Raw genomic sequence first — 520,322 nt, 5'->3', positions numbered from 1 at the left:
GGCTTCTTTTAAATTAGGCGAGTAATTAAATGAAGATTTAGGAATCCCATGTTAAGCATACTTCTAAAAAAAAAAAACATTGTCCTTTCTGGCCCACTTTGGGCATGGGTGAAATGTCAGTGCACTGGCAAAATGGTTCCAGGGCGGAATGTGCCCTTTCTCTGTTTGTGCTGGAGCGTGAAACTATCTTTCTTTGCCAAGATGTCAGCATAGATGTCAGCACAGGTGACTGGGTTTATATCAAAAGTAATTTTCTAGTGCAGGAACCTGTAATACAGACAGATACACAAAATTTTTCTAAAGGTAACAGCTATTTGCATAGCAGACCTCCACAGAAATGGGTATACATGGATAAATACATACAAACATTACCAATGTACTTGCATGGGATTATTCCTACAGTTAGGCCCATTAGTTCCGACATAATCAGGAAATGAAAAACACAATCCTCATACTTTCCTAAATTGTGCTTAAAGAGACAATGTAATTATAACTTTGCTCATCCGAAGTCTCAGGACATACATACAGCACCAGGTTTCATACAGTCACTCCAGTCATGGCTTCACTGTGATGGTCAAAGAGGGAAATGAAGATTTAGCGAGACGGGGAGAGGCTGAGGAGCAGAGGAACAGCACTGCCCTCAGGAACATTGCCCAGAGCTGCGATAGCTCTGTACAGCTGCACCACTCGCACCACGACTGCACCCAGCCGTGGATAAAATAAATGTTGTGCGGTGCTTTGTCTCCAGGACAATCCAGATCTTCAACAGCTTCCACTGTTTTGCTTTACCTGGTAAAGCAGCAAAAGTCATTTAAAATAGGAAAGCACCTGCTTTCTTAGTCATGCGTACCTACACACACACACACACACACACACAGAGGCACACTTTGAGGAAGGATTTGGTAGGAGTAACTGCTGCTGAGGGAGTTCTTTATCAGCACGGAAAGCTGCCTGCTCGAGGCATCAGGGATGGGAGGAAGAGCTATTTCAAGTATAAAAATCAAGGGTTATTTCTGCCTGTACTTCTTGCCTCATCCTAAGACGATCTGCAGTTTAAAGTGTGAACTATATAGCTGCCCCAAATCTTCTGATGAAAGAATCCCAAGATAAGAATTACTGCTCTGAAATCCCGAAGGCAACTAGAAGGCTCCATTGAAGTCAGTTGGGAAAATCTGATGAACTTTCAACTTACGTATGTGGGAATAAAGTATGTATTTTTGTATTTTCCCTCTCATTTTCATAATCATTTTGCCCTATTATTCATCCGTAGGATTCAAAGGAAGATTCTTTTCCCAGTCACACTAGTAAAACCCTGTAACTAATTTAGAGCCAGAAGGACTCAGCAACTTCACTCTGAGAGCAGAATTTAGACCTGAGCATTTTCTATTAAAACCTGTTATCATGAGAAGTCTGGAAAGAATGTTTTTTTCTTGGCAAGAAAAGATTATAAGCATAAAGTTAGCTCGTATAACTCATGTTTCATTATGGAGTATCACCTCAGAAGTTGGGTTTTTTCCCTTTATTTTCAAGTCAGCAAGCAATTTTTCTCCACCATAGTTTATCATTGCAGCACGTTAAGAGAGTTTGAGGTAGTGTCCCTGAGATGAAGGAGCGAAAAAAGTCTGAAAGCTCACAGTTATTTGCTGAAACCTGAACAAGTATTTGCATTCATCGGTCAAGGAAAGAAACTGCAAAAAAACCTGCAGACCTTCAGTGAAGAAGTTTACATCATACAGAAAACATTTGTGATCTATATTGTTCATCAGCACAAAGACTCTGTATGGTCTCTGTTTAATTACATTTGACTTCAAATGTGTCAACGATCAACTTTGACCGCTAGAAAAATGAGAACGAGTCTTAAAACGCAGTAAGTGGGAGGTCTGGATGTTGGACCTGCCTCTTTCATCCACCGAATGGCCTTAAGCAAGACCTGTATCTCCTTTTCACCTTTCACTTCACTTACTGCCAATGCTACCCAGCAGAACTCACAGCACTCAGTTCAAGTCCCTATACAATGCCTGTCGCTAACAAAGCCGCCGCGGTAAGGCACCGGTCCTTAGGGCAGTCAAAAGAAAAGTCTGCACTTTCCAACACAAGAGGTGGGTAAAAACACCTCCCAGCATGTGCTGTGAAGCCTGACCTGGGAGGTGTGCGCTGGGGTCACCCCCTGAGGACTCAGCCTTGCAGAGGCAGGAGGAAAAGGAGCGGTGACATTGTGCGTCATGTAGAAGTCAAACTGTCCAGTGCTATAAAAGCCAAAATCTCCTGAGCGTGGCTGTTAAGCCTTTTGGGAACTTAACTGTTGGAAACTAAAGATGCCATCGACTTTGGACTCCTCCAGCAGCTGAACGGTTGGCTTTTCAGTAGTACATTTCTACTCAGAGTCCTGTGGTACAAAGTCTATAGGTAGATAAGAGTACTAAAAGGTGGCTTTTCCATATCTTCTTAACACAATAATTTAACAGTAAACAGTTGTGAGGGAGGAAAGTGCTGATATCCCTGTTTTACAGATGAGGAGGTAGATAACTAAAATTCTTTAAGTTCTGGGTCAAAATGGCTCACATAAACTGGAAGTGTGTGTCAAAGCAGGGAACTGGGACTGCCATCCTCTTTTCTTTTAGGAGACTGTTGACAAGGCAAGGCCTTCTCCTAAACTGGAAACCCAGGTCTGTGTGATACACCTGGCCTTCACCAAGAAGTTTCTGATGCTGCTCGTGTTGACGTTCACACCACAGCCAGAACCGTGGGTCCAGCTGCAGCCTAAGCAGAAGGCACTAGCACTGGGGAGAAACGTAAAGGAAGATGGGAGCCTTGCCTTGGGCGTTTATCTCATTTCCCTTTCCCAACCCAGCTGTTGCAACCCCTAGCTGTCCCAGTTTCTAAATTTGTCCTTGCAGAGCCAATCCACAATGCACTCACCTGCTGCAGACACCTCCTCTCAGCACAGAGCTGCTCCCTAAGGGTATGCAGATACCACAAGCTTTCTGTCTATTTTAGCATCCATTAGCTCAAGGAAAAAAAATCTAAGGGGATGATTTTTCACATTATGAAACCTCAGCAGCTGCTGTCACCGAGCAGAGCCACTCACTGTTGCCAGGCTCATATGAGATGACAGAGCCCAAACTGGTTTGGAAGGGGGTCACTTAGAGACTGGTGACAGTCCCTCCAGAGGAGGATTACGTCCTCTTGCCCTTGCAGTACTTGATCAACCAGCAAACCCATAGTGGAGTTCCTAGGGCTTCCTTTTCAGGCAGCAAGATTGCTTAAAAACCAAAGATGGAAAAACAGTCACCGTGCCCAAAATCAGGTACACCACAAACTGAGACAGAAGCAGAACCTTAGTTTCTAACCTCAGCAGATCTCAACTGAGATAGATAGCTGCTCAGATTAGTAGAAATGCTTCAGGGTATTACCACCCTTCTGTCATTTGCACATTTCTTGCCAGTGTTACATTGCACAGCATTTGGAAAACTACCTATGCATTTCGTAGTAGTAGCTTGCACATCAACTGGTAAGGGAGAGAAGTAAACCATGTTCAAAAACAGATATGAAAAGCTTAGAGTGTAATAAACTAAAAAGAAAAAAAATTCAGAGTTTTGTGGTAGGATTTGCAGAACTCTTATGTAAATCCATGAATTTAAGCCTTTGAAATTAAATTTAAATATCATTGCCACCAGAATGTGGCTGGCCTCAGTCTAAGCCAGGTGAGCAGGCTGAGAAATGTGTGCAGAGAATTCTGATTACTTTATGCATTTTAACGTGACACAGACTGGAAAAAGCTATTAGTAAGTCAAAGAAAACAAGACAAAATTGAAAGAAATCATTTAAAAATGGTAGCTAAAATATAATTACAGTCAGTGCATGGGAATATGGGAATCCATGCACTGTTTCAGTGTTGTTAGCCTCTTATCAGATGCAGTACAAAAACCCAGGTTGGAAATATGGAAGCAATAGACAGAAAAGGGTAATGAAAAATGAATATCTTGGTGTTCACATGGGCCTTGAGATGAACATAGAAGAATATGCTTCTGTTTCTTTCATGTAATGTATTTGTTCATTTCACTTACTGTAAATTATGCACTTTGGAGTGTCCTTTTCAATCGCATGCCTATTGTCTCCATGTACAAAACAGGTTAAACAAAAATGGCCAAGGAACACTTTACTCTGTCAGTATTCCTCACATATTGAAAGTTGCGATATTCACTCCAAATATTTAACTGACCCCAAGGCCAGTCCGTTTGAGACCCAGCTTACGTTAACACAAATAATGCAGTTCTAAAAAAGAAAGATTTCCTCATATAATGAAGTATTTTAGTGATCTAGCAAATATGATTCCTACATATACTTCACTTTCTGCATTAGAGACTTAAAACATTAATGTCTTGTGTTTGCATTTGACAGTAGAAATAATATGGAGTAATGATTTACAGTAGTAAATCTTTAAAAATATCAGCATAATATAGAAGCAAATATTATGAGCAGTGAGAAAGTATGCTTCTGGATTTTGTAATTATTCCAGCTCTTGATCTGTTTAGCCTTATTTTTCCTAAGCCCTATTTTCCTAAAGGTACACTTTCACAAATTACTTATTAATGAACCTGACCTAAAATACATGCAATTGCTTATTCCACAAGTGAACCTAAACCATATGAATGGCTTGTATTTTATTTTACTTATAATCAGGATTTATTTTACTTGTCCTGTGTGAAAGACCACCTTGACCTCTTATTCTGAAAACACATTTAGGACATTATTCTTTCTATCAGCATCTCTCGTTTGCCAGCCCCACTAAAAGCAGACAGCACCTGCTTCAGTTTGTGATTTTTCTCCTTATAGGTGAATGCGATTTGCTGTTATTTCACATGGGGCCTCCCTGCTTGCCCTCGGCGAGGCTGGAAACTGTGACCTCTGCTGAGAGATGGTGGCTTTTTACAGTATTTTGGGTAACACCTGTGAGAGGACAGCACAAATGAGACTGCAGGGAGCTGGGATCAGGCTCTGTGATCGATGCCTCCATGCTTTCCGTCACCCATGTCCCTCACCCATGTCCTGAGACAGGTGGAGGGCCATCCGTGGGCCTGCGACTGTGCTGCTCGGGGGCTTTCAGAGGAAAGAGAGGGGCTGCCCTTGTTAGTGAAGGGCATACCCACATTGGCTACTGGACCTTGGCAGAACTAATAAACACAGTTTTCCTGGGAGTTATGGACGGTGGCTGGGTTTTCTGTTGTCCAGTAACGGTGGGGTCCGCATTGCAGTGTCCTTCGGTGGGAAAGGGTCTCTCCTCCAGCAGTTTGCCAGGCTCTACTGAACTTTTAGGATCTTTCTGTCTCCTAAACATTTGTCAGATTTGGTTGATTGAAATGACTTCAAACAGAACTAGATGATCTTTAAGGTCCCTTCCAACTCAAAGCATTCTATGATTCTGTGAATTAAGGAGGGGACCCAAACAGGCATGCATACACACAGAGAAGGCCGATGCCATGTCTCCGTTTCTCTGGAGATCATACTAAGAAGTAGGTTTAATACAACTGAAAAAATCCATACAGGTAAAGCCACAGTAAAGATAGTGTGGGTGTTTATCTTAATACTTGAGGGAGTGCAGTTTAGCTGAACATCTCCTGGGAGAATGTTCACAAAAGTTGTTGATCTCTTCTGTTTCTAGAAATGTCAAGAGTGCTGAATTAGCAATTTTCTACTTTATGGTTTAATAGTTCTCATCCTAATGAGGCCAAAAATGGAAAAGAAAGAGAGAATTAACTTTCTGATGCTTAAAAACTTTTTTTTTTTCATATTCTGAATTTGACCAACAATTTCTATTCATCTTTTTGTGAGATACTCAGACCTAAAAGATCAGAGATGACACCATTAAAGCATATTTGGACAAGTTAAATCTACATTGTTCCTAAGCTGCCTATCATCACGGATTCATGAACATTAATTCTGGTCTACTAACGCAACTTTCTAATGACTACCTACTCCTGCACTGAGGATTGACATGTACAGCCTGATAGTCTTGTTATGGAGTGTTTTTTCAAAGTGCTAATACAGCTCCTACCTGCTGTATTACCTCATCACTATTTTTTTAACCTATACGGGTTTTCAAGAAAGAAGCCTGAGTTTTAGAAATGCTGAGCAGCCAGATGCTTCAGTGACATCACCATGAGATAAAAGTGGTCAAAATCAAGTGTGCTTTTAGAAAGGATGAATGTGCTTTTTCTTCATACCTATTCATATTGTCCTGTTTGCTGCACTCAGAGGTATTTTATGGCGTTGCCTCCCTTCACCCTCTAGCTGTATTACAGCTGCATTGGGTTCTGCTTGTATCACAGAAGATTCAGATCAATAACATATAATTTAGTATAAGAGTCTGCTATTAACTTCTAACAGGCTCCCCACCTAAGTGAGATAAGCCAGATTTGGCCCTTGCTTATGTTTTAAAATGGATCAAGGCACAGCAAAATGTTTTATATTAATTTGATATTTTGCTATCAGGGTTTTCTCTCTTACATAGAAACAGAGCATACATAAGCTGATGTTTGGGAGAATTTAGCATTTCAGCTTAAATGGGAAAATCTAGATGGCAAGTGTGTTATCTGGTCCATGCAGAGGCATGGCTTCAAATTTATTACAGCTCATTTTAAAGCCAGAAAATTTGCCAAAATTAGTAATGATTCAAACTGTAATAAAAGCTGAAGTCCCTGCTAGATCATACATATTAATACACCATCAGCATAAAATGCCAATTTAAATTCATTGATGCCAGTCTCCATCCCATGAGAATCTGAAGCAGCATTAACAGCTTCTGTCAAAGGCTCTTAAAATAAAGCAGCATGCTGGTAGGGAAGTGGAGGGACATAGAAAATGCCTTTTTCTGTAGTAATCAGACTTTAAAGTTTCCAAGTTTTCTTGATCTCTACAACATCAGAATTTATCTGGCTGTGTGTTTGAGCAAGCAGTCCTTCACTGCTGACTAGGACAAGGTCCAAAAGAGGCAATCTCCTCTGAGAAAAAAGTTAGATGAACATGGTCTTTTGGCAGCTTGCATATTAAGGGCTACCGTATTCCCAGGTTCTCCACAGACAACATGAGTGAGATTAGTAAAATGTCATTGGATCTGATTTTGTACTGTTTGGGAACTTTGAATTTCAGTACATCACTCTTCAGGCTGGTTTTGTGAACACAACATCCCGAGATTCCTTAGCAAATACTACCAACTCTCTGCAACACCCACTGCCTTCAAGCAGTGTGATTCAGACAAGTAGGAGCTTTTCTTTCCATTAGTCCCATTTTCAGCTCCATTTTAGCAATGAAATGACTCCCTCCTTCCCTTCCCACACAAATAATCCTCTCCTAAAGAAGTCCAGCTTTTAGTGATTAATAGCATTTTGCAAAGTCTGGCTAACTCTTTAGCAAGAACTGTCAGATCGTCAAGGCCAGGGAGAGCAGAGCTCAGGGCTGACTGACATTATTCCTGATTCTGCCACTGATGTGCTTTGCGATCTTTAATAAGTTAATTAACCTCTGTGACTCAGTGTAAGAACTGGTGTAACGCACATAGTAATGCTTAACATAGAGTCCCGCAGATGTAAGGCATGATAAAAGGGTAGAGGACTATTATTGTTACTAATGATCATTAGTTTGAAATCATAGTCAGGCAAAACCAAAAATAACAAGGCCATTGCAATTAGTTGAAAGGCAGGGTTGTAATATTTAATTATCATTAAAAGGGTACATGATGAAAAATACATTACGTATTTTCAATGGTACTCCTTAGAGAGGAGAAATAATTTTGTTGGATATCTGCAGTAAAGACCAGGAGTAACAGCTCTGAAAAACGAGGATCACTAAATCTTCTGATTTTTTCTCCCAGCATATAACTTATTTTTCCTACTGTGTTGGGCACTGTGGCTATTAGATTAAGTCTATTTTCATATGTGTGATAGGCTTGTGCACTGAAAGATAACAAGCCAAAAGTCTGTAAGTTTATCTCTACTTTTCTTGTTCCTGTTATTGTTCTTACCATGCTTAATGCTAATTATACGTATTATCTAGAGAACCCTAGGTGTGGTCAGAGCACTTTTGTCCTGTGTGCTGCACAGGTACATTAAAAGATATTAATGGTCTCAAAGAGATAGCAAAAATAAGCTGACATCTTTACACAGCACAATTGGTTAGAACTATCTTTCCATTTCTTTTAAACATTGCCCCTGGGATGTAATTAGATAAAGAAAAAAAAAATCTCTTCCATCAGTTAAGATATTAGTGATCAGAACTGAATATTGGCAGTCTCAAAGAAGACATTCCTTTCCAGCTATCAAGAATTTTCCTTTATTGACTTGTATCTCTCAGCCTATCAAAGACAAGTTTAATTTGTAGCTGAAATCCTGATCCTCCGATGAATCATGTTTTCTTTTGAATGCAAAGGGCGTCTGTCTGACAAAGTTGGCAGCCTGATCTCCATAAATATTGTTCTATTGATAAAAAGAGGAATTGGATATAGGGACTATCCAAAATAAATATTTTGCAGGGATCCTGAATGTCTGAATACAATAGAGCAAAGGAATGTTATCACATTTTAAATAATTCAGACATAAACTGAAGTGAGTATTAGTTTTAGTTGAAAAATTGTCAAATGCAGTTTACACCTTTCGTTTCATTTGGGAAATCAAAATGGACACCTGTTTAGGGGTTTCTCTTTTCCCTTTTATCATCTGTAGAGATTTGCCGTTGATTTTGTTGGGGGCGAGTCTGGGCTTCTTTAGTTTCTAGGAGATTTAAAACAGGATTTCAATGAGTTATTCAGAAACACCAGCCCAACGTGCTCCTGCCCTTCGGGTGGAGGTGGATGGAAAAAGAGCCCTTTGTGCCCTCCCAGAAAGAAGTTTTTGCAGGCTCGGGGAGCTTCCTCACTGTGCCCTTGGGGCAGACGTGCAAGCGGAAAATCAGCTGTGCGTTGCAGGCAGGAGGCAGGCAGGGCTGCCCCGGGATCAAGGGAAAGGGAACCTGTCTGCCCCCCTTCGCGGAACCTCTCTGCCCCCCCTTCACATCAGGGAAGCACAGAGGCCTGATTTCTCCCCAAAATGTAGCCCCTCCTGGCATGGTGCCCCTCCCCACTGCCCCCTGACAAGGCTGTGCCCCAAAAGATGGAAGACGTACTGCCGTATGCTGGCATACCTCCTCTTTCCTGCCCCTTTTGCTCCTACAAAAGCTACTTACATAAAGCAGAAAGGGTGTGCGGAAGGAGGAGGTGTACGTGGAGGATTACAGCGTGACAAGTCCTCAGAAGGGCTTACGAGAGGTGTCTCAGCACCGTCAAGTCATGGCAGAAAATGGTCTGACACAGAGGCATGAGCCAGCTTGTGCTGAAGGCAACAGGACCTTACCTCTGTATCCAGTATCATCTTCCTGCTGCTCTTTCCTAAATGGAGAAACAGAGGAATTTTTCTCATCAGGGACTTTTTCTTCTTATCAATGAGTTACACTATATTGCTGCTGCAATGTATGGTCTATGAATAACAGAGGACATATATTTTTATTGGCTCATCTATTTAAGAAAAGAGAACTCCTGTCATCAGTGCTGAATTGTATACTAAAATTTGAGGATAAGATATGACCTACTATTTCTATGTCCTGTAACTCACAGCGCTGCTGTGACTGCCACACAAGGGAATGTTTGTATTGTGGATGTGACAGATACACCGAGACTGGCTGTTAATCTGTCTCTTTCTTCCCATGAGTCATTCTCTTTCCTGCATTGTGTACCTCCTGAAAAGGGTCTCCTGTTTCTAATTTTTTAAAATGCATTTTTACAACAAAATCATCATAAAACAATATTTCTGCAATAAAAAGAATCATTATTTACTTGGAAGTAGCTTCCTCTGTACTGGAACCTCAGGCTGAACTTCTTTTTTTGCTTATATTCTAGATGACGGAGAATCTTTGTGTCTACCAACTTTCACTGCCATAGGCATGTTTCTGCATTTTCGCCCTCTTGAGATTTTAAAAAGGGTATCCTACTTTTCAAAGGGGGTTACACCAGTTATGCCTTCTCCACCATTTGTAGGAATCAATCAAAAGCGTTCTCGGAGTGAACTGAATCTTAAACACCTATATTACTTGCTAAAAAAACAAAAACAAAAACAAAAACAAAACAGTGAGAGATGGAGATTATATTCTCCCCAGTGTTGACCCAAAAGTTTTCTCTTAAAGTTAAAAGAATTTTTAACAAAACCCAGAGAATCTGTGATTCTGGGAACACCAAGGAACCAGCCATCCACAGGCAATTCCCCCATCACGCTAAAGGTGTGGGTGCTGCCATCAGAGCACACTAAAATGCCCTCTCGAAGTCGTTCCCGGCAGTGCAGGGCTCAGCGTGGGGGCTGGGGCTGGAGGAGGTCCACCCAGGAGCTCAGCCCTGGGCAGCGGTGGCCGTGCCACACGCCTTGGCAGTGCTTCGGCACAACGTGGTGCCTGTGACCCCGGCCACAGCTCGCTCCGTCTCTGCCTCGCCAGGAAAGCTCATGGTGGCTCCCCGGCCATGCTTCTCGCACAAACAAACAGTGCACTTGAGGAAGAATAAAGAACCGCTTGTAAAAGGAGTTAAGCAAAAACCCGAGACAAAGAAAACAAATAGCGGTTCATGAAAATGTCACGCGGCTAAAACCAAGAGCACAGAATTCCTCAGGCAACCTAAGAGAAATACAATTGTGTTTGTTACAGTGCCATCTGCTAGGCTGCAGGTCTAGAAATCTGTCAGAGGAAGGCTGTGTACCTAATCAAACCAGAGCTCCATCTCTTGGCTCGGTGATTTAATATTCTTGCTTTTGGGTACAAAACATTCTCCAAAGTAACTGCTGTGCTGCAAGTTTCTCGTGTCTGTCAGAAGTCCGATTTCTAAACGTAAACTGAAATTACAGGGGAATTTTGCTTAAAGTCAGACAGCGTAATATGAATCTCTGCATAACTGTTTTTGCCTGGTTCACACTCCTCTTGTTCTGCTTTTTGCACTAATTCTTACACTGGAACGGCTGAAGTTGGGATTAGGGGCAGGCTTTTGGGAAGCACTAGAAAAATGCTCATTAGCCTGGGAGAAACATTTACTTCATTTAGGTCTACAACATTAAATTTGAGATATAATAAACCATTTTCCCCTCAAACTGCAATAGTTTTCTAATGTTTTTTCACTGACAAAAGTCTTTTGTACCTGTACAAAGAGTTACACCCCAAGAAAAACTTTAAGGCTACACTTACTAATATACCACAAAGCTACAGCAGACTCTACGTTTGTGTGGCACTGTCTTCATTCCTTAAACCTGGGGAAATATGCCCATTACTTTGCAATGTTCATTTGGAGCATGGTTTAGAAGGACTAGGTATTCTTAACCCTCTTAAAATGCTCTTCGGATTGAGAATATATCCAGAAATCGAACATGTCTTTCTGCTATGAAAACTATATATAATCCTGGGACAAAATACAACACTACACTTGCAGATAGAAAGAACTGCTAAGCCATTGATGGTAATTATTGATACCTCCATTAGTGTCTACTATAATACTAAATAAGAAAGCTAATAAATGAAAATAAGTATTTAATATTTCTTTTCATTTCATGATTTCTTTTCTTACATTTCTAGATGAAATGCAATGAGAGCACTGCATTGGTAAATGTTACATAGGAAATGCACAAACCAATCCATATTAAATGCTTTTGGTTCTATCTTGGAAGCACAGGACCCAATCCAGTTGCCTGAACGTAGGCCCTTAGTGCCACCTGGACATCCTACCATGTCCACCTGGTACCTCACCTGTCTCTCATGCCGGGGCATGCAGTTTCCAAGGGTTCACAGGAAATGTCCTGGACGCGTTTTGCCTCTTGTGAGATGTAATCAATCCACTGATGACTGCATGTCTAAATTACTTCAAACCTCTTAAATACATCTCAAGATAAAAAGACCAGCTTCTTGCCTTCACCTGGTTTTTAGTCCTGAGCAGAGATGCAGTGCTTAGGGGTTTGCTCAGAAAGAAGCTTCCACAGCCATCATGAATGCCATTGTATTCACCGGAAAAGCTTTGATTAGTTTCAGTGAACTTTGAACAAAACTCAACAAGTCATTATTTCTTTTAAAATGACAACTAGAGGCCTCAGCTGAGACTGACAAATACTGAACAAGAGACAAGAACTTCCCATAAAGCTTTGAAAAAAAAGGAACCAATCAAATCGATGTGATAGACAATGGGAAAATAAATTGCATTTTTTAAAAAAATACTAATTTTATAGATTTAGTTTCTACAAAATTTATGTGGTAGAACCTAGAAAGGAACCTGCTGTCCCCAGGTCCCAGATCAGCACTTTAACTACAAAGACATTCTTCTTTACCTTTCAGTTGTTAGATAGGTAACAAAGATTACCTTAAAGACCATTATTAAGAGCTCAGGAGTTAGAAAAAGCATGACCTAATGCCCACACAACTTCTAAACAACAAGGCAGTGCATGTGCTCTAGGATGCCATCTTTCATCACATGCTCATGTCTTTTTTTCCTTCCCACAGGTCCTTTCTCAGTGCAAAAAGCTGACTATACTCAATTAATGAGTAAGAACACATGATTTTATTTTCTCTCTATTGTTCAGTGCATGGCCCAAGCTGTTTTTCTTCTCCACAGATGAAGCTGTGCTGTAAAAGTAGGATTATTCACATCCTCAAGAGCTCTTCACAATGCCTTTCACTACAGTGTGTACGTGCTTCACCGTCATTCCTGACCTAGTTTCATGAAGATCCTCTGAGACACCAACTTTATATTTTTCCCATGTTTCAGATTTGGAAATGCAGTGCAGAATGACTAATGTCAAGTCGAACAGCATACACACACTTAGGGCTGCAAGGTCTTTGGTGCTCTGGGAGCTTGGACAGGGAGAAGTCTCATCTCTGGAGGCTTTAATTGGTGAACTCCAACCAGTTTCTACTGAGAGTTTTTGAACACTGGTATTTCAAAGGGATGTCACTTGGCCAAAGGCAAATTTTCATAGTGACAGTAAAAGATAAGCTCCTGATACAAGGTTTATCCTTTTGTGAAACTTCATATCCCAGGTTCAAATGTTAGAAGACACTACAACATTTCAAATAAAAGATGCTATGCAATTTTGAGATAGGTAGAAATAAATTCTTTATCCTACACCTCATGCTCAAAACCAGCAGTACAGCTTTAGCTGAAATATTCTTTGGGGGAAAAAAAAAAAAGGAAAAAAAAAAAGAAGTTAGATGGAAAATTTCCTTCCAAACAGAGAATATTTGGAAGAGTTGTGAGAAGCTGAAAACAGGGTATTACAACAGGAAACGTGCAACCTCAGGAATATGCTACTGACCTGACTGCAGACTCAGAGAGCATCCAGGACAGAGAGGTAACATTAAAAGGAGTATATTGTGAGACTGAAAAGAAAGGAAGCCACAATAAGAACACCTAAGAAAATAATGCCTGTCAAGAAATAAAGCATGTTTTTACATATAGTAATCCTGGAGAACATTGTAGTGTGTATTTCTCTGATTATTCCTACTCCAGACTTGTGGCACCATGGAAATACCCTTTTCTTGTTTTCCACTGCCAGCTTGTACAGAAAACCAGCTTGTTGGTTATATAAAATAGAGGTTATCAGCAATATTGCTAATTAACAGTGTAGTTGCCAACTAAGAGGTTAAACTCTGACAAATATGACCTAATGTTACACAAATATGCTTCATCAATCACAGTTAAAAAAAAAATACACAACAGCCAGTATTTTCTTTGGACTAGTAATAGAACCTATTGGCAGTTAGTGTAATTAAAGGCTAGTAAGCAGATTAAAATGTTTGGGGGTTTATAGCCTTCTCGTCTACAGAGAAAGGATAAAAGTGTTTTCATAATGCCGCAGCTTTGAACTGGTAGCATTTCTGTCTGCTTAAAAGGGGAAGAGTTTAGTGGGAGCCCAAGGATCTACAGGCAATTCCAGGTTCGGCGTGGGGAGATCTCAGGTCTCTGGGCACAGCCAGGCTTTTGGGTGTCCTCTGACGGATGGACGCTTGCTATTGCCGGCACTGATCTTGCTCACAGCAGCCAGTGGTGCTGTGCTGCAGTGCTGGCATCTCCCTGGGTATCTGCCTGGTGGTGTGACATACAGAGCCATACTTTCTTTGTTCTACTGTGCCCCCTAGACTTGGAAGCTGCTGTGGGATATTGGTAACATGGAGAAGCCTGAAGGGCTGCTCGGGAGATGGGCTTGTTGGGCCTCTTCCGTTCAAACGGAGCAGAGGGAAGTACAGTTCATTTGTTTAATTTATTAAGTGTAGAATTTTTTGAATGACGGCTTGTAACAGATGGGAGCTGAAGAGTGCAAAGATGAATAGGAAGCTTGAACAGCAACCCAAAATGAGACATTCAGCAGATTATGTTATTAGGCTTAAATGCAATGAATAAAGAGGGAAAAAATTTTGCATGGGAGAAATCACTTCACTGATTTAATGAAGCTAGATCAATGTTTTTACAATTCTGCTTCAAAACAATTGAGTTTAATGGTAAGGGTGAACCAAACATGCTTAAATATTCGCTCTGAATGCCAGTTTCCCACATGCCATACAAGAAAATGGATTGACCATTTTTTAATGCTGTCAGACCAATGTTACTCATCTATTTTAGTACAGACTCAGTAAATCAAAGATACATTTCACAGTAATATTTATTTAAGCAGCAAAACATTACTCATTGACATAGAGAACTAAAGTTCCATTTATGCTCAGCAATTTATCATTAGGCTCACTGGATTCACATACCATCCTTGCAAGATAAGGAATGCTATGAAAAAAACTGTTACTTATAAAAATGAAAATCAGAATGTGAATATTAAATGTACCACACTGCACTGTGATAGAGCTTTTGTTTTAATATTGGCAAAACAGAACAGCACTATAAAAGCAGAACATGCTACATGAAAAGAACATGGCTGGAAGTAGTGGTAGTGATAATTGGTGCTGAACCTTTCATGAACCCCTTGACTTCAGTGGCCTTTGGATGAGGCCCAGAAAAAAAGCCACATTTTTATATGGCAGACAGATTTGATAAAGGCACAATCTGAATCAGAAACAAAGAAGTTGTGGGGAGCTATGTAGAGTGGACCATGAAGCAGAAATAAATAGTATTCGTACAGTCAAAGGAACAAGTATAGTAATTGCATTCACTCACGTTAAACCCAGTTGACTGATTTCCATTAAAGGAAGTTTGAGCTAGATAAAAAATAGGAATCAGAACATAAAAAAAATCTTCAGGATCCGGGTTATACATCTAAGATGAGCCCTTCATGAAATAATATATCTATTATGCTTGGCATTAGGCCCATGCTTTGTATTGCAGTTGGGTTTTGCTGATCAAAAACCCTCAAGAGTTTGTAAAACTTCTTCCTCCTTTCCTGGGATCACCTGGCCAGCTTCTAGCACAGCTAAGGCCCACAAAATGCCATGATCAAACACTTTGGCTCTTCATGTCTCCTCATGAACATGGGTAAGAGCCCCCATTTCCATCAATGTAGAACTGGTTCTCTGGTGAAAGAGGTTTCCCTTGTTCCTGCTGAAATGGTGAAAGATTCCTGCTAAGGTGGCTACACACCAGAAAGAAGCACACCAATGTGTGTGTGTTTATAAACGCAAATGCAAAGCTGCAGTGCCAAACCTCTTCATACCCCCATAGGTATTAGAGCTCTTCAGGTGCCTTGGATTTTTAGTTTTTCCCAGGATTGTTTGAATAAAATGGAATTATCCAAGTGAGTGATTTAATCAGCAGAAAACAGAGTGAATCCTCCTTTTTGTTCCAGTAAGGATATGATTTGTCTGGCCTTGTTTTCAAGTTCAGCAGAAGGAGAGAGCCTGTCCGGATCCTAGAACACCCTGCAGACGGGGAGCTAGGGCACCTTTTGGGACCTGAGCCATACAGATGCAAGTTGAGAGGAGAAATTTGAATGAGCCTCTTATTTTCTGATTACTATAGTAGTGACTAGAAAGGGAGGAAGAATAATAGTATGTGATGCCTACCTGGAAGAGGGAGTTACTGGCTGCAAATGGTTGTACTAGTTGTAGTACTAAATGTCAGATTTAAGACACATTCCAGCGCACAGCAGTTCTTATTACCTACGTGTTAGATATTTTCCTGCTGATTGATTGATTCCACAGCAGGGACAGCTTATCTTGTGCTGGCTGTAGTCTTTCCCATTCTAGATGCCTTCCCTCTTCCTTTTGTGGAGATCCTGGCTGTCCTGCAGGGACAGCAGAGACCTAGGCAGGAAGATGCGAGACCACATCTCACCTTGTGTTGTATTGGCCTGTGGAGCATTTCCTCCCTTTTCGGTCCCACTGCTGATTGCTGCATTTGCTACAGGGCATTTTCCTACATATTAGAGCAGATCCTGGCAAGAGGAGAGGAGAGGAGAGGAGAGGAGAGGAGAGGAGAGGAGAGGAGAGGAGAGGAGAGGAGAGGAGAGGAGAGGAGAGGAGAGGAGAGGAGAGGAGAGGAGAGGAGAGGAGAGGAGAGGAGAGGAGAGGAGAGGAGAGGAGAGGAGAGGAGAGGAGAGGAGAGGACAGATCCGCAAAAGGTTACTTTATACCTAAGCAGATGCCAAATCCAGTTTGTACTACAGTGTCGCAAACACCTGTGCTGTCATGGTGCTTTGGCCAGTGCACAGATTTCTTGCAACAAAGTAGTGCTCCCCAGCCTAATGCGTGTGAGGCACTTTTTCTGAAGAAGACCATGAACAGTGACTTACATGTCTTTAGAAACAAACATTAATGCTAAAAATAGAACATTATTAATATGTAAAAATTAAATTTTGTCTATAGTATTTCTTCGTCAAGTTTCTGCAATGATGACTTCTCTTACCTCCCCCTCTAAAAATAGTACATCATTCGTGATGAGCAAGCAAGCTGCTTTCACAGGCAAGAAGAGAACAGTGACTATGGGCACATAGTAAAAATTTATCAAGCCAGAATGGCCAAACTGCCATAATATCATATGTATTATACATTCACCTGCTTTAACAGAGAGGCAGAGTACATGAAGTCTAATCAAGGTTTGAATAGGCACCCAGAAATAACTGCGAACTGAAACGTGGCATGTGTGTACCAAAATTTACAGCAGTACCTATGACAAAAAATTATGCTTGCAGACATGACACATTTGCACAAACATCTAGAAACAAAATATTTGAATAATTATCAAATGTTATTCAAAGCATTGTTGATATTAAATAACTTGTAGCTGGGAAGAAAACACATGTTGGGCTTTATTCCACATCTAGTTTATTATCTCAGCCCAGAAATACCATGTTATGTTTTAGATAAACTTGCAGTCACTTTAAGGTAAACAGGTACAATAAAATCTAAATTTAATTGCCACAGAAAAAAAATCAAGTACACTGGATCAAAGGATTGCTTTGCCTAGTCAATGATATGTAGTTTCATCTTTCATATTTAAGTGTCTATGTTTTTAAGCAGTGGTCAACTCAATGCCTGTCCACAACTGGTGTTCCTATCCTTCATAATAACTGCCTCAGGAACCCTCACAACAGGCTCTGCCTTGGCAATAGGCTAAAAGAAATACTCCAGAGATCCCAGAGGAAGTGTTGCCCCTTTGTCAATTTGTTTCACATATGGAAGTACGTATGGAAGGTGGAAAAGAAAATCTTAGTGTTTCTCTCCCATTCAGTATGTCACATTTTGGGTGGGTTTAGGTGCAGACACATTACAATGTAGAGCTAGCACTACACTTGATCTTTCACTATGTTTATTAGTCCTGAATGAAATCCAGCCTGTTTTCTGTGTTGGTCAGTCATGCATCTGACTGGCCGGATGAGTCTGGGTTTCTTGAGAAGAGGGTTTGCTTTGTTTTGGAAAGAAAATTGAGGCTGTGAAAACCTTTGAGGACAAAGCTTTGCTCTGCAGATTCGAATTAATGATGGAAATATTTTTATTTGTTAGCTAAAGCTAAATTTTAAAAGTCCTGTTTTGTTATTCCAGACTCTTGCATGCACAACATTTCATTTAGTTTTTTATTGGAGACAGAAAGGACATGTTTACAGCAGCATAATTATTTAGAACAAGGGTTCAAAATTTTATAAGATCATTCCTGCTATTAAATCAGAAATCATTTGACCAGGGATATAATTTTAGAAATAGTTAAATAAATGCTGAATAAGAAATAAAATATCTTTCTATTGCATTTAGCCATCGCATGAAGACACGTCACACACTTAGATGACACCTTTTCACTCTGCTACCATGTTGTGCAATGGTTTCGACATGCAGACTGGGCACTGAGACGGGGATGACAGACTGCTTTATCTCCTTCACTTCAGGAAAACAGAAACCAGTTGACAGTGTATTCAAAGAGAGAGAGAGAGAAAGAGGGAGAGAAAGAGGGAGAGAGAGAAATTTCTTTGTAAACCACCAATGATACTGTGAAATATCGAGTTCTATTCACATGACTCACACTAACTACTCTCCCCAGGCTGGCCAAATGACAAAGCACATTATAATTATGTGGCTAAGATTGAAATGCTCTTAAAGCCTACGTAACTAGCCTAATGGACTCCACTGAAACCCACCAAGGGCACTAGACCTCACAACCAGAGACCGTAGCTAGATATTACAAATGGCAAGGCTGTAGTCCAGTGAAAACATGGTGCTACTTGCAAATTGTTTCTCCCTAAAATGATTGCTCTGCTGAATGCTCGAGGAGAGTGACATCAGTTAGTGGTCACCCATGACAATTTTATTCCTTCAGCCATTTCCTATCACTTCAACTGTAACGAAAAAGATTTTCTTTCCTTGCATAAAACTCCAATTGAAATGAATAGGCAGGGGAAAGCTTTTCTAAAACTAGAGCTCTCACTCCCTGAGTAAACAAGAAAATTCCTCAAAGGAGGTATTCATAGCAGGACTATTGTTCCCAGCATGGGTCTTTGACAGAATTATTTCCCTCTGTATATGAAATAATTTGGCCAAATGAGGACAAAAGGATAGCACAAAGTGCTGTTTTCACTGGCTGGACTAGATCAGCCTTCCTCATTAGTTTGTCTGTGCTTTTGCTCCCTATTCCATGCTAAAATGAAAATACAACTCTACAATGTGTGTGTAAACAAAAATTGATTTTGAATAGTCAGTTCTCAATGCACTGCAAGACCACCTAGAGAGTCCTCAAAAGGCAAGGTAAGAAAGGAAAAAAACCCAACAAAACAAGAGGAAATATTTTCAAGGTCCAAAAAATCGATCTACTATTTTAAACATAGAATAGAAGCACAGATACAGAAAATGATACCTACAAATTTCTGCTTTCCTTGACTCACTCAAACTCTTTCTATTCCTCTTCCATTTCTCATCCTTACTTCTTCATTTTAATGAGTTTTTTTATTTTTTCCTACAATTCTTTTGCCTTTCCCTATACCAATCCCTGACTGTTCTTGCCCAGTTCTTCCTCTTCACAGCTCTCTATCCCTCCCCTTTTTCATCTGTGGCTTCTCCATTTTATGTCGTATTTTCCATTCTTCCTTTGCTAGTGAGGAACTGTGAGCTAAGGTCTCCTCCCTGCCACAGAAGAAAGCAGGAACAGGATCACATACAAAGGCAAAGAGTCTTGTGGGAAAGAGGGGAAAGTAGGAGAAGTCCCACCCAACCATTGCCTTGTGCTGCTTCCATTCAGGAGCTCGCTGCTTAGAAATTCTTGCTTCATTTCCTCCCCTCCGACTAGTATGTGCAGAAAAGGGAGTAAGAAATCCCTCTTGGAGCTCCCAGACCACAAGGACAGCAAGAAAAAGGAAGATTCCCTCCTAGCAAAAGAACAGATGTGCATGCTTTCCCTTGAACCTTTAGAAAGATTATATCTTTACATCCATTGGAGAAAATAATTAATCAGTTTTCTGTCTATTTTCAAATCTCTCCTTTTACCCTAATTCTTCAGATTAGATCATCACCTGGCACAGGCAGCCACCAGGAACTCACCCTGCCATTGCAAGTCCCAGGTTTCCCAATGAAGCACTCAGGAAAGTTACAATATCAATCTCAATTTGTTTTCAATTTCTTTCATTTTTCCCCTTGCAATGATTTGAAGAAGAGCTCTTGGAGAGCTTAGATGTTTCTAGCAACTTAGTTAAAATGCCAGGCGTGCCACATCTATTGCTCTTCCCACTAGCCTACAGCTGTTTGGTCTAATCTGTGAGACCTAGCAGGTATCCTAATCAACCTATGGATTTATTTTTGGCAGTGGATCAGGACTGTGTATTAAACTTGTGAGATTAATAAGGAACAGTGCCAATATAAAACTGGGCTGTTCTGTTTCCCTGAAATCACTGAGAATATATTACCCAAACACAGTTTACACAGATTCATGACTATTGAGTAATTCTGGGTAATATTTTCTCCTTTGTTTTTTAATTTTGTTTGTCTTTTTGGTTCATGGTTCTTGAGTAAGGTTTCTAGGGGTTACAGTCACTGGCAATTTACCAGGATGTTGTCGGAGGCTGAAGAATAAACCTTGCCTTCAAAACAATGCATCTTCTGGCTGGATTTTTCTGTAATCAACATTGCAATGCCACTACTTGTTTTTTCTGAACTCATCAGTACAGAGCTGTTGAAAATAGCTTGATGCTTCTCCTTTGCCTCCTGACATTAATCATGGTTAATTAAGTGACAATAAAGTTTGGGTTAATGCAAACAGGCATTAATTCTTGTCATCTCCCTAGTCTCAGGAGTATTCAAGTTGGATAAGCAGAGAGAAACAACATTGAAAATATATCCTGGAAAAAAACATTCAATTAACATCAGCATTGGAGGTCTTGTCAGAGATCTATTATAATGTATGCTCCATTTTTTCCCAATAACTGCATGCAGGCAAATCCCAGTGTCTGCTCAGAGTTGGATGTAGGACTGAGGTCTACTTTTACAAGCACTAGGATAAAAGCTTCTGTATCCTTGCTGCTGAACGTATGCCAGGCAGTGTCAGGCAGCAAATGTGCCAGGTTCATTTTTCTAGAGACTCTTATCAGACACACTGAATTGTTTCCTAACACTGCTCAAATGTAGGAAACTAAATCAAATTGGGAGCTTAAGAGCAAGCAATATTTCCTGGGTGGCAAAAAAATTGATTTAGAAAGAAAGGTTTAAGTAAACAGTTACTTTTACTTTTTCTTTTTTTTTTTTTTCTTCTTTTTTGGGGGTGGGAAGAGTTGGGGAAGAATAATAATTTAAAAATCAGCTTAAAAAATCTGAATAACTATCACCAGATGAAACTACTGCTTTTCCAGGGTGTGTTGGCAGTAGTTCTGAAATGCCTCTTCCAGCTGGGTGAGGCGGTAGCTAGCTGCTACCTCCTTATACATCGCTCCCAGTTCACTGCCTAGGTTTGGAGGATTAGCAAGTAGATCTCTTTCTCAAAGGATATGAAATATATGAGGTCTGGCACCTCTTTCAGCTAAAGCGTTCACAGCTCTGTTTCTAGATGCAAGACCCACACAGTAGCTCTGTCTTTAAATATGCTCTCCATGGCTTCAGTTCAGCCCAGCCATTTGCCACCACCAAACCAATGCTCTGCTGTTGCTTCATCACCTGCTGTCCAGTTCTGCAACACTACTGCCACTGCCACCACTCCTCTGAAGCTTGCTGCTGCTACGTCCCCACCGCAGATGCCCACTGCTCCTGTGGACAGCAGCATGGCATTGTCCTCCTGCGACCCTCACAGCACCTCTGCAGCACTTCTGGCTGCTGGAGAATATTTATGGCCTGCAGGACTGTCTCCTTCCACAAGGAGAAGGCACTAAAAGTTGGCATCGGAGTTGCCTTTTTTACAGTAAAGAAGGGCAATCTCTCCATGTGGCACTTTGGAGAGATGTCTCTTGTTCACAGGTTGTCTGATATCAACCCATACATTACAGTTTTGTGAACATTAAATGAAAAGTTTATTTGTAGTAAAAAGACATACACTCAGGACTTGAACTGTCCAGTCATCTCCCCTTGCTCTCCAACAGGTCCTTTGAAAGAGTTCCTACATGTGATGCTGATCACTTCTACTGAGAAATTTCAAGTGCTTTTCAGGTTTGCTGCAGAGGCTGCAGCTATCACTAATCAACATTGCAATGCCACTACTTGCTTTTTTTCCGAAGTGCCCCTTGGCAGCACCTTCCATCCCCTCAGTCCTCAGGCGAGAGCAGGGGGCTGGTGGCATGGGTGAGGGAGCCGTGAGCACCCACCCTGGGGTGCCCTCATGGGGCTCTCTGGGGGTGTGCCAGCGCTTCCACAAAGCAACATGCATCCCCTGCACCTCAACTGCCAAATGCCCTTTCCTGGGGTCCCCACCCTGGGGGTGCATTTATTTTCTCTCTGAATGATACCAGATAACCAGAAGTAGAATGCCAGTTAGCAGCTCTTCTGCAGGCTCATGGATGACTCATACTGGGAGAGAAGTGTCTTCCAAATGAAGTCGTGGAAGGCCATTTACAACAAAGAAATGGTACCCACAGCATTTTAAGTTTCTCATAGCAATAATTTTAATAAATCTTTTAATTTGAGCACTCTTTTACATACTATGCTGTACATATAAGTGCTGGCAGGTAGAAAAGCAGGCTTGTGTTGCAGTCACAGGAAGAGAACCTGAATTATTTACTAGGGGAAAATTTCTCAGTCTGGGAATCATAGTCAAATGAGGAAAATTAAATATCTCAACTACTGCACCGTGCAAAGGCTATACACCTAAGATCTCCAATCCCAATTTTTTATGATGTGGCTAAAGGACATCTGTATTCAGCAAATCACAAAAATAATTCATATAGAAGTGGATGCAGGTGGACTTGATTTTCTCTGCTCTGACTCCTTTAGCATTAATATATGTTAAATACATGACTTGGCACAGAAACTTAATTTACTCTCTGAATTAGTTATTACTGTCTTATTTTTGGTGCATACTGGCTTTCATGTTTCTGCTGCTTCTATGCACTATTACTGCACTTTTATTATCTTTTTATTATCTTTATTTTTGAGCTTGCAGCAGTACAAACCTGCTGGGTGTAATGACTCAGCTGCTTTCCTCTTCTTATTGCTGTGTACAGCACATGTATCTAATAGCAATGATGAAGGGTAAAAGGAATGGGGAAACTAGATAAAGAGCATGCTTCTTTGTAGTTACATATATGCTACTATTGCATTATATAGATACAGGACACCTATGCTCTTCATCTATGCCCACTCAAGAAGTTTGATTTAAAGATGCAGTAGTGTATCATAAGAAACAAATAATAGTGCATTCTTGTGTTGAGATTACAGCGACATTTACAGAAAGGATAGACTTTACATTCTTTCTGTAAAACGTTTTGTCATAAGGACAATTCCCCTCTATCTCCTCAGCTTATTGGTGCTCACTGCTCCAGAAAAACAGTTTTTACTAGAAAAATAGCCTTGGCCCTCACATTCTGCTCCCAGGATGGGGGCCTGAGCTCTTCTGCACCTTGGGATATAGAAAGAGGTGTAATTGTCCCAGCTTTCAGAGCCAGATTGCACAGAGGACCTTATGTACGCACCTAGATTCATGTGCTATGGCTTTCCTTTCTCATGGTAAGCAACTAAAAGAAATGAAATTTGCTTCCTCATCTCTAATACTGTACAGCAGCTCTGCACTTACTTTTGGTATTCTTTCCTTTAGCAGATGCACTGAGTCCTTGAAGCAATCAAAAGCTGCCAAACATCAGCCTCTTCAGTGAAGTTACATGAGTGGGAACCACTTTGTGAGGAGAAAACCACTGCAGAAGGAGAAAACACAGCTCATTTTGGTTTCTTTTTTACCTTCTAGACACTAGACCTGAGGTGGAGATCACTGGCTGCACTCCTTGAAAAACTTGATTAAGAAGTGGCCAACTTATGCCAAAGAGGTCCTCCAAGAATTATTTCCATAAAGGCAACACCATCTCACCTGCTAAAAGCTATTTTTCGTCTGTTAAAAGTCAAAGGAAGAATGTAAGAAAGAATTAAAATTTGTATAATTTCCTTCCTTGTGTTCACTCATATGCACATTCAGCCAAGCTCATTAGTGCTTACAAGGTAGCTTTGCTTTAAAAATATGACCAAAAAATCAATTATGACTGCTAGCTGTTAAATAAAGAGGTCACACTTGGGAGCAATCTGGATTGCATGATAAGCTGAGTTCATTTGAACAATATGCACTTGAATACGGTTAATATAATGTCATTAACCTTGACATCAAGAATGTAGGTTACTGTTATAGAAGGGTGACTGTATTTTGGAAATCAATAACCACGTCAAGGATTTAAGGGTCATCATTACCAGGCAACTAATCATGCATTCCTAATGTGAGACTGATCCTGATTCCACCACTGCATTTGTGCAGAATGTGAAATTAACTCTTTAGGTTTCCAAGGTCTAACTGAGTAAGTAGAAACTCCAACTGGAAAGCAGGAATGGGAGAGAATCTTTAAAACTTATATATTGCTTTAAACCATCATAATTTTTATAGTCAACCGCCATTGCCTGACCTCCCGGAATCATGCAATCATGTCAGAAATGCAACTTGCATTAAAAGGGAAACAACCACCCACTGGATATTGCTGTCTAGTTCTGATTGCTACGGGAAAAAAATCTGAAAACATGAACCCTGCTTTTTTAAATGAAGTCTCCTCATGCTTAGACTTGTCAAGCTGCCTATACACCAAATAAAGACAATAGAACCATTTTCATTTTAGAAGGTATAACAAGATTGAGTGGCTAAAATTATGACACTTTCAAATATGAAGATGCACAGTTTTATCACCAAAGGTTTTTCAATCTTCAGTCTGAGCTGGATAAATGAGGACTAGTGCAGGAAAGGTACGCTGAAGTGGTTTGGCTTAAGTATGTAGATGGTCAGTAAAGTGGGATAGTCCTAATGCTAAAATCTATAGTTTTAAAGCTGTCCATGTTTAGTTTCTTGGCTCCAGCCAGTGGGATAACAAAACTTCATCATCTGTGTTAGCTGGCAATCAGTCAGTATTGGCAGTTGTCAGCTACAGCTACAGTTGTGCCTCTCTTCCAGCTCTTGTAACCTGGAAAGTCCTGCAAAGATTGTTAACACTTTTAGTCCTGGCGTGGAATGGGAATTGGTCTCTCCACAATCTACTCCTGCAATTGCTGAAAGTTGATGCAAATGCCCTTTCTCAACATAAGTGTGACAGACATTTTAACTTTGTTGATGGGAAATGTGTTCCTCCAGCAGTTTTCTTTTTTTCTAAGGAAAACTCTGTGTGACCAGAGGTGGGCTTTTCCCTACCAGCTTTCCTTCCTCTCCAGTTCATGGCCGTACGTGCTGGCTCTTCTGGGACATCACAGCTTCTCTCTGCAAAGTCTCCCGCAGGGGCACCGTGCCGCCTTTGCACCTCTCTCCTCAAGTAACAGATATGCTCTAACCCTGTGGTGCTTAAAGAGGAGTTCAGCCTAGGACGCACTATGCTTTTTTCCCCAAAAGAAAGACCCTTGCTGTACTTCCTACCTCCTTCTTGTCCTCCAGGACATCTTCCTGCCAACTGCCAGTATTCTCCAGGTGGATAACTACAGCCTACTGCTTCCTCCTGCCTCCAAAACAATTTGATGTTTTCTTTGGCTTTTTCACCAGAGAGAAGCCTTTGCAAGGCTTACAGCTTTCCTGGCATCCCTCTGTTTTGACCAAAAGGCCTTTTTTTCCCCTGGCAGTCCTTCTCAGCACTCTTCTGCCTTTAACTCTCTGCTTCTGTGCCAGGATAGCTTGCAGGAATGGGGCCTATATGAGGATATAATCACTTGGGAAAGGAATGTAATTAAAAGCAACATATAAAGAAATTAAAAAAAAAAAAACTTCTGAGGACACTCAGCTGGCACAGCGAGAATCTTGCCGAGAATGTTTAATTGTTCATGTTATTAAGTGCAGACAGGTTGGTTTTAATTCAAAACAAACATGTCAATTAAATAAAAAAAGCTCTATATCAATACAACATTATAACTACAAAGTTAAAAAAATGAAAACATGTAGGATCCTAAACATTCAGTCTTTCAAAAAATGGGACTTACCGGATTAACCAGATAATTAAAAAAAAGTTCTAAAGTTTTATATCATCAACTACAATATAAGGAACCAGATGTAACACTGATGCAGCTGCCTTGATTATTCATATTTTTTATTCCTGTTTTTCCAGTTAAATCTGCAGCAGAACATATTGCATTTGATGATATCAAGTGCGTATCATAAGAAACACTTCACAGCTGAATTTACATTTGTTACGTTTTCTTGCCTACACATCCTGTCTGCTTATCATTTCATTTTTGAAGTGTTATCACATTGACATATTAATGTAAGGTTTTAGTTTCTTTTGAGAGAGTATATGCACTTGTTTTGCTATTTGGTGGAAAGTTTGATAGAAATACTGTCAAACATTAGATAGACTTGTGTGAGGTAAGGCCCAAACTGATCGGAAAAAGTCAAAGCTATTTTTTTAATACCTAAATAAGACAAAAATCCAGACTTCTTATGAAAGACAGTACTTAGCTTTATCTAGTATGTCTTTTCTGTGGATGTTGACCAATTCACCTATTCTTATCTGAGAGAAGTAAGAAGCATTTAGCCCTGTTTGGAAAATGCAAAACTTAAGTCGAGAGATGAATTGACTACTGTAAAACCAAAGGAGGAAACTCCTTCAGAGCTGTTATAAGGTATTAGGACATCTGGATTTCTCACCACCTGCTCAAACCTATAGACAAAATGACTCCACCCACTCCAAAGAAAATACTTAATATCTCATTCTCTGCTCAGGAGTATCATTATAAGGTGTATTTTTCCCAAAGCTGACCAGTTCCTCTCTTAGTAGCTGTTCCTGAACCCCTGTATTTATTCCCTTTATACCCTTACTGCCCAAAGTGTGCATTCGGTCGCTGCCTAAGCCAACTCTCAGCACAAACCAATCTTCCTCTTGTGTCAAAACTATGTTGGGGAAGAGGGAATAGAAGGTGCTTGGATGACAGTGTTGACACTCGAGCTACTGTGGAGAATCACAAACATGATGCTATAATAAATAATCCCTGCTGACAGGTTAGAAATCAAAGCTCATTAGCACAGAGGAGGCATTTTAATGCCTCTGGATTCTATCCAGTGCAATTAACACCACATACAGCATATTGTTCACCTAAAGCCATAAATCACTGTAACAAGTGTCATATTATACACAGATCCTGAAACCACAAGAATGAAAATGAGGAATGGCTTAGAAAAAATTAGGGGATATCACATTTTTTCATATGACCAACTGGAAAGTAAACCTAGTTCTGAAAATACTTTAAAATTCTTTCAAGATATATGGTCCTCATAAAAATGTCTGAAGGAGTCCGTTTACCTGAATAAACTACATTGATGTAATGCCTGTGTGCCCAACTCTACCAGGGCAAGTAATCAAGAGTAAGACAATGGTATTGCTGAAGTGTATATAAAAACTCATGGGCATTAGTCAGTACGGAACCTGGTATAATTTTTGGTAGGACTCTTCCTGAAGTGTCTAAGCAGAAAAATAGTGACCTCCCCAAGTTCAAAAGATGTCAGAGCCAGATCTGAAGATGAACATGCCATTTAGGTACAGATTAAATAAACCAGTGATTATTTCAGAGTATTTCTATTTCTGGGTGGGTTGGACCCCAGGAGGGGGAGTTGTTAGATTGCTGCTACTGTTTAAACTCAGTATCACATCCACTATGTTTCATTTTTAATTTTAACCACTTGATGCATTGTTGGAGGACACAGACCTCTTTACAAGTCCTGTGCCTTGTCTGACATCGTTCCCTGCAGACTATCTTCTTTCACTAGTAAATAATGCAGAGCACTAAATACATTGCACCGATATATTGGATTATACCTCTTTTTTAAAGCTTTCTCTTCCTTCCCGCTTGGGGCATTAGGCATGCACACGACCCCATTGAGAGAGCCATGAATTTGAGACACAAACTCCAGATACTCAAATGCTGGACAGGGAAAACGTAGTTCTGATAAACTGTGCAGCCTAAACGCTGAACCATGTCTTTTCGGATCGCATCATCAGTGAAGCGGCGCATGGCGCAGCTGCTGCAGTGCCTGTGATAGCACCAGGGAGGCACAGGGCACCCCAAAGGCCAACTCTGTGCTCAAGCATACAAGGGACACGATTTCATCATTCACAAAGCATTGCAGACCTGCAGCCTCTGCCTGCTCAGCCGTGTTCCAAAGTCCCCATGCCAGCCCTGCATCAGGTGGTATTCTGCAGAACATTTCTGCTGCTGCCCAGACCCATTGCTCCACACCTGCCTCTCCCTCTGCCCCAACTAGGAGAAAAGCAGGATGGCAGGATGGCGTGTGGCCCCACAAATCCCACACGAGCTACGTCACTCTCCCCAAAAAGGTTTCTGATAGCCCATCTGCAAGCAGATATCAGAAACTGTTCAGAGGTCACCCCAGGACAGCACAGTTGTTCCTTAGGGACAAAAAGGACAGTACCCCTTGTCACCCCTCTCTTTGTCAGGCTCACCTCTGTCCTGGCCTGGCCTCTCTATCGGACCCAATCCAGGCGAATCCGCGTCCCAGGAGGGATCGTGCAGCTATGCAGGTGCTCTCCAGTTGCATGGAAAATTTCTCAATGATCTGGGCTTGGCTGGGTGTGGAGGAGAGCACAGGTCTCTCTTGGGGAGCTCCTTGAGGTAGTAGGAAATAGGCTTGGCACCGGCCAAGTGCGACGAGTGGCTCTTTCCACACTGTAATTACCATTTCAAGCTATGGGCCAGGAGAAGTGGGCTCTCTCTGACAGTTCCCTCATGTACAGCTCCAGCAGAAAGGAGCTACGAAACCGTATCCACTGCCAGCTGGGTGCCTGCCAGCTCCTCAGCGGTGGAAGGAGATTCCTCCAAGAGGAGTCCCACAGCCTGCCCCTCGGCTGGAGGGCAGCCAAGGGATGGCAGGCTGCCCCCTGCCAGGGTCCTAGCTATGCGGTCAGGCACCATTTTGCCTGCTCCTTTCCTGCCCTATGACTCTTGCGTTCCTGTCAGCAGGAGCTAGTGTTTGACAGGAGGATGGGGACATGTCCCTCCCCACGCGTCCTCTTGGGAATTTTTTGCTGGCTAGTGGTTAAAGACAGGAATTATAATACCTTGGGAGACTGGGATTATCTAGATGCTTCTTTTAAGGAAGGCTGCAGATCAGATACCATCTGAGGAACAAGATGGTACCACCATCATGGAGGCAGCCTCAGCACTTCTGCCCCTGTAGAAAACCATTAGCCTTGTCATGAAAGTGAAGGTTTCCATGGACAAAGGAACTGAACAGAGCCCGAAAATAGGTGTGGCAGGGCCAAAGGGTGGTGGAGATTCAGGTGTACCCCTATGCCTACCATATCCTAATGGTTTGCTCTGTCTCAGTCCCTGCTTGACACATAAAGCTTTCTGGATTGTTGTTTGAAGACAGAAATATTTCTTTGAGTAGGAAATCTAAGTGCCTTACTTAGGTGGTCTAGATTTTCCTGCCAGATATCTCTTTCTTTAGTCACTGCCTGTTTTAGCTGTCTGCTTCATGTGTTGCAATCTTTGTCTTGCCCTTAGGCACCAGCAAAAGTAAAATAATAACCAAGTTTTATGTCAACAACTGGTTGGAAACAAACACGTTCCTAACACTGCATTATTTCTTGTCAGGTGAAGAATGACCTGTAGCAGGGCAGTGACAGTGAACCTCACACATACCTCCCCTTTTTCTCATGTTCCACAGGTACACGTCCAGTTAGGAACAGAAAATGCATAGCAGAGCAAGGGGCAAAAAATTGACCTTGGTGCATGTTCTGGAGGGGTCTTGTCCCCACTTCCCTTCTATTTCAACATATTACCCAAAGCACTCAATTATACATCTAAATGTCCTCAACTTGTCAACAGAAATCTAAGAAATTGGCTCTTCTCCTAGAAGGGTATGGCTGTAGTTATAGCAGAGCAAGATTCTTACCATAGTTTTCTAATCAAGTGTTCTCTGTGGGCATATATTCCCAGTCCTACCCTAAGTGTCTCTGAGAAAAGACATACCTCCGCCCCACTCTCCATAGTCATCAATTATCCAAGCCCTACAAGCAGCATTATTAAGATAGAAGAGAGCAGTTTCCCACAGATATGCTTCTCATTTGATTCTCATGCAAAAATAGTTTCAATTAGCCAAGCAGGTATGTACCATAGGGAACACAGATTACTCTGCATAGGCGGGATGGGGGGGGTCAGCTTAGGCCTGATAGTGTGCTGTCAGTCATGGCATCAGAGTCGAAGTCCAGCCCAACCTTCACACCACTGTGATTAACGAGGCATTTTCTGAAGCCGCTGGCACACTGTGAATGACACGGCTAGCCTTCAGCCACTTCTCTGACTTGCCAACCCAGGTGACCACAACATTTACAGCTGCAGCTCCAATGATCGTATAATTGAGTGTGGACAGCCTGTGGCACAAGTCCAGGGCAAAGGATTGGTTGTGCAACCATGCCATAGTGTACAGCCCTTACTGCACCTCTTACAGCTTAAAGGTCATACAAATCATACAGAAAGAGATCATACACTTGTCTTGCTGTATTTCTGGAAGCTAAATGAACCTCCGGCAGCTGCACAAGTGACTCCTTTGGATTAAGCAGAAGGTTGTGGCCAAACTCCCCATGGTGCCCTCTGCTTCCCTCCCTTCTTTCTACTCCTCTCCTCACTGAGAACCTGCAACCAACCTTTTGCAGTAGCCACCACTGGTAGGGTTTAAGGATTTTTTTCCTTATCTGACACCCTTTGGGTAGGCAACTCATTCTCTCTGTCAGTAACACAGCCCTTGGTAGCAGATGGCCCCAATTTATAGAAATCCATGTGGAAGAAGCCACAAGATTTCTTAGCTGGTCCACATGCCTGAGTCTGCTGTGACACCTTTGCGAGCACCTATATTGAATAAAGCCAAGAGAAGAGGTCAGCCTGCCGTGACCTGTTTGCTGCCCTCAGGACTTTCTTGGGAACCCTGAAGTTTTGCCCAAAGTAACCCAAAACAGCTTCTCACATTGTCATAAACGTTCTGTGAGGCTCACAGCAGTTATTTGGCAAAAACAAACCAACCCAAGACATTTACAACAACAAATTAAATAAAATAAAACAAGTACCAACAATCAAAGCTGCATGGATTCTGTGGGCAAACCCCATAACAATTTATTGGCTGTTTACATTCCTTTAAAAAACTTACCACTTATTCTACAGATGTGTTTTGACGGCAGCATTTTGAGCAGCAGCCAAGGAAGGATAAACACAGAGAGTTGATGCTTATAGGGGAACCAGAAATGGAGAAAGGAAAGAAAAAACCCGCACACGCACGCAGAGAAAACCCAAACGACTTTACAACTAGACCAGAAAACAAGAAGGGTTCTTAAAAACAAGTGTGTAGTCACTGAGCATTTGGAATGACTTTTTCAAAGGGACCCACCACAGCACCAGAACACTAAAGACATGCCTACCCAGCAGAGCGGGCAGATGCGAGCTCTGCTGTCCACAGTGACCCAACATGAAGCCACAGACCAGTGCTGCAGGGCTGTGTTAGCACGGCAGTGTGCTCATGGTGAGAGGCAGCTGCAGGGAGAGGTCTCACCCCAAACCTGGTTTATGTCTGGCCAACCTGACGATAGCGGGAAAGACAGATTTATCAATGCTCGTGTATATAGGCCCGGCTATAATGACTTGGCTATGCTGAGCCCACGTAGCTTGAGCCATGGACTCGTCAAGGGCCATGTTGGTTGAGAATGAATTGGTTCATGAATTGGTTAAGAGATGGGGATCTCCCAGAATATCATTATTTCATTATTAGATTGAGAGAAGGTGTATGTAGACATTCAAGGTCCTGAACAATGTTAAAGTTACTCCAGGAAGGACAACTTTGCCCATGCCCCTCCCTGATGGCCATTTCCTGCTTCTCCACTACCTCAGCTTCCTCTTGTCCCATAGTGTTACTGCTAAACCCTTAAACCAGGACCACAACCTAGTCCTCCTCTACACCCTGTCTTTCATGGATCTCATTCCTAAACCTAGCCTTCCAGTTCCCTCTGACAGCTGTGCTCTTGCCTTCCAAAACAGTTCCCTAATCCAAGGCCTTTCCCTTCCCACCTTTCCAAAGAGGTCACTCAGAAACTTCTCAAGAGCGAAGGCTGTAGAGAGGCCACCTCTGTGCACAAAGTCCTGCAGATTGCACACTGCCAGTATTAGCCTATCTGGGCATACCACCCAGGTGAGGGACTTACTCTGCTTGAGAAATGGGGAAAACTTGCTGAGGAAAGAAAGGTTTTTAAAGACACTTGGCTAGCTAGCACCCAAATGTATCTGCACAGATACCCAAAATTAAGATTGGGTATCTATATGCAGATTTGCCATCTGAAAATACCCACTGGTATGACAGAACAGCTAGATGAAGATACATCTGTAAGAGAAACAAAAAGCTAGGATACAGTGTAAAGAGCCTAAATTTCAGAAGGGCCAAGCACCCAGTAAATTCCACTGAGACCAACAGGATTATTGTTTGTTTGTGACTGTATATAATCAAACTCCAATAAGAGAGACAGACACAGAAAAGGCAAGATTATACTGGCTTTTGAATGGGAAAGCTGATTAAATGCATTTTCCTCAGTTACTATTTGATATTACTTGTCACTGTGTTTATCCATTACTCAGTCCTTCAGCACATCATACTTGTGTTTGCTGTGCTAAAGCATGTTATTCAAATAATCCAAATGCTGAACCACGAACTGTTTGCATTTTGTTGGCAAGCTGCAGAAGGAAGAGATAGTGTATGCTATGTATACATAGGAGGTACTTTTTCATAGCTTAGCCTTCTGTGTAGGGGAGAACAGTAAACAATCTCTACCTTTTAGCAATAACTCACATGCTTTTATTCAGTTGCATTTAAGTCTTTCAGGCCCTTATCTGTGAGGAGTAATAATACTAATTCCTTACATTAATGAATTGTTGCAGGGAGAAATATGCTACACATGGTGAAGTGCTCCGGTAGCGCTGTAAAACGCTAACCAGAAATACCCAGATATGTAGCTGGTTACCATGTTTCATAAGTTAAAAGTCACCAACCTGGTTTACAAAACATATTTATCTGATTATTATAATCTGATGAAAATATAACCTACCTCCAAAATATTTTGCCACAGGATATTTTCAGATCAGTGACTGATGTTACCTAGAGACCACGTACAACTCCTGGTGGCTGGTGGGATGTTCTCCATGTAGTTAGGTACAGCTATGGAGCAGATGGGGTGTATGTAACGCAGTGAAATGCTGCTGACAGAGATTTACATTCCTTGTAGCCTAAGCTATAAGTTCAGCTGTGGTCCCACCACTCTGGAGTTTTCTTTCCTTAAAACTTTCTGACCCAGCAATGCCCCCACTACCAGCACCTTCCCCTGCCCAGTGTATGGCTGATATTCAGTTTGCTTGCTGGAGTTGGTGGGGAAGGCTTTGGTTAGATGCTGCAGAGGCCTTGACCATCCTACTTTTCTTGTCACCAGAACTGGAAGGTACTTGTGGTTATTCACATTAGCATCATGAGTTTAATCTTGCCGGCTTATCCTCCCTCTAGCTACATATCAGCTCAGAGTAGAACATCTAATAAAAATCCAGTATTTCCATGGTCCTCACCACTGTACCTCAAGAATAAGTAGGAGGTGTGCAGGGTGTGAGGAATGTATTCAAAGCACATACATTTGAATGCCTAAATGCCTGTGTTTGCCAGCCTTGCTTCCCTGGCCTCCCTTGATAGTCAGCGCAGACAGAGTGTCTCCCCCAGCGGGCAAGTCAGAGCGTATAACCCAGGCTCCTCTGAGTCACCCCCGGAGGAGTTACCCTCGTCCACTGACTCTGAAAGGAGGAGAGGGAGACTCATTTCCTAACATAGGCATCCCAGTTGAGTGCCTAAACCTTGGCAGTGCCACTGTCCTCCATCTTCCCTGGATATTTTCTTTTTTCATTTCTCAAGGGAATAAAGAATAATGAAAGAAAGAACCGCAGGTATTACAGGCAATTGAACTAAACCCAGACTAGCGAAAATATACTGTTGCCACGTTGGCTTAATGGAGAAACAAGCCCTGGCCAGGAATGTGTGACAACAATGTCTAAATCTGGAAGATGGACTGGGATGATACATGGTGAAACCAACCTTCCCAACTTCTAATGAATCCTACTGCGTGTATAGACCCATAAACGAATGTTCCATATATGGGAGAAAACTGGTTGTTTTCCAGCGCATCCTCAACTCTATGTAAACCAGGAGGAGAGCAACTAAAGTAAGATCCAAAATGAGATACCAGATGTTCTTTCATCCAGTTTTAAATATATGAATACATAAATCAATGTGCATGTTTATGTGTCTGGCTCCAATTAATAAGCACCCATCCTGCGCCTCAGGCTTCCTGACAAGCATCAGAATTAATAATTTAATACATGGAAGAATGATAATCTTGTGGTTAAGTCATTTGAAAGTTGGTTTCAGTTCTTGGCTCTGCCATAGATTTCCTATGTGACCGTGGGCAAGTCACTTAATCTCCCTGGCCGAGTACCTCAAAGGTATGTAGGTGCCTGATCCCACCAGTTAGGCGCCACTGATATCTTCAAAAAAACATTGCTCAGCTGTTACTTCAGTCGGTAGGTGTCTAATTTCTGTCAGTAGGTATAAACAGAGGTTGCTGACGTCACCCCACAAGCTAATGAGCTGCTTCGAAGCCTTATTCAAGTTCAAACTCCTGGGTCCCCACCATGTCACAGCTGGGAAAGCTGGCTTTCAGCTCAGGGGATCCCAAGTGGAGGTGCAGAGGATGTGCCTGTCTAGCTAGAGAGAAGCAAGCATTTTTTGGCTGGGGAAACCACTGTCTTTTCACAAGGACTTTGGCTCCTGGCAGCTCCTTTCTCAGCTGGGAAGCTTTTTTCCCATCCATCACTTGTCTGGACCACTAATTCAATCCTGCACATTCAATTAGCTAGCAGGGAATTGCAATATGGGGAAAATTAGAGAAAGGACAGAGGAAAGGGAAAGGACCACACAAGGAAGGTGACACTTTTCTTAGCCTGGGCCAGAGCAGGCTGTGGGGCCAGACTCTGTGCCCCACTGGAGTGGAGCAGCCACATCTGGACAGTACCACCCTCCCCACGGCAGCCCAGCAGTGCCCAAAGGCTGCGTCTCTTCACTCGCTGTCTCTTTTTTGCTGCGAGCACCCGTTGCCCTCCATTTCCCTTTCTCCTGGTGCTGCTGACTTCCCAAGGGAGAAAGCTGATGTTCATCACTACTGAAGTCCTCACAACAGCAGCAACGGTCCAGTCAGTGCCCTGATGAGTCCCCCAGTGGGCTAGAGCTGTGACCTGAAACTCCCCAGAGCAATTAAAGAAAAAAAAGCAAACAAAACCCCAAAATGTGCTTGCCCTTGTGACAGATTTTAGGGACATTAACCCCCTCTCCAGTTACTGCATGAGGGTGGTGCATGGGACAGCTTGGCATTCGATGGCCAGAACTGTTCAGAGCCCTCTGCCCTTCTTCCCTGGGGGACCAGAGGACCTGACCAGCACTGAATGAATCCCAACGGGCTGTGCAAAGGGAGCTACCTCCACGTTTTGCTGTTACTTTCCTGTGTTTCTCTGGAGAAAGAGCGATGTTTTTAGACTGTTGGTAGTTTTAGACTTTGAGGACTGGATTTAAACAAGTCAGTCAAGTTGTTCAGGTCTTTAGCATACGTGCTAAGCTCAGCCAGTTGTACTTCATCCAAAGAAAGAATAAGGAGAGAAATTTTACATGGCGGGATAGGAGTAAACAGAAAATACAGTGTTGAAATGAATTCAGTGGTTTAAGAAATTCTTCCAGCTAAAAACTCACTTATGCTGTTAGCTGATTTAAGACATTGCAAACCAATCAAAGTGGTATAGAAAATTAGATTTTCCATACATGCTTTAATGCTTTCCATAACAATCTGTAGCTGCTAAATCTCATGAATCATACATGAGAAAAGCGAAGGTCTCTGAACACAACTGAAAGGCAATGAGCTACCAAGATAAGGAGGTTTTGAGCTGGTGAAACTTGTTCCCTGAGGTCAGTGTCCTTGTGTATATGTGCAGAGCTGTCTCTGGTGCATGTGTTGTGGACGTAGCAGCTCCAGTGAGGAGAAAACTGTCCCTAGTGCTTATTTCTCCTCCTGCAGAAAGTGAAGAGCTCTCTTTTTGGCTCTTTTGCTGGCACAGCCCCATGGAGTGAGCCTGTTTGCTGCTGCTGCCTACAAGGAATATATACTATATCCCAGTATAGGGGATGCAGACCTTTCCCATGAAAGCTATGCCAGTCTCTGCCTGTACAAACGGGTGCCAAACCAACCCCGTTCTCTCCCAGTAGTAATAGCAACTCAATGCTTCAGCCTTGCCTTGTTCCCTGTGGTGCAGTTGTAGCCTCTCCTTTCCTACAAAACTGTAGCCAGGGAGGCACAGAAGAATTACGCAGCAAATCTCAGCTCTGCCTGGGAGGGCAAAGGCTTCCTCCAGCCCTGCAGGTCAGGCTCTGCAAGATTTTGGCTGAGATCACAACCCCCTTGGCTCTTGGCTAGATTTAATCAAGCTGGAATGAAAGCCTTCTCTGCTGAGTTCAGTGCAATGGCAAATAGACCAGGACTTGATAGATGAACTCCCCTAGCACACATGACTGGAGGGAAGTTAGTTCAGGGTATCTCCTACCCCTCTGTGTCGAGGAGTGCAGCACTGCAAAAAAGAAAATTTAGGAACTCCTTTGTGTCTTTTCAAGTTACCCAGCAAGTGCTTGGAGTGCAGAGACTGGGACATTGCTGTAACAAACAAAAGAAGGGTGGAGATACATTAAAATAGCACAACATTTAGAAAATAAATATTTAGAGAGGGAAGAAATTCTTCTATACCTCTGCTGTAGGCATCCTCCAGAAGCAATCTTCCCAGCTAGAGTCTGCAGTATTATCAGTCATTATAGTCTCCCGCCACAAATGTCCACAGGCAGGATCAGATTTTGTGTTGTCCTTCTGGGGAGGCTTTTTAATCGATAATATGATGAAAAGAATACAAAAATGTGCTGTTTAACTCTTTTCTCCTTCAGCCAAATCATTACAAAGGTTGATCTTTTTGACAGTTGATCTAGCATATGGGCATTGACTGACTGAATGGTGGATGTAGCCCTTGCCAAGAAATTAATCTACCTGTAGGTGGAACACTGACCACAAAATGTGGTGGAAAGGCTCCCATGGTAGCTCTCAGACTACTCTGGGCTGAAGTGAGGGGTTTTTTCTTCTTATTGTCTGGCAGAGAGCAACTGTTTCTTACATCATTGTTTAAAAAAAGTATATAGCCATTGCTCTCCAGGCTGTGGTTTACAGGCACATAAGCACAGAACATTTTGTGAGCTTAGTGTGAGCATTATACCTAATGATAAGCATTTAGGAATAGTTTATTAACATCTGGCAGTCATCAGCTTGTAATGAGAGGTAATTTTAATACATCCATTTTGGAAAAATAATTTTTGATGGTTAATGGACAGAAACATTAGAATCCATATTTGAAGGATTTTTTTCAAACATCTTCATTGTGCATATATTGCTTGTTTTCATATTTTTAAATGTGAATTACTATTAATTTCTTGTTGAGCACACACTTTATAAAGGAAATTAATGGAGGCTTTCTGTTATGAACCAAAGGAAGTAAAAAACCCAAACAGATGGATACTTTAATGAGTATCTTCACAAATCCACATAAAGCTTTTTCATGTGTCCTTAATCGAGTGTACATTTGCATGATCTAGATTTTGCTTGCAGTTATACCACAGAGAAGCTGGGTGATTACATATTTGATATAGCTACTCTTTAACCCCGTACACAGTTCTTTTAGCAGAGCGGACACACAACTTACAGATCCTGTTGGTATGTCTCACAGGAGATCGGGATCGGGAACTAGAGACAAGAGACTAGGTGCTGGGGGAAGAGGGTCAGAGTGCCAGCCACAGACAATCCAGTCGCCAGTCAGCAAAATATCCTGCATCGCCCCTTAATCACAATTATTGCCCCTGTAAACAAAGGCACACAGCTAACTGCACTGTTGTTTAACGCAGGCCAGCATCTTTGTGGAACAGAGCTCAGATCTAAACCTTGCAGCCTGGTTTGAGAAAGAGGTATCCTCTGACAGATGTTGGTACGAATAGTGACAGCTTTTAACCATTCACTTCTAATGCTTACAAACTGTATGCAAGATTTGTGAATGATATGGGCTTGTTCATTTCAAGTCCTCATCTCCATGACATATTCCATCCTTGCTGCTCACCAGTAAATCCACGAAGCTCAGGCATGCTCTCTCACTGCAGCCGCTTACTCTAGGATGTACTCTTACTCTGCTCTCCATTGACATTTCCATTGACATCTCCATTGCAATCTTCATATTGCTCTTTACTAGTTTTGATGCAGAAGGGAATAAAAGCTTTCAGTAGTACTCCTGATTGCTTTTTCATGCTGTTCCTAGCTTCATCGGCAGCAAACACTCAGTGGATGTTCACAAACATAATGTACTTGAGATCTTTCTTTCTTGTCTGTGATCACAAGAGCTGCTGCACATTTGTTGAGGCTTAGTACGGCAATCTTGTCTGCCTGCTCTCGCCCCAAGCCCTGGGACAGAAGTGCTGTGCTCCTCCTGGCTTGGCATGCCCAAGAGATCCCTGGATCCCTTCCCTATCAGCTATGGCCCACTGCAAAGAAAAGTCCTTTCTGGACTGGGAATGGCTCACTCTACATCTTCTCCTTTAATCCTTCCCAGCAGAGATTGGATCAAGAAAAGAGGTGAAACCTTCAAAGGAAATAGATCTAGCACATTTGCTGAACGGGTCTGTAGAATTTGCTGAGAGATGACTGTCCAGATACATCCTTTTCTTTCCCACCTGTTGTTCTTTCAAAGCCTCTCGCTCAGTTAAATTCATAAATGACCAAAAAAAAAAAAAAAAAAAAAAAGGAAAGAAAAAGAAAAAGGAAAAAAAGCCCAATTACCAATCAGTCACATAGATCTTGTTTTCATGGATCCACTCTCAATCTGCCACACTGTGTCACTGTTACATGTGAGGCACAATAACACTATTACCCAATGTACATTTTACTTGATTTCAGAACCACACAGATTTTTAAGGGTCTCTATGGCAAATCTGCCAAATTCAGCTGCTTTGCCACATTAGTTGCTTGAATACCTTGAATAGTTTCTGGTACTGATATAGGAGATATCACTGGCAATGGCAGAGCATGGCAAGGCTGGCGACCCTCGGGGCATGCAGGGAGCAGGGCAGCTGGGGGCACTGGGGGCAAGAAATTGGCAGAGAACACTAGCCCAATGAAAAATTAATAGTTATTAGACCAGGAATATGGAAATCAGAAACCACACCATCACTTTCTAGAAATAAATATGAGAAGGGAAATGCTTCAAATATTGATCATATAATTGTGATTTTAGAAAAGGATCATCTCAGCTCAAGGTTTTACATTGTAGTTTTACAAGTGTGCTTTCTTATGAGATTTTTTTGCATCCTGTGTTTACTTGCATTTTTTAAAGGTCATAAATGGAGTTGACTTCCTTTGAGTTTTGATTTCGTAAATTAATTCTCGATAGACATCACAGCTTCTGGCATAACATAAATATTATTGTAGTTTACATGCAATTATTCTCACAGTAGGTTCTAGTTCATTAATTCCTGAGAAGCTAATACTGTCAACAACACTTTGATTTTAATGATATCATTAGAAATAATCTTTTTACTTCTCTGTCTGTTATTTCTCCAGTGGCATATTTCACAGTACTAACTCTTTCAGTTCGGTTGCTCTGAGTTTCATCTGTGCTAGGGTTGTACGAATTCTTCACTGAAGAGTGCCTGGCTGACTTCCCATACATGGGGATGGTAATGGAGGTACCCGAGTTGCGGTGGAGTAAAGTAAAGCAGGCTATGGCGAGTAAATCCTTCATCAATGAAAATACCTTGTCATCTGACAGGAAGCCATATCTATGTATTCCCTCCTGCTCTGGTGCCTTTGACCCCATTGTGCGATGCTGTGTGTTGGAATAAATGCTGGCATCCCACAATCTATTAGTTACATTATGAAATTAGATGAGAAATTGTGTGTTAGTCACCAGGTAATGCACAACACATCCATTTTTGCTGAACTTTCAGACCACATGGCTTCAAATCCATTAAGACATCCATGACTCTGATGCCAAGTCTTTTGAAATCACTGGAATATATTCTTGATCCTCCAAATCTGATTCAGAGCTTTTGGAAGAAGCCTATGCAGGGCTTGACTAAAGTAAAAGTCATCCTGGTTTTACATCTTTCTTGTTTCAGAAATGTCTGGGAAATTGAGTGCTTACAAAATCTCTTGAATACATGGCTAGTCCATAAGAGACTTTGCATTGCTTCAGAGCTTGACCAGGAATGATACTCTTTGCTGATGGTGCTATATTACCAATGTTCAAGTTCTTAGGTCTGTTTTTCTTTTGAGAGAAGGAAGGGAGGAAGAGACAGAGAAGGAAGGAAGGAAGGAAGGAAGGAAGGAAGGAAGGAAGGAAGGAAGGAAGGAAGGAAGGAAGGAAGGAAGGAAGGAAGGAAGGAAGGAAGGAAGGAAGGAAGGAAGGAAGGAAGGAAGGAGAAAAGAAAAGAGAAAAAAGAAAAGAGAAAGAAAGGAAAGAAAAGAAAAGAAAAGAAAAGAAAAGAAAAGAAAAGAAAAGAAAAGAAAAGAAAAGAAAAGAAAAGAAAAGAAAAGAAAAGAAAAGAAAAGAAAAGAAAAGAAAAGAAAAGAAAAGAAAAGAAAAGAAAAGAAAAGAAAAGAAAAGAAAAGAGAAAAGAAAAATTCAGAAAAAGAAGGGAAAAGAAAAATTCAGAAAAAGAAAGAGAGGCTAAGTATTTTTGATCTTGGAAATACCTATTTTAGTCTGCATTTGCTGGAGGGCTGAGCGCAGGGAGAGCACTGGCCAGAAGCCACCAGGTTATCACATCACAGCAAGGGTATTCTGAAAGAAGTGAGGTAGGGAATTAAACTGTGTTTACTAAGTTCACATGCTCTGTGACCCCATGTTCCTGACAGAGTGAAGGCTTCTAGCTTGTTCAGCACCAATTAAAAATAGACCAAGTCAGCAATTATGCTGTTTCCATATAAAAAAATCCTGTTTTCCTACATCCTGGAATCAATAAACCCCAAAGGAGTGGGTTATTTTGCTGTATACCAACATGCAGTTACCAACAGTGAAAATTTATGCTGTTTTCTAGGTCATTTGTATTAGCATGTTTAGCTCAGTCTTGAGAGTTTGAATTATTGATTCCTCCCTTGTTTAAACAGAATTGTTTTCCCCTTTTTCCTCCTGTACTGCTGTCTAAATCCTCATATCCACAACATAACAGAAAAGTCAGTGTTGTAAGTTGATGATAGAAAACTCTGCTAAGCAGAACCCAGTGGTCATTCTGTGTGCTCTTTCTTGGCTCTGGGAGCACAAAATTTAAACTATCTATATAAAAGCTGCCATAAAACCTGCAGAGCTCATCTCATGGAGCAGATCCTCCTGGAGACTATGCTCAGGCACATGGAAAATAAGGAGGCGATTGGTGACAGCCAACACAGCTTCACTAAAGGCAAATCGTGCCTGACAAATTTGTTTGCCTTCTATAATGGGGCTACAGCGTTGGTGGATAAGGGAAGGGCAACTGACATCATCTACCTGGACTTGTGCAAGGCATTTGACACTATCCTGCATGACATCCTTGTCTCTAAATTGGACAGACATGTATTCGATGGATGGACCCCTCGGTGGATATGGAATTGGCTGGATGGTCGCACTCAAAGGTTTGTGGTCAACGGCTCAATGTCCAAGTGGAGAACGGTGATGAGTGGTGTTCCTCAGGGGTTGGTACTGGGACCGGTGGTGTTTAACAACTTTGTCGGCAACATGGACAATGGGATTGAATGCACCCTCAGCAAGTTTGCTGACGACACCAAGCTGTCTGGTGTAGTCAACATGCTGGAGGAAAGTGATGCCATCCAGAGGGACCCTGACAGGCTGGAGAGGTGGGCCTGTGCAAACCGCATGAAGTTCAACAAGGCCAAGTGCAAGGTCCTGCACATGGGTCAGCACAATCCCAAGTACAACTATAGGCTGGGTGAGGAATGGATTGAAAGCAGCCCTGAGGAGAAGGACTTGGGGGTATGGATTGATGAGAAGCTCAACATGAGCCGGCAGAGTGTGCTTGCAGCCCAGAAAGCCAACCGTGTCCTGGGCTGCATCAAAAGCGGTGTGACCAGCAGGTCGAGGGAGATGATCCTGCCCTTCTACTCCGCTCTTGTGAGACTCCACCTCGAGTACTGCATCCAGCTCTGGGGGCCCCAGTACAGGAGAGACATGGAGCTGTTGGAGCGAGTCCAGAGGAGTGCCATGAAGCTGACCAGAGGGCTGGAGCACCTCTCCTATGAGGACAGGCTGAGAGAGTTGGGGTTGTTCAGCCTGGAGAAAAGAAGGCTCCAGGGAGATCTAATTGCGGCTTACCAGTACCTGAAGGGGCCTACAGGAAAGATGGTGAGGGACTGTTTATCAGGGAGTGTCGTGACAGGACAAGGGGTAATAGGTTCAAGCTGAAGGAGGGTCGATTTAGATGAGATGTTAGAAAGAAATTCTTCACTGTGAGGGTGGTGAGGCACTGGAACAGGTTGCCCAGAGAGGTTGCGGAAGCCCCCATCCCTGGAAGTGTTCAAGGCCAGGTTGGATGAGGCTTTGGGCAACCTGGTCAAGTGGAAGGTGTCCCTGCCTCTGGCAGGAGGGTTGGAACTAGATGATCTTTGAGGTTCCTTCCAACCCAAACCATCCTATGATTCTAGGATTCTATGATCTCTGTTTCTATTTTTTTTTTTTTTTGCTTAAGGTCTTATTTTTTGTCAGATTCTGTTACAATCCCAGTGCATGCTTTAACCTACTTGTACAAGGCCCACATATATAAATACACCAACCCCCTACAGACCTTTTTGTATCGTTCCATCACCTACTTTTTACTGGAGATCAAATCAGGGACTGAAGATAGCTGAAGGGTCTTGGGATTTGATGCCAGAGGAGAGATCATCTCAGCCTTGGCATGTGTTTTGGAGGCCTGCAGTGGTACTGCAATGCTCTGACAGGGCAGGCACACAGGGGCTTCGTGGAGACCTGGCTGATTTTCAACACCTCTTTCAACAGACCAATCCACAGGAAGCCTGCTATGCATTAGAGTTAAATTAACATCAGTAATTACCCACTTCAGAGTGCTCCCATAGAGAAGCTCTGACTGATGCATGTCAGCATTTATAGCTAAAAACCTCCTGGACTTGTCAAAGTAGAAGAGAAAACAATATATGATTTCATGAATATTATTGGCTAAACGTGGACTTGCAAAATAAATGGCAGTGCTTTCATGGTGGATGAGCAAGGGCCTCGTCACACACAGCTTTGCCCTAAAGCCCTGTGCACGTCCCCATCCCACTGTGAATTGCAGATACAGGTAAGTAAGCAGTAGGAACTGAGCTTTTGCAGAACCTACAGTAATCCTGAAGATTTTGAACAGAAAACTGAAAAACCCGTGCAGCTGGTAGTGCCAGCCCCGGGACACAGACATCTCCGCTGCTGAGTGGTGCCAAGGGGCCCTGGTGTGGCTTGGGGCTGCGCCAGCCAAAACCCAGTCCTGGGAGAAGTGCCGGCCGGGGACAGTGCCTAATGGGCAGTTTGCATAAAACAGCCCTGGTGTGGATAGTAAGAGGTTTTAGCAGCGTGGAAGCACCATTTTGGCTCCAGCAACACAAATCAGCCACTGTGTCACATGAATGCTACCGTGCTGCAGGTACTGCAGAGCGGCTGCTCAGAGGGAGCTGTCTGGACAGGATAAATCCCTTGAGTCGAGCGCCTCTGGGAACTTTGCGCTTTTATACCTTTCTCCCTGTGAGAATCAGAAATGAACGTCACCGCGCAGCTAATCCGGTTACTGGCACGGGCGTCTGAGCCACCGCTGCTGTGTGCTCCCAAAGCCTGCTTGCTTTGGGCTCGCCAGCGAGGGGAGCGCTGCCTGCTCAGCTTGGCTGCCGGGCACAGAAATCCTCACCCTTCACATGACACAGTCCTTAATCTGGGAAAATATTTGCTTTTCTCCTCCCGTTGGGGTAAGAGGAGAATTCAGTGTCTTGTGCTGAATGCATCATTTCTGAGGCCAGAGCACCCTCGCCATGGCTGGTCAGAGGCTTTGTGCTCTGAGGACAACCTCCCCTCTTGCCTGTGTGCACTCCACAGCCCTGGGGCCACACCAACTGCATATTTCCTGAAGGCTTAAGCACCAGCCTGCAGCCAGGTAGTGACCCCCTGGTGCCATTCACCCTGCTGACTATGGCCCATGCTGACCCGGAGCTGTGTGCCCACTGGACCACCAGCAAGGATCTGAACTTGCCTGGAGCTGAGCAGACAGTGGAGAACAGGAGGGCTGGTGCTGGACTGTCTCGGTGCCATAGAAACACTTCACTATGCGCAGCTTTCAGCAGGCGTCAAATAACTGAAGGATGGAGGTGACGCTGTGACAGCCATCTAGAGGGGTCGATTCCAGGTCAGTATCTTTGTTTAGATGTGCCTACCAGGATCTGATCTTGTATGTTGTCATAACACAGCTGGAGTGGGACTTACCTTCTCCAGCATCAGCTAACTACCGTTTAGAGCTATACCTCCTTCATAGCCAGTGGGCAGGCGCGTTTAGGGGAGTGATTTGTCTGTCCTATGTACTCATCCAATATAGGACGAGATTAAGTCTGCTGTAAATACAGCTGTTTCTTGTGGTTGCAGACAAGAGTTCCCTCTGAAAACCATTACCAGTACTGGATGTGGAGTAGGATGGGGAAGAGGGAGAAGTCAAGTAGGTGTTTAATTTTCCCCTTTCTGCGCTCACCCATTAGTGATGTCCAGGGCAGGGTATACTCCCGGGCACAGGCATGGCTGCAGTTGGAGATGTGCGCCTGTACTGTCCCTCCCAGCACTCTTGGGCTGTACCTCCTGATGGGAACCAGCCCTCAGTGCCGTGCCTCTGCTGCCAGGCTGTCAAATGCCTCCTCCTGGTGGGTGCAGAGCCCGTGTGACAGACATTTTTTGCCAGAGTAATTATTCCACTTTCCCATGTAACACTAGCTAACCCTATGCCAGGAGAGCTGCGTTTATGCCAGATGCTTTGCTGACCCGACATTTTGGGCCGGGCAGTGTCTGATTCTTTTTTGTCTGAGATGACGTATGGCTCTGGCACAACTCCCTAGTGCTGACCAAGCCCAGTATTAAAATACAGAAGGACTGTATTGCCACACTGCGATCCACTGTGAGTATGGGGCAGCAAGTAGGTTCAAATCCTTGGAAACAGATCCCTGTAGGAATCAGAAGGGACTGTGCCTTTTCTGCTGCCTCCTTTGGGAGAGAAAGAAACAATTTCATACCTTTCTGTGAAATAGATAGTGGCTGTGACAACACGCTAAAGACTAAAGGCATCAGGTTTTAAAGGGACTCTTTAAATACAGACCAGTCAAATCCACTCAATACTCACTGGGGGCTGCCGTGGAAGTTACCTGGTAAATCATGAGTTTTCTGAGTGGGGAACTAAAATTGGCGTAGTTTCCACTGTCATCCACATTAATCAGGAGAACAGACCACAGTCAAGATCAAACCAGGTGAAGGAAACACTTTTCATGTGTCTTTTCAAGACATTCTTTAGAGCAGACTTGGTTAATTGGCATCCAGGTAGAAGAAAAACATATTAGCCTGTCAAGAAAAGACAAGACAGTGCTACTTCTGTTTGAGATGTAAACATTATTTTTTATTTCCCATGCATGTGGACTTTTGTGCTTTCTGTCCTTGTGTTTTTGGAGATAAGAAGAATGTTAAAATGACAAAGCAAAAGGAACTAGTGGTAGTAAAGTTAAAGAAAAATGGATCATCTCTGGAAGAAATGGAGAGGGGCAATCTTCCTCTGCAAGATGTCGCTGATCTGTGCAGAAGGCAGGTGGTTCCCATGTAGTGCTGATGTCCTCATACTGTGAAAAGACTCCACCAGATGACGTGTGCAAGGATGGAGCATACACAGGTGCTAGAAGCTACAGAAATTGATACTGCTGCCAAAGGAATATCCTTAGCCCATAGTGTACTGTTATAACCTGAAAGACAGACATTTCCATGATGTATCTAAATAAACAAAATCTCCAAACAATATTTTTGGAACTATTTCAAGATCTGCACTGGAATGTATTTGGATATTACCTGATGTCTGTTATTTTAATTTTAATTCCAATAGGAAGTGTAGCTTAATGCAATGCTGAGGCAGATCAAGACTGGAAGATCTGGTCTTCAGCCAGATGTCTAACATTTAAAGCCATGCTTTTTATCGTCTTCTGTAGCTAGAGGCTCTCAAGTCTGGAAACAAAGAAGTCTCAGAAACAAAACCAAGTTGCTCTTTGAAGGGTGGAAATAATGAACCTTTTCTCTCCTGGGCTTATGTTCTATGGCCCATTCTTCCCCTCCTCGCCGTGTGACTGCAACGATCTCAGCTTCCATCTCCTGCAATGACATGTGCTCAGGCCTCCCCCAGCCGATACTCATCCCATGCTGTCCAGCCCCTGGGTAGGGCAGGAGCAAGGTGAGCCCTACCTGGCTTTGAGGTGTTTGCTGGCTGGGCATCCGCCAGGCCAAAGAGAACAGGTAACACCAGGGATCACGCTGCAGCTGCCTCCGATGCAAATTCCTGATTTAAATCTCTACCTCCTACTCAGACTTATGATTTTCTTCAGCATGATAGCTGCTGAATTTGTCTGCCACCGCCCACTACGTTTGAAATCATTACCAGAGAACTGGTAGACAGAGACTCAAACCTTTATTTCTTTTAGGACCAAGATAAAAATACAAACCCTACCTAATCAACGTAGTGATAATCTCCTTCTCCCCAGGTCTGAGCCCTGCTCTGATTGACTAGACTGTCTTACAGGCGCAAGGCACGAGGAACACATTCTCTCACTGACTCCTCTCATTTGGTATCTCTGAAGATAAACGAAACCAGTTTCTGCAATATGACCCTCAGCTCCATCAACAACTTATAAGCCACATTTTGTGCGTTCTAGGGCCTGAACGCACAACGTTCTAGGGCCTGCCCTCAAAGGCAGGCAGCACCTCAGTCAGTTATACTTGATGTCACCTCTTGAAATTATTGTGATCACGCAAAGCATCAGTACAAAGTTTTGCCATTTCAGCCACCTTTCTTTGTACTATATCTACTGAAGTAGAAAACATTACCTGAAAAAATACTCTGCTTGGTTAACTCTTGCTTCCAAAAATCGCTAATGAGGTCTCAGGAGACTCTCTGTCACTGACATTAGCAAAATCTTTCTATCTATATCACCTATAATCAAAGGAAAACAGCCACCCTTATCCCACAAAAGCTCTTTAACTCCAGCAAAACTCCCAAGAAGGCAGGGCAGGGACACACAGGACCTCATTCCATCCACGCCTTTACTGTTACAGATGACCACATCACTGGTATGAAATTAGAAAGCTCCAATTCAAAAGACAGTTATTATATTTTGAGTAACATTAATACATTTATTTAATTGTAATTTACTTTTCATTCATAAAAAGGACAAAGCACGGTCCTGCTCTACTCATTTGAAAAAAAAAAAAAGATAAAAAGTAACTAAAAAAACAGTTCAATATTCATCAGTATCAAATAATAGTAATATCAAGTTTCCTGAAATATAAAGAAACAACAAATATGTCTATCTATATAAACTTTAATTAAGAACCTTGCGTTTTAAAGCAGATGATACATTAGTTAGTTTTTCTTGACAACAATTTGAAACTGAAGGTCCCAGTCAAATTTACACAATTACGTGAAACAGAAAAATCTCCAACTATCTGATCAGTATGTGAGACCTACCTCATCTGTGTTGCTGATTTAAAAAAAGAAGTGGGTTTCCTTCCCAGGTCATTTCCATGCAAAAAATCAAACAGTTTTACTTTTTACACCATGTATTAGAAAAGTAAAAGGCAATCATGCATTTGGCAAAAGATTTAGTTGTGTTGTAGATTATTATATAAAAATGAGTCATACTGCAAAAGAACCAAACCAAATGAAACACAATAAACCACAAATTTTTTTTGTACAGAAGGATTTCAGCGTATTAGTTTCTTATGTATGAAGACAGCTCTTTTCTTTTTCAAATAATTATACAATTTATGAAACTCAGTAGTGTTTGACACTTTGACATTCCTCTATAGGGAAGTTATCACTTTCACCTATTTAAAAAATTTTCATCTTGTAACAAATAGTTAAAATTAAACTAAAACAGTATTATTGATATTTATTAATGAAGACTCTACACTTTTACATGTAAATATATAGTACAAAATTATACAAATAAAAGAGGGGGTGTAAATTATTAATAGACCTATTCTTGCTTCATGTAAATATTATTATTACGGACCTCTACAGTATCAGTTCTAAAAAGATAAAATCTATTTCTAAGTAGCTAGCAAGGTTGTGCTAATAAAATATGATTCAAAGCTTATAATTCTTGAAGCATCAGACATTGCACTATTACTTGAGCCAGCTGATTCAATATCACTGTGTTTCTTCAACATTCACACTCAAACTAATTCCCAGCACACCATGGAAAATGAAAGGAATGTGCATTTCTTTAACAACTTAAAAAAAAAAAAAAACCAAACAAACCAATCGACAAAAAACCCAACACTGAAACACTCTAGACACAGTCAGAACAAAAACATTCTCTATCTCTAATAGAGTTCCCATTTTGCAAAGGCCATAGTAAACATTTAGAATCGACTAACAGTTGGGATCTGACTTTCATGTATTAGCACACAGTTGGATCATTCAGTACTCTATCAAATAGGGAGACGGTCTCAGAACTTTAAAACTCTTATTTACAACACTATGAACATTAGAATAATATCAAGTTCTTGAAAAAGCATATAATTCTCCCAAATGTACACCTTCACTACAGGAAGGTAACACCTGGCATCTGCAGCATAAAAATGTAAATATAGTAATTTTTTTACTGTGCTACTCTGTTTTTGCCATTTACTGTATATCTTTTTTTATATTTTAAATCTTTTCACTTTAAAAAATAACATACATTTCCTACCATTTCATGGTCCACTTGGCTGATCTTAACATGGACTCCATCTCCAAACTCCTAAGTGTTATATTGCTACCTTAATAATAGTAATAATAATAATAGTAATAATACTAAATAAAAACCAATACATTACGCTGCTTCCCTGAAAGCTGACATTTCACTCCTAAAATCAGCAACAACGACCATAACGGAATTTTTCAACAGAATTTTTTTAAGAAAAGAACATGGTAAGTCTCGTGTCAGTGAAGTACAGGTAAATTCCTTTAAGCTGAGCATGCTACGCATGTCTCAGGTGTTCTGAACATCTTTAAAGTAAAAAATTCCTTGCCACTGACTTTTATTTCAAGTCCTTCATGTTCTATCCAATAGCCTCGAGAAATACAGCTCTAAAAAAATGAAATGTTTTTGCTTTGACTGTCTCTCTAAAAACCAGTAATCCCAATAAATGATGATGGGGCCATTCAAAAATATGCAGTACACAAAACATATAGGATAGTACAGACAGACGTAGTACTCTTACATTTATCACATACAATCAACATTTCAATCTCTATTATATTTCACAATTTGTTATTCAAGTTAAAGCACCTACGTATGGTGATTTTACTTTCACTGTACAGCCTATGTTATTGGGTTTTAACACTGTAACTTGCCCCATTGGACCGAATCATGCAACTGTCACAGATCAGCATAAGTGTTTTATAAGGCATATTGGAACAAGTTAAAAATATTTCTTAGCCTTTCAAAAGTTGATTTACTTCATGAAGGAGTTCCTGGATGCCTCAGTCCTCTTAAAGTTCATAGGAAATCGGTAGGGTAATTTATTTTAAAGTGTAATTTATTTGGCTTAGGATGGTGCCACAGGAATCAAAAAGAGACGTGGTCCTCATCTTCAAAGGGAGTCCTTTGTGTTAGGTGGAGGACAAGGTAAATCCAGCTACATTCAGAATCCCGAGCAGGCGAGGACACCCAGCATAGGCACCACCAGGACCAGGAGCAGAGTCGGTACTCCAGCAGCGGCACCTGCGCATGGAACAGATAAGAACATGGTGTTGGTCGTACCTCAGTATTACTCATGATGGGAAGGAACAACCCTGGATGCGAGCAAGAACGCGGGGTACAAAGTCTGGAAAACCAGCTGGCGTATCTCAGCACAGCCCCTACCTGTGTGGATGATCTGAAATGGACAAAGAGATTTGCTACAGCGCAGTGGAGGACTCGCTCCTTTGTTCCGCAAGAGCTGTTTATGCAGCGTGTTTATACAAGCAGCAAGGCCACTCAGAACACATCAGTGTATTTTGATTTGGTTGGTCCAACAAGCCAGGAGGTTACACAAGGAGGTAGAAGGTCAAAATAAATATTTTAACATATGAAAACAAAATTAATGGAGCCTTTGAAAACTGACAAAACAAAGAGACACCTTTGGAAATGTTACTGTTCATATGATCAGCAATAATCTGAGAGATGTCAAAGAGCCTGGTCCGTTTGTTTACCTGCTAGATTACAAAGTCCAGATGGCTGACTTCTAGCAGTGTGGCATCTACATCTCTTAAAGTCACAAGGGTCTTTCTTAAACAAATATTTTAAGACAAAAAATACTGACAGCTTACAAACTTTACATGACTTGCTCTGGCAAACAGGCATAAGAATTGCTATTATGTTAAATGACTTGTGTAGCCATGGTCTAGCTCCCTGTTAAGAAGCATCAACATGAGAAAATGACCCAGCCAAACTGATACTGCCTGGCAGTCTGGCTGTCAGCCTTGGAGATGGGCCAAAGTCTGTTTTCTCATCGCATTGGGCTTGTCTAGGTCAGGATGGTAGCGTGTAGAAGGGACCCAGCTCGCTGCTCATCTTGCTGTTGGACACAAAGGACACAAGTGCTTGCAGCTGGCGGTGACAGTCCTGAGGAGCTGCTGGAACCAACCCACTGGAGAGCTCTCCAGCAAATGTTCTTCTGAAGGAGGGAAAACCAGACTGAAAAGGTAACATGCGAACCAAACAGCACAGATTTCAGCAGGCAGCCCCCTTTTAGTTAACAACAGGCACAGTATGACAAATTTCAACTATTCTTTCATAGAATTTAAAGTCCCAAAAGAGCATTCACATTTTCTCATCACACCTCTTGCAAGCACAAATAAATCGCGCCATCTGGTCCAGCACTATGCAGGCTCCTAGAAAGACAGATCTGTAGGTTTTACGCGTCTGGCACAGAAGTTTCTGCATCTTTCAGGATAAATAAACAAAGGATAAATAAAGAGCTTCATTCTTCATTTTGTGTCTGTCCAAACCTCCTATTAATAAGGTGCTTTATTAATTATAAGATAGCAAAACAAGATCTTGAGTGTGAAAACAATGCTGGTTTGAAGTGAGAATTTGACCAACTAAATATTTATGTTACCTTCAAGCATGTATTTCTCAGAGCATTTCCTACCCAAAATAATAAGAAGGTAAGGAAACTACATGGAAATGAAACTGACTGATAACGAAACCCATTTTTAAATAAAATTTCTGGATTAAGTCCAAATCAGAAAACTCCACAGTTCACCAGCTCATCGGGTAGCTGTGGATATATGGAAGTGGTAGTATTGAGTCATTTGCGGTTCCTACATACGTAATTGCAGGGATTTTTTCTGATGGGGCTTTCACAGTATGTCTCAATACGCTGTGGGTTTGACTGCCTTCTGATCAGCGTGGTCTCTGATGCATACATGTGCTATTTGCAATTCCAAGATGAAAGCTTTGTCCCTCAAACAAATCATGCCTAAGGATGATTCTCCTCTTTGCAGAGTCATTTAATTGAGCCTTCATCTGCAATTCCCCATGTTCATAGCACTATCTCCTCTCCTCATTTTGCTTTAAACAGCCCAACTCCAAACAATGGCAGTTTTCAGGCAGCTGTTCGGAAAGCCAGTTGGGAGGATATCTCAAACCAGAGTGCTTAGTTTTCTTTCCTCACTGGATTATTATAGTACTTCCCAACTAAATCCTGAGCATTAGTACGGTAGGAATAGTGTACGTGCATATCACTGGAGAGAGCTGGGTCTAAAAACACCTTTCATCCAAGATCTCTCTCTCTCTAGAGAAGGTGTCAGAGGAGTGTATGCCCTCCCCATCCCAGGAACAGGAGTAAGCTTATGAGGTGACCAAATAGCACATGACAGCATGTGCCTACAGCTGTTCAAATGCACTTATGTAAAAATCATTTAAGAAAAAGCTGACCATAAGCCACTAGCACACAGAAGGCCTGCCTTGTTTACCGCTGGCCTTCAGTAGTGAATTTAAGTGGTATTAGAAAGGCAGATCTGAAAGGCAGTGTCTCCTGACCCATGGATGAAGCTCTATGCAGACCCCATCAGGGATATATTCAGAAGACAGCCTCCGAGACAGAGACAACTATTTCCCCCCCTGTTTCTACCACAGAAGGTGGAAACAAGTATTTTACATGATCCTGGTTTCTCCATTGTTCCACCAGGGAGAAAGTCCACAGCATCTGCCACGAAGCCAGAATTTTAGGGCTTTCCGCTCAGAATTTATTTTCAATTTCAGCTGTATTCCTCTTACTGTCTCCCTTCTTTCTAGGTCCACCACCCTGCTCCTCCTGGCTCTGGTCCTCACTCACATCAAATCTTTCCGCTGCTCCACTCTTTTCCCTGTCCCCCACAATGAACTCCATCCTTTTTCTCTTGCTTCTGACGCCTCAAAACTCTTCTCTGTGCCCATTCCCACCCTTTCCCCTACTGCTGTCTGAAGTCAAGATTCTTTCCTAAGTCCTTTCTGATATCCAAGCACTTGGAAAAACAAGATGAGAGACCTACCAATCCTTCTTCATCAGCTCAATTCAGCTCTAAAAAGTACATTTCTACAAATAGTACACTTTTCCATAGGAAGCAGTATATGCACCTCAGTGAAAGATAAAATTAAGGAAAATATTGAAAGATTGCTTTTGTAACTATCGATAGAGGAATTTTATGCTTAAGATGAACATGAATGTATGTTCAAATATATTCTTGTACATAACAACTGCACATTTTGGCAACTGCAAAAGTACGGGAGTACATTTATCTGTACTTTTTAGTGATTTATGAGGCACATTAATCTTTTCTGTAGTCTTTATCCTTAAATATCAAAGTAGTGGTTCTTAATGAATGAATAATAGCCATAGTAAAAATAATCCAGATTTCATATTTAAGACTATCCACAGAAAATGTATTCTGCCTTTGTCAGACCAGGATAATGCTGTTGGAAAGACACAACTAAACTTACATTTTGAATGCTTCTGATGAAGGAAAACATGAAAAAAAGTTTGCCAAGGGAAGCTGAATGATGAGCAAGTATGAGGAAATTTCTATTTGCATGTAACTATTCTACAAAGAGAAAGGAATAATAAATCTTCCCCTGAGATGTGCTTGCTGGCTCCAGAATTAATAGTTAGCAATTCACCCCATTACAGCAGTTCCTCACAAGGTTTAGGCACTGTTGCAGAGGTATGTATAACAGCTCTCCACCATGAAGCAAATCCTACCCTTAGACAGCACATTAACAGAACATTAGGAGGACAAATGCACATTAAACAGATCACCTCTTTTTTCTTATTAAATTACTGCCCCATGTCAGGAACCATACTTTACTGGAAACACCATTCACCAGTACATGACAGCCAGTACACTCCTGCAGCTCATGAGTGGAAATTAGCCTAAGTCTTGCCTGAGTACAGACTACAAGATTTAATTCTGTGCAGTAATGCAATTGTGATCTGTCAGTTTTAACAATCTTTAAAAACTAAAGAAATGCCAGATAGAGACTTAATGAATGTGTACAAATAAACATGTGGATGTATATTAAAAGAGAAGGATTATTAAGCTCCTTCTGAAGTCTGGCCAGGCATAAGCTGGATATATTTAGCACCTACAGAGTCATTCTCTCCTCATTGTTATAATGTGGGATCGCTCCTCTCAACCAGCATCTTCTGTATCCAGGATGGATGCCATTGCAACCTACAGCCATCAAAGTCAAGGCCAAAACCAAATCAGTATCACATGACCTAATCACCACGTGTGGACTTCATATCAGGAGTCCTCATTTCTTTCAAATAAACAATGAAACACACACCTTAAATTTGTCTTTTTTCCAACAGCCCCAAGCAAAAGTTGTGAAATCTTGCAGTATGGAGGCCTCACTGTGTCTGCTATAGAGTTCTGTAGCTGATATTTTTAAGCCTAGGACTAAACTATCTCCAGAAACGTATACTCAGAATGTAGCTTAACATTGAATACAATTTGTATGGGATGTGTGCAGTTAACCTAACTTTTTTCCTGTCTCCTATTCTCAGCAGCCCTTCTCACAAGGGGTTGTTTATCTGAATAAACTAAGAGAACAACTGCTGGACGGGTTTTCCTTCAGCAAGACCTTTACATATCACAAGAACTCCTGGTAAAGTCCCACTAATCCACAGCTTTCTATTTGTATTTTAAATTCTGTGCTGCCTTCTCAATCACATGAAGTCTAGGATGAAATCTTTTACACTTCTGAATAGAGATCCTAGATTTTACTGACATCTTGAACAGTATGCAACAGTTTTCCAATTATACTCAAAAGAAATGAAATCAATGTAATGCCTAAATGAAACAGGCATTGAAACAATGTATTTCCCAAGCCTTTGTAAGAATTCGTTATTAAAAATATGTCATTATTTTCTTTAAATGTTACTTATATTTAAGATATGACATTTTTGGCCCTATTCCCAACATCGGTATCTTTTTATACTGAATTGTAAAAAAAAATCTAGAGACCTGTTTAGAAATCTTACTTTCATCAGATCTGTGAACCAGGAAATTAGTTACTGGTCATCTGTGAAGCTGTCATATGTGAATAACTTCTCTTTCTCAGTGGGAAAGTGTTTGCCCTGCCAACATACACAAACTACAAGCTATTCCTTGGCTAATCGTGAGCTGATTCTGTTGTGGCAAAACTCTTTCTCTGCTTTTTTTTTTTTGTCAGGAAACATTGTTCAAGAATTAATTTGTATTAAATGACATCAGTTTTCTTACTTTCCAGGTACTGAAGATCAAGGGGGATGTCTACATGACTGTTCTAGTTTGAGGAGGAGTGTGGTTTTAAAGTATCTCTCCCAGCTGTCCCCTTTATTGGGGTTTATTTCGCACTGCAGAGCTGTCTTGGACACCCTGTGCAGGACTGATTTAGTGGTAGTGCAAAGTAAAACCTGACACGAGCATACAGGGTGGAACTGGGTCCTCAATGCCGCTGTTTCGCTCTACAGATCTGCTCCTCTGGTGCTGCACAAATTGTTCAGGTAGATGCAGACTGGCTATCTGAATGATACAATCACTGCAACACATTTTTCATGACACAGGTTATACATTTAGTGAGAGTAATTTTTAGTAAGAGAAATTTTTCTTACCAGGACTCGTATTTTATATGATTCATAAAGGATTTAAGTTTGTAACGTAAATTTTGTAACTTGTTAAGAAATGAGTCTGCCTTTGTGTCTGTTTTGCAAAATAGATTTTTTTTCTGAAAGAATGGCCAAAGTCCTACCCATTTTCCTGTAAATAATATTCTCCTTTTGGTCCAGGAAACAAGGACCCATCTTCCATCAGGACTGTCTGGTTATATATCTCTCTTTACTTTAAGAAAGGTAGATGCAAAGCCTTCTCCTATTCTGTTTCTCCTTGCTTCTAACTAAGTTTGTCCACTTCTCTGGGAAAGAGTTAGGCCACCTGAAAAAAAAAAAAAAAAGGGATTCTTGCCTGCCCTGTTAGTTTCTTTAGCATCTATTAGGCTTCATTATTGTCTGTTTTCTGGGTGTTTTTGTATTTACCCAGGTAGAACAGAAAAGAAGAAAGGGAGGAAATGCAATTTCTTCAGGTTAAACTACATTGCATAAAAGAAGTGGGTGGATTTGTAGTTTTGTCAGCTGGCTTCTGAAAAGAAATTCCACTTGTCCCAGCTGGAAATACTGTCTTCATGAAAGACTACAGCAAAAGAAATGGGTAGTATCAGCTGACATGATTTAAATCCTGCTATCCCTATTCATGGTAAATGGAAAATAACTGAAGTAATTAAAATATGCTTATCTTGCATCACTGGCAGCATTGCAAAGTCATGGGTCCAACTTTCCCTTGTCTAGGAATACCTTTGTTTGGGCACGAGGAAATTTTCCTCTTGCCTGTGCCATAAACCTTTCAAGAAAGGCTCTATGGAGTAATTCACAACCCTGTGAATTACTGTTTTGACGCAGAGTAAATGTATAGGATGGCAATAATGCTGTCTGTGCATCTGCCCATGCTTTGTGCTGTGCTAAGGTTTGCTGTGCATCTGCGGAATGGCTTTAAAACTATTATAAGAAATAGAGAGAACATTAAAAACATATTTGAAGGGCTGCTGATGGTCTGGGTGGTTTGCCCACCCGACGGTGTTAGTCTGTCTGCTCCTACTTGAAAATCCATATGCCAGAGCCAAGGAAACAGTTTCTTTTGTTCTGGCAATGGCACCTGGCACGTTGGCAGTGTCGGCTGGCAGCTGTGGGGGCTGCTTTGCCACTGACTCTGGCCCTGCTACAGACCTGGGCTGCCAAAAATTAAAAGATGCCTTGGACTCTGAGGAAAACGAGATAATTTTCAGTCGCTGGGCTACTACTTAACTATCAATACATGTAAATTATTTCTTAGCTACCTCTTCCCCTTCACATATATTACCATTGATTACATATTCTTTTGCATGGAGAGTTAAGTAGAAGACCACAGGTAAGATTTTTTTAAATGTACTCTTTTAAAGCAGTATAGTCAACAGTAGTCAAATAGTAACAAGAACAATCTGTGGGGATCCTTCCGTGACCAGGCAACAGTTGTAGTTGTTGTACTTCACAGGCATTTTCTGAGTTTCAGGATCACTTACATGATCTAAAGGCTTGTCATACCTCTCAGCATCTGCCCTGTCTCTCCAGTCATGAGCGATCACTCCAAACTGGCTCCCTGGCAGCACCAGGAGTAGTGCCAGGCCAAGTAAGGCTGGATGATGTGCTCAGCCAGGATGAGGTGTTCACTGCTGGAAACAGCCTGCTGGAGCAGCCGGAGGAGCTTGGAGCGAGTTTTGGTAGCTCGCCTGCATAGAAAAGCTTGTCTGTGATTACACCCATTGTCTGGTGTGGCAACTGTGAATGTTCCCACATAAATGTATTCTGCATTGCCTCAGAAATTATGGCTGAGAGTCATTCAGAGGAATTTGAGCATTCTCTGAGATAGTCATTGACAGGTTTTTCACCAAAAGGGGATAATTTTTCAGGAAAAACAAATGGGAGGTCAGAAGAGAATGTTTCATTGTAACCCTGAAAAGAAGAGATAGGACAGATCTCTGGCCAGCAGGTATGTCTGGGGATTTCTGAGCGAGGAACCTACTGCTCCTTGTTCAAGAAAATAGGGATGTGTGAATGTTTTTTACAAATAAATTCACCCCAAGTATACACCAGATGTGTCACTCCTTTTCACTTACAAATAGTCCACGTTTTAACACCCACATGGTACAATGAGTGAACAGTAGAAACTCTTCAGATGCAAAATGGTGGTGAATTAATGGGAAAAATACTATGGTTTTGGAATTTCTGTGTTCTTGGAAACAAATGTGGCATGTATAAATACTGAGGTACATTAAAAGCCTGTCTTAAAAAATCTTTCTCTTTCAGCCTGGAAGCCTGGCTCACACATGAGAAGCTGAAGAAGGATACCCTCAGCTCCTACAAGAGTAGAAGCACCCAGTCTCAACAAGCTGGATGACAGTGCTTGCTCCATGGCAGGGAGAGGCCACCGTCCCTCCGCAGCACGCGACAAGACTTACACAGCACATATGGAACAGCCCAGGGCTCATGCTCATCAAACTGGCCGTGTGCTATACAGTCTTCATGGATAGGTAAGTCCCATCACCACGCGGTCCTTGAGAAAGAGGGAGGTAATGCGAAAGGCAGGCAGTGCTGCCAAAACACAGCCTTCCTCCCTCTGCTCCCCGAGTGCAGCAGCACAGCAAGCAAGGAACAACGGGAACAGGAATCACCCAGGGCTGGGGAGCAACATGGCAAATATTCAGCAGAATCAACTAGCGGACTGAGAAGCAGCAAAGAAAATAAGTTAGTCCAACAGGCCAGCTCAGCTTCAACTTGGCCTTGTTATTCAGCAAGGCAGAAAAAGTCTTAAATTACACATGAAAGTTACTGCAGAAAGGAAGAACGCAAACAGCTGGCCTACCACGTGTCTGCCTCGAGGAAAATAATGTCATTTTTACTGATAAGGATATACTTTGAAGAATTGGGTACTGTTAAACGAGAAAGGTCAATACAATTTTCCAAGGTAGCTGGGTAGCAGGATCTCTGGTAAAGAAGACAGATAGGAACAGGCAGGATCAAGCATCTTAGAGGGCTGCACAAGCTGCATAAACTAGAGAAAAGGCAGACTGGTTAATACAGAACCTTTACTGGGAATGCTCCGATTTCCCCAGTTCCAAACAAAGGTAAAATAAAAGGAGAAACAGATAAAGGCAGAAACTAGCAAGAACACACAAAAACTCAAGAGCAGGGGGTGAGTGTAGAAATTGTTCCTAGTTCGATACATTTGTCGGCAACTCCATCTGGCTTTCTTAACAAAGTAATCTTCGCACTGTGAGGACCTTGCAGGTAGATGCTGAAAAAGCTGTGATTACTACCACATTCCCTCCAGCTGAGCACATCATTTTACATTTTAGTGTTCTGATACTAACAGCCATTGTAACTGAGTGCAAATGCTTCCTTTAAAGCCAAGTAAAGCTTTTTACCTCCATACTGTGTAATGTCAGAAAAAGATTTGAAACAACCCATCACTGGGTTCTATTATTATAGAAAATAATAACTCAGAAATGCATGAAATAGGTCTTTCAGGGAGTGAAAGACAAAATCTTCTCACGTGGAGGTAAATGAGGGAAACATTTTTACAGATAATAACTAAATGAGCCAGCAGTGCCTAAACCCAGCTTTAAACAGCTGCTCCTCTGTTCAGATGAGTGACGCTGCCACATTAAATTCTACATTTCACTTATTTCTGCTCATCAGTATTAGAATATAATGCTGAGTTACAGAATTTAAGCACAGAGAGGATCATTATGTCTTTTAATGTATATCCTATATCATCTAAATATTGCCTCAAACAATATGGTTTAAGTAGCCTTTGCCTTAGTTTCTCCTGTACTGAGCCCAGGAAGATGCGTTTTTCTAAAAGACACCTAAAATGGCTTGTAGCCTTGATTTAAAAATTTGAGTTGAAATGCAAAAACTCCAGATAATTTTCATGGTTCTGGAGAAGAAATTTTCATATTGATCTTCCGTTAAATTTCTCTCCTGATAAAGTTCTTCAGCCACTCTATAGCTAGAGCCACAAGCACCAAATTTAATACTCTGAAACATTCACATGGACTTACATCTATCCTTGGAAGGATCCTTCTGACATTTCCTACTTTGACAGAAGTAATATTCTTCCTTCCTTCCTTTCCCATTAGCTTACTATAATTGTGCTGAACAGGCACAGAAGACAGAGCAGGTAGCACCCTTCCAATGCACTCTGTTGCCAACTCTCCATCTATTGCTTCTATGGTAAAAGTAAAATATATGGTATAATCTTTAAAGGCAAGAACATTTTGGCATCAAAGTCCTTCAAATATTCTGAAAAAGGCACGGAGAATTTCAGTATGTAATAAGACATACTATTTAATATACCTATGCAAAGAAGGCAAAAAATACACACAAGTATTTCCTATATGGTCACTGGCACTTAAAACAGACGTTTGAGTTAGCAAATACGTGATTTTATCTGCTCTTTCTATCTGTAGTTCCAAATAAATCTATTTAGACATGAATACAAACCTGCCAAATAATCACTGTTCAAACTGTGCTTCTGAAGAAACATTTATCTTTTAATGTACTGTGAGTAGATCTGAAGTTCGGAAGTCGCGCAGTTCACAGTTCACACAAAACACCTGGTTGTACCTGGTTGTACCACTGGGGATGTCTAGTCTGACCTCCCACTCATATCAGGACTGCCGCCAACACTGGATGCCGTCAGCCGCAGCTTTGCCTACCTGAGTCGCAGGAATCTCCAAAGATGAAAACTGCACAGCTTCTCTGGGTAACCTGGTCCAGTGCTACGCTACCCTCTGGGTGAAATTTTTTGTAATGCCCAGCCTGAATCTCCTGAATTGCAATTTCTGGCCACTGCCCTGTATTATATCATCTGCCATTATCAAGACTTTGGATCCATCATCTTTCTAACTGTTTTTTACACAGTTCTGTACTTCTGTTAGATCACCCCTCTCCACCATGCTAAGCCTTGGTGTCTATTAAAGGAACTAGACTCTGTGATACTTCCTTAACACTACACTAAAGAGCTGTGCACCTTCCTTACTACCAAAGAGTCTTTCTGACGTCCCTTGGACTTCGCCACTGAAGTAACTGGAAAACTATCACTATCTGCCTTTGTCAGAGAATCACTGGGTTTTGTTCTCTTAAGAGAGAGTTTCATCAAGAGGTGTGTTACAGCAAGACATCCAACCTAGGACTTCTGAATCACTCTCCTCGCTAAGAAGAAAAGGAGTCTGGCTAGGTTAGGTGCATAAAACTGAGAGGTATGAGTACGCCACCACCCCAAGGCACCCATAGAAAGTAAGATAGATTGTTAACCGCTGAACTGAAAAATACCACAAGGATTTGAATAATGCAGTTCCATGGCTTGCTACTGAAAATTAAAACATGTAAGAATTGTCATGACTAGAAAGTATTCCCTTCTTCTTTCTTTCACCCCTGTGACAATGTCTGCAATCCTGTCTAGATTATTAAGGGGAAAAAAATTAATGAGATGAGTCTTCCAAAGATTATTTTAAATCACTCTAAACACTACTTGGCTGGCTTTGATTTCTCAAAGCAATTAAAAATACTGTATAAATATAGTTCAATAGCTAAATGTCCTACCAAGAGGTGAAAGCAGAATATACATTTGTATTAAATTAAATCATTATGCATCAAAGGGATTACACTATTAAAGCAAAATACTAATCTTGGCATTCACTCTATGAGCTATGTGATTTTTGTCTGTCATATTCTTTTTTGCTATGTTGCTACATTTAAGCATAAGAGAGTTAAATAATTATCTTTTGGATTTTTTCCATGTTCTTCTAATGGTAGAGTACAATGAATATAAAATACCAAGCATTTTGTTTCATAAAAATGAAGGAGTATCACGCTCCTGTGTTGGTGCAATAAAAAACCTGAAAGTACCTGTATGATATACCTCGACAACTGGATACATTAACAGAGATTAATAGTTCAGCCAAACTGAATTTGAATGTCAGACCTTTAATTCATTGATGAATTGATGGTCCTACTGAAACAGTGACAATCAAAACCTAGCAGAATTTTTAAAAAAGGTTTTTCTAACTGCACAGTGAACCAAAATTTATTTTTCTTCTTCTCCTTAAGCATGTAAAAAGTCAGTCGTTGTTTGGTGGGCAACATCCAAACTGCTGAAAACAGTGAAGTGTTTAATGGGTTCAGAAGAAGAACTAATCCTTTTCCATCAACTAAATATTATTCAGGCATTTCATAGTACACTTTCCTGAAGCTGGGAGTGTAGGGTCAGCATTAGTGAGTCAGACCAAAGGCCTACCTAGCTCAGGACCTACTCTAACTCAGGACCCAACAGTGGTCTGTAACAGATGCAGCAGAAGGGGAAAAAAAAAGTCATGGCATGCAGAATCTGACTTTTCTCTTACATTCCTTCCCACTTGTACTGAAGCAGCTCCTGAGGTACTTCGTAGCTTCTGTTCAGTAGCTCCTGAGTCCCAGCCTGAACATGGGACAGAGTTTTAAATAAGGGCCAATAGACCAAGCCTCTAATTATAACTTTGTCCTGCACAACATCCTGTCACAGGAGGTTCCACAATTTAATTTTGTGCCGTGCAAAAGAGCATTTCTTTGATAGTTTTTGCTCTGCTGCCTGCTAATTTTACCGAGTACCTTCATTCTCATAATGTGAAGAAAAGTGAATAATCTTTTCCTACTTACCTCTTCCCATTGTTCATGACTAACTTACTAGCCATCCTTACTCTAGCTGAAGGCTCCTTGCCTCTCTCCCACACCTCACCCAGAACTCACTCCATAGCTGTGGTACCTTCACTGATTTTCTCTATATTTTTATAGTATCCTTCCTTAGTATCTTTTAGTATCTTCATAATCTTTACCTTCTGGGATCCAACAAGAATGTATGTTTTCTGTGATAGTCACACCTGCCTGTAGCATTCTTGCAAGCTTGGGGCTAGCCAGCAAAATCTCCAACATGTAACAAGTTAAAACATGTAACAAGGTATATGAAGTTGCCATAGATTTCTTTTTTGCTAAAGTTTAAAGGCACTGCAGAGTTCTCATGCCTTCATGTGACTGAGCAACTGCCCTCAGTGGGGATTTTGCAGGCAATTCCCAAGCTCACAGACAGGCATGTAGCAACTCAGACCAAAGATGAAAGCAGGAGGAAGTTACACGGTCCTTTTCAAGACAGTGACCACTTTTTATGCTTTCTGATGTGTAACAGCTATGGGTTCCTGACTCGTCAGTGTTCTCTGATAATGAGTAACCTAACCTGCTTTTGTTTTGTGTGATACTGTTCTCCTAAACCTCTGCTGTGTTCTAAATCCATGTACACACACATCCAATTTCTAGCTATAAAGCCTGTCAACCACCATTGCGCAGCTTAGTTATGAACCTTATGGCTAAAAATGAAATTTTGTTGTATTCAAACTTTGTATCCAGGCTTTCCCATATAAACATACATAAATGTCAAAATAAACAGCATTGGAATTATCATACGATAATGCAGACTAAGAAAACATTATTATGATATGAAAACATTTCTGCAGTCTGTCCTACTGTTGAGTTTGAATACAAGAAAAAATTGAAATTAAGGACGATACAGCTTTTCAAGAAAATGCTTTTTCTAGCAATGAATATGTTGTAATGCGTGGAGCTGTCAAAGTAAGGCTTGGAAGGAGGCAGTGCCAATAAATTAGAATTCTGATGAAAAGAAATGTGATGATGAAGAAAAATAAAGAGAAATACCAGACAACCAACTATGTTGTTTTAGGCAGATTTTTGTACCAGGTTAGAGGGTATTCTGAGTATTTTCTACCTAATTTTCGAGCCATGAGACAACAGCCAAATGCATTGTGAAAATTACAGTTCTTGTAGAGGACAGCTCTTTTGGAAATGTATTTTTAGTTTAGTAAAAGCTTTTTGTTACATTCTTGTCACAGATGCACAGTAAGTTCCAAGATGAGTAACAGAGGACTGTCATGCCAGTTAAAGGATTGTTTTAATCAGCATTCCTCATGATTTTTACCTCTGTTCTCCTCTTTTCTTATTACTACAACCATCTTTGCAACAGATGGACATTTTCAAATTATGATCAAAAGATTTTGATTATACCACATGAAAAGTGAATGATCACCTGATTTACTTGGTACTAATATGTGCAATAAATATTAATGTCCCCTTTAAATACTAATAAAAAAAAGAAATTAAAACATAAAATAATTAAAATGTTTGTATGAATTACTACGGGCAAGAATTTTGCATTTTCTTTTGAAAAAGCTATGCTTCAAAGTAAATACTTTTTCAGGATCCTGAAACATGCCCCTGGCAAATGGAATTCATATGTCTATATATATGTGTGCAGTGAACACAGAGAAGCTGTAATTTTGTTCTCTTGCTATAAGCATATACAATACATAAATTATTTTTTGTCCATGTCACTATGTAAACTGAGACATTAACCTGATTTCATATTTGAAAGTGAAGGAACGTGGTATCATCATTTTTTCACAGTATTTTCCCAAATCAGAAGTTAACCTCCCCTCTCCTGCACCCCAGATGAAATTTTAAAATTTGAGACCTTGTTTCTTTTTTTTTTTCTTACTCTGGCAAAAATTAATTGCTCTGAAGCCAGTACAGTTACACAAGTGAAGTGAGAAAAGAACCAAGCACCATATGGTTTTAGTTTCTATTGATTGCAAGATTGCTTTGATTACATTAATATTAGCATTGTGACAAAGCACTGTAATCCAAAAAGTGTGCAAGAGACAAAAAAAATCTCAGCCTTTAATATATTTCAAAGAAAACATATAAGTCTGTTGTTAACCACTGAAACGGAGTCTTTTGGTTAAACAAGTAGTTCCAACCTTCAACTGGCTAATATATCTCAAGAATGAATTTTAAATTGTGTAGCCCAATAATTTACTATGATGGGCTTGACAAATATCCTCAAACCTCTAAGTGTACAACAGGCACTGGACGATAAAATCCAACTGTTCATGACTGTATTTTACACTGATTATAACTGTATGCTGAAAAGCAGCTCAGCATATATACAGTCAGAGATTTTATGATAAGCACTTATATTTGAAGATGTTCACTAAAAAATAACGCATGTGAGATGGCTTTTTGGTAAACTTCCTTTCTATCATTCTCAACTAAAACACTGTACCCTGTAGGAAGCTGACTGGTTATGAGGGCAAAGTTGCTGCAGGATGTTTGCCTCCTTCAGCATGTGCCTGGGTTTTCTGTAAGAAGGAAGAGGATGAGGAAAACACAAAAGATAGTTTCTCCCTTAGACAAGGGGTTGAGCTAGAAATACCATGAATTTCTAGTTTCTTTTACATTTTACTTTCAAATGTAACTTTTGTTAGTTAAAATGTGTCGTATTTTTAATACATAAGTTAAGACCTCAGGGCCGGGTAGGGTTCCTGAACTAGATGCTCTTGTACTTAAAACTAATTCAGACCTAATTCAGCAAGTACTAAGAATTACTCAGAGTACATCTACAACAGGCTGACAACATGGTAGCCTAGCACAGCAACAGCAGCCACACAAATCAAGGAAATGGTTTTGGTTTGCAACCATATGTCTGAAATATAGGCCAAAAGATGTCTTCTGGTGTCCTGTCTGGCCTCCATTTGCTGATCCAGAAGAACTCAGGTGTCCTGTAGATCGTGTCATGCCTGCCAGCATTGTGTGGATGTCCCTGGTAATCTGCGGCACCTCAAATGCTGCAGACTTTGTTTAAGCTTCTGAATTACACCCTAGATGACAACTGATTATAATGGGAGCTTAGGCACCAAACTTAGGTGAACTATGTAGATTACTTTGTTTTTGACACCCAATGAACAACAGGAAAAACACCAATCTGGAAGACACACAGGTTTTCTAAACATTCCACTCTCTTCAGTGCAGCCTTCCAGTTTGCTTAAGATGTGGTCATTCCTGGTCAGCACCCAGGCTATTTTGAACCCCTGCCCTAGTAGCATTTGTAGAGTGCTAACTCTCCCAGAGGTGCTACGTCTGTATGGGCACCCTTGGGGCAGACCTCACTGGCAGGACCAATCAGCTTGGGCTCGACATTGTACAGACATGATGGTTCTGCTTCCAGTCTGGGAAGTAATCTATTGGCTGCTACCTAAAAGGTCTTTGCACCACGCTGGTGATAGATAATAATATATGTATGATACAAAGATGACCTAAGAGCATATGCTAAACGGATTAAGAATTCAGTCACTGGCAGATTCAAAACACAATTATTGAAGAATGGTCATTGAATTTCTAGTGTAATTCCACAGTGAACAGTAATAGACTGAATGCAATCCAATCATTTTCATCAAAACCAAAAGTAAACAGCTCAGGAACTGTCTACAGGAACCAAAATGGCAAAGTAGTAAGGAGTGATGATGACAACAAGGCATTCGTGCAGAAATTCAGATAGCATGGGAACTTAAGCCGTTCAAACCAACTGTTCTTCGTCATAGCCACATGCAAAATTATACACTAAGGAAAAAAGAGACATGCCACAGATCAGACACTGTATCCTGGAAAGCAAGGATTCCAGGAAGGATTTAGACCTGGTGCTGGAGAAACAAGATGAACACCATTTTATAGCCCAGTGCAAGAAAATAAACAGCTAATGAAAGCCTTTCACGAATACTGCTGGGAGTAGTAAGCGTATGGAGGGGAGACTGTCTCTGCAGCCAGAAGAGTTGAAACAGTGCATATATATTCCTAAAGGAATTCTCAGAAGTTAGAGAGGCGAAGAGCTGTTGAAATTATTTAAGACCTGAAGAAAATGTTATCATGGAGAAATTCAAGGTGCTCAGTCTGTTTAACATTTGATCGGTCACTTGACTGATACATATACATTTCTTAATTGGGAGAACAGATTGGGTACAAAAAGACTCTTTGATCTAGACAAAGGCTATAAAAGGAAACAATGGCCAGATCCCAAAACCAGACAAATATAGATTAAAAATTAGGCAAAAACCCCTGCAGGTGATTAATCATGAGAACAAAGTATCTGGCAGATGATGGATTCTCCCCCTCTAGATTCCATTTGATCAAGAGTGGAATAGATACTTCATACAAACAAAAATGGTGATACCCATGAGTTCACACTAGATGATATAAACTGTATATATTGAAAATCAGTAGACTGGAGTTCCACTCCTTTAGGAAAGGGCAGCTTCTCTCACAGTGCACAGATAATATAGCATAGGCATTGCTTTTTTTAAAAGACACAATAATGGTTGCACTCACTGTGTGATGAGAATACTGTTGATGCTTAATTCTCATTATTCCCCAAGTTAATTTTTTAATTAAAAAGACAAGAATACAATGTAAATGTTTAAATCATAAACTTGCAGAGACACTATCCAAGTCCCAGATGTTTATTCATTACGTTCTACTTCATAGACTGTGTGCTAAGGCACTACTTAAATTACAAAACTAACAGGAAAAAGATTTGCAGACCATGTCTGAGCTCGTAGATAGAATCAACACTGAGTAGAAGTTGAATCAGTTGGATCTGTGCAAGCTCCCTTCCCCTCTGCCAATCATCCAGACCACTCTAAAACTGAGCATGTTGCATTTCTCATTGCTTATCCATCTGTGTGTGTCAGCTTCCCTTGTCTACTGGAAAGTGGAACTCCACTAGAAATTGGTCTGTGGACCACCGTGGACCACCCACTTTTCTCAGTTACTTTCTCTCCTCTCAGTGGCAGTTGACAAAGGAATGAGATATAGAGGCAATGCAGGATTATTGCAAGTTGACGTCTTGAGCCTGAGGCCTGCACCATGCAGTTATGCTTGTAGGACACTACTAAAAGTGGTAGCCTACTGGGGGCACCAGTAGAACCAGTCTGATTCTTGGAAGATTGACAGCGCTTCCGGGATTGAGCTGGACTGCTGCTGAAGTGTCCTGCGTGCATTACAAGTCTTCAGGAAGATTTAGGATAAACCCTAATTCTCAGTGCAGTCACTGCTGAAGAGCTACCTCTCCAGGTTTGGATGGGAATGGTGTCCCAACTCTGGACAGTGTGCAAGAGGAAAATATTCAGTCCAAGATTTCCAAGGAGTGTGGGAAAGAAGAAAGGAAGTTATCTGCTCACCTGAAATTTTTATTTGAGCTACTTCTCCATCTCCTCCTTCACTGTGTGCTCGGACCTCAACAACATATTCACCATCACTGGGGACTGGGACCTCTATTGTGTGCTTTCCAGTTGAAAACAACTTGCCTTCATGTTGTCCATCTGGTCTATACAGTACCTAGAAAAGTCATGGTAAGCATAGTTATTGAAATGCTACATTTCCATGAAAGCACAGTTACATATATACAGTGTGTAAATTAATAAGTATTAGGTTTTCATTTATATATGAAGCATATATATATAAAATCTTAGTTGCAGTTACTACTTTTTCTATTTTTACATAGGGTGAATCTAGACAGGTTGTTTCCTCATTGTTTTTCTGTTATAAAATTATTCTGCCTTTTGAAAAATAATTTCAGCCCCTACATTCAAAATAAGTAATTAAATGATGGAGGATAATAATGCAGGGTGTCAAAGAGCATCAAATAAAAATCTCAGAACTCAGCTGGGTCTTCTGACATTAGATTTATTACCATTTTTATAAATGAAACAAGTATTAATTTTATTATTAACTCTGAGTGCTGTTAACCTATTGCAAATTCAATGGTATATGTCTTGTACTCTTTCTGGAATCACCTCTGTGAAACATTTTCAGCAATTCCCAGGAAGCAGTTCAGCTCCTCAAGCAAAATTTGTACATGTAGAACATGACACTAATTTTCTAACTGCCAAGCAAGCAGCAAAGTTAAACAGGAATTAATTTTTGGAAGCTTTCTATACGCCCTATAGTTAGTGTATACACTTGCTATAGTTATACAGTAATTACTTCTAACAAGGTTAAGTGTCCCTTCCCTTCCCCTACCTTCCCAGGCTTTAAATAACTTGTGTTCCTGGAACTGTAGCTCCCATGGAGATGGGAAAGAAAAGCTGGAACAATACATACCGGTATAAGGAAAAACTATTAAAGTGTACAATTTTTTAAAGCATTATTTTTAGCCAATAGACAATAAATGTAATAATCATATGGGAAATCAGGTTGCTGCAGTCACTGATCTAAAGTTTCCAATAAAATGGCTCACCACCCAATTGAATTTCAGTGCCCCAATGTTTTCTCATTGTATTGATTAAGCCCATTGGCTTTGCTCTAAGCCTACTGGATGTCTGCGATCTCTGAGCATGATACCCTCATCTTTGGCATGCAACTAAGTCTGAGTAGGTACCAAAATTCAATGCTGTCTATAAAATACACCTCATGTAGCATACACAAAGATAAAAAATATTTTCATAGATCATACTTTGTATCCTTCAACTGCAGACTCATTCGACATTGCCTTCACATGATCCCAAGTGATGATGTACCTTGAACCAGATCTTACAGAACTGATAATTCTTGGACGCTGGCTTGGAGCTGAAAAGCAAAATATGTGTAACGTGCACATAAATGAGATTTCATAAACATTCAATGTTATTTTTATTAAGACATGTAAAAATGTAAAAAGTGAAATTACGGCTGATGTTTATATGATTAAGGGATAGTCTCCTTCCTGGAATGAACTGCTACAGCTCCAGCCAGGCAATTTTGGATGGCTTGTGCAGTGGCTGCTTTGTGGGTTTGCCTTTCAGTGTTGCCAGAATGGAAGTGGCCAACATTACCCCTCACTGTTGCTGACCATGTGTGTTTGCTGGCATGCAAATATAACTGTTCTGAACTGAGGTTCAGAACCTCCCAGAAATGTGCCTTGAATCATATTTATTAATTGAGATTAAATATTTAATTAACCATTTAAAGGCATTTCTACGGCATTTAACCCAGTAGAAATCAGAGTACCCCACTGCAGAAACCATTAATTCTATTTCATACAATAAGCTTATAAAAATGGAGTCATCTTATTCAACACAAATGAACCCTGCAGGTCCAAGTTGAGCAATACACTATTTACTGACAGAAATCCTCAAATAAGTTGTACATATTTTAGCCCATATGTTTTAAATACACAAACTGTGTTTCTTAATTGAACATTTCTCAGCATATGTTAGTGCTAGGTATCATCATTAAGTCAGGAGCTATATTCAGAAACCTATTAGGGCATGCAAATTCAAGGGTGTGATTCAGATCACCCACTTTTCAAGGCTGCCTGACCTGGCTCCCTCTACTGTTAATGAAAAAGGCAATTGGTCACATTTTAATAGTCAGAATACAATCCCTCTTGCTATTGATTAAACAAAAAGCCATGGTATAGCTGCCTAAGTAATAGTTGATCTGAATTGCTCATCACTTGGAATACCATGTCCAACTCTGGGCCCTCCAGTACAAGAAAGACACTGGTAATCTGCAGTGAGTTCAGCAGAGGGCCACTGACCTGATGAGGAGCTGGAGCACTTGCCCTGTGAAGGGAGGTTTAGACAGCTGGGCTTGTTCACCCTGGAGAAGGAACTCCTTTGGAGGGGGCCTAAGAGCCCCTGTCCTTACAGGGATATTATTAAGACAGAGCCAGGCTCTTCAAAACGGTACATGGCAAGAGGATGAGTGACAAAAGGCACAAACCTGATTAAAACAGGCTCAGACTAGATGCTAGGAAAAACAGTCAGAGAGTGAAAAAGGTTTACGAGAGGGGAGGTTGTGCAGTCTCTGTCCCTGGAGGTTTTCAAGACTCGACTGGATCAAGACCCTGAGCAACCCCATCTGAGCTTGTAGCTGACACTGCTTTGAGCACAAGGTTGGACCTTCTGAGTCCCTTCCAGCCTGAATTATCCTACGAGCCTATACTCTGTGTCTCCTTACCAACTCTTGTAAGATATCCACATTGTTTATGGCAACAAAAGAGAGGAAGTAGAGCCTTCGTAGAATTTTTCAGACCAAGAACCAACACAACATAAAGGGAGAACACTGGGTATATGAATGAGAAGCAAAGTTTGAAGACATGATGGACATGATGCAACATGCAATAATGAAGTACATGACATTACACGCAACCTATTGCTCCATTTACTTACGTGCTTTCCTGGTAATAATATCGATGGTTCTGCTGGGAGGTCCATAGCCTGCACTATTGAAGGCAGAAACATCCACATGGTAGCGAGTGTTAGGCTTCAGGTTTTCCAGTTTGGTTGAATATTCTTGATTGCTCACTTGTACCCGCTGTGCAGCTGCTTCTTTATCATGAGCAGCCCAGTAACGAATCTGTAAGCAATAAACTGAATGATTAAATTTAGCATATTTAGTCAAAAAGAAAGTTTATCAAAAATTACGTACGCTCGGTATTTCTATAGTATATACTCTGGGTAATAAGTGAAGTAAAAGAAATCTAACAGCAATAGCATGGAATTCCTTCTACAGGCCGTGATTTTAACCAAGTTGCATATAGACATAAAGAAATAGAAACAAATTCAGATTTTATTATGAAACCTTTTCTCACAGTGGTTTAACTTGTTCTCAGCTAAGTCATTAGAAGCCTGGGAAATGGATACTGCTTTCAGAAAACAAGACTGTTTTCTTACTGCTGTTTCATTTGAGTATTTCACTCTGAACTTTAATATTGTTTTCCTGCACTACAGTGTAGACTAAACTCTGCTAATGTTTTCACAATATTTTGTTTAAAATGTCTTACGAATTTAGTACTTTTGTACTTCTGACAAGGGAATGAGAAGTATTTAGCCATGTTATCTGTATGTACAGGTCTAGATACATGTACCTAGCCATTTTCTAAATTTGACTAAATTCAATGAGATTTCACAGTACAATATGACATTTGTCAAAGTAGTTGAGAAAGAACTTGAAAAATCTGAAACTATGGGAAAAGCACCGATGTAAGCTTGTAACATCTTAAAATCCAAAGTCAATTAACTCTGAGAGTTTTCTTTTTCCAAGAAATTGTTCCATTCTACTGTAATTCATTACATACTACAAAGCACCAGTTTAAAAGAGAGTAATTCCCCTGGAGTGATGCCATACCATAGGGTCTGTCACATGCACAGGGTCCTACTCTTCATGGCCTTGTGAGATGCAAGTGAGAGTAAAATGCTGTCAGTATCTGGGTTTTGTCATGTTTACAACCGTTTGGGTAAGACTAAACTACTGCGCTAACTGGAAAGAGTGGAAAGCCGTGCCCATCCCATTTTGGTTTTGAGTGTTTTTACTCAGTGTTCCTGCTCAGCTTCTGCCTGCCTTCATAATGATTTTCAGGTATGCTACACGAGGACATTCTGAAATCTTTTTAGGAAGAGGTTAATGTTGGTAATTTCAGGTTCTAGGAAAAAATCATGCTTTGTAAGATTCAATTGGTGACATCGAGTATCCCGTTATTTTATCTTTAAATAGCAACTGCTTTAATCTTCTGTTCTGCTGACATTAGTTTTCCTTGGAAACTTCATTTAAGGAATAGGTTAGAAGAGCAGATAGTTGGTCAAGGTGTTAATACCACAGGTCTCCTCTTTACAAATTATGGGTATAACCCTTGTTTGGCAAGGTTTTATTTCCTCTTGTTCACATTTAAATTAAAATGTTTAATAAAAATATTTCTTTCTTTTACCTCAGAGCTCATACTGGCTGAATGAGGAGAGGTGCAGTAGAGGATTTATCTTCACCTACTTCAAAGGGTAACAGCCAGTATCACTACACTGAGGTTACTCTTGTTTAAATACTAAAGTCTCTTGTCAGTGTTTGTTACCTCAGTCTTGCCCCACCAGTGTTAGCGGCTACTCCTACTCTGATTATTATAAATGTGACAATGTCATAATGGCTTTTCTCACTCTTCCCTGGTGCAGAGAGAATCACCTTGTATCTGCAGGCTAAACTGGCTCCTATTTTTAAACACAGCATGCATACCTGCCTTTCAGCAGGGACAAACAGGTACGTTTTAGTTATATAAATGTATGCCCTACACAGTGTTTTACAAGTTTAATCCACTAGTGTCCTAAATATCAGTTTACTGTAATTTAAGCACTCACACTCATGAAATTCCTGCTTATCAAGGTGGCTGTTTTACTGAGTCAACAGCCTTTGCCCCAGAACGAGTGAGGAATGTGCACCCAATCCATCCTGCAGGCTGCTCCAGCAGGGTGGTAACCTCCACTTGATGAATGGTTTCAAACTGGCGTGGATCTGAAACCGTCACAGTCATTTCAGCTGAAGGTCTGATTGTGATCTTCAAGTCAGTTTTTGTATGAATACACTTAACAAACTGTTGTAGATAAACTGCTGTTGTTGAATGCAACCAGCTGTATACCATAAGCTGTTAACTATAAGTGGCTGACTCAAGTGTGAGAGGGCCTGCACATCAGGAACTAGAGGACATCATGTCTATCTCTGTCCCTAAGTTCAAACAAGTTTCTAGCCTGCAGCAAGGGCATGTCTGTGAAGTTCTAGGTGGGCAAAAGTTTATTAGCTACGACAGGACCAATGGTAGCTTTGGTTTTGATATTAACCGGCCATTTAGGACTAAGTAATTCATTTTTTGTATGTTCTATTATGTTAATTAAGTACCTGCTTTACTTAAAGATGGCAAAACCACTTTATGTGAAGCTTTTGTTAATCATGGAGCATATGCTGGAAGCTTTTGAATACCTCTGACTTGCAAAACTTTTTACAATCCTACTGCTCATTTGCACTACAGTGATGCTAAGGGTGTAATATAACAAGTAATATACAGCATCAAACAAGACAAGTGAGAACAATGAATGAAAATGCAAATTACTTCACTGAGAGTATATTACATTACAGGCAGAAGTAATATAATTTAAAAATTAATTTAAATTTAATACCAAATATTATTGTTCTTGGCTGCTATGTTGTGGATTTTACTCCTGCGGTGTGTGAGCTGTGTGTCACACACTCAGAATGTTCTTCTTTACCTCTTCATTTAATATACAGTCATAGATACATATGTAGATCATTGTAAAAACTCTTGGAAAAGAAAAAAATTGAAATAAGATGACTCCCTTGAGAGCTAAGAAAAATTACTATCTTCCTTACGCTATTCCTGCATTTCTCTTCTCACTATTAAATAATTTAAAAGTCTCTTGAAATAACTTGGAAATTTCTTTCACTCTCGTGCCTCTGTGGAAGTGAAATCTAGAATTAAATGCCCCATTGCTTCAAGAAGTCACATTTCCCCACTTTGTTCAGTAGGCCCTCTCTCTTTTTCTTAAAGAGCTCAGACTGGCTGTTTTTTCCTGGTGCTCTGCATTTACCTTGTTAGAGTAATCCATAGGAAATGAATCCCCAGGGGAAACAAGAGGGTATTTCACCCCAGCTCTAGAGTTTGTTGTAGGAGATAAGCCAGCAGTGATCTGTGGGAAGGAATGCCTTAGCCATCATGAATATGTACAGCCCTCTGTGCTGAAATCAGGGAAAAACACTCTTCTCTATTCAAATTTTAATATACTGAAATACATCAGAAGTTGTTTCTGTAAGTGTCATTAAACAACAGCTCTCATATTCATAGAAGTTTTACATAGGAGAGACATAAAAGAGATACTTTACTCATTTTAAGAAAGATTACTAATAGCATATTTCAGTAAACAAGGGACAATGGTGGTGAGTAGTGATAAATTTGTTTAATAAAATGAACATTTATCTATTGCATAGAAGGAGCAGGAAATATGGATAGTGTCTTTGGTGCATGCACTGAAGAGCTGTGGCTTTTAGCAGGCAATTGTAAAAACTCATAAATCTTAAATTCTCTACTTGGATGGAGATAGTTTTCATACTTTATCTCTTCTTTAAAGTGTGAGCTGAGGATACTCCTCTGTAATGGCAAAATGTATCAGCTCACACTCATCACCATGAGAGCAGTCATCCTGACAGTATGCATTAGTGTCATGAAAATCTGACTCCTCCTGGTGCGAAAAGTGCTGTGTCACAGGTGAAATACCTTCAGATACTTTGCTCAGGGTACTCCCACCTCTTAAACTCTAGCATTTAAAAGGTCAGTTATGCAATTTTCAGGTAATAATAAAGACCAAAATGAAACTGAGAAGGTGTTCTGGTGAATGAGGGACTTTGATAACCTGTGTTGCAGCTGAGCAGTAATTATAAAAAACCCCTGGAATATTTCTTGATGCCAACAGAGACAGAGCCTCATAGACATATTCACTGGAATTTTATAATGTAGTCTGAGTGCTCCTTCTCCCCCAACTTGCATTATAAATTCACAAAAGTAATCTGTGGCCTTGACCTTTCAGAGGAGTCCTCTCTATTTTTGTCCTGTCCTATGCCTTCTTCAGGACTGATGGGAGATCTGATCTTCAGGAGAACAAGACTTTCTTTTTGCCTTCAGTGTAGAAGCACAGGCTTGCCCTTTGCTGCTTTCCCCTCTACTAGAATAAGAGCTGGTGTTTGCTCTAGAGAAAAAGATCTCAGAAGTAACACCTTACTGAGCTCCATGGGGCAGTAATTCATGCCTATCGGTCTGTTTATTGCGTAGCCAAATGGGAACTTTTTTCCACATTCCTGGTAACTAGAAGGTTACTTTAGAAAAAGAGAAAAAAAAAAGAGAAGAAATTCATATTCTAATCCCCCGGTTCACTGTACATATTCAAGCCACCCAGTTCACACTGGATTCGTGGAAGTGTAGTACTTCTGTAGGAATAAGCAGACGAAGTTACACTCCAGCTATCAAAACAAGGCCACACCCTGCACATCTATATTCTGTGTAACAGAGCTCTCCACACATTCCCACCTTTCGTCAGAACAGCAGTTACTCTCTTTTCAGCCCAAACATCCTCCAAACTTCTTTCTTTTTTCCTTTTTTCTTTTGACTTTCCCGTGCAACCTGTTCTTTCCTGCTGAATCCTCTCCCCTGCCTTCTTCCCCTGATGTCCCCTGACAGCAACTCAGATGGCTTCATGTAAAATAAAGTAAAACTAAAAAAAAAAGGCGAAAAGTGACTTGCCTATGGGAATGTCCTCTGCTTGTGATTTTAAAACTTTATGTGCGTACAAGCTTTATATGGGACACTATGCTAGTTCCTATTGAGATCTTTGCTATGATCTTGTTACAGTATCCCCAAAGTATTACATAAATCTCATGGAGACAGAAACAGATATCAGGAAATAGAGAAAAATTACTGCTAATTAAAAGAACATTTATTCATAGATTTCAGTTATAAAAATACATTGTATGAAGTTATTCCACATTTGTATGTGCTCATTTTCAAACATAGAAGCTACCATCAAGTAGCCGACAACTTAAATCACAAAGCAAGTTACTAACCAAGGCCCAAATGCCTATTCTGGAGTGCAGCCAAAGTGAGCCGGCTGTACACGGCAGAGTTTGTCAGCATCCCCTGTGCGTGGATGATGTTAAGGCTTCCCTGCTGGAGTGCTACGTGGCCAATTCTGGTGGCACCCACCCTGTGGCCGTTGTCATCTTTCTAAATGGACAAGAACAATTTTTGCTGGTAGTACCACTTAGTCTTGGACCAGATGAACACACCTCAAAGCTCTTTTTCACATGGAGAATAGAAACCATAAACAAAATTTTGTTATCTTGCACAATAGCACTGTCTCTGTTATACTGGATTCTGGGCATTTGTCAAGTAGTCCCACTTACTATAGGATTTGTGGGTGAATTATATTAAAAACTGCTGAGAATTTAAATGGGCCATGAATTAGTTACAATTTCATATCCATGTTGACAATTACACCTAAAACTTGATCTTGATATCTTTTGAGAAGGCAGCGATAGGCATTCAATTACATAACATAAAGAGACAAGATTCTTTTATGAAATAATGATGCCTTTTTTCAGTTGAATAGTGAGCACATACACTTGTTAATATGTTTTAGTAATGAAGTACATAGTGCCAAAAATAATCTGTTTCTTAGGATGTGAAATCTGTACAGCAAACAACACCTAAAGAGAAGTAAACCCTAAGATAGAATGCTAAGGTAGGAATTATACTTGCATGTAACTACTGAAATTAAATGAATGAGAAGATACACAGTGTCACCTCTAAACTCACCTGATATCCTTCCACAGATTTATCAGAAACATGGTGCCAAGAAACAGACATTTCAGAAGATGACAAAACTTTTACACTCACATCTGTAGGTATTTCAGTTGGGGCTGGAAGATGAAACACATGTTAAACATCCAATCTCATCCAGTGATATTGTTATACTTGCTTGTATTTTGTGTTATTTTCTTGGTATCAGGGGCCAAGCGTGCTAGTCTTTAATCTGTTTTTGCTTGAGCAAACTTTAAATTCAGTGATGATCTGCATGGGAAATGCCTCTATAAAAACAAAGCAATGATTCTATTACTTGGTTCAGACTATGTATTTTTATACTTCAACAGATTCCATACTGAAATTTGTGTAAATCAAAAATAGGCTTTGATAAATAGAATGAAGCATCCAGTGATCTTTTCCTAAAGACTCACAGATTATGCAAATCAGATTTTTTAAGATAGGTACACACAAATATTCATGTGCATGCCACTTAGTCATGATGATACAAAGATTTTATGAGACTAGATACTAGATATAGAGCTGGCCAGTGGCACACATAAACTTGGACATAAGCGTGAAATAATCCAAGAGCATCCTTCTATTAGGCATACATCACAAAGCCAGTGCAGAATACAGACCATTATAATGTGATATGCTTTCATTCAGACTTAGAATGTTAAGTTCTAGTTTAATTATAAGAAGCTGTTGATTTCACTGTCACTTGCATTTTAAGTGAAGTAAAAAATTTAAAAAGGCATACATTTAGCAATGCCTATAAAAGATAAAAGTTTTCCAAGCTAAGAACAGTTCTCTGTCGCGAATCTTTTGAAACAAGTTGCAACAGACAGGCAAGGCAGCCTGAGCTGAGGAAAGTTTTCATACACTTAATCTTCTAACTGGGCATCCAGTCAACTATGCATCAAAACAGCCACTGTTAAGACAAAAAACAGTTACATCTCTCATGAAAAGTATCCTAGGTAACAAAATACTCTTATATGCAAAGTTACCTTTTGTAATTGTCTTTCAATGACTGTTAATAATGCAAATGTATAATTAAAAAATGATACATTATTGCAAAATTGTTTTCACAATGACAGGAATTTAGATAAGCAAGAGGCCTATGAACTCATTACTAGCAATCATTACTCACTACTAGCAATGGCAGGTATGACTAGTAGTTGTCAGATATGGAACTTGGCTTAAAACATGTGGGAACACAGAAATTCCCCAGTCACTAAAGTGAATAAAGATGCCCACAGTTACAACTAGACACACATCCATATATTACAAAATACACAACTTAGTGGAAATGCTGTCATATTTATGTATGTATATTTATACATGTCCATATGGAATATTGTATGACCATTTTGCTTTAAAATCTCACTAATACCTTTGAGAAGTTGTGCTGTCTGACAGTAGTAATATCACTTGCTGATTCAGAGGTACAGAAGCACAGGTCAGAGAGATGTGATCATCTAATCTATTCCCAAATCACTGTCAGACTCTTATCTGTTGTATCAGTTACAGAATTTGCCAAAATGTTTCACATTGAAAAGTTCCAACTGTCAGGGATTTTGCTGATACAATACTCTAAACAATATTTCATCTGCTTATGCTTGTTTATGAGCTCCAAATAATTTATATCCCTATTTGGCATTTATGTTCTATAAATATTTTGCAGTGTCTCTTGAGCCAGAAAGATGACATCAGCTGCTTTTCTCTAGACTTCTAATTCAGTAATTCTACCAATAAAAGAAGCAATCAAGTGGGCCTCACATGTTCTCTTCACTGAAAACAGTGGTCATCACACAATTATCTTCTAAGCTAACTATACAAAGTTAAGGCTGGGAGCCAGTGAGCATGCTACAAGATACTGAGGTGACTTTCTACAAGTCCTGATGCCAGCAGAAAACTCTGCAGAACGTTCTTTGGAATAACTTTCATTACACCTATTAGAAAAATTACTTCTAGCCCACCCTGAAGTTCCTGGCTTTGATATGGTCAGTAATCAGGGTCATAGCTCTGCACAGGAGCTGTGAGCACTACTGGGAAGCTTTGGAGCACCCTGAATCTGTCTGTTTTGGTAACTCTTGTGCTTGAAGTCAAAGAAAATAAGTAGGCTCACTGAGGTTCTATTCCTTTTGCTGCCTGGATCTGGCATCATTTAAGCACAAGTGTTTCTATCAAGTGTTTCTATCAAGTGTCTGGATTTGCTAGAACATAAGCAGCTACTGAAGCGAGTTCTTTATCTGGAAGCTGGCACTACTGCACATTTGCTCTTTGTCTATCTTTTGGAGCTACCAGGCTCTGCCATGTCTGTGAACTTAGAAAGCTAGACAAACACACTCCCATCCCTGACGTGACTAGTATAATCCTAATATAAACACATGGGAGCGTATCAGTCAGCTGTCGATAATGTCTCTGAGAAAGGATGGGTACTGAAATGGTTTTTTGGCAGATACAGCTTTTATTACACCATAGCTATTTACTAACTCACTTATACAACTGCAGAAACAACCATTCTGTTGCTGTAGCAGCTGTTGAAAACGATATCCTAAGGTACGCTTTTCTGAGAAAAAGGATTAGTAGTAACCTCTTCAGATAGCTAAGTGTTGCTAGCTTGAATCCTGAATTATTGTAAGAAACAAAAGAACTATTTCATCTTTTCTCTGTGTGTGGGCGATTTGTGTGCAAAGTTCCCATTAGTCCTACTGGGAATCATGAACATAAATCTCCCATAGAGTACACAGAGTAAAGAACAGAGTCGGAAGTGTGAGAATGTGGCCTTGTTATCATATCCCTCCTCTTGGCTCTTTGGTCTGGATCTGTTGACTTTGTGAAGGAGATTCTGCTCTATGGAAAGAAAAATACGAGCAATTCTTCTGTGGGTTTCTGGCAGAAATTAATGAACCGCATTTTTTTAAAACAGGCTTGAATGATTATGTTGCAATTAGGATGTTGTATATATTTCTTCTGATTTAAGATAAACCTTCTTCTAATACTTTCTCTCTCCTGCTGTTTGGAAATGTCATTTAAACTTCAATCACAAAGATCACAGCATGTGAAATAATTCCAGTAAGAATTAAGAAAAGGATTTTGGTGAAATGTCAAAGAGGTTTTCATTAAATTATTCACTTGATAGCTCTAACATCCAAACCAGAATAAAGAATGTGGCAGGGATAATTTATATTAGACTCTAAATGTGCTAGAAATATAACTAGATAGAACTGAACTATCATTCCTTCACAATTTTGGGCTAAATTCTGATAGTTATGTACTAGAATAATAGGCCTTAATGTGGTCCATTAAGCAGAAAAAAATGACACATATGTCAAATACATGTATTGAGATCACAGAGACATTGCTGGATAACAATCTAAATGTTTTAGGCGACCAATATGAAGATCAGAGTTTCTTTTTTTACTGTGTATTGCTCATGGACAGCAAGTACAACCAACTGCTCTGCATCACACAGAAAGCAGTCTGCAGTTGTTTATTCAGAACAACTGCAAGTGCTTTGTGTGAGCAAATACACACCCTCCTTGCTGAAGGCAGGTGCTGCTCTGTTAATCAGCGTCAAGGACCAGGTTGTCTCTCCTGATGGTGGTGGTGCTGATCTGGGCCCTCAGCGTAAAACTTATCTGGAACCTCTACTCACCATCTTGTGCTGAATAAATGACAGCAGTGAGACTGAATGGTCCGTCCCCTTTGTTGTTAAAAGCTTTCACTTTTACTTGGTACTGGGTCGAAGGTGGCATTGATTCATCCTTGTGGACGTACCGGCCAATTTCAGGATTAGTAACTGTAACTCTTCTCCATTCCTTCTCACCAAATGGCTTGAAAGCCACTATATAACCAAAGTTATTGCCATAGTGGTATTCTCTTGACAAAGGCTAAAGAGGCAAAAGATAAAACATTACTTTTTGTAGCCAACTAAACAAATGGATCTCTAATGAAATATTTATAATACAGAAAGCATATGTGCATTGTAAAAACACTGAACTAAAATTCCATTTTCTTCTGGTTTGCTTCTACGGTTTGCTCCTACCCTCTTTAAAAATGCAGCATCTTCCTTTAAAAATACACCATCTTCATTAGCAGATCTGTAATACTAGCCTATCTGCTACCAAAACATTTTAAGATCTTGTTCCTCATCCAAACTCAGTACAACATCAGAGACACATCATGGCATCTCCTACAGAAAGAAACCAAGAATGACTGTGTACCACAGCTAGCAAAAAGGGCTTTCTTAAGGAGCAAGTGATAGTGGATATGTAACACAGACACTCTACGCAAGTGTATGGGTCCATGTGCATGTGTAGAGACAGATATTCTTGCAAAACAGAGAGAAGAGAAAATTTATGTGGCTGGCCTAAATTATCTTGATCTGCCTAAAGCTGGTCACCTAGGCAACATCTGATGAAGAGACATGGACACTCATTCAAAGAATGATTTATCCTACAACTTTTCACTGACGATAGAGAGGATCCAGTTGCTGGTTTAGACCATCTACCTAGCTTCTAACTGGTAAAAGTTTAAGTGAAATGACTCCCACTTTCAGCATGAGCATTAAAGGTACCTATCCAAAATATTTCTTAAAACCATAGCTGATTTCCTATGCCTAGGAATACTGAAAACCATAAAATTACGGAAGACCATCTGCTGTAATTAATTTTGCTTCATTTTTCCCTTCTCAATCCACAAAGCCTTTACCACAATTGTTAGACAGTGCACTCAATGGGCCAAAATCATGTCATTCATCAGTGCATCTGAAGGCTGACCAGAAGCATTCTTTGAAAATAAACTTCCTGCATCACCTTTTCCCATACAGAGATGAAAGAGCTTATCTTGAGGTCCTACAGCAGTGCAACAGAGAGTAATTATTCTCCTTAGGTGTCTGCCCTCTACTGTAGCACTTCAGTCAACATGTATGGAGATATTCTGAGCAAGGATTTATGAAGCTTAGATGTTAATAGTAGAAAAATAGCCACAAACTAGCTCATATATTTTGAAGCTAGAATGACACTGCAAAGATTCTCTGAGGAAGAAAACTCACTGAATTTTTTGAACAATAGAAACATTTGACTTCAGAAACATAATACATGGATTAGAACACTATTATACATAACATAACAAGAAAGAAATTAAGGCAAACACAGATGTCAGAACTCAAAATTTGAAAAAAATGTCTGATAAGGCCATATGAACAATGATGGAACTTCTTTTCTTCATGATAAAGCTTCCAAGAGAAATATACAGAATCAGACCAAAGACTGGGACTTCTGACTTTACTCAGCTTAAGGTCAACTGACCCCTGCCCTGGGTATGCTAGCTATCGGATCCCATTGTATCCCATTTTCTCTGTTGCTGCACTCTGCAATATCAGTGCTAGAGTCACAAGAACAACAATACAGCAATATTAAAAGCAGGCAGCCTTCAGACGGTCAAGGGCAGAAAGCTGGCTCTAGATGAAGCTCCTTAGACACCAGTGCTTCAGCATGAGACCATCACTAGATACAAGCAAAAACTGGCTGTGGGAGTAAGGTCCAGAATCCAACAGGATTTACCACCTGCAGAGTTCAGTAACCAGTAGGTTTCCTCTTGCTTGCTGTTCTTTTTTTTCCCCCATACTTACCTGCATCTCCAGCAGAACAGTGGCTCAATTCAATGAAAAAGTGGAAAGTGGTCTCAGCACACCACGACTAGGGTTAGGGCACCCTTCTAGAACATGGGATATGTATGGACAATGATCTGGACTGAGTGCCTCTTGCTTTCTGGGTGGGTAGTCTAACCATGACTCCATGTTGCAGAAGACAACTGACTGATGCAGCTGACTGCAGGTGTCTACATACGTAACAACTTTGGGTTTTCTGGAGAACACAGATGAAATGCTGATATATGTTAAATCTGAATTATAATGGAGCTTTAGACAGTGGGAAGATACCCATCCACCTACAACATGACTTCTGAGAACACATGAATGACAATTGTAATTGGTAATTAAGATGACTGCTAAGAGATAACATTCAAGAAACCCCTCATGTGAAAAAGGAGATGAATATTTGGTCTCTAGTTGTGATGCTAACCACAAGACACCAGTTGAAGACTTTAACTACAAATCAGTATGAAAAAACCCCCACTGGATAACCTATTTTATATGCTTAATTTTTTGTGTGTCAGACATATTCTGAGGGTACCTATTGGAGGAGGTATAAACTTAGCTTGTTTTCCACCTAAGGTCTGCCTGGTCATCAGGTGAAAACTGGATACCTAGTTTCCCAGAAGAGCTAACATCACCTTCATGTACCTAAGTTTCATAGGCAACCTCACAATTCAAAAGTAGATTTCACGGACTGGGTGACCTTCGATAGCTCGTTTTCTGAATCTATCATTGCACGTAGCTGCTTAAAATAAACCAGAACCCTATCTCATATGCCTAAGTAAGCAGCCTGGATGTGGCCCTAGTCTCAGAATGATTTTCAGCCAGAGCAAACTTCAGAAAGCCAGGACTAGCAATTAAAAATTATATTCTGGAAAGTCTTAAATAAAATGGTAAAAGCAGCTTGCCCTCCAATGGCTGCACATAATAAGTAGGCATAAGTTGCTGAATAGTTTGTAGTTTCCACTAAAAACTTTGAAAAACAAAACAGAAGAGGGAAAGACAAATGGGGAAAATGAGGAAGAACGGGCATGCCACTCCTAGCTCTCTTTCTCAGTTCTTCTTTCAAAACAAGACTCAGAATAGCTTTGATTGCATCTCTGGCTGTCTCATTCAACCTGGGCTTATGAATCACAGGAAAAGCTGAAAGGGGGTTGGCAGCAACATGTGAACCTGCCATACATTTTGTTCTTCTCTTCTTAATTAAGGACTATTTTGAGTAGCATATGCAAATGTCAGCACATTTGGGGAAATCAATATACACCTTTATCTTAGCCTTACAGATAGATATACTGTTGTCTGTCAGACAGGCTCCGTAAATCTAATGCATCTATTCATAAACACTTGCTAGACATAGTATGGAAGATTCTTGGGAAGTAAATATTTGAAGACATGCTTAATTTGTCTGACTAAATGAGCTACTCATTACAGAACAGATGTAAAAAGCATATTAGGTAAGAGAAATAATTGGAATATAAATCTACTTGGGTGTATAGGAAAGACTGAAATGATCTTGTACTTCAGATCTTGCATTAGTCACTATTCTCCTGGTTATAATTTTCCTTTTTTAGTTTGGTCACAGCCAAGTTTTCACTGTATTGAAAATGCCACGAGTATGGGTCTTTACAGGCAATGCAAGAAATCGCTCCGTAGTTTAACTTTTTATAAGACAGCACTTGTGAAGAAATAATAAAATAATCTAGGTCTTGTACAGCCACCCAACTTTTCTCTTCAGAAATAAAGAAAGATCAGAATCAAACCAATTAGGGCACATCTACTTCCTAACCTATTGTTAGTGGAACTAAGAAATAACCTTTTCAATATATTTTAACAGAAGTGTGGATCTTCCTTTTTCAGAAACTTAGAAATTTATTCTTTAGGTAAATTCATTACTAAAATTCTTAGGAAGACTGAATAAATATTTTTAAATGAATTAAAAAATAAAAATGAAACCAAACCAGGAAAACCTAAATCTGTTAGCCCAAACATATGCCGGACTATTTCTGTGTCATACTTGAGAACTTTTCCAAAGAGGTATGATCAACCTTCAGTACAATAAGAAGAAAATATGCATATGGATTAAAATTTGTACATTCATAAGGAGGACCCCTATACAACAATGGCAAAGTTGCTGTTGGAATTATGTCATCTTTATATTACTACCCATGAGAAAAAGCACTCTTCATAGATGCAAATAAGCTGCTACATCTAAAAGAAACTATTCCCCAAAAGACACAAATGGCATAACGTGCCTTATGTGCCTCATAGCCTTATGAAGGTGAACAGAGAGGTCAATAGCAAGATAAACTTGGTAGTTTTTTCAAGAATAACATTTAATTATCTTTCTTTGCCAGAGGTAATGCTTCTGTAACTCTGTTTTTGCTGGATACTGATGGCTCTGACATGAATCAGATAGCCTTTTTTTTTTTTTTTTTTTTTCTTTATTTCTCCTCCCTAGCTTTCCCAAATACCCTTCAGAAGACTTCAACTCTCTCTTCCATCCAAGTTTTGTCTACATAATAACTTTGCTTATATATTCGTGTCCTGTCTTGTTCTGGGTTTTGCTTTCTTCCTGTCTTCTTGTCTCTTTTCCCTTCTTCCCTGTTTTCAAAATCTTTTTTTTCCCCACAGTACAGGTAAATTTTAAAAGCTGTTGCTTCAATATCAGAATGAAGACAGCATTTATATATATATGTATAGCTATATATACAATACTTTTTGAAGACAAAATATCATGGACTCAATACCTACAGTACCTGAGAGAGATGAAATTTTCAAAAGACTTTGCTTAGTGAATAGCTGTTTTGGTAACATTGTAATATTTTGAACTTTTCATTCCATTATTTTTGTGATTAACATTTTATCTCCGTCCCTTTTCCCTTTCTTTATTTTGCTTAATACATAATCACTAAAGAAAAAGTAATGGCTTGGAGGAAAAGAACATCATCATCATCAGTAGGTGGATATCAATGAATGGCTAAATTGTGGCAATGAGGTGACATTATTTTGTGTTAACAGTCATATTAGCATAAAATAAAACTTATAAAATGTTAATATACAAGAATTTCCTTAAAATTCCAGTTAGCAATTATGACAGGCTTGTTTATGGAATGGTAATGTATGGGTTTTTTTAATAATGCCTGTAAATCTGTGCAAAGCACATTAAAGTCATAATTAAGACATTATACTTTTATTTGTAGTAAGCAAACCTGCATGCTATTCAGATTGTAGCTTAAAAAAAGCCTCGAAGAAAAATACATTATGACGGATTTTCAAATGCAGTTATGCCAATGCATTATCATAGTCAGAATGCGCTTCAATCTCCTTGAAACATATGCAGAAAATGTTTTAGATCATATTTGAGACATGTCCAATACAGAAACATCTAAAATTCCTCATTCCTTTTTACACATTTTTATGAGAAAAGTCTGAAGACTTATATACTGTTTACAAACCCTACTCTCACAGGAGCCAGTGACAAACCATCCACAAATTTCAGGAGGAGCAACATCAGATACAAGGAAATACAGATTCCATGCCATCTCAGTGCAATACCTACCATCCATGTTATTGTCAGTTCTCGATTGCTTCCACCCCCTCCTCCGACATCAGAAGGAGCCACATTAGGAGCTAGAAAAATAAAAGAGACAAGAAAAATGACTACAAACCATGCAGTCAGTAAAAATATCACTATTTACTTTTCTTTTTACCAGCAGGGCCAATGAGCACACGTGGCACACACAATTAAAATAATGATAGTCTGTAATAGCTGTGAGAGGCTGTGGTCTTGCCAAGACTAATGTATAGCTACTGCTGCAGGAACCATGCCAGTTCTAACCATAGTTAGCAATCATTCTTCTTTTTAACCATATTCTCTACAAATATTTAATTGACTATTCAGAAATGGAACACTCCTCATACGTCTTAAGAGAAGCACTGTGTTCTGGCGTTTTCTCAGATGTCGGTATGCCAAGGGGCAAAGCACCCAGGACTTGCACCTCAACAGACTGTGATCAGTTCCATCTACTTCAACGGATTTACTCACAATGTGTAAGGTTAAACCCATGGATAGATCTTTGAAGCACTGGCATCTAATCCTATTCTAGATTAGTGGCACATATCTACTTGATTGGCATGTTCCGAATGGGTAGATGTTCACAAGTGAAGCTGGCATAGGACTTAGTAATTTACTAATTGCATTTTATACTGCTATTCTGTGAAATGAAATAAAATCAGTCGATCTATCATTGGTACACAGCTGAGTGGTAAAGCAGGATACTCTCAAGGACTCCATTACAAATCATTCCTATATTCTCATTTCTGTAAGACTCTGCACTAAGTGTGATTATTCTATTGCTATCCTCTATGGTGTTCATGTATTTATTTGCTGTCACTCAATACTGAGGACACAGAAAGTACCACTGAAACTTAGGAAATGATGGCCTACCTACAGTGCATTAAACATGCCCCAGGTGGTCATGCATTAACTACATGCCCTATCTACATGAATATGTTTTTTGTGTTAAAAAATCTTATATGATCAGGCATTTTCTCCACTAATAAGTAAATGTCACAAGATCATAAGGGGATAGTTCCTAAGTGCTCTCGCACTATTTGAGTAAGATGTTTGCTAAGGCCTTCTCTGAGGGTCAGCTGAGGAGAAATACAAAGCAGAGAAGAATTAATGTTTTCAGAAAGGATAAAAATATGTAACAGCAAATTTGAAATTGAAATCAGCGTTCAGTGCATGGTTTGTCTTATTTATTTCTGGCCTTTCAGAAAACAAATTAGTGGAGAATGAGACTAAACATATATATCATGACAATTTCAGAGGAAGCTTGAACATAGTACTTGACCTTGTTACTACTGAAATACACAGTAGTCACACTATCTATTATAAGCATGTAACTTTAGTGCTGAGCTAGAAGCAGAGGTTTGCAAGAATGCTTAAGCAGTCACAGAAGATACACCGGCTGCCAGAGACAAGAAAAAACACTGTCTAATGTCTTACAAATCACCCTTTTCAAGAGAATCTCCCTCATTCTCTCAACCATTAAACCCAGGTTTCTCTCTCCATTAAGACCAGGTTACTAATTCAGACAGCTATACTTAGACAAATACTCCAATGCATCCAGAAGCTAAAATCCATATAAGCAGACTTTGATCCACTGAATTTCAAGAAATCACTGTGAAATGTGTTACCGATGAAGCAAGCAGATTTCATTAAAATGATGCTAATCAAAGTTACTGAAATTACAGTTATTTACATGAAGAGAGACTTCAAAATTGAAAAAGACACTGATAACATTTGAGTTTAACAGACATTATTTGTCACCCATACAGTACAACAAAGATGCAGCACTGTTTGTTGCTGTTTAACACAGAACAAATGTTAAAAATAACTACAATGTGTGGATATGGGTTGTTGTTTGTAAAATAAAATATTTACTTTCTTCAGATTTACATGAAAAGGCACACACAGTACTGGTTCTGTAGTACTCTGAAAGTTCACAGTGCAACCCAAATCCTATTGTTGCTGCTCATAACAAATTCCAGCTCCTGGCAGAAAATGCGCTTGGCCGCAGAAGTTCATCTGCAAACCATTACTGATTTATACCCTATTTTGACATGGCAAGAAGTGCTGACTGATGCCTAGGAAGACGACATTAACATTTTGCTTTGTTTCACCAAAAAATGTCTGACAGTCTGCCAGAGATGACAATGATGCTGCGCATGGGGAATCAGACAAAGGACTAAACAGACTATCTCTTGCAAAAGCATTGCGTCCTGCTACAAAACTGGAGGATATGCCATTTTTTGGGAGGCTACAACAAATACCATAAATGTGGCACACTGCAAACTGCAGGACGCCACCACTATTCCACCTGTGAGCATTATTTCCCCTCCCTTTCTGTCTCTCTTCGGACATTTCAAAAATGTCTGTTGTGCACCAGGCACTCCAGGAAGCATGTGTAGATTTCTCAATTAGATTCCTGGGCCTGCAAATACAGATGTTGAGTCATACAACAGACGATGTTAATAGTCAATTTTATAGGCAGCAATTTTCTTTTACTTTAGTATTAAAGTTCTGTGGCTTTTCCTTCCCTGTCCAGATTAATTTAATCAATCTGTATTTCCTTTCTCCCTAAGCAACAAAAAATTTTAATGGACCAAATGTGGGTCTTTTTTAAACAATGTTTTGAAATTTGCAATGCAAATACATCTTATTTTGAAAATACTATCTAATCAAAGCAATGGCCTAGCAGGTGTAATTGCAAAAAATAATTTTTACCCTTTGGTTTTGCATTTTAAGTTTCAAATCTCCAGCTACGGGACAGCAATTGTAAATATATCTAGGTTGCACATGGGTGCTAATATATGTTAAGGAGGATATACTGGTATACAGGCTTTGTTGGATACAGTCTTTTTGCAGTGATACATTACCTCCTAGAGCACTGCTGTTATCTCCTTTGTACAGTCGAACCAGAATGTGTTATCTCAAATAATAACATCTAATTCCTCATTTTGGACAATGAATTTTTAAAAGGACATGCCTGAGCCTAAAGGATATCCTTAAATACGCTCTGAGATTTTAACACTGAGCAATTAGACTGATAAGGGCATATGTTGTGTCGGATAATTTCACATCTTTTGACATGGAGTAAGAAGACACAAGACCAAACCTTCAATCACAGAAAAATGGCATTATCCATTTATAACGCACATCCTGTCAGGTATTCTTTAGTTAGAATACAAACCAAACAACAAATGGGCATTTTCCTTGTTAAACACATTAATGTTTTTCCCTAAGTCCTGTACCCGGGTCCCAAGCACGTGCAAGCATTCATACATGCACAACCTGGCTCATAGATACAGCGGAGGATCTCTGAAAGATACACTATGATTCCGTTTCAGCAATGAAGGCAAATTTGCCGTTTATATCACGATGTTTTTTTCCTGTCTGTTTTGATGCTACCACATCTGGACAGTCTGGTATTTGCTTACTAAAATCTATAATAGCGGGTGGCTGAAAATACATTCTCTAGATATGCATCTTATACAGTGTATTTTTCAAATAAAAAACAAAATTACAAAACTGATTAATAAAAATGTGAAAATTAAGAAGGACATTAAAAAAATTGACATTTTCTGTTTACGTACGAGCGCCTTCAGTTCTAATTCTCTGTGATGGCATGCTAGGTTCTCCTGTCCCCAAAGTGTTTGTTGCTATTATCCGGAACTCATATTCCATCCATGGAATTAAATCAATCACTGTAGCAGATTCCATATTTCCTTCAATATCTGATGGTTCTAAAAAAAAATAAAAAATAAGAAATTGCTTTAGAAAACAGCAGTTTTACAGTAAGGTCAGACAACAAGGTGGTTTATTTTGGCAAAACTGCCACTGTTCTGCAACCATGCATAGGTGTGGAAGGAAACTTGATGTTGTACATTAGGAATACCACATTTTACAAGGAGTACTCATGGCAGTGACTGGGAATTTGGAAACTATGACACTATCTTGGATAAGCCCTTATAGACTTGTAAGTTTTAACTGGGTGTGAACTAGCAAAAGAAGTACATGTAGTTATGAGGTATCCTTACTAATTACATATTGTAGTTGTAGAATTTCATTTTACCTACAGACAAATGCAATGAGAAATCTGGAATGCAAAAACAGTAAAATAAAAACCCATGATCTAGACAAAGGCTAGTCATGTGCAAATGTAGGGTTCGATCACTTGATAAAGAGTGGTTTATAAAACATCATCATATTTTCGTGCACCTTATTAGTGAGCACGTCACAAGTTGCTATCTAGTTCTGATCCAACAAGAGCAAGTGTTCGTGCAATTCCTGTGAAAAGACTTATTATTGTCATAAGGATAAGCTTCTTTACCATAAATAAAATGTGTAACTCATGACTCTCTGTCTACAATTCACAGACAATAGGGGTTGTTTCTATAGCTGTCTGCAGTTATAGAAAGATAGAGGATTTTAATCTGTTTGTCAAATTAGAGTCTTGGGTTCAGAGGGAGATGGAAATGAGATATTCTGCATTGGAAAAGCAGCTGATTTGGAACTAAAATATGAACGCAATGGCTGCGAAAAACTCAGGCACAGCAGTGTAAGCACTGGATGGTGACACAACTTTCCTCTCCCTAATGATCATTACATTTTTCTTTCCAAAGTGAGGCCCTGAAGGAGAAAGAAAACCACTTTCCATTTTCTTTCCACCTGCCCACCACCCTCCCTCATCCTTGCTCAAATTATTTTTCTGTCCAGTCGGTAAAGCCATTGCAAACCTCCTATGGCATCCAAGCCGTGATATAAATTTGGCATTCCTTTTCCTGGGCTACTTTCAGTCTCTTCATTTAACCTTACTGTGCCACAAATTCCCACAATAATTATGAATAGTCAGTACAATGAAAATCTTATCCCCTTAACTGGAAAGAGCAACAGAAATGTAAACAACTTATTGCATAACCCATTCATACATATTTCCAAACTGTGAAGTAGAATATACTTCTTTCACCACGCACGTCCAATATTATGCAACCTGAGATGAATGATTTGGTTTGGGAATAATGGTAGTAGCAATAATAACAATAATATTTCCAAAGCGCAATGCCAAAGCATATTTTTTTGTTCCACACATTGAAAATTAGCAGCATTAAATGATAGCCTGAACACTGATGAGAGATCAATTTGGACTATTCATCACACTTCTTTCATATGAAAGTGAACACTGAGCCAAACTGGGAGGAGCCCAGAAATTAAGTAAAAGCTTTCAGTGGTGCCAGTTATGGGTACTATGGTGATTTTACCTATTTTTTGAGGGAGTCATCTATTAATCAAAATTACTCAGTGTGGTTCAAATGAAAAAGCAACGGTTTTGAAAACACGAGAGTAGTTCATTTCAACTTTTTCAGAAATTAATTACGTATATCTTTCCTACTAGCTTCTTAAAAAAGGAATTCAACAATCTAGATTCGTCCCTGTCCCACTCAAGATGTGAATCCCACTCAAAATGCTACAGGATAAGACTCAAGGTCTGACTGCATGTCTCAATGACTATCGCATTAATTCTGTGAAGCAGAAGAACTTCAGAGATGCAGAGAAGTGCATCCCATCATGCCTACAACACTGCAAACAGGGAATCTTCCTGACAAGTGAGAGGGGTTCAAGTGTCTGCTCTGAACCAGACAGAGCAAAGATCTGAATCCAACACTTGTATGTCCTACACATGTTTCTAGTTCCAGTAACAAGCAGCACAAAAGCAGCAGTATCAGAGCTGCCACTCGCTGTTTATAAATTCTTCTGCTATGTTCCTATAACCTTGTTTCTTCCCAATTCCTTTTTTTCTTTCAAACTAAAAAGAAAAAAAATTAATAGGAAATAAAATATAATTTATCCTGAAAAAAGCAGAGGCTGGTCTAAAAGGATCCTCCCTCCTCTTTATATTGTTACTGAAGCAAATCATCAGTTATTTGAACAGCTCTAATTTCCACATTGATTATTTTTTTAAAGGTCAAAGAAATCTATCCTACAGAAACTATTCAACAAGATATACGAGATAGGAAGGGACTGGGGAACCTTCTAGTTTTATTTTCTAAGCTACATTAATGTAAGTCATATGATAGTGCTGGCTGTTGGAGGTAATTATATACAATAGAGCTATATATACTATTTTTTCTAGAAGGGAAATACGATTTAAGGCAGTAGGCCTAGTATTTTTAACTTTTTACTCTAAAAATGTAAGAGAGATTTTCAGGTCAATATGTCAAAGACTGTTTCTTAGACATCTATCTCTGTAGTCTCAAAGGACAACTTAAATAAAAGACAATAAGTGAAACTTTTATATTCTTAGTATTTAGAAATGTTGAGTATGTGATGCCCTAATTCCACAGAAAAGCACTTAAATTATAATTTATTAAGGTGGCATAATGAATAGTTTTGATAGGACAGATTCTGTATAGCTTGTGGCAATGCTAACCTTCATAAAGCATACTAGTAGTACTAGATACTAGTAGTTTTAAAATACTTTAATAATTTATGCATTTATGTTAAATCTTGCAAAGAAATATACATTAGCATGCCTTGCGTTCAGGTAGGTGCCTTCTCAACTGCAATTATGTGGCACAATGACGACATCCAGTGGTTAGAAGGATAATCTTAGCTATGTTTTCTCTAGGGGTGCCAGTTTTAACACGACTGGAACTTAGTCTGCTCCCAGGATAAAGCAGACAATTTTAACCAACTTTCTGCATAACAAATACAGAAATGAAAACACCCACTTGTCGTTCAAATTAACCTGTAAATAATTTTTTACTATTTTAGTAGTTGATGTGGAATGTTTCAAACAACAAGGAAAAAGGCAAAAAACTGGTAAAAACTCTGGTCTGTTCTTTTCCATATTTCTTGATATTCAGTTCAGGCCCTCCAAGTGCTGGGAATGAACCTATTGACAACACACTGACAGGACGGTACCTGCTCCCAAATCCTGTACAGACATTAATAGTATCCCTGGTTTCCTTTTATTGTGATTATTTTCTGCTTACCCCAGCTTTCTAACAATCAGACACTTTAAAACCTATTGACTTTATTACTTCTGGCATTACTCTTACCTGTTTTGGCATCTTTCCACTCTTCAGATAGAAAGGTTTTTGACTGGATAGTGTATTTAGAAATAGGGCTATGATTGTCTGTTCCACGACTCCAGGTAAGTGCTACAGCAGTATCTCTAATTTCTTCTACTCTTATACCTCCAGGAGGGCCTGGAGGACCTGAGGGGAAAAAAAAAAAAAAGGTAGTTCAATTCACAAATTAAATACTCTGAAAATGAAAGTTCACTAACTTTCCTACTTGTATTTATCAGATACAAGGCTTTTGAATCTCACTTTCTACTTAAGAACAGATTGAAAATGTATATATACATTTTAATACTCTACAGAGTGATTCAGAGAACAAATATCCTTGCATCTAAAAACTACCAGATGAAACTTCCGTGACTCCTGGAGATTTATTTTTTTTAGGATTTTCTTAAGTCAAAAAATGATACTTTGAAACTGTTGCTGCTCTTTTTTTCTAACAGCAGCGAACTCAGAGTCGGGGAAAAAACCCCACAAAATGTTTCTTCCTAATTACACCTAATGATGACCTTATTGGTGGCCCACCTTTAATCTACCCTTCTGCTTGTGCCATATTGGCCCTCACTGAAATTTATATGGAGAATCTTGTAACTTATATAGGAGAAAAATCATACTTTGAAAGACATTTCTATAGACCTCTTCACATTTCTCTTGGTCTTCATATTACCCCAATGTGGTAAAGCCATCATCAGATTCAAACTTCCTACAGACTGCTATAACTTGAGTGAAAGCAGAACTAGACAATGTTTCAACACAGTTGAACAAAAGCCTTCCCGCAAGAATTTCAAAAACCCATGCCAAGATGTGGAATCCACTACACCCACTGAACTAAAAGCAGTCTTGCGAACTACATGGGTGAAATCGGACAACCTCTGTGCACCAGAATAACCCCATAAAGATCACCACCAAGGAACAGAAGCACTAAGCTATCAAAGGGAAAACATTTTTCACAAAAGTCGTTCCATATCTGCCCTTTCAGTCTTGATCATCAAGAAGGACCTATAAAATAATTTCTAAAGAGTATTTTCTGTTTCTTCAAAATACAGTAACAGACAAACACAGCTGAAGGGAATGAATGCATTTTTCTAAATGCATTTTTCAAATTTTAGAATTTTTCTTCTAATTAATACTACTCCCACACCTCTACTTTGTGTGGGTAACTTTTTTATTGTTGCTATGCCTTGGTCCCCAGAAGAGAGGGGGACAGATCAACAGGCACAGATGATTTTTTCATAGACCAGAAAGCTAAGAAGAGAGTGATGCAGGCACATACATATGTGAATACAGGAATCTTCATCTGTAACAAAGACACCACAATGTTCAGTATGCTGTGCTAAAAAAACCCAAACTTAGAGTAATTCTGTAACTCAAAGCTCAGTAACTGGCCTATAGATATTTTCAGATCATTCTTTTCATATAGACTGTTCTGGTTTTGTTATTATGCTTCTGTTTGAAATGATACATAGTTATGTGATATATCTATTAACTGTTGCGTAAAAACAGAGACAATACCTTAGAACTATTGAGAGGCATTTTGTGATTCCACATTCAGAGATAATAATATACTGACATGATTCAGGTAATTATCCAACAATATGATTGAACAAATCCCATAGCGTATTAAAAAAACACAACAAGAAATAACAGGATATATTTCTCTGCGGTATTTACAGAGAAACCAGAAAAAATCAAAACAAAAACAACTCAAGAAAAAGAATGGAACAAGATTTCTACATCAGATGTAAACACACAGTGTGCCAAATGTATCTACAGCTCTTGATCTCTTTATTTTCTCCATAAATCTGAGCAAAAGGAATCAAATGAAATTAACTGAATCAAACATATATACTACCATACATTGTTATTCCTCAGTTTCAATGAATTAATCCTTCTAAGGAGCAAGCAATTCCATTCTTGACTCCAAAAGTATTCAAATTTAGACTGGTTCCTTAAAGAATATATATGCCATTGTTTAAAAAGCAATAAGTGTGACCACTCTACACAATTGATAGGACTATGGCCTACGACTTTGAAAATCAAATTCCTGATTGTTTCTTCTCCTAAGATCCAAGAATAGTTCCCATTTAGTATCCTTGGAAAAATGTACATCAGTTGACTACTGGATTGCTCATAACTAACTTCTATTAAAATTCAAGTCTTGGCATTGAAAACTAATCTACTAATTAGCTGTCTTCAGACCTCCCTTTCAAGGTAAGGACTAAATACATCACTGCACATGAAAACAGGATGCACAAAGTAGAAGTTGTTGCTAAGAGATGACTTTTAAGATGAGGGTTGTTAGTCAACTCTCCACCCTGGCAGCATGCATATTTGCTAGCCCAGCTCTAAGGTCTCGGGTAGGTAAGGCCTGAGACACCCGTTCTCCTGCAAGACTGTTCACTTCAGAAGCCCTCAAGCTGGAAGGAATGGAAAGGTTCATCAGTCTCAAGAGCTTTCTTTCCTTCTTTCTTTAGGAGACATCAGTTACAGCTTCTTGCCTCACTATCGAAGTTTCTGAAAATGGCATGTGTCGGGAAACACCAAGGGCCAGCTGCTCCCTCAGGAAAGCTGAGCCAGGACCCATGAATAACTCCCGGGCTGGTGGTTCCTTCAACAATGGGGCACAGGCCCTCAGTGTCTGAATACAGTGGGCAGAGCCAGGTGCTGATATGGCAGTCCTACATACTGCAAGCAGTGAATGAGGTGAATCCAGGTGACGAACGGTCAGGGCCATTAAGGCCTGTTGGTGCACTCAGAGGCCTGACAGTCTTCAGTGTACTAACATCACTAGCAGTTCTCCTGAACACAACAGCAATTTCAGTACTCCAAGATCACATAGGACAATCCATATGAACTGTTAAATTGTTCTGTGGACAGACAAAATATCTTCATGTGCCTGCATGAACAGTGGCTATCCTTTACTGCTTCATTGGTGAGACATTCTGGAACCTAGCTTTGTGTTTTCCTACCAATGCAGTGAAACTATAATGTCACCGTTGTCATATTTCATCAGATATTTAACCTGGCTCCTGTAAGATGCTGAGTTTTCCACTTACAAAAATGGTAGTGAGAATTACTCAGTACTAAGCAGAACTGTGTTCATTGTATTAAAACTCAAATGTTGAGCATAAAATGAATGCTAATTTCTTCCAGAACATCATCTCAGAGCAATGATTCTAATTATTGGTTTGGAAGGAGAATCAAAAGCTTGATAAGGCACCTTGTCTCTCTTTTTATTTTTAAAAGGAATTGCTTACATAATACCAAGGCATATGAACAGACTTTTCTCTTCTTCTTTGCAGACGTATTCTGCAGTTTCACCACTTATCATATTTGCTTTGACATTTCATCCAAAACTGATGACATTTCACTGGCTGTTAATACCCAGCAAAAATTAAATTCAGAAATATTCAAGTCCACAACATCCTCAGGTGACAGAAATTCAGAACCAAGGCACAACCTATACTTAGCTGCTATACAGCTCTATAGTATAACTGGAGTCTGGGGCAAAACATAACAGCAACACGGCTCCAACTACAAGTTATGTCTGCTTTGAATTATCAGCATTACATAGCATTAGCACTTCTGAATGTGTTATACCTGGCGGCCCAAAACAGAGTAAAATGCCCAAAGGACATGAATTAACTGCTACTGAAACCACTATGAGCAAGTGCAGTGTTTTGAGACCGCAGTAACACTTAACAGACATCAATCATTTAACAGTGTGATAACCTTAACCCCAAATGTCCTGATTTCTGTTATTTGAAAACTAGGAATCCTTTTAATTTAGGCCTAGTATTATACACAATAATTTAATCTAAAGCTTTATGAGAAAACAGAAGTGGCTTCTTAAAAATATTATACAGTGGATACATTGAAATGATACTTAAAGTCTATTTTTAATAATGAACAGCAAATTAAACTCTCTAACAATTATTTGAATATAAGGAAAATACCCATTAAAAAAAAATAATCCTTATTGCTTTTCAGGAAAACACACGGTCAGTTAGACCTCTAAATGTCTGGAATAGAATCAGTACCCTGGGTAGACTTTAAGGACTTTGCAAGTTCATGCACTTCTCCTTTTAATTTCTGTCATTTCTTGATGAGAAACAAAATACTTTAAGCAACCAGAACTCTGCTTATCTAGGTGGAAATCAGCAAAATTTCTGTTTCACCTGGAGAACCTTACCTCTTACCACAAGGTCAGCCGAAGCCGAGGAGTTGTCCACAATGGTCTGAGCGGTGCACGTGTACCTCCCTGCGTGCCGCAGCTGAACGTTTTTAATGAGCAGCTCACCATTGGATTTAATCTGTCACAAAAACAGCACTTTGTGAAGCTGGTAAACATCCCTGCACAGCTATGTCATACCTGTCTACACATCCCTCCCAACTGATAAGACAGCGGTTGCTATTTCCAAAAAGCAAGTGCTTACTTCGAGAAGGGATCACCCTCAAAGATATGTCTGATTTATGTGACAGCTGTTGGAAGTGTCCTGTGTTTCCTGAGGAGCTGCTGCTCTTTACCGGACATGAAAATACCAGATGTCTTAGTAAATGTTTTTTTACAAGCCAACATCTCCCTTTTACTTTTTGAAGCCCATATCTGAACATTAAATTTAGTCAAGAATTTTTTTCATAAACAGCAGTCAGATGACTTTTCTGCACCATTACTTGTTGTTTTTATGCACGTTTGTATGATAATATGTCATGGAGTCCCACTAGCAGAGCAGGATACTGTTTGCCTCTTCTTTCCAAGCCTCAAGCAGTACGAACATTTTTATCGCCGAGAGGCTACAATCACAGCCTAAATACAGATGCACCAAAGAGATACTAAAATGCAGCGACTGCGAAGAAAGAATCACGCTTGACACGTGCCATGGCCCCTTAGAGGAAAGACCACCCCCATTCTGCGTGGTGGCGGTGGTGATGGGCAGGACGATGACAGTACCATAACCCCCATGGCAGGAGACCGGGCTGCCGGCGCTCCAGGCCGGCTCTGAGACAGCACGGTCCAGGGTCCAGAGCTGCCCCGCATCCCTGCGGGACGGGCCCTTGCTGGTGAGGCCCCTGCCCTGTGCTGGCCACGCTACCCCCCAGCTCAGCCCCAGCTGCTCCCTGCCCAACGGCATCAGGACCTCCAGGGAAGCAATCTACCGTTCAACGAGGCTCATACCCTCATCATCATCCTCACAGACCTTAATCCTTCCTCAACAACCTTCACCAATGCCAGAGTACTGGGAAAATACACAGATGTGTTTTCATATATAAGGTCCACTATCTGCTGCTGCCTGTGGTTGTATAGATAGGCAAACTGAATAAAAAATTTTTGTCCTGACACTTCTGTGAACCCACTGAGTAACTAGATGTGCACCTGTAAAACAAGGAGTAGAAGAGAGACCATTATATACACCAGAGCTATTTGTAATGAAAAACACATTTTATGTTAAGAAAGATATTTATACAAATGTTTAAAAATAACACACTTGAAATATTTTGCTTATCTATCCTGCAGTTTATTCCAGAAAAAGATTATGAGGTTAAATCATGGGGTTATACATGTGTTGGTTTTAAAGGTATTTCAGAAAAAATCCAAAATATATCTGATATTGCTTTCACGGAAGTCAAAATGTTACAAAATATTAACAGATGGATTTATACCACGCTATAGCGCAAGGGGCAACATTCAGATTTCTTAACTCACTGCAGATTGTTCAGAAATGTGAATTTTTTTTTAAAAAACAACACTGAGATAACTCGCTGCAATCCTGAAACCTTCACATGCAGGAACGAAAGGAATACAGATGCAAAATAGTAAGTAAAAAAAGAAATGGCTGAATATTTAGGTGTAAGAACTAGTGTCATCATCATGGAAGATTCTAGGGAACAGCAAAAACCTTCAGTACAATCTCAAACGTTACGGGCTGTCATTAGTGTCTCTGCATTTAGACATTCTGAAGAAATGAAATAAAGCTATGTCATCCAGTTTATGTTTCCCGATTGAAAAGGAGGGGGAAAAAAGTAAGGTTAAATCTTTTCCAAATGTTCTGAAACTAGAATGCCAGTTTAGAGTCTATATTTAAGGGAGATTAAAATAGCCAGATAAAACCATCCTTTTCCTTTCCAAACTCCAGTGAGGATTCTGGATGCCAGCTTCAAATTCTGCTGGCATAAAATTTCAGCACAAACTGAAATCTCTTAATATCAATTTTTTTTGGTCCAACATAAGAATTCAAATCTTGAAGAAATTACTGAGGTAAACCATTGATTGGATAAAAGGAGAATCAAGCACACATGAAAGAAACTGCTTAATTCTGGCTAGCAACACTTCAGCTGATTACCTCACAGGGCCAGAGAGAAATGCAGGTTACGCTGTACCTTTTCAATTTTTTAGCGACACAAGTGCTGTTAGCAATGACCAAACAGATTAGTTGGATCAGTGAACAACCCAATATTCTTGATATATTTCTGACCATTTCTCTTTTAGTTATTGTTAAACTACGTCCATGTATATCTATTTATCTATATAGATATATATTCACACTTTTCACTCAAGACTAATATGACAGGGCTTTCAATTTAATTTGCCGAAGTGCATGCAGGATACAGAGATGAGGTGAGTCTGCGACAGTGGCATTTCTGTGCAGGTGCCCCCCCAGTTTATTCATGAGAATTCCATGGGGACTGCCTTCGAGGACAGCATCCTTTGAAAATCTGTGGGGATGACTGCATAAGCGAACACTGGCTTGCTGTAACTAACCACACGTAAGCCTTTTTTGACTACAGTCAATGGCTTTCAGGAAGAAAAATCAGTGTCAGTACTTCTATGAGAGCAGAGAGGGCAGCTACCTGCTGCAACAGTAGCCATTACAACAAAGTAGCCACAAAAGTTCCAACTCCTTCAGTTTTCAGGGTTTTTTTTTTGTTGGGTTTTCTTTTTTTCTTTTTAATTTTGTTGTTATTGGTTTTGGTTTTAATAAAAGAGATAAATAGTTCTCTATTTGAGTGCTGGTTTATTAACACTGAATGTCATCCTAGACAGAACAACACTGCCTGTGAATCTCTCATCATTGCTTGCACTTTGATCTGCAAATAAACATAAGCAAAAGTTGGGCAAAGCAATAACATTTAGAAAAACTGCATAAACCTAGAATTCTCATAATCATATTATTACTTCAATAACAAATGATTACAAATTCTTAATAGCACTAATTAATTCCTATGTTAGCACTTTAATTAAAATACTTTATTATATTTATTAATGATATGCCCATATAGTTGCTCTAACATTAATCACCCTTATGGGAACTTGGTCTTAAAATGTAAATGAAGAAAAACAGATGGGAAAATGTAACATAATTTAAAAATCAACAACCCATAGATATGGTATTGTATCTTGTTGATTCAGAAGCTCTCCTGGAGCAAGGTTTTATGCAGTTGGTGATGAAGCTTTCCATACCTCAGAAGCCTAAGTTCTTGGTGGTAAAAGAAGAGCTTACAAAGCAAATAAAGAGCATGGGCATCAGCAAATTCTGTCCACAAATTAGATATGAATGCACTGTATGTTTTCATTCAAAAACCTCAGCTTGGCTAACTTGAAAAATGCCTTCCTTAACTCCGAGAAAACTGAATCACAGACTGGAAATAGTGATAGCAGTACTCAGGGATGTTCCAAGGGTATCTGTGGTTCACCACTCAGTTATTTACCAAGTTTCAAGCAGAGACTTTCATCATATAAGCCCTATATTTATGCTTTAATAGTGATGTCAAAAATAGCATTGTATGACCTACTTCTGAGATTCACTGTTCTCTCTTGACTATCACCTTTGCCAGTGCACTAAATTACTGAAAGCCATCAGAATGTGCCCCTGTCTGATCAAAAATCATTTACAGGAATCTAGTCTTTTGTCTGAAAGCAGTATCCGCTTCTGTTGGGACCTCAGAGACAATAAAGGAACTTATGTTAGTATGAAGATAACGAGCCCTTTGTAATAACTTAGCAGAAATAGAAGAACCTGGTAAGCAGAGACAAAACCTTTTTTTTTTTTTTTTTTTTTAATTCAGGTTCAAAAATAAGACATCTGAGCTTCAGAGGTGTTTAATACACAGTAGAGGTAAGATGATAAGAGAATTGATAAGAAGTAATGTGGAAGAGATGGGATTCTTGGTGGTGAGATCAGCTTTTCCAAAGCTAGCAATGATTTAAAAGATCTTCTTCTATTACCTGTACCTAAAATACTAACTCTAAATGAGTTCATGTGAATTGTTTTGCTCCTCCCAGTAGAGGATCTGCTCTGTGGTAGATACAAGTAGAACAGATAATCCAACAGCTGTTGACGAATGTTAATATAAATGTGATTATAGCTGTTTTCCTGATATTGATATCAGAGATGACATGGGGACAACACCAGTGCAGCTCTGTTGTCTCAATTCTATTCACAGGAGAGCTTATCTGACTTTGATTTATAAGCCATGGCTGGCATGAAAGTTATGGGTAAATAAAAAACCCAGCAGGATAATGATGACAGAGACATTCCCACTAAAGAATCTCTTCCTTCAGCGAACTATATTTATATGTAAAGTGCTAATTCTACCCCTGAAATGTGGACTGGGAAATATTTCCAACAACTATATTATTCTTCTCCATTCAGCATACCACTGAAAATGCCTGAGGACACTGTGCTTTGTACCAGCATCCCTGTGGTAATATGCCTCGTTATTTCACTTCCAACAGCAGAAAAAGCCTAGGTACTTGCCTCCTTACACTTATAGCTCACAACTTTATGGCTGATGACGAAAATTCACAATACACTGCAAACTACACTTCTCTGAGTAGTGCGCGCACCTGGCTTTCTCAGCTCCTGCTACCTAACTAGGGATGGTACATGTATTTTAGTAGTTTGTGAAGTCTCACAAACACATCAAGTTACAGTCAATTGATTCTGCAGTGTATTTTTTTTAATTATAGCACAGAGGTTGGTCCTCTAACAGACTACACTTCTCTGTGCTGGAAATAGCATTGTGGATGTGGATTAATAGTAGGTTTCCTCAAAGGCTTCTGTCAGAGCTAACTGCTTGTTGGCTTCACCCTCTGCACTATGTCTTCTGCTTTCCTTCTCCTCCTTGCTCATAACCACTGACTCCATCCATCTCATTCCATGCTCGCTACGTTACTATTAGGCTCTAGCCTCTAAATTTTACCTCAAACCTAGCCAAAATATGTGACTTCCAACTCACTCATGTCTAAAGTGTCTCCCTAATACATGAAGGCACTGAAAGCAATGCATGGAGACACTGCCTTTGGAGAGTCCGGCGACTCTTTCAGAAACAGCAGTAGCTCAGCTGATTCAGCTTCATGAACAATCAATCACCTACCCCCTCAATATATTCAACAAGTTGTACCGAATGAGCTCACTATGATGCTGTCTCCCAGGTTTTGTTCCAATCCATACACAGCCTCTTCTTCCCAATCCATAGACAGCCTCTTCTTCCTCATCAGTGGGTAACTGAGCTTTCCCATCAAAACATTTTTCTCTAATTCTTCTGTTCTCCTCCTGAAGTTTCTATTGATTTCCTGTCATATAGCTGTAGCTAGACTCCACACTCTGCAAGGAGGATTACCAGAGGAAGCAGTGAAGAAAAATTAAAATCTTTGTATCTTTGCTGCTGCAGAAAACCATGGAATGTGCAAGGAGAGATTTATACAATAAAACTGTACACACAGTAATATGTTGAAGCAGGAGCGTGCAGTAAAACACCTTTGTCTACCATGTCCAGCCAAGGAACTGCAAATTTTAATGATTTACAAAACCCAAGCAGCATTTAAGCTATACTCCTCTAATAGGATTTTTATAGTCAGACTTATTCTCTGTGGTTTACAAAAACAACTGTTTTGTAGAACTTTCCTTTTTGGCAAATGCTATCACCAATCTAGAATTCATCTTACCTGCTTCAGACATCTGTAGCATGAACTGTGGTATCTGAACTAACCACCTTTTACAGTCAAAGCGAAGAAACAGGCCCTTCCCTGTGTGATTTACTTTAATGTAAAGTACATGGCCACACTTCTCCAGACTATTATGAATGTGGTCCTCGAAGACTGCAAAGCTTTCTGTACTTTGGAGAGGGATATTTTTCCATCACCACTTCCTCTGTCCTTTAATTCTTATAAAAGAAAGTTATTTGCAAGTAGGCCAACTTCCTGAACACTTGTAAGGCAATTTAACTTATTAAAGATAAAATGGTGAGAAAAATATCAGGGTTTCAGGTTCACTGATATTGTTTAAGACAACTAATAAACAATGTAGCAAACACAGCAATATCGATGGTATGGAAAGTATTTTAAAATGTATGCGTGTCTATATGTGATCAAGACTATTACAGACTACATTTGGACACTTCCTAAGTGTACGTACAAGTTTCTGACTTGAACCAGTTAAATTATGGAGTTCCTTTCCCTGGCTATCCAGACAAATGTACTAGTGGGGCTCCAAAAGTATAAAAAAAATTACACACCTTCACATATTAAAGAGAATTTTTTTTGTAATAAACTTAAAAGAATGTACTTATTTGGATAGTGTATATTTTTTAAATGTATATATTAAAATTAAGCTTTTCGATCTTTAAATATACATGAGAAAAAAGGAGATCCATAAATAACAAATGATCAAACATTAGTTTTTCAGATTAGTTGAAGTGCTATATCTGTATGGAACTTGAAAGGACGTGTTAATGTTTAGTTCCTCAATCAAATAGTCAGAGGAATGACCATACAAAAAGTCAAAAGCAATCAATTTAATAGTAAGATTTTGAAGACTTCATTTGATTCTTCAAAAGCTAACCAATTAATATATATATATTTCATTTTAAATATCGCTGTCACAGGAAATCAAAACAGCACCGACAAATGTTCTTTTGATAAATGAGTTTTAGTACTAATGTAATGCAAATTAGTTTTGCCTTCAGCAATAACGGAGATACCAAAGCTTCCATTTAAAGAAAGAAGACTTACGCAGGTATTTACATGAGTTTCATTAGCATGCCGTTATGTGTCTGTGACAACAATATTAGTATTATTTTGAGAACTGAAATACTGTGGCTGTATCAAGTTTCAGGATGTTGATCTGCACTGTCACATAAATTAATAGTGATATTATCAGGAAGACAGATGAGGATCCTTCATCAACAGGAAATTATAGCACAGAAAGCATGTATCACATATCCAGTAATTTTAATATTCATGATGGAACATTTTTTTCTTTTCTGTTTGTGAAGGGTTGGGTGGCAGCAGGGGACTCCACTGCTCCAAGCCCAGCAGTTCCGGCTGCTGCTGTCAAATGCACAACAGCTCACCCCTTTGCATCCGAGAAAGCCTGAGCAAACCTGCCACCCAGTGACTTGAGCTCAGAACTGCCAGAGATGGAAGCAGTACGCACCAGAAAATCCCTTTGCTCACACAGGAAGGAGAAAATCCCTTAATGCAATAATACAATAATAAATGAATGAAACAGAAATGTCGAAAGTGCATATTCCTCTTAATTAAAGCCTATATAAACCTTCGTATTGGATTTGTTTATTTTGTAAAAAATCTGCTTTTGTTATTACTTAAGTGCTGATTTAACTGCAAATCACAATTTCAGACTTAAAATGCAATCCTACTGTCCCCTCTGTCCTGGGTGAGGAAGACTGAGCTGCCTGTGGAAGAGGAACAGAGATTATCTGCACTTGCTTTGCATTTGAAAGCCAAGAAATAAGGCTTAGGAATACAAAACAAGAAGCTGCCCCTAATAAAATAATTTCTATAAGTATTGATCAAGTGCAAAAGGAACACAACAAACCAAGAAATATCCTTCAGGAAAATGGGGTTACACACTGAAAAAGAAATTAACTGATGTTTGGATCTAACCTACTTAACTTTAAGTGAATTAAGAGTTAGTCGCTCTTCAGCTACTTCTGCATCCTATGGAGTATCCATCTCTGTAATCTATTGAAAAAGGAAATCTTCCAGCACAAGATTCAACACCTACCTGATGTGAACCACTTCTTTCTCTCTCTCTGCAGATCATAGAAGGTCTGTAGAGACTAATCTAGCTTAGCAAAGCTAGGCTAATTTGGTTTTAAAATCAAGCACTTCAATACAGTGTCTAAAATACTGTGGAGTTAATTAGAATCAGGTTAATAGTTGGATTTGATGATCTTAAAGGTCTTTTCCAACCAAAATGATTCTATGATTCTATGAGAATTTGGGATCAGGAGATCCAGGACCACTTGCTATCTGGAAGATGAAACAGGTGGCTGGGAACCTAAATATGAAGTCAATCTTCACAGACAATTACACCTTACACACTTGCTGAGGCCATTATTTGTCCCCAGATTTGTTAGCTTGAAGTGTTTTGCTTAAAATGCCCTAAATTTGGGACTATATTTCAGAATTAATTTCCCCTAAAAGAAAAAATCCAATTTCCTTCTATTTTCATTATTAAGAGGAAAACCCAAAAGTGTACGTCAATGATATAAAAACTTCTGTTCAACACCAGACCAACAGATGGAGAAAGTGGAGGTTCCTTTCTCTTGCATTACACTATCTTGCAAGAGTCCTCTGGTAAAGGCATTTTTACCTTCCTTCCCCACCCAAATCACAGATTCATCAACACTTTGTGCCTGATTTACTGTTTCATGGAACACAATTTCTTCGTGTGACTTCTGTCAGGTAGCTAAAAGTAATCAACTAAACAAAATTTGACAAAACCAGAGTGGGTTTATTTGCTCTTTTACAAGGAATACATTTAATGGGGCTTTACTCTTTAACCTCTTATTTTGACTGACACTCAGACTCATTCCAGCCTTTATCTAAGAACAAAGTAATTGCCTTAGGAGGCAATTCCAGTGTTTTCAAGGGGCTCCCATGCATTGATTAGTACTGAAGTATATATATAAACCTATCGAAAGCATAGCATTATAGCCACATGCAGGAAATATTTTGAAAGATGACAGTGTACTAGTAGAAATCTACATATTTTGTAATTCCTGAGGCAACACAAAACACACTGCAAACTGCTTAGTACCCTGTTACTGAGTTTGGACAAAGACTTTCAGGGGATTTAATGCAGAAATGGATTTATGTCTTTGGGTTTCAATGTTTTTCAGCTGATTTTAGCATGCTTCTGTTGGCTTGTAGGACAAGGACTTGTTTTCTCACTGAAAGAGATTTGTGTGACTTCTTAGGGATGTTTACAACTCAGCAAATGAGCAGGCTGAGGCAACTCTTGACTCCTCAAAGGACTGTTTTGTTCCAAATCAGACTAAAATAGTTATACTTGAAACATCTTCTCACATGGAGATAAACAGATGTCGAAAAAGCAAGAGAGAAAAAGAATCTCTTGGTCCATGGAAAATCAAATAATATTGCCAGCCTAGAGGAAAGACTCAGCAGGAGGCACTGTTATATGGTACCTCATTTTGAACACGGAGCTGAAACTGAACATGGTCCCTGGTGTTCCCAGACACTACAAGTACTATTAGCAACCTTTTCTCTCCACATCCGCAGTTCCTCTTAGGCACACACAAAAAAAAGGTATCTAAATTTGAAGATTTTTGTGTCATTTAAACCCAGAACAACAGAATAAATATACACACGTGTGGGCAACCACTCTGAGGTTGCTGTTGAATAGTAGGTAAATCAGTGTGTGATTAGACATAACGAGAAGGGATTTCTAATCAAGGTATTAATTTTGAATAAGCCCGACAGAAGACTGTAAAAAGATAACCACACGTGTAAACACGAAAGATCTATGATTCCTCTTTCTATGTGCCAAAACAAGCGTCTTTGTATTAACTTGTTTAGCCTTCACACAAACTCTTCTTGCTCAGTGTTTACAGACTGTTTGACTCCTACCCACCATCTGGCCCGGTCTTGTGCCAAATTCCAGAAATATTGATGAGGAAAACATGGGTAAGCAAAAGTGAATGCATATGCGCACTTTTGTGAGGTAATTTGCACCCTGTTTATGATCAAGCTGCCTACTTACCAGCTATATTCACTACTAATCAGAGTGGGATTTAACTGAGGTACCAAAATACGTCAATTTAGAGATCTGATTTCAGGTATCCACCTGCAAGTGTCTACATGTCTGCAAAGTGTCTAAATCGTAATTTTATTTTATGTTCTTAGCCTACTGCATCTTTCTAGATCTGAACCAACACAATAGAAAAAGTAAAACAGGAAAGACAGCTATTCACAACAAAGAAAACTAGGCTTTCATGTATTAAATAAGGATCTATAGTATCTTACCATAACATTCCTTTCATAATGTTCGTGCTCTTTCTCAAAATCTATTACAAAGCCATTTAGAGACCAAATAAATGTCAGGTCTAATGTGGGATCATGGGATGCAATGCATTGCATGGTAGCATTTTCTCCAACGGTGACATCAACATTCAACGGAGCTAAAGTAATCCTTGTAGCTTCTGTGAAGTTAACAGCAAACACGGAAAATTCCAATAAATAAATGTTTATCCAAATGTAAGCTCAGCTCCATAACCGTTTGATTGTACATTAAACTGCTCCCTCAAACTCTAGTTTACATGTTATTCATGCAGCTACATTTCAAAGGACCAAACTAAAGAGAACAAAGGCAACCTTTTACAACTGACCTGCCTAACTTCTATTTGGCTGTCCTTTGAAAATGGCTATGCGTCAATCTCTGAATCACATTACTGACTAAAGCTATTTTTATTCATTGACTATATCTCAGGTAGAAAGATGACAGACAATGTATCTTATGCGACTTGTGTTGCATTTCTTGTTTAAATTATAATATTTCTTATGTTTTAAAATCTGTCGCTAATGAATGGAAAGTTCTACTTAGTTGTCAGGCTGAGTCACATTTCCATTAGAGCAGGGAGTGAGATCTTAATTTATCTACTGAGAAACAATATAATGGATGCATAACAAACTCTGCAAATAGCTACAGGTTGAAAGGAAGAGAAAATAATACAACAAAAGGAAGAAAGCTGTATATATCCCAGCAACGTCTCTTATTATTGCAGAAAAAAACACAACAAAACAAGGTAGAGATCTCATGATACTTGCTAGAGCTCTTGGTACATGCATCAAACTCATATGGCAAAGTAGCAACATTGTTTTGGAAGGGGCTCACTGGATCATTGAGACCTGCTCTTCTTCTCTCATTATTATCATTAAACAAAAAGTTAAAGAGTATCTTCCTTATGCCATGACATATAATATCTTTCCCACCACTGTGAGAGTGGTAGTAGGGTACTAAAACCTGGAAGACAATAGCTATAACAAAAGAGCTGTTGCTACTAGTGTAAGACCTAGGTTTGAGCACGCTCCAAGGAGCACACTACACCCCACCATACACAGAACAGCAAAAAAATCCTCAATAAACCCAACATTTCTTGTTAATCTGCCTTGGAGAGAAACCTTCCCCCAGATCCTACTCTAGTAATCTAAAACCTGCTTAATACTGAGACTAGAAGGATGGCACAACTACTGGCTTTCTCAGAATGAGCATCTCATAGTGCATTGAAGCAACCTGTTAACATCTGATCTCTAAAGTTTTAGCTACTGACACATGCTTAGGATACCTGCTCCATTCTAGTGTCGTGCCTATACGTTCAGCATTTGGTTCTACCATCAGTGATTTTCTACATGTTTACATAAAGAACTCTACCAGTCTAAGAACTTGCTGAAAGAGTGGTCCAGTGGCAGTGAGCAAACAGTGTATGGGAAAAGCCATCAGAGTTTGCAGACAGTGCCTGTCAGCTTCAGATTTAACTTTTTCATTTCCTTTAGTTGTGCGCCATGTCTGACAAGTTTTATGGGCCACACAATGTGCTTGGGATTACCATTTTCAAAGCATTCTTAATCAACCCTCATCATTGTCCACAGTGTGAAAATAATTTTGAGATATGTTATCTGACTCTTCTGTTTCTGCTGTGACACAAGAGAGATGGTCTTAGTCTTTTGGTTTTCCTTTTTAGATGAATCAGAGCAGAATTCTCCAAAATTTTAAAATTATTTATAGCTGGTTTGTAAGGTTTATAAACATATGGTTTAAGTGTTTCACTGTGTGAATTTAATATGCAAATGTTCTTCCTGATTTTAGAAGGTATGATATTACTATTAAGGGGCTGGGTATTTATTTAACTTAATTTATAACCTTTCAAAATAATTAAATGCCTGAGGGTAATATTAAAATATATAAAACTGCAGAAGATGATAAAAAGTAACTGCAAACATTAAACAAACCTGACTGATCAAAATAAAGTCTTACAAGTCATCTGGTGCAATAAATTTGTTATAAATCAGCCAGAAAAATGCTTTCATACGATCTGATGACACAGATTAATTCCTACATTAGTACATCAATATTGTGGCATTGAGCTGTCACATCCAGCATGATTTCTGGAACAGACATTAACAAATGTATTTGTTGAATGACTCGTCTACTATCAGTGATACTTGATAGACATAGCTGTTTATGAATGTCATCTTTCCTGTCTGTATTCTACAGCTACTTATTTATTTGACATCAGATTTAAAATACACAATAAAGGATATCAGTACTCAATCATTAAATACTAATACCCACAAAGGAAGGGAATTTAGTAGTGCAATCATATGGCTATATGCCCCTATCTCACAAATTGAATGTATGTTTCTTTAACTGCAATCTTCTCTCAAATTTGCTTTCCACATCAAAAAAAAAAATAGAAAAGGAAAACTAAGGAAGGTCAGCAAGAGTCCCATTTCTTTCTTTGAGTCATGGCCCCAGAACCACACCTTAGCCTGAGCACTGAGCTACAAAATTGAATGAATGCATTAAAATGTGTCAATTTAATGGATCAGATTTAATAATCTCTTATGGAAAAATCAACGCTGAAAATTGAGATACAGTCTCAGAACTGGTGCAAACATACCTGTTTTCTACAGAGCAATATGCTTTAGAAGCATCAATTCATTGTTTAATGAGCAATTAAATTAGAAAGAAAAGACATAAAATGGCTTGCAAAAGTAGTGCAATGCTGGAACAAAATGTAATGATTTTGAATTAAGGGATTCTACCTGAAACAAACTAATGCAATTTAGAGGTTTACCTGTCATTTCCAGAACACCAGTGCTATTAGCTTTTCCTCGGTTATTTTCTGCAAAACAGGTGTAGCGACCTTCATCCAGCTTTGTGATATTGATAATTTCCAGGCTCCCGTCATCCCAGATACGTATGCTATTGAAAGTACAAAAAATACATCCAGAGAAATTAGGTTTTAATGCTAGAAAGCGACACTTTCAGTAGAATTGTAGGAAGTGAAAGAACAAAACACAAACATCTCTTGCAAGCTCACATCTAACTACTGCATTTATAAATACTCTGACAGTAGAAAATATTTAAATTGACTGTGGCATGATTAGATGCCTTGCATTGGTGGAGCAAGAGAGTGTACTTTCATTCACTCGTAGTCATTCAAATATTTTCCTTACAATTTTGTGATACAATTCAATTCTGCAATGTGAACAGCACCAAACAGACTGGTTCAAGTCGGATACTCTGCTAGCTGTTTGGATCCACACTGCTGGTAACATTTTGGCATATTATTCTCCTGAAACTACACCTTCTCCTGCCCCCAAGTCTGCAAAAGTGAGAACTAGCCTACAGGACAAATGGAAACATAAGGCAGCATTTTTAAGACTCACAGTGTCCACTAACAGTCAATACTAACCGGCTCCCATTTACAAGCAATTCTGTTCCTTTGCTCCAGGAGAATTTTGGCTTAGGAGCAGCTTTAGGCTTGCATTCAATGATGACACGGCCCCCTTTAGCTGCTAGGATTTTCTTCTTCATAGGGTTCAGTTCAAAAGTAGGAGGTGAAGCTGAAAGCAAAAATTAACGTGAGTACTGCTGTTAAGGGATTTTTCTGCAAAATACAACTTGTTTGCAGCATGAAGTAAATGACAGAACTATTGAATTGTATACAAACATCCACTATTCTGACCAGTGAGAAAAATGTTAATGATACAGAGATGCGCTGAGAAATCGATAATGATCTTAAACAGGAAAAATCGTTATGTAGTTCTATGCTGTGTTACACTAGAGGTTTCTTTCTGTTGATTTCCGAACTTCCATCTAAGTTTAATCTAATAAGATCAAAGTCCACTGAAATCAATAGGAAGTTCCTCCCTTTCAAAGGCCTTATGATTAGTCCTAATAAAATTTAGATTCCCGGAGACCAATTTCTGTAAAAAAGCTGTTCACTCAATTGTACTTTCAAAGAATAGTTGGGTTTACTTTTCAGTGGGTTTAACCTCCCTCTAGCAACTTTAAGGTTGTGCCCTTCTTCCTCTCCGTAGTTTTCTGTTTGGCCGACTGGCCTTAGGTGCACTCTCGGATGTACAAGAGTAATGAGACATGAGTGTAGCAAGCACCACACTAACGTGTGTGAGGTCAGACCTCTGCTTACTAATTTTCTTTTTATTTGTAAGCAAATAAAAGGAAAAATGCTTTTAATTATTTTGCACCTCAGCATACCATCATTGTTAACCATGCCAGCAAGCGTGTACACAGCTTAAGGAAATAGGGCTGTTAGTTAATTACAGCAGTATGGAGAAAAACTCTGATAACCATCCATTGATGAACATTGAACTTTGAAAATGTGCATGCAAAAAGTGCTCATTTCTGGGTAATCCACGCTGGTAGTGAGTATATAATAATGGAAGAATGATGAAGGATGAAGTATTGTTGTGCAATGGGTTGGGGAAGTCAAGAATAGTTTAGCTCTTGGGAATGTCTGGAGGCAAGCATGAGATGGAAAGAACCCAGGGTAACTGCTGCAGGGAAATCTCCTAGGAAAGCCATGTCATACAGCCAGTACGCCTGCCCTAATGACATCAGTAAAAACGTCATAAATTGTTTTAAGCCTGAGCACTCTGGATCTGAAAGTCAAACTTTCAACAAGATGCTCCTTAGGAAAACACAATGGATTCATAACTACATCCAGCCGCCAGTGGAACAGCTATATTGCACGCAAACATTGCAGCTGGTCTTAATGGGCTGTAGAAGGCAAAAGCAAAGGGGAGAGTGAAGAGGAAGAGCTTCAAAGGGTTGGTGACTGACAACATGGTTCCTAAAAAAGCAGATTTTGCCCCACAGAGGAGTGAGAATAGGTGAGCACAAAAGAAAACACTTCTCAATCAGTTTTTGCAAGCGTGAGAGGGTAGACAGCAGCTCTACATGCTTCATATAATTTCTGCACTACCAGTTCCTCTGAAGGGTAACAGCAGCAAGCAAACATCAGAAATATTACAGCAAACACTCTCCATAAATTAATAACTTGATTCCTCAAGTCCTTCCCAAAACCCAGTCAGGGAGCTCAAATAAACTACACCTCACCTCGACTGAGTGAAGGTTCTTAGCTTTATCCTCACAGGAATCTCTTACCAAACAATGTTTGCAAATACGACTGCTACCTTACTCAAATCTGAAATAGTAAATAGTGCAAATAATCCCACTTACCCACAATCTTCAGTTCAGCATTTGCATAAATGATTCCATGCGTGTTTTCTGCTATACATTGGTACATGCCGGCATCGTCAAAGGTCAGACTTTGAATTCTTAGTTCACCTTTCCGGAACTAAAACACAGAATCAATAAAACAACAAGATATTCATGTAGACTATGTATGCTGAAGAATTCATATCCATTTCTTTTTTTTATTTTAGTGACAGTGTTCAGAAGAGAGTCCTTCAAACAGCATTCAGGCACCAGTGAGATTTTTTTTATCCATGTTATGTTTTAGATTTGTGACAATGTGTTCATCTTTTTTTAAAGAAAGATTCAGTGTCGATCAGTATTTTTCTGGAAAACTCATAGCTGAGTGGCACTAGACACATCTACTCTTCAGTCCACTGTTACCATACCAATGTAAACACTAATTCAAAAATAAGAAACAGGAAATGAAATTAATTTGATGCACGTAAGCTGTGTTTCTCCATGCTCACTGTTCAGCATGTTCTATTGGATGTACATTGTTTGACAACAGTAAAAGGTCAAAGCAAGTTCCACTGAAGTAGGAGTTTTTCAGAAGATTCCTCTGGGAGGTACAATAAACTATTTTCTATTACTTTGTTTTAATATAAAATGAAAATATTGTAAATCAAACTAAAGTACTTAATCTATTTCTAAAAAACTGTATAAAAATGCACAAAGGGAGGTGGGGTATTTTGTAAATTACAAATAGATGTCAATCTCTTTTTGGAAGATCATGTTAATGAATTTTGTTTTCTTGTGAAAATCAAGCTGAAAAGCTGTAAACCTTGTATATAAGTCAATTGGAGTATATGGAGCAGTGGAAGATTAAAAGAATACTATTTATCTGAAAAAAGAATAGATTGAAGGAAACGTATTTCCTGTACCATTTTATTTAGAAACATTTACATCAGATTTTCTAGAAGGAATCTTTGTTTTGTGCTAAGTGAAATACCTCATTAAAAATTATCTGATTTAGAACCAAGCTATATTTTCAAGGCAATTTAAATATTTTTGCTATTTTCCATTTGGACATCGTCTCACAATATTAACACACAACGTAATCTTCTGGTGTACTACTGGAGAATTACACACTGCTTTCTGCAATCCAGTATGGAGATTTTGTCAGTGAAAGCCAAGTTCATCGGGGACTATCAAGCAATTCGCTTGTTAAATTACTTGTTTGTAATAACTACCGAAGCTAGAAACCAGCATTGTTTTTCCTGGTTTAAGCCATCTCCATATGGCAGATGGTGATATCCCTGTTCTCCCTTCAACCTCTCACGTTTTTCTTAAGATATGCAGCCAAAACAGTGCTGCATCATTGTCTTTTTTTGTTTGCTTGCCAAGATCAGTGTTACCACAGCTCATCAGATGCAGTGTTTCATTGTGCCCTCTTCTAGTCTCTTTGTTCTTTAATGGCTCATCCTACAGTATAAGTAATAGATATTAAATACGTTGTAGAAATGCCTGGACAGAAAATGTACTTCATTTAAATAAAATATCCAATGTAATAAACTCAAATTATCAAACAGTACTCATTTAAATTTCATGTCACCTAAAATAATGGATTTTTGCAGTATTCTGTGGCTAGAAAAAAAACGTGAAAAAGTACATGATATAGGAACACCACTGATAATTTAAAAAATACTCGTTCTTCTCTTATCTCCACTGACTCCACTTTGTTTTACATTTTTAAAGACATACTCATGTTTAATGTGGTAAAGACGATTATTTTTAAAGAGAAGCTGATGATAGACATTTTTTATCCAGAGAGAAGAAAATAGCATTTACTTAAAAAGGCCTGGAGAAAAAGGGATATCCACCTCCCAAACATGTGGTCAAAAGACAAGTTTAGAATTCAGAGATGAATATTAAATAGCCTGAAGAAATGCATTTTAAAACTGAAAAGAAGATTGAGATAAAACTTTAAAAAATAAATTTTAATGTCTAATGCAAGTGGAATCAGAAAATATTTGCATCATTATAACTAATTTTCTTTCAACCTTTTAATAATGCTTGCTTAAAAAAATTGTTTGTCTCAGCTACCCAATAAATCCTGTGTTATCTATGGCAATATACTTACCGAGGCACCATTCTTCAACCACCTAATTGTTGGAATAGGCTTGCCCGTAGCTACACAAGGCCAGTATAGGTCACTGCCTATATCCTTCTCTGTGTCATTGATATGTTCTACCCACTCGGGAGAGGCTGAAGAATAAAAAACATGATGCCTTGTAAATATAGCAGGTACATATTTAATTAGCATTATGTTCTATTAATTCCACTGCTTTTCCCATGATACTGAACAGGCAACACAAAATAGTTATGATAACTCAGCAATGCACCACCACAAGAAAGAATGAAGAATGAAGAAAGAATGAAGAATGAAGAAAGAAGGAAGTTTCTGTCTTCCCACATAGACGCAAAATAACTTCAAACTATTTTTTATGAGAAGAAAGTATGGAATTGAAATAATGGTTCACCAATGTCCAAAGACATAAGATGTTACCACTTACACTGACCTGTAGATTATACAATGTGGAAAATACTCAGTAACACCATAAAAATGACAGTCAAATGACATGAAATTGTGCAAAACCATGTATGTATTGGAAGGGTCTCCAAGAAAATATTCTCTTGGTCGAGACAAGATATTTAAGAAATTGATATTGAAAATGCCCCAGCATTTTTGGTTTTGCTAGGTAAATGAACCTATTAATTAGCTTTAACTATTACAAGGAGTAACAACCTTTCCACGCCAATTTTGAATTTATCCTGCTGCAATTCAAGCACTTAACTGAGGATCTTAACTCAGAAGATGTTCTGTACAGTCAATGAAAAGAGACAGAAATCTTCTGAAGGTAATTAATTCAGATGTTATATACGACGTTTTCATGCCACAGTTTTGTGGCATAGGTCTCAGCCAAGGAGTTGGGTTACTTGGGATGATTCCACTATGGGCAGTAAGATACAATCTTTTGATTCCCTCATTTAACCAAATGCATGAAGGGAAGGGTCAGAGGGCTGGAGGAATAAAGAATTGAGGGTAGCTAATAAACAAGAGAGCTAAGACTGTTAGAAAAGACAAACAAAATCAGGAAAGAAGAAAGCATAACAAACCTAATGGTCTCTTTTTCTTCCTGGAAGTTCTTTCACTTCAAGTACTCTAAATTTATTTAATTTCCATTATGCATAGTCATATTAATACTAACACACATTACTGTCAAGGTGTATTCACAGCTACCATAACCGGACAAATTGAGTAGTTGTTCAATTAACACACAAATGTTATGCCTGGCATTCAGTGCATGACTTTTGATTTTGCTCTGTTAATGTGAAGAGCAGTGTGTCAGGATGATGCTGAATCACCACTGACATCAAGTGTGAAAACACAGATATTTCCAAAACATAGATCGTGAAGAATAAAATTGTTCTACCTACCTTGTACATAAACTCTTGCTTGATGTTTATCTTTTCCTTTATAATTTTCAGCTTCACACTCATAAAGTCCTTCATCTTCATACTGAATATTGAAGATCTTAAGAACTGCACCAGACATGCTTATCTCAGCAGTGGCTGGCATGGGTTCAAGGTATTTACTCCATCTGAGTTCAGGAACCGGACTTGAAAAGGTACAGTACAGTACAAATCAGCACGTTCAAGAACTGGCTGTTAAATTGCAGACTACAAAAAAGTGTTTGATGATGAAACATGTATTTTCATTCCCTGAAATATGAAAGCAAGCAGTGCTCGACGATAATATTAAAACACACTTACTTCCCAAGAGCAAAACACTCCAGAGTCACATTTTGCCCCAGGAGAGCATACGTGTCCTTGAACTTCACCTTGATATCAGCAGGATATACTTTCGCACCTAACATGAACAAAGAGATTCTCAGAAAAGGCACAGCAGAAAGGAATAAAGCTATTAAAACCCACAGTTCAAGAAAACTGTTCATAAAATTCCAGACAAAATTCTTCTCTACAGTGAATAAATAGCCTGGCCATCCATGAAGTCTGATTTAGCATAGAACTTTTAACAGTAAGGCAGAACTTCTTTACTGATCAACTAGCTATCTTTCTCTGGATGGTAATGCCTAACATATTTAGAGCACAATACTTTAACACAAACTCACTTATTTGCATTTGAAGTGTGATGAAGAACTGTGTGTGTGGGAAGACCAAAGCCTGAGTCTATTTTCCACAGATTCTTTTATTGGATAGAATATTTTGAATTAGTGTGAATTTAAGCTCAATATTATCTTAGGGTAAGAAGGAGCTAGAGCAAGCAAAGCTACAGCTGAATGAGGGCACAGGGCTGCAAATGTAATCAAATCTACCTACTGGTCATCCCAGTAGGACTCCTCTTGCAGTTCTTCCAGATGAAGATCTCAGTGTGAGTATTGGCCACGGAAAATTTGGACAAAGATCACTTATTTGTAATTACTCAAATCCAATCACAGTTCTTCACTGTAATATGGGAAATTTAACAGACAAAAGGGGCACTGAAATCCTGATGGTCAGTTTATGGGGCTCTAGTGACTGACAGTCTGAAGTGGCAAAAGGGAACTTGGTTACCATTTGGAAAACATGCAGTTTTCCTGAAGAAATGGCAGAGAATGATCTAGTGACACAAAACCATATAGGTGTCTTAGGGGATTGGCCATGAGAAACAAAGCCCTTAGGCCACCCTTGGATAGGAAATTTCAACAGGGAAAAAGGATTTTCCATTTTCATTAGGGATTTCCTAGGAAAAAAATAATTCCTGAAGCTGTTTATAAACTTTAACATAAAGTTTCTGCTTTACAGTCCTACCCCTTTGAACCAATGCCAAGAACAAAAACGGTATTAAAGATTTTGGGATGAGTACAGGGGCTTATCACATAAAAGACATGGGGACTCTGGGGATGAGAACTCTGTTCTTAATGATATGAAAGGAAATTTTTGAATGAATCAGAGGACATTTCCTTCACAGAGTTTTCACTGTGGATGGAACAATTTGGACTTCTGTATCTGGAATAATTACATTGCGCAGTAGCCATTTTAACTTGCCATATAATTCTCCTCACAGAGCTGACGGTAGTTATGACTGAGCAAAATTAAAATACAAACAGTTAGCACACTGCACGTACATAGTATTTCCAATAAATACTTACGATCGGACTGTGGAATAAGTGGAATAAATTTGCTGAATACACTCTTTGTTATTGAAGGGCTGGACACAAAACACGAATAATTGCCCTTATCTGACGCTTCTACATTTGCAATGTAGAGATTGCCATTCGTCTGGGACACAAATCGTCGTTTGTCCAAAGCAATGAATACCGGGAACTCATTTAGAAGCCAGCGATAACTGAGATCATCTGGGGGAAAATATTTTCTAGTCAATATTAAAAAACAATAATACTACTACAAGCTACTTAAGCCATGGAATACTGTCTGCATATAAATTACTTCCCTCTGATTCTAGCTTATAGATCTTTTCTTCGGGAGCGGCAGCTATGTGAGAGAGAATATACATGTCTCAGCTAATACCTGCCTACACCGGACATCGGGGTACTGGTCCCATGAGTGCAGATTACTGGGGACCAGGCTACAGCACGCACAGCCCCCCCTTGGGCACAGCCTTCCCACAGCCACCGCAGTGGCAGGGAAGGAGACAGGCAGCCGGGTCTTGACTTCACGCAGCTGAGAAACTGGGAAGCTCTCACCAGTCTTGCAACTAGAAATTTTAACGAGAAATATTTCTCAGTTCTTCAGGTCCTTGCAATACTTAGACACAGAGTATGAAAACTAAAATGTTATCGCATTTTATAAGCAATATATGGTAAAAGAGATGCTAACAGCCAAATTCATGCCTCACAGTGGAACTGGAGATGCTTGAGGTTATGGGTATAAGCCCCGTCAAGCTCTGCAGCAGCTAATGCTGAGAGAAAGGCACTTCCAGAGTGTAAATCACCGCATCGCTGACCCTCTGGAGGTGCCTATTGCTGTTCCACGATTTTAACAGGAGCCCATGATCATTTCTGTTGTGGTGGTTTCATTAGGTGAAACAAAGCAGAAAGTCTGGGATGACACAGTGACATGTACTCAGGTCTTTTGAATGGTAGGCCAAGACTCCCCTCCATTATCCAGATTAGGTATTGTTGTTGTTGTTGTTATTGTAATATTTAGAATATAAAAAACTGTTTACAAATTCAACAATATCCTTTACACATGTTCAACTATAAGCATATATTCAAAATGGTAAACTAACCAGAAAAGTGAGTCTCAAGCTGCATAAAAGTTACTGTTTAAGTAAACTTAAAGGATACTTTTCAAAATAAATGTTCTTTTGTCCTCTACTCTTAAGCAGTTGCAAATGAAGCACTTCGAGCTGAATTACCTGGGTAGTGGTAAGGGGGCTCACAAAGAAGCACTGCTCCAACACCTTCTCGCACTTTAACTTCATAGCGTTCCTCAGGTGGAAAGGGATCCAGATCTAGTTTAGAAAAAGGAGGGAGAGGAAAATTTTTAATTATTGTTTTCAGTCATGTAGAGATTAATATAGAAATACAACAATATATAGCAGATAGATACCTGTGGACCCATAATGCCAGTTTTGCTCATTTTAACTTTGTCGTTATCAAGTGCAACGTGTTTTTTACAATATGTTAGTCATCATAATTGCAAATGCCAGAAAAAGTGGTGCAGATTGTATCCCTAAGAGTAGCCAGAAGAGCTACATTTGAAGAAGGAATCCCAGGAAGAGAAAGGAAAAGGATTTTAGTTTATCTTTCAGTTGGCTTCTCCAAAATGTGAGTTTAATTCTTTCCTGTGAACTTAAGTGGCCCTCCCTGAGAACTCCAGCAGCCAAAGATTAGTAAGCAGTTGGCTCAGACACATCTTTTGTGCCAGAGGTTTGGGATAGAAGTGGCTCAGGTCCTAGGAGAAATCTTAACTGACCCTCTTTAAACCAACTTCCATGCAGCAGGGTAAAGCGACAGTTGCACAAGGATAAAGAAACAAGTCCTTCATGGAGCTCCGTACCATCCCACAGACTGTGGGACAACGGTAGTGGTATCTGCAGTGATAAGACAACAGTTGCATGAGTAACCTTCAATTAGATCAATAATTGCTCTTCGCTGCTTCTTTTCACTCTTATTCTGTGAATTCAGTCTGAAATTAAACTTGAGACAGGGAATGCCTCCTGTGAAGCTTCTCCATGTCACCAAGCGCAGTGAGATTGTAGAGATCCTGACCAGAGTCCTGCTTTAAATGCTACTGTGGTGTAAACAGTCCATGAGTAATAGCCAAGTGCACAGCCTCTGAATGCAATATTCCACCAGAGAAACCACCTAAGCTAACTTCATTCCGATTACTTCACCTCTCTTCAATGGCAGGCAGCTCTCCAGTTCTACTAAATTCCCAAGGCTGGCTCTGAGATCTAACTAAAACTTCCGTTCCAGAGCAGCCAGCCAGAAACAATAAAAGAAAAAAATCAGGACAGAGCTACATACAAAAAGAGATTAAGTAGATTATAATTCAACAGAGACTATTCACTGCTGTAGATTGCAACGTATATTTAGATAGATCCAGTAGACACTTTGCACTATCTAAAAATAATTAATTCCTTAACTTTGTTACAGCTGCTACATTTGCTAAATATGGTACAGGTAATGGATTCCTCCAAGGCCAACCACAGCTGTCAGACCTGAATCTAGGAGAAAATGTCATTATGCTTTGTCAAATGCATGAAAAAAACTCTAGGAGTATTACATCAGTGTTCAGGGACAGTCACCTCTCCAAACTAATGTTTACTCTGCTCAAACAGACCAGAAGATAATACAGATCCTTCCAGTGACTGACTGGATCTTGACTGGATCAATGCCTAAATAGTAGGCACTGTAATGGGCCATTCTACGGACTTCTGATTATTACTTTATATCATTTTACCCTGTGCTTTAGTGCAAGGAAAGCATTCAGTTTTCCACAACTAGCTCCCAATTAATTTGAAATATTATTCTTTGATAAAAAAGAAATTAAGTATACCAGACTGACTTAGTTAGAATTAGCTATTTGACCAGAGAGGTTTTGTAATTGAAGCCAAAGAAGCTCTTCACATAGATTGGAATACCTCTTTTCACATAATACCTGCAGTAGTTTGAACATATTCCCATTCCATTTGTCAGCATGGCCCTAACCACACAACTGCTTTCTATCTTCAAAATATTGACTGATCTCTCCTGAAAACATCTGTTTCCCTTGTTGCAGGCTTTTTGATCATTGCTTAAACTTGGCACTATTATTCATTTCTGCCTTCACTGGAACAGATTAATGTTTAAAAGCTGTTACAGAAATTAAAAAAAATATAAAAAATTACAATAATTGGAACAAATCTGTTCTTAATTTTATACTGCTTTGCATATGGGCAGTGTAGCGTTTGGTGAAAAGAAAACCCATCATTGCTTTTAAGTTATTTTAGCTATTTCCAGTTTACATTTTAAGTCTAGACATTTTGTTTATAGTGTTCGTGAATAATCTTTGAAACTCTAGGACAGTCACCACAATTGTAAAGGCATGGGACAGGACAGGTAATTTGTAAATGTAAAAGACTATGTTCGCACTGAAATAGAATGGTTTATGCCAGGTGCGGGGAAGTCATACAATTATTGAGATATAATTGTATACCTTCTTCCCACTTACGAAATGCTCTGTATTCTGATTGGGTCTTCATGTCTTCTTTGCGTAAGCACTACTTGTATATTACTCAATAATTATAATAAGCGTGATTCCATGAACTCTTAATTGGAAGACATTCATTTTTAGCTAGAATGAAAGAATTAGCATAATCACTACACTCCTATAAGCATACAGTTAATATCTAGTGAGTATGGCAATTTATCTTCCTTGTCATTCTTGCAGCCTCTCTGCTATGAAGTTGCTGTGGTTTTACTATTTTGACACTGTTTCCCAGCAAACAGAAAAATATATCAGCTTTTGATTGTGCTCAGCACACACCAAAAAGCCACTAAATATTCTTGCAAGATAAAATTCCTTCCCTCAGTAGTACGTGTCTAACAGCTAAAAAAAGATTCTAATGGGTTTTAAAGCACTGGATCTAAAAAGATCCAGTTCTACTAAAGATAGTGTTCTCAGATGGATTGACATGAAGTTTATGAGAGAATGTGCCTTTGGTTCCGTAATTTCAGCAAATTTGATAGTAAGGCAAAAATAAAAGGTCTCACGTATAGCTGGTCAGGATTGTTTTGAACTCTTCTAAATAGTTATTGCCATTTTTCAATCAGTTTATGCACAAGCAAAAGATCAGACATTTTCTATATTAATTTTGGCAACTCTATATTCAATTTTTTAGAAACAGTGATTGTGGAAGGAAATGGTTTTTATAGGTCATCATAAAAAGGAGACTGGAACAAACACAACAGTGTAAAGAAGAATGACAGTATCATTTTTTAACAAGTATTTATCAGTTTCCAGCTATCTTTTCACTTCTATTCCTTGCCTCTTTACTTTACTTTCATTTAAATGGTTAAATACTACATGCTAGGGTTCTGTTCAGTATAATTGTCCAGTACACTAACTACCAACATTCAGGTCATGCAGTCTGTGAGCTGGTAGGCAGAAAACATGCCTCAGACTGGTTTGATTCTACTTTTTTCATTGATTATGTGTATTGGTTTAATTTTAAGTAGCTACAGCTATTGTCATAGCTTTTATCTTACTGGTTGTTCAGGACTGGCACCACTGATGCCTGCTTTAGGTATAAATAAATAAACTGTAAAATGAATTTTGATGGAAGGAAATAACAACCTGGCCTTCTCTTCATTCTAGAATATACACTGGGTAAAATACACACTAAGACTATTACTGATCTGGAACTATTATGTGATCCATCAGCTCTTTACAACCTCTTAAGTTTTCTTGAGATATGTGGTCCCACAGTGTTATAATCACGAGCAGAAAATAGAACTGTTCACTTCATCTCTGATCTGATACAGTAAGGAGTGAATCCCGCTCATGGAGGCTGCTGAAAGACAAAGAGGGGCACTAAGACTTAAAGTCAGGATTAAAGGCACACGGGCCTTTGTGAATGGTTACCAGGTAAGAGTGGATTCCTTTTTTTGTCCTCCGATGAAAAAAATATATCCAGGGAAAAAAAGCATCGTGAGGCAAAATAAAATAAAAATCCCAAACTCTGTCTTCAGTCAGTAAAATTTCACGTTAATCTTCATGTAGCGCATCGGCTCTTTACAACACGTGTATTTGTTGACAGTGCAGGTCTGTGCATATGCATGCATTCACAAGGCTAGTTGACGAATGTCTGAAGCTGACAGAAATGTCCCCCAGCAGGGTCTTCATCGTAGCCCAGGAGCCAGGGAGCACGCGTTACTAGCGAGTGCCATGCCTTCCCCCTGCAGGCATCCCAGTTGTGTTTGCACGGCAGCAGCGCCTCATCGTCGCATGCCCCCACTTGCATCTTTCTGCTGTGACTATCGCCCCTCAGGTCCTACTGTGATTTAAAAAGAGTCTGGACATTATTATCTCAAGATCTGGCTCCGTAAGTCTCTTCAATTACTAACTTAACAATAACTCCCTGAGAAGGTTGTCATGTCAGCTGAATGCTAAAGAACATAAAATGCTTACAAAACTTATTTTGTGTGGATGTCTGCAGACTAAGGCACTTAAGACACTGTTTTTACTGAGTAATAGAGCTATAGCACATGTTAGCAGAAGACACTGCAGTGTAAAACATTGGGTGTTTCAAGCTAACCGTAATGTTTCTACGTTTTGACGTAAACATCGGCTTACATCCAAAACTCAGAGTGGCTTCACTGCTTCTGACAGTTCCAAAGATATTCGACACTACACAGACATATTTTCCAGCATCCCTTGATTTCTCTGGATTATTGATAACAAGTCTGCCTCCCACCATACTGTAGCGATCCTTTGTTAAATCAATATCCCAGTTGTTGAGTTTCCACCTATTAAAAAAGAAAAGCCAGACGTAAGATTTGGCCCAGAAAAACAAACCTAGTAAGAAATATGATTTGAAAAATCACTCGTAAGTGGTGATAAACTATACAGGAAGTTAATAATATACTTCTATATATGTTTTAAGTTTTTCTTCAGCAACAGCCACAGGTTTGCCAAACTTCAGAGGTCTTTTAAATGGAACAGTCTCAGTCTGCTTCAGCCTTGTGAAAATGTGATGTAGGTTAAAACCTGATTGCTGGCCATATAGCACAGGTTACTTGAGCCAGCTGTGAGGGAGCTAGCTAATGACCAAGCACTGGGATTATGAACACATCCTCAAATATTTATCTAAGGCCAAATTGGCTAAGAAAATATTCCCTCTGCACTTTTAAAGTAGGGACTAATGAAATTTTTAAAAGCTTTTCGCAAACTTGCTGTAGGGGATGAAAATGTTTATAAAGCCTAACGTGCCAGTGAAATCAGTGCAAAGACAGTGGCACGCCTGATTTAAGACCTACTTACTACATTAAAAAAATTACCGGACACTCCCACCTTAACTACTGTAAAATCCCACAGCCGGGTCACTGAGCTGCTGTAATTTTCACTTCAGGGGCTACGAGAGGAACTCGGTGGACCAGGGCTGGCCCTTACTGACTTCTACTGATTTCAACAAAGTTACAACACAAAGTGTGGGAACCAGTTTTCATCAATTTTAGCTGTATTTATATCTAGTACTGTGCCCACAAGGGGGAGCCCATAACCTTCTGTGAAAGGAATGACACATTTCCTGAGCACCAATACGAAAGATGCAACTTATACACATTTAAAGATCGTAACATTCTTGCTGTGTAAATTGTTTTTTTGTCGCAAGGTGAAGATAGGCACTAGTGTTTGAAAATGAGAGCGCATATCCTATGTGTTCCTTCCTTAGAGAAACGTTGTACTGAAATATACAGAATACTCATTTAAAGCTGAAATAGAAAGAACCAATAAAAGAAGTGGTATTAACAGAAAATAAATTAAAAATAAAAATAAAAATAAATAATGAAATGGTAGGATTTTCAAGGTGCAGTAAATAGCATTTAGCTTTTACAGGATTTTAGAGGTATCACTTCAGTTCTGTGAGATATATTACATGTCTGTATTACAAATAAATCCCCTGTTCAGAAATACCTAAGAATAACTGTCATGACAACAGCTTATGCTGCAATGAAAGAGATCAGAAAAACATTGCACAAAATGTGAAACTGTGAAGAGTAAGAATTAAAAATTGTTTTCTTATATTAAAGATGAAAACACAATCATTTTTTTATGATACACCCTTATTTTTTCTTCCTCTGAGTACAGTATCAATTTATATTCATTTGTAAAAGAGGATTACTCTGCAGTATAAAAAATTAACCTTAAAAAAGATAGTCATGGGATCTTCTTGCTCAAACCTCTTAAATGGCAGCTCTTTCATTCTACAAAAGCTGCGTTTGTGAGTAACTTCATTCACGTGGGTAGTTCTCACCAGGTTCAGCTGGTGAGTGTTTCTCATACATGAAAATGCAGAGTAAGATGCCTCATGACACCCAATCGGACACACCGAATTTAAAAGAAGTTATATCTCTTTAGAGCTGGGAACAAATATTTGGGAATTTTTCACCTATAAACTACCTAGCATCTTGGGAAGGTGTATTAGTAGAATGTATAGTTATCTATCTGTCTTTTCTTTTTCCAAGGTCAGTTTGAGTTTCTTCCAGCTGAGATGTAAAACTGCGGGAATGTACACATAAAGATAACTACAGGTGAATTAGAAACCACCCAAGAGGCTATATGCAAAAGGAGCCTATGGAAAGAGAAGGTGTTTGAAGAAACCTTAGAAATGCTAGAACCACCAAGAGACCTACGAAATCTCTAAAGATGGTAAGGGCGTTACAGAAAAAGGTCACTGGTAATCACCAGTGTGTATTTGCATAAAAGGTAATTTTGGGATAAACAGCATAGTAATTTGAGGTCCATTGTTTGCAGACAGGACTGGGGCCTAAAGGACTCCAATCTTGTGCCCATGATAGCATGTCACCCTTCATAGCACTGTTGGAGGCTCCAGCAATGACACAGGTGAAAAAAATAGATTCCTAGAAACTGCAATGAATATTTGAACTTTAGGAAGGGTGAAGGACCACCCAATACAGAGTGGATGGATGCGTAACAAACAGTGAAAATAAAGAACTTCTAAAAGAAGACTAAGAAGGTGAATGGTCAGAAAAAAGGGGCAGGAAGGACTTATCTACCTCTGTAACAAGAGAATTTTGGGTCATGAACTGTTGGAGGCCTAAGAAATTATATATTGAGGTAGACTAAAATAAAGACACCAGGAAATAAGAAAAGTGGCCTTACTCTGTATTGCAATTACCATCACATCAGCTACCAGCAATAATTGTCAGATTTGTTCCTAGACAGAAGAGCTCTGGAGGTATAAGGCAACTTTTCCAGAGTGACTTTACTAGATCAGATTTTGCAGAGCCTATGACAGATAAAGAAAAATGCTAAAATTTATGTAGAGCCTGTTGTCACCCTATAGATGGTATGTTTAACATAGTCTTGCAGACAGGGTGGGGGAGTCTCTGGACTGACTGGAAGTGATGGGCAAGTATATCAGAAGGGTACTGAATCTAAGTGTGTCTATCTGATCTCTCCACACTTGCAGTCCTTTCCACGCACGGGGAGAGCAAAGAAGTGCAACAGCAAAATGCCATGTAGAAAAACTTGTAAAGATACTAGAGCTGGGGATCATATTCAAAATGGGTATTCTAGTTTCCCCTCAAATCCTTCAGTCACAGGTCGTTCTATACACGTAGACAACCTGTAAGCATATTTTTTAAAAAGGCAATGAAAACTTAGTTAAGCTGTTTTGATGGAAGAATACCATAGTCGACCACAATATTGTAACAGATTTAAAAGAATGGCCAGCAGACTCAACTGCTTTTTCTGTTTTAGAAGCCAGAGTCTAGGAACACACCTAAGTGAGTATCAGGGGCAGGTCATAGGATCAAAGGAGAATTTAATGAAATGGATCTCTTTTGCTGGCAAGAAATCGCATCTGTCCCTTAGTATGATGAAAGCAGTTTTCTGCCTATGACTAGGTTGTAAATTAGTCATGGTCTTACTAGTGAACATCTTAAGTACATAATGAGCAGATACTAGCCGGCAAACTCATATGGATGCCCTGAAATCTCACAACAAAGCAGAATTGCCCTGCTAATAACAACACAATTATTGTGAAAGAAGTCATGTATGAATCGCTGCTAAAACTAGTTGAAACATTTTCCCAGAAGAACTTTTTTCATGTGTTCAGTAGCATAGCTGACACATTCAAGAGCGTCTCTCTACAATATGGTGGATGCAAAAGTAACGCAGGATGTAGAATATCCATGTTCAACAGCCAGTCCTTCTTGTTTCAGAGTAAAATAGGATAAAAAGGCTGTTCAGCATCAAGAACAAGGACTTTAACCTCAGTCATCCGTAGCCTAAGCTAGAAAGATAGCCTTTTAATTATTTTTTAAAGGTCACTTTTTTTTTTGTTTTGCATCTGGATCAGTATTCCTTTCAAAAGATGAAAATATTTAACACAACAGGAATGTACTACTTTCAACACTGTCTAGAACTGAATCAAGGTTTATTTTTACTCAAAAATTGCAAATCTCCTCATCTTTTTCCTGCCTTGAAGACTTTGTACCATCCTGTTAAGACAGTCAGTCATTTAATACCACAACCTGAAACACTCACTGAGTAAAAATCAAAACAAGAGAGTTACCTGTAAGTAGGAAAAGGAATTGCTCGAGCCCTGCAATTCATTGAAACTTGTCCATCTGAAGATTCTTCTGGGTAGATGGTGTCAATGGGTTGCTCCTCAAAAACAGGACCATAACCTTTGTTTCCTTCCTCTGAAAAACAGAGTTTGAAATGAATAATTTTTTTTAATTAGTAGGCAAATCGAAGATGAATTTATATCACACCTTCTGAGGTCAAAATCTGAAAGCTAAATAGTGAGCCCTGCAAAATCAAGTTTTATATGCATCAACAAAACCAGAGTAGCATGGACAACAGGAGTGCTGGCCTTCATTCACTGACTGCTGCTTCATTCCTGCCCTCTGAGAACAAAAGTAATTTAAACTACGTTCCTGTAAAACTGCCTTCTCTGCTGACATCAATTGTTTGATGGAGATAATAATGAATTGCAGATATGCCCTTTAGGAAAGCAGTGAGACCAAGTTATTTCACAGAGGCCAACAAATTCTCATCAAACAGGTCTACATGCAAAACAACTACCCAAGCATTAAGTGTTTCTTATCTTATACCCTAATGAGTTTCAATTATATGTTTGGAAAGAATCTTTATTGCATCAAAGAAAAACTAATGTTGGAGATCACAGCTGAGAATTACATTGTTTCCAGACCATATTTCTGTCCTCCTTTTCATGCTTAGGTATATGTATATGTTAACCTACAAAACAAAATTTTACAAAAGCCCACATCGAAAATAATTTAAGTTCGTAAAGTCAGGCACTTAAAGGTGAATAGATGTCAAACAGGTTTGACAGCAAACTTTTTTTTTTAATCTTTATCCTCCATTTGCTGATGTTGTTGTGAAGGTTACAGGCTGTGCCCACCCCTGCTGCGATCCCTTCTCCTTTATCTCCTCCAAGCATACAAGACTGCTCTTTGGGGTGTGTAAAGTCAAGACTAGGAGCAAAGGTGGATCATTATGGGAAAATCCAGGAAATCCAGGATGCAACTGCTTTCTTCTGTGAAAACAGCAAATGTGCATTCTAGGTACAGAATGGCACTGTGAGAAGATGGTGCATGCTCTGTATAGATAAAAATTTTAGACAAGAGAGCTCAACACAGGTCTCTACTGAGGCTGAACTAACAGTGTGGACAATTGTAAGCAAACTCATGGGAGAAGCTAAATAGTACATGACTGTTACCAGGTTCTCCTTCCATTCCAGTTCAGAGCCTTGCTCCAAATCCTAGAGATGCCAGAGATCTGGAAAATTACTGCAGGACTCTTGTAATACAAGGGAAACACACACAGTTTTCCTAATGTGATCTTTAGAAATGGTTGAATCTTTTTAGCCTAAAATTTTCCCAAAACAATGGTTAATGATGGGAAAATCTTAACATTTTGCAATACTATCTGTGCTGCCTATAAAAATCCGCTACACGTCTTGTAATGCTACATTTAAAAAAATCTGTGAGAGATAAACTGGCAATGTAACAGATTAATGTCCTTAAATCACATTATGATTTTGTACTCATCCCCTTAAAATTATTGCCTTTGGTTATAACACAGTTTAGACTAAATTAGGCAGGTTTTATAAAACTTATATAGAGAAGAAAGGATCTATCTATATAACTAAAGAATGTAAATTATGTCAGTGTTAAAATATCATATATACACAAAACAATCCTTCTACGTATATCTTTTTTATTGTTCCATATTCATAGAGAGACACTTGATTATAGCACTAGCAGAAAACTGATTACAGATAAAAAGTAAGTTCCCCTTCCAGTTCAAGTTTGGGGAAAAAAAATCACTGTTTCCTTTGGGGACAGGAGCAGGTCCAGAAGGCACTGTTATGCTGCGACACGTCTGGTCTGGCAACTTCATTTTTAAAAACTAATTCATGTAATGAAGAGTCTTTCAAAGAAGGAAAGAAGAGCAACTAGAAGGAAAGGCAGAGCTTTTGAAAAATGGTCTGCTTTTTTTGATAATTTAAAGCACAACACTATGTAAAAATCTACATATTGCTAGATCAAAAGAAGTCATTTCAGACTGAAAAGGCAAGAATCACGCATTTGCTCAGAGCCTGGAATGACTGAGCCACAAACCTGATGGCGCTTTCTGTGCAGTTCTTAAACACGGCCTCTAGCAGCAGATAGCCATATCATATGCAGCTGACTCTTTCCACCTTAATACTCAAACGATGTTACAGACCACTTAGGCATTTCATGGCATGCATTTTTAATGCTGCCAGCACTATTAATTATCCTGAGTGAACGTCTGCTTCTCACACCTATCAAATACGCTTTATAATGGCACTTCGTCTGCAATCTATTACGAATCTGGGTTCAGATGTCTGGCTGAGCAGAAAAAGATGCACAGACTGCATGTCAGGTGTGGCAACCAATAAACCTTTCATTAGCAGTCATAAGCTGAGGGTGGACCAGGGGTATGTAAAGAGCATGGGGGAGTAAAGGGAAGAGAAAGGGTTTGTGAAAAGATCAGCAAGAAATGTTCACACTTTAAGTGAAGCACCATGCCTGTGTGACCAAGTTTGGAGAGAGAGGAAGGGCAGACTAGGAGTACAAGGAAGAAGAACAGTTTATTGAAGTGGTACCTACAAAAAAAAGGAGAGAACTAAATGTAGGGAAAGGAAGAAGGAAATGGATGTGAGATAAACTGTGGATGAGAAGAAAAGCACATTTCATCTGTCCTGGTCCCGCTTTAGACATGACGATGGACTTCGTGACCTCTCAAACGCCCTTACTGCCCTGTTTTCTAGGTACATTTCTGGTGATTTATATTTTTAATTGGATCAAAAGCTACCATCTAATTCTGATTATTTGAAGCATTCAGTGAATTCTGCAAAAAAGACTCTGACTTTTCAACAGTGTTAAAATGTATTAGGAAGTCTTTGAAAAGGTCAGGAAAAACCACACAGCTGATGAGATCATGGAACCTGTATAAGAAGCAATGTTGCTGGAAGGTGGCCCTGTCACCCCTTCTCCAACCAATACTCTCCAGCTGGGCAGTGTCATTCTCCCTCTAGGCATTTCTGCAACACCTCTCATGCTTGTCTGACTTCTTAGGTAGCTGAAGTTAAAAAGAGTGGAAATCTATTCACTTCCAGCTTTCTGGGTTAGATTTCTGCCAGTTTAGTGAGATGAGTTTGTCCACTGATGAAGACCTGTGGCAGTGCAAAGGGTGGAATAGGAGCAGGGGTATAGGCTTCCACCCTTTGAGTGGAAAAAAGTTGTCTTATTAACTGAACCATCTGAAAGAACCACTGCCTAAGATAGATAGACCTGAAAGCCTTACCACTACTTGCAGATGAGCTACAGAATTATATTAGTACACCTTTATGTCCCTGCACAAGCATGTCAGAGATCATAATATAAAATATCCAACACATTCAGAAAAAAGATACCAAAAGGATGTCTGAAAGTAACAATCAGAAACCACCTGAGGCAGTCATGTTCAAGTTATCTCAAGAAATGTCATCAGAAGAGGGAAAAGAAAGGCACAATAAAAAGGCTTATTCAGTGCATCCTAACTCTGTATATATTTAATTCAGGAAATGTCCAACTTTTCCATATAAATCTATTTTTTAAAAATTAACAAATTAACTAGCTTCCAAATAACTTAATTTTGCATGGTAAACACTACTGTAAGAACGTAGAGACAAAGAGGTTTTCCAGCCCATATACACTCCTATTGTACTACTTAAGTCATAAAAAGAAAAATTAAAAACAAATCAGTAGCTGATCATTCTTGTCTCACGCCTGCAGGGATCTTCCTTCACCTGACATCTTTCTGTGCCCTAACCGTTTGCCCACCCAAATGGTCTTGCAGCCTCTATGCGCCCTGCTCCTGGTTCTCCCTCTCACGCCCATCTCCAATTTGATAAGGAAATTATGCTTACCTATAAATGTAAAGGTAATGCAAAACTTTTCAATACATCCACCATATAGTTCCACTTCTTGTGTCTTATTTCCAAAAGCCTAATCACTGTCTGTTATTGTTAGCATATTTCATTAGTTCAGTATTTATTTTCATAATATAATTCTTTATAACTGCATTAATTCTATGTATTGCTGTAATTATACTGACACTAATTTACTCATGTCAGGTAAATTTGGCATAAATTTAACAACAGAGAAGATAAATTCTGACTTGATTTTTGAAAGATGACTGATTTTAACAAAGCTGCCCTAGATGTAAATCACTGTAACATTGGTAGGAAGAAGGGAGACAAATCAAAGACAAATGCAGCTACTGTACAATAAACATACCCTAATTAACCAAGTAACTTTCCACCTTAGCTTACAGGTCTTCATTCAAAAAGACATTTAGGGAAACACATTTCATGATGCTAAAGGGTTTCTTTAACTGTCTTTTATATGCGCCTGCTGCAGATAGGAAAAAGGTTGAGTATGGATGGAGACAGTATGGTCACTTGGTCACTTTGGGATTCGAGGATCGGGAGCCTGAGATGTGGAGAAGATACATGGTAAGAGCATCCCAGGGATGAAGCCTGGGGCACCCTGAAAAAGGGAGGATGCAGGTGTTAGGCTCCTTTGTGGGAATGGCAAAGTGATCTTGGGCTGTCTGGACATTATCATGACGAAAAGAAATAGATATATCCAGGGACAGGAGATGGCATAACCGGAAAACTGCTTGGGATATGACTGGGAAGGGAGCGAGAGGAACTAAAACAGAGAAAAAGGAAACTTCATGTGGCATAACTGAGATGCCAAGAAAATACTGTCCAGTGTAGACATCATCATATATGACTTTTTGGCAGGAATGTGGACAGGGTCTGGGGAAAAGTGAAGGAAATTCTCACCATCTAGGAAAGGGTGAGCAGCGCTCAGCTGCACACAAACATACACACACAGAGCTCAGATTCTTCTCTCTTCCCAACTTCTTTCCCACCCAGTTCTGTTAAACAATGTTTGAAAAACCCTACTCTGTTTTTTAATATCTGAATGATTGTATTAGTTGTTCAGAAAAATCCTTATCAGCTGTGTTTTCTTGGTTTGCCATTATCCCCATTGTGACAACATGCTTTTGTCAAATTTCTAATTATCTAGACTTTTCATCTCTGGGTCCCAGTCTGCCTGAAACTGTATGTACTCCTAATATTCAGGGCAACACATCTTACATTTTTTCACTTTTGATTTTCCTGAATACATGAATTTGAATCCTTTTAAATACAGAAAATGACTTGCTATTATTTTTTTTTTTATCATAAAAATCACTAAAAAAGGGTGACTGATTACCTGATATTTCTCTCTACCTGATCTTGGTAGATCCTACCAGATCTACCATACCAAATAATCTCAAAAGGTATCTTTTTGACTGATTCTAAAAATCCTCCAATAAGAGTTGTCCCTCTACTCCGTTCTGGTGAGACCCCACCTGGAGTACTGCGTCCAGCTCTGGGGGCCCCAGTACCAGAAGGACATGGAGCTGTTGGAGTGAGTCCAGAGGAGGGCCACAAAGCTGACCAGAGGGCTGGAGCACCTCTCCTGTGAGGACAGGCTGAGAGAGTTGGGGTTGTTCAGCCTGGAGAAGAGAAGGCTCCAGGGAGACCTTACAGCAGCTTTTCAATATATATAAAGGGGGCTTATAAGAAAGATGGGGACAGACTTTTTAGTAGCACCTGTAGCAACAGGACAAGGGGTAATGGTTTTAAACTAAAGGAGGGCAGATGCAGACTAGACATAAGAAAGAAATTTTTTACAATGGAGCTGGTGAAACACTGGAACAGGTTGCCCAGAGAGGCAGCAGATGCCCCATCCCTGGAAATATTCAAGGTCAGGATGGACGGAGCTCTGAGCAACCTGGTCTAGTTGAAGATGTCCCTGCATTGCAGGGGGGGTTGGACTAGGTGACCTTTAAAGGTCCCTTCCAACCCAAACCATTCTACGATTCTAAGTAAGACTTCATCATTTATTTTAGCAGATCTTTTCCAATGTCTGACAATGCTTACAATTAGATTTTTCTTTTTAACATCTCAATTGTAATATCTAAAGATCTTCAACTTTTGGACCTCTTTGTTGAACTTTCTAATTTTACTAAAAGTTCTCATATTATTTTCATTCTGTGGTATTTTACCTGCTTCTTGGATCTTTCCTCTTGTTAGTAAAAAATAATGAAAAAATTGTACCGAGACTTATTGCACACAACCTCTCATCTTGCTCTTTGTGTGCAACGAAAGTCTTTAAACATAAATATAATATTTACATTTTACATAGTATTAAGCAACTATGTTAACCTGTTACTACCACAGACAATATAAAATCTTGAACTCAAACCATCAATTTCAGTGGGTTAGAGTGCTGACCAAATAATTCCTCTGTCGAGAGAAAGCAGGGTTAGCTTGCTTGTTTCCACACCAATCATCCAAATCATTTTCAGACAAGTCAATTTATTTTATTATCAGTTAATTCAGTCCTTTCATGCATCTAATTTATTTTGAAAATCAATTTTACTCATAGATTAAGGATAATGTCATGAAGTAAAGCTGCTTGTAATTATGGGGACTTCTGTGTGTGTGAGCACAACCAGAAAGGGTCATTTAAAATATGTAGTTTATTAAAGACTTTGTGATTTTTTTTAGTTCATAGGAGAAAACAGCAGTTCTTGGGCTTATTTTTTTCCATTTTGAAAAATTAAATAAAATCTAATTGTTTACATTTGTCTTATTCTTAGCTGCAGATTGCACATATTGCATATATTTTTAGGAGTTGTTTTATAGTATGTATGGCAAATCATGGAATATAAAATGCTTTTAAAAGGCTTTTCTTATAGATAACCTGGGCTTGCAGCACTCCAGTATCTCAAACCTTAATGAGATGACACGGAGGGGATAAAGTTGAATAAATGAAGTCATAGCAAGATTAGTAATTCCATCTTTCTTCTTTCTTTCTACTAAGTCTAATCTCTCACGTACTGTAAACTCGAAGCGAGACTCTTGACATTAAGTGTGAGATTTATCTCACATAATTTTAAAAGTCAGGGATTTTGCCCAAGGGCTTTCTTCAGAGGGGTCAGACAAGCATTTCCAGAAGGTAATTTGGATATCCTATTCTCTCTTCATCAACTACAGAGAAAGCTGAAGACTATATCACATACCTAACCCTTAGATGGTTAAAATAAAGTGCAATGAATATTGCCATAAGAGAGTCTGGATTTACCTGACTGTAGCTGTGCAACATGACCTGGAGTCTCTCAGCTGAGCCCACTGGCCAAACCTACTCCTGGCACTGAACCCAGAAACCAAACCTCCTCCTGGAGCTGAACCTTCTGAGGCAGCTGTGGTGCCACCACTACAGTGACAACAGGAACGCTAATGGCAATTTATCTCCCATTTCTTCAAGTGTTAAGATTCAGGAGGGAGGGTACAATGATGGTATCGCCCACTCCCATAACTGATGAGGGACCTATTATTATACAGTTGGTTTTACTTGTTTTGCCGCAGCAACTAGGAACATCTGTGGAAGGTCAGGGAGCACGTGGTCAGGCAGTACTATTAAAACAGTCTTTGCCCTAAAGAAATTATTATTCCACTCCAGTGCAGCATCGGAAGTGCAACTGCACATTCTGCTTCTTACTTGTTCTGCAGAGCTCAGACACCCAAAAAACATGGAGAAGGTCAAGCACGAAGACATACTCTTGTCCTTACACCCTCACATATCCAATGATAACAGCGTACCTGTTCCTTCCTAGCCAAAACTGAACATCCTCTAGTGGATGTCATAGAAATATACTGTTTTTTCCCATGAACCTTATACAGAAATGTACTGAAATAGTGATTTTATCTATCTATCTATCTATATAGGAACATATATACCAGATAACTCACCAGTTCCTTTTCCAAACTTTCCAAACACTTTTTTCATGCAATACCTCTATATATCATTTATTGCCAGCACAGATACCGCATTTGGATCTACAAATAATAAATCTTAAAGTGTAGGTTTAATCTATGAAGCTCCTGGGGATTAACCTACTGTCTCTTTGGGTATCTGCCTTCATGGGACTTTAAAGTCCAGACAGCTTTCCTAAATTCAGGTATGAAGCAGAATTTAGTTCTCAGATTAAATACAACATTAGATATGACAAATAAGTATGTGTGAAGCTGAAGACAGCTCATGAGTTCAGCAATTTTCTATTTTATAATAGAGCTGAGAAAATGGTAACTCCAGGCAGATGGCACATCGTGGCTGAATTAAGGCATCTTACTCATGCTGTAGTACTTTGTTTAACAGCCAGACTCATCACCACCACCACCACCAATTTTAATGACTCTAGGTTCAGTCATGACTTTCTCTTCTTTCTACCAGTTCTACACTCGGATAGCTTCAGAGAGTTCAGAATTTTTCTGAATTGGCACTGAGGAGGTGAGAATTGGCTGCACTGTTTTCCAGGAGGTCAGGTTAAAGGAGCGAGTTGCAGCACAGCAAACCCAGCGCAGTACATTTCCTCTGGCTTGCGTTCCTGCTTTCAGCACTGGGAATCATAAGGCTGATATGTATCATAAAGGCAGGGAACACACACGAAGAAGGAAAGAGCTGATGATCTTAATCAGGACTTCTGTATCACATGGCAGAAAATTTGGAAAAGGGAAAAAAAGACCACTATGTTTAGTGGTAGATACAGTTACTAATAATTACACATTACTTCACAGTTAACATTTAACCACCACCCTAATTCAAATATATCTATTTCCTTCTGCTCATAGTCAGTTGCCACAAGCATACAGGGAGTTACTTTATACCTGATCTGAGATGTTATTTTGTAGGGAATCTGAAATAGATCATTCGTGCAATTTATTTAATAAAATTATTTCTACAGACTGCTACCTGTCTTTTCAATATACTCATTCTCACATTTTGCATAATCAATTCTCTATGTAATACAGAAAAGTAGAAAAGAGAAAATTCCCAAAGGGAATAGCATACTGTAATTTTACTGTTAGTCTTTTATCAGGATGTCTCTCAAAGACAGGTCACTAAACCATGTTAGGACACTTGCGTTATCATTCTGTCTTCATATGGCTAATATGAGAATAAGCAAAAATGTTATAAATTAACATTTACTCTCACTTTCTAATTTGATATACTGATTTCAAGCACCTATTCATTTTCTACATTCTTTACAAGATATAACTTTTCATGTTGGCTTATAGGGTAGTTAAAATCTATATTTCATGTAGGAACTGTGGAATATTCTTCACTTAAGAGTAAAAATAATCTTTTAACTTCTTCCTTATTTACAAAGTTATTAATGTTTTATCACTTTTTTAAAAAGTTATATATTTCAAATGATTTATCAGAAATGGTGGACATACAGTTATGTGGCAATTCATTGGGAAAGCAGTTTTAATGGGAAGTCAAATGTAAGATCGAGTCACTTCACTCAAATGATTCACATACTGTGAATCATTGCAAGAGATTTTTAATGGATATCCATTTGTATATTTGCCTTATTTGTTCTAAAAAGTCCTTAATCTTACTAAATCCTTAAATTAAAACAAAAAATAGAGAGGTAATTGAATCTTAATGAGGAAAACCAATTAAACAAAATGGAGCAAGCGTTCCCTTCACCAGTACTTAGGGCACTCAGGCTTCTGGAAGGGCTCCCAGATCCAGCACCATTTAGAAGGTGCTTTACTCAGCAGGAACAACTTGCACATGTCAAACAGAAAAACATTAATGTGTAAGTTACCATATGCAAAAGAAACTAACAGAGGAAATGATTATGGATACTACTGAAATACAGTGAAGGGCTGGCAGTAAAACATATGGGGCTATATATACCTACAAATCCATATGTTCAGAAACTACAGTGGATGTATCCTAAGGCCCTAATCCTGCAAACACTTCTGTACATGATTCAGTTTCATAGCAAAATAATCCCAAGCTCCAAGACCAGACAACCAAACCTCCATATACTAGAAGAGAGTGCTGAAAAATAAAGGGAGAAAGATTTGAATGTGCTTCAAGACCTACACATTGCATACTTTAACAAACAAATTACTATTTTGCTTTACAAAAGAAAAGGCAAAACAGTATGAATTTTCTTTTCAGAATGTCTGTGCATAAACAATTCATTTTGAAGATAATTGTAAGAAGGCTAGCAGTAGTTTTTTTGACGGATAAATGCCTAATAATTCCACTGTAATTAAAATATATTTTCAATGAAAGATGGTTACAGCTTTACTAAGAGATGGCTACAAGAGTTTCTGCTGGAAATAATAAGATATTTACCTTCATCTTTAGGAATGGTAATATGATAATACTGTTTGCTTAAAGCAAATAATAATGAGACAGCATTGAAAGTACTTATTTAAGTTCATTAAACGCCTCGCATATTCTTTCAGGAACTCAATCAATCACAAAATTTAAGCACATAAGTTGCGCCAAATCAACAAGCTTACTTATGAATACGATGTTAAGCACATGTTCAAGTCCTCTGCTGGAAAAGAATCAACTGGATTCTAAAAACACCGCAAATTGTGACATGAATATCAATAGCAAATCAAAAAAAAGAAGTGAAAAGTTTTCCAAAGGTCAATGTCAGAAAGAAGCTAAAACAGGTGGAAAACCTTAGGATCCCATCACTCCCACTGCACACTGATATAAAATTATTTTAATTAGCATCTTTATTTTTGTAATGAGCCTTCTCACCCTCTTTCTGTTCTTGTTTCCTCTCTATTTCCCTGGCATTTAGCATTGCTAAAGATGGCTGCTCCAGTCATTTGGTATCAGTCATGAGTATTGATCTACCCGACAGTGTTGTATACTGTTACATATTCTCACAGGAGAGAGGGACAAAGATCTGCTGACACAGCACATGGCTAGATAACCTTGAATGTCGAGGGATGCTGAACAGAAGAGCCACGGACTCATTAATTATCTTAACTATCACTAAGTTGTTGGGTTCCATATCAGCACTGCAAGCCTAGAAACCATTTCATATTTAGAAGTAGATCTCATACTGTTCTCAATTTGTCGCAGAAATTATTATAATTATTTATTTACAAATGTCAGACACTCTGCAATAGCATGAAATGGTCTGCTAAGATCCAAGCAGGGATATGACAGACAAGGTAAATAGGTGTAAAATATATTCATCCACTTTGTATTTTAGAAGAAAATGCCTATCTCTCTTTAGCAATTGTGAATAATGCCATATGGTGTGCTAAAAAGCTTTAAATTATGTAGATTCTGGCCCTCAGTTAATAAAATCTATTTTTGAACCTACTGTTCTGGAGAAAATCCAAGCTATATATAATTTAAGGTTTAGGCGTTGGATTTTTTTTTTTACTTCTCTGATAATCAAGTGGGAAAATTGCACTTTGCATTCATAGGAAGCTTATGTGCTGTTCATGTTCATGTCCATAAAACTCATGAGGTAGCATTTCATGGTCTAGAAAGAAGATTCCATCATGCTGATGGAGAAGAGGCAGCAGTGTAAGCCAGCAAGACACTAAAGAGACATCAGTTACCAAGAACCAGTCAGCGCTCAAGCAGAAAAAGTAACCACTCGAGCAGTCCCACTTCATATTATACGAAAGGGTAAGATTGTCTTTGGGAAGGCTGCCTCTCCTTTGCTGGACTGAAAAGAGCAGAATGACTCCTATCTCACTTGTGTCAGCGAAGTCCTTGAAAAGCAAAGTAGTTAATTATGTAGATTCCTCTTTACAGCAAGTTTCAAGTATGAAAAGCTCCAACCCTTGGCAGAGCAGGTTTCTCCACTTACGCCTAAGAATGACAGGGTAGAGTTTGCTCATCTTCTCAGGCTGCCAAGAGGAATGCCAGCCAATACCAAGTATAGTACTTTTAAACATACTCACATTTGCTGATCAGATACTTAAATAATTTAGGTGATCCTTCCTTAAAAACATCAGTGTTACTTCAGAAATGACTTAAGAGCCTGCCTATCATGTTGATTTCATGGGAAAGCCAGCGTTCGGCAAATCAGGAATGAAGACAAAGTGCCGTAGCTACTCTGCACAATCTCCCCACGCAAGCCTTCCAAGTGCACATGAAATACCATTAACGTACTCAGAAATTCAGCATGCTGTCTAATCGCACCCTCACGTACACATGGAAATAATTGCCCTGCACTGAGAAGCCCTGTGTTGTACTGGCTTTCTGCCTTTACTAGCTTTCACTGAAGTCTGGGGTTCTAGAGATCTTTGAAAATAAGGCATTAGGTTCCCTTAAACAGCGGAAGAGCTTTTGACATTTTTCATCAAAAATGGACTATCAGCTCGTTTTGCACAAACCAAAATAGTCACTAGCCTGACAAGCTGTCTTTTGAAATCCCAAGGTAAAAAGTAGAAGAGTTTGATTAGAAATAAAATATTAGAGGAACAGAATAACATTTTTTTGCTATTGACTCCTCTCATAGCCAAATGTAATCAAGTATTCATTAAGCACAATAAAATACAGGGCCTTTGCAGCTTTTAGTTAGTCTTTTAGAGAAAGAAAATAAACAAACCTGTTGCTGAAACAGACTTTTATTCTTTTGGTGCAAGGTTATTATCCTAAGTGAAGATATACTTTGGTTCATTGATTTACATGGGATGTGCTAGATAAAAGGAAAGTCTAAAATTCAGACTTAGCAATGGGGTATGGATTTAACAGGAAGTCAAGGGCAACTTAGAAGTATGTTGCCAAGAGACCAGATATCAGGGGAAAGAGAAGAGTCAAATATTACCGCAATAGGCATGAAATAACTTTTTTTGGCAGTGGACTGACAATCATCACAATGTTCTCTGAGGAGTGATTTGCTGCTCTCATTTGCCTTGCACTGCTCAAAGTGCACTCTGAAAAGCAGCCCTTATTATAACTGTCTGTTCTATCAGTAAGTGAAATACCAAATTACTTACGGCTTTTTCATCAATTTGTATCTGCAAGGATACATTTCAAGCACTTATTTACCTGGAAAATAAATATTGCTCCTGTCTCACTGCAGAAGATGATCTCTGCCTAAACTTTTGATGCACTGATTCATGTAACGTTTGCTTCCCTTCAGTCAAGTAAGTGCGTATTCCCCACTGATGGCAAATGGCCAGTCATTGTAACAATTCTCAAATTCTGCCTTTGATTGCCACAAACCAGACTGGCTAAAAGTCAGGGGTTTTATTCCAAGACAAACTCCAAATTGCTAAATAACATGTATTTCAGTTTGGGAAAAAAAGTCTCTTAAATTTCTGCAGCAGGATCTATCTGAAAACAGGTAAAAATACTTAGTTTAATGAGTGTCATAATAACAATCACCCTTTCAGGCCAAATTCTGAACATCTAAAGTCAGCGCAGCTTTCAGGTTTTCAGCTTCCTAGCTCCTTGTTTCCTAAATACGTCTAGCAGGTAATTCTGGAAGCTCTCAAAGCTCAATCAAAAGCATGAATTCTCAATATCTTCAAGCTTCTCGGCTGATATCTTTGAACTTGGGACAGGCCATATGGTGACACATCTCAAAGGACATTGACCCTGGAAGCTATCAGCTTCCTGGGTCCAAAGCAGTTAATATAGTAGGTCTGTTTAGGAGCCATGGGCTGCAAAAACCTTAACTGGTGACTCCAGAGTCACAAATCAGTTTGCCTTAAAAAATGCTAATCAACTTTTTAATATTCTGCTTTCCACATCTGCACCCAGCTAACTTGTCTCTTCACTCTGGTCCTTGGTCTCTCGTTATTAAAATGAGAACTCACGATCTTTACTCAAAAATCATCCCCGCTTTCCACATTCTCCATTGCTGTTGGCATTGACAGCATTCCCCTTGATAGTATCATGTTTGCAAGAACATCTCCTAAAACTTGACCTAATGTCACCTGTGATGACACCTGATTGCCCTAATTGTGCTCCTTCTTTCTCTGCAGTATCTATCTTTCAGTTTTTAACCATATTGTGAACACTCCCAATCAACTTGCTATATTTCATCTTGGTTACCGCAGCTACGTATTTTCTGGTTTCCATGACATTTTCATTGCAAAGAAATACATTTAAAAAGAAAATTTGCTAAGACTAACTGCCAGCAGCTCTAGTACTCATTTGAAATGAGAAAACCTCCAGCAATATTCAAGTGCTAGGGCACAGCAAAGACTGCAACATCAGATTTATATAATCCAGAAGTGCACTCTAATCCCTAAATGACAGAAGCAGACTTGCTCTCAACTCAAATGGATGTTTAATTATTTATGCAAAGTAGAGCAGGTCCAAGAGCAGAGAGCGTGTGCACTACTCAGCCTTGCAATAATACACCAGAAATAACAAATTCCCTCTCATTGTGTAAGACTACGAATCTTGCACATTGGAGGATGGTGGCATATATTTAGAGACAGTGGTAGGTTTGATCTTTGGCTTTTGATGAAAAATACACTCAAGTCCTGGATTTATTCCATACCAGAAGATAAGTTAGGAAGTTTCTTTGAACTGGGAAGAGCACTATTAGAACCTGCAGGTATTCAAACCCCTTCACACCAATGCCTCTTATTCTTCTTACAGGAATCATAGCCTGACATAGCCAATTACAGTCAAAGGAAAGATCAAACAAACATTGCTATCAATATATCAATGCATATTCAAACTACATGCAATCTCATCACACCCATCTTTGTTCTTCCTGTGTCACTTACTCAGGAGCGTTATAGCACACAAGCTTCCCATGTCATTCTAAGGCACTTGCCAGGAGGTGCATTTTGGTGCCAAAATTTTTGGCTTCTGGGCACAACTGCGATGTGCATAACACAAGTAATAGCATTAATCGCCTGGCCTTGCCCATCAAGAAATTAACTGAACATTTGTTCTAAGTGGTTCACTCAACTTTTTTATCAACTAACATCCAGCACTTGCTTGGCTACTGCAACTGACGATTTTGTTTGATGTCACCATGTCCAGAGTGAAATTACATGTGTAATATTACTGATAGTAGTTGACAGCCTCTTTTTTCAGGAAAAGCCCAGTATTAAAGTGATGAATTTTATTTTTTAATTTTTGTGCCACCAGCAACTCTCATATCTCAACAAAGAAAACGCCCTTGAAACACATAATAAATACATTGTAAGCATGAGATCACTACATTTTAAAGGTTTTTATTTCTAGTAGGTGACAATATATCCTCCAGAAAACTCGGATATGGAGTAAAGAACTGAGTTCAAACCCTTCATAGAATAAAATAATGTTCTCATTAAACCAAAAAGCACTCCTGTGATCTATGGAGTAATTTCTTAAAGGCAATGAGCTTACATCGTAGTATTAATCAGATTTTTGGACTCACTAATACAAACAATATGTTCTCATGGTAGTGAAATGGTAGGCCAGGTTGAGCAAGACTACAAACAGCTCATTTCAATTAGGGACTCATTTATTACATAACGAACCCAGAGAAACACAAGAATGTTTTATGACGTGCAGTAGTCTTTATCAGTAACTTTCCCCTCAAAGTAGGGAAGGATCTAAAGCCTACCTTAAAAATAAATGAATCACTAGTACACAATATTTGAACTTCTCACATCTCAGTCAATATTTTGCATATGTACAATTTAATTATTCTGCTTTTCACATGCTCATATCTCAGTTCATGCAGTCTGTACATAAGCAAAATATTTTCTGTCTTAAGAAGAGCTCTGCTTATGCTGGCAATCCAATTCATCATAGCAACTAAAAACCAGCATTCTTTTAAATTGTTATGGATGTCTGAAACAGGCTTTACAAATCTCAAAGTTGTTCAGAACAGTTGGGATAGGAACTAGGTTTTAATCTTGAATTTTAAGTTTCCAAAGAGCTCCTTCTATTCTCTTAGAACTGAACCAAAATTTCAGTTGCAAATATCTCTAATTTCAGATGTTAGGAATATGACTCCTGCATGTTTTAATATTTATGGGCCCACCTGTATTTATGAAAAGTTTTACAATTTGTAATTTAAAGTCAGTATATGCAGCATTTCCCCACTGTATTATGAAAACTACCAATATATTGTGCTGGTAGGATTTTATGACTTTTATGAATTTTAGATGGTGTCTATATTACAGAATCTTGTGTGTAGTGTCTCTTCTTGTGGGCATATTTCTATCCTTATAACATGATCATCTGTGCACAAATAGATGGTTGATATACATTTTTTATAATCTAGAGAGAGAAAGAATTCTGTATACTGAATTAGAATAGACAAGAACAAATTTAAGGTCCAGATCTGTATTTTCTCAAGCTTTGAATTATGGCTTCCATTGTAGTAAGTATGCTTCCTTACAGCTTCATTATTCACATTTAGTAATTCATTGCATCTGCAGAAATAAATTAAAGCCATACAAACAGCATAATTGACCTTGAGATGCATAAAACTGAAAACAGTTAGTTAAATGGATTAACATGGGAGGCCATCTTACCTGCCAGGCAGAAGACGAAACAGGGTGTAATAAGATGATAGATGAAGAACCACATGGTTATCATCTTCTGTTCAGCGATTATCTCAAAAGGAACTGTGCCTTGCAACACCAGCATTCAGAGAGCTAAAAATACCTGATCAGAGAGACAGAAAGAGGAGTGAATAAGTCTGACATAAGGCTTTATCTCATATCACATTTAACTTGCTATATTTTCTGTCTAAACTGAATACTTAATATAGGATAGAGTCTTTTGAATAGTAAATGCATTATCAAATTTGCTGGATCAAACTAATGATCTCTTTTGCTCAGAGAGAACACTGTTTAAGAGTACTCAGGTTTTCTGGTGATAGTAAGTAATATGGTAAATGTTAATACTGAACATCCTCTTAGATTCATCTTGCTAAACCAGAACTGTGTTTTGGGTTAGATCTGGATCCTCTGAGAACACTTCACATTACTAGAAATATTAAAATAATACATAGTTTGCAATAAAATAAGGACAGTCCAGATTCTACCCTCCTCCATCTTCGTAAATACTACATTACAATTAATGATTTCAAAGTCTGTAGAAAGAAAATCACAGCGAAACCTAAAAGTACATTAATCTCTTTCAGGATTCATTTATTTTGTCTAGTATATCATTCCTTTAAAACTTTTAACATAAAATTCATGATCCTCTGGAAAGGCGGTATTAATTTTTATGAGTTGCTTTTTAAACATTGAATATAATCATTATTGCAATGTCATATTTGAAGTTTTCTCTTTTCCCTGTGGCAGAAACTCTGCCTGCATATATATACTGAAACCAAGCTAAATAAACATGCAGCTTCTTTTGAATATTCTAAGATTTTAGACACCATTTTTGAGAATACTTCTATAACATTTTTGTCTTCTTTCAATAAGAATATTTTGCTAGCTTTTTGTTTCTGGCTGGTGGCTGTTATCTATTCCTTTAGGGCAATGCGTCATCATGTTTGCAGTGTGCAATTTTCTGTTTTTTTTAATAGATTTCTTGCCATGAATATATAAATGCATCGTTTACATCCATCACATCTTGTTCATACTACTTCTCTTGATTGGTTCTGCTGTAGCACTGGTTAAGTTACGACCTTCACACAAAGCTTATTGTTGTATCTCAGGCATATGCTGATATTATCCCTTCCTCTCAGCATATTCATTTTGTTACTATTTCATCACAAAATATGCTTATACATACTTGAATATCCTTCAGTACCATGCATCCTAGGGCATGTTTGCAATATCACTTTTTTGCAGGATATAAACTTGACGTTACTGTTTTCTAGCTTCCCATGCCAAGTACCGATGACTCTGACAGTGGCTTCTAGCTTTTACCGAGACTCTTGCTCTTTCCAGGTCAAAATTTTTACTGAATTGTTTTCTTTTTCCAAAATCCAGAGGTATTAGACCTTGTTTTGAAAGTGCCCTCTTTCACACCTCCAACATGAAGAAATGGGTGGGTTTGAATTTCAAAGCGCATGCACAGACATATGTGACTCCCTAAGTATGCTTGGGATAAATGCTGCTCCGGTAACAGAGTTCCTCTGGTTTGAGCTGTGGCTGGACAGGTCTGTCTTGGCGTACATGTCCCGTGGCTCTCCTTGAGGTGGCTTAGGAACATGTCTTGGCCATTGGGGCCCTACACTGGTCCCTTCTTCCTCAGAATAATCCTAAGAAGATGTTAATCAGAACATGCATCAGATAGCGAGCTTTCCTTATAGGAGAGTGTCATGGGGTGTTTTATTAAACTCAGTGGAGGAAAATGGCAAGAAATATCACAAGAGACTCCTTTTGGCTCAGAAATTGCAGGAGCTGTTGCACTTCACATTTTTCCTTTTTTAGAGGATGAAATCTTTAACAAACAACTAACTCAAAATTTAGTTGCCATGACCATAAAATCATGGCTGTTACATGAAAACGGTGCTTAGCAAAACACATACAAGAGCAAAACAGTGATCCCCAGAACTGAGATTTATTTAGAAATATTTCCTGGAAAAATGCTCTTATGTTGGCAACAAAGGCATATGCTTACTGTATCTGGATCCAAGGGGAAGAATTTAAACATCTTTACCCTCTATTGGCACTAAAGTTTCTTCAGACTTTGTCACAAAAAGGATTATTCACAACTATTTCAGGCATCTACCTTAAATGACCAAAGTATGAATTCCTGTGTCTATATGATGTCTCCAAAAGACAGTGGTAGGCTACATCAACAAATGACTTTGTATACTTTTCCAGCAACCATATCCTGGCTATGAAGCTTCTTGTGTTATCACACTGCCTCGCCTGGAGCATTTATTTCCAAGTGACATGAGTTAAATTGCATAGTTACACTGAAATAATGCACATAATTAAACAGTGATGAAACAGGGACTCTGTTGGGAACAACGGTAATTACACAGTAACTCATGGTGATAATAACTGTGTTCAAATGTATTGATAGATGAAACTGTTAAGAGTAAACCCATGTTCTCTCTCTGACATTACAGGCATCGCGGCAGACAGGAGATCCCTCCTCCCTCTTTTTTGCAGAATCCAGGTTTGATTTTGGAAAGTTACCTTGTCCTCTAGCTCTCCAAAATTTCCTTTCTGTTGGCTCAGGAAAAAATGGTTTGAACACTGGTTCAAATTACAGTAAATAAAAATTTTGTCAGTAAATGCTATAAATACCTCATTTTATTCAGATACAGAAATATCCACCCTGCCAGGATTAAAATCCTTTCCTCGCTCTCACTTCCTTCGGCTGAGTGGGTTCTGTATATATAGCACACCATCCCTCCTGATTTATCTCAGCTTGTGGACAAGAAGTGAGGCTGTTTCGCATCGCTCTGCTGAATTTTGGCAGAACTGCCTGCTATGAGATGAGACAGCATGCGGGTTATCTATCGTCTGCACGTCTGAAGTGGTGCGGCTGTACATGATGTTATCACCCAGCTGCCCAAGGAGGAGTCCAGGCCCATCCGAGGAGCAGCACTCGCGCCGGAGGCAGCACTGTGGGCTGCAGTCCTCATGCGGCATTAGCTACTGCCTCTTTTGCTTTACAGCTCTCAAGCTTTTTTCTTCACAGAGTGAGAAAGATATTGTTGCCCAAGTAAAAATCACTCCCGAACAAAAGAACAGTGATTAGTACGACTCACTTTTCTCCCCTGTGAAAGCAGAGGGTGATTGCATGCCTGGACATGCTCCTTTTAGTCTGCACAGTACACTATCCTTCTTTTCTCACAACAAAGCATCATAATTTTAGCGAAAGAGTAAGACATTTTTAAAATACGTAATAAAATAAGCATGCATTTAACTGCAACTGTGTCAAGCTTAATTACAATCTAATGCTCATTAACACATTTAGGTCCCTTTTGACTGTTCAGTTTCCCAAAAGAGCCAGTCACCACTACCAGGCCTTTGCCTTGCTAGGTTCAAGATAACTCCTTCTGGTGAGCTGGCTGGAGTGCGAGCCTCCCAAAGGAGGTGGGGGAAAACTGGGACATCGGCTGCTGAATAGGAAGTACGTTCAATTTTGAACACAGGGACCTCCCAGAACGCTTCTGGAGGTTTGCAGTGTCTCTTGATGCTTCATTAGGATGAGAAGTGTTCCCAGGACACAAGGGTAGACCTGCCTCTCTATACTACCCAGCTGTACGGATACTTTAATCTCTCAAAATGCACTTTAGGAAACTGTCTACATTTTCTTCCATATTCTGTGCGGCTTTCTTCAGGTCTTCACCACACACTTTGGCCTTCATTAAGGAGAAAAAGACAATTGTTTTACAGCTATGAAAATAGCCATGTTTTCCATCACTTCCCTCCTTGATCCAAACATGTAGATGACATCATCATTTTGCAAGGACATAAAGCATTCATAATGTAGACACAAAAAGAAAGTACAAACAGCAGGTAATGGAAGTCAGCTGAATAAAGATCTTAAGATAAAAAGCAGTGCAAATAGGCTACATAATCTACTAGATTTGAAATCCAGAAAGGGCAGGGACAGACATGGTAAAGAGCAACCATGGGGGATGTTAAAGGGTGAAGAGGAAGGAAAGAAGCAGAACTCAGCATTACAGAGGGGAGGGATGTCTTGTGGGACATGCAAGTGATGTGTGGGAGGACGGAAGCAATAAACCAACCCAAAAGGGCAGTCAGAAAGAAAGGCAGAGAGGGAAAGTGATGGAGATGGAGACGAAGGCAGATGAAGGTGCATGAGCATTAGCAGTCACCTCTGTCAGTAAATCTCAACATTTATCATGGTGAGATGTTCCTTGAACATCTCTTGCTGAGGCTTTCAGCACGGGAGCAGCATGATCATTGCATCATCCCCCAACATCCTCTCAGGGCTCCCCTCAGGAGCCCCAGGTGCTGAGTGGGCAGAGAGGGGGCAAAGGAAACCATTTAGGTGCTCTGGCTTGGTACACTCAGCTAGGAAAGGTAAATCAAGATGCTTGTTATGATTCTAATTTCCTGGCATATTATGATAATTATACACATTCAAGTTTTAGTATTGGTAGAGATTCCATCCAGATTAGACTATAAATAGACACAACAATCTAGAAGAAATCTCTGGTTCTCCACCCTTTTTCAAAACATGAATATATATAATTGCAATAATTCACTAGTAAATTAACACAGTGGCAAGTTATAATCAAAGCCTTTTAGGAGCCACACAATACTTCGACCTAATCAGTGTTTTGTATTTGTTTTTACTTCAGGCTCTTTCAGTGATTTTAGTAAGCATCTAATTGCTCATTATCTTGATTTTCTTAAAAGAGTTGGCATTTTTTGCTATGATAACTAAAACTCCTCATAAATCTTATTAGTTGCTCAGTATTTAGAATTACCAAGAAACTTTTGAATAAAAAAAAATTATGTGCATTGCATATTATTTATTGTGTCATCCTTTGTCCTTTTCTACTATTTTGGCGTTTGCAATTTAATTTTGTGATCAATCAACATGTTTTGGCATTCTAGGTTAGACTTGCCATCAGAAAGGGCACTACGTCTCACTTAAAAGTCTGGCTTCTCAAACATCACCCACAACCCCTTTATTTACTTCTGAAACCAGTACCTTAGCCACTAGCATTTACTAGCCTTCTCTATGACCGGAAAGGTGATGACAGTCAAGTTCCCTGCCACTGCACAGATTTATCTCATTACAGTGGCCTAGGATTACTGTAAGTAAACTTCCAAGCCAGCCCTGCTCTTATAGCACTGCTGCATCTACAGAAGATTTTTAGATGGTAGCTGGCTACCTCTTAGAGTCCAAAAATGGCTTTAGTTCCCTTCAAAAAGGCTTATAGAAACACTTCCTTTCCTTTTGATCATCTTTGATTTCTATAACTATACTCTTTGTTGCTGCCTGATTTAGTCAAGTGGAAATGGAAGTTCAAATCCGCTGTCCCCAGTACTGCCCACTGGCCCAAACAGCCCATCACCAACAGTCATGCTTCTAGTATTTTCCACATCACCCTTTTTAAAGAATATAGTTACTCCCTTCATTTCACATGAATGAAAGCCAGCTAAGCCGCCCATCGATTTGATGGCCCATAAATAAGACACTCTTCTTGAACAGAATTTACACTTTCAAGGACAACATGTAAAATAACATCACAACCAACCACTACGTTTGAGCAAAGAACAGTCTATTGTCCATCCCTTTCCCCTCCCAATTACTCAAAAAATTTTTTTCTACTGCTTACAGGTGCTAAATAAATAAATAACAGGATCAGTTCATTAATATATTTAGACAGGCTAAATTAATAAGTGATTCTATCACCAGTGGAAAGTTCAACCAGCTCTGTATTTTTGCTTAATAAACATTGACTTGGAAACACAAAGAACCAGTATCTCTGAGGTGATGAGGACTCCAGGGTGGTTACAGGGCTTGGACCAAGTTTCAAGGGGAAACCTTAACTTTGGAGTGGGATAGAAAACTTCCATTGTATTACAAATATTTATAAATTTACTCATCATGTCTTCTTTTCCACTTAAACTCTCATGTCAATAGGCTTAACAGAACTAATGTCCTGGCACACTGATGATCCACAATATACTCTGGAGCAGAGTTACCCTCCTCCTCCCCTCCGGGCCCCCTTCTTTGGAAGCTGTGACTTCTCCCAAGAATCAAGCACCTAAAAGACAATCTCTAGACATGTTTTGAGTCATGGTTTTTGCACTTGAAAGCAATAACACCTATACTACAAAGCAACAAAACACAGCACCTATAACAAGAAACAAAAACATCAAATATAGTACGATTTGCAGAAAATCATTATAAAATACAGAAGGTACCAGCAATCTGAATGGCAACCTTACTGTTACAAGATGTGTTTTCTGTGGCAATTTTCTAATGCACCATTTTTTCAAGTAGGACAACATGCTGGTAGTTAATCACGCTGTGAATTTAACTCTCCTGCTTCCTTTATATTTACACATCAAAGAATTCAGACCCCGAGAATCAGTAACTTCTTCAGTCAGTTGCTCAGTAGGCACTTTTTCTTTTTTTGTTAAGCAATTAAGAAGCCCTATGGGACTTGCTTTGCTTGCCTGCTACATCATCCTTCCAATTTTCATTTTTTCTACTCTTCGTTTTGGATCCTGTTATTTTATCCTCTCAGATAGTTCATGCAACTAATGAGATGTCTTATTTTTCTTATTTGCATCCACAGATTCATTATGAATCAACATTAATTCTTTTCCCTACAAAGGTTTTACAGCAGTCACACTCTATCTCATCTTGTAGTTAATCAACAATTCTCTAACGAAGGGCCATTTGGTATTGCCACTATAAACAATTTTTTTAGGAAGGTTAGGCATCTCCTAATTTGTGGTAAGATCAACAACTCAGCTTTACTCTTAAGTATTAATACCATTTGGTTACTTTTCTTGAGTCATTGGGTGCAAAAAGGTTTTATTTTGAAATACCTCCAGATAATGAAGTGTTGCTTAGCGGTAGTTAAACACTGTCTTTAATCATCATGTCAGCAGCGAAGGGTCAGGCAGCCAGTCCTCCAAGTCCCTATTCACACCATTTGCTCTATCAGTAGCTGGCTGTTCTTTATTCTAAGGCAATAAATCAGGAAAAGATCACTTACTGCTGCCATAATTCACAGGCATTGCTCAGACTTTTCTGAAAGCATGCTGTAAGGGCTTTCCTGCTTAAAGATTGTCTGGTAAAAAATTTCAGCAAACAAAAATCAATAAACCTTGTGCCAAGCACTAAACATCATGCAGAAGAGTATATTGCTCGGTTCCTACACTTAACAAGTAGCTTCTGCTTGTGTCTGAAAGCCTAATTAGTTTAACTTTGACTCCAAGATAACCACAAACACTTAAGGCTCTAAAACCATCATTAAAAAAAAAAATAAGCTATGAATACAAACAAATATCCATTATTAAAACTGGGCATTCTTTCATATGATAAAGAGGAAAAAGTGGTATTCCTCAGGGGTCAGTATTGGGACCAGCACTGTTTAACATCTTGGTCAGCAACATGGACAGCAGGATTGAGTGCACCCTCAGCAAGTTTGCCAACAACACCAAGCTGTGTGGTGCAGTCAACACGCTGGAGGGAAGGGATGCCATCCAGACCTTGACAGGCTGGAGGGGTGGGCCCAGGCTTGAGAGATGGGCTCAGGCTTCAGAGATGGGCCGGATGAAGTTCAACAAGGCCAAGTGCAAGGTCCTTCACATGGGTCAACACAATCCCAAGCACAACTACAGGCTGGGTGGAGAATGGATTGAGAGCTGCCATGAGGAGAAGGACTTGGGGGTATTGATTGATGAGAAGCTCAACAAGAGCTGGCAATGTGCGCTTGCAGCCCAGAAAGCCAACCAGCACGTAGAGGGAGATGATTTTCCCCCTCTACTCCGTTCTTGTCAGACCCCACCTGGAGTACTGCATCCAGCTCTGGGGGCCCCAACATAAGAAGGACATGGAGCCATTGGAGAGAGTCCAGAGGAGGGCCATGAAGATGATCAGAGGGCTGGAGCACCTCTCCTATGAGGACAGGCTGAGAGAGTTGGGGTTGTTCAGCCTGGAGAAGAGAAGGCTCCCGGGAGACCTTGTTGCAGCCTTCCAGTACATAAGGGGGGCTAAAAATAATCTGGAGAGAGACTGTTTATAAGGGCATGTAGTGACAGGACAAGGGATAATGGCCTTAAACTAAAAGAGGGTAGATTTAGATTAGACATAAGGAAAAAATTCTTCACTGTGAGGGTGGTGAAGCACTGGCACCGGTTGCCCAGAGAGGTTGTGGATCCCCCCTCCCTGGAAGTGTTCAAGGCCAGGCTGGATGAGGCTTTGGGCAACCTGGTCTATTGGAGGGTGCCCCTGCCCAAGGCAGAGGGGATGGACTAAATGATTTTTAAGGTCCCTTCCGACCCATGCCATTCTATGATTCTATGATTTTTTGGTTACTTTGGCCAACATCTTTCAAGGGACAAAAACCATTAACTTTTCCAATAAAATTAAGTGTATAATTGCTGTTATCTTTTGGAGTTTCAATTTTATTTATAAAAGAAAAGAACAGATTACTTAGAACACCATCTTGAAATTAAATCTTAAATACACCAGATCCATTTCTAAAAAAGATTACTTCGATGTTTCAGAAAATGAAACTATATTACATGAGAATCTTTACTGCACTCTTGGCATTTTCAATCTGATTTTCACATTTTCTTGCACTTAGTAATACCTTCTTATTCATCACTAAACAAAGATATGGGAATGAATCATATGCATTCAATAGGTTCATAGCAGATGTATTTATATACATAAAAATGTAACAGTTTATCCATATAATCTGTAACTCAGGATACTCTATAACATACTTCCTATTGTACAGCCAAAGACAACCTCAGTGGGAGATTTCATCTTCAAACTGCATGTTTCCTAGCAACTCTCTTTAAATCAGAGTAGCTTTTTTTAAAATTTACATCAATCACTTGGAACTGTTGAGAATGCTTAAAAACATCTCTTTCATCCTGTGAATAAACAGTTCGAATCAGACTAGCAGCTGCAAAAGGGAGAAAAAAGGAAAATCAATTCAATGTTTACTAGAATTTGCTAGTGGATTTTGGAATAATACGTTATTTGTGCCTTTTGGTTTTAAGCTTACACATTTCAGAATAGCTATTGGTGAGATCCACAGGCATTTTTTACAGGTTTGAGCTGCCATCCACCATTTCAAAGATCCTCTGTGTTTTAAAGACTGCTTTTCAATGATACTTACTCATGAGGTAGAATTAGTTGTATTCTGAAGATTTTAAAAGACAATTGATGGTTACTATTGGTTTCATTACCTACAACTAAAGCATAGTTTCTGTAGTCTTTAGATTTTTTTGAAGAAAAAAACCCAAGAAACCAAACCATCTATCTTTTTTTGAAAGCTTAGTTTATTGCCTGTTTATTATCAGTTGATACTTTTCATCCACGTATTCTCTATCAACCCCAGTATAGCTTCAGAGGCACACAGCATCTACAGAAATCTCCCTTAACGCTTCGTCAGCGAGGGGACACACATGGACGTGTACCACCAGAACAGCCTTTGGATGAATCCCAGAGTCAAAACCACTATACCTGAGAGACACCAGAAATCACATCTTCCTGTGCTTAACAGAAAGAATATTGGTATCATGATTGCACTTAGACTAAATCAAGGTGGACTGGGAAGGAACACAGGTGGGAAAATGGATGGGTAAAGGGATAACAGGGCTCAGTTGTGTATCGGCAGCGGGTGGTCAGCACACTTGTCTGGCCTCATCACCAAAGTGTGTCCTCTTTTCTTATTAAGCTCTGACTAATTTCCTAATTTTCCTATTCTATGTGCATGTGCGGTATGGAGGTCTAAGTGCCAGTCACTGGGGTGATACCACTAGCCCAAGGGGCCCAGATGCCCTCGGTGGCAGCAACTGGACAGACTGGAGTGTGTGAGGGGTCTGAGTGGTGGCCACTGGAGAAGGAGCCACGGGTCATGGGCCCATGTGTCCAGGGTGCCAGCAACTGCAGAGACCGGCATAGAAACGTATGGTGTGGGTATGTATGGCAGTGCGTAATCACCAGTGGTCATCAAGCCGGACTAGCCGGCAATTAGGGTAAGAGGCTTGGGAGCAGGTATTGGAGCAGCTGCCACCAGCAGCTGGGGACACCTGGGGATTCAGGGCCAGGTCTGGGACAGCCTGAACCCCTCAGGCCAGCTACTGGAGGGGTCCACATTTATGTATGGACAAACACTTTCCACTAACAGGCTTTCATCTTGATCAGCCAGACAAGAGGAGGCTGTTGGGGCTGTTTCTGTTTGCGACCACTGTTGCTGTCTGTCTGTCGATCTACATGGCCAGCCGCATACAGACGTATGTACGCACTGTGCGAGCTGCTGAGCATCGCCGCTGGCTGGTCCCGGGCACAGGGAGCTGCTCCTCAGCCTTGCCTCCCTCAGGCAACCGGATTTGGCAACCCCCAACAAAAACAACCCGAAAAATCAGTGAGATGCATCTGACCCTGAATTTCTACCATGACGTGCAGGATTAGCTCCACGAGTGTGCGAGTGTTTTATCTTTGCAATGCAATACGTCTGAAAATGCGAGTACTTTATCTTTGTAATGCAATAATGTTTATGTGAATAGTAAGTAAAGTACAAGAATTATTTTATAGAAAGTATGACTAATTAGTTTAATGACTGAATCCAGAGAACCATTTGAGATCACTTTTAAGCAATTTATAGGTCTATAAATAAAACCAAAAGAGAGAGGCACTTGATTTTATACATCCAAATAATTTTGCTTTGCTTTTTATTCCTGAATACCAAGAAGAAAGTTAAATAAAAAACCAGGCATTTGAAAGCCAAAGGCCTGATCTACTGAACTGTGTGCAAAAATTTAAGTATAGGATGAACGCATACAGCAAAATCACAGGAGGCACCCATCAGTTTGCAGGACTGAAGCCTAGAAAATTCCATTTCAGAGATCTTGTTCCAAGTTTCATATCGTTGTGACAAAAAATACATTTTGATATGTAGATAAATACAGCTTAGGCAATTCAGCCACAAAATGAGACCTTTCTCTTTAGTTATCAAAGTTGAATTAGTAATTCCTTTCCAAAAGACTAATTTCAAATAATTACAAATGTTTTAGTTGATAACTATTCTGTTGAATGTAACATACAAGTGTATTCTTTCACAGATGCTATTTCAGTATGGTGATACGCCAAGAAATCAAAATAACCTTCTCATTTAGAAGGTATCGATTGCAAAGTAATGCTGTAACATCTTGCAGCAACTCCACGTTCTTCCAAGCAATAAAAGAGTCTCTACAGACTTCGTTACACAACTGCCTACAGGTCCTGCACAGCTATTTGGTATTTACTGCATTGCTGATACGGACCTGGAGGCATTCTAGTATCTAATCTAATATCTACCCTTCAGCTTAAGGCCATTACCCCTTGTCCTATCCCCATACGCCCTTGTAAACAGTCCCTTGTTAGTGCATTTACAAATTAGGAATATCCACACATTAACATCTTTAAAGAAAATCAATTATAGATGCTTTAATTTATTAACTTTTACACATACTTTCTATTGTGCCTGCCTTCATCCTTCTTCCCTGACCTCTTCCCCAAAGTGCTCAATTTTTCTTAATTGCCTCAAATAGTCAATTGAACTAATTTACCTGGAGAGGCATGTAAGGTACCTTTCACATTCAATTCATCTGAAAAAAAAAAAAGGTGAAATTACCTCCCTGATGTACAGCTGAAATGACAAGAGAAGAACAGACAAAATGTTACTCACAGTAACCAACATCAGAAATTGAAATATCATTATCTTCAATGGCATCTCTGTGCTTTTATACTGATGGAGATAGATACAATGAGAACATGGTCCAGCATGCATTACTAGTACATTTAAAAAGGCAATGTGAAAGATGCTGCTATTTATAACAACTACCAAAACCTGCTATATATCACATTCTGTGGTCTGCTAATGCATCTGTTGAATCATTATGGCAATACAAATTTGGTCATTTGGTCTATTTCTCAAAATATTACAATAAATCATTTTTAAAATGTACAGCATTTGTACTGTAATATCAATTATGTTCTGAAACATTCTGAGAACTTTGGGGTCTCCTTCTTTGGATGAGAAAATTTTCTAATTCTCATTACAATTCCAACAATATGAAAAAATCTTCTAATGGGGGGCAATGCCTGCAAAATATTTAATATACATAATTAAACTCACCAGGCATTTTGCAATGCAGTTTTATATATCAACTTTTTCTTCTCATTAACACAGAGTAGCTTTAGGTCACAGCACAGACAGCTTCTGTGCTGACGGTATAACTGAAAATTCCTTTTCTAACATATTGAAATTTGACAATAAGTCAGTGTTATCTTAACTGGGAGATGGCATCTTGCATTACTGTTTGATTTGGTGGTTTATTTTAATGCTGCAATCTCACTTTTCTTTTATAGCATTTGCAGAAATGCATTGGCCATTTTGAAGAGCTAAAATTTCAGTATTTGTGAGCTGTCACAGGATGTGAACTCCAAACTTTTGCAGATCATTCTTTGGACTCTTAAGCAGAAACAAGATGATAAAGAGAGAGGAGAATAGTCCTTCGCCAGTATGGTGTATGGGGACTGAAGAATTTAAAGTACAAGCATAGTGGAACAAAGGAAATAATACAATGGTATAGGCCCTCAGGACCAGGAAATCAGGAATAATTTCTCTGTGATCATTTTGACATGTGCATTTCAAAGCTGTTACTTTTCAAATTGAACTCCAGCATTACACTTTCTTAGAGTAGAAACAGAATTAAGATCAGATACTGGGGCATAAAAAAAGTTGAAAGCCAAATATTTGAGAAGGAACTTGTGTTAGGTTTTCTATGGGAATAAAGTGTTACGTGATTTTCACGAAAAGATGAGCTTCAGAAGACTTGCAGCAACCTTCACTTCAGGAGGCACCAGCTCCCCAACAGAGCACGTACCAAAGACAGCTTTAAGACCTACCCTAACAATGAAACTTCCTGCTTTTTCCTGTGTTACAGCACTGCAGAGTGTATTTGCTTTGTATGAGCAGACTACTCAATCGTTTATAAGCTGAACTCTTTGGACATTTATCGTGGATGGAAAAGAGCAAATGACAGTCCAAGCATCAGCAATAAACTGATGAATAATGTACATTAATTTACCTCTTTGTTGCACATGATAATTGAATAAACGCTAAATTTCTCCCGTTTGACATGGGCAAAACTCCCTTTGCCTGTAACTACTGTAACATGGTCAGGAATGGATTTATTGATACAGACAAAAAGAAAAACTCTCTTCATCTGTGCTATCATATTTGACACTTGAAATTACAGTTGAGGAGATTATTTAAGGCACACTGCTATACTCTTCCAGTAAATTATGTGCAGACTACACTTTATACTTGCCTATATGTCTTATCAGAAGAAAAGTGATTAGACTTAGGAGAAAAAACAAAGCAGATTTTCTTTCCTTTGTTTACCATTGATCTTCTTCTGTCTTGATGTGTGTTTTGCAGTGAAGAAAACTGTTCCTATTGTACAAGATTACAACTTACAAAATAATACTGTGCTATGTCTATAACATATACTGGGGCAGATGATTTCATTAATTGCTCATACTTTTTTACCACCACTATTTTATGATTCATGGCACATCTAAAGATTATTTGTTCTAACACATCGTTAGTGCTTTTAATAAAAATGCTTCCATTTAGCAATTTCTATTTATCCTGCAAAGTGTGTGAACTTATGGTGAAAACCAAATGCATTTGAATTAAATACAGACAGAAATGGTCAGGTGATAGCCTTAAGTGACCAATATTGAGAGCTCTGGGTCTCCATTATGTTCTGAAATAAATGTGACTCATCCTATGTCTCATAAATTTGATTTAAACCATTTAGCTAAAATAAAATGTAAAAAACATAACAATCTACAATTATTAACACTAAACTAAGAGCAAAGCAATATATTTGCAAATCAAAGCTACATAAATAAGCTAGGGTCAAAATTAGACTTGAGATATCAAATCAGCTAAGTCTTCAAATTGGCATTACATTATCAAGGAATCAATTCTTTTAAATTCTGAGAAGGGTTATCTGGAAGTGATCATCTGCTGGTGTGAAACAATTTAATGAATTTGACTAAAATCTGTATATATTTTGAAGATATTTTGAATAACTTCGTATTCAAAACTGAATCTGTACCTTGAAGATGGTTCTAAAGAGTTATTTAGTGTTTAAACCACCAAATTGTTGTTACTGATTTTGCAGATTTCATTCTTCAATTTCTATGTGGTATATAACCCACTGCTCTTCTTAATTCCCAACAGACATAGGATAGATCTTAAAAGAAAATCCTGGTGGAAGAATTCTGAAAGCTCTTGTTAGCCCCTTACAGCAGGCATTGTAAAAGTTTCCTTCAATTCCAGAAGACACTTTAAAGAGTATCCTTCTAAGACTATATTTCAGGGTTATCATGATGCAGGAAACGTCCTTCTGATGTCTTCCCTTTCAGAACTTTACTGACATTGGTGCTACCAGGCAGGCACATAATTTCAAGCTACAACCAAAGCTCTGAAGTCTCGGGTATTTCTCACCTAATAATGACAAAGGAAGGACATGGAAAAGGAAATTACATTTCACAGGACATTTTTGACCTGTTCAGCTCGATAATATTTGTTACTTGGATATAAATGTAAAATCATTCCTGCTATACTTGCTAATGAAAAAAGTCTGTTTTTTTTTAAAAAAAAATCAAAATCCACAATTAACAATAAGAACAAAGCAGCCACAGTGTTCTTCAATGCTTAGAAAACCATGGCATTCAGTGGAGAAAGGAATAAATTACGGAGGTCATAAACCAGGATGGGTGTGCTCTGGACAGCAGCAACTCTGAAAAAGCATGTAGGGGATACAGCGGGCAAGCAATTTAACTGGGGTTTCCAGGACAATGCGGTGGTTAAAAGAACTGTGTGGCCCTTAGGGAATAATTGACTAAGCAGTACCATTATCATGTGAATTTTCTCGTTAGAAATAAGCAAATTTGCTTGGAACTAGCACAAGTCATATTGGAACACTGTAAATAATTATGATGCTGGATGATATTTATTAAAAAAGACTGAAAAAAAAAGAACGTGGAGAGATGTAAAATATTTTTATATATATATACACATACACAAAAGAAGTGGAGAAAATGCCTTATGGCAAGAACTTTCCTTGTTCAACTGTCTGGCATACCAAGGAGATGACTGAGGAATATCCTGGCTACAGGACATAAGTATGAGTTGAAATTACTGGAGACAAAAAGGGTCCTTTAATCTATTAGGGAAAGGCATAGTAAAAAGAAAAAGCTGGAAATTGATTCTGGAGGATGTATGGTGAATTTTTTAGCAAAGACTACAGTGACATTCCCAGTTCTTGAAGTCTTCAGTAACTACTAAATACTTTCTTACAAAGCATAAAGTACTGGACTAAGCACTGAGGCAGCTGGTTGAAAGTTACTGACCCACCTCTGAGCTCTCGTGGTCTTTTAAGAACTGGAGCTGCAGAAAGAAGGCAGAGGATGATGTTCTGGCACGGTGCTCCCCTAGAGTAGGATCCTGTGTTTTCAGACTGGCAATCCTTGTTACCGGTTCCCAAAGCCAGAACCTCCAATTCTATTCTATTTTATGGCACCTCCTTTTAACGCTTTCAGGAAAGGCCATTCTTAGACCACAAATTAAATTGCTAGGCTCCAGTGAGGTTCAAAGTAGATAATTTTTAGTGAGCAGTAATTTTTATTGCTCTTAACGAGCAAAAAACTTCCAACCTACTTCATGTTTGAACAGCACAAACAGCTTTGGAAACTGCAAACAAAGCTGTGACCAAGAGATCAAAAATAGAGAAAGAACTGATTGTAAAAAACTTTCTTGATAACAGCTACATCAATAACAAAAGGTCTTGAGATGACAATGGGTTATGAATTACCTTGAAAGATGTTCCATTCACATAGTAATAAACTACCTGCATGAAAAAGATCTTTATAACCAGCAGCTATGCAGCATTCAATCAGCAGCAAGATTAAAAATAGATCTTGATGTATTATTGCTAGATGTCACTGCTTCTCTCTCAAAAAATAAGCTTCATGTTAAATTTTAAGTTTATGCAATAGACCATATGTCAAAGAACTTATTTTGAAACATTTTCATCTCAATACTTCAAACATTAAAGGTAAAGCTTTTCAATATTAGCTTTTAGATCTATTATTAAAAAAATTATTTTCAAATTTTATTTTGGTCTCTCCCTCCTTTCCTTTTTTCTAAGTATTTGACCCATTCCACCAATGTATTTATCACTGACATTTCAAACCTCATTGCTCTAGATGAAATGCTGCTCATTCTCAGACCTTCTACACTTCCACTCCTTCCCCAAACATAACTTACTTCTTATGTCTCATTTTTTATTTCTGGCCATTTTTGCCTATATTCAAGCACATTCTGATGAACACATGCACACCCGTTGCATTTCTTGTCGGAATCTGTCTAGCATCAGGAACCAGTAGCATCAAGAACCAGCCTTGTTATACCTTTATTTACGAAACAAAAGCTTCCTCTTATGGCACTTTACCATTGCTTGTAGGTATTAGCTGAATCTTTGTAAGTTAAATACTCTATGGTATGAACCCCTTACCATAAGGCATGCTTCCTGATACTGTCATTATTCTCATGATTACTCTGTGAAACCACTCAAATATTTTAAATTCTGCCTGCAAGGCATCTGCAATCTTATTTAGTATTTCCTAGTTTATTATAATTGAACATCAGAGAAGGCATATTTACATGTAGTACTAAGATACTGGTTATCTCTGAGACTCCTCACGTCTTTTCTAAAGCCAGTCATCTCACAGAGAAGATAAACTAATCCACAGAAATTACTGAATTGTACAGATACCTACCTGGGGTGGGGGAAGAAGTGAAAACCCCAGGAACTGCTAGTCTGAATATCTTTCCATTCTGCTCTGCATTGTAGCTATTCAGTATTAAGGAAGAAACTGTTCATTCCTTAAACCTGTTTTTAAAAATCCCGTGGCATGATTTTGGTTCTGTGAAATGCAGTTAATGAACTGTGCACAATGATTTTCTGTTAGATCTTGGCCTTCCCTATTATTTAATTGGCAATTAGTTCAACATACCGCATTGCATGCACCGCTGATGTTACCAGGTTACCAGGACAGAAAGTACTTTTTCTGAAAGGACTAAAAGCAAAGGAAAAGGGTATATGAAATTCCATCACTGGAAAGGGTGTTTGAAAACCCATCACTACCAGCACTTGGCAAAGACTAAAGAAGGCTAGCAGATTGTGAAAACAGTGTCTCAATAGGGACTATCCTGCCAAAGGTCAGTGTGATGCTGCATAAAAAGAACAGAATAAAAAAAGCTCCAAAAATGACCACAGCATTCTTCAGATTTCTTGGCTGTAATCAACTTCTGCATCTTACAGCTTTTATTTTTATTAGTTCTCCCTCGTTTTAATGAAAACTGAAATACAACACAACCATTTATATTTGCAGCGTTTCTGGCTGCAATATAACAAGTGGAGGATAAGGAAAGAAATGACCGATACATTGGCTGCTGCTGCTTTTTCTGCATCAATAAGACCATTATGGCTTCAGACTATAACCTGAATTCTCAGCCAAGTCAGCCTAAGTGAATCGCAGATTTTGAAAGCGTCTTGAGAAGCCGCCTGATTTACTACTGTGTTACTACACCTTCTGGGTAAGGTTATACAACTTAAAAATTGAAGCAATGCAGCACTGGACTAGGACTATGTCTTAGCTGTACAATTTTCTGTTTGTAAATCATTTTTCAATACGGTTTTGTGGTATAAGAAATGTCATTTCTGGAGTTAAAAACAGAGCAGTTGATTTTAAGCACTATATGGACTCTTTGTTTTTTTCCTCAGGTAGACAATTAAAGACAACAATCCATCCTAATGCCTCAAAGCAGATAAAGAGTAAGTGATGTATGTAAGTATTGCGCATCCCTGCCGTGATGCAGCTGCTGCTTTTGTGCTACTAATGGATTCCTAAGTTGGCTGAAAAGGAATCTCCAGTCCTTTTTCAACAGGTGACAGGCAAAAATAAATTGCAATTCCTTGAGTTGGCCTGACAGGGAGCCAATTACCATTTCAGCTGACCAGCATCACGTGAGAAGAAAAGCAAGGAAGAAGAAACATGACAGAAGATGACAGAAAGACGACAAAAAAAAGCCAAAACTGGACAAAAGGGAAAAGTGGATTCAATATTGAAAATAAGAGAAGCCTCAAAATAAAATTAAGATAGCCTCATAGTAACTGTGCTGTTTGCCTTTCTTTTCTTTTACATTTGATGGGAGTAAATGCAAAGACCAGGCCTCTGTGGACTTGGTCTAGGGATCTTTTCTGGTATCTTAACAAAACACACTTTGCCCCTGGCAAGTAATTCCAGTTCATTATTGCAGTGATTTGGGTTTTAATGGAGTGCTGCATCTTATTCAGCAGTAAATATTGGCATGAACTTGGGAGGCAGCGCGGGTGGACAAGAAAAGGGGACAGAAGGAAGGTTTACTGATCCCTCTAATTATAAAACCTTGCCTGGAGGAGGGAAGGGTACTGGCCTCAGGGAAAAGGGTGCAAAGAAAAAAGGGATAAACATGGTGATTTGGCTTAATAATATGCTGCCTACTATATCAAACTGGATTAGATACAGTTCATTTCCTGCAAAGGTTTCCCAAGCTTTGCTTTACACTGCCTTGTGCCAAACAAGAGAGTTGTTTCCTGCTATCCCATAAATGTGGGTTTAGTAGAAGGATACAGCTTTAGTACGGAGCTGACTATTGCAGGGTCCAGCCTCAGGTCCAGGCATCTCCTCCTCTCGAGCTTTCTCATTAACTGCCCCCCCCCAGTACCTCAGCGGGGTGAACAATGATGGGCAGATGACAAAGATCTCTCCCACAGATGCAATTTTACCATGTGTAACAGCTTAGAGCAAACCAACTTACAGACTATATAATGAGTGGCAGTCCTAACACAATACCTACATGTTTCTATCCTTCAAGAGTTTGCAGAAAACGTGCCAGTACATATGGCATTGCTGGTTTTGTAATTCACAGCATAAGGCATTTGATTTGATTTGATCTATATGTTAAAAACGCAGTGGAGAAAACCATCATTGAAAACCACCAATTTTCTGTCAGCTGCTTATCTTCTTGTTGGAATGGGTATAAAATCTGAGTCCTTTGGGAAAGGGAACGAGCGGTGCCACTGGAGACATACAACGTATTCATCCACTCCTCTGGATCCTGCTCTTCAACCTGCACCCCAGCGAGCTTCCTGCCTTTGCAGCCGACAGTAAATAATAGCAGATTTGGGGATTCATAACACACATACACTCTATCAGGAAAGATAGAGTGTATGGCCTTGTATTACCCAGATTACATAGAAGCAGATCCTCAGGCAATTTTAAATGTGCACAGCTCCCCATGTGTCTGGTATACTGCTTCCCACCACATAGAAACCTACTGGCTTTTTTCAATATTCCATTAGAAATAAACTAAACTGCTTGCTACTAGATCTCAAAAGACTTTTTAAAAGCTTCCCCTAAAACTTAATTTCAGGTAAAAAGAAAAGGTTACATCAGTATTCTTACTTTAGCACAAGAAACACAGAGCTGGTGCTCACTTATTGTCACAAAATGGGGGGAAATAATAATATCCGAAGGTGTGTTTCTGTCTGCCCTCCAGAACTGTTCTACAGAAAATTATTAGAGGTAAACAACAAGAGCCGGTACTGAACAAGTTCACAAAGAATGTAAGTAATGAAACCAAGCGGAGCCCAATTCCAAGAGCTCATGAGACCTCCTGCCAGGATAACAAGCCAAAAAAGAAGAAAAGGGGAGAGATAGAAAAGATTAAATTGTTAACAGACTCCTGCCTGCCAGGTACCATGAAAATGCTTCCCTTACGTATGCTTTCCATGAGGTCTCGGTACCTCCTCCTCCGCTCGCCATGCCTGGTACAGCTAACGTACAGCCCCAATCTCCTGTGCCCTGCGCACCACGGACACGCTGAGGATCTTGGTCATGTTTCTTTCCCTTTTTGCTCTTTGTTTCACATCTGTTCTCAGCCCACAGCAAATGCTGATCTTTTACACCAGCCTCTGGCTAGAACATCTGTCAAAAATGGATTAACCTTCACAAAAATACTACTTTCTTTTTAGGCTCCTGAGGAAAGGAGCTGTATGCACTCACGCTGCTTGCATGAGTGTCTCTGCCTGTCAGTCTGACGGTTTCTTCCTCCTGATTAACTTTTACGTTCACCAGTCTGTTTTAACCAAATTTGACAGAAGTCCATAGGATGTAAATAAGTTAATTTACTAAAAGTGTCATGAAAATGGGCGCAGGAGACAGGCCTGCTGTGTTGGGTTTGTGTGGCAAGGTTTTGGTAGCGGGGGGGGCTACAGGGGTGGCTTCTGTGAGAAGCTGCTAGAAGCTTCCCCTGTGTCTGACAGAGCCAATGCCAGCCGGCTCCAAGACGGACCCGCCGCTGGCCAAGGCCAAGCCAATCAGCGCCTTTGTGATAACATATTTAAGAAGGGAAAAAAACAGTTAGAGGGAGCCTTTGCAGCCAGAGAGAGGAGTGAGAAGATGTAAGAAACTCTGCAGACACCAAGGTCAGTGCAGAAGGAGGGGCAGGAGGTGCTCCAGGCACCGGAGTAGAGATCCCCCTGCAGCCCCTGGTGAAGACCATGGTGAAGCAGGCTGTCCCCCTGCAGCCCATGGAGGAAGGATGAAGGGGTGTAGAGATTCCACCTGCAGCCCATGGAGGACCCCACGCCGGAGCAGGTGGAGACACCTGAAGGAGGCTGTGGCCCCATGGGAAGCCCACGCTGGAGCAAGCTCCTGGCAGGACCTGTGGACCCGTGGAGAGAGGAGCCCACGCCAGAGCAGGTTTGCTGGCAGGACTTGTGACCCCGTGGGGGACCCCATGCTGGAGCAGTTTGCTCCTGAAGGCCTGCACCCCGTGGGAGAGACCCACGCTGGAGCAGTTTGTGAAGGACTGTCTCCCGTGAGAGGGACCCCACGCTGGAGCAGGGGAACGATGAGAGGAGTCCTCCCCCTGAGGATGAAGAAGCAGCAGAAACAACATGTGATGAACTGACCGTAATCCCCATTGCCTGTCCCCCTGTGCTGCTGAGGGGGGGCGGAGGTTGAAGCCGGGAGTGAAGTTGAGCCTGGGAAGATGGGAGGGGTGGGGGGAGGTGTTTTAAGATTTGGTTTTATCTCTCATTGCTCTACTCTGTTTTGCTTAGCAATAAATTAGATGAATTCCCTCTCTAAGTTCAGTCTGTTTTGCTCGTGACGATAATTAGTGAGTGATCTCTCCCTGTCCTTATCTTGACCCACAAGCTTTTCATTATACCTTTTCTCCCCTGTCTAGTGAAGGAGGGCAGTGATAGAGCAGCTCTGGTGGGCACCTGGCCCCCAGCCAGGGTCAACCCACCACACCTGGTAAGCAGCACCTGTAAGGGAACGGCAGGAATGGCATTCAGCCACGGTAACAGAACCTGCACAAGGCAGCGGTCACTCAGGGATGTCTCAGCCACGGGAGAAGCTTGTTGAGGCTGCAGTTCACCTTGGGGCAGACAACACAAACACGGCACAAAAAGCCACAGCCAACCACGCTTCAGGAATTCCGCTGCTCACAGCACTACTTGTTTTCTAATCTCCGTTTTACTTCACAGGATAACGAATTTGATGACAAAATATTGACCCTGCTAGACCCAGTCCCACGCTAGGTTCATACTTGTGCACTGCAAAACCGTGCAACCAGGACTTTGGGAAGAATTTCATTGTTGAGAAAAACCAGGTGTAAGAGATCTCTCCAAAGTTCAGATTACAGATGTTTCCTACTGAGTCCGATGAGAGGGTTAGGAGAAGAACTCTGATTCCAGGAAATTTATGCAGAACTATAACAAATGGTTTTGAATTTATCTCACAAAAAACACTGAATTTACTTTATCACCAATATTAATTATATATGTACATTTTTTTCCTCTGCATTAATAGATTCACTTTTATTTAAATCTTAATTAATGATGTAGATGTAGAACAACATTGGTAGCATAGGTTTTCAGCAGAGAATTCTCTCTCTCCAAAGAATTTAGCTATCATCTTAACAAAATTACATTTCTTCCACCATTTTACATATTCAGTGAGAACCTGCATCACAGAAGAGGAATATTAAAGATTTTAAACGTGCTACTTTCATGGCATTTTACATATGTTTTGAAGATGAATCAAATAATTACACTGCATGAAAGCCTATTAGGAACTAAGTCTAGTATAACTAAACAATAACAATCTAATTAAAAATAAATAATATACTATAAAAACTGAAGATGATCTTAAAAGCATTAATTATGTTCTTATCATATGGCTGCAAGTTACTTGGAAAGAAGTCAACTATTATTTTTATAAATTGGGTCTATACAGAATATTTGGTACTCTAAAATTCACCTGATTTCAGCTATAATACTAAGTTGCAAGATTTTGTTTTATCAACGTATCTTGAAGTTCATAAGACTGTATTAATATTAATACCAATATCAAAGAAAACTAGAGCTATACCCACTCTTAAATTTCACAACTGATTGGACTGATAAAGTTTACATTTATAAAATATTTATTGGGGGTTTCAGGACTCAACTCACCTCATGAAATATAAGCATCAGTAGATGATTACTGTGCCAAGTTTGCCATTGAGAAGCTTAAGGTGAATTTCTGAGAGGCACACAGTCTGATTCCTGCCACACTGAAAATTGATGCTTACCACAAATAGTGGGAACGCCCCTTATAACAGTAACATTTGCTGTTCTTAACCTGTATCTCTGTATTTTGCACACATATTTGAATGCAGTTCATAGGATTATGAGGAAGGGCTGTGAGAAGCCTCCCCTGGGCCTCCACCCACCCTTGCGCTGCTCCGTGGGTTGGAGGCTATGTTGAGCTCAGGCTCTTGCCTGAGCAATGCTGCAGGCACCCGTGCCCGGCCCTGACCTTGCCCTGCTGATTTGACCTTGGATTTGCGTGATGACTGCGAACCTGTCTGGCAATCCAGACTCTTGCCAGACTCCTGGCTTCCACCGCTGGACCTCCTCTGCTCTTCTTCTTCAGTTATAAACAGAGACGTATATGTCTATGTACACGTACCTCCGAGCACGAGCATGGTTTAAGCGATAAGAAACAGAAGGATTTGTAAGTTTGCGTGTGTATGTGTATGAAAGGTGAGTGGGGAAGGCTGTCATGGCAGGCTGTCTGTGTAAACAGGGACTGTAACGAGTTGATGAGTGTGTGTCTGAGCTGGGGAAGAACAAAGGGTGGTAGTGGTGGTCTCGTTGAGGACACTGCCCTTGCCTTGGCACCTGGCATGCCTTGCCCTGCCGAGCAGCCCGCTCCTCTGGGTCCTGAGAGACTGCATGATCTCCTTCTAAAGGCAAACAAAGAGCTGAGCTTGGACACAAGGGGAAAAGGACTCAGAATAGGTAATTTTATAGATCATAACAATTTGTGTCAGATATGATGAGATCAAGGAGAGCCATTCTGAATTTAGTGCATCCAACAGTTTAGTACATTTAAGTTAAGATGGTGGTTTCTGAAGACAACTGGCTAATTTTCACAGCAAGGAGACACTTCCATTCTATGCATGTCTTCAGGAAATAAAATTAAATGAAGAGTTTAAAACTTCGCTGTGCTCTGTGTAAGCGTCCAGCCAAAGGATTACTACTGTTCATTGGCAGCCAAACTTCAAGTTCCATTTGCAGAGCCAGAGAAGAACTCCAGGACGATCACTGAGGCATTATCCGTGCTTTTGTAGTCGGGTGGCAAGTTTCCTACGTCATGAAAGCAGCTGGGGACTGCTCAGTTCCAAGTGCCCCAATGCCAAGCTTGTTTGTCCCAGTTTCAGCAAGTTACAGCAAAATAAAGCCAAAACGCACAATTTCCTAGCTTTCTGCAGTGGGTTAATATTTAATAGCCTGTGTTGACCTACCAACCATTTACAAGTGAAGATGATTTTCATCACAAAGATAGCTGTTCAAAAGTTAATTTTAGAGATATTCATTACTTGATGTTGTCTGCTGCTAGTATACAAGGCATTCTACAATACTTCTACTGTTGAACTGCCTGTAAAATTATTTATATAATAAAGAGGCCAAAATATATATGCAGTAAAACAGACACATGAAAAATATTTGTGTTTATCTTATTTAATGCTAATCTTGCTTGTAAAATTTCCATTGTATTTGAAAATGAAAGTGTTTAAAACATTCTATCTTTACTCATACTAACATGCAGAATTTTTATTTTTTTTTTACAAGTTTCAAAAAATTAAGGGAAAACAATGATGGTGAGAAAATTCTGTCCTTTTTTAGGTGATGTTCTGCCACTACTTGTCATTATTCTCTACATGCTGAGAGAAAGTGTTCCACTATCTACCAACTAAGCTTATGGTTTCCATACTTGTAGGAATTAGAACGATACTTGTACTTAACAAACAAATAATTTTAAAATGTTTATAAATATTTGTAGTACTTAGTTCAAGAAAAAACATGCATCCAGAGTGACATTCAATCAGGTGCAGACGATTCATTTAGTGGTCCTGCCTCTTCTTGCTTCCAAAGCTAAAGTTTTCCATGTGGCTTAGGCTGATTGAACATCTTCATACAGCTCTATGCTGTATTTGCTCCAAAATGTTATGTCACTTTAAAAATCCTGCTACAGTCCCTGTTTTTTCAGGAATAACTAAAAATTCAGCAGCCACGGTTCTGCACCTCAAGGTTCTTTGTATTATCATCCTATATATCACCATCAACATTATGTCCCTTCTTTAATACCAAATCAGACTGGTTAAGTCTGAAGACCTGGCCAACTGCTTTAATGGAAAAGTAACCACATTATTTATTTAGTAGTAAAGTAATAAAAAGTAATAAAAAGAAGAAATCTATTTCTTTATAGATAACTGGTACAAGGCCTTTTAGTTCCCTCACACGCTTCCTTTTAAATGTCTCCGAAGAGCAACTGCTTATTTTGCAAAAGCAAAATAAAAAGGTCTGTCTCTACAATTCAAAATAAAATGCCATCATGGGGCTAAATCAGAACTCTATCCATTTCATGAAGTGTGTAAGGTCACATAATTCCCCAAAGACAAATTGCCTTAGGACATATATATCTTTCTTCAATGCACAGAAAGATTCACACGAACCCACAAATTGTATCACAAAAGGAAGCTGTAATTTTTGCAGGGATAAATTAACATTCTGTTCAGGATGATCATCTGCGTTACAAATGCCAAAACAAACCCAAAACAAATAAGACAAAAAAGACACTAGCGTTGGAAGCTAGATCCTACAGTCTGTTTTGTTCTGGTCTCTGGCAATAAGAGAAAATATTTCCTTAGCCCACCACCAGAACAAGGTCCAGGATGAAGTAACCAGACCCACCCTGTCATAGCTGCCAAGGCCTGACTGGCCTGTGCCTGCCTCAAATACTTAACTTCCAGGAGACCAGTTCTCACTGTTCTGACAGGAATTGATTGTGGCATTCGTCAGCCAACGTAGGATGTTGTCATGAGAGGGCCTCTTCTATAGGAAGAAAGCCCAGGAGCCTGGCCATCCAATAGGGGACAAAAAATGCCTGATACACCTGTTGCAGTACAACCTACCTCTTCCCAAAGAGAAGATGATAGTTGCGATGCCTTTGCAGCCCACTTCTTTGCTGCGATAGTACATCGGACGTGATGGTGATGGTCTTTTTGCAGGACCTTAAGGGTAAGATAATCAGGGACTCCAGCAACGTTCACGCTTCTCCAGCCTACTGAGTTGTTCAGTGACGGCAAAAGTCTGCCTATGTCCATCTACTGGGGTTTGGTGGACCTGCAGGCCACCTTAGCAATGCTAATTACAAGCAGATTTTGCTTTTAATCACATTGTAAGCATGAAGAGGAAACTTACGAAATGTGCTAGACAGCACTAGAAACCAGAGTCCTGAGTGGGTTAAAAATAGCAGAGGGGACTGATGGAAATTCTGCCCTAATTCCCTCTTAATGTCTCCTGAAAAAGAGAAGACCATTGACAATGTGGGCCATCTACTGTGGTCAACAACATCAGCTAATTGCAGTGGTGCTCTCTAGGATGGGACTCTTTTCCATTTACATGGTATAGGCTAACTGTAAATGGTAGCAAATTCCGTTTACATGGTATGTACTACTGGAAATAGTAGCAAATTTCACTATGTAACTAGCTGAAAGCATCTCCAATCTTTCCATGCCTCAGCTTTATTTCCTTCAATTATTTGTAGCTATTCACATTTGGACTTTTATTCTACTTTATTATCATTGGCACAGTTACACAAAATTGGCACCTTACAGTGATCCTTATGCATAATCATTTAGACTGAATTTGGACACTGAGTCATCACTAAATTGATCTGAATAGAGCTTTGTTCATTTAAGCTGGAGGATGAACAGTTCCAGGAGTGGAGCACGGAGTCCATTTCTGTGGTCACTTTGATTTTCAGTAACTGTATTAGTGCCATTGCTCAGCAGCATCCAATAACCCGTTCATGTGTTCATGTGTTCAAGTAATTTTGCTGCAAATAGTAATTTCAGTAGAGTGTAACTGTTGGGCAATTACCTCTTTTATGAAGAAGCATTTGCAAATGTTTGAGACAGATGAGACTCAAGATTAGCAAAAGATATTACAATAAGTAACTATTATAAAATAGAAATTTCCTTAAGGGTCTGTGTGGAACAAAAAATAACATACGCTCTACCAAACATTACTTAAGTGCCATAGGCTGTTTATTAAACTCCTCTTACTTCTTGCTGAAGAAGCTTAAAGGTAAAGATGGACAAACTGCAAATCTCATGGCTTCTCCCTAAAGCTCTGGGAGGGTTTACACTCCTTACTCATGAAGACAGCCTGAATTTTTCTAATGCAATATAGAATACAATTTTTCCTGACATTGGTTAAGCCACCAGAGAGATGCTAAACTGCTGCTATTCCTACCAAACAGCAACTTCCAGGGATGCTCATAACTTGACATTTCATTCCAGCGCATGTCAGTAGTAGTTACAGATGTTCAGTACCTTTTAAAATTAAGTCTTTTGTCACTGTAAATTATTTGATTGCTTTATTTTTAACATGTGGCTGGCCATAACGTGAGTTTTTGATGAATGAATGAATGAAAATATACAGTAAATGCTATAGTAAATGATACTCATAAGCAATACATTTAACTGACCTAAGAGGTGAAAGGAAAGACAATTTTAAAGAGACTATCTTTTCTGGTGAGTCTGCTGTTTTAATTTTTCCTTAGAACTGAAATTTCCGTACGCAAATTCTTTTTTAAAATTTTACATCTCTTTTTGAGAAAAAATCTACCAATTTCCGGAAAGAATGAATAAACTCTTGACCTCCATCATGTGTCCAGAAATCCAGCATTTTGTCCCCCTACTTTCCGATTTGTAGACAATAGCTCTTATCCTGTCAACAGTCAGGCAAAAACCTATCTATTGCTAATAAAGTTAAGTCAGCTTGCCTTTGTGCTGCAGAGGAGCTGTCTGCATGTAAGGTTTTACGGTTTAGTAATTTGGTTGAAATTGACAAAAGAATGTGGACTGAAAAAGAGAACATGTAGAAGATTGTTTGCCCTTTGTGTGGAGAATGGCCATCTTCTCTCAGGTAGATATTAGAGTACTAATGCTGGCGATGCATTAACCTGTTAGGATTTGGAATATGCTTTAAGTAGAGGAAAACGTGGTAAGGCTTCCTAACAAAACTTGCTTTGCTTTTTTTTCAGTTTCATGAATTTCACCTTACACATGTTTCTTTATAATATTTCATGTAATTTAGATAGAAATACAAACTAAATCACATTAAATCAAAGGAGTATAGGTTCTCGGGCTTGCAGTGCAGTCATACATATAGTATAAATACATGCAAATATAATATGATATAATATAAATAGCTAATGAACATAAATAAGCACATTTGAAGAGAAAGACATTTAAAACATTGCTCTTTGGGGCTTTTCCCCCAAGGTGATGTTATGATTAGTGCTGGGATCTTCTTTTCTGCCATGCTGGAATTGGGAATATGAGTGGACTTGAGTGTTGTTACAAATTACTTGTATTTCATTGATAAATATATTTAACTTATATTTTGCTTTGATTTTTTTTTTCTGTGCTAACAGATTTCTCCACTAAATTGTTACTGTTAAGACAATTGAATCCAGCAGAACTAACAGAGATGACAACAGTAACAGTTTGATAAATAATTTAGAAACCTACCTACATTGCTACAGGGGCCTGATTTTAGACCTAAAGTTCTCTTAGTCAGGGAGTGTCTGTTCTGCTTCATTAGAAAATATAGAGGACACTGGTTATCACTATAATTGTGCTATAAACAATCAGCACAAACCCCAACACTTGCTATAGAAGCTGTCATGTCCTATAGTTTATAGTGGTTATTTACATGCTCTATGGACTCCGTGGAAAAGAAGCACTATATTGAAGTATCTATTAAAAAAAATACTCATGGTTTGAAAACATAATTAAAAACAGCTAATGGTTTTGAACTTTTTTTTTTTTTTTTTTTTTTTACAAACTAATCAAGTTAATGCTTGGGAAATCACATTTTAATGGGTGATTTTTCAAATACATTGGTTTTTACAGTTGCATAATCTAGAAGCAAAGGCCAATACTCTGAAGTACATCCTGAAGCCCTGATATGACAAACTTAAGACCAGAGTCTTTCAAGACATCGTCTATAGTTGGAGGCCAGAGATCTGCCCATCTAGAAAATAGGTCAGCCTACCTAAACCTCTTTATAGGTACCTGATTGTCTTCTTTCACTTGCCCCCTCCTCTAGGGGCAAAGCAGATTACAGACTTAGCTCTTGCACCTCACTTAGATGTATAAAGTTAGATGTGATGAGCCTGGTCCCTAGCTCTTAACATTTTGCTGTATTAAAAATGATAGGATCTGTATCTTCTATTCCTTTTAGGAGCAAACCTGAAAAGAGTAAGACAAAGAGCTTATAAAAGCATAGTTCTCAAATTATTTCTGATTTAGTGACAGGGTCTGGTTTTAAATTTCCTGCTCTATGATACTCTGCACCTCTCAACACAAGTCTCAGTTATGGTCCCCCTCAGAAAAGAAGATGGCACTCAACAAAACAATGATGCTGAAAAATGTGAATAAAGACGTGACTTCTCACTTTGCAGAACTAGTCTCTTCATGAATATCTCAGAAAGATTCTGTCTCAGGGGGAAAGACAAATAAAACTCTGCAATTTCTGTTTGAGCTGCTACTTTTTTTTTTTTTTTAAATATGAAAAGCCCTACTAAAACCCAATATTCTCAGTTCTGCTGAAAGCACACAGACAAAACAACACTAAATTACTGCGAGAAGATTCTAGCATTTAACTGAAACAGATTCTGTTCTCATTTACATCTCCAACAGGAAACAGCAACCTCACCAACTGCTAAAATTATTTTTGAAAATGTGTGCATTTAAAAACAAGTCAATCCTTCTAATTGATATAATACATCTAGAAGGCAGCTGAATGCCACACAGGTGTTATTGCCATGAAATTATCTTCTAGTAAGTGTAACAATTAACATCCTAACTGCATTTGTCTTATGCTAATGCTGAGTACCAAGAGACAAAATTGAGCACAACTCGTTACAAACTTGAAGAGAAATTTAATATCGGAATAACAGTTTATAACCAGCTGAGATTTAAGATTTCTATTACATATTATTTTATTTCCTACAAATCTCAGCTATTTTTACTTCGCAATAAAGAGTAAAAAAATGAAATAAAGTAGAAGGATACATGGTTTCAGCTTTTGTTGTCAACACTACAAATAAACATGAATTCATCCCTAATAAGCACTGCAGGAAGTCAACTATGCAATCTTAATGATCCTAGAGTCTTTTCCTAAGTATACAGTTCATAATCTCAAGCAGATTCCAGAATACTATGTCAATTAGGATATCACGCAGAGCAACAAAAAAGGCAACGCCAGCTGGAGGCATTCATTGAACCTCATTGTCAACGCAGCAATAAAAGAAATCCTGTTCTACCAAAATGAAAACAATAAAACAAAGATAAGCTGAATTGGGTCAGGAAGTAAAACAATCCTAAGTGCCAACTTCAAAAGGCTGAGCGTTAATCATCTTTGGATAATCTATGAGTTGACAGATTGGGGGTTGTCTAACTGCAAACCACCACTGAATGTTGTGTTGGGTTTGTGTGACAAGGTTTTGGTAGCGGGGGAGCTACAGGGGCGGCTGCTGCAAGAAGCTGCTAGAAGCTTCCCCCGCATCCGACAGAGCCAATGCCAGCCGGCTGCAAGACGGACCCACTGCTGGCCCAGGCCAAGCCCATCAGCCACGGTGGTAGCAGTTCTGGGATAACAGAGTTAAGAAGGGGAAAAATTGCTGCACAACAGCAGCCAGAGAGAGGAGTGAGAATACATGATAGGAACAACCCTGCAGACACCAAGGCCAGTGCAGAAGGAGGGGCAGGAGGTGCTCCAGGCACCGGAGCAGAGATTCCCTTGCAGCCCCTGGAGAAGACCATGGTGAGGCAGGCTGTGCCCCTGCAGCCCATAGAATTGATGGTGGAGCAGATATCCACCTGCAGCCTGTGGAGGACCCCACACTGGAGCATGTGGATACGCCCAAAGGAGGCTGTGACCCCGTGGGAAGCCCGCGCTGGAGCAGGTTTGCTGGCAGGACTTGTGACCCCGTGGGAAGGACACACATTGGAGACATTGGTGGAGGACTGTCTCCTGTGGGAGGGACCCCACGCGGGAGCAGGGGAAGAGTGTGAGGAGTCCTCCCCCTGAGGAGGAAGGAGCGGCAGAGACAACGTGATGAACTGACCACAACCTCCATTCCCCATCCCGCTGTGCCACTGCGGGGAGGAGGGAGAGAAATCGGGAATGAAGTTGAGCCTGGGAAGAAGGGAGGGGTGAGGGTAGGGTGTTTTTAAGATTTGGGATTATTTCTCATTATTTGACCCTGATTTGATTGGTAATAAATTAAATTATTTTTCCCAAGTTGAGTCTGTTTTGCCCATGATGGTAATTGGTGAATGATCTCTCTCTGTCCTTATCTCGACCCACGAGCCTTTCATTGCATTTTCTCTCCCCTGCCCAGCTGAGGAGGGCAGTGACAGAGCGGCTTTGGGGGGCACCTGGCCTCCAGCCTGGGTAAACCCACCACAGATCTCACTGGTGCTTCAAAGAAAAGCCACTGTACATGCATTTATCAGGCTGCACAGCTTGGAAATGGCAGTACTGGGAGTTAGAAATACTCTCCTGCTAACGCTTTTCTTTAGCTTGCTTTTCACTTTTATCATCTCTCCAACTTACTTCAGAAGTTGAAATTTTTCAGTCAGCCTCAATAAAACTTAAAGAAGTGAAGGAAGAAAATATAATTTTACAGCTAGCAACCATACCGCTGCAATTACCCTAATCCTAACATCATGTTTTGTTTTGCTTTAAAGTAGGTATACCAGGCCTCCTGGAATATCATCTGTTGTATTTACTCTTGTGTCTACTCAACATAGACTTGAAAATTTCCTTATTACATGCTAGCATCATGTTTTACCACACCATGAATTTTACTGGCCACACTAACCACAAATCTAAACAGCAAGGTTTTGCAATAGATGTGTCCCAACAGCTACAGCTGGAAACCATCAAAATTCATGCATCTACTGTTACTTTGCTTCAGAACTCAGTCATGATAGAACCTTACTTTCACCTACATGGGATATAGCTATAATGAAAACAGTATCTTTATACTCTTCACATTATTTATTTTAGTCCAGTGGCAAATCTAGAAAGAAAGGAAGAAACAGCTTAGTCATATAAGCATTGTATCGAAGCATCCCTCTCTGCTGACTCAGGCTCTGTGAAGAAACCAAACCCAGAGACTAGCAAAGCCATGGATACTAGAGACTTGCATGCAGCCGCTACCTACAGCTCATAGGGCAGTTCCCTGGCAAATACCCTCTCCTCCCAGAATCTCTTTTTGTAGATTATAAGGATTAAAAGAAGGGAAACAAAGTGTAGGCATAATGAGTTGGCTTTGGCAATAGAACAAGGCTACCATGAGGATCCCTCAGATCCATAAAGGAGAGGGAAAGGGGCAGAACACTGAGATGATGAAGACTGCTGAAGATACAACACTTTTCAAGGCAGTAAAATCTAAGCTGTGAAGAATTACAAGACATCATGATACCAAGTAACTGAAGGTAAAATGGTAAAATAGCAGATGAAATTCAGTTCTTACACCAGAAAATTATGAACATTTGGAAAAATAACTATAAATACAGAAAAACAGAGTCTAGATCAGTCACTACCACTCAAACCTCCTCCCCCCCCCGCCCCCCCCGGCATTTTAGCATGAATAATGTCTCTAAAAATATCAATACAGTTCTCAGCAGTGGTCAAAAAGGGAACTAGACTTGGGAATACTGCTGGTCATATTGTAGCTGTGATGACTTCTAGATAAAGGCAATGGCAGTTTCGTAACCTGTGGTATCTCATATAGGTGGAAAAAACTAAAAAGTGTCCAGACTTTCTGATTCTTCTTCAGCTCTTAGCAGTTGCAGCAGCCTTCAAAGCTTACTGCAAGCCGAGAACAGTAATTTTGAGTTCAACTTAACTATGTCATGCGGTTACACCATGTTGAGATGATAGGGGGTTTTAAGTATGCTAACTCTAATGGGCAGCTTTAAATGACCTTTCCAAACACCACGTGCAAACTTGCTTTGATGGAGAAAGAAACCTCACACTGTCATATATCCACAGATGCCACATTCAGCCTTCCTAGGGAAGATATACAGAAAAATCATTTAAGAATGATAACCCACATGGAAAAATGATCCCACCTCATGTATTTTTTTCCAGAACATCTGCTCCTACGGCTCAAGCAATCCCTCAGCTTTGTTAAGCTCCTCATTAGGAGCAGACTCTCCTCACATGAACATGCTCTGCCACTCAAACCAGCTCATGCCAGGGCAGCAAACGCAAGGCTTGGTGGCCATCTCCACAACCAGAAAACAAAAGTGCTGCTCCTACAAGAACCATCCAAACTCCTGTATCTGCATGGCCAGCAAGACATTTGATGCAATGTACCAAATGCCCTTATCGTATGCACCTATGTGGCTAACACTAAACAACCCTTTTGCACCAGAACAAACTCTACCCTTGATAAAGGATAGAAACACCTCGTCATCAGTGGGAAAACACATCTTACAAAACAACAGCTTCTTCTCTGACGTCTCAGTGTTGATGACCTGAGGAGATCTACCCAACACCTTTTAAAGATAAGCCTCAGAACAAAAGCTCATATACTAAATATCTTGGACTCAATAGGGTTATTAATTTTTTGGGCTATATTAAATTCCCAGCTAGCTTCTAGCTAACGCTGGCACTTTCTTGAGACAATAAATTGCTTCTCATAACTAGTGATCTTATCCCTTTTCTGTAAGTACTCCCACCTTGCACCACAGGTTACAAACTTTTGTTCTCACAGCTAGTCTAACTGATTTAAACACTGAAGTTGAACTCAACTGCTCTCAGCTTGCATTTAGACTCTAAGACTGATGTTTCTAATTCAAGAGAACAGAAAAAATCACTATGCTGCTCTGCAAGTCTGTGCTGTGCTATGTGCTTGTTTATCCAGCTGCCATTGTGGCCACTCATACTCAAAAGGAAAAAGCAGAATTTGAGAAATTACAGAGATGGAGAAGAAAGAGGACTAGGGGTATGGAATATCTTCCACACAAGAACTCCATAAACCTGTACTCCTTGTTTCATAAAAGCAGTGACTGATAATGTTAGGAGGTCTATAACCTTTTGAATGAGGTAGAGAAAATGAAGAGAGTGATTATTCACTGTATCTGGCAATATAACCAGTGATATCATCAGGCACTGGCTTTTAAAGAAAAAGATAATTAGGGAACTTGTTGTCACTGAATGTTGACAAAGTCAAAAGTATAAACAGACATCTAGACTTTTGGTGGTTATGGAAAATGATGGTTGAGATGTGACCTCTGGCTCACAATGCCTTAAAACTGCTGCTTGCGGGAGGATGGGCAGGGAGGATCCATGCTGGTACGCACCCCATTTCTGGCTCTCTTGCCCTAACTTCCCTTCTCAAATCAGTGGAGCTAAACCAGGATCTGTCTTCTTGCTGGTCTGCAATCTGAAAAAAGGATCTTAAAGAGAATATATACTACCATCTTGCTATTCCCAGAAACTGGACAGAATGTGCCATATAACAAATGCAGGCATCCTGTCCCTATGTCTAGTTCACACTCTTCTGGTTGTCAGGCTACAACCTAAGGCAAACTCAGGATGCAGAGATTGGCAGGTATTATTGAGACTATAGCGACATTAGCTTTGGCTTCCTAATTTAGAAAACGGGCACTCCAATTCCTGTAAGCTCCACATTCTTTTTAGATTTACCCATTTTCTACTCCCTCAAGAAGGGAATAGCTATCTTTGACTGCAGCCACAGCAAGGTCACTTGCTGCAGACTGGGACGGGAAAACAGGCTGCAATTACTGGATGTAAGCACAAGCACTCATTCTCCTCACTTGAGAAACTGAGCTGTTGTTATCAATTACATGTATTTAGCTTTTCCCTGGCAAGCATAAATGCTTGCATACAGTAATTACAGCTGCTCCGATGGCCCCAGAAGGAAGAAGGGGAAGAAAAATAAATGATAATAATTTGGTTTTATTGCTTTTCACTTAAGTTTTATGCTTTTAATTACAACAATGTTACAATTAATAATTTAAAAGATATTTTTATTTTTTAAAAATAGTGCTCTCTAGAAATTTGCAAACTTAGGCCACAAAACACTGTAGCTTTGTAAAAACTCCTCAAAATCTACTGCATTGCTTGTGGGCTCAGAATAAATAACTTGAGACTCATGATTAAGAATACTAATTGATTTGATAAACGAGTTCATTTATATGTATTATGTCTAATAAATTTACCATAACAAATTAATACAAATGAATTAAAATATATTCTTTTATACCATAATATGTTTAGTAGTCAAGGCACAGCTGAGACTTAGTAAGAGATATTTCTCTGTAACATTTCTTTGTGCACAGACTGAAAACTGCAGCATTTTTATACTCCTTATGTACTCTATATTCTTTTGCAGTCATTGATGCTACATGTTAAGTGACAGTAAATTAATTATTAGGAATAGAACACAGTATGTAACGGTATTCTTTTTTGTTAAAAATACTAAAGAAATTAAGGTATTTATGCATGTTATGAGAAAAAGCAGTAATTATTCTTTTACAAATGAAATCTTCTATGGAATGGCAACTCAGAACTGCATATATATTCTTGTAACTTGTTAAGCGTGATATATCAGTGAAGATTAATTGGGGTTTTTTTAGCAGGAAACCATGCCTCCCAGCTCTGCTGGAGTTCTTTGAGGGAGCCAACAAGAAAGTCAACTCATTGCTTATTAACAGTGAAAAAAAATTTGCCAAGTGTTACTAGGAAGGAAACACAAAACACACCAGAAAATGTCATTCTATAGATGCCTGGTGCCCCCAGCTTAGGCACTGCAAACAGTTCTGGTTTTTTCATTCTCCTCCTCTCCAACACGCTGCAGGTGGAAGGGTACCGGCGACAGATGCTGCGTCAACACCAGAAGCAGTGAGGAGGAACTGGCACAGAGGACCTAACACCCACACGACGTGCGCTTTGGGCGTTTCACTTCTGCCGAGCTCCAGTGTGGTGCTGGGACTGATTGCTGGCAGTGGCCCCCTCAGCCCAGGGACTCAGCTGTCTCTGGGGCAAGACCCAACCTAGAACAGCCCAGATGTGCAACCTCTGCTCAGGTTTATTCATGAAAAGTATCAGGAAAGTGTGAAACACTAGGTGATCTAATATTATGCGAGATAAGAGAAGGAAAAGCACAGACAGCAGACTAATTGGTGAGAAGGTAAATAACAGCAGCTTAGTGGTTCAAGAGGAAAAGCAATGGTTTAAACCCATTAGGTTTTAAAGGTTTAAAACCCCAAGAAAAAAACAAACAACAAAAACCAAAACCCAAGAATCAGGAGATGGCAACTCAGCAACATTGAAGATAATGCAAGGCACATCGGAGGCTCATCGTTTCCCTGCGTGGCTGGAGCCCACTGTGGAACAGCAGGACACATGGAACATCTTTTTGAGAGTGGTAGCTGGTAGCTTTTTAGTCCTATCTATTGCATATATTAAGCAATAAATTACACTTCATACTCCTAAGCTGCATATATCCTGCTTTACAGAGTCTCTTGAGGAACAGGTTGCTCATGCAAAGTGTCCCAGAGAAAGCCTTCATTTAAAATAAAGATGTATGTAGAGCACAAGTTCAACTTTAGTTTCTTCAGAAGAAATTCAGTTTGTGTGCTCCCTGCAGCTTTACAGTGAAAGAGGAAAATCTGGTGATCGGCATCAAAAGCTCACTCCATGGTAGAGATGTGTACTGCGGATCTCACCACCAATTATGTAAAGATATCAAAGTTTTTTGAATGAATTCAAAAGCAATTACACAACCATGCAGTACAGAAATCTAAAATACGCTTAAGCCCAAAGATGGCAGCTGTGATTTGGGAATTCCCAAGTAACAAATTGCTGGGAACAGACAGAATATTGTAGGAGTATCTTTTGCAATCTTCTCCCTCTTTTTACACGCCTTCCTCACTATATGTTATTTGAAACTCCTGGAGAGAAAATACCAGGCCAGATGGATCACTTTTAAAAGTTTATGTAATTTCTGTTTGCACGCAGAATTTTGCTTACATGTATTCTCACTATTCAGAAACCAGTAAATCTTCTATGCATGTCCCTTTCCATACAAAAGAAATACGCAGTATTTTTTTTTTGTTACCATTTCCTTTCATCTTCCTCTTACAAAATAGGAGCGGTTTTGGAGGCAGCTTCTTTGATTTTACTTTGTCATGTCGCACTGCCATCTTACTTAGCCAGATGGATGACTGCTCCAGTACTGCATAAAGGTTAGGTACTATTATATATAGCTATAAAAACCTTGTTTGTACACAGTAAAACACTCAAATGTCAGTGTCAGGCAAAGTCAGGATAAGCAGACCTCTTGGTTTAGCCACAATCACACTAGAATTTTTTTCTCCTTCCTGACAGCTCAAAGACTGGCTTCCAGAGACAATTTCTTTTCAACACAGAATATTTTTATATTCTCCCTCTGGTCACTCTATGACAAAACCAACTGATCTCAATCCACACTTGTGTATTCACCATAGGCTCACAGTTCTAGCATCACGACCAAATGTTGGCTGTGCGGCATACTGTCAGCTCTCAAGAGCTCAGTCCCCTTCAGATACCTGTGATTACAGGGGCTCTCTGGCAAAGGGAGAATCAAGCTGGGAACAACAGTTCCACCAGGGAACTCTGAGCTCCTCGGCATTAATATAGGAATAACGATGGCTGCATACAGTGTCTCAAATACTGCCATGTGCCACTGTAATTATTCTTGGGCTGCATGAGGTTTATTGGAAGGCGCACATATGCCCTTGATGAGGGGCAAGCCTTGGGTACACACTTTAAAATGAAATTAGCCCTCTATGGACAACATATTTCTAAGACACATATTTTGCCTATAGGAGGAAGGGAAAAAAAGAGAATGCTGTTCACTCAGGCAATTTCAAAGCCAGTAAGTCACAGAATCATAGAATCATAGAATCACAGAATCATAGAATCAGAGAATGGTTTGGTTGTAAGGCATCTTAAAGATGATCTAGTTCCAAACCAAGCCAATCAAATGAAACTTTTTTTACCAGGAAATTGAAAGTAATTTCCTCAGCTAAGAGCCCACTCCTTCAGAATTTCAAATCTATTGTTGCACCTACAGTCAGTTGCTAAATTTACCACTCATATTTTTATAAGAAGAAAAAATACGATTTTTCAGTCTTGTGATTATCAAAGAATGACAAACTTATTTCAGCTCTGAATGAAGACCAGAGCTAAAAATATTTGTGTTAAGAAGGAATCATTTAAGAAAGTAATTAAGGAAAGGAAACGTCAGGGGCTGGCAAAGCAGGAATGCCTGCACTGCCCTAACAGGAGAGCTCATATGTGATCCAGCGTCAAGTATAACTTGTATACCTGGTTTTGTATACCTGGGTTCTTAAAGGTAGGTTTAAAATTCACATGTGGTCTTTTAAATAAAAATGGCTTGCATTTAAACATGTCATGCATCTACATATCGATTTAGAGTTGAGTGGAATTAGCTTGTCAGCATTTTTGAAAGCTTGATCACTTTTATTTAACTTACGGAGTTCAGAGGCTAACTTTAGAGGCCCAGGAAAGTTTCTTGCTTCTTTTTTTGTTGCAAAAGATACAAATATGATTTCAGGTATAGTGTTCCAACCTCTAAAGGTGTAAAGGTGACACAGCAAACCCACTGACATTTATCTCAGAGACAGTCATCATTGCAAGGCTTCCATTTTGCATTTAACACTTCCAGTCTATCAATTGTCTAATTACTAGTCTCATATTTCACTGTATGGTGTTACATTTGTGTGTAATACAGAAAACTAATCTTTAACATAATGTTAAAGTAGGGATAATTTTGAATTATTTAAGTTCTGTAACATTTGTACTTGGCACCGGTGAGGCTGCACCTTGAGTACTGTGTTCAGTTTTGGGCCCCTTGCTACAAGAAAGACCTTGAGTTGCTGGAGCATGTCCAGAGAAGGGCAACGAAGCTGGTGAAGGGTCTAGAGCACAAGTCTAATGAGGAGCAGCTGAGGGAACTGGGGTTGTTTAGCCTGGAGAAAAGGAGGCTGAGGGGAGACCTTATTGCTCTCTACAACTACCTGACAGGAGGTTGTAGTGAGGTGGGTGTTGGTCTCTTCTCCCAAGTAACAAGCGATAGGACAAGAGGAAACAGCCTCAACTTGCTCCAGAGGAGGTTTAGATTGGATATTAGGAAAAACTTCTTCACCGCAAGGGTTGTCAATCATTGGAACAGACTGCCCAGGGAAGTGGTTGAGTCACCATCCATGGAGGTATTTAAAAGACGTGTAGATGTGGTGCTCAGGGACATGGTTTAGTCGTGGACTTTGCAGTGCTAGGTTAATGGTTGGACTTGGTGATCTTAAAGGTCTTTTCCAACCAAAACGATTCTATGATTCTATGATTTTTTTAATTCCTCAAAGTTTTAGTATGAAGAATCTGTATAGATTACTCTTATGAGCAATTTATAACCCATTAAAGTTGCAGTTTTGGGAATAATAATATAGTGATGCACTATGTAACTTGAGATCAAAGAGGAAAACATCCTCATCTGAATGTCTATTTGCATACAATCATTTGAGGCTGTGCTGTTTTGGGATGCGGCACCGCTGGACTCGAGCCTAGGGAACCTACACAGGCCACAGTGTGGAAGGGCAGCGAGAGCCCTGCAGCGTGCTGCATGCACCAAGACAGGCACAGAGTCCGCCCACACCGCATCGCCAGCTCACGGGGGTATACTGCTGTGCCGTTTTGCAATGTGTGGTGTAGACATGCCCTAAATACCTAATGCCTGAGCACCAACTAATAGAAAACACATGAGTTGGAGGAGGTTCCAAATGCCTGAAGTTCTTTTTTTGGCCTCATCCTGCTCCTACATGGAGTATCTGGCAGCTGGACTCCAACATTTTCATTGTTTTGAATTAAACTTCTCTTTGCCCCTGCCCTACCCATTTCTTTTTTCATACTCTGCTTGTGACTCTGCACATGTAGTGTGTGTTGCATCGATGAGTCCTCACCAACAACTCTGCCTGAGTAAAGCCAAGTGGATTTGGCATATCACAGTATTTACCCATAAGTGGTGCAGGGAGATTTTTTAAGCAGCACTTTCAATAGTAGATTAATCTCTGTTACTTTGTTCTATATTACAGTTTGCTACAGAAATTATCTTTAATTTTTCTTTTTACCCATGATTTAAAATATAACAAAGGGTTTAGTTTGGGTTTTTTTGTTGTTTTTTTTTAATACAGCCTCTGAGCTTAGCTGATATAGTTAAAAACACTTCTGTAAACTGCTCTGGTTTGTGTAACATAAAATCATTCAACCCCTAATTATTGTATTCCTGCATCTCAAGAGAATTTTATAGCTCTAGAAACTTCTTTAAAACAGTCTAATCATTCTGTGAACACTTCATTAAAAAGTAAGATATAAAATGAAGGCAAAGTCCCTAAACTCCTCATGTATGAGTGTGTGCATACATAAATGTATACACACATACACTTCAGTATCACAAATCTAGAAGATTAATATAAAATTGAAAGACTGCTTCACCTATTCTCTAATTCTGAATCATCACTTATTCATTATTTCAAGCCTGATCAGTATATTAGTTTGCTTCACTACTGTAAATTAATATTTCTATAAATGTTTAATTAGGCGTAAATGTTACCACAAAAAAGCCTTTCTGACCACTGCAATATAGGATTGCTAGAACTAGTACCAAAAATGAAACGTTTTAAAGATAAATGCAGGCAACAAAAAGTACCAAAGTTCATTTTAAACTTTTTTCCCATTTTATTTTTTAAACTGAAATGCAGAATAATTTCCATCTATACGCTGGGATTTACTCCCCAGTGTCTTCCCTTAAAACCTCTTCCAGTCCTCCCAGTTCAGGTATTTCTTTCTCTATTTCAAGAAAAATTGAAGTTGAATCACCTCCTGTTCATATTCCTAATCTCTTATTCTAAGTAAATGCTAATAACAAGTAGCTGAAAGCTGAAAAGGAATTCCATTTCTTTCTCATTAGCTTTGCGCAGGCTTGTACCAAGCCTGATGTTTGCTACTGCAGCCGTGACACAGCACATTTCTGCTGTGCTTGTCTACACCAGCAGTTCTGATAACTGAGAAATCTTACTGAAGGCTCATGCCCACCTCCCTGCCAAGGGGCTCGGATGAAGAGCGGATTCTGCATCCCGCAGAAAAACAATCAAGAGGTTTCCTGCTGTCAGGTTTCCCATCCCACTCCCACGTTACGTCTGCCCAGCTAAGGAGGCCACTAGACCTGAATTAACGCTATATAACTCTGGAACTGTTTTTTCTGAAAAATATTGAGCAGTAAAATCTGGATTTTTACAAGAAACTGGTTAGCCTCACTAAATAAGCGGTTCAATCAAAGGATGATTTCCTTGAGTTTCATGACTGAACTGCGGTGGTGGTTGAATAAGGCAGGCACCAGGAAAAGACACCATTGTACTCACGTTGGAGAGAAATCCTCAGAAGGTTGAGATGAGCAAATTGAAATGGAAAAAAAAAAAAAGGCAAAAAAAAAAAGCCAGTGCTGTGTCATTTCAGGCTTCGGTACAAAGATGATGAACTTGCTCAGTTCTGAAGGAATAAAACAAGAGCACCTTTAAAAGTGTCCTAGACTTAGAGCCTCCAGAGGCATCTGTAGCCCACGGGATTTTAATTCCTCTCCTGCTCAGAGACTGGAGGGCACTTTCTGATGTATCTGTGCTGAACCCAGAACTGTGACAAATACTGCAGAGAAAGCTCTGCCAGATGAGGTTTTTGCCCATTAGTCACTAAATCTGCTGGATGAGCTTTCAGACCCAGGCGACACCGCTTGGGTTCACACAAGCCTCTTCACTGATACATGCCTAATGTCATCAGAGTCAGGTGAATCTCAACAGAAAAGCCTTAACAGAAACTATCCCTTGAGCTGCTTTATGGACATTTACTCAGTTTTAACCTGACAAATACTCCAGTTGATGTCACCATCCTGAAGACATTTTGTTGATCTGCAATTACCATGGTGCATTTCACCACATGCTCTCCCATCAACCTTGTACTAGGAGAGCAACAAGCAAAAGCCAGACTTGTCCCTGCTTGTGCTTTAGAATAAATGACTCCACGAGGCCTGAGAGCTTGGAGAGTGAAATGCAAAGGTAAGAAGAGATGCTAGTTTTATACTGATATAACTCTAAGGACTTCAGGAGAATTACTTCTGGTCTGGACAAATAAAGGTGGGACAGAAAGGTTACTTATGACTTCTCTTGACCAAAATCTTTAAAGACCCTAATAAATTCCCTTGTAGGCTCCCATGCACCTATGGATGGGCAGGGACAGAAGGACTTAACGAATGTCTCAGTCACCAAACTTGCCATGCTGCACTGAACTGCACTAAGCACAATCATCTATAAGAGCACAGTCAAACTGCGTGACTACTGCACCTGTGTATGGCAGAGGCACAGAAGGGCCCGAGGACAATGATACGATGTTGGAGAGAGGAGGCAGAAGGAAAGACCTGGTTTGATGCCTGGGCATGCTCCTTTTTTGTGTCTCTGATCTAATGTAGAGTGGTAGTAAAAAAATCGAAGAGCAGTAAAATTTCCACTCCCCGGCATATGACAAAAGGCAATGAAAAGCACTTGATGAAAAGCACAGGGATGGTTGCTGCAAACCAGACTTCACAGACAACTCTTCAGAAAAGTATTTAATTCAGGGATTAGTTTTAGAAAAATAAACCAGCTTTGCTGAAAAATGAAATTTATAGTCATCAAGGGAGGAGGGTTCTGGAACAACACGCCAAAGAAGGAGCGGGAGCCAACAACTGTTCTTAAAAATGGAGATCTTTATGAAAGAAGTTAAAGAACACAATGCTTTCTGACAGCAGAAAGCCTTTCCTTATTCTACAATCTTCTATTTTGAAATAAATCTGTTACTAATAAAGGACTAGAAAATACCATGTTCAAAAAATGAATTCATAAGTAAACAAAACCCAATTTGAATACAGCAGCATTTTATGTTTCTGGGCTTTGATTACCTTAAGCCCTTACACAGGCACCCCCTGTTTTCCAGATCACTGCATCAAACTCCATCCTTACCTGCAATTCAGGTAATTACATGGAGGTGTTCAACTTTAGATTAAGATCAGCTTGTCATGCATCAAAGGTCTGGGAGGCTTAAGGAAATTATTCATGTCATAATGAAATGTAATGCCATCATTCTTCAAATAATCATAATGAAAGATTAACCATGAGAATCTGACTGTGCCTTCGCCGTGTAAAACTGGCAGATGGGGAACAGAGGACACAGGCAAGTCTGTAAGGTTGACCTCTGGGTCCTTTCACAGGAAATCTCAGAGGGGGGCGGGGATCAGCACAGGAAGCAACCAAATGGGTAGGAAATGGTCTTATACATTTCAAAGCTATGCTCCGACACGGAATTCTGCCTTAGGTCCTTCCCGTGGCTGGTCTCCTGCTTCTCCACCCCAGCTGCACAGCCCACACGCAGCCACAGGACACATTCTTGGCATATGTTAATAAGGTGCAGGCATAAAGAAGTATTATCTTGGAAAAAATTCCCATAATCGAGATTACTTGTTGATTAAAAAAATAAGTAAATCGAGAGGTATGAAAATTCTTACTTTCAGCTGAATATTCTGGGTTGCTTTCTTAATATACTGGTGCAATATAAAGTACATTGACACAGTCAGTCTGTTGGAACATCTTCTAAGTAACTAATTTATCTTAATTATAGCAAGGGAGCCAGACAACCTAACATAATGTCAGAAAATTTATCTAGGTGACATACTAGGCCACTGCAAAGTAGTTAAGTGATGGTTCGTGAGCAGGACTTGTTAATTAATTGATCTAGAGCTATTCCTCTTCCAGAAACTACATTTAGAGCTAATATTTGTAGTTAGACACATCTCAAACAAAACAAACCAAAAAAATTTTCAGACCAAACCAAGTGGGTTTTTTCTGGAATCCTTAGTCAAAATATTTCATTTTAATTTCAACATCTTAACTTTTTTTTTTTTTTTTTAATTAAAACCAGCTAAATCTGCGGTCTAAATATAATTTTAAAATTAAGTACTGGAGAAGAGGATGTCTAAGCATAGTGTAGAAATCCCATCCTTCGTCCTTTTTTGTAAGAGAAGGAAGGGTATTGCTTGCTGAAATCAGCCCAAGTTTTATTAACTATACATCAAAAGAAATTAACAGACCACAAATTGTGATTCTTATGGTATAAAGCCTTAAAGATGTTCAGCATTTCGTTCTCAGCTTCATCATAAATAACTTCTATAAATCAACAGACTATATTATTTTTAAGTAGGCTGATCAACATGGCATGGATGCTGCATATGCTAAGAATATTTTCTACAGAAATTAGCAGGGTAAACCTTAAAGTTACTCTTAAAGTTTCAAACTGAACTTAGGCCAAACTATCAAAGTGTTAATAATTATTTTAAAATTAACCAGTTATCACCTAATTTGAACTATTTCTGCATTGTCAAAGGAAAACCATTCATACATTTCTGATTTTTAGACTGGTTTTACCCATTATAAATACATATGAACCAACAAGAAAATTTGACTGGAACATAAGGCAAGATCTTAGATAAACCAGTTTGCCTCACACTTTCCTACACAATTTGCCCATAAGACAATTTAATTTTAGAAATTATAGGGACTCTGCACCACACCACTCTCAGCTATCAGGAATTTCTAGTTATGTCTTCAAGGGAACATAGATCAAACAAACACAACGTGAAGGTGAATTGTGTTTTTGTTCACTCAGAAGTCACACACAAGCGTGTGATATGGTTTGATAATAAAGAGGATGTTAATCCCATCACCCTTCAGATCCTCTGGCTGTTCCAGACCCTGGTGGCATTCCCAGAGTCCCTCGCTCCAGCGATGGAGGGCACCACTGGGCACAGCTGTCTGCCAGCTGTGACTCCACGGGACACCCGATTGAGTCGGTAACAAGCAAAAGTGGCCTGTGGCTACTGAATGAAAATGAAGTGGCTCAGTAGAATTTCTTTCAAACCAAACTATTAACTATATGTTTATGAGAGGGCAGAAATCGGATCAAATCAGCAGAAATGTTCACACCCTGAAATTTAACCTTCACTTTCAAGCTTTCAGTTCACGCTAGAAATCCCTCATCTCAGTCTACTGCCCCAAAGACATTAGCTCTTTCCCTCTATTTTACTTATTAGTTATTTATTAGTTATTATAAATAAGTAAATAAGTTATTTATTGTTCTTTTGTCTTCCATGAACAATTGCACCTTAGTCTGTGGTTTATACTCCATCAGGTATGTTCCAGCACAGACATTAGTGCAGAAACCTCTGAATAATTAGGTACATTGAGTGGGTTATATGTAGCTGTTGCCAGCTGAGCTCCGTAAATACTAATAAACATATACAGAATATTCACAGAAAGACTTCCTGACATCTTCCAGTCCTGGAGAAAGTCATTAAAATCAAGGACATTGTTATCGTCTGTGCTACAGGAAAGTCTTAAGACTACCAACCAACGCTCAAAAGCTGCTGTTCTGGGTACAACAAAAATATAATTGAGTTCCCCAAGAATTTTTATTCCAAATAAAGATGATGAATAAACATGGGAAGAAGGAAGCATTGCTATTCCCACATTAGACATTATGAACTTGGGCAAAACAAGATGCTTAGCCTTTTTGATTTGTCCTTCATTGCAACTAACAGCAGAGCTAATTCCTTGTATTTACTCGGAACGACAAAGCCTTGCTTAAGAAGGAACCATCACGCTGCACGGTCACATGGCACCTACATCAAATGACTCAATTCACCACATCAGGCCACTAGGCCAGTGATGGGTCTAGTTTCACAACTGAAAACCTCTTGCAACCTTTCCTGTTGCAGTCTCATTTTGCCAGTAGTTTGAACACCACTGCTGTTAATTACTCAAGATACCTGCTCCATCAGACATTTTGGCTGAAATATCATTTAATGTAAAAGTGAAGGGTTTTGGATGTGCACAAAAATAAGGCTAAGGATAAAAGGGAAAACAAATGGAAACTACTGCATTTTGTTTTTCCTTTCACGCCTGAAAAAACCAATCTCTACTGTTTTGAAGTCCCCTCTTATCTTTCACAGTTTAACAGAATTTAATAAATTAATAATTAGTGCAAAATAGTAACATTTACATAGGCCTCAATTGTGCATACTTCTATCAGGCTAAGAAAGAATACAAATATGGCAAGCATAGAAATGAACAGCACACATTTACTTGTCTTTTTCTTTTTCTCTAGACTCTGTTAAATAGCTGGCAGTATAAGGAAGTTTGTAATTCATGACAAGATGCACACCAGAATCAGGAAAACAAAGTCACCTGTGAAGCCTCTGCAGGCACAGCAGAGATACAACGAAAGAGAAAAACTCTTAGAAGAGTCACCTTGAAAAGTACTGAGGCACAGCATTCATCTTCACCATGGGGAAGAAGAGAAAGCACATTACAGCATCCAAGACACACTGTGGTAGTTAAGAGAATGAAGTTTCTCTGAGAAAGCACATATTTCTGTTTTTAAATTCTTTTATCCTCATACCATCCCTGTTTGAGAAAGTTTTGACACAATTGCCTAAACTCCCATTGGGCTGAAAACGAGAACATATTACAAGCGCAGAGAAGAGTGTCATGAAAACACTTTTATGAGCATTTGAAGAGATAAACCAGTTCAAAAAGAGATTAAACAAATTCCTGGTGGACGGGTTAATCAGCAGCTATTAAACACCCACCAGCTGGCTCTGGATCAGGGATTCTCTGAGCAGCTGAAGGCTGGAAGCAGGGGAGGTGGAGCAGGGGAAGCGTTTGTTGTTAGCGACTGTTCAAGGCAGGATGCTGGACAAGGTCTGGTCCAGTATGGCCTTCCTTATGGCCTTGCATTATGTCACCCAATGACTCTGCACCGTATCCACTTTCACCCGAATTAGCACGTGCAACGGGCCAGTCTTGGGCTCTGTAGGAAGCGTGGCAGCAAAATAACCCAACGTTATCGGTTCTCTCAATACTACTAAATGCTTACTTGGACCCAGTCCTTGGAAAAGGTTCTTTAGCAGCTTCTGGAAAATTACAGTTCTCTTTTTCTCAACAAAAGCCCATTAAAAAAAATCATCATGGTGTGGATGGTTACCGGGTCACCACTGGAATTCTGGTTGCTGTAGCCCAGGCAGATCCTTCTAACACAAATAACAGGTAAAAGGGGTTTATATTTTATGCCAGATGGTACTCAACTGTCTGGCATCTCCTTCTTTAATGTGTTAGCTCATTACTGATTGCATTTCAGGTGAAAATTAATGTAGTCTGGTTTATTTTTAAACATGTCCCAAATGGAGACTCAGGAACAGGTGTTGGGGAGGGAGGGGAGAAGGGTGTTTCCATCTTCTTAGCATGCGATGCTCGATATAGCTTCATTATAGCTCCTCTAGTATATGTAAGTATTATACTTCCATGCACAAGTGTGGTGTCTGTTCCACTTTGTACTGGTTTACTTTATCTGACTCCACATGTGAACACATGTCCATTTATTTCAGAGAACGTACAATGTCTAAAAGGATTCTTCATTACTTATTGTATAACGTTATAGCAAACAGAGCATTAAAAAACAAACCAAAAAAATCCTAAAAAGGCAAACCCCATGTCCTGGTTTCAGCTGAGAGGATTGATTTTCTTCATAATAGCTAGTGTGGGGATACGTTTTGGATTTGTGCTGGAGACAGCATTGATAATATAGAGATGTTTTTGTTCTATGGACTTATTGTTGAGCAGTGTTTACACAGGGCCAAGGCCTTTTCTGCTTCTTGCACTGCCCTGCCAGCGGGATGGCTGGGGGTGGACAAGAAGTTGGGAGGAGACACAGACAGGACAGGTGACCCAAACTGACCAAAGGGGTATTCCATACTATATGACGTCATGCTCAGTTTATAAGGAGCTTGGGGGAAGAGAGAGGGGGGGCGGCGGCATTCGGAGCAATGGCGTTTGTCTTCCCAAGTAACGATTATGCGTGACGGAGCCCTGCTTTCCTGGAGATGGCTGAACACCTGCCTGCCCATGGGAAGTGGTGAATGAATTCCTTGCTTTGCTTTGCTTGTGCGCGCGGCTTTTGCTTTACCTATTGAACTGTCTTTATCTCAACCCACGAGTTTTCTCACTTTAACTCTTCCAATTCTCTCCCCCATCCCGATGGGGAGGGAGTGAACGAGCGGCTGCGTGGTGCTCAGCTGCCAGCTGGGGTAAAACCACGACACCCCAAAATGATGAAGATGAACCTGCACTGCAATTCTACTAAGTGACAGAAGGTACATACCCTCTGAAGAAACTATCAGCAATGCCAGGGATAGTAACCTCCTGATTTTGGGCTGTAGTCTTGGCTCATTGCATAACCCAGAAAGTCCTGAGGGGTCTGGCTGCATCCCAGAGGCCTGTGATCACCTGCATATGGACAGCTATACTGCCCAGAGCCTCCACCGCACACGGCAGCTCGTTTGGCTGCCGGCCACACTGCTGGCACAACCCCCACCTTAAAATCTGAGAACAACTGTGCAGCATAAGACCCTGGTGCACCCAACCTGGCAGTCCTGCCCCTGACACAGCCCCAGAGAATCCAGCTGGGATGCTCTAACTCTGCTACTTCCCCAGAACACCCCCTTCTCCTGGAACTTTGGGATTTGGGGACTTCCCAAATCCGAGGTAGCACCTTTCTGCTTAATAGCCTTGGCTGGATTCCTCTTCTACAAATTTGTCTCATTGCTCAACCCATGTGAGAATATTTTGCACCTAAACGTCCTGTAGCAATAACACCAACAGTTTAACAATTCCTTTGTGAAAAATACATTCTTTTGTTTATTCTGAGCCTTTTCTTACTACAGAACAAGGGAGATTTGAATGAAATCATTACAACAGTGACAGTGACTCTGGTTCACCTTCTGCACACCATCCGTAATATTACAGAGCTCTCCTCACTCCGCTTAGACATCTCTTTCCAAGGCTAAAGACACTTACTTTACAGGTATGCTATCATTTCATATAAGCGTCTGGATATTACACTTCACAACAAAATTCTTTCTCTTTCTTATTTCTTGTAATGTCACGTCAGGCTGTCTCATCTCAGCAATACCAAAGAACTAATCAGACTAGATTCCAGAACAACTGGAATACAGAAAATGATACATCATGAATCAAGCACACATTTCTTTTTGGTGCTTGCTGTAAGTAAGTAAGCAGATGGACACTAAAATAGTCTAAAAGCAATATGAGAATGTGTATAGGGTCTGCGTGACAAGGTTTTGGTAGCGGGGGGGGGCTACAGGGGTGGCTTCTGCAAGAAGCTGCTAGAAGCTTCCCCTGTGTCTGACAGAGCCAATGCCAGCCGGCTCCAAGACGGACCCACCGCTGGCCAAGGCCAAGCCAATCAGCGCCTCTGCGATAACATATTTAAGAAAGAGAAAAACAGTTAGAGGGAGCTTTTGCAGCCAGAGAGAGGAGTGAGAAGATGTAAGAAACTCTGCAGACACCAAGGTCAGTGCAGAAGGAGGGGCAGGAGGTGCTCCAGGCACCGGAGCAGAGATCCCCCTGCAGCCTGTGGTGAAGACCATGGTGAAGCAGGCTGTCCCCCTGCAGCCCATGGAGGAAGGATGAGGGGGTGTAGAGATTCCACCTGCAGCCTGTGGAGGACCCCACGCCGGAGCAGGTGGAGGCACCCAAAGGAGGCTGTGGCCCGTAGAGAGAGGAGCCCACGCCAGAGCAGGTTTGCTGGCAGGACTTGTGACCCCGTGGGGGACCCCACGCTGGAGTGGTTTGCTCCTGAAGGTCTGCACCCCATGGGAGGGACCCACGCTGGATCAGTTCATGAAGAACTGTAGCCCATGGGAAGGACTCACATTGGAGAAGTTGGTGGAGGACTGTCTCCCGTGAGAGGGACTCCATGTTGGAGCAGAGGAAGAATGAGAGGAGTCCTCCCCCTGAGGAGGAAGGAGCAGCAGAGACAACATGTGATGAATTGACCACAACCCCCGTTCCCCGTCCCCCTGTGCCGCTGAGGGGGGAGGAGGTTGAAGCCAGGAGTGAAGTTGAGCCTGGGAAGATGGGAGGGGTGGGGGGAGGTGTTTTAAGATTTGATTTTATTTCTCATTCCTCTACTCTGTTTTGCTCGTGACGATAATTAGTGAGTGATCTCTCCCTGTCCTTATCTCAACCCGCAAGTGTTTCGTTATACTTTTTCTCCCCTGTCTAGCGAAGGAGGGCAGTGACAGAGCGGCTTTGGTGGGCACCTGGCCTCCAGCCAGGGTCAACCCACCACAGAATGATTTGCTCTATATGGGTAAAATTCAGGACAAACTCAGTCACCCAGACAATGCCTCTACTCAAGTACACCAAATGTCCACTAAAAATACGTTTCATTTTGTAAAATTGACATATACATGCTCTGCTGCTATCAGTGCTAGTCCAAGTTGGGGAACTGAACAAACCTGGAGGATCTAACCAAAGTACAGCTGGAAAAGGCCGAATTCAGTGCCCTGCATTCAGCAGTGAGATGCTGGTTTTGAGGCAGATCCTGCCCCTACCTCTGCAGGTACAGCTGACACTCTGCTTACAGAACTAGCATAAGTCCTGGGCATGGAAGGAAAAGTATCCTTCTCTTGACAGGCAGAAATGTCTAGTCATGGAGTATTCCCAGTGCAGAAGATGATTGTTGTAGTTTCCTGCTTTCCTATGATCATGAGAGGACGTGTGAGCCTCCATAGAAAAACTTCCTTTACATGGATTTCCTCATAAATTAGCTGGTCTCCATTTTGAAGCTGTGTTAACGAGCTGCAGCAACTTGTGCCATTGCCATCAGGTCGAAGATACATGCATTTTGGAAGTGTTTGCTCTGAAGTGCCGCAGTCCTGCCTTTAGTGACAATGATACGCAACAGTATCCTTTCAGCTCCTTCCCACCAGGATGAGAACCTGTTCTCTTCTCCTGTATTCAGTGAATTAACCAATAAACTACAACTTCATATAGTACATGTGAAACCCTCGGGAGGCCAAAAATAGACTGAATGATAAATTTCTCTTTCTGGACTTTTCTGTGCTTCTCGCCACTAAAATCATGAAGAGAAAATACACAGGAGAGTGTCATACATCATTGGTGTCAAATTATTAATTAGCGAAGTCTAACTTTTCCAATGGGAAAGCTACCAGTTGGTTTCAGAGCAGCTCTGCAGGCTAGGAGAAGTGAGCAGAGGAGGGGATAACACTCTTACCGACTGTGTTGAAGCTGCCTAATAAGAGGATAAAGTACTGAAGCTCAAGGGTTGAAATTTCCTGGAGAAAGTGGGGATGAAGTGCCACGGCCCCAGCACTGATGCTTGGGGTGCTTTGGGGGCTGAGGTTAGTTATCACTATGTGACCCCTGGAACAGGGGAGCAGAGGAGACAGAGCAAGAAGAGCAAGCTAGCTCTAGGACTAGGACTTGAGAGAAGAGGAGGAGGAAGGAAGAAGGAGAGAGAAATTCAGGAGAAACTGGTGTGCCGCTGTTTCTTGGTGACTTAGCTCTGCTGGAGCATATTTCCATGCCCATGGCAGGCTATCCCAGCAGGTGAAATAGAATTGACCAAGGCATGCCCTGCCAGAAAGCACCGAGTGCTTAGCTAGCAATGGTGATGTAAAGTGGGGGAAAAAACAGGAGTTCACAAGTAAGGAGCACTTGCATAAACACCTTGTTCCAAGATGCACTGGCAATGCGCATATTTAGCCATAAAGATGAGTAATAACTAGGAAGCATTTCTCTAACACTAGCAGCACACATGCCCTCTTTTCCTTCCTCAGATACTTTTCAACCGCAGGCCTCAAATCAGGTATGGGAACAGCAAGGAAAGAATAGAAAAAAAAAAAAAAAAGGTTTGAAGCTCTGGAAGATAAATAGTAGAGCATTCCTTCTTCCATTGCAGTGCGCATTTCTGGTAAAAGACAAAGTATTTGAACCCAATCAGCAAAAATATTATTTTCTTCTGGAACAGTAGTGGAACTACATAATTGCTTCAAGCCAAGTATGAAACCAGTCATGAAACAAAGTACAGAAGTAATTCTGCAAATGGAGCTATGATTAATACAATGCTACATTACCATCACAAATTTAGTAATAGGAATTCCGGAGCTCTTATATTTTGAAATAATACTCAGGAACCTGAAACACAAATTTGGAACTACTTGTATGTGGACACAACTCTGTGACACTGAAAACAAATGCAGAAGCAGCAGAAAGATAAAAACTTAAGTATAATTGTTATGAATGCAATAATGACTCGTAAGTTCAGGTCAATTGTCCTCCCTTTTTTTGCCATGAAGTGGTTCAGGAGAGAAAAAAAAAGATGTCTTAAAAAGCCAGTTGGGGATTTCTTTGGGTCTTAAGATATAAAAAGTATTTACGCAAGTTAACATCAGAAATTCTCTTGCTTTCCATGAAAAAACCTGCATAATCCTCAGAATACAGTATTACTGCAGGCAAGAAAAGAAATTAGCAGCTATAGTGTTGGCAGTAGTAGCCAATGTGAAGATCTTGAGCTGTGTGTAATTCACAAGCAGTTCAGGTGCAGCTCCTATGCATGGTTTATGGCCTCTATGGGCAATGTGGTTGCTGGGTTATCTGAAACCTTACCTGTGGGAGGAAGCAACCAACATCTTGTGTTGAGGCTGCCATTGCCAGTTTATACTCAACCCCATGAATCCTGGTGCAGGGAAGCAGAGGAATTTACATTTCTGTGCTATAATTTCTATTCATATTAAACTTTGTTTTGAAATGTCTAATTCATGTCAGATATAATAATCATATATATAATTGTTTGGGCTGCCTGGTGAAATCACAATTTATATAAATGTGGTTCTGCATAACCAAATATCTGATCAGCAGCATCAAATCACAATCAGTACTATCAGTAAACTCCTGTTCTCATCTGTGTTCTTAAATCCCTATGAAAAGTTGGCAGTGTTGTGACTAAACGGGCCTCACTATATCCAGATATTGCATGACAAAAAGGCTCCTTATGAGAGTTTCATACCCTATGTCAATCTAAATAATCCTCCAGACGCTTCAAACAGACCACCCTTGGTTAGATGCAAGGGAGAAGTTCTTCCTTTTTCTCTTCTCCATCCCAAACCCTCTTCGTCCTGCATCCCACTGAAAGTCACTGCAGAAACAACATCAGTGGAAGTTTCTGCTGGTTTTATTCCCATTAAACTATGTGTGAATGTAATAGAAAGGACTCAACTTGGGTCACTCTAAGAAAAAGGTTTCCTAAAAGAAGTTAGAAAAGTAAAAATACTACTGATACCTCTGTCCTATTTGGCAGAAGAAAGCAGTCTGCCAGTTCCCAGCTGACAGCCCTTGGCTGCTTCCTGGCTGAGACTTCACCCCAGGGCTGTCTCTGAAGTTTTCCCATCAAAGAGCGTGAGGGAACAGCATGCTCTGCCCCAGGAGGAGGACAAAGATTGGCCACATTTCTGACCACTCTGCAGTCATTCCCCACAGCTATGAAATCCCACTCATTCCCCACTAAGAACATTTTCAAAAGGGCCCAGTCTTCCAGACCTAGAAATTTAAATAAAGAGCAGGTTTAGGAAAAGTACAGTTCTGGTCCTACCATGAAAGACTATGCACTTTGGTCCCTAAAAACAGTTGAACCTCCCTCATAAAGCATAAGCTAGAATTTGGCACAGGCTGGATAGAAGTTACTGAAATTTGTAAAGCACTTTGTGGTGATGGTCTCTAACACGTAAGCTCATTGTTTTGCTGGTCTAACGTGTTTAAAGATTCAATTTACTTAGATGTCAGTGTCTTCCTATAAGGAAATATGGCCTATGCTTTCCTAAAGTGACTGCTGGGATATCAAAGTGATTATTGTTACCATAGCCAGATACGTACACTTATTAAAACAGTTCTTTATTTCTATCAGTTCATTCAATCAAATTTTGCGTTTCATTTCTGACACCATTTTCCAGTCAGTAACAACCACTATGAAGCCTTGTGACACAAAAATGTCAAACTGCTGGCATTCATCTGACATGAAGAACACTAGTGAGACTTTTGGAGTTTGCTGGGCTTCTCCACATGTAAACAAACAGCCTGCCCGAGGATAATTTAATCCCGTAACAGGGTGCAACAGGAACAGCCTTGTATCTAATGAATAAGATCATCGTTCCCATCCCCTTTGAAGAAGGATTCAGGATGGGAGATCGGTTGCTGGGCTCCAGAGGGACGAACACTGTGGTCAGGTTGGATTCCAGCACCTGGAGGAAAAGCCTGTGTTTGAACTCCCCATCCTGAAAGGTTTGCAGATTTCTGTGCCATTATCTTAATGTAGTCTATCTGCTTCAAACACTACACCTTGAGTAAAGGATTTTGCTGTCTACAACTGTTTTATTTTTCTGCCACGCTGTTCCACCAGTTAACATGCCCCTTGTGCATTGCTGCTGCAGGAGGCAGAAGGAACACCTGTACCGGATCCACGCTTTAAGACATTAAACTCATTTTTAAAATAAGGAATGAGATGCAGTTCAAAAAACTTGGCTGAAAAACTCTAAATGGTTTCACTGACCTACATTAATCAATGAATTTATAGCTTCCGGCTCAAAAGGCAAGTGAATAACTATTTTTATAAAGTAATCTTTAGTGTGCCAGCCCTTTTTTTAGTAAAATGCTACCAGTAGAAATCCTAAGACACTGGCTTCTCTTACCAGTCTCTCCTAAGAGATTAAAGACCTTGTTTCCAACATACTGAAATACTACCGCACTGTGAATAATGTCTTCAGCAGATGGGATAAAGGAGTTTCAGTTCTCCTGCTGCTCAGCTAAGTCAAATGAATTTTTGGTGCTATCAATGAGTAACGTTTAACAGATCTCACCTCCATCGTCCCTTCAGTGTTATTTACAGGGAAACGCTAACAGAAGGAAAACGTGGCTATTCTCAGTTACTGCTGAAAAACTAGAGCTCAGGGAACAGATTTGTTGAGTAAGCAGGTATTACATACAGACACACACATACTGACATTTTTCTGTTAATAAGCACTGATAAAGTATTCATAGGTTGCTTGCTTAAAATGATTCTATGCAATTACCAATTTTTAACTCTCTGAAGATGTATTCAATCAGTCATAAGTAATCTGATTTTTCTCAGTGATGTCTTCTCCACCACAGTAGGAAATGCAAAAATAAATAAATGACTAGTAACAGTGTATAACACAGTGAATTACAGGAAAAAACACTTTTTACCATGTTATTAACAACTCAGAAGCATGCTGCTATTAGCAAAGATATACGCCAAAGTATTTATTTATTGCTAATCTACTATTTTGTCACTTTTGGAACAATTCCAACTGCATGATCATTTAACATGCATTTATTCCTGTTATTAATTCCTCTTATTAATATGCATTAATTCTGCTTTCTCTTTCCAATAACAAATGAAAACCAATATGGACCAGAAGAACAAACCTCTCCCTTTATCATAGGGGCGTAACGCAAAAGTGTGACAATGCCACTTTACTGCAACAGGGAGTAGGAACTGATCTGTGTTCATTCGCGTCACACGATGCCCAAGCATCAGCTCTTGAAGCTCCTGATTTTCCTGAGCCCTTGTAGTCACCCCCTCAGTTATTAACTGTACTGAATGGATCTGCTCTGCAGCCCAGAGCAAGAACAAAATCAATAAGATCTGGTAGCAGGTATCAATTCTCTGATTGCAAATGTATTTATTACAAGACATTTTTCCAGAATTAAGTCCAAGTTGGTTAAAATTTACAAAGTTGTGATTTGAGAAAACCAAGTACTCTAATTGAATCTTTGACATTATATAAGAACAAGAAAGACAATATTCCAACAGGTTATTAATGGAGACTTCTGTCCACATTAAGCTGCTTTATTTCTAACAATATCCCTTACTAATAAGATGCTTGCAAGATCTTCCCTTCTTAACTCGTTTCTCTGTATAGTACCCTGGATTATTTCTCAGTATGTTAAATTATATCATTACCCAGTTATCTCAGGAGATTGGGGAGAACAACAACAAAAAAATTTGCTCTTCTTCTAATTACCTATATTAACAGCAAATAGTTGCTGGGCTGCCTTTGTTTTCCTTGCTTTTTATTCACGCTGTTTTCTCTGTAGTGACTAAAATATTTATATCTGGTCCTCTGAAAATCTCAGCCAGAGAGACTAAAGATTACGGTCCCTTGTGAATTTCAATGGACCCTGAATACCTCTCTCAAATGCCTTGGAAAATCTTAGCCATTACTTCTTAGAGAAAATTAGTAATTGCACTTTACCATTTATTAATATATCTGCTTCCTCATTAAACACAGGTAATTTAAGTACCCTCAGCTTCAACAGGGAAAAGAATGCAGATGTTGTTATAAGATCAGCATTTGTCCCCATCAATGTGAGTGTAGCTGTGATGCTTTTTATTTATGATAGTTGAAGAAGGTAAGTAATGTTTATTCACTGATACATCTGGAAATAGTAACAAAGCACTGAAACAGCTGAGCCATAACTCAGTAAACCACATATGCTCTGAATTGAGTATTTGAATGTGCAACCCTTAACTGTATACGTGTCATTCTCTCTCAGAAATAGGTTTCCATTAATTTACTTCCTGTGATACACAAAGTTAGGTATTCCCTAATTGATCAAATGAGAGGAGTTCAGAAAGTTTTTTTTCTCCTGCTAGTTATTCTCTTTTTATATCTATTTTCATCATTGAAAGTCTGCTCATTCTGCAAATTATGCATTTCAGGTGATATTTCACAGCAGAGGCAGAGAAAATATAACCAATCCCCCAGGGCAAACGAAGAATGACTAGCACATTTGCAAGCGGCCAGCTAACGTACGCATCTTTCGTGTTACTACTGTGTGAGCTCCTCACTGCTGTCACTGCCACCCCCCCGGGTTCCCAGTCTGGAGTTCACACGCCCAGAGGTGTGTTTGCACTCACCACACATGAGATGCGGTGTTTGCCAGGGAGGATGTTTAATGTCTCTCTCTTCCCTCTGGATGCTCCTCTTCCCTATAGGTATAGTTTTCTTCCCCACACTTCATCTCGGAGCTGATGAGGCTACAGCCAGGGGGCCAGTGAGCACCTCCCCGTCCTGCTCTGTGACTCAGCATCCAGCAGGCCTTCAGGATCCCAGGAACCCCCACCGCCTCTCCCCACGGCACAACACATTCCTTATCCCCCAGACACGGCCAGCTTCCCCCCGCCGGGAAGGCAGGGTGATGAAAGGACGTACCCCTGGGCGAGAGCAGGAGGGATGCAGCTTGCCGAGGCGGCAGGGCACCGGCTAACCTGCGGGGCTGCGCAACAAGGCGTGCACTCCCACGCACAACCGTGGCTTCAGAAATGCCACTTCAGCCTAATGATTGCTTGACGTGTTCTTAGTCGAGCAATATTAACAACGCCTCATCCCCGGTACAGCATTTTCCCACCTGATTATTAGGTAATTAACAACCGAACACACGCTGTTCACCTAGGCAGGGGTCCATATGTGTATCTGTGGCACAAGTAATCAGGGATCCTAACTGGACCATCAGGTGTTATTAAATGTAAATGTAAAATAACAGTGTAAACTCAAAATAAAAAAAGGCATTTACACAAGGAATGGTAGCACAAGGAGTTCCTGTTGTGACTGCCTGTAATGCTTACTGGCAGTACCTTGCTCCTTCAGATCACACAGCAAACAGCTTTCAGGATTACTAAACTAGCTATTTCTCAATACTCTGTGACAATATGTCTCTTTGAAAGTATGGGTACATCTTCCAGTTACTGATCACAGAAACTAAAGTATTTGTACTGTATTTTCCAAAATACAGTGTTTCCCAAAATACAAAAATTTACAAATGCACAAAATATTAATGATATATAAAATTTTAAGCATTTATTCTGTTAAATCATGTAATAAGCAAGCAAAAACAATGTATTTTAACTTCTCTTCTTTTAAAAGGTGGTATCTTTACTATATATCTCTATTGGTTAGACAAATTTCTTGAATATATCCTAAGTTGTCAAATTTTCAAATGAAAATATTTATTGTTTTTAATTTCCAGCATATTACATAATTAGAAATAGCTGTAAACATTTCCAACAGCACATAGTTTTCCAAAGGACAACAAGGACAGGCTTCTCCACTGAATGACAGTCCAGACTTTTATCCAAAATGTAACAGTTTGATTATCTTAGTTATTTACAGGACAGCCAAGCAATAGATTCTGGGACTCGTTTGCCTAACACACATTTTACTGTAGCTAGCAAATCTTCCAGAAAATGTACAGATAGAGGAAAAAAAAAAGTCAATGAAATTTCATTGTCATTATTCAGTTAGGACCTCTAATGAAATAGATCATGTTATTATATTGATTATCTCAGTGACTGTCCTGCCCCTCCCCACAATGCAGTCATCTATAGCAGATAAAAATTGATCAGAAATACACACTCTTGAACAAACTGCAGGATTCAAAACGTGTAAGAGTATTTATTCTCAGCAATATTTAAACAACCTTTTTAAAACAATCGGACTAGTAGGATCTGTGCAGCCATACCCACCCGAGAATCCTGACTCTGCATTCCAGCGCAGATATCTGAGTCAATGTAACCACACTGCATCATCATAATCCTGCCTCAGCATATTCCCTCTTCTGCACTCAAATCCACAAATAAAAAATACCCTTTTTTTACCTTAGATGGTGAATTCCTTCTTGTCCTTTTGTTCATAATAACTATTCCAAGTTTGTATCTTTGAAAAATACAAGGGTGGTTGCACCAATAAACTTCACAGATCCTCTCCTGCGGCAGAAAGCAAATTAAAAAAAAAAAAAAAAGGCTTCAAGCTGTGACCTCAGAGCAAAGCACAGCCGTTAGCATCCCTCAGCCAACCTTCGGTAGAAAGCAGGTTAGACAGCAGGAAAACTGGCTCTGTACATGGCTGCAATGCTTTCAAATCAAGCATTCTGTGCTGTAAGCTCGGGGATTTATATCTTCTTAAATAGGCCGTCCCACTCAATGCTGCTTGTGTGCATGAAAATATGAAGCATTTCACTGCAGTCACTTTATGCAAGAAACTAACCCAGTCATCTTTACAATCTCTGTCACTCCGCTCTGAGACTAAAGAATGAGCACAGCATGCATAATTCATGCATTAAAATCTTCTGTGCACTTCCTGCAGCAACTGTTACATCCAGTAATGGGATATTGATCAGCTCATCACTAAAACAATCGGGGCTGGGCAATTGCTTTGCTGCAACAAACAATATTCCATCCAAAATGGGATGCAGACACAGGCTTCCCCCCTGCAGCACTCAAGCGTAACTCCAACATACATGGCGTGGCATTTACATATTGCAGACTGTTTAATCTGGACTCTGCATTTCTTTGACCTTCGAAAAATGCTGCATTATCTGAGCCTTTTTATTTGAAGTCTGTATTCCCTGCAGCTTGTTTCTCCTTTTAACTCTATGCAGCATGAGAAGAAGCAACCATGCTTTCCAAACCCCACATTCAAAGCACAGTGAACCTCCAAAAGCAAAGAGCAGATAGAAGAGCTTTCTACCTCATGACACATTCTTTGCCCCGCAAACACACCTGCAACTTGTTTGTACCAGGCAATTAGAATACTCTTACATTGAATCTTTTTATTACAATGCATATGTGATATTCAATCTGAAGATAAATGCACGTATGCATCATTTTTGTCTAGCACAACTCACATAATTTGTATCTGCAAGATCAATTAAATCGAGTCCCAAACTTTCTACTTCTTCCCATGGATCTGAACATCTTCCAGCCTTTTCAGCACGCTCCCTGTTCTTGCACCCCCGTCAGTTAAACAAGCCTCATCAACAGCGTACCAGCCCTGTCTTCAGCCCCTGTCCCCAGCAGCTTCTCGGCATCCCCATCCTTTGACAGCCAGGTGCTTCTGCTTCCATACACAGGAAAACCATGACACCCATTGTTTCAGAAGAAAAAGATGGGAGAGGGAAGACAGGAAGACAGACAAGGAAAACACTAGAGTCACGACTGAGGTGAAACTCCAAAGCAATATTTAAAAATAAAATAACAAAAATTTTCAGTTATTCTCATGTTGACAAACATAGTCAGACGAGTTTGAACCACACAGACCTGTAGTTTCCTGAAATCCATGGAATTATTCCTTACTCTCGATGGAGCTTGGGCCTGACCTTTTTATCACTAAAATACATAGTTATTACTAAAATAAAGAACTGTTATCAAGGTTTATTTGAAAAGAAATTCAAGAGGTTAGTACGACCTACAACAATTATTTTTCCTTAGGATCAATGAGGTTACAATTGGCTAGAACAAAATGTCTTGATGGGACCGCAGCATGAACAAGGATGCTCCACATATTGATGAAAACCTGAAGCTGGGCTAAACTATCGACTCTCCTGCAATTGTACGCTTTCAGAGTCCTCCCAAGTGAGTTAATGGAAAATTGTCTGGAGCAAGCAGGATTTGGCGTACGGTCTGGAAACCAGAATGAATAGAGGCTTTTTCAGAGGAAAATGAGGAAGAAGGTTTGCTTGGTTTGTCTCTCACCAAAGCAATCACTTTTCAGTATATCCAGTATCTACTGCTTTCCCTTATGCTAAGGCACGCCCACACAGTTCAGCGAGGTGGCAAAGGTGTCGCCAAGAAATTACCATATGCCTTTCTGGTATGTCCTTTCTCAACAGCTACAAGGGCTGCAATATAACAGCAGTTACCCTCTACTTTGTGCAACATCAAAAACAGCAGTTGGTCAAATTCTTCACCCATTACTCTACCCTGAGTGCTGGGTCACGATCATCTCTGACAAGCATTAAACTAGAAGTTACAAGCCATATCAGAAAACGTGATGTTGTGAACCTGACCACTTACTTAATCAGATTAGAATGGGAAGAAACCTAACAGAGATGAGATTCATGCCCCAGGTCATGCAATCCCCACGAGCTTGCTCTGATCTTACTCTAATCAGTTATAAGTGGGAAGTTTACTGGGAAAAAAATGCTCATGTAGGCACTGTAGACTAGCTCATCCTACACTTACCATTACGTGGACATCTGCCACTTCTTGCTATGTTGGGATTGTGCTCCAGATAAAGATGCCTAAATTTGGATAGCTAGCAGTGCATGCCTACATGAGAAGAAGACGCACATCTTCTGTCAGAAGATTCTTAGAAGCTGTTTCGCTGTCCAGCTGCTGTGGTCTATTTAAGGGTAAGTTGAATCACTCCCATCTCCATTGGCTGTATTGACTACGTTTGTGCCGATTATGATCAGACCGCAGACGTGTAGATCATGTGTACACACCAACATGTAGACCACTCAATTTAGACATCTCAATCCGGGACTGTATCCACGCTGCATGTGGTTTAACAGAATATTTCCCTGGCACAGGGCAGGAGGCATGTTAATTTGGGGCACTTAGGTACACTGACATCTCCTGCTCTCCCTGTTCAAGCTATGTTTGGGACTCTGTAGAGCCTTTCAGCAATTGCTTAAAACTGATTTCATACGTAAATGCCACAAAACAAGTGCCATTTTGGACAGTTGTCCAAATATGTCCAGAATATTCCAATTCCAATATTGTCCAGAATATGAATTTTGATCATTTATTCAGAAAGAAATTAGATTTTGACATGTTATTAAGAGCTAAAGGTAAATTACACATTGCATTCAGAGTTGATATTCCCATTTGAAATCTGAAATGGAGAAAATCTCCATGTGGAAGTCATTGGTATTGTAATAAATCAGTCTTAGGTATTTTAGGTAGCAAAAAAGATTCTTAGAATTTCTGCAATCTTTGCCTGGTATTCTGGAATTTGTACGTAATCTGATTGGTTGCTCAAAGCAAGTCTAGAAGCTTTGGGGAATAAAGTAAGTCTTCCCTCCACCAGCAAACATTCATAACAAGCACAGACAATAAAAAGAGAAAATGGGGCCACTTTCTTTGGAAGGTCAAAAAGATAAGGGTTTCACCATTCAGATGGATAAGGTCTGACAACTGGGCAAATTAGTGCTTTGCTGAAGTTACTGGTGTTAGCAAACACAAACACAAGTCTTTGTTATAGGTGCATTTATTGAAGTACTGTCTACGGATTCACTCCGCTAGACATGTATCCCAAAGAAATCTGACAATTCATTAGCCCTCTCCACGTATTTATTTGTATTTTTTAGCATTTCCAGATGGAGCACCTCTCCTGTGAGGACTCTGTGAGAGAGTTGGGATTGTTCAGCCTGGAGAAAAGATGGCTCTGGGGAGGTCTAATTGTGGCTTACCAGTACCTGAAGGGGCCTACAGGAAAGATGGTGAGGGACTGTTTATCAGGGAGTGTAGTGACAGGACAAGGGGTAATGGGTTCAAGCTGAAGGAGGGTCGATTTAGATTAGATGTTAGAAAGAAATTCTTTACTGTGAGGGTGGTGAGGCACTGGAACAGGTTGCCCAGAGAGGCTGTGGATGCCCCATCCCTGGAAGTGTTGAAGGCCAGGTTGGATGAGGCTTTGGGCAACGCGGTCTAGTGGAGGGTGTCCCTGCCCGCAGCAGGGGGGTTGGAACTAGATGATAACTTTAAGGTCCCTTCCAACCCAAACCATTCTATCATTCTATGATTCTATGTTTTACCAGTAATGAAAAAGCATGTAATGAAAATGCCCTACTCCCCTTGCTTTACATTACTTCAGTTCCACACTTCTAATATAAATGGTCATATCAGGCATTCACATTCTTATTATGTCTAGGTAGAAATCAGAAGCTTACAGGCAAAAACACAAGGATTTATCCTTCATCATGAGTACCAGTTTCAACACACTACACGCAGCCTGACAGCCCTCCCCGCACATTACCCTTTCAAACTAGAAACTCCAGGCTTGGGAATCTTCTACCCAGTTTGAAATGGGAAAGTACTCATGGGTCTGGGAGATTTTAGAATGTGCTACAACACTGGACTGTGAGGTATTCTCAATCACAGGATTCCCTTTTTAACAGAATATATTCTGAGAGCACAAAGCCATTTAATGCAGCCATTTCTTGTAGACATCTTACAAATCTTCATTTTATTTCAGTAACTAGTTGTTCAAATCCCACTGTTTCATGAACCTATTTATATTATTCTTTCACTACTCTCCCTTACTGTAATCTAACCCCAGCTTGATGCATCAACTTCCTCCTCTGCTCCTCTTCTTACGCTGACCGAGAGCTCTGTTCTTCCACAACAAATGAATTCTGTTCTTCACGTTTTCTACATAGACAGTTCTTATTTATCACATCCACAATGACTGTCACCTCCTTGACTCCAGGTCTCAAATCCTCCTGTCTCTACTTCTCTTTCCACATGCCTATTTCTCCAACAGAAGTCTGACAAAACAGCAACAATTTTTAATTCCTTCACTTTCCCTTCCTTACCCTACCTCATCCTTGAAGCACAGAAAATGCTTGTGCTTCGTCCTGCTATATGTTCCACCCTCCTTAGGGCCACAGCCATCTCACATAGTTTCATAATTTCCTTCAGAAACTCCCATTTCGCCATCCCTGTCTGCTTTCATTCTCCTCCCATTCTCACTGGTTGTTTTTTTCCTTTCACAAAGAAAAAAATACTCCCCAGTATTTCCCTTAGACTTTTTTGCTTCTGCAGACATCATTACATGTTCCTCTTTTCTTTCATCTCTACACAGCTTTAAAACTACTGCATGAAGTTTCTCTCTTCCTTTCCTGCTGGCTTTTACCTTTTGCATTCCAGCGTAGCAGCTCTTGAAATGGTAACATTTGTACCTCGGGAACTGCGCTCATTCTTCTTTCCTCCTGAGATGCCAACTGTTTTTCATGGTTAGGAGACCTAAGTTTTTGCTTTTGAAGTTTTGGCTTCCTTGACACAGTCTTATCCTGATCTCCCTAACTGTTGCTCTGGACATCATTCAATGGAAAAAAATCATGCTTTTGTCTATGCTCTGCAGAGAATTATTTGGTGTTCTTTCCTCTTAAAACTTCACTCTGGTGCAATCTCATCTGTAAACACAGTGTCAACTACCATCTCCTCTTTGGATGCTACATCTCTACTCTGATACTACCTCACTCTTTTGATATTGGTATCTCAGCCAATATTTCTGATACCGTAAATTCAAGCATCAGCTCAAGTTAAACACAGCCAAATTAGGGTTTTTATTACCCACCCCTACAAACTCATCATGCTAGATCTTTACTGAATCACTGTGTACAGTGGCATCATCTAGCCCACCATTTAAGATACCTGCCTGAATACTATCTCCAACCCAGATCATCCTCAGGTCGTCAAATCCAGACCAAGTCTTGCGAATCTTTCTGCACAATATTGCTCATATACAATCTTTTAATATGCACTTTGTTAATACCCTTGTCCCGATCCTCATCATGTCAGGACTACATTAGTACAAAATCTTTTCCTCTGGCCTGAACAAACACAGCACCTAATCAGAGTGCTGATGCAAAGACCATTCTTCTGGTGCATCACTCTGACCGTGGGACCTCTCTCCTTGCATCCCTTCGCTCCCTTCTTTGGTATCTCAAAGACAAGCAACTTCATGTTCACTTCCATGGACCGCTCTCATTATTATTCTCACTCAGTACTGAACAGCTAACTTACAATTAGTCTGTAAGTTATTTTTCATTAGCCCCTTGTTAAATTTTCAGTCAAGCACTTCTGTGCTTCCTCCCATTACACTTCATGCTTCAGAAGAACTCTCTGCAACACCTGCAAAGTCACTGCATTGCCCTCCTTCAAATCCTTTCTTAAATCTTGTTTGCTATGATAATTACAAAAAAATTGACAGCACGTAGGCTGCTCAGGAAAGCTGAGACCACTATCTAGCCTCATGGCTGATTTTCTTTCACTGTTCCTTTGCAATTCCCCATCTGTCTTTGCCTTTTATGTTATACTTCCACTCATAATTACTTATGAGTAATTCTCACTCAGAGAGGGACAGACTTTTTATTTTGTTTGTTCAGAGGGGTCTCTGGTTGATGACTGTGGCTTTTCGCTGCTACAGTGATCAACAGTACCGGAGGGTATAGGAGATTGGGAATCTACCAAGGTTATCGAAGAGAACCTGTGGAGTCAGGAGTAGAATTTGCACTGGCCCACACTTCCTATGGAGGAGTCATATGAGGCTGAACAAAATCAAGGTTGCCAGTTCAGCCATTTAAGCTGAAAACATGATTTTGTTCCTCTATGGATGACTTTGCTACCAATACTTAAACATGTTCCCCAACAAAACAACTGCTTGTTCTGCTTTACTGTTTAAGTCAGTGTTCTGAGATATCAAAGATACTAATTCTATGAAAATGCTTGCTTCAATCATTGTTCTGAAACTATCAAAATATTTAATACAATTGTATAAATTGTATGCCAATATAATGTCCCTACTACATATATTATACTCTATTCTATTATATAGCACAATTTTAAATATTATGTATTAAAGAATAAAAAACCTCTAGTTATTATTACAATAGACTACAGACTATTATATATATTTGCTATATTTCACGTATTAAAGAGATTCCATATATACTGACCAAAAATGATACTCTGTGTATTTTCACATGTTCTATATGAAGCCTTTTTTCTCCTTCTGTGGTGGTCCTTAAAATGAGGCAGTTGTTACTCAAAACACCATTTGATTTTCAAGAACTCACCACACATGCAGAGCTCTAGAGTACCAATTTCATGTTCTCTAAGGGCTTTGGTTCCAAACAGCAACAAAGGCTGTATCCAAGATAACACACAAAACTTCCCTCCAAACGCTTTCCCACACTTACAGAGTGATTTACTTCAAATAGTTGCTGCTTCAAAACTAGCATGAAGTGCAGCATGACTTGCTGCAGTATATCCCTCTACAGACTGTCTGTAATACTGATGGGAAAATTCTGTGCTTCACGTCTGTGCTTCACCTGGTTTTCTGGTCACATCATCCTCCTGGGGCTTACAGCCCAAGCCCACTACAGCACTGAACCTCTGCATGCATTATGAGCTCTGGTGCTTAGCAAAAATTCTGTTTGATATGATCTTTTCCTATATCCTCATTACTGCTGGTTTTGCACTCTACTGTGCGTGCTTCCTCTATGATGTTTCTGACCTCTGGATTGATTTTTCCACCCATCATTAGTTAAGAACTCTCTTCATTGGGTTTATTGGTCCTCATTCATCACACTAACAACTTACATCACTGGATAAACAAAGCAAACTCTTATACTTGACCCAGTAGCAATTCCCTGTTGGGTTGCCTGGCTTTAAAGCCAGACCCTTCCGATATCCAAAGACTGACAAAAATTCAGGGAACACCACAGGAATCAACTGAATTATGTGTTTTGGTGAAAAGTGGAAAAAGCTGAATATCCATTAGCGTGAGCAGAAATTCAAGGCCACTCCCTGTGCAGAGCATAGCAACAAGTTCAGGGCTGCCAGCTCTTTAAGTGTGCAGTTCAAGCCAATGAATGTTTCCAGTTGACTGAAATGCTTTAACTACAAGCCGTTTACCATACTAACAAGAAACAAACTGCTGCATCCAAAGATCTTGCTGAGGCTGCTCTGAAAAGGGCCAGGCGGGAGAAGGCCACAGGGTGAGGGCAGGGGTGCAGGCAGCCGGGGACCATGGGCAGCCGGGTAGCCCCTCACTCCTAGGGCACAAGCCTGTGGCCCTCAAACAAGCAGCGTGGGGCTGGTCTGATTGCAACTGGGGCAGCCATAAGGATCAATGGACAAGGCCATTGTGATCACAGATCATAGAACCATAGAATCGTTTAGGTTGGAAAAGACGTTAGCTTAAGTCCAACCATAAACCTAACACTGCCAAGTCCACCACTAAACCATGTTCCTAAGCACCACATCTACACATCTTTTAAATACCTCCAGGGGTGGTGACTCAACCAATTCCCTGGGATGACGGAGCGGGTTTGTGGCCCTGCCAAGATGGGAAGGTGGCAGGGCAGGGGCAGGGGCAGGGGCAGGGGCAGGGGCAGGGGCAGGAAGGTGCCTGGCTAGAAAGAGGTGCAGCTGAAACACAGCTCAGGCAAGGTCCCAGGCAAGGCCAGCTCTAAAAGCAGCTCCCAGAGGAAAGTGGGAGAAGGCTTCTCACAGCTTTCCTACAAACCTGATCCCAGGCTACACAGCTCCATCTAGAGTTGGGTTGAACACTGGGAGCTAAGTCCTCAGAGGGGGAAGGAGCTGCACAGCCTGCTGGTGCTCCCAGGATCCTGACATCTGCTATGAGCAGGAATGAAAAATGATGAAATTTTCCACAAGGACACTTGAGTTGAGAGGAGCGGGGGGGGAAAGGCAATTAAAAGAAATATGTAAAAGAGATGTGAGGTTTGGTCTAAAGCTATGGGAACAGAAGCTATGGAAAGAGTGTGAAATTGAAAGTCCAACCAAAAATGTCAATGATATCAGCAGAATGATGAAAGGAAGGCCACCAAGCAGGCAAGGACAAGCTGGAGAGCGCAAACACCAGGAAGCAGGTGTGGTAAAACTGGGTGGAGGTGAACAAGAGAGACTCAGTGGCAGCCTGGAGGTAGCTCAATGGACAGAGAGTCAACAGGGTGTTCAAGGCAAGGAGCAAGAAGGAATCGAAATAGCAGCACTCATCGTCACACAGTTTATTTTCTTTTGCCTCCTGCTTTCAGGTAACCGTAGTGGTGATTTTTTCTACCTCTAAAATGCTCTTGACATCCCCAGAGCTTAGCACATGTCAGAAGGGACAGACTGAAATCACGGACAGTGCTGGCGTGCTTGCTCTGCCCCTCTGCCTGCTGCAGCCAGCAGCTCTGCAGCGATGTGGCCCCAGCACCCAGCCAACTGCAGAAACCTGCAGAACAGCCTGGTGGGACCAGCAAGATCTTATGGCCACAGGTACTAACCTGGTGCCCTGGAAAAGCATCTCAGATGCCAAACCATGAAGATACCAACTTACATTGCCTGCAGCAAATTAATACTCATAACAAAGAACAAAATACTCAGAAGAGTTTTTCTCCTGCTCACTTTGTAATCTTCACATTTGTTTTTTTATGTTTTCTACTCAGGCTGCAAACTGCTCAGAGAGGGCATACTGCATAGCTACTTTTCAGAGTGGACTGTTGTTCTTCCCATCACACTGATGGAGGAAATGAGGGTGCCTTCTCCCACAACAACCCACTGAATGCTAAAAAAAATACATTATTTGCTTGCTTGATTTTACTCCATTCCCTGCTAGCTCTGCATGTCACACTACACTTCTGAATGAAGAAAATGTCAGTGTGATACGCAGCATGGGATAGCATTTGGCTGCGTGCAAATCACAGGAAAACTGAGGTGGGAGGCCAGTATTTAATTTTCATCCTCATGTCAAACATACTTGCCAGTCAGTACCACCCAGTGTTTTCAAATGCAGGTCAATTTAGATCAGTAGTTTGCCAGTAAAGAAGCAAAAGTGACATAAAATAAACAGAAAGCCTCCTACTTTCCTGCCACCAACAGCCTGCGTTGTCAGTGACAATCATCCTCTGCTACTCACCACCGGCACACAGCCCTCTCTCCTCTTCGCCAGAGCATGGCTTTTAACTTTGTCATCTCCATTTGTTCACAGTTCTCTGAATCAACAGATGCTCCACCACACAACACACAATGTTAGTCCTATCTGACCAGACAGAAAATCAACGTACAATCTGCAAAAGCAGTCCTTTTTAGCTTGTGAACAAGTGTTCCTCCAAATAAAAACTGAATCAAAGATTCAGGTTCTCCCAGGAAGGATCTTCCTCTGCAGTAATATCCATCCCCAGGTCCAAGAGCAATCATGTTTTCAATCCTCCGCTCTCTCCTTTGAAATGTTCTGTGAGAAATTGCTAACTGCAAACACACAGATAATATAAAATGAGCAGTGCTAAATATGCATCATAGATTGGAGGGGGAAGAGCCTAGCAATTAATGACAGTAGAAAAGTGTGAGCTGTCAGTGAGAATTTAGCGGGAACTCAATTAAATCTGTAAATTTCATCACTTTGGGGGAAACCCAAAACTAAACCAAACCAAGATTGTCAGTCCCTTCACATGAGAAGCTCTCTTTCCTCTAACTCTTGTTTTTTAACCTATACCAGTGCAATCAGTTTACACAGCTTTTACTCCCTCCTCTCCAAACTATAATCTGTATAAGCTTTTTGGGTTTTCATGTGAGATTTCACTAACATGTAGAGAACAGGATATTCTCACTGAGTGATGCTGGAACCTGAATGAACAGGCGAATGTCTAAAACTTTCTCTGAACAGATAAAGGAATAGTGGTCAGCACTTCATGAGAAATGCAGCATATGAACTATAAAACATGAAGGGTTGCAAACATTACACAGGGTGTGCAAGCTGGTTTGCTTATTTTAAAAGAAATAGAAACGAAAATGAAATTCCTAACTGGGACAAAAAAATAGTTGTCTTTGAGGAAGCAGGAGCTCAATTTCAAGTCCCAAAGTGAAATGTTGTCATGTCATACTGCAGGAATATTGCCTTGGAATGAGTAAATACGAAGTATGTAAATAACAAATGAAGGAAACCTTTGAATGGATGTCATCTATTTCTGAAAGAAAAATACTTTTTGGTCAAATGACTAATATTGCACAGTTACTTGATTTTGGTAGTAGAAATCAAAACCAAAAAAAACCCCCAAACTAAATCTAAATGAGATGATAGTATCATACGTATATCTTACATACACACATGTAAATGTTCACTGACTTTTTTTAATACACAAAAATTAAGCTAAACATTTCACAGATATATATACAAAAGCAGCTAAACAATTTAACGTACATTAAGTATTTCTAGCCATTAGCTAATTCTTTTTTCTGTCATAGTCCCAAGACCAAAATTATTTTTTTTTAGGCAGATAATGGGATGGCTGAAGGACTGCCACATTCTCCCACCCCTTGTAGACACACTCACATTGCTTTGCTGCAGTGCAGATGCTCCTATGAAGAGTAACTAAATAAAACGTCCAGAAAACTCTTCTTTGACTTACTGAGGTCTGCAAAAACTAACAGTAGCTTCTTGACAAACATGGGAAATATGTTCCATATAAACTGTAAGACTAAATACTGTGCCTTATAGGATACATCAGCTAAAAGACAGCAAAAGGTAGCAGTTGCAATACTGCCTTTTAATAGCTCTCCATCTAACTAGTCAGGTAAATAATTGAAAATTAACTGTTTGGGCCTCTGAGCTTATAAAAGTTAACCTTTTTTTTATTTTACCATTGAAGTATTAACAGGCAACAGAGACTATTTCTTTGACAGACAAACACAAAACGTGTTTCAAAGGAAAGGAAGCTGCAGTGAATAGCTTCATGGACATGTACAGTAACCCACCATAGCATGCCTGTGAAGGCAAGCAGCAACATTAATAAACAGCACAATCTGTACCAAAATATCAAATATCCAAGCCTCCTAGTTATCCCAGGTGAAGACTTCTTTAGTTTCTGAGGAATATAAGAAGATATTATATGTTAGCTTAATTGTATGCTTGGGGGGTGTAATTTTTAGGGTTTACAAAAAGTGATGGACTCTGTTCTGTACACAGAGCTTTTACTTCCAAGAGCAGTACAAGCTAAGGGTACTGAAAAATAATGAATCTGTGATCAGATCCTGAAATACAATTACAAACATACCATCTGTCACTTGAGATTTGATTAAATGTGATTGATACAGCCCACCTGTTCTATATCAGTTTCATTATTATAGAAGTTTCACCAAATTTCACATAGAAAGTATTTATCTGTTCAAGCATGAGGATGATCTAAATTAAGAGAACTGTAAGCATACAACTTTGAAAATAAAGAACAGAATTTATCCATTACAGAAAGAAACAGAAATGTATTTAGTGTTCTCTAAAGAGGAAAGAATTAAGTAAGTTAATCTTGAACTTAAGAGTGGAATTGGCCATATTCCATCTCTTCACCCTGTTTTCAGTGTACTTTCTGCCAAAAAGCATGTAAAAAGTTTTGTCCCTATCAGATTGAGTAATGTCCTCAGATAACATGACAACAAAGAAGGAGAGGAATCTTCTGGACAATTCAATTATGATTTTACCAGGGTATTTCCAGACTACTGTTATCACCTCTAAAAAAGCTGGCAATCTTTTGCGATGGGAGCACTGAATTTGCTAGATGTCTCTTTCTGGAGTCTTCCTCTCACTTCCTAATATAAAACAAAATTGCTGCTGTGCTGCACAAAACATGGAGCACAAATTAATGACATTTAAATGACCCATGCAAGCTTATAAACTGTGGTCAGGGTTTGAAAAGTCTTTTTTTTTTTTTTTTTTAACCTACAGGCTCCATTTCTGCTGTAGAGCTACAGGCAGTTTCTGTTAGCTTGCAAGACCGCAAGGTTGTTCAAGTCTGGGAAATGATTGTTTCATAGTAATTAGTTATGTTTATCACAAAGACATACAAAGACATCTGCTATCTCCATAACAGCAAGCTGAGATATCAGTGAACGCCACTGTTGCTTTAAAAGAAACGGTATGACTTTAATTGTGCCTACCAAATGGGACACAAAAATACTTCTTGCTCACACCTAGGTAAGGCTGGATGGAGGAGGTGGGTTTGCACCAGTAAGCAATAAATACTGTACTGCATCACGGGCAGCGACTATGCTGTTCTGACAAAAATTTGTGTAAGGAACACCCTGCATGAAGGACAACACAGTCTGTCAAAAACAAACCCTATACAACTCTCCGATGACTCATGTTTCACCATGTCCTCTATCTCCACCTCTGTTTCCTCAGTGACATATTTGTACCTTGAAGGATAGACAGTATGACATTTTAATTTGTATCTTTTCAGTAAAAACAATGTGCATGGTGTATTTTGTACAGGAGGGCAGGAGATAGTTGGGTCAGCTGCCTGTGCTGCCCTGGCACACGGAGGCTGGGACCGAAAACCTTCAGAGGGAGGAGAAGAGCGAGACTTCTCCGCAGGCTTTGTTCCCCAGGCTGGGCAAGCTCACGCGGTGTCCTCTGCCTTCCCGGGGGGGGGTCCCTCTCCCAGGATGTCACCCACCCAGACGCGGTCTGCCATGCAGTGTGGGGTTAGTTGCTGGGGAGGGGGGCACACAGCAAGCTGGGACCCTGTAACCCAAGAAAAGCAGGAAATCCCTGAGAGGATCAGGGACATGCCTGTAGTAAGGAACAGATCTGCAGCCAACACTCAGTGGTTACAAACCCAGGGGCAACTGGAGGGGATTGTAGACTGTTTGCTCCATCATACTGGAGGAAAAAACAGCTCTGCAAGGACACGGAGGGAATGACTGGTTTTCAAAGCCTTTTATTTTAATGTGGTTTACCTACAGTTTTTCCTATTTAATGAGATACTTGTTCCAGTTTATTAACTTGTGTCCTAATGAAACCTATCTTATAAATCCCGTTTGGTGTATTTGAGTGAGTTGTCAGATAGGAAAAAGATAAAGCTCTGTTACCTCAGTTCTACAAACAAAGGCAAGCTCTTCACATACATGGATTACAAAAAAAAGCCTCTGACTTCTCAGTCCATCTTTTTGTTACCAAGGAACACTTCTCAAGACATAAGTACGCTTGATGGCTTGTTTAGTTCGATATGTAGTCTCATCCAAGAAAAGAAGCATGAAACTGGTATTAGAGGAAACCAATAAACAGTATCAAATGCTCTGCAGTCTTGGACTTGTCAGAAAGATGGCACAGAACAAGATTTTATTTGTCACAACAGGAGGAAGACCAGAGACCAAAACCACCAGAGACGAACTGGAGAAAATATGTGGCTTCTATGACTCTCTTTGCAGTGCTACTAGGTGTCTGGAAAGTACCTACACTGTTAATTTTAAAAGAATACTTTAAAAACCTCTCTGGACATATAGCAGTACAAATAGTTGGAACATTGTTCCATGGTAGCCTTTGCCCTTCAGTCAAACCGGGTCACTTTCCTGGATTTTCCTTTAAAAAATTCAGTCTCCTACCATTCTTTTGCCAAAAAAAAAAAAAAAAAAAAAAAAAAAAAAAAGAAAGTAAGTCTTGTAGCATCTCTGACTTTTGTGCTTCCCTATCTGCTGGTCACTTCAGTATTTGCATGGTGCTACAACACATGCCACTTACTTCACATGTAACTCCAGTCACGTTCCCCATGCCCTTTCTGGTTTCCCTTCACGCATGGCATCAAGCCTCTCCTCTGGGACACCAATCAACCCTGAGCTGGGAGCAGTGCCAGTACAGGGAGCTAAGGAGTAGCGTTTGTGATCAGACCTGTGGCAAGCACAGCTGCAGCAGGCACCCAAGCCTTGGGCTTTATCAGAAGCTGCTGCTGCTACGAGAAAGGGCTTCAGCTCCACATCGTCCGACTAGATGAGGAAAACAGATCATAGAATCATAGAGTCATAGAATGGCATGGGTTGGAAGGGACCTTAAAGTTATCATCTAGTTCCAACCCCCCCTGCTGCAGGCAGGGACACCCTCCACTAGACCACGTTGCCCAAAGCCTCATCCAACCTGGCCTTCAACACTTCCAGGGATGGGGCATCCACAACCTCTCTGGGCAACCGGTTCCAGTGCCTCGCCACCCTCACAGTAAAGAATTTCTTTCTAACATCTAATCTAAATCAACCCTCCTTCAGCTTAAACCCATTACCCCTTGTCCTATCACTACACTCACTGATAAACACCATCTTTCCTGTAGGCCCCCTTCAGGTACTGGAAGGCTGCAATTAGATCTCCCCGGAGCCTTCTCTTCTCCAGGCTGAACAACCCCAACTCTCTCAGCCTGTCCTCATAGGAAAGGTGCTGCATCCCTCTGATCAGCTTCGTGGCCCTCCTCTGGACTCGCTCCAACAGCTGAGATATCCTGGGTGCTGATGTGCATAAGTTTCACTGCATTTCTCCTCATACTGGGTTTATCAAAATAAAATTTTTAAAAAGACTACCAAGTAGCATTTCATTTTATATATATATATATATATATATGTGCAGCTGTACACAAGCAGAACAAAACTGGTCCTGGCCTGCTTCAGCATTCAAATTCACCGCTGGCAGCAATGGACGCCTGCAGTATCTCTCCTGAGGCTCTTCCCCAGCACATTCATCACAACGGAGATGAAAGACTCAGGGATGCATAAGTCACCAGGAAGGATCAAGGGGGTTTGTGCTGCAATTTTTCTTCAACATTCACCTCTAAGAGCTGTACAAATGTCCACAGAAAAGTAAGAAAAGCTTGTCAAAATGACCAGGCCTTGGGTTTGTCACTTACTAAAGTAGTTCTTATTCTCAGATTCTCATTTTTACTGAAACAAAGACCTAGATCCAAGGTTAGGTCCCTAACTTCTCAGTCTGCTGCTTTTCTTTCTAGATTTGAAGAGATTTTACCTTTTCAAAGGGTAATTTTAAAAAACCAACTCAGACTGTCTTGTTTTTCTCCACAGGGGTGGTTTTGAAGTTGTTATCTAACCCCATGTGATCAAAACATTCCACCTCCAAATCACAAACAATGTCTCTTTACCAGAAATAGTAACAAATGCATTATTAGTAGGCAAGAAAGTAAATAAATTGCATTAAGATTGCTAAGGCACATTTATGAAATACTGGAACTGAGGCTCTAATTCCTGTATGTGGTTAGATTCACAGGGGAATTTACAGAGTAATACTATTCATTAATAATTATTGGTATAATTCCATTATTATGATGATCAAGGAAGCTTTAAAACACTCATTTGAAAGAGGTAACAATCATCTGGGACCTGATCCAGCAAAGCACTTAAAAATGTTAATTTTCGTCATGAAAAAACCCAACTGCATTTGAACAGGACTGACATACTTAGGTTAAGATAATCTTGGCTTTGTTAAGCCTATAATGGGAAAATCAAGTAGAGGCATTATAAAAGTAATCCATAAAATCCTGCCAGAACTTTGCCTCAATATTACACCATTATCATACATCCTCCAAGGGGCTCCTTTCTTCTGTGAGACTACCAAGTAAAACAAAGAACTTGTATAGGAACTAATTTGGAAAAACAAAATCCACTGAGGACCCAAGCACACTTAAAACCAATACATAACAAATAGCTAGATAGTCACAAAATCTGTATCTGGTATGTAAGGCTGAGATTCAAGTTTCCGACCTGAACCCAAACCCTGAACCAGGTCTTCCACATCTGATTTTGAAATGCATTTTATGCATTTTCTTTTTTACTGATATTCTTGAATAAGCAGTTGCACAAATTCCTCCAGAGACAAAGACTTGGGCTAGGTATCTGGGTGTTCACTTGCAATTTGTAGAAGAAAAGGAAGAAACACAGGAACGCATCTTACTGAGTATCTTGGTGATGTTTGCCTTTGGAGTAGGTAGGAGCTGATCACAGTAGTTATGGACAAAGAAACGGCAAGCCTCTGTGATCTTTCTGGAAGGGATGCGGCCTCCATCCATCTCCAGTCCCTTTTATCTTACCTGACGCGGACAGGTTGCCTCTAAGGCCGTGAGCTTGTCACAGCTTGTCAAGACTCCCAAAAGCTATTTACCCATCTGCTTAAAAGAAGCAGTGCACCTCTTCAGAGTCCCCTAGGGAAATTTGTTCTCTTTTGACCAAAGACTTTCTTCAGCATGCTGAAAATTTATAAAAAAACAATCATGGTATTCAGGCTGAAATGTAGACAAGGCTTTTTGGAAGTATGTATCTTCCTTCTTTTTCCACCAGCCATGAAAACAGTAATGGTCAAGGAAGAGGCTTTGAATTTCTGTAATATAATTTAAATTGGATTTAGCTGCAGCAGAATGAATTCTGAAGAACCCAAATAAATTGATCTTCAGCAGTTTTTGAGAACAACATCAATCATTTGTTCTCTTTTTATTCTACATCTGAATAATGCTTTTTAATTTTTGCTCTTATTTCAGATATATTATTCTCTGTATATGTATTTTAAGTATTTCATTTTAAGTATAGAGTCCAATAAAATTATCACCAGTACCTGATAATAAAACCTCTGCCTACACCTCTCGTCTGTCACTTGCCCTATGTTAGACAGAGATTTCTCCTTCTAAATGAATTCTTTACAATGAGGAGTGAAATCTAAGATGAGGAGTTTCACATAAAATCACATTTCAAATGCTCTGTCTGCATTCCAGACACTTTTATAATGTGACCTACCAAATTCTCAGTGTGGGTTCTTACCTCTCTTCTCCTCTCCCTGAGCAGTCAGCAAACGCTAGGTTCTACTGCAGTGAACAGAGCATTCAGAGAGACACCCGTTTCCCATCTCTCTATCCACTGCCCATTTGTAGAACACACATTTTTAATTAGCCTTCACAACTACCTTTATGCTTAGATTATTAGTGTTCCTAAAGTAATGTCTATGGGTTTCAACATTACATACTTACAACCTTTAATCTCAAACCGTACCACCTCCTTCTGCCTACATGGCGCATGCAAAACAACCAGAACAAAAGGGCATCATATTCAGGAGTCAAACACTAGGAAAACATGTCAAGGCTATTTTATTGTTTACATGTTGCATGACGTTTCAACTCTATGAAATATAGCTCAACATCAGAAAATATGATTGCAAATATCATTAACTGTATTAAAACAAATTATATTTGAATTACTGAAAAGACAGTGCATTGCTGGTGGAACGTAAATGGATTGCCTGATTCATTCAGGCTGAAGGTTAATCCTAGAGGTTTCAGAAACCAAATGAAATAAAAAGCAGAAAATCCCCACAACACCACTGAAGAACCTTTCATTAATTATATGCACTTCTACATCGTTCCCAAACTTGAGGCAAATGCTTTACAAAGTAAAATAGGGTGACAATCTAGATTATAAAGTTTATCTACATGCCATGCAGTGCAGGATTGTACAGAGATACTCAGCTCTGGAAGCAGCAGCAGTAGAGCTTTGCCCAGCCTGCTGGGAGAGAGCAGTACCTGATGTGGCCGCAACATAACGGTCCTTCCTGTATCTGCGCTGGTGACACACATGTATCAGACATCTCTAACATGCCATGGCATTGCGTAAGCTGGCTTGTACAGTACAAGCTATAAATTAACAGAGTAGGATAGCAAGAACTGAGGATGGAACAGATGTTATGAAAGACAAGCGTTCCAGCAATTAGATCACATGTAGGATTTTCCATATTTTATGACTACATTGACATCATATGCCATGCTCCAGCTATGTCCTGATTTGAGATGAGGCCTGTATAACTCCTCTTTACCGCCTTTTCTTCTCCTCCTTTCTGAGATTCACAGATTCATAGATTGGTAGTGGTTGGAAGGGATCATCTAGTCCAACCCCCTGCTACAGCAGGATCACTAAGAGCGTGTTGCACAGGATTGCATCCAGGCGGGTTTTGAATATGAATAATAAAGAGAAAAATGTTTGGATTTCCTTAATGAACACCTTTGTCCTCAACCTTTTCTAAACTTATGCCCTTAAACACAAAGAAATGTATCCCTCTTACCCTCTCTGAGGAAATAATCATTGACTGTTCTTTGGAATTTAAACTTCTTTAGTTATAATATACTGCGGTGATGACTTCAGTAAATAGTTTACTAAGTAAAATATGTTTCCTTTTACTAATTTTAAATTACTTTTTTAAATAATTCTATTACTATGTCACTTCTTTTTTAGTATTATTTGAAAGAATAAGTGGAACTTTATACACTTCAACAGAAGTTGACCATATTGTAGTTCTCCAGCTATACCTTCCTTAGAAGTATTTCATCTGCAAAATGAACTACCCTAATCAACTATTTACTTTGTACAATAATTAGCCTGTGTGTCAAAACATTTCTCTAAAATGTCTACCTAATCGTATTTTTGAAGAACTAAACATATTCAAGCACGAAGGCACTGTCTAACCTGTTCCAATCTTTATATGAGTCGAATGTTTATTTTTTATTGTACATCATTGAACAAATATTTTTCCTGAGTTGTTTAACATTATCTCTAGCTCTCTGCAATGATTGCTGCTGAAAGAAAGCAATGCACACTACTATTCAAATTAATCTTCCCATTCTATCTTTCCTTCCGCTTGACAATGCTCAAATTTGACTGCCTTTATGCTGCCAAATCATTTACCTTTGCTTTTGCTCCTAGGTCTTCGTCTTTGCTCTACTTCTTTATTAAAGCTGATTCTGCTTTAGGTGCAATACCAGTTTCTCTGCGTTCCACATCTTACCACACACACCGGGGAGGCTGAAGGAGGACAAGAGCAGGCCAGTGGCAGTCGTGGCTCCCCAACATTGGGAACCTGCATCTCTGCCTGCCTGTAAGAAGCCAAATTTAGCAAACTTTACTCTGACAGGCTGTTTTGTTCACTCAGCCTGCAGAAAGCACATTTGATTTTTGTTTGCCACTTTTATTTGCTCAGGTTAGTTTGATGCCCAAGGTCATTCAAGGTTTTATAAAAGCAAGATTTCTGAACTAATTTTATGCTTTGTTTTTAGAAATTATTTATAGTACTCAAATCCTTTTGTCACAATATGGTAAGTGAATATATTGATATTAATAAAAATGAGAACATAAATTACTAGCTCTCAGAGTAATACCAATATGTAAGTATTTAAATTCACTGTGACTCCCTACTGAGATTTTTTTTAGTCTTCTGGAGATACATGCTTCTCACATCTTAGTGCACACTACTGCAAATCTCTTCAAAGACCAGTAAAAAAGATTTCTGAGGCTGCAAGTCAGACTAGTGTCAGAGAACAAAACCAAAAAATGGCTCATAGCTAATAATTCTAAAGTATGAAGCAAATAGCTTTAGCTGCATTAAGCATAATGTGCAAAGACTCTCAGTTTCCCACTCATTCTCATCTCAGAGGCATCTTATCTCTCAAACTGCGCATTTGGTGAATTCAGTAATTACATTACTTGAAAACTGAAATATGAATGGTGAAAAGAAAAAAAATAATGTAATGAGTTGTTCTGTGACCGACAGATGCAATGAAACCCAATTTCCTACAGATTTGAGTCCTACTTCTCTCCCACCCCTTAACCAAAACAATTTCAGCTTCTCTCCCACCACATGTACTTTCTGACATCTCTTCTGGGCAGGAGACAGCACCTGCTGTGCTTAGCCTGGAGGTATGTACATGTTGTCTGCTGCCAAGGAGAATATATAACAGCTTTCCACTCAGTAGGGCAGTGATTTGGGTTTTTCCTCTTTACTGAGCCATGGCCATCATGAAACTTGTAAGAACTTAATTATCTTAAAGACTCACAGAAGACTTTCCTCCCATGGTGCCGGAGCTAGATCAGCAGTTCAAAACCTGATGCAGAGGACTGACAGACAGAAAGTGATTGTACAAACGTTGTTTCCTTAGGAAACAGTAAAATGTTACACCACATTAAAGCTTCATTACATTAGTGGTGCTGGCAACACAGGCTCTATGAAAATTTTAGCAGCTTATTAAATTTATTGAGGTACATACATAACATAAATGCCTGGCACAATATAGTTAAATATACATTAAAATTATATTTTTAAATGTGTATTTTGAATTTTATATATACCTTACACACTATAGTTTTTATATATAATGTGTATATGTGTATGTAACTATTTATAAAGCATGAAATAAAATCAAAAAAGTCTTTAAATTGTATTAATTTCTTTTTTTTTTAACTGTAGGCCCTCATCAAAATAGAAACCAATTTAAATGGGTGATGAGATACTTCTGCCCCCTGCACATCTCTGAGGCTGATGTGAACAGATGTGAACAAACTGATGGTGGTTTCTACCATAGCTACATCTGAACACACTCCCAGGACTCTGCCTACACCAGCCAGAGCAAAGAGCTGGAGTGGTTGACAAACCAGCTGCAAGAGCTGTGCTATTAGCTACTTATAATGAGTGTCTTCAGGGGTTTTACTTCTTTCTTAAATTTTATCATGAATATAAACAAGCATTAGTTTTACTCTGTATTGAAAGAAAAGCTCAAATGGGATTCCTGTCTCTCCACCCTACTGCTGTGTCTTCCATGCCATCCCCAAGGGTGGGCTGGCTTTGACCTGAATCACAAGCCTCTGAAATCCTGCTCCGTAAGACCCAGAGTTGCTTAAATATTTTCTTCTTAAAACTCACATGAGTGTTTATTCCTTTCTTAGTCATACCCCTGAGGAAGAACTAGTTTGAGCACTTCAGACAAACAAGTTTCCTTGTTTGCTTCACTTGGCTTCCAGTCAGGGAAAACCTCTGAAGAACGCTCTGATGCCCTTCTGGTACCTGCGCTCCTCGTGGGGAATGTCCACCTTCCCCTTCCCAGCCCCACTCTGAGAGGCGGTGTTCAGAGTTGAGCAGTGTCGCTGGCAACCAGCTGCTTGTTTTACTTGTAAAGTCATCCACAGTGTGATTGCTCCTGTCACAATTTCCCAGATGCAGTTTGGCTATTACATGCAAATGCCTCTAATGAAATGAATATACAAAGCTAAATGAAAGCCTCCTGTCAAAACAGAGGTTGTGATAAAGATGTTGCTCACAGAACTGACACCGAATTTACACAGACGTGTTCCCAGCCTGCACAAACATCACTCACTCTGAAAAGTATGGCTTTTCATTGTTCTATAAAACAAGTGGAAGAGAGCTCAGAAATACACTAGTGGCTTCCCACACCTTAAATACGATCCTCAAAACAATTTTTGTGAGAATTAGTTATCAGGAGGGAAGTAACTGACAGCAAGCTAATGCAGCTCAGTAACGTATTCTTTAATAACTCACATGTGGCCTACTAAAGCATCTAAGTCAATGTGTTACTTTAGTACTTGAATTTTTTTAACAATAGCCCTGAGATCTCACTACCATACGTACTGCTCTTCAAGGACTTCTCCACACAAGAACGCGACCAGTTGGTTCAACACTGCTCAGCTGAATTTCACTACAAAAACTGATACAAGGAATTTTGTCAAGTAGTGCCGCAGGCACAAAAATGCATGCACGCACATACGCACCCAGAACGTGCATAAGCCACAAAAGAAAGCAAAGTTCAACAGCCTAAGCAAGAGGTGGACTTCAATTATAAGCCACACCTTTCACCTGAGTTTGAACTTCAAAATGTATTTGAAAGACAAATAAAGCTGAAGCTCCTTAACCACCATAAAATGAAACATACACCATTGTTCCAGTTTTCTATTACTTTTTAATTTAAGATTAAATTCTTTATTAACTCCAACACGTGCTGTGGCTATAGAAGAATATTTTAAATTAGAAGAATATTTTAATTTAGAATAATATTTTCATCTTCAAGCTCTGTCATGATACAGAAGGAGGAACATTTTCAAGATGCAATCTGGTCTGTGGCATAAAGCTATGTGCTGGCATCTGCTGCCATTTTCTCTTTTCCCTGTGCTGACCTGGTAGAGAGATGGTGTAGCTGCCAGGCTTGTCACCATCAGTGCTTCACACTTGTGATTTTTTTACACAGGAAAATTACTCACTACATTAGGCAGGTTTTTTGCTAGGGTAATGGACAGGCTGGTAGGAAGGAACTCATAAGAACTGTAAGGTGCAGATGTGATGAAAGAGCTCATATCTTTGGTTTGCTTTGCCTTCTTTAGGCAAGTCTAAGAGAAGAGAATAACTGCTGGTGGGAGAGACAAGAAAGATCCTGCCTAAAATCCTGCTTCTAATGTCAGGCTAATGAGCATTGGATTTCAGTGGAAGGAATTACTCCAGAAGGAAGGAAACTGTGAGAGAGAGAAAAATGACCTAAGAAAAATGGGGTATCTTGGAAAGGAGGAGAATGAAACAAAAAATCCCAACAGAAAAGTAGAGATAGGAAACAGTTGTACTATCTAGATCAGTTTGTATCCCACAGCAGTATACATACATTATCTTGCACAATTTTATACTTTGAATATCTATTTTTTAACAGAGCTCTAGAAATAAATTTAAGTTTCAAAATAAAGTTATCTCTAGTAAAAACAAGTAGTCCCTGCAGGCCACACACACACCCCCCCTACTTCTAGCAGCCAGAGAAAAACCACTTCTAACAACATTTCTCTGGCCAAGCAGATTTCCTTTGCCACTGTTCAGATGAAAAAAGTGTCCAGCTCTCCAGAAACGCTCTGCAGTGAGTCTCTGGTGATGGCAGACTCAAGTCTATCAAGAACATCAGATGATCCAGCTAACACAAGTCTCACGTGCAGCTGCGGAAGCCACCTTTCTGATCCATTAACTACCCTATAGCTGATCTCCTGGGAGAACAAACCACCGACCTGGCTTCTGCCAAAACAGCCTCACTGCTTTCCCATCAGCTGCCAACACAGTTCTTCTCAGCAGGAGAACAGTGCAGAGTAGACAGCAGATGGCCTCTCTCCTGTCCACACCTGATGGGCATCCAGAAGCTGAACTCATAACACCATTATTCAAACTAATATTAGATTTTTCTATGTTACTGCAGCTGCAGCACAGTGATTCCTAATCTAATTTGCAGAAGTAATCACTGAAATCTTAATGTTGTTTTGGCATTTGCAATGCTCTGCACTTAAAGGGAGATGCTAATAAGTTTTTGAGAGACTTTCAAAGGTTAGAACAGTAGCCAACATACACTGCATGTTAGTCAAATACTTTACAGGAGATTATTGAGAATATTTGAAGCTTATTCTGGACAGAAGAAAATAAAATCACTGAACCTATTTTATCCACCAGAGTAACTACAATGGGTACCAACAACAAGAGACCAATACAATTAAAATGTAGCTTCCTCATGTATATGCATGAATATATGTGTGTACAGACATGTAGATGTATGCAGATGACAGAAAAGAGATAAGGAATAGTTAGCAACACTGCTGTTTAAATTACCATGATTCAGGATTAGCAGAGCATATGTAACTCAGCAATTTGTTAAACCCCATCTGCAAAATTAGGTAGGCACTAGTGTATCATTTATAATTCATATCTGGATCAAATTTTTATCCAGCTCTTGGTTGGAAAGAAATATGCTTCTGTCATCCTTTTTTCAATTTTAGAATGGTATTATTTTAAAGAATTAGCATGAAATCTTATTTATAAAATCCCAAAAAGCTCTGAAGCAAAGTCAGCAAGGACCAGGAAACCAGCTGAATATGCACTTCTGTTGTGAAGTTTTAGCCATCCATGAAGAGATAAGTAGGAGAATTATACACTAATATGTAATTATCCTTTGAATTAATATGTAAGTTATGCTTTTGTATTTGGTATAATTAGGACCAGTACATGACGTTAGTGAAGTCATTACTAGTATTCTGCATTTAATCCTTGAATCAACACCTCAAAAGGATGTTTAAGACTACAAAAAATTTCTAGAGACTTATATTGTCACATTTGTGAAACTTGCCTCAGGCAAGACCTGAAGAACTTCAGTCTATATGGTTTATCCAAAAGAAAGCTAAGATGAAATAGCACATTCCACAATTACCAACAGACAATAATAGATTTCACACTATCTATAATGTTTTAATGTTTAATTTATTTTATTTTAAAATATATTTTAACACAGGGTAGGATTCATCCAGCCTATCGTCGAAGAAGATGTAGTGTAAACATTAATCTCTGATCTCTTAATCTAGAGTCCCTTTATAGTTAATGAGCATTTTTAAAATTGCAAATATCAACAACTGGAGTATCTGAGACATCATTAAAAAAAAAAAAATACAGTTCAAATTAATGTCTGTATCAGGGAAAGGTTCTGTGGTTTGCATTGTCTAGGGATTGCTTCTGTGTCTTAAAATCTATGAATAATTACTGCTTTGCATAATTCTTGGAAGCTCCAGTAAGCAGGTTTTTGCAGAGTTAGTCTCTTTTTAATGAAAAACATACACTGTTCTTGATGCAAGGTAAACAGTCACATATCCAAAATGTCAAGAGTCCTGCAAGGTCATTTGGTACACTCTGTTTTCAGCCATATGAATCTCTTCTTACTTACTTGTGAAAGCCAGCAACACATAAAAATAAATGCCTTAATATCTTGCCTTGATTCAAATAGCTTTCAGCACCCCTGCGATGTAAGTGCCTGACACAGACCCTTCCTTCCTCAAAAAAAAAAGAGGTGATATCCATGACTCGACCCCAGCATCAATACCAGCAGCTGGTAAACATCTGGATAACGTTCCTCCCACTGGCCCTGCCTAGGGGGTGCGGAGTGCTGACAGGTGAACAAGGGAAGCATCCTGAGCATCTGCAGGGATCCCACTCCTAATCTGCAATGAAACATGTTGATTTTGCAACAAGTAGTTCTTTAGAGCAAAACACGACCTTAATTTCCCTTCGCAAATGAAGGGCTACGGGTTATTTTGGTGACTTGTACACACAGTCTCTGTCACTCCAGTTACCGTGTTTCCTCCAAGGCTACCGGCTTTTGTGACCCAGTCTAGCAAAGACTTCTTTGCACACTCCCCATTAGGAAATGCCTGTGCTTGACCCGCAGTATTTGCGGCTGATTTGATAACGATCCTATTCAACGCTGTGCAATAGCTACATATATGCTTCAATATTGTTCCTACCAAAGTCACAGGGTTTTATCGCCAGTGGCAGCAGCACTCAGGGGGTGCCTTTCAGTAGCATGCCAGTCACATTTTAACCCAAGGTGGGTGTAACAGTACTGAGGCGTGTTAAGAAACTGCAGCAGTAACCACACTGAAGCATGAACGTAGCTGCAAAGGCAAACTTTAAAAATACAGATTAATTGTTGAAGGTACGCAGTCCTACCTACTTCACAGTAAAATGAGTTGAAGACAGAAATACACTTGAATCAGGTGATCTTAGTTGGACATACCTTCTCTTTTCACAGTACCTATTGTGTCAACTACTAGAGGAAATTACAACCTTGAACAAAATTTTCTGAACAGAAAAATGGCAAGATAAATTACCTGGGCTGTTGCAATGTATCAGTGTATCAATCAATAAAGCAGTCTCTGCAAATTTGTAACAGTTTTAATAGCTACTGCTGTGTATAGTGCTACTGTTTGAAAAAGAATCTGTTGGTTTTCTTTAAATAAAAAAATCTCAAAAGCAAAATTAATTTCACTGTTGGGAAAGTTGGTGCATATGCAAAACAGCTCACAGGTGAAGACCCTTCAATGAAGACAATGCTATACATTTACATTTCTGCCAGTTACACTGGCTGCTCCGTGAAGAGGAGCAGACCACTCCAACAATACAGCTCAAGGATAAGAATGTGGAGCAGCAGGAGCTGAGGCAGTTGAGCAATTCATCTCTCTTGAGAGGAATAAGACACGATTGCACTCTCTGTACTGGCTGGCACAAACTCTCCAACAACAGTCTACTATGTGGAAAACAGACTGGCCTTTGTACTTTGTTTATGCTTTTACCAAGAGCATCACTCTTAAAATACTTCAGTAATTTGAAAGTAATGCCTCCGATATAAAAGGCAGCTGCATAGTTATAGAAATTAATATATAATAAACAGAATATATCCTATGAAGGCCTTTCCAGGAAAATGTTGATTTGAACTGCTTCTGCTCATTTGAACATATTCAAATTGAATTCTGCAAGATTGTTGAGAAGTATTTAGTCTGAAGCAACAGTTACATCCAAACACGTATCATCTAACTTGTTTATACTTTGGGGCATTGCAGTGCTTAATTTTAATGAGAAGAGACTGCATTGCATCATAGAAATACGGCAATATATAGAAAGCACTACTTTTGAATGTCCGGATATTTAATTAGCTTACAGCATACTTCAAAGAGCTTTGTTAGATGAGCTACTACAATTGATGCAATAATTAACACAACACCATTACTCCTGCTGAATACCCACCGGATAATATACTTGCCTCTCAACTCTCTCTTCAAACAGATGACAGTCACCATGCCTGGTCACATCACAGAATCATGCCTTTGAATCAGACCGTGGGAGAGGCACACAACAGGCAGCTCATGCTGCTTGCCTGCAGCCAAACTGTGTCCTTCTAAGTGCCGAGTCCTACCAGAGAGCACTCCTCTGCTGCAGCTCAGCACGGCTCAGCGTCTCTCCCAGTCCTGAACCAGACACGAACAACTGGCAGATCCTACACGAGGCTGTCTAATCCCGTAAGGTCAGAGAGTAAAAGGGAGGCTGTAATGTCGCATTACAGCTGCGCTGCCCTCCCCCCTGCCTGTCATTTTACATGACAGGCACTGTCAAAAGATGGTGATCAGAGCTATGCACTTAGCATGTGGCCCGCTCCCTCTTTGTGTTCCAGGAGCTCAGGAGAGAGCCGTGCAGGAGACAGACAGCTTACTCCCAGCTGCTTTCTCCCCTGGGGAAAAGTACTGGATGGGGAATTGCATATAAGACATTGTATCTGACCTGCAGGCTTGCTGCAGCTGCAGAGACCCACAGCTACCTGATGGACTCGCAGGCAGGTGCCCTATCCCAGCAGGAGAACAAGCAATGCTACCTGCCACTGCAGGGAACTGCAGACTCCTGCACTTCCACCTCCCACTCCTCCTTAAGGATCTTAGTCCTTCATTTTGCCTTTTTTTTCAGCCAAAGAATAAAAGTAATATTCATCTTTACTGATGGCAGTTATAAATTAGAAACAGCAAGAGACTGTGGCCATTTTGAATGAAAACAAAAAGCATCAGGTATATCCAGCTGCTCCTGGGATCACGAGCTCACTCGTACAGAACAATAAGCAGGGGAATGGTTGTTCTCTAATAAGAGAATAACAGCATGTGCCATGCCAATTATGGGGTTATTGGTAAGGAAAGTATGACATGTACGTGGAAAACTGAGCGTGAGGAATGGTGCAACAAAGGTGGATAAAAATCTTTCTCAAACAAGGTGCATGAAATCAATTTGATGGACCTCATCTCAGATACAAAACTGGTTTCAGGAACAAACGATCTGTCTCATGAACACCTGCCCAAGGTAAAACAGATATAATAAGGTGTATTTATAAGTGTAGAGGACAGAACCACTATGAAAGTCTGCTTGCAGCAGTGTGCATTGCTACAGGTTTAAGAAGAACGCTCTCCTCCTGCATTGCCACACAAGGCCAGCTACTAGCTCTGTCAGATCTGGCTGATAAAAAACTTCACTTAGAACTGTACATCAAAGTAGGAGCCTAAGAACAGTTTGTGTAAGGACCAGAACTATTACAGTCTGGTATGACGCTAAGCACAGTGCAATAGTATCCCATACGCAGTAAGGTGTAAGAAGTGAGCTTTATTCCATACTTGTCATCCAAATGGAAAGACACCCACCAACTTCCAGGAACTCTGATCAGGCAACTGGTATCACAAATTAACTATTAATAAGCTGTGCTTATGTCTTTGTTAGTGTAGAAATCAGCTTTCCAGAACATAAATAAAATCAGCCGAACAGAAGAGTTAGCTGTCTCCAGAGATTATGGGATAAATCAAAGACATTCATTCCAAAGACATTATCTGAAAAACAGTATTTCTAAGGGTAGAAAATATTTATACTGAAAATATGCCTACAACATATGCCACTTCACTAGCACTGAACAATACAGTATACAAAAAGTCATGTCATTGTAATTTAGAAACAGACAAAACAGTCAGACAAATATTTGACTCTATAAGAATAAATTAAACAGTAAAAAGAGATATGTGGGGCTATTTTTTCAGACAGGTTAGCTAACAATGACTACAAAATTAAGTCTGATCTACATTCCTTTGTTCATTAAATTAAAATTAACTGAAGCTATATGTAAAACAGAAATGAAAGGAGGTATTTCACAAAAAACCCCACAATGCATAAGAAGAATTACTGTTGCGTATATTGCACAGATCCCTTGGGTTCCGTACTACACAAATACTCGACAAAACAGTTTGTCAATATATCAGTCGAAGCCACCAAGGTTCAGACTCCCAGAAGGACTTCGGCCAGAGGTAGGTACCTACAGGATTCATTATTGCACTACTCTGAGCTGGTGCATTCCTTGTCCAGCAGCAGAAAATTAAAGAAGTTATAGAAGGTAAAAGACACAGAAGTTAAACATGTCGGTGCTAAATAACTTTAAGCCAAGGAACCGTGTTCTGCCATTAGGAGCTGTGACTTCCTCTGGTCCTGTTCTACAACGGAATAGTGGATTTCACTTCAAGCATTCCAAACCATATCCTGAAAACTGTTTCCAAAATTGTATTAAAATGGCTCTTGTTTATGTTCTTACTTAAATGATAGTCTTTCTTAGGAATATACATGAACTTAATGCAACCTTTAAGTGATCCTCAGGGGGAAAAAATAATGCCTACATACCCTAATGAAATCTAAGCATATTCCTATACACAGCTAGACAGATTAGAAATCACTATGCACAGCTGAGCTGCCACTGCTATTTCAATTGTCTGTCCTACCAGACTAGCTTCATCAGAGGCATGTAATGTTGCTTACTGCGGTGCAACATGACTTTATAGATACCTCACGGTTAGTCCACATTCATATAGTGCATACAGTCACCACTGAGCTATGGCTCCCAGTTGCCCAACAGTATGTATATACAGAGCCAGGTCAGGAAGGGCTTCAGCCTGCTCTGACCTGATCACTGGGTACCACCTTACATGTTTCAAACCTATATACATTGTAGAAGCCAGAAGGTCAGCTCTGAACAGTCAAGGAAAATACAGATCAGATCCTATGCCTCGGTACAATGTATACAAAAAGCTCATTTGGTGCGGCTTTCATGGCAGATACTATCTCAGAAATACAGACTATTCCAACCTTCAGATAGGAACTGATGGATAACAGAGAAGTATTTGAATCAAAACACGTTGCCAGTACACCTAATGCTAAAATTTTATATTTCAATATATCTAACATTTAAATACTAATCACGTTGATGAGGTCAAATGCACAACACTGCTTCTGTGCATTAGTTCGGCATAAATTTCTGAATTAACAATGTTTTTACCACTTTTTCCATTGCACTGGGACTAATCATTTGCTAATAAGAAGCTCATATCTTCATTACTTAAACATGGTAATAAATAATTATTTTAAAACTGGATGTAAGAGCTGAAAAAAGAAGTCACCAACCTCTAACAAGGTGGAGTCTTTTTCAATGCAGATCCAGAGGCAGTATCTAGAATTGAATAAAGATACGGTTCAGTTATTTACTCAACTCTCACTTTTTCAATTACCAGTTTTGTTAGAATGTTATGCATACTTTCATAATCAGCTTTTCCCAGATGTTTCCTGCAATTCATAAACATGTGGGTTTCCAGTTAGTCACTTTCTTGCATAAAGATAAGACATATTAATAAAACCCTACCAAAATTAAACCTTAACAGCACAGTGAGCTTGTGTGGTTTTAATTTTCCTGATTACCTGATACACAAGCTATGAGATACCACCTTTAAAAATAAGCTTAGGTGCACATTTAGCTACTTTTAAAGTCATTAATATCACAAAAACTTGATCCTAGAGCTCTCTCCTGCAGTAAATTACAGTGATGCCTGCTCAGATACATGTTGGAATACTCCAAACTCCTGCTTTCTCTAACACATTTCATTCTTCCCTTTATAGTATCTCTTCTGATCCCTCCTTACACTTGTCCTCATCCAGCAAATTTTGGCATGCCCTTCCAGAATGATTCAAAAATCTTTACTCGGCGTCTGCTTTGATTTCTTCTTCCCAAATCTTCTCCGATCTGCATAGCTGCAGATACTGTCAAAGTATCTCCAAATCTCCATTTCCTCTCTTAGCAGTTTGGGTGTAATATCCACTACATGTTTGGATCAGTGGATCCAAGGTAGGAACTACAATACACTGGCACTACTTGCAATTTTTCAAATGCTTCCAAGATCTAGCGCAACCCAAACACATCATATGATATGGAGTACTGACTTCAGAAGTTGGCTACATTAACTAACAGATTTCCAGCTCACTCACACACCTGTATTTCCTTTTGTAACTGTAGTTCATCCCTATTATATAAAGGTTTTTTAAGTTGTGTTAATAGCCAAATGGACAATGGTTTAAGTACGTGAATGTGAGGTAAGGAATTTTTCAGAAATATAAGGTCCAATGCTAATTTCAAGGGTGACATAAAAGACCCAAGCACTCAGGCTCCAAAACTGTACTACTTTGTAGGTAGCTTAGTCCACATGTGCGTGCTATTCTGTTTCTCTTGTGCTCTGATGTACTGCAACGCAAAGTCTGATCTGCCTTCAGTGATTTGATGACCATTTACAAGATTAGAAATGTAATTTCTCATAAGGCTTCATTAAGTTGTGTAATTCTACTTCTTTCCACACACTGCATGTCTATATAAAGAGACACAACTTTCTCGTGGCACCTCATATCCAGAAGTTTAATGTCACAACCATGAGTGGCGTTCCTCAGGAGTTGGTATTGGGACCGGCACTGTTTAACATTTTTGCTGGTGACATGGACAGTGGGATTGAGTGCACCCTCAGCAAGTTTGCCGACGACACCAAGCTGTGTGGTGTGGTCGACACGCTGGAGGGAAGGGATGCCATCCAGAGGGACCTTGACAGGCTGGAGAGGTGGGCTCGTGCAAACCGCATGAAGTTCAACAAGGCCAAGTGCAAGGTCCTTCACATGGGTCGGCACAATCCCAAGCACAACTACAGGCAGGGCAGAGAATGGATTGAGAGCAGCCATGAGGAGAAGGACTTGGGGGTGTTGGTTGAGGAAAAGCTCAACATGAGCCGGCAATGCGCGCCTGCAGCCCAGAAAGCCAACCATATCTTGGGCTGCATCAAAAGCAGCGTGACGAGCAGGTCAAGGGAGGTGACTCTGCTCCTCTACTCTGCTCTTGTGAGACCCCACCTGGAGTACTGTGTCCAGCTCTGGGGGACCCTCAGCATAAGGAGGACATAGAACTGTTGGAGCGAGTCCAGTGGAGGGCCACAAAGATGATCAGAGGGCTGGAGCACCTCTCCTATGAGGACAGGCTGACAGAGTTGGGGTTGTTCAGCCTGGAGAAGAGAAGGCTCCGGGGAGACCTTATAGCAGCCTTCCAGTACCTCAAAGGGGCCTATAAAAATGCTGGAGAGGGACTGTTTACAAGGGCACGTAGTGATAGGACAAGGGGTAATGGCCTTAAGCTGAAGGAGTGTAGATTTAGAGTAGGTATTAGGAAGAAGTTCTTCACCATGAGGGTTGTAAGGCACTACAACAGGTTGCCCAGAGAGGTTGAGGATGCCCTCTCCCTGGAAGTGTTTAAGGCCAGGCTGGATGGGGCTTTGGGCAACCTGGTCTAGTGCAGGGTGTCCCTGCCCACAGCAGGGGGGTTGGAACTAGATGCTCTTTGAGGTCCCTCCCAACCCAAACCAGACTAAGATTCTAAGATTCTATGATTTCACTATGCTGAGAGAAGAAAGATGATGACTGTCCTTCCAGGCTCATCCCTTCTCCCTCTTATAAAGTAAGTGCACATGTTAAGACATCGCAGTTTAATCCTTCTTCTGCTGCTGACTTGGACAGAGTGTTAGAATATTCCCCATCTATAAAGAACATTTCTATTATTTCTACCTCCTTGTCAACTACTCCTGTGAGTCTGTGAAGGAAAACAATTCAAACTATTATCTTATAGAGTCACATACCCAAAAGGACTCAGTTTTTCATGCCTAAATTTTAGTCTTCATTCACTCCCTTGCTGAATACATATTTGCACGGTCATAAGTTTCAGTAAATCCGAGAACTGGTTTTCAAGGAACACATTTCTCTCAAGTAGGAAGTTCTTGGAGTAATACATTATTGAGTACATCATCAGGATAACACAATATATTCTGTCATTTTTCCAACACTTAATGTGAAAGTTTACATGTTTGCTTTATCATTTATTAGCTGGGGTGGAAAATAAACTAGAACACACAAAAAACCAACCTCAAGGTTCTGAATGGTTTTCTGAAATGACAAGCACTTAAAGAATGCCAATTTCTCATCAGAGTCCCTCAGTTAACAATCTATTTTTTTAAAGTAAAGGCTTGAGTACTAATCCCTACCATATTCAGTGAAATACCCTAACTATACTATACCATATTCTTTCTATAACTTTCTATATGTTATTTTCCAAGATCCATTTGTGTTACACCAAACTCTGCACTTGTTGTTAATAGCTTTACATTCGTTTCTTTCAACTGAAGCTTACAACTGCTGTGCAATATAGGAAACAAAAAAGGTTAAAGAAATCAACAGACATTAATTTCATCCTCAGTAGGGCAACACTTGGTTAGAGGTAAACTGCAGTAGCTGTTAACACCTTCCTTCCCTTTCATCAGTAACTCTGGATATTACTAGTCCATCATTTGTGAGTATTTCACCTTGAAAGTTTTAACTTAACTTTAGTAAACTATGTGTATTATGGGAAAGCCTGTCAAACCAAGACAGTTGCTAAAATAAAAAGACAGGCTATGGACATTAGGGAACCAGAGATGCATTTTCCAAGTGTGAAATGCAGGGGGACTACAGAAAAACTATGGGGCATAGGACTGTGTCGTTTGACTTAAAACAAAACTAGAATGGTGCTGTTATCCATGGGAAAAAGACGAAATAGCCAAGAATAGCCCGGAAAGCTGAAAATTAAATGTTAATCCTTGCAAGTTTGAAACAGAATATAAATCTTTCTTGCTTATATAGTTAGCATAGGACCATCATAATTTTTAAACTAATTGCTGAAGAATACAGTACACATAGACACAGGGTGAGAGGAGGGGTCCTTCTAGCTTGGTACATTGACCTGGACAATGGTAAGCACTGGATGCTTATGGAGAGAATACAGGAAATGGGATGAAGGATTCCTGCTCTGCTGTACTCTACATGACTTTAATGAGAGAGAAAAAACCACACCAGTAAAACCAAACACAGATTCAGAGAGGCCTAAAAGTGAAAGAGCTCTGTAGGCCTGTAGCCCACAAATAAGAGAAAGATAGGCCTATAAACAGAGTATTTTTCTCTCTTTTATCCTCCAGAAAGAGAACTTGTTGACACAGATTAAAGAAATCCTTTCAACAAACCACACAAGTACTGGCAGTTTGAATGTGGCCAGGCAACACCCGGGCCTGGAGGTCAGCGATGTCCCGGGGGATGTCCTGTCTTGCTCCTCACACTACTTGGGCAACTCCGTGCTCAGCACCTCCCCGCCTGCCGCAGGCACAGCACCCGGAGGGAGATGCCACAGCAGGATTCACTCCCGGTGACAAAATACACCATCTTCCACAGATGACTCTGGGAACCTTCACAGTGTGCTCCTCTTTGATATTTCAGCAATGACGCTGGAAGTGTCATTATTTGTATCTATTGGTACTTGAATTGAGCCACTGAGTCAGCTGGGAAAGCCGTGGCACTTCCACCCGATTTCTTCATTTTGTGAGAACAGGCAGACAATATTGCATCAGGTGTTACGAAAATGTGATTTGATTATTTCAGCTCATAACTTAATGAAGACAGGCAGAAGTTTTTTTTTTTCAATTTTATCCCACTTTTCCCATTCACAGTGGGCTATAAAAGATTATTAAGTAATTTGCTTGACTTTCCATACATGAAAATTTATAGATCTTTGCAGATCTAAATTCACTTCTTCAGCCTCAATCACAGTATGAGGCAAGAGAGAAAGGTGCGATGGAGAAAGCCTGCTGCTGAATTCAATAATGCCTAAGCCATCATGAGTAGCTCTTGAAAAAGCCACTTTCAGTCTTTGCTAATCAATCAGAAGGACCCATCAGTTCAGCACCAGGCAATGGACGTGCATAGAAATGGCAAAAAAAGGGTCATTAGAAATTAACCTCCACTCAGAGCAAAGCTTTTTTTTGTAATACTTACTCTATATACGAATTCATTGCAGACAACACTATAGAAGGAGCATGTCATGTAAAACATCAGCCACAGAAAAGAAACATAAGGAAAATGAGAACTTTACCAAACGGAATGATGATTGATTTGTTTGTATCAGAAAGATACTTGTATACGTATTATCTACTTAAGAATGGCTTCTGGATGAGAATACAGCATGCAATGCTTTTTGTGCATGTCAAGGAACTTAGACTTCCCAAGCTCCAAAGAGATACAAAGATATTATCTACCTAGAAATATTAAGTTTCCATTGAAAATCAATACACTAGTACCTTAGTACCAACTGTTAGACAAAGCATTTCTAAAAGCATAAATCGCATTCAGATTTAAGCTCTGACTTGGAACAGTAAGGACTTCTGATATAGTTCTAGTAGCTTTTGTCAAAGCTGTTAGTGATAATTTGCCTCCTTTCCATAAAGCCTTCCTCTGCTTTTTCACCTAATCCTTTTAGGTGTTTTCATGTTCCAATGCATATGGCCCTTCCCACAAGTCCTTCATCAAAAAACCCACTTGAAAACTGCAAAAAAAGATTATGTAGCTGAGCTCTTTCTGTAGTCTGTCATCATAAAAGCTAGAAAGTTCAACTTGTTCTTACCACTTAGAGAAAATGAAGCTAACAAAAAGCTCAAAAATTACAGTGAACAGGAAGCTGTATTCAAAAATGTATAAAAGTTATTCCGTATCTTTCAAAAAAAAAAAGGTAAAACAAATTCTTGCCCTGTCTAGGCATTACTAAAGAACAGAAGCCAGAATGCATATTCCTTGACCTACACAAACAATAAGCAAGAACAGAGTTTCATAGTGCCAGAAAGAATATAGCTCCAGTACAATACAGGAGATATGACCAACACCAAAATGGTACAAAACACTAGATAAGAGATCCAGCTTTGTGGCTTGAAAACAGAAACAGAGCAGTATTTCAGAAATCTTCCTTTTTTGTCCTCTTCAGTTAAAGTTTGGGTAGTAATGTCAAAGTTATACCTGAAAAATCGTAGGTGCCACACACGAAAGACACCAGTCAAAGGCACGCATAAATTCATCTCACATCGCTGGAAAATTATAAATTAAATGGTTGGTTTAGATGCTAATTGAATTTTACATCAGCTGTCTAACTTTAGTTCCCATCCTTTAAGCAATTTGCAATGCATGCTCAGACCTTATTCCTTTCTTATCCTTTTTCTTTCTTTTTCTTTTTTCTTTTTTTTTTTTTTTTTAAATCAGATGTCAGGAAGCTGCTTTAGCAAATGCTTTCCTCATATAAAAGAAAAAAAATTACAAAACATAGAACACATGCATTCCTGCTGTCCGTGATCTTTCCAGGAATGCTACAGAAGTAGCACTAGAGAACCCAAAGTAGGTTTCCCCACCAGACTGCGAGGCTGCAAACCCATCAGCGCACTCTCCCAGCCCAACCCCGGCTCCAGAAGCAGGACAGACACGCAGCAGTCTGGAAGTGCTGGGGCTGGAGACAGAACCACCCAATGAGGCACACCTTGCCTAAACCACCACCCCACGCACTGGGCCACCTCCTCTCTCCTCCTTCCCCAGCAATGTCACCTCTGGGGGAGCTTCTCTAACTTTCTGGGGGAAGGAGGTACAGCTCCTGCAGAGGAGCAGAGCCTTGGCTTGCTGGAGAACATTTCTGTCTACTCACTCTCACTGCACCAGCAACCACAACAGGTGCTTTCTAACTCCTACGTGCCTTGCTCTGCTGCCTAAATTATCTTCTTCTAACATAGTATTTTTGCAAGTAATATGTTCATTTTTTCTATCTGAATGTAGGTTTTTTTCCTGAACGCTAGTGAATTTGTAACAGTAACACACCCATCTGTCATAAAAAGTCAAAAAAAATTTTGCAATACTGCCCCATGGAGGCTGCATGTCTTAAAGGGCAGAGTTAGAATTTGCTGAAGAAGAACAGGAACAGGAACATGAAGAGAGTCTCTTGGCCCTGCCAAAGGAAATCAGGCTGCAAATGATTTCACTGACAGCAAGATTTCTTGTATGGAGGTTTTGTTTGGAACAAGCAAGCAGTGACTCTTCCAGAAAAACAGGCAAGTTGGACAGGTCAGCAAAGTTGGAAATTTAACAAGTCAGCTTCCAAAGGCCTCATTCAGCTTTTCCAGGAAGTTCTAGAAACTTCCGTCTCTTAGAAAATCTTCTCTTCAATGTTTAAATACCCACACGATCTTCTAAAATGTTTGAAATAGCATTTTGGTAATCTATTTAATATGCACACTGATCCGTCATATGCAACCCCTTGTATGTAATCCCCCCTTCATTTACAATAAATGTGTGCTTGTAAACTGACTATTGTCATCAGTTAAAAAAAAAAGTCAGAAAAAGGAAGTATTACTTTAATTCAGAAGATTTTTCCTGAAAGTTTCAAAAATCAGTTGCTCAAACTTAACAGTTGTTTAAGAGCCTACGGCATAATCTGCTAATGTTCTTGATTAAAGGGTGTATTATTTCAAATCGGAAATCTTGAAGTTGCTAGAAGTCACATGCATACGCCTAACAAGTCATTCCCATACATACACATATTTTTGCTGACATAGCCACAGTGCAATCAGGGCTTCTTTACTCTGAAAAGGGACAGGAGGTCCAAGAGATGCAAAATTTTTATGAAGAAAGAAATGCATACCAAGAAAAGGAAACTAGTTGGTCAACTGGTACGTACAATTCTGAGAATATTGAAATTATTTCCATTTTACCAATCATCATTTCAAAACCAGTCATCATTTCAAAAATCCTTTCTTTAAGTAGAGCTATAAGTACTGTTTGGTATGCTGACACAACTCACCTTCTTTTAATGGGTACAATTTTAAATTTTTGTGCAATCACTGTTAAAGAGAGAAACTTGAAGAATCAGCACCCAGAAAGTAAATTTAAAAAAAAAAAAAAAAAGAAAGAAAAAAAGAACAAATTTAGAAGAAAAACACACAAATAACTGTAAGGATGAGCTTACCAAATCTAGAAATATAACCTGGCACACAAAATATGATTTATTAAAGCTATTGTTCATGTAAATCCTCAGTGAGCTTATTTTAACGAAGACAGTTTTAGAAGGGTGATCACTGAAGTTTTAATGTGTGCTTTATTACCTGACTGGGGAAAATTTGCATGAGCAAGGGAATAGACTGCTTGCCTTGGTAAGCACTTTCCAGCTACCATCCGTATAGTATCCATCTCTAACAAGCAAGAACAGCACAGTGGGTATTTTGACTAAAATGATCAGCAGTAAAAGTGAACAAACGTGACATTTAAGTTGTGATCTTTCAACTCTGGAAACCAGGGGGTCACTCCTACTCTTTACTCCAGAAAGAGCTTTACATCAGCGTCACAAACCAACCAGAAAAACCCAAATCTGAGTTTAATTTCTTCCACCTAAGGTTTGTGATGCAGACACAGAGCCAAGGGTGCCCACCTCGCCTTCCCCCAGGCAACCTATACCCCACCCATTTGATTTGAATCTATTTATCATGGACAAGCCCTAGTTTGGATCGATCCTTAAGACGACAGAGAGGACTGGGCACTGGCTCCCTGTCAGCTAATGTAAAACACAGGCCATCACCAGGAGAGATTCCTGAAACTCGTCTGGTGCCTTCGCCTTTCCTGGCTCTGCAGTCTGTCACAGTTGCATTGAGCAGAAGGAAGTTGGTTCAAAGCCCTCTTACAAAAATTGGTTTAGTATGCCTGCTGGCAGAGGACCTCACCATCAAGTCTCCTTCAGGCTGGGTCTATTGTAAAAGTCACACCAGTTTTTCTCAAGCTGTGATGTTAACCTAACTAAGCTCAATTGCTGGAAGCCAGGCTGAGATTCATTTTTTTAAAAAGGTGCATTGACAGGAAACTCTGCACTGGTATAAAAAAATTCAGTTAACCACATGCAAGCTCAATATTCAGAAAGCTCTTTCATTCCAAATTTCCTTCCCACTTCCAAGGATTACGAAAAAAAACCAACCCTGAACTTTTGCATAAACTGTTAACTGTAGGATCATGAAAAAATCACAAAACTATCTACAACCCTAGAATAAAACCAAAGTGTAGCACAGCACAGGCATCAGCCTGCAAATACAAATCACAGTGTAAAGGAGTGAGTCAGGTAAAAACAGTTTTAGTGTTAGCAAACAGAGAAACAAGTATAGTGTGGAACTGGGAATCAAAGAAGAAAGTGCAAGTAAGCCAACTGTGCTAGAAAACTTGTAAAAATATCTCCAGGTGGATTTATGAGGAGGTAATAACAGAGACCCACCGTTAGCATGAAACTCGTCCTAGTGCCGGTGTGCTAACAATTCCTCACAACCTCACTCATCTGCCCCTCCAGCTCTTGAGAAGCATTGACACCACCAGCCTGCAGACCCAGAGGATGCCGAAAGGCTGAGCGTAACACTAGACAGGGGAACAGGTACTACAAAGTCCTTGTCTTAACTGTATTATTGACTATAACGATGGAGCTGGACTAATAGCTGTATTTTGATTAGAAAGTTAAGACTTTAGTTCTTTTTGATTAGAAAGTTAAGACTTTAGTTAGGCTAAAAAGAAACTCCTAGCTCCTCTCTTCCTCTAACAGGAGCACACCACCTGCAGCCCCAGGCTGAGCACCAGAGCCCTGCGTTGGTCAGAGCTACTGCACCAGACAGAAAAAAAACACACTTCCAGCTGCCACCACTCAGTTATGAGGTTAAGCAGTTTTTAAAATTGCTTTGGTTCATCATGTCAACGTCTCATCCTCTTCTACTAGCTGCAGGCTGCTTCATTAGATACTGAGGTCGGTAAACAGGGGAAGCTAGATCTGTGAGCTGTGGAGATCCAAGCTCTTGCCTTTCTACAGGCGAGTCCGTTGCAAACCCAGGCTGTAAACAAGGCAACTTGACAGAGCAAAAGAGAACACCATCAATGTGCTAAGAGCCTCTGCAATGCTTGCTCCCCATTTATTCTGATTTAACTCATGGCCAGCGCTGGAGTCACTGCTTTCGCAAGGAATTAAAATTGAGTGATATTAGTTATGCATTCACAACGGAGGTGCATCACAAAGCAGGGAGACAGATATGGCTCCTGCCCTAGAAATTACAAAGGCTCTTATCCTGAAAAGATTTATATACAAGGAACTCTATCCATGCAAGTAATCCTGTAGGACTGGGATCTTATTTAGTCTTTCTTCAGAAACTGAACCTATACAAACAGAACATAGATAATGCCTCCACTTCCAACAGAAAATCATTCATTTTATGTCATTGTTCTACAACTACTTTAGCTGTAGTGTTGCTAAGAGGATTTCCAATATATTAAAATATTGTCATTATTAAAATAATATACACAATTTGCATTTGAACAGTATATTGTCTAGTCCAAAAAATACAGGAGGAGATCTTCTCCATGTATTAGGAAATCTCTAACTTACCACCATCAGGCAATCTCTAACTTACCAGCGGAGAGTATAAAACTCTGTTCAAAACCTCCTTCATAAACCATTGTGAGCGAGAAATCGATTCTGGCAAGGCCAAAAAGATCTGCCTGTGGCAAGCTAAATATACATATGAATTTCTGTTGCTATAAATATAAAAAAAAGGTTTAAAAAAGAAGAAAAACACAGATGCTTGCTCTTTGACAAAGACACACAGAAAAAGTTTCTTCTTTGTGATTAAACCACCCTTTGTTCTAGAGAATCTTCAAGCTGGTTTTGCTAGTGTTCTTCCAGAAACCAGGTGATAACATAAACTTTGGCAATGTTGTGTCACCATCCTACCACACACTACAGCACTAGAAAACATTAAAAGTCTTTTTGTAACTGCCTGTGAGATGTAGTATTACAGCAAATGCCTTAGTGGGGAACAGGTTAGCAGCACTCTAAACTGCAACCCCCTCATTTCTACATCACTTTAATGCTGATTGAACATCTGAAAACCAAGAAAACCATCTATTTTCTAGCTACCCTCACCACCTACATACTGTTTATTGACAGTTGGGCAATTAAATAAGCTTCTCTAAAAAGACGGGGATATTTAAATGGCAACCAATATTTTGAAGGAATTAGTAAATTTTATTCCACAGTCAACATCAAGAAGTTCCTTCTATGCCATTCACAGCTAAGTGATTTTTTTCCAAGCTCTGACTTTACAGATAATTCTGCATCTTTAAACTGCCTGTTCACTGAGGGACAAAACTAGACCATGGATTTCAGTCATCCAGGGAGCATGCTTGGACAGCACATGGACTTTGCCTATACATTATACATCAGATGCAGCAGATTTTGCGGGGTGTCCCTGTTCTAGCTGTATCTGGGTTTGGTCCCAACCGCAAATGACTCAGACTTGTGGGAACGAATGGATCTCATTCGCATAAGCAGTAACAGCCAGAGAAGTGAGAACACCTTGTATACCTTGTATGCGATTGTAAGTGCACATCAATAAGGAATTCGATGGTATTTCAGTGAGGTACCAGTATTGCAGCTCAGGGTGGTATTTCCAGTGTTCATTAAAAAGGATGTTCTTCACCATTGACCAGAGCAATTGTTAGCTCAGTTAAGGCCAGATATGGAAAGTGCTTTCCTATATCAGAGAAAACATGTCAGGAAGTGGAAAAAATCAAATGTTTGCTGACTCCTTCATTCTCATGTATTGTAGCACTACTATATTTACTCAGAAAGATAATTTGACAGTTTGAAAAAAATGGCTGCAATAGAAGCATTTGCTGAAAAAAAAAGCATCAAATCAAAAACACTTGCTGGAGTGGACCAAGCTCAAATGATTTATCATGGGCCTCCAAGTTTGGGTTTGTCAAAGACGTGTAAAATATTTCTGTTAGTAAAAGAAAGAAATCATCTTTTACCTTCGAGAATAATGTTAGCAAAGCATATTCAACCCGCTCAGGCAGAGTTATGATAAAAACCCCGTTCACCTCTGGACATGGAGACCTTCAATCCGTCACTGTAGAATTTGATAAAAATGTTCCAAGAACTGCCAAAAGGTTCAGATTTAATTATCAGTCGAATCAATAGAAAGAAAGATTGCAGAAAATTACAAGTTCTACATCATTTAAGTTTTCTGATTGCTGACTTCTGGGCTTCAGAGGCAGCCTGCATTACCTTCTAAACTCTAATTCATCTGGTCTAGAAAGAGCAATTCATTTCTGCTCCAGCGAACATAAAACTGTCACATCTTCAAAGTATGTTCCACAGGCCTGGATTTACTGGGGAGAGCAAGGAGTTGCATCTGCCCTTGTTTCTATCATGCAGAACACCAATTAAACGAATGATGCACTTCTTCATTACAGGATTTGCAGCTAGTCAGTGCATGCTCAAAAACTAAAAAGAGATCTGGATTTAGCTCTACTTATGAAACGAGAAAGCACATTATATCTGCTCCTTGGGAAAAACCAAACAATTTTTAGTCATGGCTTGGCTATAAATGGAGTAGGATTGCCTTAAACTTTCTGCCAGGTAGCAGGATGATAAATAATCAGTCTGAGAACTCAAAGTGGAAGACGAAAAGAAACATCACTAATAATTCTGCAGTCCTCAAGGTACTAATTTGTTTCTCTGATAAAATCAGATGGGATATTCAAAATACCACTACCACAAGTATCAAGCCCCAGGAGTAAAAGTACTACTATTTAAATGGTATGTAATAAAATAACTTTTAAAAAAGGAAGTATTTGGGTATTAGTCTTTATTTATTGTGCATGGCACAGAACAGAACTTCTAAAAGCATTTGTGAAATACTGCTAAGAAACTTAGCATTTTTATTAAGAAAAAAGTACCCATAAAAAAAAGGATAGGAAAAATGTATACTTCTAGCTGTACTAGCAAGTAAATACCTTTCTTTATATCTGACTTGTGTTTCCACATTGCTTAACAACTCAACTGTGCATAGCAAAAGAGAAAATACTTGGCAAATCTTTTCTTTGCATTTCTTTAAATGCCTTTAGAGCAACACAAGTTGCTGCACGAGTAGATGACTGAAGAAGCCTTACCTATGTGTGCCCTACAACTTTGCCTGCCTGCACTGCCTTAGTAAGATGTCCAGCTCTTTCCACTGCCCCGCTGGACCATACACCATCCCATGGCACCTACGACTGATCTCCACGTTCTGTAAATTGTCCTCCACTTAGACTGTCCCCAAAACCTGCCATACAACTTGCTTAAGATCCAGACATGTGTAGCCAGGACTGCAGGTGTGCGTACTCCCAGCAGAACAGGTAACCACCAAGGTAACCCTCCTCCTTACTGGGGCCACTTGCAGTCATTTTGGAAAATTCCAGCCCTTTATCAAGTTTGAATTAGAAATTGCACAATAGGTGAGAGCTCAGTACAATGACCTAAGTCTCATTTCCTTAAAAACAGGCTAAACAGTATGGAGGATTATTTTTTTCATTAAATATTTGTCTGGAAAACTAGATACTGATAAAACCCTTTGCATGTCAGGCAAACCCTTTCTTTGCCAAGCTACTAATGTAAATCTCACATTTATATATAGCCAGGGTAAATCAGCTTCTCTTGGGTTAATAAGGCCAATTTACCACTCTTTTTCACTTCTCTGAAATGAATCAATTAGTGAAAATATTATTTTATGTAAAATTAATCCCTTGAACACTGAACTAAATCATCAATTCCTGTCACATGAACTACCATCTCTAAATGTCAGATATTCATCCTGGTAAGATACTGATCACTTGGGTAGGATTCAATCTGAATTCATTTCTGTTCCATTACACGCTCCCCGATCAAACTGCCCTTCCACAGAGGCAATTTTTGATCTTAAAAAGAAACACAAAACAAAGAATGTTTCCACTAAGTCTAAAATGTCATGAATAATAAACACATCCTTTCTTTCCTTACTGCCCAGTTTTTGAGATACCAGCTCATATTCCATGATGAATGATTTAATGATTTTATCTTGGTGCCTAGAGAACCAAAGTCTCCTCTGTAAAACCAGTACACATCATTTCACATGGTTTGGCAGAATCAGCATTTTAGACCCAGAAAATGCTAACTCTGTTTACCATGGCATCCCTAGCAGTCTGTCTCCTCATTTTTCTATTAAGCCTCCCTCCTGGGCTTAAAACCTGAAAGTTATAAGAATCCTATCCATACATGAGGCATGCAGCCAGATGAGACCTACACAGTAGTCTGAAGCAATACAGTAAAAGTATCAAAATATGTATCTTAATGTGTATAGCTGTGGAATGATGATTGGCTTATTAATAAAAACATAAGATCCAGAATAATTCTCTGCTGAAGAGACTGATGCGTGCCCCAGGATAAACTAGATAGCACTACGTAACTTCAGACCTGCCTACCTCAAAGGAAGGCAACATTTTAGGGGGTATAGATGGAAATGAAAAGTCCAAGGTGGATGGAAAGCATCTTTTCTTCTTCTTCAGAGCTCACAGCCACCGTTACAATTTCCCCAAACTGGAGGGGAGTGAGAGGGCTGACAATGTAAGCATTATTAACTTAACTATAGGACAGTAAATGTGGGAGGCCAACTGTGCTGAAGTTCTGATCATCTGTTTCACATTTCTATGACTCATAATAAACAGATTTCTCCACTGGCAAAAATAAAGCACTGAATTTTAGGATTTTGGATGACCTCAACGGACAGGGAATCATAGAATCTTAGTCTGGTTTAGGTTGGAAGAGACCTCGAAGATCATCTAGTTCCAACCCCCCTGCCATGGGCAGGGACACCCTCCACTAGACCAGGTTGCCCAAAGCCCCATCCAACCTGGTCTTAAACACTTCCAGGGAGGGGGCATCCACAACCTCTCTGGGCAACCTGTTCCAGTACCTCACCACCCTCACAGTGAAGAATTCCTTTCTAACATCTAATTAAATCCACCCTCCTTCAGCTTAAGGCCATTACCCCTTGTCCTATGACTACATGCCCTTGTAAACAGTCCCTCTCCAGCTTTCTTGTAGGCTTCCTTGAGGTACTGGAAGAAAAGCAAGATATAAACAGGCCCATGACATGGAAAATGAGATTAGGATTGTTAGAACACTATGAGAGCCTTCCAGATTAACACTGTGTACATTATGTCAGATCACAGACAGCCCAGTGAGACTGGGGCTCCATTAAGCTATCTGCATCACATCGCACAGCACATCATGGATCAGCCTGTGGGATGCTTCCACCCAGCCTGTGGCTCTTTCTGCCCGATCCAGAAGATACGGAACAGCTGTTTGAATGGAAAACACAGCTCCAATAGTCAGATGTTCCTCTTGTGCGTGCAAATGGTCCCACACTGCGCGGCTGCTGCTCACTCTGTCAGTGCGTGACAGGAAGTGAGGTGTTTCCCTCTGTCCAGACGTGGACTAGTACAACTCCACCGCTGCAGCTGCTAGCGAGTCATGGAACCTGGATCCAGCACAGCCTGAGCCATTTCAAAGAGCAGGGCTCAGTCACCCCAGATTTTATTGTCAGATGAAACCAAAATAGGGAAATGACAGGTGGGAAGGAATGAAGGCACGGGGTAGTGCAGTAGCTTGTTTGTGTGCCACATATAGAACACACAAACAATTCTGATAACAACGAATGGGTATTTTCTAGCCTGTGAATCACAAAACATTAAGAAAATTCTTATAAAGGAAATGAGAGAATAGCTGGCTTCTAGCTCGCTCTCATCCCTCACAAGGGAGATATCTTCTGACTGCTTTCAGAAGCAAGTTTATGAATTATATCAATTAACCACAATTAATTACCAACCTGGTTTTGTTCTCTGTCTCATCCACTTTACTTTGTTGACAGCTGTTGACAGGCATTACTTTGCTGACAGCACCATGGGTGCCCATATGAGGGAAGAAAGAGAGTTTAAACCCCAGAAAACTTCCTGACATCTACCAGGTTGCAAAAGCAGTATTTACCTTTGCTTTGCTTTCCATCCTTTCTTCTCTTAGTAAGGATAAGGGAATACAAAATGAGGAGGAACAAACAATAAATCGCTACTGAATATTAATTTTATTTTCTGATAAAAAAAGACCCGCATCCCAAGAAAACTTACCCTTATGTCAGAAGAAAGGAGGGAAGACAGACAAGTCTACAGCAGGCCGTGGCCCCCCCTTGAAGAGAGGACACGTTTGCTGCTGTAGAGCATCCTCAGAGCCATCCTAGTCACTACCACCGTAGAATCCATGGCTTCTGCAGCACCTTCCAAGAATGGAGCTCTCCCAGAGAGAGTGCTGTACCTTGGTTTGGCTGGCTTAGACCAGCAGTTCCTGTAGGACAGACTCCTCCTGGGCTAAGGACCTTCCTTCTCCTCCACCGTAGGAGTTCATCAAACTCAGAAAATGCATCTCCCTTTCCACAGAGAAGATTGTTGAGGCAGTCCCTTTTACCGAATCAATTCCCTCCTACCTCTGAGGAGGTCAGATCTTACTTATTCTCCTTGACAGGGAGAAAATTAAATTCCTGGCCTCTATTCCAGTCTTTGCTACAGATATTCAAGTGCCTTTCTATGGCTCTAATAAGTCTCAAAGAGTCTTCTGGTACTTAAATCTCATAAAAAAAGGAATTAGGAAAAATAAATGCTGGTTTCATTATGCAATGCTATTTATAAGTTACAGAGTTCTCATTCACTTGTCTAGTTATTTCTAGAAAGCCTGCGCCAGTAAAGAAATCACTTGTCCATCTGGGATCCGTAAGAGCTCGCAATATAGTAGCCAAATTCTGCTCTGAAATCACTGATAAAATTTCCACTGATCAAACTGGAAACAGTCTTCTGTACTATTGTACTTCCAATCTCTGACCTCAACAGTGACCACATCCTTCTAGGTCTCCCCTTGTTTTAAGAACTCAGAGAAGGTCATTCATCCTTCCATATCACAAAAGTACTACCAGAAGAGATGCACACTGCTTAGGAAACTCTTGCTCTCTCAAGCGTAGTGCTCTGAATCTTGCCCTCCCCAGCAGGGTCCCTTGAAAGCAGGAAGTGTATGTTTGTTCTGTGTTGCAAAGCTGATGGATTATATGTTGTGCAACATGTAAATTTGATTTATCATTGGATTCTGCATTTGTCCTCTCAGGAGCATACATATATCAGCCATATGGTTACAATTAAGGCCAAGCTTCAAAATCAAAGGTTACATCAGACACAATGACTTTAAAGGAAAGTTATCATTTCACTTTTAAGGCCACCAAAAGACAACATATCTCCCTTTACACCACTGTCAAACTCCAATTCTGTTTGTGTCAAGGCTGAGTTGCACCTCATAGCTGTCTGAACCATGCCTGGTAAACTTTCACACCTCCTGGAAGCTTTGGCCTGGCCTAAGTGGATGGCTAATGAAATCTGGCAATACTGCACAAGTTAGTAGGCTAAAAGCCAAAAACAGCCTTAGAAAAGAAAATTATAAATGGCCCATGTTCTAGTGATCAATGGACTTTGATACATGCTTATGTTTCCCAAATATTAAATTAACTGCTTCAATGTTTAAAGTGTTACTAAACATTAGTCACACTGAAGCCCCTTTGCCCAACTGATACGCTGGAGGAAATGTTCTCCACAGCCAGGATATCCTATTTACTGCAAACGAGAACTGGTTCCTCCATTCTATTTCAGATCCCTCATTGCTAGACTAGAAATTAATTTCTTACATCTTTTGTTTACATGGTAATTCTCCAAAATAAATCAGGTGACGAAAAAACAAAATGCCATAAATTTTGCAATGTTTTGTTTCATTGCCCTTAACAAGTCAGCACCAACCACATCATTGCAAAAATATAACTTTTCTACGTGGAGAATGAGTTTTGAGATGTAACAACTTTTTGAAAGTCAGTAAATTAAAATGTTATGAAGGTAATTTATTGTGTAAGCTGCATATTCACAGTATCAACTACTCCACCAAGTACCCTATAGAAATATTTTACTGTAACAAAAATTTAACTATCTGCGGGGGGCATGGGGAGGGAATAAACCATTAATGAAGATGATGAGGATTTTATGTGGATGAGAATTTCTAGAAGATCAAAATGGTCTACAAAGTAGTGTCTACAAGAAAGTGTCTGCTACAGGACCGACACAGCAAGATCTGTACAGACTGTCAACGTGTCTCTGCTTAAACATTCTTAGGGTTGTTGTTTAAGAAATTTTTCTTTTGTTTTCTTTCCTGATCTACTTCCTGCAAATATGCATTTTTGATGAAAAAAGAGGTTGACTATACTTTTAAGGGTTTATATTTCAATTCACCAACAAAGATTACAGAGAAGGCCAGTCAACTCCCCAAAAAGGCTGGTTTCCATTTGCCCGAGTGGTCCAATCTGCTTGTTCATTTATTTTTTATTTACTTTTTCATTAAGGAAACCTCAACAATCAAACCCAGCAGGTCATATTTTTCTCAAATCTAACTTCTGCTGTGCTTTTTCTTTTTAAAGCTTGGAAAATTAAGGAGGGAAACACCTCCCCAACTTCCACGACTACCCAGTAAGGTTTTAAGAGAATCATGACCAGAAACTCATTTTGCTAGACCACTGTGTTCCCTAGCAAGAAAACTACATTTCTGAAATTCACATAATGAGCTAATTACCAAGAAAGCTACACTTAGCGGAAAACAAATAGGAAAGAAAACTTGCTGCGATTCAGATGGACAAGGTGACAGATTCATTGCTAAAAGTAAGGCATTTCAAACTGGGAATTCTTTTAATAGATTTTTTTCACAGTTAAGTCTATTCAAGTAAGTGAGACTCTAGGACAGCTGGGAACCAGCAAAAATACAGCAAGAGACTAAAATGCTACAATCAGTTTCAATTGACACATCACAAAATCTGGAGCTCAGTTCTGTGTATGCAATGTCATCCAAGAAAAATATTAGTGTTTCATGAATTCTCATTCTTCTAAGATCAGAATCCTTTTGTTATTGACTCTGCTGCTTCTGCATCCTTAAGATGATCTTCTGAACTTCTGATCTTCTATGTAATACTATAATCAACATTATTACTGCTTAGATTCCAGAAGAAGTTTCATCTTTCAAAACCAAAGCTATTTCAAAATTATGGGTTTACTTTCAGATTACAAAATCCACTAAGCAGCTTGTTACCTGGATAGGAAACTGATATTCTAAAGTTAGGTATTTTAGCTCTGTTTGATGCTTTAGATGAGATCAAGTAGCAGACAAGGTCCAGTATTCCCGGCAGTCAACTGCTTTAAGCTTTAAAGCAGAGCTGCAAAAGCACAGAGTCTCAGCATTTTGCATAATCCTAGGAAAAGGAAAAATACACAGAATAACAGGAAATGAAACAGGGTAAGTACATCCTGATTTTCTAAAAAGTCAAGGTGTGCATCCTACCAGAAAATCAGCACTTATTAGTATAGCAGGGTCAGTGATGAGTCAAAGCTAATTAGTCCTGATACACCACAGCCTACTGACAGTTACTTCCAGCCCACCCATCCACTTAAAAATGATTATGGGTCTCCATTACATGGGTCATTTCCTTTTCTGCTCCCCTAGAACACAGTTGCCTACAACGCCATGCTATTTGGCGTGACAATTAGTTAAGGTGCTAAGTGGCCCCTGAGCACATCAAAAACAGCCACTGGTGGTTTTGCTAGAGCCATCATCTTTCTCTTTGGTTTTCTAATCCAAAATTCTTTCTGCTCCAAATCAGAATTTCTTATGCTTATCATGACTGATTTGGAATTGATATAGGAAAATATCCGAAGACTTTTCTAAAGTCACTTTACTCTCAAAAACTCTCTTTTCTTTTTTTCCTCACCTCAAACATTGCTTATACCAAAGTCTGTCTTGAAAATCCCCCTTGAGAGATCATAGCTGTAGATGGGAGTTGAACTGTACTGCATTCTTGACAGATCTAGCTAAACATCTGAAAGCATCCATAAACACTGAGGAATAATATACGGTTTTGTAGCAGTGTTTTCTTGAATGCTCTAACTGCAGTGTTTAACTGGCTTAGCTGCCAATTTGAACCGTCAAAAAATTGTACATAAAGTCTCCTGTGTTTTACAGAAATGTATAGAAATTGCTCTTACTGAGTTCCCCAATACATGCTGAATTATTTATCACACCTTTTAATTGCAGTCTCTTGGCCATCCAAGAGATACATAACAGTCTGCATTTTAACTCCTCCTCAAGGTTAAACATATACAAATAGAACAGTTTCAGCTCAAAGAATTTTAATTTGGAACCTTAGAATTTGAATTAAATAAAAATTAAAATCTACTTTTCCTCACTGAAAAGAAAATCAGAAGGCAGATGAGTCTTGGTGAGCAATATTTCAGTATTTATTTTCTTTTCTCATCCCAAAAAACACATTTGAAAAGCATCCCTTTCAGTGATTTTTTTTGGTTGTTTATTTTACCTTTGCTACTATTTACTTTGCAAGAAAAATTTTCTGCCATGTATCTTCAAACTGAAGGGCTGGAAACTGTTATGCCATTTTTCTCATTTATTAACCATGGGACTTTCCCTGATTATTTTCCAGAGACACTAAGAGAAGCTATTTCTTTCCTGAGTAAAAGAGGACACAATGTCAACATAAAGTCAATAAAAACTACTTGTAACTGTAACTTCTACTTACTCTGTGGATCCTCACTTATTTTCACATGTGCCCAGAGAGGTTGTAGATGTGCCCAGAGAAGTTGTGGATGCCCACTCCCTGGAAGTGCTCAAGGCCAGGCTGGATGGGGCTTTGGGCAACCTGGTCTAGTGCAGGGTGTCCCTGCCCATGGCCCATGGGTTGGAACTAGATGCTCTTTGAGGTCTCTTCCAACCCAAATCATTCTATGATTCTGTGATCATTTTATGGTAAGTTTGGCTGTATACTTTGCTTCTGTTTGTGCAGGCATTTGAAATAAACTGGTTTATGCAGCATCACCGAATGCCAAGTGGAGGAAGCAGAATCTAGGAGGAAGGTCATCCGTGCTTTTTAACAGCATTTTTATTAAAGGAGCAGCGATGTCTCCTGTCACCTTGTAACGTCTCTTAATGCAAAGGAAAAAACAGATGCTTACTTGTCACCAGAGACTGAAAATGTAATTTGCCCTCAGTATTTTCTACAAGAATGATTGCTCTCCATCTTCTTTGACTGCTCCATCAGTTTGTAGATTGCTGAAAAAAGCTTCCTATTTTAGACCACACTACCTTGCAAAAACCCCCATGAATACTGGGAATATATAGTAACAAGAATACAGCCAGCATAGCACAATATTCGTTGTTAAAAGGAACTGCCAATATTCTAAATAAGACTGCACTATCCATCTCTGAATTTTGACAGACAAGAGTTGAAAACTGTATTTCTGATATAGACAAAAAAATGCTAAAGTTTCCTTTAGTTTCTTGCTCAATAGCTGCTTTTCCAAACCCTCCCCAGTTGAAGTACTCCCAGGACTCTGGCATAAATCAGAGAGCCCAGCTTGTAGCAGATGTTGACAGCATAATATCTCCCCTCACATAAAGACTTTTATTTACATAGCAGCTCAATAATTCAATAACAACTTGAGTGTAAAATAAATGAACTAATATGAATGAACTTACAACATGGTGAGGATGGCTTATAAAGACCCCAAGGCAGTTACCACATTTCTAAATCCTTTCTAGCACATGGAGAGGAAGAAGAGCCCAGGATACCAGGAGGTGCAGCTTTGCCTGGAAATTTCAGCAGAAGCTGTACAGCACACTGTGCACTGGAGAGAGGCAGCGCCAGTACCTCTCTAGAGGGACGATGACACTGACTTTTGCAGGTGCTGTCAGCCAGCCAGATCCACTAAGGGAGAGAGACACAAACACACACACAACACAGAGTCCCAAATCACATTAAACAAACACAAACACAGTGATGCTGAATCACACTTGAGGGATTGAGGTCCTTCTTCCACCACTCCCCTTTCACATCAAAGTGGGGCCAAACTCTTTGGTGTCTGAGCTATTTTCGATTGCTCTCTACAGTAGCAAGTGCTACTCCAGCACTCCTACAGTTATCTTGTGCTTCCACAACAAGCTTTTTTATAGCACGACATTTTATAACATTGCGCAAACTAGCCCTGACAAAATATACATTATGCACACGAACAGGCTGAATCGCAGGGCTGGCTCTGGCAGTTGTATGACAGTTTTATTACAGTACAACTACACCAGAGCCTAGAGGAATGAAAATGTGAGCTAGAGGAGATTTACTTTTTCTCCATTGATATTAAATACTTTGAAATTACACGATGAAAATGATGCTTGGCTCCTCGCTGTCACTACAGATGAATGCACACATAAAAATGAAGTCCACTGGACCATGCTGTCATTTTTTCAAAGCACATCAGCAAGCCTGGGAGAGGCAAGGAGGAAGGAAAGAATCATCAGCTTACTGCACTTCACACTATCAGTTTCTCACCTAGAGTGACCTGTACAACCTGCTGGGATCCACAGGCTGCTCATGGCTCCAGGATTAACCTTCATATGCTCTTTAACAGCAAAAACAATTTGAGCAATTGGCCTGTCTATGTACTTTCATCTTGAAATGGAGGAAAATTTATTTCCACTATTTTTGTTTTTATTTTCCTCTACTAAGGTAGAGGAAGCCTACATAGCTTTAAGAAGCTAAGCCATTGTTTAATATCTGTCATTTTTTCCATATCTTTTCATTTAAATCTGCAAGGTACAGTTTATCTGAAGACATACTTTCCTGTAATGAGATTCTACATAATAATGTGACAGTTATCAGCCATTTCTGCAAAAAATACCCTAGTGGAGGGAGATGGGGGGAACACATCAGACCTGCAACACTTGTTATTTATTAATATGCTTTTAGTTCTGATTGTTCATCAAAGTAAATATTATACTTTACATTCTGACAACATAATCTAAAAATACTACCTGTCAGTTTGATTATAAAAGGACTTCTAAAGAATAAAAGGACAGCAAACTGAATTTATGCGAAGACTAACTGAAGGAGAAACTGAATTTTTCGTTACACTCCTTACTAAAGGAGAATATTTTTTAATTAATGCAAACTCTAAGGAATATCCATTATAACCATCTTTTTTTCTACAAGGCTCCAGTATCTCATGTCACTGTGTCTAGAGAACAGCATCCTACTTTTAAGAGCTAGACAGCTCAGCAATGCAGTAGCTCCCACTCAAACCAAGATGCCTCCAAGGATGCCCCTGTTGTACGTTACTAGCAATAGCTATATACCACTATACACATCTGGTGGAGTCAACTCAGGCCAGAGCACTGAAAGGAGGCACAGTGCATACTTTGTACATTGTAAGGCATACAAGATACTCCAAGCATCATCAGCACTGAAAAGCGAGCAGCCACTGCCAACTGAATTTGTGGATTCCAGAAAACCATGGGCAAATGTTTGGTTTGGCCAATTTACAAAAAATATTTTGTTTCCAGGCCCGCTCAGCATTAAAGTCCATCTGCCCGGACTGTGAAGACAGGATGGAAATCATTGCTGGTGCTTCTTGTCTTCACCATGGCCAGAACAAGCTGTGGTGCAATTGCAGGGTAAAATTGGTTACATGATTCATTCCGGACTTAAACATTGCTGTGGACCACCGCATATGGTAGCAAACATTTGTTTACACAAAAAAATATATATTTCTAATGTATTGTGCCTAATAAATTCACAGTCATTTTGAGGATACGTGTTTCTGACAGAGTTGTCAGCATTCTGATTCATGGAAAAAACTTGTATCTTATTGAACGTGGCAGTGTAGAAATGGTCTTTTTAAAAGGACATTGCTGAGTTATTTGACATTATCACAGGTACATAATACAGTTGAAAATGTCTGCTTTATTTTATATCTTCTAGATAGACTTTGGAAATATATCCATCTCCTACCTACTTACAGACTTACTCTGACTTTTATCTCCTATATTATCAGCTGCGTTTATTAAAAATGTATCTCTAGAAATGAGTGATTCTGGCCTTCAACAGGCCAGAATAAATAATATATGCATATTGATATTAGTGCACCCTTTTAAAAATCTGTGCTTTTTTTAATTCATTCTACAGAGTGCAAGCTTTAAGGACAAATAAAATGTTGATCTGTATGTGATTAATTTTGTATTGTACTGAACAAAAATAAAGTAGCAGAAAAGAAAGATAGGCAGCATAAATCAAGACTACTTTTACAACTATTCTTTCTCTGCCACAAGCACCATTTCAGATTCTTCCAGTGTCCAGTTTAATTCCCTTCCCCACAAATTTATTTTCCCTCCCTTTCTTTTTATACTTTTATGGTGTGAGTATGACATGTCCTTAGGACACTCAGTATAGTCTACAGGAAGATCTGGTATCACATTTGCCAACTCATGCCTTGCTTCCACACCACAGCCCCTTCCACCTCTGCTGCTACTGCTCTGTTGTGCCGTAAGACAGCAGGGCAGGGATCATTTTCACGTCTCTTGCCATGGCACCTACAGCAGAGTTTACTAGTCCAGATGACTGATAAATGATTTAGACAGCACAGTATCCAAGCTCCTTTACCAAATGGTAACAGAAAAGCATGGTCATGCCATCCAGATTGGGTATGTACGCTAAACTGACTGCGTAACATAGGCAGCCTAACTCAACCACTTCTACATGTATGAACCAGGATCCAGCAGTGCCTCAAGAGTAAATGAAAATGTCAGGATGCAGCACATTGTCCGTGCCAGTTCTGCTAGCTCTCCACAGGCTACTACAGCTCTGCGAGTGCTTGTCTCAGTGCAGAATACATAGAAACAGTAGCTTGAATCGTAGACTCGGTATAGCTGGCTTGGCATAGCACCATGCCAAGCTAACCTATATATTCTGTTTCTCAAAGGGGTTGATTAACTTGAACAGTATAGCTGTATATAAGTATCTCAGTGTTCCATTGCAGATGACTGTCATAAGTTCATCTCTGAACAGCAGTGTTCACCCTCATCCTAATGGGCATCTAGTCAGTATACACAAATTATAAGTATACAACATACTACACAATCATTGTTTTAAACCTTGTCTTCAAGCAAGGAATAAGCAGCACATACCTCATCCATTATGTGTCTTAAACCATTATATATCATTTATATACATAGGAAGTGATATATTTATACATAGGAACTGAACTAAACTAACATGTCTGAAGTTACATACCAAGGCTGTGGTGCAGGTTGGAATGGCACCATCTCTGTATTTGCAGTCTACTGCCCTCCTCATCAGATAACTCTTGCAATGCCACTTCTGTCACACAGTGACTAGTAATGCCCTAAGATGCACCAGTTGTATTACAAGAATGATATTAAAATACTGGTTTTATTTTTTAAAATAAAAAGAAAGAAGAAACCCATACAAACCAGCAAGAAAAAACATGTAAATGATGCCATGCTTAAAAGTGAAGAATCTCTCTCAGTGAGAAAGGTATCAAGTCAAATCTTTCACATTTGTGACTGCTTCCATTTTCCTACCTTGTCATATGACATGGCTATAAAGTTTCCATTATTTAGTATTATCTATCATTTGCTTTGGTTTTGGTAATTTCTATTGCATTTTAGAAAAAAAACAGCGCATTTAAAGTACTACACCTACTTTTCAGAACCCCATTTATTCCAGTTATGCCTTTAAATGGAAAACTTCTCTCTCACTGCATCACAGGCTATATTTTCCATATAGAGAGTTTGGCCTATATTTGGTGTTTCATTCTTCTTCCTGAGTACACTGAAGAAAGGGGCAGAAAGCATGAACAACCGAAAAAAAGCACACAAACGTGTTGGTATGAATTTTTGTAAACCATCCTATTCCATGAAAAGCTACTAGATGTCAGGTCATTGAACAAGGCTAACACACACATGCTGAAAGACTCAAAATAAGCAAGAAATACTTGGACTACATAGCCTGCAAATATAAATGACACCATGCTATCTCGTATAAATTTAATGTGTCAAACCAAAATGAAAAGAGAAATATAAGAAGGAAAATGAGAAGAAAAAAATCAGTCAAATTATACATAGCAGCCCAGCACTGTTCAGCTGTATGAATCTTGGGACTGTAGTGCTACAGTATTTGAATTTTACACAGTATTCACACGATATTTCTGTAGTCTACAAAACACACTGAAGGCTACGTTTTCAAAAGGAACAAAACCCCCCAGAAACTGTGTGATGATCAGTCATCACTAAGCATTTTAAACATGAAAAAGCATGTTATGTACACACACAACTGCGTAAAATCAAAGCCATTTCTCTGTTTCTAATGTATTTTTTCCTTTCATACAAGGCTTTAAAATATTTGGTTACTGCCTGCCAAAAGAAAATCCAGTGAACCTTAGCTGAAGCATTCCTTAAGCTCTTTGGGAATTCATGTCTCGGACCTTCTTTTCAGTCCTGTTTCAATCTTCTCTATGTGGCTGGAGTATTTGATTGTTTACTAGTCTTAGCATTCACAAAAGCCACAGTCTGGAACATGACTTGCAGCCAAACGTACTCTTTGACAACACCTGTAAACATAAAGCCCAATGACTTAGTTGGCTCGAAAAAAAATTAAGATCCTCTTCCATTTTAATATGGTCCAAAAGGTCTTTACAATAACCTGTCCTTTGGAGACCTCAGGAAAGTGTAAATGGTAATTTATGGTGAAAAGATACAATGATGGCCAGCAATTTTTCTTTCTTTTTCTAGACAGCAAAAGCCTTTCATTCAATAGGTTTTCCTTTGTAACTGCTGGTGCAGTCATTTCTTCGGTGATGAAGAACCGAATGGCATTCAACCAATTGCAGAATTACCAGGTTTTACATCGAAGACAGTCAAACACAGGCACTGATCGCAGGCCTTGGGGTCTGCTTCCCCCACAGCTGGAAGTGGTGCTTCTCACCTGAGAAATGACTTGGGGAAGACAGCCGGCTTTAGAATAGAGTGTTATTAAATGCAAAGCCTCTGGTATCTTATGAGCAGCATATTTAAAACATATGATTACACATTTTATTACTGTAAAATTATGAATTCTTCACATATTTGTACACAGGAGACAGGTAACTTCCTCAGATAGCATATGTAAGACAAGCAAATACTTAAATCTAAGGACACATAAAGCTTCACCAAGGACAGCAGAGGATGCTTGAGTTTCACTCCAGAGCAACACCAGAACAGCAGATTTTACAGACCTCTAAGGGAGCTTTTTTAACACAGAAGTGGATTATCGCTGTCAGAGTTGTTTCTCTTATGAGGAAGGAAAGAACACAGGGTCTTTTGAAGTTTTCCATGGCAGCTCTCGGTCCCCATTTCCACTACTGCTGTCACAGCAAGGGCAGAAGGAGCTGGCAGTGAAGGCCAAGTGTCGTGCAGCCAGGTGAATTTTCAGTCTCAAACACTGGTTCTTACACTTTTGGGGCATCTGTTTTGTTATGTCCCAAATCAAAAGCTCTGGTTAAATAAAGGGCAAGAATATTAAAACCATGTAGCTGACTCCCAAAAATGAAATAGTAACATCAGAGAACTTTTCCCTTTGGTCTTGAAGAGACTGATCAAAACCTATTGTAAATCTGAAACTGAATCATATTTTCACTGTGCAAAGAAAATTGATCAGCAACATAAAATAGGACAGCAAAACAGTAATTTCTTCTCCATTACAGGGATTGTATCACCCAAAATAAACAACTTCTTCATATCCACCAGCTGCATGTAAGAGTTATTTCCAAGGCTGACAACTGTCTGCACTATTTATGTAATTTAGAAGTCTGAAGTATTTACGCTATTAAAATCCAGCATGTGGTAGAGATCTGGTTTTGTCTGAACAGGTCCAAGGCACAGATTAGACCAAGATGAATTTTTTTTCTAACAACAATGGAAAAATATTACTTTATTGAATTTCTAGCATGTAATTGTTTTACTGAAAATAACATCTCAGGAAGCACTGGAAGGATTAGTTTGATAGTGAGATGAATTAATTGTATGGGAACTCTTTCTATATAAATTAAAACACACTGTATATTTCTTATTCTAGCTCATCTTCTAGTCATCTATTCTTCTTATGCTTCTGTGTACTTTTTTCTGCATGTGCAATAATTATTTTCAAACCAAAACACTAACAAAATTAATGAAACAGCATATTCTAACTGAATCCTTTAAGTGTAGATTGGCTAAATAAGGATATTATCAGTTTCATATTCAGAGGGACACATTTTTGCAACCTTCTTCATATTTTATTCATGTTTTTAATTAAACAAAAACCAACAGAATTGTGGTATTGCTATTTTATATAAAACATAAGATTGAAGTTAGCATTTTGCAATAGTTTACTGTTGTGCCAGGAAATACTACAGCTTTATTATTTACTTTTCTGTATGATCTTATCAAAATTTCTGTCAAACCCCCCGTTTCCAAATCTGACCATGTTGCTAGCAACTTTGGAGGGAAGGAAAGAATCAAGAGAGATGATAAATCTTCTCATTTCCTCATCTAGTTTGCTGTCCAATCTCACTGCATATAGAGAACTAACTCATCCTTATTTTCTATAGTTCGCAAAAAGAGGATAAACTGTAAATCCAACACAAAACATTTGTGGGTTTGCCTATTGTCCAAAGTGAATTTTAATTATTAACTATATGAGAGTTTTCCCTTCTGGCTTCAAGAACCTAGGTTAAAAGATGCATCTCCAAAGGAAATACATAGATATATATGTATGCGTGCGTGCGCGTGTGTATATATATATATACACACATACACACTGTTCTTTCCTGCACTTCTAAATAGCTGAAGAACAATAACTGTTGAAAGCATAGGCATCGTACACAACAGACATCGCGACTCTCAAATCATTTAGAGATACTGATAGCATATTTAGGACCAACAGCTCTACTATTTTAGTGAGAAACACCTCTTAAGACACTCTTTCAAAACTGAAGGAGCTTTGATAAGCAGTAATACAAATCTCAAAGGTAAGAAGTCTAGGCTTGGAAGACGCAAGGAAAAATTAGCTACAGCATACAGTTTACCAAATAAAGGGAGCATCTCCATCAGCAGGTACGTTTGCAAAATCACGTTTAGAATCTCTGAACTCAACCATTTGCATTTTGGTTCCGCATGATTAGACGTAAAGCTTAAATTTGGTCCAGTGAGAGCAGTCTTATTTAAAACTGGTAAGTCACACCCCATCCTCATTTAAACGTAAGAATGTTCAACGTGTCTAAAACATTTTCATGTATTCACATACAAATTATTAAAACTTGTGTGAGATTAAATGTCAACACTTTCATAGTTAATTGACATACATTACCTAACATTTATTTCTGTAATTTCATTTTGCTCTACTCCCTGTTCATTTTGCATTCTGAAGGAGAGAAGGGCAGTTTTTCAGCTGACCTAATGAAAACGCTGCCACAACAAATGAGAAACCAACCTGTGTGCAGTGGAGTCCAGCTGGAGAGAATGCTAATTCTCTGCCTCAATACTGCCTTCAAAGAGATTATTCAAGCCTCTCTCTGACATGGAACACAGTGATCAGCCAGCAAATGCTAGAGATGAAAATAACCTTTATCTGTTTTAACAAAAAGGTGAACTAAAAAAAGCAGTCATGCCCTGAATGTTTACTATTAGCAATGAACAAAGTGACTTTATTTAGTGCTCATTCAATAACTTTCATTGATACATTTGTTGCTGTAGATTTTTGAATTCTTAAATCAGTATAATTGATCTATATGAGGCAAAGAGAAGAATTAAATAAGCAATAGGAATCTGATGTTTTTAAAAAAAAAAATTAAAAAATCAAAAAATTACCTGTTACTGAGATCTACCAAATGCCTAAGAAATCTGGGAAACAGATTTAACTACACACACCAAAGCTCTGAACTTACTGTCCTTGTAAAACAGGTGGGGTGATGTACAGAATTCAGGTATCAAATACCCAAACGCATGAGGACAACTCAAGTGAAAAAACATGTCTCAGTCCCAATCTATCACAGACAAGTAAGTAAATAAATAAACCAAAGTCAGCAAACGAATCAAAAGACTAAGCATAATGAAAACATTGCTAAGGTGGCAAAACATACCACTGGAGAAATGACCTAAGATTTCTGAATTTTCACCCACAGAGAAACAAAGTATCAAAAGTGATGTACAGTAAGTAGCCTACACTACCATGAATGCACCTAACTTATTAATAAATACTTTTGCTCATGAACAGTATTCTTAATGTATTTTAAACTTAAAGTAATTAGTGACATAGAGAAGTCAATATATTTTGTCTTAGTCTAATTAAATCAAAAAAAGATCTTAATGAAAGCAGGCTGATATTATCTGCTGTACAAATATTTATAAATAAAATCATGACTACAGCATCCTCTGAGTGAAGCAGAGTATCACCCAGTAATAATCAAACCTGGCTGTGCCTTCCATGACTTATGAGTACATAATGATATTAATATCAAGCTTTCATGTAGTGCTTTCTATCAGCAATATCAAAGCACTTTAGAAAAAAAGAGAAACATCAGTATTTTCATTTTATATATTGGAAAGTCAGACACAAAAATGATCTGACAGGGTTTAACATCAAGAAAAGACAAATGCCATCTCTATGCACTGAAGATTTTCTGTAGTTATAGGCAATTGTTCATCAAATTTTATAAGCATTTGATCTCTCGTTAGAAAACAAAAAGACAATACTAATTCAAAAAACAAGATTTGAACTATTTAACAGCATGGACAATCTAATGGCAAATTTAAACATGCATTGCATCTGAGAGTAGGATTTTTAAATGATACTTGCATTTCTCTGGTTGCTCGTGATAAACCACAAACACTGAAAATTATAGAAATTGTGCTACAATTACACTGAACTCTCTTGTGGGGTCCTATTGCACAGAAATGTGTTGTGCACCTAGAAACAAGGGCAGATTAGATTTCTAGTGAGATTTTTTTAATTTTATCTCTAGAAGTGATGTTATTAGGAGTAGTACAATCGTGATGCACTACTTTCAGCACAGAAGTACGGAGCTGTGAGTCACAGTTAGGAAAGGCCCTGATTTTGTCACGACATGGAACAGGGCTGCCACTGATCATGCTGGCAAAGATACTCTTCTGTAAGGAGTTCAGAACCCATTTAAGTGTGTGTGGGGGGGTGTTTCCATTTTATTTAAACTTCTCTCATGCCCTTCCTATTTTAGTTAAAAATTAGAAACAGGCATGTCTTATGGAAATGGAAAAGATTTTAAAGGCTTTGTACACAATCACATAGTGTGTTCAACAGAAACCACGCCCATGAAGGCAGCACCTTTGTAATTCAGATCAGTGAGCAAGGAGTAGCTGTCATAACATAAAGGCAGACCTACACAGTGGCAGTCAGAAGATGCTATAGCTGCGAACAGCGTTCAGACAATGAATTCCACAGGGTTTTTTTGAAAGAGGAATACTCACAAAAGTTAAAATGAATTAGCAAAACATTAAAATTAAGCTACTAACTAAATTTTTCCTGAGCTTCCCCACCAGGAGCATCCCCCAAAGGCCACAAGCCCTAGTTTAAATATTTGAACAGTGATGAGTGCTTATCTTTTCTGAAAAATAGAAACTGACTGTCAGAAACAAAATCTTGCATAAATATAGGCTTGGATCTAATCTTTACTGCTTGTCCACTACTGCAAGAATCTCCTTCAAATTCAAATTAAGTTTTTGCCTTAAAAGTTTTTACCTTAAGAGATGCTTCAAGAAGACATTTGCTTACTAACCTGTAAAAGGAACCAGAATTTCCCAGGGGGCTGCTCTTACTCAACTCCATAAGGTACACTTTGCACAGAGACCTTTAAGGCAAGCCAGTGCTGCTTTGCCATACTGACATTAAACTTTCCATTCAAAGTTGAACACACCCAAGTATTTATACTCCCGTATCCGAATATCAAAGTTAGTATTCGGAACATCTGGACAATGATTAATAAAATATCTATGTGACTAGTTGCATCAGCAGCAACTTACATGCCACTGGCCATTCACATGGCATAGCATTTTCAGTGCTCACTGGCTCTGACACAGACCTTGAGTTGTCAAGCAGTAACCATCAGCGCATCGCAAGGGGGTCTGGAGAACTTCTGGAGGGTTTCAACAGTCCTTTCCACTCTGTAAATATTGTAGTCAATGTTGGGGAAAGCAGCAATACTCATGATGATGCAACTAAGAAGTTAGGTCAACTCAAATCACTTCTTGGGGAAATCATATTATTCTTCAGTACAGTATGCTGGAAATACATTATTTATACACACACATATGTATTTCTTGACAGGTGCACTGCAGTGTTCTTAAGAAAAAAAAAATAATCTTGAACTGAATGACACAGCCTGCAAAAGAAGTAGGGGAAGAAAGAAAACCAAATACAGTACTTCATCTGGTTTATATTTGTAAATTAAAAACCGCCAAACCTTTTCAAACCGTTCTATTAATAAGCAAGGACTAAAATTTCATTTTGATTAATATAAAAGATATCCACACACAGAGAATTCTGAAAAGACAATCTGCTTATGGAAAGAAGCACCCATCAATGCTGGAACAGAATAGAAAGCAATGTGTCACCTTCCTCCATTATCATTACTCCAACAAGATGGATCTGGAAAGGTCTCCTGAAAGTCATCATACTAACTGCTGGTGAAAATGGAGACTGCAGCACATGGAGGTGTGCCACACAGGGGTTTCCAATGTGTAGCTAATGCTGGAAATTTTCCCCCACAAGTAATTTATTCTATTTAAACAGCTTGCATATTTTGGTCCCTTGTCCTTATTTGAGAAATTTCACATGTAATTTTTAGCTCACTAAAACGAAGCAGGAGGACCACCTAGCTGTACTTTTCTCGAAGACTACAGTGACCAGGTTTGCTAAATTCTTTTCATCAAACAGGCATTACAAATCCATTACTGGAGCTGCAAATTTAAGCCAGTGTCCGTCCCTTCTGAGAAGTGAATCTTAAAGCAGGACACTCCTGTGACAATCCTACTAGAAAGAATAGGGTTTTATATGTCTAAAATTGCTGAAGTCATTTAAGTATCTGACAGGAAAAAAACATGTTGCCAGCTTTGCACAGGACACATTTCAAGGGCAAAACTGAAAACAACATTTATGGATTGTGCAGATACAGCAGTCCCAAAAAAGATTTTAATGAAGTCTTACCACCTACAACAAAGGGCTTGGAAAGCCTGCATAGTCCACCTTACTCTTAAACATATCAAATCAAACTCCAGAAATCACACAGTTGTTCTCACATTCTCGGATATAAGGTGTCTCAAATGGTTTAGGAGATTGGCAACTTCTTTCATCAGCCAGATACAGATAGTGAACTCTATAGCTCAGTTGTATTTAACATCCTTTCTTCAGGGCACACAATTCTTGGTGCTGCTATAGATATTTGAGAAACACTGAAACAATTCAGCCAGCAACTGCTGTTAACTGGCCCCCAAAATGACAGAGAGAGAGGGTACCTGTGGTTCCTCAGGATAGATTCCCTACCTCAAGGCATCGCGCCATGTCACACAGTATGTGTCTGCTTCCACACATTTCTGGACTTTATTTCTCCAGACCATTCTTATGCTCTGTCATCCTAAAAATGATAACCACATGTGATAGGACTGTGGTCCAAGTTCACCGATTTCACATTCTATATTACAATGAGCAGTAGATGAAGTCTTTAAAACCCCTTAAGTGGACAACTGGTTACTGATGCATTCCCAGGAACTACTTTCCAATCCAAGACCATTATTAGCTAACCGATGCCAGAGTTCTGCAACAATTCCATCCTCCATATCTTCAGCCTGATGATCATAAATCTCAGACAGCATTACTAGTCATTATTTATCCCTCATTATTTTTTCCCTCAGTGGTCTTTGTGTCACTTAGTTCTGCCAGTTTATTGTGTACTAGTTTCAAAGGTGATCATTTTTAACCATCATTGTTAGTTTGATGACTTGTAGTTTCCTATGACTGATCCTTCTACTACAGTTATGAGAAGAGGTAAAAGCATTATCCTTTCTATTGCTATTTGTTACCTTCATAGCTTTACATTACCATTATATCATCTCTGTCTTGCCTAAATAGTCTGAAGAGGTATTGAACCAAGTGCTTTGATATCTGCTACATGTTATTTTTATATCATTCATGGGTAATTGTCAAAGCATGAATAGGGCTAGTAAGCCTTCCTGCACCTGTATGAAAAACGGAAAGCTACAAGACACACAGCACAGTGGGAAGGTGAAAACTGTCTTCTAGGTAGAAGGTTTTGGATGTGCCAAGCCGGATGTACACGTTTCTAGGATGATGTGGAACAGTGCCTCCGGAGCCCTGCTGGCTTGCTTCCCCCTCGCAGCAGTTTTGGTGTTAGCCATGACAGACACAGCACTAGAGAGACATCTGAACTATCCCATGAGCTGCATGTGGCTGAAAAGGCATAGGTTGGCCAGTTTTACAGTAACGAAGAGCAGATGCAGTGGGGTCGGGAAGCCTCTTTTCAGTTACAGGTAAAGCAACACAAAGGCACCTTGAGGAAAATGCCCTTTGGCTTTTTCATGTCAGCAGAACTAGATTTCATCACCTGAAAAAGATCATATTCACAAGACACACTGGAACACACATGTAAATAATCCTTCCGCTTCCAACCACCTATACCTTTCAGAAACAACTAACAAAAGTATTTAGTCTACAAAGGCCCATCCCACCCTGTTTCCTCCTCATTTACTTTCTCAGCTCTTAAGGACCAGAAGTTGCTCACTGCTTCTGTCTCAGGCCACAGTAAAATTGACAGTAATGCTTCCTTACATATCTTATACAAGGAAACACAACAACAACACTATGTCATGGGAGGTCCCTTCCTTTCTGACACTTTCAGTGGCTGGAAAACTCACCTGTTTCTCTTCTCATTCACAAAGAACTTGACTCTGCTGTGAAGAAACACCTTCAGACACATAATGGGATAGGACTGCTGGCCCTCTGCTGCTGCACAGACATTTTTTCTGCATGAGGCAGCAAAAAAATTTAGTATGGGGTACAGAAAAAGAGATCAAAATGGCTTGGACCTAGTTTTAAGAAGCAGTAAGAAAGACTGATCATGGTAAGCAGAGGTGAGACAAAAACATTATTTTACTTTTTAATGAACATGTAGATAATTAGGCAGGAGAGGAGAATGAAAACCAGCCAGCGTGTTTTGAGAAGGGAAGTAACGTAACTTCATGCAGTGGGAGAGGAAGTGTAGGAGGTGGCATGAAAACACCCAGTAAGTCCAAAGTTGCTTTGGGCAGGGCTGGCATGGGGCCCTAAGAGACCACGGGGGAGTGCTCACTCTCACTAGAAATGCTCAAAAGCAGTGACGTACTGATATCATGTTGTCCTTATTATTGCCTGTATTATTTGCAGTATCTTTTTGAAGAGCAATCACACATGATCATACCCACAATCTCAGTGTCTGCTAATTAAGTGGATCTTTTCCATGGTGGACATCAGCCTTCATCAGTAATTAGCACATTATCTGTTTTCCTCTTAAATATGAATGAGGCCATAGAGATGAATCATTCATATGATTTCTTAGGATCTACATTATCCAACTGATGACATTTAAACATTTAATCTAAATGTCTAAATTTAGACATCTAAGTGTCTTCGCTAGGCTACAACTTCCATTTGTGCTGTAGCAGGTGAAGCATACCAAACAGTGACAGAGAAAACTGGTGATCCAGCTCCCTCTGCATTACTTTCCATGTGGCACTCTGTTGTTGAGCACGCTTGTAATTCACTATGTGCACAAATTTGATTCTATAGAAAATGAGAGTTAAGGGCATTTGGCATCAGAAGTACTCAGGAATGTTCCCTGTGTTCCTGGCAAGCCTGTGAAGGGTTTGTACTATTCTGAAAGCCTAACATGAAGCATGAGCTACTGACTGACTTCTTGACTCCTGGCTGACAGCATGGGCTATTTCTATTAAATTAGATTATGATTGTAAGAAAGAGGCAAGAAATAAAATCAGGATTAAATGTTCAAAAGTCAGTCACCCTGTCATCTCTATAATTTAGGTTGCAAATCTGAAACTACTCACGAAACAGAATTCCCTTGCTTGGCAGTCAGATTTCTCACACTTCATACTCCATCCTGTTTAAGTGTGAAATTTGCTATGGGAACTTCATGGCATTACCTAGAAATTCATTTGCATTGCCATGTTGCACCCTACATATTCCCAGACAAGAAATGCATGCACTCATCATTTGAGAAGACAGAGAAGGGCCTCACATATTCTTTTAACAGGGCTATTTTTGACACAATGACATGTCTTCAAAACTGGGAGTCACTCTCCTCCTCCCCATTTTAACTTACATCATAGCAGGTAGGGAACTGAAAATTCCATTGGGCTGCAAGTCAGGTCTTCCAGTTCTTGGGTGACTGCTCTACAGAAAAAGACAGGTACCCCATCCTCTGACTGAATCAAAAAGAAACAACAGCTGAGACCATTTTGCCTGTGTTGGGTTTGCGTGGCAAGGTTTTGGTAGCGGGGGGGGCTACAGGGGTGGCTTCTGTGAGAAGCTGCTAGAAGCTTCCCCTGTGTCTGACAGAGCCAATGCCAGCCGGCTCCAAGACGGACCCGCCGCTGGCCAAGGCCAAGCCAATCAGCGCCTCTGTGATAACATATTTAAGAAAGAGAAAAACAGTTAGGGAGAGCTTTTGCAGCTGGAGAGAGGAGTGAGAAGATGTAAGAAACTCTGCAGACACCAAGGTCAGTGCAGAAGGAGGGGGAGGAGGTGCTCCAGGCACCGGAGCAGAGATCCCCCTGCAGCCCGTGGTGAAGACCATGGTGAAGCAGGCTGTCCCCCTGCAGCCCATGGAGGAAGGATGAAGGGGTGTAGAGATTCCACCTGCAGCCCATGGAGGACCCCACGCCGGAGCAGGTGGAGGCACCTGGAGGAGGCTGTGGCCCATGGGAAGCCCACGCTGGAGCAAGCTCCTGGCAGGACCTGTGGATCCGTGGAGAGAGGAGCCCATGCCAGAGCAGGTTTGCTGGCAGGACTTGTGACCCCGTGGGGGACCCCACGCTGGAGCAGTTTGCTCCTGAAGGTCTGCACCCCATGGGAGAGACCCACGCTGGAGCAGTTCGTGAAGGACTGTAGCCCATGGGAGAGACTCCATGTTGGAGCAGGGGAACGATGAGAGGAGTCCTCCCCCTGAGGATGAAGAAGCGGCAGAAACAACATGTGACCGTAATCCCCATTCCCTGTCCCCCTTGTGCTGCTGGGGGGGGCGGAGGTTGAAGCTGGGAGTGAAGTTGAGCCCGGGAAGATGGGAGGGGTGGGGGGAGGTGTTTTAAGAGTTGATTTTATTTCTCATTCCTCTACTCTGTTTTGCTTAGTAATAAATTAGATGAATTCCCTCTCTAAGTTCAGTCTGTTTTGCTCGTGATGATAATTAGTGAGTGATCTCTCCCTGTCCTTATCTCGACCCACAAGCTTTTCGTTGTACTTTTTCTCCCCTGTCTAGTGAAGGAGGGGAGTGATAGAGCAGCTCTGGTGGGCACCTGGCCCCCAGCCAGGGTCAAGCCACCACATGCCACAGGTCTGCTCTTACACACGTGTATGAGAAGTTCATTCTCTGAATGCATGCAGGAGACTGAACTTCTTCAGAGGATTTAGGTGAAGCAATACTTAAGTCAAGACTCATCCTGTCTACTTACAGCATTTCACAGAGAGGTCCAAGTTACAAGCACAACCACTCCGTGTAGGCTCATTACGTAAAGAGTGAAGAGAGACAGGCACCTTCAGGCTGTGATTCACACCTCAGGTACGTATCTGGCTGCTAAGAATGGGGATGTTTGAAAGTAGAACAAAATCAGTGTAGGAACCTGGAGAATTATTAGTCAAACTGAGAAATGCCCACTGTATTAGAAACTTCCAATAAAAGTGGTCAATGCCAGAAGTTTTCTGGTGATTTGGACTTGGGTACCCAATGTTAACCCAAGTCCTGTTTTAGGCAAAGCTCTCACCTGGATCTGTTCTTTTGCTTATTTCCTAAGGCATTTTAAAAGAATAAGAAATAAAATAACATTAAAATTAACTAATTTGTTACCTGGATTTGCAGATAAACATGAGGTAAGTACCCTGTGCTTGGGCTCTCTATTAATTCCTAACATGGTGCTAAGCCTTTAAAGTTTTGAGGACAAATACCAAAACTGAAACATCTTATTCTGCCTGTTATATGTCATCTCTTTACTGCTAAATTAGTATTTATTATTCCACAAAAATAGTTGCAAAATGCAACCACCCATTTTAAATAGTTTTTTAGGAGTTATGAATAATGACAGGTACAAAATGCACTAATAACTTATGGTCAAAAGCCATTAAGGTGGAATGTCAGTATTTCAGAGTATGATTGCAGGAGAGAGTAAACTTTTAACAACATTGGGTGGGATTTCAAAAAATAATTGGTTTCTGGCTACCTGCATCTTCCTTGAATTTTCCTATGCCAATTTTCTTTAGACATGCTATTATGTATTAAAAAATCTCGGCAAAATATGCTCTTATTCAAATATAAAATAATAACTTCCTCTACACTGAACAATATATGCAACATTGACAAATGATGACTGGCTCAAAGTTTCCAGAAAAGGAATCCATTAATAGCTCCTAAGCATGAATTATTAATCCTTTTCTTTTCCAGTTCATAAATCATTCTGATTGCATACTTGTGGACTGAAACAGCAGAGTGCACACTCTGCTCTTAGTTAATTTTTTTTTTTCCTCAAAATCTGTTATAAAGTACCTAGTACTCATATCTAGGTAGTCTCTGATCAAAATATTAATTTTAATTAGCTCAGCTGGGATACAGTTGTATTCCATGCAAGAAAATAGCACTGTTTTTACAAAATTATCTCTAGAATACAATGACAGTTCAATAAGCAGAACCTGTCTTCTCATCTAAACTGTTTCTCTGAGAGGCTGTTAACAAATTTCCCTTTTCTGTCACTTGCTGATCAGTTGAATGAGTTACAGATTTATAAAGCCAAAATTTGAATTCCTCAAGAAAGTAAAGTATTAAAACTATGCCAAGATCAGGACTGAAAGGGTGAGACACAACATGGCTCTGATCTAAATGCTGCTGCCTAAAAAAGCTAGATGTCAGGTTAGTCATCCAAGTTAGTCATTTGCACTGTTCAACATTTGGAAGAACAGCTCCCGTTTGGAGGAGCCTCCTTCTCTCTCTGCTCACAGAGAAAGCAGAGATCAGGACTTTAACTGGACACATGCCTTTAGATGACTAAGATTAGCTTAAACATCTACATGAGTCACTGGTTGCCACCAGCATCATGGTCTTTTTCTGATCCATTTTGCTTTTTAACTGCATCAGTTCAATGGTCCAGATCACTGTGAGGGCTTCCAAACCCTAAATACCAACATAAGCCAGAGGACAAGAAGACCCAGCTCAGAGCAAGAAGCATGCCAGACCTTCTCTTTTGATGGCGGGGCAGATTTATAGCAGAATAAAGAAAACTGCCTCTCACAGTACAAAGGATGCCATTATTTTCTCAGTGTGTTTTGGGAGCAGAAATCCTTTTTGCCTGTGCAAGTAGAGAATTCACTGAGTAGTGTTTCCACTTAGAAGTACAAAATTCTCCTTCTTAAAGTGATTTCTAGTCGTTAAGTTTTCTGATGTTCATTTTAGCTAATTAACTAAAATGATGAAACAATATTTCACGCCAAAAATATACTCAGCCAACTCCCATGACTTTACTTGATTGTGATCAATGATCTATAAATACTTACACTATGATATTACTATTTTCCAAGTAAAAAGAAGTTATTTCAATTTTATAGTTCTAGAAAACAAATTCTGCAGTTCTAGAAATCACCAACATCAGATATAGCAGTCACCAGTATCAGAAATGGGGAACATAGATCTTGGAGGTTTAAGCAGACAAATCTATTAAAATGACACTGAAGACCCGAAGGGAGTTTGGGACACTGAAGAAACAGCCCCAATGAATACACAGTCTTATACAGTTCAGTCTATCAGCTACGACAGATACAATGAAATGCTGCAAGGATGTTTCTATGTAATTTCAGAAGTAAAAGGCAATGTATGATTTGAAATATTTCATGATATGCTAAAGAAATTATGAAATCTGAAATGCTTGTGAACAGCAACACTATGCCTAGTGGTCCAAACAACAGCTGGCACAGGATTAACAGTAACACAACAGAGGCAAAAGGTGGCAACAGTAAGATTCCTTACAAACTGCAGCTGAACAGGAACTGCCAACATCCCATGCATACATTAAACAGCTTAAAGTGCATTCCCTGTCCCTGCTCTAAGACAGGGCTCCTACCAGCATCCCAAATGTTGACTCCTTGTGGGCAGAAAAGAAAGGAGAGGTGGTAGGAGAAGCTGGCAACAGGTTGAGCAGTGCTTTGAAGGCTTGAAAAGGGAGCTGTGTAACTGCCGTAACAATAAGCTTAACGGATAACTACTATGTACTTGACTAGTAAACAGGATGTCTTCAAGGCAGTTAAAGACTAAAAACTCTGTAAAAGACATTGGTGTTACTGTCCAAATGTACCACTTAAAGATAGACATCCTCAACTGAAAACACTGTTGCTTACATCTATATACTTATTTCACAGGAAAAGGAATTAACCAGTTGAAAAAGCACAGTACCCAAGGCACCAACTGACAGATGATGCATGACACAGAACATAAAGAACCAATCCAAACGTACATAAAGGAGAAACATAGTTCAGATGTAGGGTGCTACACAGCTAGGCCCCACTGAGCAGCTCTTCAGCTGTGGGGACATAGCGTGAAGCTATCAACTTGTCCTAGATAAAGAAGCTTTTGTGACAAATCCCGTGACAAACCCAGTTACATTTCTGGCCAAAGCTGAACAAGGAAGATAGCGGACTGCAAACAAAGCATGGATGGGCTGACCGCAGCCAGTAAAGGCACAGCACACCAGAGCACCAGCAGTGGAGCATGGCCCCGGCACGGCCGGCAGCAGCCAGCATGACAGCAGGGCCAGCTGGAAAGACAGGCTCTGGAAGGCGCAGCCAGGACAACAGTTCTCTAAACTCTGCAAACAAGCTCATCTTCACCAATGGTCAGTGCCAAAACTAGATGCCAAACTGTAGATGGTAGCCGACTCCCTCTGAATCTTTCAGTTCAGGCAGACTCCGCTGTTATTCTTAAAATCTGGGGAAACATAGCTCCCTCCAAAGTCCACATACTCCAAGCAGTAATGAGGGGAGAGAGAGGGGAGACTTTGCTGGATCTGCTCAGTGAACACTTTCTTTTCTTTACACTTTGAGAAGCAGTAAAACAGAGAAAAAGGATGACAAAACCAGCAATAGAGTCAAGAACCCCAGAAAGGTTGCTGAGGCAGCTTTGCAGATCTAGTTTCAGATACTTAGCAGGTATGATGCCATCAGTTACACCTAGTTCACATTTTAAAGTACTGAGAGCCTGTGGAACAAGTAGCATCTTGGGAATGTTATCCTACATAATACGCTGCATAGCAAGACAATTTGTTCAAGGAATTGCTCTCTCTCCAAAGAGGATCCAAAACAAGATACTGTAGCCTCAGTATCGTGATCCTTCAAGCGAGGAACAGGAGGCAATAAACACAGGGTAGTTTCCTCAGCCTAGTAAGAGAGCTCAATAAAACGCATATAGGTGCTGCCACTGGCATAAACCTCCAGTTTCCCAGTTACAGCACTTAATTCTCTACCTGTTGTGATCTCCACTTGATTCACAAGTTTCCCAGGCAAGAAAGCCAAAGAAAGCAACTCTTCCCAGGAGGGCAGCCACCCCTCCACAGCCCTCAGTTCCTTTCATACGGAAACACAACTACCAACCTCATCCTCAGTGACCGGAAAAGTCACGTGTCAGCCCTGCCCCCATAAACCCCATGCTGCCTTACATCGTTAGAGCCTGCGGTTATCTTTTCAGCTCAATAAAAGGATTTATTACCTTCCTGCATCAACACTTTTTGAAGAGTAGATTTGCCCTACTCCAAAGTGTCAGAGGGCAACCAAGAGTGCCCGGGGAGCAGAGAGACATCACACCCTTATGTCCTGTCTAAGCCAGCAGCCATACATTAGGGGAATTTACATAGGGAATTTAACTTTCTCAATTTCATTCCGAGGCTCCTCTTAATTAATGGTTTCCTTAAATTCACAAATTCTGCTATTTTTCATGCCACCATATGAGTGGGAAAATGTAGGGTAGCAAAGAATCTGGTTCCACATAATTTATTTGCTGGGAAGAAAGGTCATTACACAACGCCCTTATACCACTAAAAAAGCATACTCATTTTGTAATACTGCAAATGCATTCAATTAATAATATATGAAAAAGCATTGACTAATTTTCACAACCATTGATTAATTATAAAAATGTCTACAGTGATTGAGTATACAATCTCCACAGCATCTGCTATACTTAAAAAATAGCAATGGAATATGTTTCCCTCACCAGTAGCTGCGTGGTGCTGAGCTGGAAGTTTAATTAGTTAAATTCTAAGTAAGTTACCTAATTTTAGCATTTATTTCCAGAGGAGATAAGATACATATGAATGTTTCTTCCAGTCCTGCGTATGCTACTAAAATAAAAGTAAATGCAGTTTGGGAAAGTCTGTATCCTTCTCATACCCCTTACCAAGCCCTGAGGCACATACCAAAAGTAAATAGGGTTGAAAAATTATTTTGTTTTAAAAACTATTTATTTTTCAATTGACTGTAACTTCATATTTAGTAAAGGCATAATTTAAAATTATACTAGGCTAGTTTTAGACAGTAATTAGTTCTAAATAAAACCTAACAGCTTTATTGAACATAATGACATTATCACTTCAGATCACAAACTGAATTGTGAAGATTAGCACAGCTGTCTAATAATTTCTTTGCGCAGAGACAACACATCTCAGGGAGAATGTTATTCTAGCATTAACTTTTTATTATATGAGCAAAACCAGATGATAGCAGCTCACGTTAAACACAAGAACAAAACATAGATGCTGTATTTATGTTAGCACTGTGCCTTAGTTTCTGTTAGTAAACAAAAATGCAAACACACAGAGGTTTTAGTGTGTTTATAATGTACATAATATTTAATCTGAGGCATCTGATATTTACCTTGGCTGGGTGGATGCTTTTTGTTCATTCGACAGAAGAAAATGATGATGAGGACAAATGTATTATTCTGTTACAAGCAACTTCTTACAGCATTGCTCATTTATTATTTTTTATAAATTCCTACTCCTGAACACTTTTACCAGGTTGCATGCAGTCTAATACTTACATTTTTAGCTAAACCCTCGATCATTGCTATTTGACCTAATTTATTTCAGATCTCAAATGGAAAATTCCAAAAAGCACAGTAAGAAAAAAAAATTTAGAAGAGATAAGACTATTGCAAAAATAACATTTTAACTTTACTCTTTTCACAGCAAAACACTACCCTATGTAATTAAAAATTCAAATCAAATCTCAAAGAACTTTAATTAAATTCTCTGAATTATCTAAATTTATTTAAAAAGTGGTTCCTCAGTGGCCTGAAACTCTGGATCATCAATGCGCTAAGACAAACAACTAGAATTTACATGCTAATAAAATCACATTAAAAGAACAGATAAGAAGAAAACAGTTTAAGGGCTCTGAAAAGACTCAGTGTTTAATACCTAATTCTTCTTAATTTTTCCTTTAAAATGCCAATTAATTTACTGATAAAGTATTTCTAATAAACCACTATATTTTTACAATACTGACTTTCTTGTAATATGTAAGTATGCTTATCTACTTACAAATTGTAGCACCACATTACTGCATTTTCAATATGATATCACAGCACTCCAGAAATAAAGGGCTAAAAACTCTCACATGAAAACTAGCAAAATTTTGTCATGTGAAGAAATGACTAGAAGAATTTTAGCATGTAGATCTCTATTCACCTTATACTTAAAAAGTATGAAGTACCTCCACCATGGTACCTTAAGTACAAGTACCAGCAGCCTCATATGCAGAAAAGCAGTGAGGAAGTGTTTTAACAGGTCACAGGAAAAATTCTGATCATCTTTTTTTGTCAAATCACATTTGAAACCTCAATAACCACACAACGTAAAGAAAGCCAGTGAGCAAAGATCACTAGTAAAGCAGAAGTATTTCTTACTGCTAACACCCCTAGTCATATGTCATTTTGCATTAACTGAAATCTTCAGTCAAAAACCAGAGAAGGAAAGCCAGCGAGGAGGGCAACAACAAAGCTGCGGATTGCAGTGAATGTGCCAGTGTCACACTGCACAGATCTCCCAAACTGAATCGGGGAATACTCCTGAAATAGCAAGGCAACGCGACTGGAAACACCATGCAAAGCGGGACAAAAATCAAATGTTTAGCATGCTCGGGCTTAAAGATCAAAAGTTGCATTTTCCTGCTGAGCTCTCTGCAAAGCAAGCCAAAGGCAGCTCCCATCCATGAGGTACGCTGTGCAAGCTGAAGTCTCTCCTTTACACCGTGTTGCTCTGAATCAGTGGAGTAAATTCAGGACAAGCTACACAGCACGACAGCATGGACTATGGGCTAATCACCATAAAACAAAGCCATCACTGGCACCAGCAGCTCATAATTTACAAACATGTGACTAACATGAACATAGTAATATCTTTGTTCTCATTCTGAAGCAGTTATCAAAGAAGATTCAACGCGGAAAACTGACATAAAAGCACGTGCAAGTAGAAAACTCTTCATGGGGTTTAGCTGAACAGAGGCTTCAAAGACTGGAGTTTCTCATTTAGGGACTTTGTATCAGTATCAAAAAGAATAAAGTTCAAACTGCTTCACTGCTCTGAATCCCTGGAACAGTACTGAACTTCCTTTGAAAGGCATAAAATGGAATTATGCATATATTTGATTTTTAGAATAATACCAATTTAGGAAACAGGAAAAGTGTGACTGCACATTTACACTGTTACAATGTTAACCATTTCAGGAAGAGAAATTAAACATTGGCTTTTATTTGGGAAATAAGTTTAAAATTTGAAATTAAAAAATCAGCAGAAGCTGATTTATGACATCACAGTATCAAAATATTACATCACTCCCCTGCTTCACTAATCTCTAAGGCTCACTTAGGGGAAAAAAAAAAAAAAAAGGTGTAACCCATCTGCAGCTCAGATCTTTATTTCAGAAGGAAAAATACTTCAGTGGTCAGGTTAAAGCTGTTCTTTACACATCCATGAGCAGAAGAGAGCAGCCCAATGAACTGCACTCTCCTCGGCCGGCCCCCGGGAACACACAACATCAGATAGTTACACCCCTCGCCTACAGAAAGAGCTCTACAGCTGACTTCCTACAGTCATTCTTGTGCATGATGAAAAGCGAACCCAGGTTTGCTGCCTACCTGCTGAACTTGATTAAAAGTGTTAGAGTTTATCAGAAGGTAATATCAGGCTACACAAATCGGCATATATTCTGGAATGTGTACCAGGTAATTACACTGCCCTAAGAGAGGAGAAGTAATAATACAAAATGGAGTGGGATGTGTAATCTATGCAGGGATCTTTTTCCGTCCCTTACGCTCTCAGCAATTTTTAAAAATATTTCTGCCAACATATTGTTTTGTGTCAAATATAAACTGAAGCTATTTGAGGATATGGTCTTTGGTGTTCATGCCTCATGGTTATAAAATTAGCCTCAGATTCATTATTCTGAATATAAAAAGATTTAAATTTTTAAACCTAAAGAGAGAGGTGTGCATCTAATGCTTGGAGCTGTGTTTTACCTACGGAACATCTTGCATCCTGTTTGTGCCCTAGGAATTGAATTTTATTATTTTCAATAGAATTAACATAGTTTCTACAGAGGGGAAAAAAGAAGATAGATTATATTAAGTTTTTAATGCTGAAATAGATCTGGTGTGCAACATCAGCATGCAAGAATCTATACTCCATTTGTGTTTATTTTCAGCATACCATTCCAGAAATACTTTTTCAAATGGCCACAGTGTTAATATTTGGTTTTCATTTAATACATCCATATTGAATGGTTCCTGAATGTTCAAAGTAAATTAAACACATTCATTTTTCTGTACTTACAACTGTGAATTTCATTGTGCTGCAGTAGGCATTAATTTATTTTTTTTTAATGGGCCGAGGGGGAATTTAGGAACAAATATAGCAATACTTTTGGAAGTGGAAATCTACTACATTCTACTACAGAATTAAGAGCATAACCAAATCCATCTAAAAGTTCCTTCCAGATAGGCACAATTTTTGAATGATAGTACAAATACATACACACACATATCAACGAAAGCGTATTTTCAGCTTTCCAAGTGTACCTTCCCTGCTGCATGCCGCACTTAGCACTGCACAACTGTCACTCCAAAGGCCTTTCTGCATACTTTCAGCCTAACAAAAAGTCTGAATAAACCAGATTAAGTAACTACACTGGAATATTTAAGCACATTTACCACCTACTATCACCAACTTATTTCCTAAAGCACACCTCTTTTGGAGAAAGGCTGTTTCCAGTTCAGTTTCTTATTCTAAATGACACTCTGGCCCAGTCCCTCTCTCCCTTTTGACAACAGTGGGGAGTGAAGAGTATCACCCAGTTAACTTTTATGGCAAACCTGGGCTGAACTGGGGTGTGGAGAATATTGTTATCACGCATCTCCACTTTATGTAGTCTGAGAGCGATGATATCAAAACATAAGGGTAAAAAAAAAAGGGTTTGAATTCCCTGACCTAGATTTTGATTTTTTTTTTTTTAAAATACCTGGGTCTGACTCAGGCACTTACGCTCACTTTATGTTCAGAGAGAACTAGGTTAAATGAATCATTATGTAAATATGTCTGCTTCTCCTCCTGAGTGATTAACTCAGACACAAATATCTACCTTTTAGATGCCTAAATTGGGTTAGATGAATGTCAGTAACATATTTAAGAAAGCGTTCTGAGGGATCATGAAAACATCCCAGACTTCCAAAGGCCTGAGCATGGAACTGCAGAGGAACAGGGCTGCCATAAGCAAGGGAAAGCTAGCAGCAATGGCTCCGTACCGTGGACACTGTCCAGATTTTCTCAGCGCCTACCAAAAAGAAAATCCTTGGCATTTGAGATTCAACTGATGCAACTCTTGTCTGTTAAGAGGAAGTAGAAATCAGCTAAGTGAACTAATTATGGAAAAGAATCGCTGTGTAATTATTGAAGTAACCTTTTCTCACTTTCCCAGTTAGACACAGTAAAAATACTTCACAACGTTTCCAAGGAATTAACACAATTTGTTTCCAAAGTGTTTACAGAATGTTATTCTCAAAAGATTACATTTAATGAGCAAGGCTATGTGTAAAAGGAAAGGGAATACAGATAAAAGGAAAGCAAGCAAGCTCTTCTAGAGATTCTGAAGGTACTTGACAGTGTAGCTCTCTAGCAATCAAGCATATGAAAAGATTTAATAGGCATGGAGGTCAATGAACACTGGAGAAGGCATTTTTATTCAGTCAAGTGAAATCATAACAGTGCAACATAAGAGTAACTTGATTGGGATTCACGTAGCTTATTTAGTAATTTTTACAGCACAAATGCTTTTCCTTGCTCATTAGATTACTGAATTAGGTACTTCAACTCTAAAGGAGTCTAATGTTCCTCTGAGAACTCAGGTGAAATTTATGAATTCACCTGATTCTATTTTGAAAACTTCTCAGGAGCTGCTACAACTAATTGTTAAATGTAACGTTGTGCCAAGAACAACACTTTAAAGAACATGGGCTAGAGGCTTTGTCTAGCTACTGTGAAATGATCTACTTTTATTCTGGTATTTGCTGTGTCATACTAATTGTACTATGCTGAGGATGTTGCATACTGTCACTGTTTGTTCATCTACTGGAAAATTGCCAATAGAAAGAAAAATGGGAAATTGTTTTAATGAAGTGGCTTTCTGAACAATCTTGGAGGGAAATTCTCTTTCCATATGACTCTTGAGCAGCACCTCTATCTAACACTTCATCTGTATACTTCTGTTGTCTCTTACATCTAAGGATCTCAGAGCTTTTTGCCAATATTTATTACACTTCATGGCAATCTTGTAAGGAAAGAAAACAACCATATCACCCTGTGATAAACAAACAATAGGAACGTTGTAAACTAAGACAACATTATAATGGATTTAAATATTCCAGCAAAAAAAATTTAAAAATCTAGATTGCTTGGTGTTAGGGTTTCTTTTCCATATAGATTACATTAATTCTTTTATATATAGTTTTATGCTTCTGAGAAATTAAAAGTTTTCTAAAACTGATTTTCTATTTGGACTAACACAACCACTATTCTAAGTTTAGTGCTTTTCTGCCTAGGTCTCAGCTACTAGGCAACATGCTACTAGTTTCATTTTCTCTGCCAATATACTCCCATAATATATTATGGGAAGCCACATATGCCAGGGCCAGAGAAAGAGGTTTTCAGTAATACAAAATGTAGCTAACTCTTTCGGACAATAAACCACAAATTATACCTTTAGCTTCCTGCAATAGCAAAACAAAGCAATGACAGTATCACTAGGACATGCACATGAAAAAGATTCTGTGACCAAAAAGGCCATAATAACAGTTTAGTCTGATGTGCTGTATAATACATGTCACAAAACATCATCAGCAATTCTTGCATCAACTCTAATAACCTGTGATAACACTAGAACACAGCTTTTATGAAGTATTTCATCTTGATTAAGGTTAATCTAAGAGTAAATAACTCTCATCTTCAAAAAATATTTTTTACTGTATTTTTACTGCAATTTTTTACATTTGCAAATTCCACCTGTATGGTCCTACTGTATCTTTGTCTGCAAATTAAAAGGCTCGCTAACAGTAGTTATCTCTTCCCAGTGCAGGTAGTTACAATCTTTTATCAAATCACCTCTGAACTCCTCTTTATAAACTAAATAAATTGAGCTCCTTAAGTCAGTCACTGCAAGGTGTATTTGCTAGACCATGAAGCATTCTTGCAATGAGGTCTGTGCCTTCAGTTCTTTCACAGTTGTGAAGAAAGGGAAGAAACAGCAAACCATCGGACTTTCCAAACTCCATTTCTTTTGCCTCTATATGTGAAAGAACTATAACAAAATATCCACATAGTTTTCTAATAAAATTAACATTTATTATTTCATTTGATAGATAAATGAATTCTGAGACTTCTCATATGGGTGTATGTTACAGAAGTGGCACATCAGCCTATACATACCATGTTATCACAGAAAAATCTATCACCTCTACAGTAAGTGCTCCAGCCTACAGATACTCCAAAACAAATTTCCCAACTCTCATGCTTATTTAAGGGCCCGGAAAACCACAGTGCAATTATGTCTATCTCTTCCTAGTAGCTGTTATATTCTTTCATTTCTGAATGAACTTCCTAATTCTTCATGTTTAATTTCTGAAATTATTCAGAAGTTGAACAAAGACACAAGATGTAGTATTTCAAAATTCCCCATTACATTTTAAAGCAAAGACAGAGACTACCAAAATACACAAGCAAAATTTACAGTACTTACAAATATAACACCGATGATGTAGAAAGTAAAGCATTAACTAACCACAATCACTAAATACTTAGACAAACTATAACTTCAACAAATGCCTATGTAATAAATTAGTTAGAGGCAAAATAATCAGTCAAAATGAGAGACACCTGCCAGCTGATCAAAGGGCATTTATGTGCAAGGAGATTTAAGATTTTCATCTTAGTAAATATTCACTCAGAATATACAGGACGATCATTTTAAAATAAATTAAAAAAAAAAAAAAACACAAAACCAAAAGGCATGTTAGGCAAAAGTTGGAACTTCTATTTGCCTTCCCCCCCCCCCCCCCAAAACCCTCATTATTTTATACTAGAATAAGCTTCCAGAGCATTGCAGGACTTTGGCAATAATTATGGCTATTACGTATGTGGGCATTTTTTTCTAAAAATATTAGAATACTATACTAAAATTAATCACTACATAGAAGCAAATACAAACACTCTTTATGTTCTGCTTCTTGGTATTTTTTGTCATTACTGTTGCTAACACCAACCCAAGCAACTCTTGACTCAGAGAAAAAAACATAAAACTGCTAAGATGCAAAACACATCTCTGATTTGGGTGAGAAAGGATTATTCAGTTACTAGCACCAGGAATCAATCCCAGTAACAAGAAAAAAAAATACTCAGGTGTGCTTCGTGGGTTTTTTCCTTCACCCATCTGGGTGGTATTGACATCAAGATTAGCACATCTGTTTTAGAGGCTAATTCCAATATAACTAAACTAGACAGAGAGCAATGGAAATAAACAGAGAGTAATTCCAATCCAGGATGTCTCCTTGCTTCCACTGGCCTACAAATCTCATGTTAATAACAGTCTGCTATCAGCTTATTAAACAACCATGTGGAACTCTAGCCATCTGCATTAAGTGGAGCTATGCGATTCTTGTCAAAGGGGCAGGATATGCAGGGAATAGTCGTTCAAGAAACGTCCAGCTTCAGTCTAAATATTTTAACTTAAACTGTCTTCCCTCTATGCTTTGTTCTAAATATTGAACAAACTTCACCTCCACTGCATACCAAATAATGGCAGGACAGCTTTAAACACTGTTAAAACTTCCAAAGGAATGGTCTGCATACTTTAATTAAACTTCAAAAAGAATACTGATGGAATAGCTTTTGAAATTGCTGATCAAAGGAGTTCAAACAGTAGTATATGCCTATGAATTATACTTACCCAATGAGAGGATATATGTTCCAAGCATCTACCTGCTAAACCAGATCATAAAAAATTTGTTAAGGTGAAATAATTGACTAACATGCATCTAACTGACTAAACCCCATCAGTATTATAGGTACCCTGATGATTTCAAAAAGGAACCACCAACCTGTGAAAATCGTTCTCTGCTTGTGAAAATTTTTAAGTGCCTCAGCCAGCTTCCATCTTTCTTCCCCTATTTGTAAAATATATTGTGAATTATTTATCCAACTTCTAGTCAAAAGAGAATAGAACCAACATGCAAGCAGAATATCAAGAGATTGCTCACAGCCTCCTTCATGAGCTTGTATACACAAAATCAAAGTAGGAAAACCTAGCATCATTGGACCATTTATGTTGGAAAAGACCTTTAAGATCACCAAGTCCAACCATAAACCTAGCACTGCCAGTCCACCACTAAACCATGTCCCTAAGCACCACATCTATGCATGTTTTAAATCCCTCCAGGGATGGTGACTCAACCACTTCCCTGGGCAGCCTGTTCCAGTGACTGACAACCCTTTTGGTGAATAATATCCAATCTAAACCTCCGCTGGTGAACTTGAAGCCATTTCCTCTCATCCTGTCGCTTGTTACTTGGGAAAAAAGATTGACACCCACATGGCTACAACCTCCTTTCAGGTAGTTGTAGAGAATGATAAGGTCTCTCTCCTTTCCAATTTGCTAAGCTCAACTTGAAGTCTTACAGGTTACTCTGCTTTCATGACCAAATCATTTGTAAAAAAACAGATTTGGTTTCAAGTCAACACTGAATAAGTCATTTTACACACACACACACACACACACACAGAAAATCTGTATTTTTAAATCAAATTATTTTATTTTTGACAAAAAATATCACATTGTCCCTCTGATTTTCTTGGGCTTGAACCTTCAAAATCTAGTACTTACACTTAATCCAAAAAGTGTCAGACAAACTCCATGACATTAACATCACATGAATATACACTCACACACACACTCTTCCTGTTTAACAGTGCCCATTGAATTATTTAACTTTTGTAATAACTTTGGGATTACTGCTATTTAAAGTAATAATTACATTTCAACACACAACACATCGTATTTCTTCTCTGTCAAGAAAATCCTAAGGCTCTTTCATTTAATAGATTTATGGAGTATTAAATGCCATTAATGGAGCTCTCTTTAGTTGAAGAAAAAGAATCACATTTCCACAGGATTAGCAAACTTGAAAATATATTAAATCAACAAAAGCATTAGTCATATTCATCTACCTATATCTTTTCTAATGCTTTTTGTCATGTGATGAAATTCCTAATTCACCATTCATTTCCAAAAGAAACATGAATTACACTTTTGTGGCCACATTAAGTCATCATAATATTTACTTTATAAATGTTGCTTTATTAATAAGCACTTAGCTGTATGCTTGTATGGAGCCAAAATTAAATCATTTTCACAGCTGTCAATGTGCCACACAATTCTACAGTACCAGATAAATTCATAATCACTTTGCTGATTGTCAGCAAAACTACAATGGACAGTATTATAACTGCTGGCAAACAAATGTCACAGAGTTCTCTGAGAGCCGTGCTGTGCCATGACTGCTGCATGCAACACTGGCAAATCATATTTCTAGAACGGTTAACTACTACTCCCAGGCCTGTCATTCTATAAAGTATCCTACCAAGGACTGAAGGCCACATAAAAAATTAGATAATTGGCAATTAAAGCGTTGGGATATTGTAAGTAGTTCAGTTGTTACTGGGCTTGATCCAAGTCTGAAAGAAATCACTGAAAGACTCCCCCTGATGATGCAGGCTGTAAATAAAGCTATTAAAATAAATCCTATCCAAGTATAGGCCTGAAGTTGTGTTCTATATTTTATACATTTATAACTACTAAAAACAGCGAGTTGCTACCACTTATCAGTTTTATTTTTAGCACATATCCCTCTGAAATACTTAATTAGGTAATCTAATGTTCCACTTTACTATGACATTTAGCTGTGCAGAGACACCAATAAATGGTACACAAATTAAATGCATAGCAAGGCTAAAGTATTTTATGACACTTCTTCTCAATTCAAAAGACACAATAAACATGCACCAGTTCACAAAATAATCAAATACTGACACTCCAACAATAAACTAGGGCATCTAATACAACTGGTGATGAAATTAACAGGAACTAATACGCCAAAAACGTCTATCATTACTGCCTGTGTCATTTCATATCTTCTTTGTCTTTCTCATCCTTTTTCATTCTTCTTTGTTGTGAGCAAATGGCTTATTTTAGGGGTCATCAGGGATTCTCCATGTGCACACCCAATGTTTGACCTGTTTTAAATGCTAGTGCTTTCACTTAGAATAAATGTTACATTCTGGAACAATTTCCCCAGGACCAAACAGCATTTTTTCTCTTTAGTATCTGTTACATTAGGTCTTCCTCAGTAGTCTTTGTTTAAATATATGCTTCAAGGTCATTGCTTTAGAAATTCTTTTTACCCTAAGAAAGTGGAAAAGTTAATGTGACCTACTTTACAATACTTGATTGCTGACACTGCTTTCAAATGAACATCTAATTCATAAGATTAATGATACAGCTGAACAGTTTAATGGCATATGGGAATTATTTACCCTGAACTAAATGGGGAAGAAAAAAAAAAAAAACCAAAAACAAACCACCCCACACTCCACAGATGATACAGATACACAAAGGAGAGGTGTGTGTTACTGGGTAAGGGAGGTGAGGCATGCATGAACAAAGCCTGGAACCTTGTTATTCCAAAATGTTCATTTGTAGCTTCCCCATAATTTTTCTTAGGCACAGTTCTGCAGGCTAACAGGATTTGCCTCCTCCTTAATATTACTGTAGACCACCAAGATCCCTATGTGGCCCTGTCCACGTTACCACAGTTCTTAACCAGAATTGAAGATGAAGAAAAACCAAAAGCATTAGTTTATGGCAAAACCACCACCAATCTGCCTTTGCTGAAAGACATTCTTTCATAACAAAGCAACACTTTGATTTTATGGTATCACTTCTAAAACTATTTATGTGATTTATGTAAAATTACAACTGCAGCATATTTACAGTATCTAGGTGCAGTGTTGACAGTAACATCAGCGTGGCAGCATGGGAGAAACTGTTGCTTAATTGCTCAAGAATTTGCCCATAAGCCCAGGCACACTTTGCAGCTATTGTTGAGCCCTATTCTCCTAGACTGCCTTCTTAGCAATTAACCCAATTAAGTGAGTTTAAAGTTAGCTCATGCATGTTCACAAGTGCTAATAATAACATTTCTGATGGTGGAATAGGAACCTGCTGTTACGCACCTATATTGTCCTCAGTTTCAGTGGGATTTAGTTTGCTTTGAAGTTTTTCCCAAAACTAGGATGATAACTTCCTAAATCAACAGGATCGCCATCTGTAGCTCTCCAGGAGCTATACATTTCCAGGATAGTAAGCCCTAGGCAATGAGTGACTGACTTTGAAATAAACCACTGAATTGGAGAACTGGGGCAGGGTGTGGGGTGGGAGAACAAGAAACTGAAGTGGAATTAAATGACCAAGTACAACCCTATTTTATCCACAAATATATGCATAAATCTTATGACCAGCATGTGGGCAGTGAGCTACACTCCATTTGAGTTGGAGATTATTAAGGATGCTTGATGCAGTCTAGGACTGTGCTGAGAAAAGAGATGTGGTCCATTGCAGATCAGAAGGCGGCCATTCCTTTTTCCTCATTTTGCCAAGCAAAGTGTGTGCTTGGCCATCAATCTCACTGAATTTAAACACTAAGTAACATGATCAGTATAACTGTATCTACTCATATATATAATGCTCCCCTGTTTGCCTTTGAATACAGTCTCTTAAATCAACTGTCACACCTTTTACTCATAAAGGACTGCTCTTGAAGTGTTCCCTTGGACACACTGCAGTTCCCCAGGTATTGCAACTCTACTACTCATCTCGATTTGTGGACATGACCATTTGTGTGACCTGGATTTTGAGTTTGCTGCATGCTTTGATACGACACTTATGTGTCATGGCTCTGTAAATCAGTTTGGCAGTGCCACGGAGTAATTAAAAAGGTGGTCAGAAGCACAGGTACAACTCAAAAACCTTCTTCCTCAAAAACCCTTCTTCCTCTTGAATCAGAGTTCTGCTATTCTGGAGGATCTTCCTTGGGAAAGATGAAGTGCTGACATCATAGAGTCAATCCACAGTGAGTCACTACAACTTTCTTCAGCTTCAGGACAAAGTCCCAAAGAGAAATGTGAATTAACGGGTTGTTGGCACAGATGAATCCACACTCACCTGGGGTCAGGAATCAGAGAAAGTAATGCTCTGCCTCAGCCCTTAACTTGGAGCAATCACAGGTGACCCAATATATTCAATATGAGCAATACACTCGATATGGGTTTATAAGGCAATGAACCCAAATGAATGCCTTCTGTAGAATAATGCAGGACCCAGTTACTGATAAAAGATTTCCAGAGTAAAATACAAAAAACGTGTTCAGAGGGATGGGAAAGGAACATTGATCAAATAAGATTTTCCATGTGTCACTTTTCTGAAATCTCTGGCTAACCAATACAATACTCAGCAGTTTTTTAACCTTGGTATGTCCTTCAAGTTACTCTACATTATTATGGCTGTGTCTACACTAGGAAATTAAAGACACCCCGAACCATATTACCTGACACAGAGGTCAACTGCTGTTGAATAGCCCAAATCCACACTACTGCAATCCTTTATACAGCAGAGCCAAGCAGCCACAAACTGTCTCCTGGGAAATGGTTTGGGACCATGTTAACTCCTGAACTATGCTCATCATTGCTTCTGCCTGTCCCAGCAAGAAAACCTTCTAACAAGTTAGCAGGACAGACAACTGAGTTCCTGAGCACAAGAATATTCCCTGTCATTCTTCGATTAGCATAGTACCGATACAATGCAAGCGTCCCTAAATTCAGCTCCAGCAAGAGGTATGAAGACTGAACGTTACTCCTACACACTTAGATACTGGGCAGAACCAGTATGTCAAAAATCATGCAACTAACAGCTTCTAATTCTTACTGCACATTGGTAGCACCTAGAGTTTAAATGTCTAGATGCTACTTGTGAAAATTATATTTTTTTCCATTTAAAACCACACTTTTTTCTTTGATTACTCAGACCTTTGTCTAACCTCATTCATAATATTCAAATGCTCATCCTGCTGTGTACATCAGAGGAACTTCACACACAAGTTCAAAGTCACAGCAAGGGTAACCATGAAGAATTCAAGATGCTCCTCTTGATCTATAAAGCCCGTTATAATTTTGAACATTATATCTCCCCAATGTGATCTCAACACATAGATGCTAAGTGAGTTTGTGCGATACTCACCTTGCCTCAGTACAGTCAATACACTTGAAAAGGGAGATGCTCTTGCTGACAGTGCTGAGGTGCCTTAAAGCTATACAGCATCTGGAAAGAATAAGCATACAATTTTCACATGACAAGCATACAATGGCCATATGAATTCTTAGTTCATATGAAAAAGAAGCTAACAATTGAATTACTAACTGCAATGGCTTTACAAATAAAGAACATTATCAAGGAAGAACCATACATCAGGACTCCCACATCAAATGCATTCACTCTATGCTCACATGAGTGCCCCCTATGCTCTGCATTCACTGCATTCTCACATGTATTGTTCTCAAGGTACAATAGAAGTCATTCTCTGGTTCCAGACTACCTTCTCTGCTGACATTAACATCCATTCACAGTCATATCTTTACAAGAGAACATTTTTTTTAATTACAAAATGTCACTTCAAACTCAGCAGCCTTTTTGGTCTTTCCAAGGCAAACCCCCAAAATAGTATGGATGTTAGAAAGGAGAATCAGTAAGAAGTATTAATGGGAATCAAGCTATGTTTTCAGTCACCAGCAAAGCAAAATAAACTAACATTTTGAGATAATTGAAGTACTTTGCTGCAACTTGAACCTCGCTTATGCAGCAAACCATGACGACTTATGGTTTATAAGAGCTAGTAAGAGCTGGCATATCCAATGGAAATATTGCAATCTTCAATGTAAATCCAGGCAGCACTTAAATAAAAAAATCCAACTACAAAACAAAACTTAGATATGACAAATAGGAATAGAGCAAGCTTGTTTTTTTCTGTAGTATTCTTTTAGTGTAAGAGTAGAGTTACATTGCTGTTGAACAAAGTGAAGAAGCCCTGCGTCAGAATGAAATAAAAATACACTGTCAGAACCTTGTTCTACACAGAAATCAATCAGTCTTTAGAAGGTAACATTCCATGTTAGTTACTCCACAGAAACGGAGAAAGACATTCAAAAGATCACTATTATGCTGCTACTGTCATGAAGTTTACATCACATCATTAAAAAAAAAATAACTAAATTTAGTACAGTACTTGCTTTTATTAAAGATAAATCAGTTGATAGTAAGTCAAGTTTGACATGACATGGCATTTTTCAAAAAAAAGTTTAATTCTCTCTTAGATGGAGGAATATGACATTCCAACATTGCACTGTGACTCATCTACTTGACCAGAATGTACTAGAATAATTTGCCTCCATTTTAACAAGCAGCATACTGAGGCAATTATGATCAATTTAGCTGTATCTCCTGTCTTACAGCTCCTCTGGAATGTTCTTCTTGAGGAGTCTTTTTTACTAGAAATGTCACAGGGGCAATGAGAGGGGAAAAAAAGTAGTAATATTCCCTGGATATTACTCCACTATTTGAAGCATTGATTATATGAAATTAAACTACAAAATGCACCTTATGCAACAACAACAGAAAAACAACCTTGCCTCCTAAAACCTTGAACAGCCAGCAGAACTCTATGAAACCAAACCACTTATTTAAATAGATAGCTATTTTTCTGCAGTAGAGGTTTGGCCCATATCTTGGCTATAATGGAGCTGAAAACACTAATGGCCCAGCAGTTACAGAATCAATGTTTCTCCTAAATGATAAGGCAGAAAAGGTTGCAGAACATTTACATGTAACAGATACTAATCTATATAATCACTCAGTTCTCCATTTCCATGGCAACCATTAGAGAAGAGTTTTCACCCTGAAGGAATTTTTCTTTCACAGTATTACTGGAAAACTGCCATTGGAACAGCATCAGTTATTTGTTGCCCAGAGCACAGGAAATTCAAGGGCAGGTGTAACAACACTCTAACCTCAAGAGAGGCCAAGCCCACTGACCCCAGAGGGGAAAGTTAGGCAGATCTGCACAGCCTGGAGTATCTAACCCCATATTCCCGTTCACTTCCCTTCCCCTCAAAAATCCCACAAGTGGAAATAGGTCCACACAAGTTAGATTCATTTCACATAAATGAGACTACCATAACAAAGAGGCAACAAATTTGAAAAAATGGAATTGATTCCTTGTAAGAAATACCTGGTATCACCTAACAGGAGACTACAGCCTCTGATTCAGAGCCAGTTTGTGTAGGACCCCTGAGAGGAGAGTGCTGTTGCCGGCCGCCTGCAGCTGCCCAGCCCCACAGGGGGTTCTTGACCATGGCACTGGTGCTCAGGATACTTGGGGAAGTCGGATGCCGCTCCGCTTGCAGTCTGGCCAGTCAGCCTGTGGACTGAACAGCCTGAAGCAGCCAATGTTACCCTCACAAATAACATCATTTCTGCCACCGGTGGGAATTTTTCATTCTTCCTTCCTGACATGATTCATTGACACTTTATTAGCTTCATGATTTCTGTGTAATAAAAGCCTGGCTTAGTGACCCAATCTACTTCAACTGAAATACATGGCAAAAATTCCCATTAATTTGGGAGAGAAGATTGAAACCACGCATATCAAAGCATGTAACAATTCCAAAAAGAGTATGTGTCCCAAAACTGTATTTATGATAGTACAGAATACAGCAGTCCATTGTTTTTGAGGGTTTTTTTAGTAATCACTATATAGAGGAGCTGACAAAACCAAGAAAGCTTATGAAACAGAAAATGTGTAAGGCATAAAGCTTGCTTGGCACTGCTTAGGAATGACTATTCACACATAGGATATTTAAAAAAAACCCAAAACAACCAAAACCACAACACAAAAAAACCAACCGTTTTTGTAAATACATGCTTTCAGTGCATTTAAAGGAGTTGAGACTTGCACAAATATTAAAGAACTGTACTTCCAAGATGAAAAATTGTCATTTAATATAAGATTATTTTAAAGTAGTCAAGCTGTTCCTAGGAAGTTTCCTAGGAAGTTTCCTAGGAATATGCCCTATACTCATAAAATGTAAATCTCACAGTAAAATGTAGATCTCACAGGCATCTTCCTTAAGGACACTCCCCGGCGCCCCTTCTCCTGAAACACCTCCCAGATTTCATCCTACCTCTTGAAAGCTTTCCCATAGCCTCTCATGGCCTGAATTACCAGTGTGCTGATGCCTGCCAGCAGATCAAACAAGACAGGTAACTATTCTGTTTCATTCCACTCAGGTTAAATGTTTCCCAATGAAAATATGAAAAAATTGGTTCGTCAGACACTCTACAAGAAAGGTCAGCAGACAGGGCTACTTATTAAAGCCAATTGTGATATTTGCATATGGCAGAGCAGTATTTAACAAACCAGTGCAGAATCTGCACTCTTCAATTTTTTGAGGCAGATCAGCAGCTTTCATTAGGAAACGGGAATCATAACTACAAATTATTACTGTTCTCAGACTGAAGAGGAAATGAACACATCAGTAACATGAGCTTTTAACCCGTAATCCTATTATTCTATTAAAAAAGAAAACAAATTCTATTATTAAAGGATCATTTTCCACAACTATTCAAAACAGCAGGACAGCTCAAATCAAGGCACGTTATCATGCTGATATGCTCAGAGTTTCATTAGGAAGCATGCGTATTTTAATCTCTTGCCATTTATGTGTGATAAAAACCCACCAAATTTCTATTAGTGTGCTGTAACCAGTACACTACTACTGCAATATGTGACTCCTAGTAACAGATGTAACTTCTAGCTTGACACTATGACAAAATAAGGATTTTATAACAAGCATAAAGTGATAATTCAGATATACAAACTTACATTTAAATATGGTAATGGCAGTCAGTAAATACTAGCACTACTTATTATAGGTACTTATCTACCAAATAATGCAATCATCAAAAAATCTTTTGTCACACAGTCCACCTGGTTGTGAAGGTCAGCATCTCTGGCAGTTGCATCCACAGCAGTAAAAAAAAAAAAAAAAAAAAAAAATCCAAACAAGCCAATAAAAAAAACTGCAAACAAATAAAGAAAACCAGCTACAAGAATACAAAACAACATTGCTTCCCCATTGCCTTAGACTGGTTTAGAACAGGTAAATTAAGTTATCTCTGTGTGTTTGCTCTCCATGCTGGAATACAGGATTAGCAGTATACAGAGGTCTCTTATTTTTTTAAATCTTCACATTTCTTCCCCCCCCCCCCCACTTAAACAAGCTTCCATTATTGTCTCTTTGATTCTAAGATCACTTTGGATGATCAGATAGAAAATTAGCTGATATCACTGTGTGTTTAGTAAATTGTCTCGTTGCTAGGTGACAATATACTTCGGTGAAAATACATCTGTTTCTTTGACATGCCTGCTACCTGCAACAGCAGATGGAGAACATCAAATCAAAATATTTACAAGTTCTCAATTATAAAAACTGGAATGACTAAAAATTTTAAATTTTTAATAATATATATTGACATTTATCTAAAATGAGCATGTATGATTAGTATCTTTTGTTGACCTACAAATTTATTATGTGAAAGCATATTTGTCAAATACTCTTCGGCTCACCTTTTCCTTACACCTTTGTGTTACTAAATCAAAGTGAAACATTAAACTACCACTATGACAGAGATGGGAATAATTAATTATTTTTTCAGTCAACTAATTTTTATGAATGTTTTATTTGATAATTTTATGGTACTTCTTGCTAAATCCCACAAGAACCCACAAACAAAGTCTGTAAATAGAATTTAATTTCTCAGTACTGAGTAGGACAGAAATGTATTTCTAAGGAGCTGTCAGAGCTACTGCCTTCCCTTTTACTAAAAACCACAAGTTGAGTAAATTTCAAAATCTTCCACACAAATACTTAAAAGGAATGTAAAATTTGAAGAAAAATATTTTAATAACACCATTATGCATCCATTTTGAATCAATGATGGGAGCTGTTTTGTGCCTCAGGACTTCTAGACTCTTGGTTGTGCAGACAGCTCACTCAAATTTATTTGTATCAACAAAAATAATTTAAGCATTCCAGAAGGGGTTTTTTGTTTGTTGTAAGAGATACCTAACTGAAAAGCAAAAGAATGGTTTTGATTAAAAGACGTAATAAGTGACAGGGTTTTAAGTGATTTCTAGTGCATTCTTCCTAGAATTTGCCAAGTCATTAAAAAGGTGATCCGTTTTAAAAATTAAACTCTTCAGAGACAAATAAACGAAAATCAATTCCACATCCACACACAGAAAAAAATCAAGGGTCAACCCCTCTTTTGTTTGACTAGAATCATACACAAATTCAAGTTGAAACATCATCATCACCTCTTTTTGCATGAAATCCAATCATGCAAATATTTAATCAGTGACCTGTCAAACTCCACCTCATGACAGTATCAGCACCAGCAAATGATGCCCTGAGGTTTCAATATGCATTGACTTTTCTATTACTCCATTTAGTGATAAACTCAGAAATAGAACATAAAACATGACCTACTTCTTCCATCTTACGGTTTTCATTTAGTGCCTCTAGTGATAACCAGAAGACTACTCTCCAGGGGCCACATCAGCATCTGAATCAGAGAGGGAAAATGAACACAATCCCCAACTCTCAACAGTCAAAGCTGAAATTCAGTCCCTGAGAAAAGAACATCCTCGCACATATTGTACAGGACAACCATCTGTCCGAATGTGTTGATAGAGAATGGTCTTGTTTGAACAGCTACCAAAATCCCGAAACAGAACATAAAATTTACTCAAAATTAAACATAGGGAGTATTCTAAAACTACCAACCTATTGCATTATGAAAAAAAGAAGAAAAAAACAAACAAATCACAAACCAGCATTACTTATGAATTTAAACTGAAATAGATCTTCTTGTCACCAAGCAATGAAATTCAATAGAGTTCTTTCTCCTTTGCATCTATGATAATTACTCAAACTTCGTTCTATTTTTTGACTCTGTTTACACCTTTCAATAGCTTTAAGTGCTGGGAAAAGGGAAAAAATAGGACTATAATAACATGCACCAACAAAAATAGCATGCTTACAAACCTCCACCCAAACATCTAAAGGCATTACTTGGTATATCACTCATACAAGGACCAGAAACCCGTATCAAATGGGTTCACAGGAGATAAAACACTGTGCCCAGAAAGATAACAAATACAAGCACTGTCTTTTGGGGATTATCTGGTGAGACTGTGCATGTCTGTGAGCTAAACTAAGCTACAGAGGCAGCTGAAAGGAGATAAATGACACTGGCAAATAGTTTCAGGGAACTCGCTTTTAAAGGACCATTGAGATTTGCACCGTTCAGACAGTAATCGTGGGGTCAGTGTGTTCTTCCCGATTCTCCTGAAAGTGGTTTTTTTTTCCAGCCAAGGACTCAGAGTTCTTCCAAACTAAATGGTGCAATCAGGTACTTCCATTAAAATATGGAAAAAAAAACCATTAAACTGCAAGGAAGTTGGTATTTTGAGAAAAAGAAGTTGGCATGGTTGAGTCTGTTCACATTAAAAAGAAAAAATAAACTAGACACTCAAAAGCAGGGAAAAAATAGCCCCTTGCAGGGTGACACTTAAAAGCTATTCTTTGTCACCTTCCTCTTCTGCTGCTCCTTATATGAAGAATTACATCGACTAACTGATCATACAAGAGTTTTAGAAATCCTGTCCTAACCTATCAGTATTTAATAAAACCAAGATATAGTTAAGGTGATTACTTAAGTAGGAAACAACTTTTAAATTTTTCAGGAGCTCATCTACTAAAAAGTATATAATTACTCTCTGCTTTTTTCTCATAATGAATATATTGCTTCAGTGGCAAGCAACAGATAAAATCATCTGGGATATCATTCATTCCCTTGATCTATTAATATGTTTCAATAGTCAAACTAACTCAGAGAGCCATGAAATGGGTATTCAAACCTTTGTTGAAAATGCTTTACTTTTTCTACCCCAAACCTTACTCCTTTATAAACATCATATTCAATTCTACTCCAAATGAACAGATAATCTGAGTAAATACAATTTCTGCATCTTTACGATAGCAAAAAATCAGAATAAAAATCTTTAGGATTAATAACTTGTATGAAAAGAGTGAGAAGAAAGCAGAATGACTACACTAAAATGAAGAATTGCATTATCAGCAACTGAAGCTCAAAAATACTGCAAAATGATCCAAAAATGAAATGCTACCAAAAAGCCTCTTCCCTTGTCGCTCCCAAATATTCAGCGCTCTGTTTGCACATCAATCAATAAAGTTTAGGGGAACACAAGTACTGTCTGGTATTTGACAGCCACTACTTTTTCCCTCGAGTGTCATTAAGCAGTAACAATATAAAAATGCTTGAAATACTTTAAAGCTTGGTCTTCACTCATTCTACTTTAAACCAATGTTAATTTTAACTATTTAGGGAGCCAAGAACTGTTACATACAAAGTAGCTATCACAAAATAACAATAGCCTTTTAAATTAATATCACAGTAGTCTTAGTTAAGCATTGTTTACGTGGCCTTTCAGTAGTCTATAAAATAATTAATTTAATTTTTACTTACTACAAATTGAAGTATTCAAATATTTATACATAACATGTCAATATTAACGGTGGTGACAAATTCAAATTTTTAGGTTACACTACCGTAATCATTCAGAACAAAAATTATAACAAAAGAAGATAGACATAGATATTAATTTCCTGCAAGAACACAGGTTTTAGTTCATTTTAATTAAAACTAATTGTCTAATTTACTTGCAAGTTCTTCTTAGAAAATTATCATCTCAAGGCTCCAAGTCATAAATATGTTATTTAAAAATACAATTTAGTGATTCCTAAAGAACCTGAATTAAATTTTTTTAAGAATGAATGGAATTCACAATTCACTGTAGAGTACAAAGTATGGAATGCCTCCATAATTACTGAGCTATTCATCACATAAAATTGACAACCCCATATAGTGAAACCATCAAGTGAACACTCTGCAGCCAATATGCTCGAAGGTACATATCAGAGCCAAATGAAATGTTCAGGTAATTAAGAGTCTTGAAATTAAATTAAAACATTGCTTTGTGTTGGAATCCATATCTAAAGGATATATGAAATGCTAAGCACCCACAGACACCAAAAGCACAGAAATAACCAACCTGACTTATACAATGGTAAATCCAACTAGCTTGATGTCTGATGTCAACACTCACAAGAGATTCAGTTTTTTCAAAGGTGAAAAGCACAACCTAACTTTATCCACATTCTGAAGTATTTGAGATGCTTTAGCAAGCATCAGAAATGAAATTTATTAGATCAGAAGCAGCATTTAATACTGCTTCTTCAAATATAGTTATTCCATCTGCAGCCAAATCAACAGAAAGTGAGCTAGTAAAAAGACTTTTTCAAAGCGATAAACTTAATTTCATCCTTGTTCTACATATCTATCCATGGAAAGCAATAGGGTACTACATGAGAAAATTCAGAGATCTTCTGATGAGATATGGCCATTACAAGTTCTGTATAATCTAATGCAAACATTGGCTGAAAATCTACACAGGTACCCTCAAGCAGCTAAGGCAGTAGGTTATAAGGGGATCCTCTTAGGAGGGGGTTCAGATATTGTTCAGGCATGCAGAAATATATGAAAAGAATTTTATGTAGTAAAAGTAGTTGATAGAACAATATTGAATAGCATTGACAGAACAGTAATTGTAGCGGTCTTACATTTCCAGGTCAGATCTTTTCAACTTACTTGCAGTGAACAAACAGTACTTTGAGAGCTGTCCAATTAACAGCAGCTTAAAAGCTGAATTAATCTACTCTTCTGTGGACAAAATAAGATGTTATGTAAATTACTTCTCATCTTCAAAGTTGTCTCCAGATAAAGCTCATTAAAATCAGTTTTATGCCAGTGCCACTCCCTTGACGTCAGCTACGTTATTCCCAATGCATACTTCCACATGTGTAATTAACGTCAGACCTAATAAGCACCTAATCACAGTACAAATCCATAATGCTTTCTCCTATTTCTTTCTAGGAATTATAAGACCTGCTGAGGATGCAATGTACCTTAAAGTCAGGTAAACCACTAGATTTAACTTCTTTCCATTTTCAGCATCAACTGGAAAGCTTCACAGTAACACAAGCTTCAAGAGTGGAATTTAGAATTATAAAATTTTGGTAAAACAAAAGTTATTAATATTTGTGATTAAGAAAGTGGAAGGACAATGTTGAAATAAGGATGACTTCTGCAGAAATACTTCACTCAGTTATAATAAATACATTTGCCACTGGAATTGCATAAAAGAAGTTAGAGAAAATTGTCATGAAATGCATTTGATGTAACATGTTTTTCATTACTATTTTTATAAGAATTGAAAAATGGGATTAAACTTGGTCCCAGTGGAACTAATAACAAAAACCTCCATAGAAGTACATTAGAATATAAAAATAAAATTCAAAATTCAAACTGATTACGGTTCAATTTCAAATGTAAAACTAAGATTGAAAGAAAGTTGAGAAAAATGTTTCACAGGTCAATGACTTCCCATGGCACTTTCATGCTGAAGTACCAGTTGTCCAAGAGCTGTGTTGTTATAAAAACCCTGTCGCTGAGAATTTCTGTAAATGGACTCTACAGGTATGGATGAGTAACAGTCACCAGATAACAGCGGGCTAGAAAGAGCAAACCTACATGTCAAGAGGAATGGTGTAAAAGTCTACCAAACACTAACAAGCTCTGGAGACTTGTGGTCCTGTTGCATTTTCAAGGAAGGAAAGAGGGCCAGGCTCTGCTGAGCACGTGTAAGGCCAACCATGCTGGCACCAACCAAGGGCTGTGCGAGTCAGACCACATCCGAGGTGGCAGAGGCAGCTGTGCTCCATCAGAGGCACCAGGACTGCACGTGCTGCTGAGGAAACAAGGGACCCTGTGGGGAACTCCGCACACCTGCCTCGAAGCCCCAGTCACGCCAGTGCAGGTCTCCCTGGGAGAAAAGAGCTGGGCTGGCCTCCACCCGGGTGGCTGTGAGCGACTGCGTGCGTGGCAGTGTCTGCGTGATAGTGTGTACCTCTGGGTGTGAGAACACTGGGAGGGAATGAGACAATGTACTATGTGAACAATTATCTGCTTTTAATAATAGCTTGATTCTATTCATAATAAAAGCTTAATTAATAAAAAGTTGTTCTAATAAATTTTCACTGGGATCTGTCTCTCCCTGACTCACCACCCTATCAGGGAAAGGAGAATTTACAAGTGTGTTCAGATGCTCTAAATGAGACCAGGACTCAATCTCCTATGCATCCTGACATGCATTACAATACCTGCAGAATAATGTATTTTTTTCCAACATGTGGTTTTGTTCTTCATGCAATTTAAGTTTTCTCTGAAAATCTACTCAAATAAATGTTTTTTTAAGAGTTAGAAGAAAAGGTACTACAAACTTCAACACATTATCAGCTCAGATCTTGTATCTGATGCATGAAAGGACTCCTCTAGGCTCATAGAATGCCAGATCTCTGTGAATTCTAATTCTGACTTGAAGTGCTCTGATTTGTACCCATGCACACTGCCAAAATCTTCAATAACTTTTAAAAGCAAGATACACTTTTAAACGTCTTTCACCAGTAATATCCTGCAAAACAACTCACCGTTAACTCTACTGTTGCTCCATCAAATAAATAAATAAATAAATGTAACTCATATTACATAAGCCTCATTGCTAAATCATCTGTGAAGTCTGAACTGGCAATACTCCTAAAAACATATTGTATTGACAAATACAATTCTTATGTAATTAACAAGCTTCAAGTGATATTAAAATACAACTGCACTATACAAGTATATTTACATAGGTAGCTATATAAAATATAAACAAAATAAGTTGCATAATTGCTGTATCAATGTTTTATTGCTAAAAAGTGTGTGTGTGGGGGGGGTCTTCTTTCAGATGAGTAAGACTATGATTCTCTGACCCAAAGTAACAAGAGTAATATAGGCTTAAAAGGAGGGAGTAAAAGGCATCAAAGGTCTATAAAATTAGAATACGAGATGCAAGTCAAGTCAGACAGCATTACAAAGAGAATCTAGCATTTGCTGATACCATTTTCATGATAAATCCTTCACAGTCAGAAATACACATAATTACATTGTTTTAAAAAAAAAGTAAAGACAGAAGTTGTATTTTACTAGAAATTCCTAAATGGCTTCAAGTATTATATAAAGAACAATTATTCATCTTTCCTAACAATCATGCATTTCTTGAAAGAAAATTCCTTGTACCATGAGTTTAAAGGAGGAGCTGGAGTGTTCAGTGAGGAAGACACCAAGTATGCCTATGCTTTCCACACATTCCTTAATGTTTTTAACTGTACCATTTTCACTTTCCAGTCTTTCATCAGGTTTCTATACCTACTTACTGGACCTTATTATTGCTATTCATACAAAGTATGTTTGTATAGCATCCTGATTCTGAGTGACACACAGAAGTGCTGCTTCAATGAAAATTAATTTACAAGCATATTCCTAATGAATCATCTTAATGATAGAAATAACTTGCAAGAGAATCTTGAAGAGATTAGTATTTTCCCCTCTAATATACAGAAAGAGTTACACCTCATTTTGCACTAACTGGGAAGAAAATAGAAGGAGCAAAGAATTGTATTCTCAGATGCATAGTATAGAAATGTTATTTTTAATGGAGGGAAAAAAGGATCCATTATTTGTATAACTGAAAACTGTCAACTTTTTTTTTTTTTTCCAAAAATATTGGTGAAACTGAGCTGCCAAGTCTTAGTTGATTCAGCAAAATACAAGCGACTCTGAGGATAAGTACTTCTTCCTCATGCTGCCTACATGTATGCACTCTTTCTTTGAGAAAACTGAATAATGGCTGATTTCTCTGGAAAAAAAGAAAAGAAAAAGAACTTGTCTGAAAAAGACTATATTGTAGCATAAGAAGAGGAGGCAACTTCCTTACCCAACTTCTATGCCAATTACCAAGCTGTGCAGCTTACAACTCTCACTTATTGGAAGCTAGCACCTGCCAACTGTCACTAGACCAACAGAGAAAAAAAGAGACACAGTAATGTTTATGCACACTTCTGCAGTCAGAATTAACAACACAAAACAAAACGGCACTATTTGCAACTGCCTGTAAAATCGTAAGAGAATATTTACAAAAGTCTGCAACAAATATTTCTGCTTTTATGTCACACTGCATTGAGAAAACATTTAAACCCAAAGCTCTGGACGAGCAATTAAAGAAACTGATCTGTAATGGATTCCTTCATTGCTTTCAGCTGTCTTCTAAGGCAGCCCTCTAGGTCTGACTAACTGAAAAAAAAGAATACAGATGTTTCTACTTATCTACATGTAATAATGCAAAACTTTGCAACTAAAAAGCTCATCCTTATAAGTGCCTGTATCTTCCTACACACTAACTGAAATATAAATTAATTGGCTGACTATGATTCTTCCCTCAGAAGTGGTCCAATTATATACAGTAATTGACAAATGCATGCAATAATGTGTGTAATATGCCAAATAAGAAAGATTATGTTTATTTGAAAACATTTATAATGTAGAGGTATAGGAAGAGCAATAAAATTGTTTAAAATGTAACAGCAACAACTGAACTACAAATACTTAGAAATCAGGGTGTTTTGAGCATGCAAAAGTGAAAGGTTTTAATAAAAAACATATTCCATAGTTTGAGTATATTCAGTCATCAAGCAGCTTCTTGAATTGCTTGGTTTGAATTAAATTTTCAGATTTTTTTCTATTAAATCTTAACATAATGATTAAAAATAAGAATCCTGCTCTATTAATTTGCATTTTTTATTTGATTATATGCTCCTGTACTTAATAGAGGAAAATCTGTCCTCATCTGGTTATCACAGTTTTCTCCATCTTTCTTTCTTTATTTTTTTAGGTATTTTGAGAGATGGCGGGCTTACAGTTCACATTATGAATTAGGTATCTGGTTTCCATATTACATCCTGGGATCAGTTGAAGCTCATAACCTTGGCCTGGCAAGCCTTCTGAGATGCTGCCGTTGTAAAGTTACCATTTAATTAACAGCAAACATATTCACAGACTAAATGAGGACCTCCAATTCTTGGGTGCCTTTGAGAACAAAGTCTGGAAGACAACTGCCTCTAAGCAGACAGATAATTTCACAGGTAATCACGTTCCAAATTGGAAGAATCTTGAAGGACCTAACATGACAACTGCAGGAACATAAGAATTGGCTGCACTTGTTGAAATCTGTCTCAGATGACTCTATGTTTTTGACAGACATTCAGTAAACTTATGAGCAGACCTAATCCAGACTAGGGCAAAATCAGACTATTTATTTTAAATCACTGATGTGAATTTAAAAAATGTTATGCAGACAATTTTAGACAGAACAGGCTAAGCAAATTAAGAAATGTATGTTGGCACTCGTTACCTATTACCTCCTCTGACCCAGCTTCTCATCATTCCCTACCCCTAGAAGTGAGATGAAGTTTACCCAAGGGGTTCTCCCCAGGCCATCAAAAGAACTTCCAGGGAAGATGAGAGAACCACCCAGGATGAAAGCCAGGTTTACAAGTTTTAATGGGCCATGAATTCAGAGGCAGGCAAGAGACAAACAATACTAACATATCCAGCAACAGAAAATTTTGCTGTTTTCCAGGAAGATTAAATAACATTTTAAAATATTACCCAAATGTACACATTTGCATGTTTTCCACAAGTACTAAACTGACTCCCAGGTAAAGATCCCATAGAATGGGAATAATGAAATCAGAATTTAAAAAAAAAAAATTAAAAACCCAACACAACCCCCTCTCCAAAAAACACCCCTGTAGATTAACAGACATAAACCCACAAACATAATTACACTTTTTATGTAAGTGCTTAGCAACATCCTGAAAGACTTTTTAGAAGAAGCACAAGTGTCTATGTTCTGCAAGATTACTCCAAACACCTAAATATTATTATTGTACACTATGGTAAAGATCTTCAGCCAGAGAGTGCTCAGTGCAGCCCAAAACTTACATCTGGATGATGAAGGTTAAAGGCCTAATGCTAACAGCTAATAAAAAATCCTCTCGTTTAAATCCACCTATATTTAACTCTGAAAAGCCCTTATTGAATTTTGTGTTCTGACAAAACTTTCAGATGAGTAAAGACAAAGTGACAAGCAAAAAATTACTGGGAACATGCATTTAACAACTGGTTCTCCCAGAGCAGAAAAGAATTAGCTCCTGGACCCTCTGGAATGATAATCTGTGTTTTATGGAGCTGTACTGGAATTACCCTGCCAGTAAACCAAAATTTTAAAAATGTAGTTTATTAGCTATACAGATAACCACATTTGCCTTTGAATTATTTTATTATTTTAGATTACAATGTCTCCAAGTCAAACAACCAAATAACTGCTCTTTGGCTGCTTGCGCACCTAATTAAATAGCACAGTATCTAGCTGGTATCCACACAATAAATGTTTTCCCCTTTTATAAAAAGGGGTAATTTCCCCTTTTATAAAAAGATATTTGGTATCTATAAAAAAAGATTAATACCTCATTAACCATGAAAATCCTTGGAAAAATAAGCCAAGAATAACCTGCATGTTTGGAGTGCTTTAGTTTAGACAATCACAAACAAGTATCAAAATAGTTCTACCTACAAGCATGCTGAACTGAGCAAGGGGCTGTCTTACAGACAGGTGCTAAACTGCTGAAATAAAAATGACATTTCAAGGTGCTCCATATCCTTCACTGCACTTACATTAATCCACCAGTTTTTCTTCAAGCTGGTCTGCAAAGAAATCTCTGAAAGCTGGCTAGTTCTGTAACATAAAATACTGTAGGTGCTTTGGTAATATTAGTTAATAACACCACAGTAAATTGTGACCTGTTCTCATTGGTTTATGTGGTACATTATAATTTTTTGACAGTTGCCAAAAAGGCACATATATTCCTTCCACATTTTCCTTTCTTCTGTTGTCACACCAGTACCAGTAAACATTAGCATAGATGTGGAAAAAGAGTGCTTGCTGTTTGGTGGTTTTGTTCCATTTTTGTTTGTTTAAAAAACAAAACAAAACAAACCCACAAAAATCTACACGGGAACCCTTAGTGACTATTTGCAGGCTTTATCTAATCACTGCCAGTTTAAATACCGTCAGTTAGCAACACTGCCAAGGATAAGATTAGCTAAAAATATTCAGTAGGTCACAAAAGCTTTCTACATGAATGTAAATAAAATTGAGGTAATACCTAAATATATGGTAATACATTAAAGCATGGTTCTTTCAGAGTTGCCCTAGTTTAAAAAAAAAACAACAAACAAACAAAAAACCCCATCCTAAACCTCTGTGCTTTCTTCCAGTATATGCATAGGCAAGGTCTGAATTATATGAAGCTGCTGTAACTCCCGATACAAACATCACATTAGAGTGGAGTTAATCAGTCTGAAGAAAAAAAAAAAGTCTTTATCTCTTTTGAACGCTTCAAATGAGATCTCACAGAAATGAGACAAAACAGGTTTTATGGTTCAGCCACATTTAAGACTGGGTCAGCTGGTCTGTAGAGAACCCACAGAACATATTACAATAAAAGAATGTGAGCGGAAATGGGAACAGCTGTGCTCTATTACAAACCTGGGGCTGTTTTAACTACAAAACTTTCTTTATGCCGTTAAGTTTCTGTAGAACTCTGCCATTCTGAGCAGCATATTCAAAACTCCCATTTCCACAACAAAAAAATACTTGGTTTAGTCAGATTTATCTTTTCCTGTATTTCACCTTTACAACTAAGTGCAAATTAATCTTTCTTCTCAGACATACTACTTTCCTCCATACCCCAAAATCACATTTTGTAATCACACGACCTAATACTAAATGCACCAAAAAATTGCTGTTAATGAAAATGCAATTAAGTCCTTTTCATTCAAAACTCTTTAATCGTCTCAAATATTCTTAGCTAATAAAACACAGATCACCATCACATTAAAAACAAAAAGCTATTTAATATTTTTAAAACAATTATCCACTCCAGTAACCCAGAGGGAGAGTTTACACTGGTTTTGCTCCTGAATCACACTCAAGATGATTGTTCCAAGAAGAAAAAGAGAGAAATATTTCAGTTCAAGAAAATCCCTCAAGTAATGACTCATTTTTGCACATATTGGTGGAAGGTCCCCAGAAGAATAAAAAGAATCCATTACCAAGTAAGTATACTTTATTTTTCATGTTAATTTCATTAATACAATGCAAGTACCTCAAAGTACTGTTTACAGTGACATTTAAAAAATGCAATTAGTAACTTAAAAACTAATTTCTTAAAAATCATCCTACTTGAGATTATCTGCTTCTCTTTTCTTTCGTTACTTTTGGGGTATATATTGGATAACTTTCTTCTTCAGTCCACTATCTTCAGACAAATAGAAGTACATTGCAGGGAAAAAAAAAAAAAGATTATGCATATAGATATGTTTGTGCATGTATACAAATATATGTTAATGTAATGGTGACTGGATGAGGCCAGATCAATGTGTCAGATAATTTTAATTAGGTTTTGTTGATGCTTTCCAGCTTCTTACTTTGTAAATACCAGGTATTTAAAAGAAAATTATACTGGATACTGGGATACTTCATCTAAACTGCTAATACTATGCTTACACAAATAAATGTTTAGAAAAAAAATAAGAATTTTGTAATAAATTGGTTGCCATAGGAATTATTCATCACATACTGTAACTTTTCAGTTAATGCATCAGTAAATATTGCAAAAATCTGCTTTTCAATGGGGCAGATCAACAGCAAGAAATGAAAGAGGCAATGATGCGTGATGAGGAGCCAAAGAACTGAGGATCTTACTCAGCATTTCCTCCATAACTCTGAGGATAAGCCTTTTCTCCTACACTGATTTAAAAAAACAAAGTATCCATCTGACAAGACTTAATGCAAAACTGAAACGGCAGATGTTTAAACAACAAAATACAACTGAGCTATCACCCCAGTTGTTTAGAATAGAAGTCAGCATTAACACTATTCCACTAGTTACTGGTTTTTATGCAATAGCTGGTACAGTTCTTCTGTGTTACATAAAGAGTCAAGAAAGACATGAAAGCAATCAAAAAGAAATTCATACCCTTTTTTTTTTTTAAGCTCAGATAAGGCTGAACTTTCACATTCATCAGTCTTTAGTTTATGAGTTTCAAAACCAACATATTACAGTAAAGCTGTAGACTAATTTTTCCATTGTGATGGCCTGATCTATGGCTTTTCCAGGGATATCATTGCTACACCTAGTGTAAGGGGCAGAACTGGATACTTTTTCAAAACATTAATATGTTAAAAAAAATTGAAAAATTACAGGGCCAGGAAAAGTCAGAAGGAAAAGGTATAATAAAAATCAAGAGTGAAGAAAGTTCAGGAAGTGACAAGGCGGTGGTGAAAAAGGAGCACTTCAGAATGCCTAGCTTCCCAAGATCTATTTCAACAGCAGCTGGTTTCCCTTGGAGCTTCTTTATAATGAAGATCTGAAGTGGAAACTGTTCAATATTCCACAGTTCATTTTTATAAAAGAACTAAACTGTAGACAGCTGATGAAAGGCGAATTGGGCTTCTGGCAATAGTAAAAAAGAGAGATGGCCTTATTCTTCACAAGGAGAAATACAGAAAACAAAAAAAGTTATATTTCTAGCTGCTCTTTCTCATTTATCTTAATCCTTATTATCTTCTTTTTGCTTTGCTCAAAAATGTTCATAGTAAAAAAATGCAATACTTTAGCTAGAAGTACTACTGGCAACAGCAGTGAGCCTTCTAACTTGTCGAAAGAGCAAAGCTTATCAACACATGAGTTATACTAAGCACTTTTAGAAGTTCAGTAATAATGGTTGGTAAAGAAAAGTACGAGTTTGATCTTCAACATATCGAGACATTTCTTTTCAACTTTATTTTACGTCTTACCACTGAGTAGTTGGCAAGACAACTGACTGCCTCTATCAAAACAAAGTCAGCTTTATTTCAAGTTTCAAAGAAAGCATACTAGTTGGAAAACTGGTTATCTAGAAGGAAGTCTTCATTAAGAAATATTTAGGGTATAAGGCTGCTCCTCTTTTCTCACGCAAGAAACAAAATAAATTATTTTATTTTTCCTAAGATGTGATTAGGTAGGCTTGAAAAGCCAGAACAACAGACATAGTGAAAAACATAACTATACATGAAAGGTGAATGCATGATGTTCATAAAATCAAGATACCTTTCAAAAAAATAAAGTATTCATCACTGCATCACATATTACTTGAATTATAAGCAGGCACGCCAAAAAATCAGTGGGTTTACAGAACGCAGAAGTTTAAAATGACATGGACTTTTTCCCAGTTGTGTTAAATACTAAATTCCCCATCTCACTGCAGTGGATGTGTTAGAACCAGTCACACTTCTGTTGTCCCATCCCTCTGCTTGAGACAGGGCACCAAGTTGTTTCTCTCATGTAGCACGCACTGATCATTCCCAGAAAGATTAGCACCTTAACTACGTACAACATTAAGACAACATTAACAGCCTGTTCCACTTATCAACATCCAGTGTCTGTTTTAAGTATTTACACTCAGATTAAGTGTGTGAGATTTTGTTTGGAAAATGTAAGTTTCATAACATAAACAGCTGTATTAATAAAAGCGATCCTTTCTTCTGATGAAACTGAAGGTATCATTTCTTGGTCAGTATGTTGTAACGAGTATTACAACTCGTTACAACATACTGACCAAGTATACTGGTCAGTTAATTGACCAAGCTACTAAATCCTGTTATTATCTGCCATGAAACAGACCTATAATATAACATCAAGCCTACCTAATGCACACAGCATGTCTAGCAGTGCATTGAAATACCATTACCAATGAAAGATAAAAAGGGGATTCAGTCTGTAATATCAAATATTTCATTCAGACATTAAACATTTTGCCTGTTGGCACAGCTACTCTTTCCCTTTCAGAAAGTACTATTCGGACTGCATATTGATATTTTCCCCTTACACAGAATGAGAGGATAATGTCATAGGAGGTTTGTGTTGTAAGGGACATCAGGAGGTTTCTAGACCAACCTCCTGCTCAAAGCAGGGTCAGCTAAGACATCAGATCAGGTTGCTGGGGGTTTTACCCATCTGAGTCTTGAAAAATTTGAAGGAGGGAAACTGCACAACTTCTCTGAATAATCTGTTCCAATGCTTGACTTAATATATCAACACCTTTCCTTGACTTTTACAAACAAATTCAATTGAGCCATTTTTAAGATGAAGTGCATTACTCAAATTTTATGGATAAGAAAAACAATTTAATGCAGAAACTAATACAGCAGTAAATTCAAGTACATGCCTAACAACTTTGAGGACTGGCTTGACAGGAATCAGCAGCAAATTACAGTTACACTTGTGTTCAAATGTTTGGCTCAACTGGAGAAAATTGAATTGTCTACGGTAAAGCAGAGTGTTTCCAATAAAGCTATAAAAAGAACATCCATGTCATGACTAAAACATGGGCTCTATGTTACAAGCTAACTCTTTTGCATAGGAACAACACATAACCTGACCACTATGTGTCAATGATAAAAGCATTACATAAATACAAGCAAAGAACTTGTCAAATATGTGTATTTATATTACTTCATTTCAACACTGCACTGCTCGTATAAGTTCTTAAGAAGATTCCACAGATATGAAAATGTTTTTACATATTGTCTCACATTAATTATAATATTCAGGCTGTGGTGCAAACCATAACTCATCCATGTCCCCCATATGAGACAGGAGAGCTACTAAGTTATTGCAAATAGTATTTTTATTGCATCAAAAGGATTACCTTATGTAAACAAAATACTGTGGTGCAGCAGTAACTCCACTGGTCACAGTTTTATTCAGATCTCAATTCAGTGAGAGGCTTCGATCTCTTTTTTGTAAATATTTCTCTAAAGTAGCTATAACAAAACCTTAACATAAAATGAAAAAACAAACAAACAAAAAAAATCCAACAAGTATAAACACAAATCGACCCCTAATCATCAGTTATTTTATTTGCCAGCCCAGAAACCCATAAAACTTAGCAGGGTTAAACAAAAATACAGTATATGCTCCAGTCCAAATTGCTGATGTCTCATCATAGTTAGGGCTATTTAAGTTGTTCAGCATTTCTAATGTTTACTACTACTTACAACTTAGGCAAAGTGAGTGTCCTGTCTGCCCTTGCTTTCTGTCAATGCATATATAGACACACATACTTAACATACTTCATTGAAAAATTCATTCAAGAGCTCAATTTTTAAGAGGGACAATGAAGGAAAAGCACATTGTAATTTTTTTTCTTCTTTCAGAAAATTGTCTTTTATTTAAAAAAATGTGACTATGTTTTGAAGCCATCAACATAGGCAAGCTTTGAGTTAACACTACGCTCTTTCCTGTATCTCTAAAAATGTGCCAAAACCCAACCAACTTCTAAGAAGAAAGTACTGTGTTGTTTCAGTGCAGAAGAACAAAAGCCACTTTATGGTCTATGAAGAGGAGTAAAAATTGAGACCCATGTCTGACAAAAGCACAGAAAAAGTAATTGGAGATTGAGAGGGGAAGGAGACCAGACCGGACTGGTGTAGCAAATCAAGAAGAGGAAACTCTGGGGAATAAAGAAAAGTAAATTGAAGGAATGCTGACAGGCAAAAAGCAAGGAGAGACAAGACTAGCTGAGAAAAGAAACTGAAGACATTTTGAATGGCCAATACCAGCAATACCTAAAAAATGAAGACTGGGACTGGCTACAGGACAATAAGGAGACCGTCATTAGGAGATAAGTATAATGGATGAAGTGAAAAGGACTGTGCTTGCAGGGGTCTGGCGAAAGAGCTCTCACTGACCCTGATACATTCTCTCTAAAGCCTAGAATAGAAAGGACCTCAGTCTTTCACCACTTTTCCACTATTAGAAGTACCTGTGCAAATGCACTACAAACGCTGCCATTCTGCTTTATCACTGGTGTATGTAAAAGGGACTGCACTTTCATAATGCTATCACTCATAACGCTAAAAGTTCAAGAGCTTTTGCAAATGATTCAAAACTTTTTCAATCCTGTTGATAACCACTGTGGGTCCAATACAGTAACACAAAAAAAAATTTAATTTGAGAGTTGAAAAATTTTCTGCGTTTTTTTGGTTTGGTTTTATTTCTTTTTTAATTCCCTTAAGTTTAATTTTCTAGGTTTTAAGAAAGTATATTGGACATGTATGCACATTTTACCCCACAAACAACATGAAAATAATATTAAGGTTACTAAATCAACCACTCAAAAATTATAAATAACAAACACTGTTGTCTGTGCAACAATAATTCACTTCCCTTGAGTGTGTACATTTTTATACAATATTTAAACAAACATTTACTGCTTCTTCAAAGTTACCTTGCCTTATCCAGTGCCCGGGATGAACAGGCACAGAAGATGATACACAATCTAATGCAGGTAGGACTTTTGCCTTACCTACTGAAGATCAGGAATATGTGTAGTGAATGAGGCAATGTTTGCAGAAAGAAAAAGGGATAGGGGGTCTGTAATATGCCACAAAGGCTTTAATGATTAAAGTCATCCCGTCTGCAGTTTCCTCCATTTCTCTTACTGTCATGCACACCGCTTCACAAATTTCCATAGTTTGTAATTAACTGTGAATTCCTCTTTTTCCTATCCACTCACAGGCACATTCGCAGACGTGTGGAGCACTGAGGACTGTTACTAAAAGCAGCGGCAGGTGTAAATTGAGCAAATATATTTACAAAAATCACAGAAATTTCAAATTGATTACCAAAACGTGAGTGAATGCTTTTCACTTAACCCTCTTTGTGCCTCTGTTCACTATCTGTAAAAGTCTTGTCTCATCTTAGGTAGTGTTTGATAAACTAATAATTATTTGCGAGGCATTCTGATCACATAACGATAAGCACTCTACCAAAGCCCATATGGATGCTATCAGTTCTGTCTTCAAAGCAGAGTTGAGTAACGTGGAGTAAATAAATCAGGGGCTCACACAGTGATCAATGAGAATGATAAACAAAAGCAATATACTAAATAAGTGAGCTCCATCCATCCTGTGCACTGAATGAGACAGGGTTCCTGTAGGAAAAGAATTGTATATGATCATGTAGTTAAGACTGTATCAGAAAGACACGCTCACTTACAAGCTCTTTGTTCCCTAACCCTAATAATGTGGTATTTCTTTTACAGAAGGTATTTCAGATACTTGATTTAAGATTCTATGAAATTAAGTAAGTTTTTGCGTTATCATGCAGCTGTGTTGAGGATGCATTACTTTTTGGTGTTTGTCAGAGATAAAACTGGAAATCTTATTGGTTTAGAACAACATTGCAGATAATACAAACATGGACAAGGACAGAAGTATTTTGCTTAGCTTATTCTTTTTCTTTTTGCAAATTTAGGGATGGATGAGGTATATTTTGATAAAATGTCAACTATCACCTAACACGAATACAAAAACTAAGCAACTGATGCTGATAATACACATTCAGAGGTAAGGAAACAAACAAAATCTCCATACTACCAACAGGCTCCTGCAACATTAAAGAAAGTTCCTATTAAAGAAATTTTGGTCGACTATTATTATTTATACAACATGGGCCGAAGACCATCCTTTCATAGGCATTTTTACAATATTTGCACTGCAAGAAAGACATTTAAAAGTTACTAATGGTAGAAGAGGAAAAATAAAGAATTTTTATAACTTCAGGTTATTTCAGAAAGTTTTCCTCTGCTCTTATGTAATTTCAAATCATGTGTTTATTATTTTTACTGGTTTACAAGTAACTATACAAAAAACTGATACTAAGTAAAGTATATTTGTTAACACCTCCTTTGATACAGCCACTTCTGCACAGGTGGCTGCATTTCTAGGCATTTTTTTGCCTAAGTTGTACACACCAGTAATTACATAATGGTTTGCTTTTAAAACCTTAAAGAACCCTTTAAATATTTTTATGGGCTTTAACATAATAACCATTGAAAACATTCTTAGCTCACAGGTCATAGTTTACTTCCATTACTAAATGGAGCATAGTTGATTAACTGCATAGATAATCTCCAGTAGGTTTTATAAGCAGAATTTAATAGCGCTTCATAGAGCAGATGGAATTCCTAAAGAGCCCCTCACTCAATCTGCAGCTCAGGCACAGCATCACGGGCACGGCTCAGCCCCTTCAGGTGACTTCTAGCAGAGCTCAGCAATGGCAATGTCCGCAAGTGGCATTTCTGTTCTCACCAGCAGGTGTTACTACAGTCAGCCTGAATTACTGCCATTTACAGAAAAGTGACACAGAAAAGAAGCATAATTAGCATTTTACAAGGGGAAAACAAAGTGAAACACTATTATTTTTACTGCAAGAAGGTGCAATGAAAAAAAAAAATCCCTTTATAGCTGATCACCATAAAATACACCCTAAAACGCAAACAAGTAAATGAGATGGAGCAAGGGTGCCTCTGGGCGTGCAGGCTGCTCTGAAAGCCTGCGCAGCAACCGCGATGCTGAAACGTTGCGCTGTAAGAACACACTACGGATACATTTTTCCACAAGCTGCCAAAATCCATACGTGCGCCAGTAAGAACCAGAGGCGAAACCGAGCATTAGGTTTTCCCTGCGGCACCGCCACCCGGCCCCTCCAGCGAGCCGTGCGGCAGGCGCAGCAGGGATGCGTGGCAGCTCGCGTCTCCCCCCGCGAAGCCCGCGATCGCGAGGGGACAGCATTCGCGAGAGGATTACCAGGGAAGGCGTCCCACTTTCGGCAGCCCGGGGGTCCCAGTAATCCCATCCCCAGCGCCCAGCCGCCCTGGGAGGGGGCGGCTCCCTCACACACAGACATTCCCCCCCCCCCCCCCCCCGCAGCTTCCCGCGCCGTGTAACGGCCACCGCCCCCGGCCGCCTCACAGGAGCGGGTCCCGCCGCCCAGGCCCGGCCTCCGGTACCGTCCGCAGGCCAACGCCGCGAGGGAGCTCGGGGTTCTCCCGCCGCCCAGCCGCGGGGCGAGGGGCCGCGGCCGCCCGCCACCCCACACTTGCCCCAGCCCCGCCGGCCGCACCGGGAAAGTTGACTCCCCGCCGCGCAAACCCACCCGCGGCGGCGCCCCTTGCCCAGGACGACCCGCTGCCGAGGGCTGCCCTCTCCCCTCACAGGAGGCAACGCCACGGCGGCGGCTCTTACTCGCGTCTCTAAAGCGGCACCCCGCTGCGCAAAGCAGGCGGGGGGCACACCGCCGCGCCCGCTACGGAGCCAGCCGTGCCCTACCTGTGCAGTGCTGCCGCACAGCCGGGCTGTCACCGCGCGGCGTCCCGCCTCAGCTGCACACACCTGGCACGGCACGGCACGGCACGGCCCGCCGCCCGCGCGCCCGCCTGACAGCCGCCCGCGCGCCACCCCCCCCCCCTCCTCCTCCCCGCCACCGCGCGCGGGGCCGCCGGGGCCGAGCGGGGCGCGGGGAGCGGCGGCGGCTGATTGGACAGGGGTGATGTCACTCGTGCGCGCGCGCGAGCGAGGACGAGCGCAGCGGTGAGGGGAGACGTGAGAGAGTGGGGTGAGGTGAGGGGCGAGCGGGGAGAGGAGTGGGAATAGGTGAGGGAATAGGTGAGGGCAGAGCGCTGCGGGGAGAGCGAGGAGAGCCGTGGGGAGCGGGAGGAGAGGGGAGGAGTGTGGTGAAAGCGGTGAGGAGAGCCGCGTGCAGAAGGTGAGCCCGGCGAGGCGAGGGGAGAAGGGCAGTACCAGCCGGCAGCCCTGGCTCGGGGGATGGGGGAGCGGGCTGAGCAGCGCCGGGGACGCGGAAGGCTTTCGGCATCCCTCCATCCACGCCTGTCCCGCTCGCTGTGACACATGACTGCAGGTGGAACAGCGCTCCGCGCTGCCCAGTGAGCATGTGCAGCACTGACACTCACACTCGCTCTCTCTGACATACACGCACACACAGACACACACTGACACTCTCTCGCACACACTCGCAGGGACAGACGTGCGGTCTGCAAGTGCCCAAAGAGGGGGCAAAGCCCAAATGAACCCGGGACGTCTCCCTCAACTGCGCCCCCATCCGCTGACAGCAGAAAAAGAGGCGGGAGACGAGACGGACCTCAAGGGTGAGCTGCGCAAGAGATGCTAGGGATCTTCGAGAGATGTGCCTAGTAATGCCAGGTCCAAACTTTCAATTAATACCTTCCTCCCAAGTTAGGAGAATAATTTTGAAACTACAGCATTTTTCTTAAGCCTTAATTTATTTCCTGGGCTTTGCATCTTCTATGCAGGATCATATTTCTTAATTCTTCTTCATTACCACAGAGGCTAGATATTTATTTTTAAAGCCTCTACCTCTCCCTTCAGCCCAAGTCCTGTGGTATTTTCCACTTTGTACATTGCTGCAGAAATCAAAACTCCCAGAAGGAAAAAAAAAAAGACAAAAGGTCTGTGGGAACATGCCTTGTCCCAAAATAAGTATGGGGCTTGCTGCATACCTGCTTAGGGGAGAGCAGACAGGGCCAGAGTGACTGATAACACACAGTCAATAGCTGGCAGAACATAAATAACACTTGACTGGGTTGTGCCACCTGCACAGCAATAAGGACCAGAGAGTAGAAAACCTCAGCTCGTCTAAGAAGGCCCTCGGCCTGACAGCCTGAGGCCCCTCGTTGCTCCATGATCAATCCTTTCTGCTGTGAATAACAGTGAAGTGTATGTGCTTCCCCTTATGAGAAACGAAGTCTCTGCAGTAGAGAGGCATCTGGAGTACTTCGGTTCAGCAAGTTGAGGTAAGGAGGGGCAGGAGGAAATAAGTCAGGACTGCTTCACTTGTAGCCATCATCTTGGGTGCTTCTTGCATGTCTGAAAGGATTTGAACTCGCTCCTCTAAAGCACAAGATACCACTGACCGTACGGCTTTACAGTCTGCAGACTGCAGCAGATACCATTATGTCAATTACAGTGAGATCATACTCCCGCAACCATATGGGTCAGAAGCTTGTTGTTCAAGGATAAAAAAGATAGTTCATAAAAAAACCCTAACAGATTCTCATTTAATCATTCCGGAGTTGGAGATTTAGGTTTAGGTCTTTAATTCCTGTGTCTTAATCCAATACTGAGCATTGTATGCGTACACAAACATGCAGAAGAGAAGAGCTGTCACTGTGGGTGTGTTCTCAAAGCAGCAAGGTCGGAGGTTGCACACCAGGGAGAAAACTGAGTGGTACCAAAGGTGCAATAAAAAAAAAAGGGGGGGGGAATAAAGACTGAATAGCAGAGTAAACAGTAGATAGTAATGGGACAGAGGGCATTTAAAATATTAGTGAGCTTTGAAACTGCGGTGGGGTTCCCCCAAAGCCGCTCTGTCACTGCCCTCCTCAGCTGGACAGGGGGGGAAAAAATGCAATGAACAGCTCATGGGTCGAGATAAGGACAGAGAGACATCACTCACCAGTTACCGTTATGGACAAACCAGACTTAACTTGGGAAAAATAATTTATTACCAATAAAATCTGAGTAATGAAAAATAAACCCAAATCTGAAAAACACCTCGCCCACACTCCTCTCTTCTTCCCAGGCTCAACTTCACTCCCAATTTCTCTCCCTCCTCCCCCCAGCGGCGCAGGGGGACAGGGAATGGGGGTTGTGGTCAGTTCATCACATGTTTTCTCTGCCACTCCTTCCTCCTCAGAGGGAGGACTCCTCATGCTCTTCCCCTGCTCCAGCGTGGGGTCCCTCTCATGGGAGACAGTCCTCCATGAACTTCTCCAACCTGAATCCTTCCCACACGCTGCAGTTCTTCACCAACTGCTCCAGCATGGGTACTTCCCATGGGGTGTAGACCTTCAGGACCAGACTGCTCCAGTGTGGGTCCCCCACGGGGTCACAAGTCCTGCCAGCAGACCTGCTCCAGTGTGGGCTCCTCTCTCCACAGGACCACAGGTCCTGCCAGCTGGAGCTTGAGCTTCCCACGATGTCACAGCCTCTTTGGGTGCTCTGGTGTGGGGTCCTCCACGGGTTGCAGGTGAATATCTGCTCCACCATCATCCTCCATGGGCTGCAGGGGCACAGCCTGCCTCACCATGGTCTTCTCCAGGGGCTGCAGGGGAATCTCCACTCCAGTGCCTGGAGCACCTCCTGCCCCTCCTTCTGCACTGGCCTTGGTGTCTGCAGGGTTGTTCCTCTCACGTATTCTCACTCCTCTCTCCGGCTGCTGTTGTGCAGCAATTTTTCCCCTTCTTAACTCTGTTATCCCAGAGGTGCTACCACTGTTGCTGATGGGCTCAGCCTTGGCCAGCGGTGGGTCCATCTTGGAGCCGGCTGGCATTGGCTCTATCGGATGCGGTGGAAGCTTCTAGCAGCTTCTCACAGTAGCCACCTCTGTAGCCCCTCCACTACAAAAACCTTGTCACGCAAACCCAATACAGAAACTCTGGCACAGACATCATCTCAACTGCAGTTTTTAGACACCTTAACTGCTTGCTTACAGTGAGGACCATAAACTATTTCAGCCCCTGGCAGGGTTTAGAGCCAACTTAGGACTGCTCTGAATAGCGTTCAGTTCCAAAACTGCCTCAGACTGCATTTTGCAGCTAGAAGCACTAAACCACGAACATCGACTTTAGGATGATTTGCTAAAGGGAGTGCTAGGCTGCTCGGCCTGTTCCCTCAGATGTACAGCGCAGGCAGCTATGTACTGCTGCAGTGTATTTAACGTTTAGGATTCTCTCTGAAGGATGTTATTCCATAACATTTGGTAATGTCAGTTTCCGATTTCATTGCCAGAAGTTAAGATGGCTGTCATACACGTTTTGAGGCAGGGTAATTTTTTACTTAAATATACCAGTGGGTGTCTCTGCACTGCACAGAACATCCCTGTCTCTCCCTTTGCTTGAATCAAACATCCTTCGCTAGAGCCGGGGACTCAGCAAAGCAAAACAGGAACAGAAATGAAAAAGCAGAAACAGAGTGCATTCAACACCCTGTGCATTTGTAATCATTAGCTGTCTGTTATTCTGTAACACCCTCTTCTTACAATCAGTTTATAGCTGTAGCTCACACACGCCTACATCCCTGGGTACTTGATTCCTGTGAGGAATTTGATCCCTGGAAAAAGACACAAGTCATTTAGGATCCAACTATAAGGATGAGAGAGGCATAGCTGCAGCCCGCAGCACTCATGGAGGAATAGCAACCACTGACCTCACTTCGTATTTCCTACAACAAACACTCAGCATCCACCATAGGAGGAAGGAGGGGCGGGGGGAATAAGAAGCGGGGACAACAGCTTTACGTTATTATGATAAAATGGAGACACAGGCCAGCATGAGCTTTATATACCCCTACCCAGTCTCAGCAGTCTTTTAGAGGATTAATAAGATTAGAAGCCCCTATTGTTTTCCTAATGGCTGTTTATTTGAAAAATGGCTTTTCTTGTAAACATACAGAAATCACCATATGTTACTCCATACTCCGGTACTGCCTGGGAATGCTACTAAAAGCAAGGAATGAAAATCATGCTCCAACTGCAAATTTTACAAAAAAGAAACAATTTGCCCTTCAACTCTGCTGCTGTGGAGTCTTACCTGGTTGGGGGTAATGCATTAAAATAGCTTAAGAGTACTCTTTCCTTGAAAAATCTTGCTGCAGTTTATACTGCTGTAAGAAGGCTATCAGCGCTAATAATCCATTTCAAAGTCCACGGTTATTTGAATTCCCGATGTATATTTGCAGAGATAATTTGAACTCTGACTATATCCAAGCCTATCATCCATAAAGTTGACGCAGGCAAGTCCCTTTTCATTGGTCCCAAATGATGCAAAATATTTTCCACGATATTAAAAGTTTTCAAATGAAAGTAAGAGTTTTAGAGTCAGATACCCCCCAGGTGAATGCTACTTTTGTTGAATTCCAAACTGTTCAAAGTGAACGAAACACATCAGAAAGGTAATTTTAATTTTTCTAACTACGTCTTTGAATGGGATTACTGTTCCTAAATCCCTCCACAGGAGGAAGTAGGAACTTGAGATCTGGCAAAAAAGGTAGCTTGGAGCTCAGACAGCTATTTTTGTACAAACAAAAATATTCATATCTGACAAAGAACCAGAGCAGGACAGAAAGTAAGAGGCTGGCGTAAAAGTATGATTACATTCTGCTGATCACTGACTGGTACTTGAGCTCTAGATACCAGCCCAAAGCTTGTAACTTGTAACTTGTGACACTGGGGTTTGGTTCAGAAGCGGTCACCTCAAATCATGGGTTGGGTGAACATTAAGTTTGCTGTTCCTCTCAGTAAACAAATCTCAACTTCGCCTTGAATCTAGTCCCACAAATTAAAATGTTTAACTTTGCCATGAAATTGTTTTCTCTATACGCCATTCCCAGGACGTCAGGTTTGTAGCACAAAAGATGTCTGACTCTAGTGTCACTTCAGAGAAGCACAAGTTGCCCAGATTCTCTCTTGAGAATATATTGGCTGTTTCTCACACGTGATGATACCTATTGATACCAACCGTTACTCATTTAGCCCAAGTGAGAGACGATCATGTCGTGAACACAAAATTCCTCAATTTACTGACAGTTCTACACATTGGGAAGATGTTTCATTTTTCCTTAAGTATATATGAAAATCTGCATAAATACTATGTAAAAAGGATACTTGTACTTACTGCAGTTGCAAGTCTTGAAATTTAAGAATTAGTTACCTTAGTTTTATCACCCTACTTTTATGTATTATGTGAACCTTTTCATGATCTCAGTGTTTTTCACTATGAGTTCCTGTCTCATTCAATATAAAAGATGAATATATATGATATAGTATCTCTGCAGTATTTCTTTATATTCTTACCAATCAATTGTTTCAGGTGGAATTTACAGCTAAATGGTGCTAAATAAAAACTCATGTTCTTTTTTCATTGTGCCGATGAGTGCAGTTCCCACAGGTTCTCCAAGGTTCCTGGCTTTGAAACTTCTGTTCCAAAAAACCAGATAGGAAAAGATTATAATCTCTTCATTTCAGTATATGCAAATGAGATACAAAATGACATGTGGAAATTCCCAAATAAATTGCAAGTATCTCAGCAACTAGATGTCCAACTCAAAATATTAATAGCCTGGGTTTATTTTTTTTTTCAGAAATGCTGAACATTTTCTACTGTCTTTGAAAAAAAAAAAAAAAAAAGACTGAAGTGACTTGTACCATAACATACAGTCTGTGAGGGGTATGGAGCTTAGTTCTCCAATATTGCTAACTTGTTTTAAGCACTTCCTGCTATTTGAAATCATGCAGTGTAAGGCTTTCACAAGAAAATACATAGAGATTTCAAAGAAAATCTCTTCATTCAAACCTGAGTAATAATGCACACCTCATCTTTACTTTGGCCTTTGTATTTTGCTGTTCTTTTAGCATCATTTTTAGAAGGAATCATATAATGCATATTTGTATGCTACTTTTTATTTGCTTTTTTTAAAATAAAATATTAATGAGATGATACAAAAATAAAGTATTAATTTACTTCAAAGGAGAAGAACTGTTGTGCTGTAGGGTTCAGCATCTCTGTAGGGGCTACAATATGCTCCAGATTTCTGAAGATTATTGAACTATTATTTGATGATATTTTCAGAAGCCTTTTTAGAAGGAGCATTTCTGCTGGAAAGTTCTCAGTCACAGTAGGTATTTGGATATTAAGTACTTAGCGTTAGCTATTAGATACTTTCCACTAAGGTGTGACAGATACCTTGGACTTTTAGCACATTTATTTTTATGCTCACTAGCCTGTTAAGTATATTAGCAACTTGGGATTTAAGCTCTCTTGTTTCCTAAATCTTACCTGAAATCAGCCTGCCAGGACAAGGTACAGAAGCAGATACAGCCCCTGTCTGCTTGTGGGAGGAAATGGGAAGAAGAGATTAGTGCTAAAATTGTATGGCTACTGTCATCTGTGCTGTTAGTTGCCAGCAAGGTCAGTAATAGGTGGTTTCCTTGTTACTGCTGGTCAGTTGGGGAATATGGACATGTCCATGTCAAGGCTGGAGTGCTGCAAGGCTTGCAAAGCCGCTATGAGATGACCTCACCATTTAAACTTCTTATACAAAACAACCACAGTAACAGCTTGGTGGTAAAGGCGAGGCCAAGTTTACTGCACAACCTGAACGCATTTGCCTGATGATCATCAGTACAGGAGATAAGGGGTATCAAAATGATGTGCTGGTGGTAAGGAATTTGGAACAGCATCAAAATACATCCCCAAGGACTACCATCATCGTCATCTCTTTGTTTTAATTCTTATTTCATGAGCAGAACAACCCTGCTTAAGCATCACATTCTCTCTGTATCTTTGTTTTCTTAATATCCTGTCTTAGGCTGCCTAACCCCAGTTTTATCAGGTTCATCAGTTGTACTATATCTAGTACAGATTTTCTTTCCTTCTGTCCTGATAAGATTGCACATTGTGTGAATGCTGTGGCGAGCTTCTATGTGAGCAACGTACATTCTCCAAAGCATGCTCGGGTCCTACAGCTACAACATAAGTGACACGGGAATTTGTCACATACCTATTAGTACTAATGACGAGGCTAAAACTCTGAAAGCTCCATATCTGAAATCTGTTTGTTCACCTTGCCTTGACTGGATGTGCATATAGATAGATATAGATATGGATGTAGATATATACATACATGTGTGCATGCCCCTATGTACAAATGAATTTAGAACAGTTTTCATCAGGAAAAAAGTGAAAAGGACTATGTCCTAATTTTCATCCAATACAGTTTTTTCTTTTAGAGCTCCAAAAAGTCTTTTAATCTTCTCAGCAATGTATGACTAAACTTAATTTAAAGAATTCTCATGGGACTGACACAAATTGGTTGCTCAGCAATCGAGATCATCTAATAAAATGCTAATCTTTAAACTACAAAGACCAGCAACTTCCACTTCAAAAGATGATATTTTTTTCACTCATGCTTTTTCGAGCAAGGTGTTTTCCTTCTAAAAGGTTACAAAAGTAAAGAAATAAAGAAAGGGAGATGTAACAAAATGCATACTTTAAAAGGTTTATATATTTTAAAGTAATATTTTTAATACATGTTATAATTAATTTCAATGAATTTATTTTAATGAATGTTAGCTGTGGATTAGAAGAGATTACCAATGAGAAAGATACCAAAAAAAACCCCAAAGCCCATTCTTAAACCTTTGATAATGTGAAAGTTTAACTAACATTCATAAAGTTCGTTGCAAAACTGCAGTCATAATTATTGTGGTGTATTTTGTATAATGTGTTCCAAATTTTCAAGTTTCAAATGTTTTAATGTTAAAATAATTTCCCATTTCCAGTTGTAGAAGATGGAGCAGTCAGGATTTCCACTGGGAAACCTGACACAACTGTCAGCAGCAGCCAGCGAAGAGGGTCAGCAGCATCTGGGGCTGCGTTAGGAAGAGTGTCAAGGGAGGTCATCCTTCCCCTCTGCTCAGCACTGGTGAGACACACCTGGAGCACTGGGCCCAGTGCCGGGCTCCCCAGTACAAGAGAGACATGGACATACTGCAGGAATTCTAGTGAAGGACCATGAAGATGATTAAAGGACTGAAGCATCTGACCTAAGAGAGGGCTCACTCTCTCTAGCTCTGAGGGCTGGCATGTTTTAGCCTGGAGAGGAGAAAGCTCAAAGGGCTTTCAAAAATGTGTATAAATACCTGATGGGGGTTGAGTAAGGAAGACAGAGCCAGGCTTTTTTCAGTGGTGCCCAGTAACACGATGAGAAGCCACGGGCACACGTTAAAATACAAGAAATTCCATTTAAGCATAAAACCCCCTTTGTTACTGTGGTGGTGGTCAAATACTGGAAGAAGTTGTCCTGGGAGGCTGTGGAGGCTCCATCCTTAGAGATATTTAAAAATTGACAGGACACGTCCCTCAGCAACCTTCCCTAGCTGACCCTGCTTGAGGACAGTGGTTAGACCAGATGACTTCCATAAATCCTTTCCAACCTCAAGGGCTCTGTGATCAGGATATTGTCCTGTATGTGGTTAATGCAGAAAATTCCAACTTTTAAAATATAATGAATACAATTTTACAGTCTCTTCATACTCAGGACATGAGACTTTTCCACATAATTTCAAGACCTGGCTCATACAGTGCGTTCAATATAGATATATTTAGGAAGTTTTTCTTAACACATTTTAAAATAAATAAATACATGCCTGTGTACACATATGTGTAGGTATAATATAATGAAACATCAAAGACATTCCTTATTTTTCAAAAGGAACAAAGATTTTTATGTAGTATTTACAAAACTGAGGATTTTGATTTCTTTTTAGGTATTATAATGCATTCATCACAGATACTGTAATATTTCTACAGATTGTATTAATTAATCATTCTCTGAAATGCACCCTCTTTTCTGAGTGGAATATGTCATGACAAGCAACTCTAAACTACAAAAACTGCACAATTAGTTTCAGAAGCAATCAGAGAAATAATATACACACATAAACAATTCCAAGTGCCTAGGATCTTCCCCTTTCTTTTTGCAGAGTACATGATACTTGAATCTTTTCATTGATCACTGAATGTATATATTAGGAAGTATTTTGTGGTTTGCTACATATGATGGCATGATTGGATGCTATATGGACCATTTTGAAGTAGACAAACTATTTTCTGCCATTCAAAAGGAGGAGTTGATCCATGTCATCTCTCACAGTTTCATGTTCCTTCTGGAAGTCTTCTTTCTGCTAATGTCATATTTGCTAACTGTAAAAACGATCTGAGTCTCATCTTTTGAATAGAAGATCACTAACATGGGTCAATGATGTCATAAAGTTAGGCAACGTGGATTACAGGCACATCAATTTTCAGTGTGGTACTTTCTTACCTCCACTCTTCAGGATTCAGAGTAAAAGTCAATATTGACCATTTTAGACTGGTGTCCTGGTTCTGGCAAGGATAGAGTTAATTTCACCTCATGTTGGGTGCCAAAAAAGACTGTGGTGGGTTGACCCTGGCTGGGGGCCAGGTGCCCACCAGAGCCGCTCTATCACTGCCCTCCTTCACTAGACAGAGGAGAAAAAGTACAACAAAAAGCTTGTGGGTCGAGATAAGGACAGGGAGAGATCACTCACTAATTATCGTCACGAGCAAAACAGACCGAACTTAGAGAGGGAATTCATCTAATTTATTACTAAGCAAAACAGAGTAGAGCAATGAGAGATAAAATCAACTCTTAAAACACCTCCCCCCACCCCTCCCATCTTCCCGGGCTCAACTTCACTCCCGGCTTCAACCTCCGCCCCCCCCAGCAGCACAGGGGGACGGGGAATGGGGGTTACGGTCAGTTCATCACACGGTGTTTCTGCCCCTTCTTCATCCTCAGGGGGAGGACTCCTCTCATCGTTCCCCTGCTCCAGCATTGAGTCCCTCTCACGGGAGACAGTCCTGCACAAACTGCTCCAGCGTGGGTCTCCTCCACGGGGTGCAGACCTTCAGGAGCAAACTGCTCCAGCGTGGGTTCCCCCACGGGGTCACAAGTCCTGCCAGCAAACCTGCTCTGGCATGGGCTCCTCTCTCCACGGGGCCACAGGTCCTGCCAGGAACTTGCTCCAGCGCGGGCTTCCCACGGGCCACAGCCTCCTTCAGGTGCCTCCACCTGCTCCGATGTGGGGTCCTCCACGGTCTGCAGGTGGAATCTCTACACCCCCTCATCCTCCCTCCATGGGCTGCAGGGGGACAGCCTGCTTCACCATGGTCTTCACCACGGGCTGCAGGGGGATCTCTGCTCCGGCGCCTGGAGCACCTCCTGCCCCTCCTTCTGCACTGACCTTGGTGTCTGCAGAGTTTCTTACATCTTCTCACTCCTCTCTCTGGCTGCAAAAACTCCCTCTAACTGGTTTTTTCCCTTAAATATGTTATCACAGAGGTGCTGATTGGCTTGGCCTTGGCCAGTGGTGGGTCCGTCTTGGAGCCTGCTGGCATTGGCTCTGTCAGACACAGGGGAAGCTTCTAGCAGCTTCTCACAGAAGCCACCCCTGTAGCCCCCCCGCTACCAAAACCTTGCCACGCAAACCCAACACATTCCACCCCTTGCCTCTCTGAATCACATATTTAAGAATTATTAAAATACACATTCAACACAAAACTTCACAAACACTAATCACATCAACAAAGAAAAAGAAAAAAGAATTCCCCACACCAAAATCAAAACAACACTATCACAACACCAAACAAGAGTGGACAATCTACACACAAAAATCTACCTCTAGTCCCTTCACCACTATTTCACTCTCAAGCTATGTTCAGTCAATGTTTTGCCCGTTACCTCTTCCAATTACTATCCTTATCTCGATTTTCTCGTGCCCCACGTTGGGCGCCAAAAAGGACTGACGTGGTTTAGCCCCAGCCGGTAGCTAAGTGCCACGTGCCGCTCGCTCACCCCTCCCCCGGCGGGATGGGGAGGAGAACGGAAAAACAACGGCAAAGCCTCGAGGGTTGGGATAAGGACAGTTTACTGGGACAGCAAGGGAGAGGGAAACAATCAACAACAGTGCTGATAACAGATAGTAACAATGGGTGATGACAGAGAACGATTTACCGATCCAACAACCGACCCATCGGACACTCAACCCATCCCGGAGCCACGCCGAGCCCACCCCTGCCCGACTAGCCTCTTTTTATGATGAGCATGATGTCACATGGTATGGAATAGCCCCTGGCCAGCTTGGCTCACCTGTCCTGGCTCCTTGGGAAATTAACTCTATCCTTGCCAGAACCAGGACAAGTGGTGGAATTTCTTTCCTTAAGGTAAATCTTTTCAGGGGCTCTTATTTATCTACCTCTCAACTTTTTAATCCTTTTCGATAGAAGTGATGCTTTTATACTTACACTGTACATGTTTCCATCACACTGTCCATGTGACCATTTGAAGAGCTCTGAACCTGTTGGCCAAATTTGAAGTACTGAAGTGTCAGAGCTAAATTCTTACACATTTAGTGAAGACAGGGAAGAGTAGAAATACTTTGTAAATGGCTTGATTTAAGGAAAAGCTGCGTTCTATTAAAGATCGTAAAATCTGCATGAGACCCTATAGAAGTCCCAAATTCAACATAAACTGCTCCGAGGGTAACTCATTAAACTTATCCACAAGAAAAATCTGTCTCTAGTGCTGCAGGATTAGTGCAGTACTAATTCAAAACTGAGATTTTTCATAGAGTAAAACACAGGGAAAAAGCCTTGGTTTAGATGGTCCAGTCTGCTTGGTACATAAACAATGCTGAATTAATGTCTGAGATTTGCTCCACCACTACCTGATCTTGGGCTTACACATTGGTGCTTGCATGGTTTTCTTCTTGATTAACAGTTAACTGTGACAGACCAAACCCAATAAACACAGCAGAAATAAAAATTCCAAGACAAATACATTATTATCCATATAACATTTCATTTAATGCCAACAAGGCTATAAAAATAAGTGAAGTCAGAAATTACAGCTCCAGTGAGGTTAGTATTTTTTTCTTGGTGGTTTGTTGCTTTTTGTGTTTAGCAGATGCTATACCTCAGGGGAAAAAAACCCCACAACAATTACAGTTCACAATTAATGCCTCTGTAGTTCCTAACATTTTAGTGACTAATCACAAGCTGCATCATTACACTGCAGTAGATACAATTTGTCTGTTAAAGGACTACGTTGTAAAGAGAAATCTAAGTTCAGCCTGAATTCCATCTATTTTTTTCATCCAGTGACATTCTAGTGCAAAATAGAGAAGCCGCTCTGAACAGCGACGAGAACTCGAAGGTCCCTGTCCTGGATGAGTGACATAATTTCTTCTTCTTCATATCGCTCCCATTAAATCTTCACTTATTTTCTGCATAGCTTCAGGTAGAGATTCTTAATCCTGCTGGGATTTAAGAACTAAATGTTACTGGGTGCAGACTGCATCTGGGAAAATACACGCTTCCTAGAAGAAACGTAAAAGCCAGGGAATTTATATTATTAGAAGTGATGAATTTTGAGGATATGGGTCTTAGATATCTGAAATGACAGGTGGCACTTAAGTCCTTTTGTTAACCTACCTGTCTGCTTCTCTGCAGATATGTCAAGACCAAATTGTATCAGACCAGTTCAATCTCCTCATACAACAGCCTAACTGATCTTGTAGACAGATAAAAGGCAGTAGATGTCAAATACTAGGAATTTTCTTCCAGGTTTCTCATAACAGACTCTGAGCAATTTGAGGAAGATGGTTTAGACAAAAATGCTATTACTTGGCTACAAAACCAGTTGGGAAAGCATATTCAGGGTAATTAGCACTGACTCAGAGTCAAAATGGAGAGGTGTGCTCAGAGATGTTCATTGAGGGCCTGTCCTGGCATGGTATTTTTAATAGTTGCGTTGCTGAGAGGAGTGTTAGATGAGACTACACGGCTTATTAAATTCAAAGATGGCCTAGATGGAAGGGAGCCAGCTTGCCAGAGGACAGATTTTAGTTCAAATGGAGTCTTGACAAGTGGAGATTCAATCTCAAAAAAAAATAGTGCACTGTAGGAAAGGGTCTGTCGGTTATCCAAGGTGATTCCCAAGCACAGGCATATGGCATCATATTGCTGCAAGAAAATCAAACATCAAACTGAGACTTATAAACAACAACATGAAGCTGCAGAATGCATGAGCTGGTCCTTCCATCCTACTTGGGTCTGGCAAGGCCTTATTACAGTACCATGTCCAGTTTTGTCCAGCAAATGAATGTGGAGCAGTTGGGCAGAACTGAGACATGCTGAGAAGAGTCACTGTGCCGTGTGGAAAAATGAGACAAAAAAATCTTGTTTAGCTTTAGAGAATGGAGGACAAGGTGGTGACATGACAGCAGTCTCCTAAGTAAAATGGTGTGAGAGAAGGAGGTTCACCTGTTGTTTAAGCCCATAGTAGAGAAGACAAGAAGTAATGGCTGTAAATTACAAGGAAGCATCAGCTTAGATCCTAGTGGTTTGAAGTCTCCAAAGGAGCTTTGTAAGAGCAAGAATAATCTCACTAAAGATGATCTTGCCTTAGGAATTCGGCTGCACTAGGTGATCTCTTTAAAGCTCCTTCAGCCCTGCGATGGATTGTCTTTTTGATGTCTAAATCTCAACTAGAATTGATGTCTAAATCTCAACTAGAATCAATGTCTAAATCTCAACTAGACTGTTTTCCTGTAGCAAAAGCTTCAAGCAATAGCAAAACTGAGTCCTGAATATCTTCAGCATCTTTTTTTAGGTTATCCAGACCATAGCAATATTGCATTTCAAAGCTGGAAAAGATTGCTGTGCTCGTGTTATTCTGCATTAACTGAATGATGATGGGAACACCTGCTGCTTTCCGTAAGAAGATATTGCAACATAGGCAGTGGTTATTTCATTTATTGCCCTGCCTGGGACCTGCTCAGCCGTAGCGTAACCTGTCAATTACGAAACAGAGAGAACTGCTGAAAATGCCAAGGCAGTGGCCAAATTCATCTCACCTACCTTCTTATATCTACAGTATAAATGTCTACAACTGCACCACTCATGCTAAACTCCACTCATGGTGAACAGAGAAAACTAGGCAATTTTAGAATGCAATTCATTTGACTTATTTTAGATGTCTATATTAGGATGAGACGAACAGAAGTGCTTATTTTTCGCCATTGACTAGATGCAAACTAGATGAATAGCTCAGATGGGGAAATCTGCATGGCAAATATCCTCATTTTCTAAGATAAATTCTATCTATCTGGTGCGTCGATTTCAGAGTCCAATAGAATCCACATAACAATATTAGATACACAACAGAGCTGACTAGCAGCTCTTTGAAAGAGAAGGTAATAGAGAGAAGACCTCACTCCACCTCACAATTAACTCCTATGGCTGTTAACAGCAGATAAAGCTAAGAGGTAAAGATTATAAAGAAAGTAAAAGTGACTGACTCTGTAAGAATGGGGTACAATTATGCAAATTATGTTAAAAGAAGAGAATTAATATGTAAAATCAGGGCCAACATCTTTCAGCTGAAGAGTCAATTGATTAAAACTGCTGTGTACATGGCTGCAGTGCGCTGGTGTTTATTTTGAATTAGAACTACCACTTATATTGAAAAGCATAGTATTTCTTCCCTTGGGCCCTCGAGACAAAGTGTTAAGATCAGGTTTGTTCTAAGTCTGGAGTTATATATTCATTATCAGATTATTTTATTTGCAATCATTAAAAATATCTTTAAAAGTGGGAAGCAATTCACCTCACTTCTAGCCCTAAGATTTTTGCTGGAAAGTGGCAGCTTTTCCTATTTCAGTATTTTCAGTAAAACACTATTTTATAATTGAGAAAATAGAAGAAAATAGCCGAATGCACTCTTTAGCCTCAGTCTTTGGGTCTTTAACCCTACCTTCCTCTACAAGATCAGGTAGTTTTCTTTTTCTGTGGACTGAACAACCATGTTAAATAAAATAAGAATGAAATCTTACCGAATATACAGGTTTTTGCCAGTGCCATCCTGACTGGTTCCATCATCCCTGGCTCTTCTACTTCACCCTTCTTCCCTCTTCTCAGCTCCTCGCTGTTCTGCATTTGCCCCCAATATATTTCTCTCTCCTTATATCTATTGTTGTGTTCTGTTCTGGGATTGCCTATGACAGTCAGCCCCCATGCTAAAGGCCACAGTGTATGTCCAAAATTATCAGAAGCATTTAATTGCCAAGTTCCATTCTGAATATTGCTTTGCATAGTGCTGGAGTCACTTTCAGATTTGCAGGAGAGAAAACAGAAGAAAACTCTTAGCTCTGGGACTGCCAGAGACAACGTTTTCTCAAGTGCCTACAGGATTCATTGTTCTTTGATTGCTTGAGGATCCAGAATACAGGAGCAGATCAAGATGGACAAAGACCATCCTCTAGACATGTTCCCCATGGGCCCCTGAAAATATGCACAGCATTGAACTGTATTTCATTAAGTCTTCTTAAAAATTCATCGAGTTTTGCAGAAAATAGTTTGCATATAAAATAGAATAAGTGTCCTGATGAAGTAACCAAGGGTTGCAAGAAGATTTCTGGGAATTCAATGTATATGTCAGATACATTGGAGCCTTGAAAAATCAGGCTGAAGAACCTTTCTCTGAACAACAGGGGGTTATGCAGCAGTCCCTAGAGCTTCATTATAAACATAGTTTTAGATAGCTGCTTGGGACTGGTGCTGAGATGGAAAAAGACTGTGCAGGTAAAGCATTATTAGTTAATTCCCCTCCTCTTGTAACAGCTACAAAACTTTCCTGTTCTTCACCATGAAATTTTGAATCCTAAAGATTTCCATGGATTTTCCAAGGTAAAACCCCATAATCTTGCTCAAGGGGAATAAAAATCAAACTACTATGCTTTGTAAAAATATTAAATGTTTTTGGAGTGTTTGTAAATATGGCATGCAAAACTATTGTCTTGTGACTGGACCATTACATATCTGTATTCACTACACATCAATAGCTTATTTTAAACACTAACACACTGAATGTGGCTTTGCTGAAAAGCATCACAAATAAAACTGTTATGTTTCCCTAAAGTAAACTGCTAAGCACTGAAATTCAGACATTTCTAGAGAAATTTACTCATTTCTAAATCACATTCATGTCACTGTCACACATAAAGATTGAAAAAACCCTCACACACAAAGGCTGCCATCACTGATGAGGTCAGTGAAAATACCTACATGGTGAAGCTTGCTGGATCAAGCTTTTAATTTCCTGCTTAGCCTTTTAAATACCATAGGAAAAATGATTCATCAATATTTTATGTGCATATTTACTTATTTTCCAGTGACCTCCAGATAACTGGTATGTTCCAGACTGCAGTCACTGAAATTGCATTATAAATAAACAATATAGACACGAAAAGCCAAATGCACAGGTGGGTAAATAAGCAGATTCCAGAATGCCACACGGTTATCACTCTCTGGAGTTAACACTGAGAATGAAGCTGCATCCCCTTGCTGTGATCTAAATTGTCTTCTATAAAGAAGCAGGTGCTCCAAGCTAGCAAACCCAAATACCTGTGAGATATTCCATAATGCAGTAGAAATACAAACCAGACAAATAAAAGATCAGAGAATAGATTGAGTGCAAATCAGAAAGGAGTGCAAAAGGCACTGCTTGTCTGCCTTAGGTTAGAGCAACCTGCAAATTGTTCATGTGTGGGGATGCAAGGACTCCCTCAGAAGCAGATGCTGAAGATCGCTTCTGTCCGTGGCTGGGCTGCCCCTGGCTGGGGCTCTGGCAGCAGTACAAGCAGCGCGCGGAGAACTCCACCATGCAACTGGACCTAAAGCAGGCATAGATCAGGGCCACAGGTAACAAGTAAGATCAGATGTTATTTTTCTACCCAGTTTCTGTTTTCAAGCAGAATCTGAAATTTTTATGTCTAGTAAAGTCCAACTGTATTAAGGGCTTTTAAACGCACGAGGATAGGTTTCAGGAGTCAGCAATGACACCATCATGCTGTTAAGCGACACTTCCCAACAGACTCAGTAATCTCTGCAAACCGCTGCAGCTGTACGCCAGAAAGGCTCCTTCCATGTACACACCTGATATCAGTAAACCATAAAAGATGGAATTGCCAGTAATGACTGCAGAGCAAATGAGAATTTTTATGCCATATATAAAGCAAGTAAAAAGTCAAGACCAGAAAAAGCCACCATTAGGTAATTTAAAAAAAAAATAAAAATCCAACAAGTTAGCAGTCTGGCAGCAGTCTTTTTTGAGCTCTGTAGTGATTTTCACCTCACAGCTGCTAAACCCCAGCTGCGCACACCTTATGCGGCAGCCCGTGTGCTATTCCTGCAGCTTTCCAACAGCCACACTGGGTGAGCTGACCTTTAAGAGAGATACTGGGGAAGGAATGCGATGTTTCCTGCCTGACCAAAAGGAAGGCAAAGCCACTGAAAAGTGTTTGAAGCTTTAACGTATCCCAGATAGAAATGTCTAGCGGTCTGCTGGAGAGAACAGACAACCTGACTGCACCACAGGTTAAACGTCGCTAAAGCTGATGAGCTCTCTACTGCTCTGCTGGTGGAACTAAGAAAAGTAAATCTCATCTCCGCAGCATTACTGCTCCTTATGCAAAGGAGCTTTTTACAGGTGTTGCTAATGGAGTCACTTTATCAATGTCACCTCATGCTTTGCATTAGGAAATTTTGTTCAACTTGCATATAGTTTTTTGAAACTAAGGGGGGTTTTTTTCAGGTATATGGCTTGACATTTTCCATGCCCAAATGCCCAGAATATAGTCTTTTGTGATTTCCAAAGATGCGGATTTTTCTCTTTAGGAAACCTTTGGACAAGAACTTGTCCTTTGACAGGGAGGAAGTTTTTGTGCTGTTACTTCTGTAATGTTGGCTCAAACTCGGACAAACTGACTGCCCAAGTGAGTAAAGACTGCTGCTGGTTTACAGGTTAAAGGTGTAATGAGTCAGGATGTAATAAGCATGAGTGAGATTCTCAGAGTATATTCAGGCAAAAAACAGTTAAATGTGCCTGATCTCTGGTACAGAGCCCAGCTGGCCTGACATTGCCCATAGCATCATTATATTCTCTTTCTCCTTACAGCAGGGGGGCCTCATTGCCGCTGCCTGCCGGGAAAGGTCCCTGGCTGTGCTAATTTCCAAATGGTGCCAGTGAATTTTTTGTCGGAGTGCTTGGCACAGGTCAAAACTATGCCATCGCCTAAGAGTACAGACAGGTGAGCGTCAGTGCCCTGAGACTGTTTAATTTACTACTACAGCTCTAACCTAAGAGCTCCCTGTCTCATGTGCAACCTTCACATACAAACATGCTTCATTCTCTCCCTCGTCCTAAACAAGCTTAAGTTGCGTGAGCCGTGTCCACACATAACAAACGTTTGCCCAGACTGACCAGTGGCAAGCCAGACTTTCCTTCAAACAGCTTCCTTTGCCCAATCTTAGGAAACCCTTCTCCTCACTTTGGGGTCCTGGCATTGTGCTAGAACCAGCCTGACTTGACACACACTTGGTTTGGTGTGCTGAGCAAGGGGGTACTGGACCAGCCAGGGCAAAGGAAGACACGGGAGAACTACCAGTTAGAGCTGCTGGAGAGATTGGGAGCGCCTGGGCAGGGGAAACAGCATCAGGTGGACACAACTGGTTGAGGCCCTGCGAGCAGCAGTCCCTATTTAGTGCCAGCCCATCCCCAGAGTAGCTCCATGATGCTACTCTACATGCTACTCAGCATGTGCTCATTGAGACACCGGCTTGGTGGGGAAAATAGTTTGTGGTCATATTTGACCACAGTGACTGCAAATCAAAGATTATTATAATCCATGCACAAAAGGGACAAATTAAACTTGAACAGAAAAGTTTGATTTTACCACCTTGTAGCTTTTTAGTGTTTGTCTTTCCAATATTAATAATGAACTTTTAAAACAGATTTTTCTGGCTTATTTGTCATTTAAGAAAAAATGCATGAATATGTATTTATCCTTTATCTGTACAGGGATGCCACAAGCATCCTGGGTACTATGGCTAAGCCAAAGCACTCTAGGAAATGCGATTTAGAAATCAAAAAATTAGTTATCAATATTTACAGTTAAATAGTTGAAGAACTTTTGCTTATTTCAGATAAAATTGCCATAGGCAATCCTTCAAGCAGAACTCTGGGAGGATGGCACGTGTACTGTTGCAGTGCTTGCTTTGTACCTGCAAACATTACCAAATTATAGCCAGAGTAAGGAGCTGCTGAAGAGCATATCACTTTAATATTGGAAAAAGAAGTTTAGGAAAAAGACAGACTGTAGTTAATTACAAACATACCCACTGCTCACATCTGAGAGCTCGCCAGTAGGAATCACAGCAGATATTCTGTATTTGGTACCAGACATAGCGGAGAAATTTGACGAACAGTCTGTCTGATGGTAAAATATTAAGGATTCACTGGTTCTATGGAGTGCTTAGAGTTGTAATGAATTGCCTTCAGATAGGTTATTTGAACTCTTGCATTGTCTTATGTATCAGTATCTGTGTAAATTCAATCTTGAGAAAGTCAGTGTTGTTTTATCCACAAAGGAGACCATCCTCGAACAGCCTTTCCTGCTTTTTTAGTAGGAAAGCTGTGTCAAGTTAGTTCAAAACTTCACAAAGTTTTAGATATGGAAATACAAGTGATGACCTCTAACGTGCTCAGAAAATACAAATGAGATTTGGACCTCTTTTAAATATTAATTAAATCAGATGTACTATAAAATAATTAATATAATCTAGCCTTTGCTTTCCAGTAGGAATGTGTGAGATATTCACAGATAATAGGTCAGACAAGGAAACTTAAAAGGAGACAACCTTTTAATACAGAACTTACATTAAATTTTATTTATTCATCAGATCCTTTATTGCAGTTATGAGATTTGGAGGCACAATATGTACTCATTCTGTCATGATGGTATAAAACACCCTTACTGTTCGACATCAGTTGTAAGTGTATATTAAATAAAAAGCTAACACAAGATTAAAAACAGGGTCAAAATCGGGTTGATTACATTTTTTGTCACATCTGGCATTCAGTAATTATTTCAATGTCGTAAAATGCAAGCGACCAATCCCGTAAGAAATGGATTATCCATGCACATATCATGAGGCAAATCCAGACGCTTCCCTCATAATAAAAAAGGTTCCCTTATCTCCCAAGAACACACTGTAGATTCTCCACGACTCCATATACTTGCTGGCATATTTTAGAGTCAGATGCAGTGACGAAATCGCAGCGCCACTGTGAGGAGGCAGGTTTACATCACTAGCAGACATGACCACCCTCTCCTGACCTTTATTTTCCTTGAACCTTTTGGACAGCAGACTGATCTGGGTTTGGCTGGCAGTCAAACAGCGTGCGATGCTTGGGTTCAGACACTGCAAGTACCAGGCTTGGGGAAGTATGCTTGTTTCAAGGATGGAAAAAAATGGCCACAATTGAGATGATTAAAATTCAAAATGAACTGTGACCACATGCTAATTAAGGGAGAAATTAGATAAAATGTGTGGTTTTGCATGTCTGTTTATTTGTGAGAAATGCTCCCAGTAAATATCAGATATTATTAATACAACTGATAACCATTCAAACAAATTATAGCTACATTTAAAAGGGATTTTTTTTTTTCAAAGTATCTGTCCCACATTAAGAAGAGAGATCTTTTTCTCTGAAGTTTCTGTCCTTTTTTTAGGAGATTATTGATTTTTCAACTCCACAAAGCCCTTACCCAGGTGCTGTTCACCACCTTCCTGTCCCAACCCTCAATGTCCTCTTAGATGTGGCCTGCGCCATACAGAGCTGTTTGTGTGCATTGCCGAGCACTCCAGTGCCTCTTCAAATCTGGGCCCTAAACTCTTACGTGTCTATTCTTTTTACCACAGTCTCTGCAGGTGCAGATTGACGGGAGGTCAGCGGGTTAATATGTACCGCCTCTCCTAGGTTGTATGAGGATGGGGAGAAACTGCATCTCTGATTTCAGGTTGCTACAAGGACAAGCTGAGCGTGCACAGGGGCATCTTGGAGACAGTCCAGACTCCAGGATCTTTCAGGTCCAGATAGATCAGCTAAACATAGACAGGATGATGAGGTCACAGTGAATTCACAGCTTTTATGAAAGGGAACAGATATTCTCAGCAACAGGCCCTGTCTCTCACCATCTGCACCATTGTACAGTACTGCAATATTTTTAAGTCCAAAAAAGAGAATAATTTTAGGCTCTAGTTTTCTTTGTTTCCACACAAAGAGACAACAACAAAGAAATATCTAGAAATGGAGTGGTTCTAAACATCCTCCTTGGTTGCTGCTGAAGTTGTGTAGGAAGGTCAATAGCTGTCAAGTATTCATGAACAGCTCTGCAGGTCAGTGAAGGGGAGACAAAACTGGCTCGAAAACAGGTCAAGAATGGTGTCTGCACCTAGAACTGAATCCCATGTAATTCAGGGATCTGATGAGTGTTTCTTCTAGCTTCTCTTATGAGAGAAGCCTTCTATTACAGTAATATTTTTTCCAGCACAACACATTGCCTTTATCTAGGGAGTTGGCGGGCAGGGGGAGAGGACAGAAGCTCTTCAGGCTGTGGAAGTTGAATTTAATAGGATTCACAGAAGAGATTTAAGGAGCTAATCATCCTTATAGCTGCGCAAGTCCAATTTTTATCCCCCAAAGCTACTAAATTTTTTAAGCATGTATTTTTGGCAGCACTCTCCAGCAAATATCTCCCCTTGGAGCACATTGAATTGTGTAGGCTGTATTACATAAATGAGCTTATTTGCCATCTCTGTAACCCCTAAATGCTAGTGAGACGTATAACTAGGTATTCTCTTACCTTACCAGGCTGACCTAGTCTTAGCCTTCCACTTAACAAAGACAGAAGAGGACAGACATTCAACACAGGGCTTGGGACACTGTGGCACGCAGCACTACAGTGCCTAGGTGCCAGGATCCAGAGTCAGAACTGACTGTATTAGTGCCCAGAAAGTCCTGTCCAAATATGAGGGAGACTCAGGTGTCTACACCAGGATTCAAAGCAATTGGCGTTCTCACCCTCTGCCAGCCAAAAGAAATACCATAGATAGCAGTATGTTTGATATTCCATATATATAGCTATATACATACATACTTCCATATAGAGGAAAAGGGGTGAGAAAATGTAAACCAAGCCAAGGATTCATTTGCATATGTTTATCTCTCCCTGGGTTGCCCTTATTGTGGACTCAGCATCACTTAAACGAGTGGAGTAGGAGGAATATTGTCCACGATTGGGAAGGAGATATTTCAGCACTACTTGGGCACCCCTTATGTCCCATAGACCCCTCATTGTCATTGCCACAATGCTTGTTAAGAGGGCTGCCAAGTGCTTTTAACAGGTAGTAAACAGATAGGAAAGTGAAATAGCTGTGGGTTTTGGGGTATTTAGCAGCTAACTATAGATGGGAGAGATACACAGCTCTGCTATCCTGGAGCTCCCCAAATTATTCTCTTTAAAGAAACATCCATCTCATACAAGTCTACTATCTCCATAGCATATCCTCCTTAAAACATGAAGGCATGCATTATCTCAGCTTAGTAAATGCAGAGACGCCTTTCTGAGAAACTGTGAATGTCTCACTTCACAGCAGTTCCCTTCAAAAGAAACGTGTGTCTTGCGCCTATATGGCAGAAGAGGTTCATTCATCGGTGGCTGGGCTCACAGCCCTGCGCTGGGAGACGGCCAGGACTGGTCTGAGCCACACAGCCTTGCTGCTCGGGGAAGGCAGACTCGCTGAGATTGTTTTCATCATTTGATGTTTTCTGCAGCACACTGGAAAAAGAGTAGGGCTGAAATCGACTCATCTGGAAGGGTTGAGCTGCCACCACTGTTTTCACCAAGTCCAACAAGGCTGAGGGCAGCCCACACGCACAGGTTTGATTCCTTCCATCTGCTCTGCTTCCATCTCCAGGGCTTCCAGAGGCAAAACTCCCTGGTGGCTCCTGGGCACTTGAGGGCACCACACACTCTGAAAACACTCAAGAGAAAAGTAAGTCCTTCTGCTAAACTCAAGTTCCAGTCAGACAGCTGCATAAAAAAATAAATATCAGGGGTTTGACTACTTCAGTTTTCAGAATTAGTGCACAACCCAAGCAACAACCCTCCCAAAGAAGTGTCATGTTCCTCAAGCCTTCCTATGGGTCCTTAAAATTTTCCAGCCATTTTTGAGTGATTATGGAAAGGCCAACATTAAAAAGACATAGAATCCTAGAATGGTTTGGGTTGGAAGGGACCTCAAAGATCATTTAGTTCCAACCCCCCCTGCCAGGGGCAGGGACACCCTCCACTAGACCAGGTTGCCCAAAGCCCCATCCAGCCTGGCCTTGAGCACTTCCTTAAACACATCTGGAAGAGGAGACTTAATGAAGATGAGGAACCATGGCTATGTGGGTCTTCCACCTACCCACTACCCAGTGTACAGCAACTGTGCCTGTGCTGAGTCAGGCAGCAAGAGCCAGAAATCTCATCAGATGAATAAAGATTGTGAATTAAATACCACAGTGACTATCTGGATCTTTTTGGATATACTTTAATCATTTAATTAGTCCTAACATTGAAAAGTGCACAACTGTACTTCAATTATTATCTCTTTTCTGCCTAGGTAGAATAGTCACCCCTTCACCTCAAGAAAAGCAGTTCAGTGGCAGTGTAGATTGCTCACACTGTCTGAAAATAAGATATATCTTGTTTCTGGGGAATCTCTCATCCTGAAACTCTTATCCTTACAATTAAAGAGAAGGATGTGTAAATTGAGAACGCCAAGGTTGTCTATGGACTTGGATGATAAATTTGAACTCATTCCTATAGAATTTAGGAAATTAAATATTTCATAGCAATTTTGAACAAGATTATTTTAAAGGTTTGGTTTTTTTTTTTATTTATCTTCTTTGCAGTGCCATGCTGATAACACGAAAGATATGCAATATCACATACAATAACAACAGAAAAACTGGTGGACTACTGAAGACTTATTTGATCACATTTTTTAATGACATTAACACGCTAGATTAGAATATATGATCGTGTTTATCACATGAATGCCAAAACCCAGTAATCACACAGTCACTGGGAGCTACTTCTGCACTCCCACAAAAGCTGCACTCATTTACTTTCGAACTTGTGGCTATGAGCCAGCGTAAATGGGCAGCCGAAAATTATTAAACAAGGAACTGCTTCTTCTGTTGTGAGAATCTCTCTGGTTACAGACTTTCGGTGGCTCCCAGTGCCATCAAATAAAAAGTCTGATCCAGTTCCTAGTTTTGTGGGGGAACTTGCTCAGACTCACTTCATTTCTCTCTTGACCAGGACTGAGCTTTCAAACCTGTGCACCTTCTACAGTATTTGCAAACTGCTGATGGTGCAGAACTGTATCCCTTAAACATTGTTTTACATTCTGGTGAGAAAATGAATTAGCATAAGCATATTTCTATAACTGCAGTAAAAAGCATTGCTTTCTCATGATGTTAAAACATATTTTTAATTGGATTCACAAACTTAATTCATTTTATATTATCGTCTTGGATTCTGTAGTTCAGCTGCTAAAAATCATTACCCCGGCTGGCCTCTAGCAGTCTTTCCCCACATCTGATCAACCAGTCCTGAATACAGACACGCGTGAAAGGCTGCCTCGTGCTCCAGGGGATGTTGGGAATACGGGAAGCTATCAATAGCCAGCTCAGGCTAATGAAAACACATCTCTGCAGGGGCTGAGCGAGCTGATCATTGGTTGCTAATTATATGGGGCAAGTTCAATTGCATTTCCCTGCAATAGGTTACGTCTGTTTGACCATGATATCTACTCAGTTTATATACCCATTTAATTACACTGCAGCCTTCATATTTGCAAAATGCATAAACTCTTATTAAGTGAATAATTCAGAAATATATCAGTTATCTCATTTTTAAATGGTTTTTGCCATTCATTCTTATCATATAAACTCATAAAGAATTTTCATTGTATATTTATGCAATAGAAATACCAAGGTATAAATACCATTTTGGTATCTAATTTCTGTGTTCCAAAAGAGCAGTTCCCAGCCTGCTCCATGTCTCTCCCCTTTTCATCCTTACCTTTATATTTCTACCAAATGAGCCATCTATGGCTGCTGTGTAGAGCTCCTCTGCCCAACTCTTTCCTTGCTTCCACTGGGACTCATTCAGCCCCTCTTTTTAAACCTCTCTGCACAGAGCTTTACAGCATTTTTGGAGGAAGAAATATTGTGTCATCCAATTCAACATCTCTTCTGCTTTCAGCACAGCAGCCAACATATTTTTTCTTGATATGCCATCCTGTGTGAGTCTTTGCCCCTAAGAGCTCCTTCTCCTGTGTGACTCATCAGCCTTTCTCCTACACTTCGGCTCTGTTTTCTTCCTGTACCTACTTAGTGTATCTAGTTAGTTGGAGTCAGTCTGAGTGTCCAGCCTGACACCCTCCAGATCTAACCCTTCGCTTGGTGCCTGTCTCTGTTCAGACTTGTTTCTCAGCTTGCCTCGCTCCCTTGTCTGGGACACAGTGTCAGCTACAGACCTTCCATCCAGCATCTCTGTCATCTTTCCAAACTCGCCCCATGAGCTCCTTTCCTTGGCACAATTCCAAACTTTATTGTACTCTCCCTAACTTTTCCATTTTTTGGTAGTCAGATTTGATTTTCCTTCATTTTTTTTTTTTTCCTGTGCAAATATGAGTAGTTCTTCTGTCAAATCTCTCTGTCTGCCTCTGTCTCTCCCTTTCTGTCTTTTGGGGAAGGAAAGTTACCTTTCTTACAGTAACAGAGTTCTTTGAGGTGTTTTGCCCATATTTTTTCCACACTTGGTAATGTGGAGCCCATGAAATTTTGGACCAGTAAGGGCATTAAGGGATCCTTTGGCACTGCAGAATCCAGATTTGTTTAGTTTCCAAAGCAGAGGAAAAGAGCTCCAGTCACAGAGCAAAGGATGTCTACACTAATATATACACTTTGAAGTTAGAGCCACGAGAAGCACCTTTGCCCATGATACTTGGTCTGGACCCAGGCAGTCCCTAAATAGTCCTGAAAAATGGTTCAGCTGCAGGTGCATCTTCCTAGAAATCATTTTATATATGGCTGTGAAAACATTCCAGTGAAGCAGTCAGCTGTGTTATCATAGCACCAAGCTCTGACCCCTTGGAGTTTTGTAGGATCTACTTAGAACTAAAGTCTCAATAACTTTTGTTTTCTACTCCTCAGACCTTTAGACAGCTTCCAAATCTGAATCACAGCAGCTGTATTCAGTGCCTGGAAAAACAGTTCCTATTCATTATCATCGCTCTCTCCAGTACTCTAGGTTGCCAAATTGCCATCAGTGCTTTTACTCTTAGTTTGTATTTATCTTCATGTCCCACTGGCTCAGTTTCTTTTTGCATTCTGTGTTCTTTTAGGAATGAGAATTTAAAAATGTGTAATGCATTTGTATGAAGTAATACCTTTTTTAAGTGGCATGTCCAGCTGCAGGCTAGGGTGCTTACTTGCTCATATTCTACAGCCATTTGTCAAAGTACAACGCTCTGAAATCATATCTTGAATATCTAGGGACCCTGTGTGGGAGAGGGCTATGAGACCTCACCTCTTAGACATGTTAGTGCACAACAAAACTGGTTTCTGAGGGAGCTAAAGGGTCAGGATTCAGCTTTTTGTTCCACAGTTGTGTGGGCAACTGGAAGTTTTATGAAATGTTATTTGTTGTCCATAATTCATTGATTTCAGATGGGACCTTGAGGTTCATACTGTATACCTAAAATACTAGGTGATAGAATATCACTATCAATACATTCTTTAAAATGTTTGTATTATACACAGGTGTGTTTGTAGCCATTTTATCTTCTTGCGCATACTGTCAGACTATTTTTCAGGTACATGGCATGATTTATGCCCTTTCTCTTAGAGTGAAACTTATTTCACTGGAGTAATCACAGTTTCCAGTCTATCTTTTATCAATGACATCAACTCATTCACCAGCCTAATGCTCCATTATCCCAGGAACATCACGTTGTTGTGGTATTACCTTTCCCTGGAGGAGGCTGAATTGCTTTTATTACTTCCTGCTTGAGCAACCGCTAATCTCTTTTCTGGAGTTCTTCCAACAGGATGACTATACTTCTGACATGACTGATTCAAGTTGCCCTTGCCAGGATTTAACAGACCAAAATGTCTGTCTCTCTTCTTCAAGGACAGAGATTTGATTTCCTATACAACCTGTGATTTAAAAACAAGTGGTGTTTCCCATTTATACTCCTGTTTTGGTGAACTTGCCCACATTCTGAGTTTCCTGATGCCAAATTGCTAATTATTGGTACCTACGGCCAGACTCTATAAAAGCTTACAAGCTGTAAATCCCACTGAATCCTGTTCCTATTCAAAATGGAAACTACCCAGAATTTGTTCCTAAATTCCCGTTTTCCTGCATTTATTTTCTGGACTGTGACTTTTTTGGTTTGCTAACCTCAGCTGCTAAATCATCTGCTTACTTTTAAATCTAATGTTCAATATAGAATAAGTTTTGTTAAACCAGTTCCTGAACTTTATTGATGTACAAAGAAGTTAGATCTTCTAAGGCCAAGAGCTTAAGAGCAGTCACAGGACAAATACCTTCTGTACGCAGCCTTCACCAAGTTAGCACTGTGGCTGTACGCTCAAAATATACTGAAGGGACGGTCCCATTTCTACACTAACAAATTAAATTCCCCTGAGATTAAGCAGTAAAATCGCAGCAATGAACTAATGTTCAAAAAGCTTTCAGCTTTACCACTGAAGACAATGCCTAGGATAGGGCTCGGGACTCCCTGGGGCCGGGGAAGGGAAGAGGTCTGAGGATGGTGGCAGAAGAAGAAAAGGAGAGCCTTTCCCATGACCACCAAAAGTTTCCCATGAGTCCCCTTCTCCACCACCCTGCCACAGCCCCACAGGCAGGTCCTGCGGCGGTAGCTATCTTGCTATGTCAGCTTGCGCAAGGCTTTATGAACGGTATTACTGAAGCACGTTGCGTACCTTAACTTCGGCTTTTAGCTGGAGGTATTTTTTAGTATAAAACTCTGGTCCTTGAGCAAAACCCTTTTGGTTCTTGGGGAGATGATACAGAAAAAAAGTAAAGCTGGTTCCTCCTGCTGACAGGGACTGATCAGAATAAATGTCTCAGACAAGTAAGTGGATAGTTGCAAGTCACGCGGTTGCACTGTCTCTCTGTTTCCTCTCCCAGTCTGTGATGTGCCTTTTCACTCTTGGCAGAAAGATTTAAGGGCCTGAGTCTAATGGTTGGCTGCCACTCAAGAGAATTGACAAAAATAGGGGAACAGCTTATCAGTGTCTCTTGTGAGAGGATAAAGCTGAACTTAAAGACAACACCTAAGTTGTTTTTTTTAAGCAACTTAAATTAGATGGGATGGACCCTACCTCATTTTTAGTATCACGTAACACATTAGGATCTCCAAAAGCCTCTTCGTGCTGTTGTAACATAAATAACAACAATCACAGCAACTGATTCCTTCTGGTGATGGATCTGATCTCATGGAAGAAAACCACAGATGTAGAAGAGTAGGAAAAAGAGACATATTTCATAATTTTGAGATCTCTTTTCCAAGTTTTCTGGATTCTGGCAGTCCAGGTTTCTCATTTTAAAAAGGTGTTTATACCTGGCTATTTCAAATCAGTTTAGTCCAGCTCAGCTTGGTGGGATTAGGTTGATATGGAGTAGGTGAAGATCAAGACTGTTCTCTTTCACTACTGGAAGGGTACAGGCACCACAGTAGGTGGGGGGGGAAAGAAAATCAGTAAAGTATATGGTAAGAACAGTGAAAATCTGGTCTTCTTTCTATTAACTTCGTGGTCACACAAATTTCAAAGTCTAACAGGCATCAATTTACAGTTAAAGTTATTAACCACAGGAAGTTACTAGTTTTGAAGCTGATAGCATACATGTGTATAGCCTACTACCTGGAGTTTGACGATCCAAAACATAAGCAGAATTTTCTCAGCTTCTTTGGTGCTCGGAGCTGGTTTCAGAGTGGTGTGGGCCCCCAAAGGGACTGTGCTTTTAACTGTGCCCGTGTCTGGATTCAGTGACAAAACTGTGCGCTCAGATATTGGGTCCATTAACAATGACCGCCTTTTCAAATGGAGAGTGTGACTTATTTGATTATCCATTTAGTCAGAACATGATTGCTGAATACCCTTTAGAATAAAGTATTTAAATCAACCCAATTCTCCCCGGATGTCTTATTAACTACTATTCAATAAAAGAGTGGCAATTACTTGGCTCTAAAATTGTTTTTTTCCCTCCAACAAAAACATTTTAAGGCATCACACAAGTGTACATGCGGCAGTGAGCAGGAAGTCTCCTTTTAGGTTTGGGCGATCAGCCATTCATCACTGCTTTTTGTTTCCTTTAGGTTAATCCTCCTTTCATCATGTCTTAGTGGCAATAAAGTTTTCCTAGATGGATTTATTCTTGCCTATTCATATAAACCCAATGTGAAGATCTTACAGATTAATTTCTTTTAAAGCTTTATGAGTAAATACATCCGCAGTAGAAAAGTCTTGTCTTGGTCACTTACACTTTCTTTATTTCTGCCTTTTTTCTCCAATCTGTTGCTTACCTAATTGCCCACCACCCTCGGTCCTTCTGTGCCCTCTTCTTTGTGACTTACCCCTGAATTCTGTTGAGTCATTAGTGCTTGAATAAATGTGTACATGAAATGTACCTTACACCTGGTACACCTACATATATATACCAGCCACCTTATATGCATACGATACATTCATGTCCACTGACCTATGCACTTCTCCCTGTTCATTGATGCTGTTCATTCATGTCTTTCAAAACTAAAATATTTTTTTTACCTGGAATATCCATTCTCAGCATCATTGCACAGATATTCATGGTCTCTTTGAAAAACACTCTTTAAATAAACATATTTAATAGTGGTGATTTCTCAGGTGTCAAGAAAATAAAGGAATTTAATTACATATTGTCTTAAGAAATAGATCATGCCATACAAGACAGAGAGGAGAAGAAAGCAGTCTCTGACAAGCTAACCTGAGGTAAAACTCATTTGTGATCGCAAACAGAGCAAAAGCTGAGCACAGCAGTAGGACACACCAGCCACATGAGATCAATTAATGCCAGTTAGGACCTCCCATATCCTGTCTTTAGCTGAGGACAGTCTCCAACACCTCTGAGAAAAGTGGAATACTCTCCCTGGTTACCACTTATGATTTTATCTCAGACTGGGGTGAACTCTGTTGGATCTCCCATCTTGCTTTGTGATGGGCATGGCCACCATACCACTTGCAACAAGAAACATGCACAGATGAATTTTCTAAACCAACTATTTTCTCAACATGGCCAGAAAATGTGACTGGGTGGCTTTGGGCTATTTTATTTAAAGTAATTATTGTTTGAGGGGTCCTCTCTCTTTCTCTTCATCCCTCCCTTTTCAGGGTGGTACAGTTGTCACAGTCGGTCAACTAACGGGGGCACAGCAGTGCAGCCGTATGCACGCTCTCAAATAAAAGAGGGCTTAGGATGAGTTGGTGGCCCCAAGGCTGAGGAGCACAGACCTGTTAGTGACCTCCCTGTGTAGACCCTGCCCAGGTCTAAAGCTGTGATAGAGGTGTGGGAGCCCACTCTTCCTACAGCACAGATGTGGTGTGTCCTGGCCGTTCTGTACAGAGCATGCTGAGATGGTGCTGAAGGGAGCCAGAGCTCACGCAGACCCATCCCCATTGCCTGTCGGGAGCGGGTCCCTCCGAGGCCCTGCAGAGCCCTCGCAGAGTCCTTCAAAACAGCCAGGTAATGAGCTAACGGTGATGCTGTGGGGCTGGTCAGGGCTCCAGTGGTGAGCCTGGCCCGGGGATGCCTCTAATTAGCAGCAGAGACAAACCTGCTGAGGCCATTGCAGAGTCAACAATTCTCCAAACGGGTGTTGGTGGCGTTAGGACTCAGACGACTTCAGCTGTTTGCCCAAACACAGCATGAGGCAAACTAACACATTTCAAAGTTACATTGAGCCTTAGACAGAAACCATGGAGAGGCTTCAGCGCTTGTTTGAGCTTTCTGAGAAATTATGACTGAGAATATATAGGAATGTGTGTATTTTAGCAGAAATATACATACATTCTGGATGCTGTTTGAGCACACCTGTTGAAAAGGTAGGGGTGCAATTGGTAATTACAATATCACATTACTGTCACTTGGTCACATGCAACTAGACTATGTGCCATTTATTTTAATCAGTTTATATTTCAATTTTATCTGTGGTTTTATCCCAGAACACTGCTCCTCAAATATGATTTGGGCTATCACTTCAAGGTTAGCTGCATGTGTGCAGCTTATTAGATCTTAGAAGGTGAAAAAAATCAGTAGTGCATGGATTAATGAAGTTGACAACCCTTCCTGCAAGGATGATGCATGGACCCATACCAAAACTGAAGCAGAATGCCTGGGGCTATTCAGTCTGGACAATAATCTTTCAATGAACATATTTATCCAGCCAAACCATATAAAAACCATCTCAGTTTTAGAAGAGTTGCACTGATGCATTTTCAGTTTGTGCTTGTTGTTTGGAGCAATGGAACAGAGACATTTACGGATCACTCCTGAGCCGCACCGTGTGCTTCACAGCATGTGGCTGTGGCCAGCCTGCTGCATCTCAGGAACAGGCTCTTGTTTTGTACGACACAAGCTTTCTTGGGATTCAGCTCTATGAGTGTTTTATGCAGTGAGGACAAAATAATCCCACGTGCTTTATTTGTTTCATATAACATAATGGTGTACACATTTCTGAAGGGTGTTTTGCAGATGAAGATGTACTGTACTGTTAACTTGCTTAAGAAATCCGTGCTGATATCTAAATTTCTGCTCTTTCGTACATGTCTCAAGTGTGTCTTTCAGAATTTAAAAAGCCAAAAGTCAACAAAATAGTTCTGTTTAAGTGTGCTGTTGACCAGCATGTGAGGTAACAGCACAACAACGTAACACGCTGTCAAACCATCATCTGTTTATCACAAGGTCTGTACGAGTACTAATGGATGGTGGCACAATATATTCAGGAGTTCATTTTCAGTACTTGGTTTGATTGTCTGTCCTACCGACAGCTACCATATCAAGCATTTATTACACACAACAACGTGAATTAACAGAAAAGCGCAGTATCTGGTGACTTGACTTTTACATCAGTGAGAGCTTATTTGAGGAGTCAGCCACTATGGCAATGCAAAGGAGATCCTGAGAATGACACACGGCTCTACCCCCCGCAGAGCACACCCTGCCTGGGCAGCCATGGGGCCGTGAGTATCTGTGTCACCCTCTTTTGTCATTAGCACAGTTCACTTGTGATCAACCATAAGCACATACCTCTAGGAAAGTCCTGCTTTGGCCATGTCCTTTTTTGCCCTGGAACAGAGTGACTGGAGACTCCCTGTTGGGAAAGCTTGATTTCTAGCACTAGCATCACACCAGCCCAGAAGGACCTGGACACTGGGTCCTGCTGGTTCTCTCTTTTTGGTGATCAGGCTCTTCCCATCCTGGCAAAGGAAACAGATCAACTAATTCATAGGAAATCACAGCAGCACTTCCTTCGAGTGTGTGAAAGCGGCTGTGTGGGGCCGTTCCCATGATGAGGAGCCTCATGACAGTGGGCAGAGTGGTCTCTCCTAACCTTGATAAATATTCATGTCTGTGCTGATGCAAATCTCTGCCCTGTGTAGGGAAAGGGGGTGATCCTGCTGACTTAGGTGGGCGTCTTCACGTGTCTTTAACCTGCTATCGAGTAACACACTGGTCTAGTTGCATTTACTGGCCTGAGTAGAAGGTGCACGGAGCCTTGGTTTATTCTCCATTCCTTCACCTGTTTGTAGAAATAACTCCAGATGGGTCAGTTCTTTATAAAGTTATCCAATTATTCAAAATGTGCAATGAAATATTTGTTAAGACAAAGTTAAATCAAGTGTCCACAGTGGCCTACTTGTTTGTAGGAACTGCTTCCGGTGGGTGCCTGGTTAGGGTATGAGAGGTTCACCTAGCACTTTGAAGGGGCGGAAAAACCAAATGTCCTTTAAGCACTAACCTTCCTTTAGTGACCTCTTCCAAAACTCTTCATCTTTGGAGTGCTGGTGGGATTCAGCGCTGGGTGAGACCGCGCTGCTGCAGAGAGCCCTGCAGTTCTGGGGAGCCTCAGAGCGGAGCTGGCTCCTCAAGGTTGCGCACGGGGAAGAGGAAACGTAACTCTTGTTGTGAGACTGAGACACAAATAGGTAACAAAACTTTTAGCAATGCTATCATTTCTGCTGCTATAGGTTTCATTTTACATTTTCTTCAATAGAAACCAACCCCTCTGAACTTACCGTTTTTTCATTTGTCTTGAACTAGAGCAATCCATATGTTTCATACATTAGCTTTTATTTTGTCAGCTGAAGTAGTTGAACTTTTCAGATTCAATATCTGTGTATTTTAATATCAATTCAAGTCTCCTATGGAAAAGTTATTTGAAAGTAAAATCTAAATTACAGTGAAAGGCTACTGCTAAATGCAGGACTAGGCTGCATTGATTGTCATATCTGATTTTTGACAGATGCAGTCTTACGGTACACAGCAATTTTTCTCTGAACATCTTACTGAAAACATCATAATTCAGTGATGAATGGATCTAAATCACTCTTGAAACCTATCCTACTGAATGTATTTAAAAAAATAAATGCCTGACAGGCCACCAAAACCAGAACCAAGCCTGCAGACAAGCTTAAGATCAGTGACAGGCAAATTCATCTTGTTTCTTCTGTTATCTTTTACGTGGAACATCACATTCCAGCCATTAAAAATAGAAAATTTTATCTACAATGAAGAAGGATGTTGCAATGATTCTCCCTAAGCTTTTGTGTGTACAATTAAAATGTATACTTTGAGAGCAAGACTCTTAAAAACATGAACTATGGCTCTGCGATGGTTCTTTCTCATTATTTTATTATTACAAATCTGTAGTGAACAACTGAGCAATAATCTCACCAAAATTTTCTACATAATTAAAGTGTTTTGCTTTTTCAATATTTGTGGTGGAATGTTTTTCAGTTGCAGCCTGAAATACGTGATTTAGAAAAGAAAGATTGAGGTTCTCCCATGTGGCTGTCTCCAGCACATAAACTGGCTGTGGCTGCGACGGCCCTGCTGGAGGCTGCTGTCACTAGCGGAGAAACCCTGGCACTCTGTTAGACAGTTATTCACTAAAAAAAATTCATTATGCAAAACTCTGCCCAAAGACCTGCCTAAACTGCTACAAGCAGAAGTCTCAGCTGCTGTAAAACACAGCTTCAATGGCTTTGGCAGGGCTGTAACTGCCTGCTCTGTCTGAAACATCTGTCCTGGGTTCCAGTTTTCATCATCTCTGCTCTCATCACCAGCAAAAAGAAACAATTATTTGCCAGATTTTCTTCGTTGCTAATCATTAACCTGTGGCTGCGTTTCCATCTCTAACCTCAAACATCTTGTACCTGTGTATTTTGTATGATGCCGATAGATGATGGTTTTTCTGTCTTGTTTGATTTGGAGCTGTTAAGTAGTGTTTTGAAAACTTTTATTCTTTTCTTAACACCTTAGGTTTTCTTGTTTCAGTCTACTGCCTCGATCCATGCAACAAGTCTCCTGCTACAAAGCCATGCACACCCCGCAAATGTCTTCCCCTTCCACCCCTTGTTGCTACCGCAGCGATGATGTGATGCTAATCCCGAAGGGCAGAGCCTCTGTCCTCCTCACATGAATGGGCCGTGACGCGCTGAGATGGTTCCTGCAGGCAGAGTCCCGCTGAAGATGATGCTTTCTGACAATGTGAATCAATTCAGTGTTTCTCCATCTCATTTCAGACCAATGGGGCTTCTGGTGGTGTGATACTGAAAATGTGCTATGTGTTGCCTGTCCTGATCGAAAGGGTTAATAGTGGTAACCGTCCTGGATACCCTTTAAAAGCAGTGACTTAGAAGAGTGTCAGAGCAGGGGGCAGAAGGCCAGGCACAGCTCTGAGCTTTGCTCCCACGGCTGTGACACCCGCCCTGCCTGAGCACAATCTGCTCTTCGACGGCTATTCCCATCTTCATGCGTCAAGACCTTAAGCCTTTCTTCTTTGACACAGAGATTAAGGGCAATCCTGACAAATTCAAAACCAGATCAAGTACGGTACTTCGGCCAGATGAACTACTGGCCTGCAAAGTACCCGGCACAGGGTGGACTGGACTGGACTGGACTGGACTTGCTGGGTTTATCACGGGAACCTGTGCCCTCCAGTTTTGCAGGTTCAGTGGCCAGCAGCACATCTCCCTCCCTGTTTTGAACCCATTCTGAGTGATGGAGGCTTTATGTGAATTGCAAAAGCTGAGCTCATTGGCTACAAACCAACCAGGTCAACACCATTCTTTTATTATTGTGCAGCTGCCAAGCGCAGGTACCTACAAACACTGTTCCAGGAACTGACGCCCTAGCAAGGTATTCGGCTGGTTTTTGAGTCTGCCTCCAAAAAACGCTATTTCCGTGCGCCTTTGGGAGAGGGCTGGCTACTGCATTTCAGACCAAGCATCCCTGTCCCATAGTTCTTATCAATTTACTTTTCAAACAGCAATTCTGCCCAAAATGTCCCTGTAATTTATGATTATGATAACAAGTGGGCAACTTAGAATAAGGTCATTAATGTTATTGCTTACTGACTTTTTCAAGCATTATTAACTCTTTCAAAACAAGCAAATAATTATGAACTTGCATCTTACTCTTATTAGCCACTATTTTATAGATACTTTACATAAATAAAAAAATATATATGCATTCACATGGGATGTGAACTTTGATGAATTGCTTTGGGTAGCAGTTTTCCCGTAGGCTTCTGCTAATGAACAACTGTGACTTCCCTCTAGTGGTCAATTGTTATTTTTAAACAGTAATGATTAAAGACTGAGCTGCCTCTCACATTTAAAAAAAAAAACCAAACAGTTGGTTTTAGAAAAATATATATGAGCTTCCCTTTTGATAAAGTTTATAGTCATTGCCTAATTTTAATAGAACAGCAGAAGCTGTTTTCTTATTAAAGCAAAAATTTGGAACCAAGCATTGGTTAGGAAACAGCCAGGAAGAAAAAATAATCTCAGCTAAATAAAAGTTCTTGTTGGCTAATTGGCTCACTAATTGTTCATGTTATATAATTACACCTAAAAACTGTGGCTTGTGGACCACTACAAAATTAAAGCTAAAGTATTCACTTGTAGGCACTGTAACCAGTTTTCTAGTGCTTCCTTATGTGGTGTTTGTGTCTAGAGACCATCAGATGGCCTAGCAAAGGACACTTCCTCTCCTTACTGCCTTACTGGAAATCAAACTATTCCAGTCCACATCAGCTTTTTTTCCATTCATCCATCCTCTGACTTGGCCAGAAACTGCCAGAAACTGTTTCAATTAGCTGCCTTTTTTTTTTTTTTTTTTTTTTTAATCTTCCTCAATTCTTTTTCCTGAAGAAGCTCTTCAAAAACATTGATTTTGATATTCCAGGTTTGAAGTCCTCACCGTGTAGGTTCTTGATTACCAAACGGTTTTACGGTTGTATCATCTTCCCTATCTATCTCAATAGTTTGGAAAATGCCCCCTTTCCTCAAATTATTAGAACACCAGTCAAACTCCAAAGCCAAGGGAAAAGGGTCTCTTCAGTCAGCCTTGCCCGGTACTTACAGGAAGCAGTTGTTTCCCAGGAGATAGTTTTAGCTTGTTTGAAAAAGCAAGGAAATGAAAGCAATTGCCTCATGCATTTGTTCATACATCTAAGTACTTCCCCTACCCCAAACCTGCAAACTTACTGGCAGTTTTCAATTAAAGTTGACCGAAGTCTCAAAATCAGTAAGTCATTCTAAGAGTCTTGAAACGATAGCTGGAAAAAATAGCAAAACCACAAAACATAAAATTCCCTGGAAGGAGAGTGATGTGCTATTACTCCATTATATGCTGTTTGTCAACAGGGGACAGTCTGGTCTCCACGTGGTGGGTTGGGTGGCTCTAGACTAACAAGGGCTCCTGCTGACTCTCCCATGTGGGAAAAATAGGCTGCTTTTCTCCTTTTCCCCTTCAGGCCAGCTATCTTCCTGGCTGTTTCTCAAATCTTTAAAAGACACTTCAAATGTTATAATACCTTTGTGCTTTCATTTCCAATGTCCCAACAGTTTCATTTTTGCTTCCTCTTCTTCCTACAGCTCTGGACAGGCTAACTTTTCATGCCAGCATGCCCGCCAGGCCCCGCCTCACTACAGCACATATATTGCAGACCATCTACTTGGTATATATTCTGAAAGTTGCCATTTAGAAAACCTAATTTGTCCCTTTAGTCCTATGAAGACTTGAAGCCCTTTAGATCTTCACAAACAGAAAGCTGAGTAATGTACGGAGAGGGCAGCCATCCTCTGTCAGGGAAGATGTTGGGTTTCCAGATCAAAGCGTCCCTCTTCAGAGGCCTCTGGCCTGGGAAATAGGGCTGCACCCCCTGGGAGATACTTATCAAGTATAGTTTATTATCAGAGGTAAATGTAGCTGATTCCTTAATGTTCCTTAGCATAAAACCTAGCAAAATTTTGAAGAAGTCAGGGACCAGAATAGACTGTCAGGAGTTTCCCTGTCCGAAGGCTCAGGTCTGAAACCCAGCGCACGCAGCTTTGTACAACATGGCAGGCCAGGAACTGGGTATTTTCCCTCCGCTTCATTTATATCCAAATTGTAACGGAAAGCCAAGCAGAATTAAATTCAATTTACAGTAGTGGCTTAGATTTTGACATGATGCCATGTTTTTTTCAGCTGACAGGGAAACCACGTTATCTTCTAAACTTACTACCTTGGGGTAAGACAGAACACGTCACAAGGCTGGCCGGCTCGCGGTGACAGGAGCCATCTCCTGCCTGGCCTCAGTCTCCAGGATGTAACATCTGCGAACCCATTACTTGCAACCTGGCTTCGATTTTATCCTGTGGGGTTTCCCCAGAGGACAAAGCCAGTGCTCCCAATCTCACAGGTGGACAAACTTCTCCAAACCCACAGGAAAGATCCATCTTTCAGTTATTAAACGTGATCTGAATTTTTTATCAGCTCACCTACATGTGAGCACAGTAAGGAATTTTGTGTGTATTTTTGTTGCCAAAAGTCGTGAGACCACAAGGATCACAATGTTCCTCCTTGCTTACAGTCACGATGGATCGCATCTACTGTCTGTCAAAGTCTTGTTGACACGTATTTATCCTGACAGTTTGGTCTAAAGTTTCTACTTCATGTGTACAAACAGCAGCAAGAGATCCCTTCAGAGATTTACAATGATGGCCAGTTTATTTGCACCCCGGGGGGCATCATTCGGGGGTAGATTCCTACAAGTAGCACATTCAGTTATTTCCATCTTCCCATGACACCAGTTTGCTGCTTCTGCCAGCCCTCTGAAGTGTTCTTTCCTAAGGCAGTAGGAGGGGGAAGACAGATAGGGAGGGGGACAGAAACACAGAAATTACTGAAATGTCATCCTCTTCCTGCTTTTCTCCCCAATTCTTTCAGATAAGATAACACTTCCATACTGTAGACAATATTTCTTCATATATTATTTCTATAGGTTCTGTCTTAAAATGGGCCAGACAGCATATGAAGAGAATTTGGTTCCCAAATCTTTCGCCACTTTGCCTCTACTATGTGGAGCCACAAGGAAACTGTATTTTCCTAGAAACAATGCGAGAATAGAAGATTACAAGAAAAATTACTGTTGGGGTATCCTCTTTAATTCCCTCCAGATTTATACAATCACTTCAGTGAGAATAAAACCAAAAGCAAAGGTATATCACTAAAAGGAAAATTTAGTGACTATATGTATTAGTACACTTTGGGGAACATGCACAAAGAACGTACGTGTATCTCCAAAAATGGTTATCGTACGAAATCTTTTGTCCCAACTCAGACCCCTCTTTTCAGGAATTATTCTTTAATCAAAACAGAAACAGCTGTGTTTCATACCTCCCAGTCAACGCATATTGCTGGAAAAATCAACAGATACCTGTACAGAAAAACAGGCAGCCCAATATCTGAAGGTGCCAGAACAGAGACTCTGCAGATGATAGAAGCTGGAATAGCCAGGGGTTTCCAAATTGCACACAGGTGGCTCGGAGGGCTAACAGAATGGCTTCTGAGTTAGCGATAAAATCCCTCTTTCAAGCATCACGGGCAAACATCAACTTTCTGATGTATCATCTCCTGAAGCATCTGTATCTCTGGGAATCCAGGGCTCTCCTGCAGTCGTCTCTGCAGAGCAGCTGCCCTCCCGCCCAGTCTGTTTCCATTCATATACAGAATAGACAGGATAGGAAAAGAGCATTGCAATGGATTTTGTGGACTGTAAAAGATGTTATTTAGAATTCCCTCACTTCATGTACTGTATAAAAACAAGTGCCCACAATTTTGTACGTCAGACAATTCCTTTAGGATACAAAATCCTGATTTGGGATCCTATCTGAGGGCTCCTAATTTTGAATAAACATTCTTATTTTCTCTTATTCACTCTTGCAGGTATGGAACGTGACTGTTTCAGTTTTTTTCTTTGCAGAAATATAACTAAATAAAGCATCCAGGGAAGTAAAATGTAAATAGCAGGAGATTTCAACGGGAATTGCTCAGACAAATCCGCATTTTTTCAAATGGTAGCATGTAAAATTATGCAATTTTCTGTAACCGATTTGGTTGCAGTACATAAAGTCCTGTAACATCATGGGAACAGCTTCTGCCAGAGTTGTTTCATGCTTTTTTCCACTTTGAATTCTTAATTACACGGTGAATCGGTTGTGATTTTTACTGCTAGTGTAAACAGAACAAACAGTGAAATTTTAAAACCACATTTATTTTTAATACAAAATCTGTTGCACTATTACAGAAGTGAGCCTGTATGTTTACCCCCACATGCACAGATAATTCAGCATCTACAATTAAATAAGAGTAAAATTATATTTCTCTTTTACCAAAACCACTGGCAAATCCTATTAAGAAACGTTCTCTTTGTGCTTTGTAATCAATGTTTGTATAATTCTGTTCTTATTTCGATTCCCGTTAAGAAAATTGATCAATGGAAAGCTCAAAGGTGCGAAAGAAGCTTATTACAGCTAGCTTACATTTGTGATTACTTCAGTTGTGCTTTACCTACAATATATACACGAAAGCTGCGAGGTGTACTACGGTCTAGTGCAATGCACTGGCAAAAGCTCTGAATGGTTCAATTAGGAATCTGCAGTAAATAAGCAGAACAGTTCACTAATTCGTTTTCACAGCAAAAAAAAAAAAAAAAAATAATTAAGTAGATGCTTTAAAATACCATGCACACCATTGGCTATAGTACTTCTTACACAGTACAACATAAGCTTTCTTGTTTTATTTGTCTGTAACACCTAGAAGCATATAGCATCTACGCTTTAAGTGTATTTACAAATTCAACAAAATATCTACATATAAAAAGCTTACTTAAAATTAAACTTGATGCAAGTTATGAAAAACCAATTTATTGGCAAATGAAACTGAGCATTCCTTCAACCATAGGTTGTTATAAAAATTTATATTTGGAGGTAAACATTTGATTGATATAGTATGCGAGAAAATAATTTTGTAACCAATAATGGTAACCCTTTACCACTAAACCGTATTAGCACTTGTCAGATTGAATTCTGTGGTTCCTAGCGGTAACCCCCATACTGCTTCAGGGTGTAGGTAATTACAAAGCTGCCACGCTGATCAGGCCGGGACACAGAGGGAAATGCATTCTCGCTGGTGTGGTCGGCTGGCTTGGTTTTTTAACAATTTATTTTACAAGAGCTTATACCTTGCTGTGTTAGTAAATAATTTAATTCTGGTTGTGTTTTGTTTTCTTTTTTTTAATTCTTCTAAGGCCATGAAAACATGTTGTGCTGTAACTGTCTAGAAAGCATTTATTTTCTTTTTAAAGGAAAAAAAATCATACTCTTGTGTAATTTAAAATATTTAAAACCTTCCATTTTTAGCACAACAGTTTCATAACACTTTTTTTGTTCTTCACATTTTTACTTTATTTGGCAATGATAGTAGTCCGCTAATCACAGTTTACTGCACCAACTGATTTAGTAGTACAGTGCATTATGGAATGCATATTGTATAAAGGCACTGAATGTATTTTGCCCTGTGTTTTCTGGAATATTTTATCTCATTTTAAAGTTTTTCTTTCAGTGACTGTACAAATTCCAAAATGCATTGCAATGCGTATCTTTTATGCCCTAAAATCAATCCAATGTGTTTTGATGTAAAAATAGAACACTGTACTGCTGTAATACTTGATAGATTAAAAAGGCTATAAAGTAATAGGAGCAAAGAGCAGATAATAGGGTCTCATTAAGCATCAGCAAATGCAAGTGTCATACTTAAATCATTTAGCAATTATATACTGTACATACTGTTCCTAACTGTCTTGCAAAAAGACATATGATAGCTAGACATTAAGTCACCAATTTCACAACAATGTCCACAAAGACATTGAAGTTCTATATAATACTACTATAACACTCCGACAATGAAAACGGAATTCATACCCAGGGATTCAGCTGAGGACTGCATAACAAATTGTCAAACCATGTTTTTATAGTGTACACGAGATTATCTGTGAATTGTGTAGCAGTTTTCTTCCATGCATTATACTGTATTTTCAACAGGAAACAAAATTATAAATCGATGTTATTGTTTGTGTCAGTTCCTTCTAAAAAAAAAAAAAAGTAAAAATACCCAAGTTTTCAAAAAAATTTGAATTTTGTATTTTGATTCATACTAACATACCACTTAATGTGTCATTATGCTGTATAATTGTATTGACCTGCATATTCTCATAGCATAAACGTCTTGCGGTGAGGAGCTCCATTACCTGCATGTTCATAGTACGAGAAGGAGGATGCACAAGTGCTTTAAACAAACTGAAGATACAAGCGGATCAAGTTCTGTGGTTACACAAATGAATTCATGGCATTTACAGGAGAAGGAGCCTCAGAGCTTTCATTTCCTTCAGCAGGTTCTTTCTCTTTTTTACCGCTATATTGTCCAATAAAGGAGCCATCCTCATTGAACTGACCATTGACACCTTCTCCATAGTCAACTAAACTATCATCACTGTCTTCTTTTTTCACAGTTCTGTCTGAAGGTGTCCGGCTTCCTTTTTTTAGAGGTTTATGGTCCTCCGCATCACTGGAGACACAAACAAACAAACAAAAGGAATTAACTGATGTATTATATATTAAGACAAAATCAGCCATGCATGCAGAGTTTATAAAAAGCACATGTGCAGACCTATAATCCTTTAGTAAACCCACATCACATTGTAGAGACAGATCAATATGATGCAGTTGACATGAATACATGGTGTAGGAATGGTTTAAACAGAGAATGTCTTCAGTGGAGGGAAGGGGTTTTGAGGTTTCTTTCTTTTTTTTTTTTCTTTTTTTTTTCTTTTTTTTTTTCCCCATCGTGCATGACTTTTCAATGATAAGACTTGTGCCCTTGGCTTGGAAGCAATTTAGATGCAACTGCAAGCATTAAAAAAGTGGGTTGTAAAGTTATAAAAAAAATAATTTATTTGTTCTCCAAAGTAACAAGCTTATGATGTGCTGTGAAGTTAGTCTGTTAAACTTAATTTCTTTGACTCCTTGAACATGAATGAAGAATGAATTTGGTTAAATGAAAGATACTGATTTTCTTTACTAGTATAAAGAAAATAAAAGTGCTGCATTTCAAATAATTTGTTACATAATGCAGGCCAGACTTGCAATTTTCAACCTTACCTTTCAAGAGACCTACATATTCCATTAAAAGGGTGCAGAAGAAACAAATGAAAATAGCCTAAGAAGAAAAGCAAAGTCCATATCCTGATAGTGATCAGTATTTTATCGATAAAAATTTGCTCTTAAAGTTGCTAAAACATTTACTCTATACAGGTAAAGCGACAATTTAGCTTACAGTAGATACCATTTGTTGAGCAGTTAAGAGCATGCTTAGTTTTTGTCGTTACTTATCAGATCAGTCTCCTTATCTTAATCCATAAGTGATAACATGTTCTGACAATGACGATGGTGATTTGGAGGACAACAGAAAAGGAAAGGAAAGAAAGGCAGGGAGGAGAGATCCCTGTATGAAAGTACTGTGGGCTTTCCCTTGTCACTGGAAAAGCTGCAGCACCACCAGCATCATCCCCAAATAAATCTGCAGCTGTGGTAAGCTTGTGTTTCATGAAATAGATGCAGTTGGGCTCTTTTCAGACTCCTTTATACTGCACTTTAGTTTCCAGAGGAAGATTTCAGCAGCAGCTCTAAAGCATTTCCAATTAAAACCCACTCTTGCCAGCTGCACTTTTGAGTGCAATTATTTACCTTAAGCAGAACATGTGGCTTTCTTTGCATATAGGGTACAAAAGAGTAAGTGATTTTTGTTTTTTATTTAAAGACTCCGCACTTATGGAAAATATAAAGAAACAAGTATAGAATACCAAGGAAATAAAAATATATTTACAATATCCGCAATATTAGGCTGAATATATATTCAGCAAATTATTTTACCTGTGTAATTCCTAAAATCAAATACCTTAGTTCTTCCAATAATTATATTTTCTATTTTTCTTCCTAATGAATATCTTTGAACACCCAGAGAAAACACATATATATATATAGCACATACAAGGTCACACAGATTATATTGTTAGCTAACAAAGGTTGAGAAACATTTCACTATTGCTAGAAAACCATTACACCAATTTTCCAACAAGCTGCTTCTCCTCATCTCATCACCTTTTTTGGAAGACTCTGAGTTATCACATTCTAAAAGAAGTACACCTCTAATATACATATACTTACAGAAAAAGCATATCAGAGATTTTATTCTTCTATGCATACACAAGGAAGAAGTGGTAGGAATATCTATCTTATTAACAAGCAAGAACACCTTTGTGTTTAAAATACACAAAGGCAAAAACTCTAAACTTGACTGTATCGGTCTTGACTTTGTTTTTAGTTATTGCTGTGTACATGGCATGAGGATAAAGATCGTATTGTTGATCTTCTGTGCTCACTGATACCGCAAACATATAGGCTAGTAACATTTAAAAGAATGCTACTCCAAAATGTCAAGCATCCAGCAGCAAAGTGCAAACGTTTATAACGCTGCAAACAAGCAGATTACAGAGACATTAGTGAAGAGAGCTCATTTTGGAAGGACCCTATATTTAAAAGGTTACAGATGGAATTGAGTATTTAAAAATCACATGCAATGCAGTTTCTCCATTGCCCTCATCAGAGGGCATCACAGTCATTGCAACAGATTATGCAAATCAAACAAAGACCACACCCTCACTTTGAAGTAGTACCAGGTCCTACTCCTGAAGAAGAAGGACCTGCAGTGTTTAATGCTTTCTGGGTAACAGCTTTTAGTAAAGAACTTTGCACATATGGTTTGCCATTTAATTGTAGATGAGCAGCTTCATAATTCTTTATGCCGTAATATGTAGGAATGAAAATAAATTAAAATTGCATTCGTACCATATTTCAACAGGTCAATATTCTAAAATGTGACCCTATCCAGTGTAATTCACTAGGCTGGAATATACACTAAACAAATAATACACCATCACTGTATTCAAAATATCCACATTTTTGTGTTTAATCCAATATAAAACTCAATTTTCATTTATAACTTAGATAAATCTGGGTATGGGAACTTCTGCTCTTAAAGTTTTCACGTTTGCATTTTTGAAAACAAAGTTTATTTATAAGCCAAACAACAAAGAAATACTTACACAGTTGGTTGCATTGTGTCTGTGATTTTTCTGTATTTTAGTAAGGATGCAGATTCTACTGTCTGTATAATTAAAAACAAACAAACCTGCAGGTTTACCCAGGAGTGTACCTGCACAGAGATGGGCACTGGGGTAAAAGTACATGCAAAAATCAAATCTGAATCTGGGGATTCCCTCCCTTTTTGCACTATAAAAGTCCAGAAAGAAGTTCTGCCAAGACTCTGGCAGTGGAAGAAGATGTGGGATTATCCAGGGACCTTTCCACTCCTTGTTCAGAGAAAAAGGAAATAAAGGCCGTGGTACCACTTATTCTTTATCAAAACTCTTGTATTAGGTGAATACAATGTTTTGAGTGGAAGGGAAAGAAACTGAGGAATAAAAAGCAAAACAACAAGCAGGAGAGAGAGAAAAAAAGTGAAGACATCAATGTTTTGGACAGTGTTTTTGTAACCCTGTGGGTGCAAAACAAAGAAGGGACCCTGGTGCTCTGGGGAAATGAATGTATTTTCTGTTTGCCGCCAAGAAGCAAACGGCAAAAGCCACTGAATTGTATTATGAATACGGATGCCCAAAGAGCTACAGAACACTTTAGGCTGCACAATATATACTACTACATTGAAAAAACCATGTTAAAGCTATAAATTTTGATACAGTATCTGCAAGATTTGCTGATCTTGCTTACAGTTGTTCATTAAATTATTCCAAAATGCAACCAAGATAGATCATAATTTATTTTAGTTTTTGTTTGTGATTTTGCTTGCTGCCTTTTATACTAACCTACTGTAGTATCTTGAAATGAAAAATAAAGTACAAGTTGGGTTGTTTAAAATTACAGTGGAAAACCAAAGAAGTTTTTGAAATGTGTCATGTGTGCAGTGCATACAATTAAAGACAGTAAGTACCGGGAGGGAACAAAACAAGAGGTGAGAACGGGTATGAATTTTATATTTAGATCAGACAGCCATGAAAATTAAGTCTAGAGATACTTTTACTATTTGTTGTCTTACAAATAAATTCCATACTAGTAGTTTTTTAGGGATGAAAGTTGCTCAGTGAAGACTGGTACGTACCAGGCATTTTAGTAAACACTGAAATATACCACACACATTTCTTGCCCTTTTAGTAAGAACAGTTTAATATTAAAGCATACTCTAAAAGCATGATTTAAATATTTTTCATAAACAATTGCTAATATATGAATACATGTTTCTTTTTCTTCCTAGTTTTATGAAACACATAGCAAACTTGCAGGTAATGATTAAGAGATATAAAGAAGTACGGAGGTGACAATAACATGTGTAAGTGCAAAGTACAAACTTATTTTTGTAAAAAAAGTACTTCCATTTCACAAGCTCATCAGTTATTTAAAGAAATATGTACCTTGAAATCTCCTTTCTTCTTTCAACTTTTCAATTTTTCTTCCTTAGATATGGGTACATGCAGCAACCAGTCAGAATGGGGAAGACAGTTTAACGATGCCTCTACAGTCCAGCAGGCAACTAGCTCCCACTAAACTTTGCCACATTCATGGACATGCAAAAAGACTCAATATATGGTTAGCAATATACTACTTTTCCTTATAACACAACTGTCAGATGAAAGGCAACATAAAACAAACAAAATGGGTAAAGCATTCTGGGCTATTGGACACATAAAGAGGATGCAGAAGATGAAAACTGTTGGCAGTAAATTTCCTTTTTCTGCGCCCTCAGGTCAACAGCCCAGAAATGTTTAGGTATAAGCAGTCACGTAAAGCCACAGAAGTACCATACACTATGGCTTCCCTGCACGCTCCAGGAGAACCTCTGCCCCAATACCTAACAGATTTCTGCTCTGCTCCTACATTGACAGGACTGTGCAGATGAAAAATGCCTTCCCCATACGTTTATGCACCTGTATCAATCCAGACTTCAAAACATTTTACTACTTCTAATCTAGCTAAAACATAAGCATATCTATATTTGTTTTCTGAGTAGTTTTTCTTTAGCATCTCTGTAATACTCGATCTTCAACGCTGGCAGAAGCTGGAAAAACCGGGAGATTAAGCTCTGGCTTTAAATGGCAATGGGTTGAAAAAATTGTTGTTAGTCGAAGAACCTGACTCACTCCTACTGAAAATTTTAAAGAAAAATCTGCTTGAGAGAAATTCAATCAAACTTTCCACCTTTGCTATTTCTGGTGGAAAATACACAAAGGGAAATCAAAGCACTGACTTAAAAAGTAGTGACACAGATGTTCAAGAATTAAAATAAGAGCCATCAAAGAAAGCATGTGCGCGTAAATGAGGACACAATAAGCCCACTGCCAAATCCAGTTGGACTATTCAGAGACAAGAATTCTTCAGGCAGTCCATTGACATAATCACTTGCACTAGAAGGGACTGAGCTTAGAATTACAGTGCTGAGGCACAAATCGTTGTTAAGTCCCCTTGGAAACACACCTAAGCTGCAATAAAACTCTAATAACTGCAAGAGAAAAAAATACTACTGTAGTTACAAACTATATTTTCATTGTTAATCAACCCAGAACAAGAAGGAAGAGTAATAAAAATAGCAATTTCAATACTCTCCACCAACCATTTCCAGAAAGTCTCTCATGGCATATGCAAGAATTTCTAGGAAAAATATTGTGTGTGTCAAAATGTTGAAGAGGCAAAATAATTCAAAAAATGTGTAAACATTCTGCATTGCCACACTAGTAGTCCTACTACTGTAGTTGCCTTGTCCTGTTTGAGCTTCCTAAGAACATTTTGTAGACTGCAAGGAGACGCTAGACTTTCATCCTTCCTGTGAAATTAACTAAGAAATGCATGCTTGCAGTCTCTCCCTACCCATGAATCCACAGGTCTGTAGATGCCATAACTTCTTAATTTCTCCGGATTTAAGGCCAAGGATGGAAATTTAGGCTGATTTATATACCTACACTGACTTGAACAGGAGCTCTAGATAGTCTTTAATTTTAATTTAAATAAACATACATTTGTGGTACTTCTTGTATTTCTTGAAGTTTCTTGGTGTAAGCATTGACTGTCCACAATTTACTGCCTCAGTCTTCTACAACTCAGGAAACCACTGGGATTGTAGTGCAATCAGTTTGCTACAGAGGCACCATTTTCCCTTATTATGTAGAGGTGCAGGTATGCCTCCAGTCACAGGAACACAGTGTACCCGGTCATTCTGTGGTTCCCGAAACACATGTGTTTCCTAAAGTATTATTTCCTTCTTTAGATTGATATGGCAGAAAATCCGATGTTGGCGAGTTCTGCAGAAAGTATGCTCTTAGATGAAGTTGAAGAGAGCAAAACTTCAAACAAATCCAAGCCATCCCAAGAACACCGGGAAGCCTAGAAATCTAATGTGACAAAAACCTCCCCTAAAATTGAGAGCTATCACAACTCTAGAAGATCTTAATTAGTCATTAAGATTTAAGTAATTTAATAATTTAAATCTTATTTTGAAACAACTACTTTTCCAAGTATTCGGCTTACTTGCCCAGAAATATTGAAGTCTATTCAGTATAGATTTCCAAGTCTTTCACTCTTCCTAGTTCCTGAGAAAGGAGGAAGCAAATCTATGCTCTTAGAAAGTTCCTCTTGATGGTCTGGTGTCTCTCTGAAAGTGAGATGTCCTTTCATACTTGGCATGAAATGATTGTGAGACTTTATACTTTCCCTTCCCTCCTTTAAACTTCGGAGGAGAACGAAAGGAGGTCAGACACTTGTGAGGATAAGAACATGAAGTGTTTCCAATAGAAATCTTTTTTTTCAGCTGACGTAAGGAGTGTTTGTGTTCTGAAAAATCCTTCATGATCTGGACCAAGGATTCACCAAATAGCTTGCCGCCTGTGTATGGTAAAGACAGCAGTTTACGTTTTAGATCTAGCGATGAGGTCCAAGGACGCAGCCATATAGCTCTCCAGGCTACAGTAAGGCAAGCCATATTTTTGATGGTGAGTCTCAGAGAATCCTCAGCTGCATCGTGGATAAAATTAGTGGCAATTTTACATAGCCTGTGTTTCCTCTGCATAGTACCAGATGGGACCCATTTCTTTTTCAATCTGGCTCGTTCTTCCTCCAGCCATATTAGTAACGCTCTAGAAGCATAAGTGCAGTAGATAGATACTCCAAGCTGGGCTGCAACTAGCTTGAAAGATCTTTTAATTGCTTCCTCAACCTTTCTATCAGTAGGATCTTTAGGGACAGCATCCATATTAGCAGGCACTGATAGTACAGAATCACCAGTAATCAATGCCCTGTCTACCTGTGGCAAGGTCCCCCACAAAGCAGCTTTATCCACTGGAAGAGGATAGAGCTTATGCAGGATTGCCGGGGCTTCATGCTTTGCCTCAGGATTACCCCAAATCCTACACACAAGATCTTCCAGTGCTGAATGGATAGGAAGTGCATTATCTACCTTGCCTTCTTCAGAGTGGACAGGCAGTTCTTCTGAAGCACATTCAGATTTGGAAGATTTTAGCATTAACACTCTCTTTATATGCTTGAACAGATAATTCTGATTCTCCTTGTCAAACTTACGCAGAGGATCTGGTCCTTCTTGGTCTTCTGCAGGGGACTCAGATGACACCTCCCCATCTTCAGAGGATGACTCAACCTCCAAGGCCTTGTCAGCCTCAGATTTCTCTTTCCCAGGAGCTGTTTGGTCTTTTAAACTGTCCATATGGTCAGACTCAAAAGTTTGGGAACTGCTCCCAGTTGCTTCTAGAGGAACCACTGGAACTTCTGTAATTGGTACCCTGGGATGCTTTACTGAATGGGACCTTGCCTGTGACACAGCAGTTATACTTTGTCTGGCTGCTGCCAAAGCATCCTTTAAGACAGTAGCTAGCTCAGGCAAAATTACAGATTTCATTAGTGAATTCTTTTCAGATTCAGAGAAGTGAGTAGTAGTAGAAGGTCTTACCTTCCTGTGGTAGGAGTTCTGAGTGTCTTCTGAATCTGAGCTGTAGTCTGGGGTCTGGCTGAACCAGTGCTGGAGAGAAGAATGCTGCCTTGCCAGTGAGCCATGAATTGAGTTGCAGCTGAGGGGTTGCTGGAAAGGGGATGGATGTCCTGCCTGAGAATCTGAGCCCTCCTCCGACCCCATTATCTGTTGCTCAGAAGCATGGTGTCTAGAGCCATGCCTGTACTTCCATTCGTCTGACCTTTTTTCCTCTTGGCAGAGGGAAGCAGAGACAGAACTAACCCTTGTAAGCTCTGAAGACTGCCTAGCCTTCCTCCTGGTGTAGGAGGTCTCTGATCTGGTGCTGGAGTATTGATCCCCTGACCTTCTGAAGAAGCTGGATCTGTCAGATCTCACAGACTTTGCTTTGGTAAAGACAGGGTCTGCTTCAGGAGAATTGGCACAGCTACCTTTTCTTTTCTTTTCCTTGTCCAGTTTCTTTCCTGTCCAAGCAGACATGGACCTGAAGTGATGAAAAAAGTTCAAAATACTCGAATTCCTAGATGTTTCAAAAATTACTTTTTCTTTCAAGGGAAACCCTATACCCTTTCTCCTCAAAGGAGCACTGCATCATGGCCAGTGCCATGTGAGGCAGGCAAACTGGGAACTGAGTGACTGCAGTGATGCTGGGCTGCAGAGAGGGTGCCAAGATATCTTCTGTAATCTGACTGGTTGCTGCTGCCACCCTGTCTCTAAGAAAAAAAGAGGAAAGCCCAATATAGACTAATTACACAGAAATACATTTTAGAAAGGAGTTTTTACATGGTAAATATGATGAGCTCTTTCATGTGAACAAGTCTGAAAACTTGGCATGCATCTGTCCATATTCACCAGATATAAGGTGCATAAATGCATTATAGAATAATTTAATAAAGCACTAGATGATTCTATAGATTAACTCAAGCCACTTAAATATGGAGACATAAATTCAAATCTTGTTACAGGTCACACATGAAAGCAGACTTGAATAGTCTTATTCTAGGCCTGAGAAAACATGTATTGAGGTCACATCAATGTACAATTGTGTATGAAGGTCAGTTTCTGTTGTTGAAAGTTCCAAGTATCGAAAACTAGAGGAGCGATAAAGGAGAATGCGAAGTGGACTGCCTAGGAAAACTTATATAGTACTTCTTTACATCTGCTTCCAAACATTGCATCACATTTCCCTTTTTACCAGCTGAATTTAATTAATCCACATGCACTTAATGCTGTAATAAAATACTATTTTGAACTCATTAACCTAAAATCAGAGTATCGTGGGTTTTTTTAAAATCAGGGAAGAATAAACAGAAACTGCTCTTTGGCATTCAGAACTGTAAATCTATTCCAGTCAGATCAAGATGCACATTTCCCTATATGAAGAAACTATGGCAACAGAGTGGATCCTTCTTGAAAAAACTGATTTTTCTATGTATGTTTGTAATTGTCACATCTTCAAAATAATAAAGAAATAAAGAGCTTTTACAATGCTTTTGACACAGGAATGCCCTGTAAAGTCTGTTACAACACCCATGTAATGGTATTGACATGATTAGAAAATAATATTATTTCCTGTACTAATAAAAAAACAACAAATAAAATGCTGCTTATTTAATAAGTTATACTCATAATTGTTACATGAACAGACTTGTCAAGGCATGCTTTTTGTGATACCAGGGGATTCAGCTAGATTACATTTACAATAGAGAGCCAGGAATAAGAGCTGTGTTGCATGCTTTGAAGCTGCTACGTATCTTGTACTGAAATACATGAAAGGAAGATTTGTTTTTTCTTGTAGGATATTCCTTCACCACTGTGAATAACATCACTTCCTTGTTACTGGATTAGGTGTTAGTACTGGCAGCCATTTTATATGCATTTGTTTTCCAGTCAATGTAACACAAGATTATCTTTATGGGGCTTCAATTAGAAATTTATTTTTTTTAAAACCATGATGCTAAATGTGCCCTAACTGAAAGGGCACTGCATCTGGTATTTTAACTATCTGAACGATGGGTTTGTAAATAAAGATTCCTCACTTTAAGACAATCATGTTTGAATCCAGATTTCACCTTGATTAGTGAATGGCTTATTCTAAGCTTGGATGTTCAATTTTTTTTCTAATGGTGTGGCTGAAATGCTATCTATAGCTCTACAGAACACTGGATACAGAATCTTTGTCAACATGGAAAAAAGGTTAGTTTTGAATTAATAAGTGTGATATTATATACAGTACAAGTGCGATACAAACAGTGAACATGACAAACCACATCACTTGCTCACCTGTATTCACCAAATGTTCCATCATCTTCCTTCATAGGTTGTATTTCTGGATCAGCATGTGCATCCTCCTTTTCCTTCACTAAAATATTTGAAATAGTAATTTTTATCATTGAATTGCATGACGAGGAATCATAAGACCTTAATTTCTCAAACTGATCACATTCAGCAGGAATGTGGTTTGAATAAAAATAATTTTTTGAACTGGGGCCTTAGGCTGTTACATTTTTTCATTTGAAGGAAAAGATCTGTTAATTAGTTACAGAATTTTATTTTCATTCAAGTACAAAATACTGTATGTCATCTTGCATTAGTAAATTTTTTTCTTCCTTTTATTTCTAGCACTAAAGAGAAAGCTTAGTTAAAAATCCCACTAAAATACTTTCTTATGTTATTAATAGAGCTATTGTTTATTGAAATCTGAATAATTTAGTTTTACTTATTCATTCTCCATATTTGCTCTTAATATTCCTCTCACACTGATTGAGAAAACTGAATCAGATTCATTTGTGGTCACTGTCAGTTTGTACACTTTCTGCTTTCATTTCATGCACTAAGACTCCAGGGAATTTTAAGTAGTATTTTAAGAATTATTAATATGGGGAAAAAATACGTGTGGTCTGTTCTTCTTTTCCATAACATGATCAAAAGCAAAGCAAAACCGCCTACACTGGAACCTAAATTTAACACATTTGTATCTCTTGCACATCCTTGTGAAAGGTTTAGTCATCATTCATTGGTGGGAATAAATCCATGCATGCAATCTGTCCATATAAAAAAAATGTGTACCACTGTGTCCTTTGACACAGAAACCCTCTGGCACCTTAGAAGACAAGTGTTTATGGAAGACATATATTCCTGTAAGTTAAGAACAGAAGGCTCCGGGGAGACCTCATAGCAGCCTTCCAGTACCTCAAGGGGGCCTACAGAAAATCTGGAGAGGGACTGTTTACAAGGGCATGGAGTGATAGGACAAGGGGTAATGGGTTTAAGCTGAAGGAGGGTAGATTTAGATTACATATTAGGAATAAATTCTTCACTGTGGGGGTGGTGAGGCACTGGAACAGGTTGCCCAGAGAAGGTGTGGATGCCTCATCCCTGGAAGTGTTGAAGGCCAGGTTGGATGGGGCTTTGGGCAACCTGGTCTAGCGGAGGGTGTCCCTGCCTGTAGCAGGGGGGTTGGAACTAGATGATCTTTAAGGTCCTTTCCAACCCAAACCATTCTGTGATTCTATGATTTTGTAAGATTGTTGACAGAGTAAAATAATATCCTGACTTCTAGAATTATCTTTATGGTTCTTCCTTTTGCCTCTTCATTTCTGTTTTTCTGGCTACTACTCAAATCTTTCCTTTGTTTAGTAGATACATTTGTATGATCCAATATACAATCTCTTATCTTTTATTCTGGTAATTTCCACACTTAATTTGTACATCATTAGTTTATATGCTGTTATTTAAGATGATATGAACAATTCCTGACAGTATTTTCTAAGTTTATATTACAATAATGCGTAACACCTTGAAATGTATCTGGCTGCTATAATTTCATACTGAAATAATTCATTACTTTTTTTAAACCATAGGCAAGCTCAAGATGACATGCTAAAATTATGACAAAGAAGAATTAATAACTTTGTGCTTTGCATTTGTCACTATCTGTGGAACAGTACATTTGCAATGACTCAAGAAATACAATTAGTTCTAGAGTCACTGCTATAAACAAAAGTACATACTGAACCTAGAAAACTTATATACAGTCAAAGTCTATCATATCTACTCAATGGATAGCATTTTTGTTTATGTGTGTGTGTATACATTAAAGAATTAATACCTTACATCTAGTAATTCTGCAGAAGCAGAGAAAAGAAGGGCATAGCAGGGATTTCCACAAAGTAATGACAGCCTTAGCATCCAACTGCCTTCTACACTTTTACTCAAACTGTGTTTTACTCTCTTCTAGACGGTGGCTCACTCCAAGTACTCCCTACTCTTTTCAGTTTCATCACTTTACTTGTTTCATTCTCCTGATTTTCTTCCTCTTTTTTCAATTCTCTCCACTAAGAGTCACTTTTGCTATATCCTCTGTGATCTCATTTTCTCTTTAAAAAATCCAAATATTAGGAAAAAACCCTTCAGCTTGTCATTCAACTCTATGTAACACTGTGTTCCTTAATCATCTGTCTTTTCTCCATGGGCATAGGCGGACAGAAGCTTCTCTTACTCAATTTTTGCTGTCACTACAAATCTTTCCTCTCTCCATAAAACAATTAAACAGATTGAACAGAGTAGGATTCTTGTACTTAATAAGGTGATTTTATCATCTTACAAAAATCATCTGCTATGCTAAGTTCAGCTAGAAAAGATTTGCCTATAAAGAGAAAAAGTTTTAAGTGTTCACTGACACTAGCTTTCAGAAGCGCGCTGGTCAAAAAAGCAGAAGAAATTAAAACAGAGTATGGTTTGTTTTGGGGTTTTTTTGTACTTTTGTGGGTGTGGCCATTTCTTTCATGTCCAAATTAACAATATGAACTTCAAGAATTTGAGTTGACTTTAAATAATCATTCCAGAGTCTGAATATTTATACAATTTCCAAACCTTTGGAGTCTATAATATAGAACAGATTTTTTCCCTGATATCAAGATTTTACTTGACACTTAGGAATTGTACTTTCTATTGTAGGTAGGAGAGGAAAAATAAAAATCAAATTATCCTTTGATGCCTAGTTGAAGTTCATTCCTGACAAGCCTACCAAATTATAAAACTGATTTACCATACACACAATGTAAATGTAAACCAGCAGTAAATGTAATTTCTCCAGTAAACCTGAGATCTGTCTTAATGGATTACCAGCAGATGATGCTTACTCTTATTGTTATATATCATACCTGGATATTTGCCACCCTTATTCCTCCTTATGAAGCAAACAATCAGTAAAATCAAGATCAGAAGAGCTACAGCACACATAAGACCAATGAACCATCCTTGAGTAGCGATGTCTACCTGCCGACTTGCCATTGCTAGAGAATAAAAGAAGAAAAATGAGATGTTTTGCTGCATTTAAATGTTGTGCTAATTCAAATAAATAATAGTCAGTATACATTGTTTATTAATTAAGGAATAACATTCACTGTGAAAATTAAGAGAAACAGTGATACTGTATTTTGTGAATATTTTCATTATTTAAAATGTTTCCAAGTACATGTGCATGGAACTTCGGGTGCAGAATTCTGCCAATATTTAAGCTTGGCAACCGCTTTGCAAAACCTGTGCATATACTACATTGCTTTTCACAAACCTCAAAACTGTTCTCAACCATTTTACATTAATTAAACTACTGAAATGAAATTGCAAATTATAATTCACACAAATACATCGATTGCATTCTCAAAATGAATAAAAAGCCAATACTCATTAGCCAATGCACTCCCATTAGTTTGAAATGGGGAAACAGATGGGTCATTCAAGACCCTAACATTCAATTTCAACTAAAAGTCAACAATGAAGCATCCTTTAAAGCCTTATTAAGCATCATGTTTTCTTCCTCTCCTCAAACTTGTACCTCATCTTACAATTTAGCATGATTGCCATGATTTAGCATTAGTGAGGACTTAACGCAATGCGATTGGGAAGCCTTTCCTTGGCACTGTTTCTCCCCAGATGCTGACTCCAGCTGGAAGATAATGTAAATGATAAGTAAACTACACAAAACCCACTACTGTCACTAATAAGGACAGGAATTATCTGTGTGGCCTGGGGGCTGGATCCCTCCTACTGGTTTCCAACACAGTAGGAGGATTTTCCTGGTGAAGCTTATTTTCCATTCCCCTGTTTGGGAACACACTACAGGCAACTGGCCTTAGGATTTGCTGTTGGGAGAAAGTGCGAAGGGTGAGAGGAGTTAGGGATGTGTGCTACAGACAGAAGAAGACATGAAGTGGAGAAGATGGACATCCATCCAAACCTATTGTGTTCATTCTTCACCTTCTCCTCCAGCCCCAAAACCCAAGAGTTTGAAACTCTATGAAGAGTTGTCCAAAAGACCTCTCTCTATTTGGGAAATAGAGACAAAGATCATCTTCCCACATAAGTAAGGAATGAAAGCACTTACTATGCATAACCCATATGGCATTTTGGTTCAGCATTTGTTGTTTTTCTGGCTTCATGAGATAAGGTATTGGATTATTCACAGCCTAGGATTTTAGTAAGGATCAATAGTACTTCAGATCTCAGTTTAGCAAACACTTCACACTTGGACCAGATTATACTTGAGACCTTCAGTCCGTCTCTTTCTTCTGTGAGTACATCAGCTCTCATGGCACAACGTGTTTCACCCATACCTGCTAGGGAAGGTCTGCAGACTTGCTTCCACTAAAGTGGAGGTCACAACACATTTATAGCTTTACACACAGAAATGTGCAAGGCCCAGAGCCCCATAAAGATTTCCACCTCTCCTTAGAGAACTATGCGGGAAGGCTCGTAAAAGCACATCAGAGAAAATCTGTTTTCAATGGAGCACTGAGTCTTCTAGCCACAATTACAGGTGATACAGCATAAAGTCTTCCCCTTACAAAACATGCTGGATGACAACTGTGCTGGTGCCGTCCTTTGAACAACACCGGAGCCTTAGTGGGCAGACAGCTAGCTGACAAGAGACTGCACTGAGGTGGCAAGCACACTAACAATAAAGTTCAACAATACTCAGTTATAGGCCAGTATTCAAGCCCATGTCTCAATGTTATCAGTTAAGACAAAGGCTGAGACAGCTAGCTTGGAATCATCAGCTCTCAATGGTCAAAAATACCTCTGATGTCTGGAGATAGTATCTACCCTCCATTCCATAGAGAAAACCAATGTGTATTCCACTTTACAAGTACTAGGCTAAAATTAACTCTTTTTGGTCTCACTGGGCAAAGTTATGACTTGATTTTTATTTAAACAGATCAATGAATGAATATGCCTGGTTATTGTAGAGTTATGATTAGGAGATTTCCCAGCTGTTGCTTAAGATTATGCTTTTATGTACACCAATTTAAACTATTTTTGCATAAAAATGTCTACATGTTAGATATATACATATATTTATACTTTATATGCTATATAAAAATGTATATATGGTAGTCTCAAAAAAACAAATCACAAAGGTAATCTTCCTCTGACTTATAAATCAAATTAAAATAATTTTTTGTTTCCACATGAAGGTTAAAATTATTTTGACTTTTGCATATATGCATTTTATAATAAGGCATTAAAGGTTGTATAATACATACTGTAACAAAATGCGAAAGAACATTTAACATTCAAATGTAGTAAGAAATAGCATCAAGCAAAACAACTCATGCATAAAAATATGCAAGATAGATGGGAGAAAGTAAAGATGAAAACTTACTTATGCAGCTTCCTGTATTCTTTAACTTATTGCATATCCAGTAGGAAAGGGTTTCTAGATCTCAGTGCAACTTTAAAAATGGCACACCATTTCCTGCTTACACTAAGCAAATTATCTGCTTCAGGCAGAAAGACATTTACTCTTGGTGAACTGCTAATGCAGGAGTCAATAAAATACACTGTACTGGTACGCTCAAAAGATAAGCCCGCACACTATGAAGGTGCTCTCTAGGAACGACTGTCAAAGAAAAAAATGTTGCAAAAGCCTCATATATGAAATATTGCAGTTTGGTTTTGAATTAAAGACATATTCCATACTCCAATATTTTCCTCTTTGTCCGCTTCATTTTTTGCAGTGTTTAAAAGCTTTGATCTAGGCAGAAGGCAGTGTGACACATTTCTCTGTTAGAAATATGCCATGTATGTAATTTAATGCTGGACACTGAACCTTTCCATTATCAAGACGCAGAAAGGACTGTCTTTAAATTCCATTCTTCCTTAACTACTCAAGCACATGAGCCAAGGTGACTGGGTACATACAGGATTCCTTATCTACTGGCTCAGTAATTTTTGTGCAGAACGATGCTTTAGGGAAGGTTTCCATTCAGCTTGTTTTGAACTATACTACAGTCTTGATCCTTGCTTTACTGCTGTTTTAGGCTTTGGATGTGTATTTGCATAAAACTTTACATATCTGCTTTTATACCACTAGCTGTCTCTGGCATAAATAACCTCTGTGTTTAGCCCGTATGTATTTGCTTGGCACTGTTATTCAGCACCATGTTTTGAAAGCTTTCCTGCAAGAGGATAAACTGTGAACAGAAATGGAACAAAAAAAAGTAAAAAATTATGATTTTAGAAAGTGCTCACTTTCAAATGGCCATATTCATTATTTACTTTGTTGTCTGATCAATATTGCATATTGCTCAAGCATACTTTCATATTTAAACTACTTTCTTAAATCATAACATTCTGGAGTCGGCGAGGCTACTGCTAAATACGTATGCACTGATCAACATAGTTGGAATAAGCAGAAGTGGCTAGCAAATACACAAGAAATAATAACAGCTGACCAAGAACATGCTGTGATGGCAATGACATATTCAGCATAACATCAAAAAACTTCCAATAAAGCCCTTTCTCTGAGTTAAATTAAATGAACAAGTATTAATGCATTGCTTATGAAGAAATATGTACATAAGGAACTTAAACAGCCTTACTGATTCACAGGATATAGATGTGACATCAAAATCTATATAAAACCAGTATATGGCAGGCATCTCTTAACACTGGTATAAATAGATGACATGAGACATCAAATTGAATCTGCACTTCTGATTATGCAAACATTTTAGCTCATTTTTTTTGTATTAAAACTGATCATACACAGATTGTTAGCTTTAAAAATATTTACTTGGCTGTATTAAGGTACACATTATTTAAATATAGTCATCCAATTATATTAATTAGAAATAAATGAAATAGGTCATCTTCAGTGCACAGTACACAGATGTAGCTAGCGTGAGCAGTGAGTATCTTGCCCCTAACATAAACAACAGACAAGTAGAGTGAATTGAAAGGAAGAAAACATTCATAATCTACGTAACAAATGTGCTGGCATTATTTACGAGCTTATAAAATAATTCAACATTGCTCTAAAAAAAAGAACATGCAAAGATACTAGCTACAACATCTCTTAGCTAGAAGCAGTTCAACGTTTCAGCACTTGGTCTACCACAATTCTGACTACGATACAGAACTGGTACGGTGTGCCTCACCTGGACCTGTCTCAAACACATCCTCTGAACTCCTAAAACCAGACAGGCCCTCAGCACCAACCCGGACTTTATATGCTGTTCCTGGTGTTAAACCCTTTAACACAAAGAAGCTTCGAGAACCATTTACAATTTCTTTTTTCCAATCTTCTTTGCCTACAAAAATTTTAGGAAAACAACATATTGGAATTTTAAATTACTCTGTATTACTGAAAGTTTCTAGACAGAAAACTATCAACAGTTACTTGACTAAACTATGGATTGACTGAAAAAAATTACTATTCTCTCAAAAAATAATAAAATCATACAAAATTATGACTTCAAATAACATATTGCATGCAATATATTGAAGAAGACATTGTACATGAATTATGAAACTATTTTAAACATTTGTTCCATTGTACTAGAGAAATATTATTTTCATTTATTTTTTAAAAGGCTTATTGAACTTGCAATTATAAAACACATTAAAAGAGATTTTAATCATTTAATTAAATTATACTTCTGTAGTCTCAGTCAATATTTACTTTAGCTGAGAAGTTCTACTTCGAAATCTGAACCTATCATATTTCCTAATCATTCTCTTACATCTTTTTCTAGTACAGTCTCAGATGTTTCTTTGACCAATATCCAGAAAAATGCATTTATATTCCAATTTTCAGATTGGTCATATTCACTCATAACTTTAGAAGTACAGAGTATTTGAATAAAAATATCTTGGTATTATTAGCTAACTGTGTTTTATTACTTGTATTATCAAAGATTAAAACCCTTTTTATGCCAATAGTACATAAGTTGGTTGATACTTTATTTTAAGATTTATTTTAACAAAGAATATTCTTTTGATTGGGTCTCATTTCTTTTTTTTTTTTTTTCCCAAATTGGGCATTATTTAGGATAACTGTTATATCCTATTTTAATGCAAGTAATCATATTTTTACACATGTAAACATTGCATGATAAACAACTTCATGCAAACTACATTTTTAGATGTTCACCTTCAAAAGAATTTATAAAATAACACAAAGGAACAAAGGCCGATATTCTATCTAAGCATCAAATACCTGCTAAACATTGATGTTTATTAAAAAGAAAATTATTTGATCTTCCTGATCAAATTAAAAAATAACTCTAGACATTTAAAAGCTATTATTAACACTGGGTCAATTTAGGACCACATTTACTATAAAAAGCTTTGAAAATATAACTGAACACTTTAGCAAAATTTAATGAAATGACTTCTTACTGCCTGCTACACCATATTCAACATAAAAGTTCGCATGATCTGGTCCCTCATACTCCCAACTGATATTGGCATAGGTCTCAGCAGCAGCTGTTGTAACATTTCTGATCCTTGGATAAAGTGGTTGCACTGAATACACAATAGAAAAACAAAGCAGAATATGAAATTGTGATTTCATAGATTAAAAAAAAAAAAGATTTTAAGAAGTTACTATGTTAATTTAGACCATATACAGGGAAAGTATAGTACATTTGTCATTGTTTCCATTACTGGAAATTAGTGACTAAAGTAGCGTATTTGGTAATTGAATGCTAGGCAGTTACTACACTATGAAATTATAAAGTAAAATCTATATACTGAGCATGCCCTGTATCACAAAAACTGCCAAATACTTAAAAATACCTAATTGCCAAAATTCTGGAAAACATTTCTATTCATCTAGAATTAAAATGCAGACAGCTGGAAAGTGAGAACATTGTCAAGGTAATGGGACATGGTAGGAGGGAACGGAGTTACAAAGGTGGTACACACCTCCCCTTATGCCGCGTGTCACTGAATGCACTGCAAATGCCTCAACTGCAAACCCTTATAGGATTTTGTCTCTACTGCACTGATAATGATAAAAAAGGAAGACAATACCCTTATAGAATGTTGGACGGAGAGTGTGCATGACTGGGGAGGTTGCAAAAAGGGTTTCTGAATATCCTTCACCATCAGAGATAGTAGGGAAGAAAAAATAAAGAGTAAAAACACTTTACATCAAAAAGTAACATTGAAATAATACAGTAAAACCTTACCTGTTAAACGAGTAACACATGCACACTCTACATTCATGCAGGATTCTATTAGTTTTACTTGTTAAAATATGAAACAGCTAAGTGATACACATGTATTTGAAAACAAACTGAAGTATGTGTGTACTGACACCTTTACTTTCACAGAACGTTTCTGAAATCAGCTTCATTAACATTACAGATTCACGGCACCTTTAGACATTGGAACATCAGACGTCAGATACTGGAAAGCCAATATCAAAATACTGTGGTGTGAAGGACATAAATCACTGAAATGCAAGAAGCTGTTCATTTTGAGATACTGTGTCTTACTGCTGACAGTCTCGTTAGACAACAGTACTTTTCACACATACGCATAATGCCCACATCTATGAAAAGAAGTGCTTCTCTTTTCAGCATCCTGTCATTAGCCACTTCTTTGCTCATACCTTCGTTCTCCAATCGTACTTGTTACAAATGGACATATATTTCAGCATTTTTGTTTGCCTAATATTAATTAAAAATAGATTTCAATAGTTATAGTAGTGTAATAGTGCGGATACAAAGAGTATGCTCCTCAAAGGCACGAAATTAGTTTTTAATGAAAATGCCTCACTCTGTTTTCCACTGACTTTTCTATTCCGCTAAAAATATCTTTTCTGTTAGAAACGACATCAAAAATACTCCCCAAAGGACCATGGAACATCAGAGGTAAAAGCCTAGTCTCAGTAGAGGGAAATGGCAGAATTCCAGTGGCTTCACCTACACCAGAAAATAAAATGGGCAAAAGCCTGTTCTCAAAGCAAGAGGTGATGCACAGATTTTATCTGTGTACTTAAATTATTTTCTCCTCAAAATAGGCTTGCCTTGTCCATATGGCTGACTAAAAGAAGTTCCAAATTAGATTCAAAGAGAAAAATGGCTTACTTTGGAATAGTAAAATAAATCTGTATACAAGCCCCTAGCGCAGACTAAATAATATGACTGCCATGTCTAGAAAACTATAGTTTCTGAGGTTTTTTTTTTAAAATACCTAAATTATGCAAATTCCATCAATTATCCTGAAAATGTATTCTCACGTTTACAAATTTTCACAATATCAGACTTTTTATCCCCATATTTCCATCAAACTTTTCTTCTTAACTCTGTTCCAGTGGTACTCATTCAACTCTTCAATCTGCATTAAACTAATTACTCCCCCATTCCATGTCTTTGTAGGTAAGTTGTGCTTATATATTTTATATATAATTTCTTTTACCAACCAAAAATAATAAGGAATATATTATTTAAATATTAAGGAATATATTTATTTCTTGGCTAAAACCACCTGAAGAAAATCAAATAGAAGACACTAGATGTAAAAAAACCCCAAGCCATCTAGGTTACTAAGTCAACAACAAAACCCCTAAGAAATACCAAAGCCAGAGCTGTCTCTGGGAAATCTAGTATGTAACCAGATACACTATGGGATGCAAGGGGATTAGATTCTGCTTCTCTGTGCCACTTGAAGGTAGCAAGAGGAAAGAATAGCAGGCTCTAAATTTAGAAGGGTGCAGAGCCTGAGATTGCAGACAGGATATATAAACTTCCTTTCTCCTTTGCACATAGGAACAGGTGTTTGTTACAATCAGCAGCTAAGCATTTGTTCTGTGCCAAGAAAACAACTGGTTTGTATTCTAAATATTGTTTTGTTTCATTAAATTGTATTTTCTCAAACCTGTATTTTCCTGGATTTTGTTCTTCCACATGAGATTTCTAATTAGCAGCACAACTGTATGACTGATACTCGTCATCAATGTTAAAGGCAGAAGAAACTATTAGCAATAATCTGTTTCAAACTCTTGCAAACAGCTGCCAAAGAATTACACCTAACTTCTCCCTTCTCATGCCTGAGCACTTGGGGATGAAGGAAACTGTCTCATCTTGTGTGAAAGACTCCAGATGACAGACAGCTTCTGTAACACTAAGCAAATTCAATAATGACCTTCCCTGTAAAACCTCCATCTCGTCTTTTGGGGTTTTTTTTCCATCTCAATTTCCAGTTTCTGCTCTGCTTAAAACCTGCCTGCTAGATTAAAGCCTGGTAGCTGGTAAATGTCTTTCTGTTCATATGATTGTATGTAACAATTAAGTTGGCTCTGAAAATTACCTTAATTTCCTTAGTGCCTTAGTTTCTAAATCCTCTCAAGTGACTGATTGATGCTTACATTTATCAGAGGTACTCTAATCTGATTCTTACCAATAGCTAGCTGTATAGATTTATCCATGTGTAGTATTTGGTCAGATTTAAGTTCTGTTTTTTTCCTACTGAATACAGTGCACCAAGAATTTTTTTCAGTAGCACATTTATTTTCAAAATCACTATTTTTGTAATTCTTCCTCTTTTTCACTACTGCTTCATCTAATTTTCCAGCAGTCCTGGAAAGTTTTAGTTAAGTCTATTCAATGTCTCATATTTGCAACATGAATACACGCATAAGAAGATAAAATATGGCTGATGGATCCTGAGGTGATGAAAGCCTAGAGTCGACGTGGTTACAACATTTAAAGCTTGTCTCCAATCTACCCAGACTCCTGTCTTCTCAATCAGCGCACCTCTAATTATAATTAACCTCTTAGTTCTTCAATATGTTTCCCAGCACTGTTCACAAAAGCAAAATGTGTAATTGTCAGTTGGCAGAAAATCTCAGCGTGTGCAAGCGCCAGTTGGTAAAAAGGGGGGTCAGAAAGCTTTGTCTGGGGGAGCAGGAGTTTTCAGTAGTGGAGCGCTCTGCTCTTTTGATCTGTAACCATGCACGACACTGTGCGGCAGCGCTGACAAAAGTGTCACTCTAAAACTGATGGGAATGGATTGTTAATAACTTACAGTTTTTATACAGACCGACTCTTACTCAGCTACCTCCAGTAAATTAAGGTCTTTTATTCGTGCTACGATACAATGCAAAATTTAGCTGGCACTTCTGAGTATGGTTTTATTCCTGTAGTGAGATATGGTATAAAAGCAGTTGCCAATTGCTGAGAAAGGCCTAGGCTCAAAGTAAAAATTTCCTTTCTTTTCAAACGAATTCCAGTGCTTTTTTAGTGGAGTTTTTTATAGAGTTGTATTTAATCTTCCAGCCTTTCAGGAACACAGTTCCTCCAGATAACACAGTTACACTTGGGCCGCAGATTCAACAGAATTTAATGAGACATGACATGAGGTATGAATGGATTTTAACAACACAATAGGTACGCTCTCTCAAGATTTAGTTCAGCAGAACAATAAATTAAATAATCCCCAAAGTGACTAAACTTTAGGAATTTTCACAGGATTCACCTGATCTCCAGGAAGAAATGGCAGGTAAGTGACAAGCACACATTTGAAGATTGGTGTCAAATGGAAAAAAAAAAAACAAACCCGCAAAGCAATATATCATAGACAATTAGGTAAAATGCGTATATAAAAAGAAAAATAAATTCAAAGGAAAAAAACCCCCACACCTCACACAAGAAAAGATGAAGGAAAAAGGCAACAGATTCTGCCAGAGCCTGTAAGACCCAGAGAAGGGGTTTGCTTTTGTTTGCTTTTTAACCTACAACTTTTACAGTATGAAATTCAAGCCTTAATATAACAGTTGGAGTGAATTCCATTTCTGTCAGTAAGAGATGGGCATTAGTCACTTCTAAGATTATTTACACCATTGCAAGAGCATTCCTGTAGTGCAAGAAATACAGAAGACAAAGAAGAAATGCAAGACATCCTTTTACTGATAAGCATTTAGCATGCCACGGATTTTGTGTGAGGTCCACGAAGTGAAAGGTATCTGCAGGAATTTTTACATTGCAATAATCATTGTTTTTTCTAGTCTAGTATGCAAAGCATCATCATTGTTCACAGCAGACTTAAAAGAGGATAAAACAATGGTTCTGCGCAGCAGGCTGTACTGAAAGAATCACATAGATGTATCATGGAGAAGTCCACAAGGAGAGAGTGGCTGAAGAAGCAGTACAGAAATAATCAACTTGAAAAGAAAAAGCAGCTTGAATTTGTTAGCAAAAAATATGGAGACATTATGTGAAATGATTCAAAGAGGGAGGGGAAAACAGATGGTGGGCAAGGAAAATGATTTAAAGAACAGCATTTTGTACGGAACAAAGAAAATTGAGATGATCCTATTTTGTACAAAGAGATCAGAGATACGAACTCAGCTGAGAATGATTTCTAGCCTACAGTGAAGAGCTACATATTGGAGATTTAGTCAGAAAAAAGAAAAGTTTCAAACTCAGAGGCTAGACTACTTGTTTTTCTCCCTTGCAACGGAAGTATTTCTGTCAGTAATGCTTGAGCTGTGAAGTTCACATAAAGAAGGCAGACCAGACTGAGCACTGCATTGACAGGAAGCGTTAGCTTCAATTAAAGGCAACTGTGATCTCACAACCTTATTTTAATTGCAGTTCAGTACTGCCAGTTACCAGTGTCTGCCTGCATGCAGACTACAGACCTTGCTCTCAAATAAAAATGTTGTCTAAATCAAAAAGAAACCGAAAAGTGAAACAAGAAGGCTTGTGAAATGTAGAGACTGACATGTCATGGCGTGACTCCCTACACTTCACAGACACAATAACGAGCCCCTGTGACTGTTTATTTTAATCATCAACTTTCGTTTCTACCACTGGTCAAATTTGTATTCTCTTCCTTCCTCTACAGTCCAGTTATTTAAAACTTCTACGGGAAAAGGGTAGGAAAGACTTGACTCCAGTAATTGCCTGAGTCCCTTTCCAGCTGCTACTGTAATTATTTTATATGTAATCAGGTTCTTCTTCCCCACTTTTTCTCACACCTCTGTTACCTCATGCCTGTCGTCAGATGTCAATACGAAATGGCAATACCAATGCATACTGCTTATCTAATACTGGGTATAACACATGTTTGACATACGCAGTTTTCAGACACATTTAGAATACAGATTGCTATGAAGAAAAACAATTATTTTGTCTTTGTAGTGCCATAATTTGATCAAATTTAAGTCATTCATAACATCACAGGATTAGAAAGGAAAAGAGATAGTGGAAGTCAAATAGGAGTATCAACTGCAATGGGATAGCTTGCCTATCTAGTAAAATAAAGTGTCTCATGATTCACTCATGTGGGCTTGTGAGAATGACATGGATCTCCTCTGTTAAGTTTCCCTTAGAGAAGAAAAGAACCTCAATTCTTGTAACTTGCCAAGATCCATTGCATTTCTGCGATTTGATGCAATGGCATTGTTTGTCTGAAGAAGATTTTATTAGGATGGTATTACAGGGAAACAATAATTTCCTCCTTATTTTGCCCCCCATTTGAATAGAGCTTCTAAGTTCTATTCAAGCTACAGAAAAAAAATTATTCCTTTATGTAAATCTCTTGGCCTTGACCTCACATTTCATGTTTTCATCTCAAATTGTTATTTTACCTTATGGGGAAAATGTTCATGACTTGTTTCTCTACTTACTGTTCTAGAATCTACTGGATATCTTTACTTAACATTAGTATAGTCATTATAATCATACAGACTCAGCTAGGACAAACATTAAAAGTGTCAAGTGTAGCAGTAAGCAGACTGTGGTTACTTTCATTGTTCTTAAAGTAAGAAAGGACAAGCAAGGGCCCACACCTGCCTAAAAAGATGGCAAAAGACACATGGTGTCAAGAGACAGGGAAGATATTTCAGAACTCAATAAAAATATTGAGACACTCTAAGATCCTTAGATTTACTGTAGCAATATTTCCCTCTGCAATTTAATATCTAGTTTTACTCTGAGAAGTGCAATATGTCCCAAGTTGCACAGCTTGCCCAGGTTTAGATGAATTGAATTCCTCCAGCACATTGTGGCTAATGTTTCTGACTGGCCAAGCTGCAGGTCTTCAGGGGCAACTAGCCAGTAGAAAACACCAAGTACAGAAATTGCAGTGCAATTCAGGCTGGCTGAATCTGGGACCTATTGTCTTCTTAACTTCCAAGATGAATGTGCTCAAATTGAAAGAGAAAGGATAATTACATTTTTCTGTTAAGTTCTGCCCTTCAAAATGAAAAACTGGTATGTTTTTGCTAGATCACAAAAAAGTTGAGACTATCTAAATTTCAACATCTCCTTGATTTGGCTTTGGGTCCACATTAGTAAGAACTGTATATACATATAGGCCCTCCTGCACTTAATGGAGGAGTAAAAATTCACTGCGGGGTACAGCTTCTTCTTGAGTGGGCTGAGTATTTCTATCTTCCAAATCCACCTACTCATGAGACCAAATAATTCAGCACTTGATCTTGATAATACGATCCTCCTTTTCCTTCCTCCTAGTCCCTGATCGGTAGCAAAACAGTTAATCATGTTAATGTAAGTAACCACTGAGAACATTCATCTCAGACCTGCAGCAACTCAGATGTCCTAACAGATGTCATGGCTTTAGTTCCATCCTGTTTGCAGTTCCAAAGTTTTCTTTGCAATTGTAAGAGCTAGATGCTACAGGAATACGTGAAAACTTTGAAACCATAAACGGCATGGAACCAAACGAAGACATCTGCTTGGTTTTCAGAGAATCTGAGATGACAGCTCTGAAATGTGAGCTGCTCCAGCTGATCTTACAAATAAGACGCTTTCTGCTAGCCACAGACTGTGATGCAGCTATAATTAGACCTCAGTTTCACACAGAGAATCCATTTTTCCTTGCATGGGTTTTTAGTCAGCTATAAATAATGAGAACTTAATTTACATTTCTGCTGTTAATGTCCAGGATTAGAAGCCAGTTGGATTGTTCCAATCTGTGCTGACTTCTCAGCTACAACTAGACTAAAACACAGCAAGAAAGATTTGTCATTAAAATAAATCCACAACTCCATACGCTTACCAGAAATGCATCTGGTATTAGAATACACTTATATATACATATATAAATAATATAGAATACACTTATATATACATATATATCATATATGCATAAATGCATGCATACATACATACATATATAGAGAGTCTGATTTATACCAGACTGAGTGAATGAAATTCTTTTTTATGGCTATTATGATTCAAAACACCTGATCATCAAGTGGAAAGAAAATATATATAAAACAATTTATGCTGTCTCTTCTAAATTTGCAAAAAATGAGCATATCATTTCAAAATTGTGTATTTCATGTACAGATTTTGATTTGGGATGTTTATGCTCCACGAATCTGAAGCACAGATGTTCATTAGTGTTAATGACAAGTCTGTGATAAAATGACACACACATATAGAGACATCTTTCTGTCTTACAGCTACCTACCAGTTCTCTGGACAATCTTTGTTTCTGACAGTAAAAATATCAAAATTCTTAAAAACTGTGTGCAAAAATGTGAAGAACACCTTGTTTGACATAAGAACTGCATCATAAAGAACTAAATATTACGGAATTCAAGAATAAGGATGATAATAGGTTCCACTCACTGAAACATCCTCAAGTACTCACTCACAAGATCCGTGAACCTAAGACAGCAGGAAGCCATTTCCCTGTATATACAACCTGATACTCAACTGAGAAGTATACAGAGGGTATTGTCAGTCATCTGTCTCCTATGCACAGTTGGCTTGCAAATGAAATAAATGTGATCAAATGGGTAGCATTAATCAGCAGTGAGAACAAGAACGCACCTACTTTTTACAAACAAAAAATGCACATGGCACAGACAGTAAAAAATTCTCCTTAGCAAAAGTGCTGTTTTTTCTACTCCAGCTAATCAGTGCTAGTGCACCTGGATCCTGAATATTTATGACAGTGACATACATCTGTTAAATGTTCAGAAATAATTGGACTTTGCTGAAGCAAAGCTAATGAATTCCCCTGGAACTCTGTGGCAAAATAAACAGATGAAAGGTATTAATAAGAACTCTGGATTCCTTTAAAAAAAAACCCAAACCCAAACAGAACTAAACAACAAAACCCACAAATGTTTCCTTCCAGCACTGATTAATACTTTGTATAGAAATGTGTAGTCCAAGATTTTCTGTCCTTACCACTGCAATTTCCCCATTTGCAACACTGCAAAATCCACACATTAACAAATCATGCAGTTTCATTTTACCTTTGCCTGCACCTACAGCAGGACGGAGAATACCAGCTTTAATGGAGGAAAACAAGAATAGGAACACTATATAATTAGATACAACACCAAAGGGAACATACATATATAATTTCATTATAAACCAGAAAAGCATGCAGACTAGATAAAATGTATTAATTCAAATGAATTAGAAACAATTCACTTACGCTGAACACTGACAGACTATTACGAGACAAAAATTAATACACATGCATTTACAAAATTTTATTGCTCATGCTTGTTAAAATTAATGATTTCAAATAAATGTAGTTCATATGCAACCTTAGTACACTACCAGAGAAACTGCATTGTGTACCAACTCATCTATGGCAATTCCAATAAACTATAATTTTCTAAGCATAAAAATATGTGAAAAGATGGTATTAAAAGAGACTTTTAATATTAAGATGTGCAAAATCATAAAAGGCTTTCCCCCAAATTTCCCCTTTGCTTTGAATTACTTTTACTTTATCAGGTTTTCATATTTAAATAAATAACATCTTCAACAAAAGAACTGCCAAAATCAGAGAACTAGAATGACTATGCATGTAAAACTCAATAGTGACAGGATTAAACAATATACTGAAAAGTATTTAAATATTATACAATGTCACCAATTACTTGGGCCCATAGATGACAAATTTATTTCTGCAACTTTTTTGAAGTTACTGGTTTTGCCAGCTCTGTGAAAAAAGTTTAGATCTCTCAGAAGCTGTTGCATACTTCAAAAGAGAAATAATTTCCTCTAGCCATAAAGCTGCATCATTTTAGTATTGTTCTCTGTGACCAGAGAAGGTCAATGAAGCAGAACAGGTGAATGGAGTAAACCCACTTAAAATGTAAAGTCACATGAAACTTTGAAGCCCAGAAAAGCCAAAGTCTTAGATCTTGTAAGTTTATATCAAAAGGAGGGGCTTTACACTTCCTTTGGGTCTTCCACTACCATAGAAAGACTTTGCACATCTTTTCTTCAAAACTATTTAAAATCTTTTATTAATGTATAATACAGTCAAGAAAGCTCTAGAGAAAATTTTACCAGGGGCTATTTCCTTACTGAAGAAAGCAGTAGTAATATTTATAACAAAATTTGTAGTGATTTTTAAACTCAGTGTTTTTTTCTTTATACATACCCATCTTACCTTCATCCATAATTGTTACTGCTTCCTCAGTTATCTGACTTCCTGATCCAACAGAAGTTTGTGCATTAAAGTAAAACTTGTACCGTGTGCTGTAATTTAAATTTTTTAATATCAAGCTGCTCTCGTTGGCAGGAATTCTTATCTCTACCAAGGGACCTAGTTCATGTGTGTTGTTAACTGTTGTTACAAGAAAAAAAGAAGAGTGAGTTAGGAAAACTGCCCACATTATCACTGTGTTAAAGCAGGCTTTTTTGTTTGTATTTATTTGTTTTGTCTGCTACGTTGTTCATTCCAGGTTATATGAATGATAATCTACAGTTTTGAAAAGAAAGTTAACTTTGTGTAAAAAGGATCTAGGCAAGGAGCCAAAATTCAACAGGAAGATAGGAAACACCTTCAAGTTTTTTAAGTTCAAGTTCCATTCTCGTAAGTATCTGAATCCAAGGCAACTGAGTCCACATAAAAACATCTGGGCTTACACACATTTGAAACACTGATCACTAAAAAATTCTGAAACTCTAAACTAGCTGCCTCATAACAAATTCAGTATGCTTCGGAAAAAAAATACCGAAGTGACTTGTATCTAATGCCAAGGAACAGGGGAAGTTGGTAAGTGGAAGAAAACACACTTTCATGCGCATGAAACAAATTTCCAGTGTCACTGTTGACAAATTTCTGGGCAAGTAAGCAGTGGCATGGGGATCCTAAAGAAGTGATTTACAGTGCTGAGTAAATGGCACATTTATGAATTTTCCATTTTAAAATTAAAATACCATGAAAATTGAAGAAGCAGTCAGCAATATAACTGGATGTATTTTGATCTACTTTTAATGATATTTTCTCTGCAGTTAGAACATACGATTTGCAAGTGGTAGTATCTCGCTTCTAACTTAGAGGTAGTATCTCGCTTCTAACTTGGCTGTCAGTTATATGTAGCACTTCACCTCCATTTATCTGTAAAGTACAGTTTGATAAAGTGAAAGTAATGAAAAAATGCTAACCTTGTACTTAAGCAAGTGAAGTTTTCCAAATAATCTATATTGCCAATATAATCCTTTTCAAACTTGACATCTACAATGCAATCATGTCTTTTGTACATTATAAATTTAACATTTTTTTTAATAAATGGATTGCTATTTGCTAGACATACTGTCTAAGTGAGAGTTATATATTCATAATTAACTTACTTGGCTGAAACTTCAGTATATATGATGTCAAAACACCATTTGGATGGGTAGGTGAACCCCACTCCAGAGTCAGAGAATCCAGTGTTGGGTTAGTAATCTTCAAAAAGGAGGGTGAACTAGGAACTTTTAAGAAGAGTATACAGTAAATACAAAGTAGATTAACTTAAAACAGCCCATGAATTATTAATTCTTAAGAATATTACTGTATTGAGCCAGATTATTATTGTATCATCTCCAAGATGCAAATTCAGCAATTACACCCTTCGCGTTCTATTTCTGAACATACCACATTTAAGTTTATTCTCTAGCTTTCTCATTTCATACCTCCTTCAGGGGTCTTAAATACTTTGTCTGGGCTTGCTGGTCCTTCTCCTTTACCATTAACAACTCTAACATTCAGCTTGTAAGAACTGTAGGGCTCCAGCCCTGGCAACATTCCAAAAGTCTTGTTTCCCCTGAAAGTCAAGATCTTTTTTTCTACATGCCGTCTACTCCTTCTGGATAGACTCTGTACTTTCCAGTAGTAAACCTAAAGACAAAAGAAAATCTACAGTGAGTGTTTAGGTGTTCTGATTTTACAAACTCTAGGCTTTTCCATGAGTATCCATGAATTATAGGTAGGAATAATTGCAATTTTAATAAGCTCAGGTGAGACACAGCATAGAGTTTTCCTGCCCCAGAAATAGATCTTGTCCAGAAACAGTCATGTCTACATAACTGGGTGAAGACTATCACCTGCCAGTTCTGCTAATGCTCAAAGCCATTTTGACATAAGTTCTGGTTTGGAACCGCATTAGAATGTGATGGTTCTTGTGTTAGCAAGTCCATCGGAGAGGCAGGACTTGTTCACACCATCCATTCTTGCAGTAAGAGGTCTAGACAGCTTCCAAAGCAGACTTGCATTTTGCTACCTCATTATGTCACACAACTAACCACACTAGTCCCTGTGATGTGGAAGCCAAGTAAGTACTTTTAAATGGGAAAGAAACCAAAGGATGTGTCTGGAGTGGAAAACACATAAGTTCTGAAAGGACTCTGAGTCATGGAATTTCTCCACCTAGGGACAGGAAGGCTATTCTTCTATTTCTGTGACAATTAGCTCATTCTGGTGTCCATTTTGGTGACTGAGTTTCTAAGAAACTACAGATGAGCCTCAGAGGTAATGACCTTGACTGCACTCTCTTTACTACATAGTCTCTCTACCACGATATCTGGAAAGATAGCCCTACAAAGACTTGTGTTACTCCTAGGATTGTCACCTTCAAATACATCATTGTTCATTTTTCACAAATTTTCATGTATGTATGATCAAACAGTAAAACTGATAAAGCAATGTAAATGGGTAAAATCCTGGTTCCATTTAGGCAACTGTGAAACACCTCTTTAATTAAGGAAGCTGGGATTTCACATACAAATTCAAAGAAAGGAACTGTTAAGACTTACAAAGCCCAACTAGATAGCTTATAAAGCAATGTTACACTAACACCAGCTTTCTAAGGCTAACAACATATCATTTCACTCTAATCACTGTTAAGTGCCACTGTGTTTTACATGGCTTGAGTTAATGTTTTTCAACACCACCAGCTGTCATCCTGTAGTCCTCATCCTACCAACTAGTGTAGAAAGACATTTACAAGCTAAGAAAAGCTTGAAGTGTTGGTATATTTCAGTAATACTAGTACTGAAACTCATCAGGTATAGTTCATGTTATTTTAAGAATTGTTAGCCAGTAATTTTTCACAAAACACAGTATAACTGGATCATCACTTGTCACTAACCAGGCTGAAATTAAAAGACAGCTTTAATAAGCTGTGTTTGATAAGCAGTTATTTGGAAGAGGAATATGACAGTAAAAGAGACTGCATCAGATTTTTCACATATTGTATTGAATAACCACTGAATTTGTAAGAATAACAGGAAAAAATGGCAGTAGTAACAGTGAAAAAAATTCTTTTTAAAATTTCTTCTGAGGTTTGCTTTATAGTACCATGGTATATTGATTAATAGCTAAATTAATACAAGAGTAAAATATGAGTGATGTGCTGTAGCCTGCTGCTAGTTAGATGTCTTCCTGCTTTTTTCATACATTTGTCTTCACGATATGACTCTTCAGAGAAATACTCCTGTCTTTATTATGAAACGTGTTCCTAACGCAATACTGCACATTGGGCTACCATCTGAAATAATTTTATTAATTAGGAAAGCCTAAGTTTGCTAGTAGGATTTTGCTGATATGTTTTAAAAGAGATAGTCATGTGTTTTGTAAGCTATGTCAGTAACTGAGACATTTCAAGCGTACTTGGCATCAATGAGAAGTTTTCAGCTTGAACTCAGAGAAACCTTTATAAAAATAACTATCCACTAGGTCTTATGACCTGTCATGCCTTGTCTAATTCTTAACCTATTTTAGCTTGATTTAGCTGTATCTGCAAAAATTAATTCAGGAACTTTTGCTGCATGTGCAACTTATTCAAGGATATACCACTGTCTCATTTGTCCTAGCCATAACAGAAAAACGACTCAGCGGTCAGGTCTGTTGTCAGTCCTGTAGTCTTGAACTTGTTTTATTTATGATTATTGACTAACTTATTTTAGCTTCAGTTTTGCTTAGCTTTATGTAATTGTGTGGTTCTCCTCCCCACAGAAAAAAAACATACTGTATACAGAGAAGGACTAACACGCTGAACAGAAATAATCATGGCATGACTAACCCTTTAGACCAACTGGAGAGGAACGTGTGCAACCTGTTAGCAAATACAGGACAGAAAATAACCCTCAGAGACTCCAAACCCAAGGAAGAAAAAATCTCCATCTAATCTTGGGATGATGACGTTTGTGGCTATGGAATTTTCTGTATTATTTTTGATCTTTAACAGAAATTTGGTGATTTGGATTATGAGCATTAGCATTGCTGCAACTGGGTTAATAATAAGCATTAACTTCACTAAATTCTAACTCTTTAATCCTCACATAATGGATGTTTTCTTTTGGTTGCCCATTTGCGTATGAAATACCAGGTTGATAATGAGACTCCCACCTAACAGATAAACCTTTAACAGACTAGCAAATCCTGTTTCTCATCTGAGTTTATTATCTAGGGCAAAGCACCACATCATTAACTGCAAATACTTATGCTAGCTGATACAGAACTAGCTTAAGTCTCTCTGGCCTGTGGTATTTTGTGCCAGGTAAGTGACATCCACATACCAGGAACTCTCATTGATGTTGTAACCAGCTGTAACTGGTTTCAGTGCTCTCGGATGCTAATTCTCCACTTTATAAGTACGATGTACATTTATTCTCCTCCAAATATTCTTTACTCTCTTGATTTTTTCAAATACCTATTTTTCTTCCTTTCATTTAAACAGAAGTAGTTTAAATTAGTCTGTTTTACAAAGTAACCTAGTTCAGGCTGTGTAACTATACTGTTTTATTAGAACATATTTATTAGTATACTTAGAGAAGCAAAGAAATAATTATTTTTTATTTTCTTCTGTTGTTGCATAGGAAGTCAATATATCCTCTCATTCCACTCTTCCCTCCACAACCAGTCTACCATGCTTCTGCAGTTTCCACTCTGGTGTAGTTTCCACTCCGGTTTCTTCTGATGGGCTTCTAGTGCAACCTCTGAAGCAACTTTTGCCATCATTTTCCCTGTCCTCCAGGGACACCAGTTCCCCCAGCTTCTAACCTTGAAGTCCTTCTGTCTCATTCTCTGTTCATTGCAGTTTTTTGTCTCCAACACAACCTTCTCAGTTATCATCAAAGCCAGCACATTATCTTACACTAAGCTTCCTTCAATCGTACGCTCCAAATCTTCTGCTATTTCCTATCTCCTTAAATTGAGCTTTTAAACTGAGCTTCTCCCTGGCCCCCCCAAAAGACACAGCACCCAGCACAAGCTAGCAAGTGGCCAGTTACTCAGAATTAAAGATGTGCTTAATCATAATATGGCAGAAGATGAGTAATCATAGCATCAGACCTAGAAGATACTCCTACAGAAACTATTTCTCCTCATCCTTTAAATATCCTTTTGGAATAAGATCTGTAAAACCATTATCATTTTATTAAATTTATATAATGTGCGCAAACTTAATTGCAAACATAACCATTTTTCTTCAAGGACAATGTCACAAGAGGCGAGTGCTACAAGGCTGAAACTTGCTGAACTTGAAATGAGTTGTATCAATGTTTTTGCTCGTCAGCTAAACTTGTGAGCTCACTGAAAAGCAAGAGTCCTCTTACATGTCAGTTACTTCAATCTGGATACAGTCTCACACAGGAAGAGTGATCTATTTTAATAAATGAAGAACTGAAAGCTTTTGACTGTACTTACTTTGTATCCTTGAAGGTGTCCTCGGACAGTTTTTAGTGGAACTGGATCCCAATGCACCTTTGCTAATGTGCTGTTAATAACGTGAACCTGCACGTTGCCTGGAGCAACCATTGGCACTGCGTGGAAAGAAGGCAACAAGTGCCTAGTTAGAATGAATATCCTTTTTCAGAATGAGTCTTTGCATTGCACTCAAGGAATAGGTTAAAATGTTCCTATTTTAAAAAGCTGGTCCCAGGATTAATACTAGAGTATTATGAAACCTTATTATCTCCAAATTACTTCATTTTAAGTAAAAAATCCCCCTGCTACCCCCCTTTTCCAATATTTTGATATTTTAAACATCCATTTAGGTTACACATTCAGTCACTTTTAGTACAGTTGAGTCAAACTACAAAACTTACAGTCTTCCCCTGAATGTCCAATCACCTCTGATGGCTCTGGTGCATATCCCAGGTCATTTAAAGCTTGTACTTTTATTTCATAGGGAACAAAAGTTGGTGTACCAGACACAATATATTTAGATACATTTGCAACTATAACAGATGTCCATTCATCATCAACATCCTTCTGACGCCAGCTGACTTTGTACTGAAGCCCTGGTCCATTAGACTGAAAACCTTTTAAAGACTGAAATGAAAAGAAATATTTTTTTTCAAATATTCTGAAGCATCTGAAAAATCTAAAGTCACAAAGGAAATATACTGATTCTTCTTTAGAATTTTACTGAAAATTTCCCACTGTGTTCTGTAACAGAGAAGCACTGCTGAAAGCTCCAAGCTATGCAATTTCACTTTTACAGGAGGTCAGTTCAGCTGCTTTTCATTCATTAGTCAAATCACATTGAATGGTTCTCCTGGCTTATTCTCATGCAACCATACATCGTGATTTCCATATACACATTTTGTTTTCAAATATTTCTTAAGCAGCACAAGAGGAAAAAACAGACTTACACCAACTCCCTATAAACACTGTTCCCTAGACAATGCATCTTGTCTGGGATGGGAAATTGGTTTTACATGTCTCTCCTTGAGCTCCTGTCATGGTGGTAAGGGCATGACAGAGAAAAGATTTCCACAACAGTTTTTTAGTGGAAGAGTGCACAATAATTTGGTTTATCACAAAAGTTGAGGGTAGAATTAGGATTCACATTAGAATTCATTCTAAAAATAAGACTCTACTTGAGATAAACCACAATTTACATATTTAAGTTTTCCTAAATTGGCAGCAAAACATCCTGTATTATCAAATTAATGGCTTGTCTTGAGAAATCACTCAAGGAAAATATGGCATCTTAATTTATTTGGTTTTTTTCATAATGCATGCAGCTTTTCCTCAAAAATGAAGATGGGAAAATGTCTGGATTTTACTCTTTTACAAGCATGTTTTAAGCAAGCAATGCACTGGCTATTCTCATAGTGTGTTCACAGTTAGATCATTATTATTTCTCAAAAAAAATGCTACTCACAGACCTGAAAACACACAAATTAAACCTCCAAAACCAAACTTACCTCCCATGTTATTACCAAATTATCAGGTTCTGAGCCTATCCCTTGGACATTAGAAGGATTTTCATCGGGATCTAAAAATAAAATATTTACATGTGAACAAGAATGACTGCTGTTTGCATTCCAAGCAAATTCAATGCCATTCATAGTATAAATCAATCATTGGTAAGTGGGAATAGTTATTTACTTGCAGATTTTGTCAGGTACTGCTCAGATGGTTCACTTGGCTGACTTCTGCCAATCTCATTGACAGCTATCACACGGAATGAGTAGTTGACGTACGGAGACAACTTCAACTGTACTGTTGTCTGAGTTCCAGGAACTTCCGTCTGGTAATGCCATACCCCTGATTCATGCAGCCCATCTTCATATTCAATCACAAAGTCTGTAAACAGAAATTGAATCCAACTTCATGTCAAAACTTGCAACACTTTCCTAGATCAGTATAGGCATTTCTGAATGAGCTAATCACAAAGGAGGGATTCAATCAACATTTTTAAAAATCATGAAAATTGAAAAATAAGTACATAAACCAGAATACGGATCTATAATGTGGATCTTAAAAGTATTGCCTAGGAGAAGTATACTAGAAACACTCTAACTTTAATTATTTGGTATTCTCACTAATGCAGCTACCTGTCGGTAACATGTTATTACAAGAGCTCTCTCTCAGGTACTGGATTTTAATGTAACAGGAACCCTTGAACTATCACAGCAAGAAAGTGGGACAAGATTGGAATTTTGATGTAAATGTAATATTTGGCTGACAAATATGTTGGTCTTAGTTGTATCAAGCTGACAGTAAGTAGTACCTGTACATTATTAAAAACTCTCTGAGTATTCCAATTTCCCCAGTGAGATTGGCTTAGTGAAGAACGATTTAAAGTTAACAACCAATACTCAAGGAATGTTTTCGAGAACACTTTTCAGTATCTTCACATTAAGTCAAGGAATGTAAGTTCAGAAGCTAAATTTCTTGAGAGTTCTCTGTGTGAACATTATGATGATTACTGTTAAGACCCTACAGAGTATATAACCTCAGGGATAAATAGGTTTGTAGAACTCCAAAAAGAAAATCATATTCATTATCAAAGATAAAAGGACTTTTTCAGCTGTGAAACAGCAAAAAAAGCTTCCTGCTCTTAGGTATGAGATATAAATTTTGAAACACTTAAGAGGAATTGTTAGGATACAGTAAATAAATGGGAGAAGAATGTGTAGTTTGAGTATACTCCATGGAATATTAAGTTTAGCTATACAAAATTTACATGAGCAGCAAATGTTTGTGTGTTGCGTAACAACAATTTTTCCCTATCTCATGTATAGGTGGGGACAAGAAGCCAGAATATGGCTCAGGATATATCCTGTTCAGACTACTAAAGAAATTCTGAGGGGCATGTAGAAAATGCTTTTAGAAGAATGCTTACAGTACCACACAGAAACAATCCACGAGACTTTGAGCAGCCAAGATGTTCAAGAAGTAAAATAGCTAAGTAGTACTAATCATAGCCTTCTGGACCTCAGGCTTGCAGATTTCATCCTGACCTGAGTAGTAAGAAAGAGGGAGAACTGGCCCCAAATTACGGGCTGAGTTATAGCTGGTGTTGTGTGCTCAGAGATAAAGGTCTTGGGATGGAATATTTTCCAGATCAAAGTCTTTGTTTAAAAGGTGAGAATATTACATGCTAAAAGAAAAAAAAAAACAAACCTGAACACCAACAAAGTTTTCACTATTGCATTTTGCTTCCCTAGTAACTAGCATTCTGCCTGCAACTCTAGTAGAACAATTTATAGGAGACTTCAAGGAAAAAAATTCTATTTGAGCTTTCAGAATGATTCTAGCATATCAATCATATTACTTGTGTAAAGGGATCACTCATAATGAAATCCTATCTTTGAGTCTTGATCTGCACTTTGAAGTGATAGCAGCAGCAGTAGTAATAGGCTTACTCATGAAGCAAATGCCTTATGTTGCAGGCTCTCAGGGGACCACACAGCAATATAAATTGTATCATAATTAAACCCAGCATTATTTAGTTAGAAAAGTTCCATTTCCAATATTAGAATGCATGCGATATCTCACTTCTAGAAAAGCTCCACTACGAGCCAACCTAGTATCATTTATTTTGAAACAGTGTGATTTCATTCCTATAGAAAGGCAAGACTTGTGTCTTCTGGTCTGGAAAAAATGAAAATGCTGACACAAGAGTATATGAATAAGCCATAACTTAAATTCAACCATTTACATTAAACTTCTATATATTACATTTTTAAAAGTATATTACTAGTTGATATATATTAGACAAGTCTGAAATTCAGTGTAAAACTTCAGAAAAATCCTTTGGTGTTTTATTAAAATGCAATCAAAATCTTTGATGTCTTTTGAAATTTCTGAAATTCTGTTTTTACAAAACTTCTATTCCAGATGCCTGATGCTTCCAGTTTGTGTTTAGTGTTCATACTGACCAGCATCAGACCGTAGAGAGCAACACTCAATAAGTCAGCCTAACTCATTTATTCCAAATATAATGTGTACACTGGTCTTGGTAACTTGTGGCAGTTATTAACTAAAAATACACTGCATAAATAATTCAATAAGTTGCTTATAGTGAAAAAGTTGCCCCAACAAATCTTTGTGATCCTATTATTTTTTGGAAAACAAACAGTAACATGAGTCTTCCTGCCTCCTAATTTCCCCCTCCATCATCTCTGTTGAATATAAGCAAGAGTATCTTTCATTATGTTCTACTGGGGGGAGTAATAGCATTTAAGATCCATTTCCAGTCTCAAAAGTTTATAGATGTTTGTTTTCTCTGTCTTATGGACATGCTTTACTCCTTCAACTGTCTGGACTAGAACAAACCAGAAAAACTATCCATCTGCCTGATATTTTCACAAAGAATAAGCTTCTGTATCAGTAGTGATGGATAATCCCTAAAGATATTGGTACTGATGCTATTTCAAATTCATGGCGATTGCAAAACAGTTAATGCAAGATGTAATTAGCTCTCTCCTTCAAAAGCATACAACAAATGAACAAGTCAACTCTTTACATATTCGTAAGACTGGACTTGTAGGTTAACTAGCACAGGTTTGGGGATCAAAAGCCCAGCTTTTTTTAGGGCAGGATATTTACTTGCTTGGTTGTACAGTAGAGGACACGCAGTTAATTTTTGTTATGTAAATAAATGGCAACTGTAGCAAATGAATTTATCATTCTTCCATGCTGCACACAAAATTTATCTCAGAACGCTTTGGAATCTAAGAACAGTTAACATAATGCTGTTCACATAATGCAAAAGATACAAACAAACATACTTGTAATGGGGCTGTTATTTTCATCTCCTGGTATCCATGAGAGTTCAACGCTTCTTTCTAGCTGACCTGTCAATTCCAAGTCAAAGGGTGGATTTGGCCGAGCTGTAAATCAAATGATCACAAAGTAAATAATCACACCAGAATATGTAGTTTCAGTTTTGAAAAAATCCTTACATTCCAATCAAAAGAATTCCACAAATACAGAAGGGCAGATCTACTCACTTACGTAAGCATGACTTAATGACCATTAGCATGCAACTGTTACAAAACAGAGACAAAATGGAGAACTGATGTATCTGGAAACTTCTACACATTAACAAGAATCTGTATTTGATTTTATCTACGTTTCATTGCACTGTGATGTAAAAATGAAATGAGATGCAAAGAATTAGGAAATGCATGTTTAGTTTATCTTTGAATCATTATGGGTGGTTATCTATTGTAACTAGAAATATTTAATAAAACAAGGAAAATAAAGAAGCGTTCACATCAAAGAAGCTTTTCTAGAACCACTACAAATACTTTGCATGTGAATTCAAACCAGGTTTCAAATAGAAACTAATTGCAAGTTACCAAGTCTTTTTTTTATTGCTGTACTTTTAAAAAATCCTGAAATACCATCCAAGCTGTTTATATACATCCTTATAATGCATAAAGATGTAATTGTCCATTGCAAATTGCTGAAAATAATTATATGCTTTCTAACACAAAAATCAAGACTAATAAGTACGTTCATTTAAGAATACATAAGCATTTTCACTGAATGTGATAGGATGTACATAAAAGTGCTTAAGATTCTCATACCTAAAAGTGTTTTAGGCATATTCTATTGCATTTTAAAACCCAAATTCAGAAAAAATGCTACCAAATTAAAGGCTGTATACTGTCAAATTTAACACTGTACCTGACTGACGGATTTTTTGGGGAATTTCAGCTTTAATTGCTAATCCCTATTAGCATTTTCATCCATCATAAACTAAGTAGGTCAATATGGTCCTATCCATTTTATGAGTGAAGTAAAAGGAAGACAAACTATGAAATAAAGTACACCAGGCCTACCAAGCTGTCATCAAAAGCAATGTAAAAACATACCATAATTTGGTTGGTGCAAGTTCTTTGATAGTGAATTAGCTTTCAACGAACAGTTGGATTTACTTTTCATTTATTATATAACTAATTTGCATTACAATGTTGTCTATGAGAAAAACATTAGCACACTATAACCAATGTTAATTAAAAAGAATTTATCTCCAATAATCATTTATTCCCTAAAATAAAAAGCAGCCTGCACTGTAAAATTCCAAAGTCTAGTACTCCAGTAATGAAGCAGTTGGCAAAATGGGATGAAACCATACACACACACACACACAAACACAGGAAAAAGGGAAAAAAGAAAAGATGTTGCACTTTGCAATGAGAAATATATCTGGCAGATGACGTAGAAAGAGAACATTGGATTAGTTTACCGTAAATGATAGCTGGAGTTGGGGGAGCAGCTGAAAAGAACATTAATATAAGGATTTAATCAGTTAGTAGCCGAAGAAACAGAATATTGTAGGTAGTTAAAGACTATAATTATTAGAGACAAAGAAAAGCTAACGTATTTAAATGGTTGTTTTTAAATAATATGTTGATAATTTTTCACTGAAAAGCTATAAAAGTATTCTTGAATATTTTATCCATTTTTTTAATAAGGATAATCAAGAAAATAAATAAAGTCAGTAATCTTATAAAAACTTTTAAACAAGTACTAGACATTTGTTGTATGTCATTCCTGGATAGGCATAAGATCACACCACCATTTAAAAATACAAGCATACTTGACTTTGAATCTCAGCTTGAAATGAGGTAAGAATCATTCAGGATGTCTACTTATAAATTTCTTACAAATTGGGAGAAGGGGCAAAGTAACATAACAATCTGCAATCACAGAAACTTAACAGAGAGAATTAACTTAAAAAGAAAATCCTTGAAAAGTCATACAACCAAGCATGCTCAGTCTTTCTGAAGCATAATTTAGCTGCGAAAGAGATTCCTGAGATAACATGTTTATGTTCTAATACTCTGCAATATGTAACCTACTGTGTTAGCTCAGATGTGATCCAAATAAAAACCTACACAGCATGAAACTGTATGTGTCCTGTAGCTACTGGACCCTTTTATAAGCAGCTGATTCAAAGGCAAATTTTAAGATAAGACTGTATTTTTTAAAAGCTGAAACAGATTTACAAATAGGTGACATTTTCTTTGTCCTGTCCTAGAAATCAAAATTATGTTTGTGCTCTGCATTATAAATCTAATGCTGTTTTCATACTTAACAGTAATTAAACACAGTTCTGCTATCATAAAGTTTGAGAGTATTCTTACCAACAACAGTAAGCACAGCACTTGCTGAAACACTGTCCAGAGTAGTATTAACTATGCAAGTGTATGTTCCATCATCTTTATCAGTTACATTCATAATGGTCAAGTTGTCTTTACCAACTAGAAACCTGTAAATACAATAGATTCAGCCACTGATTTTTCAATAACTGGTACTGTTATAAGAAACTTGCATAAGACATTACCAAATCCCATATACTTGTGTATTTCAGCAAATACCTAGAGAGCAATGTAAGCTATGGGACTATATCAGCCTCTTCTACATTGCTCTTGACTATCTTCCCACAGTGCCTATCCTAATGTGCTTTTATTTCCAAATACACTAAACCAACTTTTAATTATCTGTGATCTAAAGCAAAATAGTCTTTCATTATCCCTTTGGCTTCTTATGCCAATTATCTTCTCCTTACAATTGATATACATGGTCAATGTGCACAATTAAAAATTTTTACGTCTCATTTCATTTTGAATTCTATCTTAATATTTTGAAAACACTAGGTAAGTCCTTGAGTCACCAAATATGGGATAGTGATGATATTTATCAGTCATCTTTGGAAAATCTCAATAGGTCAATATGTTCCTTTCGAAGATCAGGAAAAGGAGCAGACAAAAGACACTAGAAAATTAAAAATAATAAGGGAAAATTATTTTGTCCATACCTTTCATCATCTGGCAGTTCATCATTGTCTTTTAACCATATAACTGTTGGTAATAAGGTAGAATCATGTTTTATTATACACTCAAATGAAACTTGGCCATATCTCTGAATCACTTTGTATTCTGGCTGTTTAATTATCATCGTTGGATCTGAAATTTAAAACGACTATTAGATATTTAGAAAGTCTGAAATTCTATACTAACCTGTTACGAAAGAGCGATTCATTTCTTACCTTTAACTTCCAATTGCACCTCATTTTGTATCTTTCCTAATTCATTCCTTGCTACACATGTGTATGTACCGGTACTATCCTTCTGAGCCACTGGAATTTCCAAGGTTCCATTATCATGGAAAACGTATTCACTTCCACGCAAGATGCTACCTTTCACTCCCTTAAACCTTTATATAAAAAGTAAGATCATTATCTAATGTCATAGTTTAATTCTATTGTATTTTATTAGCAGAAAATGCAAGCTTGGGACTGCCACATTAGAAAATACAGGCAGAATCACATAATGAAATTTAAAGTTTACTCTGTAGGGATAACTTAACTGTTGTTACATTAAGTATATGTAATACTGTATTAGTGTATTGTAATCAGCATATATTTAAAAATACACTATTTTAAAAATGCAAATAGAGTAAAAATAGTTTAAAAGCTTTAAATGTTTGTTTCCATAGATATAATTGGCTCTTTTTACATAACTTAAGCACAACGACTGTAGCTTACCATTCAATTTCAGGCTTAGGTGAACCAAAATAAGCACAGTCTAGCAATGCAGGACTATCTGCAATGACTTGATACAGTTTATTAGCAGGAGTTAGAATTCTTGGTGGCTCAGCTGAAAAGACAAAGATATCTGGATATAGATATGAAGATGCAAATACAAAATACTAAGACATCAAGAATGGCCTAAAGAGTTATATGTTAACAACCTTCTCTGAAGTGATTTCTGGTCTCAAGTCTAGGTCCAAATATGTTCTACTGCCAGTAGCCTGAGGAAACGCTAATGTAGGAGAATTATCTTGTAAGAAACAAATGCTTCTTCCCTGTTTACAAATCAAAGGGATGGGCACTAAAGGCAATGACTTCATTTGGAAAATTTAAATCAGAGTATATTTCAAGAAGAGAAACTCCTGGGAACAGACTGAACCACATAATTCCGAACAAACCTGCAGGCAGAAAGACTCTAAGATGTATTTTTGGTGAAACACCTACATCTTTTAAAGGAACCATGGAACCAAAGGGAGTTCTTTTATTTAAAAGTCAGTTTCTCTCAATTAAAAGATCTGCCAGTTCCTGCAGGAGAGTCTTTAGAGGCCATTCTGCCCAGGATTTTACTACTAGCTTTGTTAAATTCAGCGAGAAGAATTAGAGAGGCCACAATATTTTGTAACTAGAAACACATTCTTGGGAGGCCTTGAAGACAAATGCATACTAAATGTGTCCCCTTGAAATAGCAATTTAGATCCAAAACACCCACAATCAATGGAAGTGTACTAAAACATATTAACTTAAGGAATATTAATTCCTCCCTTATTTATTATGCTTCTGTTTGCTTGATTTACATAAACAAACAAACAAAAAAGAAATAAAATTTCTTCCAAGTTTTCCCCAGCTTTCACAATTATCTATCTATCTTAGTTAGGAATAGTGAAAGTGAAATTCAGGAATATCCTACAAAAACAAGGTATGTATACCCTTGCCTTTTGGAAGGCTCAGGAAATACATCCATTGTCACTGAAGACCTCAAGCAAGGCTTAAGTATGCAATTGGTGTAGTAGCAGGAGACAACTAACTAAATATGCAAGAAAACTGAAAAATACAAAATCTGTTTCTTACCCAGAACATTCACAAATGCGTTTGCTAGCAAGTATCCATATTCATTAGAAGCATTGCACTGATAGACAGCACTTGACCTTTCTTGCACATGTGAGAAAATAATGGTATCACCATCTACCTTTCTGCTAGGATCTTCTGGGGCAACTGTTGGTGTAAAGAAAAAAAATAATCGTTTTTCGTAAACGGCTGTTGGATGATATGTTTCACACTTCTGAAAAGAAGAAACAATTTGAAAGACCAATCTACCCCTTATTTTGTTTTCCTGGGTTTACTGGTTAAGGTGTGAATTTCAATATGATTAAGGAAGTTCTTCCAATTCTACAAATATTTAACTGACAATGGTAGAGTTCCCATTTTTGAGGGTTTTTTATTGTTGTTTGTTTTTCAAAGAAGTGAAGCTGAGATCATATTTTGCATGCATTATAGAAAAAAAATACTGATATGACAAGATTCAGACCTAGAAAAAATAAGGAAATATTTCTGAATGTCAAAAGAAAATTATGTTAGAACGACATTGGAACTTTACAATTCTCTGTGACTTAAAGGTTTCAACTTTTCCAATCAGCTGATATACCATAAATAATTATCCAAATATAAACATAGCTTTAATCAGTTGAAAACTATCTCAGAGTAAAATATAAGTAATTCTTCCACACAAAATCTTCACGAGAGCAGTAATATAAATCAGTAGGTGGCACTCTTTCCCTTTTATAAAAATTATACAATGCTATTTCCTCAACCGTTCTGTAGTAGCCTGAGCTGTAAAACAGCTCTTGCATCCCAGAAGAATCCAGAATAGAACTGAAAATAAAATTCTGAGATAATATTGAAGAATAACAGCTCAAACAACAGAGAAAAAACTTAGCTTGTAACACCACACTGCATAAAAATGCAAAAACTATAGTTTAATATTTTAAGTATTAAATCAAAACACATCAATGTATTATTAATATTGACAGTTAATGGTGAAATTATTTATACATTAATATTTAAAATAAATTTATATTTATATGCATAAATAAATGCATATAGTTTGGTTGCATCATCAAAATTGACACCTGTATATATTATTGGAACTTGAGAAAATAAGTATGTATGTGGAAGATTTTTCATATAAAATCATTCTCATTTGTTTGGATTAATAGAAAAGATCAATTAACTAAATTAACATAATTTTTTTAAGTGGCAAAGCCTTTTGATTCAGACAGTATCTCAGTACTCAGCTGTAAAGAAAAAAGAGAAACTTCTACATCTTCTCAAATCTACTGAAGTATCTGTTATTGAATTGTCTAAGAGAGAAGAACAAAAAGGGATAGATGAAGGGGACCACAATTCTGTGCTCCTGCTTAAGGGTATTTCCATCTTAGGTGAACTCTAAGGCCATTTTGCATATAAAGTAATTACATCAATTTCCAAACAGATGCCTCAAGAACAGTATTCAACTCCATTTTTAACTCTTATCTTCCTTCACTCTGCGTTCAAATCAGTATCACAAATTCAGAAATTTCAGAAAGGAAGAAAAAGGTACTATTGGAATTTTAAATAGTTATTCACTGGGCTTCTGGATTGCTGGCACTTATTTTTCTCCTCTTTTGTTTTACTTCCTATTGTGTTCCACGTTCCACGTTCCACATTGCTTCCTATTCTATGTAAATGCCATTTTCATTAAAAGATTCATGGGCTGAAAACAGACTGAGCAGGTGAGAAGCCCAGCAGGCAGGCCAGTCAGCTGTGAGAAGTGGTCTGTTTCTGCATACAAATCACTGTTAAATGGAAAAAATGCACAACTGCCCTCCCAGGAGGTGGGAGATCAATCCCGGCCGTTCCAATCACGGCTACTCCCTGCCCCCGGCTCTGGGCTTCCCTACACTCATGCCCTCCGAATCCTGCAGCATTTTCTGCACACAGCAGAGCTTTAATGGGTGCACAGACTCCCTCCCTCACACACGCTCCCATACATAATACCTTACAGGCTGATGGTAGGGCCCCTTTGGAGAGATGGAAGCCATTATTTCAGTCCTCTATGACTGAAGAAGGAACTCAATCTTAAAAGAATGATCTAACCATTAAATTATCTTATAAAAAGAAAGATAACATCTTCCCTTCCCACTGCTGTATTTAAGAAAAAAAAAGGTATCCCTCTTCAGTGATTTGAAGGAAAGGAGGCAGGTGCCTGTTCTCAGAAAAGGGCTTCACGCTGTGGGCCCCAAAGGGGAAAAAAAACAAACTGAGGTTATGTGTCAGGTTAGTCAGTGCTTCCTTTTGACTGGTCTAGCCACTTGCATGCTGAAGGGCACCGATTTTAGAAAGCTCCCTGTTGAGACTGGCATCTCTTCAACAGTCTGTCTTCTGACACACCTCATCCTCCCACGCAACACCAACAGAACCTACATGTCTTTGCCCATGTACTACACTGTGTTTTGCAGGGCCAGGCCCTAAAAGTTAGATGCTGTATCATCCAGAGGCTTTAATGTTCTTAAGCATGCACCGCTGCACTCACACACACAGAATGGTTGAGGCTGGAAGGGATCTCTGGAGGTCTGGTCCAACCCCCTGCTCAAGCAGGGCCACCTAGAGCCAGTTGCCAAGAACTGTGTCCAGATGGGGGAAGGATCACTTCCCTCGACCTACTGGCAGTACTTCTGTCTAATGTAGCCAAGGATACCATTAGCCTCTTTGCCACAAGGGCACATTGTTGGCTCATGATCAACTTGGTTTCCAGCAGGATGCCCAAGTCCTTTTCTGCCAAGCTACTTTCCAGCTAGGTGGCCCCCAGCATATACTGGTGCCTGGGGTTGTTCCTCCCCAAATGCAAGACTTTGCATTTTGCCTGGTTGAACTTCATAAGGTTCTTGTCAGCCCATTTCTCCAGCCTGTCAAGATCCCTCTGGATGTCAGCATGACCCTCTGGTGTATCAGTCACTCCTCTCAGTTTTGTGTCAGCAGCAAACTTGCTGAAGTACACTTTGCCCCATCATCTAGATCATTAATGAAGATGTTAAACAGGACTGACCCCTGGGGTACACTGCTAGTTACTGGCCTCCAACTACACTTTGTGCTACTGATCACCACACTCTGGGCCTGGCCTTTCAGCCAGTTTTCTATCCACCTCACTGTCTGCTTATCCAGCCCATATATCAACAGCTTATCTATGAGTATCCTATGGGAAACAGCGTCAAAGGCCTCACTGCAGTTCAGGTAGACAATATCTACTGCTCCTCCCTTCATCTACCAGGCCAGTCATTTCATCAGAGAAATTTATCAAGTTGGTTAACCATGACTTCCCCTTGGTGAAGCCATGCTAACTACTCCTGATGGTTCTCTTGTCCTTAATGTGCCTGAAAATGGTTTCCAGAATTAGCTGCTCCATCACCTTCCCAGGGATCAAGGTGAGGCTGACCAGCTTGTAGTTCCCTGAGTTCTTCTTGCTCTTCCTGAAGGCAGGAGTAACATTTGCTTTCCTCCAGTCTTCAGGCACTTCTCCCAGTTATCATGATCGATCAAAGATTATTGAGCGGCCTTGCAATGACATCTGCTAGCTTTCTCAGCACTTGTGGGTGCATCCCATCAGGGCCATGGACTTACGTATGTCCAACTTGCTTAAGTATTCCCTGACCTGATCCTCTTCCACCAAGGGTACATCTCATTCCAGCCTTTCTCTCTGGTCTCTAGGACCTGGGATTCCTGAAGGCCAGTCTTGCTAGTAAAGACTGAGGCAAAGAAGGCATGCAGTACTTCAGCCATTTCCACATCTTTTATTTTCTTTTTCTGGGGAAAGAGAGTGATGACAGGGCCACTCAAGCACTGCTTGTTTGCCTTTACGAGGATTCTGGTCACATTACAGAATAACTGCACCAAAAGGAGAAAATGCTTTTGACCCATTTGACAAATCTGAATTTGGCACTGACAGGCAAGATAGCACAGAATGACATAATACTTAAAATGGGCTTGTACAATCGGGATAATGAATGATGAGGATTTGCTAAAGGAGTTCTGGTGCTGTAACAGACAATTGAACATGTGCCCTGTTAACAGCCAACGCTTACTCCCAATAACATCAGCTTATGAATGTGTTTGTGTCCTTTCTGGACAAAGACCTGATTGCCTGGTTTCACTTGAGTTTTCCAACACTTTGTACAATGAGACAGCTTCTTGACTCTACAACCACATACAGCATGCTCCTGTACAGAGAAGGTGTAGCCTCCATCAGATGCTTTTGTCTTAGTTAGTCAGCAGCACCCTGAATATCTTCTGTTCATCTGAATGCATACTTCCATCTGTTTCATAAACTTCAGACAGCCCAAGCAGTTACTTTTGTTATTATGTTTAAATAACCACTATTGCACCTTATGACTTTTTTCCTGGGAAAAAAGAGAACACAATGTGCTCTCTGAGCAGAAGCAGTTAAAACACACTATTATGCTTAAAACTGGAAGAAAAACATCCAGAATTTGTTGAGATGTTTTACCCTTTTCTGTTGAAGTATTTCATTTTCCTGATCAATTTTAATTTCTGGTCAATGTGCATTTATGCAAATTCAGGAAACTAAACACAATGAACAGAACAGAACAACTGTCAATTGATGATGCACTATAAAATATAATGTTATCAGTCCAAAGAAATGATACAAACTTCAGCCTGATCTGTAAGAAAGATATGTATGTTAGGCAGAAAGTTATTAAGACATGAAATTGGTCTACTGACTAAATTCTTTAGCTCAGATCTTTAAGCTCTGTGTAAAATTTGGAAAAAATCTATTACTTGGATTTGTGGGGGTTTTTAACTTAAACATAAATAGAATTTTTTTATTGTGAGGGTGGTCAGACCCTGAAACAGGATGGCTAAAGAGGTGCTGGATTCTATCGTTGGAGATAATCCAAATCTGTCCAGACACAGTCCTGACCAACCAGATCAGATAACACCCTGCTTTGAGCAGGCAGGTTGGACTAGATGTTCCTTCCATCCTCAACTATGCCGTGATACTGTGGTTTTAAAACAACACCGTAGATTGAAAGTAATTCACTGGGAAGGAGGTGTATACCTTTGATTGTGATTTTGTAATTTGCTATTGTTTGCAAAAAGCCTAATATTGTGACATTCATCATTCCTGAAATCAGTGTTATATTGTTACCACACTCTGAAATACAACAAAATGAGTATCAGATCCAGCTAACATCAGAAGTTCTCAGCTCCGCTAACTTAGACTCCAGGCCCCAGAAGGCACTGAATTAGGGTGGGTTTTGTTGCCTGAGAAGTATGATGTAACATAAGGCAGTATATAATTTTTTCAGAAGAAGGATGTGGATTATAATCATAGTTTGTAGGATATGTGAGTATTAACTGTTCTATTCTATAGTGAAAATGCTGTCATCCTCAGATGTTGTACTAGAGATTCCCTCTGTCTGAAAATAAGCCGGAAAAGAAAGGAACAATATGACTTTTAACTTTTTTTCCAGAGGAGGGCCACGAAGCTGATCAGAGGGATGCAGCACCTCTCCTATGAAGACAGGCTGAGAGAGTTGGGGTTGTTCAGCCTGGAGAAAAGAAGGCTCCGGGGAGACCTAGTTGTGGCTTACCAGTACCTGAAGGGGCCTACAGGAAAGATGGTGAGGGACTGTTTATGAGGGAGTGTAGTGACAGGACAAGGGGTAATGGGTTTAAGCTGAAGGAGGGTCGATTTAGATTAGATGTTAGAAAGAAATTCTTTACTGTGAGGGTGGTGTGAGGCACTGGAACAGGTTGCCCAGAGAGGTTGTGGATGCCCCATCCCTGGAAGTGTTCAAGGCCAGGTTGGATGGGGGTTTGGGCAACGTGGTCTAGTGGAGGGTGTCCCTGCCTGCAGCAGGGGGGTTGGAACTAAATGATCTTTGAGGTCCCTTCCAACCCAAACCATTCTATGATTCTATGATTCCCCATATCAGTGAGAAAACATAAATCTTTGGCATGTCTAAGAGTTAATCTTACCTAGATCAATCAAATGTCACAGAAAAGCACAGTGAAAACAAAGAGTAATTTCTCTTTAGAAAAGAGCAAAAATATTCATTACTGTCTTCAGATGCTTGCATCTTCTTTAGCAAATCAAAGTTATGAATCAAAAGTAACCATTCCTGCTGTGCATTCACAGTGACTATATATGATTGTTGCAAAACAAATGTAATAACACAAAGTCTGTTGTTTAAGTGTTATAGTGCTTAGTCACTCATTTCTTTAGTAAATCTGAGTTATCGTTTTGCATCAATAGCAGAATAATAGTTTCTCAGAGAAGCTGAGGAAATTATTTGATTCAGATTTTTATACTGAACATTTGTTGTTATAGTTCTACTATTACTGTAATTCTGTTCTTAAGTTTATGCACAAATAATAGTGAATGTAAATGGGAGTGTAAGAATAGTACTGGCTCTTAAGCCATGATTTTCAACACCTCTAACTTCAGAGATAACTTTGAAGACCCTGTTATTGTGGAAAAATACGAAGAAAGCAAAGACAGAAGGTTAGGTGATTTTTTTCTGATATGAATGCAGGAACATATGGTCCTTGTATAGTGATACTCATGTATGCTTTTCAAGTTCTGACAGGATCACAGGATCACTTGTATTATAGTCACTTTTGCTAGAAGTATCCTGTCATTCTTTCTGACCTGTTTCTTCCTCCAAAAACTCACATTCATGAGTAATTTATGAATATAGTAACCATTTTCAAACCCAGAAAAGTCTTTCTGTGGTTAAAACTAACTACAACTGAATGACTGAAAAGGGATTTTTGAAGAATTATTTGTATAATTTTGGACATTTGTTTTCAGATATATTAGCTAGAAGAACAGGAAAATGTGATAGAACGAAGACTTCACATCATCATCAACCAATCACCCAAGAAAACTGGGAGGGATATCCAATGTGTAATCATTGAGGTGGCTTGATAAGAAGACAAGTCCCTTATGGAGGGACCTCCTGGTTTCCTGTAGATCATAAACCATATGGTCTATGAATGAGCATCCAGTTAACATCCTGCTGGCTGTAGCTGACTTGCCTCCTAACATTTGAGAGCCCAAATCAGGGACTATCATGCAAGACAGACCTGTTCTCTCAGATGTCTGATCATACTGCCTAAGTACCATATCATGTATGTAGAGAACGTTAAGTGACTAGAATCCTTTTTCCTTCAGGGGTTGGGTGGGCTGGAAGCTATGCTTTTGCAGTTGAACACAAAATTGGTAGTGAAACAGCAAGGGTGGGCAGTATAGTGCATCAGACACTTGAGAACCTATAGGGTCAAACCAAGACTGAACCTAAGCAAGAAAAACTAGAAACTTCAGTAATCCAGTTTTGTCTTACTCTACCCCTTGCAGTGAACTGACAAAGACTTAATTCTGGAGGAGATGGGACATGGAAGAAAATGCCCTTTTCCTTTTCTCACCATTCTCACTTGCTCCTCAGCAAAAATATTTTCCTGTGAACACTGAAATCCTTGTTTCCAAGTTTCTGATTCTGATAGTACTATTACCTCCAAAGGGACAGCAAGGTATTACCTGCACTAGCCATGACCATCCTTGTGCAGAATAAAAAACCCCTGATCATCAGAGGTTTTCATATCTGCTGCAGTTCCTAGGCCAGATGCACAGTTCCAACACAATGACAGCAGAAGCGGTGGATAAATGCCTGTCCTGGCAGTTACCTCCTCTCCAAGACTGAACTCCTCGGGGCATCAGAGTCCAGCAGATTTCTCCCCACCCTCCCATGGCTGTGGTGAACAGCTTGTTTGTGGACTCACAGAGAATACAATGGATGATGAGTCTCTGAGCCAGGGATTATCAAGGCCTTTCAAGAAGGAAATCTAAGGGCTAATGTTTCTCCCTTAAATTCAATGGGATTACTAATGGAGACTAACTAAAACCTAAGGTTCAATGTGAAATGTGATATAAACAAGCAAAGAACATGTTAAAAGAAAATAAACAGTGCCTTTCAGTGTACTACTTTGTATAAATCTAAGTGTGTGTATTTAATATTTAATAGCTCATCATGAACTATAAACCAGTGAACCAATAAATTAGTCTTTTGTGTAGTATTTGCAATGCCTTTCTGAAGTCCAATTATGAAAGTGCTTCCCCTTCCCAATTAATCTGGGTTGTTACTTTTTTAAAAGTTGAGATACTTTTATGCATGGTTTCCCTTTTGTAAAACCATGCTGAATATCTAAGCAGTAAAACACCGGATTATGCAGTGGTATAAATAATGCAGATCTCGAGTGTTAATTGAAGCACAAGGCAAGACAGAGTCATGGCCCGAACTTTCAGTTGCTACTTGCCAAAGTAATTCTAATTGACCTCAATGGGACTTTGCATGTGAGTTCAAATTACTCTTGTGAGTAAACATTAAGAGGTTAGGTCCTTATCACTCCAGCATGTCTGAAGCAGCTTGCTTTTCAGACATGCTGGAGTTTTTAAGTGTTACTGTTGAAGAAAATTAATTAAAATATTTCAAAGGAACCGACAATCTTCCTTTAAAAATATCTTTTTTACTCTGGTTAATATAATATGGAACAAAATTTACACCATTGCAATTTTTTTTCATAGGGGCTTAAGACATACTGTTTTTTTCTTTATTCTTCCCTTTTCTCTTTTGGTATTTAAGCCTCTCTCTTTGACTGAGATATGGACGAATGGTTCTTGTCTTCAACATTCCCCCTTCCTTGTCTGACTCTATTATGGAAAAACAAAATCGGAAGAATTAAGCATCTCCCAGTTGTGCTTTCCAATAGAAAATTAAAGTATTGCAAACAGATTACTGGGCCACAGGAGGCACATTGTGGGATATATGATGACAGCAGGGCTTTGAAATTCAAATGTAGCTCTTTTTCTTTGAAACCCTGCCATGGGTGTAGCGCTCTCAGCACTGCCCTAAAGCTGAAACAGCTGCTTTAGTTTCCTTTTACAGTGATTTACTAATCACTCAGTTGGAAGAAGAGGAGCTTAATTCTATAATTTAGTAACAAGTGAACAAAAAGGCACACTGTACTTGGTAGTTTCCAGACCAGCTTTTGATAACTCAGAATACTACAAAATCACAAGAATCTTAAGAACTGCACTTTCTGTGATCGCGATGCTTCTCTTTCTTAGATGCCCTGACAGACTCAATGTACTGGAACATACAGTAAATTTGCACTTAAATATTTAAGGTGGGTAAAACTTCAGCTTTTCTCAGCAGTGAAAGTGACCTTTAACATAAGGCTGAGCTACCCAGTTATTTATTTCCTGTGCTCTTTTCTTTTTTTTTTTTTCTCCCTACTGAGGTTGAGTGGGTAATTTAATTAAAGTCTTTTAATTTTTACTGAGTTCCCTTCAATAAGACTCTATGTACTGATTCCTCGAGGCCAACCAGTCAATGTATGCTGCCCTTGTATTTGGGAAACTCAGTGGCATCCCTCAGCTGCTTCTGAAAACTCTCTATTTCTTAATGTTTTACTCCTATCCTGCAAGAATGCAAAACATATCATTGCTTTTTTGGAAAATGTACTTGTCTGTCATTTGAACGGCATGTCCTACAGCTTTGACAAGGAAGCGCTGGGAGGCAAAGGTGGATTTCACAGCCAGGTGAAAAAAAATTTACTAGTCAGAAGGCCTGAAAATAAGAGTTAAACTATCAGGACAGTAGGATAAAAATCTCCTCAAAACAAACAGAAAAAAAGTTAATGGTAACTACATAGAAAATAGTAAGGAAGATGAGACTGCCCAAAACTGAGAAAGGAAAGAGCATGACAGGTACCAAACTTCAATTATAAAGCATGCATTATGCTATAGGTACGTACAATATACACAATATAAAATTACATTGATGTTTTCCTCTTTTCCTGGATTACTTACCATTGTTTGGTGAGGTAAGAAATACCTCACTGAAATGGTGGTTAATGTCAGTTTACATAACTTATTTAACCAATGCAAACTTCTCATTCTAAATCTCAGGCTATAGATATCAACTTTCATTTAATGAGGATTCCTGAAACTGGTTATTTGCTAAATATTTCTATCTGTTTCAATATATACCCTTACTTTTCCCACCAAAGTTGTATATTTTTCCCTCCTGTTCAATTTCATTTCTTTTGTATCCCAAATATTTCAAATATATCTAATGAGGGTTCTCATTTACCTGTTGCTATTTCTTAAATTCTCACTGTACAGAATCCTCCTCCATGTCCCAAACTCCATGACATTTACTTCATCAACAGACTTAAACACTCCCTGAAACTCCTGAAAGTTACACTGTCATACTTCCAATAGGTCAGCACAGACGAGTATTTCAGAGCACATTATCTCTCACAAGTCAACAGGGTAGATTGTCTGGTTTTATATCGGAGGAATCATGGAATCACAGAATCATAGGATGGTTTGGGTTGGAAGGGACCTCAAAGATCATCTAGTTCCAACCCCCCTGCTGCAAGCAGGGACACCCTCCACTAGACCACGTTGCCCAAAGCCTCATCCAACCTGGCCTTCAACACTTCCAGGGAGGGGGCATCCACAACCTCTCTGGGCAACCTGTTCCAGTGCCTCACCACTCTAACGGTAAAGAATTTCTTCCTTATATCTAATGTAAATTGACCCTCCTTCAGCTTAAAGTCATTATCCCTTGTCCTATCACTCCATTCCCTTGTAAACAGTCCCTCACCAGCTTTCCTGTAGGGCCCTTCAGGTACTGGAAGGCCACAACTAGGTCTCCCCAGAGCCTTCTCTTCTCCAGGCTGAACAACCCCAACTCTCTCAGCCTGTCTTCATAGGAGAGGTGCTCCAGCCCTCTGATCATCAAGGTAGAAGAAACAAGTGTGATTTTATGGTACAGGCTACGCTGAGTGCAAAAACAACTGACAACACATTGCAGTGTCCTCCAGGAAGTTCTTCCCAAGTAAAGTTGTGCTGTATATAGCAGCTATCTTGTGTCTGTCATACAGCAACACTGCAACAATTAAGTGACTCAATCACCAATTCAGGGTTGCTTTTCCTACCCATGCACACAGAAACAGCTGTTTCACTGCCTTAGGGGTTCCTTTTCTTTGACACCTACTTGGCACAAGCTGTTTGCCAGGCACTTGCTGACGCATCCAGTCAGTTTTGCTGCTGCTGCTGGTTTTTAGTGATAAAGCCTGGAAGGCTCAAACATAATCTAAGCTGCAAATCCTGCAAAAGTGTTCTGTACATCCACAGAGGTGAGGACTTGACTTTTTATGTCACCTTTACAACTCCTAGACAAAATTAGTGTTGCAGCAGGGTGGCAAAGGAGAGATCTAGCAAATGTGACTGCCACAGCAATACAAGGGTAAAAATGACACCCCAGCCAATCCCTGTCAAAGGGGCACGGCGCAGCTTTGTTAACTATGGCCACAAGGATACTACCAGCAGAACACCAGACAGGATAACCAGGAGTATGGTCACAAATTTTAGTGCTCTTAAGCACGTTAGAGGCACATTTTGTTGTTCCACTTCTATGAACCACAGTTATTTTTATCACCCCATTTATAATTTAGTATTACCTGTCAGGCAAAACCTACTCAAATACATGCTCTTCATTTCTATTTGAAAAAACACCCTGATATTCCTCATATTCTCTTACTCATCCCCTCATAAGTTAATTAAGAATCTTACTTGCTATGGGAACGCCATTTGCTAACCAGCTTATATTAGGCTTCGGGTTGCCGTTAGCTCTGCAGATCAATGTCCCATCTTCTCCAGGAGACAAGACCAAGTTTCTGGGTGCTGTTATCCAGTACGGGGCAGCTGGGGTTAGGAAGAGAAACACAGCAATTGATGTACAAAAAATCATAAGGCATGCTCATTGTAACCGGAAGATAATTCAAACAAGGTATGTATAGATATAGACTTACATCGTTAATAATTTTTTAATATATATATGTGATAGTCAATGATTAACTGGTAGATTATACTTTGAGAAGACAGAATTACTGGCTAAGCGCTGCATTAAAAAGGGGGCAGCTATTTACTTCAAAATTCTGAGATAAGCAACAAGAGGTTCTTTGTTTCATTCAGGGTTGCCTGCTTTGAACCTCATTTGCCTTTCATAAAGAAAGCAAAATTTATCTGAGTATAGCATCCGCAAAGACTAGAGTGGTCTTTTGATTAATTTCAGAGATAGCCATGCTCACAGTAGCTAGGCTGTTAGAAACGAATTCAGGTTTGATTACATAAAAAGATTTCATGTCAAGGGTGAAATTCCAAAATGGCAAAATCCTCAGTCTCGCAGAATTCAATGAGTGATTACAGTGGGGCCAGATGTTTATCTGAGACAGCTGAAAATACACAGAGATCAAAAGGGATGAAATACTGTCCTTACCAAAAGATATTCATCTATGTCTCCATCTCTTTTACAATAAATAACCACAAATAGCATATGTTATCACATCTTGCAATTAAATTTCAGATTTCGGATTGATGGACAGATGCAAACAGAAAATGAAACTTCTGCTCTTAAAAAGGAGTTTGAATGTGATTATAAAATGACACAGTTCTACAATAAAATAAATGGCTATTTAGCATGCAAAGTAAGCACTACAGTTGATTATTTGAATGACTAATTAGCTGTCATTCCAGGTTTTTGTTTCATGGTATTCAAAACATACTTACAACTCCTATTTGGACAAACATACTGCAAGTGTTTTTAGAACTAGTAAGACATCATCTTGTGTAAAAACATGAAGAAGATGATAGAAAAATGAAAATGTCAATTAAGAGAGAAAAAGGAAGAATGTAAGACCATAAGACAAAAAGTAAAATAGAGAAGAGGAAGAATCTGGGCTATATGAATGGAGACCAGAAAAGATGGAGAAAATAAGAAGGAGATGAAGAAGAGAGATGGGGAGGAAGATACAAAAGCAAGGAAAAGAAGCAGTCTAATAATAGCTAATCAAAGGATCTAAAATAAATGGAGCGCTGGTACAAGCTAAGAAATTATTTTACTTCTGTTATACTACAGTCTCAATTTAGCCTGTTGATTAACAAAATACCGTATTAAAAAAAGAAAAAAGAGATTAGAGATAGTAAAGTCCTTCCAGTGGTAGAATTCGGTCACTTTAACGATCATGTCCTGAGGGTTTGGGTTTTTTACCATTATCATTCAGCTATATTTTTACCATCATCATTTCAGCTATATTTTATCCTAGAAAACTTACTCCAATCTTGCTTTCTGGACACTGACAATATTGCATTAAGGATTATTTTAGTATTACCTTTCACAGTTACTGAAATGACATGATGAGCAGAACCTAATATATTTCTTGCTATGCATTTGTAGTTCCCAGAGTCAGCTTCAGAAACATCTATAATCTTGAGAGTTTTCTTAAAGTTTTCAAAAAAGGTTCTGTTGGCTGGCAGTTCCCCACCCTCTTTAATCCAGCGGATTACCGGTGTGGGTCTGGAGAAGCAAAAGCACAGATCAAATTTAGGGACTGGAGAAAAGGAAGATAAAAGTTCAATACATTAATTTTTTGAACATATATTTTACAAATAATTATTTTAAGAGCCTTTACCTAGATTTTGGGGGATGTCCAGCAAATGTGCAAAACATGCCAGCATTTGTTTCTAGGAAATGACAAGCCTCACTAACACTGTCAATGGCCATCTGTTCGTAGGCTTAATAAGTATAGAATACATTTGTCTACTGATTAATCTAAAAATCCTGATGGTTAAGAAATGAATACAAGTGTATTTCAAATCTTATTGCACTTATACTATTAAATTGATGCTCACAGTGCTTTAAAAGGTAGTTTCTAGATAATGACAAGTTTATAATTGTCCTTCATTTGAGCAATACCCTAATGCTTCATGAACATCATAAATTTTACAGCAGAGCTGTAAGGAGAATGAAATATTTCCTATGAGAAATCAAGAAAAAAAGTCAGTGCTGAGTCAAGTATGAGCTACTTGTCACTGCACCATGCCTAAATATTGGCTATGCGCCACCTTATCCACTGAAGTTGAAAGCTGTCCAAACACATGGAGATACGCTTTTAATATTACAAGAAATTACAAGGCGTTGCTTAGTGAGTAGAATGTCCTCTCTCAAACACTAATGATTCAAGGCAACTATTCCCTTACCAGTCTAATATCACATATTTTGTAGCAGAGACATCTAGAAAAGTTGAATTTTAATTATACTATCAGCAATTATGAATAGATGTTTTAAACATAGTCTGAATCTGGCCCTTTGTGGACAATTTTTTTTAAAAAATTACATGACAGCTAAAGAAACAAAGCCATATAATGCATAATATTCTATTTTCTTCCCCATTTTTATCCAGCCATTTTACTGGAGTTTGGATCACTGAATACTTTTACTGCAGGACTGTGAAAAAGCACGTAACTGTAGTGCAGACTCTAGTGAGCACTAGTGGTGCTGATGCAGACACCTGAGCAGACCACAGCTGAGACAGGAACACTGCACTGATGCTCGTTTCAAGCTGTGCCAAGCTGTGCATGAGCATGCCCTATGGAGCTTACGCAAGTGAACGCGAGTGCGATGCTGTGCTGCATCATTTGCAATTACACAGAATCACAGATTGGTAGGGGTTGGAAGGGACCTTTGGAGATCATCTAGTCCAACTCCCCTGCTAAAGCAGGATCACCTAGAGCAGGTTGCACAGGATGGTGTCCAGGCGGGTTTTGAATATCTCCAGAGAAGGAGACTCCACAACCTCTCTGGGCAGCCTGTGCCAGTGCTCGGTCACCCTCAGAGTTAAAGCAGTTTTTCCTCATATTCAGGTGGAACTTCCTGTGTTCCAGTTTGTGCCTGTTGCCCCTTGTCCTGTCACCGGGCACAACTGAGAAGAGTCTGGCCCCATTTTTATTGGCTTTCCTCATGGCTACCTCAGAGCACTCTGCGTTATATGCTTTTGTGCACTGTAAACACGTTTCCAGTTCCTCAAATAGTACTAAAGATTTTCCACTTCTGCACGAACCAATCTATTCTCAGATTTGTTCCTAACAATGAACTGATTTAAAATCAAATTGATGAAATTAAATTGCTCTTTAGTCATTTTCTACTTGCACAATAACCAGCAGAAGCAAACTTGCATTACATCTAAGAAACAAGTACCAATTAAACTCAATTACAATGAGAAATTGGATGTAAGGAGCTGAAGGTATGTTCTAACAACTCCCACCTAGCTGATCTACTAAGTAATTATTAGCATCTGTAAGCAGCTTTTTCAGATTAGACCAGCAGATTCTTATCTATTTTTATACAATTTGAGAGCCTAATGATTGTAAATTTAGGAAAAAAATCAGAGGCTTGATTCCTGACTGCAGTTCTGCAGATGTGTGTCTGAGTTTACCCTATGGCATTTGTTGCTTGCATCCTTTAAAAAAACAATAGTACAACCTGAATCCTGTGCATAGGGTTCAGATTATGAGAAGGCAGAGGCCAAACTTCTGTTCAGAGTCAGTTTTAAAATCTACTGATGCCCAAGTAAATGGTGGACTTCCTTAAAAGAGTTCTTTCCATTTTACATTTCTGTTTCTTTGAAATACCTAAGCTTATACAGTGGTAACATTTTAAGCATCTCTGAAATGTTTCCCTCTGTTTCTGTATTTTTATTTAGAAAAACACTGTCTAAAAAATTACTCACAATCCTGCTGCAATGCACTCCAACAAAAGCACATTTCCTCTGAGTTCCACTTTGGTACTTGAGCTACCTGTTGGTGTGAGAAGAATTGGCTGCCTCTCTGTAACTGGCTTTGCTGGAACAAGAAAAAATAAAATAATTAGTGTCTAAATTTTATTTTAATACTGATCAAATGCATTTTGGACAAAGATTTTGCTCCACATTGGCCATTTAATTAAAAATCATTGTGTTACACAACTACACAGCTCAACAAATTAGGTTTTTGACAGACATAACATATCTCAACCTGTTAAATGCTACAATTTTGAACACATACATGAAAAATGTTATTATTAAAGATGGGAGCAATTGATAGATAGTTTTTACACAGGCAACTATGCAGCCTGATGGATGGATGCTGAGCCTTAATCCTTAGCAGCCCCTATTCACTTCAGCAGAACTATTACGGGGAGTAAGAGGTCACTGATGTGAGTCATAGTGCAAGACTGATAGTTATGAAAATCTTCTGGGCTTCCATCAAAACACAAATAAAGCAAAGCTATTGTATTCAGAAATATAAACCAAGGGGATAAAAGGTACACTCCACTTTGCAATATCCTTTGTTCAGTATTTTCTAGACAACGTGAGGCGTCTTTTCAGAATTCAAGCCTTGTATTCTCCTCTTACTATAAATTTGACTTCAAATTTAGAATTCAAGCTGTTCCCCAGTCTGGTAATAAAGAACCATTGATTAACCCACAAGAAATAACCACAGTAAACAGACAGCTATAAATATAAGACCCATTTCTGACATTACACTCTGTTGGCTTTTGAAGTGTTATGGTATTTCATGTGCCTTCATGGAAGTCAGAATAAGAGTGCTTTCTGTAATAACAGAGTGCTTTCTGTAAATACTCCAATGTTCTTCTATAGAAATTTTAAAATATAGGATTAAATTGCTCTAAAGTGCAGTAGTAGTCTGAACCATTACAGTACATTATTGCATTTTTTAAAAATGTGAGCAGAAACATAATAAACTCTTGTTTATTAGGGTACAGGATTTACTGGTTGACATAAATAGAACACTTAATTTTAATATAGTATGTGCTATGAATTCCTTAAAAACTAGTACATTGACAACTTAAAGTTGGGAGAAAAGGGCAATCTGGAGTCAAGAACACAATTGATAGTCACAGGCAATAACTAATTACCCAGTTTTGGCACTGTTAAGGACTGCTGACTCATTTTGCAAGACTATGAAAATTCAGAAGAATTACCTCTGGTATTTCTGAGTTGTAAGTCAACTGAATGGTGTTTTCCTCACTAAATGTATCTAATATATCATTCTGTGTTCTGGTACATATTTTGTGTTTTTTCCTGAATGACACCTTACTTTTATGAAGAGAATGAATATATTCTGTGCCCCTGTTTTATTTTAGATTCCCGTAAGTTATGGTTTAATATGTACAAAGCCTCATTTGACAAGGAAAAAGACAAAAATAGAATAAATATCATGTATTTTCTATCTATTTCACACAACACCAAGTGGAGAGTCTAGAACCTCAAGTGTTACAGTATCAGTGTTGCTCCAAAGTCAGCCTCGCTAAACATGCATACACCTGTTCAGGAGGATTTAATTCACAATATACAAAAGACCATTCAACAGAGATTAATGTAAAGATCAGCTTAACACCAGACAAACAAAACTCATCTTTCCCCTACAAAGTTATTTATACAGATAGTATTAAAGTGTTTAGATTTTAATTAATTCCAGTTTTACACTTATGAAATATGTTAAAAATGAATGGTACATTCAATAAGCTATTAAACGTGAAGTGCATCTGTTAAATGCTTAATTGTTGTTATTTATTATGCAGCATGGGATATTGAATAGTCCTAGTGATAATAAACATATCAAACTACTAAGTAAATTGGAGGAAAAATATAAAAAAGCAACACAGTATAGAAGCAATCAAATTTTTAAAATCTGCCCCAGTGTGAAAGGACTCATTTTTATAAGAGTTTATATTTTTAGGAGCCACATGTTACAATAACATTGAAACATTAAATATTTGCAAGACTCACACTGTGCAGTCCCTTTCTAAAGCATGTATTATCACCAGCACTAATAGATACCTTTATTAGAAACTGAAAAGGAAGCAAAAGGTTAAGTAGCCATGGAGGTGAAGTTAGTTAACTAAATGCTACTGTGAAACAGGGAATATCAGTGGGGACCAGTATAACTCACCACCATAAATATCAGTGTCACTCAAATTAGCAGCTATAGTGTCATTCAATGAATCCACTGAAATAAACAGAATATCATGAAGAATGCACACAAGAGGGATAAATCAAAGTTCTGGGAATCAAAAGGTGATGATATGGCCACGGCGAGTTAATCAAATGATTGATTAATTTGTTTCAATAGTTACAATAATCATAATAACTTTATATTCTTGGACATGAAAACCATCTGAAAATTATTGGGATGTTTACACCAAATTTTTTCAGTATTTCAAATCTTACAAAACATTTTTTCATAAGACAAAGCATTATAAAGGGAAAAAATGACAACTTTTAAAATGAATTATATGTCAGAAAACTGGAGATTACATTTTAAGTTTATACAGTAATGCAATTTCTTATTCAGAATTAAAATGACAAAATTCCTCAGAGTAACACTACTTAACTTTGGCAAATAACTTGAGAATTCTGGCTAAATACTATGTAAGTATGTAATTAGGTAATGCAATACCTACTTGAAAAGACTTTTACAGAAATGGGTTGTTTCTGCTGTATAGTTTGCGTATGATTAAATCTTGCATAGCAGATATAGTCCTCCCGGGTGTCTTCTGGTTGTACATTAGAAAAATAAAGGTCTCCATTTAAACCTTGGGAAACTCTTTCACTTTGAGGCAGCCTTTGGAAAGCTAAGGGAAAACAAGAGTGCATTTATCTCAGTTATAATACACACTCCTTTATTACAATCTGCAGACTCCACATTCACTCGATTACGCTGTTTGTGGGTTTGTCAATACATAAACCTTTCTAAGTTTCCTCTTGAGCTCCCTTGTCTTCCCATTCTTCCCCAGGGGGTTAATCTACAACTTACATTAAGATCTCCGTCTGCTTTTGGCTTCATGCTTTTGGGCTGCATGTCTGCTTGTTTCTTCATTTCTACAGAAATGGAAATTCTTTGAATTTTAATTTAGAGGGAAACTCCACCATCTGTGGTCTTGGTAAGCAATGATCAGCTATGTAGAAAAACTGCAAAAAGGAAACCAATTCTGCATAAAAACCACACTCACCATTATCCATCCAAAATATTATAGGTGGTGGTAAGCCAACAGGAGGTCTGCAGTGTAGTACTAGTGAATCACCTTCTCGAACCTGATTTGGCTCTAGTTTTTCTTTCGTCCACAAAGGTGATCCTATAGAAAATAATTTTAACACATATACAAACTATGGATTGATAAAAATTCCAGAATTTAAGGAAGAAATGCACATAATATTCCAGAAAAACAGAAGAAATATATGCATCAGAATGTTAAGTCATATCATGTTTACTACAGATTTAATTTTTCTTCTTGTTTATGTTTTCTTGGGAGAAAAGTAGGTTTTCTTTAAAACATTTTGTATAGCAATGATTCGCTGAAAGTATAACCAGCTGATTCAAATGATTTTGGCTACTCACTAAAGGTTCTATAACAGTATCTTGGAACGTTTTAATGACGATGATAAAAAAAAAAGCGATGCACTAAATTAGAAAAAAAGGTAGACATTCATAAAACAGTATTATACACACACAGTTTTATTAAAAGATGTAAGAACAACACATTTTAAGCTGAGAACCTTGAAAAACTGACCTGAGAGAAAAATTGCATAAAAAGCTGTAGAGGCAGTCTACCATTAATCAAAATTTTTTAGCTTTATATTCTTTTTGGTCCCAATCTGTTCTGTATTAAATCTGTTATAAAAACTATGGGATACATGCATCAGAAAGAGAATAAAAATTGTCCTCACCAATGATGTGCATTAACAATTTAAACATTTTATTTTAATTGTAGCATCACATGTACAACTCAATTTTAAACATGACAGGTACATGGCGTACTGAAAAAAGTCAGGAAAGCATTTTGGTTATTAAATTTTCTAAGGAATATTGGAGAGAACATGCAATACATTATTAAATCTGAATATCAGAAACTATACAATACCTTCTAACACAATCACTTTGATGATTAAATTTTTAAGACAGGGAAAAAAAAGCAAAACATTCATAGGAAAAGAAGCAAACCGAAGTGTTTCACATTTTATGAATGTTAAGAACTTCACTTACTAGAAGGCCTTATAACGATATTGTTGGAAATGGCTGCTCCTCGTTCATTCCTTGCTGTACACTGGTACACTCCTTCATATGCTTCTGCCTTCCCACCATTCATTATATTAATGACAAGGGTCCCTGAATTTGGTTTCATTGTTACCTGTGCATCTTTATCTATATCAAAATGAGTTCCATTGCGTGTCCAGGAGAAGCTAAAACAATAAAAACAAGAAGAAAAGTTTCTTCTTCAGTTGCCTTTTGTAGATTGTATGGAGAGAAAGAAGAAACAAGTAATCTTCAATAATACATTGTATTTTTTCTTTAGCACATAAGTAAGACTTGTTCCCAAACTAAATTAATTAATAAAGTAATAGAGCACTTTTTATTATAAGAAATCTAGCAATACTTTAAGATAAAAGGCTTGGCTGAACTTGTTAACAGGAGCCATTTCAAAGTCAGTATTTGAAAAAAAAATTACATTAAAAGATTCTGAAGTTAATCGTATATGGAAAAGAACAGATTTTCTTTCTACTAAAGATGATACAGTAACATCTGCGAGAACTGATATTGCTAAAGCTGCATTAGCATTTCCATTATAAAACCTATTGTTGAAAGGGTTTATAAACCTGCCTTTAAAAACTTGCTCTGGGCTGAAATGTGTCATCTCAGGTCCCAGCAGGAAACCATTTCTTTTAATTGGCTTGGCCATTTTAAAGTTATGCAAGTGAATTAAAGACTTTGTCGTGAGTTTGATTTCACATGGTTGGCAAACCACCATGATTCTTTAAATGAAATTTTGCAGTCTGATAGCCCATAACGAATCTAGTAACTTTATATTGGTGTTACTCAAAGCAAGAGATGTTTTGAAAAGTAGTCACTAAGAATGAAGAGTATTAGAACTCATTAAAAAACTGTAAAAAGCAGAGATTCACAATGAGCATATACTGCCATAAACACCAATTTCTTACTTAGGCTTTGTAAATGGCTGAAAGTATAGTTACAGAGAGTTAGACCAAAGCCTGTGAAGTGCTGAGCACTCACAGGTTCAAACGTTGCAAACAGCAATTTTTGTACTTGTTACATTTCAGCTTCATAATCTTAAACAGAAACACTATATATGCTTACTGGTTAGAATGCTTCCTATAAGTATAAACCTATACGGTACCAGAAAAGCTCAAATTTTAAGTGACTTAAATTGTGCTCTGACCTTCTGCAGTAGGAGGGCAAGACTATTTGCATGTTGTGGTGGGGGAGAGCAGAAGAACTGGGACCTGAGCAGCAGCACTGCACCACACTGCTGTGTTTTTGGGAGGATTAGTGTGCATAGTGAACCAATAGTGAACCTGCTTCTTACAACCTTGTGGGTGAAGCTGCAGAACGTGGGGTTTCTGTAATCATCCGCTACCAATAACACTGAAGGACACTGGGAACTGTAATGCAGCTTCAAATGAGAGGTGGCAAATGTGGTACAAATCCCTGAATTTGAGATACATGGAAGTCAGAATCTTTGCTGCTCAAGCTGTAGGTAGTAACATATCCATAAACCTTTATGCTCTCATGAAAAAGAAGTTCCCCTGTTTTAACAAATAATTCACACTCTGGACTGAGAAAGTTCATCTTCAACTTCAGAGCTTTGAAGCAGCTCAAGTTCCAGTATGCATTTGCAGGTCATCAAGACTGATGGACCAGACTAATTATTGAAATAAAATATTTGGACGTCATTCTTTAAAAATAAGCAAACTAAGCACAAGCTTATAAAACTCATCAGAAAATGCTGCACTTAAATCCTGTCACTTCCTCAGTAGCAGGGGAACAAAGTGAGACATCGGTTTGATGGGAAAGATGAGGCTGTAGAACGGAGAGCCCTGGCACACGAGTCAGATAGGTCAGTCTCACGGACAGTGCTCTTGTTCTCTCAGGTAAATCCAACTCCAAAAAGGTGTTCAGGAGAAATATCTGCAGAAGCAGTAGAGCTGTCCGAAAGTATGCAATAATCATCTGATCCTTCGGGCCAACACCCAGACTATTGAGAATGGCATTGTGCCTGCTACATTCAAATACTGGTAAACAGGAGCTTTATGGCACTCCGACCATTAAGAGAACACTAGAAAGAGTGACAGCATCACAGATAATCTCCATCGTCTTTCTCCTGCCCAGCAGGATAATGACCACAATCCCAAGGCAACCAGAAGGAATAATGTAGAAAACCCCCTGGTTATTCAGCAGTACATTTAATGAGCTCTGTGTGTGTCTGAATGAACAATTATAGACTAACCTTGCTAGTAAGTTGTAGCATAACACTACTGAGAGCAGAGAGATGCACATTTCCCTTCATAGCCTCTGAAATCAGCAGCAGTTACGAGCAATGCCAGAATGCATCACGGCTCCTGCTGTTTCCAGGGCAGGTACTCGGTATCTTGAAATAAGTAGTTTTCAAATATTTCAAGATACTGAAACAGGGCCTTAAAATGGAAGATGATCAGGAATCTGATCTACGCACAGGGCTACCATTTCTGCCAAACCCCAAACTTAAGGCAATTAAATACACTTGGCAAATCGAGGCTACTGATCATTAAAACTGGTACACATTACACAACTTCTGATAAAATGCTTATGTATTTCAAAGTGAGTTTCGTAAAATGGAATGATTTCCAAAATATTGAATTTGAATTTATTAGTGTTACTCTGAATTTATTCAACGTCCATTCTTCTTAGACATTACGCCTAAATCTGGAATGTGATCCAGTTCATAGTATGGCATGCCTCTTAGTGCTTTCCATGGGCATTTACCTATCTGCTCTTGTAATAATCCAGTATTATTTTATTGTTAGTGCTTTGAGGAGAAAAAAAAATAATACTACAGCAGCTTGATGATGACAGAAAAGTTTAAATGTCCAGTATGAGAAGAGTCAAATTTATGACACTATCTGGTAGCTATTTAAATTAAGGCAGGAGTGCGTGCGTGTTTCTGCGTGTGCAAGCACATACATATGCATATACTTGTCGGTTTACAAAAGTTACATTATTTTCTCCTAGTTTTTCTATGCTGTCAGGCCAACAAAAGCAAAACAAAATGCTACTAACCTAGGAGGTGGCTTTCCTTTTGCTTCACACTGTATTACAATATTCTCTCGAGGGTCAACAATGTAATCTTTTGGAGATTGCTGAGTTATCGTAGGAGGTTGCAACACTTCATTATGGAATATAAGAAACAGAGAGGAATTTTACAATATTTTCAAAGCATCAGCGAGACAGTTTTGTAAGCAGAGATAGCAGAATTGCAATTAGCAATCAAATCATTGATAGAAGAGTGAGATTAAAGTATCCTTTGTATTAGGAGGCTGAAGCCCTCTACTCTTGCAAATCAGTGTAGCTACACTCACTTCCAACTGAAATATGCTGATTTACAGTGGATGAAGATCTTGGCCAAAAAGTTTAATGAATATCATTTCAATATGTTAGATTTCAACAGATTTTCACAAAACCAAAGGACGCTTGAATTCTAAGTCCAACATATCCTGAATGAAGAATTGTGAGACATATACCCACACACAAAATGGTTTTTTTACCACACAGAAGGAAAAAAAAAATCATTGCTTTGTATTTCTAAGCATTTTATGTATTTCCAAATTCTCTATGGATGTTTTCACACATTTATTGTGCTCAACATATTGAATTAATCTACAAAGCATGCTTTTAGGAGCTACTTTTCAGGAGTAAAAAATGTGTAATAAGACTCCATAAAAAATGACAAAGATAGTAACTAGTTTTCAAATAAAAGTAAAGATGTAGGAAAAGCGTAGTACTGATTCTCCTTAAAAAAACCCACAAAAATACAGTCAATCTTGTGAATTGCTCCAGGAGAAACAAATATTTAACACTTATGATTTATCAAGTACTCTAGAATGAGCAGTATAAACCAGAATTTATTCACCTGACAAAGTGACCTACCTATTTAAAGTAATTTATAATCTGTTACCATTATCTATGCTCATTTTTGCATTAAAAAAATCCTGGTTATGCTATTAAGATAGTGAGAAAGGTATCTTCCTCAACATTATTCATTTGTTTATAATTTAGTGTCATCTAAAGGAATCAGTTTAATAACATGCCCATGAACTTTCCTGTCTAAATGTTGTAAATCGTCTGTCCAGCAATACACTTTGGGGTCATTTCTAGACACTTGAGCAAAATATTTCAATCATTAGAGTTAGCTGTGTTCTCATGCCTCACTCTAGCCAGTTAAAATTGTAAAACGTGGATTTTTATTTTAAGTCTTCCCTATCATTACACATTAAGTACTCTGTTGCATGGAAAGAGGTAGCTGTCTGTAAAGCCCTATCCAGAGGAAATAGCCAGGAGGAGAAATCAGATCATGGAATCATAATGAGCTGTAGCAGCTAAGGAAAAAGGAACAGGCCACGCTGAGCTGGGTTTTGCTCCTCTTCCTCACTGCTTCAAAGAGGAAGGCAACATTTTTACATGATGATGACTTTTTGTGCATTTCTTTAGAGAAGCACTTTGAAGACAGTCCTTTTCCCCCTCAGAGGCAGTTCTCAGGGTCAGTACATGTCAGATGCTTCCTTGGGAAAAGCAAGCACACTCTGAAAAGGGACATGACATGAACACTGCCCAACATACAGGATATTCCATCTGATACACATCAAAGACCTCACATCTCCACTCCTGTGCTATGCACTGCACTTACAACTTATTAAATTAACCATGACACTAGAGCTGAGTTAGGAGATCCCATAAAGGATGAGGTCTGCTTAAATAACTGTATCCACTGTTTTTTAAGGATATAAAAGTATCTCCAACTTGGACATGTAAAATAGTATGTAAGTACATATATTCCAATGAATTTATTTTTAGCAAATATATTTACTCCTGAAAGTAGTAATAAAACATTTCTCATGCTGATATTGAGTAAAGATTTTAATGTTCAGATAGCACACAATCAAAAATCACACAATTAATTTGTTCAAAATATCAGAAGACTGATTTATGTACAGTAGCATTTTCTGCACACTGCATGCACAAAACATCTAGCTATAGCAAACCAAATTATCAACAAAATGTTAGAATCACACATTTTTGGACTGCAAATTCAATTTGCAACACAATCAGTATTAATTTTCAGCAGCACACAGCCTAGTTTTTGTGGACAGGAACTTACATTCTTCTAGAAGTTTTGCTTTTATTCCCCCATCAGAACCAGCAGTTGAATGGACAAATGGAGATTAAAGAGAAACATTTGTTAGTTAAAAGAAAATTAGCATTTTTGAGAGGGAAGATAAGTATCTCTGACAAATGCATTGGTCACCATTAAAAAGAAAACATTTAAAACATTTAGCACTTTAACCCATGCAGCAATGCCTGAAATTTCAGCCACGATTTCCATTGTGTCAGATATTACTACATTTATCTCAAAGTTCACGGTACGAGAAACTTCTCTGAAGTGTTGACTTTTTAAGGGCAACCGTGGTATGTGATTTTGGCCTCGCAAGGACACAAAACACTGACACTGAGGAGACAGCAAATCAGAATTAATGGAATGCACTGCCCTCATGCTGCAGTCAAAATCAATCCACCCATACAATCATATGGAAGAACAAAGAGAATGCTTCAGGCTAAAACTACTCTTATAAAGACAAAAGCACCTAATTCTATTCAAATGACATGCAATCCCTTTTGGTTTGAAAAATAACAAAACAAAAAGAATCATCGTAGTTGTCACATCTTTATTGCTGACTTCAAATGTTTTGCATACATGTCTCTGCATCAGTAAAGTTCTAGAGTAAGTCAAACTGCTTTTGCTCAGCTACACTGTCAGTCATCCCTTACCTACTTTGAGACACTGACGAGCACAGGAATTGCTAACCCGGATGAAACCTAAAGGTTCAATTAATCAAGTATGTTCTCACCACTGGGTCTCTGTGGTGGGTATGTAGGGAAGACTCGCAGAAAATGTAAGTCTTTCCCTTGTGGTGCTTCTCCCAGAGCCCATTCTAATCATTATCTATGAAAGCAATAACATCATTATAGATGTAATTTCAGTTAATATGATTTTTAGCTAAAAATTCAAGTATATGACTTTATCAGACCTCATAAAGTTATTAAACATTATGTAGTAGGGAACAAGTTAATTGAAAGTTAACATGATACATCTAAAAGGGCTGCTCATTTTTGTTTATTGATGCATTTCTGGTTAATTTAACCTGAAGTGTTGCTCTATACAAAAGATGTTAGAGTGGTGCACAATTTACATTCATTGCTAGACTACAAGATGGGTTTAAAACACTATTGCTAGCCTGCAAAAATATTTAGGGAGAAAAATTCAGTTTAGAAAATAAAACGTTCATTCATCAAACTTCTAAAGCCCTCTTTAAGCCACAGTTTATTGCTCTAAAGGCATTCACAGCACAGCAAGTCTGATGTAATTCAGATATATTGATCTCGTTACAGAATACAGGTCATTGGTTTGAGAGGCTGGTAAATATGCATGGAGAAAAAAACACCAAAGCAGTTGCAATTTACATCAATGATTATTAAAGAAAAACATGCATTTATGGAAGGTAGGAAGGTATCAAAAACATGGGGGGGGTAAAGAAAGCCATGCAGATTAGAATCATAGGAAAATTTACTGATGTGTTAATCCATCAATCTAACACCAGCTCTAATGTTCTCTTCTCTGGTAATTAGTTTAACAAATGAATAGTCACTGTGAGGTGCAGCATGGTTCACTGAATTCTGAAAATGTGATCATACGTATCTTAAGAAGAAAATAACAACGTGAAGCATGAATAATTTCATAAAATTAGCTATTAGGGCTATAAAACGCGGCAGCCTCCACTGCTTCCTATCGGCATGGAGTGCTACTTTCAACATTCCCCACTGACACAGTCCTATGTTAGGCAAGAATTTCAGATCTTGGGATTTCCCCTCTGGATTTTCCTCACTGGTTAATGCTAGAGTTCCCTGCTCAGCACACAGGCTTTTAACTTAAAGTTAGGTACTTAAGTGTCTTCAGGTACTACTTAGGAAATTTAAGAGCCTTACTCTTCTGGATCAAAAAGTAAGATGCTTCCAGTGTCTGAATTTTAGGTATTTAAATCTTTTACTAGGTCGCATATCAGCTCCTGGAAACCTCTTATATGAAGATAAGGTTAACTGTTCACAGCAACTAGGAATTGTCCTGGGGTTTTCAGCAAATTGTGAATATGATCTTAATTTCACAAATAATTAGCATTTAACCGGGCTTCTCTGCCCTTTTTCATTTTCATCAAATAAAGTGCTCAATAAAGGCACACCCAAGTGTGAGTACTCATGAGAATCCTATGTTAACCCTTCTGAAGTGAACAATGTCAGCCATTTTATATGCACAGTTTTTGAAAATCTTCAGTAAATTAGTGTAAATATTCATAATCATAATATCCTGACTGAAGTGAGCAAACATACTCCATGTTTAGCTCCATGTTGGAGTTATCTTCATCTTCCTAAACAGAAATTATTTAACTAATCTTCCATTATTCTGCACTTATTTAGCAGGTTCATACTTACAATCAAGAGGTACATCCAATGCAGAAATCATTTGGCACAGAAAGAGGACCAAGGAAGCTTTGCTTGCAGATATGCTCTTCTTTTTCATCATGATTATAGGCTGTATTGAGTAAATCACACTTGAAGAATGTTCAACTTCATCAGACTAGGTAGCTTGGAATAGTTACGTAAATGTAGACGAGAAACCTGGTCAATGAAAATAAGAAAAAAACCAATACGTAGATACAATGGAGAGTTGAATGATAACATCTTAACAATATTATGAAATACCAGCTGTCTACATACTATATCCAGGGATAAGGCTACACCATGTGCTCAATGAAATCCAAGTGGAGATCCAGAAGTTCTTAGGACACCTAGATCATAACACTTTCCTAAGGGCTACTGAACAACTCCTATAACCTTGTTGAATGGAAACAGAAATGCCTCTCCTAAGAAGGATAAAGCATCAGTCCAGCTAGTTAAAAACCAGTATATACTAAAGATAATAGTCCTCTGAAGTAGATTTAGGAGATTAAAGCTCTGAATGCCCACCTAGTCTGTTTTTCAAACACCCTGCACAATTCTTGGAAAGAGTTATTTTAGGCATCCTCTCCAATGAAAACATGTCTGGCCACAAATTTGCTAAGTAAACTGTGGGATCTTCCTGCAGCCTTGAGTTAGGTATCTTAGCTTCTCCCCACTTTGGAACTCTTTCTAATAGACACCTGTAGACCGAATACAGAAGACTTCATGGATTGCCACGCTGAGGTGTTAGCTTATGTACTATATAGGAATCTAGGCTCCTATTCCTGGATTTCTGATTCCACCCAAAATACATAACATCAAGATAGTTTGTCCTTTCTAGCCTGAAACCAAAATCCACTTAACTGGCAGCACACTATCAAACTCTCTTCTCCTCCTTTCCTGTGTGAGGAGGTGGCAGAAATGAAACTTAAGGGAAATCTGTTCTTTGCAATGTGCTAGATTTTCCCCCTCAACCAAGCATCAGAGATCACATTAGCCACGGCAGAATGATTCTGACACCCTCCTTATTTTTACTGCACTCAGGACCAAGCTCCAACTTTGAAGAATGCTGAAGGAATAAAAACGAACTGCCTGCACGCCTCATCACCATCACTGGTGACCTACAAAGAGCTATAAGAATACAGCCTTAGAAATCCAAATGGTGCTTACACAATGCGTTCTCAGTAAATGTACATCAGCTGAGAGAGTACTTCCCAGATGTCAGACTGATCAGAAAATTCAGTGATCAGCATTAATTTACCTTGAAGAGAGAACTTCCTCAGCTATGCCTACAGATGTGAAACACAATGCTATCAAGTCCACAAGGAGTTAAAGTTGCAAAGTAGCAGCTGCCTTACAAACGTTAAATAGTTATTCGTGCCTCCTGAAGTTACTTAAACCAGTCTATGCTAAGGATTTCCCTCAATCTTCAGGTTACAGAAGAAATGATGTCTCTTCATTGCCGCTGTAAATGGTCTTTTTCTTTGTATAGTCTTCCAAGCAGAGACTGGAATTGGAAACCAGAACTGAGGTGAAGCTCAAATTCTCATCCTAACCTAGCACATCAAACTCCTTGATTCTTACTGTCACTATCTATAACACAAATGTTTGTTTCAAAATCAAAATATCCCAGCAGGTTAAACTCCTAGAGACGTAACTGCTCCTTGGAGCTCTTGAGAACTGCTGACTGGGACACCACGTGGGAGGGCAAATTACTTATTCACATTCAAAACTATCTACAGTACTGCACACCATAACGAAACGACTAAGTATTTGTCACAGCAGATTAGAAAGATTACAAAACTCATCAGAAGAGAGAACACCTGAGTTCTAGCCTTTGCATAATTACTTATATAAAAAGCGGAACTACAAAAGCAGACAAACCTAGAAAGTGATTAAGGCATACAGTAGGGAAGCATGACAAGTACTCAGACTTTCCTAGAAAAATAAACTGACTCTCCTTACATTTTAAATGAGCACCCTAAAGCACTGGGGGTTTAGCTGGGGAAGGGCAGAAGTGTTTCTTCCATCCCACTTTTGGAACATATAGTTTCCTATGCTCCCGCTACAGTGAGTAAGGGGAAGGAGAAAGGCTTCTCTTGAGAATGCCTGAGAGCACTCCAGTGTGTTTCCTGCGATGAAGTGCTCTCCAGAAGAGCTGATTTTGTGCCATCGACTACAGCTCTCTGTTCTTCTCCAGTTAAACTAGGTTCTCACACACTGTTCTCCTGACCTTTATGTCATCTCCTCACTACAGCATCACTGCAATTAACAAGGTGCCCTCCCTATACAATGTGTTTGACCCAGGATTTACAGGATACTCTTTGAAGTATTCTGCAAGTGAACCTTGACTTTTGTTGTTTCTTCTCCAAGAAAAATTTCAGTTCTCTTTACAAAATTCTGAGAACCAGATTATCCACTTTATTGTCATGTTCTTTCATCATGTAAAATGAGTATTGCAGTGATTTGAGAGTATTTTAAAATTAAATTGCATTCCCTTTGAACAAGTACAAATGAATACACAAGCAGTGCTGAATCAAGCATGTTCAATTAAAAAGATTGTGAAAGTAATACCCTTGAGAAAATGCCTTACATTGTCTACCTCTGCTACTGCAATGTTCCAGTAGGACACCTAAGGAGTCTACTGCTGGGATGTTTGGATAGAATATGGGAATTCAACAGGTAGCAGGAATTATAAAGCAGAGCTTGCACACTGACTTTGTCATTCTTCAGAGAGGCAATGTGCCCAAATGGTTTGTGATAGAACATATTTAACTGAAAATGATTTTAGGTTTGTCAGCACAACTGGGTGCTCTTGTAGAATATATTCAAGATTAAATCTGACATAATTTAGTATGAATACAACAGCTGCCAAGCAGAACTAAACACTGCTTTGACATAGTATTATCTGTTACAAAATAAGGCCAGGCCTCTAAGTGCAGATCAACGTAAAGGCTTCAATTTCAAAACCTGAAATATTTATACAGCAGATTGCCTTTTCCTCCAGATAATTTATTTAAGATCTCTTGTAACTCAGACATTTTGCCCTACCCTTTTCATAGGAAAACACATATAATTTTGACAGCTCATTCAGGAGTCTATTCACTGATTTGTACAAAATAAGATACTCTATACCTACATTCCTCTTATGTACATAACATAATATGACTTGTTATATCTTCTGTGCTTCTTGCTGAGATGTTGATTGTGAGTAAAAACATGGATTAAAGGTTGAAGCTACGCTGTAGCAAACAGGAGTGAAGGTAAATATGAATGCATAAGCAAAATATAATAATATTTTATCATAAAGTATGAAATCAGATTTCAAGAGAGGGCTTTTACGTATGACAAAAGAACAAGGATCAAGTGAGAGACATCCACTTTTTTTCCAGGTTTTTGTTTAAAAAAAGATATTACTTTAACCACTATAGCCACTTTTTATGGATGAGCTACAGAAAGACACGACTGGAAGAATGAAAGCACCAGTGAGCCTGAGGTAGAATATCTGGCAGGACCACAAAACACAGTTTGATGCCAGTGATCTCTTCGCTGTGACTCACATGTCTGGACACTTTTGGCCATAATCAACAAAACCAGACATTTTGAAAACACTGAAGGAGCTAGGAAAAACAGCATGCATATGGAAGGGAACATTTGGGAGGCAGAATTCAAGATTCCTTCTCATACTATAAATCAAATGGGACACTAACCTTCTCCTTGATTTTAAAAGAGCAAATGTATCATAGAATCAGAGTCATTTAGGTTTGAAAAGACCCTTAAGATCATCGAGTCCAACCATTAACCTAGCACTGCCAAGTCCAACCACTAAACCATGTCCCTAAGCACCACATCTACTGGTCTTTTAAATGCCTCCAGTGATGGTGACTCAACCACTTCCCTGGGCAGCCTGTCCCAATGACTGATAACCCTTTCAGTGAAGAAATTTTTCCTAATATCCAATCTAAACCTCCCCTGGCAAAACTTGAGGCTATTTCCTCTTGTCCTATTGCTTATTACTCAGGAGAAAAAACTGACACATCATGGCTTACACCCCTTCCCTCTGAAGGACATCATACGACCTATGCACTGTGCTACTCCCTGAAGCATGTCCAAGCATCGTCTGGGAGAATTATGGTTGGCTCAGGTCAAAATCTGCCAGGGTGAGTGTTAACAATTGAACAGTATACATGATTGCAGAACGTACACGGTATGGTGTATTTCACTATTATACTGGTACTCAGTATTACTAATTCCTAATTGACATATTAGTACAGACAGACACACTCTCAATGTATTTACTGAAATTCAGCCTAGTGCAAAGTTAAAGAACGTATTTTCTAAAAATCATGTTGTTCCACAGAGTTTTGATGCATCAACTGATTATGTAGTTCTACTCAATTATATTATTTTAAGACAAAAAGGTCTCTAGGAATGTGAACTGAAATCAAGGTTAAGGTTAGAAATATGAAAGGGTTATAAAACTGCAAGAAGAACAACTGGAGTATTTCATGCACATTAGGAAAAAAAAAGCATTTTCTTCTATAGTCATGATTAAATTAATGGGGAATAACTTAGACACTGCAAATGAGAGGAAAATTACTACTGAGCAAAAAACTTCCTCTGCTTCATTTGTGTAATATCTGTATTTTTTGTCAGAGCAAAAGACAGATATAATTAGAATACAGGAAAAATAAACAGTTTACAAGGAAATCGGTTTCAGAGCAACCTTATATAAAGTTCCACAGAAACATGAAAAGCAATTTCAAGTAAGGTAAATGGATTTAATGACTTGTACATAAAAAACTGTTGATAATACACACATTTTATTTTCTATTTTTAACAGATAAAAAGCACAAAATGCTTGCTTTTGAAGACAGCTGCAATACCCTTATCACTTAATGACAGATCTTTAAAGGGGCTTATGTATTTTATACAACTATGCTAACTATGCAAGTATCAATAAGATGATTTAAAATATTTTTGAACAACTGGTTTCAAATTCCACACTTTTTTAGCTTATCTAGCATTTACAGTAATAGGTAACATTAAAAACTCTGACTGGAAACAATTATTTCATTTAAAATCTTTCAAATAGAAACCAATAATGCACTTAATGTTATACTAAGTGGCATGGACACAGTACTAATAGAAACAATAACACTACTTAGATATTGCTTTTATTCTAGCTATTTTTAGGGAGGTGGCATGACTTAATAGACTAAACATTCATGTACGTGTTGACAGACCTGAGTCCTATTCAAAATTCTGCTCTTGAATAATGTAGTCAATTCATCCTCCACTGGTTTGCTTTCCCCATCCATTTCTTACCTACTATCCATAAATTGTCCAAGGTGTGGTCTATTTACAGGTAGGAGGTCTTAATCTACTTATCACAGGACACATAGCTCTGGGGTGGCTGAATACAGGTGTATATATTTTTAAAACTTTCCAAAATACACCAAATTAGAACTATTTCAAAACCTCTAGAACTCTGAAAAACAGCAAGCTGCTTTCCTCCAAATTATTAATGTGTCACAGTCCACTACAAATATATCATTTGAAGCCATCAGGGAATACTAAATCGTCTTCTCTGACCTCCTGTTTATGAAGCTTAAGTCCACTGCTTTGTTTTTGGCTACATGGTATGTGCTATGGGGACATCCATGTAAAGACGACTGGATGAAGAATAAACTATGCAGACAGAATTCTTGAATTCAACAAAAAAGTCCTCAGCACTAATTCAGATGCTGCAGGTACTTATTAGTGTTAGATGGTTATATGTACTTTAACCATTTTTAAGCTTTTCTGCTGGAGGCAGATGGCAAAGCTGTGTGCTGCAATCTAAAATCATCAGCCTCGTCACGCTCCTGGACTCCCCCTACACATAGCATTACTCTTTTGGCTCCGACACCATACTTCAGCACTCACACTGGTCTCCTTCCTTCCCACCACCCAGACACAATTTCCAGTCTTTCTACTCTCATCCTCTACTTTCCAAGCATGGCCTGCCAGCTTCTTTCCTCCTAGATGGATTATTTGCATCTTTCCATATTAAAAAATAAAAATTTGGCTCACTCAGTCATCTCAATCTCTCTTAACGATTGCCTTGTCTTCAGGGTAATTGTTGTCCTGCCAATCTTCAGAGCACCTGTTAAATTTCAAAGTGTAAAATTACAGCTGATAAAGTCAGCAAAGAAAACGTTAAATATCATTGGCCTTTACATTGCTCCTTATGTGAACACTACAGGAAAAGCCCTAGTCCTTGAAGCTCCTTTACTGACAATCCTGTACTAAGACCTGCAAGCTGGTTTGTTATTCATTCAAGTCTGGTCTGTTTCATCATATAGTTCAAGTTATGTTTTTATTAATTGGTTTCACATGGCAATAAGTCAAATGCTTTTCCAAGTTTATTACATCGACAGCATCATCTTATCAAACCTGTAATTTTATCAAATATTAAAGATTAAAATCAAGTTTTTGTCAATCATTTGTTTTACAAGCCCTACTTTCCATAAAACTATGTTGAGTAGAATTAATTTTACTCATGGCCTTTAATTCCCAATCAGCTGAATCCTCAATCAGCTTTTTCCATATGTTCACTGTGATTTATATGAGGCTATATTTACCCTGCTCAATCTGCTTGTCTACTCTGAATCTGGGCAGAACACCAGCTTTCTTCCAGTCTGAAGGAACGTATTAAAAATAAATATTAAAAATAAAAACCTGTGAACCAGAAATCTTCCCCCTCCAGCTCCTCTAGAACTCACAGGTAGACCCATTGCACATTAGACCTGCTGACTAAAAATACGTGTCTTCAACACATATTATTTAATACCTATTAATGGTTACTATGACTAAAAAAGCTCTCCATCCTAACATGATGCATCATACCTTTTCTTCCAATTCATCACGTTCTTGCAATAATAAATCAACAGCAAGAGAGGACGATGACTGTGAAGTAGCTCACAAAACAGTGTTAATCCTGTTCCTGTTCTTAAGACTTGGTCCTATATAAAAATAAACCGAATATTTGTCTGCTTGTCTCCTCCATGGCAATGGCCAACACATCTGCCATGAGAACAGAAGCTCTTTCACACAAGTATCAGAACCGACCGAGCATCTGCGCAGCCCCAGCACAATGAGATCCAATTGCTTCTAGTGTAACTTCAGCACCCGCTACTGAAGCAGCAACGTGAAACAGCTTCATTATCCACCCATTTTGCATCGTTACTGAACAGCACTGCTACCAGGTCATCCAACACCCACCCAGCTGATGCAGCCTTGCACGAGGTTGACTCCTCCGGCCCAGCCAAGACAGAGCAGGGTCCTACAAGGACACAAATGCTCAGAGTCTACCTAAGCACAGTCAACACCACATCAGTTCTTCAACAGTGTTTTAGTAGGGCAGGTGAGAGTATAAATGAAGATACGCCTGTTGAGGTAATCCTGTAAGACATCCTCCCTCCAGCAGCCACTTGCCCATTGAATAGGAGACAGGAGGAAACCCCTGGGTTCTAGGTTAGCTTTGATTATTTTCCACATTGATAAGGCATAGGCAATCTGGATCTTGTCTTGTTTACTTGTTTCTGTGTTTTTATGGGGTTTTAAAAAAATTTACTTCTCTCCAAATAGTTTTTCCTTTTTCTTTTGGGAGTCTTTAGTCTAGCTCTTCCCTGAGCACTACAGAATTTTATAGCTGCTAACTGCAGCTCATTAGTAAATTACTATGAGACTGGGATACAGATAAAAAAGCAAGGATATAGGTCCTTAAAAATTCCATACAGCAAAGTTTTATTTCAACTGTCTGCTCTAGAAGCACAAGTGCCACATCCTAGGAGCACCCAAAAATGCAGGGTAAAAAACCCAACTATGCACAGAGTGCAAATGTCTCATTAAGGGCTGCAGGCAAGCCCATGCGCTCAGCCATGATCCAAAGACTCGAATCATCTCGTGAGCGCAGCCACTTAGACTTGATTTTTAAAAGACTGCAGCAGGGCTGATCTGTCCTTTTACAGTTGTCTTACATATTCCCTGAGGACCTATACTGGATTTGGCCCTTCTGAGGATTTAAACAAAGGAGCACTTACTTTCTAGATCCTGCTCAGATTAAATTATAAGCTGCTTTGGCTGGGGCGATTACCTACATGGCAGAGCAAAGCTGTGGATAGCTCTCGAACAGGGAGGTAAGCCTAGTAAGCCTGGCAAGTTCCGATGCCTCCAGAGTCAAATCAGCAGCTAAACAGCATTTTTGGATTGCAAAGTTAAACTCAGACGTCTCAATCTTGCTTGGGTGGTTTCTGGTGTCCTAAATTCTTGACTATTCAGTCTTTTTCACCTTTTTTACCTCCTCTCTTACAGCAGGAGATGGAATGGAACACAAAAATAATGGTTTAGTGCCATTTATTTCAGTAGTCCTTTAGAGTCATTACAGCCTGAACAAATATGCTTTATCTCTTAAGCATGTATGCATACTTTGCTGTCTTTCAAAGGCTTGAAGTTCTTAAATTGAGTGGAACTTTGCAAATCTGCTGAAGATTATGGGTTTACACAGGTGGGAGTAAAAACATAACTTGCATTGGTTGAGAAAGATATAGTTTTGCTTGAAGTGAATCACTAGTGATCAAGGAAAGTAAAGAATTCAGCTTGATTACTAAATTTCTCAGTGAGTTAGAAATCATTCAGAGTGAGTGAGAGAAAACAAATTAAGACAACACATTTTTACAGCACCTGGATGTTAAAAACAGGTACCCACATGATGTTAAAACCAGGTAGGATAGCTCTTCAGGTTATGCTTTGATATTTTTAGAAGCATGCAAGTGACCTAGTAACTCATTAAGTCCACTTTCAGAAGATCTAATTCAGACTGAACTTCAACAAGACAAAGGTTTTCAAGTAGCTCATCTCTTTCCCTCTGACAGGTTTTGCAATAGAGCAAAAAAGTGCTTATAAGAATAATACCTATAATCATCAGACTGCTATTACAGCCACACCGTACTGTACAAACAGAACCAGAAGTAAAACTGCAGAGTGGGCAGAAGGAAAATGCACCATCATCCTGAGTGAAGAATCCCAATTCAATGATTACAGTTAGTTCCTTGTAAATATGCAAAAGAGATGCTCAGCTGAAATGCTCCCGAAATGTTAATTTACTCAGGAGATACGATGACAGGGATTTTTTTCCTTATTTTTTTTAACTCACCAGAATTAAGAGCAGGGGTTTCAGAGAGCTCCCTTAGGAGAAGCTAATAAATTCTGTATTACTCTGGTTGATTACCTTCTTCATATCCCTACAGCTAACCCCGAAAGCACTATCTGTCCAGAAGTATTCCTGCAATCCAGGAGATACTCTTGTGAAAAGCATACTGTGGAAAAGAGCAGAATCTGATTCAAAGACTCCCTTTGGAGCCCTCCCTTTGGGAAGTAGAGCAGAAAGCACTAATATTAGCATGAAATGCCAGAATAGTTATGCTAGGGAGGAGGTCACTCAGAATAGGGCCAGCGCCAGAAACTGAGGACTAAGGCAGTTTGTCAGCTATAAAGCCCTAACAAGTACATGAACAAAGGAGGGTAAACAGTGCTGAGGGAACAAACTGTACAAACTCCAGCTAGCTGCCTTGGGTAGATTGTTTGGCGATGGGGGTTGGGGACCGGCCACCTATGTGTAACATTTATTTAACAGGCAAAAGTTAGCATGTTTGCTGGTTTAATTTTAACTAATTCTGTAAAAGGAGTTACAATTGCATCTGTTAGCTTGGAATCGCTGCCCACCATTAAAAACTGAAATGAACCAAGAGCTCAGATACAAACACTTCTCTGCTTTAGAAATATCCCTGCCGTTCTCTCTGAAAGTGCTGATAATGTTCACAATGATTATAGCTCTACAAATCAGGTCTGTCCCTGCTTTAAGCAACACTAATTCATGCTGCCACTGTTCTCAACAGAATGATGCAAGACTCAAGCAAATGAACTGAATCCTTAAAATTCGTTTGCATATATCACCAGTGTTGTGCTACATTTCATAACCAGGTCACCATGCTCAGCTATGCTACCAAGGATCATTACGTGCAGGGATGACTGGTGCCCTAACAACGGTCAGAAAGAACTTGCCCGTTTTAAGATTTTCTGACTTTATCACTTCTCTGCATGAGCATCTCTAGTTCCCCCTCACTCTCAAATAATTCATAACAACACGTAAAGTGCTAACTAGCTTTGTCATCTTCATAAAATCTGCCTGCTGCAGCTGGCCACCTCAACTCTATAGATAAAGTAAAGCAGGGAAGGTTGGCATTCAAGTTTCCTTTTTTTTCTGTTGCCTTTACTTTTTTTCCTTTTTTTTTTTCTTTTTAAATATTAACTTGTAGAGCTTCCAGCTCCCTGAATATATGGGTTCTTGTGGACATGGTGGAAGCTTTAAGGGGGAGTATACAACGGGGCAAGGCCTGCCAGGACGTGCAGTGCGTCTGTGCAACACCGCGCAGCGAGCAATGCCACAACCTCGCTGCCTGTCGCTGTCATCAAGAGCTGACCTACTCGGTTGGCACTTGAGAAAGCAAAGGAGACCTGGTGTCTGCCCTCAAGAGCTCACATGGAGAGCTCACCACCGCAACGCGGGTAAATTCTGCCGGGGTTCCTCCCGTTGTGGATGAGGAGGGCACAGAGCGGTCTGGATGCAGTCTTCTGCCCACGAATATTAACAGTAATGTCAGTCCTCCATTAGGTGGCAGATTGACCCAGAGAGAGGACCGGGCAGGCGCTCCTCTGAGCGTGGAGTTGAGGGGAGGAGAGGGACAAGGAGTGGGGCAGGCAACTGTTGAAGCAAACCACTGCGGTGGGATTGAGAAGATACCAGATAAACAGTACCTTTTGGGTTCTGTAAGATGGAGGGGAAAGGCAAGGAGGAAAGAAAGTGTGCACGTATGTAAAGGCATCAAGGTTGGAATTACATGTTAAAATTTTATATACTTTAAGTCAGATGTAGAGAAATTTAAAGTATTCATTACGATATTAACATGAAAACAGAAAAATAATTTTCCAGCAGTGTTGAAAAACACAATCTGGAAGATGATGGGGAAAAACAGATCCTGTAACAGCCTAGTGGTTTGCACGTATCTGCTACAGCTCTGCCCTCTTCTACAGTGAATTCACGGTGATGGATTATTTCAGCATAGATTTCACCTTTAAACAAGGGCTACAAGAACATTACAGGTATTTCACAGGAAGAAACAAGGGAAAGGTGAAAAAAACAATGCTGCTGTAATTAGGCAGTATTTAAAAGCACTAAGGCCTGAAGGCTTCAGACACATTGTGGATCCGCTGCAGATCCATCACAAGGCAAACTCCAGAAAATCTGCAGCACATGGAGAGGTTTCAGCGCAGAGCGCTGTGTCCCTGCCACCACCCCGACCTCCCACTCCCAAGTACAAACCATGGGCATCCGCCTCCTCATACAGCTTTTACTTTAGTCAGTTCTATTGCCAGACAGATGTAAAAGTGAAGGTTTTCACTTCAGAGCAGGAAAAGTGCTTGGATGAAACCACCGGCAGCAAAGATGACATTTGGGATGAACCAGTATTTCACCTGTTCTTACTTCCCCCTGGAGTGAACTGTTACCCACAACTACATCATTCATTCCGCTTATTACTGTATTTTCCTTCCTGTTTTAAACAAACCATGTGATTTTAGCCAGTTTTACTGCCATTGACTGTTAAACCTCATCTATCTAAATACACAAATGGATAGACTCAACGTTGTTATGTTATTTTAGTGGGACAACTTCAAGTAGCAGATACAATGGACTAAAATTCATATTTTTAGGATTAATCCCTCATTTTGCTGGTGTTTTTCAACCAAATGTGCCACTGGCTTCATTAGAACTTGGCTCAATTAAAACTCTTAAGATTTGTTCTATAATCTTTATTGCAGCTGATTCTGTTAAATCTCTGCTCCCCAGTCGTTTCCTTTTATCTGCATAATCAAATACAAAACCAGTAATTCAAAAATATAAATTAAGGGCTTACTTTATGTGTTTCACATTTATGTAAATATGGGAAATTGTTATTATGATGTTAAAGGATTAATATGGCTTTTTAATTGAATGTATTTTTTATTTTAATGTATCAAAAATAAAACCCCACAGCTTCTCACAATAAATCTTGCACTTCTAACAGAGTTTTAAAACACCATTACCAAACTGAAACCTTCTAATTGAGATGTGCTAACCTACATTCCCATGCTGTTGCCCCTTCATTTGAAATATATTTTATATGTTAAGAATATTTTCAATTTTCTATTTAAAAGAATCAGAGAAGGCACTTAACACCACTAAAATAACATAATTTTAGGTGCAATTTAAGCAAGCAGCAATAAGACAAAGCCAATAACTAGAGTCTGAGTGAGCTTTTTTATACAAATCATTAATTCAAACCTTTAGGGTAAAAAGAGCTCATTTATTCATCAAGAAGTTAATCCAGTTTGTTCCCTAACTGGGAAATAGCTTTCTTTGCATTTTTTTTGTACGTGTACGCTAGTCATTAATGAAGCAAAAAATCTTACCCAGGACTTCATATCTATTATGTAAGTAAACATTACACTTTGATGTAAAAATTTACATTGTTCCCAGATTCATTTGCATTTCACATTGACATTACCACCAAGGAGATAAAAGAAATTTCTTTCATACTGCCATGTTTACTACTGTTTTCTTTGGCTTGTTAAAACTAATTTATCCTTTAAATCAAGATCTCAAATGCAAACAGCACAGATTACAAGAATAGTAATTTTTTTTTCTATTTAAATTAAGCTCAATGCCATTCCGCACAGTTGCACCTATGGATGAGGAAAAAGTTTTTTCCATTCAATGCACTCTTTCAAATAGTCTTTTTTCTCATTATATGAATACTATTCTAAGCACATATGATATCCTCCCACAAAATTAATAATAAATATTGAATTAAAGATTCAAGGTAATAGAAAAAATAGCATTGCAAGAGGAAAACATATTACAAAATCCCAAAATAACTACAAAAAAACTTACTCAAATTCTACTGATACTACTGCAAAAGCACTTTACTGAGTAACTTGTAATCCAGACTGTATGTTGGTATTAGCAGACTGATAAACGTATTATTTTATCCACACTGGAGAATGACTATATTGAATTATTCAAAAATCAAAATAGCATATTAACATATATACATATATAATATTTGTATCACACAATGAGGCATCCAAAGAAACATCTGCTTTTTGTGACAATACATCCAGGCACAGAAACAAGGCAGCATAATTTCACCCCACAACTGAATTCTTATTCTCATGAAAAGACACTGTTTTATAATTATCCATCCATTTTATTTCCAAACTACCTTTTTTTTCCCTTAAGACGGGTTATTTGCTAAATTTCTAAATGTGCACAAAAAATGAAAAACAAATTTCTCTCCAATAATATGGGTATATTCAACAGTAATTTCTCACAGCACTACTCTTAGAAATTATTCCAGTAAATTCTGCCAGTTCTAATTTTTGCACAGTTGTAACATCTAATGTGTATTTTTCATGCAAACGCAGTACAAAATAGAAACATTTCAGAAGGAAAAATTTCAAGAAACTATAAAAACGAAGGCAAGACATTTAAAAAGTGAAAATAAGTAATATTCCTAATTAGCTTTGATTACTTCAAACACTTGGCTATACTTTATAGTTTTTATAAATTATCTTACTCTTTGAGGCAATTTTCAGTCAATCCAGTGATAGCTAGAATAACAGTGTATCAAGGCAGCTTGTCAGTCAGCCCCCTCTCCTTTGCACATCTTGAAATATTGATCCTTCAAAGAAAATACAAAGGACTGCTCACTCAACTCTCAAGCAACACCTGCAGGTGATACAGCCGTATTAGCATAATACTGTTCTGGATTTCAACATGTAAAGAATGCAAAATTGCTATAAATCAACATTAAAGGCTAAAATGATTTTCTCAGCCATGCTAATTTGAATTGAGAGAGATGCTGTTGTCCAAGGATTTTTAATTTTACATTAAATTGCCTTACTGCTTATACACCAGAGAAACCATAATATAACTAAAACCAGAAAGCACTCTTTAATCTTTAATATAAAATTAACTTTTGCTGGTTTTTCAATTCATCTGGAGACTTAGTACCACTTAAAACTGTGCTTTGTTGTATTCATTTTAATCAAATGTTATTTTAATTGGGTCTGTAAGGACATGTAGAAACTACTACACCATTGGGAAGACACTAATTTTTGATCTCTTGTTCTTACATCTCTGAAACCAGCCTGGTTTTTTAGTCTCACCTTTAACTTCCCTTCAGGCATTATTCCCTAGGGTACCACAGCTTCAATTCTCAATTCGGATTTGCTCAGAAGACTAATGTATCTCAAAGCAATACTTCTGGAAAGCAAGACTTGTGGAAATGGGGAGGTCGGGCACCACCAGACAGGCAGAAGAGCTGTTCTCCACGCTGCTGAGAGAGTAGCTCTCTGTGAAGGAGGGTGATGGGAAGTAAAGTCCATCAAGGAAAAAAAAAACTCAGTTGGACTTTGAATAAGAACAATCTACCTCACGTTGAACTAGAGGCTTTGAGATATGGCTTTTCTTATTGTCAGAACAATAAAATACTAAATTAATAATACCTGCAGTAGCTGAGGCTGACTGGTAATACGAGGCAGCCAAATTCAGGCAGCCCTCTCCCAGCCTGACTCCTTCCTTCCTTAGCAGGAACTCAAGCTGTTTCACTGCAAACATTTGGGAAGTAGTTCACCGTTTTGTAGCCTAAAATGCAAGTTAAATTCATAACTACATTCCACAATTAAAGTTAGGTTCAGTTTGTCCAGACAACATTTAAACTGAAACTAACAGCTTCACTCCCCATCAGAATAAAATTTAAAGTAGCAAATCAACTTTCCTCTCTAAGAGCACGAAAAGAATGTTTTTTATAACAAGACAGATATTAAAAGTCTCAAGGATGGGTTTGGGGTTTTTTTGTGGGTTTGTTTAGGTTTTATGGGTTCGTTTTGGGTGTTTGTTTTGGGGGTTTTTTGGTCATTTGGGATCCCGGCACAAACTTCTCATGCTATATTTTATATGGAATTGCATCGAGTTCATGAAAGGGGTTATGCCATATTGGTTGCCTAAGCAGCAGTCCCCAGACAACAATGACCAAGGAAACTCTTGCAAGCTTCTTCTCCCAGAAGGAAAAAGCATAAAACAGGCATCAACATACTTAGGACTTGCCAGTAGGACACAGGAGTACTTTTCCTATAACCCTGATTAGCAGAAAAGGAAAAGTCTGTGTCTCCTTTAACATTCACATCTTAAGGTGTGGGGGTTTTTTCGCGTTTGAACCAAAAGTGGAACACAAAGGCAACCAACCTGTTTGCACCCCTTATTATTTTAAAATGTTACAGATTTTCACAGTGCATCATAGGGGACCTCCAAATTCACACTCGTGTCTCACTTTTAACTTCATAATTCATTCCGTGAGAGGAGCTGGTTGCTGTAAAAAGGAGTTGCCTGGAAGCGTCCTCCACAAAACTGTGGTGAAGGTAAGGATGAAGTAAGACCTTTTCTCACTTTTCTTTATCTTGATAATGGGTTCCCAGCATTAGGCTGGGTCCAACAAATTACGTGCATTTCGGCATATAATGCTTGCTGCTGGGTAGCTGCCAGGTAAGATAATAAAACTTCTGCTTAATTAAACCACATTCCTTTCTTCCACAATGGCTGACAATCTTGGCTATTTTTAACATCGCAATATGTATTCACATCAGTATATGCTGGGAAAAGTGTGATATACCTTTTGTTTAATATCAAAAACCAGAATTCCCAGACATAAAGCCAACAGTTGGCATGACTGAGACGCTCTGAACTTCACACATATGCTTTCCCACATGTTTAATCAGAGAAAGTTTACCTAAGTCACTGCACTGGTTTAGCAGAGGTATTGAATGTCATGGGGAAAACAGAGGAAAGACAGACTCAAAGATTTTAAAAAGGTAGTTAAAATATTGTTTTAACCAAAATGAACCACTTCTAATGTATCTGGGTCACGGTACCTGCATCAAAAAAAGCTCCCAGTGAAATCTGAGTTGAGAAAACAAATACAATTAGACGTGAACTAACTTGACTACTGAGTAAAACTTAAGTTAGCTATACAATTGCCTTTGCTACTACAAAAGCATTAAGGGCCAGGTTAGAAAAGTAGTTTCCTCTTTTTTGCCATCAATCACTGCAGTCTCTTGATCATCAAAGTATTTTATCAGAAGGTGCATTTCAGTACTTAATCTTCCATATAAACTAAACAACTGCAGGTATGAAAAGGGAGGTTCATGGAGACTAGAACTCTGCTTTGCTGGGCAGAGTCACAGTTTTACAGAGGTAACTAATTTCTACAAATTAAAATAGAACCTGAGGAGGGCAGGCGAGGCGGAGGGGGAGAAATTAGGGATATCTATTCACTGGCCATACTCCCTTTTTTGCAAAACCAGTCCTTACAGTTCTCTCCAACATTGCTTCTCACTTATGTGAAAAAGTTGGTACTTTATTTAGGGGTGGATTTTCACACCAGGCTTGCTCTGATCTACTGACAAGTAGCTCTCAAGAAGATATGGAAAGGTCCTGAGCTCTTCTGTTCCGCTAAGTTCCCACCCTCTCTCCTTGCACTTAAGAATTGTAGTATCCCCAGTGAGCTACATCAGGTCAGTGATCCAAGAGAAAACAAACTATGCAAGGAAAAATTAGGTTCTGACATGACAGAGTATTTCCCAAAAGGAACTACCTCTTTTGGATGACAGCCTGAAATTAAACAAAGTGAAGCATCACGTGAAACTATAGCCCCAGCCTACGTCTTCATGGATCTGAGCTGGGTCAATGCCATACTGAAGTATTCCCATCACTCTAAGCTGGCTGTGTTCCTCCCTACTGAAGCACTAGTAAGGAATACTATGCAAAGCCAAGGAAAATTACTTTACAGCAAACAACTAAAAACATGTATTTATTTATTCACAGCTGTTTTCTTTCCATCCATCATGATTTTTCAAGTCTCTACAAAGTCCATAAAGGTTAAAATTCATTATTCAAAGACAGTCTCACAAATAGGCTTTGTTTTCACTTAGGTTGCTATAGGAAAGAATCACCTTCTCAGAACTGCAGACTAACTGCACTTCCCAAGGAATTCTGTCATATTGCTGTCGCAGTCTTCAAATTTCATTTATACTTAGCTTTTTCACTCAGATTAATCAGTTACTCAGTACGACTATTCTTTTGCGTGGCCTTCAGCGAGGACCCAGTTTCTTCATGTCCCCATGAGTCACATCCATATTTGCTTTTTAAATTACTTTTCACTTCAGCATCCCAGTTGCTGACTTTAACAGAACCTTATACCGTTCAGTCATTTCAGGCTTATAGTTATGGAAAAACAAGAAATGCATTTTATTTTGATGAAACTTGTTTGAATCCTTGTCTCATGTTCAGCAACTTTAAAATACACAGTGCACAGTCTTTAATGTTTTTCCACATGTTCAGGATAAGATGTTGGATAGTACATGTCACAGGGTTAGACTGTACAGCAGACTACGAATAGATTAACTTAACAATGGGAAGGGATGCACAACTGCTCCCCAATTACTAGGCATTTAATTAGGTCCAGAATAGGCTTTGATAGCTTCAGATCATGTAATTAATAATTCAGAATTGATCTACTTCATCTTAAACCTCATCTAGTCTTTGAATTCCTCTTGCCTTCTTTCATGAACAGCAATGGAGATGTGGCCTTAACATTCCAAGGCTTTAGGACTGTTCCCCCCTTTCCTTCATAAAGGGAAGCTCTTTGGCCATATCCCATTTTCTTCTAGACGACAACACCTTCAGCTTTAAATACATTCAACTGCAGGATGCAAGAAGCAAACAATCCTAGAGTCCTCTTACCATTAAAAATCCTGCATTAGAATTTCTACTTCCTAAAAATATTGTCAGGAAAAGAACTAATGAGAACACAAACTTGAACCTAGATCTACTTTATTTACATCACTTCGCATTAGTGCAATTCTGCACAATCTCCCAATGCACATTGGGAAGAAGAGACCAGAACTAGGCGCCCTACCCTTATACGCTCTCCTGTAACATGTCTGTATCGTAATAGCTCAGCAGCCTGTAAAGCCCACGTTGACTCTTCCATCACCATGTTGCAGACACATTTCACAAGATGACAGATGCATTCACAAATTTCACTGCACGTTTCCATTTAAAAAAATTGGCAATGGCATTTCATTTTTCCTATTTTTATGACTCAAAACATGTCCTTGCATTTCTTCCTAATGAGTTGCAGCATTGTTCCTTGTGTAGTCTGTTAGATACCTGAATTTTTAATTCTGAAGTGCTTTATCCTGCAAACTTTGTAAGTCATGTAAAAAGGAATGTCAAACCTTTATTGGATTTCTCTGAGTTTTATATCCACCAACCTTTTACTCTAATTTATTCAAATAACATTTATTTGGTATATTGGGAATAAAATAGTACAAAAAAGTGTAGGCAACTACCATACATCAATGTGTGCAGTCTCTTGCAAAATAATTCTAACATAGTACCATCCTTCAGATACATTTATCAGGATGCATTTTATACATAATGTGAATTCCATATTTGAAGGTTTTTATTTCTAAAGATAGGAAAATTACTTGTATACATACATCATATAATTACTTAAATTATATAGTTATATAATTAGCAATATATATATGTGTGTGCATATATATACACGTACACATACAAAAACAATATTTAGTCTGCCCTGTGACAAATTAGAACTGTATTTCTCAACTTAATCAGAACCTGTTGCTTTGATGAGTACTCTCCTTTAAAAAAGCACCCTGATTGTGCAGTTCCTGTGCTCACTTGCATCTCAAATACATGGCTGGCACAACAGAGCTTTTCCATTTGCACACCAGTTTGTAAACGATATAGAAATCATTATTAACTAAAAGTCAAAGAAGCTACTGAAAAGGAAACTGAAAAGTCATATTTAAGGTATTTATGGAAAAGGAGTGCAAAGACAGCTACTTGACAGAATGCTGGTTAGGTTAATATAATACTCTGGAATGTGACATAGAGGGAGAATTAACCCAAGATTCTCCATCAAAACTTCACCGAGCTGTATCAGAATTTTAAATCTGTTTTTGCTAAATAATCAGTTAAACCGTGTGCCCTATTAAAGAAGAGCTCATAGGGAAATAAAGATTTGTGAGAGGTTCTGACTACTAATTTCATTTCAACTGTTGGTATACTTTTAGGAAGGAAAAAAAAAAAAGAAATTCTCAAAGCACTGTCAATACAGTAAAATAAGAGAAATATCCCTTTTGACATGAATGCTGGCCAAGAGGCATCTTGGTGTGTAGGTTATTCCAAAAAGGAGATTTTAAAATGCATTTCATTCATCTATGAGAGTCTAACGTGATATTCTTTCAAAAATAAATCAGATGCTGTTTTTTTTTACTCAAAGCTTCATACACAACCTTTTCAGGCAGCACCCTGACCACACAGCTCCCTGCCTCTGCTTCTGCCCAGACCACACACTGACACCTTTAGGCTGTGTTGAAGCTTCTCCCTCCTGTCCAGCATGCTGCTGTCATCCACGGATTTTGTTCCGACCTGTGTGACCGAGCACACACATGCAAACTATCCTTTTTACAAATCTGTAGGAATCCTTTATTTGTTTGTGATTTTCTGAGTGGAAAGATGTTTTTGAGTGGCAAGCCATTTAGCTCTGTGTAGCTTTGTCACAACAAACAGCAGTAGGTATGTCTATCAGCATCAAGAAGCTTTATTTGATGGCAAAAAATAACCATTTAATTTGTACTCTAAAGGTTGTCAGGTACTTTAAACACAAAAGAGAAGTACCAACTGTGTTACTATCACAGAAGGATGCCCACAGGCACAAGAACTTTCTCAGGAAGTTTTCTACTAAACTAGTTGTAAAGATGCTCTACTCAGAAATTCATAATTAATTTACACACAACCTTACGAAATACAGAATGCAATGAAAAACACATGAACCTTTCTTGATGGAAGAAAGTATACTTTTTGAACAGAGGTGAATGCACTCCTCTGGTACTGAGAGTAGGTAGAGCCTTTCCTTTTGCCACTTGACTGAGATCGAGTGCTGCAGTGGGCAGACACAGAAGGCACTTTCTACTGTTCCCAGAGAGCCTGTCCATCCTTCTTCCAGGCTGTCATGGCTTGCTTTAAAGGAATTACAAAACAAGGCAGGAATAAAAGCATTTTGTAAATAATCTACAGATTCAATTTTTGTCATCTCTTGCCAGGCAGAACATTTAATTTCTTCTGTCATTTTGCCACTAGATTAGGTCAGTAATTTACTTACAAAACTCTAGTATAAATTTTAACATGAGAAGGATGTTTCAAAACAACTTTTTCCTTTTTAATTCATGGCTGGTTTGGTGGCATTGCAAAAATTGATGAATATACTGATAGATGACTGGATGACAGGTTTCAAAGAAATGCTTTTGCTTTCTGTGGCTAAACATTTGACAGTTTTCTTGCAGAAATGTGTTTCCTGAATAACAGTTTATAGAAATGCAACAAAAAGGAATTATACCCCAAAGTTATAAAAGCCAAAACCACATGAACTGTAATTATTTTAGAAACTAAGTGGCCATCAACATTTGTATATCCAGTCTTTGTTGTTTTGTTCTAGCACTGTACACTGTCATTATCTGTTCTTTCAGCAGTATTAAAAGGCTTTACAAACTGCTGATACTCAGTCATTTACTCTATAGTGAAGCCAGAGAGCTTTACAACATTACCGGACCACGTCACATATTAAAAGACATTTAGCTACTGCAAAAGAGGACTCCTCATGCCAGACATGACATTACTGAGCCATTACAGTACTCGCATCTGCTAATTTTTAGAAGACACATGAGAATTCATGAATCCCAAAACAAAACCAAAAGCCTCTGTGGAATACATACGAGATTATGTATTCTTCAGTGTGCATTATTTCACAATGTTTCTGCTTTGGATTCCATAAATCCTATATAGATGGATCGTTTAATAAGAGCTTGAAAACGTTGATGCTTCATAGACACTTTTCCAAATGTAATGGTTTTTTATTTCACAAAGGACTTACATGGGTTGCAAAAAGAGGCATAACAGGAGAATTTTTACATCACAAATTTTAGATTTCACCTTCTGCAACATAGGGTACACAATCCCTGGTGTTTAATTAGACATCTGAAATCACCTGCTACATTTTACTATTCTAATACTGATCCTAACTGAATGCAAAGTGATATCATAAGCATTTTTTCCCCTCTGATGAAAGTACCCACACAGCCCAATCTAGTACTTTACTGATAACGTTACAGGGTTAGTGAGATTTTAGCTCTGAGGTTATTCTACCGGCTCCTGCCTAATAAGTTTAGGGCCAAAACTTTTAGTTCTGTATCCTTAGACTTATACATGCAACACTGGGCTCCACTTGACAAAACCAGTCACTATCCCCAACTCTTCAGCATCTTACACTGGTTTCTGGTCCACCACTGTAGGTCTGTGCCCAATTTAATTTCATCACTAGCATACAACAGTTCTGTAAAGTTATGGACAAATGTTGTCTTCCAGCTGGCTCGGCTGCTTGCTCAGCCCTTCCCTCCCATGGGATGGGGAGGAGAATGGAAAAAAAAAAAACCCTCTTGTAGATTGAGATAAAGACAGTTTAATAGGATAACAAAGGAAGATAATAATGATGATGATTATGATAACAAATAATAAACAAGTGATGCACAAATGCAATTGCTCACCACCTGCGGAAAAAACCCAATCCGATGCCCAGCCTGTTTCCAAGCAGTGATCCCACCTCCCAGCTAGCCTCCCCAGTTATAGATGGAGCATGACATTATATGTTTGGGAATATCCCTTCGGCCAGTCTGGGCCAGCTGTCCTGGCTGTGCTCTCCCAGCTTCTTGGGCACCTGGCAAGGCCTGGGAAGCTGAAAAGTCCTTGACTTAGTGTAGACATTACAACTACCTAGCAACAACTAAAAACATCAGTGTGTTATCAATACTATTCTCACACTAAATCCAAAACACAGCACTATACCAGCTACTAGAAAGATAATTAACTTTATCCCAGCTGAAACCAGGACAAACACCCATCTGTCTACACGCTAAATCAAGAAGTCACTGACAGTGTTAGAAAACGACAGTTACATCAACACAGGATCGTGTGCTCCCTCAGCCGTTTCCTGTTGTGAATGAATGGTGAAGAATTATGGTATCTTAAAAAGCAACAGCCTCATAACAGCTGTTTAATGATAATATCCAAACAAGGGCCAGGCGTATTTGCTGTATGAAATGTCACATACTGTGTCACAGAAAGCTTTTCATATCCTGTCACAGCCACTCTCCTTTCAAATTAATTTAGTTGACAAAAGCATAGACATCTTTGCGTCAAACTTTCTACCTATGTAGACTAGTACAGATGAAAAGAGCTTGACAAAATTCAACTAGGAAAGTAAATTAAATCATCTGAACCTTATTCCATCAGATTTTATTGCACTACGAATACAGTCGCATCACAGACAATGATAATTAATTATATCCTCACTTAGTAACATCAACAGAAATTCTGATGCTGAGGTCAGTTAGACAAGATTGCATCCAAACATGTTCCTCAAATCAAATAAGGTTATTATGTGGTTGAGTACAAGTACCAAAGGAGCTACACACCCTGCTACAAAGTGTGTGCCTCCTGGGGGAAAAAAAAAAAAGAAAAAGAAAAAAAAAAGAGATTATGCTGAACTGATGTGGTTTAAATTCAGGAGAGGAGCACAGGTCAAGTAATCTGCTTTCCTGAGGTCTGTGACAATAGAGCAGGGTACAACAGAGTGCCTGAGAGCAAAGGTGTAACCTTTCTCTCATATGCTCGCTTCTCTGTGCAACATCTCCGTCTTGAAGGTGCCCTGAAGCCCTGAAGGCAAGATCTATAGCCTACAGCAGAGACCTCCGGTGAACAACAGGTGTAAGAGAAGAGCTGAAGCTTTGTAAGAAGAGGAGATGATGTGCTGCAGCTGCAAGAAGAATCATGGATGCCGGAACATTTGTTGTTACAATCTGCAACTCAGTGTTCCTACTATTTGTTTATTTGTATTTTTCCAGGGAAGAAAGTCTTGTTCTTAACTGGTTAGGTCATTCATCACTGGACGCCATGCAACTCAGGAATATTAAATAGCCTGATGATTAACAACCTAAGAATATCAAATACTGTACATGCAAGCCACAAGATCCTACTTGAAGGCCTTGGAATAAAACCAGAAACAACAGACACAGGCTTCCCAGCACTGAACACTGTAAGAATATAAGCACCTAGCTCCAGAGAAGAATTCACATCGTTGGTCTGAGCATCTACATTCCCTAGAACACTGCACAAAAGAGACAGATCTTTGTGCACAGTATTCACAGCAATTAGCAATTTCAGTGAGGAAATGCCTATCACAGGAACAGAAACTACTGAAAAAATTTAAATTCTTTCTCCTGAGAGTTCAAAGTACTGTTATACCAGCATGAAACCAGAGCTGAAAACCTGTCGTGCAGTCATGAGACCGTGCCATGACTCTGAGTACGGAAGAAGGATGCAGCAATGCTTTGCACAGTAGTGTGGTAATGCAACTAAGGAGTAGGAGAAAACCTGTATGCTAGACTTTTTCCAGTTGAGGTCTAAGCTAGCAAAAGACCATAATTACGGGACTTTCAGGAGTTTCTCTCTCCTGAAGCTGGGCCACTGTGCAGCCAAGAAAACATAAGTAACTGCTTCTATGGAGTATATACTGCAAAGCAGTAATAGCAGTATGCTATCTTCCAAAATGTAGGTATCTTCCTGTGTAGGCCTGCCCTCTAATAGAAACCAAATACTCTGATACACTAGTTGCTGTTTTGTGGGAGCTGTTTCTGATCCATAAGAGTGCTCAGTCCCACTTCATAAAGAGTGGACCCTGCTACACCGTGTTTATGAGAACCTAATCATCCTCCTTGGACCTTTCAGTAAAACAGTTACATCAATGAAAAATATCTTTATTCTGTTTGATATGGCACAATAAACATTCAGAGGTTTAAGGAAGCTTTTTTGTGGCTCTTCCCCCTTTAAGTACTAAAGTAAAGCTCTTCGTATCAAAATGCAATTACTTAAATCCTCGCCAACTTCACCATTCCTCCCAGCTCCTCCACAGATAAGACTTAATAAATGGATCTCATTTCAGTTTCAAAATGCATTATCTAAATGTTGCAGTAATGCTAGGAAAACACAAGGATGGTGATGGTTGTTTCAGTCAGTATACTACATTTGTCTGTGGCACACCTTTAACATGATTGTTTCAACAGAGTACAGGCCAAGCACCCCTCCCAGTTTTACTTCCTACTTATGAGTACTCCTACAACTTCACACAGGCTACCTGCATGATTTTTGTGAAAGCAGTATGAAGAATCAAACTCTCAAAATCCTTTTCATAAATTATTTTTGAGACATCAGCGAACACCTTGAAAGGACTAGCTTGGTTTTAAAAAGAACAGGTGTGGATCCAGTTTCCGTATAGTTTAAGCATGAGTTACTGAACATTTTTCTGCATCAGTGCCAAAAAAATGAGTCAAAATGCCCATCAGCTTTTCTAAACTTGTGTTAGTTTTCAACTAAACAAAGTATACTTCTATAGTGAGCAAATTGATTTTACAAAACTTCAGCTTAAAAAGCTTACTTGTAAAGTAAGCTAAACACTGACAGCAGCATACACAAGAAAACATTGAGAATCACAATTATATTTCACACCAGATACTGTTTTGGGGGAACTGTGTAAGGAAAGAAACAAGATTCAATTGTTAACGTAGAAAAATAACTCTTTTATGGTTTCCATTAAATCCCACAACCACTTTTAACATCTGCAAGCTGCAGGAATATTTTGTGACTTTCCAGTGTTTTCTATCAGCTACTTGAATTCATCAACATTTCGCTAACCAAGGATCAGAAGTGCTGCATCTAAAACGCTTATGCTTTTCCACATTCCTCAGCCATCTCATTGCTCTAGTAAACATCCCAAAGTCCCCAAAAGAACAAAATACTGTATTTACTCTTTCAACAGCAAATATTGTGCTAGCTGAATCAAGGAGACATGGAGAAGTATAGTGGAAAAAATGTTAAAATATACTGTAAGATACTTAATCCATTTACTTTGCATGAACTGAAGTTGTCTGATTCTCCAGTGCTCTTGCAAACAGTCCAAGGCAACTAAGACTGGCCTTTAAGTATGTGACTAATTTGGAGGAATGGTTGCTCCATGTTACTCCATATGACCATTTAAGACACAGCTCTATCTCATGAGGTTTACAACTTCTTGACGGACATTAACAGGTAGAAGCATGCTGTCCTTCTGCGGTCTCCTGTTCTGGATATGAAGGAGCTTTAATACCTTCAAAGCCCATGTGGCCTAAGAACTACCATTTCATGTAAAAGACTGGAGAAATTTGTCTGAACAAACTTAAACTAGCAGGACGATATGACAGTCAGTAGCAGGTTATTTAACAAATACCTACAGGCTTTAAATCCTCCTTGCAACATTTTTATCTTTTCTCTAGCTGGAAAACATCCATACCTGCTAGCCAAACATCTATTCTCCTTCACAGTACTTCCTGAGAATTCAATTGTCCTGTAAATTGGCAACAAAACTTTCAAGTTGTAGACCAGCCCTGAGAAACTCCAGAGGGAACAGCCTGCAATACTTAATACATCTTTCTACAGTCAGTGAGGAGGGCAGTTACTCTACAGGCCTCCAGCCATAAAAATCAATTTTTGGACAAAGTTCACTTAGGTAAGTACAGTCATGTAGAGGAGATAGCTGCTCTTACCAAACACAATCTGAAGTTACACTGGAGCAATGCTTTTGAGAACTGGGACATTTATTCAGATAATTAGTGGATCTAGCTACGTAAGTACTACAACTCAAATTTGACAATGTTTCATATTCAAAAATATGTTTCTCAGACAATTTAAACTTCTTCAGTTATTTAAATTCTCTTACACGGTTCTTTCATTCTTGGCAGGTCCTCCAGGTTGACTACTTATTTCAAGTTGGCAAGGTTCAAATGATGAAACAACATAAGAAATACAGTGGAGAGGAGCATTAAGTTACTAAAATATTTTTTTAGTAACTGACACAATTTTAGATTTTCAGTTTCAAACTTTCTCAAAATACATAATTTTCCATAATAAAGCAAAAGGACTCAAAATTCTTGCAAGACAGGAAATGTGAAGATTAAAATGGAGTAATTTATTTTTAAAGAAAATTCCAAGTAACTGTAGGAAAAATCCTAGAAGTGCTGACATAATTTCACAATACTGTAAACTATGTACCTAATGCAGCTCAAAAATCTGTTATCTGTCAGGAAAACTTAAATTGAGGTGACACTGAACTGCAGTAATGCCTAGCATAGTACGAATAATCTATTTTTTTTTTGTTGTTTGGAAACAACTATTTTGCAAAAAAATTGTTTATGCTAGAATACAGACTGTTAATCCCTCATGGCACATTTTATTATGAATATTTTAGTGAATGCTTTTTAAATTGTCAATTCAGAAAAATCAAGATTTGTAAACACTAGATACTCAGGCCTGTTAAGGGTGTTAGAATACATTATCATGAAGGTCTAACCTTAACTGTAATTTTTAATTAAAGATAAGCTTTTTGCATGCAAATTCATACTAAAGATATTATTTCAATAGCTCAGTTATTATTTCTTATATTTTATTTCAGGATCTTCATACAATTTATTTTTACTGTTTCTCGCACTTCATTGACAAGCTTCTCCCATTCAGTGCTTTGTAACCTTTCCATCTACTTGACCATGTCCTAGCAACACAGCAGCTAGAAAAACACAGAAAAAAACCACAGCAATAGATGAGCAGCAGACATTAAAAGATTTTTAAAGAGTGTAAATTATTTAAGAGAAACAACAGAAATTAAGAATATTTTGGAAGCTCCAATCTGTGTAACTATTTCCCACATCTTTGTATCTAAATTCTTTATAATTTTTTAAAATACTGAAATATATGTACACTTGTAGGATAAAGAAGGAGAACAGAGATCAAGAAGGGGGTTCTTAAGTCACAGTCTGGAAAAAAAGTATCATTTACCTTAAAAGTTATGACACTATTGAAAGCTGCATTTAAAAAAAACCAACCAAACAAAAAATGAACACAAAAACCCAAACCAAACCCAACTGGATTTAATTGTATTTTAACTTTTATTTTAAAGTTCAAATTCTTACCAATTCTCACTTAGTCTTCCACCCAGAAGCAGACTCACCCTAATTTAATAGTTACATGACCAGATGGCCCATAAGGGCACATCTGCTTTTAGTCCTGGGATTCTGTACAGGGTCTGCTTGAGTTTCTGAGAGTAAAACTAAGCAATGCAACTTAAGTTTGGAAGTCATGTGTTTTAGTTATCCTCCAAGAAGTGTTAATTTAAAGAATTGGTTTTCTTACATGGTTTCTATGTTTTAACCTCAGTTAATATCTCTGAAAAAAAAGAAAAACATTCTTTGTGCAGAAAAATATAGTCCCTTCATTACCATCTTTGGCCTTGTCTTCTCTAAATTTATCTCTGTACCTCTCTCATAATAATATCCTAACAGAGCATGTACCTTTTTTTTGAGGAACTACTCAATATTTTCTGGTTACTATGAATGCCTCAATGCCAGAGTCGAAGTATTGCCTACAAAGTTGGCGAGGTCTCCTGTGTCCTGTTGAACCTGCCTGAAAAATCTCTTGAGTAAAACAGATGCAGACTAATTAGGGGTGAAAGGGTGGAAGCTTTGGTAGGCTTTTGATCATGTCTGATGATGTGAAATTGATGAGAATTGGAAGTATATATCCAAGGTCAAACGAGATTAAAAAATGGTTCAGAAATGGTCTCATTTCAGGAATAGGACAGGCTGATATCCACTGAGAATTATCAAACATGTACAGCATCTGTTGACCCAAAGGACACTTTATAGGCCTACAAAAGCAAGAAGCACCTCTTATGTCTGGTAAAGACAGTCAGGAAGAAAAAGAGAGACGGAAAGAGAGACACAGAAAGAACATGAAAGTCAGGGAGGTCTTCTGATCCATTATTGATTGGTTTTTCGATCTTCCAGTGGTACTCAGAAGGGAGAAACTATCTTACATTCACAGAAATATTGTGGTTTCAAGATTACATAACTCTCTCACACACACATGCAAAGTGAAAAGCGTGCTGTTCACAGCAAAAGGTATTTAAAAAAATCTGCAAATTTTCTTGCAGGAAAAACATTTGGCATCTATCCCTCCCTTGCAGGCATAACGTTCATTACAGAAGAATCTCTGTGTAAGACTTGTCTTGAGTGGAAAACAGAACCATATACATTGAACACATTGCCAATTCTTGTTTATCTGAAATCTACAGGTCTACATACTATACCAGAACTCATATGTAATATATAGCATGGGTTAAAAATGAACAACATTGAATATTTTAAAAAATGTATTTTAGAAATCTCATTTCGTATCTCAAGAAATGCAAAGAACTAAGAATGAGTATTTCATTAAAAAAAAAAAAAGCTGGCACCTGTATATTAGAAAAAAGTCTGTGGTCTGCTGCTAGACTTATTTTTCATCTTAACCTTCAATTGATAAGCACCTCTGATTAGTTTCCTTTCCTATGTATCCTCAGAGTCTTGCATTATCATATGAAGCACGATGGGGTAGCAAGAGATAAAAAGCCCCAAGAACGTCTTGGGCGAGGCTTCCAATGAGGGAAAGAAAACTATCTACTGCAAATAATGCAGACATTTGAGAGACTACAAGGAGAGAAAGGAACCCATGAACTGAAAATCTGGAAATAGAAAAATCAGTTTTCTACCAGAAGGAGCAATGAAGGAAAGGGCTGAGATTACTGGTCAGAGGACACACATACAAAACAACAACCAGCTCGTATACCTTCCTGCAGCAAAGCACTGCACATTAGTTACCTGTCCAACTTTCCATTCACAGACAGTATCTGCATTGCTGGGACCAAATTTCTCATTTTGTTTTGCAAATCATATTTCAGAGAGTAGACTAAATTGTGAAAACCCTAGTAAAGCTCAAATGCCATGTTAAAGTTTGATCTGACCTGCTTGCAGAGGCACATGTGATACATGCAGCAGAGGAGGAGTTAGTGTACACCACCAGTGCTCCTTCTGATCACAAAAAGGAGCAAGAGATACTACAGCTGCTTCTTTTCTGTGCCTGCTGAGCCTCTTAATTGCAAACAGGCCAGATTCCTTAACCAAAGGAAAAAAGAGCCACATGGACAACCATCCTGAGATCAGGCATAAGCTTTATCCTCCTCTGAAGACAGCAGGGGTAGATAGGAATTAAGTCAGGTACTGTACATACAGTACTGTTGGGAGCAGTGCAGAGCATGAGGAATAAATACAGCTTCCACCTTGCTACTCTTAACACTTCTGTAAGCTTCAGAAAGTTATCTTCAGTTTAGTCAGAAGCAAGCAAGGCTCAGAAAACACAAGCAATTCAGACCTAGTGAGTGGACTGCTATTTTTTCCTAGAGATAGCACAGCAAATTATTGTTCAAGATTTGAAGACTGTAGCAAAGTAATGATTAAAGGCCACTCAATGGAGCAATTACTATTATTTTCAGCAGTAAATGACCTTCCATGCATTTGGTGCCTTCCCCTGGTGTTACTATGTGCTTCTAATATAGGGGAACTATTGACAGCATGATTTTGGGGGGGGGGGGGGGGGGGGGTCAAAGGGGAAGGGAGAAGTTAGTTACAACCCACTAGTTGCCTTTATTCTATCTTAAGCACAGATCTAGATTTGTTAGCCCATTACATCCCCAACTTCTTCAAAATAAATCCATACATTCCAGATACCTCTTCATGTACTACCAATTTATATCACTGATAACATGAACATCTTGTTTCAGAGATTAACATGTAGCTCAATCAATAACACACAAATGATTCTGCTGTCTTAAAGATTTAGAATATCATTTTCTTGAAACAAATAGTACAAAATTAAAATGAAATGTTACACTCTATCAGTCACTTAAATATTCATATGCATTTAGACATAATACACTCCTGTTGCAAAACACTAGAAAAATATTCAGACAATTAAGGGTTATCTATGCTCCTCTGCAAAAGGACATCAGCCTTCAACAAAGGCTGAAGTCCTCCAGATATTAAAATGCACATTTGCTGCCTTTATTACATCCATTATATTTTATGGATGCATAAATCTGTCCAGATCATCCTGTAATAGTATGTCTGTTCATTACATTTACTAAATCTTCTATAAATTTATAATAAAACCAAGAAACTGCATCTTTTCTTTTATTACAGACAGTAATAAAAAAATTGTGACTTAAACCAACTTGTCCCTCTCCATGTTGAACTTTGTCCTTTATATCTTGCTGTAATCCATTCCAGTGGTCTTTTCCTAACTGATTTTGTAAGCTCATCTTTTGCGTCATACAGTATCACAAGTTTTTCAGAAATCGTGATTATGTCCTTTGTTTCAGTTTCTTCATTTATTACTACATACTCCTAAATATGTGAGCATGAGCTTACATGCTGGCAGATCATTCTATAAAAAATTTCGCATTTCCAAGTCAGAATTCCACATGACAGATCCAGAGAAAAAGGATGTATTCTGGGATTTCATTACAAAAGGCTTCAGCAGAATGCTGCAGTCTTTCTCAGTACTATGTTCCTTTGCTCATTTCTCATGTTAACATGCTCCATAAAATATTTAGTGAAATTAGACTTTAACCAAGTAAGTATAATGCTTCCCACCAGTATCTTAATATTTTATAAAGTATTGAGTCAAGGTGGTGCTACGGCTTTTGTACATTCCTAATACCAATTCCTAAAATCACAGCAGAAGGGGGGTTGCAGAAAACACACAGCCAGGCTTCTTCAAGGTGCACTACAAAAAGCCAAGAGGCAGTAAGTAGTCATTAGAGCAAGTTAGAGCAAGGAAAAGTTCAATCAGACTTAAATGAAAAATTCTCCAAGGAGAGCAGTTAAGGACATACTAAATTGCCCAGGGAAGCCATAGAATCTCTACCCTTGGAGATTTTTAAAACTGAATGGGAAAAAGCCCTGAATAATCTGCTCTGACTCTAATGTGTGCCTTGCTTTGAACAGGAAGCTGGACTGGATGCCTTCCAGGCTCACAGCAGACCTTATTTTATTATTCTACTAACTGTATAGCTTGAAGAGTCTTTAAAAATCAAATTATGTATTTGCCATACAGAGTAGCTGAAATAAGTAAAAGCATGCGTGTAAGTTTCACCTAAGCTTCCACTCAGGCATTTTATGGGGGGAGAGTTCTTTGTAAAACTACATAAACTTTACCATCTTTCAAACTTCAGGACAACTTAGGTCACAACTGCAAGTTGTGTCCACTCACGTAAAAAAAATTCTTCAGCTGGAGCTTAAAAATTTTGTTTAATATTGGTCAACTTAAGCATTTGCTTTATTCTGTCAGATTTGTAAAAGTAGTTTATGGTAACCTTTACTGGTTCACTACCTCTCCCCTATCCCCCCTCCATGCTTCTTTATAAAACAAACATATGCACAAGCTGGTGTTAATGTATTAAGTGGGAGAAAACTAGATAGAATCTCGTAGTTGTTCTGTAATTAAAGCAGAATCGGCTACAGGGAGTACTGTAAACCATTGGGAAACTTGGAACTAAAATAAGAAAATAGCATTTGTGTTAAAGGGAGTGTCTTGGCTTGGCTTTCGGTTCTACTTCTATCTAGCGACAGACTTGTAACAGAAGATGTTTGATTGTACCAATGTAAAAGTACATAACTGACTCCACCAATGTTTAAAATACTTTAAATCGCTCCTCTTACTGATCCAGAAAATGGGTACTTCCCAAGTTTCAAGTAAGTTTTGAGTAGTGAAGTGTTTCCCAGCTCAGGAAAGCTTTCCTACTACTGGAGTTGGTGCAAGTATTTGAAAAGAACATCCAGTATGTGGTTTTCTTTCCCAGTTTGTACACTCAACAGCATAATATTTTTAAAGAAAACTCTTGAACTACAAGCATTCCTAAAAGAGTGAAAGACAGAAAAGGTGCAGTCATGCATCTCCGGAAAGCAAAGCTTTGAGATCATTTGGGCATACTGAGAGAACTCAGACACAAACTGAAACACAGGAGGTTCCCTCCAAACATCAGGAAACATTTTTGTACTGTGAGGGTGACCGAGCACTGGCACAGGTTGCCCAGAGAGGCTGTGGAGTCTCCACTCTTGGAGATATTCAAAAGCCATCTGGACATGGTCCAGGGCAATGGGCTCTAGGTAGCCCTGCCTGAGCAGAGGGTTGGACCAGATGACCTCCAGAGGTCCGTTCCAACCTCAACCCTTTTGTGATCCTGTAAGCATGCATTTTGTTACAAGAGTTAAAACATTTGGAAATAAACATAGCTAACTGAAAAGGTATTTTAATGGTGCATATAAGTACTTTATTCTGATAAAAGAATTCTGGATGGTAACAGCAAGGTATGTTAACTTGATTTTCAAAGATCTTTACTGAGAGTTTTAAATTTTTTGAGTTTCAATATCAAGAAGAAACAGTAACAAAATATTTCTCCTAAAGCTGCCCACGTTATACTAGCAGCAATATATTTAAAAATGGACAAAAATAGTGAGAATGAGTACAACAACATTTTCAAAGGAGGAATAATAATTCTAACTTGATTAAGAGAATTGCAAAAAAAGACCAGCTGAAAGAAGCAGTGAAATTCATAGGCTGAAGTTCCACAAACAAATGTTTCTGCAGCAGCTCACTGACCTCCTATTCTCCCTCATTTCTACTTATTACCGCCTTCCCTGCTCCTTGTTAGCACTTACGCACCACTCTTTTTGTGCTTGCACACGTTTGAGTAGACATACAGATAGGCAGATGAGGTAAATTAAAAAAATAATTAAAATTGCCTATCAAAAATTTTGTTCCTCTTTAACTGGATCAATTCCCATTGATTAAACAACTATGCTGTTAAATTAACTGAGGTATCCAAGCACCTAAAATGAGGTAGAATAAATCTATGTCTTAATATTTGTGGTTGCTGCCTTCTATGTTTCACAGTCTTAATGGGATATTAGTGAATGCATAAACAGAAAGGAACAAAAACAGGGCACTCAAATATATTCCCACGATCTTTCACTATTGCTTCTCTTGCAAGAAGCTGAAAGCTCAGAAAGCTTTCAAAGACAGAGAAAAAAATTTTTTTTAAAAAAGGTTTAATGTTTATTTTCCTTTCTTTCTTTACCTTCCCTCCCCTTTTAACATTACATTAATAAAAAGTTATAAAATGTTTATTTGTGGCATCTGTAGTTGTATTCATGATTACTGCAGGAACTGACTCAAATTTGCAATAATACATGTAGTATTAAAGTGATATTCCTAAGTCATGACCAAAAGTTCTTGTGAAAACACTCTATTCATCCATAACTGGATTTTCATATTTTCACTACATGCTGTCCTTTTTTAACATATTGAAAAAACACATTGCAAGAGACCTAAATAAGGAACATCTGAAGAAAGAGGTCCATTTAATTTAACCAATTTACATATGAGGAAATCAGAGATTGTAAAGTGAGAAAAGAAACTGGGCAAAACTTAACATTTTATAAAAACACTACAATTATCCTAGAAACTATACGCTTACTACATTTAGGCAGGCTTTAGTAGAAACAGAGTGGCTAAGATCCCTAAATAAGTTACAACTACTTCTGTTTAAAACTCTGTTTAGCTGTAACTGAATTTATGAAACACATCAGTTTATTATCACTAAATAAAAGCTTTGGGATGTATTTTTAACACAAATAAATTCATGCTTTTCCACAAACAAAACTAGCAGTGTTCCCTTTCTATAGCCTTCCATTTTCCAATCCATTAAAATTGTCTCTGATATCTAGAGGGAATTTCTGTCATTTAAAAATACTTACCTTTACATTCTTGAATAAGAAAACCTTTTCATCCTCTCTTTAATGATGTGAAGAAACTATTCATTAAATATGCTTCTCTTTTCCAGATGATTTCTCCTATCAAGTTAAATTTTAGAAACTAGATGATATGCGAGTCCTGTTAGAACAAGGACATTTTTCACAATAAAAGTTTTACAAGAAATAATGTAAATTTGAAAAATCGTACTTCTGTTACTACTATAAATAATTCCTCTGATTCTTACCAATTAAAAGTTTTCTTTCTTCAGTCTGTTTATCTTACAGCAAACAGCTGTAAGACATGGTGTGAAACCTTTTTTTTGTCTTTTTTTTTTTTCCACCTCTGTCAGTAGGTCTTTTTATTAATAAGGAAAGCAAGATAGGAACATAAACAGTTGCTATATAAACAATGCTGTCAATAGCTATGTTGCTGACTTCATACCACTTAGAATACTTTCAAACTTGACAATGTTTAAATGACTACTCTTCACACTTTTAAAAATATAAACATTGATATAAACATTCACATTTAAAAAGCATTAGTTTAGAAACACACATGCAAGTCAGCCAAAACAAAACTGAAAATACTGTTCTAAAACACTGAACTGAGGAGACACTCATTTCATGAGCAACCTTGCCATTAGCACCTGCTGGGACTGAGACACTTTGAGCAGAACAGATCAGCTAATGGCTGGCTCAGTGGATGACAGGAGAGCAGCAGATGTTGTTTATCTTGACTTTTGCAAGGCTTTTGACACTGTCTCCCCTAAAATCCCCATAGACAAACTGATGAAGTACAGGCTACAGAAATGGACAGTGAGATGGGCTGAAATCTGGCTGAACTGCCAGACTCAAAGGGTTGTGATCAGCATGGAGTCCAGCTGCTGGACAGTCACTGCTGGTGTATCCTAGGGATCAATACTGGGACCACTACCATTTAACCATTAATGACCTGGATGATGGGACAGAATGCACCCTCAGCAAGTTTGCTGATGAAACAAACTGGGAGGAGTGGCTGATACACCAGCTGGTTGCGCTGGCATTCAGAAGGACCTTGAGAAGCTGAGTAATAAGCCAACAGGAATCTCATGAAGTTCAGCAAAAGAAAATACAAAGTCCTGCACCTAGGGAGGAATAACCTCAGGCACTAGTACAGGATGGGGGATGACCAGCTGGAAAGCAGCAGAAAAGTACCTGGGGGTCCTGGCGGACTTCAAGGAGACCATGAGCCAGCAGTGTACCCTTGCAACAAGCAAGGTCAATGGCATCTTGGGCTGCATTAGGAAAAACATTGCCAGCAGGTCAAGGGAGATGATCCTTCCCCTCTACTCAGCACTGGTGAGACATGTCTGGAGTGCTGTGTCCACTTGTGGGCTCCCCAGTACAAGCATCAGCATCCTAGAGTGAGTCCAGTGAAGGACTGCAAAGACGATTAAGGGATTGGAGCATCTGACATATGTGGTGAGACTGAAAGAGCTGGGACTGTAGTCTGGAGAAGAGAAGGCTCAGGGAGATCTTATCTATGTGTATAAATACCTGATAGGGGCAGGGGTAAACAACACTTCTCAGTGGTGCCCCATGACACAGCAAGAGGCAATGGGCACAAATTACAGCAGATGAAATTCCATCTGAACAAAAGAAAGCACTTTTCTACTGTAAGAGTGGTCCAGCACTTGAACCGGTTGTCCAAACAGCAAGCTGCTCTAGTTGACCCTGCTTTGATCGGGGGGGGGCGTTGGACTAGACGATCTCCAGGCACTCTTTCCAACCCCAGGTATTCTATGGTTCTTTGAGGAAGATACAAAAGCAGAGCAACTACATCTGAGTAATATGGGCCATGGACTTAACGTCAGCTGTTTTCTCAGCACAGACCAAGCCTTCAATATGATAAAATAGTTCCTTTGCACATCAATTGCCTGTATCTGACTGCATTTCATGAAGGTCAGTTGTTTATTAGACTTAGGAAAAGCCTCATTGTACAGGTACAACAAAACAAATTCTTTTTCTCTCCCACACATTTCCTGACACCCAAACCTCTAGGTCTAACCAGTATGAAAACTACCTAACGTAGAGATTAAGACAATGTATTTGTTTTCACCAGTCAAATCACTTTATTGTCTATTACAATGTCCATTTGTATCAGCAAACATCCACTACTTTAATGGACTTCTTTGCCCCCTCTCCAGCCAGAACTCAAGCGGTAAAGCTAGTTTAACCAAAACAGGCTAATGGGAAATCATCCTTCTCCTTTCACAATGACTGTTCTCTCGCATCAGTGTATTGACAGTTTTGTTTTACAGCTGTAGGAAAAATGAGAGGAATCAAGAGAACGTCACAGAGAGAAGCTAGAACATCTCACTCATGAGGAGCAGGCACCTGTGCACTGACCCAATTAGACATTCAAACACTTGTCACTTTGGAGCTGGCTGGTTGTCACTCATCCAAGTAGCCCCAGGGGACCTATTGTATGGTGGCATTCCCTAACAGGAGAACTGGAGCTATGGAGGCAATGAGGGCACAGTGATAGGGTGCCAGGATCCTGGTGAGCGAGAGCAGCCAGCAGCAAAGCCAAAGAACTTCTGAGCTTCCTTAACTTGGTTACCATCCAAAGGGCCTTTCAGAGTCTTCAATGGTTATCTTTTTTTCAGAGCAGTCTAGTTTGAAAACCTTACAGTAACAGTCCTCTTTATCCAAAGCTACATTTAACTCTTGAGTGACTAACACAAGAACCGTTTCAGAAGAGATCCCTGAAAGATTAAAAAAAAATAAATCTTCATTGCAGGGATAAGATGCACTAAACGTTACTTTTAGCAACACCGCCGACACATAATTAAAAAAATCAAAACATTTCAGTGCCCATCTCATCCCTTCTCTGTTTTAAGCATATTATTGATGCTTTCAGATGTTCTGTCTGTTTGAACACATAAATGAGGGATAAAACACTGTGCAGCTATCCACGCCTACGCACTATAAAAGATAGAAAAGGTCTGTTCTAGTAGACTGTGTACAATACTGTATTCAAGACCCCCAAATCAGATTTTTCATTTTAAAAAAATCAGATATTAAAACACAGATGACTATTCAGCAGCTACTACTGACTTCAAGTAAGGCTATCTCTGTTCTTATGCTGAAAGATTTATGCAATTCAAATATAAAAGAGCAAGGAGGAGTTGGGGGAGGATTGAAACAAAAAAAAATCAAAGCTTACTTCAAAACTTCCAAAACAGGCATTTAACCTTAGGACCTAAACCATGAGAATAAAGAATTCAGAATGTCCCCATCACCAAATCTGTGGTCTATACTAGAAAAACAACAACTTCTATTTTTTTGGTACAAAAATATCTTGAGTTCCTTCTAAGTCTATTTTTGTAGACTCACTTTTTTACTAGTTGACTTGTCCCGACATCTGTTCTCTCCAGCAAGGAACATCAGAGATGATTAAGCCTACCTTCAATTATGCGAAGCTTTGAAATACTTTTAGCTGCTTTTCCAGTTAACATTTGATATGAGCCCTTTAGTTAAAAGCTGAGCTGACATTTTAAAAATTATATTAATCACAAACTGTTAACTCAGACAAACCTGGAAATACAGGTAAACACAGAACACATTATATGACTAGCCTGATAGTACTTAAAAGAAACTGAATAGAAAGATAGAAACTTAACAGAGAAATTCAGCTTCCCCCCCCCCCCCCCCAGTTAACATGGGGGACTAAAATTTAGAGGGAATAAAATCATCTTACCTTTATACAAATAGCTTCAGAGCAAGATGGGCTATCTCTTTACTTTTCCTTCTTTCTTATCAGCTGTATGACAGGTATTTATGTTACTGCCTTGCCTGAAAAAATAATATACAACCTGAAATGTTTACAGAGGCCAATAATTACCTTCACTGTTAAAACTACAACAAATACATCAGATACGTCTTTATATAGCTGTAGTGCTAAATCCAGTTGAGTCAAGTGGAATGGTATTTTAATAGGAATTGATTTATATATGTATGAAGAAAAAATAAGAGGGATTAAGAACAAAAGAAGCTCCCTAGGTTTCAAAATCATATTTTGCATTTAGGTCTCCAAAATAACATAGCTGGTCACATCAGATCAGACCAGACTGCCCCTATAGTTATCCAGGTTTGCTCCATCATCAGTGAAAAACAGTCAGTGCTTCACAAAGCTTGAACAAGCTAGTAGGGAAGCCTAACCAGATCTTTCAAAGTTCAGTAACCTAACTTAAGGCCCACCAGGTACTTCTGTCTGCTCAGGACCAAACACTACATCAGTGCTCTTTGGGATAGAGATGTCCAAGCTTCTGAAAAGACTGGAAGAGGTCACACTAGCTGACAGCAAGCCTTTACTGCAGGAAAAGTCTTTGGTCACAGCACTTGCCCAGAAAGACAGAGATGTGAGGTTACAGTCAATTTGTAAACTGTCTGATCTCCCACTTTTTAGGAGAATATCCTAAATTCTAATTGAGGGATGAGACAGACAACCCCCTCCCCTCCACACACCCTTCAACCCCCGCAACTGAAAACACCATACAAAGAAAGACGAAAGAGCAGGAGAGTTTGTTTTGAATTCAGCTGCTACCTTCTTCATTTATTTACAAGAATTATGCACCCAGTTCCTCGCTTCTTATTCTTTGTTACTTGAACATTTTAAACAGATTCAAAGTTTTGTTGAGGATAAGATTGCTTTTTTTTCCATGGTAATGCATCTGTGGAGTTGAACTTTCAAATGAGCAAGATGCAAGTAGGATTATGAATTTTGAAAGTAAGCTTCAAAAAATTTCTAACTAAGGATTCCCCTTACAGTCTTTTAATGTTATAGTACATGTTGGTCATCTGCAAACTCAGCTATGCTTGCCACTGCATGTAGTCCTTATTTCAGTGAACTGGGGATGAAGTGAAGCTAATAGCAACAGATTAGCATTACTGCAGCACCTGTTATTCTATATACTATACACAAAAGCATAATTACTTTCCTAGAGACAAAAGTTCATCATTTACTCATAATTGTAGATTACCACTATTTTGTAAGGTAAAACAGCAGAGACTACAAAAATCTCAACTTACAACAATGATACAGTAAGATCAGTTTAATTTCCCATCAAACTGATAACATAATTGTACAGTTTCTTTCAGTATACTTTTAAAAGCCTTTTTATTGTTCAATTGGTCTGCCAACTGGCAAAACCCTAACTGTTGACCCGAGCTTTCTTGTAGCCGTTTCTTCCAGTAAGAAGAGCTCTTTATCATGCTCTTTCCAATCAACTTGTTGCTCTTAAGTAATCAAGCACTGGAAATAATTCATTGTCATTGTAACTTTGGGAGTTTGGCATATATACTTTATTTCACTGGGATGAAATTCACTTCAGTAATTCACTTCATTGCCTTCATCTTTATTCAGGCACTCAAATCCCTTCCTACCCCCTGCTTCTACAGTCGGCTGGAACAGCTGCCTGCAAACCAACAGGACCTCAATGAGCCAAAGTCAACGCAGAACTTGCATTCAGAATTGCTACATGCATGCAACTCCTAATTGACCAAAACACTCAAGTATGACAACGATCACACATATTCCATTATATAAAGGTAATGGCTACATCTACCCTGCCTCCTGCCTGGTTCAGTCCACCAACTCACTGCTTCCAAGACAAAACCAGAGCACGGTCTGGAGAATACTACAGCACAAGGGCCCCTTCCAAAGGGCAGTACGGGTAAGACTACATAAATTTGGATTCTCCGCTCTAGACAGTCACACAATTCTCCCATACAAAGGCACTGCATCCTCAGTTGCACAACTCCACCTCCTGCCTCCATGTGACACTCTGGATGGAGCACATGCCATGGACCTAGAGCACTAGGCTGCAAAATCCTATCTTTGATAGGCTGCAACACAGTACTCACTATTTCAGATACTCTGAACTAAAAACACTAGCTGCATATTAGAGCTGCAGGAACACCACAGTACTCTGATGAAACTCAGATTATGGCCAGTCTACTTTATAAGAAGAGACTAATTTTCTAAAACATTAAAACATAGAGGCAGACCAGCCGCTGCGAACTAGCCTACCTTGATGACAGAAATTTGTCCCTGTATTGCTGTTATCAGTAAAACACAGCTGTAGCATCAAGGGCTATGTTTAAAAGTTAGGCATGATCTTAAACCCAGGAATGGCTTGTGTAAGACCTCACATACAGCAGAAAACTAGAGCTCTGTTCACACTGCAGGTAACCTTCCCCAGACTTCTAACACTCATTAAAAGGAGGGAAAACTTTACTGCTTCGTTCCCCTTACTCTTCTGAAGGAAACATGGTTATGTAATAATATATATGGTTTGGGACATACTATAATGAATTACAATTTTCAGTGTTTTATTGGGAGAAAAGAAACTGTACTAATGTCAAATGGTTTTCAATTGCTGAGTAAAAAATAGTCAGAATATCAGTCTCTTTGGATGCCTGGATTACATACATGCTGCTCCAAAAATAAATATTTGCTATAGTTCTTCTTGACATCTGCAGCTTTAACCTATTTACAGTCCATGATCAGATTCTTTTGCTGTGACATTATTTATTTTCTCTGATAGTCTCTCAGGAGGGAGCTTGAAACTCCCGCAAAATCATACCCATGAGGTGTTCTGTGAGACATGTACAGAAGAGCACCAGAACATCCAAAATTCAACTCAGATGGAATGAAGATGAAACAATCTCAAATTTACTTTTTTTTTTTTGCTGTCTGATAGCTGCCATAAAAGTTTGAATTCTTATTCACAAAACTAAGTGCATGAAGAGGATACTTTGAATGGCTTGGTGGCATGATCTGACAGAAGTCAACAGGTAAAGTCCCATATATTTCATTCTAGCCAGGATCATGTCCAAACATGTAAATTAATAACCAGATGTCTGGTTTCCAAAGTGAGAGGAGTGTTTGTACCCTTACAGGAAAATCATTAGATAGCACAAATTAAAACAAAATATAAAAATAAATAAATCAAGATGGCCAAAAAAGATGGTTTAAAAAAGTCTATAGATTTGATTAAACATGTTTTAAAATGTATTAGATGTATTTGGGGTCTTGTAATTTCTGATTTTCTGTGTATGAGTTTGCATATTGTGCAAATGTAAAGCACACTCTACTTTTCCGCACCTGACTTTATGCTTATTGTGTACTTCTTTATTTAAAAATCTAAAGAACTAAAATTTCATTGTCGCTTTACAAACCTTTCCACTAATAGTGTTGATGGACGTCAGGGAGGTAACATGTAGAATGAAAAATACATAGATTGCAATACATTACTATGCAAAAAGTTCAAGTGTAAAAAATTCAAAACAAAATTTCCATTTTTATTCTATATGGCCAAATGGTTTTATATAAAATATATTCAAAATATTCATTAAAAGGTTAAGACATTTTAATGTTCTTAATGTAAACCTACAAAGCAATAGAATGATACGATATGCAGCTTTCTCCTAAAATTAATATCTATATACACACATAGATATAATTCAGTTTCCTTTTACTTTACAATACTGTAAGAAAGTTATTTAATGCAAAACATTTTCAGGAAACCTGGACAGGTATTTGCTTTGTAACATACAAAATTTATTTAGTGTATTTAAGCCTGGTTTTATGCAATCCAGTACTGCAGAGCTCTATTATTCACCCTCATGTCATTTCTTCTTTCAGAACTAAGGAGTGATGAGGAGCCCTCAGAAGAGAGAAACTACCCTGTTGGTTGATGAGGGTAGTGATCCATCTTTCTGTCATATCTATCTTATTTCTGGTAGTGCTCAACCCCAGAGGATTCTGACAAAGTAATAATAGAATAAAATATCCTGGAAATACACCAAAAATAACTGTTCATTTTTTTCATTTCTCATACACACATCCTCATGAAGACATTTCCTAAGGGAAGCAGCACAGCCTAGATAATATTGAGATCTATTAGAACAATGCGTTAATTTTACATATATAATAATCTAAACAGAATATAAATTTCATCTGATCTTTACACATTGCAAAGTCATGCTCTTCCTCCATGAATACAAACTATAGCAGCATTGATTTCAATTCCCAGACTTAGAACCAAAGTGAAACGTTTCAGTAAGTTATACGGAATAGGTTTATTCTCTTCTTCAAAGGTATAAATTCCATTTCCTCATGTTACTCTATTCCAATAAGGGAAACTAACCAATACTAAGGTACACAAATCTCAACTATGGAAGTGATTGAGAAGAATCAGAATAGAAAAAGGAAATTGGCCATTACCTTGTGCATATTGGTATATAGTCCTCTTAGTCCTCTTCCCCCCCCTCCCTTTTTTTTCTCCTTTCTTTTTGTTAGCAAAAAGTAAGAATTTGTAACATGCTCCCTTTCGTGTTGTAATCCTGACAAAAAACTGCTGCTAAGCCCTGCTGTTGCTGGACTGCGTGCAGAAGCACGTACAAGAGGAGACGTTTCCAGCAGCCCGTTGCTTTGTCCGCGGCCCTCCCAAGCTTCTGTGTGATCAGCACAGGCTTTGTGGCCATACAATAGGGGTTAAACATTTCCCTGTATTTATTTAAAAGCAGAGCTAAATCTGCTTAGCTTCATGAACCTTTTAGTAAAACGATGTTCACTGTATAAGGGTATTTTTTCATTTGTTTGTTTATGAGTAATTGGCTTATATCAACAAAAAGGAAAAAAGTTCCTTTTCATTAAACACACTACATAAACAATGCAGCCAGTAAAATCAATGAATATTTTTATCCAGATCTTACTGTATCCACAATTTCCCCCTAAGCAACTACCTGTGACTTGCCTCTTAACTAGTTTCATTTTTCCTTTATGTTCATTGTACTTGATACCTTGCCAGTGGGGCAATCCTCTGGTCTCCATCAACAGTGTCTGAGAGCCAAATCATTGCAAAAGCTACTATTTGTGCTGAGTGGTGAAATTCCAGTACGAGGAAAAAAAAAATTAAACATACTGAGAAATAAAGGAAAACATTACAGAAGAGTTGAATGTGCTTGCCCACAGTATTAAAGCCACCAATTTCACATAGCACATGAACCTCAGGGCAACCTTTGCTTTACAAGGAACTACCTTGAGGCAACGCTAGTACAGAACAGTGGCTGTTCTGCCACAAATTCAGATTTATTTTTTTATTTTTTTAAGTCCAGTTAAAACTTTTCCAACTAAGAGGTTTGCAGCCTTTTTATAGGTAGCAGTAAGAATTCTGTCACCATTTATTAGCACCAGCATTAGTTTGGAACAATAACTTCATCTACTCCTTTGAAACCGATTCTATTCTCAAAGTTTATTAGAACAATGCTTTTCTTCACAAAAGCACAACCTCTACTTAAGAATCTACTTCAAAGCAGATTGCTAGTGAGGTTTAGTAACGACTGCATCCACCTCACCCCTTAAACTTGCCGAAATAGAACCACAGTATCTCAATTGAGCTCCCACTTCACATATGCACCATGCTTCTAGACCTGCAAAGGACTGAGCTGAGAAGGCTAAAAATCTTAGAAAAATAGAAGTTACAATTACAGGCGATTTATTTTTGATGTGAAGATTTATCATCAAATAACACAGTGTTGATTAGGCAAAACCTCTACCATTCCAAGTTACTGCTCTTTAAATGTACATTTACAACTGCATATTCTGATGACAACAGCTGACATGAAACTGTAAATAAAAAGCTACTTACCATGCCACAGATGTGCACAATATTAAGCTATTATTTGTATTTAGTAACATTTAATTTTTGTAAAAGCTCAATTCTCGAAATCGCTATTTTCATGGTTTTGATCATTCCTTCCAAAATGAAGTCCCAGATGAAAAAGGCAGTTTTACCAATACAGTAGCTTAACCACTTGCTCCCCCACTGCCATTGACAGCACACTATATCAAGAAATTAGCTAAAATATAACCGATTGAACAGTTTTGTTTAACTGGGTTTAAGCAGAAGTTGTATTCTGAATTTTTGAGCTGAATGATGGAGGGGCAGGGCTCATTTTGTCATCTGATTGACCAAGCCTAATCAGAATTATTTCTGCACACTGCTTCACTACAGCTGTAGACCCATTAAACACTAAATGCTCTGGAGGCCCATTCCCCTTCAGCTTCCCACTGTGACTCCTACTTTTCAGCCAGTAGCTACCCAGTGGGCTACTCAAAACATTCAAAAAATGGAGGTGTTATATTTAATGGACAGCTCAAAACCCATAGCAAAATCTGTCACTTGCTGTCAGGACGACAGCTATCACAGTAAAACAGATTCTTTGTGACGGAGACTTAAAAAGAAGCCTTGGAACTGGTTCTCTTACCTCCCAATACATTTTTATTAGGAGATTTTCAGTCACAGCAGCTATTTTTTCTTCAACAGAAATAATCATGTCTGCCTCTGCAAATGTTCACTGAGATATGCACATTTTGTAGTAATCATAATCTTACCCATGGCATCTTGTTTTACATCTTATTTTAGCCTCAGGAAGCCTTTAAACTAAAATAACCATTAGGAATGTCTTACTGCACAATTTACATATTAACAAAACTACTTTTTAACCTATTGAACTGTTTAAGCTGGAAAAAACCGTAATGTGTACATATAGTGCACAATTCCTTACTTTCAGATCTGCTTGTTAGAAGACATGAAAAACACATTCTGAAAAATATCTAGCAATTGCCTGATAATACTTATTTCTCATCTACCTCCCTTTTTATGTATTTTTGGTTTTCCCCAAACATCCTCAACTCTTTCCAGATATATTATAGTACTCAGAAACACACAAACCATTTATGCTTTCTGAAGTCATACTCCAGAAAATTCAGCTAGTCTAATACTCAGCCAAGATCTTCACGCAGCTCAACAGCTAACTCACTGTAGAGTTTAATCCCAGGTGCTCGCCTTTTAGACTACAGTAGGTCAGACTGGGCAAACAGGTATGGGATCTGTAACTATAGAAAGACAGTGTGGTTCACAAGTATCCAAGGACAGGGCATAGGGAGACATTTGAAGACTGAACCCAAAATAAGAGATTCTTGTGTAGTTAGGCGAGTGGAGCTATGAAGATAAAATAGTTTCCTTGTGTAATACAGGCGGCTTACTATCACAGTACTATAATAAAAAATGGAGCTGGTTTTTTCATCTGGACACTGTATATGTTTTTAAACATATATGTTATTTTAGACACTGTATGTTTTTAAAACTTCTGTATGCCAGTTCAACTGAAGTCATATAAATATTATTCTTTTTAGACTAAAGACTTAAGTATTAAAAGGTATGGTTGGGTATATCATTACATCCATTAAGTTTTCTGCATGTCCACCTGAAAGTATTTAATTTTGATGATCACATGCAGACTAAGATCTGGTACACTAATAGGTGGCTGGGTTTTTGTTAAATTATTATTACTACTCCTGTTTGTTTAAAAAGCAAGAGGGAAAATACTTCCACTTCCTACAGAGGAATTTAGGGAATGCATAGATTTGTTCCTTGCACATGTTTTGATAGAATCATTTATCACTATTTTTCACATTTTCACATCTGCAAACAGAATTTTTTCTTTTACATTTTCCAGCTTCAATTTCCTTTACTTCACCAGTAAAGTTTACTGGGATAATTTCTGTGCAAAAGATCCATTTTGTTTCCAGTTTCTTTATGAAAAATGCCTTATAGGATTAAGGATTCTGAAAAGACTTTAAAGTGCAGATGACATTCAAAAACAGCTTCACAGGCATATCAAAATATACGAGAATATTCACTGTCATCTGTGTACCCTCCTCCCAAAGTGTTATTACAAATATTTAGGTTGGGAGGTGAATTTTAAAGAGTAGCTAGTAAGTTAAGTGCTATTATGAAGTGGAAATTATGAAGATCAGGATCCTCTGCAGATTTTAAAATTTATTTACTTTAAAATGTCATTATAACTACTTCTACTGGTTTTAGCTGTTACCACTGAAATTTCATAGACTTACTTGAATTAAACCCATTGCTGTCACTTCCTCAGTAATAATTTATTCTTTTTGTTTTTTCCTACAAACATACAGAAGGGTATTCTATATCAGAACATAGTCAGTTTTTCCTTACTACAGTCACCAACAGCTTACGGTTGGCAAAGCAGATTGAGTCATTTTAAGCTAGATGTGCATAACATTTTATTTTTATTCCTAAGTCATTGGAATGTATGTATGTCCTGATTATCATTCCTAGACTCCTCTGTCTCCTTTCTACATTTTCTTGATGCTCGTTGTACCAGCCAAAGCTGGCTATCTGCCAGCAACAGAAAAATCACTTACCTATCACTTTGGCGATGCAGACTCATACTGGTTCCATTTCCCTGAATCTCTTACAGGAAAGACTTTGTTCCCACACATAAGGCATATAAGCTGTTTATCACATAGAGTTGTCAAGGAGAGTGAGGTTTCCCAGAAGTGAGTCCAGCACAGCAGACTGAGAAGAGTAGTCTTCAAATAACTCAAGGTTCATTCACTTTATTAGTTTACCAGCTATAGTACATACAGCTTAGTATTGCCATAGATTCAAGTACATGGGCTTTCTTTCTGCTTTCATGGGTTTTTTTTGATGGGGATGTTACATAAGAAGACTCACAGCATTAACTTTAATTATACTAAGATTTTTCTCTAGTACCGTTCTCCATCCTTTTTCATAAAAGAATAAATGCTTTGCCTTTCCTCTTCGTGCACAGTGAGTGTCCTTGACTGCTGGATGCCTAAAGCAGTTTAAATACATAGGTCAGAGATGCAGTGTAAGCGTAGACAAATGTACACTTCCTAACCCCAGGATGAGAGGATTTATCAGCAGCTAGAAAACCAATTGCAGCTTCAGGAACAAAACAGGTTTGCTGATGCAGCACTGCCTGTAGATAACTAGGGAAGAAGTTACTGAAACTAAAACCCTCCTAAACACATCTAGTGCATAGCTTAAATGAATTTATATCAACTATCCAAAAAAGATGGAACAGAATCAAGCCTAAGGGAGAAAGGGAAGAGGATAAAAGGAAGATGACGGCTACAAAGGAAGGTTAGAATCTTGATGCTGGTTAAAAAAAAAAAAAAAGCTAAACAGGAAAACAAAACCAAAAAACCAACTATCTAAACAAGCAAACAGAAAACCCAAAAACACAGAATCAAGATTCTGGCATACACAGAATCTTGGGGAGGAAAAAAAAATGCAGTGAGTCTTCTTTGGTTGCAGAAATCTTTTTGGGATGCTTGAGCTGCCCAAGAGTTTTCTTCTTCGTGGTAAGGCACATGCTGTTTCAACTTTTGCCTGATATACATGCACCATATCTGAGGCTGCACTACCCAAAAGAGGATCTGGCTGGAATGCAGCCTGACTCCACTCCTGATGTTCCTCTGTCCAACCTCATCTGCCATCACACCAATAAGCACCCAAATTCATCAGTGTCTTAAGCTTTACTTCAAGGTTCTCCAGCTATCTAGCATTCTTTCCCTGTAACAGTCTGAAATAATTTAGCAGCTCTCTGCTTGAACGGTGTCAGCTTCTTGACTGACATCTTGAAATTAAGTTTATCCACCCAAAACTTCTAGAGAGCTGTTTTCGGTAGGTACACACAGAGCATGCCTAGCACACAAAAGGAACAGGCTCCCCAAAGCACTGGCACAGCTGTGATTTTCTTTAAAACGACAGCCAGAGAAAGTGCCATATGGCAATGCTTTCTCCTTTTCATAGAGCAGGCCTGGCTGTGGCTCACCCCAGCATTTTGCCCTCAGTGGCACATCTTCTGCAGAGACATCTCTTCCCCCTGCAGATCACATCTGAGGAACATATATTAAAAGTTAAGTTAAAAAAAACCTCTCTATTCCCCTTTGTCCTTGCTGTCCAAAGATCCTAACACATGATGAATAGGGATTTTCCTGAAAGATAAAAGAAGTGGGCTTGAAGCTGCTTTGAAAAAGGATATATTTTATCTCAAGTCTCTCCTCCAGCAAGTATTGCAATGTCACGGCTGCTGGTTGGAAAAGGCACAAATCTATACTAATCCTCCCAATAAATTTGAAACTTAAAGAGCTTCACTGAAAAGCCAGCACCCAGCAGTAAAGCAGAGTCTGAATGGAAAAAGAGATGAAGACACCTCCTGATTCTGTCTCAGTCTTCCTAAGGCCCACCTCTTCGCAGCTACGTGCTGCAGCTACATGATGGACCAGAGCAGGACCCTCAAGGCACCACCTACATTAGCAACTGGAGCAGTACAAGTGGGAAAGGGGGCTGTTACAAAATTGAGCATGTATACAATACCTGTGTGCACAGAAGCGTACCCAGACTTGGCAGAGTTGCTGTCACGTAGAAAGCCTTCATTTTGCTGTTTTGATGTATTTGCCCATTTTTAAAGTAAAAAGTTGCACATTGTACAAAAATGCATTTCTGGGCATCATCTTCCCTGAACTTTCACTTGAAACCTGGTTTCTACTTCTGAGGCTAAACCATGAACATCTACACTCATCGCATGCAAAACTTCAGGTGCAAGTTCTTAAAGCATTGCAAGTTTTCCAGTGTGGCAGAGCCCTTTCATACTGTACAATTAAGACTTTAGGGTCTCAACTTTATAAAGTCTTTGTCTCAATCATCGGATAGGTAAATTAATTTTGATGACAAGTGATCTGGAAGGAATTTCAACTGTTGACCTGGAGATGAAAAAAATTCAAATGCTTTAAACCATTCGTTCCTGCAATCTAGTCAGAACTGCATTTAATTTTATATACATTTGAATAATTTGGTATTACTTATGGAAAGAGAACACTTGATATTTTTCTTGGTAATAATACTCCCGATTTCAACATATTGTCTCTCAACGTGCCATACACATTGCACAAAAACTACACATTATTAATATTGTGTAAGTTGTCAAATGACTTGGTGTAGCAACTAACTTCTCTGAACTTGTGTTGCATCAATAGAGTAAATATTTAATTTTTAGGATAGCCATTGAAAGAGCGTTAAGCAGTAGCCACACAAACAGAAAGGCTTCTTCACCTCTGCAACAACAGAAGATGAAACTATTTGTATTTTCTTTAAAGACAGTAACACTATACAGCAATAGAGGTGAACAATAAAATCTAACACGCTCAAAAGACAGTTTCAGCAAGAAAATACAGTATGCAAATACTAGCAGTACAGGAAAACAGTAGCAGGATATATAAGGTATACAAAAAATACCAAAAAGGAGGGTAGAGATAAAGTCATTAATAAAATATTTTAATATTAATATATTTTAATATGGAAATTTTATTAAAATAATTAATATCAGATTCATTATAACCAAATTCCCACACATCCAAACTCACAGCAGACTCAGTTTTTGATTTGCGTGCACTACATGGTTTTGTGTTCTCTACAGGAAGAGATGAAATATTCAAACATACAAAAATGGGCTTTCATAGCTGCTTAAAAACCCCAGAGAAGTTGTGCCCTTTATAGTTTTTCGTTACTTTGCACATTTGTCAAATGACTTCCTATAAAAAGGAAGGCTTAAAAAAAAAAAAAAAGCATCTAGAAATCTCCGCAAGAACCTGACCTTTGCAGAAGCCTGTTTTGCTGATATCAAACAGCCTGATGAGCAGCAGAGGCACCACCCTTCTTTCCCAGCAGTTCGAGAAGAAAGGTGTTTGGAATCATTTCTGCACCTAGGAGGCTGGAGTTGCCAACCGTCCAGTTCAGTTACTTACTATTTGCCTTCTGTACTGCAAATCTGGTTCAGATCAGCCTCAGCTAGAACTGCAGACACAGAGCTGCAGCAGCTGGAAAAATGGCACAGCCATAGCTCTGTGACACCAACAGGTACAGCTTATTGCATTAACTCCTGAGGCCAGGTAGTCCCTCTGCAATAACACAGTCTCCTTTCATTAGGAGCATATAACATGAGTCCAAAGCTGTTATTGTGGGGGACTCAAATTATTTTACTTTTAAATTGGAGAAGGAGAAATATAATTTACATATAATTTCTATATTTAAATATAATCCACTTTAAGCCCTTTTTGCTTACCAAACATGATGCCATATGTAGAATTGTAAAACAGCTACCTGTTTTACAAACGCAGTGGCGATCTCCATCCCTAGGAAATGTACAAGAGGCTTGTACAAGAGGCTGCAGCGCTGGATCCCAAATGGCTATGGCCAGGAAATCAATGCGTTCCCAGCAGGTGGCTGAGGTAACAGAAAGGTGCTATGTTCCCCTCCAAAAGCGCAGACAACACATGCACAAAACAAAACGCAGCCCCAAGGCTCAAAGTTCAATGAGTTTACAACATACATAGTAATCAAATGTGGTCTTAGAAAGCAAGGGGTTTGCCTTTGAGGGACTTCTAAGAACTTGACTAAAAGCAATAAATACCTAAAGGATGATTATGTAAAAGACTGGGGACTTGAAGACATACTACAGTAATCCAGTAAATAAAATAAAATTTCATTTCAATGTTGCTGTGGAACTGTTTTCCAAGTGCAAATCAGATTTTTTTTTCCCTGCTGTTGCCATGGTGTTGTAGTCTGTCTAGGATAATCCATCAGCGCAGACAGTATTGGTATGCATGCACAGTTCTCCCTTATCAGAAAAATAATAATAGTCAGGCAAAGACCACAAGCAGCAAACAATTTTAAAAACATACTTTTACTCTCAAAAATGCTACAAACAGCAAGAGATGAAGTGTATACGATTGACAAAGCTAAATCCAATATGAGAACTCACATTCAAACAGTTTAAAGGGAGAAAAAAATAGCATAAGAAAAAAAATAGGCACTGCATGTTCCTTAAAAAGATTTATAGGCACATATTGACTGAGGTTAACACCAAGTGCTACCAACTCACTTTGAAGTACTGAGATAGCTTTTAAAACACACAGCAAGTTAAAGTTGAGGTGTTATTAATGTTTAATGTTATTTTTACTTTAAACATTGACAAGATATCTATTTTATCAAAATAAAAAAATCTATTAAAGAACATCTGAACTTTTGAGACAGAGATTCGAGTTGAAAGCATGTTGTGCAAAACTTTCAGCTTCCAGTTCCTGAGGACATTTGAATTGTGCTTTCATGACAGTTACAACACTACCAACTCAATGAAGATATCTGCATTAAAATAGCTTTGTTTTGATTTTGCTTAGCCATTTTGTAAAAACAATCTTGAGAAAATAATGATGGCATTTGATAATTTAAGAAAGTCATTCTGGCTTTACATTTAAACTGAAAGCGAACCAACGTACTGAAACCTCATGGTGAGAGCAGTTCTGTTAAAACAGCTCACACTATTCTGCCAGCCTTACAAAGGCTTGACCTCCTCTATGTAACTAGATAAATGATGCTGAACTTGGATTAACTTAGGTGACATCAAACAGTAGAGTAACAGTATCTGTCAGCTGAAGAAAGTGTATGTTCCTTCATCCCTCCTGTGTTAATATGCAAGTTTATAAAATTCAGATGTACACATATAAGTCCAAGTACATTCATTTATTTGGAAAATGAAAATTAAAAAAACCTTTTTAATATAGATTCAAATATAAGACTATTTTACAGAGTATTCTACAAGCTTCAAACCACCACATAATACAGCACAGTCAAATAGCTGCTCTTATTTTACACATCCTGTTGAGAGCTGAAATGACTTAGGGCTACAGAGCAGCAGCAGATGATATACTCTAGTATGACAATTCTACAAGCTCCAAAAGACAGAAAACTTAGGCGATGACAAGATTACAGTAACAGATACTAGTCCTCCACTCTGTTCTGCATGATCCTGCCAGGATTATCTGGTTCTGCTTTCTGTCTCCCTCTCACTCTGCAGCTACCATGACTCCGCACCCCGTCCCCTGCCCGGTTCTTCTGACTCCAGTTCCCAATCCACTGTTCAAACTGGACTGGTACTTTTAAATATCAGCAGTGGCCAGAATCTCTACATATAAGTCATGGTCCTTCTTTTTTTAATTAAGCAAGCACTGCAACGTACCTACGTTAGGAGTGCTTTCTGCTCAACATATCTCATAATCAGCCTCCCATTCAAATAAACCCTGCTGAATTCACTGAAATCACTGTCATGATTTTACATATCAGAGGCAAGCAACAAATTCATCTGGATTTATGCAGCTTCTTCAGGCACCTGGGTATTAAAGCACTGGAAAATGAGCTAGACTGATTAACTGATACAAACACAGTCTGCAATACTGTCTGTGTAAAATGACAGCAAGATATTTTCATTTTGCATCAAGTACATATATTGATAACACCTGTGAAAGCTACAGGGCATCAAATTAATTTTCACCACCTGCTGAGAAGGTGAGCAATCCACAGAAACCACCTGGCTTCTCTAACAAGCAGCAAAACATAAGGTAATGAAGAAAATAAACCCCATTTCTTCGCTCACAACACCTAGGGATTGCTTTTCTCCCAAGAGAAGGGGCAAGGAACACTAACAAAACCAAACTTCCACTAGAGATGATTTTGATCTTGGCTACAAGGTTGGAAAACCCAACATGTTTCTGTGAGCTGGCAGGTGATTAAAGCTGCCAAGCTCTGTGCTCTCCCAAAGGGCAATGGGAACATGGGTTTTGTGTGCTGCAAACCCCTACTGACTGGCAGGAAGAGAGCTGACAGAGCATCCATCAGCGCCACAATGACGGCACTGTCACTAAGCCTGGAAACTGGGGGCTCAACAATGCTGCGAACACTGACTCTGGGAGATGAGAGTGAGAAAAAGACCCATAAGACTATCAGTAGGTATCTGAAAATAGAAGAGTCAAGTCATCCACGCTAGAAGTGATAGAGAATTCAGTCCTAGGGAACAGGGGAGTGTCTGCAAAGTGTTTCTACAGAAGATTTTGACATTAAACACTCTGGGAGTGCCTGTTGGTTCCTTCTATGCATACCTCCCCCACCATCCATTTCCATATACATTTCATAAACAGCATATGACAGGATGAACTATTATCTTTAAGCTGATCTTTATACCCATATCAACAATTAAATCAAATTTTCCAGCAGCAATTTCATCCCTGCCCCTTATATAAGCAGATGATATATTACATCAACTTCAGCATGCCTTATCATGTAATGATTATAATGCAGATGTATTATGAGACCGAAGCTCTATCACACTTGCAAATTTATTCTAATGTTTCTATTAAGTGCTTGATTTTGCAGGGTTTCTGATTTCTTTCAACAAAACCTTCAAACCAGATTTTCAGAGAAATTTTTGGAGATAGAAATTCTCTTAGATGTTATCATTATAAATAATGACATAGCTTAAAAGCAGAGTTGGGAACTTTAGGTCTGTTACAAGCACTCTAAACACTGACCTTACCTCTGTACAAGTGATCTAAAGAGAAGAAACATCAAAAAGTGAACTTCTTTTTGCAAAACACCACCAGTGAAAGAGACAACATGCTTTTGCAGTGGCTACACAGTAGTAGAAAGATGACCCCAAAATTCTGGGGTCAGCCTTTGAAGCTGCGTTAAGAACACTGTTCAAAAGCACATTTCAGTCTAAATGAACGTTTTGTACATCTGTGTCATACCTCTTCTTACACTGCTACTCCTTAACCTTGTCTCACGCTCTCTGCTAATCAAGCTTCAGCTTTTCCAGTTCCTATAGGGTTTCTCCTGGTATGTCCTCTCTTCCCAGCTCTTACTTTTACCTATTCCACTCATTACTTCCATCCTCCAAATCCATGTGTATAAACAAGCTTCCAGTTCTTTAGGCCAATCCTTTTCTCCCCATCCCCCAACTTCACAGGCCTAATCTCTTTGCCAAATTGGTCACATCAAACACATGCATACTGCTCACAAAAAAAGGAGCAGGAGCTTAAACACTGAGCTGCTTGACCACCCATACTGTTTGGTCCCTTCAGCTAGCTTTCTAAAATACCACTTCACTTGGGGGCAGGTGGCAATGGGCAGCATTCATAAGGCAGTATTACTTCTATGTCATTCAACAGTGCTCCAACACCATTCTAGGCAGCTCCTGTCACACATATGCTCTTATGTTCCCCAGGACACACAACATACATAACTAAGTCCATACTATTATTTAAAAAAAACCAAAACAAAACAAAAAACCCCCACGAACATCCTGCTGAGCTGCAGCAGAGTCCTGAGATTATACCACACGCTTTGAACTGAACCTTTCAAAACCATCAAATTATTTAAGGCACAGGATTACCATATAGGACTTGGAGGAGACCCAGCACCAAATACCACACTGGAAGTGGCCAGCCCTTACAAGTGCTGACTTGGCCACTTTATCCTGATTGCCTACCAGCCAAGGATCTTCTTGCCTAGCAATTCCCAGTTGCAGTTTCATCAGCACCACAGCTCCTCACAGACTTTGGCCCCCCCCATTCACCCTCTTGCTGACTTTCCTTGCTCCTCCCCATTACTAGCTGTTCATCCCTCTAAATTACTGACAAGCAACATTATTAAGCAAAGGGAAAACTTCCTTTCCCCCCCATAACCACCAATTCTTTTGCCAAGCCCCAGACTTGGCCAGCCCCCAACAGCTTATTACTATAATTACAAAGAAAGCCTTTTCAGACACCTGCAGGTATTCTCAGGGGTGCACTTGGTGTCAATACAGTATTTGTTACAGCTTATGCGTTGCTACCGAAAATGGACAAGCTGAAATTTACTGAAGGTTCTCTGACTTTGCTAGTAATAAGTGTTCACAGATATGACAAAATATTTATCTTTGACAGAAAGGGCAAGGCTTCTGAATAAAAGCTGCCTTTAAAAAAAAACAAAACCCAAAACAAAACTAAAAACCTTCTACTCTGTCATCATCTTCAGAAGTGACTGAATTACTTTGAATCCCTCCCTCAGTAAAAAAGGATGAGACATGATCAACTATTACAAATTATATTTATTATGTGCAATTTGCTATCACTGTGCCCATATGAATTAAAATAACTCAAAATAGGAACAAACACCTAACAAAAACTAATCTCCAGGTTTGAACAGAGCTCTAGTTTTAGCTCAGCATCGTGTAACAGTTTCTTCAGGTATAATTTTCTTCAAAGTATTGAAGTATTAAAGTATGAAAGTTGTTCTCAATTACTTCTAAAACCCACTGGAGTAGACTGCATACAGAAGTGGTGTAGCACAAAGCTTACCCAGATGGCTCTGCAGCATCTGCTCTGCTCAGAGCAAGTAATACTTGACTTTCAGCTCAGTGTTCCCACATTCTTAGGAGGATTCAGGACTGCAGCAAGCATAAGCATCAACCAGCTGATTATCCTTTACTATATACATGCGTATCATCCACTAAAACAACTGGGGAAGCAGCTAGGATCCTTAGAGCCTGAGGTTAGACTAACCACAGCCTCGGGTCTGGGCAGCTGCATGGCAAGGCACAGACCCTTGCAAGAAGCCCAGCTCTAAGGAGCAACCCTGAGCAGCTAAAGGAGATCTCCTTTCCTGTTTCTAACGTAACAGTGCCAGTAAGAAGAGCTCTGAACTCAAAAGCAGCACACTGGAAGTAAAATTAGCTCAAAGCACTGGATCGTGACTTGGCATCTAACCAACTACACCATCCTACATGATTCACCAAATCAAGAACTCCCAAGTGGCTGACCTTAACAAAAGCAAACCTCCACCATATACCTACAGTATGATATTTTTAGGGATAAGGAACTCTGCAATACAGACTGTTCAGCACAACCATACAAGTCAGACTGTGGTGCACATGCTGTGTGCACTCATTTTACATTAAATGAGATAATCAATAATTAGAAACAAAAGTATATGATGCTTCCAATTATGCAATAAGCCTTTAAAAAAGGTACTTGGGTATTTGATGGTTTAAGCACAGTGGGCAGAGATTTGTATTTTTAAATAAATGTTGCTATATCCCCCCCCTCCCCAGCTCAATTTCTGGTTTTGATTACATTTTGAGAAAAATCTACATAAGCATTTTAACCCAGCTGGAGCAGTTTATAGATAGAGAAACTAAAAAGACTACGGAATTCCCAATGTGGGGGCTAAGAACCCACTCTAGACAAAGATACATCTCAATACAAACAAGAACTATTTTTCCATTTTAAAACACTAACCCCCTAAACGAGGGGCACCTAAGTGACCAAGTCCTTTAAAATTGATGCTTCAGTTTTGCTATTAAGCATACAGAAGGTTTTTCACATTAAGAAGCCAAAACCCTAAAATTAAAAAAAAAAAAAAAAAGCAGCTTTGAGTGCAAGGACAAGAGACATTGACTGCTGATTCAAGTTCTCTCGTTTAGACACATAAGAGTTTTAAAAGTCACTTGTCAAGTCCTGCACAAACCCTCCTGTTTTCTTGGTTTGTTTTGCTTTCTAATCCTTCTTCCAGCTTGCCTTCTCTGCAGAGATACCTTTCTGTACCTGTTCATGGACCACACTGGCACCAACTCCTCACGTAAAGGGTTGGATTCAAACTAAGTGACTGGGGGAAGGTGGTCTCCCAGGGATTTTGCGTGGACAGTTTCCTCCATCAGTCACCTGCAGATTACACAGCAGGACTGAGAATACATGACATAGTTTGAGTAATTCATACAAAGTCAATCGTTGCATGTGCAAATATATTCCACATAATGCATTCTTATAATGAATTATTTAATCAATGTAATAAGCACACAGCATAAAAATATTCTTAATGTTAACCCTTTTAAAAGGCCTGTATATACACCATTTCCATCAATTATAGAGTTGGGGTTTCAGTAATTTTTTCTGACAGATGCTAAACTTGTAAATGCACAAAGACTGTATTAAAGTAAGCATTTGATCATATTTATTTCTGAAATAGCTGGAACTAATTGTCTTTTTCCATTCCATGAAGAGATATTATGAAGACTTTTAGTGCATTAAAAAAGTTAGTGTATTTTTTTTTATGAGTTTATGGTGATGAAAGTCACATTGTTGACAGCTCAAAAATAATAAGGAAGAGACTCCTCAAAATTAATGGAATTAACCCAATAAAGCCATATAGGTCTCAAATCGAATCAATTAGACAGATGTTCTGAGGAAGTCTCTTGAAGTATTTATTAAATACTGAAATCAGTCAAAGTTTTAGAGGTTGGTATGGCCTATTTAAAACTACTGTTAGGTGAATACTTGCATCAAATTACCCATCATCCTATCTGGTTTCACAAATTATCTGCTAACAAAGATATTTCCTTTAGGATTTTCAAATAATTAGAAACTGCAAAACTATCTATTTATTAACATTTAAACAACCAAACTGAAAAACAATATGGAAATGTGGAGAACAGACAACAGTAATCTGCTTTCCTGTAGAATCTGCACTTTTAGAAGTGTAACTAAATACTGTATTTCACATGAAGCTCATTTGAGAAAAAGATTCTTAGTCAAATATTAATGGTTTGAACACAAAGATGGCCTTTAAGTGAAAAAATATTCCCTACTACATCCATTCTTGCATTTTTCACTTTTCTGTATTATCATTTTCTAGTGACGTATGAAGAATATTGGTACCATTCAGTGTAAATGGTCCAATGTAAGAAAAACATGAAAACGGAAAATATTTTCTCCAGTAAAAACTCTACAAGTATTCTGTGTAAAAAACAAACTGAGTATGCTTCTCCTTACACCTTGACTGAATTCTTCTTTTCACTCTGCTCAAAAAAATAATTTATGGGTCCAGTGCTAGAAAGCAACACAGCTTCAAAGCTCCTTGAGAGGTCATCTGGGGAAATTTACTTGTTTGTCAAACAACATCTAACAATTGACTAGATATCACTGATACAAACAGCTAATAAGGAAAAAGAGGCCTTCCAAAGTAAGACATGCTAGCAGGGCATAGAGAGATCAAGTAAAATTTAACAGCTACTGAATCAATAGAAAAATCACAGAATCATAGAATGGTTTGGGTTGGAAGGGACCTCAAAGATCATCTAGTTCCAACCCCCCTGCCACAGGCAGGGACACCCTCCACTAGACCACGTTGCCCAAAGCCTCATCCAACCTGGCCTTGAACACTTCCAGGGAGGGGGCATCCACAACCTCTCTGGGCAACCTGTTCCAGTGCCTCACACCACCCTCACAGTGAAAAGCTTCTTCCTTATAATCTAATCTAAATCTACCCTCTTTCTATTTAAAATTCCATTACCCCTTGTCCTATCACTATACTCCCTGATAAACAGTCCCTCACCATCTTTCCTGTAGGCCCCTTCAGATACTGGAAGGCTGCTACAAGGTCACCCCAGAGTCTTCTCTTCTCCAGGCTGAACAACCCCAACTCTCTCAGCCTGTTCTCATAGGAGAGGTGCTCCAGCCCTCTGATCATCTTTGTGGCCCTCCTCTGGACTCACTCCAACAGCTCCATGTCTCTCCTGTACTGGGGCCCCCAGAGCTGGACACAGTACTCCAGTTGGGGTCTCAAGAGCAGAGTAGAGGGGCAGGATCACCTCCCTTGACCTGCTGGTCACGCTGCTTTTGATGCGGCCCAGGATATGGCTGGCTTTCTGGGCTGCAAGCGCATATTGCCAGCTCATGTTGAGCTTCTCGTCCACCAACACCCCCAAAGTCCTCCTCAGGGCTGCTCTCAATCCATTTTCCGCCCAGCCTGTAGTTCTGCTCAGGACCGCCTCAATGCATGTGCCAGACCTTGCACTTGGCCTTGTCGAACTGAAAGTGTCAGGAAAGCATAGAATTTTGAATACAATAATTTGTGAGAATGTACTGGTTAACTGAGAATCATTATCTGAACTGGAGGTTACTGTCATCATTCTCCTTCAACACTAAAAAATGCTGAAACCAGCACTCAGATGCCATAGGTGCTTTTCTTTCCTGCGTTGGGGAAAAAAAAAAAATTACAGCATTTCACATTACATCACAGAGTACAGCAAAAAAAAAAAAAAAAAAAACCTTAGGCTCCACTAGTGATGCAAGGCTATTGAAGTTCTGCCAGTTAAAAATGTCAACCTTTATGTTCAGGTTTCACTAAGAAAGACACTAAAGATGTTCCCAAGGCTGTATTTATGCCTTGCATCATTTGTCTGGCGATACACAAAAGTCTTTCCAAGGTCTTTATTGTTAAGGTCAGGAAGTTAAATGAGGCAATACACTTACCAAGAGAAGTGAAAGCAGCACAGTCAAGAACTGTCTCAAGCTGGTTTAATACTTTAAATGAAGCTTACAATAACAAATATTTCACGTATTCTCGTAACAGTGTTTGTAATTGCAGAAAATGTTTCTCTGTATTCTGAAATTAAACTTAGAAAAGTCTCGCTTAAAATCATCCCATGTCAGTACTCTATGAATCACCCCATACGCACCCTTGCTCTTTACAGCCCACTCACTGCTGTACCACCCTGACGTGCCATCCTCAGGATTACAAAGGATGCTCCAACAAAGAGGGATCACCCACTGTCTCCTATAAATCATCTTGAACACCTCATTGATTATTTTAACAAAGGTAATTCAGATACATGCGCATATTTGGCTGTTGTGCACAGAGAAGAGGAAGAATCTAAAACAATGACAATATTATGCCCTAGAATTCAATACAGGACAATAATGACAACTTTTTCTAATAGGTTGAAAACAACAAAGTTATGCTACTAGTTAGGGAAATCTAAATATGAAAAGCAGCAGAGAAAAAAAAGGATATTTTTTAGTCACTCATGATTATTCACTGAAGAAATTAGGATGCCTATCAAGCACACTAATCATGGTCCAAAATGCTGAAGTTATATGGAAGCATAACAAAATATTTCTCTTGATTTAGGAGACACTAAGCAGGAGGGAAACATGAAAGGAAGTCGTAAGAATCCCTGCTGAGCCTGACACTCAAGTTCTGCTTTCCATGTCTTTCCATACTTCAATAAACATGAAAGTTTTAAATTACTGTAATGCAAAAAAGCCCACCCTGAAACACCACACCTTTTTCTGTCATTTAAAATTCTTCCACTGCTCATCTTTCAACTACAAATGCATGTTTTTAAGTTTTCTACCACATGTTCCAAACTCTTTTCTCCATATAAAGCAAACCTTTCCTTCTTGGAGCTTTTAGTTTCTTAGACCCAGTAGGTTGAACAAAAAACCCACTACATTTCAAATACTGCTCTCAAGCTAAATAGAATGGGTAAATCTTGACAAACTTCTCCTTTGGTCTGAACTGCAAAAAGCAAATGGGTTTTCTCTCTCTCCTTATTTCATCTAGGCAAACTTATAACCATACATTTAACCAGGACTTTGGACTTCACTGAAATTTAAAACCCTAAATTCCAAAAAGCAGTCCAGAGAAAAAGCTTCCGTCCTAGGTTTCAGGTAACTACTTCCCTAGGAGGGAAAGTCTTCCTGCTTTGCATACCTAGTGAGTTATCATTTTAGTTTGAGTTGGTGTGGGACAATGGGATGGCAGGTAGTCATTTGGGATCCAAACACGATGGAGACTACAATTATCTTAAGCATATTGCCGCCACCACCACGTTCCTGGTTCAACACCTACTCCTCCCCGACAGAGCATAACCCATCCTGCTCCAATACCCAGGGCACTGATCTACACCACAGGAAGCCACTGCTCTCAGAGTACTTTCAACTCCTCTTGCTGCAGATGGGTCACTGTGTGCTCTAGCACGCAAAAACTCATTTGTACAAAAGGTGTCCGATACTCCTCCCTATGGCATTCAGCAGGTCCAGCAGCTGTCATTTATTCCTGCCTAGGACATTGAGCTGGGCTAAGATACTTGTCTTGGAGGACAGATCACACAGTTTAGCCCGAGTCATTTCTATCAAACTACTATCAACAGGAAAGACACAGAAAAATCCAGGATTCATAACTGGGAAACCTCACTACTCTCATCCTCTCCTCCTTTGCTAGAGAAACTTCTCTCTTTCATAAGCAAAGACACACTTTTTTCTGTTTTCTTATCCCTTTTTCTTATCCCCCACCCCCACTCATTACATGCTATCTGTACTCACTGTTGTTCATAATGTAAAAACTGAGGCAGTGTTATGTCTCAGACTGCCTCAGATAATTGCTTTGTCTCTCACTGCGTGTCTCCACAGACAGCATGGCACTGTGCAGCTATGCCTGAAGTGGCTCAGGTGCTAGAAACCTCCATCTCCAGGGCAGCATGGGGCCAGGCATTGACTCCCACTGTGACAACAGAGATAAGCTGGTCTCTTCTGAGGTCTAGGCTGCTGCTCCTGGTATTAGACGCAGCATGGTACAGGTGTGCCCAGCATCATTATAGCCACATAAAGCAGCTCTGTATGAAAATTTGTGTATAACCCAGCTCTCAGATACCCTGTGAGGAACAGCATGCCTGCTCAGGTTCTCTGTGCTGGCCTTGGGCTAGTAAATCCCACCAGGCCTGGGGAGGCTGCGAGCAGTCGAACTATGTTTCTGAACCTCATGCTGGGATCAGGCTGCTTACCTGCAAAGAGTTTAGACACCCCTAGCACCCTGAACTCCAAAAGAGCTTCTTAGCTTGCACATCTAATGCATGAATGCATAAGGCTGGCTTGGATCTAGTGGTGAACCTAAGCCAAACTCCTCCTGGCACCTGCTGAGGATTACAGTACAGAAACATCCCATTTGGAGACAGCAGGAGACAGCTTGAGTCCAGGCAGGAGCAGTGCCGAGCCCCAAGTGGGAACCTTTTGTGCCGCCGCAGCCTCTCTGACCTAGCTCATCCAGCCTTCCACCTCAGGTAGGCATTTCAGCCTCTCCACTGTCCGGGCTAAGGGAGAGTGAGTGCACCGGCACAGAGCAGTAGTGAGAGTAGATTAAAACCAACAGCAGAGAGGCTGGCACGATCAGGAGGGAGGGCCTGCGAGGAGCCGGATTGCGCTGCTATGAGCCACGGGCTCTTCTAGGGCGCAGAGGGGTTGAACAAATCACAGGATCTGTGCCAGTTATCCCCCAAATTGAAGTATGGTTTTCAACAACTGAAAGTATTGTTTTCAATACTTTAGATGTAGCGTAAAAAGTCTTCCATGCCTGGAGGACTTCAGAGTAAGTAGGACAGATTTCAAAACACACAAGTGCTTACATGTCTGTGGTCAGCTAGTTGGTCAGGTACAGACAAAGAAAACACTTGTCCACTCTAAGAGCAGCTTGATCTTACAAACAAACGCCAAGGTTTGAAAGGTTTTCAGGCAGTAGCAAACTCTGGTCATTACAGGGTATTAAGATTTTACCACAGAATAAAAGAAACGTAATTTAGTTTTACATTGTGAATGACAGAGACCAGGCTTTCCCAGTAAAATACTAGGAGCAGTAAAATTATTTTCAAGTGATTAGCATCTTCCTAGCTAAAGACTTTTACTTCTTTCCTAGATTAACGATTAAAAAGCTTAAAATAACCATTTAGTTTTATTTCAAAACACAGTATTAAAAGAGCAAAATAGAGTCTCACTAAAATTAAGCCTCATTTAATAAGCCACAAAAGCTTATGGCAATATGCTCATAAGTTACTGAAACTACTTTCTTACTCCCCAGTCATTACCACCATTGGAGGATAGTAGATTTCTGTATGAAACGTCGAGCCAAAACAATATTGATAGAATATATACTGATAACCAGATGTTTTCAGTACCAAACTGAAAGAAATTTTCTGGTGAAGTAAATGGTGTGTAAATTCCCACTCACTGTGGATAACTGTACAAAGTCTAACACGCACATCCACAAATCTAAGAGTGTGTTCTCAGAGTTTCAGAATCCAGTGGATCACGGGCAGCCAGTCTAATTGTCAGTTATCTTTATTCCAGACAAACTGTCTTTTTTTGTAAATTATTATCATCTTATCCTCAAAACCAAATAAAACTCAAATTACTAACTTAGCATTAAATTCATCTTAATGAAGAGTGTAACAATGATCTTCTATGATCTTACTATTGTTCTTAGCATTTTAGTCACGACTGACGATTCCATGGAAGCAGGAATTTTGTAACAAACATTATGACTCATAACAGACTAAGTATGAATGGAAGTGTCTTTACATGCAAGCACCTAGGGAAATAAACAAAAATCTTGGTGCTGGTGAGTATGTGCATATGGAGACAGCAAGTGAGTGAAGTCTGAGGTAATTAGTGAGAATGGCTAAACTCAGGATAAAATAAGTATCACCTTCCCCTTCTGTGAGCTCCACCAAGCTTTGCCAAATTCCCACATAAATGCTTCTGTGCATTCAGGCCTCCATTTTCAGTACCAAGAATAAAGCTTCTTAACTGCCTTTAAGGACATGAATTTAGTTCTTAATACAGTCAAAAGAACAAATACAAAAGTACAAATAAATAACATACCTTTCCAAAAATAAATTACAAATAAACGTAGGAAGCAAGTAGGCAGAAAACAGACAGCCACTACTCAAACTTCAAAAGTTTTCAACAATATTGTCAAAGACCTTTAAAAAAACCCCAAACCCACAACAAAACATAAATAATCAAAGGAAAGGCAAAACATCTGGGTAAGAGATTGGAGGGAAAGCCCCAAAAATTAAAGATGAAAACCAGTCAGCTCATTTTCACACTGGGAAAGGTCAGAGAGTCCAGGCTAGACCTCCCAGAGATAAAGATGCTCAGACATCCCCCAAAACAAGGAGAATGAGGTAGATGCATGGTGAGACACAGGGCTGAGGATACTGCTCAGAGCACAGGGACAAGGACCAGCCATGGAGAACTGCAGGCTAGCTGTAGGACTGACCATCTGGGCAATACAACAGCAAACGAAATTCAGCACAGGAAGACCACAGTAACATGCACTGGGACGTATCCCACGAACAGGTTCAATAACAAGTTTCAGAGGGACTGTTACCAAAAAGATAATTTTGGCAGGGTAACAGTTAGCTCTTCAACAACATCAGTTCAACCCCCAAGCAACAAACAAACAAACAAAAAAAACAAGCAAAAAAAACCCAAAAAACCCCCCCAAAAAAAGGCAAGCCAGAAATTGGGAATTGGTAGGAATTAGAAGGGGGGGATGGGGAAATACTTCATTACCCAACAGCACATTCCATAGTATCCCTGTATCCCAATGTCCCAATGCACATCATTCCCACCTGTCCAGCTCAGAATAAGGTAACTATCTGAACTGGTTTAGAAGCGATCAGCAGGGATGATTATGACCACTAAATGATTTCTGAAAAGAAAACAGCCATTTGCAACTAATCTTCACGCCATCAAAAAGGTGGCTAGACTGGTAGAGACTAGAAGAAGTAAGATAATAGATGGTATAAAATGGTTGAGTAGGAATTATTTTTTTAGTACAGCATATAGTGAACGTTAAACAGAAGTTATGCACTAGACTTAGATACAAAACCTGCAACAAACCCTACAAACACTAAGAGACGCATCACAAAGTTTAAGCCAGGACACAGGGTGCTGTGAACAACAGAAGTCTGCATGGGTTCACAAAGTAGTAAGACAAAGTACGTGAAGAAAGATAATGAAGCACATTTAAAAAACAAACCAAAACCCCCAAACCAACAACTAAACAAACAAAACCAACTCCAATTCAGAAAGCTATCAAGTTGAAAAACTGCAAGAGTGTATTACATACTCTTGCTGGCTCTCACTTATGTTCTCTCAGACGTCCACCATCACTGTGGTAGTGGGACTTTGGTCTGATCAGTATGCTGGCTCTTACCTTATCAATGGAAGTAGGACTAAATTCTGGGTGTAGGTATCTGCACTAGTGCAGAAAACCTTTGCCAGAGAGGTTTACCACCACATCCTTCACATCCACACTGAAGTTAGTTAGTATTAAGTAGGCACTACCATAAAAGCGCTTGGTCTAAAAAGCTCACTTTAAGTAAAAATTAATAGTCCAGTCAACAGAAATCAATGAAGACAGACAGTTATCTCACCAGGAAAGGAATGGAGCAGGGCTTGTTTGCTTTCTAGCCTCATGGTGTTAACCATTATAACTACACAAGAATATTGGATGATGTTCTCTGACTGAAATCTGGGTGGCTTGTTGCCCACCTCAGACTCGCATGAGCTCTGCTGCCCTTATGCCACAAGCCAAGTCACATCTGAGCAGGTCAAGCAGAGGGAATGGGGCCTGCACAGTTACAGAACAAGAGAGGACTTGAGTTTTTATTCTAGCTTGCCTCCTTCACAGCAGGCCTGATGATGGCTCACAGATGGCAAATTAGGGCTCCCTCTGACAAAATATGTCTTGTCTGACCTAAATATGTGACACAACACAAGATGTAGGTGAGAACCCACGGACCGTAGGAAAGCAGTAAAGACGAAGGGCCACAAACCTGTTTTCTGGGGTAGAACCAAAAAAAAATGTCATTTCCTCATGCCTGAGCTTGTGCATCTCCAGGCAGGACAGCCTCAGTTCCTCTCTGTTCATAGATGCTTCCTAGACAGGGTTCCACACCCATGCCTATCTTATGCATTTATGATTTTTTAGGAGCTAACCTTTTTGATGAACACATAAGCCCATTTCAGTCAATCAACACAAAAATTTAGTATTATTGCAAGAGTATAAGATCAACTTTAAAGATAAACTGCAGATTCAACATTATTTCTAACTGCACCCAAGATGTCTCAGTTCAGAAGATGGACATTACAGTGTGATTTAAAAAAAAGTAAATAATTATGGTTCTAACAAACATAAATCAACTACAAAATTAAGATTTTTAAATCTTCCAAAAAATAAGGTTTAAAAAAATTTTTTTAAGAAATCAAGATTTAGTTAGAACAGATACTTGCTCTCAAATATGAATAAAATGTAAATTATAATGATCAAGTAACACCTAGGGGTAATGGAAATTTAATAGTTCATCTTCTAATCCAGTTTCTCTTATAAGTTCTGTTGTATTTAATTTTAATCATATTTTAATGAGATTTGCAGGACAGCCCAGTAAGACTGAAATAGGTTACTGTGCTGAGAAGAACTGCCTCAGGGAAAGTGGGGAAAAAAAGAGACCTGCGAAGGACTTCTCTTCAGCAGCGCATCACGCTGCCTTCATCTGTCAGCTATATTCTCTACCAGCATGTCTGTGATCACAGAGACAGTGTTACAACAGCCTGTTACACATTTAATGAATCCAGCCCAGGAGAAGATGATGGGAGGACTTTCCTTTGTGTTCTAATTGCATATTTCTTTGATAAGAAAAAGACTGAGGGAAAACCTCACACACACGAGGCTATTGCCCTAGAGACAGTGTGGAATCTTTACATTTCCTTTCAAAGCATATAAACATAAGCCTGAGAGCAACAGTGCAACAGGGAGGGAAAGATGCCATAGGAGCAACACTAGACAATTTCAAAGCAAATTAATATACAAATGTATATTAAACAGATCATTCTTCATCCACAGTAACTCCTATTTTCCTCCCAGCTTCCTTGTAAGACAGCTTTGTACATGCCTCCTGTTGATATCAACTAGAACAAAAATCAGAAAACATAGCTATAAGCTATATATTTGTTTTCTATATTTATAAAAGGATGATTGACTAATTTAAAAGCTGTCCCACCACTAAATGATGCAATGAAAAGATGTTAATGGTGCCAGCTTCATAAAAATGGGAAAAGGAGCTGAACAAATAGGTCTGATACAGATAGAAAAGATAACAGGAACCAACAGATAAGCAATTAGCACTGTTAACTTGCAGCAAAAAAAAAAAAAAGCATACGTCTTTCTCCTCTCTCTTCATCCACAAAGGCAATTTTCATCTCCATTAGCTTTATTAAAGCAAGGCCCAATGCTTTTCTACAAACTATGCCCAAACAATGTGATCCCAACCTCTGTCAGACCACGGGGACTCGGGAGGGCTATGCCCATACCAGGCATTTTAAACACAGACTGAAGTCTTTGAATTAACAGGGACAATTAACATTTCGGGAACAGCTGAAGGTGCCCAGCTTGGCCTTGGGTAGTTTTGACCACCGGTTTCTGTTTAAGCTCTTCTCCATCACCTGTCCCTTACCCGGCTGGAGAACCAAACTCATGCACACCCAACTCCACAAAAGCACTTGGAGGTGTGGGGTTAGTGGGGGGGTCAGTGAGAAATCTGGCTGGATCCCCAACACCACCATTTCCTCTGCAATTGACCGTGGTGGCTCAGATCTCAAGTGTGTCTACAGCACTAACACTATCAGTAAAAATATTGGCTGCTCTGGTTAATAAGGAAATTATGGTAACAGAGGGTTGAGAACAAGCAGGTCGTCTATTGATAAGAGTAGATTAATTGCGATACAGTATTATATAAAGCCTTAGAGCAAATAACAGGAAAAAAGGAAAGCTGTATCTACAAAAAGTCTTTTCAGACAAAATATGCTATCCAAGGCAATATCTAATCTCTTAGCCTTATCCATTATCCCCAACACCACTTCTCTGCAATATGAACTCTCTCTGCAAACCTGCCTAACCCCAGTATCCACACTTCCCCAGCCTTTTTCCAGAGAATGCTGACAAGGTCATTTTAAATTCAAGCTTTGGGCAATATTTAAGCATCTTTTCATGTTGTTCAGATATCTTCAATGCACTAAATCAACTGCTTCATATTCTATTGGCCACCTCTTCTTAAATACAAGCTACACTTTGCCTTTCTAATCCTAACTCCGGATACAGCAAAACTGAAACTCCCTCCACCTACGCTTTGATTAGGCTATGGCTTTGTTTCTCCTTATACATTCAGATATATGTTAGTCTGTAATAACAAACAAAAGAATTGATCCTTTCTGTCGAGAAAGAATTCGCGCATTCAAGAGTCCACTCAAATGGAAAGGAATATAACACACTGTTACACACAACATACTCTTGTTCCCAAAGCTGATGTTCGATCCCATGATCACTTATGTAAGCTACGTTATCACATAAATATATTGAAAAGTTACAATACAAAGGTATTTTCTTGTTCTCATTTTAGGTTTTGTCTTTAAGGCAACCCAATTCTCTCCATATGGTTTGCCTTTCATTTTTTCCATAGTTTTCTAGTCTGCTGTTTCTTCTCTCAATACAGCTGAAAACATTTTTAGTTCTCTGCTTATTCCATACAAGTCTTTGAAAGAAACCTTTTGTTATCTAGCCATTACCAGTCACTTACTATCCCTTGAGAGCTCTGAGGTTTCATTTTCTGATCGCCTCCAACTGTCTGTTCTTTCTTACTGTCCTGCCCTTACACTCAGGCTGACTAACAAAAGGAGGGGGAAAATAAAGAACAAAGATGCTATTTGCAATTTACTGGAAATTTGAATCATAAGAGAAAAAATACAAACCCAAAAGACTACATTATAGCAAAGAATTACTGTCAGTCCAACTCAGCTCATAACAACCAACGCACTGCAAAACCAGAAGAGCCTCTACACATGCAACTATTTAAGAAGTCTGAATCAGTCGGTGTTCTCAACATGACTACACAGGGACAATGTTGTCAGGCTGCCCTGAAGTCACAGCCATTTTGATACAAGAAAAGGTTGGAAATGCATTTAAAAGTCAAGCACACTCATTGAGAGCAGAGTCAAACCATACTCTCCCCAGTGGGAGGCTCTGCCCCGCAGCCTGAGCTGCTGCTTTCCCCACCTTCACAACCCAGTTTTGGGATCTGGTAACTCCTCACACACCCGAAAGGATACACCACCACCCCACAGACAGCTTGCCATTTTGTAAGTTTGAAACATTTTAGTTTTTCTGCTTTTATGATGCAAAGATAGGTAACATTTGATAAAAGAATGAGCACAGAGTGACCTCATCTTCAACTACTGGCATATATTAAATCAAACACCTAAAGTGGAACAAGTATCTGTATTAAAAAAAAAATTATATAAAATGTGACTATCATTACATGATTACATCTCTGGGGGACAGAAATCATATGCTTTTCATTCATGCATTTATGCTATAAGTAATTAAAACAATAATTGTAAATCAGTTTGAGTATGCATTTCCTTGTTATAACAAGATTGTTTTAAAAAGTGAATCAAGCATTAAAGATGTTTTGCTATCAAAGAAGATGGAAATATCAGCTATCAGACTTTCAATTACTTTATTTAAAAATAATTTTAAAATCATAACATAGTATTAGACCTTGAAAAAAGACATTGATTTGTACACAGCTATAAATTTCCTCCCAACTATTTCCAACAAGCTACTACATAGAACAGATCTCATCCGTGACATTCCTCTTCTCCCTGTTCCCCATTCTAAGTTCCAGTAGCTTAAGAGTTATTGGTGGCTAACTACTTTAGTCTGTATTTTAGGACACCAAAGCAAGTTAAAACCACAGCAACCAGGAGACAAAGTATCCAAGAGCAGTTATTGCTGCTGAACACTGTTTGCTAACTGCACACTAGGCATTAAGTAAGGGAGAGGAAGAAGTACGAGGTTGGAGCCTTCATTACTGATTCTTCTTATTATGAAAGGTGTAGCTTTAAAATTCTAACTAGGTGATCATGTCATACAGGGAAGGGAGGCTATCTTGAGTCCTGCAGGGATCCATGCTTAGGCTTATGCTGTTAAATAGATTCAGAAATGACCTGGAAAAGGAGCAAACTCCGAGCCTCATAGCGTTCCCAAATCATTCTGACTAAAGACAAGGACTGACCGCAAGTAATTGAAGAAGGGCCTTGCAGTACGAAGTCTGACAATAAAATAGCATAAGAAAGTCAAATAAAAAAAAAAGTTAGCTATACAGTGAATTCTGAATTCATTGTTAAAAAAAAAATCAAGAATGAAATACTGAGTTTATGATTAGTGTTTCTAAGAAGGGTCAGTGCAACTCTCATCACTGGGTGGAAAAAGAACAAACCAAGTATTGAGAAGGCAATAGAGAAACATAGCGTTTTTATGTATACTGTATATACATATCTGATATTTACAGTCTACACCCATGATACAGCTGCATCTGCATTTGGTGTGCAATTTCTGCCCTCCCTCAAAAAACCTCTTTTCTCCCTCAAATCTCAGGAAAAACCTAAAATCACACTGGAAAACCTTTTTGAAAACAATCTTCCAGTCTTTTCCCTCATGTATAGAGATTGTTATTTCTCTTACTAGAAATAACACAGTTTAATTTTAATAGATTACTTTTTTAATACACAAAGGTCTACAAAACTGGCTTTAAGATACAGATACTTTCTCACTAAGACTCACCAAAAACATGATGAACTAATAGAGTCTAACTTCTCTTCCATAATCATTTTGAGAAAATAGATCACATTAAAGACATCACCTGCCGCTTGGGAAAAAAAAAAAGAGAAAAATTTTCTGCTAAATATTCCCTCTCTTGCAAAACATTTAGCACTTCTATTATGCGGAGATACTAGTTTTTCCTCACATCTCTGACAAAGGGACTGAAGTAAGCAGTGATCTGCAAATTAATTTATAGTAGCTTGTTACTGACCATTAACAAGCTTGGACATAAAGAGAGCTAAACGTGCTTGTGCAGACTTCCTAACTGCAAGAGACACCAACATCAGCTAGACATACACTTACCATTTCAGACTGACTGCAGCAGCAGCTCTACTAATCACGGAGATGAAAGGATATGCAGTCTGTCAGAAAAGGGAACAAAGACCTGTGGCTACAGGAGAAAAGCCCACTGCTCACTGGGTTAGGATGCTTCATTTGCATTATTTGAAGCAAAACAGCTCTTGTCAGGAGGTTTTTGACCACCCATTCTCTTTCATTTCAAAGTGGAATTAGGTGGTATTATCTATACCCAATTGTTTGAATTCTTAGAACAGGCTGAGTAAGCAGTAACATAGGCTGGGCCACACTGGTTTAACGCAGCTTTGGAAAACAGAAGGCTAGATCATCACCATACTTGCATCTGCAACGGAAAACAAACCTGTGACCTTTTGGTCAGAGACTCGTGTCAGGCTCTTCAAGGAAAGATCGCATCCAGAAAGATGAAACTCAGCGTTAGGACAACCCTTCTAGAGCTGCCAGACCAGTAGTTCTATCCTCCCTGGATGGACAGGCACCCTTCTGCTCTCAGAGTGAAAACCAGCTTCAATTTCTGCACTGGTGTGAGAGGAAGGTAGTAAGGAACTTGCTAGGCATTTGCTGTATTTACCTCAGCTCTACTAATTCATTGCTAAACAACTCACTGTCAATTTCTATCTCATTTGTACCAATGAGAAGAGCTGTCACATGCCTCAAGCTCCACAGAGGCACCACTTGTCTCCCTCTTTTAAATTAGCTTACGGGGTAGAGACATGGTGGAAGCTAACAGGTGTCACTCTGCAGTTTACCCCCTCTCCCTGTATAAGTCCAAAGAAAAGGAAATAATTTCTGACTCAAGGAAGTCAATCCTCCCCTTTGCATCAATGCTTCGTACTAGGCATGCCGGCAGCACGCATGCTCTGCGGATTGCTCAGCCGGACTGAAAGGCTGCACAGAGGGTTACGAGGAGTCAGAAGAAAGAACAAGACTGAAGCCAATACCTGTAGATCAATAAATATGCAGGCAAGAGAGAAAGGGGCCATTTCTTCCAGCAGCACTCTCACCCCGGGAAGCCATTACTGCTGCCCTCCTACTGTTCCATCACAGTGCTGTTTCACACCCATTCACCTCGCACACATTTCAGGGTACAGACTGGAAAAGCCAAGAACCAGCAATGGTAGTCAAGGGCTACGTCATCTCAGAGCCTTGATTTCATAAAGGAGTTTTGCACTTGGAAGCAAGAAGGGGAGAGACGTGCTTAGTTTTGAAGAAGGAAGTATTCATGAAAAGTTTTGGACTGGGTTATGCCAATAGCCTGTTTATTCTGAGAACTGGGCAGTCCCATTCATTCATCAAGATTACCCACAGACTAAGACCAACAAGATTTCTTAGAAAAAAAAAAAAGAGTTACATTTATATGAATACACAAGGGGGAAAAATTTAAAAAACAATTCCAAAGATAAATTAATTTACTAATAAATGCCAAATTTGACAATGGATGAAAGCACTCTAAACCAAGACATGTCAAGCCATATGTGCAAATAGTAAATAAATTTTTATGTGCCTACTATTGTAGTCTTCACTACAAGAGCTAGAAAAAACTGTTTATCCAAAAGACTCTTCATTTGTATCCCATATCCCACAGGAAAAACATATGCATATACATGATTAATAGAAAAATTTTAGAGTTACAGTTAGTTCATTAAGAAAGGTTACAAAACCCCTGAAAATATCAGCTTCTCATATCAAACTATAGAATGGACTAATTCAGAATCAAGGTAAGTAGTAGTATTAGCTAGCCTTATAGCAAGGCCTAAAATAATACTGGACATTACAAACTACGTTTCCTAATTTAAAAGGCTGATGTTGAACTTAAGTCTTACTTGAGCTGCCGTGAAAATGTTAATTCTGAACAGATGTACAGACAAGGGCAAGATTCACAGACCTCACTCTGAAAATGAAAATACAGAGGAAGTACTACACAAGAGTTTAGCTTAGTGTTCTAAACTTGAGTCACTGCTAGACATAGCTTTGTAGAAAATGAAATATCAGCTTTCCTAAGATGAAAGTGGAAAGTTTTACTCCCTTCTTACCTTACTATCATTTTTTTATTATCTGTATTAAAAAACTCTAGATTTTAAATAATTCTCTGCAACTCATGGCCAGGGTAGATACTTAACTTTTGTGTATGAAATGAAGTGATAAAAATTTCAGTGTCCACGAGCATTCAACACATATCATTTCATCTCTTACAAATTGAGTAGGTTTGGGACAGAACACGTTTGGTAGTGGTCTGCCGAGGATGCAGTGGGGAAAGGGGAAGAACACAGAGAACGAGTTGCATTTTATGTATTTCCTCCCACTTCACTTTCTTCCATGCATTATTTACCACAGGAAGCAACTTCACGAAGTTTAGCAAGTGCACTGATACTAATCCAGCAAAGAGGAAATGTTAGTGTCCACATCACAGAGCTCTCTTACTGTTCTCTCCCACTATAAAAATATAAAATAAATTGAAAAAGCTTGCTTAAGTATCTTACACAGGGCTACATCGTGCAGGTTAAGAAAAGTTAACAACTTGGTCTTATCAGGAATGCATGGTCCGTAAGTCTAGTACATGAAACAAGAACAGACATGGAGCTTGGTTAGTCCACATTGCATGGGTGTTTCAGACATCTCAAGACTGTCACTTTGAAATACAATTTTAAGCATTTATTTTAATAGCATATAACCTAATAGGATAATTTTACTTGCTCAAATACCTGTAAAAGAGTGCATGGAAAAGGTCTGGGGTTAGCTTGAGGGCATAGGAGAGGTAAGGGGAAAAAAAAAATAAAAAACCAACAAACAGTTTCTTTTTGTTTGAGAGGTCTCAGTTACTGACATATGTTCAGCCACCACTGAATAAGCCTGTTTCAATGGGAATACCCACACTTCATTTTCACCTAAAGAAAATGACTGCATCTCTACTGCCTGGAGCAAGCTGCCAAATGACTTTATAGAGATTTCATTCTCCCCTTCCAAACACTGCCCCTCTTCTGTTTCAGCACTTCAGGACCAGAAGGCAGACCACAAGCACAAGAAGAAAGCATTATCCCCACTAGTCCCATATATTCAAGAGCAGAGATGTGAATGCCATGCAAATCACAGGTATGTCCTTGATGAGACTGTCACTTAAGAGCCAAGCGCACAATGTCTCCAGGACTCATTTCTGCCTGTTTGAAGCTGAGGGGTAAAGGGAGAGCTAAGCTTAGCAGGAAGCCATAGGCTTTCTCAGCTGCTTCCTCCATATTTAAGGAGCATCAAACTTCATACCTCATTGTATTTTTATCTCTTTGAACATAAATACTATGCAATCACTTAAAAGGAGCTTTTCTTAAGGTGCCTTCCAGCCAATTTTTACCAGAAGTTATCACCATAAAAAAAATCCTGAAAGTCAGCATCCTATTTCTCAGGTGTCTCAGAAATAATTATCATCCCCCTGCAGAGCACATCAGTATCCATCTGAATGTCGCTACCTAGAAATGGCAGATTGAGAATACTACAGGAATTTATCCTCTAAAAGGATAGGCTCTGGTTATCTCCATAACATTCAAGTCCTTATGGCCTGTAGCATTTGGGAGCTACATTATGGTACTCATAGAACAGAACTCTGCAGAAATGAAAACTAAGCCAATGGGAAAACTATCTAGTTGTATTAAGAGATATGAACACAAGTCACAGAATATGAGAAAACCTTTTTTCTCTAAAATACAAGAAAAAAAAATATCTACATGCAAGCTATAGGTTTGGGGGTTTTGCTTGCATATTTACGTGCAATACTAACATTTCACAAGTGCTTAAACCCTTTTTCTTTTGCTCTCAAGTTTCTACTTTTTCTTCCTTGGCCAGTATATATTAAATGCACCTCATAATGCAGGAAATGCTGCCAAATGTTTCCTTGGTAAGGAGATCAGAGTAATAAAGGTTTGGAAGAAATCTGCTGCTCAAACTACAAGATGTCAACATATTTGAATGAAACTGGGCATAAGCCACAGAAAAATACAAAAATTGAAACTAGTTTGGGGGGAAGAAAAAAGTATGCTTCCAGTTAGTAAGAAACCTTGGCTACCGAGTACATCAAATATTTTAGCTTTCCAAAACATTACCTTTGTAAGGGACTTCCTTTCTCATATCTGTGTAATAGGGAGTGGCACATTTCAGGCATTCGGAGCATAAAGCAATGACAACAATGCAGAGTTACATGAAGCTGTTCTGTGACAGCTGTGTAAGCTTCCTGAAATTTCATTCACTAAAAGGTCAAGAACTTGTGGTACTGGACATATGAGGCCTTTTGGAAATTATTTGGAGTTCAACTACCTGTAAGATTTTCCTTGTGGTTCAGTACAAAACTAACACATCACTGATTTGCTCGGCAATGTGACATGTTGTTCACATATGTTCTGTGAAGCAGGAAATGCACTTGGTCTTTTGTGTTGTTTTTGGAACCAAGTGACTCTCTACCCTTTAGGGGGTTTGGTGGACAACAGCGATTTCCGATTTTACCTACACAAATCGGATTGATTGTAATGATCCTAAACAAAGGAGCTATCCACCTTGAAAGCTAGCAAAAAAAATAATCACAATTCAGTTTTTAAGTTCACAATTTTAAATTAAAAAAATGAAGTCATCTAACCTGAATATATCAAGCATTTGGAAAATGGTATTCTCCTGAGCCTAATCATAATGTGCTCAGTTATAAACATAGATAACCCAGCAAAATGTAGCCTCTGGCTTAAAAACAATCCTGTATTAAAGCCACAGGTAATCTGTCTTACATAATGCTATTTGCATTTTGTAATCCTGTTAAAAATACTTGTGACATCAAATCAATGTCTTCTATTCACAAATGCAACATCCAAACCAGGAGTTGCACTCATGTAGTAGAACTGCTTTTGGGCTTTTTCTTTATGAGTAGTCCTTTTGTAGCATTTGTTGTATACATAAATGGCACAGTGGTATCAACTGAAGTTTAGTCTTTTAGTATAACTCCAGATTAAATTAGAGAACTATCACCACTTGTCCTAGGAAATTAAAGTAGAGCCTGATGTTCCAGTTTGGTGAATTATTCACATCCGTGGGGGACTGGATGGTAACACAAAGTTTTGCCACTAATAAAGCAGATTATAACTTTAGGGTGGGAAATTAACATTAAACTTTATGCCAACTCACCTTATCCCACTTAAATTCTGAACAGCAATTCAGTTTATAGCATCAAAAAGTCTCAGGATGTAGGCAGATACCCAAATACACTACACAAGTCCCAATTCAGCCTTAGAATTTCCTAGAGAGTTGACTTCATTCATCCTCCTGTGCATAGAAGCATGTGTTTTGGACAGATAAACATTTACCTTCTGTGTAACACTCTACAGCTCTAAGTAGATGTGATTAAGCACCAGAAGTCTACAAGAGTTCTCTAGGAGAACTGGAAAAGTCGGATGCAACGGAGATCACAACTACTTCTGAAAAGCAGAAACGGCGATACTCCTGCCCACTTTCTCCTCGGCCAGGTGGTTAGAGCACATACTTAAGGATGAGAGATCCAACTTCAAGCCCCACATGAGAAGAGCTGGTTGAGCAGGGCTGATGATGATTTATTACAGAATGCAGGCTCATCAGAGCAGTCCTAACTGCCAGGAGCCAGGTTATGCTACGTGAAAGTTTCCATCTGCTCTGAACCCCTGTGCAACAGGGAGTGGCTGGGAGAGCTCATCTGCCAGAACTGACAGTTGGGACACAGAGAACAGAAGCGACTGAGACTCTCTGAAGGCCAGCAAAAAAAAATAATAAAATAACCAAGATCTCCCACCTCTTCTGTGCTCTGATCACTAGAAAAAGTTTTTCCTTCCAATACTTGTGAAACGTCCACCCACAGAACTATAGACAGACTTGTTCTGAAATGGAGAGAGGACATATAGCAGAATTAGAGAGTAGTTAAGGTTGGAAGGGACTTCTGAAGTCACCTGGTTTAAACACTTGCCTCCCACCCTGTTCAGCACAGGAACAAATTCAAAGTTAGATACAATATCCTAACAATTCCTTAATGCTTTTAATGGAAGGCAGAAAAACACTTCATTGGACTTCTCTTCTTTAGAGAGTTCTTATTTCTCATCATGAGGCAAAATGCTAAAACCAAAATAGTATTGGGCAGGGTGGCTCGCTAGCCTATACCAAATAGTTCAAATTCTGGTACAGTTGAGTAAGTTAGGAGGACAGGATTTCACTCTTAGTATGCACAAACATACATACTAGCTACGTTTACAGATATGTTCAATTATTACACTAACATTTCTCAGAAAGATATCCTAGAGAGTCCAGTAGGTTTCCATGCCCTGAGCTGGTTTACTTTTAAGTCTGATGTTCTCTTTAAATCTGCAAATACAAGTGCAGCACGTCCTACCAAGTTTGGCATTCACTTAGCATAATAATAAAGATCCATTTAGCCCAAGGTCTCATCTCTGACAGCAGCTAAAAGCAGATGCCCAAGGGAGAAGGATACGCTTGTAGGAATATTCTCCCAGCCTTCATCAACTGAAAGCTCAGAGGCTTGCTGCAATTTCCCATTGATCAACTCTACTGCTATACTGTCTTGATGAAGTACTAACATTTTTACACCATTGCTGTCATCAGATAAAGATCTCCAATTTCAGAAGCTATAGTACGCTATTTGAAATATTACATGCTGTTAGTGGCAATGGCTGTAAAGTTAGCAATAAACACTAGTATAGAAACTACACTTAAGACATACTGTGCTTCCATAAAAAAGGCAGAATACCATAAAAATTTTCCAGAAGCTTTTTCAAGTGTGTATCAGTTCCTTTATCTTGATTCTACTACCAAATGATGGTATAAACAATATACTCTATATTATGGCAAGGTCTACAGGATTTATAATTGTGGAGGGGAAAAAAAAAAAAATAATCAAGTGCTTCCTATAGTTAAGAGTCTTAAGTATCAGGACTGTGCCTGTGTGCCTACCCAGCATGATCTAGGAATTGTTCAGCTGAGATCTCTCAAATCAACTCCTTGTGCCCCCATGCAGCATGGTGACTGACTGAACTCCCACCTGCCTTTACAACAAGGCAGCTGGTAACCAGGATCTCTCCAGCTGGGAACTGTGGAAAATCACTAGAGTTTCCCCAGGTGGCTCCTGCTGTGCATAGGCCAACTCATAGGAGTTGCCTGTATGTTCAAATGCATGAATAGCATGCCAGGTTGAGAATCTGACGTTCCCAGAGACTCCCCAAGGCAGCCAAAACTGTTCCTAGTTATGTGGCAGTCTCCTCTGTATATGCAAGACAGCCAGGAAACATTTCATTCAGAACTTAATGTAACAAAAAAAAAAAAAAAACAGATCATGCATGAACTGCAGAAAATATTTTGTGGAGTCTCATCTAATCCAATTGGAGAGACTTCCATCACCACCCAGTAAAGGACCACCAGACCCTACCTGAGAGGTTAGATTACCCAGATGAGTATTACCCAATGCAACAGAAACCAGTCAATTATTTTTCCCATCCACCCTTTAAATAAACAGCTGTCTGATTGTGCAACAGTACAGGGAAAGTCATTTGGAGACAAAGGACTGACTACATTGCCTTTTTCAAGGAAAACACTATGGTCACTTCCCAACATTTGCCATCATGTTAAGCCTACTTTGTCTGCATCTGTGTTGCTTCCTTAATGGTTTCCAGATTAAAATAAATATTTCTATGTATTATGCCAAAAACTTTAACAAAGTTGTACTGAACTAAATGATGGAAAGTGATCAAAAACCCAATTCAGTCTTCAAATTAATCCTAGAGGCATTAGTCCCATTTTACGTAGACAGGAGACTAGGAAAAGCCCCAAAGACTGAAACATTTTCATGTTATTCAGCTGGAAAAATAAAACCCCACACATTTCTCACACATTTTTCCTCAAATAGTTTAAGTAAATTCACTGTATCACCAAGGTTCCTGCAAGTACTTTAAAATACTACCCAGACAGGATTAGAACAGTGTTTCCCAAGTGAAGGCTGCATCTACCACTTAGATTACAAATTCTCAGATTAGTCCAAGTATAATCAGCTTCACAACTCTGGCTTCTCAAAAAAACCCAACCACAACACTCAAGTTTGCTTTTTTTTTTTTATTTCTTTAAATACACCATTAAGTGATTGCAACAGTTTTCCTTAAACTGATAGTGATGGGTGGCAGTATATCCTACACACAGGTTACGCCTTAGGACCAACTGGGAATTGATACCTTATGAGATGATGACATCAGCACCATTTCCACCTTAATTTCCCCCCCCCCCCCCCCAACCTTAAAGGGCACAGTTAATTTTCAATTATCCAAGGTAGTAAAAGGGTCACATAATCATGAAAAAAACACACAGGGATAATATATGTGTACATGTATTAAATTACAGAAGAATGCTCAACAGTATAACATACCAAAGAGGTCAGTTACACTGTTGACTATGAATGGACACAAATCTCTTGACTAATACCGACCTCAGATGAGACAGCACTGCATAAAAGTAAGTCTCCTGCTCTCTGACTTAAGCTTGCTCACAGGAAGCCAATTTGGGCACTTCTACATTTATAGTACAGTTAATACATAATCTGAAAATTAAACACAAATAAGTTAACCTGAGCAGGAACCAGTTTGGAAAATAAACAGAAATACATATAATGGAAAGCTGTTTAATAAAGGTGATACTTCCAATTACAAATTCCTGGTGTAACATTAAAACCACTATCAATTCCCAGGCCAGCTGGCTGGATGTGTAAGGGAAGGTCCACCCTCCCCACCCCCAGCTTCACAATGTAATGAAATAAAGTCTCAAAACTCATCACCGTTCTGTCATCAAGTTTTGTATTTGTTAATCTAATTAATAATTTGATTACAACAGAATATCATCCATTCATGCTGAAAATCAAGTCAGTGAGGATAATCTGGCCATGCTGGTTCTTCAAACTCTATAATAGTGCCATCTCCTTAAGCTATTTGCAGGATATTGTATTTTCTTTACAATATAGTTGTTAGCCTTCCAGTACTGAAGCACTATTCAGAATTAAAAGCTGTATATAAACCCAAGTTTTCCTTTCCACACTCCCAATAAGATTAATGACCTCAAATCCAGCTTTGTTAACAGCAAAGAAAACTTTTGACAAGTGAGGTATGCTACATGAAACACTTCTGAAAGTAGAATATTTACACTAAACATGTCCTTTCACACGCTGTTTTAAAACTGTAGTACTGAACAGTAAGACAACAATATTTTTCTGACCAGTGTGAATATATTTAGCGGAGCAAGCTTTAATATTCTTTAAAATCTTAAGTGCTAAAAAACTGTACTGCATAATACCCATTAATTGTGTCTAGAAGCTATAATCATAAATTACAATCTCATTAGGACTGGTAGTGTATGGACAGATAGCCACAGCCTCAAAGAACACACAGAAATTTGCAAAATAATTTTTCATGAAAACTCAGAAGTCATTATACAACAAACAAAGGTTTTAAGATACTTACTTCAAAGTCTGACTGTCTAATTATATTTAAGTATTGTGTTGGGTTTGCGTGGCAAGGTTTTGGTAACTGGGGGGGGGGGGGAGGTGTCTACACAGGTGGCTTCTGTGAGAAGCTGCTAGAAGCTTCCCCTGTGTCTGATAGAGCCAATGCCAGCCGGCTCCAAGATGGACCCGCTGCTGGCCAAGACCAAGCCAATCAGTGCCTCTGTGATAACATATTTAAGAAGGAAAAAAACAGCTAGAGAGAGCTTTTGCAGCCAGAGAGAGGAGTGAGAAGATGTAAGAAACTCTGCAGACACCAAGGTCAGTGCAGAAGGAGGGGCAGGAGGTGCTCCAGGCACCAGAGCAGAGATCCCCCTGCAGCCCGTGGTGAAGACCATGGTGAAGCAGGCTGTCCCCCTGCAGCCCATGGAGGAAGGATGAGGGGGTGTAGAGATTCCACCTGCAGCCCGTGGAGGACCCCAAGCTGGAGCAGGTGGAGGCACCTGAAGGAGGCTGTGGCCCATGGGAAGCCCACGCTGGAGCAAGCTCCTGGCAGGACCTGTGGAGAGAGGAGCCCACGCCAGGGCAGGTTTGCTGACAGGACTTGTGACCCCGTGGGGGACCCCACGCTGGAGCAGTTTGCTCCTGAAGGTCTGCACCCCATGGGAGAGACCCACGTTGGAGAAGGTTGTGAAGGACTGTCTCCCATGAGAGGAACTCCATGTTGGAGCAGGGGAACGATGAGAGGAGTCCTCCCCCTGAGGATGAAGAAGCAGCAGAAACACCGTGTGATGAACTGACCGTAACCCCCATTCCCTGTCCCCCTTGTGCTGCTGAGGGGGGGAGGAGGTTGAAGCCGGGAGTGAAGTTGAGCCTGGGAAGATGGGAGGGGTGGGGGGAGGTGTTTTAAGATTTGATTTTATCTCTCATTGCTCTACTCTGTTTTGCTTGGTAATAAAATAGATGAATTCCCTCTCTCAGTTCAGTCTGTTTTGCTCGTGATGATAATTAGTGAGTGATCTCTCCCTGTCCTTATCTCGACCCATAAGCTTTTCGTTATACTTTTTCTCCCCTGTCTAGTGAAGGAGGGCAGTGATAGAGCAGCTCTGGTGGGCACCTGGCCCCCAGCCAGGGTCAACCCACCACAAGTATGTAAGCTTTCTTGAAAGGAACCTTAAAGTTTTGTTTTATGGTACAGTTCTGTGCCTACTATTATACAACTGAACTCAAAGTAAGATTTATGCACTAATTAGTTGCCTGTGCCTGAACAACAGGTATCTAAAAATCTATCATAGGACGGTAAAAACAGCAATGAAGGGATAAAGACAAGGGAACTAAAAATGTTCCTTTTCTGGGTCCTACTTATATACTTCCAAGTGTTTCATTTTGAACTCTGCACAAGTCTTTGTTTGAGGATTAGTGTTCAGAAATTGAATTACATTACAAAGGCTGAGTTACATTTTGCGTTCTATCAGAAAGGTGATGGGCTGGTTTTTGCAGCGATACTGAGTGTTAAAAATTATCAATAGCTCTATTTTTAATAGGTAATATTTAATGTTGAACAGCAATATATTTAAAGTACATATGATGTTTTAAATTCTAAGTCATATGTCAAGGCAATAACACCACAATACCAATTTAGTCCCTTTTTTTGTTAATTATAAAATAAATTAACATTGCAACTGGGGAAAAATTAATCTAATTATAATAACTAATTATGAAATGCAAATTCATAATTCCACTAATCTGAAGTCTGTTTTTGAAAAACATCAAATATTAGTCAAAGTAGCACATTAGCTCACCATAATGAATTACAAATTATTTCCTACAATCACACAAAACCTCCCACTAATGAAAGTAAATATTAAACTACTTTTATAGACATGCTTTCAGAAACAGATGTCTTGCTCCTTCCTTTATCATCCAGGGTAAGTCAGGCACTCAACTTTAGGGATCAGCATCGTTCTGCATCTTCAGAGATGTATCTGCTTGTACTAACTTGTACAAACTTGCAACTTCATTTCAGCATTCTGTCACAATTCAGATATTTTATATCTATATAGAGATATATATTTCTAGTGTGTAGAATCATCACTGGAGCCCAGTTCAAGACACCATCAATGAAAGGTCATTTTTCCACTTGTGAGCAAAAAGACAAGGAGCTGATGTGCCATCTTTATAAGAAGAATCTTGCAACGGGTTCTTTTCTGTGCTATTTATTTTTATTAACTTAATTCTTTGCCAATTCAGACAATACTTCATCGTTAGGAGCATCATTCATTAAAATCATAGCTTGAGGTTTTGCTTTAGTAAACAAGAAATGATAGCTCTATTCTGTTAGCTAGTTGCATGTAAATAAATAGACCTCTTGGCTCTGCCTACCCTCACTTTGTTACCTTCACACTTTCTTCTGGTTTCAGCATCTTCCTACTCCTCTCTCTTCCATTCAGATTAATATGTCTTTTAATTAGCAGTCAAACCAGGGAGCTATGTATTAGTTTGTAATTTGAACTTTCCCATCTATAATAATAAAAATAAAGGAATTTATTTACTTTTGTTTGCTGCATGAAACTTCTTTGTCATTAGTATGATTAGTAGCTGTTGGTGTGTCTTTCAATATACTCTCAGTTAAACTAAGCGGCGGGAGGTTGGGGGGGAACTCACAGAAATCTTTGACTCTTAGGACAGCGTTACCTCAGAAGAGAAAATACACATAAGTGCCTATATAACGTAATGATCATAAAGGCTAATCTTCCTACTAGTCCTAACTTAACTTCCAACAAATTACGGCTATTGCACATGTTCTCAGCAGTAGTGTTTCTGTCACTGTATTTAAGGGACAGAATTCAGCCCTTGTAGAGTGTTGTCAAGTCTCAACTTTAACTGAATTTTTCAAAAACCCAGATGCAAAAATCACCTGGTTATTAAAAGCCACTGAAGTTTATTTATAGATGTTTCTGGGCTTCTAGACAGAGAGGGGAAAAAAAAAAAAGGAAGCTAACACACATTAGCCAAATGAACCATGAAGACACAAATCTTAATAAATCATTAATTCTTACGATATTCATGAGTGTCTGATGCTGTCAATTCTGCTAGTACATTTCCTTGGATGCAATGAGAAACCTGCTCCCATATCTCAATGCCAAGGGGGTGAGAGGGTTGTGAAGAAGTACATAAAACTGTAAAAGTAACTTGGGGAAATTCCTCCAGGTGAAGTTTTGAGGATGATATCTGCAAACCAGCTTACAAAGGACCTCTCCAGAAATCCTGCTGTTAAGGGAATTGTGTCTGCTGGAAATGACAGTAGGGAAATTGGAAATCTGGGGCAGCATTTAAGGCTATTTTGATGATGCTTCACTCCAGTACGACTGGTAGAATTGAGACCCCCAGAGAGCAACCAAAGCTCTTAAGACTTGCCTCTAAAGAATACTGTGACTTTGAAACAATGGGATAAAGACTTTGCTTTGTGTGCAAAAACTCTCTAGGTTTTAGAGAAAAATAATTTAAAGACAAGACACTACTGCTGTAACTTGAGATGGTACATGAGCAGTAAAAGCGAACATATGACATGCTTTAATTAAGCACCTACATTCCTAGCAAGAAAGCTAAATAAAAACTACTAAACATTATCTTTCACTAAAAACTACAGTACAGCATTCCTGAAAAAGGCTACTTTACTGAATTATTTAATTTTTGGCCCATAACATTAAATATTTTCCATGATACTCTGAAGAGCAAAATTACATGCTTTAAAGGACATAAATGTTATTAACAATAAAAAGGAAAAGAAGAATATGCAAATGCTGGGGGATCTTTGTGAAAATATGAACTTTAATTCAGACTGAATTAAATTATTCTTTAACTGCAAGAGAGAAACCATTGAGAAAGGAGTGTATTTTTCATTTTCAAATGAACATGGACATGGTCCTGGAAAACATGCTTGAACTGAAAGTACTGGGCTCAACATAAAGGTAAATGGGTTAAGTTTAACAACTCATTATTTACAAGTCAAACTACATGATCTGATGAACTGTTCTGAATTCCACTGTAGGAATAGAAAACCACAGGTGAGTTCCAAGCAGATATATTTACTTTCATCTTACACTGACAAAATATACTACTATTTAATGTTTGTGAAATTCCATGCATCTATACTGTGTTATTTATTCAGTCATTATCTCACTGTGTCTTCAGAGGCATAAGCAGTCTCCTTCCAAAGGATTTTGCTTTGGAGTCATTAAACAATGTCTGCCCTCTGGTGGTCACACTCACCTTTATATGTTCCCGCATTTTTATCTTTTTTAAGTTTAAAATGCACCTTATATAACTAATACCTGCAAGGTTTAACAGATAATTTAGCTTTTAATCACCTTGCACTAGCTTGCTTTTCAGTTATATAATTGCTTATATTTTAATTTTATCATCCAGAAGTAGCCCACACATAATTTAAGATGATCCTTGTTTTGTCTGTATCTAGAACCAAGTTTAGACACCAATTTTTAAAGCATTCAAACTGCAGGAAAGCAGAAAACTTGAAAAAAATCCCCAGAATAACACCTGAAGTTTCAATTTATACTGATTATATGTTTAGTATTGCCTGGGAGATGATGTTACACCTTGTAATACATCAAAGTGTTGGCTACTAGACTCCAAGGTGCATAAATACATTACATGCTTCCAAGGGAAAAATATTTAAAAGACTATTTGCACATTAAAGGTGTCAGTTGTACTATGTAGAAACTTCTATGACTTAGTATGTCAAGCACAATGAATATGGACAAAAACATTCAATAAGGAAGGACCAAGGTCTGCAGTCCAATTATTAGCACTGCTGTTCTGACAGCCATGTTAATTCACATGTCAGGGGAGCAGTCACGCAACTTCCTTACTTTTTATTATACACCCAGGAAAAAGAGAAAACTGTTTCCCACCTCCAAGTCTTCATCATCAGAGAAGCAGTAGGTAGAATTCTCTCCCTCATTATTTGATGCTTCTAAATACATTAGGTGATGTAAAAACCACACAAACTTCAAGAGGATTCAAAATACATTTGGTACATGGAATATTGACATTGGATTTGTTGGTTGTTTTAGATGTCTAACCAAAACCCAGCTCATAAGTAGACAAAAGCAAGCCTAACAATACATAAGGTATGTACAGCTCCAATATGAAGGGTGGGGTTCCTTCACACCCCCACAGATGTCCTAAACACCCTTGGAGTATTACTTGGACAGTAATAGTGGTAACAGTTCTTATCTGCCCCCATGTCCTAATCAAACTTACGCCTAGGGAAGAATAGTGACACCTACAACAGAAAGAAGAGCTTGGAAGACTATAGATTCTCTACAATAACCCCCAAAAACATATGCTCCCCCTTTCACCTTCATTGTCAAGATATCCCACATCTTTGGGTGTCTCTGAACTTCACTATAAATGAATAATAAATAAATATGACGGCAAATGGAAGCAGGATTCTTTCACATCTGGTGAAAAGGCCATATCCTGTCCAACATCTCCAGTCACAAGGGCTCTTGTCTTCATGGCTTACAGAATTATAATACTGAAATCATTTCCCCACACTCCAGAGAAAGCAACACCTTCCTCAAAACGTGACAGGACTCCGCACCACATTGCAATGCCAACCCTGGCTTCTAGTGTTACTCAGAACTCAGTTCATGGTGTGGAAAATAGGTTGCCATTATATCCTGAACTGATTTAACAACAACAAAAGCTAATCACACTGGAACTACTAAATTCCTGAAAATGCTCACCATTCATCGAGAACACAACTTTTTACAGCAGCAGACCCAGAACACAAGACTTACTGCTTCAAGACTCAAGAATTAATAGAGGCCTCAGTTCATCCAACATTACATGCAAAAACCCAGTTTCTGTTCTTTTGTCTTTTAACACAGAGCTCCCCTGTGATAAACTTACTCAAGTCCTGTACAATTTTGAAAGGATGGGAAAGGAAAAGGAATGTACCTCCTTTTTCTGAGCTTTAGTAAGAAATACCTAGACAGAACAGATTTTAAAAAATAGTAAAATGGCTAGTACAGCCTATTAACATCTCATCTCACCCAAACCAAGAGCCACATTTTGATTGTATGTGGCCATGTAACAACTTCAACAAAATTACCACATTCAGCTGAGCTGACAATGAAAAAATACCTTCCATTTTCAAGAAAAGAACAGCAACTAAAGGGGGTTAAACTTCCTATTTTATATTTTGTTTGTCTGGACACCACAGCACTGGTCTACAGGTTGGGGGGGCTTAGTGGGAGGACCCACAAATTCCAGCTTACTCAAAGTGGCAGTAACCAAGTCACTACCACCTGTTTATCCCACCTAAAGAATAGCCATGGCCAAGCTTACTTCTTGATAGCACTTGAAAATTGTAACAGGGAAGGCACATCAAGCAGCTCCTGCATTTTGATTCCCCTAGAGATGAGAACAGCAGCAGGGTAGGAAACCTCACTTTTTAGTCCTTCTAAACACAGGAGAAGCAGCAAAGAGGACCATCTGTCTTGTTACAAAGGGTAACTTGTGGTGTACAAACCTACTGATACACAACACTGAATTCTTAAATACTCTTGAAAAGCCCTTTAAATGATATGGAATGTGCCATGAAGATAACAGGGGTATATAACGTTTTCCTTCAATTTCTTGACTTGATAATTCCTAGCAAAAAAACCCCAACCCTTCACAAATAGTACGACAAATTCTTGTTTATCTTCTTCTGTTCACCTTCAAGAAATTCACTCTCCTGACATGCTCTTCAAAATTCTTCCCTCCCTCTGGACTGGTTGCACTTCCCACCTCACACCATGGAGCTATCCCCTGCTTCATCCCACACATTTATACACAAGTTTTATATACATTCCCTCTTGATCTAGTCTACTCAGAGCTCCCAAGACTGTTGCCTTTTCCATTTAAGATTTCCAGTGAATTTTATTCCCAACTCCCTCACTTCTACCACTTCTTTCTAACATAAAAGTCAATAATACATTTTGTTCTTCATCCTTCTCCTCACATAGTAGCCCTCCTCATGGATTTTTTTTTCTCCCATAATTAATTATCTTCAGCCTCTTTCTTTGAATTTTGTTCATTTCTACTACCCTGCCCATGCTACAATATTTAGCAGGAAGACTTCCCTTGGTCAGTGACTACGCAGTGGTCAGTTAACTCCACGGTATTATTCTCCACCAGCAGAACTCTTCCCTGACTCCAAATCTTGTACAACAGCTGGCTTTTGCACTAATTGATTACATACAACACCTTTGCATGCACACAGACACACATAGAGCCCTACAATGTTGTGATACTGTAATGACAAACTTCTTTACATGAACACTCAGGATCAAGTTGGACAAACGCAGCAACACTGAAAATGGGAAGGTAGAAGTGAGAGGAACAGTTCAGAAAGCCAGAATCTGTACTCATGCATGAACACTGTCAGCTCCTCACTTAGGTAACAGTCTAAGAAAACGGTATGTTAATATTCTGCGTGGCTGTCTGGAAAAGCCTAATTAGCAGCCAAAGACTAACTCATACAACCAGGAAGTTATGGATCCACTTTTGTTTTCCTCAAACAAGCTGTTAAACAGTAACAATTACATACTTTAAACCAGAGGAAATTAAAAGGTCATATATACAGCTAAAGGTGCAGACTAAGTATGAGGACAACTGTATTCCCAGTGGGACACATCCAAATTCCACAATCTTCCATTAGTATTTATAGAATTTAGAGAGACTACATTAGTACTAATTCTGTCTGATTTAACTGAAAATTTAGACAGCTAGTTCCTTTCTAAGGCAGCTGGTTTTTAAAGTTATCACGTCCTTTTAAGTTGAACTGCCCTTTTTTAACTCACTTGGCTATTTTTGTGCATCCGAGATGCTCTGCATGAAGTGCTGCTTTTTATATAAAGTTTGGTTCCTTAAAGTAGAATGGGGGTACTGTGCACTCTTACAGAAACATTTTATAATTCAAGCTGTTATGCTTCCATACTAAAAAGTTAACAAGGGGAAAGCTGTAATCACATTATGAATTGAGCCATTTCAAAACTGAAACAGAGTAGGAAAACAGTGTATTCACAAAATGAATACTAAGATACATTTATCCTGATTCATACAGCAAAACAAAAAAAATTGAAAGCTTCTTACAACAGTTAATAGAGGATCCAGATGAACATTTCTGTACTTATTCAACATTTACTAGAAGGGAGATGCTAAAGAGCAATCCAGAAGAATATTTGCAATGCAATTAGGCTAGACAAGTAAGTCTGAATGTATGCCAGCTGCAGGGGCCTGCCCTTAATTCACACAATCAAATGTCTAGTGTGTCACACAGTGTCTAGCATCAGTATCTCCAGTATTAAAAGTCTCATCAGATATGTACTTGTTAACTGAGCATCTTAATCGGTGTCTGAACACATATCTAGCTGTACCTTCTAGCAGTCTATATGCCAGTCCATCACCATCTGTCAGTTAAAGCTTCCACAGATAGAAAAAAAAAATCAATTCAAACAAATGCGTTCGGCACTCAAACTAAGCTATCATTCACATTTCAATATAAGACTTGAATTCCTTTTCAGTGTTCTTCAACTTTGACCCAGCTCTACCCCCTCCTTCACTGAAAAGGGCAAAGACAACAGCCCAGCAAGTGGGACAGGCAAAACAGACCTCCTTTGTTCACTTTTTCCCTTTCAGTTTTCTATTGAGGTAAATAACCGAAAACTCAGCCAGCCTCCAGTAACTCAGAAGAAAGCAATATAGCTAGCTTGCAACTATCCTTTCCTGGTTAACAAACAGGAACAGTAGGACAAAACTTATGGTGCATCATGTTAATCTTATTATTGGATATTAACTCTTTACAAATTCCCTTAATACTATATTTACAAGACAATATTCATAAATGCATAAGCTACAATATCTTTAATACTAAACTGAATAGGCAATACACATACTTACCAATTTAAAATGCAACAAATTATCACTGCAAAGAAAGTATAACTGAATTTTTTGAATACTATCAGCCCACTCAGGAAGGCAAAATCAAATTCATTGCATATTGCCCAGCAGACAACCTCCTACATCATTCCCTCAGCTTACGTTACCGAGATGTACTTTCTCTGTATGGCTTTCCATTTTACCAACTCTGTTCATAAAACATAACAGAATGAACATTTCCAGTGAAAAACTGAATAGCACAGTTTTACTGTACTATTCCAATATAATGCAAGGTAAGTAATCACAATTCAAGGTGATTTGGGACAAATGAACAAAACTACAGGCTAACAGCAATTCCACAGCTGCAGGCAAAACAGATTTAATTTTTAGGCTGACTGAGCTATTTGAGCTGTGCAATAATCTCTTAACAAAATCCCACACCCTTAGTGTATTCAGTATGTTTTATGTCCACATACCATGGAGAGTCATTTCACTAGAACAGGAAGAATGGGGAGACTAGCATTACCTTTTCCTGCCTTTAAATCAGAATCCCCAAACCAATGAAATCTGTCCACTAGAGAGACATCTCATTAAGCCCAAGAAACTCTAATTCGGTTACTACAGCTTTTGCTGTCACCTTTTTGAGCACCAGAAAGAAACACCAAAGCACAACAAGCTAACAGGAGGTATCAGTAAGCATCCATTGGATTTGTTAATTCATTTCATTTCCTTAAAATAAAGACCATTTTAAAAAGCCAAATTTTCTTATTACAACCCTTCTTATGAAACAAGCTGTAGTATATGTGATAAATATTATGCTTTCCGCAAGAGGATAAGGAATGATAACTAAGGCTCAGATTCTGGTGATCTTGTTCATCTTGAACATTATTACTTTTGAGTATTTTTACTGTGGCTGGTAAGACTAATTACAGAACTAAGATACCAATCAGAATATGATTAATTGTGGATTTATTCTGCAAGTTGTGAAGAAGATTTTAGCTCCATCATTAACACCAGCTGGTACATGCTACCCCATCAGCCGATGCAGCAGCACAGCTGTACAGTTTTCCTTTAGCTACATTGCCTTTGCACGATCCAGAACGTGAATTCATGCAATGGATGCCGAGTTCTATGAACATTGGGTGGCTTTCTGGTTTTGCTTCTTGACGTTCAATATTCTCACAATACACCACTTTCCCAATTCTGTATTGATACAGTCTGGCAGCTAATTTTAGACACCCAAGAGAATTTCACAGTACTGTGAAATTCAAGTAACTTTCACAGACTTTGGTATCAAACTTCAGCAACTCTGGTCACTTGCTTTGCAATTTCTATTCAAAAGTAAGGACAGCCATCAACTAAACAAATGCCTGAGGTATATTCATGCAAATGGTAATATCAAACAGATTAGACAAATATTAAAAATATGCTGCACCTGCAAGTCAGTTTTCTGACTTCTAGGTCCTTTGAGCTAGTATGTCATGCTACAGTATCTTTCCAGCTGGTAGCCTTTGCCAAAGAATACCAGCAAGATGCATCTCTTGGGATATATGCTCTTCTCAAACTCAAAATGAAGTCCAGATGCCTTCTGATGTTGTACAGTTACATATTCTATGCACAGCATCATATAATTGCTATCTATAAATTATCACATTGATTATGATAAATTGTGGAAGAAGTTGAAATTATTAATAGCGCACCTGTTAGATGCAATGAAGTTTTCAAGTTTCAAAATGTATTTTAATACACAGAAACAGAAATACTCAAAGACAGGGAACATGAGAAAAAAAGAAACCCAGGTGGTTAATAGTGGCTTCTTGACTGAGTAGGAGGTTGTTTCGAATACATAGTGAAAAGCTGGACCTTTATGGATAAAATAACGTCTTATATAAAAGAACATGATCTATAGGTCCCAATGTAGAGTAACATATCCCATTCTCCATTGTTTTATCTAACTGTACAGACAGCTAAGAAATAGTATTCCTTTCACAGCGTATTTGTCAATATGGAACAGCCTTATTGACTGGGCTAAAGCACACTATGATCTTAAATATTTAAACAGCTTGGCATTATTAATCAGGTACTGTTTGCACTTAGACTCCTAAGCCTTGGTTTAAACACATTTTTAGCCTTCAAAACTAACATATCTGCGCTGAGGAGTTCAGCGGTAGCTGCAGATTTAGTTAATTATTACTTTTTAACAGAAGACCAAGTGTATTTGCTGCTGAGACTTCATTGCAATTTTCTGCATTAATCGCCACCGAGAGAGAGGAAGAAAAACAAGGGCATATAGGAACAGCTCAGGATCCAGCCGCATTTTAGCCGTTTTATACCTAAATAAATTCAGCGTTGCTATTCTCTGCAAGAAGCAAAGCGCGGAAAGAGGGTGGTGGGGGGGCGGGAAACAAACCCCAACCAAAAACCAGCTGATAAATAAACGTGAAAAAGCCGAAACGCGGATCCCGGCACTTCAGCACAGACAGCTCCTTCCCCCTCACACGCCGCCCGTCCCCGCAGGGCCCTCGCCCCCACCGGCCAGCGCACGAAATGGCGACCTACCCGCTGAGGGATGTGGGCGCGTCGCAGCCGCGGAGCGTCTCCGCCCGGCCCGAACGGGCCGGGCGGAGACGCTCCGCGGCTGCGACGCGCCGGTCCGCCCGCCCCCGGGAGACCCCCACCGGCCGCCGCAACAAAGCCCCCGTAGCGTTTGCGGCAGTACCGGGCGGGCTCACCAGGTGCCTCCTCACAGCCGCTGCCGTACAAGGTCTCCGTGCACCTGCGTCGCGCCCGTTCCCTCAGAGGAACCCCCGGTGGTGCAAGGCGGCGGCACCAGCGGTGAACCCGGCCCTGCCGGTACCGAGCGGGTGGCTCTTCGCCGTCGGGGTTGCCGCTCGGAGCGGCGACGGCGACACAGGCTACCGGTGCGGCGGCGGGCGCGGCACCTCCTGAAACGCGGCACGATGACAGGGACAGTCGAGCCGGTACTCACGGGAAGCTGCAGCCCCTTCGCCCGGGGAGAGGGTCGAGGAAGACCCGCGGCCGCGCTCCTCCTCCTGCCCGCTCGGCAGCTCGGCGAGAAGAGCCGAGAGCCAGGCGCGCTCCCGCGCCTATCACCTCCCCGGCACCCCCGCCCCCGCCGTACCGCGGGGCGCGCTCCCGCGGGGGGCGGGGAAGGCGCGCGTCTGCGCGAGCTGCGCCGGGGCGGAGGGGGTGAGCGGGGGGGGGGGGGGGGGGGCTGGGGCGGGGCAGCGCTGGCCGCGGCGGGGATCCCTCGCACCTGAGGCGGCGGCCGGCGGGGCGGCGGCCTCCATCTTGGGTATCGCCCCGTAGCCACTGCCGGGGGACGGGAGGAAGCCCAGCCATCCTGCGGCTGGGGGGCGGGGGGGCTGCCGGCCCCCCCTCCTTCTTTCCCTCTTTTTCTCCGCCACCTGGGTAAAAAAAGAGTAAAATCGTCGTTGTGCTCTGCGAGCGGACCTGCAGGCGGTGACAAGTCTCAGCCTTCTCAGCGCCCCCGCTGCCCTAACCGCCGCCCCTTCTGAGGCGGCTGGAAGATAACCGGCCCGGCCCGGCGGAAGCCTCCTCAGCGCCTATGTCGGGCAACGGCGGGCCGCTCCCTGCCCTCCCCCGGCCGGGGAAAGCCAAACACTTGTCGGGGCACCCCCACACCCACCCCCATCGGCGGTGCGGGCCCTGGCAAAGGGAGCGTTTTAAATAGACGCATTATTTTAGCCCGGCAGTGCCCCTCTAAATAGATGGTTTCAGCTAGTTCCCAAACTGGAGACAAGGATATTATTTTACACTCGAGAATAGTCCTATTGAACTCGGTAGCACAGCTCACATGTGTGTAGTTAAACACGAGTGTTGGCAGGATTGGAGCCAATAATTTCGGCCGTGGTGGGTACAACAATACAGTAAATGAAACTGACTTCGGAAAGACAGAGGCTTGCATTGCCGGCTTCTTCTAGGGGGCGGTGGAATCCTCCGCGGCATGCCGGTTGTCCTGGGGACTGCCGCAAATAGCGGAGCCAGCGGCCTGCCCACAGCTCGTACCAGCGCGTTCTTCACCAGTCGGAGCAAAATTGAATTAGGTTAAATTTCCAGTTCACAAGTTCAGGAAGTCAGACGCTTAGATGCGATCTCTTAAAGAGAAACTCAGGATGAGACCGCTTGGAGCAGTGTCGGATGAGGGTTATTTCAAATAAACCTTCCTGCTGAACACTGCCTCTTGATCGAGAGGTGCTCACAGTGCTCACCTTCCCTTTCACATCCTGCGCTTTGTTTAATGCACAATGTCAGAAAGCATTTTAATATCATTTTTGAGACTTCTATGGGCCATGCTTAATATTGCTCAAAATTAATCCAAGTCTACATTTAACATGTGTAAATGTGATTATCTGCCGCTAATGAACTTGCTTTTGGATCAGCCATGTTAGGAATAGCCTTTTGAGCATAGCAAGGTGGCAACTTTTATAGTGGTTAACTCTTTATTATCTGTTTCAGGAAACAGCTCTCAAGGTGAACTCTACCGTGATAACTTAATAGTGCAAAACACAATGCCCAAGATAAGCAAAAAGCCCTTACCCTGCATCTCTGCAGAAACCCCATTACGACTCTGGCAAGTTAAATCTGAACAGCTGACCTACTGAAAAACAACACTCTAGATGAATAACAGATTCTATAAATGATATAGCACATGCATATAAATATCCAAGAGTTAAACAATAAGTCAGACACTACTGCTTCAGACTTTGGAGATATTCGAGCTCCTATCAATCTGAGGCCAGGATATTATTGTTTGAGACCTGAATATGCAAAGAAGATTAGATGGATGTGAAGAAAATAATTTTTATAAAGAGAGGGAAGTAAGTGCTTGAAATGTTCTTTGCTTTGTTTGCTTACTTTTTTTTTCTTTTTTTTGCTATACAACTCCCATATTCCTAACTAATTTATTTAATTTTAAATACAAAACCACTACAGTCTAAGTAAACATTCAGCGATGTGTAAACAGGGGGCCTAAAATGTTAGGATATTGCCTGACTTTGCTTCCAAGATACTGTGTTCCATAAGGAGAGTATGTAGCCACTCCTGACTTTGAGAAAATATGGGTATAAAATGCTGAGAGAAGGAGGATTTCTCAGCTATCTTTCTGCAGCCTTGCCAGATTGCCAGGGGAACATGGTGAGCCAAACCTTCAGGAGGTGGACTGAAGAACTGCAGCACACTTCAGGGGAGAGACTTGAGTTGAAAATTTAAATTAAAATGTAGGAACTGGTTAGTATTTGGATGGCAAA

At 39.0% G+C, this 520,322-nt stretch overlaps 2 protein-coding genes across 41 annotated transcripts; both read right to left on the bottom strand.

Annotated features, from left to right (window-relative positions):
• Nucleotides 1–47,674: 47,674 nt before the first annotated feature.
• CNTN1 (contactin 1) lies at nucleotides 47,675–312,829 on the bottom strand. Of its 6 annotated transcripts, XM_075744721.1 has the most exons (27): nucleotides 312,685–312,829; nucleotides 288,510–288,590; nucleotides 232,678–232,723; nucleotides 202,368–202,475; nucleotides 155,379–155,417; nucleotides 143,703–143,835; nucleotides 127,329–127,458; nucleotides 123,365–123,537; nucleotides 118,941–119,036; nucleotides 117,712–117,918; nucleotides 116,333–116,429; nucleotides 115,997–116,178; nucleotides 114,639–114,763; nucleotides 112,541–112,658; nucleotides 110,751–110,901; nucleotides 110,130–110,257; nucleotides 107,299–107,474; nucleotides 97,201–97,321; nucleotides 92,985–93,143; nucleotides 89,520–89,669; nucleotides 85,918–85,988; nucleotides 80,358–80,592; nucleotides 76,709–76,812; nucleotides 70,740–70,926; nucleotides 69,041–69,153; nucleotides 67,767–67,923; nucleotides 47,675–50,279 (listed from the first exon to the last, which is right to left on the bottom strand). In XM_075744721.1, exons 6-27 carry the CDS (start codon nucleotides 143,815–143,817, stop codon nucleotides 50,200–50,202), a joined length of 3,075 nt encoding a protein of 1,024 aa, XP_075600836.1. In that variant the 5' UTR covers nucleotides 143,818–143,835; nucleotides 155,379–155,417; nucleotides 202,368–202,475; nucleotides 232,678–232,723; nucleotides 288,510–288,590; nucleotides 312,685–312,829; the 3' UTR covers nucleotides 47,675–50,199. The 6 variants fall into 6 exon arrangements, with proteins under 6 accessions (XP_075600836.1, XP_075600826.1, XP_075600816.1 ...); XM_075744711.1 differs by lacking the exon at nucleotides 155,379–155,417; XM_075744701.1 differs by lacking the exons at nucleotides 155,379–155,417; nucleotides 202,368–202,475.
• A 39,979-nt stretch (nucleotides 312,830–352,808) lies between these two features.
• On the bottom strand, nucleotides 352,809–518,528 carry NRCAM (neuronal cell adhesion molecule). Of its 35 annotated transcripts, none has more exons than XM_075744416.1 (35): nucleotides 518,021–518,195; nucleotides 463,925–464,019; nucleotides 439,845–439,996; nucleotides 426,121–426,306; nucleotides 423,737–423,754; nucleotides 421,642–421,747; nucleotides 418,573–418,769; nucleotides 417,542–417,664; nucleotides 416,993–417,163; nucleotides 416,482–416,538; nucleotides 414,258–414,369; nucleotides 411,861–412,045; nucleotides 410,263–410,394; nucleotides 398,634–398,777; nucleotides 397,521–397,632; nucleotides 397,023–397,189; nucleotides 396,792–396,939; nucleotides 396,118–396,242; nucleotides 395,217–395,246; nucleotides 393,751–393,852; nucleotides 390,620–390,817; nucleotides 390,436–390,506; nucleotides 389,329–389,554; nucleotides 388,928–389,043; nucleotides 384,916–385,120; nucleotides 384,592–384,714; nucleotides 383,405–383,581; nucleotides 382,248–382,283; nucleotides 374,036–374,101; nucleotides 373,400–373,525; nucleotides 372,157–372,309; nucleotides 367,879–368,010; nucleotides 364,997–365,075; nucleotides 359,157–363,197; nucleotides 355,071–355,180 (listed from the first exon to the last, which is right to left on the bottom strand). In XM_075744416.1, exons 4-34 carry the CDS (start codon nucleotides 426,209–426,211, stop codon nucleotides 361,355–361,357), a joined length of 5,571 nt encoding a protein of 1,856 aa, XP_075600531.1. In that variant the 5' UTR covers nucleotides 426,212–426,306; nucleotides 439,845–439,996; nucleotides 463,925–464,019; nucleotides 518,021–518,195; the 3' UTR covers nucleotides 355,071–355,180; nucleotides 359,157–361,354. The 35 variants fall into 35 exon arrangements, with proteins under 35 accessions (XP_075600672.1, XP_075600758.1, XP_075600683.1 ...); XM_075744436.1 differs by lacking the exon at nucleotides 518,021–518,195 and adding an exon at nucleotides 517,764–518,006; XM_075744408.1 differs by lacking the exons at nucleotides 439,845–439,996; nucleotides 518,021–518,195 and adding an exon at nucleotides 518,506–518,528.
• Between the last annotated feature and the right edge of the window lie 1,794 nt (nucleotides 518,529–520,322).

This window comes from Balearica regulorum, chromosome 1, assembly GCF_011004875.1.
Source record: "Balearica regulorum gibbericeps isolate bBalReg1 chromosome 1, bBalReg1.pri, whole genome shotgun sequence".
Classification (NCBI taxonomy): Eukaryota; Metazoa; Chordata; class Aves; order Gruiformes; family Gruidae; genus Balearica; species Balearica regulorum.
Note: the sequence above shows the minus strand (reverse complement) of the source record. Positions and strands in the feature narration are given on the sequence as shown.

Bases quoted from the DNA above. Each gene is read 5' to 3' on its own strand.
- CNTN1 (XM_075744721.1), bottom strand. From the start codon at position 143,817: ATGCTGGTGTTGCAAGGCACAGTTCCTTTTGAGATAATCGCTGAACAG. The intron at 107,475-110,129 runs GTAAACCTCTAA...TTAACTTCACAG, and splicing joins TGGTGTTCTGGAAATGACAG to AAGCTACAAGGATTACTTTA. The intron at 67,924-69,040 runs GTATGATCTATG...TGACTTTTCTAG, and splicing joins CTGCAGTTGAAGGATACAAA to GTACTGTATAGACCAGATGG.
- NRCAM (XM_075744408.1), bottom strand. From the start codon at position 426,211: ATGATGAAAAAGAAGAGCATATCTGCAAGCAAAGCTTCCTTGGTCCTC. The intron at 390,818-393,750 runs GTATGTTTGTTT...TTCTGTTTACAG, and splicing joins AAATAACAGCCCCATTACAA to ACTTTGTGATTGAATATGAA. The intron at 389,044-389,328 runs GTAAGTTTTGTA...CTTTCCACGCAG, and splicing joins TGGACATTCAGGGGAAGACT to TGCCAATGGTTGCTCCAGGC.